The sequence below is a fragment of the Lissotriton vulgaris genome, chromosome 12 (genome assembly GCF_964263255.1).
Source record: "Lissotriton vulgaris chromosome 12, aLisVul1.2, whole genome shotgun sequence".
NCBI classification, from domain to species: Eukaryota; Metazoa; Chordata; class Amphibia; order Caudata; family Salamandridae; genus Lissotriton; species Lissotriton vulgaris.
Window position 1 is genome coordinate 549,994,620 of NC_141700.1, and position 576,716 is coordinate 550,571,335.

The 576,716-nt window shown below is 43.7% G+C and overlaps 1 protein-coding gene across 2 annotated transcripts; it reads right to left on the reverse strand.

Moving 5' to 3' along the window:
* Positions 1–4,242: 4,242 nt before the first annotated feature.
* On the reverse strand, positions 4,243–380,265 carry ITGA10 (integrin subunit alpha 10). 2 transcript variants are annotated; one of them, XM_086945362.1, is made up of 30 exons: positions 380,142–380,265; positions 303,945–304,056; positions 262,177–262,286; positions 261,939–262,027; positions 214,832–214,946; positions 208,532–208,659; positions 196,116–196,264; positions 191,268–191,418; positions 160,137–160,302; positions 155,373–155,446; positions 151,540–151,684; positions 149,769–149,917; positions 141,884–142,027; positions 126,482–126,685; positions 123,850–123,980; positions 95,695–95,861; positions 67,490–67,632; positions 65,301–65,411; positions 55,044–55,129; positions 50,333–50,474; positions 48,751–48,843; positions 47,408–47,484; positions 46,107–46,196; positions 44,725–44,809; positions 35,147–35,260; positions 30,550–30,648; positions 21,324–21,437; positions 18,852–18,947; positions 8,860–8,973; positions 4,243–5,423 (listed from the first exon to the last, which is right to left on the reverse strand). In XM_086945362.1, the coding sequence occupies exons 1-30, from the start codon at positions 380,251–380,253 to the stop codon at positions 5,358–5,360; spliced, it is 3,576 nt and encodes a 1,191-aa protein (XP_086801488.1). In that variant the 5' UTR covers positions 380,254–380,265; the 3' UTR covers positions 4,243–5,357. The 2 variants fall into 2 exon arrangements, with proteins under 2 accessions (XP_086801488.1, XP_086801489.1); XM_086945363.1 differs by lacking the exon at positions 35,147–35,260.
* Between the last annotated feature and the right edge of the window lie 196,451 nt (positions 380,266–576,716).

Consider the following 576,716-nt stretch of genomic DNA (forward strand, 5'->3'; position numbering starts at 1 on the left):
TCAAGACTTATCTTTGCTTGCTGTGTAATCACACCTCTCACCTTTTCCCTGCTGTAGTCCAAATGACAAATATTATGGACTCAATTGTTATCAACATTCCTTTTGCCTACACCCTACAGGGTCCTCACCGTTACCTGTGCTTATCAGATTAACCTTTGTCTGACATGTAATCATGCTATGCCCTGCAGTACCATCTAAATCAGATAAACCTCTGTGAACTATGTAATTATAATGTTTTGCCCATATCCTGCTAAAACCCCAAAGGCTACTCACCTGCTGACCTTCCAGATTTTCCATTTGTTTAGGAATGTAATAAAGTGTTATTGGTACAACTCCCTTACATGCCTGGGACAGGATAAAGAGCATATAACACGTGAAGTAAGACCATTCTAACAGACTGCCTCCTCAGACAGCTATGGGTGTCTGTTATCCAGGCCTCTCCATCTCATGAGATTGTATTAAATATCCTTTCTCTCTGGCTCCAGCGTTGGTCTCAGTTTGTATTCCGGACCCCCGTGGACTATAGGGTGACCCTGACACCTTTGGTGGTCTGCCAAAAAAAAACCAAATCCACACAGTGTAACACCTGCAGAGCCACTTGTCACAATAACCCTTTTTAACAGGTAAAGACCTCCAGTTTAAATATTAGTAAGTTACCCGTATAAAGGATGTGCAGCCCACAAAGTATGGTTCGTTGTATTTAAAAGTGGATCATGTAGAAAATGAAAGTTATGTCCCTACTGTGACAGCGCCCCAAAAAGCTATTTTTACTGTGGCAGTCCTATGTAGAAAACCAAAGTGCAGATTAAAATAGTAATGCTGCTATCGGAAGAATGGGGCCAACTGGAAAAATGATTAAGGCACAATATCTTAGTAGTGTTAAATATCCAATTTAAGTCCAATTTTTAAATATTTAGAAAAAGGTTGTTTAAAAAATTATCTTTTCCCTGCCTGAGCCTTTCAGAGATTTAATTGTCATTGGCATCTGACAAGCCTATACTTGACCTGGTAAGTTGTGATTGGGGTGTGAAGTTCCTCCCAGAAGCTGCACAATAGGTCAGTTTGATTGAATGGGCAGGGATGAATCATCTGAGCTCAGCAGAGTATTCAGATGGGGGGGCTGTGGGTATCCTGTTTGCACAAGTGTGTCAAATCCTGCCTTACAAGACTGTCTATATCTGTAAGATCTTTGCCTCTTGAAAAAGATAAAACAAGGATCAGATAACCAATGTTTGTGCATGCCCTGTCTGGTTGCTGAAGAACCCTGCTTTTGTCCTACCAGGCTTCTGGCCACTGTTTTGTTGAGTGTCCATGGACTGCTTCAAACTAGATTTTAGTGTTGGGTGTGGAAGGACACTGGTGAATACTTTAGTCCCCTCCCATACAAAATCCCAGGTTTAGTGTGGCTGAAGACATCAACCATCTTGGCATTGCCCTGACATATGACATTTTGGTAAGGCACATAGAGACTACTGAAAAGGTAGGCATGCCAGGTCCTGGGCACATTTACTCCATTTGTCAGCAAAGGGATTAGGAGTGTCATAGGATGTCCCAGAAGCACAGGCTGGCGAACCCCGCAAGGCTAGACCCTCACCCAGCTTTCCTACGAATAAGTTGTGGACCTGCGGAAGTTCAGAAGAGGACTAGTCCTCCTGTTTATGACCTGAGAGAAGCCTGGAGGATTGGACCTGTTCCAACTTCTACCCAGGAAAAAGAGTAGAACTCCAAAACTAATTTGGCAGACCTGTGCAGCTACAGGCCGATTGCACCAATTTAATTACTTCAATAGGGATGGTCAAACTGCACAAGAACCAGAAATGCAATTTCTTCAAGGCATTTCCAATGACCGTTGCTTTGAGGCCTAACATCCTTTTCTGGTGACATTAATTAGATCAGATGTTCCTTGAAGAGCTGTGAAATGCAAGATGTTGATATTGTTTTGAAAGGCTGTATTTCAAATTAAAGAATGTTATTTGTATGCGTATCAGCAAATGTAGCTACCCTTATGACTGTCTTGAAGTCATAGCTTCTTTAGATAATGCCCAAGATTCCTTAAATAAGTGTTTTTGGAAGAAAGAATGTTTACCACTTCTTGCAGGCAATGATGACCCATACAAAAATGTTCTGAGTGGTGGTGGTAGTTGCAAGGCAATTGTTCACAGTATGAGAAGCACATAGATGACTCGTCTCAGAGTCATACCAAGCAAACACCCAATGAATGAATACACAAGGTTTTACAACCGCCAGTCATTTTACACCATGCAATAGTGCCCACAATACACACATCTAGAACCAATGCTAATCCAGACGAAGAAACTGAGCCTCCTGTTAACGGTGTTGCGGAAAAATGTGGCACAGAAAACTCCCTGAGGGAAATCCAGTTACTTCACAGTATTGAATCAGTTTTTGTACCCGATTTAAAAATAAATCGATTCAGTAGAAACTAACGTGGTAACTGTCTTTGGGACAAGTATTCACTTGCTCTATTGTCCCTTATTGGCAGTTTAGACCTCACAAATCAAATTATTCCTGGTATCATCTGGAGGAACTTGCCAAGGAAAGAAAAGCAAGAACCATTTTCTCCACACCTATGATTTAAATGGGGGTTGAAAATACGAATTTTCATAAAATGTAAAAAAAAAAAATGACTGCCCCAAGAATGAGGCCACAAGTGGAACTGTACAACCCCGCCACCTTAAACAGCAGACAATATACTAAGCCTTTAGATCTTATTGTTACTAATACATAATCAGTTACTTGAAAAACAGAGTGGATTAGCACGTCTAAATGAAAAATGATAAAACTAAATGTTTGTTTGTGGAAATATATACATCACAGTAAATAATTATTTAACTGATTAGTTAAAATTGAATTACCCTGCACATCGAAAAATGTCTAATACCTTAATTATTCCAAAGGTGGTAATACATTGGCAAGACCATATAATAATTGCAAACTATGACTATTTCTTACCATTTCACACAACTGAAGGCTCGATAAACAGAACAAGTCAGATTAGAAACTATATTGTTTTGGGATTTACCAGTTTTGAGCCACATTATCATTAAGGATCACACTGTAATTGTGCACCATTGGCATTGTATAATTGACACTTCTAAATAAAGAATTACTAGTTTTAAATGTGATTATTCGTTTATGACACATCTTGCAGACATTGGAGCTTGTATCTATGTTGAAATAATGTATTTATACATTATCATTGACGAAAATGTCAATAAAATATCCCATCTGAGGACATCTGTCAAGGACACGTAATGGCGATTAAAAAACATTTAACCAGTGGTGGGAGGTATCATGCTACTGGCTTTACCTTCTTGCCCTTGATTACTATCGGTAGGTCCTTAGTTCATACATTTTTCGCTGCTCCTTATCGCAGAGCAGCCTTGCTCCCCATTTCAAATCCCTGCACATCTCGTTACTTTTACGGTGTGGGGCAGGTCTTTTTTTCTATTTCTCATTTACAAGAGTAAAAAGCGAATTCACTGTACTGACACTGATCAAGATAACGCTCTCAATTAATATACATTTCACTCAGATATTGTTCCCTTAAGCCTACATGGCGTAAAAAAATCTATTTTTTCACCAGTTTTATCCTCAAACAGCAACAAAATACTAGCCCTCAAAAATCTTTAACATCCACAAATTAACTTTAGATGCCGATTTCATAGACCCATTATTCTATTTACTTGGTAGTAAAGATCAGTATTTGTTTTAAGACCCACTGCATCAGATACAAAGCAGTGATGGAAAGTGCTCCAATGCCTTCTTCAGCTATGAACAGCGAGTTGTGTATAACACCTCTCTGCGCTTAAACCTTTTCAAATCCTCCTGCAGTGCAGATGGGAGCACCATCTCTTCAAAGAACACGACTGCTGTTTTAAATGAGCCTCCCAGCTTCCACTGGCGTTCTGGGCCCAACACAAGCGAGCCCATTTTCCTGCACCTGCCTGTAATACAGTATCACAAATCCACTCCTGAACTCCTTCGTTGTAGTGCACTCTATTACTCCCACCTAGATTTTAACTCGTATGTATGTGTATCTATCTATCTATCTATCTATCTATCTATCTATCTATCTATCTATCTATCTATATATATATATCTCAAGATCTGTGTTTGCACAGAAACACACTTGAATTCCTCAGATGATGCTAATTTATCCAAGTGATAGCACACATTAATTCTTCCAAATTCCCCACCACCCTCCTTCCCTCTTGGTGATAAAACTAATTGTCATGCCAATTAATTATGTCAATTAATGCATAAGGAAGCGCCTCTCCACAGTGCTGATGCATGTATTTTGGCACTGATGTATATTTTTTACATGGCAGTCAAACATTCCATTCTGTTTGATCATCAGTGCGTCGAACCTTGTACTTTAAATATCCCTTAACATCTGGCATACCTGGCTGTGCCCAAGTCTTATATTACAATAACATTGTTTTGTGGCACATAGCAGAATTCCAGGACAAGAACCAGGAGTCCGAATCATTTATTAATTTGTACCATTCACCTGTCCTCATGATTTAAACGACGATGGAGACAATTTGTTTGGCTCCTATGTGGCATTTCGGTTCAAGGCTCAAAAAATCTATTTGCTTAAAATTGTCATAAAAATATTTATCACCAAAGTTGGGCCACTTGACCATTTCAAACAATGTTGTCTTACAAGGAATTGTCTGCTCTCGATTGAACAGTCATTCTCGTGGGAGTCTCTTTGTTGAGAAACTGTGCTTCAACCACTGTCTCTTTGACTGCATCCAGTCCTTTTAAATAGTGTGTAAGTCATGTTGAGTCATACCATCAGCACATTCAATTTCAAGTAATTCTCCAGCAGACAGTGGGACCAATTCAATGGTTCTGACGCGTTCTTTAATACAAAAAGCTCTTCTATGTTCCACAAATGAAGAACAGGATCTCTTGTTGTACCAGGTGCATTTTTACCCCCAATATCTGGTGCAAGGTCTCATAGGGATGGTCTGACCCCACTTAACAATCCAGAGCTGAAATTCTCCTCGAGATTAGTTCACTGCCGACTGGTTTGTGAGAGATTATAAATTACACCCTTCCCCACCTTTCCAGTTTTTGTCAACCTAATGGAACAGTATTTGTAAACAGAAAGTGCCTTATGGATCCACTGATGTCCCCCAGAAGGTGACTTTTTAAGTTCTCTTAACTTTGTCCTGTAAGATAGAAAACCAAATATCTATCTTCTGTTTATGCTGCTCTTCCCTGTCCATCTCCACCCCTTTTTGTACCGCTCTTCCCTGCTGAGCCTCCATTACTTCTCCGAGAGCTGTGTTTCAGGAGTAGATATTGGCAACACATCCCGAAGATCACTGATCGTCTTTCCTTGGTTCTTGTGTTTCCTCTTCTTGGACTTTGTGGGCAAAGAAGCCAAGCTGAGAAAGAATAAGAGAACATGTCAGTAATTTAAGGTAGATGAAAACATAGAAAAAGGGTGTAAGTGTAAAGCTTCTTGAGTAGCGACAAATACATCCAGCATTGATGAAGGGGGGCAGGGTAGCCTATATCATTCACAAAAAATACCTAGACATCTTATATCCGAGGCCACAGACCTCTGGTAATGTTTTGTAATACAATATAATGTCATTAGATTTAGTTACACAGCGTAGTGTTCTGCCCTGTAGTTCACTCTTTAAATAAAGGAGTCTTGGGATTCAGTAAAAACCTGGACCAAATAACATCAAACTAAAACCTAGTATTACTGAATTTGGAAAATAACAAGAAAAATTCCTTGGACCACAACAAAGATTTTTTTTTTTTAAATAACTATTTTTCATGTGTACAAAAATACATGTGAAAGACTTTTAACCATAAACATGGTAGATAGTTAACATGTTAAAACTGTACAATAGAACTGTGAAAATGGACACTAATTGTGGCACCTGTAAGCGTGGCTCAAGCACACACTCCATGCAATGAGATGAAGAAGGGGCCATTTGATCATGTAATATTGTATAACAAGTGTTTTTTTTTAGTTAGGAGTTTGTAAAATGTATTTAGATCTGGGCCTCCTGTTTGTTTTTTGTGCTATTTCTGATGCTTGCTGCCAATAAGTGGAGAGATCGCTTCACAGATGGATTTATTTGGGTACAATATTTTATATTTGGATCCTTTTCAATTTTTGGTGCAGTGTTATAATTTTCTTTTTAAGAATCAGCTTTAGCTTTTTGGCAGGTTACAATGTTATAGTAAAGAATGATCACCTTATATTGCATCATTTAATATTATTTTGTGTGATGTTATATTGTTTTAACACATGCCACAAATAATGTATTTTTTTAGAGTATTAGTGAGCACAGGATGTCTTTTCGTTACTTCAGTGTGCCAAAACTATCGATAAAAAACAAGTCCGCTTTGGATATGCTTACACGTTTTTATAGTCTGATTGATGAGGTAGACCTTTGCCTGATGTTACTTGGTGGTGACCTCTTTGTTGAATAGACAACAGAATAATAGGTGAACTTGAAAATGTCGGTCTTTAGCAATTCCCTGATCCGCGTGTAGTTGCATTGCCTCTCAGGTTTAAGTTCAGAGCTCGTAATAGCCTAGGTACTCTGACTCAAAAGGATCTGCACCATGTTTACACCAATTGAACGTTTTCTGGGTGATTAGGTGGGCAGCTTAAAACAAAGGTTTCAGCTTAATTAACAGTTGGGGGGGGTAAAGATTGAAAATATTTTTGGTCTTTCTGCTAGATGCCATTAAAGGGTTTTTATTAGTTGTTTGATATGGTCATATCTGTGAACACTGAAGCACATTTGGGGCCATTTTTTGTAGCCTGTCAGTGTTTTTATTTGAGAGCCCTGAGCAGATTAACATTTCAGTAGTGAACACAACAAAAAAAGGGATTTTAATAGCACACCTCTTGTTATAGTAATAGTATCCTATTATACTCAATGTAGATACATTTAGACTAGAACATGAAAAGTAATCAGAGTCTAATTTTATATAGAGGGATCCAAGACAAGCGGCGTCCCGAGTGAGAAGGAGAGTTATTAGGTCGGGACTTATTATGGTCAAGACCGATGTGAGCTGTGGAGTACAATACTCACGTTGGGTGGCTGTTTAAAACAGGCGACTTATTTAAAGGCATACCATAGGAACTCATTATATACCGGGCATTTTGTCTACTCCACATACTTTTTGACTACGGAGATCTCATTAGTTCACGGACACCTACATATTTAAGGTGATATCGAACTTAGGCACCAATTGTGGAACATCCTTTATTAACATTTTGAGACTACAAACTGGTCTACACATTTAAAGAATATATATTGATTGGCTCAATAACTGAGACTATATGTTGCCACTAGACGCCATTTGAGTGACATCAGAGAATGAACTCAAACATCTGGACGCACATGATATTTAGTTTAGCGGCCTTGAAAAAGTCTTTGTAAGACGAAACACATGACGGCAAGCTGTATGCTGGGAATTTTTAATGACATATTGTGAATAAAAGAATATCAAGATCAACGCATGTCTTGGATCCCTCTATATAAAATTAGACTGATTACTTTTCATGTTCTAGTTTAAATGTAACTGCATTGAGTATAATAGGATACTGTTACTATAACGAGAGGTGTGCTGTTAAAATCCCTTTTTTTGTTGTGTTCATATGGTGCACATTCTGTGTGCAGTCAACGCCACTGGGTAGTTGGTGTATGAAGGATAAATTGGGCACCCGATCCTTATATCTTTTGTGATTAATGTTGCTGATATTACACATATACAAACTGTGCTGATTGAATGTGCGGACATTTCCCTTGTTTTAGGGAACACTACTACCCAAGTCTTTGATATATAACATTTCAGAAGTCAAGGCAGTCCATGACCACTGCTGTTGTGGATTACACCTGGAGGTCAGTCTGAAGAAGAGTAACAATTTTAAAAAAAGGCAGGGGAGCTGCTCATAAATTCCTTTGATGATTTATCTTGAGGCATGAAAGAGCTCAGCTTCAAACATATATCCAAGGTTCTTTATGTCTTCGTGAATTCCAAGGCCAGGGAGCAAAGCCAAGTACCAATTCTCCAGCAATAATCAGCCTAATAATCATATTTTGTGGTTACCTTTGTTTACTGGTTTGTTTTCCAGATTAAAGTAGATGTTGGTATCATTGGTGTACATTGGGAAATTCTCCTGGTATTGCTCAAGAAGCTGTGCTGGACAGGGTACATAGATATGATCTCAGGTGATGCCTGGGGTACACTGCACAGCACCAATCATGAGGCTGACTCTACTGACCCAAATCATATTTTTCAGCACAATTGTAAAGAAAGTATCAGATCTAGGTCAAAGCAGTTCCAGAAATGTCTTCTCAGTTTCTTCAGTCTTTCCAGAGGGTATTCCATGGTCCACCATATGTATGCTGCAGAGGGTATATATATATATATATATATATATATATATATATATATATATATATATATATATATACCACGTGACTCCTCTGAATCTCTCGGTGTTTCCAGCTCCAGCTCAGCACACCAGCAAACAGAAGGGAGACGGACCATAGAACTTCAGCATAACAATTTATTCGGTACACAAAAAGCAGCTACGCGTTTCTGGCAAGTTATGCCCTTGATCACGCTGCAAAATGTACTAAAGACATAATGCTTTTTTAAATGCAAATTTCATATATATATTTTCAAATTTCATGCCCAAAAAATGAACTTTGGGCAGTCTAGTGATGGCATGCAATGAAAATGTGTAATAAAGTTGTTCCTTTTAACTGAGCCCAACTTAGACATAAAGGTACTATCTTAAAATGCTAGCTCTTGCATTTAAGACAAAATTCAACCACTTACCTTCCACAGAATAAATATGATCAATGCCAGTAGCAAGAGGCCTCCAATAATGCTGCCAATTAGAATCCACAAGGACAGAGGTATGCGCTTGGGGAGGATGACCTCTAAAATCATCTGAAAAAGAAATAGGATGCTCAGATAAGGTTATGTTATTGCCCTTACACAACATTTATCCGAGGTACAGGGCGCGTGACGTACTGCATGTTTGAGGTGGAGTCTAACTGCTGACTTACTAGAATGTTATTCTACGAGCACCATGTCCAGTCTAGCGAGACAGAGCAACAGTGACTTTCCATGTTAAGAGGGTTTTTAAAAGTAAACATGACAGGGGAGGAGGTGGAGTGGTGTTAACAGGGATCTGTAAGCAAACATTCACAGTGCTAGAGAACAATGTAGGTAACTCATTTGACAGAGTGTCTATGATTCCGGCTCATCCTTTGTGTTAACAGTGCTCTACCCTTCACCCTGAAAAGATGTTTTTCCTGAGACTATGTATAATGGGAGGTTTTATATCTAGAAAGGTAAACTTTAAAAAAAACAGCATCTAACCCACGGGAGATCGATAACATTTCAGGCTTCATCCTCAAAACAGTCATTGTTTCCCTGTTGTTATGTTATGTTATTTGCATTTTAATGCGCACAGCTGCTCCAGCGAAGGAGCGTCCTGGCGCAGGGAAAGGTAAACACAACATAACACTAAATCCAGTAACAAAAAAGCAGAAGCATTTAAAACAGGGAACATTTAAAACAGGAAGGTTTTCAGAGCCCTACGAAAGGATATTAAATCATCCACACATCTGGCCACTCATTAAACCTGATGTTTACAAATCGCATTGATAAAGGAGTCCAGATAATGGCTCACCTATGGGCATTTTTATTAACATGCAAAACATTGGACAGTAGAAATCTCCACTGAGTTGAGGCACATAGGACTTTTCAAGAGAGTTAACTAGAAAGAGATCCACTCCATTATCCAGAAAAAGCAACACAATTATGCAAACCTTGAAGTTTTCTTAGATACACTTTACAATATGTTTACTCCCAAAGTCGACAAAAAATTGCTACACTAAAATGGGACAAATTAAGATCTGACGTTAAACCACGTAACAAAGGGGACATGCTGAGTCAACCAGTATGAAGATAAAAACTAGCATCAAGATCAGTGGCACTGATCAAACATTGGGGATCACAAAGCACTGTGCAAAAAAATACAGAAGAGTTTACTAAACGTCTGTTAGGAGCGCCTAGATAGCGCTACTTGAATATCACCAACATGGCAACAAGCCACGAATGAGAAATCTTCAAAATCTTCTCTATACTAACCACCCAGGAGACTATCAAAAATGTTCTGTGTACAGTGAATCAGCACTTCAAGAACTTGCACAAGTTGGTCAATTCTAAAATAGGATACCAAAGAGAAGACATACCAAGGATCTCTGAAACAACCTGATAACCCAAAATATCTTATCCCCAACTTTAGCCAACACTGACAAACACTACTTAGAATATGCAGGCCAGATACTGCATAGATCATTGTTTTTTCTGTTGCCAAATACCTAGAATGTATTTGGCCTGCTCGGTCTAAAATCCTCTCCACGTTGCAATGCTCTTATCGCCAGGTCTTAAAGGATACATAGATGAAATGTCAAGAAAATAATAACCAATCTTGTTTACGGGAGGCATAATGTAGTATCTAGAAATTATATCTCATTGGGCATTTTACTGTAATGATATGATGTGTTATGTCGTATAGGATTTTAATGTTGGGTGAAAATCGTATTTTTATGATTAATTTTACCGTATTTATTTATTGGTTTTAAGATCTTTGCTCGAAATAAAGGGGTAGATTTACAAGCCCCTAGCGCCTCTTTTACGCCATCGTTGTGCCACTTTGACGCAGTGGCATCGCAAAACCGGCGCCATGCTGCAGGGTATTTACAACGTGAAGCATCTGGGAGATGCGTCACGTTGTAAAGCCCTGCACCACATGTAGGCGTTCTGGCGCAGGGGGGGGGCGTTCCGGTGCAGGAACACCTCCTAAAAGTGACTGAGTGAAATCTACAAGATTTCACTCAGTCACTTTTAGGGCCATGCTGCGTCAAAACCCTGCGCCTGCTTGAAGCAGGCAAAAGGATTGATGCAGTGTGTTACAGATAGGGCACCCACGAGCCTTGCTGGAGCTGCGTCGCGCTTGCGACGCAACTCCAGCAAAGCTCCAAATTTCCGCCCAGGATGCGTCACACATCTGCCCATCCGAGCGCCACGGTGTGCCGCATTATAAATGCGGGGCATCAGTAGTGGCGCACGGGTGGGCAGATGGGTCGCAACTTATCATCTTTGTTTTGTTTAGCTTTGGGGCTGGACCCTTGTTTGTGCTATCAAGACCCTGCGCGCAGCTCCTTTTAGTGCCGCTATACCTCGCCGGACCCGCTTCGCGGGTCCCGCTTCGTTGTGCTTCTTAATGGCAGGAGTTGGCGAGTGACAGCTCGGGACTTCAAAGACTGCAGTGGGGTGTGTGGAATAATTCCAGGGCTGCAAGCAACTGCTACAGGGACTCCATTTCCCAGGAGCCCCTGTTAGCCAGACCGAAGACACCTGGGACGCTCTCCCTGACGGACACGCCCCCACAGATACCGATAAAGTGCCTGGAATCCAAATCAGCGTTGGACATCATCTTTGTTTTGTTTAGCTTTGGGGCTGGACCCTTGTTTGTGCTATCAAGACCCTGCGCGCAGCTCCTTTTAGTAGCGCTATACCTCGCCGGACCCGCTTCGCGTGTCCCGCTTCGTTGTGCTTCTTAACGGCTGGAGTTGGCGAGTGACAGCTCGGGACTTCAAAGACTGCAGTGGGGTGTGTGGAATAATTCCAGGGCTGCGAGCAACTGCTACAGGGACTCCATTTCCCAGGAGCCCCTGTTAGCCAGACCGAAGACACCTGGGACGCTCTCCCTGACGGACACGCCCCCATCTACCAAATCCCTATAACACCAAGTACTGTTACAGCTGCGCGGGAGCGCCCGGGGCCAAGCCCAGGCAAAGGGCGGGCCGTCTAAGGCCGTCCAAGGACGATAAAGGATGGGCCGGGCACACCCTCTTCCATTTGTAAGCTTCGAAGCATTTTATTTGTAACTGTCTCATTATATGGTTTAGTATATGTGTATGTACTAACAGGGTTTTTCAGCACTAGTTGTTTGTTTGATTGTAAATTGGATCATCCCTTCCCTGAGGAATTGTCCCATGATGGCCCTACGTTCTGGGAAAGATAGGCAAGTCATTAAGAAAACAATTAGTGGGAAAGCTACTGGAACTCTGGATGCATTTATTACCCGGGCAACAGGGATTTTGGAAAAAGAAATCGCTTTTACAGAAAAGCGATTATCCCTGAATCTATTGACAGGAAAAAGGTCGTCTTTAGGACGGATTGGCTCTGCAATCACGCCTGATAAAAGTATACTAATGAACCCTGTACCCAGTCCAAACGTATCCAGTAATGTAGTTCCTCAATTAGTACCCTCGAACGTCTTGGAGGATAGCATAAATGCGGTCTCTATAGCATCAAGTACTGTTAGTGGGGATAGCACTCAAAATTGTAACTAGATTCAAATAGCGCCAACATTGGCAGACTCTCATGTTTTAGAACCAGACCTGAATTTAGTTGAAACTTTTAAAGCGAGCAAGCGGAAAAGAGGAGGGGGTCATAACAAGGGTAGTAGAGCAGAAACAGACAAATTTAACACCAATCGAGCTGTGGTCAAATCTACTAAACATAAGGGAACCCCGTCCGCTGAACCCCCAAATCAATCCTGCGCAAATGATGACTTTCTTCACAATATTGAAAAACTGGTTAAAAATCTTCTGAGGCCCTTATTGGAAAAGACGCAAATAATAAATTTGAAGTTGGACCAATTAGAACATCTTGTTTCGGTAAATACCCACTCCCTTGAACAATTGGTTAAGAATAGCCAGGGCATTGAGAATTCGGTTGGCAAACCTACTGTTATAAAGAAAGCAGGCTTAGAGAACCCAGTAGGGGCGTTACGAACAGTAATAACTGCTGATCCTGCTAAAGCTGTACCGCAAACAACCTCTAATAATCCTACTATGGCAGAGGTTGTGTCCGGAAATCAAAAGCCTGCAGTAACTGCTCCAACTACAATAATTTCTTCTGTATCCAATCAGGCGGCTATTACTACTAGGCCTAAGGTAATATCAAAACAGGGTCCTATAAACCAAGGAGTAAAGGCTCCAGCAAAAAAGGTGGTTTGTGTAAATTTGCCTCCTGATTCTGCCCCTTTTACAGCTATTTTGACAGGAGTGCCAGGGCTCAGGCCTAACCAAATGGAATCAAATAGGGATCTCAGAAACAGAGTAATCTATTGGCTTAACAAACATAGACCGCTTCCCCCTGCCTCTAGGACAGAAATGTTAAATGTTAGAAGGGTTCCATGGGTGGGGCCAAGTGATAAAGATTTGGAGGGAGACTGTATCCTCATAAATTTTTAGAGAAAACTGGGTTAAGGGCCTTATTTGTCGTGAACCAAGGTTTGGCAGACTGGGTGATATACAATGCATAGGTTTGGAATATTTTTACCCCAATTTAAAGCATGCACTTCCTTATCCACCCCAAAATTACCAAAGAATGAGATTTCAAGGTGAGGAATATCTTGGATGGATGCCAAATAACATACCCTTAAGAAATCGCTTTGAATCATTGATGGGGTTGGAGGATATAGACTGACTACCAACTAGCCAAAAGCCTGCCAAACAGTGTGGTGAAGTGGGTAGTTTCTTAGTGGAACAAACGACTGAAAGGTTGAGAGGTATCACTGATGAGATGACACTAACTTGTATTGTGATGAATGAAAATCCTGTTGAGGTGGAAGTTTGTGACACTGTAAATTGTATGTTAAATTTGCCCGATACCAGGCCAGATGTGGCCATGCATATAGATTCTTTGGGTGACTCGCCGTGGGTAACCGGGCTTCGCCTAATTTCGTGGAATATTTCAGGTCTCTCCAGGAGGTTACAGGATGATGCTTGGTTGAACTATGTAGGAATCCATGATATTGTGTGTCTCCAGGAGACATGGAGTAGAACTGATCAGGTTCTTAATGGTTTTCAATCCTTTAATGTACTGGCTGTGCCATCACAGGCAGGTAGGTCAAAAGATGGTATTATGACCGCCATTTCCCTTAAATGGAGTAATTTAAAAACATCTAGTATAGTGGATATGCCCTGGTACCAATTACTTTTGTTACAATCCCGGTTTCCTGTACCCATGTTGTTGATTAATTGGTATTACAATATTTTCGATAACCATGACACTGCTGTAATTGTGAATCTCCAGGAGGATATATTCAAGGTACGAATTAATTTACCTTCATTGTTTATTTTATGGGTTGGTGATTTTAACTGTTCTTTGTGTAAATTTGGTGGGTCAAATGTCTGCGGTCTAGTTGATCTAAATGACCACCCTATGCAACATTTTAAGCATACACCCCAGGGTGATGCGTTAAATAACATTATTGTCATCAATGACTTATGCATAATGGAATCAGGGGTTGCCCCAAATTCATGTCCAATACCAACTTTCCAAGGAACTGGGGGTACTATGAGTGTTATTGATTTCGCTATTGTATCTAGTAGTCATTTACATTACATTGATAAATTTGAGACGCATGAAAATCCGGTGAGCGATCATAACCCTTTAATTTTAACTTTGTGCCCTCCTGCTATTGCAAGATATCCAACCTGGGATCAACCGATTACATATAATAGGAATAAAGGAGTCACTCTGAAGTGGGAGAAAGTAGATGCAATTGGGCTGGAGGTAGAGATTTTAAACCCTAACAGCTCTGAAATTGAGCTTTGTTTATCACCAACAACAGACCCAGAGAATATAATTAGAAACTTTGAAATTTTGTGTGGGAATGTGGCAGAACACCTTAAAAAACCACTGGCCTCTAAACAGTCAAAGGGCTTTAAATGGTTTGATGCACCAAAAACCTAGGAATAAGGAGTTGGTAAGAACTGCGAGAAGTACCTACAAAGAGGCAGTTAAAAAACGAAAGCTGGATCTAAAAAGGCTAGCTTGGGATGACTTAGAGAAAGCCTCAGACTTAAAAAATAGTAGGCTTTTTTGGGAGGTTAAACCGTCCTTTCCTTACAAATGATGGTAACGATAATATGGTAATGCAGATAACAGCCGAGTCATGGGAAGCCCATTATGGGAACATTTTTAACCCCAAGTCTATCCCCCTTACAGGTTTGCAGGATGAAATAAGGGATGGGGACATCCCGGTTACAGCTTACCTGCTCAGTTCTTCGCTCACCCTCTGTGAAGTGGAGGAGGCTCTGAGGAAAGGCGTTCGACTAAAAGCCCCTGGCCCGGATGCGGTGCCGCAGGACTTTTTCAAACATAATACTGTCCTATGGGCCCCATTGCTCCTGAATGTTTTTAAAGCAGCTATTGTTGGTCGCATTCCCCTATCTTGGAAGGAGGCAGTGGTGGTGCCAATTTTTAAGAAGGGGGATAAGTGCGATCCACGTTGCTATTGCCCAATATCACTAATTGATGCATCATGCAAGTTATTGGGTAGGATAATCTTGGCCAGACTGGAGACTTGGGCAGATTCTGCGGGCCTAATTGTAAATTCCCAATATGGGTTTAGGAGAGGAACGGGAACGACCGAACAGTGCCTACATTTAGCACTAATTATGGGTAAGTACATGAAGGCTAGGGCTTCTTCCATCCACCTGGCCTTCATGGAGTTATCCAGTGCTTTTGACACTGTGTGTAGAAATAAACTCTGGCAGATGATGGAGGATATGGGTTTTGAAGAACCCTTGGTTACCCTGCTCCGTAGACTACATGCGGCCACAAGTGTGGCCATAAGATTCGGGCCAGGGGGGGAAAAAACAAAATCCATCCCCTCAACCGAAGGTGCATTTTAGCACCTTTTTTGTTTTTAGTATATACTAATGGCCTGGAAAAGTTTTTGTTGGAACATTGCACGGATTTCCCAAAAGTAAACGGCAAGAAGATACCTATGTTATCTTATGCCGACGATACGGTATTAATGACCCTTACAGCTAATAGTATGCAGACCTGTTTGGATGCATTTAACAACTTTATGCTGGACCTGGACCTAAAGGTAAACTTTGCAAAATCTTTTGCAATGGTCTGTGGTCCCAAAGTGACAAAAACTCGTATGTTCATGGTAATGAATTCCACATTCGATAAAATCGAAAATTTCAATTACCTGGGAAATGTATTTAATAATAAACTGAGCTGGGTTCCTTTGATGAAGGCGTGTGTACAAAGCACTAGTCGATCAATTGAGGGTCTATTCCGTTTTTGTAGCAAATTAGGGCAAAAACCAGTTCTACAGTTAAAAACTTTGTATAGAGCAAAGTGCTTATCAGTGGCAACCTATGGGGCAGGGGTATGGGGGACAGAAAACCCAGCTATGACCCAGGTCATGGAAAATACATTTTTAAAACGCTTGTTAGCAGTCCCACTAGGTTGATCTAATACTTTTTGCCATACTGAGATGGGATTGGAATATGTGTCTGACATCATTCGCGTTTCCCCTCTAATATTATGGGTTAAAGTATGGCTATTAGAAGATCTACAGCTCTCAAAAGATATCCTTTGGGATTGTAAAAATCTTGAACATGCAATGCAGATTCCATGGCTTTCATATGTTAGTGATACTTTGCATAAAATTGGTCTGGGACATTTGTATAATAATCCCGAAAACATGCAGGGGAATATAAAAAACTTAATTAAATCGAGTTATCGTAATAGCTTAAATGTGTCACATTTAGACCAGCCTACAGAATGCTTGGGTAAATCGAAAGTCCAATTTTATTTAACGTTTACTACCCATGTGCAATGGCGTTTTTATTTGACAAGATTTAGATTAAATACTCTTCATTTTCTTTTTGCCTCCCCAAAACAAGGGGGTTGGTGTGAGAGGCTGCCCCTTGTCCTTGTGATGACAAAACCAGACAAAATACCATCCATCTTGTTCTTTTTTGTCCTCTTTATAAGGAACCAAGAATTAGGTTTATTAAGCCTATTCTAAAAAACCGGCGACCATGTAATTATAAAGAGGGTTATGATTATTTGTTGTCATTATCTTCACCTGGAGTATGTTCTGCCATGCTAAGTTTTATACGATTGTCATTGCAACTTAGGAAAAGGTACTGTTAGTCTGTCTGGTTAATACATTCCTTTCTCTGCTATCTGCATAACATGAACTACAACTTCATCCTTTGGTATAGGGTGTGATCAATTGTCAAATGTGTTGGAAATTTTTATTTTTAGCTTTTAAAATGTGTAAACTGTAATATGAATTATTTTGATTTATTGATGTTAATATGTTCTTTCTTAAACTAAGGTCTGTATACTTGTATGATTCTATTACTTTGAATCGAATAAAGTTTATGAATCGAATCGGGTCGCAACTCTTCTGGCGCATCTCTGCTGATTAGCAGAGATGCGCCAGAAGTCTTAAATCTGCCCCCTAGTGTTTGACTGACAAACACTAGAATCCATGGAGTAGTTGAAGTAGTCAAAATCTGCACAAGATTAGAGCACCCATTGATGCACTACAAAACCGATTCCCAACATCACAAGCCTAGTGAACATATCTATCAACAAAAGAGTAACCCCATGGATCATGAAGACAACAATCATCATCCTCCCCCTGAAAACACTAATACAAGTTTACAAACAACGCTTCTGCAGATGTTTGTCTAGCACAATCCTCAAAAGTTAAATATCCTAGCAGTTATAGCGGTTTGTGAAACCAAACAACCAATACATAGTTGTGAGGTTTTTAGTTGGAGAGTCGAGCAGATTTATTTTTAGCAAGCATACATCAGGACCTTATCCCTCTAGAAAAAGACAACCTTGCACCACTTGATTCGTCTGGTGCACTCAACAGCCTATTTCATGGATGGCCATGAAAATTCTGAACTGAAGGCAGAACAAGTGATCAGGATATTCCCTGCAGTTGATCTAATCATTATTTTTGAATTTGGTCGAATGAAACCACTGGAGCAATCATTGTGAAATCCAGTACATTATTGCAAGGTAATCCTCCATTTCTTGTGGACACGTGGAGGTAAAATTGGATTACCATGGTAAGCCAGACTCCCAATATTACTTGTACCCGCAAAATTGCTCATTTAAGAAGCAAGACTAACAAATGTAGTATTCATGATATCCCGCTCAGTGGGTCGCTACATCAAACTAAATTGAAAAACAAGTTGGCTAATAATTTCACATGGAAACAATTTTGCTTCAATGGTCCTTGGTTAAACAAATGTGCATACAATTCTTAATGTTCGGACATGATTAAGAAAAGTAAGACATTTGTACTTAATTTTCAAAAGAAGGGAAGAGTTTTTTTTAATTTTAAATTAGAAATACAGGTTTCATGGTCAGCAGTTCGTGTATTGCAACCCGTTCAGGAATGAGGAAGAAAGGGTGACAAAGAATGACTACAGCACAAAATATTAAGAGGTAAGATACGAGGCAAAAGAAGGTATAGTAAAAAGGAGAAAAGAAATGAAAATATGAAAAAATAAGAGGTCCCTTAAATAGGGGACGGGAGGCAATCAAGAATGGGAATCGGGCGGGAGGAAGTAAATGATGATGAGGTAGGTGATAAAGGATGAGATGCAGAAGGCAAGGTAGGATGCCACGGGGAGGAGAGAAGGACATGAGTGTAAGAACCAGGAACTTGTAGGGCATTTTTTGTGTGCAAATACATAATACTGGAAAGGCCACGCAAAGATGACCTGACCATCAAAAACACATTTGTCAGGTCAGGAGCATGAAAAATAATATTCAGAAGGCTAACTTCCATTACAAAGAGTCCGAAGGCAAGGCCTTGCTTCTCTGTGTTCACTTCTTCTAGACACACTGTCAAGGTCTGGAATATTCAAGAGGTAATAATGGGTCTCCCTGTCCATCCTAACCTCTCTCCGATGTGTTGACTCTTCCAGAAACAGCATACTGTTCTCGTTTGCATCCAACATGAACGTGCTAACGATTAGGACCGACTTGAATTTCGCCTGATGTTCAGAAAAAGAGAGAGATTAAAAAGCATCAGTGTATTGAAAATATCATTTTGACCCTACCATGCATAAAAATTTGTTTAAGACTCAACCACTATATAACTAATACAAATTAGGAAGAATCATTCATTGAGACACTACGGCGGAGTGTTTACTTTGCGCAATATCATACCACTTTTCTCCTCTAATACGAGAAAAAAATATATTTGTTTTTATTATTCTTACTTATTTGGGATTTCAATTGACATAGACTAGGTACCAAAGATCATTGAAGAGCTATACAACCTGTGTCAAAGTGTTGTGTAGGAAACAGGCTGATGGCTAATATGAGATAGTACAAACCTATTTTTCTGATTGTAGTTGCTTCATCTGTCCCTGTTTCATAGTTATAATTGCTTTACTTAACTAGGTTGTACATGTGGTTACATTTAATAAGGTTTCCCTCCCAGGGTAGTCGATAGATTCTGGTTCTCCAAGATTTCCAAGGTTTCATCTTGTGGAAATTACTGGTTGGCTGTTTACACTCTTGATCCTTACCTGCTGTATAAATGGTTGAAGGGAAGAGACATTTGCGTCCTCCCTTAATATGGAGTCACTCATTTACAGTTGATCACTCTCAAGTGGGGGACATTTCTCCCTTCCAGTCAACCAAAAACATTGTCAAAGCAAATAGGTCTCATGGGGTGAGGGAAGAGAAGCACATGGACCGGAGAGAGCAGCGTGGGTAGGGGGGACCTGGCACGAGGATAAGAGAGCAACATTGAATGGCAGCGGGAGAGAAGCACGCAAGGGAGGCAGCAGGAAACATGTAGATGAGAAAGAGCAGAACAGGCCCAGGCTGGAGGGGCACGTGGGAGACTGCTGTTTAACTCATGCACTCTTGTGGAGTACTTAAGCAAAAAAGATAGAAGTAGTTCCCTAAAAGTGAGCAGTGCAAGGACACTAGTAAAGAGAATATGCTCCAGGGGAGGGACCACACAATATGGACCACATAAAGCAACGTATAAAAAGCAAGTCAACAAGAGTGACAGTAAAGCCAACCAATAATAAGCAATGGTAAATGGATATTTCGTAAACAGACAGCTGGGGCTGTCTGGTAGACTCGACCTAAAAAACATACAGTCTGACACAACACACATACATTCTAACCACATACTAAAAGGCACTCGAAAATTGGTAGAAGAACGAATAATCAGAGATATCGATGGCCAGGCAGAAAACATACCAACGGGCATCGCTGCTCACACTGACCAACAGACATACTCATGAACAGAGATCAACCGCCATAATGGCACACAGATATGCACACCAAAAAGCATATAGGTATGCAAGCACCCTTCCACTCACACATACATAAAGTCGAATGTGTACATATATCAGTAGAGATAGGTACTCAACATTGGACAAAAGACCAATGGCCAGTGCCCAGTGATCTCAGGTACTGGAACAGCGGACACTGTTGATTGGGCAGAGCGGTATGTCCCTCCCACCCTTTTTCCGTTATTCCTCATTCATTGCTCCCTTGAGACATCCATGCATACCCAGAAACAGGATACATATCCAGACATACAGGCGCTACTATGGACAGAAATACATTTCCACATATACTCACTGCAGAGACATTGACACACAACGTATGTACACATACAAACACAAAAAGGCATACAGTGAGGTGGAAAGGACCAGCAGTGAGAAATGACTCCACATATGGATGGGCAGAATGACATGGATTATTGTTTGTTTGGTTAGGGGGAAACTCAGACTTGTAGTTCACCTAATATTCAGCCCTTCTGCAGAGGAAATCACATTTGAGGTGCAGGAAGTAGACGGTAAGTCAACACCTTTCCAAATGATTTCCCTCTCCTGAAGAAATCACTTCAACTGAGTAATGGAAGAAGTGAAGTCGGTCTTGTAGTACATTACATCATGCTCTCATTGGAATGATCAACAGTGTTTTTAGGGATGCAGAAAGGGATGAGATTAAAGTTAGTTAATGTTGAGGCGGTGGGCTAGGTTAAGAGTAATGCAAGGTTTAAATGAAAGGGTGAGAGATATTCTATAAAGGTGTGGGAGAAGGCTGGAACAGGAGGTGACATGGAGGTAAGCCCTGTAAAATACACAGAGAATATGACATACAACAAAAAAGGTTAAGGGTGGAGAGTACAATTTAGGAGTTAAAAATTAATGTAGAATGCACATGTGTAGCAGTGCAACTTGTACAAGTTAGCCACAATGTTGCCTCTACTTTTTTGAATTCTTGTTTATCACAAACAATCCTAAATTCAACATTTACTTCAAACCCAGCATTCATCAGATCCAAGTGCTTCAGGAATATCTTATAAAGGCACCTTAAGATAAACCAACATTAATTACCTTGGCAAAGAAGTCATTGTGAATTACCCGGAGCACTTTCAATGAGATCTCCGTGTTCCTCTCCAGACTGTGAAGCCGGCACTGAACAATCTCACACCAAGTGTTGCTGCAGTTCTACAGGTTAGAAAAGATGCAAGTTTAGCGCATAGTTTCAAGGATTAACAGACCTTATTATGATTCTGAGATATAAGGCATTCACAGAGGTTGTCTGTGGCTCACACATTGCTTCTTGCGGTCAGTGTTCGAGACAGCTTGGTGAAAAGGTTGTGATAACTGCACACCCCCATTATCTGCAAACCTTCTAAATTGACCATTTCCTTGAAACTCTTTACAGTGAGCCCTAAAACAAGTGTTCCTGTCTAAAGAAGAATGTGCTGTTGTCTGTACAAACAAGGTGTGGGTATGATGCAGCCGGATGCTCTGAACTTTGGAATTATCCAAGACTTCACCAGGAAGGAGGAAAAGAACTGCTGTCATATTTCGGTAAGTAGACAGATGTTAGACTGGGAACGGCGAGCTTGTAGAGCCATGGTTACATCTGACCTAGGTCAGGCTGTGGCCTGGCATGAGCACAAAAACTGCATCTAAGATGATAGATTTTCCATATGTTGAACCCCCCTCCATACCTTACACTGATACCTTCTTCAGAACACTCTTAAATATGAAAAAGAGGCTGCTCAACATTCCTTGTACATCACAACATGGGAGAAGCCATTTAATTTGGATCCTAGTGCAGTCACACACTACTAAAATACTTCACCTGCCTGCTTTATAGTGAAGTCATGAAGGCTGTTCTGCGGTGTCACATCTCCCTGTGCATTTAGTTCTGCCAGTCATAACTGCTTGCTGCACTATATAAGGAAAACAACTTTTCTCTCCTTCTGCTCAAGACAGTTAGTAAAGTAAGTGACTACGAAATATTACTCACCTTCTCTACTCACCACACTCATCACACCCCACATTCAATATCAGCAAAAAAAAGAAAAAGAACTCCAGCAAAGAGCCCACTCGCAGGGCCAGTTGGCATTGCAGGGCCGGCCCAACGAGGAGCTGCCTGATGATGAAGCATGACACCTCTCTGGATGTGTAAGGGCTCTAAGGAGCACTCCCCTCTAGTACCCACTTAGTAAGAATCGAGGCCCCTTCCCTGCTAAACCTCCCCCTTCCTCTAGAGGAACTGCATACCTCTGGCTTCATGGTTAACCTCTTGGGACACGTATGCTGGACTTTTTTTTGCCCCCCCCTAATGTTTGCACAATTTGAGAAAGATTACTTCCAGCAAAATTTAGAGCAGTATTTCAGGTGCAGAAAGAGGCAACAGACATGCAGAAAGAGGGAAAAGAACTGCAGAAAAAGGCAAGAAAAGTGCAGAAAGAGGCAAAAGGGGTACATAAATAGACAACAGGGGTGCAGAAAGAAGCAAGACAGGTGCAGAAAGAAGCAAATGAGGTGCAGAAAGAGTCAACAGACATGCAGAAAGAGGGGAGAGAGGTGCAGAAAAAGGCAAGAAAAGTGCAGAAAGAGGCAAAAGAGGTACATAAAGAGACAACAGGGGTGCAGAAAGAAGCAAGACAGGTGCAGAAAGAAGCATTGAGCGTGCAGAATGAAGAAACAGGGGTGCAGAAAGAGGCAAGAGAGGTGTAGAAAGGAGCAAGTGAGGTGCAGAAAGAGCCGACAGATGTGCAAAAAGAGTCAAGAGAGGTGCAGAAACAGGCAGGAGAAGTGCACAAAGGCAAGAGAATTGCTGAAAGAAGCAACAGAGGTGTATAAAGAAGCCAGAAAAGTGCATAAAGAGGCAAGTGAGATGCAAAAACAGGCAGGAAAGATACAGAAAGAGGGAAGACGAGTGCAGAAAGAGACAACAGAGGTGCAGAAAGAAGCAAATGAGGTGCAGAAAGCGGCAACAGACGTGCAGAAAGAGGGAAGAGAGGTGCAGAAAGTACGAGATTTGCAGAATGAGGTCAGGAGAAGTGCAGACAAATAAAGAAACATGCACAAAGAAGCAACAGAAATGCAGAAAGAGACAAGAGAGGCGCAGAGGGAAGCAAGAGTGGCTTGCACAACATTAGTACCAATTTAACACCCACATTTAGCAATAAGTAACAGGTGGCCATTCTAGGTTTGCAAAGGGCCTTCCACCACTCTGTAACACTTGCTGCTGCATTTTTGGTAACGTTTGACCTTTTTCAGCTAGAAACAAGGCTTTTTTTGTTCAAATCTGCAGATTAGGGTGCAGATGATGAATTATGTGGCTAATGCAGAAAATGTATAATTGTGCGAAAGTCGGTGCAGCCAAACAGTCACATAATTCCAGTGGCCCTGCTCATATCTCTGACTAGGTCCACAAGTGCTCCTCAGTGATTCCATCTTTCTTTGTCTCACTGAGTTCATAGTTGAGCTTCTATGGAAACGAGGAAGACTAAACCTTAGGTTACCACTCCACAACACAAACTACCATACCACATAATTACTCTCCATAACACATAATCCCACTCTACATAATTTCTATACACTAAATACCAGATACTTTCTATCCACATAATTTCACTGCACAACATACCACATAATTTCACTACATACATCGTACATCCACTCCACTCCAAAAAACATTTGTAAAAAACTTTTGCATTTACGCCGCCAATAGCTCTAATTCTCGCAAATGCGAAACCTATTACATTGCAAACACTTCTTTAACTAGTAGTCGCGTTTGCAGAGTGGTGGAGAAAGGGTGCTGGGCCTCCAACCAGCGCTCAGGATTTCCGCAGTGTAAGACATACAGGAGGTACCAGGAAGGCTACTTGGCCCCCAAAGTACCTCAGGAGTAAAGTGTACTTCATCCCCAACCAATACTGTGCCAGGAGGCGCGTTTGCAGAGTGTTGGAGAAAGGTGAGCGTGGCCTCTGAAGACCTCTTAGCAATCCCACTGTGTGGGACTTACTGGAGATAACTGGAGGGATAGTTGGCCCCCCAAGGACAGCCTTGTGGGCCAACTACCCCTCCTATTACCTCCAGTAAGTCCCACGCAGCAAGATTGCTAGGTTCTCATAGCTGGCCACGCCCCCTTTCGCCATCACTGTGCAAACGCGCTTCCTGGTGCACTTTTGGATGGGAATTAAAGTTCCCTTCGCTGCTGGGGGTCCTTAGGGGCCAACTAGCCTACCTGATACCTCCAGTATGCACCAGAGAGTGGGATTGCTGACAGGTGGCCACAGGTCATGCCCCCTTTCTCTGCCACTCTGCTAACGTACCTCCTGGTGCGCTCTTGGTTGAGGGATGAAGTTCCCTTGCCTCCTGACAGTCCCTGGGAGGCAATTAGCCCTCCTGTTCTCTTTAGTAAGCCCCACACAGCTGGATTGCTGAGAGTGGTCCGAGGGCACGCCCCCTTTTTACACCACTCTGCAAACGTGCCTCCTGGTGCACTGCTGCTTGGGGGATGAAGTCCACTTTAGTCCTGAGGTCCTCGGGACATAAGAGGACCTCTTCAACCCACCCATCAATCCGCCAAGAGTCGCGTTTGGAGAGTGGTGTAAAAAGGGGCGTGACCTCGAACCACCTCTCAGCAATCCCACTGTGTGGGGCTTACTGGAGGTACCTGGTGGGCTAGTTGGCCCCCAGGCAGGGACCCTCAGGAGTCAAGGGGACTTAATCCACCAACTTAGAATGCGCAAGGAAGTACGTTTGCAGAGTGGTGCAGGGAGGGGGTGGGGCCTCCGGCGAAATGTCACTTTTTTTTTGTTGTTAGAAGGAGAGTTGTGTGGCCCCCTTCTCTTACTATTTTGTGGGCCCTGGGAACCCCATCGCCCAGGGCCTGAGCCATTTAAATGTTTTTTTTTAAAAACAGGCAGGAGGCCGGGTGGCCCCCCTCCCGAGGCCAATTTCGGCCCGAGGACCCCATCCCCCAGGTCATGGCCACTTATTTTTTTTATTTAAATGGAGGGGGTCCGCGCGGCCCCCCCTCCTGAGGCCAATATTGGCCCCAGGGAACCAATCCCCCAGGCCTTGCCTCTTTTATTTTTCCATTTATTTAATTATGGGAGGGGGACCGCGTGGCCCCCCTTTCCTGGGCCACTTTTGGCCCCGGGGACCCCATACCCCTGGGCCTGGCCACATGTTGGGGGCCTCGGGGGGAGCCAATGCCCCCATAGTCCCAGCCGGCTCTCCGCATCCTGTGGAAGCCGGCATTGCTTTTGGGCAAAGGGAGCTGCTAACATGCAGCTCTATTTGCCCAAAAGCAATTCTGCTGTGCTTCATGGAAGCGAGAACAGTTTTCCATGAAGCAAAGCAGCAGTTTGCTATGGCATGGTGGGAAACTGCAATGTCCCGGGGGTTGCTCACCCTGGGACATTACCCTGGGAGTGGTGGTCCCCAGGGCCAAGGAGGGCTCCACGAGGAGTGCTGTGCGGCCCCCCTCCAACAGATTTAAAGCCCCTGGAAGGTTGTGGTCCCCGGGGGTCCACTAAGGACCCCTATATTTAATTTACTCAGTGCCCCAGGGAGGTGGTGGTCCCCGGAGCGGTGGGGGGCAGGATTCCCCCCCACTTGTTTATTTGAATTGAGGCGGTGGTGGTCCTCGGGGCTTGGTGGGGCCCGTGAGGCCACCTGCACATAATTTAAGTTATGCCCCAGGAAGGTGCCGGTCCGTGGGGCAGCGTGGGGGGGCAGAAGCCCCCCAACACATTTTTCCATCAAATATCGAGGGAGGCGGCGGTCCCAGGGCTGCAGGGAACCCGCTTGCTCCTGCACATTATTGATAAAGCCTCAGGGAGGTGGCGGTCCGCGGGGGCCCCCGCACCATAATAAAACAGTGCCCACTGGACTTGGCCCACCTGGGTGCTTTAAAAAATGAAGCGCGGAGACCATACTCCTTATAAAAAAAAATTCTGAGGGATTAACGCACCCGGCGTGACTCCGGTCGAAAATATTTTAGAAAAATGCCCTTATTGGCCCTATGGGATCCCCTCACAAGACCTAGGTGGTCAGGGTGTTTTCACCCTGCCCCCTTTTCTTGTTTTTTAATGTTTCTCTAACTTTTTTGCTTCTCACTCTGTACAGAGTCAGAAGATCGCTGCCAACACTTCCTGGTTTGAAGTGTTTGCAGCCAAACAGAAACAAGCTCGTGATCGGTAGGGTTCAGCCCATCAGATCTCACAATTCTCAAATATTGATATCTGTAAATCTTTAAATATCTCAAAAACTACTGAACGGATTTGCGGAATTGGAATAAAAGAGTGCTTTCTGGACCAAAAGCTACCTTTTTGCCAAACTTGGTGTAATTCCGTTCAGCAGTTCGGGCTGTAGCTGTGCCTAAAGTTACCTAAGCAAATTAAGATGGAGAAAACATGTTTTGGGACCCCCCTTTTTTCTAGGCCCCCGCTTGACTAATCACCCCGAAACGTTCAAGACTAGAGCTGACCGGACCGCCCCATTAGTTTTGAACATTTTGCGAAGATTTGTCAATTGGCGCCAAAGATATTGGCAAAAGAAACAAGCATTGGAAATGCAATAGGTCTCGCATTAGAAAAGTTGGAGCTATTGGTCTTGTAAATGACAAATATTTTATTTATTTGTTGGTTTTTAAAATAGCTAAATTGATAGCTTTGTCATTTACAACGCCAATAGTTATAACTTTCGCGAATGTGACACCTATAGCATTTGGAATGCAACATGTTTTGTATTTACGTGACATAGATGGCAGCTCTGGTCGTTAGGCCACATCTCTAGAGAGCAGGAGAGTGCAGCAGGGGAGAGAAGCACAGCAATGCAATAGGTCTCGCATTAGGAAAGTTTGAGCTATTGGTATTGTAAAGGACACATTTTTCATTTATGTGCTTGTTTTGAAAATTGCGAAATTAATAGCTTTGTTATTTACAATGCCAATAGTTTTATCTTTCGCAAATGTGACACCTATTGCAACACAATATGTGTTGTAGCACTGAGTGGTGTGAGGGTGAGTGGGTGTGTGAGGGTGTGAGGGTGAGTGAGGGTGAGGGTGAGGGTGAGTGAGGGTGAGGGTGAGTGAGGGTGTTTGAGGGTGTGTGAGGGTGAGTGAGGGTGTGTGAGGTGGTGAGGGTGAGGGTTAGGGGGTGTGAGGGTGAGGGTGAGAGGGTGACTGAGTGTTTGTGAGGGTGAGGGGATGAGGGTAAGGGTGTGTGAGGGAGAGGGGGTGATGGTGAGAGGGTGCGAGGGTGAGGGTGGGTGAGGGTGAGGGGGTGTGAGGCTGAGTGAGAGTGAGAGGGTTGTGAGGGGGTGTGAGGGTGAGTGAGGGTGTGTGAGGATGAGGGGGTGAGGATGAGTGAGGGTGTGTGAGTGTGGGTGAGGGTGTGTGGGATTGAGGGGGATGAGGGTGAGGAGGTGTGAGGGTGAGGAGGTGTGAGGGTGAGGGTGAGTGAGGGTGAGATGGTGTGAGGGTGAGATGGTGTGAGGGTGAGATGGTGTGAGGGTGAGGGTGTGTGTGAGGGTGAGGGGCTGTAGAAGCAAACATGCAATAATCAACTATGGCTAGAAAGATATAAGGCCTCCTTGCATGGCATATATTATTTTTCCCCTTTACATAAATTGGTTTGACACAAGGTAACAAATTTCTTTAAATCTAGCTCATGTTCCATCTTCAGGAGGGTATACTGATGGGGATTTTCTCTCTCTCCCTTTTGGTAAACATATATAGTGCCCTCTAGCACTTTATGATACTAGAATAGTGTGCCTCCTTTTTGACTTGCAACTGTTTTTTATTTATATAGTGTGAGAGTACCTCTAAAAGTTAAGTCTCCTGTGATCATACCGTGGAATGGTCATTAGCATATTGTGTTTAGCTGTAAGAGGCAAGGGTTAGGTACAGACAAACACTCAGGATGGCTCCCCGAACCCATGGGTCCCTTACCTGCTCTGGACATGGCGCTTTGGGTGACTGCTCTGATCATCAATGGCAGTTGCTACAGATAACAGCTCCGTCCAAGCCTTCTGCTTCTGCTTTCGGGTGACTGCTGTGCCCTTTGATGGAGAGGGCAGAGGAGAGCAGCTCCGCCCGAGCCTCCCACTTCTATTGCTGCTTTCAGGTCCAAAGCATCATCACCGAAAGGAGCACATTAACAGCGTGCAGAAGCTATGGGCTACGCTGGGCCCCTGATATATGTCGCGCTGCAGCACCGGGCCTGAGTAAAACAGGTGTTGTGGTTATATCAAACAAATGTATGTTGACAAAAGCAGGGTCAAGCCTTCTGCTTATGCTGCTGCTTTCGGGTGACTGTTGTGCCCGTTGATGGTAGTGGCCGAGGAGAGCAGCTCTGGCCGAGCCTCATGCTTCCGTTGCTACATTCAGGGCCAAAGCACCATCGCAGAACGGAGCAGATGAACGGCGAGTAGCAGCTATTTGGGCTACACTGGGCCCCTGATGCATGTCACACTGCGGGACCTACCGGGCGGCAAAGGGGTCCAATGGCTGTAAATTCTTTTTAAATGATAAACGCAGGGGGCGCACTAAAATGGTGCCCCTGTATGTTTCACTTATGTGCATGACGGCCGTGAAGCGGGCGGCCATGGTAAACAAGACGGAGGGGGAAGACGGAGGGGGAAGGCAGAGTAGGGGAAGGGGGAGGAGAAATGCGACACGGCGGGCAGGGGAGGGGGCGGAGCGGGGAGAGGAGTGCTACAGAGAGGGAAGTACTGGCTTTCGTACACTAGTGATCGAGACCCATTGCAGGGAGAATAGAGGTAGATTAAGCCCTTGCTGTGGGATTGTGTCATTGGAAGTCCCCCAGACTGGTCCGACGATGTGCTTTGTTGACAGCTGCCTTAGGCCAACACATTTATTCTCTACCAGATGGTCCCTCACTCCGCCAGATATGCGCCGCACTCCCGGGTTGCCTCGCTTTTGTACAGCACAATTAAAATTAACCGCACTACAGAAAATTCAAACATAGAGACCGTGTAGTGAGTGTGAAAGTGAAAAACTGAATTTAATAACAAGTTTAAACGAGACCCAGAGGAGGCTATCTTAAAACAAGGTTGTGCTGGGAGAGAGAGAGTGGGGAGGAGAGTAGGAGGAGGAGGGGGGAGGAGAGTAGGAGGAGGAGGGGGGAGGAGAGTAGGGGAGGCACGGCCTAGCGGCCGTGCAACCAAGAAGTGAAGGGAGGAGAAATGCGACACGGCGGGCAGGGGAGGGGGCGGAGCGGGGGTGTGGGAGGAGTGCGCCTGAGGGAATGCAAGGCAGGCGGCTGGGGGCATGTGCACGCGCTTTCAAGCTCGATGCGCATGCGCATTGGGCTTGAATTTCAAGGGCACTGCAAGGAATCGCCACGATTCCTTGCAAGTTGGTTAAAGAGTGTTTAAGCCCCCATAGTCTCGCAAGCTCGATGCGCATGCGCATTGACAGGCGAGACCTAAAAATGCTTTTTGAATAGAAACAAGGTCCTAACTAGAACTACCTACTGGGCACCGCCAGCAGGGAATATATATCTGTTAAGTTATTATTGAACTGTTGAATTATAACACATCTCTAGTGGCTGAACAATGACTTCCTTATTGTAAATATAATAACTGTGTTGTAGAGTACATACATTATGCTACACCACCACCTTTGAGCTAACTCTTGAGGCTAGGACAGACAAAGAGGCTTAGAGAAGCCAACGTTTCACTGCAAATCAAGAAGTTAGAGGATTGGTTGATCAGGGCCCCCCATATCCCCTAGCATTTTCATGTTTAGAGTGACCCCTGCAGGTGCAATTCCTAAATAACAATCCCAACATCTCTAAATCCACTTACTGAGGCAGACCACAAATACATATGGATTCCAGAAGGACCCTTAATATTTCATTAGAAGGGTTGAATGCATACGTTTATTAGACATGGTTTTGTGTCCTAAAATCAAGCCACTCCTAACAAAATGAACTCAAAATACTAGATTACTTGTTGGGTGTTCTTCTTACTTGACACTTAAAGGGAAGTTATTTTCTTATATTGCATAGGGCTACGGAATTTCAGCAGAATTAAGAACAATACTGACCATGCCCTCAAAAAACATCATACGGCCCACTATTCCTCCCTTCAAAAATCTTGCTTACTCTTGCTTCATTTGTACATTTTATTTTGCATAATGTGCCTACGATGGTAATGATATCTCGGCAACTGCCATAATTGAGTGAGAAGGTATGCAGAACAAGATGTCTATGTGAGCTGTGGTATGTTGCACCCCTGATTGATCCATATCTTCTGATGTCTGTCAAATGCTTACTAGCTTGTCAGTGTGCAGCATATCTTCCGGATGAATGGGGACCACCCCAGACTGGTTCCTTGCCATTGCCTCGGTCATGTTCAACAGGACACAGGTGGCCTGGAAGACAGAATGTTAACAATGTGAGCACTCATACTTCCATGCATGTAAATTTATAAAAACACATTCAATTATTATTTGTACCTCCTCTACATTCTTAAGTCTGTTTATTTATGCTAAGAGGACAGAAGGCCACATGGACCTTGACATGATTATAATCAACAATGTTCAGATTCTACCACTATTTGCTTTGCTTTCAAACCGAGTCAAAAGTGAAGAAACTAATTGAATCTACCCCTGTAGTCCTGAAGACGATACATAGTATGGTAAAGCTAGCATACACGAGAGTCACATATTGAATATAATAGCTTCTTTATTTCCTGGTCCATGAGAAGCATTTGTCAGTGTCCAGTAAAGTGTGGCACCTTACAGACAGCAACTACCACCCTGAGAACAGTGGGGCTTTAAAAGCCTGAGAAGAATGACTGGGGTCCTCTGGAACAGTAAAGCTAATCAGAGACATCATAACAATGAACTTTATTGTGACTAAATATTATCAACCAAGATGTATTACCTCATTCTTTAGAGATACTTTGTTAACACACTGAGCAAACCTACCTCTAACAAAGTGTCATTAAACAAATACATTACAGAGAGAGAGAGAGAGAGACAAAGTTGACAACACTTAATAGGATAAACACTGACAATATTTGCCCACCCTGAACAAAATGAACCAAATCTCACCCAATAAAATCTAGTATGTACACTCAGTTTGGCAAAATTATTACAAGATGGTTAATGGGATGGAGAAACATTTTCTTTGGGGTGGTGGTGTCAAAAGAACTGTTTTGCTTAGCAACCACCATTGGGAAATTTCTCAGTGAAAAATTGAAAAATAGCAGAAACAAAATTGTGTCGGATATAGCAGGCATGTACTCTTTGGCTCCATTTGGTGTTTATCACTGATTCTGTGCCCTTTTGTTGAGCTCTTACAGGAGATACTATACAAATGTTAGGATTATCCATAATAAATTAATATACATATCTACAAATTTTTGATTATAATAATCATTAGAAATTCGAGAATCTATTTTTCACATTGTGTGATATTTTATAATGTTTGTGAAGGGGCATGCAAAGAGATTGGATTCCTCCCTTGATGGAGAGAGAACATTTTCCAAAAGTCGCCATCATATAAATTCTTGCATTTGCTTGGAATCCTCGTCATCTGCATGAAATGTGTAAGAGTGGCTAATATAGACTACAATCTGTGCTGCCGCCGCTAGTACACTTCTGTGGAATATAAAAATAACTTGATATTTAGATAGTCAATAACAATTCTATCACTTTATTGCTGCCATTTTGAATTAGCAACAGTGATCTTGTACACTGCCCAAAAATTAGGACTATAAACACTGCATTGCCACTATCTTCAAATAGTGGCCTACTACATTTATGAGACAAAAATCACAACCGCGAAATTTAAATGATCACAAGCATTAAAGAGTTATATAACTTTGCTTATGACTAAAATATTATCAGCACAGCCCTTAAACACAACTTTAAATTGAAAGTATGAAGTTACTTCACTTTGAAGAACGACTCAGCTAAACTTTAGCTGAGGTTGACTGCGAAAGATCTGTATAATTTATTTATGGCAATATAGTTTGTAGAACACAGAGGAGGATAGTGAGTGGGGGATCGGGAAATCTCCAATCGGCAATTGAGCCAAACATTGCTCCAGGGGTGTGGCAGGCACATTTCCAGTCCCTATACAGCTCGGAGCCGGGAGAAATTATTATTGACACCAGGGTTGGTTGGCCAGTTTATGAAGGGGATCTAATAACACTGGGCGAGGTTACGGCTGCCATAGCAGGACTTTCCTCGGGAAAGGCGCCAGGATTGGATGGCCTACCCGGGGACCTGTTTAAACAGGAGCCCATCGTTTGGGCCCCCTACCTTGCCGCTCTCTTTAATGGAGTTCTTAGCGGCATGGAAATCCCTAGTACTTGGCTGGGGGTGGAGGTGGTGCCCATTTTCAAAAAGGGCTCGCCTCTCCTCCCAGCCAACTACAGACCCATCAGTTTAATTGATGTAGCGCAGAAACTGTTTGGCAGGGTTTTGCTGAACCGGCTCCAGGACTGGGCGGAAGAGGTGGGTGTCCTTAGTCCCTATCAGGCGGGATTCAGGAAGGGAGTATCCACAGTGGACCAGGTTTTTAGATTGAACATCATCTACTGGAGGGCAGCAATATTCGAGGGCGGCAGTCTCTACACAATTTTTGTGGACTTAAGGGCCGCCTTCGATCTGGTGCCCAGAGGGAAGCTCTGGAGTGTCCTGGCAGAGATGGGCGTTCCCCCGGACATCCTATTAATCTTGCAGAGGCTACACCACAATAATTTTGCCTGAGTGAGGTGTGGGAGGTCCGGGGAGCTCACTGAAAGATTCCCCGTTGACCGGGGGGTAAGACAGAGTTGTGTGCTGGCACTGACCCTGTTTTGCCTCTTCGTCACATTTGTGGCCTTCTGCAGTGACAGGGGGTTAGAAATTAATGCGGCCAAAACCAAGTTTATGGTCCTAAATCCGAGCCAAAAACTGCGGCCAAATCCGTTCTTAGGAGCAGCACAGCTCGAGAGGGTCTCCACCTTCGAATACCTCGATGTGACTCTCAATGAAACCATGTCTTGGGATCCCATCAGAGTAGGGCAAACCTCAAATTGACACAAACTACTGGGGGCATTGCCCGGATGATGAATGGTTCCTCATACCGTCCGCTGGGGTCGCTCATCCAGATATACAAGGTCCAGGCCAGGGGAGCAACCATGTATGGGGCGGAACTGTGGGGACACACATCTTGTCGTAGTCTGTCACTAACGGAGAATAATTTCATCAGACAGATAGCCGCACTTCCGCCCAGCACCCCGCTCCTCCCCTTGAGGCTTGATCTGGGTCTACGTCCAATAGCCGAAGAAATAGGTTTGAGACCCATAGCCTTATGGCGTAGGCTGTGGAGTAGTAACAACCTTGCAGCCTACAGGCGGAACTGATGGAACTATTGACCCATCCAAAAGCGCTACGAATCCCCTGATTAAAACACATCCAAAATACTTGTATGGAACTGGGGTTCTCTGATTTATGGACTGATCCTGCTAACGCCGCACTAAATATTTCTAAAAAATCCCTGACCAATGCATACTATGAACAAAAACGAGCTAGGGCCCTAGATAGCCAGGCTGAAGGGTCACTATCCTCTGTATTTGTACAAAGTAAGGACCTATATAGGTTTGAGGGGGTTCTGGATGCCATTTCCCCAGTGCTTGCCAGAAAGCTGTTCCTCCAATGGAGATACAGTACATTGCCCTTTCGATCTTTTACTAGCTCCTGGTCATCACCTCCCTCTACAAAGCAGTGTCCGGCCTGTGACGCCACGGAGGAAACTGATTTACACGTGGCCCTCTTTTGCCCAGCTTACAGGGCTGCGAGGAAATATTGGCTTCTTCCACTGATCAGAAACATGGGTTGCAGGGAATATGCCCCAATGTATAGGATTTTAAAATCGGATGTCTCAGGCCCAACTGTGTTTGCTTTGGCAAAATTCTTCACCAATGTCTGGCACACCCGCAACCGCATTTTAAAGACGCTGGTTTCCTCCCAATTTTAAGATTTATAGTTTTAATGTATTTTTAGTAATATGTAATTCCAATGCTTTATATTGTAAATGTGCTGATTTATTTCAGATTGTATATGTGTATTGTTTATCTTTTATGGCCAAATGGCCGAAATAAAGATTGGAAAATGGAAACCAGAACACAGAGTCTAAAAAGATTGGGAATTATCCAATGAAGGTGCTGACGCAACCTTAATTCAACATCTTCCAAATAACGTTTAGAAATTGACATAATCTACAATATCACTGATAACGCACATTTTCACACAACTTGCAAAGTATATGACATGTTTACATTATTTGAATACCCAGATGTGATTCCATCCCAGGTACATGGGATGGAACCACATTTTAAGAGGGAGTACTTGTGGAACAATACCCTACATCAAAAAACCTATAATCATACTGTGTTGTGCAATAACCTTATGAAAGATAATACTTAGTTACCATTGGATGACATGATCAACAAGTAACATACTTCTCATGTGTACATTTTAACACTGGTTAAACCAACACTCATATGGAGATGAAGATAAGACTGCAAAATTATAAACTGACTAAATGCTTGAGTCATTGAACTTAATCTCTCAATTAAGACTCAGATACCCAACCACAAAGTTACTCTCTTACCCATAAATAGTGGGGCTTGGAGTTAAGGTTGCGCCAGTGCCCTAATTAGTGAGGCATTTTTTTAGATTTTTGGTTGTAGGTGCCATGCCGCTGCATTTATGCCATCCAGACATTCCCCTCCTCCAATCTTTAATTACCTTAAATCTCAGATTTCGCAGTAAATAATAAAAGACAGAATTACATGGAGTCTTATAAATGGCACTTTGAGGATTTCATTAATGTTATGATCCAATTGTAATTCCACGGCCAATAGACACTTACATTATTTGCCACTATCCTAGTAACAGATAGGAAATATTTGCTCCCGTAGGCCATTGCAGGGAAATAGATGTTCACTGACAAATTGCTGATGGAATAGCATCCAATGTATTGAATCTGTGCATGAAAAAGGAAACAAAAAATTTGAACACTTATAATAATTGAGCATTCAGATACAACTACTATTGTTTTTAGTAATGCAAATGTTGTTTATTATGTCATGCCTTCCCCCAAACAGTTAAATAAACAAAACAAGGATCCAGTACTAGAAGTCTTATTTTCTCTCTCCATTCACATTCACTAATTGACACTAAACAAAAAGTGACGTAGACTGCTTTTTCTGTCTGAATTAATCAAAAAGAAGTCAGTATTTATTTAAAGAACATGTTTTTTCTGCAGTTTTTTTATGCTTTATGCATATTTTGTCTTATTTGCAACATTAAAAACAATTCTAATGTACAGTTTTCAGAAGGATACAAAATACTCTCATTCATACCACTTTCCAAATGTTTTACACCTCTGGAGGAACTCTCTCTCGAGAGAGAGTTCCTCCATCACTGCCGAGATTGGATAGAAGTGCACTGAAAACTAAACAGCGCGCCGCAACGGAAATAAACAGACGCTGCGAGTCGGGTGCGTCTCAAATCTTTTGAGACCCCGCACACTTTGGGATAACCAAAACATATAGACGCTTCCCCTGATGACAAAAGCCACATTGTCCTGCGACGGATTCATTCTGATTACCTCCAAGCATAGACAGCTTGGCTTCTTTTGGTCCTGATGAGCACACACAAAATCTTTTTGAGTTCGAAACGCGTAGACCTGTTTTTGTTAGCCATAAGAGTCTAGTAATATCAATTTTCTAAATAATTGAAAATTTAAAGTGGTGAAACTCAATATTCTATGGCATTTTCAAATGAATTATTCAAAAATTGAACAATTGTAAATACTGTGTGTGTTGTCGATGGTGAATGTGCAGAGTGGGTGTGAATGGAGGTGTAAAACATTTGGAAAGTGGTAGGAATTAGAGTATTTTGTATCCTTCTGAAAACTGTACATTATAATTGTTTTTAATGTTGCAAATAAGACAAAATATGTATAAAGCATAAAAAACTGCAAAAAAAACATGTTCTTTAAATAAATACTAACTTCTTTTTTATTAATTCAGACAAAAAAAGCAGTCTACGTCACTTTTTGTTTAGTGTCAATTAGTGAATGTGAATGGAGAGAGAAAATAAGACTTCCAGTACTGGCTCCTTGTTTTATTTATTTAGTTATTAAAGGCTCTGCCTTACTGTTGGGAGCCAACCCAGTGGTGTTGTTCATTATCCCAAAAAGGGCAACCTTCTTCATTGAAATGCGTCATTGTAGATCTTACAAAATTATTGACATTCTGCCTATTTTACAACCTATCCCCCCCAAAAGAAAAACATAACTTACCCATAACTGTACTACTTTACAACTGGTGTATCTTTTAGATAAAAAAATGTCATCGAATATGTAGTGCTACTAGGCTGAAGATCTGCGATGGCTTATAAAATAGTCTTTCACTTTATTATTCATTCAGTGATTTGGACTTTTGAAAGTCAAGAAATTCAATGAATGGTTGGAAACCTCTTGCGCTGCCACAGTAGCCATGTTAGAACTGTTGGCTGGAGTGCATATTTGTAGGCATCAGCTTCACAGGTGAAAAGTGAGGATCCATGTGAATCTCAAAGATACTAATGTTGAAAAAACGCTGTTACAGGTAAGTTATTATTTTGTATATAGCACTGGGTCTTTTCATATATTCACAAGAGTTCTTGTGAAGCTAACCACACTGCATCAAGATTTCAGCAAAGTTTGAAAAACGTAGTAGCATGGGAGATGAGTCGGTTCTGCTGAGTCCACAGATGGGCTGGCAGAACACCTTCAGGCCCACATCCAATGGTCCAGGACTTGGGTGATGCCACTTGGCAGGATAGGGCTCACAGATGGCAGAGTCCAGATGCTGCATTCAAGGTTGTTGGAGCCTTATGTCCCTGAGGCTCTATTCAGGAGGCCAGCCAACTAGCACTTGGAGTCACTCTGGGGTCCTGGGTTTAAAAGATGCAGGTTCACGCCTTCTTACCCATGCACACCCATGCAAGAGGGAAGCACAGTGAGGCAGCAGTCCAGCACGGCAGCAGTCCAACAAGGCACTTGCCCAACAGGGAAGAGGTCCAGCAGAGTGGCAGTCCTTTCAGCAGCACAATAGCCCCTCTTCCTGGCAGAGTATCCACAGGTCCAGAAGTGTATTGAAGAGTTGGTGTATGAGGTGCAATATGTATACCCAGTTCTGACTTTGAAGCTGGAGAAGCTTCTGGAGATTTCCCTTTGAGGTCCCCAGACATCCTGCCTTTCCTTTTGTGGCTCCAGACTAACTACAGGGGGTATGCAGCCCTTTGTGTTCAGGCAAGACACAGCCTACTCAAGTGTAAGTAGTGCTGTGCCCAGCTCCTTCCTCCCATCCTGCCAATGATGGCTCATCTAGGCACACCTAAGCTCTACACCTCGTCATTTGACCCAGGGACACGCTACAGACCCTTAATGGTTAAGGAAGGAAAAAAAAACTTTTCAGTGGCATTTTCAAAATTGTAATTTAAAATCTGAGATGATTTTTCTTTACAATTCCAAAGACACCAAATATGAACTGATAATCTGTTCCCATTTGGAAGTTACAGCTTATTAAATGAAACAAGGTAACGCCAATATTATCCTATGGGAGAGGTAGGCCTTGAAGTGTAGAAAAATAAATTTAAGGATTTTTCACTTCCAGGACCTGTGACCCTAGAAAATACATGTCCGACCTTTTAAATACACTGCACCCAGCCCTTTGTGCTGTCCTTGGCCTACCATAGGAGTGACTTAGATGTATTAAAAAGTTGGGGCTGGACCTGGGCCTGGCAGAAGGTATATGTTGGCTGGTAAAAATGCCAATTTAATACTTCACACACGGGGAGCAATGTTAGGCCTGAGCCATGTTTAAATGTATGTTTAAGTGTGTAGCACAATAAGCGCTGCAGGACCACTTGTAGCATTACATTGACAGCCCTGGGTACATATAGTACCACTTTACTAGGGACTTATAAATAAATTAAATAAGCCAATTGCGATAAGCCAGGGTTAACATGTTTTAAGGACTGGTAAAGTGTGTTGGGGGAAAGACAACCCTAGGGCTGACAGGTCTAACACTTGATTCTTCCTAGATTTTGCTTGGAGTCTTAAGGAATATCATGGAATTATAACAGTTATTGCTGAGAATGCATCTGGCAGGGTGAGCTGAGAGTGTCTGTGGAAGAGTGGGTCTGCAAGATTTAAATTGGTGCATGGTTTACCAAAGCATGAAAACTCAATACTCCAGGAACTTAAACCTGTTAGAAAACCATCCTAAGAGAACATTCTTGAAAAGAGAATGAGATTGAGGGGCTAGATGGGGAATAGCTCTACAGAATCATTATGTCATTTACGATTTTCAAACAATTATTGTTAAAGGATTTTATTACTGAATAAGGACTCTCAGAATATTGTGGTAAAATAATATATAGGGGAAAATATTGAGGGACAAAATAGTGAAAGGTTAGTGCATATTATGGATGCTTGAGTAATTGTATTGATGGTGTTTTTTAAATTGTATACGTTTATGATACTTTTATGATTCTGTTTATGAATCGAAATAAAGTTTATTGAACTGAACTGAGTGCATATAGGGAAGTATAGATTTACTTTTCCTAATTTCACATCTATGTACCTTGACGATATATGTACCGTGTAGGTACATATGTGTGAGTTTAGCTATAGAAAATCTAGACCTACTTGCCTGTTGATACTTTAAAAAAAGATATTTTGTGCACAATATTGTGCCCTATCCATATTCTGGTGCTACACTTCATTACAGTATGTTGGTGGCAAGTGAAGTATGGCCCAAAAAGGTTTGTTTTCATCCGAGCTCATTAGGTGGGACACATAAAGGTCTAGATTAAGTGGAACAATTTAGAAAATCCCTACCCCAATAAAAAACTTTGAAAATGACAATAAGCCATAAATTAGACATGCAGACGGAGTGAAGCTCATGCTTTAGCTATATTTTACACTATCCATTTTTATACTGCACTTTATGCATGTCTGTATTCAACTGGGTTCAAGATCAAATCTTCATATTTCTATCCATTTTTGTATATGGTAATAGTGAAAATACTACTACAGATTTAGTTAGAGACAAAAGAAGTACTTGGTTAACTTCCTCAACCCAAATGATTGAACATAGGATGGCTTTAATATCTAACAAGCATTGGCAAAGCCAATAGGTTTTGCGTATGTGAATTCTATTGATTTTGCCCATTTTTTAACGTATTGCTTAGCAGTTGAACTGTTGTGCAACATTGCTTAAAGTAAAAAAAAAGTGCACGGACAATTCTGGCCACATCATAGCTCTTTTAAAAAAAATGTCAAGCTATGTTGAACAGCAGCTCAACAGCTGTGCGGCATTTAAAAAAACATTGACAAAGCCAATAGATTTCTCATAGGCGAAACCTATTGGCTTTGCAAATGCGTGTTATAGATACAAAGAGAGCGCATATACCTGTTACATTGCTTGTAGAATTCAGGTTTGATTCTTAGCAGTTGCTTTTTTAATTACTCCTTAATTTTGGACACCATAATTTCTGAATATAAAACACATGATATTTAGTTTCCTTGCAGATAGAAAATATTTATGTTTGCAAGCACGCTTGCACATGCACAAAAGCACCTCATGCAACTGTAATGCGTGAATCATTTTAAAAGGAAAACATTTCTCTATTCCATATTAATGCATTTGCCATGAGGCTTTTGATGGAAAGAAACAATGTTTTCTTTCACAAATCTCATTATTTGACACAAACGGTTTCATCAGTTAGTTCAGGATTGTAATTAATTTGCAACTTCACAGTACTTGTTTGGGTTCACACAAACTTTCAACCCGAATTCCAGAATTTACAAATAAATAATTCTGTTTGCTATTTCGTACTTCGTTTTACCATATTTTAGAACATCAAATACAGCACAGGGGACTGCAATAGATAGATAACTTTATTACGATCCTACTTGGTTTTGGGTTTAGCGTACTTTGTATCTTAATTAAAAATGCTTTAGTTCTTTCATCTCTTTATGATGCTCTTTTTCATAACATTTCAATGACATTTCTTTGTATAAAGACCATTTCATTGTTTGAAAGAAGGTGTAGAAATGTGTTGTGCTAAACAATTTGAAACAGAAACATTTATCTTTTCTCTTACCCATTGTAAACATAACTACCTGCATCTCAATGCATTAAAAAAAGAAACATATTTCAGGCATTTAACAAATGCACTGTCAGTTGAAATTGTATGCATTTATTTTTCTGTAGAACTTACTTTTCCTTCCTTACACGTTTAAATATTTTTGTTCTCCTTTCACATACATTAGATGCACTCCATGGCCACATTAGTAATTACTCTGACAGACTAGGCAATTACACACAGAGCTGAAACATTTAAAAGTACAAAACCCGCATTTGAGTCACTGTGACACAGTAACGTATGATGATCCTGGGCAGTTCCCACTTTTTAAGGCCCATTCCAGTGGCGGCTTTGCCGCTAAGGCGGAGGAGTGTAGCCCAACTGCCAGGAGCAGCAAAGAAAGGAAAAAAATAAAATGATAATAACAGAATGTTGTTATTCTTTTTTTCCTCCTGCTGCAGCAGTGCATGAGGGGCTGGGGCGGAGCTGCAGGGGAGGAGTGGTAGACACTCCTGTGCGCAATGACTGTTTGGTTGGCCCTCTTGGGCCGCCCAAAACAGTCATGCGCTCTCCCCTGTTCTCCATACAGACTGCATTACAGCCTGCATGGAGAACATGCCGGCTGTAATGCACGGTCTTTAAACCATAGTCGTTAGGGTTTGATAGCCCAAGTGTACTGTTGCTGTTTGTTATATTGCTATAAAATGGTTTTAGGGATAGTGCTGGCATCCTTTAAATTAAAACAGTTAAAGTTTGCTTAGCGGAAACACACAAGATCTCAGAGGTTTGAACAATTGTATTCTATTACGATTTCTACTTCTTTGTCTCTGCTTACATTGTTATAAAGTACCTTTTAGACTGATGTAGGTATATTGTAAATCAAAGTTGCCAGCACTAAGTAGTTTATTTTTGTTGCTAAAGTCTATTACTACAAATGCACTTTATTGCTAACGTCATTCCTAATGCAATTTTACTATGGTTGGTTGTTTTTTTATGTATCTTTAACTATTCTAAAGTTTTTTTTGTATATTGACAACTTTAGCTGCTAGCACAAGGTACTTTAGTTTCTGCTGCTAAAAGTTTACTAGCACAATTGCACTTTATTGCTAAAGCTTTCTTAAATGTTATTTTATTGGGTGTTTTTTACCTTTGCAGTTCTCATTGTTAGAAAGTCTTTCTTAGAGTAATGTATTGTATACAATAAATTATAGCTGCTGGCACAATGCACTTTATTTTTGCATGCTGATCAGTTGCAGTCAAATAAACTATGTTGGGGCTTAGTTGTAGATTTTTGCTTGGATATAAATGTACACTGTAGATGGATATTTTTTTAATCTAATTTTGTTTTGTATATGTACTTTGCTGATTGTAATGATTTTAAGTAATCAACAAATAAATATTTACTACTACTACTACTAAAAAAAAATGTCCACTCGTACAGCCCCTGGCCGAGCGATGTGTCACGGCGCTTACACCAATCATAGAGCTCCATTGGAGTGTTGTGATTGTCTTAGGGTGGGAGCCTAGCTGTCGGCTTCCTGTTACGACCTGGAGTCGGACACAGGCGAGCAGGAGAGAAGAAGTGGGACCTGGCGGCGGCAAGGTAAGTTAAAAAAATGTTTTCAAGCAGCCTGCAAGCAAATCACCCCCCACCAACCCGCATACCATGCCAGCCACCCCTGGCCCATTCACAGTTGAAACTTCTGAAACTTTTGACGCAAATGATAAAATTCTCTTCACAGGAAAGAGGCATACATCTTTTAACATAATTCTCAACAATGTATGCATCGTACTTAGCACAGAGTGTCATAAGTCTAAACCAGGTGTTTTTAACGTCACAGTTAAGATGCAGAAAGTAAGCATTGTTGAGATTGTGCTAATGGATGTCTGCCTCTTTCCTGTGAAGAGATCTTATCATTTACAAAGAGTTTCTGAAATCTCCACAGTGAATGAGTCATAAGCAGTGTGACGTGCCCAAGATCAATATGGCCTCAATGATAGTGGTGACGGTCTCTAGGAGTCGGGTGGCCAGACCGCTGTAGCTCCCTGGGTCCCACCAAGCATATTAGGAGTTTCCACACCGCTAGGGTTTTCATGGCGGTTCCTCCTCCATGAAAACCCTGGTGGAGAGGAAACAAAAGGGGCCCTGCAGAGCACCCTCATGCCTCTGCGACCTGTGGATGCACACAGGGGGGCACAACATGTGCCTCCCTGAGTGCACTCATACTAGTTCCTGCAGGGCATAGACTTTTCAATCCATTCCATGCAGGAACTGTTTTTGGCATTCCCATTAGGTGCCTGTTTTTAGAGGCACTGCCGTTGGAACGCCCAAAAAAAACCAGCCAGACAGGAGGAAACTTCTAATCTGGCGGGGGGCCCGACCACGGCTTTGGTGGTGCGACGGCAGTGTGGTCCCAGCGCTACACCACCAAAGTCATAATCGAGCCCTATATGTTACAGTGGTGCTGAGACTCAAATGCTGGTTTTGTACTTTGGAATGTTTGGGCTCTGTGTATAACTGCCCAGTCTGTCAGAGTAATTATTAATGTGGCAACTAAAGTGCATTTAAAGTATGTGAAATCAGAAGACCAAAAACATTTAAACGTGTAACAAATGAATGGTTAGTTCTACATAGAAATAAAGGGGTACAATTTCAACTGACACAGTGTATGTGTCAAATGCCTATAACATTAGTTTTTACCTCTATTTGAAGTACTGGTGAATGCATTGAGACCCTGTAGATGTATAAAATCAATAAATCAGCTGGTAATTTAAAATGTATAAGACAAAAGATGTATGTTTCTGTTTCGAATTGTTTAGCACAACACATTTCCATGCCTGCTTTCAAACAATGAAATGGTCTTTATACAAAGAAATGCAATTGAAATGTTACGAAATAGAGCATCATAAAGAGATGAAATAGCGAAAGCTTTTTTTATTTAGAAACTAAGTATGTTAAACTCAAGTAGGATCGTAATTAACCTCTTCGCTGCGGATGACGAGCTCAGCTCGTCATCCGCCACGGTGGTCGTGTGCGGATGACGAGCTGAGCTAGTCATCTAACGCAGCTTTTCGAAAATTGCAGCACACAGCGGGAAAAGCCGCCGCAGCGATGAGGTTAAGTTATCTACCTATTGCAGTCCCCTGCGCTGTATTTGATCTTCTAAAACGTAGGCCACAAAATTAAGTACGAGATAGCACAAACAATTATTTGTAAATTCAGGAATTCAGGTTGAAAGTTTGTGCGAGTACAAACAAGTCCTGTGAAGTTGCTAATTAATTATAATCCTGAGCTAACTGATGAAAGCATCTGTGTTAAATGATGAGATTTGTGAAAGAAAACATTGTTTCTTTCCATTAGTAGTCTCACGGCAAATGCATTAATATGAAATAGAGAAATGCTTTCTTGTTCAAATGATTCATGCATGACAGTTGCATGTGGCGATTTTGTGCCTGTGAAAACATGTTTTGCAAACATACCTACCTACCTTCTAACTGCAAAGAAACACAAAGACATGTATTTTGTATTCATAAATCGTGGTGTCCAAAAGTAAGGATAATTAAAAAAGCAACTGTTAAATATGAAACTTGAATTCTGTGAGCAATGTAGCAGTTACACGTGTTCTCTTTTGTAACTATAAAAACGTGCTACACAAACAGGCACCAAAGACACTTAACATTAAAAGTAATCCAAATAAAAAATTCTGTGAGTGAAGTTGAAGTCTGTATACAATGTAACAAGTACATGCGATCCCTCTGTAGCTATAAAAACGTTTTCTACATGCAGACAGCAAAGATGCTTAATATTCTAACCAATCCAAATAAGAAATTCAGTGAGCAAGATCGAGAAAAAATAATGAAGTCTGTACACAAGAAGAAATAAAAAAAACTAAAAAAACAAAAGATGTGTTCCAAAAAAGCAGAGCTGCTGTCACCAAAGAAGCTGAATGCTAAAAAGTAACAAAAAAATTATTTAAAAGAATCTAAATAGCGAAAACAGTGCAGCTGCACAAATAACATGCAGTCAACAAACAAGCTTCAAGATAAAGAAAAAAGTAGGTCCATGAAAAGTGGATGAAAACTTAAAAAGGAAGGAGTACTTGGTCCAGGCTCCACCGAAAATAAAAGCACACTTCAAGAAACCAGAAATCAACAGGAAATAAGATGCTACACCCAATACAAAGATAGGAAAACAGATGCCAAAAAGCATTATATTTATACACAAATGCACATTAAATTCTCTTTTACATTTTCACTGGAACATGGCATGCACACACACAGTGTTTTCATACCTAATAGTATTACCTTAAAAGTGGTTTTAAATTCTGGCCCCATTCCATCGAGAGTTGTCCTAGTTGGAAGTGTCTCATATCGGTTTAGTGTTGATGCACTGTGGACACAAATCAACAGAAACAAAGGTTGGTGGATTGGGTAGAGACTGCTTTGATAATATAGAGGACGGCGGAATGATCTTGGAGCGGCAAATGCTGTTTTCTGCAACAGGTTACATAATTGTTTGCGTTTATAATGGCACATTATTCTCACAGAGTATTTCCAACGCAGATGCCCCCTCTTGTGTTCAATAGGCCTTTAAGAAAGGCAGAAGAGGGATTTGCTATTATTTGGGTCACGAAGGTGGGGTCCAACTGGTTATGGGTCGAAAAAAAAGATACGCTTGGAAGGCAAATGGCTATTGGACGCAGATATAAATGGTCCTGAATGGAACTTTTTTTGGTGTCTGTGGCTAATGGAATTAAAATAGTACGTAATACTATTGATAACAAGCACTTACAAAGCCAATCGATCTGGTGTTGACTACTAGCCATTTGGCTTAGTAAATTCTTGTTTTGGTTTGCAATGTTTTTTGTAAAACTTAATTGTTGGGTGAGCTGCTGGAGTCTCATCAATATTAAAAAAAAGCATAGCCTAAAAGCAAAAATCTTTATGTGGTCTCAAAAAGCACACATTAACATAGTAGCCACTGGCATGAACTACTTTTGTGTGCAGATGTGCTAATTGTGAAAGAGCAGAATGCCATCACTCACATTGAAATTATCCAATGGCTGTAGTGGAATGACCCACTGCCTCATTCTGGGTCCTATAGTGGGCGGAAGGAAAATGTGAGCAACACAATTACAGTCCAATGGATGAAGAGGGCTGGCTGAAAGTTCCTATAAATAAGCCCAGTATAAATTTAGTTTTAGTGAAATAAAAAAGATATTGTCTAATGCCAGACTTAACAATGTTGACTAATGTGCTTTACGAGTAAGATCATGACAGAAATAAATAAATATCTTGTGCTATGGATACACCATTTGCAATGATAATAATCAAACAATAGCCACACAATGTTTAACCTCAGAGAATGTTACCTCTTCATATGTATGTATATGTGTGACTTACACAGCACTAACAAAGACACAAAGTATTTAAGTAATGTACAGAATGGTGGGTTTATAGTGAATGTTATAGAAAAATATGTAGAGGCTTAGCCTAGATACTGTTTTATGGAGACTGGATTACTGTGGAGCGTTAATGGCACATGGGTGACTCTGAGGCTTACAATCATGACTGGGATAGGGACTTGAAATGGCAGAGCTGTAGGCCGTCAGCACAAGCTGTGCACACAATTTCCAGTAGGTATTGAAGAAGACAGACTGAATGTTTGCTTCATTGTTTGTACCTACCTGGATATGAAAAGATCAGGTTCATATCTGATGAAAGACAAGAGCTGAACTGTGTTGTCATGAAGGGTTTTATTCAGTTCTTTGCTGTCGCTGCAAACAAGAAGTATGGATTCTTAACATACAGCAAAGGTAGGTGTATGCAATAAAGGGATAGAAAAGATCAAAGAGAAGTAATTAAAGGGACGAAAAACACTAAAGAGAGTGTAAATAATATTTGACGATGGTTATTTCCGAATATTTCACCTAATATGCACTTTGCTGCACAAACTGAGGCATAGCTCTTACAATTAGATTTTGTAACAATTTTGACCTATGATGACCACCTCACTCAATGTCATCCTGGTCAGTGTTTTCAGTCCTAGGTTTTGAAGTAAAACCTAGTGCATTCTGGGTGTTGTGACCTTGGTTTGATTCCATTGAGTTAATGGGATACATAGGCTTGAATTAAATCATTTATAAGCTGAAAGCCCAGGATTTACAACAGTGTCTGGGATGACAGGCAGTGAGATGGTCAACCTATTTTAACCGCATTGTTTTGCATCCCATTTCATGAGCAGAAAGTTTCTGGTGGCAAACTAGATCTCTGAATCTGATGGCAGAACCGTTTGCACTCACCTGATCCATGATTCAGTGCTAAAAACAACAATTTTTAGAACTACATTAAAATAAGGAAAAACAAACTCATGAAAACTCCAAAGCAAAGGGAATTTGAAAGCAGGAGTGAACTAGGGAAGATATAGAGATGGATAAATTAGCAGATTTGAAACAGAAAAGGAGGTGGGAATCGAACAGGAGGAAATGTAGGGAGATGGTAAGGCATGAAAATGTAAGCTAACAAATTAAGATAATCCCAGAAGGGGCTGGTATCGAGCTCTCAAGAGGCTACTGTGAAGAGTGACCTTAGGTTGAGCTTCAGATACACCTGAATTTGACAGTGATCATAAGTCCAACTCGCCCCAGGAGCTACGTCAATTACTAAGAGAAAACTGAGCCATCTCCTCCTTAGAGGGTAAGAGGGTGGCCTGTGCTGAATCGCCTTATGATTTATAGCTCCTGGGGCATTGTGGAGGCTCCAAATATTAAAACCGCTTTATTGATCCCAATGCTAGTGAACTACTAATCACATTTTCGACTATAGACAGCATATAAAGTGGAGGCTGGACCCAAAGAGGTCATAATTACAAAGTGATTGGGATTCAGGACTAAGGCATAAATCTTGTTTTATCTTGAAACAAACTCTGAAACCCATCATTGAAAGCATTAGTCATACATAGTAAAGATCCTTCCTAAAATTGTCCTACCTGTTTGCCAGAAGCTTTATCTGAATGCGGTTTAAGAGGGCTGAACAGCTGAACTCAAATTCAAGAAGAAAGATCACCTATGAAAGTGGAAAATTTTAGCCATTATTAAGATGGGCAAAGGTAATGGATTACTCATCAGAGGAGTTACAAATTATTGAATTACCCTTTGCAAGCACACCTGTCTTATTCTAAATTTCAAGAAGGATTTAAAGGTGCAAAGAACTATATTGGGAGAGGATTGACTATATGTCTTCTGTATGCCATACTGAAATGTGCAATAGGAATTCATACTTTTATTTTAAAAAAGTGAGAACATACTAGCAAAAATAAATACATCAAACTCTACTAGGTGCTGAAAGTAACAGTTTTTATCTGATCCAAAATTAAAACCATTTGCCAATGACGTATGATTTCTTCAGATAACATCTTAGAAACTGATTGTTAATTGATTTCATATTGTAATGGTCCTTTTTAATACATTTGAGACAAGATCAAAACAACATAATGATTGTTCGATAGAACTTCAACAAACTGAATTGAACTAAAGCAATGACAAAAGTGGAAAGATATGTTTTTCCATGCATGTTTTCCTTTAGCCAACTGCTAACCAAATCTGGCTGGAGATCGATTCCAACAATATGGGTGGTGATGACAAGGGTACCTAACACAGGGAATATTATGGGACTTCTATGAATAGTGCTTGAATTTCAGTAACTATATTTAATGACATTTGTAGTGGGGACTAGACAGGGATTAAGACAGTTTGTAGATACTGGCACTAGTGCTTAAACATTCATCCTTCCTAAAGGCAGTTTACAAAATGCATTCTAATTAATGAAAGATAAGTGTGAATTTTGATGATTCTTCCATGTAAATCCTCTTTCTCACTGTTCTTTCTCAATATGAAGTCAGTTTTCTATGGGATGTCAGCAAAGGTATGAGAAAATAGAAATATATATCTGGAAAGCTAGCGAAACCTAAAATACTGAAGACAAAAACATACTCAAGGTTCTGTGTCTATTTAGCTGTGGTCTTATGTGCACCCTGCACTAAAAATAAATTAATATTACAGTTTCTACTGTTGCTTATGTACAACAAGCAAATATGCATGCTAATGTATGTGTTTAATGTTACTAACACTGTAAAATGCTCTAGAAAGTGCTATAGTGAGTGAGGAAATTGCTAACCCTGATGAGACGGGAAAGAATTTCCACTTTTCTGAACACTAATGGAGTGAAGAATTAACATATTACTTGAAGAAAAATCTAAACCCAACTTAATGACCTTCTATAAGTGGTAACATGTTTAACAAAAGGTTATTGTTTGACATTATCACCTCTCACCTTTGCTTGAGATCTGAAGACAGGGTAACTTATGCTGCAGGACCTTGTGATATTGGTTAAGGCTGTGCATTCAACCTTTTGCTGTGGATCCCCCTGTGAAAAAACACAAACTGTCAATTGTCAACTGAGCAGACAGTGGCAAGTAGATATAACTTGTGGATGAGTGAGGATCTACCGGATGCCACTAAACTCCTTGTATATTTAAACATGAGACCAAAAGAGAAAAAAGTTTATTAAAAAAATGTAAAAATGTTACAGTAATAATGGTTGGAAAATCGGTCAAAATAGCACATATTCTTTGGCCAACAAAGAGAGGAAGGGCTGCCAGACAGTGGTAAATGATGTCGTGGAGTGGGTAAGAGTGGCTTGGATCCGCTCCATACCTAGTATATACCAGATTCTATGCAGCCAGCCCTTATGTGTGGGACAGGTGACTGCAATAGGTAGATAATGCTGAACCGCAGCCCCCAATGCTAACCCCATTTGTTTCTCTCTGATCGACTTTAGTGGGAATGTAAGTGCATTTGGGAGCCCTAGAAGTGTGTAAGCTGGGAAGCGGAGAGTCTCTGTGTCAAAGTGTGTGTCTCACATCACTCCCCTATGTCTCACGGACATGAACAGCTTCGATTTCGGGGGAGTGAGAGGTATTCGGATACCAGAAGTTTGAAAGAGGCATGTAATTGTTGATATGGACATACCTGTTGCTCATGAAAATTAATAAAACAAAGTTTAAAAAAACAGCACATATTGAAGATTTCACCTCTGAGCTGCTTATCATGTCAGTTGTGACTGCAAAGTATACCTCACGGATTGCTGCTGATTGGAGGCTTGCATGCAATTATTAGAGGAAAGGATTGCCCTTGTTTCTGAGAAAATATAGATTAAGAGTTCATGCTTTCAGATTCAATTCTTGAGGGGCTCGGATCTGGTTCTTGAATAGTACTTTGTTGAAATACATCTGTATTTGTAAACGTTGCTTTAATAAGAATGGTTTTGGAATTGTTTATACAGCTTGGACATACTTCTGAAGTAATTGATGATATTATTTTTATTTACAGTTCTAAGTTCATATGTGAAAAAGACAAAATGCCAGTGTCAGATCTGAGAGTTTTTTTTTGCCTTAACCTAAAAATACTGATCATGTCAGTAAAATGCTGGCTAGTTGCTAACTCTTCCTGGGGACAACCAACAATTGAATGGTGCGGCAGATGCATGATGTCTGTGCTATTTCCAGTTTGCGAGTGCTTTGTTTCCACTGCGCCATCAATTACAAGCTGTGCATTTTCAACATTTATTTTTCCCATTTTTTTAAACAGTGTTTTTTCTTTCCTATCATGAGCTGGGAGCACCTACATCCAACTAAATTAAAAGAGACACCATGGAGTCTGAAAGAACTGATGGAATAAAAGTGCCAGTGGTTTTTAGTTAAAAATAATCAAAATGTAAAACATCTTTGGATAGTTCTTGGATAGCTTCATGAAGTGTGGCTTAGTATATTCTCTAGAAACCTTGTGTGTACCATCTATACTATTACCATACACCATAAACAGATGAAGAACAAGAAGGAAGGCATAAAATGTACCTTGACAGACATGCTGGAAAAGTGTAGATTTTTGGTAAACCAAAGCTTCAGGCTGGTGTTGTAGGCATTTTCTTTTCTGTTTTCGAGGATGACGTCTAGGCTTACTTTCTTCTTACCACTCTGGACGATGTACGGCTTATGCCTAGAAAGTATTAAAGGGAAAATGTAATGGTAAATGCACATATAGATATGTTATCTATTAGTACAACATATAAGCCAGTCCTGCTCTAGCCCATCCCAGTCCACTTTGTGCACACAATGTTGAATCGTTCTGTACTGTCTCTGATATGTGCATTGCTTCCTAGCCAGTTTCATTCCATATAAAGTGATGTGAAGAAAGACAGAAAAGCATGTTAAGATTTTATTTGTTTTACATATTAATTCATATCTGAAATTCATCTTGTCCTCATTAGGATTTAAAAGTAGATGAACCATTATTTATTAAACAAACAAATGTGTAATTTTTGGAGATTGATGGCTAGATGTGTCCTGATATGTAAAGATGGAGAATCTTCAGATTGTGTACTCACGTTTTCACAACAATTCATGACTGAAAATAGCGTAAATTATATTCCACATGTTTGAATATATCGGCTGCTATTTTGCTTCAGGGCTTGGGCTAGGAATTTGGCAACAGAAACAGGCCAGAATTGATCCCACTGTTGGGATTATATAACAGCATATAAATGACAGCAGAATCCCATTTCCACCAATTTCAGTCAACACTGGTATTTCCATTGGAGGAATGAAAGGTTTAGTCAACAGAGCACCCATCCAATATTGTTCTGACCATTCATGCATACCCACAATTGTCATCTGTTCACCTACCTGACCTGCATGTCTTTCCATCCTTTCTTCTTTCTCACTTGTTTGTTTATCTACAAACCAATTGATCAGTCCATTTCTTTATCATTATATCTCTATTTCTTTACATCTGTTTTCATGTCTATTTATTTTCCAACTTCTCTGTACCTGCCTATATTGCAACACACCTTGTGCAACAAGCTGGTACCAACCTACTGAAATGATCTGTTCATGATTGTGTGAAAACAAGCCATGGCTGATGCTTTCTTCCAAATAAACCATGCTTCCTAATGGTTTGAATTGATGCAATTGGAACCCCATCATTTGAGGGTATCTTGCTACCTTATTCCTCCAGACACAGGGTGGAGAGTTCCTCTCTCATCGACCACCTTGGGCCAAATAAAACGGAGAGATTGATGCAACTTGCCAATTGCTTTCCAATTATTTAAGTCCTTGTACAATTGAACAGGATCTGATTTGTAATAATTTGAAGTTCATCATCTGAACAACACTGTACCTACACAACATACATTGTGTAGTGGTCTGCGTAAAATTTTAATTTGTTAATCGCGCTTGAGGGTGCATTATAGGCTGGCAGTACCTGTTACAGGTCATAGAGAGATTGGAGTTCACGCCGAAATGTTGCAGTTAGGTTCGCCTGCTCTATAGCAACTCATTGGGGATGGAAAAGGTTAATGGAATATTTATAAGTGTACTAACCAAGAAGAGGGAACCAGTAAGATAATACAGGCGCTCAGCAAAATAAGGGTAAAGCATATATAACAGGCATAAAGTTCATCAATGGTGCTTCCAAGAAGATACGGAGTTGGTTACCACAACCCCAAATTCGCCCCCACGCCGGTGGAAACACACTTGACACAATGAAAGTTCTTCAGAGCACTCCAAAATTAATACATTAGTAATGAAAAATTAATATCTCTTCAGTCTTTCATTACTAATGTATTAATTTTGGAGTGCTCGGAAGAACTTTCTCAATATCTATGAGTGAGTTTCTACTTGCAAGGGGGATGCAACAAGGCTGCCTCCTTTCACCTTTGTTGCTCGCTCTGTGCCTACAGCTGTTGGGTGCTGTCTGAGGCTCTGCTTGGATGTGTCTGGCTACCAGGAAGTAACGGGTGTACAAGAAAAGGTATCACTCTACACAGACAATATTTTACTGTATTTAACAAAACTGGTGACCTCCTTGCCAGCGGTACTGTTGATATTTTGTACATTCAAATTCCATGAATGCTACAAAATTAACTGGGAGATGTCGATATTGTAGAAGATGGGGTATTGGCCTACAACAGCGGAGCTCCTTTCAGAGATTACGGCTTCCACAGACTGTTTCAGATACCTGGTTATCGAAATTACTCAATGCCAGACTAGGTTTCTGGAACAGAACCTCGAGGTGGTCTATTAACGGTTCTAGAGTGATGCAGCCGGATGGCATCATCTCCTCTTGTTGATTCTGGGCAGAGCCACCTTATTTAAAATGATCACGCTATCCAAATTCTTATACGTCCTCCAAAACCCTCACTGGATGGTGCCCTCTTTAATAAAATAAAAGTTTCCCTGCGTACCCTCCTTTGGATTGGCAGGAACCCCCCCCCCAGGTGGCACTCTGTACCCTGTATAGATCACTGTATAAGGGCAGGAATGCCCTTGCGTTCCTCAGAGTGTACTACTAGGAGATCACTTACAGGCAGTAAATGAGTGGGGCTATGCACCGAGGGCTGATCCGGCAACGAGGGCATAAAGGTATCGGATGGAAAAGAAATCTCATATAAATTATATTTATTCTCCTCCCGACACCACTTATTGGAACTGGTGAAGATCGCTCTGGAGTCTTGGGATAAGGCAATAAGTCAAAACAAAGGTTCCCTTGGTTAGTATTCAAAGCACACCATCTGTAATTTATGCCACACTCATACTAAACATACCATTATCACCAGAAAATGTCACCAGTTCACCAAAGCCAACATACAAATGTACAAATGTTTTATTCTCAAAATTCCAATTAAAAAGATCATATAAAATCCATGAAAATAAAAACACATCAAATATAGCACCGTGGATTGGCTTCCAATATGGATAATTACATACACAATATCACATAATCATACATATACAATACATTATGGGAGAGTATACTTAGACATTCGAATTTTGTCATATACAGCACTAATCCAACAGCATTCCGTGGTCAAACCATCAATATGTAATATTTCTCCATTAACCAGGACAAATTTGATTTAGGCAATTGTTGCAGCAGCGAGATGCGTTTGGGTGGACTCAAGGTGAAGCAACAACAATACAATTCTTTGTTGTATCCAAAATTATTCAAAAAAGACTCTCTCTGTGAGCCTTATATCAGATGATGGAAGCAAATGTGCAAATTTTCCACACGATATTCTAGGATTAAAAAATCTCCAAATTTGTAGATCTTCTAGCTACAAGACTCTTCTTTAGATAGAGACCATGTGCCAGTATTGCACGAGTTCCCGATGCCCTTCAGTCTTTGACGGATACATGGATGGGTAAATTGAGCGGTGGGTCAATATGGGTGACAGTATAAAGAAATGAGGTACCAGTCAAGCTCCACAAGGGTTGCCCATTGGTTTTTTCAAATATACATCATGTACAAATGTTTTGTACACTGAAAAACAGAGATTGTATTGTAATTGCATTTATATAGCTCTTACTACCCCATACAAGGCGTTGGATCGCTTTTTCGGCGAGTAGCATGCTATTTTGGAAACCATAAAGGATTAGCGGTGAATTAGTATAGTGAAATATAAAGGTAATTTGAGTGGGGGGATATGTTAGTCAGTTGTTTGGATTAAGAAGTATAATGGAGGGATAGAAGAGGGAAAAAGTTTTGCACTTATATAGCGCTTGCTACCCCTGATGGGGTGTTGAAGCTCTTTTTCGACAAGTAGCAGACTACTCCAGAACCCATAAAGGATTAGTGGTGAATTATAAGCAACCCATAAGAATTTATCACAATGAGAGAGAAAAACAGTTAAGACTGCGAGTGCGGTCAAAGAGGTAGTAACATAAGTAACCCCTTATCTTAGGAACATTGGAAATTCAAGAGTGTAAGAATGATGAGGGCAAAGTGGCATGGCTTGTTTCAGTAATCTGGAATGCGCATGTCCTTTGGTGTCTTTCTGTCACTGGTGTTATATCATGTTTCCTTTTGCGAAGAGAAATGTCTATGGAAACTGTAGTTTTCCATTCTGACTATGCTAAATGTGTGCTGGTGCAAGTGGTGACAACACGCAGTCATTTTCAGTGAATGGGACTTTATCGACTGAGACAGAGCAATGAAAAGCAGCAGAAAAGAGAAAAAGAGGAAGGAGGAGAAGGATGAACACAGTAACAAAGGGAGAATGCAGGGCTGGGAAAACCCTGAAAAATGAGATAAAGAGAGAGAAAGTGCAGCTGGTGGATGAAAGAGGCATGAAGTGGAATCAAGTCTAAGCCACCTTGCTATTTGACAACCACATCATTGTCAGCATTGATGGTGGGCTCCAAAAAAACCTTTGGGCCTATCTTCTTATTTGTGTGTTACATAATGAGCCCAGTGTGCTGACTGAGAGTGTGGTGTGTGTATGCTTCTGTACTGAGACTTGTTCTCTTTGGGTTCTTTATCCTGTCAGTGGCTGTGGGAGGTACTATAGGAATTATGTAGTGGGGCATGTGTGGGACAAGTCTTATATGTCACTTCTTTTCATTTAAGGCTTCAAACTGACTTGTGGTGTTGAACCAGTTTTTATCCTCCCTGGTTACTAACACTATATCAGAGATGCTGAAGCAAAATAATGGCCACAAGTGCAAGAATTGTCTCCCTTTCCCTGTCCACCCACCCAACCTCTCCTTCACCACTCAAAGCATTACTTACTTGTTTCCCACAATGTCCATGTTCGCCTTCAGAACCAAATCAGTGACGCATTCTTCATCTTCCCCACAGTCTTTAAAGAATGGGACCTGAAATGGAAGGAGATGGAAAAACCTTCTGAAAGGAGGCGGACACTTCATTGATGTATTGATTACTACCTTGGCTTTTGAACAAATGCCTTGTTAATGAAGGTGGACACAGAATTGATGCTATGAAAGCTGTCTTGACTGAGACCTTGTGAATTAAGATGCCGCTCTAAAAAGGTACCCCTATATTTAAAAAATATAAGCCAATTATCAATGGGCAGTGTGATTTGCCGTTCAGGAACCATAACAGCTCTTTAAAGGAAGAGCGTCTCAGGGCGAGAAGCTCTTGCGGTGTTTTGTCGTTACATTGCATGGTACCAACACTTTAGCCAGAGCATATTTCAAAGTGCTGAGGGTGAGGTTTAAAAGCAAAGCTATAGGAATAGGCAGTTTGATTTGTTTTGTCACTCACTATTTATAAACATATTAGTGAGGGACTTTCCTCAAGGGCATTATTTGGAACAGAACTTTGACTGAGGAGCTAGTGGACTGTGGAGACTGTAGGTCTTGCTACAGACAGTTTATTTTGTCACAGAGTGCCATTACCTGTACATCTCAACATAGAGCTTTAAAGTTGAACATTAACTTCTTGGACATCCATAATTAAGATTAGACAGAATCATCGGGTGAGTAGATTTAGAACCTTGAGCCCCCACTCAAGTAGGGAAAGTAGCTCTCCTTGAAGATATATGGTCATCATCCAGAGTAGTTCAGCATTTCGGTTAGACGAGAGTCTGAATAGTTTGGTTTTCAGGAGTTTCCCGAAAAGTAGGTGGTTGGGTTCGTTCTCAAGGAGTGGTAGAGGGAATTCCATTCTTGAGTTTTGCACCTAAAATATTTGCAGAACATTTTATTTGCTCCAAAGAACATTGATGAATTTATTAAGAGGACAAAGACCATAGATATCAAGTCGGGGTGCAGCGTTGGGCAGGTTTGTGCAGGAATTTTGTTCCTTTTTCAAAGAAAGCCTTCACAGATGGTGAAGACCAACTTGAATTTAACAGTGACTTTGCCTGGTATTCATTGAAGAGCTTTCTTAGTAGGCCTGATATATTCTGGATGCCTGGTTTTATAGTGTTTGTAACCTGGTAATGAGCACTTTGGAGAGGTCAGTGTAGATGAATTTGCAATTGTTCAGGAGAGATCTGGAGAGTGCTCTCCTCAGTTCTACCTGATCATCTGAATTAAATGTGAAGGCAAGGCTCCAAACATTTGCAATTGATAAAGGATAGGTTCAATGCCTGAGGACCAGTCAAATGGAACTGAGAGAGCTCTACTTTTTCTCTTTGCAATCATCCCTGGTACTATCCAGTTGAAGACAGTGACACCATTCTTTATCTAGTCGGCTGTGGTCCACACTCTGGTGACATTAGCAGTGCTAGTGTTGCTATCAGACTAGAAATGGATTTCTTTGTCATCTGATTATACTTCTACATCTATTTGGTACTGCTCAAGAAGTTGTTCCAGTCCCATACAAGCCTCACAGAGAAGTTGCATAAGAGGAACAATAGAGGTGAACAAAGGGGAACACTGCAGGATACTGCAGTGGATGGCATGTTGCTTTTTGGACAATGGTTGTAGAGGGAGGATTTAACCAAGACAGATCAAAAACCACTGTTGCTTCTCAGTTTTCTAGTCTGTTGAATGTTTTGTGTTACTCAGCAATGTCAAAATCCCTGAAAAAGGCAACAAATATGAGGTTGTTTTAATGAGAAGTGGAGATCCTCCCACATATCTGTGGAGTGATGTGGCTCACTGGTTAGAGGCGGCAGACCCGGAAGCAGAGGATGGCCCGGGACCAAGGTTCAATTCCCGACGCGGCAGGGTCGTGGACCAGGGTCAGCGGACTCGATAATTCTCGCCTCAGTGCCTACTCTAACCAGAGATCACACTCGGCAACTCTGGGCATTAGCTTGCCTCATCTCCACAACGGCCCCCCACATACGCCGGGGATGCCTGGTTTCATCTTGGAGATACCCAGTAGGGACAATCTCACAGGGAAAGCCAGGACGGGTTTCCCAGCGGTCTACAGCGCGGAGATACCCCATGTGGGGTGATTCACGCGCTTTATAAGACATCATTACATTACATATCTGCTATAGCTATTTCAGTGCCTGTTGTAGTGTGGGTTTGAACCCAGATTGGTAGCTGTGCAGGTTATGGTTTACTTTCATAGAGTCTTGGGTCTACCACAACACTTAGTATCTTGCTTAGGTATATAAGGTAAAAATAGGCCTGAATTTTGAAAGGATCTTGGGTCAGGGTTTGACTTCTGAAGATGTCTGGTTGTGATGACATGTTTAGATGGTTAGGTTTGACTTTTGAACGAAGAAAAGCATTGATGAGGACTATAGCCCGAAGTGCAAGCAAAAGGGAGAATTGTTTAGGGCATGAGGCTGACCACAAGTACATTGGCGAACTAGATGCTTTTAGTTTGGCAGATAGCTTTAATGTGAGAAGGTGGTTTCAGATCATCTAATCTGCACAGATTTTTCGCTTTTTGATCCCCTGTTTTCTGAACTATTACTGTGGGAGAGCCTCATAACCTGTGACTCACCCAAGATAAAATGGAATGTGCATGTTTATCGCCAGTGCCTGCCTTTTAAGATAAGGCCGCTGCGACGCAGAAAGGGTAAAAGGGACTTGACTGGTTACACGTGAACATGTGTGCACACGTATGAGGGCTGAGTGTTGGAGACTCCTGTTGTGCACAGCTCAGGAACTGTGCCCAGGTAGCCTGGCACAGAAGGGACTCAGCAGGGTCAGATATTGACCTTGGATATGGCTAATAAAGGTGGTGTACACTGATAGGGAAAGTCAGTGTGCTTTACTGTCTGGTCTGCAGAGACTCTCCATTATACACTACTGGGAAAACTACCTTAGAGTGCAGCTCCGCTTCACCTTGGTCTAAAGACACTAGGTCATACTAATGTACAGTGTAACCTGTCTGAAAAGTACAATGCTGTAAAGTCCAAAGTAATATCTGTACAGCTTATGGGGCATCCAGGAATGTTTTGATTCTCTGGCTTAGCTCAGGATCAGAGCCCAGGCCTTTTGCCACCATGCAGGGCTTTGTTAATTGCTTTTCTCTCCAGCAGCAGGAACAAAGGCGACCCGCCCGCCCCACACAAAGGAAGCAATTAACCATGATTAGGTCAGCTCCTGAGGAGGAAGGGGTGGGGAGGACTGCTCTGCATCAATCAGCCAGCTGTCATCCTGTGCCAGTGGGAGGGACGGCCCAAGCCAAACCAGGAGGGGGGCTCCTCTGAAGTTTAGCTGGGGTAGGCACTGGCAGTGATGTCAGTGAGGGGTGGAGCTGAGATTCCAAGAGCACATGTGGCAAGTGACTCCTGGGTGATGTCATCTTGAAGTACCCCAGAAGGCTGTTCAGCACAGAGGAAAAAGAGGCAGATAGGTGATGTAGCCCCTCAGGATAGGCCAGAGGTGCATCCCTGCAGGAACCCCCAGTCCCCACTTAAAAGGTCTTGCACAGGGGGCGAGCTCTCTCTCTTTTAATTGTGTATTTCTGCTGGACACTGGAACTGGAGGCTGACTCCATGGACGTTTGGAAGGAAGAACCCCCTGACTGCCATCTGGATTAAGGACTCTGTCTCTGATTGACCCCAGGACCAGTGGGGCACTTCTACAGGTCCAGGGACTCTGGTCCCCTTACACCCCTAAGGACCAGATGCGAGGAAAGGCTGGGCATCTGTGCAAGAAAGGAGAGAACCCAGAGAAATAGTAAAGTGAAAGGTTGGCACAGGGAGTCAGTGAAGCTAGCTTCCCGCAATGTTCATCCCCTTTGAGGCCAGAAGGCCTCAGGAAAGTGCTTCAGGAGGCTAGGGCTCACCTCCAGGAGCAAAACAAGACACATATCACCCAAATCTGACTAATGGGGCCCAAGTTATGGCTCTTTAAAGCTGGGCGACCTATCACTTTTTCCGAGCTGGCGCGTGGTATGTGGTGCTCTGTCGCTGTAATTAATCATGCCCCCTGGGTAGGCCAGGGGCCAGAGACTGCCCCAAGAACAGGAAAAATACAGGGAAAGCCTGTTGCAAGAAGTGGGTAGGGGCCCAGGACTCCTCCCTGTGTCCAAGAACATAAATGGCAAGGGAGTGTCACAGCAGCCCCCCGCAAAGGTGGAAGGGAGCCCAGGAACCCATCCCTGTACCCTGGAAACAAGGAGGAAGTGAGCGAGTGCCGTTGTTCTCCCCTCACAAGAGCAAAGGGGCCCAGGACCCCAATCCAAGGCCTTGTGAAGTGAAGGTAAGGGGGAGTGCCACCACGCTCCCGTCAACGGTGGCAGGCCCATCCCCTCTACCAATGCCCATCACATAGCTGCACGCCCAGTCCGCTGGTTCGGGCAGGAAAGAAAGGACTGCTGGCTTCTGTGACCACATGCAATAGTGTGGTTCACGCAGGGAGCAGGCTTGGGGCCGTCTGGGGTGGACTCCTGAAGCTGTCCTGCTGCGAGAGAGCATGCGGGGTGACCAAGTGGGACTGGGCATCCGAAAACAAAGAGAGGGGCCAGATGCACAGTGCCGCACAGCCCCAACAAAAGGGGCACAAGACAAAGAAAAAAGGGAAAACTAAGGAAAATGGAAGACGCGGGTCTCCCTAGTGCAGCAGAAGGACCGCTGCTAAAACATGCATAAGGAAACGCAAGGAGCGCCCCATAATGTCCTGTGGGGCCAGGCACATTTTTTAAAGAAAAACCCTTGTTTTGGCTTTTTGGTGGACCCAGGAAAACAGGGTAATCCCCAACATGTGCAAAAATTCAGGGGGAGCTACAGGAGCAGTGCAGTCTCCCCCAAAAGATTCCCAGAGTCTCCACCCTAAATTGGGTGGTACTCAAACGGATGACTCCTCAAGGGTAGTAAAGGAGTTTTAGGCACTCCCCAGGCTGGAGGTTTTGCTTTACAGTCGGTAGTGTTGTGCCATCTAGGGGCAAAGACTATGTCTACAGTGCTTGTGGCCTGAATTTTATTGACACCCTTTAGGGGTCAAAGGTATTAATTGCATGTTTATGTAATTATAAAGGTGATGTGTCCTTTAGGGACTATGGGGCTGATTACGATGGCTGTAGAAATGACAGCTGACAGTCAGGATTTTAGCGGTCGGAGTTCACATCACCACCTCAGCCAGGATCACAGATCCCAATGCTGTAGAGGTTGGAGTCGTGGCCCTGAATGGCGATGATGCCGAACCAGGCACCGCTGGTGGTGCTGCCAGGCGGCGGCATGTGCTGCGGCCTTTTACATTGACCGCAGCATGCCACAGTTCTGACAGCTTTGTGACCGTCAGCCTAGCGGTTGCATCAAAAAGCAGAGGTCAGACCGCTACCTACTTGTTGGGCGGTCTCCTGACCGACCCAATAGTGGTCAGCGGTCCAACTGACTGCCATTGTAATCAGCCCCCATGTAAGTGAAGGTCTAAAATTGCAGTGTTGTGATTTTAGGGGTCATGGTATAATTGCGTTTTCTATGTTCCAAGTTAATTAAGGGCTACCAGATCACTCAGAAAAGCATATGCATTATTCTTGCAAATGCTTTATTCAATTATTGAGATTGACAGCCACTTGTAATCTACGTTTGCATGCGCTATTCCTAGTATTAAGTGCTCTCAGTCATGGTTATATGTAATTATTGCATTTATTCCTATGACGAGATGCTTGTTGAGATAATGAGGTTGACAACCACTTGATTTGGTGCCAGTATTAAGTGCTCTTACTCCAAGTTATCTTCAATCTTTCCATTTAGTGACAAGTTAATGTCTAGACATGTGGTTTGAGGAATCAGACCCCTCTTTGGGGGAGGCAAGGATGTTTACGCAATGTCATTAAGAAGTATTTCCATTAGCTTGTGTATATTTGTAAATTGCTGCATAGTTATATGTAGTGTGTGTGTAATAAATGCACTTTTTTTCTGTTTCAAAAGAAAAAGCACAGACCAGTGGAAAATCCTTTATTGATTGTTATTGCTTATCTGTGAATGGTGATTACTAGCCCACGCCACCTCCCTGGAATAGACCTTGGACTGCTCTGCTTCGCTACCCAATGAGAGTCAAGAAGCCAGTATGACATGACAGAAAATCTCTTTATGCTGAAACCTGTATTTTAAGAACATTCATCGATAGAAATCATATGGGTTGACAGCTGTGCAAGGAACAGAGCTGGGATGTCAATTGTAGGTGCCACGTAGCCCCATACCACATGTGTTACTTTAAGATAGTTTTTTTTATTTTTATTTTAAATTTTATTGCAAGCAAAATCAGATACATAATTCATACTGAGAAGGTATACATAAACATAATAAAAGAAGAGACATAAAAAAAGGAGTACATTGCAGTTCAACAAATGCTCATATCTAAAAGAAGCAAAAAGAAAGATCTGTTTAGTTAATATTAAATAAAGATTGCTAAGTTCCCAGTTCTCCCTGTATCCACTGATGAACTGGAGCCCAAATTTCCCCCCCCATTAGTCTTTTAACACGTCCTTTCACAGCATAGATTGCCTGTTCTATATTATACTTTGCTAAGAGCTGGGCCCTCCAAGTATGAAATTGTAACGGATCTGGACTAATCCATTCCTGAGTAATGCAGGCACGATAAACAGACATACATATAAATAACAGTTTTTTTTATCTTCAGGGATGTTGACAGAGGAGGTACCTAACAAAACAATCTCTGCTGTGAGGATAATGTTACATCCAAGAATTAAAGACATAAAAATCAGTATCTGGTTAAGTACTGATGAGAGCAGCGGACAAAAAAAACATGTGAGTTGCATCCGCTGCTTCTAGCGAACATCTCTTACATGTGGTACCTGTAGATGCTCCCCGTTTAGAGATTTTTTCGGGGGTATGATATAGATCATACAGAACCATATAATGCTGAGTGCGGGATCTGCCCGTCAGTAAAATAGAATTAGCCATCATAATGGAGTCTTCTATCAGCACATTTGTCACCCCAAGTTTTTCCGCCCATCGTTCTTGAACTAAAGATAGGTCATCTGAGTATGATGAAATCAATAAGTTGTAAAAAAAAGCCTATCTTTCTTTTAGTGTATAGAGATTCAATCAAAGATATTTTCTGGAGCCCTAAACGTTGTTCTGAGGATAAAGTATTAAAATAGCTATGTAATTGAAAATATTTGAAATAATCCAGAGTTGAAATATTAAACTTAGCCTGAAGAGTCTGAAAGGAGATCATTTCATCATTATGCCATAAATCATTGATATAGTTGATTCCTTGTTTACTCCATTTTAACATAATTTGATCTCTAAATATAGCAGGCAATATGTGCTTAGATGACAAGGGGGTACATCTCAAAATTTTCGGAATCCCTAGGTGTCGCTTAATAATCTTTCATGCCCGGTATGCTGCTGTTACAGTCTTAAATTAAATTTTCTTGAAGTAACTTGGTTCAATATTTTTTTAAAAGCAGCCACGAGCTTCTGCCCCTAAAGAAAATTCATAAATGGAAGGAAAATGTGCTTCGTGAATTGGAGCTTTAATGCCAATAATTAAAGGATTGATGAACTGCAATATTGATGCTAGATAGTAAAATAAAAAATGTGGTGTGCTCCATCCTCCTCTGTCCTTAGGAAGAATCAGCTTTTTAAAAGCTCTACGGTGACGTTTGTATCCCCATAAAAATCTTCCCGCCATTCTCTCCAATTGTTTAAAGAATTCTATTGGAAACTCAAGGGGTATGGTTCAAAAAAGGTATAGAAATCGCGGAACTATTAACATTTTTAATACGTTATTTCTGCCATGTAATGACAGGTGTAAGTGGTTAATCCGTTCCAGGGTAGTATTTGCTTTTTTGAGAATGGGGGTGAAATTAAGCTTGGGAATATCAGAAATGGGGGTTGTAATCTTAATTCCTAAGTATGTTGCAGTGGATACTATGTTGAGATGTGTAGGTGGATTTTGACCTACAAATAGAATTTGGGTTTTTGAGGGATTTAATTTATAGCCTAAAAAAACACCAAACTCTTCCGCTATCTCTTCAATCTTTGGGATTGCCATTACGATATCTGTGGTAGTCACTACCACATCATCAGCAGATGCCAATGCTCTGTAAGTAGTCCCTGCAACCTCCACCGGTTTTATATCTTCCTCTTGATTAAGTTTATTAAGGTATATGTCAATATATATAGAGAATAGGAGTGCAGATGATGGGCACCCTTGCCGAGTACCACGAAAGATGGAGAATGGACTAGACTTACAGGACCCTATTTTAATACATGACGATGGTGATAAATATAGAGTTTTCAGAGCCTTAATCATTTTTGGTCCAAAGCATTTCAGAGCCAATATATCCCATAAGTAAGGCCATGCCACCCTGTCGAATGCCTTCTCGGCATCCAACAGGGTGTTTCCAATGGGTGTGTTAGTGGTTTGAGCCCAGCCCATCATAGCAATTATTCTTCCGTTATGGTCCGCAATGTCCCTATTAGGGATAAATCCGTGTTGCCATCGTGAAACGATAGAGGATATCACTGTTGACATACGGGTGGCTAGTATTTTTGAAAAGACCTTGCTATCAGCGTTTATTAAAGAGATCGGTCTAAAGGACGCCGGATTAAGGGGAGGCTTAACCTTTTTAAGAAAAGCCATCAATGTGGATTGACTCCACGATACTGGTGGAGACCCTCTCTGAGCTTCCTGGAATGTAAGCAGTAAGTCTTCTTTCATAACGTTTCTAAACATCCTAAAAAATTCAAGAGGGATGCCATCGGGGCCCATGGCTTTTCCCGTAGCCAGAGAGAGTAGAGCTGATTCAATTTCCTCCCATGTAATGTCCTTTTCGAGGGAGTTTGATTGTAAATCATTCAATTTTGTAATATTATTTTCTCCAATAAAATTTAACAGCATATCATGAGAGTATGTCACATTATCGATTTTGTACAACTGGGAATAAAATTGTCGGAATACCTCGAGAATTTGATCTGGGTCATCATGAACCTGACCTAGCTCATCTTGTATCGCATTAATAGAGTTTGAGATTTCTTTCTCTCTGGTTCTTTTTGCTAGTATCTTTCCGGAATTTTCTCCCATTTCATAGATCTGAGATCGAAATGTTGCGAGTTGTTCCGCTAATTTAGCTGCAAATGTTTCATAGACCCTGAACTTATGTATATCTAGTGTAGTTTTGATTTGTTCAGTATCTTGATGTTTAGAAATAGCTATAGCAAGTTTTTCTTCCCATTCTCGTACTAAATTAAAATTCTGTTCTGACCTTTGTGCGTTTTAAGCGTCCTTGTCCATGTCTCAAAAGAATTGCCACACCTTTTGTGGTGGTACCTTGTTTAGTACAAGCTAATGATTGCAGACCAAGATCTTTAAACATGTTTCTATCGCTCCATCTGAAATGTGCTTCTTGAAGACACATTATATCTATATTCATGCTCTGTATAGCTACTTTAAGATAGTTTAGTATTTTTTTGCCAAATACATTTTCCGTGATGTGAATTAAATACACAGATCTGTAATAGAAAAGTGAAACAAGAAGCACAGCAAGTAATACAAAGTACTGTTAGTTAAAATGTCTGGACTGCCTGAGCATGTCACTCGTGAAAGGATGATTCTTGGCAGCAAATTGGTTGAAGATAGGAGAATACAAAAGCATAAGGCTAGAGCAGGACGGTAACTGGCAGGCACTGGCCTTGATGTATTTACCCTAACAGCCAGTAGAAGCTCCAAGTGCCCTAGAAAACCTGAAAGCATTTTTCATGATGTTTGCTTGTCCACTGCCGCAGTGCAATGCCCTATGCTTAATTTGAGCAGGTGGAGCCCACCAGAGCTCATCTTTGGGGACCAGCTCTTATTTTGCCTAATCTGACCTTGAACCAGAGCAAGAGAGAGAAAAACACAAAAGGGGAAAATAAGGAAGAAGAGAAAGACAGAAAAACAGTGGCAAAGGATGAAAGTAAAGAAGAAAAAGAACCTCAAAGAGTGAGATAAAGAGGGGGGTGAGTCTGTTGGTGGATACAAAAAGCCTTAGGTAGAATCAAGACTACGCAGCCTTGGTATTTGGCAACTCTGACATTCGATAGCACTAGCTGCCGGCTTCTGGTCAAATAGTTAGGCCTGGCTCCTATACTTTTACAAATCAAGCACCGGCATAGACAAACCTATCAAAGCTTACATGAAAGATCCTGTTGCTCACCTGCCTTTTCACAAAGCTGGGACATCTCTCATCCAGCACCGGGCCCGAGTCGGACTCACTAAGGAAGAAACGGACCAGGATGCTTATTGGTCTCAGGTAGTCAGCGGTGTCCTACAAAAACAAGAGCCTTGTATTTAGAATACATTTTGCTAGTGAAAATGGGTCACACTGATGAAGATATATTAGCTGCAATTATGTTCAATGATAATGCAGCTATAACCATAAAAATATAGGTTTGCAATGACATTAATGCTTTGTGTTTTTAGCACAGTAACAAGTTTATAAAATGTCGTGTTTTTGTTCCCCAAAATTCATAATCGGATATATGAGGTGGATGGAGGGCTAGGACGGGAGGGTTGGAATAGCGACAGACGCGGGGAAGGAAACGGGTGAAGCAGTATCCAAAAATTTGTGCGGGTGGGTGACAACAGCTAGAACAAAATACATGGTTGTGAAAGATCTCCAATTTGAAACAAAGATAAAGGAACAACATCTGCGCTAGTATATATACAAAATATAAATATAACTGTGGATATCATATTCAAAAAGTAACATCAATGTTATTTTAGCGATGTTTTCAAATGGAACCTCCCGAGTGGCCTAATGGAGGCTTGTAGGAACCATGTTTCTGAAGGCCAGAGGTGTAACAAAAAAAAAACATTATTTTACTACATTAAAACTAGTATTAGTGAATTACAACTCCAAATTTCAAAGTATATCCATTGCCAACAAGCATTGGCATAGCCAATTGGTCTCGGTAATGGGAGTGCTCAATTTGGGCTATGCAAGATGCACTTTATTATTGACACTACTTGAGTTTGGTTGCCCTCTAAAAATTGTTCCCTGCATAATGTGCTGCACACTGCCGTCACTTCATTTATGAAAAGCGCCTTTATATTTCACTAAATATGTTTTAACATTGACTACTAGAACGCCTACTTTGAAGTGAACGGCTTCAAAAGCCCTGGACTGAAGCATAATGGCTTTGGTGAAGTATAGTCAACAGGCAACTTTAAACAAAACTCCCGACCCCGTCGACAAAGGAGACAGCCTTCAAGGCACTCTGCCGGGTAGCGTGCACAGCTCCTCTTCGGAGAAGAGGTACCTTTACCAAAGCACTTGGGACTGCGCTCATTAGGAGCATGTTGCATGTCTTATTGCAAACCACAGCTGACTTACGACAATGGGAGTTATGTATATATTACTTCAAGTATCGATCACTCTGACCATCAGGTTCACTTTATAGTCATTTGTTTGAACCAGCAATAATTTCCCTTCTGTGCATAAGCAAATCTATCTTCACATATCATATAAGGGCTGTGCAAATATACAAAAAAGTGACCATGCATAGTGCGTAAAATGCATGTAATTAACTGCAATACATAATGGAAATGATCAGCCAACGGAACTCATGGAAAACCAGTTGTACATTATTTTTAATATAAATAGCAGACTTGGAAAAGCTTGAGGGTAATTTAATTACTTAAGGATGAAAATACAACTATTGGTGGTCTGTGCGCCACATGAATACAGAAATTGAAGAGAGTGGATTTAGGCTTGAGTGGGTTTCTTGTTTTGATTTATATGTCTTGAGTATTTGAAAGGCACAACTGGATGTGAAATTTGATGGACATCTGATTTAGTTCCTAAACAAAGTTTAAAACTCAAGAAGCATCAAAGTTTATTTGTTTAAAATAAAAAAAATCACTCTAGAAGAATTAGTTGAACTTTTAAAAAATTGTCTCACATTAATAAATGTTGCTTTTATTATCTCGATAAAATTTCAATCTTACATTTACCCATCTTCGATAATTGCATAAGCCGGTGAGGGCCGGGTGCTGCGGTTGAGGCTGCAGGATTTGTTTTAAGGCCTATTTGAAAAAGACCACCGAACCTCTTCGTAGCAGCTTGAGAAAAATGTGTGCTTAGTCAGGTAGGTGTCAAAATAAAATACATTGGGGCATATTATCAAGCACAGCGAAAAACTCCCGCCAAAGCGGCGATAATGGGCTTATCGCCGCTTTAGCAGTCGTTTTCTGTCGCTAAAGCGCCGATAATTTTAACGCCTGTCCTTGAAAATATGCCCCATTATTTTAGAAATAAATCACAGTGCAGAAGATAAAAATGGTTGGTTGGGAGAAAATCAAAGAGCAGACACAACAGTTCTGAGATATTGGCACGGTGCTTACAATCAGATGGAAGTCCAGGCTCTGGCAGGTGACTTTGCCCACCGTGACTAGGATCCTTCTCTGCAGAACCTTCTGGGATGCTTTATCAAACATTGCTCTGGGGGTGAACCGCTTGTCGTCCAGGGAGGCATTGTAGCGTATGGCTGTGTAGATAAGGAATCGAAGACAAAGTTTGAACAGTGAAACCTCTCGATATCATTAGGGATCTTACCAACGGAATATAGATATGTACAGCAAAATCATTTAATTGGTTAAGGAAACTGTTTAATATCCATGCAGATACTAATAAAGTACAGGCTGATATGTCAGTAGCCCATCCAAAATTACCCTCATCTTTAAAGGAAAATGCACTTGTGAAGAAATGACATCCTCCTCAATGTTCTGAATTATAGAGAGCTTTAATAGAGGCACTCTCAATAATTCTTTCCATTGGGTAGCTAAAATACTAACATTCACAAGTATTTGCATATGTGTGACACACTATAGGTAGTATAGATAGTACTGTGATTACTATGTGTAACAAACAATCTAGATTCAAGTGGGTAAAATGATTAGACTGATTGGATTATTTTATTGTGGTCTTTGATAGAGGGTAGGAGTCTCAGGGTTCCCAAACATGCTGCAGCAATGGACATTCGAGAATGGATCAGTGAGTGGGTAGGTTAGAAGCAGACCCATGCAAGGCATGTACTAAAACAATCTCCATGTACTGTTAAGCCTTGATATCACAACACTTACACCAGGCAAACCTCAAGTTGGTGCAGTATACCACATGTATAACTTTACATTAGGCTAGGGTGTCATGCTGTATATCTAGACATAGGGCACAAACTTAGGGATGAACTGCCCTTCGAGACCGAAAATAGACACTACTTCCTGTTGTAGGAGCAAATAGTGTAAAAGGAGGTCAACTGTGCACTCCAGTGCCGAGCAGCACGGAATGGTTTGAAACAATCTGCTAACACCAGATGGGAGCTTCTCTCTGGCCCTCCACCAAATAAAGGTTAGATTAATTGGGGAAAATCTTGTAAACTCCGTTGGCAGATGGAAAAGTGGCGTGCGGTGGTGGACTCCAAGCACTTTATAGCATTGGACTTCATTAACATTGGCATGCAGATTAACATTTTGATGCTATACCCTCTGGTTTGGACCACTGGGAGTGGCATGTAGTGTGATAGGACTGCATAAAGGCATGGTGCTGGATCACTAAAAGAAAGCAGCCAGGCTATGCCAGTCACAGCCCACGTGCACAGTAGGGATATTCTTACACACATGTGATGTGCCGCGATAGTCTGAGCCATTGCCATGTGCACGAAGAGCTACTCTAAAAGAGGACATCTTTCCAAAAAGCAATGCATATTATTCAGTGAAATCCTCCCCATTTCATCTGTTTTTCTGCTTCTTTACATGCTGCCAGAATAATCTGTGTCACTGTAAGGAATTGTGTAACCCCTCTCCCCCATATATATAGTACGTGTACGGGTATTTAATGAACTGTCTGAGCTCTAGAGCATACATGGGGTGATTACTCTCTATATATTCCCATTCATTCACAACTATGAAATGCGCTGCTCAGTAATACGCCCGAAGATCCGGCAGGGAAAGGCCGCCATTATATTGATTGCGCTGCAATGTCGCCAGTGCTACTCTTGGCGGCCGTCCATCCCAAAGGAATGCCCGCAGTGCGTCATCAATTCTATTGAACACCTCAACTGGTATTAACTGATAATTGTTTTGTAACATGTAAAGGAACTTGGGGAACGCTATCATTTTGTGCAGGTCTGCCCTGCCCAGTAGGGTCAGTGGCAGGGTTTTCCACCTCTCCACATCCTCGCGAAAATACCTGAGCACTATGTAAAGATTGTGATCCAGCGCTAGCTTCGCATTCGTCGTGACGTATATTCCTAGATATTTTATGCCATCTCGAGTCAACTGGAGCTGGCTTGGGCCTATGGTATAGCCATCGTTCTCTTCCACTAGATATAAATAGGATTTCCTCCAATTAATCTTATAACTTGCATGAGCGCCGTATGTTTCACAACTCTCCATAATACTAGGGAGTGTTCTGTCCGGGTTTGTTACATACTAATGTCCGCATATAAGGACATGCCCTCGTCGGACCCTGTCGTCTCCTCAGTCTATAAACCCTTTATGTCTGGGTGTGTTTGTATCACACAAGTGAGTGGTTCCAATCCCAGGGCATAGAACAGAGGGGATAAAGGACAGCCCTGGTGCGTGCTCCTGCCTATGGGGAATTCCTGTGATAACACCCCGTTGACTCTGACCCTTGCCATGGGTCTGTCATATAGTACGGTGATCCATTGCCTGAACACTAGTCCAAAGCCAAAATCCTCCAACGCAGACATATGAAAGGGCCAATGTACAGTGTGAATGCCTTTTCGGCATCAAGGGACAGGACAAGGTGTGGATCGTCTCTTTTGCTCACCACTTCCAACCAATTATGCAGCCGTCTCAAGTTAAGCCTCGTTGACCTTTTGGGCATAAAGCCCGACTGGTCCCTGTGAATGAGACCAGAGATTACCACTGTGAGCCTATTTTCTAATATTCTGGCTAATATTTTGGTCTCAAAATTAATAAGTGAGATATGACGGTACGAGCTACATCTTTGTGGGGGTCGGTCCATCTTAGGGATTACCGCTATCGTGGCAGTCCACAGGTCTCTAGGGAGACTCCCTACTTCTTGCGCCTCCAGGTAAAGGTGGAGGAGGTGCGGGCTGAAGAGCGTCACATGTTGCTTAAAGAATTCCGGGGGGAGCCCGTTCGGCCCAGGAACCTTCCCAGTTTTCAACTGGCAAATGGCTATCGTGATTTCTTCTGTTATAATCCTACTGTCTAAGGACTGTGATTCATCGTCTGCTAGTTTGGGGACCTGTATCGCCCGTAGATACTCATGTATTTGTGCAGTCTCAGCCAGGGTGCGTGGCATATAGAAAGCCTCATGATAATCTGCAAAGGTGTTGGCTATTGCAACTGGGGTCACATGAATCCGTCCGTCCTCTTCCTAAGCCATGCAAGCAGCCTGCCCGTCTTATCTTCTGTGTCGTACAGTCTCCGGTGTAATGCTTGTATTGCGTGTTGTGCATCTTTTCTAGCTGGCGTGAGATATTCTTGTCTAAGAAGTTGCAGTCTACGTAGCAGGAAGGGATCATTGCCTGTACTCGCCTACATTTTGAGCTGCAGTAATCGGGACTCAATACCAGTGAGCTCTTCTTCTTCCTTCCATTTTTTTATGAGCTATGATGTTTTGTGCCCCATCCCGGAGTACAGGTATGTATGCCTCCCATAGTGTGATAGCCGAGCCTCCCGATCCTACATTTTCTTTAAAATAGAGCTCTGTATCTGTCCTAAGTTCTTTCGCAATCTGCGTGTTTTTCAAGTCCTAAGCATTAAGTTTCCATTCCCTATTTTGGCAGTGTGTGCGGGTGCCTACTATGAGCCGCAGGGGTGAGTGATTTGAGAGGCCTCTTGCCAAAAATTCCACTTCATACACCTACCCAAAGTCCCCGGCTAGGGCTAGGGCGAATATGTAATCTATTCTTGAAAAGGCTTTGTGGGCCCCTGAGTAAAAGGAATAAGCGCTGGTCTTGGAGTGCTGCCTGCGTCATAGGTCTGTGAGTGCTAGTGTGTCTCCAAATAGTTTTAGCAACGTCTCTTTGGGTTCTCTCTTTGTGACAGTTGTGCGGTCAATTGTGTGGTCCATCACATCATTAAAGTCACCCCCAATAATGTGTGTGTCAGAACCAGCCTCCAACAGAATTGCTGCAAGCTTATCTAGTGTTTGACTTTGGAGCCTAGGTGGCGCATATACACTAATAAAGGTGATGTGCCATCTGTTCCATACTCCCTTAACCGCAACATATGTACCATTGGGATCTGTCCAAGTGCGTTCTAGTCAGAAGGGTGGGCTTTTCCTAATTAAAATTGCTACGCCCCGTGCTCCGGTGGAGAATCCGGCATGTGCTAGTGTTTTATACATGCCTCTGCATAGAAAACCACATTGAGTGCCCTTTAGGTGAGTCTCCTGTAAGAGGATGACATCAAGTTTCTGTCTCTTAAAATATGCGGCCACTAGTCCACTCTTAATCGTATTCCCCATCCCATTCACATTCCATGAAGGGATAGAGTATTGTCCTTGATCAGGTATCGCCATCTCGATGGTGTGCATTGTTCAGCCTGTCATCTGGCCCACCTCCCCCTCTCCACTGCTGTAACCTCTGCAATCTGAGAATGTCTGCTGTCCAACTATTTTGCCATTTTACTATAACAAACCCCGACTTCCAAGCCCCCCACACCCTCCCAACATCCAACCTCTAGGGTCAACAGGACCAACTGTGTCATGATCAGATTGGCAAGGTCTATCGCCCACCTCCCGAAACCCAGTGTCTCAAACTTTGCTCAGTCCCTCTAGTCCCCCCCAATTCACAAACCCAAATTATGCAGTCTGGAGGGTTTGGATCTCAAACTGATAACCTCAAAGTCTGATCAACAAATAACAAAATAGGGAAGGAACGGGGAGGGAGACGGGAATTGGGGGGGGGTTTAAGAACCCGAAAGGGAGCAGGGAAAAAGGGAGGGGAACGGCTAGCGGAGGAGAAAAGATTAAGACAAATACAGAAAATGGGGACAGAACACGCGGGGTGGCGTGCAATGTGTTTTCCTGGTCCACTACTCCTGTCGCTCTCCAGGCCATCCTCTACTCATCAGCGTCATTGTCCATGGATGGTGTCCGAGTGTCTTTTCCAGCTTCAATGTTGTTCCCGTCCGTGCACTCCAGGAGGTTGATATTGTGCATCAGGGGGTGCTCTTCTTCTGAGTCCGTGGTGATGTCCTGGTCAGTGCATTCCACTGAGTGGCACATGGTAGGTTCTTTAGATGTCTCCAGCTCCCTGGAGCTGCCCAAGCATGAGACGCCCTCTGAATCCGATGCTCGTGGTGCGGCCTCTGCCACTCAACTGCTCCGGTATGGTGTTGGTCTAAGTGCCATGTTTGGTGCAGTTTCTTTATTTGACCTTGCACGATTTTGTGATCTGAATGTATTATTGTTCCGTGAAGGGGCCTTCCCAGAGCGCGGTGGCCTATCAGCGAGTGCTCTCGGCAAGGGGCGCTCCTTCAGCCAGTGCCATGCCTCTTCTGGAGTGCTGAAAAACAGGGTCTTGCTTTGAAAAATCACATTAAGTTTAGCAGGAAAGAGGAGCATATATGTGATTTTCAGCTGTCGTAATTTGTCCTTCACAGAATCAAATGTTTTACGTTGTATTTGAACTACTCAGGAGTAGTCCGGGAATACCATGATCCTTGCGTTATCTATTCGGATTTCTCCCTTTTGTCGGAATGCCCTGAGGATGACATCCATTTCTTGATAATTGAGAAACCTGGCAATCAGGGGCCACGGAGGTGATCTTGGCGGAGCAAGTTAACATCAAAGTTAACATCAAAATTTTCATTGATTTTGCCTTCGAGAACCTCTCTGGAAGACTCACTAGCCTGAAGGAGGACCGTGTTGTTGGGTGGGTCAGCCGGGCCTACCAAGGAGGGGTTCGGCACCTTCATTGGTTTAGTAATTTTGTCCATCTTCCCCTGCTTTAGTGTTTTGAGATCTTTGTCTCGCGCCATCTATGGCCAGCACTTGGGTGGGGCAGCAGCTAGCAACCACAGAGAATCACCAGGACTTCAAACGTTACAGTCCACCCGTGTATCACACCTCCTCCTCCAAGGGGCCTGTTGAGTGAGGACGCAATGTGTGAACTGTTTCCTAGTCTCGTCTTTTAACCAACTGGTGGGGGAAGTTACGGTCCAGTCGCTGCATGATCCACACTATATCATTGCCCCTACCGTGAACCAGATCCAGCATTGCTTGTCTGCACTAGGGTCGTGGCCGCTTGACCAGTTCTGGGTGGGCAGACAGTACTTCCCCTTCTTCGCGGTGCGCCACTTACTGTCCTCAGGCCACGTGTCCTCCCCTCGCTCCAATGTGTCACTCACCACTTCGGTGCTGCAACAGTCTGCACTGTCGTGGTCTCACTGCATTCCTTCGCTCCATGTGAACTGTCCAGGTGCTGCCATGCACTGCGCCATGTACGTTCTTCACTGCTGGGTCAGTCTGTGAGGGCTCCTACAAAGCTGCAGTTACTTGCATTACGTATCCCCCACACACCTCACTTTAGTCCTTGGATAGGCACATCAAGTGTCCCAGTGGGTTAGTCTATTTAACAGAGGCCTGTCAGGGATTTGCCTCACCCCCTGCAGTGGCCTAGGAGGAGGCTGACGCCCTCTCGATGCCCGCTGGATGGCTAGGTCCCCGTGCTGTTACAGTAGGCCTTGTATCTAGTGTCCAGAGATCACCCTGCTTGTGAGGCACTATGCTCTACTCCTGGCGCCAAGTCTCACTCGTGGCGCGGCCCTCCTGCTGCCCCCCGCTCTGAAAGTTTATGTTTGAGGGTCGTTGCTCACCCCGATATCTTCCGACAGGGCACAGGGCCCCGTTTGACGCTCCACTCAGAGCCCAGTCAGGTGGCCAAGCAGGAAGCACACAGTGGAGAGGGGGGCCCACCGCTGTTCGTGCACCAATGTATCCCTCCATAGGGCACCTTCTTACCTCACACCACGCCAATTCACCACCTCCTCCGGCCGCGGCGCTCCAGGCGAGCACCGGCCTCGCTGACAGGATGTGTGGCCAGATCTGGGGCCAGAGCACGTCGTCGTCCGGCCGCACAGCACCACACAGCTCACTCCGCACCTCCGTCCCGATCACCTCTTATCCTCTTACGCTGCAGGCAGAGCAGGAGCCCCGCTCCCTTCTCTGGCGTCCGGGCTCAGTCTCTCCAAGAGGGGCCGGTCCACATTCGACCCCTGTCTCTTTGGTGCTGCAGCCTGTCTCTCAGATAGCCGGGGACGGTCCACGGCAGAATCGGCAGCCACGTGCTCGAACACGTGGACCGGAACAAGATGGTGACCATGGAATCCAAAACTGACCAAGAGAGAGTCGCGATGTACGGAATGGAGCCCCACTACTAGCGCATCCTGTCAGCACGAACAACAGTGACCCGCAGCCCCGCAGTACCTGGCATCAGGTTAGAAGGTGGGGGAAACCCAAAACCCGCGGGGGGAGCTCCAGACACAGATCCTCCGAAATTCAGTATAGCGTGCTCCCAGCGCTGAAAAACTACTGAGGGGAGCGGGAGAAGTGCCGACCGCTGAGAGTGGTTACGAGGTGATACAAGCACTTATGTTTCGTGCAGCACTTGAATGCTTGCAGGGAACCGACACACATCTGAAGCTCCGGTGAGGTATTATTTGAATCAGGAGCTGATTCCGGCAATATCGGTATAAACACGCTTGCCTGACTCCAAAATGGCGGACATAAGGACATCCTGAGCGCGTAGCCCAACAATGCATTGCCTTAAAGCAAGAGTGGTCACATCAAGGGTAGAGGCCCAGAGGCTACCACAGCAGGCAGGCTCTGCATCTCCCGGAAGCCTAAAGCGCAGTAGCTACTTAGGACCCTCTTCAAGCGCGGATGAACCCACACAACAACCAGGGCAGATGATTCCACACACAACCCACCGGCTGCACCGGGAGCCGCGCCAGCGCCACACAGCCAACGCACAGGAGCGCGACCGTACCAACAGCGTTAACATGGCCTTCACCGCCCTGCGCTCCCTCATCCCCACCGAGCCCACCAACCGCAAGCTCTCCAAGATCAAGACGCGCCTGCGTCTGGCCTCCAGCTTCATCTCCCACCTGGACAACGTGCTGCTGGTGGGCGACTGGCAGGCGTGCCACACCACCACCTTCTACTACCACCACCAGCAGGGCAGCAGCCCAGCCCGGGAAGATGATAACTCACAGCCCAAGCAGATCTGCACCTTCTGCCTCAGCAACCAGCGCAAGCAGAGCCCCACGTCTGCGGCAGCCCCCACAATTCTGGGCCAGCAGAGAGGGCCGGTGCGGAGCGGCACTCGGAGCACACACCCCTCCGCAAAACAAAGCAGCGGGCCGTGAAATCATCAGATGCAGGCAGCAGCCCTGTAGCCACATTCGAATGAAAGAAACTACGCCACGGACTCTCCTGGACTTCTTTACTACTTCCTTCGTCCTGGCCGCCATTATGCTGCTGATCTCGACCGCTTTTCTCTGGACTCTGACTCATCATCTAGTACATTCCCACGTCCTTTAACCCTTTTCCCCCCTGACGATCCTCAAATGTTTCTTCATTTTTCTGATTTGCCTTTTCTCCATACCCATGTATCCCTCCCACCCTTCCCTGGTTCTGTGACTGCATCCCCCCTCCGACCCCACTTAATGGAACTCTGCTTTTCTGTATATAGAGTTAACTCTAATCACTAGTATATGCAGTAGACCATTGTACTCTCTACCATTCCTATGTGACTCTTAGAGTATATCCAGTCATATCCCTTCCCTATGTATATAGAGATAACTCTAATCACTAGTATAGGCAGTAGACCTTTGTACTCTCTACCATTCATATGTGACTCTTAGAGTATACCCATTCGTATCCCTTACCAATGTTTATAGATATAACTCTAATCACTAGTATATGCAGTAGACCTGTGTACTCTCTACCATTCCTATGTGACTCTTAGAGTATATCCAGTCATATCCCTTCCCTATGTATATAGAGATATCTCTACTCACTAGTATATGCAGTGGACCAGTGTGCTCTCTACCATCCCTATGTGACTCTTAGAGTATATCCATTCGTACCTCTTCTTTCTGTTTGTATCTCTTCTGTGTGTAACTCTACATCTTGTACATTTGCAATTTGTTTCTGTTTGTATCTTTTATGTAACACGTGTAATCCTTAGTCCTTATGTTTTGCAACTGGTTCTTATGTAAAGCGCTCTGACACCTTCAGGTAAAGTTCGCGCTATATAAAATCGCATTAAATAAAAAAAATAAAAAACACTCCAGCCACCTATGGGGTCCCCTGGTCACCACTCCCGTATGCTGTCTCTGGGAGGCACCCTATCCGACATTCACCGCTCCGTAGCTCAGACATGCCAACCCTCTCGATTTTGGTGTGAGACTACCGATTTCAAGGCTAGTCTCCCGCCTCCCGATTCCTACAAGCAAAAACCCGATTCCTCTGGGGTTTCAGTTGACAGGGCTTGGTATTGTGTAAAGTGCTAATTCTTCCAACAAAGTGTGGCGATGCAGGGACTCTCAAAAGGATGAAAAACCAACAAAGCGTCATTAACAAGGGAATCGTCTTTTAAAGACCTGTGAAGTACTGGGGGAGAGGGGGAGAGCTGTTTCAGCCCGGGCTGCCACAGGGGGGTGGGGGGTGCATGCACTGCCAACAACCTGCCAGGCCAGTGCCCAACATTTGCATCACCCTCTATGCCTGCCATTATGCTCCATGCTTCTGAAAGGTAAGAAAAAAACGTGCAGTTATGTTTCAAATGTCCGATCCTACAGCAGCTCACTTCCAAAGCCCATGCATGCCAGTAACCCGATTCAAAGTCCCATTCTCCCGATTTTTTTTTTAAATCTCCCACTTTGCTCTCCTGAAATGTTGGCATGTATGGTAACTGCTCCTGGGACAGGGTCTTCTTCCCTCGGAGCTCAGTCCGCCGCCATTTTGTCCGCGGCCGGGTCAGTACAGCTCACGTCAATCTCAGGCACCACGGATCGAATTTCTCCCGGAATGCCTGGCCGGGACACGTGGATCGACTACTTCTACTCGGTCCGTATCTTTGAGGTGCAGGATCGCTTAGAGAAACCAGGATTATTTCAGGATCAGTGTTCGGCTGTCGGAGCTCCGGTCAGACACGTCTAGTCTGCCATGCTCTCTGCAACGCCCCCCCCCTGGAATGGTATATTTGAACCTACACTGCTCTCTCTCCAAGAGGCTCTCCAACCTTTAGCCACCCTCAAGACATGAACACACCATCCCAACTTCACTCACCATTGGCATTATGGACTCACCGAACCATGTTTCATGCAATTTAATGAATCCTAGTTTTAAAAATGGGTCAGAGGGATCAAGTTGAAAACTGAAGTGTATTTGTAAAGAATCTCTTTTAGAATGTTTCCTATATCTTTCTTGTAGTTGTGAAAATTGATCCTATATCGGCTAGGGAATGTTGATTGATCCCTAATGTGGCAAGGACATTTTTTTTATGTCTCTGAAATATATTGTAATTTAGCTATAGGAAATGTGAATCTTTTAAAATATTCTATTTGGTTCAGTTGGATACGTATTTCTCCATTGGAATTACACCCTGCTATGTAATACAAGTAAATAAATCATAACAGTTAGGCAATTTCTAGAAACAAAGATACACTTTGTGTTATGCAAGATATTATATGGTATATTGATGGAGTGGAGTCTTGCCGCATCTAAAATCTAAAAATCTTCCAGTTGAAGCGCTCCGACTGCCTGGCACGTGATCCCAGGCTGCCTGATGTCAGCCAAATAGGGGCACAGTCACTTGAGTGTGTGGGGCTCGATCTCTCGCCTCCCCATGAGATCATCTGCCTGGAAGATGTCCTGGCTGCCACAAGGACACTCTGAGTTGGCTGTGTCCTAGTCTGCATTTTGTCCCTGACTGTGATGCGGTGCCAGATCCTCTGTTTTGCTGACCCGTCTCCACCGCCTCGAAAGTCTGCAGGCCTTGACACTGTGTAGCATGGTCCTCGGCTTACCCTAACACACCCTTTCCTCAGCCTGATTAATGCAGAGGCGGAGAGTGAGCACCATCTTGAGGACTGTCCTCGACTTCCACTAGTAAGTAGCTGTTCCCCTGGAGCCTTCAGCAAAAGTGGCCACCTGGATCCCTCGCCATCACCTGGTCAGGACACTAGTTGTGTTATGTAGAGGCCGTTGACCTTGGTACTCAGACTATAGGGTTCAATAAGACATTTTTGAGTGGCTTGTCCTGGTGAGACTTGCCCTTCGGCCTACACAGGCAGTGAACCCTGTTAGCCCTGAAACAATTTGATGTGTAAGCCCTGTGGACGTTTTCGCATCCCCGCCTACTCGGTCCTATTTGACCTCTCCCCAGTTGCCGGCATGGGTGTCAAAGGGGAAGGCAACATGCCAGCGCCTTTTCTCGGACGTTGTAGCCGACTAGTCAAAGAAAACTCCGGCTTCCATGGCAAGTCACATTAGAAACATTACCGAGGGAGTTCACAGCTATTGAGTCAACTATGGACTCCATGTGCAAGTATACTAAATCTATGGCTGCTGAGCTCAAATCCTTGCAGAGTGATTGGGTACCTTTAATATGTGGCTGCATGACACAGACTGCAAAGGAGGGCCCAGGAGGACCGCCTGACTATATTGGAAACTGGCCATGGTCTCGATCGTGAGGGACTGCACCTACACAGCATTACAGTTTGGGGACCAATGTTCGCTTCCTGGGTTACCTGAGGGGGAAGAAGAGGATAGGGATTTTTTCCTAACCACGCTTCTCCCAGAGCTCACAGGCCTGATGTTCACACCCCCATTGGGATTTCAAAGGGCCCATAGAATATGTACAAGGATGGATGCTCATCAGAATACTCCCAGGCTGATCAGTACATGCTTTCTTCATCACCAGCAGGCTCGCAACTAATCACAGCAGCAAAGAGTCACAGCAGGCCTTTCTTGTTTAACCTCATCGCTGCTACGGAGATTTTCCTCCAGTGCTGGATCCTCTAAAATGGGTGTGGTGGATAAAGATGCCATATTGTGGTTGACTTCTCTCGTGATGCCGTAACGTGGCTGAGGAAATTCCTAGCACTGCAGCCGATACTCTGGAAGCTTGACATCCACTTCAGTCTTTTGGAGCCTGCTACCGTGTTACTTACCATCGATGGCAGAAACAGGGACTAATCTTGAGCAATTCTTGCCCTCACTGGACAAGGCAACCATTGCCATCTCAGCAATGGCTGGGAGAGAGAAAACCCCAGTGGGGTAAAGGACTCTCCTCTCATCCTGGTCAGGGCAAAGCCTGTGGTGATACCTCTTAGGAGTGCCAAAGATTAGCCATTGTATTGCAAAAGTAGGTGGGAAGGGCACCACAAGCCTGTGTGGCATCGCCCTCTAGAGGCCGAGACAAATCTTGCTTCCCCATCAAACCCTGAGTGACAAGGCCTCTCAGGAGGTGCATGTGGGACATATTAGAGATATTGGAGTCTGTACAGCCACTCTTCTTGGCAAGATCTACCTGATAAAATGTGATATTTGATAATATGAACAGCTGCCATGTGATGTGTGCAGTCCCACCTGGGCTAGCTGTTTACCCTGGGTTTATGCTTTTGGGAGCTTTTCGCTGTGGCTGTTTCAATACACTTACCATTTTTGATGTGAATTTGCCACTCTGTGTGGGACTCTATTCTCCTCAGAAAAACCTGGACTGTTTATTGATTCTGTTGGTTAGGGAGGTACAATCACCCATGATTTTTTTTTTTTTAATCGTTGTGTTTTGTTTGTTGAACAAGGGGACGTTAGGTACTCTCTTTACGCACCAATTTGATATCTTGTTACTATATTGTATTGTTTTCAGTTGTGCATCCTATTCTACATTCTACATGACTGTCATTCCAACACCACTTAACTCTTTTTTAGGCACAGCTGTGCACCGCCCGGCTACATACATATCCGCCGTCAAGCCAAGTTGCCTACATCACCCACCATCCTCCCCAATAGTAATGTTGCCCCCCTGCACACTTTTCAAGAATCGACTCCCACATTAGGAGCAGAACACTTTCTCTCTCCAATAATAATCGCCATAGTTGGACCATATGACATGATATCACCACCACGGCCCAAGTATCTTCATATTCTATCCTTCAATGTCAATAGCCTCATTATATTAAGCGAAAAATGACTCTTACGTACAAAAAACCCTGACATAGCTTTATTACAGGAAACTCACTTGTTGGGCCAGAAGTTGGATAAGCTGAAGAGAGCTGGGTAGAGTCATTAGCAGTATCCTCAAAGAGACACTCCTACAACCCCTAACTTCCCTGGGACCTCCTCATTCCTGAATAAGTGCAGGGCGGCCATTCTCATACACATAGCATTCACTCTCTACTGTACATAAAACGTGGACAGATCCGCTTGGTCACTATGTCTTTGTAAATTTGAAGACAATGGAATGGACTTTGGTAGTGGGATCGGCCTACGCCTCAAACAGGAAAGGCCCACTGTTGGAACTAGGTAGCCTGGCCTAGGGCAAGACTATCATTTAGAGGCACAGTGTAAAGGTTGCAGACCACCCAAAAGTAACTTCACGCAATAGCACTCAAAAAGAAAAAAACACTACACCAAAATTATATGAAAATACGTACTGCTTTATATACAAATAATATTCTCTTTGTTGTCAAGTATTCGTAGCTCACATATCAATAGTTCAAAACATTTCAAATCACTTTTAGAATCGGCAGTTACACTTTTGAATTTAATAGCAGATTATCACGTTGTCTTTAAAGCAGTTGCTATACCCTTGAACTCCTACTACACTTGTACATTAGGATAAACTGTGCCTTAGAATCAACCCGGTTATTTATCACTCTGCTAGAACCTTGGGAGGAAAAACCCCAGCGCCACCTAAATACAAGCAGATTACCTTTCGAGATTAAAGCACAAATCTTATTAGTAAGGGAAATTACTAGAGTCCCTGCTAAGGCGCTACTTAAGTCACCAACTTTTACATTATATCACTTGAGGTTCCAGCATTTAACTAGGCATAGTTTTTAAACAGGTTTCAACAAGGTTTATACTTTATAACTAAACTCCGTACTTGCAATAACACCTTTGACCTGTATTACAAGTTATCCCCAGCTCTTGTAGTTGATTACCTCTAGATAAGCACTAACAATATCTGGCAGGTGACCCTTGTACCTACTCAGGCCAGTTAAGTACCAGGTGTATTTCTCTTCTGCTCCTCAGAGCTTCGATTCCACTCAAGGAGGGGCAAACTGTCTTGCACTGTCAAGAGCCCCTGAAGTTAGTGCTGCCCTGTGGGGGAAGAAAGCAGACGAACAGGAGGCCTAGTCAGTTCTCCTGCGCCACCCCTCACTCTCCCCAGCTTACTTGATTGCACAGGCAGCAGGCCAGTCCTTCGCTCTCCTGCCGGGCCCTGAAAACGCTCCTTCCTCGGTGGCTGGCCTCCCCGCCCCCTTTCTCACCAGAGAAGGCTCAGTCACTTAAGAGGCGGCTCCTCATCTGGAGGGATCTGTCCCTCGGCGCGCAATGGAGACGCTTCTCCTCAGCAACGAAGCCCTCGTCTTCCTCCACACGCGAGGCTTCCGCGCATGCGCGAGGGTATAGTGTTCCTGCACTGGGCCTGCTCGGTCTTAGGCCCCTCCTGGGAGATCGAACAACGCGGATTGCTCATGCGCGAAGGCGCCCTTGGGTAGCGGTTCGCCTTGGCTTTTCCCCTGATACCGGGACGCTCCTCCACAGCGCGGCAGAAGCGCGGAAGGCGCCCCTGGGGTCCCGCTCGCAAAAGGGAAGCCTTGCCAGTCTTTCCAGACTCAGTGGATCCCGGGGGGCGCTATTCCATAGAAACTGGCACCCCACACCAGGGCTTCTCAGGAAACAATCCTTCCTCAGCACCCAGAAAGGTAGGAACAGCGCTATTTCGCTTTTGCACCCAGTTCCTTCATCGCAAAGTCCTTTTCCTTGCTTAATCTGGTTGGAGACTGGGGTTTAGGGATGAGGGATGTCCTTTCTGAGTCTCTTTCTGCTGGGCAGAGGACTGCGCACCGCAGCACTGCAGTCTCCTTCTCCTCAAACTTCCCCTGTACAGTTTGGACAAGGGGCAAGCTAGGCGCCCAGGGTCTCCAGTAATCCTTCACAGCGGGGTCAGGGCAAATAACCCAAAAGGGGGATTTTGAGGTGACAACCCAAGGCAGCGTCCCTATCTAGGAGGTCAACCCTATGTCTAACCTCTCCCACCCTTGGCTACAGCCTGTCCTCCAGCTGACTTCCACAGGTAGACAAAATGGCTGCCCCGCATTCCGCCTTATATAGGCTGCCCTTCAGTGGTCCAGAATGGACCAGAAGGTTCTGGAATGCCCTATGTTAGGCTATGGCCAAGTTCTGTTGGTGACAGTTGGGGCAGTTGGTGGCCACCATTTTAGGTGGTGCCAACTTTCCTGTCAGAACAGGCCTCTGGACCTGAGGTAAAAAAGTATGAGGGGGAGAGGGAACACCTATCCCCCTGGCCAACACCTATAAAAAGTCAGTAGACACAAAAATTAATAAGGGTATGAGGGGCAAAAAGGGGACAAAATAAATAAAAATTAGGAGGGACTTCGCCAAAAAGCCAGACAGGTCTAACACGCGTCCCCCCCAGCTGAAAGTGGGGAGAACTACCCAACCCCTTGGGAGTCCTCATCACTAAGGCGGAAATACCTGGAGAGACCGTCTGCATTGGCGTGGTCCACTCCAGGCCGATGTTTCACCCGGAAGTCCATTCCCTGTAGGGAGATGGACCACCTCAACAACTTGGGATTTTCCCCCTTCATTTGCATCAGCCAACGAAGGGGTCGGTGGTCGGTCTGAACCAGGAAGTGCGAGCCAAAGAGGTATGGCCGCAGCTTCTTCAGAGCCCACACCACCGCAAAAGCTTCCCTCTCAATGGCACTCCACTTCTGTTCCCGGGGAAGCAGCCTCCTGGATAAGAAGACTACAGGTTGATCCAGGCCCTCTTCATTGAGTTGCGATAACACTGCCCCAATGCCATGTTCTGATGCATCCGTTTGGACAATGAACTCCTTGGAGAAGTCTGGGGCCCTCAGGACCGGTGCCGCACACATTGCCTGTTTCAACTTTTCAAAGGCTTGCTGACAAGCCTTTGTCCAAACTACCCGTCGAGGTTGTTTCTTGGAGGTGAGCTCTGTGAGGGGCGCTACAATAGTGCCATACCCCTTCACAAAGCGACGGTAGTATCCTGTGAGGCCCAGGAAAGCTCGGACCTCAGTCTGTGTCTTGGGGGGTTCCCAGGCCATGATTGCCTCAATCTTCGCCTGCAGGGGCTGCACAGTCCCCCTACCCACCAAGTGTCCAAGGTACACAACCGACCCCTGCCCAATCTGGCATTTGCTGGCTTTGATGGTCAATCCAGCTTGTCTCAGGGCCTGGAGAACGGCCTGCAAATGCTGCAGATGGTCCTCCCAGCTGCTACTGAAGACAGCAATGTCATCCAAGTAGGCAGCAGAGAAACTCTCCAATCCAGAGAGGACCTGGTTCACCAGTCGCTGAAATGTGGCAGGGGCGTTCTTGAGCCCAAAGGGCATCACACAGAACTGGTAGTGTCCCTCAGGCGTGAAGAAGGCTGACCTTTCCCTTGCTCCATCTGTCAAGGAGATCTGCCAGTACCCTGAAGTGAGGTCAAAGGTACTCAGATATTGGGCAGCTCCTAGCCGGTCAATCAATTCATCCGCCCTAGGGATCGGATGAGCATCAGTCCTTGTCACTGAATTCAGTCCTCGGTAATCCACACAGAACCTCAGTTCAGGTGTGGCGCCTGGTGGTGCGGCTTTTGGCACGAGCACCACCGGACTGGACCAAGGGCTGTTGGAAGGTTCAATTACTCCCAGCTCTAGCATCTTGGTAACTTCTCCATGTATGCTAGCCTTCACCTTGTCAGACAGCCGGTAGGTCTTGGACTTCACTGGTGGGCTGTCTCCTGTGTCCACATCATGGGTACACAGGTGGGTCCTTCCCGGGACAAGGGAGAACAACGAAGAGTACTGCTCCAGTATCTGACGACAGTCTTCCCGTTGCTCAGGAGTGAGAGTGGGAGAGAGAATCACTCCCTCCACTGACCCATCCTTCTCTTGGGACGAAAAGAGATCTGGGAGAGGCTCGCTTTCCGCTTCCTCTCCCCCGTCAGTCACCATCATCAGCATGACTTCGGGCCTCTCATGGTGGGGCTTGAGTCGGTTGGCATGTAGCACCCGTAGGGGCTGTCGAGGGGTCTTAAGGTCCACCAGGTATGTGGCCTTACCCTTCTTTTCCAACACCTCAAAGGGGCCTGTCCAGCGATCCTGGAGGGCGCTAAGCTCTCCAGGCTCCATCACCCACACTTTCTGTCCAGGCTCCAGTTCCACCGGGTGAGCGTTGTGGTCGTACCACTCCTTCATGACTGCCTGGCTGGCCTCCAAGTTGTCAGAAGCTTGCTTCCACAACTTCGCCATTTGGCTCCTGAAGGCCAGCATGTAGCTCACCACATCCTGGGGGGGTTTCCTGGGAGATTTCTCCCAACCATCCTTCACCAGGCTAAGAGGACCGCGTACAGGGTGCCCATACAGAAGCTCAAAGGGGCTGAAGCCCACTCCCTTCTGGGGCACTTCCCTGTAGGAAAAGAGTAAACAGGGTAGGAGGACATCCCATTTCCTCCGCAGGCTCTCGGGCAGGCTTCTGATCATGCCCTTCAAGGTCTTATTGAACCTCTCAACCAGTCCATTCGACTGGGGGTGATAAGGAGTGGTGAACCGGTAGGTCACTCCACACTCCTTCCACATGGCCCGCATGTAAGCTGACAGGAAGTTGGTCCCCCTGTCGGACACAACTTCCTTGGGAAATCCCACTCGGGTAAAGATTCCCATTAGGGCTCTTGCCACTACAGGTGCAGTGACTGTCCTCAGAGGTATTGCCTCTGGGTACCGTGTGGCATGATCCACCAGTACCAGGATAAACCTGTGACCAGCTGCTGTTGGTGGATCCAAAGGCCCTACAATGTCGATGCCCACCCTCTCAAAGGGGGTGCTAACGACTGGAAGTGGTTCCAGGGGAGCTTTTAGCTTCACCCCTGTTTTCCCACTGGCCTGGCAGGTTACACATGTCCTACAGTATGTGTTGGACGCCGCTTTCATCTGAGGCCAGTAAAAGTGGAGAACAAGCCGTGCAAAGGTCTTGTCCTGGCCTAAGTGTCCTGCCAGGGGTATGGCATGAGCCAATTCCAAAAGAAAGGCTCGGTACTGTTGCGGGACTACCAAGGCCCTCGATGAACCAGGCGAGGGTACCTTGGGTTCACTGTAGAGGAGTCCATCCTCCCAGTAAATATGGTAATGTCCCGTAACATCACCTGCTGCTTGGGCTTCAGCCTGTCGCCTCAGTCCCTCAAGGGTGGGGCACTCCCTCTGCCCCTTACAGAATTCTTCTCTGGTAGGACCTCCCTCCACATGCCACTCCGCAGGGATGGGCAAATCCTCCAGAGAGTCTACTTCCCCCTCCACGGACTCCTGGTCCACCACCGCAGGTGGCCGATCTGTCTCATGGGGTGTGGAAGCCGGAGCAGGCTTTCTCTGTCTCCGGGTCTGTCCCTTCTTAGCAGCGGGTTGGGCCATTGTTCCAGGCTCCAACCCAGGCGAACTCCCTCTCCGGGCAGTCGCAGACCGTGTGCTGACACAGGCCCAGTCAGGTGTACCCAGCATCGCAGAATGCGTCCGGTATTCCACCTCTCTCCAAGTATTGTGTTCCATGTCATTCCCCAACAGACAATCGACTGGCACGGCAGGGCTTACGGCAACTCGAAGTGAACCTGCAACCCCCTCCCACTCAAAGGGAACCTCAGCCACTGGATAGTGGCCCATTCTGCCGTCAGCCATCGCGGCGGGGTGGAGTACATTAGGAACAACCTGCTCTGGGGACACCAGCTGACTTCTCACCATAGTCATGCTGGCTCCTGTATCCCTCAGAGCCTCCCCTCTCTGGCCATTGATGGTAACCCATTGCCCATACTTTGTAGTATTTGGGGGCACCTGGATCTTTGGCACCATCTCCCGCTCTCCCAGGGACACTAAGGTGACACCCGCCCACTCACCCCCCTTATCTAAGGGCAACTCCTCCCCGAGCGCTACACTAGCTACTCCCGGTGACTTTCCTCCGGTGGGAGGGGGTGGTCTCTTTGGGCATCTGACATCTCCCTTATAATGTCCAACGCCACCGCATTCAAAACAGTGGAGAACCCTGGGCTGCTGGCTCTAGCCAGGATGAGGGTTCCGGGGCGGGTTTGCCCTAGGGGTGAAACCTGCTCCCTTCCCTTGGAAGTTATTTTGGGGACCTTTAGAGAACTCTTTCTTTTTCTCCCCCCCCTCCTTCTTCTGGGGGGCGCCCTGTCCGGCTTTTTGAGATTCCCCTCCAGTCCCCTTGGAGGACACCCGGGTACTTGTCCAGATGTCCGCCTCCTCTGCAAGCTTCCGGGGATTGGTCAGCTTGCTGTCTACCAGGTGTTGGCGCAGCTCGGGAAAACATTTCTCGAGGAGGTGTTCTCTCAAAAACAGATCGTACAGCCCCTCATAATCCTTTACCTCACTGCCCTTGACCCAACCCTCTAAGGCCTTTCTGGCGTAATCAAGGAAGTCCACCCAGTTCTGAGTACCCATCTTGTGGCTCCCCCTAAACTTCTGTCGGTACCTTTCTGGGGTGAGCCCGAACTTCCTCAATAACGCCAGCTTCATGGTGGGGTAGTTTGTCTGTTCCTCTGGATCCAGGGCCAGCAAGGTGTCCCGACCAGCAGGAGGCATGTACTTGTACAAACTACCCCCCCAGTGCTTCTCCTGCACTCCATGAACCTTCAAAGAAACCTCATAAGCGGCCAGCCACTTAGCAACATCATCCCCCTGACTGAAGCTCGCTATCAGGTCCTTTGGGATATAGGGTTTGGTCTCCCTGGCTGACTCTTTCGGTTCGCTGCCACCATTCCTAACAGGAGAGGACCCCCGTTGCAGACTTTGGAGCTCCAGTTCCTTCAGTCTAAACTCTTGGACCATCCTCCTCTCCTCTTTCTCCTGCTCCAACTTAGCCAACTCCCACTTTAGCTGTCTTTTCTCCCTCCTATCGGTGAGCTCGGCTTCTGTTAGGCTTTTCCCAGAAATACTACTGCCCTTTCTGGAATAGGACACTGGTCCGGTGAGCAAGTTTTCCCCCTCATGGCGGAATAACTCCTCCACCTCCCCCACCGTGTCCTGGTCGACCTCTTCATCCTCCTCCTTTGTCTCTTGGTGTGCCTCCACCCAGGCCCTGAGGCTAGTCTGGAGCTCCCCCTTCCTAGCACCATGTTTGAAAAAGACCCCCATTCGTTGGCAGAACATTCTCAATTGGGGCACGGAATAGACTTCCAGGTTTTCCACCGCAAACTCCATTGTGAGTCTGGCAAACCGGGATACACACCAGAAATTTTTAAAGGGGCAAGGGCAACCTTAAGCCAACTCCACCCACCACCAGGAATAAATTTAGAAAAAACAAAAAGACTAATTGGGAGGGCCGCAAGGAGAAAACTCCTGGTGTAGGTTGGGTGTATTACGCCAAATTACTAGTAAGTAGCTGCAACCAAGTCCGCAATCCCACCGCTAGGCACCAATATGTTGGAACTAGGTAGCCTGGCCTAGGGCAAGACTATCATTTAGAGGCACAGTGTAAAGGTTGCAGACCACCCAAAAGTAACTTCACGCAATAGCACTCAAAAAGAAAAAACCACTACACCAAAATTATATGAAAATACGTACTGCTTTATATAAAAATAATATTCTCTTTGTTGTCAAGTATTCGTAGCTCACATATCAATAGTTCAAAACATTTCAAATCACTTTTAGAATCGGCAGTTACACTTTTGAATTTAATAGCAGATTATCACGTTGTCTTTAAAGCAGTTGCTATACCCTTGAACTCCTACTACACTTGTACATTAGGATAAACTGTGCCTTAGAATCAACCCGGTTATTTATCACTCTGCTAGAACCTTGGGAGGAAAAACCCCAGCGCCACCTAAATACAAGCAGATTACCTTTCGAGATTAAAGCACAAATCTTATTAGTAAGGGAAATTACTAGAGTCCCTGCTAAGGCGCTACTTAAGTCACCAACTTTTACATTATATCACTTGAGGTTCCAGCATTTAACTAGGCATAGTTTTTAAACAGGTTTCAACAAGGTTTATACTTTATAACTAAACTCCGTACTTGCAATAACACCTTTGACCTGTATTACAAGTTATCCCCAGCTCTTGTAGTTGATTACCTCTAGATAAGCACTAACAATATCTGGCAGGTGACCCTTGTACCTACTCAGGCCAGTTAAGTACCAGGTGTATTTCTCTTCTGCTCCTCAGAGCTTCGATTCCACTCAAGGAGGGGCAAACTGTCTTGCACTGTCAAGAGCCCCTGAAGTTAGTGCTGCCCTGTGGGGGAAGAAAGCAGACGAACAGGAGGCCTAGTCAGTTCTCCTGCGCCACCCCTCACTCTCCCCAGCTTACTTGATTGCACAGGCAGCAGGCCAGTCCTTCTCTCTCCTGCCGGGCCCTGAAAACGCTCCTTCCTCGGTGGCTGGCCTCCCCGCCCCCTTTCTCACCAGAGAAGGCTCAGTCACTTAAGCGGCGGCTCCTCATCTGGAGGGATCTGTCCCTCGGCGCGCAATGGAGACGCTTCTCCTCAGCAACGAAGCCCTCGTCTTCCTCCACACGCGAGGCTTCCGCGCATGCGCGAGGGTATAGTGTTCCTGCACTGGGCCTGCTCGGTCTTAGGCCCCTCCTGGGAGATCGAACAACGCGGATTGCTCATGCGCGAAGGCGCCCTTGGGTAGCGGTTCGCCTTGGCTTTTCCCCTGATACCGGGACGCTCCTCCACAGCGCGGCAGAAGCGCGGAAGGCGCCCCTGGGGTCCCGCTCGCAAAAGGGAAGCCTTGCCAGTCTTTCCAGACTCAGTGGATCCCGGGGGGCGCTATTCCATAGAAACTGGCACCCCACACCAGGGCTTCTCAGGACACAATCCTTCCTCAGCACCCAGAAAGGTAGGAACAGCGCTATTTCGCTTTTGCACCCAGTTCCTTCATCGCAAAGTCCTTTTCCTTGCTTAATCTGGTTGGAGACTGGGGTTTAGGGATGAGGGATGTCCTTTCTGAGTCTCTTTCTGCTGGGCAGAGGACTGCGCACCGCAGCACTGCAGTCTCCTTCTCCTCAAACTTCCCCTGTACAGTTTGGACAAGGGGCAAGCTAGGCGCCCAGGGTCTCCAGTAATCCTTCACAGCGGGGTCAGGGCAAATAACCCAAAAGGGGGATTTTGAGGTGACAACCCAAGGCAGCGTCCCTATCTAGGAGGTCAACCCTATGTCTAACCTCTCCCACCCTTGGCTACAGCCTGTCCTCCAGCTGACTTCCACAGGTAGACAAAATGGCTGCCCCGCATTCCGCCTTATATAGGCTGCCCTTCAGTGGTCCAGAATGGACCAGAAGGTTCTGGAATGCCCTATGTTAGGCTATGGCCAAGTTCTGTTGGTGACAGTTGGGGCAGTTGGTGGCCACCATTTTAGGTGGTGCCAACTTTCCTGTCAGAACAGGCCTCTGGACCTGAGGTAAAAAACTATGAGGGGGAGAGGGAACACCTATCCCCCTGGCCAACACCTATAAAAAGTCAGTAGACACAAAAATTAATAAGGGTATGAGGGGCAAAAAGGGGACAAAATAAATAAAAATTAGGAGGGACTTCGCCAAAAAGCCAGACAGGTCTAACACCCACTTTTCTCCCCTCCCTATCCAGAGTCCTGACGGAATTTGGTATTGTCAATGTAATAGTAAGAGGAGACTTGAACTTGGTGGGAGACCTCTACCTGGGAAGATCGGGTCCCCCGGAGAAGATCAACAATCGAGACTGGGTGCTCCTATTAGATGTTATGTAGGACCATGCCATGAAGGACCCTTGGCGTCTGAGACACCAGCGAGACAAGGAATATACCTTCCTTTCAAGTGTGCATGAGACCTGCTCGAGGAGCGATTACTTTCCGATGAACCATTACTTGTTGACCATTTTGCAATACTCCAGCCTAGGAAACGGTGGGATTGCGAACCAGTCCCCTGTGGTCCTAGAGCCGGATGTTAGGCATATATCGCCCACCTCCAAATTTTGGAGATTGAACATGTCCCACCATTATAGATTACTTGAGGACAAACAGAAACTTACGACTCACCTCCAGCATTACTTCGCGGACAATGAACCCTCAGTTTCCTCGCTTTCAAGTCCTTTGGGGTCACTTTAAGGGTAGACTTTATGAGGGACTCAGAGGTGCAGAAACAGAAGGCTTGGGAGAAACAGGCACAATTGGAAGGAGAGGTGCGCAACCTGACTGGGCACTACACGAGTCACCCTACTTCATACATTGTACGTCCACTGGAGACCACTAAATATGACCTAAACTCCTATTTTAAAACAAAGGCTGAATGTGCGCTGATGTTCCTTAGGTGGCGCCACTACGAGCAAGAGTAAAAGGCTGGCAGTCTCTTAGCAGTACAACTGCATCAACTGGAGGCCAGTGGAGCCATATCAGCAGTGTGAAAAGAAGCCAGGAGGCTGGTGACACCGGGTGGAGATAGCGGACATATCTGCTCGAGTCTGCGGTGGGCTCTACTGCTCAGAGGTGCCTGACGATCTCCGATGCGAACAGGCCTTTTTCGATGGCCTCCAGATGCCTACTCTTTTGGAGGACGGCCAACAGATTTTCGAGGGGAGAAAGCAGAGGATGAGATATCAGAGGCTATCATGGACATCTCCAGTAATAAAACGCAAGGCTTCCCGGTCGAATATTGCAACTTTAGAAAACACATGAAAGTGCCTCTGCTCCACAAAGACTTTAAAGAGACTGAAGACACTGGCACTTGGCACCCAATGTTTAATAGGGCACTTATCAGCCTTATCCTGAAACTAGACAAAGAACACACACAATGGGCAAGGTGTCCCCCCATCTAGCTTATAAATACAGATATGGAAGTGCTTGCAAACGTCTTAGTGTTCGGCTTAAAAAGATCACCTCGAGTCAAATACATGCCTCGCAAGTGGGATTTGTGCTGGGCCGCTCCTCTGGAAACCACATCTGCCTCTTGACAAATATCTGGTGGCACATGCGCAATGACACTGATGACAAGATTCTGTTGTCATTGGACACGGGGAAAGATTTTGATTGGGTTGAGAGGTGGTACCAATACCTTAAAAATGCGTAGACCAGGGATTGACCCCGACTTTTTGGCGAAGGTTTATACTGACCGTACGGCACAGATTAACTGCGGAGGAAACATGTCACAGGCCTTTCTTATTCATAGTGGAACCAGGCAGGGATGCCCGTTACCCGTTATACCCACCTGTTGTTTCTGTTGGCCTTGGAACCCTTAATGACTGCCATTTTGCTTACTCGGACAATAGTTGGATTGAGCTCATGACTTATTATGATGGATGTGGAAACCAGTTTAAGGCTCTACTATTTTAAGATCCTCACAAATTGGTACTGGTTCCTGTATAAGTTGCACAGGGCTAAATTGATATTGAATGAGGTCTGCTGGAGATGCGCCCGAGAGGGTTGCGAACTTTACCATATAGTGTGGTCTTGTCCTTATCTGTGTCCTTACTGGCATGATATATGGAGAATGCTACATGCCATTAGCTTTGTCCACTTTGTGGACTCTGCCAAGCGTGTTGTTTTTTCATGATATTTTGGATACTGAGGGCAACATCTCAGGTTGACAGCCCTTATGGTTGCAAATACCTCCACATTAAGACATTGGGGTTCCCCATTGGTGCCTACTTACAGAGAGTGGCTGACTGACCTTTAGAATGGCCACTTACGAAAGATGTACTTATAAGTTCCAAGACCAATAATATCGATAATGTGTAGGGCTCCTTTATTTGTCTCGGGGAACCCTAGAGTGGGTCCTGGGTGACTCCGGGTACTGGCACAGTAAGGGAGGACTGCTTCACTCCGCAGGTTAGGCATTTTGGGTGGGACTGAGACAATTTTGACACACATCTGAGAACTCTTCCGCACTAGACCAGGCTGGAAGTTAGGGAAGGTGGGAGACGGGTGCTCTAACAGTAATGATGGACTTTATCCTCCATGTCTGTCGTGGTTGGAAGGTGCGCTTAAGTGAATACGTTGTTCCCTGGGGAAGGTTTGGATGGGTGGGTTGCAATTTATGGCACCATGATTCCATGTGTCTTTGGCTTTGATCATCGTTTTACGGCTGTTTTTAAGGTTGGTTATGAACTCTTTATGTCCTGGAATGTGACGGGGATGTGACAATCGATGGTGGATGTATTATGTTCATGGAAGCTTTTGTTTTATCCCTTTTCTTTTTTCTTTTTGCTCCTTGATTTAGCCTTTATCTGTCAGATCTTCTTGTTCTTTCTTGTGTAAACGTTTGTCTGTATTTGATACGCTGGAATTGTTTGCTTTAAAACGAAAATCCGATCAAGCAATGTGTCAAAAAAGAAAGTATATCGACTTTTTAACCCCTCCCCTGCTGATGACGGAACCGCTCCGTCATCAGCTGCGGTGGCGCTGTGCTGATGACGGAGCGGTTCCGTCATGGCCCTGCCGCCGCGCCTGCGCGGTGCTGATTTCGCACCTGCGCGGCGCATTCTATTGAGCGGGCAGGGCCGTGACGGAACCGCTCCGTCATGAGCACAGCGCAACCGACGCTGGTGACGGAGCGGTTCCGTCGCCAGCATGCGCCCGCCGCTCTGCCGCCCTCCCCCCTTAGCACTGCGGCGGAATAGCCACCGCAGCTAAGGGGTTGAAATAACATTCTATCAACAAACACTTTAAACTACGCATTTGAAGCGAAACACATTGAAATTGCCATTTATAAGAAAGAAACAAATTCAATGTTAAATTATTAAATACGTTAATGATGCACAAATGACTTTAAGTGTTAGATATCTTCCTACAATAATAATACCCCGGGTCTTCTTAAGCGCCCTTGGAGAAAACTTGATTTGGAACATTTCCATCAGTTGTTGATGAAACATCATCCTCAACCCCCCTCGGAGGTCTCTCTTGGGTACGACAACTTCTGCAAGTGGCTTAATCACTCCCTAGATGTGTTAATACCAGCTAGGTGGAGCAAGACTAGATCTAGCCCTTCCAGCCCATGGTATGATGAATCCCTTAGACTGCTCAAATCTACCTGTAAAAAAGCTGAACGTGCATGGCGTAAAACTTACGACGCTGACCTTAAGTCCGCCTATAGGGCCTGCACGAGAGTCTATCATCGGGCCATCTGCTCTGCCAGAGCAGCCTTTTACTCTCGGGAGATAAAAAATAGTTCCAATCCCACAAAAGTAATTTTTAAGGTCTGCAAAGACCTTACAAGTAAACAAAATCAATCTGCCAATCTGGTAGCCTCCCTAGAGCACTGTGAGGATCTGGCGTCATTCTTCATTGAAAAAGTCGAGGCCATTTATAGGTCATTCTCCCAGTCTACCATCCAGGAGAATAACATAACACCTAAGGCTTCCTTACCACTGCTGACTATTCCCAGCCCTACGCTAGAGGAATTTAAAGCCTTGACATTGAAGGTTAAATCCGGCTCACCTGATGACCCCATGAGACCCATTCAATTCCAGGAAATTGCTGAGTGCTGCTACCCGGCCATGCAAAGTCTCATTGAGCTGTCTTTTAACACCGGCTGTGTGCCTAGTGCTTGGAAGCAGGCTACCATCATTCCTATTCTAAAAAAACCGGCCCTCGACCCCACTAAATCGGAACATTATCGGCCGATTTCCCTGCTTCCTTGGCTAGCGAAATTAGCAGAATCTCATGCTAACCGCATCCTGTCACTCCATCTGCAGGAAGCGAAAATACTGGATAAATCGCAGAATGGGTTCCGTGCGGGTCACAGTACCGAAACGGCTCTTCTAGCAGTGGTGGAGAACATCAGGAAGATGCTGGACCAAGGTCAAACGGCGGCACTGATCCTATTGGATCTTAGTGCCGCGTTTGACACGGTGTCCCATCAGATCCTCCTCCATCGCCTTGAGGAGGCCGGAGTTGGAGAGAGAGCACTCGAGTGGTTTCGATCTTTTCTTACTGATCGAACTTTTAAAGTATCCACTCCCCCTTTTGTTTCTGCTCCTCGTTCGATCCTGCAGGGTGTCCCACAGGGGTCGGCCCTAAGCCCTACCTTATTTAATTTGTATGTCCAACCGTTGGCTCAGGTCGCCCATAGTTTTGGTCTCTCCATGGTGTCATACGCCGATGACACGCAGCTGGCGGTGGCACTTAATGGAGAGACCAACATGGATGCTGCCTCTTTTCAGACCGCGCTAAAAGCTGTGGCGGGCTGGATGGCGAACAACCGCCTCCAACTGAATGCCTCTAAAACCGAGGTTATTATTTTTGGTAGGGAAAGTGAGCTTTGGGGCGATCAGTGGTGGCCATCTGAATTAGGCCCTGCTCCCACCCCAGTGGCTGAAGTTAGGAACCTTGGGGTGTGGTTGGATGATAAACTTTCATTCACCGCCCACACTAAACGGGTTGCCGGAACTTGTTTTGGTGCCCTGAGGTGTTTGCGACCCATTTTTAAGTTTTTTGATGCTGACACGAGACAGATCATTGTCCAGGCCACAGTCTTGGCTAGATTAGATTACGCCAGCTCTTTATTCTTAGGCGTTAATCAAGCAGAATTAGTTCGCCTCCAGCGAGTGCAAAATGCGGCCGCCAGGATGTTGGTTGGTCTTCCGAAGTTTGTTTCTGTGCGTCGTACTATTCAGGATCTTCATTGGCTGCCTGTGGGGCAAAGAATTAAATTTAAAACCCTTTGCCTAACTTTTAAAATCTTGAAGTTGGCTTCTCCCCCTATTTTGTCCCAATTAATCTGTCATTATGAGCCATCTAGAGCTCTCCGATCTTCAGGGACTAACCTTGCTGTAGTGCCACGTTTTAAAAAAGCAAGGATGGGCGGACGCTCTTTTGCTGTGATGGCAGCAGCTCTCTGGAATTCCCTGCCTGCCTCTCTTCGCTCCATTCCTGATCTGCTCCCGTTCAGAAAAGCCTTGAAGACCTTTTTATTTTCTACTGCTTAGTCTTTTCTGGTCACTAGCTTCCGTGTTGTGTTTTTTACCTTCTCCTAAGCGCCGGGACGCCTCTTGGCTGCGGCATCCGTTGCGCTTTATAAAATAAAATAACATAACATAACATTCTCTGCAGGTAGTTATTTATTTAAGTGAGCGGATGCTGTACATTCTATTAACCATGCTTCTCTGCGTTTGCTTGATCGATCAACAGGTTGTGTTATTGGAAAGAAAGTAATATAATTGTGCCACTGTAAAGGAATGTCATTCATGTGTGATCTAAGTGGAAAACCATATTTGGTGTATGCTTTTTGAAACTCAGCTGAACCGGACCTGAGCTTGACAAATGTTCAAAATAAATCCATAAATAAATAAATAGGCACTCTCACTTACCAAACTGACTATCCCATTTGCCTGGGGACCTTGACGTCACCCCGAAACAGATCCTGGTGGAGATGCACACAGTGTCCTTCCCACTCCGCTGGCAGTTCTTCTGAAGCACATTGATGGATAGAGGCTTGACGTCTATGGAGGCGTTGACCTGTACAATGCTCCTCGACCTGTTGGGAGCAAGAACGAGTCCCTTTGAGTCTAGGCATCCTGAAGTCATCAGGAATCATTCTGCTCACATAACTGCGCGGTCTGGACTCAGGAGCCTCTTTGCTGCCTGATCTACTGCCAGCTATAGTGCAACAGCAGTTCTCTTTAACATATTCCATGATGGGATTCTCAGCTGTGGTTGAGTCTATCCCATGCATGGACATGGGAAAAATAGAGAAAAACTGATAGGGCTGGGAGGGGATGGGACTGGCAGAGGTTACAGAAATAGGGGGTGGGGGAAGTAGGGGAAGATAGTCATAGCAGAGGAGAATCTCCTAAGGAAGGCAGGAGAGGATTAAGAGCATGGCAAAAATAAATACTGGTGGGGAACCCCGCCCCCATGTAAAATACACATAGTATCTCTGTGGTTTGCACACCTTCGAAGAGTGATTTTTGTGCTGACTGCTGCTACATGTTGGCCCATGGCAGTACCTCTATGTCGGAATGACAGTTCAGGAAGGTAACACATTTGATAACACATTTGAAAAGTCTTTCTGTAGTGGTCTTGTTTTTTAGGTCAAGCCTAGCGTGAGCGGGCATGCACATCTCGCTCTGCGAGGCATGCTGCATTAGGGTATGCACTGGAAGCCCCGCCCACTCTCCACCCATATTTGTCGCTGGCTTGTGTCATTGACTTTCGTAAATGGTGGCTTCTGATTTGTAAATAGGCTTGTTAGTCCCTCCTTGGTACTGCCTTGTCTGCATTTGTTACCTCTCATAATGACTGGACCTTTTACTGGTGGTGTTACACGGTCTGCTTTATAAGTTGGTGAGCACTATTTTCTTTAATGCTCTTCCCCTATTCCACCCATGACATCGCTTCTTTAATGCTCTTCCCGTATTCCACCCATGACATCCCAGCACCCGCCCGCTTTTATATTATTAAAGTGCCTATTTTCTTTAAAGCGCGGTCTGCTTCAACTATAGCAGCCGCTCTTATTTATTTATTTATCTATTTTATGACCCGGTCTTCCCGTATAATACCCATGGCATCCCAGCACCCGCCCACTTTTATATTATTAAAGCGCTTATTTACTTTACAGCACCGTTCACTTCAACTATAGTGGCTGCGCTTATTTATTTATTTATTTATTTTGCGGCGCGGTCTGAACTTACTCCTTTCAAAATTTATTATTTACTTATCTATTTTTCAAGCACCGCACGCTTTTATTAGAGCGGCCATACACTTTATTTTCCCCTTGAGAAGCAGTTAATAGCAACCCCATGCCGTTTTTTCAACAACAACTCCCTCCACCACCCCCCCCCCCCCCCCACATAGCCCCCCGCGGGGACCGGAAGAAGGCATCTGCTAGCAGCTGCTGGTTGCCACTGAGTCAGATTTCACTTCTATGGGTAATGCTTGTTGTACAATGCAATAGGTCTCGCATTTACGCAAGTTTCAGCTATTGGCATTGTAAATAAAATGCCTTGTAAGCAGGAGGGGTGCTAGCTAGAAGCACCACTACTGCTTTTGTAATAGGGGGCCGATATTGAAGCACTGCTGCAAAACTGGCCTCGAATGACAAAACCGGTCCGCACAGGCACAAAACCGTCCCCCACCCCTCTGACCCACCGGGGGAATGCGCAGTGCCCGCTACGGTCAGTGCGGCGCCGCATGGAACCATGGTTATGTCACTGGCTAGGCCTGTTGGGTCCTTTTTCTCCATTCCATTGTCTTCAAGGCCACCATCACAGATCCGTCTGCAATGACCCCGGTCTTTATGATTCTCTCTTGAAAGTCTACCTACTGATGTTACCAGGCACAGCACTGACTTGGCTTGCATTCACTCAGCTTCCATTCACTCAGCTTCCATTCACTCAGCTTCCATTCACTCAGCTTCCATTCACTCAGCTTCCATTCACTCAGCTTCCATTCACTCAGCTTCCATTCACTCTGCTTCCATTCACTCAGCTTCCATTCACTCTGCTTCCATTCACTCTGCTTCCATTCACTCTGCTTCCATTCACTCAGCTTGCATTCACTCTACTTGAATCCCAAGATCTGCTGTTACCTGAGTCATCTTTGTCACCTGGATCTATGGTGGAACCCCTGCCCTCTGAGGAGTGTCCCACTCTCTATGGTATCTAGGAGCTTGATGAACATCTCAGGTCAGTGACATCCAACCACACTTAGTCTGAAGGCGGCCATTTCCTGGAGGTTGTTCGCCATCATGGCCACCTGACTTTCCTGATTTTGGACTCTACACAAAAGCTTTCTACCCCTACTCTGCTTCCGAGCTCCACCTGCCCGCCCTTCCAGTTTCTCCTCCATGGCCTTCACCGCAAATTATTCAGGAGCCATATCTGCGTGTGATGATTTTATTAATTTCAGAGGAGCCCTCTCTGTGAGTGAAGATTCCGCAGTGTTGGGACGAACTTCCAGAATACTTATGTTGCCCCCATTGTCATTCACCTACAGAAAGTTTATGAAACTCTTCTCTCTGTTTCTATCTAAGAAAGGCTCAGTAGCAAAACTGGAAATTCTGATTGGGCCACCAATTTCCAGATGAAATCTGGGCCTTACATTCAAAATGGAAGGCTCCCTCAGGAAGGTCCTTGTTATGCCAGAGAAGGGGTATTGCTAGGTTTTCTCAGTTCAGTTGTTGTCGCCCTATGGCTCTGGGCAGTGCACGGGTGACCGATGGATCAAGTTGGTGCTTCTTCCGGCGAGATACTCCTCCTGCTAATTTTCTGGGCATCATTGCGATATGGCTACAAGCCCAGTTGTGCGTCAATCTGCGACCATAATAATGCCACCTTACTCCCGCTCTGTCAGATCTCAAAGATCCCGTGCTTCCTGGCCACTCCAGCTCTCACCGATGGAGCCTTCCATGTGCACTCCACCACCCAGTGACTAGGCAGCCCAAAAATAAGGCCTGGGTGTTGCCCCTGATTTAAGTCTCTGTAGAGACGCCATCATTTCCTCCAGCTCAGCATCGCTCTCACAGTCTAATGCAAGTCATGGGGACATTGGCAGGCTGATGATTGGGCCCCAACTCCTCTAGAAGCCCAATGAAATGTGAGTATTTTGGGCTTTGCCTGCTGTGCCCCTGGACCGTCTAACTTTCTGTTTCTATGTAGGTGCGCGGCTCTTCTAGAATAGGAAGTTATCACAGTGGCATAGCAAGGGAGTCATGGTCTCTCAAGCAAGCAAAATGGCCTCCTGCCCCCAGTTTGGTATACACATACACCCCTAATACAGGTTGAAAGGGCCCCTCAATCCCCTGGGCCCTGGTGCCAGTGCACCTGCTGCACTATTGATAGCTACACCCCTGAGGCCAAGCGGTTCAAAAACAACATTCTTTAAATAATGTGAAACATGTGACTCACAATGTCCTGAAGTCAGAAAGTGAACAGCAAGTGCCAGCTCTTGTCCAACTTCCAGATGGCTCAGTGTTTATTTGTTTTCTAAACCTGCCAATTAGGATGGGAACCGGCATTTGGAGGTACATTTGGAGGTTTTGTGAAACACTGTAATTTGAAATCTCTCAACCCTCGTTTGCAGCACTTTCACCTCATTCACCGTGACCGTTCACACTCACTCTTTAAATAGTCATTTCAAAATAACCGGAGAACAGCGTCGTTTTCCATTTATTTTTAAAGTGGTATGGTATTCATGTTCAAAGCGCATCCAACCCCTTTACGGAAAAAAACAATTACCAAACAATTCTTAGAAGAAAAAAAAGAAGTTCTTGGGATCTTCAAAGCTACCCTTCAAAGTTACAGGGACAGGACATAAAAGAAAGACTGATAACGCGGGTGGCACGAGCAGGCTGTGCATCAGGGGCATTTGTACCTAGGGTGTGAAATAGTCTGGGGAAAAATACTCTGTCCTAAATATAAAATGAAAATATATTGCCCCATGGAGGGAAACATCCTTTACCACGCACCTTTTACCACGCAGTGCTTTTACAACGCAGGTTTTACAACAAAAACCATTACAACGCATTGCACTGGGGGGCGCTATAGGATAGGGAATAGTTTTAATTTACTATCCAACACCTTCCCTACTATCCACGGGGACTGGAGTTGGAATAGTAACTTAAACTATTCACTATCCAGCACCCCTAAGCGCTATGCGTTGTAACAGCATGCGTTGTAAAAACTGCGATGCAAAGGCATGCGTGGTAAAAGTTGTAATGTCATACATCCTACGAGGGAAACATCCTTTACCACGCAACTTTTACCACGCAGTGCTTTTACAACGCAGGTTTTACAACAAAAACCATTACAACGCATTGCACTCGGGGGCGCTCTAGGATAGGGAATAGTTTTAATTTACTATCCAACACCTTCCCTACTATCCACGGGGACTGGAGTTGGAATAGTAACTTAAACTATTCACTATCCAGCACCCCTAAGCGCTATGCGTTGTAACAGCATGCGTTGTAAAAACTGCGATGTAAAGGCATGCGTGGTAAAAGCATGAGTTGTAATGTTATACATCCATCATACGATATTTGTCTAGGATATTCTGACATATAATGTCAGGTAGAAAGACTTACATTCATATCTAGCACTCATTTCTCCAAACCTTCTTTAGATTTTCCCTTAAAATCTTGAACTCACTGTGGCAAGCTCACCTCCTAGGGCCAGAAGGACCAATCCAGAAAACAACTAACACACATTTTCAGTCAGTGCTTATCTAAAACAATTTGCTAGGTTCTGATTGAGATGTGCCCCCAATAAATATGGCATAAATACCTACACCAACAAACCCCAATTGGGTTCAGAACATCTCTAGAAGAAGAGCATCAGGGGAAAAGCTTGGAATCCATTGTCACATACGAAATTATTGCATTGCCTGCCCGTGTCTTACAATGGCTTTGTGAATGGGCTTAAGTCTGCCCTCTGCTTGCCCAACATACCAAACCACTCATCTTGTATTGGTTCTAAATTCTGCAGCAAAACTTGTCAACGTAAGAAAGACCCAGAAATGTTAGAGGAAGTGCCACTGTGGTTCAATGGTCATATTATTTTAAAGAGGTCAAATGAAAATCCACACAAAAAGCAATTAAACTCATCCTGAGAGAAAACTCAAAACTCATTGTTTAAAATTTCGCGCCTACCACTGACCCATGTCGTCCAGTGAAGCTAGCTAACTTTTTCATTCCCGCGCCTGATTCTCTCCAGCCAGTTTTGACACGCCGCTGAAACAGGTCAGAGACCTCTTCCATGGAATCACAACTTTTCTTATTGACTTCCATGTTGTAATCCTGCAGGATCTCTTGGACATGGCTGAATCCATAAATTGGCCTCTCTGCCTTTTTGTCGGCTTAGATGCTGGAGGGCCACAGTCTGCTGGGGAGTTCCTGGTCACAGTCCCGGCCTCCGAATGATGAACATCTGCAATAACAATTGTGTCAGTAACTCCCACCCTCTGGGAAAACCACACTCTTCCCTGATGCAATGTTCCCCGTGGGGCCAGAGCCAGGCCAAGAGTAGCTACGGACTCCGCGGGGGCAGATTGAATGCCCAGCTTCTCCTCCACTGTGCTGATTTTTACATTATTTGCCCCCACTGATGTTGTTACATTAGAAAGCATTGAAGACTAAGAGAGTTCATTCAAAACAATATCCTTTGGGGCAACAGCGGACTGTGCAGCCGAGGTCCGTGCAGGTAACAGCGGTGAGGCCGCGTTGGGGGGGGGGGGGGGGGGGATTTTGATGGACGAGTCAGAAGGAAAATTAAACAAATAATTAATTTTCCCTCTGCATCGTCACTCGAAATCCTCCCCAACTCGGCCCCAACGCTGTTACCTGCACGGACTGCGGCTGGGACTATGGGCCTTCCATGTCTCTTGAGATGTTTTTTTGAAAGTTTACCCACAATAAAAACGGAGGAGAGAGTAGGGAGATGGCATTGTCCAGTCGCTGCCTGGCGATATCACCCTTGTGACAGGGAATGGCCCAGCGTTTTAAGAACTAGTATCCTTCACCTCCGCCTCCCCCTTTAAGCTGGCAAGAATAAACAAAATGTCCACTATAAGTCCGCTATAGGCCTGGGATAATGAGTCGGAGGACCACCAGCCCCATGGGGCAACAAGCAAACACCATACCAGGTCCCCAGAATCAGGTTCCAAAATTAGTTCCAAGGTTAATGATGTAAATGTTTAAAGGGTCTCACGTTTCTCTTCAAGCCTGCTAGTTGTTAGAGGGATGGCCTAGCTCAGCTTCCTCCCGGCGATGACGGGAGCTAGACGGGCCCACCTTTGGCCCAGGCTTTTCCAGTGCAGCGAACTGCACAAAGCGCTTTGTAGTGCGTTTCAGGAGGCCCCATCCCCTTCCTCGCAGAGTGTCAGCACGGGCTCCTCCAGTTTCAAGGGAGATGGGGCATGGAGTCCCCTCTGATCCTTGTTGGCCATGGGGGCCAAGAACCCCCTTGCCACCAAAGAAGGTGTCACCATCGGTTTCTCCCTACCAGATTTAGATATAACCAACTTCATCTGTTGCTGGCTTTTCCTAAGCCTAGTATCTGGAATGTGAAGTTACGTCCTTCCACGTGTGATAACTTTTCTGCTCAGGATCTTGTGCATTTTATTTTTTTCTGTGGTTATTATGATGCTCCACGAAGGACAATCTTATCACCACTGTTGAAATCTCTGAATTTTTTTCCAGGTTAAGCCGGCCCTTATGCATCTTGAGTTACTACTGGATGTTCACACAACCTTTCTTCTTGCTCGCTTCCTGGCCTCCTTATTGAGGCTCAGGAAGGCGCTTGATACTGGTTTCGAGCAAGCCTGATTTGTCTTTCATTATGCACTTTATTGTAGTCAATAGATTGTGTATGACTGTCCTGTGTTCTGCTGGGGTACCCAACTTCGACCCAGACCATCAGCCAGGAATGCGGAGTCAACAAACTCCCGAGCCGCATGCCCATATGCCAAAAACTATATTTAAAACATCAGACTCGTTGCCCCGAATTGCAACTGTCTGGCTCATCTTACGAAAACTCAACGATCCCAAAAATGTGAAATATTAACTCAATACAATGAAAATTTCTCCTATGTCATAATGTTCCGTAGCTTCGCAACGAGTGGGATAATTTATTTAAGCAGTAAAATATGAAATGGGAGATTGTCCTAACTTTCACACGTAAACGCCAGATGGCAGCAGAAGGCGCTGAAAGAGACCTGATGCACATTTCATTTTTCAGAACGCGCAAGGCATTGCTTATGTGTCAAAGAGCAGGAACTGCACGCACATAGAACGTTGATTTATTTAAATTATATTGTGATTGCGGTGCAATCATAGGCCAGACAAAGAGGTCTCTTGCTGTTGATGCATGTCTTGTGAGCAGTGGTCGAAGTGGGGGGAAAAAAGTAGGGGAACTGTGGGTGGAGAATCAGGGGGCGGGAATAACCGAAGATTGAATCAGTGGGCGGAGTCAGGGGCGTGGCTAGAAATAGCAAAACATACCAATTTTTAGTACGTTTAGCATTTCACTGACCAGTTACAGCTTATAACGTTATTTAATTAAAACAACGGATAAACATGTTTGAGGTTTAATTCAGGAAAAAGCAAATAGTCATAGGTAATACAGGTTTATGTAAAGCGTGTGAAATATAAGCAGGAACAACATGTTACCTTAATGCTTTTACTCAATGTTCAGAAATCCATGATTATTTTTTGTCTCAAACATTGAGGTCATGAATACAGGGCTCCTCCTGTACACATGTGTTAAGCAGGGCTCAGAAGAGAAAGGGATTCTTCAGGAGAATCTAGACTCACGGAAACCCACAAAGGCTCCTTCATATTCATGTCGCCAGCTAGCTGCTCAATCATAATGTAGCAAAAAGAACAACTGAATGCAGAACAATATCATACATTCACCCCAGTACAGGGATCTGGGCCTAAATCCATTGTTTCTTTGCTCACCATGCCATTCCAGTTTGGACCCAGCCATATGCAAATCAGTCTAGATTCTGCTCCCAATGGGAACAGTCCTGTCCCCTCCCTTCTCCTGCCCCCGTCACCACTCCTGCCCCGTCACCTCTCCTGCCCCCGTCACTTCTCCTGCCCCCGTCACTTCTCCTGCCCCCGTCACTTCTCCCGCCCACGTCTCTTCTCCTGCTCCGTCACTTTTCCTGTCCCATCACTTCTCCTGTCGCCTTCAATTCTCCTGTCCCGTCACTTCTCCTGTCCCGTCACTTTTCCTGTCCCGTCACTTCTCCTGTCCCGTCACTTCTCCTGTCCCGTCACTTCTCCTGTCCCATCACTTCTCCTTCTCCTGTCCCGTCACTTCTCCTGTCCCCTCACTTCTCCTGTCCCGTCACTTCTACTTCTCCTGTCCCGTCACTTCTCCTGTCCCGTCACTTCTCCTGTCCCGTCACTTCTCCATCTCCTGGTCCCTTCACTTCTCCTTCTCCTGTCCCGTCACTTCTCCTTCTCCTGTCCCGTCACTTCTCCTTCTCCTGTCCCGTCACTTCTCCTGTCCCTTCACTTCTTCTGTCCCTTCACTTCTCCTGTCCCCGTCACTTCTCCTGTCCCGTCACTTCTCCTGCCCCCGTCACTTCTCCTGTCCCGTCACTTCTCCTGTCACTTCTCCTGTCCCGTCACTTCTCCTGTCACTTCTCCTGTCCTGTCACTTCTCCTTCTCCTGTCCCATCACTTTTCCTTCTCCTGTCACTTCACTTTTACTGTCCCTTCACTTCTCCTGTCCCTTCACTTCTGCCCCGTTCACTGCTCCTGCCCCGTCACTTCTCCTTCTCCTGTCCCCGTCACTTCTCCTTCTCCTGTCCCTTCACTTCACTTCTCCTTCTCCTGTCCCTTCATTTCTCCTTCTCCTGTCCCTTCACTTCACTTCTCCTTCTCCTGTCCCGTCACTTCTCCTGTCCCCGTCACTTCTTCGAATGGAGGATGGGCACATTTACTTATTTTGCTTGGTGTGCATCAGAGGTTTACTACAAAATGGGGGGCATTCTAATTTTCTGACTACTCCCTTGGTTGGATGGAGCAGTGAAGGCCGCTCTTTTAGGGAGTGCAAAGGACACTCTCATCATGTGCTGCTTGCCATTATAAGTGTAGTTCAAAGTTCGGGGCATTTTGATTTTCTGGCTTCTCCCCTGAGCAGAGCCTCACACCTTAAAGGCCACAGGATCGCAGAGGAGAGCTTAAGATCACGTTGTCCTCCAGTTAAAGGGGCCTGGCAGTTAAAGGAAAACCCCGTTCTGTTTATCGACCTGTATTTCGAACAATCCCCAACAATAGGCATCCCACGATGTTCCCTTGTTCAATTACGTCTGCTGGGTGTTGAGACTAATGTAATATTCGCCGGATTTCCCCTTTAATACATCACATACCGAGCAGCAAAACACACTTATAAAAACACAGCTTAGAGCACTAAGCAAAATATATATTCCATAAGATGCATTAGAAGAAGCAAGCACCTTCGGGCACGCCTTTGACAGCCACAAGTGTTTTTACAAGTATACTGTCTATAAAAATAGCTTGATCGAATGTAATGCTTTTCCTCACCTCCTCCGCCTCGTAGACGTCAGGGTTGTGTTTTACAGACAGCATATTACACTGCCCACAGCGCACCTCTCACGCCCCAGCCGGATTGTTTTAAAGCTTTGATTACACATTTGTGGACCCATCTCGTATATTTTTTGCACAACGAGCCATGGCCTGCACCCAGATACCAGAGACACCTCATGCAGATCTCGCTGGCATATGCTAACGGCAGGCAGCGGGCGGGCGCATTGTCATTCCAAAGGAGATAATCAGCCTCAATCGGAATGACAATGGCCCGTCCTCGGTCTGTGCGAGCTCAGGGAGGGGCTGCTGCAGCCTCCGGAGTTCAACAGAGAAGTGCGCGCAGCCCCAGGAAGCTGAAAAAAAGTTATTGTTTTTAGTAGGACTATTCTCTCCGTCCCGGGATGCTTTTTTCAAAGAAAGAAGTAGGGGAATGGGCTGAAATTATTTTTAGAAGTAGGGGCACGCTGTGCCCACCGATCCCCCTCCACTTCTACCGCTGCTTGTGAGGCTTAGATTTTATCACTAGGGCTCCAGGTTTTATGGTATTTATTTTTTGACATTTTCTCTTCATTTTATCCATATGTTTTTGGCCCACCTTAACATTATATATGCTATTTCATATAGAGAAAGTCGAGGGCGTGTGGGACAAGGATGAATAAATGCTGTCAAAATGGCGGGCTTTGAGGGTGAGGAAAGTTCCATCCTAGTGTTGTGCGCCTCGTGGCGGGATCAGGGAAACTGCAGGTGTGTTCCCTTTGTGTCTGAGCCTGTGGATGGGTGAGCCAGGGAGGAAAGGAGCATTAGGGGGCGTGTCGGGGTGACTGGCTTGCATAGCTGCCAAGGTTTCAGATTGCCATGTGTGACATTTTAAAAATTTCAGTGAAATTATGAGTGACATTTCAACGACTATGAGTGACACTTACTCGCGAGCAAAAATCATGCAATTAAGACGAGTGCCTCGATTTCTGGCTCTCTGTATTGAGTGAATCGACATCTAACCAGTTAACCAAAGAGTCAGAAGGAAGTATGAATGAATGAAAGATTTCTGAATGGGATGGTTACTCCACGAAATGTCACGGAGCTAAATCTGCAGAGGCACGCCCATAACCGGCCCACTAGTGAGATGATAAAAAGTGGATTTTTAGGGCCTGAAGATTGAGTCTTGAGAATTGGCCCAGACTGCCAGCGGGAGCTGGTTCCATTATTTGCTGGTACAACCGAAAAAGAGCGCCTACCATTCTTAACCCGACGAAATCTCCGCACTGGGGCAGTCTTTTTCGGGGGGAACTTGACCCTTGCAGATTCTTCCAATGCACATTACTCCAAGGTAATATCCCTCTCCTAGGGCACATCTCACCTTATTATCTCAGTAGCTTATCATCATTGAAGTACAATGCTGAGGCTGAGGGAGCTTCACCCCTTCCAATCTCTCATGTACTCACCCTTGCAGAGCACTCTGCTCCCCGTATCTACTGCTACGGGTAACCTCACCAATTTCTAAGCCTTCTCACTGTAGTAAGTTAGAATGGACACACACATATCAACCCTCTGGAATTGTCTGCCAGGGTACATTACACTCTCATGCAGATCTCTTTCACAGGTCAGATATGTTCCACATGGACCGATTCCTAACAGGTTAACTCTAACTCCATGCTGCTGCTCTCTCTGTCCCAGGATATGTTATGTAGATTTTTTAAGTGTGCATATACCAGAGCTTCAATGAGTACTACAGAAGCAACTACTACATAACCGGAAGCGGATAACAAAGAATGGACAAATCCATTTATTTTTTAAAGAAAACAGTTTTCAGTTTTTTATGAACACAGCTGAAAGGGAGGATTTATCGCATCCCTCTGACACTTACTTATGACGACCCGACGGTGGTCACTTTACCTGTCTTCATCCGGAGCAGCCAGGCAGCTGCTGGCCACTCAAGTCAACGACAGTCTTGGGACTCCTTGGTCCCCGGCTGCGGCGCGGCCGCTGGCGATCCTGGTAGTGGGTCTGGTAGAGAGCTGACTGTCGCCGGCACAGCTGCTGAGGTGCAGCCTGCAGTGTTTTGCGGGACGCAGCTGGCCACCCGCCTGCCGCAATCGATGATCATTTTCATGCCCTCTCTTGCCGGGCCGCGGCGGGCTGCCATGGGGGGCATGAGACTGAGAGAGTCCGAGTCTCTTCCTGCCTGCACTTCAGATTCCCCTGCCGCTTCTGCCTACTTCCTCCGAGTCCGGACGTGATGGCACACTCCTGCCGGCACATCCTGATATCCCGGCCCCCATGGTGCCACGGCCGGTGATTGACAGCAGTACTATCGTGTCTGCTGAGAGGGCAGCCCCAACCCTCCCCCTGCAGTGTGTGATGATTAAGCCCCGAGCCGCCGGCGCCGCATTCAGTTTCTAGGGCAACTCACAGCAGGCTGAGACTTCCTGGGCAGAGTGCAGATACATTGTAGCGCTCTCAGCCACTCCACAGAGGCTGAGAGCAGTTAACTATTCAGGAACTCGGGCTCAGGCAGCACAGCATGTCTCGAGCAGCAGTCAGAGCCTGGGCACAGGCGCCGCTGGTGGCGCGCCTGGCACTGGTGGCAAATGCGTGACAATGCATTTCAGTGCGGTGATGCGGATTACCGCACTGAAATGCGTGAGTGCCACACCTGTTGCATGACGCTTGGCAGGACTGGGCTTGTACAACATACAAGAAAGCATGGGACAGGCGCGAAACGCCCATTGGACTCAAAGGGCTTCAGCCCCCCCTCCCCTTCCTGGTGTGTGGCAGCCCGGCATGAGACAGCTTCCCGGGCACACAAACAGCCGCACCCGAGCACTTCACAGGTCTTTTAAAGACCTTTTTGCTTGTTAATGAGGCTTTGATGTCCCCCCCTGCTTAGGGCCCCTGCAGCTCCACTCTGCCTTTTGCTTGAAGAATTAGCACCCCTCAAAATTTGAATCTAGTTGTGCCTCTGCCATGGGAACTGAGCTGTGGCATAACATTAGCCCCCAGCAGCCCCTGTGGTGCTGTAGGAGCCCCGAGTTCTATGCACCTTCAGCAGAGCACACTGACTGATTCTGGGACAGTTAGTGGACTGTGCACGACCAGCAGGCCCCCTAGCCTGAGAGCATCTTACTGGTGGTGGTGGGAGGGGGGAAGGTGTGAAGGGGAGGGTGGCGTGTCCGTGAACAGATAAATCATAACTCTGCTGCAGTACTACCCTTCACTGTAACTTCAGAGAGACTCGTTGTAGTTCTTTCACAGACTCATCTTTTCAGAACAGAAGCATTTTCAATATTAGATACAATGAAGCCATAGTTGTTGCTTATTTATCTTATGCAACTAACAACCATTGGCAAAGCCAATACTCCTGTCTTATTGTAAGTGTCATGTTAATTGCTGTATTATGTATCTGGATCCAACGATAGCAGCAGCAAAAAATGCCAGACGGGCAGACACCATCTTGCTAAGCACAGATTTTTAGTTTAGGTGTTTTTAAGCCACGCCCTTAATTACACTGGCCACGCCCCTTTAACCCCTCCCATGCTCATGACGAGCTCAGCTCGTCATGAGCCACGATTGCGCTGTGCTCATGATGAGCTCAGCTCGTCATGACCCGCCTGGCGCTCACACGCAGGGATAATTCCCCTGCTGTGCTGAGCGTTCTAAAGAAACGGGCGTGGTCATGATGAGCTCAGCTCGTCATGAGCACAGCGCCACCGTGCTGCATGATGAGCCAAGCTCATCATGAGCACCGGGGCGCTGTGCGCGCCCCCCGCCCCCCAGCACAGCGGGGGAATTACCCCCGCGGCCATGGGGTTAAGAGACCTCGCCAGGGATGGAAGGAGCAGCCAGGAAAAGACCCTGTACCGATAATGTGGCTGAGTGAAGTATGCTCAAAGGAATATAACAAGAAGAAAAATAACAAACATTTTGACATTAGCAAAATAGATCTACAGTGGCCCTTGAGGTGAAGGAAGCAGATAAAGTAAACAAGCATTGGCATAGCCAATAGGTCTCGCCTTTGAGGCCTTATAAGTGTTTAGACAGAGCTATTGGCTTTGTTAACGTTTTTAATATGTGTTGCAGAGCATTGTGAATGTTGTGCAGCATGTTTAAAAGTTATGTTATAATAAAAAAAAGTGTTATAACCATTTTTGTCACCTTATATATAACCTAGAAAACATTATATAGAACTGAAGTATCCTAATAAAAACCAGAATTAACACCAAAAACGTGTTCTAGTTTTTATGTTTATGCAATGCTGTCAATTTTTCCTTGCCTGTGCAGTTCAGTTCAAAAAGTAAGTTTATTTAGACCGTAGGTCTTTAAACCACATAAAATACCTTAAAACACTATATGTTGTTTAAAATTCTAAAAAGGAGCAATCAAAAAAAGAATTATTACAAATTCATTATCTCCTTACATCATAAGAAACTAGTTTTCCTAGCATCAATCTTAACTTTGTTAAAAACAATTCCATACACAATTTATGAGCTTGAACCAATAACACGTGTGATCCAAACATTTTACATTTCTATTTAAAACATTTAAAATTACCCAATTTAAAATCTCTATTTACCAGTCCTCGGTCCACTCCTTCATTCCCTATTCGCAAAAAGAACCCTTTAGCAACCTGGATAAACTTTGCCATTGCTATTGCAATATCAAGGAACTGCATGTCCAAAAGGAGCTCAATTGCTTGCGTCCGTGACCGACTACCATACTCTTAAAGACTGGACATAAAAACAGTTTTCGCAGAGCTAGCAATTTTTGGCAATCCAATAAAATGTGTAAACAGGTACATTTTATGTCCATCCCGCATGTACATCTACCGTCAGGATCCATCAGTACCCTTTTTATTTTATCATTTGCACGAGCGGGATTAATGCCTACTCTCACCCTTAATAATTCCTTTCTAAGCCATTGATTTGGTAAGGTATCTAGATAAGGGTACCAAATATCATTACTCCAGCTATTTATCATAAAGTGTATGGACTATTTTTGTCTCAAATACTCCATATCAATAAGTCTAGACTTTTACTTTCCCAAGGATTTGAGTAAACTTTTTGGTTCTACGATGTGCAAGGACAAAGGATCGATTTTCACCTTCAGATTATCACAGATGTAGTAGAGTTTCTTTCTTATTACTTTCGTCCACTTTAGTTCACTCAGCTGAATCTCTTTCATACACCATCTGGACACTTTCATATCTTCTCCTAACCCCAGCCGGTTCCATCTCTAAGTAAGCTCACTTGGACCCTGACATTCCATGATAACAAGTCTAGCTCCAGCCTAATAGCCTGTATCATTGATTGAGATAGGCAGTGACATCAATGCTTTTAAGCATTTCCCTGCCTCGCAGTCCCAGGAGCTTTTCCCTCCTAAACTTAAAATTTCTGCTCCATACTGCAATTGAGGAGGGATCATTGCATTATAGGCCTTCAACAAGGGTCTGTGGGACATAGCGCCATAATTACGGTTGAATTTTTTCAACCTGCAAACAGAGGCCAAGACTTTGGCTTTCAGGGCCTCTAGGTGCGTACCCCATTTTAAAGACTTGTCAAACCATATTCCCAGGTATTTGTACTCATTGACAACTTCTAATTCGTTTGCCCCAAGAACCAATTGCATTTTTGATCTCTTCCCAAAACACAGTATTTTTTTAAATCCATGTTCACTGTAAGGCGTTTAGATGCACAATATGTATCAAACGTATTTAGCTTCCTTTGCAGACCCAATTCTGTTTGATCAAGGATAACTAAATCGTCAGCGTACAGTAAGCAGGACAGATGCTTCCCATTTACCTTTGGGCTTGCACTTCTTTACGTCATTAGAAAGGAAGGTAGATCAGCAAGAAAGATTGCGAAAAGAAGTGGGGCCAACACACAGCCCTGTCTTAGGTCGTTATTGATTGCTATCTCTAATGTCAAACCCCCCATTGTATCTTTAATAACTTGAGCCCAGTTCTCACTATGCAACTCTTGAATAATTACTAGGAGTTCTTCAGGAATATTATAACTTTTTAGCGACCCCCAAGGACACTCCCTATCCACTAGATCGAATGCCACCCGAAAGTCGACAAAGAAGCAATATCATTTACCTTGCTGTTCTATTGACTTCCGAGCTTATGCCCATAAGGCAAAGCTATGGTCAATGGTTGAGTGCCCCTCCTTAAACCCTCCTTGTTCCACTGGAACAATCAAGTGTAGCTTAACCCAATCCTTCAGTTTGCCTAGGATTATTTTAGAGAAAACTTTCACACCAATATCTAACAGATTAATTAATCTGTAGTTTTTTGGGTCCTTCCTGTTCCCTTTTTTGTGCAGAGGCCTAATCACTGCACCCCTCCACGATTTTGGGATACTACCCGAATCTTGCACAGCAGAAAACATCTTAGAGAAAAAAATTGTGCCCACCAGTTTACCTCTGTTTTAATTATAACAGCGGGTAAGTTATCTGGCCCTGCGGCTCGAGTTAAGTTTAACTTTTTAATAGTATCCTTCACTTTTTCTATCGAACATGAAGGTATTAGCTCTTTTGCCTGTTCTAGTGCATTTTTGTATAGTTTCTATTGTTAGGTGGGGGCAGTTCATCATAGTAACACAACATAACATGTATTTGTAAAGCGCACTTTCATCCGCAAAGGGGCATCTTGGTGCTCAATAACAGACGTCTATTGGTTACCAAACTCAATAGTACTAATTTTTTCAACCTCAGAAAGGATGAAAGGCTGAGTGAATTTGCTGGGATTTGGACCTTTGACCATGAGGTCGAACACAGTCCCCTGCAGTGAGCACAATTACATGTAAAACCAGAAAACATGGTGTAAGTTGAGCACAGTGCATGTGCGTATAGCACTGAGTAAGTATAGAACACAGAATATACATCACACATGGAGCACATGGCAATATGTTGTAAAATATATGCACAGCAGAGTTCACAGTAGGGCCCTGTTGTGACAATACATACTTAGGGCTGCTTAGTGTACCAAAGCGTGCAGTAGAAAGGGTCCATGTAAAACACAGGTAAGAGGGCAGTAGATGTACAGCACCGAGACCACAGAACAAGGCAGGCCACGATACACAAGGTAGTAGTATATTGCACAAAAAACATGCCGAGTACAAAGCACGCGCACACGACTGCCACACAGCTCAGAGTACACGTACAGCATGCAAGGTCAATACGGAAGTCATTCAGGTGGTGGTAGCACGTTTAAAAAGGGTGAAAAGACATAGAAACATCCAAGTACACATAAATCAAGAACCAGTAGAAGAGAGTACACAGAGTTAAGCACATAATACAAGGTAAACACGGAGCATGTGCTACACGTACAACACCGAGGGCACAGAATGGGTGAGGAATGAGTCTGAGTGGAGTAAGTTAGTATGATGGGGAGAAAGGGATGAGTGGATCTTAGTGGAAGAGAGCTGGGGATGAATGAGGGCAAGAAGCGGTGATTGATGGCTGGTGGAACAGGGAATGGAGGGTAAAGAGTGTGAACGTGAGTGAAGGTATGGGCATGGCTATGAAGGATGTGGGGAGGTGTTAAAGGAGGAGATGAGGAATGAGGGAGGCGAAGTAGGGCAGTGAGGATGGGGCAGGTAGTAAAAGGAGGGGGTAAATGCACGAGGGGAGCGACGTGGAAGTGAGATGGCGACCCATTGAGGGTTGTGGAGGCAAAATAGGACTCAAGCAAAGAATTGGAGTGTCGGGGGCAAATGAGTACGGGAGGGCAGTGAAAGGGAGTGCGGGAGGGAATGTGTGGAAGGGAGTTAGAATACATTTTCAGGGTGAGTGGTAAAAGGGTAGTGCGGAGTGGTTTCGTAGAAGCGATGTGGGAGGGGAAGTTAGGGGTAGTGAAGTGGGCGAGGAAAGCATCTACAGTTGTGGGGGTGAGAGAGAACTTAGGGGGATAGAGGGAAGCTGAGGGGGGCAAGGCAGAGCCGAGGTAGGAATTTGTGAGCGGAAGTAAAGACTGAGTTAACATGAGTGGGCAGGGGGAATGACGGTGAGGGGGAAGGCTTATGGGGGCATTAATTGAAGATGTAAAGGAAATCAAACCAAGAAAAGAGGTGGAAGTGAGAGGATACCGCTGTGAAACTTCTGGAGAAGGCCGAGAGGCTCCTGGGGCCGGAAGGAGAGGAGGTAGGTATGGTCAGAGAGGAGAGTTCGGGCCACTAAACTGAAAGCGACTGCGCTGTGTTTAATGATCTACGACGAGCAATGCAGCTGGCACCCTGCACGCCGCTGCTCACTCCTGACAGCTGGATGCCATGGGAGTGAGGGTGGGGAGTGAAAAAAACAAGCGCAGCCGCTAACCTGAAAGCGATCGTGCTGTGTTTACTGATACATAACGAGAAATGCAGCTGGCACCCTGCGCGCTGCTGCTTGCTCCCGACAGCTGGATGCAGTGGGAGTGAACATTTACAGAAAAGTGGGACATGCACCCTCCTTTGGCCAATTGAGTGCTTTCATTTTTGAAAGCTACATGCAAAGGCCAATAGAATGTGTGGAAGTTGAAAAACCACACGGACAAGTTTCGAGAAAGTCTGGAGTAATTTCAAGAGGTCTCCCCATAGAGCAGCGCATGCGCGCTGCACTAGGCCCGACCTAAAAAGGCTATTGATTTCACAGGTTCCCAGTAATGAAAATGCAAAATGTGGCAATGGAGGGCTTAATGATGTTCATAAAAATGACCATCCTATAATTACAAAAAAGTCTGAATTTCAAATACAGGCGGAGACCCATCAGGTATCAAAAGAACTTGTGATAAATACCGAAGGAGACCACCAGAGTGGGATATGGGAGCAAGAGCAATCAATCATAGTGCCCCTCGCGGGTGACCCTATCAAGGATCCCTTGCGGCCTGGAATGTTACATATACCCAAAAACTGTATAGCAACTAAAATAACTATAGGTTGCTGTGATACCATTAATGCACTGAGAGTCTGGATTTTCTCACTCATCATGCTGCTTGATCACTACTGCACTTTATAGTCATGAGACTTTATGTTAGGATCCAATATGCACATTTTAATAATATTTTAGCTATTTAGAATACTTGGAGATTGGAATCGCTCCGGCATGCTGCTAGATTACTAATGAACTTTGCAGTCAGGAGCCCTTTCACAGTGATCTTATAAGCATATTTTTTATAACGTTTTAACTATTTGGGCCAATATTAGAATAACTGAAGGTTGTGTTTTTCGGATTATGAAACTGGACAATGAAATTAATGTTATGGTAATAGACAACTAAATAATAGTTTATCTGTTTATTTAAGACAAAAATCTTAGGCCTAGTAGGTTGTATACCATTAAGTAACGACTAAACCAGTAAATGTTCATTGGGTAAGAAGGCTCGATTAGGTTTTCTGTGGCTGCAAATAAAAATCTCTGTGTAACGTTAAACAACAAGCGTACTTTACTATTGGTAAATATAAGCTGAAAGAACCTATGGCGGTGTGAATATTGTCATTTTCTCTAAACAATTGTCAGCCGCCAATGGGGATTGTAATTTGTTATATGTACATATTTATGAAAACTGCTTTTTGATGCTGCCCGAGATTTACAAGGAAGTGTAAATCTGTGGCAGTGCCAAAAACGAATAGCATGCAAAAGCAGGCATTAGAATGGCGCAATAGGAGAAATGCTTTTATTTCTCTTCGTGTTTGCATTTTCCAAACAGGCCTTAACAATCATTAAATAATGACAATTTGCTACTTCTATGTGTGCTGCAGAATGCAGCATACATAGAAGTAACAAATAGCCATAAACAATTATTCTCTGCCACGCAAGTACCCTTGCACAATGGTGCAAGGGTGCCTGCATTGGTGCTAGGCATCTAATGTTAGTGCCAGCAAAACCGGGGTGTGCCGTATTGTAGTAAATACGGCACATCTCTGCGTTTTGAAAATGTCGGAGCTCTGCACTGCCAAATTTGTCACAGCTCCGCGCTCTGACATTTTCTAGTAAATATGCCCCTTAGCTTGGAGCCCGGGGAGCCCTATTGTATCATGTACTAGGAACTAATAGGAAAGTTAAATATGACTATTAGGCCTACATATATTTAATCATGTGGAAATCGGGTGCACAGACACTTACCTCTGGTTATCAGGGGCAAAGTGCACAGAAATCTACAGCCAGCAACAAAAGAAATCAAGACAAAAATCTGGGGGCTCACCACGCAAAAGATGATAATTTCCAGCAATGCTGATACCTCCTGGTCTAGCTCAGAATAACTTCACAAAGTGTGAGAGAAACTCCACCAGTGGATCTTCTCCCCTTATCACCTGCAAGAATATAACTCTTCTACCATAAACACTTGTGTCCAAAGTCACTTCCTGCCTCAAGTGGATTGTATGGATCTTCCCCTTTCAGTTCAGTGTTGGACAAGCCTTCCCTACAGTGGCAGTTCCTCTCTATGGCGGAGGAGCATCGCACCACTGCTTTCAAGCAGTGTGAGAAGTAGGAACATAAAATGATAATAACTATCAGTTAATATCATTTTATGTTTGTGCTGATTTGCGGGCGGGCTGGTGGGCAGGGCTGCTCTGCTCTCGGAGCAGGACAGGGGAGGAGTGGTTTGCCCACTCCTAAGTGCCCAATGACTGCTTGGTCAACCCTCTTGGCCCTCTCAAACCAGTTATGCACACTTTCCCCGTTCTCCATGCTGGCTGCATTACAGACTATGTGGAGAACATGCCCAGGCCCCCATTCCCTGGTTCAGCGTCGAACCAAGACGCTCAAAAGCAGTCACAGCGCTGCAGTGCAGTGTTGTGATTGGTCAAAGGAGCCTGGGAGCCTACCAATCACAATGCCGCATTGCAGCATTGTGATTGGTCGGTGGGGCCTGGCTGTGCTTCCTGTTCATCAAGGAGAGCAGGAGCAGAGACGTGGGATCCTGGCGGCAAGGTAAATTAATTTAAAAAACAGTAATTTTTTGTATTATGCGCACCCTCTAGCCCCACCACCCACATGCCCCCCCGGGACACCTCCCCATGACCCTTCTCACCCGTCACTCCACCTGCGAGCTATGCCGGCCAACACTGCTTCTCCACAAACACCCAGTGTATTTTTAAACACAGTCTTCAAATTAGCCATAAAGGGTGTGATCATTTCAGCAGCAGGGTCAAGTTGGTCAAAAGAGACAAACCAAGAAAGACATTTGTCAATCTAGTGCTGTGGCCAAATTACACTTGATTAAAGTTTAAATAACTGTAGTGCTAGCCTCATCCCCTACTGCTCCTACCACAAATGCTGAGGTTGGCTTGGAGCTCACTTATAAGCCTTGCATCTGCCGTTCCATGTACAGAACATTATTCAACAGGAATGAGCATGACCATCTTACAGGCAAACACTAGTTATTGAACAAAAGAAGGGAAGGGAACTGTGGAGTTGTTATGAAACTGTTTATAGAACATCAATATCCACATCCCATGCTGAGCTACCTTATTGGAAGTTCTGAGTGGGACAGTTGGACCTAGGAAGGGAAGCTGACAGCTGATGATCTGGGAATATCCACGTAATCAAAAGGTACCTTTCCGTGGTACTCTCTCAAGCTGCATGAGTACAAACAAATTTGCAAAAGACTTGAGAGGAAATGGAGAAGAAACTACGACGCAATGCGTAAACAGAATTACAGTGACACTATAAAAATCTACCAACCAAAAGTGAAGAAGGCATACTACTATGAGGAAAGAATCAATTCCGCTTCAAACTTCCCAAGCAAAATCTTTAAGATCGCTAAGCATCTTCTAAAACTACCAGTCAGGGATGCCCCCTGATGTCTCAAACGTGCAGTGTGACGAACTTGCAGAGTTCTTCTCTAATAAAATCAAGGATATCTATAATTCCTTCCCCTCACTTTCACTGTTAATCCACGGCTCATGGAGCTTTCCGTGTCCGGTGAGCACTCCCCCAAGGAAATTCCCTTGATGGGTATGGACACTCTAGTGAACATATGTTCCTCAGTAAAATTCGGCTCCCCTAATGACCCGGCATCTCCCCAAATCCTAACAAAGGCTGGGGGTACAATCTGACCGGTTCTACTGAAGTTGATTACCTCCATCTCGACCAGAATAGTACCCCCACAGTGGAAACCCGCCATGGTGAAGGCGCTATTAAAGAAACCCAGCCTTAACCCCAATACGCTTGGAAACTATCGCCCTATCTCCCTCCTCCACGGGATCAGTAAAATGCTAGAAAAGCATGTTAACTCAGTTATTTCTGCCTTTCTTGAATCCCACAACATACTTCACTCTTCGCAAACCGGATTCCGCCCCAACACAGGACTGAAACTGCGTTACTTGCAGTAGTTGAAAATGCCAACAAGATTATCAACAAAAGGTGGATCGACAGCTATCATTCTTCTGGACCTCAGTGCCGCTTTTAATACTGTTAATTATGATATTCTGATCCACAGACTGAGGAATGACGGACTAGCAAGTAGTATTATCACCTAGCTAGAGTCCTTCCACAAGGACAGGAGCTTTCAATTCTTTGAAGGAGATAACTTCTCAAACTGGATCCCATTTGGCTGCAGCATCCCTCAGGGCTCATCTCTGAGCCCGACGTTGTTCAATGTCTATATGAGCCCACTGGCACAGATTGTCCACCCTTTTGGGATAGAAATTGTTACCTATGCTGATGACACCCAATTAGTGGTGGCCTTAACTCATCCAGGAAATACCTTGTCCAGTCTAGGCCCCTGCCAGGAGAGAGTCAATCAAATGGATGGAATTCTCCTTCCTCAAGTTGAATGGAGATAAAACAGAGCTTATGCTGCTGGGCAACTCACCCATTTTTTACATCGGCCCAGCATGGCCAAGATGTCTTGGCTGCCCACCCACGCATAAAAACCACATAAAAAATCTCGCCATGTGGCTAGATCGGGCAATCACATTTAATCATCAGGCAACGAAACTGGCCCCATCCCTAAGTATTGCTCACAAATCCTTCTGGAAGAAAGGCCCCCACATCCTCCAATCCATAATTTGCCCATATCACCCTAACGGATGCCTCCGCTCATCCAGTCTCTACCTAGCCTCAGTGTCCAAAATCAATACGATGAGAAGTGGCAGACGGTCTTTCTACTTCACCTCTGCCAAGCTCTGGAACACTCTCCCCCTCCACCTATGCTCAGAACTCAATCTTCTTCCCTTCCGTAAACTTCTGAAAACTTGTTTTTTCCAAAAACCCACCTACTAAGCTGTTGTGACTTGCCCTATCTCTCTGTTAGCGCTGGGACACCTTCGGGTAGCCATGTGCTCCACAAATATCCTTAACATAACAAATCAATCAGGACAGGCTTGTAGAGGTGACGAGTACAGAGGATTTGTCTTTGGCCATGGGCCTTCACATATCTACACTTATTCTTAATCAGTTCTACTACGGTATCATCTGTATCATCATAACACTACAGCAAGACGTGAAAGAGGAGTCCAGGAGCTTTAGTTTGTCTCTACCTGGCTGCACTTGGTGGTGGGTGTTTTAAGAAGCTTTTTAGAACACCGTCTGGAACAGATGTGAGGCATGTGACATGCCTTATACCACAGGCTGAAAATGCCACAGTACTAACAAGCATTGCAGTCGTGTAACAAAAGTTGAGGGGGCACCCCTGCCACGTACACAGAGGGGCCTCCACTCCGGATTTAATCCGGAGCTCTTGGGCCTGAGTATTGTGCTGAGGGGGCTCCTTGCAGCTCATTCTAGTGGCATGCTCGTGTGTGACATATGTGCATTCTTCACCAGAATGCGTCTATGCATTAGTAGAATGATGTGGCTGCCATTTCCTTTAATTTTTTATTTCTGGTTCCAGGATGGCGGACACTACCTGGATTGGTAAATAAAAGAATTTTTTTTTTGTGTGCAAGAAACACAAATAAAAAAAAAAAGTCAACAGAAGATCAAATGGGGGAGTGAGTGAGAGTGCGGAAGGGAAAAGCATTGTATGAGGGAGAGAGCAACACAGGGGCGGGTGGAAAAGCACACATATAGAGAAAAACAGCACAGTGGAGAGAAGAACACAGCGAGTGGGGGAGAAGCACAGGAGGAAGAAGCACAGTAAAGTGAATGCAACACAAGAAGTGAGGGAGAAGCACACAAGAGTGAGAACAATACGAAGCACAATAGGTAGTGAGGAAGAAGGGGACTAGGAAGAAACACAGAGTCCAGGGTTGGGTATTTTGGAGGAAAGAAGGAGAAATCTGGAAAGCACATATACACTCATGGAGTGCTTTACCAAAAAGAAAAAAGTTCCCTAAAAAGTGAGCAGTGGAAGAATGGAAGCCAAACAATGAGGAAGATGCAAAGGGGCTGGGCTTCAGGGGAGGAACAAACTTAAGATGGACAATAAACGACATTGAATATGAACCAGGCAAATGAGAGTAACAATAAAGCCAACCAATGGTAAGCAATGAGCTATCTATAAGCCCCAGGATGTTTTTGGTGGGCCCACATTAAGTCTTTTGCAACCAGACAGCTTGCATTGTCAGTAGGGGAGACCTACAAATCTGAGCCAAATGGGTCAGACCTGAAAAAACCTATATCTTCTGTCCTACAGGTTTTTGGTATTGGTACAATCTTTTAAGAAAATACCAGTTGGACAGTGTTAGTAATTAAGACATGAAAGTTTTGTTTGCCAGGTATTGACTCTCAGAAGCTGCAGCCACGCTGTCTCACTTATTGAATTTTTGTTTAGCTTAGGAAGTGGGTGACACGAAAAATCTAGCTAGTTTGGTCTTGCTTCTGGTTTTGTGAAATGGTGCGGGTATACAACTTTTCAATAAAGCAGTTGAATTCAACAGAGTTTCTGAGTATGTAAACATGTGATTTAGGTCAAGTCTTATGGCTACCAAAGTCTTGTTGAAGCATTTTGGGATCTTAATAGTGAACAACACGTGTTTCAGTCATAAATGCTCAGTTGCAGTTGTAATATGCTGACAACAAACAATATCTATTGACAGCGCACATATATTATGGAATCTTCCATACGATGCGTAGGCTCACGGATGGTGTTCAGATGCTTATATGTTACAGACGAGGAGCCGGGATACCACCAGGGCCAGCACTTCCCAAGAGGCAGTTCCCCGTACCTCTAAATCAGATGGGCAATCTTCAAGGGTGTCTAAATAGTACATCAGCCAATTTTCAGCAGATATTCTGTCTGTCACAATTAACGATCATCTATATTCATATTATCTGCATGTGTCTGATACCCAACATCTAAAATCACACTGAACTCATAGCTGTTGTGTTCTAACCATCATACCCAAATGAAGAGCAGGCTTAGATAAATACGTGATTTAGCTCCTGCTAGAATGCATCTCCCTCCACCAAGGAGCTGAAGTCTGAAGCCCCCATTCCATCCATCACTTCGAATCAGAGCGTTTTGGGGTATGGCTGAGAACGTCTGCAGACCAGAGAAGTTACTGGTCTTCTGGTGCTGTGTTATAAAAAAAACTTTTTCCCCCACAAATGTTCTGCAAATTATTGTGGTGTAGTCTGGCAAGGTGTACTGTTCACGTCACAAAGACTTGTGCCACTATAATAACTGTTCCCATATGTATAATTCTTGGTATGCAAGTTAGGCCCTTGTTTCCACTAGGTGGAAAACATAATAATTCCCAGTTGTTGGACCTGACATCCTTGGCATAGTTTTCGCGCCAATTTTTTGCCTTCAATGCTCCTGTTTTTGCTGACCTCTTTTTTGTTGGTCTTAGAACTCTGTATACTTTACCACTGCTAACCTGTGCTAAAGTGCTTGTGCCCTCTCCTTTAAACATGGTAACATTGGCTGACACCCAATTGGATCATTTAATTTCTTCTATGTACCAAGTAAAGTGGAACTACATGGAATTTAAATGCTACTAGTGAGCCTGTAGCACATGTTGTGCCACTTAAACATGTCTCAGGCCTGTCATTGCAACAAGTTTTAAAATGCCATTTCGGCCTGGTAAAATAAACCCTTTGCCAGGCCTAAACTTTCCTTTTTAATACGTATAAGTCACTCCTAGGGTAGGCCCTATACATCCCATAGGGCAGAGTGGAGTGTATTTAACAAAATGAATGTTAACATATAACTATTCCATGACCTAGTACTGAAAAACTTGAATTTGTTTTTACTACTGTAAGGCCTACCTCTCCCATAGGATAACATTGGGTTGCCTTCTTACATTTAAAAAGTGATAACTTTCAGTTGGGAGCAGATAGGAATATCAACCTTGGTGAAATTGTGAATTAAATCCCTCTATAATGGTAAAGTCTGATTCTAAATCATAATTCTGAAAATGCCACTTTTAGAAAGTTTACATTTTCTTGTCCCAACTATTTGGTGCCTGCAGCCTGTATCCAAAGTCTCATGACTTTGGGTAGCTGGCAGTTGGTCTTTGTGAATTATTCCAAGACAGTGCGACAAAGGGAGATAACTGTTGGCGTATAGGCCAGCTTTGAGTGATGAGGGGGAGGAGCTATCACCTACTGCACTTCCACATCACAAAGGCTCTGCCTGAGCACTTCCCCAAAGGGTTTGACACTAGTCTTTTGTGACCCCAGACAAGCTGGAACCAGGGCAGGGAGGAGAGAAATTCAAAGCGGTTCTGGGGGTGAAAACCTCTAAAACCTTCTCCTACTTCAAATTGGGCACCAGTTATTAATATTGCACCCTCTGACCCAACTCCTCATTACACCTCTGGACCTGTAGAAGGCTAAGAAAAACTGCTGTGCTGCTCTGCAAAAAGGACTTCTATTCTGCTACTTTACTACCCTATTTCTTTAGTGAAAAGGACTTAACCTGCATCAAGAACCCAGGACCAAGAGAGTGACTCTAAGGGCTAATTGGCTGGCCTGCTGGTCAGAGCTTCAGGGACAGAAAAGGATCCAATCACCTTGAACCCAGTACCTGAACTCTGTCTGTTGTATGTCTGAACCCCAAATGGCGCCAACCCCAGTCCTGGAGCCTTGGAAGTGGGCTTAATGGTGCTCTGCCAGCCCAACCTTTGCTTCAAGCAGAATCGACGCAGCAAAACACATTGTCCTGCAGCCCTGCATTGGAACCATCAGAGCGAGATGCATCCCAACACAGGGCCCTGCAGCTCCTTGGAACCGCATTGCAGCCCAGCTGCTCCTCGGAACCAACACTGCTTGGCTCATCCATGACAAAGGGCCTCGAATCACAGCCCTGCAGCTCCTCGAAACGCATTCTCAGCACAAGCTAGAACCTGGATTTAAGATACTTTGTTCAGTGGGCTTAACCTGATCCCTGTATGTGGCCAGCATTCCATCATGGTTGGCCTGAATTTGAGACTCTGTCTTGGTCCGGTGTGACCAGATAACCATAGTTGGCACTTTGAGATTGTAAGCACTATTTTCATTTAAATCTTTAAATATGCACATCTCTGGTTCTACTGAGTGGAATTTTGTCATTTTGGTGTCAAATAATGTATTACGTTTTAATCTATTTTACGAAATTGGTTTGTCGTTTTTGTCGTGTTGTTTTTTTACTTTATTACGGTTTGAAGTATTGCATAAATACTTTACACATTGCTCTAAGATAAGTCTAACTGCTTTTATGTCAATCTATCAAAGGGGTAAGCACAGGTTAATATGGTGTTTGCCTGTCAATCACCACAACAAAAATTATGGTTGTTGCTTAAGTAGGGTTCCACCCCCCTCAACCAGTAGCCCAATTAACTACACCAGTTGTAAAGTTCTCCATAAACATTCTTGAACCATAAATAAGTAACAACACACTGTGATTTCCTTTTTGTGGCCTTGCAGTAAGAGACTGGATAATTAAAACAATGGTCACTGTAACTGACGGAGATGTGCCACCCCACCTGCCTAGGACTCTTTTATGGTTACCTCTATGTCATGGTACTTTAAATAATATTACCCCTTCCAACCAATTCTATAAGCAGTTTCAACAGACTGACAAAAGAAAGATGATTTACATAAATTACTTGTTTCTCCGTGCACTAGCAAACATTAAATTCATGACCAAGATGTGTACCATCACACCCTGGCCTATCAACAGATTTGGGTTTACTAAATCGACTCAGCTATCAGGCGTAGGTACCTAATGCCGCCTCTGCTTAAATTATGTGGTCAAGTATTAGGCGCCCTACTTTCCTACTCTTGCAGTTCTACAACTTTGTGTTAAAATGAAGGCCCTCCATATCAAAATTGAAGTCTTTGATAATCACTCAAATAATTAAATACATACAAGATGGAATATAATCTGCCAGGGTGAGAACTGATAGTCCAAAAGTTCCTACACATTCTCTTTAAGGTATCCAGACAAAAAGACAAATGTACTGCATGGTCGTGAAAACAACGCACTGTGTGATTTCTGTGTTTGTTCAAGGCAAAAAACAGCAGATGATTGTCAAACCACATCAGATGTATAGTAAAAGGTTATCCAAAAATATTCAGGGTATTAGTTTTTGATGTTTAAAAGGAATTTCAATGATATGCTTTACCTGAGCAAGATGGCCGCTCCATCAGTCCCGATTGCGAGATCCACCAGCTCATCTCCATCCAAGTCAATCTGTCCGGACACACTGCGTCCAAAGTAGCTCAGGCCTTCGGAGAGTGCAGAAGCTTCTATCCGCTGGGACCAGACAGTGGAAAAGAGGAACCAGGGTTTATGCCATCAATTGTGTTACTTAATAACTACCAAAAGATCTGAACCGCTGTATGATATCCCTGGGCACTTTCCGCATTAACTGTTTACAGTCGCGGTGCACTGTGGCTTTGTATGTCTATGTTGATGTAATGTGTGGAGTGCTTGGGCAGGAGACTGTATTTAATCCGATGACATGTTGGTTATTTGTAAGATATATAAATGACTAAGAGGAAGAGGTGAGTTTCACACCGGGTTTCCACTTTTTGTCGCTCATTACGTCTTATTAAAATCTGGATGGAAATACCCCTAGGGAAATAACATTATGAGTTATTATTGGATCTTTTGTTTCTGATTCAGTTATCCCCTATACATTGGGGAATAATGTGAGATAATGGCCTTTGTTATTATTATCTTTATCATTATTACTACAGCACAGTATCCTCCTTTGAGCATTGTTTTGGCTATGTTTATTCCTCCAAGTATTACATGGAGGATTCTGTCTGGCCAACATTTAGAAATCAAGCCCAATTTACTTGGAATCTATGATTTGAAATTGGGCGAAAATGCTCTGCACCTATATTCAGTGCTGAGAATATGGTTGTTAGTAGCTTTAGAATATCTTGGACTCACAACACCAAATTCATCTCAACTGCTAGGCCTACTCTGAACTGATTACTACGTAGAATCAGTCTTACTACACAAATCAGGTAAGCAGGCATGTTACACGGGATGATAGATCTGAAATGGCAGACAGGTACTGTATATCTCTTAAAAAAATGGTAGCATCTTCAAAACATGAATTTATGAGTAATCATAAATTCTTTTTCACATATTTGTTAATACACTATAGTTAATGTATTTGGAATTATGATTATTTCAATCCTCACCTACTCCTATTTTTACGTAATCAAGCATTTGACACAGAAAGCGATTCAACACCCATGAGGGGTAACAAGTGCTATATGAATGCAAATCTTTCTTCCCCTTTTATCCCTCCGCTATCCTCCTCACTCCAAGTAACAGACTAATATCCACCACTGAAATTACTTCATATTTCACCATATTAATTCACCACTAATCCTATGTAGGCTTCCTGAATAGCGTGCGTCAACAAGCGCTATATAAATACAAACCTTTGTCCTCCACTATCCTTCTGCTATCATTCCAAATCCAAATAACTGACTAACCTATCCACCACTTAAAATGTCCTTGCATGTTTCACTATAGTAATTCAACACTAATCCTCTATGGGTCCCGGAGAAGCGTGCTACTCGCCGAAAAAGCGCTTTGACGCCTCGTCAGGGGTAGTAAGCGCTATATAAATGCAAGTACAATACAATACAATAGTACATCATTTACTATATATTCTGTAGATTTGGAGAGGATATTTTGTGTTTAGCTCAAATCCATCAAAAGTTACTAAGAATGTAGCATGCGGATTGCAAAGTAGCTGCTGACATGATGTAATAGTTTACTGCTCATATTTCCGCTGTCAATAACTTTATGCGTACATTGAAGAGGTGACAATATGACTCATATAGTATTGATTTTCATAATGCATGCTAACTACTTGTGGATTGGAGAAGCACTTTGATGTATGGCAGAAAACCTCATATATTTAATTGCAACTCAGGATTGCGATAGTGATGTACTCATTGGCGCGAGAGTGCATTGTTTCACCGTTCACGTAAATTCATGTTAACATATCTACATTCTCAGAATATCAGGTATTTAAAAAGGAGACACAAAATCTGAAAGATCCCTAAACTTATTACATTTCTGAGTCTATTGTGTTCAATCTAAAAGTACCTCTCAGTAAAACACATACAAATAAATACGAGACTTAACACATCGATGTTCCTGTCGTGAAAATATTCTGTGTCAATGTTGATGTCAAGTGATGTTTACATTCAAAGTTCTAGAACCAGCACGTATTTGAGTGCTCCTAAACAATGTGCACCTCTCTCTAAATCTGATGCTGTGAATATTAAAGCGCCTTTCAGCAAAACAAGTAAAAATAACTATCAGTCTTAAAGCATTAATATCCTTGCGCCCTGTGCAATATAAAATATGTACATTTTAGTGAATATTTTTTTGAATAGTATTTACCGAATATTCAAATTTCTTTCAAAAATGTCTGACTCCTCTAACTCATCTGAATCCATCAGTATGAGTGTATGCTATAATTGTATAATTGATATTTTCACAGAATGCGCTACCTTGTTTGCATTTAATTAATAATATGCCACATACTTTGCATTCCCCTTGTCACATGCAGTCATCCATGCCACATAATTTGGTGTAACATAGCTTCTGACATCCACAGGTCCAATAGCTACATCTGTCAGTTTACACTACCTCTGACCTAGACCCAGTTTCTCTCAGTTTGCATGCGCGCCTGGTCAAAATGGCGTAGGGTTCAAAACATTTATAGCACAAGTGATTACCATTTCATATGTAAAGACATTGATGCACTCTGTTCTGACCTGCTTGTAGTTGGGATTGATGGTTCTCCAGGATCCATGGTAAATGTACACAGCTCCCTGGTGGTTGTCTTCCAGTGGCGCGCCAACCACAACATCGTTGAACCCGTCATGGTTGAGGTCTGGGACGGCAGCGAGTGAGTAGCCAAAGCGGGAGTCCTGTGGCCTCTTCTCAGCGTTCAGTGTACCATTGAATGTTAATAGGCTCTTGAAAAGAAAAGCAAAATTTACTTGAATTGTCTTCTCCTGGGACTACGCAGAATCGAATAAATTAAAGTACATAGACGCAATTAAAACCTATCGAGCTGAAATTAAAGCTGCACAAGCATCATTTTATGAGGAAAAAATCATCTAATTACCCCAAGGAAATCTTCAAAAATGCCAAAACCCTTTTAAAACTACCCGTGCAACAAACAGCCATGGACGGTGCCCTCGCCCACTGTAACAACATGGCTGCGTTGTTCCACCAGAGAATACAAAATATTTACGTTTCCTACGCTCACACTGTCAGTTACAAAACCCCAGTGCCCACCACCGCCACAGCCTCTCATAATCAAGCAGCCCCGGAGGAAATCCCCCTAATGGACCCTATAACATTAGAAGCTATTATGGCTTGGGTAAAATCAGGTTCCCCCAAGGACTCCGCACCTTCTCATGCACTGACTCTGATTACAAAAAAAATCCTTCTTGCTATTCTTGATTTGGTCAATGCCTCCATCACCACGGGTGTGGTCCCCTCAGCTCGGAAATGCACAATGGTGAAGGCACTTCCAAAAAGCCTAATCTTGATCAAGACAATTTGGGGTACTATTGTCCCATCTCCCTCCTCCCTAAGATTAGCAAGATCAAGGAAAGGCACGTCAATACCACTCTCGGAGAGTTTCTTGAATCCAACAATCTACTTGACTCTTCTCATACAGGCTTCGGTCCCCAGCATGGGGCTGAGACTGCCCTTCTAGCAGTAACAGAGGAATCCAGGAGGATTTTGGATCAAGGTAGTACTTCAGCCATCATCCTCCTGGACCTCAGTGCTGCATTCAACACTGTCAACTATGATATACTGATCCTTAGGGACTGGGGCTTGACAGGTGGTGTCATCACATGGATCAAGTCTTTCCTAGAAGATCGTTTCTTTCAGGTCTTTGAAGGCGATGTTATTTCCAAACGTATGTCCCTCATTTGTGGTGTGCCTCAGGGATCATCCCTGAGCCCCACACTGTTTAACGTTTACATGCGTCCATTGGCAGAGATAGTCTGTCCATTTGGCATAAAAATCGTAACCCACGCCGATGACACACAGCTCGTGTTGGCCTTAAACCACCCAGAAAAGTCATTGGGCCTCCTTGGAAAATGTCTAGAGGCGGTAGCAAAATGGATGGAGCTATCCTGCTTAAAACTTAATGGGACAAGACAGAGCTTATGCTTATAGGCAACTCGCCAGTTTTCAATCCTGACCTGCTCTGGTCCAACTGTCTTGGCCCCGCCCCAGAACCCAAAAACCAGATTAAAAGCCTGGGCATATTTATTTATTCATGGCTTTATATAGCACTAGAATCGACTCCCGAAGGAGTATCTCTGCGCTCAAACGGACAGTAATGGAGAGTTGGTGGTCCTAGAGTGTTTACTGAGTTTGAAACAAAAACGTTTTTATCAATTTTCTGAATATAATGTGTTCTGCACATGATCTGAGAGTAACAGGAAGTTCGTGCCAGAGACGAGGGCCAAGGTAAGAAAGAGCCTTTCCTCCCAATCTTACTCTCCTAATGGAGGGAACTTGGAGAAGAGATTTATTACTGGAACGGAGAGCACGTGCTGGAACATAAGGTATAAACTTCTCCGCCAAATAAGGGGGGCCCATATCTTGTAGAGCTTTATGAATGACACAGCATGTTTAATCCGTTGGCGAATAGGCAGCCAGTGGAGCTTTTCCAAAAGAGGGCGCAATGGTGATCCGGGAGGTACATTCTGGACTAGCCTTGCTGCTGTATTTTGGACTACTTGAAGTCTGCTAAGTAAAGTGTCATTAGCCGAAATCAGTAGCCCATTACAATAGTCCAGGCGACTAAGCACTAAAGCCTGGACCAATGTTTTCCGGGTTTAGTCCGGAAGTAGTGGGAACAATCTTCGGAGCAATCCAATCACATGAAAACAAGAGCCAGCTGTCTGATTTACTTGCTCTTTTAAAGTTAGATCTTGACCTAATCGGATACCTAAGTTCTTCACCACCTGCTTTGGAACAGGGTTGGGCCCAGATCTGATGGCCACCAATCCAACGTCCATAGCAGCGGGCCTCCCCGAAAAGCATCACCTCCATTTTTCCTACATTACACTGCAAGAAGTTGTTAACCATCCACTGTGATACAGCCCGCATTCCGTCAGAGAAGCCCTGTTGAACCGCCATGGTTAACGTGCTGAATGGAAAAAGGAACTGCGTTTCGTCAGCATATGACACGGGAATAAACCCGTATGACCTCATGAGACTGGCGAGGGGGGCAACATAAATGTTGAAAAGAGTAGGGCTCAGGCAGGAGACCTGAGGAACCCCCTTGGTCAGCTCCAGAGGTGCAAAACAAAACGAGCCGATGTTAACACTCTGCGTGCGGCCAGATAAAAAGCTTCTCATCCATGACAGGGCCGAGCCCCCAAGCCCCACCTCTTCCAAACGTCTGAGCATAATATCATGGGAAATCGTGTCGAAGGCCGCGGACAGGTCCAACAGCACCCGAATCATAGAATGCCTTTTATCCAGGGACATTCTGATGTTATCAGTTACAGAAAGAAGTGCAGATTTGGTGCTATAGTTGGGCCTGAATCCGTACTGGGAATTATCTAGACCTCCAGTGTGTTCGATAAATTTTGACAGGTGGATGTTAACATGCTTCTCCATTAGCTTGCTCAGATAAGAAAGAAGAGAAATGGGCGGGAGATTCAACAATTCTGTCCAGGAAGTATTGGAATTCTTGCGAATAGGTCTTACCTGGGCTACCTTCCACTCCTGCGGCACCAGACCCTCTGTGAGGGAGAGATTGACAAGAGATTGGATCATGGGACCAAGCAGCTCGACCAGGGATGGAAACATTCTTGCAGGAATGTGATCTGAGGGGGAGCCAGACTTAAACTGGTCGATTAATGCTTCAACCTCAGCCAAGGTAATGGCTGGGAATTCAGTGCATAATGGGGGATTAGAGATCTTAGAGGTCTGTGATGACACAGAGCTGCTCATTAGGCTGCCCGTCCTAGTGATCTTATCATAAATCACCTCTATCTTGTGAGAGAAATATAAGGAGATGTCATCACATAGCTGTTGTGAAGGCAGATCAAGACTTTCACAAGCCTTAGGCTTAATGAAGGATTGTAGAATCTGATGCAATGTTTTGGATGAATTACCAGCCTGTTTTAGTTGAAAAGCTATATGAGTTTTCCGAGCAAGTTTGATGTTTTTATGATAACTGGCCAGAGAGACATGATAGCAAATTGTATCCTCCTCAGTGTGTGTACTCCTCCAGACCCTTTCTAGCTTTCTACATGCTTGCTTTTGCAAGCGCAGCTGATCGGTAAACCAAGCTTCCTGACTCTGGGTAGAACGTTTCATACAGGTTTTCATGGGGGCTATGAAATCAATAGCATTGGTAATAGCTGAATTATATTTGGATAAGGCCTCCTCAATGTTATCTGATACTCCAAATTGAGGTTCTATGAACACATTTTGAAAAATTTCCAATAAAACCTTATGCCACTGTCTACGCGAAAAAGATGATGCCGGAGACCAGTTTTTTGATTTTGTCATATCATGCATAGAAAATTCTATAACAGAATGGTAGGACCAGTTCACATGCTTGGGGGGTCACATACGATCTTGGACGAGTTAGAAAGTATCATATCCAATGTATGGCCCGCTATATGAGTTGGACCCTTACTATGCGGCACTAGTCCTAATAGGGACAGTTCCGCCAGAAAGGTCTGAGCATCAGAATTCTCTATAAGGTCGCTATGCACATTAAAATCACCCAATAGGAAGTTATCGCCTGATTTGATATGCCAGGCCAACAGTTCAACTAATGAGATAGAAAAGTTTGTTATTGGACCAAGTGGACGGTACACCAACGCCCCTTTCCAGCAGGCCCTTGTAGGAGCATCAATCCTAAAAACCAATACTTCCATACTGGCAGTACTGCACTGGTCTAGAATCGAGATGGTAATCCCGCTTTTATAAATGATGGCAATACCACCTCCAATTTTGGAAGGTCTATCCAGCCTAAGCATTTTAAATACTTCCGGAATGCCCAGTGTGATAGCCGGAACCGAATGAGGCTTAAGCCATGTTTCGGTAAGGAAGCTCAGCTCCGGTTGGACTGTGGAGGTGAGATCCCATACCTCCACTGAATGCTTAGGCAACGAACGGATATTACATAGCAGATTCTTCCACCCTTTAGGTGTAGTATCAATGAGGGGCAACTTGGTATGGTCCATGTGGAAGGGAGGAACCTGAAACTGACAGTGCCGACAGGAAAACGGGCCTTCCAAGCAAGGCCAGGCTTCTAATGCACAGCCTGGAGATGGCGCTGTCTGCAGACTTAGTCAATTCTGTCTTGTATATCCTATACGCCTAACGGAATTGACTTTTGTAGACCAACAGCCAGGGTCTTTGGCACCAGGCCCCGGCCAGCCGCGGACGGGCGCAGACGGGCTTGTCTTTGGCGCCTCTTCGGCGCGTTGCGGTGCTCCCGCTGCGCGCGTCTGCTGCGCGTCTACTGCGCGTCTGCTGCGCGTCCGCAGATGCATGAGGGCTAAATAGCCCTTCTCTGCCTCCAACTAGAGCGCTAACCACTCCAATGACAATGCAGAAGTACCTGGCTCTCCCTGTCCCGCCCTCCTCGCAACGGTACTAGCTACCGCGTCGGACCGGAGCGGGCAGGAGCAGACACTGAGCCCAGGCTTCCTCGACAAGATAGTGCCAAGCCCCCCCTTTAAAAATTCCCAATAAGGCACAATTAAATATTTAAAAATTCAGTAGCGTGAAACACACATTAATTGTTAAAAATTCAGTGAGATAAACGGGGAATGCTGCCACAAGCTGCCGTACCGCAAAACGGATCGGGAGAGACACTGCCACCGTCATCCGTACCGCCGGTTGGACCGCTTGCTCAGCTTTGAGCTTCAGGCAACTAAACTATCAGCCACCTGCTATGGCCTACTGAGGATGCTTCGCAAGATACTTCCACTCCTCCCATTCTAGGCAAGAAGAGTTATGATTCAGGCTCTTATTCTCTCTCGCCTGTATTACAGTAATGCGATCTATTTAGGAGCCCCCCAACTCACAATCTCCAAGCTCCAGATTCTCTAAAACTGTGCAGTTCGTCTACTTCTCCAAATCCCTTCTCGACAATCTGCTAAAACTGCACTAAGAAGCCTTCACTGGCTACCTGGCAGGGAGAGAATCCAGTTCAAGGCCATGTGCATTACACACAAGGCTTTCTGGGGAAGGGGCCAACAATCAGTCGTTCCATGATTATCCCATACCAGCCTAGCCGAAGTCTCCATTCCGCGTCCCTCTCTCTCGCCACACTACCAAAAATAAAGAGAGCTAGATGTGGCGGACGCTCTTTTCATTACAACTCTGCCAAACTATGGAACGCACTCTCCCCTTACATACGTAAGGAATCCAACCTGCTGCCCTTCCGGAAACTCCTTAAAACATGGTTCTTTCAAAATCCCACTTAATCATGGTCTCTCTCTCTGTACGCGTCCAACCCCAGCGCTGGGATCCCTTATGGTAGCCATCGCGCTATATAAATGCTTTTTCTTTTTTTTTTTATTCAGTGTTGCCAATTTTGAGAGAACCTATGCATCTCTATGATATAAGGGTTTTGAAATTAAACCACTTATGGCCTCTTTACGAGAATTCTGAATGTAGTGGTGTTGATCCGGCACCCCTCGAGTCAACAATACCTGTTGTCCCATTAACTGTGAGGGTAAAAAAATGTAAAATGTAAAATGTTGTATACTTGTAAAGCGCACAGCTGCCCACAACGCGGGCGTCCCGGCGCTGTATACCGCTGGGGAACCCGTCCTGGCTTTCCCTGTGAGATGGTCCCTTCTGGGCACCCCCAAGGTGAGACCAGGCATCCCCGGCGTTGAAGGGGCCGTTGTGAAGATTAAGCAAGCTATTGCCCAGATTTGCAGAGTGGGACCCAAGGTTAGAGTAGGCGCTGAGGCGAGAATTATCAGGCTCGCAGACATTTTGACCCAAGACCCTGCCGCGTTGGGAATCGAACCCTGGTCTGCCGCCTCTAACCATTAAGCCACACTTCAGTGTAGTGCAGTATTAACCCATATTCTAAATTGAATCCCTGATCTGCAAGGAATTTTAAGGGGAACCACATCCAATTCGCAGTAGTTCCTCATTTTAGCCCATAATTTCCCCCAGGGAATTTCTAGGCGAAAGTAAAAAATACTGCAGATCTCATAATCCCGATGAATCGATATCTGCTCATCATAATGACGACTTTCGAAGTGTTATTTTTCTGGCACTTTTGTCAGGACTGAACTTTGAAGCGGCATCTTTCATCCAGACTTTCTCACTGCGGATAAACAACATATCATAACATAATATATACAAGAAGTGATGTATGTCCCTCCAATTCCCTTGTTACCATGCAAAGGTTCTGGTCCTGCTGATCAATGAGGACAGCTGTGGATCTATGATGAGAACCCCTTGGGCCTTGGCAGACCCTACAATGATGCTAGAATAGAGAAGGCAGCCTGGGTAATACCAAGGCAACCAGCATACCCGTATGAAAAACAAACCACTCCAGGTTTACAAAGACCACATACGAAGGCAAAACACAAAGGGCCAAAAGCAAGAGTGCAAGAAACGAAAACCTGGGGCCGCAATACACCTATTTTCTTTGTGATTTATTTTCTGTATGATCTGTCACAATTTCCTTTTGTACATATTGTTTGGAATAGGTGACCACATTAGTGGCAATGAGACGACTATAGTAACAAATAACTTCTAAATCTTAGTCACAGTGTGTTGATGTATATTCATATTTGTAGTATTTTTTTAACCTTTAATATTTTTTGTACCCTTTAATATTGTTTCAACATAATTTTGTGTTTCAAGAAGCATACACCCGTTTGAAATATTTTTCTGCAGATCTGATCATGTTGAAATTAGTAATTCAGCTTTTGAAATAACTTAATGTAAGCTACTGTTTAGAGCTTATTACTGAATGATTGCTTAAATACATGAGAATAAGTAGAGAAAAAAATCCCTTGTAGGCACGTTTACCTGTTGATGCATAACACATGCAGCACGTTTTCCTTCATTGTGCTGGTCGCACCTTTAAAAAGGTGCACCCGGTGCAATGAAGGAAAATGTGCCGCGTTATGGGAAATGCGTTGCCCTGGGGGCAGCCATGTATTTGTGCTGCCCTGGGGGCAGCCATGTATTTGTGCTGCCCTGGGGGCAGCACAATCAAGTGAAATACGGAGTGGCTGCTTAGAAGCCACTCTGTGTTTTCATTGTGCAGGCGGCAACCCCCCTGCCCTTTTAAAGGGGATTAGAGATCCCCTTGCAGGCAGTGCAGTCAGTGAGCATGCCCGAAGATAAGGAAATGTCTGGCGGGGGTCCATAGGACCCCCTTTACCCCCTGCAGAGAGCTGCTCTCAGGTGACGCACTGACAGCGCACCAGCTTTTGGTGGTGCACTGTCAGTGCTCCTGCTGAGGGCTTATTTGCCTCTGCGCCCACGTTGATAATACAGTGCAGGCACAGAGGCAAAAGGATTACCTCATTTGCATGGGGCACACCCCCATGTAAATGAGGGAATGCGCCCTTGAATATAGCCCTGGGGTTTTATGTGTGCCAGCGCTATTGGTATTAAAGAAGGGGCCGCACAAGCTTCTGCGGCCCCTTCTGTAACGCCAAAGTGCCCTAGGGGCGTGCAAAGCGGACACAAACGCCTGTTGCGCCCCCGGGGCACTTTATGTAATACGGCCCCAGGACTCAATCATTTTCATGTATGCACATTCCTCTTATCAGGCTTCCACTGTACTGGCAGCATTGGCTTATTTTCCGAAAAAGGCCTACTCACGTAGAGAGGAAAATACATTTATTTATTAGCAATTATATGCTAGTGGGGAGAAAATAGTATGTTTCTAAAATATAAAAATGAATAAATCTGATATGGATGGTCAAACTATCGCATTTCCAAATTATATTTAAAACTATTAATTACCTATCTGCAGCTATATTTATTATTATTTTTTAATCAAGTGGAGGATCTATGCTTACATCTTTTTATAGCACTATGGTGACTCTGTACGGAGTGTGCGTAGTGCCGGCTTCTACGCATTTTGCGTAGCAGGCGTAGAATTCGGCACTACGCACGCTCCGCAGACGGAGCGTAGCTGGCCGCCACCCGCCTCCCTCCCGCCCGCCCTAAATACTTTAAATTACATATGTAAATGAATTAAAAGGCACTTACCTTGCCCGCGCTGCCCGCCGCGTCCCCGGGGCCCCCTACTTCGTCGCTTCCGTCTTGGGTAATAATGCGCATGCGCGGGCGGCCGCGCATGCGCATTTCTCATGAGAAATGCGCATGCGCGGCCGCCCGCGCATGCGCATTATTACCCAAGACGGCCGCGATGAAGAGAGGGTGCCGAGGAGACGCGGCGGGCAGCGGCGGGCAAGGTAAGTGCCTTTTAATTCATTTACAGATGTAATTTAAAGTATTTAGGGAGGGCGGGAGGGAGGCCTGTGGTGCGTAGTGGGGCTACGCGGAGTGCGGAGGTGGGCGTAGTTTCTCGCCCACTTCACGTAGCTCCGCGAAGCCCCACTATGCCCACTACGCCCAGGGTTACTCTGTATATATGTCCACCAAACTAATGGCCTGCCCGCTCTATTTTGAGTCTTGTGGACCTTCTCATTCAAAGGGGGTCATAACAGCTGGGTCTGCCATTGGAAACCCTACAATGACTGGAGTTAGAGTTGTCGCTGTAGGTGCATCAAACCGGGGCGCCCGCCCTTCTTAGAGCAGGCAGTGGAATGTATATTTTTTTCAGGTCAGGTCCACCAGGGAAATCATGGCAGTCACAAACCGCAAAAAAAGAAAAATGCACCCATACCCTGGGTGTCAGTGTCATTTGCTATTTTGTTTTTCAAAAAGACACTTACACTTTAGCTGCCTTAAAAACATTTAACATATTTAAAGCAGTGCTTTAAATGGGAAATTAAAACTCACTAACTAGGCTGGGTGGACAGTTAGGGGTGTTTCTGGGGGCGTGGCTGTGAGCCAGGCATTTAACAATAGCCACATTTTTTGGGCATGCATCAGAGGTTGGTGTAGTGACCTGACAGATGGGCGACTGGACAGGAGGGGACACTAGGACCCTGTGGGTCATGAGGGAGGTGACCAGGTCACCGGACACCACATCCTGTTAGGGGACAGGAAGGGGAGGGACACAAAAGAGGACTGACCAAGGGAACGGGACGTGCTGAGGCTCGCTGCTGCAAATACAATAAAAAAGATTGCATACATTCACCTGTGTCCCGTGTGTGGTGTATCGGCAGTCCGGCTACAAGGACATGACAACTGGCGACGAAGGGAAACAAGCCGACGTGCAGATCGACGTGTAGATCGACGCGTGGATCGACGTTCGCATGCTGACCTTGCCATCAGGAGTAACCAGGTGCCCACCCTGGATAAGGTGTTAAAATAAGAATAGAGGAGAGGAGCGATATCGGAGCCCACCCGACCGCCTCTGAAGCAAGGAAAGAAACATCTGCGGTAAGTGCGAAGCTTCGAAATTAGACGCGCGAGCTCTCGCGAGAGGCTGAGAGTCTCGGCGGCCATTTTAGATCCAGGCGGCTGGACCAATAGGAGGCGAGAGCGTGGTGGGTGGCCATTTTAAAGTCAGGCGAGAGCGAGATTTCGAGCGCGAAATCTCGCGGGAAGAGCGGCGGCCATTTTAAAGAGGACATCAAAAGAAAAGGGCATTGGAAACAACAGAGCTGCCATAACAGAGTCAGGCAAAAGAAGAAAAAGAAGGAAACGTGCTAAAAGACTGAAATAAGAGCAAGAGAAGCTAAAGAAAGGTTCAGAGAAAAACGAGAAAAGCCAAAAAGTGCCGACTTAAGCACCAAAGGAGCAATAAAGCACAGGCAAATACAATTAAATTTTTTTTTTTTAAAAAGGAGAAACAACAAAGAGAAAAGGTCAAAGAAACAGGAAACACAGGAAAGAATAGAAGAGTGCCAGGAAGAACACAGGAATCAACAAAAGAGTGCCAGGAAGAGCACCTAGAATAGAAGAGTGCCAGGAAGAGCACAAGAAACAACAAAAGAGTGCCTGGAAGAGCACAGAGAATAGAAGAGTGCCGGAAGAGCACGGAGAATAGAAGAGTGCCAGGAGGAGCACCGGAAACAACAAAAGAGTGCCAGGAAGAGCACAGAAAAGAAGAGATAGCACAGGAAACAAACAAAGAGTGCCAGGAAGAGCACAGAGTACAGAAGAGTGCCAGGAAGAGCACGGGAAACAACAAAAGAGTGCCAGGAAGAGCACACGAAAGAGTGCCAGGAAGAGCACATAGAATAGATGAGATGGCAGAAACTAAACCAAAAAGACAAAATGCACAATACAGAAGACCGCCACCCTTCAAGTTGTCTGAGCCACAAGTAGGAAATAGAGAACCAACGTCACTAGAGAATATCCCGTCTCTAGCAAGAGCGGAGTCAAGAGCGACAGCACACGCTAAGGAAATGGAGCGAGGAAAAGACAAACGAGTGGAACAAGATTGTGCGGGCAGCTGGAAAAAAGACAGGAATGAACAGGCCATGAGGAAACACCATGAAGGAACATGCTACAGGTGTGGACTTAAATTTCCACATCGAGGCCCATGCCTAACATTTGGCCAGACGTGCAATAAATGGAACGGGAGAAATGACTATGCCAGCGTACGCCAGGGAGTGCAGTTCAGGAACGACAGAGGAAGACTATGGAGACCGCAAGTGTCAACAAGTAGACATGTTGAAACAGAAACAAGGAGCTCATCACTAGAATCAGGAGAAGAAGAAGAAGAAGAAGAAGAAGAAGAAGAAGAAGAAGAAGAAGAAGAAGAAGAAGAAGAAGAAGAAGAAGAAGAAGAAAGGACTGAACGACTCTATCTTATGACGGATGTTACCACAAAGTCAACGGATGAAGATGAAAAAGGAAAAAGAAGGTGCCTGGTGGGCAAAAGCAAAATGAAAAAGACAGAGTACATGACTATAGGAGTAGGATCACACAAAACAAAGTTTGTCTTGGACAGCGGTGCAACATGTAACATCATGTGTGTATCGGAATATGAAAAGATGAAGAGAAAGCAGACGTCGAGACTGTTCCGAGTTGAGGTTTTCACTTGGGGGTCACGGAAACAAGTGACAAACATGGGGAAATTTACAGAAGAGCCGACACACGAAGACCAAAAGATCAAAGAGGACATTCATGTGCTGAAGGGCGACATACCGGCGCCATGTTTGCTGAGCATCATCACAGCTCAGACAATGGGTCTCATGGCCATAACATACAACATGCCAGAGAAAAGAAGCATCCTAAAAGAATACCCCAAGCAGCGCACTGAACTGACTGTAAATGCCAGCCCAGTGGGACTGGGAGCAATATTGGCACAACACAAACAAGGAAAAGATTCCCCAAGACATATGGTGGCATATGGGAGCAAAAGTCTATCAAACGTAGAAGAAGGATACTCCCAGCCGGAAAAAGAGAGCTTGGCGGCAGTGTGGGCGTGTGAACGCTACCACATGGTCATCCACAGAAAGCTGTTCACAATCATAACAGATCACCAAGCATTGATAACAACATACGGACACCCAAACGGAAAGAGACCGCCCAGGATAGAGAAGTGGGGGACAAGGCTGATGGATTATAACTTCAAAATGATACACAAGCCGGGGAAGGAACACAATACAGCAGACGATATATCAATGCAAACCCTACCACAAGTGTCCCAAGCGACAACCATGGCGGAGGAACATCTAAACTTTGCACTGAAGCATAACACACCGGCAACGATAACAATGAAAGAACTAGAACAAGAGACAAAACAAGACATCACCATGCAGACCATAATGAAGGTGACCAAACAGCAAAGGTGGAGGCACGCCAACAACAACAGCAGCTGGGGAGGAAAAGTATTGAAGGAAGAGCTGTTGGCGTTCAAAAAGATTAGCGAAGAACTATCAGAAAGCGAGAACGGAATAGTGATGAGAGGCACCAGGTTAGTAATACCACGGACGCTGAGAAGAAGGACAGCAGAATTGGCACATGAGTCACATAGAGGGACTGTGGCAACAAAAAAAATGGTGCGAGAAAAAGTATGGTTCCCGGGACTTGACAACATGGGAGAAGAAAGTGTGATGCACTGTCACATCTGCCAAATAATGGGGCCCATATCAAAGCAGGAGCCACTGCAAATGTCCGCATTTCTAAAAGCAGCATGGACAGAGCTGGCAGCTGATTTCTACGGGCATTTGAAAGCAGGAAATTACCTACTGGTAGTAATAGATGAATTCTCCAGATTCCCCATAGTGAGACAAGTGGCATCAACATCAGCCAACGCAATTTTGCCAGCTCTGGATGACATATTGGCAGCATGGGTGTCACCGCAGACACAACAAACAGACAATGGACCACCATTCTCTAGTGACGAATGCAAAAGGTTCATGGAGTACCTTGGGATCAAAGATCGACGAATAGCGTCTCTGTGGCCGCAAGCAAACAGAATGGCCGAACGATCTATGGGAATGATCAAAAAGGCAATACAGAGCAACAAGCAAACACAGATCTCAATTGGACAAGCACTATGTCAGGTGCTGAGAGACTGTCGAAACACCCCTCACAGCCCCACAAGAAGATGCCCTGCGGAGCTGGTGTTGGGGCGATCAAGTAGAACGAGGTTGCCCCAAGTGAAAGAAGTGGAAAGGGTGGAACAAAAAGACAAAGCTGAAAGAGACAAAGAAGCGAAAACAAGAATGAAGGCGTATGCTGATCGGAGGAGACATGCAACAGATGCGAAAGCGAAAGAAGGAGACACTGCGCTAGTCCGACAAAGACAACCACGGAAGTCAGACAGCACTTTCGCAAAAGACGGAAGGGCAAATGATAACGGCGTCAGCAGGACAATACCACATCACCAGGAGTGAGTCGTACTCTAGAGAATTGAAGACAAAAGAAGAGGAGCGGCCGAAACATGGGCTGAAGAAAGACACCCAAGGGGAAGCAGCACAAGAGGATTTAATAGAACAAAAACCAAAAAGAGAAGGCAAGAAGCCCAAGAGACTGATTGAGGAGATGCAAAGAAACGGAGACCTGTGGACACACTTTTTCCGTCTCCGTCTCTCTCTCTCTCTCTCTCTCTCTCTCTCTCTCTCTCTCTCTCTCTCTCTCTCTTTTCATCAGAAAATACTGTCAACATAGAAGGGGGTGACAATGTCTAGTGAAATGTACCAAAGATTTGTTTGTATGTACCAAAGATTTGTTTGCGACAAGGGGGGAGGTGTAGTGACCTGACAGATGGGCGACTGGACAGGAGGGGACACTAGGACCCTGTGGGTCATGAGGGAGGTGACCAGGTCACCGGACACCACATCCTGTTAGGGGACAGGAAGGGGAGGGACACAAAAGAGGGCTGACCAAGGGGACGGGACGTGCTGAGGCTCGCTGCTGCAAATACAATAAAGAAGATTGCATACACTCACCTGTGGAGAAGTGTGGCTCAATAATTAGAGCGGCAGACCCTGATGCAGAGGTCTAGCCCGGGACCAGGGTTCAATTCCCCGCCTCGGCGGGTCTTGGGCTCAAAAATTTCACGGGCCTGATAATTCTCGCCTCGGTGCCTATTCCAATCATGGAGTCCCACTCAGTGACTCTGGGCAATAGCTTGCTTAATCTCCACAACGGCCCCCACAATGCTAAGGATGCCTGGCCTCCACCTTGGGGGTGCCCAGGAGTGGACGCCTCACAGGGAAAGCCAGGATGGGTTCCACAGCGGTATTCGTACAAGCGCCTTGAGACCCTTGCGGGTGAGTAGTGCGCTATACAAGTATCAATTTACATTTACATTACATTTACCTGTGTCCCGTGTATCGGCAGTCCGGCTACAAGGACATGACAGTTGGTGACCTTTAAACCATTCAAACAAACATCATATAGCACAACAAAAAAGTTAAAGATGTACCACTGCAGATAGGGTATTATCTTGATAGTTGTAAACTGTCACCCTGAGACGCACATTCTAATCCTTCCGCTTCTGGAATTGGGCGTGAGAGGGAGTAACTGCAAAGCTTGTCTCCTCCAGTTGTGCCACTACATGTGGGCATGTGACAGCGGGCATAGGCACATACGCATACATTCAAGAAAATTCAAGTCCACATTTGAGGCGACCTTCAAAGTCTTTTTTGTTATACAAGTGACTGCGGTCCCGTTTATGTGTTCTGTGCCTCGGCTCAGTACCTCCTTACTCAACACGGGGACCGAGCACTCCGCTCCCAACACGTACAGTAAGAGACATGGCAAGCATCAGCTTCTATGTCATACCTGTAGGGCCTAATTTTTGGCAGCTTGATATCGCGCATATTTGGCCAATGGGCATCAAAGCGCTTTACATGACAATCAGAACATTTGCATTAAAGCTTACTTTTTTTAAGCACCGTTGGTTAAGTGAGTTGCCCAGAATCACAGCAGGAGGAGTCAATGTCGGGATTCGAAACCCGGTTTGCAAGTTCCACTGTCGACAGCTCTGGCCACATCCTCTTTCTTGTAGCGAAGCCAATTAGAACCTAACACTGCAGGAACAACCCAGCGCTAGAATAAATTACCCGTTACCTGCCAGAGCGGCACATTAACATGCTCTGTTCGAAAGGCCCATTTTCAATAGTTTTTGCGTTGCACACACCCGTACTTCCGGGCCTGGGCCCTGCTGCTTCTGCGAGTACCTGTACTCTCCTTGCCCAAAAAGAAGTTTCTGTACTCAGGGGGAGAAAGCTGAGAAGTGCTGGTACTCAGTCCAGGTGAGTACTGGCCCACTTAAAGCACTGATTTATCACTATAATGTTAAATGATCCTTTTATGACAAATTGTATTTTAAATAAAAACATTTATACTGTATATTTCAGTTTTATATCTCACTTTATAAATATGCAAATGGGATGTGAATGTTGAACTCATAGAAGGGATCTTCTGAAAGCCTTATGTTGAGGCTGCATACATGAAAGATCATTTGTCCAAAGCCTAGTCTCTTCCGGATGGAATGCATCTCACACATATAGATAATTCAGTAACATAACATAACATGTCAGCACACCATCACCTGATATTATCCAGCCTAGTCAAGCAGGCCTTACCTGACCCACTCTGTAAAGGTAGACTCTCCCCGTTTCCCTGTGTTGGGCGCCCAGGTACATTGGCGCGGCAACCAGCAACACATCGGAGATGCCATCATTGTTCACATCAACAGGACATACCTCGCTGCCAAAGTAGGAGCCGATCTGAAGAGAAAGTGAAAATCAGGAGGAGTGAGCTGGGCACCACAGAGTGGAAACAGAGTGTTACTTTGGGCATGTGCTTTGACTGTAAGACTCCCAGTGCGCGCCCTTCACGGTTCCTGCAGTGCAATATCTGACCTGCACTTGAAGGTTGCAACACCTTTGTAAGACAGCAGCTAGGGCTTAACAAAGGCCCCTGAGGCCCCCGCAGCCCCTGGCCCAGGGGATCCTAACTCTTCAGAGGGGCCCCATTCAGCCCAAGGCCAAAGAATATCTGTGAGAGTCTAAGGGCCCATTCTCCACCTTCTGTAGGGGGCGCAATCATTTAGCGCTACAGAACGGGGCACTTTGGATGGAAGGGGGCTGAGTGGAACTTTGGTGCTGCTATGGTATTAATCGGACTAGGCCCGCACTTTTTAGTTTACTGCAATGTTTTTTAAGAGCAGAGACCAGCACACCTCTATAGAACCTCAATGCTATTAATGGGACAAGGCCCGTATTTCCCTGTAAAACGCAGCGCTGCAATACTATTAATGGACACGTCAGTCGCTTCTCTACATGGATGCAATACTATTAATGAACACGTTAGCTGCTTCTCTACATGGATGCAATACTATTAATGAACACGTTAGCTGCTTCTCTACATGGATGCAATACTATTAATGAACACGTTAGCTGCTTCTCTACATGGATGCAATACTATTAATGAACACGTCAGCCACTTCTCTACATGGATGCAATACTATTAATGAACACGTTAGCTGCTTCTCTACATGGGTGCATTACTATTATTGGACACGTTAGGCGCTTCTCTACATGGATGGAATACTATTAATGGACACGTCAGCCGCTTCTCTACATGGATGCAATACTATTAATGAACACGTTAGCTGCTTCTCTACATGGATGCAATACTATTAATGGACACGTCAGTCGCTTCTCTACATGGATGCAATACTATTAATGAACACGTTAGCTGCTTCTCTACATGGATGCAATACTATTAATGAACACGTCAGCCACTTCTCTACATGGATGCAATACTATTAATGAACACGTTAGCTGCTTCTCTACATGGGTGCATTACTATTATTGGACATGTTAGGCGCTTCTCTACATGGATGGAATACTATTAATGGACACGTCAGCCGCTTCTCTACATGGATGCAATATTATTAATGAACACGTTAGCTGCTTCTCTGCATGGATGCAATACTATTAATGGACACGTCAGTCCAGGGTCGGACTGGCCATAGCGGGCACCGGGGATACAATACTATTAATGAACACGTCACTATTAATGAACACATTAGCTGCTTCTCTACATGAGTGCAATACTATTATTTGACACGTTAGGCGCTTCTCTACATGGATGAAATACTATTAATGGACACGTCAGGGGCTTCTCTACATAGATGTAATACGATTAATGGGCACGTCAGGCGCTTCTCTACATGGATGCAATACTGCTAATGCACATGTGAGATGCATCTTTACGGGGATGCAATACTGTTAATGGACAGGTCAGGCACTTCAGTACATGGATGCAATACTGTTAATGGACAGGTCAGGCGCTTCGGTACATGGATGCAATACTGTTAATGAACACTTCAGGCTCTTCTCTACATGGATGCAATGCTATTAATGGACAAGTCAGGTGCTTCTTTACATGAATGCAATACTGCTACTGGACAGGCCAGGTGCTTCGGTACATGGATGCAATACTGTTAAGGGACATTCAGGTGCTTTTCTACATGGATGCAATACTGTTAATGGACATGTCAGGTGCTTCTCTACATGACTGCAATACTATTAATGGACACATCAGGCGCTTCTCTACATGGATGCAATACTATTAATGGACACGTCAGGTGCTTCTCTACATGGATGCAATACTGCTATTGCACATGTGAGATGCATCTTTACGGGGATGCAATACTGTTAATGGACAGGTCAGGCGCTGTGGGACATGGATGCAATACTGTAAATGGACAGGTCAGGTGCTTCTCTACATGGATGCAATACTATTAATGTACAAGTTAGGCGCTTCTCTACATGGATGCAATACTATTAATGGGACACATCAGGTACTTCTCTACATGGATACAAAACTGCTAATGGACACGTCAGGCGCTTCTCTACATGGATGCAATACTGTAAATGGACAGGTCAGGCGCTTCTCTACATGGATGCAATACTATTAATGGGGCACATCAGGTACTTCTCTACATGGATACAAAACTGCTAATGGACACGTCAGGCGCTTCTCTACATGGATGCAATACTGTAAATGGACAGGTCAGGCGCTTCTCTACATGGATACAATACTGCTAATGGACACGTCAGGTGCTTCTCTACATGGATGCAATACTGTTAATGGACACGTTAGGCGGTTCTCTACATAGATGCAATACTGTTAATGGACAAGTCAGGCACTTCTCTACGGGGATGCAATACTATTAATGGACATGTCAGTTGCGTCTCTTCTGGGATGCAATACTGTTAATGGACACGTCAGTTGCTTCTCTAGATGGGTACCGTACTGTTAATGGACACGTCAGGTGCTTCTCTACGTGGATGCAATACTGTTAATGGACACTTCAGCCGCTTCTCTACATGGGTGCAATACTATTATTTGACATGTTAGGCGCTTCTCTACATGGATGCAATACTCTTAATGCAACACGTCAGATGCTTCTCTACATGGGTGCAATACTATTAATGGACACGTCAGGGGCTTCTCAACATGGTTGCAATACTATTATTGGACACGTCAGGCGCTTCTCTACATGGATGCAATACTGCTAATGCACATGTGAGATGCATCTTTACGGGATGCAATACTGTTAATGGACAGGTCAGGCGCTTTGGTACATGGATGCACTACTGTTAATGGACAGGTCAGGCGTTTCGGTACATGGATTCAATACTGTTAATGGACACTTCAGGTGCTTCTCTACATGGATGCAATACTATTAATGTACATGTTAGGCGCTTCTCTACATGGAGGCAATACAATTAATGGACACGTCAGGCGCTTCTCTACATGGATGCAATACTGCTATTGCACATGTGAGATGCATCTTTAAGGGGATGCAATACTGTTAATGGACAGGTCAGGCGCTGTGGGACATGGATGCAATACTGTAAATGGACAGGTCAGGTGCTTCTCTACATGGATGCAATACTATTAATGTACAAGTTAGGCGCTTCTCTACATGGATGCAATACTATTAATGGGACACATCAGGTACTTCTCTACATGGATACAAAACTGCTAATGGACACGTCAGGCGCTTCTCTACATGGATGCAATACTGTAAATGGACAGGTCAGGCGCTTCTCTACATGGATGCAATACTATTAATGGGGCACATCAGGTACTTCTCTACATGGATACAAAACTGCTAATGGACACGTCAGGCGCTTCTCTACATGGATGCAATACTGTAAATGGACAGGTCAGGCGCTTCTCTACATGGATACAATACTGCTAATGGACACGTCAGGCGCTTCTCTAAATGGATGCAATACTGTTAATGGACACGTTAGGCGGTTCTCTACATAGATGCAATACTGTTAATGGACAAGTCAGGCACTTCTCTACGGGGATGCAATACTATTAATGGACATGTCAGTTGCGTCTCTTCTGGGATGCAATACTGTTAATGGACACGTCAGTTGCTTCTCTACATGGGTACCGTACTGTTAATGGACACGTCAGGTGCTTCTCTACGTGGATGCAATACTGTTAATGGACACTTCAGCCGCTTCTCTACATGGGTGCAATACTATTATTTGACATGTTAGGCGCTTCTCTACATGGATGCAATACTCTTAATGCGACACGTCAGATGCTTCTCTACATGGGTGCAATACTATTAATGGACACGTCAGGGGCTTCTCTACATGGTTGCAATACTATTATTGGACACGTCAGGCGCTTCTCTACATGGATGCAATACTGCTAATGCACATGTGAGATGCATCTTTACGGGATGCAATACTGTTAATGGACAGGTCAGGCGCTTTGGTACATGGATGCACTACTGTTAATGGACAGGTCAGGCGTTTCGGTACATGGATTCAATACTGTTAATGGACACTTCAGGCGCTTCTCTACATGGATGCAATACTATTAATGTACATGTTAGGCGCTTCTCTACATGGAGGCAATACAATTAATGGACACGTCAGGCGCTTCTCTACATGGATGCAATACTGCTAATGCACATGTGAGATGCATCTTTACGGGGATGCAATACTGTTAATGGACAGGTCAGGCGCTGCGGTACATGGATGCAATACTGTTAATGGACAGGTCAGGCGCTTCTCTACATGTATGCAATACTGTTAATGGACAGGTCAGGCGCTGCGGTACATGGATGCAATACTGTTAATGGACAGGTCAGGCGCTTCTCTACATGGATGCAATACTATTAATGGGACACATGAGGTACTTCTCTACATGGATACAATACTGCTAATGGTCACGTCAGGCGCTTCTCTACATGGATACAATACTGCTAATGGACACGTCAGGGGAATCTCCACTGGGATGCAATACTGCTAATGGACACGTCAGGCGGTTCTCTACATAGATGCAATACTGTTAACGGACAAGTCAGGCACTTTTCTACTGGGATGCAATACTATTAATGGACATGTCAGTTGCGTCCCTTCTGGGATGCAATACTTTTAATGGGCACGTCAGGAGCTTCTCTGCATAGATTCAATACTGTTAATCACAGGTCAGATGCTTCTCTACATGGATATCGTACTGTTAATGGACAAGTCAGGCGCTTCTCTACATGGATGCAATACTGTTAGTGGACATGTCAGCAACAACAACAACCTTGAATTTGTAAATCGCACAGCTCCCTCCGAAGTGGTTTCCTAGAGCGCTAGGGACCCTCGGTAAGATTAAGCAAGCTATTGCCCAGAGTCACATGGTGCTGGTCTGACCTGTCACCGGTGCCGGGGATCGAACCGTGAACCCCGTGGTCCGGAGTCAGGCACCCTGGCCGCTGCGCCACACCTGTTAATGAACACGTCAGGAGCTTCTCTACATGGATGCAGGACTGTTAATGGACACGTCATACGCTTCTCTACATGGGTGCAATACTCTTAATGGGACATGTAAGGTGCTTCTCTACATGGATGCAATACTGTTAATGGACACCTCAGAGGCATCTCTATATGGATGCAATACTCTTAATAGGACATGTCAGGTGCTACTCTACATGGATGCAATACCGTTAATGGCCACGTCAGGTGCTTCTCTACATGGATTAAATACTTTTAATGGACAGATCAGACGCTTCTGTACATGGATGCAATACTGTTAATGGACACATCAGGCGCTTCGCTTCATGGACGCAATTCCATTAATGGGACACGTCAGGTGCTTCTCTGCGGGTATGCAATACTGTTAATGGACAAGTCAGAGGCATCTCTACATGGATGCAATACTCTTAATGGGCCATGTAAGGTGCTTCTCTACATGGATGCAATACTGTTAATGGACACGTCGGGTGCTTCTCTACATGGATTAATCACTGTTAATGGACAGATGTGATGCTTCTCTTTGGGGATGAAATACTGTTAATGGACACGTCAGTCATTTCTCAACATGGATGCAATACTGTTAAAGGACATGCCAGGTGCTTCTCTATGGGTATGCAATACTGTTAATAGAGAAGTCAGGGGCTTCTCTGCAGGGATGCAATACTGTTAATGGACATGTCAGGTGTTTCTCTACATGGATGCAATATTGTAAATGGAGATGTCAGGCTTGTCTCTACGGGGATGCAATGTTGCTTATGGACACGTCAGGCTCGTCTCTACAGTGATGCAATACTGTTTATGGATAGGTCAGGTGCTTCTCTACATGTATGCAATACTGTTCATGGACACATCTGGTGCTTTTCTCCGGGAATGCAATACTATTATTGGGACACGTCATTAGCTTCTCTGCATAGATGCAATACTGTTTATGGACAGGTCAGGTGCTTCTCTACATGTATGTAATACTGTTCATGGACACGTCTGGTGCTTCTCTCCGGGAATGCAATGCTATTAATGGGACACGACAATCACTTCTCTGCAGGTCAGCAATAATGTTAATGGGACCTGTCAGGTGCTTCTTAGTAGGGAATGCAAAACTGATAAGGGATGCAGAGCGGGCACTTCTCTCCATGGCCGCAGTACTGTTTATGGGACAGGCCATTCTCTGCATGGCTGAAATACTTTCAGTAGGACAGGGTAAGCACTTCTGTACAGGGATTGAAAAACTGTTAAAAGGAAAAGGGCAGATGCTTTTCTGAATAGATGTACTGTGGTTAATGGACAGGGCAGGCATGTCTCTACAGATTTGCAATATTGTCAAAGGACAGGGCGGTTACGTCTCTGCAGGGATGCCATTCTGTTGCTAGAACAGTGTAGGGACACCTCTGCAGGTCTGCTATACTGTTAAGGGACAGAACAGGTGCTTCTCTGCCAGGCTGAAATAGGGTGAATGGGATAGAGTAGGCACTCCTCTACAGGGCTCCAATACTGTGAGCGGACAGGGCATGGACTTCTTGACAGGGCTGAGTTACTGTTACTAGACTGGGCAGTTACTTCTCTTCAGGGGTTGCAGTTTTGTTACTGGGATGGTACCAGCAATTTAAATCCATGCAATGTGTTTATTAGGACTCTATTAGCTTTTCTTTGTAACTTTTTTTAATTCGATGTGCTGAATGGTCTCCTAGGGTTTCAGTGCTATTAATGAGATAGTATGAGAACTTCTTTCAAGACTGTAATACTATCTTTAAGAAAACTGAGGCCTCCCGTGCATGGCCCGATGAGAGAACAGCAATATATTTTTGCCGGAATGCAAGACATTTGATGAGAATATAAAGGCCCTTCTCAGCAAGACTCCAAAGCCTCAAGAAGGAAGAGGCACCTTATGCATGCCTGCAGTATTTTTTATGTAGAAGGAGAACATTGGTATGTTGGGACATCCGTTGAAAGCAATGGAGTACCGCCAGGCTTCTAATGGCCGGTAGAAGCGTGGAGCTCCGGCATTCCAATGTTTGTTCACAGCTGCTGCTATGAACAAATGCCTCACGGATCCCAAGGAGATTTCAATCCCCTTGGGCTCTGTGAGGCCCTTGTTTTACAAATTAGAACATTCTTCCCTTTAGGGGCAGAATGTTTTAATAGCCTTAGAGCCCTCCATATCGGGCATTACCAGTCATTAAAGGCCAGCTCCCTTGTTAAATGCCCTGCCTACATCTTGGGCCTTTAACGCTGGAGTGGGCCAGTTCCCGCTACGGCATGCTCTAAGGCTATGGTAGAACATTGGAATGCTGAGAGCTGAGAGCTCCATTGAAGACAGTGGAGTAGCTCTGGGCTTATAATTGCTGGTATAAGCCTGGATCGCCAATGTTTGTCTTCATGTTTCTCTCTTTTTAATTTAGAACATTCTACCCTCAGTGGGAGGAACGTTCTAATAGCCTTATAGCCCTTCTGCCTTTGGCAATGGCGGTTGTTAAAGGCCCCACTCCTTTGTTCTCGTCTGTGGCTTGGGACAATAACTCAGGTGTAGGGCTATAACTCAGGTTTAGGGCCTTTAACAACCGCTATATCCCTCAGCAGCGGGTTATAAGGCTATAGTAGCAATGACATCTAAAGAGCCTTCTCTACCGCACCCCACTGCAATGCTTTCCTTAGGCAGTGCTTCGAGCTGCCGCCTGCATACCTGCTCTCCCATCAAGGCTTGAGAAATGGAGATGCTCCCATTGGCTTTCATGTCAAACAGGATCACTTTGCCTTTGTGTTTAAACCTGGGTGCACCAGCGACATAGAGCGATTTCCCATTCCTTAACTTGACCGAAGACACCGTGTATCCTGCAAGAGGGAAGCATCATTTGTAAACAGGAAAACTGCAGATTTTTGGGTAAAGGCGTTTGCTTAAACAGATGAGAATGACAACCATAAGAACAGTCATACATAGTGCACAGCCGACGGCACCGAAGGACCCCTTGCGCTGTGTATCACTACACAAAGTAATGCTGCAGGGGGCTCCTGCCTAGTGTGGAGCTTTTCAAATCTGGCTACTTATTCAAATTATATATATTGAGGAAATAACAAAGGGAGCCTGCTCCTCCTCCGACTTGTAAGATACTAGTCACATGTCAACGAGTTCGATTGAGGCTAAAACTGAGATTTTATTGTACTTATTCAACACATTCCACTCTATTTTGTGGGCATGATGGGTTGTAAGGCAGATGTGTCTGTGGGTGAGGTGGAAGTAAGATCTGCCTAACAGCTTTAACTACTAGTACTACATAATGACTGCAACAAATGCACATATTTTACATTTGGAATAGCATGGGGCACAGATATGGACATAAACCCACTGCAAGTATTGTTGAGGTTGACATACTAAGGGGCCGATTTACAAAAATGCCACGCAGTGCAGCAAGCCACCTTGCTGTGCTGCACTGCATGACAGGAAAAAGCCAGGAATGCACCATATTTAAGGCTATATGGCACATTCCTGCCTTGTCCCCAGCGCTGGTGCCACTTTGGCGGCCTAGCGCCAACTCTAGATTCCTTGCGCCATGGTGCAAAGGTGCCTGCATTGCATGCAGGATTGTTTTTGTGCAGAAAGGGGCACCTTCCTGCACACTGCACATCGGTACAAATGGCTTCCACTCTGTCTTCTTTGGCAATAGGAGACAATGAGGGCTCCTGACACCCCAAGAGGATTTCTCTCTAGACCGCGGGCCTCCAACCTTTTCTGAAATAAGAGCTGTTTTAGTTCAACAAAAATCCTCACAAGCTACTAGTATTATTAGAGTTGTAACAGTGACCACATCAGACAAGAACACATCATTGGCCACCATATGTGAGATTACTAGCAGTGATCATTTTAGCGCATCTGGCCCATTTGCCAGGAGTAAAGTAAAAAATAGTTTGCTAATGGTGAATGACTCTACACGCACTATACATATAAGCCATAATTACAATGCCACTGGCATCAAGTTCATAATTCTAATAATAACTTGATTGAATGCTGCATTTTTTACCACTCAAATATCACCTTTAAATATCTTTTGAGAACTCAACCATTTCCCCCAAACTTCAGCGGAGAGTTCGGAAAATAAACACATTTTCATCTCAAATAAATACTTTTCAATTTTGCTATACATCTATTAATTCAACCAAGCAAAAGTTTCCAATTTAGTAGGCTGGGCTGCGGCTGGGAGCGACTCGCAGATAGCTGGAGAGCTACCAGTAGCTCACAAGCCACTTGGAGAAGCCCGCCCTAAACAAATATAGGGGACATTGATAGAACAGTGATTGGCGGTGACCATTCCAGCAGTGTGGACTTCAATTTCCCAGACCTCCAGTCTTGCACAACTATCGAATAAAGTTTATGGAGCATGTTTCTTAGACACAGATAATCCCCAGAAGACGGAAGTGCGGTTATAAACAAGGACTCGCCTATGTGCCTGCTTAATTACCCAGGTAGGCTGCATGGTTCTTCAGTTTTACCGGGAACTCTTTCTCGAAAGCTTCCCTTGGAGGGATGATCTGGCCATGTTTGGTCTCCTTGAGAACAGCACCATCCCAGTCATAGGCTCCAACAGTGCCGAAGAGAATCCCATCCTGCAACAAGCATGAAATGAAAATGTAACTCATTATACCCTTGGAGATCAACATTTCAACGGTTGAAATGAAAAGTTAAGAAAACTATTGTGAGCCCTTACCTGAGATGTCAACTAGAGATGGCCTCATCCGGAGACACTGGCAAATGAGCAAGGTGGGCCTGTCTAGATCATTAATGTGCTGAGGAACTAGGGGCCAGATATACTGAGCATGGTAAAGGCCACAAACATTCCAACTCGATGTTTACAACCATTAGTGTACTTTTCAATGTACTAAAGCCATTTTAGGAGTCTGTGAACTATTCACAATTTGTGGTCGAGTATGTTAATATTTAGGAGGTAAATTGGGTTAAGACCCACTCTGAATCAGAATTTTACAAACCGACGTATTAGCATATAGGTCCCTTCATTAAAATTCTTTACCGGTCATCAAAATCCCAGTTGCAAATTGTGATCAGATTTTTGAGACCAGTTCTTAGTTCTTTGCAAGTTCTTGGCACTAGATGGCTCAAAGTGTGGTGTTTGCAACAGGCTTTAAAAGGCAAACCAGACAGGTAGTTGGTAAAATGCTCCACCGTTTAGTGGCTGTGTTATAATTATTGTTGTTCTCAATCCAATTTCCATGAGGCAGATGTTCCTAAAAATAAAACCATCAAAATGGAGACTAACTAACTCCCTTGTGGTCCTCTAGTTTATTTGGCACTATATTGAGGTCAATTACATCGACCTACAATCAGAGCGTATATTACATTGTGCTACACAGCCTTCCTCTATAATCGGAGGGAAACTGATTGTCTTGATGTATCTTTCACTCTACAATTTCCCCAAGAAGTATTCAAAAGGAAGCACTACAGCTAGGATAAGAACCCTTGTACATGGGCCAGAGATCAAAGAGTATGTTGAAGGACTAAAATTAGTGTCTAAATGTATTCAGCGCTTACTAGTTTAGAATGCACAATCGGGTTGGACCTGTGACTGATCGGCAGATTGTTTTAGGACGCAGGGTGGATCCTCAATTCTCGTTAGTTTTCATCTCCTAAGTCCCACGGGACTCTAAATGTTTCTTCAGATTTGATTGGCCACTCCTGGACAATAGGATTGGTACATTTGCTCCCTGATTGGCCATATCCCTCCCATGCCAGATCCGTGATCGAACCTTTCTATTATGTGTCCTATTGTCTGCTGCTTGAGTGAATGGTATGAATGCTCAACTACTTACTTTAGCAGAGGAGTTGCACTTTGTTTTCTTTTGCATCTTTTGCTATTAAGATTTCGGTTAGTCCTGGATACACCCGACTTGTTTCTCCGAGCTAATATTCCGGACATTTCCTGTGCATATTTAGGTATGTGTATTAATGGCATTGCTGTTAAAAAAGACCTATTGTTTCGAATAAGCTCACAGGGGGCTTTGGATGCACCTCCTTCAACTAGTGACCTTTTTCAGCTAGCATCTCTAACTATTGGCTTGAGATTTTATCAACCACAGCTCAGCTTAGCCCACTTGTGTATTTGTTTCTCAACAGAGTGTTATTGGTGGTTTGGGTGTATTGTTCCTCCTCACAGGAGTGCTTGAATTACAAAGCATGGAGGGACTATTTTACATGTTATATGTATACTTAGGGGGCCATTAGGTCATCCGCCATCATTTCGCATGTGGGACCACCCGCCTTCAAGGCGGGGTTCCCACTGGGTAAATTACAATGCGACCACCACCGTGGCCGTCGCATTGCGCATGTTTTGCAGAGCAGCGGGTGCTGCGCTCTGCAGCACCCACCTCAAGACAAAACAGGCACCCCACATTTATCCCTGCACTACGTGGCAGGCACCATGCGGTGCCTACCACATGGTGTAGGGATATGTAGGGGGGAACCATAGGTGCCCCCCAGGGCCTATGTCCCTGGCCCAGGGGTTTAGGGGGGCCCGGTACGGGCCTCCAAATCTGTTTCCGCCTGCCGTTTTACTGCAGTTTGACTGCCCCAGACCGACCAGTAGAAAGGGATATTGTAATCCCTTTGGTGGTGCCTGACAGGCACTGCCGCAATTCAAACAGTACAGGGAGGTCCGACAGGCGGTCGGATAATGACCTCCTGTCAGGACCTTGGTGGTCGGAGTTTCCGACAGCCACCCATCCAAATACCATGATATGGCGGATGGAGATCCCTGTTCCGATGGCGGCGAGACCGCCACCGACAGCCTGTCGGTGGCAGTCTCGCCGCCATCGTAATGACCCCCTTAGTACATCACATTGTTGCATTAAATTCTTAGAGATACCTTCAATTTATATTCAAATCAATCAAGTTTTAAAAATATGATTTAGTTCAATAGCTTTTTTGTTGTTTTTATCAGTGTTTGTGTTTGAGCCTGATCGTTACAGCTGCTACTTTAGTTCTTTTTTTACCTTTTGGGACATCTGACCCAAAGATGGTCATCCCAGTTTCTAAAGTCTTTGACACCAACTTCGGGGTCAGACATCAAGATGCACAAAACAAATAGCCAACATCACCGTTCCCTCTCGCCCTATGCTTCTCTCCTTCTATGTTAACCCATCCCCTCTCATTCCTCCCTCCTGTTCTTCTCTTTTTGTGTTTTCTGCTAATCCTTCTTCCAGCAGCTTTCCTTTCCCAGTCTCCTGTCACCAGTATTGAAGGCTTCCTTGCCTTGGTAAACATCGTTTACCACGAAACTGGGACACCGCATACCATTAGAACGCGGTCGTTACAACGACCGCATTGTTACAACGCATGCCATTACTCCGCAAGTCGGAACAACTACTTGTTCTAGGGGTCAGAAGGTGTTGGATTTAAAATCCAACACCTTCCCTACTGTTGCACAGACTGGAGATGGAATAGTAAATTATACTATTCCTACATCCAGTGTGCACCCTCCCCCCCAGAGCAAGTTGTTGTTCCGACCTGCGTAGTAATGGCATGCGTTGTTACAATGCGGACGTTGTAATGACTGCGTTGTAATGACATGCGGTAAAAAAACAAGCGGGGTAATATGGCATATTCCCTTGCCTTACTTACAGTCCTTTGTTTCTTTCTATATGAAATTAAAGTCAGTTGGTAAGAGTGCATTGATTGTAGTCTTTTGTTTCTTTCTGTGTCACAGAAACTTAAAGAGCATATAATGAGGGTTCCCTTGCATTTTAACCCTAAATAAACATGGAAATTAAAACAAGACTGAAATGAAGCTAACGGAACATTTAAAATAAGGCAGTTTTTATTTGTCAGATTTGTGTGGCTTTAGCCTGCGCTCTATCTCCATGTATTAGCAATTACACCTAGACCTATTGCCTTTGCCAACTGTTTGATTTATTATCATCCAAGAACAGATGTTCATCTCCACTTACAAGCTAAGTCTCAGTGAAACTGGGGAGAAATGGGATTATTTTGTGATATCTTCAAAGTTCTAACGAGTTCATTTTGCATTTTTGGGGGTATGCTATAATGTTAGTTTTGAGGATGGTCTATGCACATTAAAGTAATACCGCCTTGCAAAAGTTATTACTGCCAGATCTACCCTTTCTACTTCTTGCACATGGTGTTGAAGTTTCCAAACCAGCATAAAATTGTAAATACCATGCTTTCGTCATCAGGTTTAACCTCGTGAACTGTTAATAACAATTAACACCAACTTCAGGCATACAAGTCTGTCTGAACTGCACTTGTGTTTATAAACTTTCTTACCTCCAACAGATGGGTGGAAAATCCAATTTGAGACATTTCCATTTCGAAGGAGCTTTCATTATATCCGTGTGTCCCTGTAAACAAACAGTGAGCAGACTTTGAACTACTGAAGCCAGACAAACATCTTTCCCATTTGTGACAAGCGTAGGGTGCAACACAGACCTTGCAACATTGTAATTCTTGAATCGGATGCAAGATGGGTGCCTTGCATCTTATTATGTGCATTGCATGTAAAGCCCCGTATGTATGTTTATTAAAACACCACTTTAAACACTACCTTTGGCAAAAGGTGGAAATATAGAATAAAAAGCATTAGGAAAGTTCTCGATCATGGGATAAAAAAAAAAAGTCCAAGTGAGTTCATCAAACTATCAAGAGAAAATGGCCTGAACTAATTCCTATAGCAAATCCTTTTTCTTTTAACAAGTCTTTATTGAGGTTTTTTATCTTTTTTTAACATCACAGTTGACCCCCCCCCCCCCTCCCCCCCCTGGGACCTCTCCTCCCGGTACAGGTAAGAATTTGAAGAATAGCAATTAAAAAAATTAAAAATTAAAAAGAAAAATAGAGAAATACAGGCTTCGAAGAATAAGAAGAGTAAAAAAAAAAAAAAAACATCATTACATTCCTTACGAACTCGATACATCTCGGTTACATTATTGATCTATACTGGGCTCCCTAGCCATAGTCTAACTGGGTCCCAAATTTTTAATCCCTTTAGTTTCTTCTTGATACCTTTCCGGCTATAAATGGCAATTTCAAGATTATATGTAGCTAAGAAGCGCGTCCGCCACTGTTGAAATGTGGGTGGGTATTGATCCAGCCATGCGGAAGTCAAACAGATTCTTAAGACTGCCATAGCAATATAGATGAGTCCCTGCATGGCGATAGGTCTGGTAACTCTATCCACCCCTAACATCCTTGAATGTAGAAGGTTAAGGTTTTTTTAGTTTGTGTTTTTACTCAAAAATAACCACAGTGTAGAAAATATACACATAAACATTACATTTGTTGTGCAAGTTATATATTGCTGAGTTAACAATAAATTGCAGATTTCATTGGTTTTTGGGTTTTAATTCATACCCATCAATGCACCTGTGATTTTTAAGTGAATTTCTGAGGTTTTTCTTTTAACATATGTTAATGTTTTCTGACCTAAGGTAACCATAATTTCACTTTAACCTTGTTTTTCAGTGAATTTCTGGGTTTCTTTTGGATCATATGCTACAACAAACTTCTATAAAAGCATACCCTACCCCGCTACTCATGGGTTTCCAAGTCGGGATCTGTGGACATTTGGAGCCATGATGAGGTCTGTGAATCCTGCCTTGGGGTCCTTGGGCCAGGGGAAAATATTTACATTTGCTTTAACATGACCTTCTCGAGAAGTACTAAATATATTTTGCTGAATGAAAATTTTTTGGTTTGCTAATACCTTCTCAGCCAAATATATATGCCTGCTCTGTAGGGTCAGCAACGCTGTTGAGGGACTACTAATAGGGTTTCTGTCACTTGATAAATCTACACGTCTTTAGGCAGACATCTAGACCACCAAAAACGGCCCAACTGAGTTATACCTAACTTTGCATGAAGATATAATTCATCTCTTATTTTATCAATATTTTTATAGTTTTCAAGAATGATCGGAGTCATGACTTCTTTGATTTACACATATTGCCAACTGGAGCGTTTAACCTCAATTCCAGATTTCCTCAATAGTATTTCTTGCGTATTCTATGCCTGGACCTAGTCTGAATGTCATGTGCACTTGTTGGGCGTCCTACTGTTTCACCAGGGGCCAGGATAGTGAGGGAAAGATAGAAGTGGAGGGATGCTATACAAAACAGAAATATGAGCATGTCTTTTCTGTCCAGTACAGCTTGGGCCTTTGGCTGCGCTTTCCGCCTTCCTCTATCTTACCTGGTCCCTTCTCCATCGTCCAGTTTGTGGGGGGTGGTATTGGCTGTCCTTTGCATGGCTATTGCCTTCTTGCGCAGGATCCCTGCTAAATTTGTAAACCAAGCTGCTCTTATTTTTCTTTCTTGCGAGCGAACCCTTGGGATTGCAGTGGCGTATCAAGGTGGGCGGGCGGTGGATTGGTCTGCCCTGGGTGGCATGAGTTTTGGGGGTGGCGGCTCTTACCTGCAGGTGCCGCAGGGCGGCCACCGAGGAAATCGCCAGTGCCCCCTCGCTCTTACACATGGCTGCGAGGCGGCAAATGCAGGGGCCGCCATTGGCGGCCTTATGTCTAGCTACACCACTGTGGGATTGTTCACCTTCTGGATGTTTAACTTCTTGAATGATGACATTCCAATGTCTTACTATTATGCACATACCCAGAACTTGTGTAATATGACAGCATGCTCGGCCCTGCACCTCGGGCACCAACCCATTCCTGCTGGGTACATCCTATGAAGTTGATGAGGTGTTGAATAAGTAAAACACAATAATTGACATTTTATTAACTTAAATCTAGATTTTCTGGAGACAGATAATGTGTGTTCCATTTGCCTGTACATACATTTCATACCTGTGAGTTCCTTCCCGATGTCCCGAGACGATCTATCTCTTATTGGCTGCAGCGATATTCCTGTCATGCTCAGCTTAGCTGTACAATTGTGTCACTTTCTTCCTTCCTTGCCTATTTTGAGCAAGGAGGATAGTTCACTGTGTGTCAACAGGATGCTGTGAGAGCCAGGCCAGAGCCCCTTGAAAATATGAACCACTTCATTAAAGGCTAGGAATTGTCTCCCTGCTATTGGATAAGTGTCTAGTAGGATAGCAAAAGAGTGCAGAAGGTCTCCTCCATAGAGATCTTCAGTTGCACGCCTCCTGGCTTCTTCTCAGGCTGCTCTATCCAGAGTTGGTATCAGATTTTAAAGTTTTGGGAAGCACCCAATGGGGAGCGCTGGAGCAAAGGCTATCTTCGTGTAGGTTTATGCATGATCCTCTTCCTGTGTGACCACGTGTCTGTGTCGCCCCTAATCTACATCCACCAATATTGTGTTTATTGCAGTGAAACGTCATCTCCACAGACACATGGGCATTGCACTAGGTAAAGGAGTCTCACAGAACCTCCATCTTTTAATGGCTTTTCTGGCCAATGTTGAGAGTGGTTTGGCTTTCCAGATGGATGCTGGATCCCTAGTCCTGAGTATTTCCAAGTACATTGCCCTCAATCAGCTCGGCTTCAGATTGTAGATTTAGAGCCCTAAATGTTGGAAGGTCCCCAGATTCCACTCCAGTTCGAGGGCCTGCAGGTCCTGTGGAGGAGGCCCTAGGGTCAGTTTGAGGGGGACCACTGGTGACTTCCCCCTCTTTACTCTTAGTCTTGACTCCTGCTGGAGAGCCCCAGCCGTGCCGGTGTCCGCTGTAGGCCAATCTCTCCGATACTCAAACCAGAATCTAATTCTTAGTAGGTTCTTTTTCGGTTTGGTGTAAATCTGTGCAGTACTTTTTGAGATATTTGTGTTACAAAATCATGTTTGGGAGGTTTAGAAAGTTAAGCAGGTTTGAGTTTACTCCAAAAACTCCAGGATCACAAACAATTATATGCACAACATTTGGCAGACGATTAGACCATTCTCCTAGTTTTGGTTCCAAATTGTGTGCAGAGAGTTATTGTGGCAGATCAAAGAATAGCATTTCCCATTTTAACTCCTGTAGGAATGTTTGTTGCAAAAAGCAAATGAGGCATGGAGATTAAACTTTGATCAGACGCGACTTTTTTGGTTTGGGTTGCTGTTGTCGAACAGAGCAGAACGTGTGTGCAAAGCAAGGCTCTAGGACTGCTGTTCACCTAATGCCTGCACTGCTGAAGCCCCCATGGCTCATGATTTCTCATGATGCTTCAGAAGACATTACAAATGACATCATCAGTGACATCACAGGTGACATCACAGACCACATCACCATTGTAATAATTGGGTATATGGCCGAAGGTTTTCCAGGCCCTATCAGGCGGTGGGCAGGGGGACTAGCCTTAAGAAGTGCACGGGGAGATATGGGACCAAAGCTACTTTAGTAGATGTTCATTGCACATACAAGGTGCTTACATTATTGCTCTGTACCAAGTCATGAGATGCTCCAAGATCCTCATGACAACTTCAAATATACTCCAGTATAAATGCTTGCAAATAAAGTTAGACAGTTCTGAGCGATTCTAGGATGCTTTGGGGAGACACGCCATCAACGATCTATCTGTAAGTAGCGTAAACATGCCTGCGTAAATAGGTTTCACTGTTTGTTTGGGATACGGTACTTGCTTACAATTGTAGACTGGTCTTCTCAAAGATCTCAGGGGTATATTATCAAGAGCGGCGTTAAAATTATCGCCGGTTAAGCGGCAGGAAGCTTCTGCTAAAGCGGCGATAATCGGCTTGATAATATGCCCTGGAGAATTCCAATTGAAGCCCAGGTTCACACCCGAACCTGGGCTGCTATTGGAATTCAACAGGTCATATTATCAAGGCCATTATCGCCACTTCAGCTGCAGTTTTCTGCCGCTAAACCGGCGATCATTTTTAACTCCGTTCTTGATAATATGCCCCTCAGAGATTCCTGGCAACCAATGCATGGGAAAAGTCTAGGCAAAGTCAGTAACATGTCTAGTGATCCCAATTCTTCAGCAGTAATTCCAACCCAATGTGCCAAGCAGGCGTACTCACCAACACCATAGCTTTGTCAGAGCAGTATTCTTTCTTGTGTAAAGCTAAATGAAGCATCTCTTAAGGACAGTGATAAAGAATGATGCTGTTATAGTACCTTCAAGACTAAATATCCTGTCTCCCAAAGCATCCACAATGTCGTTCAGGGCAGCTTCATCTGTGACGTTAAAAAAGAACTTCTCATCAGGGTCGCTGGCGATATATTTAATTTCGTTGATGAAAGTATTGGGGTCCTGCCGACGTCGCGTGTAGTGGCCTAGGACCTGAGGAAATAGGAAGTAAGTTCAGATTAAGAATGAGGATTCTTTGAAATCATAGCACTAGACCATATGATTATATGAATTTTTTGAAGGTCGTCTCATCCATCAACCTACACGAAGGACGAACACATGCAGGCAACAGGCGATTAGGGATGAAGATAGTTCAATTTGTCATCTGTCTTACTATCTTGGAATACCCAAAGCTTCCAACAATTGATTTTCAAGAAGTTAATTGAAGAAACCATTAAGGCACACTAGCACTGGGCTAGCTTTAATGAGAATGCAGGTTACTTGTTCTAACATACACTATCTAAACTGCCTTCCTTTCCAGAAACCAACATATTGACACTCATTACAAAGGCACTGGATTTCTGTATTCTTCCTATGTCTCACAGAATTGGGAATTCTGAGAAATGCAGTAACATTGCATGCGATCATTGTGCATGTGGTATGGCCCCGGTAGTGTCCGGGAATAAATTGTGCCAGGTCACACTTAGTTGATTTTGTCCCAGAAAAAGGTATGCAATTGGGGAATTACCTGCAGAAAGTTGTAAGTAATAACTGATTTGCCAGTAACTCCCCATTCCATAACAGAATACTCAAAACCCCTGTAAGAAATGTGGTTATCAGTTGAGGGGTGTAAGTACCAATCTCAAGTAATAATCACAGTCCCGGTCAGGGTGAACTAAAGTCAATAAATAAACCTGAGCTCAATGTGCTGGTAGCTATGGCACAGAGCAGGCAGGCTTAGCCTAGAGGCAATGCATATATATGCAGTACTAAAACACTAATTACGTTGAAATGCAAAATAATAAAAACCTAAAACAAATTCTGTCAAAACTCCATTAAGGGGAACCAGAGATATGAATTTTTAAAAATATAAATAGTGACAATTATTGTAAATGGTCGTGTTAGAACAGGACCTAGGCGCAATTTGACACTGACCACAATGGAGCATGGGTCAGATACACCAACCAGGTTTGGTCTAAGTGAACAATGTACCTCTAACTTAGTCCTTTAACCGCATGCGCGCTAGCGGGTTTTCCCGCTGTGCGCTGAAATTTGAAAATCGCGGGTAACGTGACAAAGCCAGCTCGTCATCCCCGTAGTGCAGGTAACGCCCATGACGAGCTGGCTTTGTCATCCGCGTAGAAGGGGTTAAGTCCCAATCCACCAGAGAAGACACTTATAAAACTCCCCAAGACCTCGGGAGAGGCATTTGAGATTCACTGGGTTTTAGGCAGAGCCAATAGTTAGGGTCCAGTCCAGGCCCAGTTGCCACCGATCAGCTGTGCAGTTGCAGAAAAGGCCTCCTGTAGCTTGTTGTTTATCTGTAGTTTGAACAGGAATGCAAGCCTTCTGGTCCTTAGAGTCCACTTATTTGTCCTGGGCAAAAGAGGGTGAGCAGAGCTAGTCTTCTAGCCTCTTCTCAGGTCTCAAATAGCAAGGTCAGTCATCTTCTCATCTTCCACAGCTCCGGGAGTTTTCGGAAACTGGAAGCTTTAGATGCCACATGTATGCCTGGAACAAGGTAGTCAGTGGGACAGACTCCTGTCAATCAATGGGGTAATGGTCCCCGGCTGACTCTACAAACTTTGAACATTTTAAGATGGCCAACGTTTTTAGCCACACTCAAATTTGGCTCTAAAGACTGGGGGTTGGGGCAGGGAGTGCACTATGGTAGTTCTGGTGCCCTCGTACATATAACATTAAAGCCCATTTTGAGGCACGTCCTGTACCCACAATAATTTTAGAGACAGAAGTGTGGTAGAACATAAGCTGGGTTTTCAGCAACCAGACAGTGGATTAGCACACATTGTTTTGGTATCCAGTTTCCTTCCTTTGAAGTGTGTCTCTAGTATTATGAACAACCCCAGCAGACCTGTAAAGCATGATGTGGCATTCAAGTCGGATTTTACAATTCAATGTCAGAAAGAGGCACCATGATTGGGGCCTGCATGACTGGGAAGACAAAAGAAAAAGGGCCTTCCCAAGTGCCAGCTAACATGCGCTTGTAACAGGGGAGTCCACTTTCAAGTGCACCCCAAATATCATATGAAAATCTCCAGCAGATCTGTCAATCAGGATGTGACTTTCAAGCAGGACTTGGCACTTTAAAGTCAAAAAGGATCCTCACAGCCCTACACTGCATATTCTTTCACATTCATATGGGTCATCTCTGCCCATTTAGGTCAAGCTATTGTTGGCTACTAGGGACAAGTTCACACCTCATTCATGCCTGTACAAATGATAATTACTGGCTTCCAGAAGTCGGAAAGCAAAAGGCAGCTTTTAGGGCTTTTTTCCCCCGCAAATAAATGTTTAATATTAACCTTTTACATGTCCTACTTTTAAATATAATACAACCTGCTTAATTGGCAATAAGGTCTACCTAGGGGTGGCCTGTTAATATTTCAAAGGAATGTTTAGACTTGTCAGAAAGGGTTATTGTGAAAGGACGAGTTTGCGAATTTTTCATAAAGTGTCTGTGTTCACACTAACCATTTGTCTATTTGATGAGTGGTTAAAGACTTTTTGCCGACATATCGCTTAGAAACACGTTTCTGCCTTTGCACACAGTTATTCTACATGTTATTTTTCACTCTGCTTGTCTTATTTCACCTTCAGCAAAGGGTACAGATTATTGGTCGAGCCTACTAGACAGCGCATGTGCTGTCTGTTGCAACGCATATTGTGGCTTACCAAAAACACAGAGGGGCTTGGAGCCTGCCCATTGCTTACCCTCATAGGAGCGTTGAACGTTCAGCGCCCAGTGCTGAACGTTCGAAGAACGAATGCTGGCCCGTCGGCCAACCGTCGTGGGCAGCACTGGCATGGTAGTGCTCGCGACGACCGTTGGCCGACGGCAGCACTTAAGGGGTTACAATCGGTTAGCTTTTCTGTCACTCTCATTTACCTCCCTATTCGTGTTTCAAGTTGTCAGTGTTGTGTTTGCCCCTTCCCTGGAGATTTGCCTTTTTACCATTTCTTTGATTGGTCGGCATCTCTGCTTTCACTGCTTTCTTTTCAAGCAGTATTTTATGTATTGTTTTAAGCACTCTATAACAGTGCATCTGCTTTTCAGCTGTTTTCCTCACATACTTCTCTCCCCCTGCACCCATGATGCTCTCTGTCACCCAAGTTCTTCTGCTCATTCCCTCCCTGTTGCACTCGTCTGTGTGCTTCTCCCATTGCCTCCTTGCATCCTCTGTGTTGTTTCTCAACCCGTGCCCTTCACTCTCCCTGTTGCTTCTTCCCTCACCCACGCCACCATGTGTCGCTTTCACCTCCCTCCTACCCTCCACTGTGTAGCTTATGCCACCCTCCCACCCTTGCTGTGTTGTTTTTGCATTCCGTTGTTGCTTACCCTTGTTGCTTCTGTTTTGCCCACTCAGTTTTAAACAAAACAAAAAAAGCGCTTTTGCGCATTTTCTTTTATTTGCAGTTACCGATCTAAGTTGGGTCTGTGACTAAAAAGAAAAAAAATGCATGCATCATTTTGTAGGCAATGCACGCATGCATGGTTGCGCCTACCTACAAAATAACGTGGGTAGGCACGCCAAAGGATTTTTAGCCACTCTGTACAGCACTGGAATTGTGTGTAGCGAAGCTAAAAACCATTGGCATAGCTTACAAGGTAACAAAGGTGAGACCTATTGGCTTAGCAAATGCTTGTTCTCAACTTTGAGGTTTACGACACTTAGGGGTTATTAGGATGGCGGGCGGACCTCCCGTGGAATGGGACAGCCCGCCATTGTTGCGCGGGTCCCGTTGCATACATTAGGATGCGCCTCCCACACTGGCGGGCGCATCCTGCATTCACCGCCCGCCACAATGCCATGAAGGCATGTTGTGCACTTCCATGCACAACATGGCAGGCATCGCGCGGTGCCTTCCATGTTGTGCATGGAGCTGCAGGGGGGTACCATAGGTACCCCCCCCCCCCATGTGCACCCTCCACCCCCGGAGTCCCTGCGGGCCCGCAACGGGCCCCCGCAAGCAGGCTCTGCATGCCTTTCCGTGGCGACAATGCCGTCACGGAAAGGCATGTTCCAGCCCACATCCTAATATGGCTGGCGGTGTCTAACAGACACCACCACCATATTGAGCCCTTTTCCGCCCGGTCGACTTGTAAACCGGGTGGAAAAGCGGCGGTTGGACTTTTCGTCCGCTGCGGACCCTCTAGCCATAGTTATATGGTGGGGGTCTTTGCTGCAAGGATGGCCGGCGGTGGCTACCGTCGGCACGGTGGGGGCAATCTGCCCGCCATCCTAATGGGCCCTTAGTGTATTTATACCATATAGAATTTTTTATTTTATTTCTCACATTGCTGAAGCTTAACTTTACAAATTATGGATCTGCTTTTGGGACACCCTTTCACGGATTTTCTGCTACCTGCTTGTGGAGCGCGGCGGACCTGCTGCCCAGCGGACTTTTCCTTCCTTTCATCACACCCACGACTCGCCGGACCCGCTTCGCGGGTCCCGCAGCGCGTCGTCCGCCTGAAGGCTGCACCAAGGAGTTAAGGAGGAGCGCGGGGTCAGGCAAGTGATCCAGCGGGGCTGCGAGCAAGGCAGGGGACTCCAGTGACCAGGAGCCCCTGCGCGCCCAACCAGCAACACCTGGGCTGCTCTCCCCGCTGGCCACGCCCCCCCGCCAACGGAGCTAAAAGCTGCCTCAACCTCAGCGCCTGTGGGACACCCTTTCACGGATTTTCTGCTACCTGCTTGTGGAGCGCGGCGGACCTGCTGCCCAGCGGACTTTTCCTTCCTTTCATCACACCCACGACTCGCCGGACCCGCTTCGCGGGTCCCGCAGCACGTCGTCCGCCTGAAGGCTGCACCAAGGAGTTAAGGAGGAGCGCGGGGTCAGGCAAGTGATCCAGCGGGGCTGCGAGCAAGGCAGGGGACTCCAGTGACCAGGAGCCCCTGCGCACCCAACCAGCAACACCTGGGCTGCTCTCCCCGCTGGCCACGCCCCCCGCCTATCACCAAATGAAAACATAGCTGTAGTATCATAAGGAGTGCAGTATCTCCGCTTCGCGGGAGCGAGCGGGAGCGACCGGGAGAAGCCCGGGACAAGGGCGGGACCGTTTGTGACCCGGAGTGACCGGACCGGGCCACCCCTCTAACCTGTGTGCGTCCCCATCCCTAGGGACTATGGCCGGCAGAGACAATAGGATTAAATCCTCCCTGACTGGCAGCCTGTCAACCGCTGGAGGTATGGAGAAATTCCTCATAAGGGCTAATAACATTATAGATAAGGAGATTGTCATATTGGAAAAGCGTTTGTCCACAGAACTTACTTCTCTTAAACGATCTTCTATAGGACCCCTTGCTAATGCTAAAACGCCTATTAGAGACAGCGATCAGTCTGCTATTGCGGATACAATATCCCCACCCACAGAAGACCATAGCCACCTAGCTACCCCGGTTATATCAACTGACATTGCTGCTGACCCTAACTGTGTACCTGTAAGCAATAATGTCTCCATTTTATCCCACCCTGATGTGAGTATTACTGAGTCCAAGAGCTGTGGGGAAAGAGAGGGTGCAGTGAGGAAACGGAAAAGAGTGTACAACAAAAAAGATGTCAAATTGGGAAGGGCCACAAAAACAGCTAAGGTACGGGAGGCACCACCACCCCAGACCACCTTTACCCCCCGTGATGCTCAACCTCCGAATAGAGAAATATCCATGGAATGGGCTGTGGCTCTACTTAAATCAATCATATCCCCATTAGAGGCTAAACTGGATAGGCTTTGCTCCAGAATATCTAATGTAGAGAAAACATCTGCCTCCATTTTAGCCACCCTTGGTAACCTTCAGAACCAACACATCCCCACGACTACCATAACCCCTGCGATCCCCGCTCCCCCCAATCCGGTTTTGAACCAACCCAATATCCCCCCACCTAATACCTGCTTACCACCCCTTATTCAATCTCAGTCCAATAATTCAACAACTAACAATGTGGCGAGCCAACAATCAAGTCAAATTAACCCAACAGATCATTCGGCCCAGGGAGCACCAAGTGAGGCACTTAATACCCCTAGACCTAGACGGCCCGATTTACCACCGGAGGCAAACCGGTTTACTGTTATCTTAGCCGGAGTACCACCACTAGAAACAGGGGAATCAGAAACCTTTAGTTCCTTGAAGAACAAAGTTATAAAATGGCTCAACTGGAATAGACCGCTCCCGAGCCACCTGCACAATGAAATTATTATGGTAAGGAGGGTTCCCTGGATAGGCAAGACCCCTAAAAACATCAATGGGGACTGCCTAACCGTTAGTTTTAGAGACCCCCGCACAGTATCCCATATATGTGCAGGTTTCAACAGATCTTTTGACTCTACGATCCAGACCCTTCCTGTTTCCTATTTCTTCCCCCCAACCAACATTCGCTACCAACAAAGAAGAGGGAATTGGTCTGTTGTGGAACGGAGGGGCAGACAACGAGCATATGATGCTAGACCACCAAGACAACCTCTATACGCACCTCAATTCCACCCCTTTATGGATCACAACCGCTTTGCTTGCTTAGATGGCCTAGAGGGAGTAGACTGACTACACCCCGTCTCTCGCTCTCTGAAGCCGGCCAACATTCCGGCTAAACCCGATGTCCCATCTATGGTTCACTTATCCACCCCTACCGTAGCTATCCCCATTAATCCGGCCCAGATTTCACCCGTTACGACACCCACCATACAATGTTCCGAAATTACCCCCCACACCCCTGCCCCAGCTACCCCCGCTGTACCGGATCTGGTCCACCTAGATACGGCCCGTACTACACCCTCTTTCGCAACTAATCACATTAATACAGTAATGGATCAAAGGGTTAAGGGCTATTCATTGATGAGCTGGAACATTGCTGGGTGGCCGCAAAAGGTTTCAGCACTGGGTTGGAGGGAACACATTGTGGATTTTGATATTTTATGTCTGCAGGAAACGTGGTCAGTGGAGGATATTGCTTTTGATGGTTTTGTTTCTTATAACTGTAATGCAGTGGAATCTGTAATGGGGAGGGCCAAAGGGGGATTGTTGATTTTACTTTCTGTACACCTCCCTTTACGTGTAAGGAAAAGCCATATTGTGGGGTCCCATTCGCAAATTTTGGAAATATCGGTAGGCAGGGATAGAAATTTATTATTGATTAACCACTACAATAATACCTTTGACCCCTCCAGCACCACTGTAGTAGATGAACTTGAATCGGCCCTGGATTCTATTCTCTGCAATACAACTGTATCTTATGATATCGTTTGGGGAGGAGATTTTAATATCAGAACTTGCCCTCTCTCATACTCAACTACCTGTGGTCATGATGGGGAAAATGGGGAGAATTTACTCCACTTTTTACACTCTCCATATGGCACTTCCCTTAACAATCTGATGTTAAAAATTGATATATCAATCCACCAACATGCCCCTGATAACGAGGGTAATCTGGCGCCTACCTTTAAGGGGAGAAACACCACCTCTATTATTGATTTTCTGATTATTTCTAACCGGGTAGCTCCTCATTGTACGGTCCCCCAGATCTTAGATCACGACCTGAGTGACCACAATGCACTTACCATGGTCCTATATTGTGAGCTCCATAGGGATGTATTCTCCGGTAGGGTTGTCGATGACATTACCCCATGTAGACCAAATGGGACTCGCATAAAGTGGAGTGGGGAAAAAGCAGAGGATTTACATCGCAGGGTGGTGAAAGCTGGCCTAAACACGATACTTAGCTGCCTTGATATGGAAGTCCCCCCAGAACAATCTGTAAATAACTTTGAGAAGCTGGGTGTCACAATTAAGCAAACTCTTACTTCAAAGAAGGCTAAAACCAGACAGGCCACACAGGGTTGGTTCAACCAAGCATGTACAAGGGCACTAAAATCCCTTAAACTTGCCCTCTCAACTACCCCGAGAGACAGGGAAGCGGTTAAATCCCTGAGGGCTAATTACAAAAATGAGCTCAAAATCAGGAAACAAGAACTTAGAGAAATAGCCTGGGAAGACCTGAGCAAAGCTGCAGCCCTCCGGGACAGTAAACTATTTTGGAGTACTATCAATAGCCCATTCCTGCAAAAAGAGGAATTCCCTGTCCTCACTGCCCAAGTTAACGAAGAGGGTTGGGTGGCCCACTTCTCAGGGATCTTCGATCCAACTGGAGGGTCCTTTGCAAATTTTAACACCATTAGCAATACCCCAGTTGAATCCCCGAGAATCTCGATCCACGAGGTGGATTTGGCAATAAGGAATAGCAAAGGGGGGAAAGCCCCAGGCCCAGACGGGGTACCAATCGACCTATACAAATATGATCCAGCGCTCTGGAGCCCATTACTGACCATAGCCTTTAATGCTGCTATGGATAACAGGACCCCTTCTACCTGGGGTGAATCCATCATTATTCCAATCTACAAAAAGGGGGATAGAGGAGAGGCTAAGAACTACCGCCCTATCTCCCTGCTGGATTCCTCACTAAAAATTTTGAGCAGGGTCCTGTTAGCACGCTTGGAAGATTGGGCTTTAGATAATAACATTCTCGCCCCATCCCAATATGGCTTTAGAAAGGGTCTTGGTACGATCGAACAATGTATTAACTTGAACCTTTTAATAGGGAAGTATACCAAGGCCAAGCCGGGATCATTATTTCTGTGCTTTGCAGATCTTTCAAGCGCATTTGATTTGGTCGACCATGCCCTGTTATGGACAACTCTGCTGGGTATGGGAGCCCCCCCCGATATCATCTATTTCTTAGCCACACTCTATTCTAACTTATCCGCCCAAATTCGTTATGGTCCTGAGGGTGAGTGCACACGGAAGATTAGAGTAAGATCTGGCATTCGACAGGGCTGTGTATTAGCCCCGTTGCTTTTCTCACTCTTCATTAACTCGGTGGAACAAGAATTAAAGCAAATCCATGCCGACGCCCCCCAAGTAGGAGGCACCCCTATACCGGTATTGCTTTATGCCGATGATACAGTTCTTCTTTCCAGGACCCCTATAGGCCTACAAAAATTGATGGATGGTTTCTATGATTTTATACTGAAAAGGAAACTCAAAATTAATAACTCTAAAACGTTTGTCATGGTGTGTGGGAAAAAGCTGAAACTTTTTAAACCTTTTTCTTTTAAGGAAAACCATATTGCAACTGTCGCTAATTTCTGCTATTTGGGAGTTACATTTAACGACAGAGGATCATGGGCCCCTGAGGAAACAAATGTCAAAGCTAGAATGGGGAAAGCATCCTTAGGCGTCTTCCGCTTTGCTTCCAAAGTAGGAAGCCGCCGTATTGTTGATATGCTGGCCATATACAAGCACAGATGTACTTCGATAGCATTGTATGGCTCGGGGGTATGGGGACATTGCAATGCCAAGGTCCTGCAAATTGAAGAAAACAAGTTTATTAAACGGCTACTTTGTCTCCCCTCCTCGGCATCTACTGTTTTAACCCACTCGGAACTAGATCTGGATTACCTGTCCGACCTCACCGGATTGAGGCCACTGATGGTATGGAAATCCATTTTTACCAAGACGGAAACAGCATTTACCAAAGATATCATCAAAGACTGCTTACTCTTGGATAAAGTTTCAAGTATTCCATGGTTAAATTATGTAGTTTTGACTGTTAAAGACCTGTTTGACATGGACCTAGGAAACGACCCTACCAGTCTGAACACTCTAGACAAACAGGAACTAAAAGATGTCTATCTTAGGACGAAATCGGATGTGCGATGTTATGCTACTAGAGAATATTCTACTCATATTTTCCACCTGTCCTTGAAAGATGATAGCCGGGGTATCCCCATGTACCTTAATGTTATCCACAGACAGTCCCATCAGTTTGTTCTTTCAAGGCTAAGATTAGGTATAGTACATAACTTGGTTGCTTTCCCGATTATGAAATCTCACCCAGTTACCCCATGTCCATGTGACGGTTCTTCCAAACAAAGCACAATGCACTTTTTATTACTCTGTCCTTTGTATAAAGTGCAACGCACCTGTTTCCTCAAGCCTATGTTCCTTAAATACTCCATGTATACCACTGATAGCGCTTTGAGGCTTCTCTTTTCACTTTCAAGCCCAGATATATGTTTTTATACTGCCACTTTTATACTGAAATCTATCAGAGCTAGACTCAGCATGGTTTTCCCGTAATTTTATGTGCAGCAATCCCCACAGCATGCGACAAGGTTATCTTTGTTTCTGCATTTTTTGTACAATGTATATGTAATGTTTTAAATTGTATACTTTTATGATGTTTTTTAAACATTCGAATAAAGTTATAAAACTGAACTGAAACTGGATCTGCTTTTATTGCCGCTTAAATGCAACCTGTTGATTTCGGAAGTTACCAGGAAAAAACTGGAAAGCACTGCAGAAGTACATGTACATGTTTCACGTAGCACTGAACTCTTTAACTGAGTCGAAAACGCTATCAGTAAAGGACCCAAGAAGTCTAAAATTCACAGCACCCTAGAGCAGCACCAGAAGGTTAGCAAACGAGCCAGTTACATATATTTGACTGACAAGTGACCATATATTGTTGACCTTTCTACATATGCCAGTGGAATACTTCTAAACATGTAAGTGTGTATTGAAGTATGCAGTGTTGCCTTGAGTGCCAGAATGCAAAACCAACCTGTTCCACATGAACATCTAATGAAGATTTTAAACTTTGGAACAGATGTGTACTAACCTATTTTGCGGTAGCAAACACTGTGATTTGCAACATAGGTGGTTCGTGACAGCAAATAGATTTTCTCAATGTACTAATCACATTTTAAGAAAGGATCAACTTTTACTTACTCTTAAAATGGGTTTGCGAATGGGCACGGATTTGCAATTTTGGAGGGGCGTCCCTCAGAAATTATGAATAGTATGAGATGTATCAATGTTTTGCAATTATAGTTCAGTCACAAAATAGGGACAAATTATTACTAGTTGGAGTGGTTACACATTCACAATATGCAAGGGGTTGCCTTTGGACCCATTCCTTTTTGTGAAAGTAAAAAAAAATAATTGTTGAGGGGTATGATGTGGTTCAGGGGACTTTAAAACAGTCTCCTATAAGGAAAATGGTCTTTCTTAAAAGAAAAAATGTTTTTACTTCAAAGTGATCACAAATATGGGGGTCTGCTATGCCCATGTGGCTACAATTTGCTACCCACCAAATTAAGATTCATGAGGTAGTTCTGAATTTTATGAATTGACCTCATAGTACACAGGTCTTTTTGTAAAATTCCTTACTGAATGCAATTTGGCATCAGTTTTTGCGACCTGTGCTTAGTCCATCCAGCCCTATATTCTTTAATCAAATAATAAACTCAATCTTCCTGTAGTTCTGGAGCTGGTCCCCCTCCAGAGTAAGTATTGGCTGCAGTTGGCGGGATAAGGTTGAGAGGGTTTGGGCACTGAACTTTGGACAATGTGTCACTCAAGAGGGAAACAATGAAGGCTGTTCAACTCCCCCACTGATTCAAGAATTCAGTGTGAGGTGCGAGGGCCCTCTTCCCACTACTGATCTAGAGGAACAAGATGGTGCCTTACGCATTGATGGTCAGGCCAAAAGTCCATTACTGTTAGAGTGCATCCACAGAAGGGTGTGGACGTTCTTATGTGATTACTAGAATAGTACAGTGTTGGAAACTAGATTTTTGGTTGATGGGGTGAAATCTTACTCAAGCAGCAACCACAATCTCTGTCAGGGTGAAGCACAAGAAAACCCTAAATTGACCCGTGCTTTACACTCTGGTAGCTTGGCACAAAAGCTGTCAGGTATAACTTAGAGGTAATGTGTAAAGTATTTATGCAGCACTTTAAAGAGTAATAAAGTGAAAAGATAACACACAAAAAATCCTACACCAGTTTAGAAAAATAGAGCAAAATGTAATAAATTACTTGACACCAAAATGAGAAAAATGCAATCAGAAGAACAAGAAGTATACAACTTCAAAGGTATCAGGTAATTATAGTGCTTAAAAACACAAAGTGCCATTCATGGTTATCTGGTGCAAGACCGGGTGAAGGTCACAAGTTCAGACCGACCACAATGGAGAGAGGGCTGGATACAAGGACGAGGTTAGTCCTGCTGGTAGAGTTACCCGCAGAAGTCTAGCATGCAGAGTTCATGATGGAAGGTTCCATGAGGAGCAGGAAGAGCGTCGCCTATGGTCGTTGAGGTCGCGCAAGCAGCAAACTGGGTGTTGCTGATGGTTGTAGCTGAAGCATGAAGATCCCTTCGGTGCTGCCGATTCCCGTTGGCAGTCACAGCAGGCTATTGAAGCTGTAGTGCGAAGTGCAGATCTCGCGTTGCTGGGCGTTGCAGGCAGCCACTCTGAGGGTAAAGCTTCATGTTCATTTGAGCTTTGCATTAATAGGCAGCAAGGTCTTGGCACAAACAGGCCCATTTTTGGCTGCGAAGAGCTCAAACCTCCAGGATTTTCTCTTTTCTCAGGAGAGATGGCCAACCAATGCCACATCAAGGGTCCAGGACCTAGGGGTCACCTCTTGGGGGTCAGGAACTCATCGGCAGAGGCTAGCAGGGCTCAGGTAGGTCCAGTTGCAGGTCTTTAGCAGGTCCAGGCAGCAGATCAACTGGGCAGTTGCAGGGAGCCTTATGAGCTTGTTATTTCACTGTAGTTCAGAACGGGAGGTCAGTCAGCTGACCCTTGGAGTCAATTCAGCCTGGGATGAAGGGTGCAGGTCCAGTCTTCCATCTCAGCAAGCTGGGAAGCAGGCAGCAGGGCAGCATAGTAACAGGGCAGCAGTTTAGCAGTCCTTCTGGCAGCAGAACGGCACAGCAGTCTTTCTTCTGTAGTATCCACAGGCCCAGAAGTGCACTGCAGAGTTAGATCTGACAGTCCAATATTTATACCTGGTGTCTAATTTTAGTTAGGAGAAGGTTCTGAAGGTATCCACCCCAGAAATGTCTGAAATTTCTCTGCCTCCCTGCCCTGGCCCCAGCGTGTCTGGTGTAACAAAAGACTAGTGTCAAACCCTTTGTGAGTGTGCCCAGAAAGAGCCTTTGTGATGCATAAGTGTGTTAGGTGACTACTCCTCCCTTTTATCAATTCAGAGAAGGCCCAGCCTGCCAACACCTATTCCTTCTTCGTCTCACATTATCCGACATATATACAAAGACCAACTGCCAGCTAGACCTTGTCATGTGACCCAGGATACAGGCTGTCTGCACTTAATGGTTAAATCAAGAAAATTCAACTTTCTGAAAAGTGGCATTTTCAGATTTGACTTTACCATTAGAGAGGGTTTTAAATTGCAATTCCTCAGACACCATACTCAACATTCCCATCTGCTCCCAATTGAATGTTATTACTTATTAAATGTAATAAGGTAACCCATTGTTATTCTATGGGAAAGGTAGCCTTGCATCAGTGAAAAACACATTTAAGAGTTTTTCTACTATCAGTGCATGTAAATGTTAAAAGTGCATGTCCAACCCTTTACATATAGTGCACCCTGTCCTATTGGTTGTTTAGGGCCTTATAGGTATTAAATAGGAAGGTTTAGGCCTTCAAAAAGTTTATTTTGGCAGGTTGAAATTGCAGTTTAAAACTGCACACGCTGGCTGCAAAGGTAGGCATGAGACTTGTTTACAAGGCTACTTAAATCACTGGCACGATAAGTGGTAGATGCCCACTAGTAACATTTAATTTTCAGCGCCTGGGTATGGGTGAAGCACTTTACCAGGGACCTAAAAGTAAATAAATATGCCAATTAGTTGTAAGCCAATTCTACCATGTTTTAAGGCGAGAGCACGAGCACTTAAGCACTGGTTAGCAGTAGTAAAGTGTGCAGAGTCCTAAAAGCCAACAAAAATGGGTTCAGAAAACAGGAGGGTGAAGGCAAAAAGTTTAGGGGTGACTGCAGAAAGGAGCACGTCCAACCTTCATTATTAACAGCATGTAAAGTATAGATCTGCTCTCAAATTCACATGTATATGCTGATATGATGATAGTGCATTAAAAAAGATTTTGTTAGGACCCATTAAAGATTAGGAAAATGTTGCTTATGCTAACTAGGCCTTAGCTAGGCTGCAATGTCATCTTGTTCACACTCGATGTCTCATAATGCTGCACTCTGTTTATTACTGCTGCACGTAGTCAAGCAAATAGTGCATTTATTTCCGACTGTCACTGCTATCAAAGAAGACACTCTAGCATGCGCTCAGACTTTCTTCAAGGCCCTTCCACTTGAATGTGGTATTGCATTCATTCATAACGGTTCACTAGTTTGTTCTGATATCTCAGGATGACATTGGCTCAGAGGGGATGAATCAGTATCCATGTAGTGGATAGTGCTCAGGTGGTAAGGCTGTATGATGATTTTTAATCCAATGCTCTGATTTGCTGGAATTTTAAGTTTTAATTCTGCCATTCTGATTTACTGCATTTTTGATATGCTGATTTGCACCTAATGTTGTGACACATTGTTTCATGAAATGGAGGTTTAACACCATTCCGCGATCCACCAATCCATGGGTGTGCTATTGAGGTGCCTATTAAAGTGTAACATTTTAGGAGTATACCATTCCCACAAGAGCAATATCGACCCTCCTTAGTCGCAAATGGGAAGAGATTAAGCATTCCCTTGTGCAGTACAGAAGCCCTGCACAGGTAAGAGGACCATTTCTGATTTATCTTGATTCCTGGCATGTGTGGTGTTGGAAGGAGTATGCAGGTGTTGCACCTGGCCCAACTGGTTTATTTTACCTCTCCACACATGACTAAAGCCATAATATGAATAAAGCTACACATGAAAAAAGCCATAATATGTCTCTCCTGAATCTTGTTCTAATTTGTATAATGTGATATGGAATCCTGTCCTGCCATCATACTTGGTGAGAAGCATGTGGCCCGGTGGCTAGAGCTGCCTACCTTGGCAGCATTGGGAATCAGGTTGGAATCCAGGGTTTAGCTCAACATCTTGTACTTCTAGTCATATCACTTGATCTTCCATTGGTGGAACAAACTCATGGGTGTTACAAGGCCAGCCATGGGTTTTGGCTGTGAATTCCGGCATGGACTGTGAGTTTCATCATTCATGCCCTTGAGTTGTACATATGTAGCGGTGTTTAATTTGCCCACTTCATCCCTGATGTGTGAGGGTTGGAAGGAACGTATTCGTCTTATTCTGGATGAGATGGTGAAACTGATGGCTCGTCCTCATCTGACCAGGGGCCCTATCCTGAGGTATGTGGTATGGTAATTAATCAGTTTTGTTTGTGGAATTACCACCTTGCTCAAGTTCACGTTTTACCTTCTGTGGAATTGCGTCCAGTAAAATTGCCTCCTTTTCCGTTCACTTTTTTTTACCTGCTTTCAATAGGTGGAAAATGTCAGCATGACGGAGCCCAGAATTGATAAAAAAATATGGTAAAAGGCCCGGTAATAAAGGGATGGGTGTGTTACTCCCCATTCCAAAAAGAAACCCGTAATGGTAGGTAAATAGGTGGTAATCAGTAATACCTGGCCCAGTATTACTAACTCACTTTACTTGATAGCTCGGAATGGGCCCCTGGAGCTGAAGAAGAGGTTGAATTGCTTTATTGATTTGCATATGGCCATGTCTGAACTGGGGTGGTGGAGTGGGCTAAAGAATGATGATGGATTAAACCCAGATCAGTTGACGGGGGGTGAGTGTTTGATTTGCTCAAACACTCTGTCCATCATCCCCTTTGGTATCGCTTTGCTTTATTCTAACTACAGGATCCAGCCAGCTAGCTCACAATGTGCTACTGTGTGTCACGCGATATCGGCGCTCTTCACACTGTCTTCTAGCAATTAGCTGATTGCACAGGTTATGTGCAAAGGGAAATGGAAACCCCGGAAAGGGCATGGTTTATCACTGGAGGGTGGAAGATCTGCAAAGCCATCATCCATTAGGGGTTTAGCAACCTACGTAGGATATCATCGACAGTCTCAGGAGTCTTTGTCATTTTTCTTGAGGGGGGGTAGGGCCTACTTACACAGTGCTTGGACCTAGCCTTGGTCCGCTCTCCTTGGCTATGACAATCCACAGTTAGTCAGATGGTGATGGGCTCAAAACCCCGTCCAAACTTTAGATCCCACATCGCAAAGCTGCCCCCCCCCAGTCAATCAATCAATCAATCAATCAAAACACTTGTATAGCGCGTTACTCACCCGGAAGGGTCTCAAGGCGCTTGGGGGAGGGAGGCCACTACTGCTCGAACAGCCAGGTCTTGAGTTGTCTCCTGAAGGCAAGGTGGTCCTGGGTCAGCCGAAGGTGGATGGGGAGGGAGTTCCATGTCTTGGCCGCCAGGTAGGAGAAGGATCTGCCTCCGGCGGTGGCTCTTCGGATGCGTGGTACGGCGGCGAGGGCGAGGCTAGCGGATCGTAGCTGGCGGGTGGGCGTGTGGAAGATCAGGCGGTCGTTGAGGTACTTGGGGCCCAGGTTGTGGAGAGACTTGTGTGCGTGGGTGAGGAGTTTGAACGTGATCCTCTTGTTGACGGGGAGCCAGTGCAGGTTCCTCAGGTGGCTGGAGATGTAGCTGCGTCGAGGGATGTCCAGGATGAGTCGGGCGAAGGCGTTTTGGATTCGTTGTAGTCTTTTCTGTAGCTTGGCTGTGGTTCCGGAGTAGAGGGTGTTTCCGTAGTCCAGCCGGCTGTTGACGAGGGCCTGGGTGACTGTCTTCCTGGTTTCGATCGGGATCCATCGGAAGATCTTGCGGAGCATGCGGAGGGTGTGAAAGCATGAAGAGGAGACGGCGTTGACTTGTCTAGTCATCGACAGGGAGGAGTCCAGGATGAAGCCCAGGTTGCGTGCGTGGTCTGTCGGCTTGGGGGCGGTGCCCAGGGCTGGGGGCCACCAGGAGTCGTCCCAGGCGGAGGGTGATGGTCCAAGGATGAGGACTTCCGTCTTGTCTGAGTTCAGTTTCAAGCGGCTGTTCTTCATCCACTCGGCGATGTCTTTCATCCCTTCGTGGAGGCTGGTTCTGGCGGTGTCGAGGTCTCTGGTGAGGGAGAGGATCAGATGGGTGTCGTCGGCGTAGGAGATGATGTTGAGGTTGTGTTGGCGTGCGATGGCAGCAAGAGGTCTCATGTAGACGTTGAAGAGGGTGGGGCTAGGTGATGATCCTTGCGGGATGCCGCAGATGACTTTGGTGGCTTCGTAACGAAACGGGGGGAGGCGGACTCTCTGTGTTCTTCCAGCGAGGAACGAGATGATCCACTTCAATGCCTTCTCTTGGATGCCGGTGTTGCTGAGGCGTTGGACTAGGGTGCGGTGGCAGACAGTGTCGAACGCGGCGGAGAGGTCCGGGAGGATGAGTGCGGCTCTTTCCCCGTTGTCTGCGATGAGGGCGGTCTTGGTGCTGTGGTTGGCTCTGAAACCGGACTGCGAGGGGTCGAGGGATCCATTCGTCTCGAGGAAGGCGGCAAGCTGTCTGTTGGCGATCTTCTCGATGACTTTGGCAGGAAAAGGGAGGAGCGAGATGGGACGAAAGTTTTTGAGGTCGGTGTGGTCCGCTGTTGGTTTCTTCAGTAGGGCGCTGAGCTCGGCATGCTTCCAGCTCTCCGGGAAGGTGGTGGTGTCGAAGGAGGTGTTGATGACGTCTCAGAGTTGGGGTGCGATGGTGGAGTCGGCCTTGTTGAAGACGTGGTGGGGGCAGGGGTCAGTCGGAGAACCGGAGTGGATGGTGTTCATCGTGCGGGCTGTGTCTTCGGTGGTCACTGCGGTCCAGGTGAGGAGGGTCGTGGTGGGGTGCGTTGGTTCGACGGTTGGGTGCGAGGATGGTGTGCCGAAGCTGTTGTGGATATCGGCAATCTTGCGGTGGAAGGACGAGGCGAGGGAGTCGCACAGATCTTGTGAGGGGGTGATGTTGTTGTTGCCGGTGCCGGTGCTGGGGTTGGAGAACTCCTTGACGATGCTGAAGAGTTCCTTGCTGTCGTGGGTGTTTTTGTCCAGTCGCTCCTTCAGTGATTTCTTCTTGGTGGTGCGGATGAGCTGGTGGTGCTTGCGGGTCGCGTGTTTGAGGGCGGTCCTGTTGTCAGTGGTCCGGTTGAGTAGCCAGGGTTTCTCGAGAGTGCGGCAGGTCTTTTTGGAGTCCTTGAGTTCGTCGGTAAACCAGGGGCCTTCTTGCCTCTGGGTTTGCTGGGAGGGTTCTTCAGTGGTGCGAGTTCGTCGGCGCAGGCTGTCAGCCATTGCGTGAAGTTGTGGGCAGCTTCGTTGGGGTCCGGTGTGCTGGCAGGTGAGTTCTGGCTGAGGGGGTGGCGAGCTGGTCAGCGGTGATCTTGCTCCAGCTTCTGTGGGGAACCTGTTGCGGGTGGTGGTGGGTAGTGGTTTTCCTGAAGCTGAAGTCCACACACAGTTAAAATATTTTCAAAGTTGGCAGGCTTTCAGGATTGTGGGACACCTTGCATTACTGGGTCAGGTGGCCTTGCCTTCCCAAAGGCTAACTTACACTTGGTAGGTAATATCTCTTCAACATTTGGCCTAATGTCTTACAAATGTAATTTCTTTTATAAAGACCAAGGCAGTCTATCTCTGACCAACTTACCAGCCCCCTGTGAGCAGAAGGTTCTGAAGACATGTGCCAACGAGATATTGTTCAGACTGCCCATCCCTTCTATTGGCATGTGAAGACTATTGAAAATGAGGGCACGCCTGACTGTGTTTCCAAGAACTGTGTATGATGCCTCAATACAATTGAAAATGTCAACAATTCCTGGAAAACATGCATTCTACCCACATGTAATTGCACCACATCCATGGTGCAGGAGCGAACCAGCAGTTTGACTGCAGGGAGGGTCATTATCACGTGGGAAGAGCAGAGATGCCATTGGGGTGTAGCCTACGGCAGTCATCTGGAAGCAATGGTAGTGCAGAGTGACTTCGGTCAATTAAAATGCTAGCAGGCAAACTGCATTTACTTCTGCCCTAATTTATTACTTCCATGAAGTGTCTCTCATAGGTAATGTGCCAAACACATATTTTGCAGTCTTTGTGATAACAAAATGCGCTTTATGGGCTTTATTAAACATTTGTCCCAAGGGCATGTGTGCCCACTTTGTGCGGCCCGAGGCACAATGGTATTACAGAAGGAGCCGCGGATGCTTATGTGTCCTCTTCTGTCATAGGGCCGTAGTACTGCACAGAGGAATGCCTAAGCCCTTTCAATTCAGGACACACAGAGCGCACTGCCACACATGTAGCGCCATCATGAGAAGGCATTCCCTCATTTGCGTAGGGATGTGGCCCCTTGTAAATGAGGGTATTTCTTTGACTCTGCGCTTGCGCTGTATTATAGATGCCGGCGCAGATGCAAACGTGCCCTTAAGAGCAAATGCACCACAAAAAAGTGGCACACTGTTATTACACCTCCTGAAGGCAGCCCTGGAGAGATGGGAAAGTAGGTCTCATGCATGAAGCCCCCCCCCCCCCCCCCCCCAACCTACATCCCCCTGAAGGCCGGTGCAGTCACTAGTCACAATCTAACCCTTGGAGTGAGAGGAATTGTGGATTGTAATTGTATTTATATAATACTTAATTTGATTTGATTTGATTATTGCATTTATAGAGCGCAAACTGTCGCTCCGAAAGGAGGATCCTGTCGCTGTCGCTTACTACCCCTGATGAGGCGTTGAAGCACTTTACGGAGAGTAATGAAGATTATCAGTACCTAAATAAGCCGTCACCAGCTCGTTCGTCTTCCTCATCATAGTCCTATCACTGAGGATGCTGCAACAATAGGCAATACACAGTCTGAATACTTCTGATCGACTGAGTGTGCAACACTGCACAGAAGCAGAGCATCAAAGTGCTGGTGTCTCAAACAAACCTACTGCAGTAAAACACTAGCCCCAGATCCTGTCTCGGACACCCCCGCAAAGCCGGGAAGGCTCGCTTCTAATGTAGCAATCCTCCAGGCCCGTTTCCCGCCAAATGACTCCAGCAACTGTCATGGACCATGTTAAGCGTTCCTGCAGATGCTTCCCGTGGAGCAGCTCCCATGTCGTCAGCGTGGAGGGAGATTGCTGAGAGGGCCCTTCCGGTCACGTGATTCATGATCAACAGAACCAACTCCCGAAGCCCGTCAAGATGGCTTTGAAGAGACACCTCGGGCCAGAAATTAAGGCTAGGCCTCTTCTGCTGCAAACTCTAGGGCTTCCCAAAGGGCAAACCCAACACTGCTCCCAGAAAACAGGAAAAGACCTGGCTGAGCGCCCTACAGAAACCGCACAAATATCACTGCAAACAAACGCAAGTATCTGCTAGCGGGCCATCTGAAGAAAACATGGCCAATTTATTAAATCTGTATGCAAAGTACAAATTCAAATGCACTTTTATTTATTTGTTTATCGAGTTTTGTATAGTGTGAGCTTGACCCGACAGTATCAAAGCGCTTTACAGAGGTAGCGCGGCAGCAATTCGAATCCAAATGCCCAAAATATATAATTCCCTGTAACAAACAGGTTTTAAAGTTCATAATGGAATCGAGGAAGGGAACTAGTTATGCAGCATTGCTGTTTCCTCAATGACCACTGAAGGCACATAAGACTTTAAAGATCAGAGGATGCTCCGGAAGGGCCTGCACACTTATGCAAGTCCCCAAAAGGACTAAAATGGGAAAGAAATCAGCCCTATAAGTACTTGATCTCCTAGTGTGGAATAGCAACACCTGAGTTCACAATATCGCACACAAAAATATCGTCACACAAAAATATTGTGCGCATAATATTGTTTACAAAGTGTCACCCTATTGGAGTAAATAGAAAATCCAGACGCAATGGGAAGATATTTTTATTTTTATAAATGATATTTAGGACATTATATTTCTGTCAGACAATATATTTTTTAATGATAGTGTGATATACATCCCAGGGTTCATCTGTTCTAAAAACAACAAACAAAAAAAGGGTGAAGTTGCTCAGGGAGCTTTGGAACACCAGAAACCAAGGAGGGCAGTGAAAATCACAACTTGCACATGGTGAGAGCTTTATTCTCCTATGAGAAGATAAAGACTTTTATGCCCGAGTTCTCAATCTAGCCCGACAAAAACAAATAACCCCCCCAAAAAATCACACATAGCATAGTGAGCGCACTCAGAATCACTACAGAGTCTCCCCGTTCACACTTTGTACATGGAATAAAACATTAACAGCCTGATTCATCATTGGGAAGTTTTGCGAGTCTGAAATTGCGATTCATAAGGAATCGCTATTCCAGACTCGCAAAACGGGATTCATGTAGGAATAGCAATATTTTTTGCGATTCCTACAGATTCCTTATTTGCGATTAGCTAATTGCTAATCGCAAATAAGAAATCACTCCCCATTCATTCCTATGGGCCTAAAGGCCCATAGGAATGCATGGGGAGTCATTCCTTATTTGCGATTAGCAATTAGCTAATCGCAAATGAGATTGCGATTTCAAGGGTGCAGGGGTGTCCAAAGGACACCCTGTAACACCCCTGAAATGTCAAATTACACAGATGTTACACACACACATGTCCAAAAGACATGTGTGTGTGTAACATGCAACTTAGAAAAATGCTTTTAAAAGCATTTTTCTAAGTTTTCGCTATTTACCACAAGGTTTGACCTCGCGGTAAATAGCGGCCCAAAATTGCGAAATCGCAATTTTTAAATGTTTCAAGAATAGCATTTAAGGATTCTCTAATAGAGATTCCTTAAATGCTATTCCTCGCAAATATGCGAGTTCTGAAATAGCGAATTTTGCATTTGGGATGATGAATCCCAAATGCAAAAATTGCACTCGCAAAGGGCCAGATTCTCAGAATCTGGCCCTTTGCGAGCGCAATTACCTTTCATGAATCAGGCTGTAAATCAACTAAAAATATGCAAACCAACAACTTATTGGAAAATATACCCTTTGCAACAAAGATCAGAAGTGGCATATCTTCTGAGGCATACTAGGATCACCTCAACCAAATAAATGCTGCCACTTTTGAACCTAAAGGCAGATATGAATTTCGAGACAGCTGCAACAAAGCTGTTGTGATGGCTGTCGTTTAAAATAAATGAAAGCATACATTACCTTATAACTTGGTGAACATACACCACTACTGACATTGCCTTCAATCCACCTTTGGCTACTTGGTCTATATCACTCGCAGCAGGCCAATACCAGCCACACATTGTACTTTATTGCAGCACTTGTGTAGCACTATTTACCCTAATGTGGAGCACTAAAGTACTTACTCTAAATCACTCCACATCACTCTACGCCACTCCACTCTACTCTATGCCATTCCATTCCCCTCTACGCCACTCTACTCTATGCCACCCCACTCCACTCCGACCTACACCATTCCACTCAACACAATTTCACTCTGTATGCCACTCCACTCTATGCTACTGTACGCCACTTCACTCCACTCCACCCTATGCCATGCTACTCCACTCCTATCTACCCCACTCTCTTCTATGCCACTCTATTCCACTCCATGGCACTCCGCTCTGCACAATGCCACTTCACTCCACTCTGTGGTACTCCACTCCATTCCACCCACTCTATGCTACCTCACTCTACCCCATTCTACTGTATGCCACTATATGCCACTCACTCTATACCAGTCTAATCTATGTCACCCTACACCAGCCTATGGCACTTCACTTCCCACAGTGCCACTCTACAGCACTCAAAGCCACCCCATTCTGCACCACTCCACTCTACAACCCTCTGTGTTACGCCACCCCAATCTAGTCACTTTACTTTATGCCACTCCATGCCACTGCAGTCTACACAACTCTACACCACTCTACTCTATGTCACTGAAATCTATGCATCCTATTCAACTCCACCCCACTCCACTTTACACCCCTCCACTCTCTTCTATGCCACACTACTAGATTTTAGCCATGCATAACAGCAGGCCCGTTGCTGTACAAGGGGTGGCCTTAGGCATGTGCAAGCTGTGCACCTGCACAGGGCCACCAAACCCCAGGGGCCACCACGCCAATATATATCCTTAATATAATAATCCTCTGAGGATGGATACATATTTGCGTGGCGGCCCCTGGCAGGGATTTGGCGGCTTCCGGCTCTGTTCCATTTCCTAACACTCTGGACTCCCCCCCTCTTCACTGGCCTCCGTGCCTTTCCCCACCCGGACCCCCTCTTCCGGGGCCCCCTACCTACGCTCCCTTCCCAGGGCCGCCATGAGCCTAGAGCCGCCCCTGGCTGTACAATATGGCTAAGCGACATTGGCAAAGCCAATAGCTCTCACATATGCGAGGCCCATTGGTTTTTGCCAATGCTTCTTTTAGAAGCAACTATACTGCCTGTTGTGTAACAATTATACCCGTGTAAAAGGAAGGAAGTGGACGGCAATCAAGGCTAGCAACCTGATCAAAAGTTACTCAATATTTAAAAGGACTAGATGCCACCTACTCGTGCTAGGTCAAAAGAAGGCAACATTTTGAGCGCTGATTGTGAACTAAGCCCCTCACAAGCTCCCGAAGGCGCACAAGCACCAATTGGGCAAGCCCTAACATCCTATGATTAAAATATCTTTAAAAGGCTTGTGGTTAATTATGTAGGTCGTGCACCCTGTTTGGAATAAGGCGAATGAATATAGATTTTTCAGCTGTAAACACACCAACGCGGTTCTTGTTGCCTAAAGTTCCCCGTGGTGCAAGTCAGACGTCCCTTGTCATCTAGCGAGATGTTCTTGCCTTCCGAGCACATGGAAGTGATGGTTGAGGCAGAAGATACACACCACTTGTTTTGTGGGTGTGCTTCTCTAGGGGTCACACTTTCCTCAGATTCTACGTGTGGCATCTTGTACCGTTGTATGATGTCTAGAGGGGCGACTGTGCAATTCTATAGATGTACAGACCTGGGTGCATGTGTGTCATCCCAAACGTGTGTGTTAATTTACCCTTCATCTCCGGGTTGTTAATTAAAAATCACACTTTAACTCCCCTGCGTTCTGTGTTTCGCTGCATGAACATCACTAAATCCTGGGGTACTAGTGTACTCCCCAAGTGACTATGGTGTCCGGCAAATCAGATGTGTGGATGTGCACCCTATTTTAGTGGACGCTTAGTGGTCATTTCTTGCAGTTTTATCTCTTGCATGTATTTGGCATCAGACCACAATTTTTTGCATTTCTTCAAAAAGGTGCTCAGCTTTCCAGGTTCTGCACAGCAGCGGCTCCTACACTAAGGCGGAGGAGCGTCGTCCCACAGGAAAAATAAAATGATAATATCACCATTTTATCATTTTATTTTTCCAAACTGGCGCTGTTTCGGTGCAGATGGGGCTGAGCTGCACACAGAGCAGGGGGAGGGGTGGTGAGCACTTTCTAAATGCCCATGAAAGTTTGTCCGGCTGTCTTGGGCCGGCATAACAGACATGCGCACTTAGCATGTTCTCCACACGGCTGTATTGCACAACCTGGGTGGAGAAAATGCACAGGCTCCCAATCCTTGTCTGAGCGCCGGTGCTCAGACCAATCATGACGCTGATGTCATGGTGGTGACAGCAGTGTCGTGATTGGCTAGGGGAGTGCGGGAGCCTGTGTGGCTCCTGTTTCCTGTGTCGGATAAAGGAAAGGTGGCGGCTGGCAAATAAGTGGATCTTTAATTAAAAAAAATGTTTTAACTCCCCACTCCACCCCATCACTACAGCCCCGTAGTAGCGGCTACTGGTTCTGCATGCATTGCCAATTATTCATTTTGTAAAAGGTGTGGAAGCGTTAAAAGGTCTCCTTGGGCACTTTGCTGACACCCTTAGTCAGATCCTTCGTTAATTCCTACTCTCCGCGGCTGCTTCCTGGCTGTGGTTCAGGGCCACAGCAGGCCATTCTGCTTGAATGAGTAGATGCTGTTGGCAGTGGGCTGTGCTGTGGTCGCCGTGTTTTGCAGATGGGATCTTGCAGTGAATCAGCAGGAAACATTTCACTTTAAGCAGAGCTCTGGCTCTGCTTCTGGTATGTGGCTTAGTGTCAACAGGTCTGTAGGAGTGCTTTTGGAGGTATTTTAGGGCTGGCAACACCCAGCTTTGGACTTCCCAGATTACAAAACAGATTTCATGATGTATTTGAGGTTTTCATGAAGTTCGGTGTGGACCTTCATTAATGGTCGTGTTCCTACTGACAACCGTTCCATGTTGGCAAATGGGATGTCCTTTCAAGGAACGTAAATTAACTGCAGTCATTCTGGTTCCTACCCCACCTCATTTTATATTTTCTAGGTGTTCCTTTCTGTTGTGTCAGTATGCAGACTTATGGCTATCATCGCTTTGATCAATCAATGAGTATATATTTGTAGAGCGCTTCTTGTCCCCCGTGAGGGTATCCAGGGGCTCTCATTTGTTTCCTTAGGTTGGCAAAGCCATAAGGTCTGGCTTTATTGGGCTGATGTATGGCGCAAGCATACTCAACTGCACATTTTTGTATGCCAGTGTTTGCAATTGTTATCCTATAGAAACAATGTCTGTTGGTTTTGCCAATGCTTGTTACGCTTGTGACAGCGATGCACGCCCTCGTTTTCTGTGTTTTAGTGACTTATAAAACTGCAGTACCTGCTGTGGGAGATGTTAACACATGTTACACAGTAGCGACACACTGAATATTACTGCCCCTGCTCTTCAGGAGACAGATCCACATCTTCTGACTTACATCTGCAGTTGAAGCAACTTAGCTGTCAAAGTGCAAGCCACCAAAAAATAATATTTTCTCTGCAGTATCTTTCCCTGGTACCCAGATTTTTTACATTCACTGCTGTTTTTGTTTTTATGTTGTAAGTATTAAGTGCAGTTATAGAGCAAAGCACAAATGTGACACAATGGCTCTTGATGCTGAAATTTTAGGTAAACAGATTAAATAACAAGGGGGCATCATCCCACCCCTGTTTTAACCCCCTATTTGTCATGATCTAGCTGGAAACATTACCACTGCTGGACACATGTTCCGGGGCCCGTGTGTTCCAATACAATGATTGCATAGCTCTCACAACAATGGCTGTGAAATGCAGTGGCGGCTCCTCGAGGGAGTGCTGCGGAGAGGTGGGGTGGGGGTAGTAAACTCCGGAATGTGGCCAAACAGAGTTGCGAATATAAATAAATAAATACAATAAATTACATTGCGTGCACTGCAACGCCAAATCGGCGATGCAGCGCGCAATGTAATTTGTTTTATTGATTTATTTATACACAACTCCGTTTGGCCACATTCTGGAGTTTACTACCCCCACCCTGCCCCTCCCCCGCCCCGCCCTGCCTCACCACCCCGCAGCTCTCCCTCGAGGAGCCGCCACTGGTGAAATATCCCACTTTGTAAATTTAGACCCAGAAAATGGATGCAAAACCTTTTGATGTTGTTGGGTATGTTGCTATGTGGCCACAATATTTCACAGAACTAGGTGCAGAAGAAATTTATATTGCGCTGGTGTAATTGACATAACTACTGCAGTTTCTTATTACACTTGCTACGCAGAATTCCTTCGCATAATTAATCATAGTTCACAGTAAAATTTAATAGCAAGCGTGTGGGAATAACATTGATGGTCAAAATGCGAGCGCCTGTTGCTGGCACCACTTGTTTTTTTTTGCGTTATTTTTTTACTGTTAAATATGTCCTTAGGTTAAATATGGACACATTGGGGCATTTCGATCTAAAATATAGTTCGAATTGACAGATTTGCATTTTGCATAATTACGTGAAATTTCACGTAATTTTCCCAAAATTTAATGTGATTAACTAAAAGCAGAATTCACAAATTTCCCACACCCCTACTCTAAACAACACCTTTAAAGAAATTCTCCAACCAAGTGCTGACTGAGCACATGATTCACCATCCAGTTCATGATTTCAAACAATCCATTAGGATGAGGACCATACAGAACCATTAGGAAATGAATGATAGACAGACTTCATAAAGAAGTCCTGCATTACATGCAAGATAAAAAATGAATGCTATCCTCAGTAACCATGGCAATAGGTAAATACATCCTTTTGGAACACTAAAATGATATTCGTCATGACAGAACTCATGCACCTTGCAATGACCCATTTAAAGGTATAGTCCACAAACACCAAGAATTCTCTCAGCAGGCAACAGCAATTCAAAAGGACAGTTCATCTACCATGGTCCATCAATAACGTTCACTCACTCTAACCTTTGAAAGGTTCCTTCCCAAAAAAACCTTTATGGGCTAAATTTAGTATTTTCTTCTTAATGCAGTGGGAAGCACTAAACGATCACCTCTACTAAGACCTTCTTTGGAGACTAAACCCCCTTCTCACATTCCAATATTCTTTAATGGCTCAGACCAACCAACATAGCGTGGCCATCTTTCAATCACATAATCAATGAACTAGTGACTTCTGGCATCTTAGTTTCCCTTCAACTTATATTACTCATCTCTCAAAGCTTCCTTTCGGACTGAAAAATCCTATTTAGCTCCAAAATTGACCAACTAGTGGTTTCCAGGAAACAGCCAGGTCTTCAGTCCCTCTCTAAAAGCCAGCTTGTTTTGTTGACTTCTTAATTCCAGAGGCAGCTCATACCACATCTTAGGAACCAGATGTGAGAAGGATCTGCCTCCCCATCTGGTTCTTTTTATTCTGGTGGTGTGAAGGAAATGGCGTGGGAGGACCTCAGTAGCCTAGTGGGGTACGAGCGGAAATCATGAGTCTGAGTTTTTCTAGACCTTTATTGTTGGCTGCCCACTGCGCAATGCAGAGGGCTTTGAACTTCACTCTTTTGGCGACTGGGAGCCAATGTAGTTGTTTCAAGGGTTCTCTCTCACACAGAAAGAGCCTGGCTGCTGCGTTCTGTACCGTTTGAAGTAGCTTAATCACATACTTAGGTGAGCCCAAGTAGAGATTGTTCCCGTAGTCCAAACGAGCAACTATCAGACAATGCATGACAGATTTCCTGAGCTGCTCCGGAATAAGATCCAGAATCTTCCTGAGCATTCTCAGAAGTCCGAAACAGATGCCAGACAATTTGTTTGCCTGTTGGTTCATAGAGAGGGAGTTATCTAACCAGATGCCTAGGTTTTTTATCACCTGTTTAGAGACTGGCGGAGGACCGAAACAGGCTGTCCAGTTGTTCGATGGCCTGAGAATGTCACTATGACCTAGGATCATGAGTTCTGTCTTTTCGCCATTCAATTTAAAATAACGGTCTGACATCCAACGGGCCAGTTTGTCCAGGCAAGGACCCAATTGGATGTTACCTTGGTTATGATCTTGGGGCAGGGAGACAATCAGCTGGGTATCGTCAGCATACGATACACCCAGGATACCAAACTCCTGCATGATAGTGGACAGCTGCCTTACATAGACATTGAATAACGTGGGGCTATGGGGAAGATTCCTATGGTATTCCAAAGTTTATGGGCATGCTGTCCGAGAGACAATCCTGTTCCATAACTTGGAAATACCGCTTGTCCAAGAAGGAGCATAGCCATTCTAATGCTATGTCCTGAATGCCTATTTCCCTCAATCTGTTTTTAAGTATGGTATGAATAACGGTGGCAAACGCCACTCCGAGATCAAGCAGGATGACGGCGGCTGACCCTCCATTGTCTAGAATAGCTTTGAGTTCCTCAGTAACTACTAAGAGCGCTGCTTCTGTACTATGAACTTTGCAGAAACCCATCTGTAGGGGATGAGTAACTTGTTCTTCTCCAGATAGTTAGTAAGCGTCTGGTTGACGTGCCTTTCGAGGATTTTGCCAAGGAGAGGGGGAAGCGATATGGGCCGTAGATTGCAGTGTGAGAAGTCAGCGCTTTATTGCAGGTGATAAGGAAAACCAAAATGATGCAGGCAGAACTAGAGGCTGGTCAACTGATTAAGAACCATTGGTCATTTGCATTCTCAGAGACAACATGGCATTTCAATACAATTATAAAAAGATGATTATAACACATAGTCTATCAAGCAAAAGTCTCTTATGTGACTGTAGTATTTGCATAAATGTGTTCCTTAAAATTAAAATTCTCAACAATATCTCCTGGGTAACTGGTTGTTTCCCGAGTACATTCAGTTCTTGATTGACTAATCTCCTTTCTTGAATCATATGTTTATTGAACCAACCTCATTTGTTGACACGTCGTCTTTTTTGTAAGGTCAGACCTTGATCAGGCACAGCAACATCACAAAGTTACATTCATGATTTTGGTCCATCTATTGAAAAGTTGTGGGTTGGGGGTGGGAGTCATTACCCATAGGAATAACATTAGCCAACTAAGCATTTGAATCCTCAGTGAACAACCAGGCAGAGACCCGCTCCCTCACTGAATCTTCACACTTAATACATTTCATTTGTTGAACCTAGTGGGGCAACCACTAATCCTAATTCCCTCATGTCTAGGAACAAATCTTCGTATAATAACGGCTTGGGCTGCATGATTACTTCAATTGTTTGAAGGATTTACACTTTAAAGAAGCAATCGAAGGCCAGCGCTCATTGTCCATCTATAGGGAAAGTATTGTGTAAAACAAACAGAAACAGTAGGTCAAAGACTTTCATAAAATTTTCTTAGATTTGGTGGTAGTAGAATTGTTAAAGGATTAATCCCATTTAAATCCCTGTGCTGGTCATTCAGAGGTTGGAGGAATGCTCATGTAGTGTGAAGAACTCTAAATTGGTGATCTTAATTGCACCCTCTGAACCCAATGGTACTTGTCTTTAACTGGTCCAGTAAACAGCAGCTGTTACTCCGAAGCACTCATAATAGGTACCTTTGCGGCGAGTCACCAACATATTGAAGACATTCTTTACCTTAGATGCACATTTAAAGTTACTGCAACAAAATATAATCACGAGTGGTACATTTCGAACAAAAGTATAGCACACTTACATTGCGATCAAAATATTTCTGGACATGGAAAAAAGTTTGTCAGGGATTGCCAATCCCAATTACATTTATTTCAGTTCCTACTTCTTGGAACCACACTCAAACGAAGATTGAATTAATGTATTACGAAAAACCACTTCCTCTTAATCCTTGGTAAATGTTTCTACATTAAGGTAAGAAATGGAGGGAATTAAATAAATGCTCATGTTTACCTTGGCGCCAAACCTATGAAAGCCTATCCCCCATATTGTGGGAAATCTGTACTCACAGGTTTAAGGCAGAAAGGGTGCGTATGGGAAACTACAAAAGTTGTACCCAATATATGACTAGCAAATTTGCAAAGTTCTACATATTAGTAATATTATGAAATTGATATGTTTAAGTCTACAATTTTTTTTGTCAATTGGTTCAGCATCAACAATACCATTCTGTGCTCTTTGCATGGTTGCAGTTGTATCTGTAACACTGTCCTTCATATGTTCACACTGACTGTCACGAATGACCCTTAGAGGGATTTTCAAAAGGATATATTGGAATAATAATGGTGGAAGGGAACAGATTCCAGAATACAAATATCGCTAAGTAGCAGGGTCGGCTTTAGCGTAGGTGGCATCTGGGGCAACAGTCTTTTTTGCCCCCCCCCATGACCTTCTTTTCCACTAATCCCCACACTAGCATCCACCAATACTACCCCATATCTCTCCACAGCTCCTCACTTGCAGCAGTTCATTTTTGTATAGAGCTACTCATAATTCACTTGCACTCAGTTCTGTGATCTGCATGGTACCTGTTCCTTGCAGCTGGCACATTAACCCTCTGCGCTACTTTATGAAGAGTCAAAACTGCCATTAGGGAAAACTCCATCTCTCTCCCGCAGGAACATTAATCACCAGAGTTATCTTGAATTTGTATTATTGCCTGAAAACTGCTGGATACACAAGGAACTCAGCAGGAAGTGCTTTTAACCCATCAGTTATTTTTCAAGCACAGCACCTCCCCAGGCTAGCACCAGGTGCTGCAGCACCGGTCGCACCGCCCTAAAGCCGGCCCTGCTGAGTCTGGATTATTTTCCATTATTGGCATTGCTGTGGAGCAACGGGTTTATGAGATTATTCAAAAAGAAAATGGAGTCTAATTCTTCCCACTTACTGCAATGGCGTAACGCGTAACATGGTGCTCCTCACACTCGGCCAGCGCCAGCGGAAGGTCCTCCCCGTCATGGGATTCCCCATCAGTTACCACAATCATCAATTTCGTGGCTCCGTCCCTCCCTCCTCGTTCATGGCTGAAGGCTTCAGAACTATGTAGGTTTGAGAAAAAAAACATGGAAGGAACATAAAGGACAACGTATGGGAATTACTGGCACAAAGACAGAGTAAGAAACTGAGTTAACATAAATATGTTAGGAAGTACCAATGACATCCACAACCTATGCCAGCGGTTCTTAACCATTTTGACTTCTGTGACCCCCGCTGAATCTCTACTGGAAGCCCTGGGAGCCACCCTAAGCAATTTCAAGTTTGAACCTCAAAACAATACATTAAAATACATGAAACAAGTGTATATGAAACATGTGCACAAGTAGTTAACACTTTATTTAATTTGCAAACAAAATATACAAAAAGCTTAATTTTAATGAGAAGGTTGCAACTTTTCAAAATGTGGTTTAAAAAAACAAAAAAAACCACAAAGCAATAAACCTAACTCCAGCATGTCACACTGTCTTTTTTGCTCTAATGCATGCTCCATTTTTGTCAGCGCATTCCAGTGCTTCAATTAAGGTCGACAAATGTTTATAGGTGATTTTGTTTTGCTGTACTTGCACTTCCCCCATGAATCAAAATACAAAGAACATCTTAATTTTTACCCTTCAATTTCAAATTCCTTAATATTTACAAGGCTTTCTTTTTAAAAGGTTCGATTTTACATTTTGTATATACATGTGTACTTTATCAATCCACTAATATTATTTAATTGTCCAAACAGTTGCGTAACACCTGAGTCGGTGTCATGGACCCGCAGGGGTCTGCAGACCCCAAGTTAAGGACCGCTGACCTAAGCTAAGATCTTTCTCCAAGGAAGAAAAAAGCAAAATATGCTAACGAAACGTATGCTTGCAGAAAATAAAAAAAATTTAAATGAAAAATACACTATTGCTTATAATTGTAACAGAACAGCACAGGTGCTTCTTAGCAGGTGGGGACTGGGGTACTTAGAACACGTGTAGAAACCATTTTTATTTCTAATAGATATCACAGGAAAATTGATTCTTATTGGCATAAAGAGAACATATGAAATATTGCTACCTATAGACATAGTTTAAACACTTAAGGATGCCTAACACATTAACACAATGATAAGAATGGGGAGAAAAAGCGGTGGCACAGTATCTGCCCACCTGCCCTGGCACTGAAGGGCACTTCTTTTCAGACAAATGCGAACATTTGATCAGGCACAATGCCACAGCTCACAGTGCACGAGCTGAAATAGGTTGATCCACTGCCCGATGCAGCATGCTCTGGTGGGTGGACTTATAATGTGATTGACAGTTGAACAGACCAATTAACGAAGAATGCTGACCCAAAGTTTCTCTGATGATGTATGTCTGCATTTATGTTTAATTGATGAATTTTGTTTCATGACATGAGGTTGGCAAGACAGCTAAAGTTGATTTAACAGGTCTAACTAGATAGGTAAAGCTGCCTCTAGACCAAAAAGAAAAACAAATTAGCTGGGTACCGGTAAGCATTGTGAAATCTAGCAAAGGGGTAAAACTTTTTTTTTTTGGGGGGGGGGGGGGGGGTGGAGAATATGTTCTTAAATCCTTTTTTTCTGAGTAAAATACTAATTTTGGAGAACTCATGACCACCTTGGTTTTATCAATAAACCCGGTGAATTGTCATATTATGCTGGCAGGCCCGAAAAACACAAAATCCTGTCAACCTACCATTGCTGGTCACAAAGTTAGAAGAGTGTTTGAATTTCCCCACTTGGGGGTATACTTCGATCATGAAGTATCTTGGCCATCTCTGCAGTTTGGATTTTGCTTTCAGGCTGGTAATAAGCAACTGTCCACTTTGATTCAAATATATTAAGCCAAATGGCTCTATGCCATGGTCTATGGGAGTTTTATATCGCGTGAACTCGACCCGAAGGTATCAAAGCGCCTTATATGAGCACCAGTTGCATTACAGATAGACGCATTCATTTTTCAGGCAAAGGGGAGATTAAGCGATTTGCCCAGAGTCACAGGTTGTTCAAGCCTCCTGCCAAGACTCGAAGCTGGTACTCCAGCTTCAAGGTCGGCCGCTCTGGCCAGTACGCCACATCCTTTCCCTTTTACAAACTGTGGAGGGTTCTTTTTTTTAAGTGACTCCTGTCCCTTACCCAGTCTATCCTAGCATACGCAGTCCACGAGGAACTTGGAATGAGATACATTTCTGATGTCCTCACCCTTGGTCCCTTGATAAGATGGTTGCCTCTTAACTAGATTTAGTCTAATCTTGCTGCATTGCTTGTGGTTCTGACAGGCCAGCATAAGGTGGATAATTTGGCACCCTGTAGGTGTGATACAACATCAATACAGGACGCTATGCACTTTATGTTGTTTTTGCATATTGTATGTTCACTTGAGGGCCAAAGTTATTGCCCCATTTTAAAGAGGTTGACATTTTACATAAGCCAGACCCGCTTTGTTTTTTTACCATAATAATAGATCAGTTCTTCCGTTGCTGTTTTTTTGAGAGAGGCCGCTAAATTGAGGTTAACAATGAATTTTTCTTAGTCCTTATAGGAGTCTCTGGATTTATTCTAGGCATGATTTTATATTTGCTGTGATTTTAATTATGTGTTTTTTTGTTTTTAATGAACTGCATTGTAGGTTGAGATGTGTATTTATTGTTCCTTTATGGTTATTTTTTTATTAGCTAAATCAAAGGGTTTTGATGATGGTGAGTAAAATACAAAATATAGAGAGTACAATGGAGTACTTTGCTGCTCAATAGTCTTCAAGTAGATTTGGGATAGTACTCTGTCCTCCAACCACCGCTCACTCTGAAAAACCTCCACATACCAATGGTTAATTCCATTATGTTTTGATTTATCCTGTTTCTGAAATAACATGCTGAGAAACAGGTGTTCTTTTTCTAGAAGCTGAGTGTCTTGTGCTTTGCTGGCTGTGAGCCCAGAATGGAGTTCAGTTAGTGGTCTGCTCATGTAGTGTGTTGAAATCTTAGCCCCAACCACAGCCATTTATTAATTCTCCAACTGCATCTCGACTCAGCTATTGGGGTTCTCGCCAAACCTACAGAATGAGTGAGCACAACTATTTTTAGAGCAAGAACGATGTATCCGCAGATAAACTTGCTTTCTGGTGATACACGTTGAGCAGGGCTTTAAGTGGGCCGGGACTGCAAGATTTACTACGGGTGAGTTTACTCCCAATGAAGACTAATAAAGGATACAAAATGTAACGCAGGCTCCCACATAGTTTCCTCTATTTCGGGCCAGAAAACTCACAATACCTGCCATTTGGGGTGAAGATACTGGTCGGAATCAGCATTGTCCACCCCCCCCAAATCTAGACCTTCATTTACAAATGATAATGGATTCCTACTGGATCTGCAACCAGATGCGCTCAGTGCTTCACCCTTCATTACATTTCAACAGGTCAAAGCAGCTGCTATTTGAGGGTCGGAAATAGCACTGTATTTATGGTAAAGCGCTAGCATTTTACCCTACACCAATATGTTATGTTATGGTATTGAAGTTTGTACCACGCACAGCTACTCCTGCGAGTGTCCCAGCGCGAGCCTTTGAGGTGCTGGTAGAGGAAGCGATTAGAACAGAAACGTTTTGAGCGGTTTCCTAAACTGCCCCAGATACTGGATGTTACGCAGAGAAAAGGGCAAAGGATTAAAGCCATGGCTGCCCTATCGGCAAGGGACCTGCCCCCCATTCTTTGTAGGCGTACACGGGGTATCTGTGCAAGAAGCTGAGATGCCGACCTCAGGTGTCCGGTCGGCGTGTAAAAAGCAAAGCGCTTCCTAAGATATTCAGGCCCCCCACAGAACTTGTGGCTCGCATATATGCAGCTGATTCTTTCAGCAGCTCAGGGAGCTCTGGACATCACTTCCTAATGTGATAGTTCTTTATTGTGCGATTAATTCACACATTACAATAATAATAAGGCCATAAATACATGTATGCTAAAGAAACTACTTATATAAAAAGTCCCATTGTAGTTAGAGAGCATTGCACAACTTCTTACCATAAATTATGGCGCACCTTTCTGTGCTAGGATCGATAAAGTGACTTCTTAATGTGGTGGAATGCGTATTATATTCCAGGCGCTCAAATAAAGCGCCGCCCCCAATCAGTAATTCACCTTATGTAAGAGTCCAGTCTTTTGAGCCCATTGCATCAACCACTGAATATTTCACAAAGTGAACCATAAGTGGTGCCCACAACCTTCATCTTGATTTTCACCTGATCGCATCAATCTCTTTCTTGGTTGTTGGCCAACCTTCCACAGTCTAAACTAGGGCACCCCCTCTTCTGATCAGTTTGTGGAGAAGTGTGGCTCAGGGGTTAGAGGCGGCAGACCCGGAAGCTGAGATCGGCCCTGGACCAGGGTTCAATTCCCCCGCCTCGGCGGGTCTTGGGCTCAAAAAATTCCACGGACTCGATAATTCTCGCTCTGGTGCCTTCTCGACTCACGGGTTCACACTCTGCGACTCTGGGCAATAGCTTGCTTAATCTCCACAACGGCCCCTCGCGGCGGGATGCCTGGCTTTCACCTTGTGGATACCCTGCCGGGGTTATCTCACAGGGAATACCAGGACGGGTTCCCTAAGCAAGCGCCGGGAAACCCACTGCGGGTAGCTGTGCGCTATATAAGCTCAAATACATTTACATTTACATTTTTATTAAAATGAAATCACTCCTCGAAGCCCACACCCTGAGGCATCATCCAACAGGTCTACGGGCTTGACTTACCAGGCCATGTGAATGGCGTAGGCGGTGCGCGTTTCGCGGCCCTCTTGGCGACTGATGTTCTTGGCTGCCTCAATAACTTCTTCGGAGGTCTGATAATCCTTGAGGGACCACTCATGCACAGCAATTTCTCCGTACTGCAAAACCCCCACCTGTGAAAGACGGGGAGACATTATTTGCCTGAGAAAAGTTCTTCAAAGGGTCTTCCAGCACTTGGGGCCTTTCACCAGTCGGCATCTCTCTGCCTGGGTTCCTGTGGGCTTCTGCGGTATTACCTTATTGAAAAGGATTCTTTTGTAAGCAGTTAGGAAACCAGCATAGAACACCAGTGGTTCTTTGGGTTCTCTGAAATACAAACAAGAATCTGCCATCCTGCTAACAAACATTTTGGACTGGCTTTAGTAAGAAAAATAATGTTTTTGCTCGAATGCTCCAAACTAAAGACATTTTACAACAAAAGCATGTCTAAAGAATGATGTTTGAGGAGAAATGTACTAACATGTATAAGTAGCCTTTCTGCCATTTCCATGAAAAGTTCAATGGTTGTCCCATTGGATTGATAGTTCTTGTTAAAACAAAACAAGAGTGGACAAAGCCAGTAGTTCTGTCCTTTGGAGGAAACCAGTGAAAAGTAAATGCAAACAGAATAACAGAAGCATTTTGGTCTTTCAATACCTTTTATTTCATGCACACTATAACATATTCTAAGTAGGGAATATAAAAATGTACATGATCTAAGGATACTAATCTTTTAAAGTATTTTTTAATGCATTTCCACTATAATTTACTGTGGTTGTTTAATGTATAGTTCAGTAAGTGAGTTGTGGAGAGGATTGGTTTTCTGACTCTTCCAGGGTCATATCGCTGCTTAGTGAGGATGGGAACGAGGCAGAATTTAAAGGGAGGATTTCAAATGTATTTAAAATGTACGCACGCATTTGGATCATGTATTGGCTTGACGCCGATAGTAGACATCCGGATTGTAATGGAGTCGGCTTCTAGACCTCCTTTATAAATACATCATTCTCAGATTCTGACCTTGTGTTCCTTCACTGATGGTTACGCCTAGTCTTGCAACTCCTTCGTTGCTGCACTGCTTCCTGAACATGTTCTAGTCAATTACCTCCTTGACTGATGCACAACTCGTAGCCTTTACTGATACATCACTTCCTGTAGCACACCCTTGATAGAGCCCTATAGTACTCTTCAATTTGTAGGGGTGCATTATAATTTGTGCTCTCAGTTTTATGGTGTTTCTTTTTCAACATTTCCGTTTTCATTTATCCATATTTATTTTATGTCCATCTTATTGGTATTTTTCCGTATTTATTTTGTGTTTTAGTAATAAATGGAGTTGGAACATGGTGTATTTCAAGAGTTATTTAACTGATAAATATGCACTCATACTTTAATGCCCGTTGCGTTTTAGCAAAAAAATTAAGGAGCCAATATAGCAGAACACTACACCTGCATGTAAATATTAGCAATATATACAAATATATGTTAACATATGCCTACATTTAAAGAAATCCCACCCTGTTTTTTAACTCCCCATGCTGTCTCAGCTCAGATGTTGACTTGAAATTCACATAGGACAGTGCCAGAAATCACTCACAAGAATCCCAATTTTCTTTTTTTTCTGCCTTTAAAAATAAATACAGACAGTGTTAGACCTGACATCATTGGCTTGAGTCTCTCCTCCATTTTTCTGTTTGCCTCTACTGTTTTACGATGTTTTGCTGGTATATGCTTTGGGCGCCGTGTCACTGCTGATCAGTGCCATAGCGCAAGTGCTCCCTATGTTAAAATGATGTATCTATTGTATCCATGTTTGGCTCATTTGGTTTACTGTCAGTCCCTAGTCTAGTGCACCAGGAGTGCCGGGGCTTGTAAATACAAATGCCGCTCGTGGGCTTGCAGCACGTGTTGTGCCACCCACAGGAGCGGCCTGGTAAAAGAATGTCTACGGGTCGGTCATTGCGAGACCCACGTGCAGTCTTGCACTGTCACGTCGGCTGCGCAGGTATACCTACCTGCCAGCCCTCCAACCTTCCCTTAACTTCATGTTAGTCACCCCTCTGGTAGGCCCAGGGGCAGGGTGCATTGTAAGTGTAAGGTAGGACAAGCCTGACCAAGTTGGCATGTCCTGATAGTGAAGTGCCGCCATCTTAGTGCTTCACTATTGCGAGGTAGCCTGCTCTCCGTTGGATAGAATGGGCCGCCGGGATTATTAATGCTATGATCCTAGCTGGCTCGGAGAGTACGGTGAAATGTCGAGTTTGGTATCCCTGAGCTCGGGGTTTAATTACGCATCCGTTGGTGTGGATGGTTTTTGGACTCCGGGTTCGAAAGTAGTACTTTTAGGAAGTGTCTACTTTCTTGTCTAACCATATCTGGTCTCTGCTGGTCTTGCGTGTGTGTGACAGGAGCTGGGTGGCTCCAAGAGGTCTGGATGAGTCAGTGTGGGATGAGTGGGACATTTACGTTGAGAGTAGGGGGAGAGTAGTTGTTGATAGCCTGCCTTGCCTGATACAATGCTGGCTCCACCTCCTGCCAAGCGACTGATGGCTCTGTGCCTGCCATGGACGATCCTAGCCCCACCTCCTGCCAGGAGGGCGATAGCTCTGCTCCTGCCAGTATCAATGCTGGCTCCACCTCCTGCGGGGCGTCTGAGGACCCGGCCCGGCTCAATGAATAGGCCAGGTGTGACTGCCTGGCTCCACCCACCGCAGACCCAGGATGTTGGGAAACCCCCGGCATAGACAAAGGGATCAAAGACGAAAAGGGGTATAAGAGAAGGACCCCTGAACTAGGAAATCAGATCACTTCTGACAAGGAACCCTGTAACCAAGGACAAGAAGCCTGCTGATCTAAAGGACTGCCTACCCCTTCTGCCAGTGTGCTGTTGTTGGGGGAATCCTGCAGTGCTTCTTTATTTTTGCCAAGGAACCAGGAGAGAGGAACTGTGCCCTGACTAGAAAAGGAGTGTCCCTATTTGTCAGAAGTGTATACCTCTGCCAACTAGAGACAGCCGGTTCTAACATTGGATGCAGCGGTGAGGATTTGGACCTTGCATTTATGACCCATGTACAGTGATTAGTGTGCGCTACGTAGTGAAAGCAGACCATAACGCAGTCACAATCTGATTCGGAAGGATCCTATTTTTGTTCTCTGCCTTCCTGAAACTTGATTTTCTGAACACTGCCAGTTTAACCATGAGTGACAACGGAGTCACTGCCCCTGCTATCGTTGTTGTTGAAAAGTTCGAGAGGAGTAAGCTAAAAAGATACAAGAAAGATGAGCTGAAACACTTTTGCAACCAGTTTGAAGTTCCTACCACCGGCCTCTCGAGAAAAGATGATTTTTATAAAGCATTACAGGCCTGGTGGGAATCCAGAAATCCCTCTGATGTGGTGGTGGTACCCACAGAGGAAGGGGATGAGGAGGTGCCAGTGAATGGACCTGTGCCCTCTCCCGGAAGCAGTGTTTCCTCCAAAGGTCTTTCCCCTGAAGAAAGAGAAGAAAGGGCGAAAGAGCGAGCTTACAACATGGAGATGGCAAGGCTAAAGATAAATGGGCAGTTGGAGTTAGAAAATGCAAGAGGTAGAAGGGAAGCTGATTTAGAGATCAAAAAGTTGGAGTTTGAACGAGAGAAGTTAGCTTTGGAGCGTGAAGCCAGGTTGAGGGAACTGGATATCCAAGCTAAAAAGTTAGAGTTGAATCCCTCTGGTGGCAGCATTCCATCCGAGCCTGCAGAAAGTAAGTTTTACTTCCCAAAAGATGTGATCAAAGATTACAATAAGAATGAAGATATTGGTCAATGGTTTAAAGCATATGAGTTAGCATTGTTGGCCCACCAGGTCCCTGAGAAGAATTGGGGAGCGGGGTTGTGGGGTCGCTTTGTGAATGAGGGAAGAGATACCCTGTTAGACATGCCTGTTGCGGATAGGATGTCGTATGCTCATATGAAAGATGCTTTAATGTTGCGATATGGTTTAACCCCCGAGCAGTACAGACAAGCTTTTAGAGAATGTAAGAAGTTGCCTGGTACGACGTGGGTTGATTATGTGTCTTATTTTTGCAGAGCCATGGATGGTTGGGTAAAGGGCAGCAAAGTGGAAAGTTATGAAGCTCTCTATGATTTGTTTGCGTGGGAGCACTTGTCTAATAACTGTTTTCCAGAGCTGCGCCAGCACCTGATTGATAGCAAGATATCTAACCCTAGAAAACTTGCTGAGGAGGCGGACCGCTGGGTCAGTACCAGGGTCCCCAGCAGAAGAGTGGGGGGGACAAGGGTAAACAGAAGGAGTCCCAGAAAGGGCCCCAAAGTAATCCCCAAGGGAACCAAGGGAAAGGTTCCCAGCCTCCCCCTGAGAAGAAGCCAGGGGCCCCGACGGGTAAACCTGTTCATAGGGGCCCCCTAACCTGCTACGGTTGTGGGCAGGTGGGACACCGGTTTTATGACCCCCAGTGTCCCAAGAAGGATTCGAATGCACCGCCGCGTGCACCCCCTCGTCAGTTGGCAAGTGTAGCCTTGGGAGGGGAGGAGATGGTTGTCCATGGTGGGAGGGGTCCCGCAGAAATGTCCCTGGTCTCGCTAGGAGACATGCAAATGGTCCCTCCACCCCCTCTGCCTAGTAACACTAGTAAATATAGGCAGTGGGTGACCATTAATGGCCATAGAGTGGAAGCTCTCAGAGACACCGGAGCGAGTGTGACAGCTGTCAAGTGTCACTTGGTGTCCAGAGAGCAGGTGGTTCCCCACGCATTCTACCCCGTGATAGCTGCCGATAACTCCCAGAAAGAGTGTGAGGTGGCTCAGGTTTCCTTTGAATGGGGGGGAGTTTCAGGTACTCTTCAGGTTGCTGTGAGGCCCGCCATGCCTGTCGACTGTCTCCTGGGCAATGATTTGGAAGACTCCCCTTGGGCTAAGGTGGAGCGAGCGGCGCACTTGAAAATGTTGGGTGTACCAGAGTGGGTGTGTGCAACCACTCGATCCATGACAGCGAGTAAGGGTGTTGATGGGGTCCCGGAGCCTGAAAGTACGGCCCAGGACCCAGCTGTGAAGAGAAGAGGCAGGAGGCGCGGGAAACCGGCCCCCGTTGTTCCCGTGGTCCAGAAGGAGGTAGACCCTGAGGGGGATGCCCTGGAGCCCACAGGGGAACAAATTGCCGAACTGGGAGATCTGCCCGAGCTGACCCACTGGCAGCAGGATGGTGGTCCCTCCAGGGAGGAATTCTGTGCGGAACAGAAGGTGTGCCCTTCTCTTGTGGGCATGAGGCAGCAGGCCTCAGCCCAATCCTCAGGTGATCAGTCAGGGTCACATTTTGTGTACTGGGAGAACGACCTCCTGTATAGTGAGCCTAAGGCTGCTGAGCCTGGGTCAGCCCGTGTGCTGGTGGTACCCCAGCGCTTCAGAGCCTTCCTACTGGGTTTGGCTCATGACGTACCGTTAGCTGGACATCTGGGGCAGGACAAGACCTATGACAGGCTTGTCACCCATTTTTATTGGCCTCAGATGCGTAGGGATGTAGACATCCATTGCAAGACTTGTCGCACTTGCCAGGCAAGTGGGAAAAGCGGAAGGAAGCAGAAGGCTCCCCTCCAACCTTTTCCGGTGGTCAGCACCCCCTTTGACCGGGTGGGTATTGACATTGTTGGGCCCCTGGACCCCAAGACAGCCCTGGGCAACAGGTTCATCCTGGTCTTGGTGGACCATGCCACAAGGTACCCGGAAGCCATCCCTCTCAGGACAGTGACGGCCCCCGTGGTGGGACGGGCACTGATGGGTGTTTTCTCCCGGATGGGGTTCCTCAGAGAGGTGGTGTCCGACCGAGACACCAACTTCATTTCGAACTATATGAAGTCTCTGTGGAAGGAGTGTGGGGTAACCTACAAGTTCACCACTCCTTACCACCCTCAAGGAAATGGGCTGGTTGAGAGATTCAACCGGACCCTGAAAGGCATGATTATGGGTCTTGAAGAACCAATGAGGCGGAAATGGGACGTCCTCTTGCCATGCCTGTTGTTTGCTTACCGTGAGGTGCCGCAGAAGGCTCTAGGGTTCAGCCCCTTTGAGCTCTTATACGGTCACCCGGTAAGAGGACCTCTGAGTCTGGTCAAGGAAGGCTGGGAGCAATCTCCCAGGAAACCTCCCCAGGATGTATACAGTTACATGCTGGCCTTTCGGAACCAGACTCGGCGCTTCAGAGAACTTGCTCAGGCAAATCTGGAGGCCAGCCAGGAGGAGATGAAGCGATGGTACGACCGGAATGCCACTCTGGTAGAGCTTCAGCCTGGTCAGGAAGTGTGGGTCATGTCCCCTGTGGAACCTTGTGCGCTCAAGGACAGGTGGACTGGACCGTTTAAGGTTGTGGAGAAGAAGAGCGATGTCACCTACTTGGTGGACTTGAAATCTCCCAGGAACCCCTTGCGGGTCCTGCATGTCAACCGTTTGAAGCCCCACTTAGAAAGGTCCGAAGTGGGCATGCTCTTAGCTACAGATGATGGAACGGAGGAGGAGAGTGAGCCTCTTCCTGACCTCCTGTATGCTAAAGAGCAAGACGGGTCAGTGGATGGTGTGATCCTCTCTGACACACTGACCCTTGAGCAGAAACAGGATTGTCGCCACCTGTTGGGACAATTCCCGGATCTGTTTTCCTTGGTTCCGGGTGTCACGCATTGGTGTGTCCATGACGTTGACACCGGAGACAGCCCTCCTGTGAAGCACAAGGCTTACAGGGTGACTGACAAGGTCAGAGCGTACATTAAGGAGGAGGTCTCCAAAATGTTCGCGTTAGGGGTGATTGAGTCCTCTAGCAGTCCTTGGGCCAGCCCAGTGGTCTTGGTCCCGAAGGCTGCAGCGCCTGGTGCTTCACCAGAACTCCGGTTCTGCGTGGATTACCGAGGACTCAATTCGGTCACGAAGACTGACGCGCACCCCATCCCCAGAGCTGATGAGCTCGTCGATCGGTTGGGGGCTGCCCAGTACCTTAGTACGTTTGACTTAACGTCTGGGTACTGGCAGATCGCCTTGACTGATGGGGCAAAAGAGAGGTCAGCGTTCTCCACACCAGATGGGCTATACCAGTTCCGGGTGATGCCCTTTGGGATGAAGAATGCCCCTGCCACCTTCCAGAGGTTGGTCAACCAGGTCTTGGCTGGACTGGAGGAATTCAGCGCCGCCTACCTGGACGACATCGCAGTGTTCAGCGCCAGCTGGGAGGAACACTTGCGCCACCTCCAGGAAGTGTTGTTGGCCCTGCGCGGAGCAGGCCTCACAATCAAAGCCAGTAAGTGCCAGATTGGGCAGGGTTCTGTGGTGTACTTGGGGCACCAAGTAGGGAGCGGCAAGGTTGCCCCCCTGCAACCCAAGATTGATACCATCCTGGCTTGGGCACCGCCCAAAACCCAAACACAGGTGAGAGCCTTCTTAGGACTCACGGGTTATTACAGGAGGTTTGTCAAGGATTACGGTAACATTGTGCACCCCTTGACTTCGCTGACTTCCAGGAAGCAGCCACGAAACGTGATCTGGACTGATGCCTGTCAAACGGCCTTTGACACCCTGAAAACTGCAATGTGCACAGCACCTATACTCCAGGCACCCGACTTTTCAAAAGAATTCATTGTTCAGACGGACGCTTCAGAGCATGGCGTGGGGGCTGTTCTAGCTCAGGTGAATGAAGAGGGCCGAGACTTGCCTGTAGCCTTCATCAGTAGGAGGTTACTTCCCAGGGAAACGAGGTGGAGTGCGATAGAGAGAGAAGCATTTGCTGTGGTCTGGGCGCTGAAGAAGCTAAGACCCTACCTGTTTGGGACTCACTTCCGGGTTCAGACAGACCACAGGCCCCTCAGATGGTTGATGCAAATGAGGGGTGAGAATCCAAAACTGTTGAGGTGGTCCATTGCTCTACAGGGGATGGACTTTACGGTGGAACACCGTCCTGGTACAGATCACGCCAATGCTGATGGTCTGTCCAGATTTTTCCGCCTTAGTGATGAGGACTCCCTAGGTTAAGGGTAGTTCTCCCCACATTTCAGCTGGAGGGGACACGTGTTAGACCTGACATCATTGGCTTGAGTCTCTCCTCCATTTTTCTGTTTGCCTCTACTGTTTTACGATGTTTTGGTGGTATATGCTTTGGGCGCCGTGTCACTGCTGATCAGTGCCATAGCGCAAGTGCTCCCTATGTTAAAATGATGTATCTATTGTATCCATGTTTGGCTCATTTGGTTTACTGTCAGTCCCTAGTCTAGTGCACCAGGAGTGCCGGGGCTTGTAAATACAAATGCCGCTCGTGGGCTTGCAGCACGTGTTGTGCCACCCACAGGAGCGGCCTGGTAAAAGAATGTCTACGGGTCGGTCATTGCGAGACCCACGTGCAGTCTTGCACTGTCACGTCGGCTGCGCAGGTATACCTACCTGCCAGCCCTCCAACCTTCCCTTAACTTCATGTTAGTCACCCCTCTGGTAGGCCCATGGGCAGGGTGCATTGTAAGTGTAAGGTAGGACAAGCCTGACCAAGTTGGCATGTCCTGATAGTGAAGTGCCGCCATCTTAGTGCTTCACTATTGCGAGGTAGCCTGCTCTCCGTTGGATAGAATGGGCCGCCGGGATTATTAATGCTATGATCCTAGCTGGCTCGGAGAGTACGGTGCAATGTCGAGTTTGGTATCCCTGAGCTCGGGGTTTAATTACGCATCCGTTGGTGTGGATGGTTTTTGGACTCCGGGTTCGAAAGTAGTACTTTTAGGAAGTGTCTACTTTCTTGTCTAACCATATCTGGTCTCTGCTGGTCTTGCGTGTGTGTGACAGGAGCTGGGTGGCTCCAAGAGGTCTGGATGAGTCAGTGTGGGATGAGTGGGACATTTACGTTGAGAGTAGGGGGAGAGTAGTTGTTGATAGCCTGCCTTGCCTGATACAATGCTGGCTCCACCTCCTGCCAAGGGACTGATGGCTCTGTGCCTGCCATGGACGATCCTAGCCCCACCTCCTGCCAGGAGGGCGATAGCTCTGCTCCTGCCAGTATCAATGCTGGCTCCACCTCCTGCGGGGCGTCTGAGGACCCGGCCCGGCTCAATGAATAGGCCAGGTGTGACTGCCTGGCTCCACCCACCGCAGACCCAGGATGTTGGGAAACCCCCGGCATAGACAAAGGGATCAAAGACGAAAAGGGGTATAAGAGAAGGACCCCTGAACTAGGAAATCAGATCACTTCTGACAAGGAACCCTGTAACCAAGGACAAGAAGCCTGCTGATCTAAAGGACTGCCTACCCCTTCTGCCAGTGTGCTGTTGTTGGGGGAATCCTGCAGTGCTTCTTTATTTTTGCCAAGGAACCAGGAGAGAGGAACTGTGTGTGTACTCTCACGCTTGCTAAGAAAATCTCCAAGGACTGGAAGAGTGCCAGTCTCCTGCCGAAGTCACAGGGCTAAAGGACTTCACCTGCTAAAAAGTGCTATCCGCTGGAAGTGTGAATCCAGCACCTCGGAAAGAACCAGCAATCATGACGATCGGACGCTGGGCCCGACCGACGCCAGCAGCAACGCCAGTGAGTAGGAGTACGGCTCTAACTCCAGAGGACCTCGTGTCTGCCCCGCTGCTGATCGCATCAACTGTGTGCCCTTCGACGCCGTGAGCGCTGCTCACTCTGTGCAACTGCAACATCGACAACGCCTGCTGTGGCCTGATCGACACCGAAGACGCGACGCCGGATTGCTCAACGCCGCTGATCATCGTGTGCTTCATTTTCCTAAGGTACTGTGTTGTTGGGGGTCCGTGTGACTCCAGCCCCGGCGCAGCGCTCCTCGCGGTCGACGCCGAACCTGTGGATTATCTTTGCCCCAGCGTTGTGTAGCTCCCGTGTGAGTTACCCTGTTGCTAAGAACTGTGTTTCCAAGAAGAAGATTTGCTTGATATAAAAGACTCTTGTGCTAAAGAAGAAACTACCTTTGAACTTTCCTTTTTCCTTCCCGAACGTATTTATTCCGATTGTGTACAGTTTTGCCGTTATTTGGTCTTGTGCTAAGTCTTATATAAAGATACTTATTTTTATAATACTACTGTGTCGTGTCCATTTGTAGTGTATTCACTTTATTACTGTATGTGGTCATAATTGCTTAACACACAGCCTCTGAGATAAGCCTGTTCTGCTCTGCCAAGCTACCAAGGGGGTGAGCAGGGGTTATCGAAGGGTGTGATCCCCTTGCCCTGACTAGAAAAGGAGTGTCCCTATTTGTCAGAAGTGTATACCTCTGCCAACTAGAGACAGCCGGTTCTAACAGACAGGAAACACATTTTTTCTGTCTGTATTTCAGTAAAAACGGAAAAAAGGGAGCCTTAATTATAATCACGTGTAGTTTGCACCTGCACATATTCTTGTGTAGTGTAAACCTTTGATCATTAGAATGTGAAATGTAATAACGTGTAAGGTAATGCGGTAGAGGGATTTCGTGCAACGTGAAGAAATTAACATTGTAACTGTGCTTTGAATGGAAAGGTTTTAATGCTCGTTTTTATAGACGACTAATAAAAAATTAATTTCCTGCCATGTAACGCATTGAATTAAACATGCACAGTAATAATGCTTATGTATTTGTGTGTTTAACGAAAATCTATGGGGATTCTTATGTTAGCCGATTTTGCAGGTCTCATGTGTATTTCTCCCTGGCTCTCATAATTGAAGAATTTGTAATGTTCATGTGTATGCAGAATCTTTTGTTTCTCACGTTTCTGTTGCAGGAGGAGAAATTAATCTTTGTTAGTTAGAATTGCGCTTTTGTTTTAGCAGTTAGGCATAGGGGGAGAGGATACATTTGTACAAGGAGTGCTGATAATGTGGGACGGTGTTCTTTCTCACTGGAGAAGGTGTGGGAATCAAGGTCATCGAGCCAGAGACTGGAAGGTTTGAAGTCGACTGGAAAGTTATCTATGAGGAGGTGTTGAACCAGATGAGAGGATCTCGTGATGCAAAGATGGGTGCGTCCTAGGATTTTGATGTTGGAATTAGAGACAGTGTCCTGGGGGTTGAGTTAGGAGAGGAGATGTGATGGAGAGAGAAGGAGCATTTTAGAACAAGCTCTGTAGTCTTCGATTACTTGACCCATTCAACGTGAGTGCACTTCTTAGGAAGTCTTCACGTGCTGACACCTTTTCCTGAACTTGTCTGGGGAAATGCTAAGTAGGGATGTCACGTTAGTGGTGGTGTAGGGACAGACTAATACTTTTTACTTACGAACCTCAAATGAAGAATACTCTTGATGTTGGTGCAGTGATTATCTGCGTCCTGATTTTAGAACTGGCCATCCTTTGTATGTTCTATAGATTGAACTTTGCCCATAGATTTGGCTTAGTATTAGTTCCGATGTATTTTTACACCGTCGTTCTCAGGTGTTTGTATGTCCACTTGTTCTTGGCTTTGTAATTAAATAACTAAACTTTGAACATGTAGCCAGTGATTCTTCGGAGTCATGGTTTATTCGAATAGTGAAATCTAATTAAACAAGATATTTCTCCCCTCTACATTTCTAAGTAGGAACCAATGGTCTGTTGACCAGGGGTTCCCGAGTAAATCTAGGACGTGGAACCCAGCCCCATCACCCTCGTTAAGTCGCTGTCCCTCCTCTGGCCTAGCTGCTCCTTCATTGATACCCCACTGGCTACTTGTGGTCCAGACTAGTAAACCTGTTAGTAATATTCCACTGAGGGTCTCTGTTGACCAGCAGACTCTTCCTCTCTTTCATGGATTGCTCAAGTTGGATCTTTGATTGTCCTATCTAGACTCTAATATTGTAATCTACTGTACCTAGGCCTGCCTCAGTCCTCTTTAAAATTACTTTAAAGGCTTATGTTTAACATGCAAAGAATTTCATGGTCTGCATGAATCTCCACTAGCCACTCTGCTTCAGCATTGCAAATCAACCAAGCACCTTCGCTTGAACTTACAGTTACTGTTTTCAGTACCAATCATTACCAAATCCAGGATGTAAGGTTGATCCTTTTCCTATTTTGGATCCTTACTTTGGAATAAGCTACCGCTAGACATTATATCGATCAATTCCTACCTAGCTTTTAGGAAAGCGTTAAGAACGTACCTCTTTTGTTCAACAGTTCTTAAGGTCTGCTTTCTTTGCTTTTGTTGGCTTGTCAGTTTTCTGCTTGGGTGTTTAGCGTCCAGATGCCCTACTTGGCTGAGCGTGAACTTTATAAGTGTTCACTCCATTCCATTCTTCCTTGCTGAAAGACTCCCTACATTTGGACTCAGCTGGCGTTGAGATGCTCACATGCATGTGTTATAAAGCGGTTTATAAAACTATGAGTGGAGTGGAGTGGAGTGGATTGGATTGGAATGGAATTCAATAGGATTGCATAGAATAGAATAGAACAGCTAGAAACTCCTAGATCTCCACAGCGCTCACCTGTATCTGGTCAGGGCCGATGAAGAACTTGCTGAGGATGTTGCTGAGGAAGTTCTGCACCTCGTACCATGGGTAGATGCTGTTGGATCCATCCAGGAGGATAACGATGTCCATGTAGGTGGCACACCCTGCAGCAGACACAGATGCACCACATTAAATTCGAGCCAGTGGAAACAATAGCAGCCTGAAATTGGGGTCTGGTGAGGGGGGCGGAACAACTGAGAAGTTTCAATCTCCACGAGGCAATGGACTGCTTGTTCAGTGTACTTCTTTTATGAACAATTGATTTTAAGCTATATATATACAAGCATTGCTAAAGCCAATAGTGTATATGTGTGTATATATATATATATATATATATATATATATATATATATATATATATATATATATATTCACTGAAAAAACCGTAGGTTATAGACCATATATAGTTAGGAATTAGCATTTACAAAACCTTGAAAATTCACTGAAAAAACCATAGGTTATAGACCATATATAGTTAGGAATTCGCATTTACAAAACCTTATTTTACTCACACAAAACCATTGAAATTCCATATATAGTTAGTTGCACTAACTATATATCGCGCACCCGCAATCCACTGCTGATGATGTTACATATTACATCATTCATGACATGGTCAGTGACATCACTGATGACATCACTGATGACATCTCAAATGACATCACTGATGACATCTCAAATGACATCACTGATGACATCACTAATGACATCTCATTTGACATTACTGATCACATCACTGATGATATCATTCATGTGATAATACGATGAACCTCTTCAGACTCTAATATAACCTTAGATACAATCAGTGTAAACAGACACTCACAGACTGTCACTCATCCATGGAGTTACTCACACACCTAGTCAGTCAATCAAAGAATCAATCACACCTCCATTTCCTCAACTATACAGTTATACAAACTTTACTTATTCAAACATATACTAACACATATTAACTCTCTTATACAATCCCTGATACAAGTTCACAATGATCCATACAGCCACTCACACATTCACTGGCTCTTATGCACAGTTATTTATATATGTCAACTCTCACATGTACTGTGTTTTACATATGTACTTACTTTGACATGTAGCAATGTAGCACTGAGATATCCATTCACTCACCAATACACTCATGCACACAGTCAACCGCCCATACAGCTGTTTCCACATGCACTTTTGAAACCATACATCTAGTGAATCAACTGCTCACACATCTATGCACAGAGTCATACACCTCCCAGCCACCCACACACACACTCAGTATCCCATACAAATACTTGGGCAACCAATCAATAACCCATATAGTTACTCATATAGCTACTTATCAACACATGCAACAGTTTACAGAACAACAGACATAATGATGCACAAATTAAGACAGTTTAGTCACTAACCCATGCACTCAGTGAGACACATTTAATCACTCACTCATACAGTCAGTCATGCACCTACTAAATCCTTCATCCAGACACTTATACATCCACTCATTCTTCAATATGTAAGACATATTTTAACTTTACAGAAACATACAGTCACTGGATGTTGTCATCAGTGATGTCATCAGTGATGTCATTTGAGATGTCATCAGTGATGTCATCAGTGATGTCACTGACCATGTCATGAATGATGTAATATGTGACATCATCAGCAGTGGATTGCGGGTGCGCGATATATAGTTAGTGCAACTAACTATATATGGAATTTCAATGGTTTTGTGTGAGTAAAATAAGGTTTTGTAAATGCGAATTCCTAACTATATATGGTCTATAACCTATGGTTTTTTCAGTGAATTTTCAAGGTTTTGTAAATGCTAATTCCTAACTATATATGGTCTATAACCTACGGTTTTTTCAGTGAATTTTCAAGGTTTTGTAAATGCTAATTCCTAACTATATATGGTCTATAGCCTATGGTTTTTTCAATGAATATATATATATACATACATATATAAACATATATCATCTGTATATCTACATATAAATACAAACATAAATGCTTGCATACATATACTAATATGCATTTTAGGGTTGTTAGGGCGTTTTCGTGTGTATTATGTTGCTTTTTTAGGGCTTTTGGGTCAATTAAGTAGGGTTCCCGGAGCCTAGGGCTGAGGGGCCGGTTCAGTTTCGTGCGTATTGGTGTTGGCAAGGTTTTGAGGGATTTTGGCGGTTTTTGGTCGAGATTTGGCCGTTTTATGGCTTTTTTTGTGTTTGCGGGGGGCGCGTATTCGGGTTGAAATTCGTCCCCGTTCCAGTGGATGGATTGGGCTGATTTTTGGTGAGATGTTAGGGAATAGCTGGAACTAGTGTCCAGCCAAGTTTGAAGCGGATCGGAGCAGTGGAAGTGCTTTAAAGAGCAATTTTTGTGCGGAGTAGCGAATTGTCATGTTATTCAATGGGAGTTTTTGGTGCGCATGGAGAAGGTGAATTTGGGGTGTTCCAGTTGCGCTAGAGGGACGGGGCTTGGGTGAGCTGTAGGGAGATTGGATCGGCAGGTGTGCCGAATTTTTGGGATTTGTTGGCCGAAGGGAAGGGTGTGCTTGGGCAAAGTCGATTTGGTGAAAACGGTGCGTTATTTACATGAAAGTTGAAAAAACACTAATAAAAGCAAAGCTAAAAAGCCACCTCATTACAAACAGAATGGCTTTAACTTAAATGAGGGCGAGATCTATTGCATTTTCAATGCTTGTTTACTTTGGTTCCATCAAGAAGGCATTCAGATGTGTCACACATTTGCCATAAATTCTGAATGTTAGCACTCTAGTTGCACATTAGATCACTGTAGTAAAGCTACTGCTCACCAGGGACGTCTGCTGCTGGTATTCAAAGTGCATGTTTCAGTCTGCATGTCAGAATTTTTTTAATGAAATAGAAGAGGATTTGAGAAGTCACTCAAAATGATCCCTAATTTTTCTTTCTGAAGCACTAATCATACTTTCTATGGCAAAATTAACCCCCTCATGTTGTTCCTTTTTACATTGAGTGTTTTCAGACTTACCACTTCATTCCAATCAAGATGGCTTCTGGTGTGCCATACTTTTGTCATAAGTAAGACTGTTAGCGCTCTAGTTGTTCTTTAGAACACTCTGGGACATTCTGTCATTGGGCTATACTTGGGGTACATCTGGGTGATATTTGGGCTACATTTAGGCTCTTTTGTCTCTGGTGGCCATCTTGCGAGACTATGTCAGAATTTCTTAATGAAATTGAAGAGGGTTTGAGAAGTCACTCAAAATGTGCCCTAATTTTTCTTTCTGCAGCACTAATCATAATTCATATGGCAAAATATACCCCCTCATTTTGTTCCTTTTTAAATTAAATGTTTTAAGAGTTACCACTTTATTCCAATCAAGATGGCTTCAGGTGTGCCATACCTTTGTAATAAGTAGGACTGTTAGCGCTCTAGTTGTTCTTTAGAACACTCTGGGACATTCTGTCATTGGACTATACTTGGGCTACATCTGGGTGATATTTGGGCTACATTTGGGCTCTTTTGTCTCTGGTGGCCATTTTGGGAGACTGCATGTCAGAATTTTTTAATGAAATAGAAGAGGATTTGAAAAGTCACTCAAAATGTGCCCTAATTTTTCTTTCTGCAGCACTAATAATAACTTCTATTGCATAATATACCCCCTCATTTTGTTCCTTTTTAAATTAAATGTCTTAAGAGTTACCACTTTATTCCCATCACGATGGCTCCAGGTGTGCTATACCTTTGTAATAAGTAGGACTGTTAGCGCTCTAGTTGTTCTTTAGAACACTCTGGGACATTCTGTCATTGGGCTATACTTGGGCTACATCTGGGTGATATTTGGGCTACATTTGGGCTCTTTTGTCTCTGGTGGCCATTTTGGGAGACTGCATGTCAGAATGTTTTAATGAAATAGAAAAGGATTTGAGAAGTCACTCAAAATGTGCCCTAATTTTTCATTCTGCAGCACTAATCATACTTTCTATGGCAAAATATACCCCCTCATGTTGTTTCTTTTTAAATTAAATGTTTTAAGAGTTACCACTTTATTCCAATCAAGATGGCTTCAGGTGTGCCATACCTTTGTAATAAGTAGGACTGTTAGCGCTCTAGTTGTTCTTTAGAACACTCTGGGACATTCTGTCATTGGGCTATACTTGGGCTACATCTGGGTGATATTTGGGCTACATTTGGGCTCTTTTGTCTCTGGTGGCCATTTTGGGAGACTGCATGTCAGAATGTTTTAATGAAATAGAAAAGGATTTGAGAAGTCACTCAAAATGTGCCCTAATTTTTCATTCTGCAGCACTAATCATACTTTCTATGGCAAAATATACCCCCTCATGTTGTTTCTTTTTAAATTAAATGTTTTAAGAGTTACCACTTTATTCCAATCAAGATGGCATCAGGTGTGCCATACCTTTGTAATAAGTAGGACTGTTAGCGCTCTAGTTGTTCTTTAGAACACTCTAGGAGGCTGCAGTAGAACACAAAGGAATCAACTGACAGTCTCTGTCCTTGTTGGATGTACATGTTTTACTGAGAATGTCAGACTTCATTTTCACATGACTGAGAAAGATAATGTGAATTTACAGAAAATATGCTTTCAGTTTAGCTTATAGATCCCCTTCCAAACCACTGTGGGAAAATCATGAGATATTAGTTTTCTTTCAAACAATATTCATGATATCACAGCAGAAGGTTTTTTCACATGGTAAAATCACCTTAGAACCCACCACAATTCCTAAAACGAGTATGGTACCATCAACAAATGATTTATAATGTAACTAAAGTCCTAAAACCCTCTATTAACTACAATGCTTTTTAATGAGGTGCTATCATGTATATTGGTCCCAAGATGGCTGCCAACACTTCTTGGATGAAGTGCTGACAGCCAATCAGATCAGATGTGTGGTTAGGCTCCGCCCAGATATATATATTTTTTTGAACCTAAATTACTCAAAATCCACTGGAGCACATATATTGAGACCTAGCAAAGGCACATCAGGCTAACAGTCCCTACAATTTTGCCAAGTTTCGTGCAAATCCATTCAGCCGTTCGAGCTAAAAGTGAGGCCAACCGCCCTATGGAAATTAACATGGGAAAAATGCGTTTTGGGACCCCCCTTTTTTCTCGGCCCCCCCTTGATGAAACCCCCCCAAATTGTCAGGGGCTGCTCAGAAACAAAATGTTCCATTTTCCTGAAAATTTCAGCCAATTCCGTCCACAAACGCCAAAGTTATTAGACATAGAATTTTCAAAAATCCCATAGAGAAAAAATCCTAACTATATATACCTACTGGCGACCGCCAGTAGGTAATATATATATATATATATATATATATATATATATATATATATATATATATATATATATATATATAAGCATTGATGAAGCCAATAGTGTGTGTGTATATATATATATGTACATATACAAGCATTGATAAAGCCAATAGTTCTGGCCCCAGCAAGCATAACATTTTGTAAACTAATGAATTCATTTATTTTTGCAAACATAGACAATATGTGAAAAATGTCAGAATATCGAAAAAACAGGAATGGCCAGCATCTCTGGAATGGCAGACCTGTCATTGCAGTGCACCCCTATTCGGGAAAATGTACACGCGTGATTGTGCAAAATGGTATCACTCACAGAGCACAAGAGCCAATAGCTGAAGTGGGCTGGAACACTGCCTCATGATGCACTGTGGTGGTGGACAGAACTAAAATGTGAATGACAGATAAACAGAGCAATGGTTGAACTGACAGACAATGCATGCATCTGTGTATGTAGGTATGTTTATTATAAACGCTGTGGAAACCTAGATGCTGGCACGGCAGCTCAAGATGTCTTTCAGCCAATCCCAAAAAGGCCCTTCTCTATCTGTGCTGATGCACGTGCACTTCGATGACATAGTAAACAATATGGAATACATTTAAATGTGCAATTTTGGGCAATAGCTTGCTTAATCTCCACAACGGCCCCAACAACACTGGGATGCCTGGCTTCACCTTGGAGGTGCCCAGGAGGGGCATCTCACAGGGAGAGCCAGGAAGGGTTCCACAGCGTTATACAGCGCCGGGACGCCCCGTTGCTGGGGCAGCTGTGCGCTTTACAAGTATACTACATTTACATTTACCTTTACATACCAAACCTACATGAAAACTACTTGGATCAGATCTACTTTTATTTAATACAGGCTCCTTCCAAGCCTGTCACTATAGCATAAACACAAATTTGAACTTTGATTTCTTCCACACGAGAGTACACTGTAGCATGCATTCATTATGTCACAACATACTTTGTGCTGTAGGGGCAATGTTCTCAATAGGGTTGAATTTATTGTCCACATTCGTGCAAATTCCAGTGCTGTACATAGAAGTGCCACATTCCTGAGACCAGAGAGGAGCACAAGCCTGGAAAGAACAAACAAAAGACAAGGCTGTAAAACCAGCAGGTGAAAACAGATCAATAAAACCTATTATCCAAAATTCGAAAATTACCACCAGTCAGATGGCAGAGAGAACCAACTGGGTATTTAAAGTCCACAGATCATTAAGAAAATGGAGCGACATCAATAATGATAGATAGAAATCGAGCCAACGCTCCTTAAACTATTCGAATTCTACTGAGGACATTCCATTCCAAGGGTTTTAGCTCATCTGTACTTTAACAGAAGTGGGAAGAACCATATCCAAATCAGAGTTTTTCGTTTGAAAAATGTTATTTTTATTGAATTAAAGGAACATGAGGAGCAGATTGTTGCCGTCTAATTATATCTTTGCAGTACCTTCTTGGTAAATGAAATAGATTTAAAGTAAGATAAAGTTAAACATAACACCAGGGTCCTCGTTAAGAGCGACGTGGCTAATTGTGATGTATGTGGTAACTCCTCATACCGTGGATCGCAATTTTCAGCTTGGGTATCGGCAGGGCTAACCCCATATTTATCGGGGAAATGATGCCAAGTATTTAGTGGAAGATTCAGATTTCGGGACCGTATGCATCAAAATCCACGTTATTCCCCCAAAACTTGATTGGTATTTATTGCACCCAATAAATTCGGACTAATGGCAGTCGGATTTTAATGGCTCCAATAAATATCACGCCTATTATCAGTCTGCTCATGAGAGCCTTAGTCAGACAGACTTGACAGAATTCTGTTTCTAATATGAAAATTAAATCCAGATAATAAGCAGTACACTGTTAACATACATACTTGAGTACATAGAATGCCCACGGGGTGAAAGGGGCTTGGGTGCCCACTTTATGGGACCATGGGGCACTTCAGTAATACAGAAGGGGCTACAGATGCTTCAGTCACCCCTTCAGTAATACAATTAGTGCTGGCACACTTATAGATCCTAAAGTAGGGTTGCCTTATTTGCATGGTGGCATGGCTCCATGCTGACGATCGGAACACGTTGCATCTGCACCTGCGTCAAAGTATGTACGCAGCCGCAGAGACACAGAGATAATTATAAGTTGCACTGACTATTCGCCACGTAGAGGTGGCGCATATTCGGCCCCTCTTACACTTAGATAGACTGTGTCCTTTCTCCACACAAAGGGCCTTGTGCCCCCTGCAGTTAGTCGGGAGGCAGGGCACCTGTGCACTTCAAAAGGCATGACTCTAGAAACCTCACCCTACTTCAACCTAACAACTATGTATAAAAGAAGGACCTCAGACACCAACTCTTCACTACACTTCTGGACCTGTGGTCACTCTGCCAGGATGAGGACTGCTGTGATGCTGAACTACTGCCAACCTGCTGGTCTGCTGGTCTGCTGCTCTGAAGGAGCTGCTGCCCTGTTGTGCTGACCTGCTGCCTGCTGCCCTCTTGACTTGCTGCCCTCTTGACTGGGGAGGAAGAACTAGATCTGCAACCTCCTCTTGAACACAGGATTCCAGAGTGACTCCAAGGGCTAGTCTACTGTCCCCCTGATCTGAGCTCCACGGACATAACAGACCCCCCCAAATCTCCAAACGGCTCCTGGACCCAGCTGCAGCGCGCTCCTGACCCCCCAAGTGGTGCCTCTCAGGTCCTGGACACTTGGCTGAGTGACCTTAAATCAAGCTAATGTGCTCTTTGCGAACACGAATGGGCCTGTGTGCACTGAGACTGTGCCGCTCGCACCAAAAATCAGTGTGAAGCGCCACCAGCCCGTCTCTTCCTATAGCAGCATCAACCGCTCATGGGGGACTGCCATTGCGAAACTCCAGCCCGCCTGCCCATGACACCCTGCCTTCTCTTCGTGCCACGCCGACAGCCTTCCTTGATGCTCTCCTTGCTCCTCACAGCCCTCTCCAACACGCACAGGACTCATGGTATAGAACTTGAGAAGGTAAACCTTCAGTGGTACTAACCAGGTGCTGTTTCCAACCTGCATTCCATGGCAGTTGGCCTGAACTTTTGAATTTGACCAGGTCCCGTGCATCCAAGTAGCCGCGATTGGCGTTTTGTGCTTTTGTTTGATATTTTACACTTTATTCTTTAAAAGTTCATATCTCCGGTTCTACCAATTGGATTCTTGTCATTTTTCTCTTTTTTTTTAACTTGTGGTATCTTTTTGTGGGATGTTTTCACTGTTTTACTGTTTGAAGTGTTGCACAAATACTTTACATCTTGCCTCTAAGTTAAGCCTAACTGCTCTGTGCCAAGCTACAATGGAGTGAGCACAAATTCATTTGGGATTTGCTTGTGATTTCCCCTTCGATCAATTTCCCCATCGATCGAAATGACCAAATTCTGTACATAATCTCCTGGTTTTAGGAATGGGTGCCTTAAAAGATTGTTAAATAACACTTTGCAAGAGTATCTCTGCCCTTTCTTTGGTATCGCTTTGTTCGTCCTAAGTTGGCAGGGTATGCCCAGACGTGGGTCTCTTGCTCACTCTACCACTGGATTCAAGATAGCCTGGCTGATGAGGATTATGAATCCGAAACCGGTCCCAGGATGCTTGTTTCCGGTCCAGGGAAGACACAGCTTGGCAGTTCGGGCTGGACTGTTTCCATGAGGCACAGGGTCAGACTGATTTGCATATGGCCATATCTAAATTGGGGTGGTGGAGTGAGCTAAAGAATGGTGATGGATTAAACCCAGATCAGTTGACTGGGGGTGAGTGTTTGATTTGCTCAAATTCTCCGTCCATCATCCCCTTTGGTATCACTTTGTTCACCCTAAGTTGGTAGGGTATGCCCAGACGTGGGTCCCTTGCTCACCTTATCACTGGATTCAAGATAGCCTGGCTGATGAGGATTATGACTCTGAAAGCGGTCCCAGGATGCTTGTTTCCTGTCCAGGGAAGACACGGCTTGGCAGTTCGGGCTGGACTGTTCCCATGAGGCACAGGGTCAGACTGATTTGCATATGGCCATGTCTGAACTGGGGTGGTGGATTGAGCTAAAGAATGGTGATCGATTAAATCCAGATCAGTTGACTGGGGGTGAGTGTTTGATTTGCTCAAACGCTCTGTCCATAATTCCCTTTGGTATCCCTCTCTTGTTCAGCAGGGCAAGGTGCCACATACACTGTGAAAGACAGAGCAGCTTCATTAATGTACTACCTCCGGGGCAGCCGGACTTTTGCGCCTGCCCTGTGGCGAGCACATTATCTGTAATCGGTTTTCGTCCAGCACACCTCACAGAATGGGCCTCCACAAAGGGGCACTGGAAGTTCAACAAATTATGGAAGGTGGACAGTGTAGTGGGATGGATTAAACAAGGCTGATAAGTGATTAGAGACATATATGATGGCAGGAACTTTGCACTTTTGATGCAGTACAGAAACATATGGAGGCCAGGGGAAGTCATTTGTTACTAAGTGCTAGCCTTTCTAGGAAAGTGCTTTGCAAACAAATGATGGACGGAATGCTGAATGAATCATACATTCACCCCAGTCAAGAGATCTGGGTTTAATCCATTGTTCTTTTGCTCACAATGCCACCCCGGTTTAGACCCAGCCATATGCAAATCAGTCTTGACCCTGTGCCTCATGGGAACAGTCCAGACCAAACTGCCAAGCCAGGTCCTCCCTGGACCGGAAACACGCATCCTGGGACCGGTTTCAGCGTATGTCACCCTTCATCAGCCAGGCTAGCTTGAATCCAGTAGCACAGTGAGCAAGGGACCCACGTCTGGGCATTCCCATCCCAATTAGGCAAAAGTGCTACACAAACAAATGATGGACGGAATGCTGAATGAATCATATATTCACCCCGAGTCAAGAGATCTGGGTTAAATCCATTGTTCCTTTTCTCACCATGCCACTCCAGTTTAGACCCAGTCATATGCAAATCAGTTTTGACCCTGTGCCTCATGGGAACAGTCCAGACCGAACTGCCAAACCAGGTCCTCCCTCGACCCGAAACAAGCATCCTGGGACCTGTTTCAGGGTATGTCTCCCTTCATCAGCTAGGCTAGCTTGAATCGAGTGGCATAGTGAGCAAGGGACCCACGTCTGGGCAAACCCATGCCACATAGGGCAAAAAGTGCTACGCAATCAAATTATGGACGGAATGCTGAATGAATCATACATTCACCCCCAGTCAAGAGATCTGTGTTAAATCCATTGTTCTTTTGCTCACCATACCACCCTATATTAGACCCAGCCATATGCAAATCAGTCTTGACCGTGTGCCTCATGGGAACAGTCTAGACCGAACTGCCAAGCCAGGTTCTCCCTGCACCGGAAACAAGCATCCCGGGACCAGTTTCAGGGTATGTCACCCTTCATCAGCCAGGCTAGCTTGAATCCAGTGGCACGATGGATTTAGGCCCGGATCTCTGTACTGGATTGAATGTATGACATTGTTCTGCATTCTGTCCGTCAATTGTTCTTTTTTCATTTGTCACCCGGAGTGGTATGCCCAGACATGGGTCCTATGCTCTCCATGCCACTGGAGTCAAGCTATACAGGTTGATGAGAGCTGAAACCCCAAAACTGGCCCTAGGATGCTTGTTTTCAGTCCAGGGAGGACCTGGCCTGGCAGTTCGGACTGGACTGTTCTCATTGGGCGCAGGGTCAAGACTGGCTGGGTCCAAACTGGAATGGCATGGTGAACAAAAAACTATAGATTTAGGCCCAGATCTCTGTACTGGGGTGAATGTATGACATTGTTCTGCATTCTGTCCATCAATTGTTCTTTTAGAATTTGTCACCCCGAGTGGGACTGGTATGCCCAGACATGGGTCCCATGCTCTCCATGCCACTGGAGTCAAGCTATCCTGGCTGATGAGGGCTGAAAGCCCAAAACCGGTCTTAGGATGCTTGTTTCCAGTTCAGGGAGGGCCTGGCCAGCAAGTTCGGGCTGGACTGTTCCCACTGGGCGCAGGGTCAAGATTGATTTGCATATGGCTGGGTCCAAACTGGAATGGCATGGTGAGCAAGAAAACGATGGATTTAGGCCCAGATCTCTGTACTGGGGTGAATGTATGACATTGTTCTGCATTCTGTCCATCAATTGTTCTGTTAGCCTTTCTAGGACAGCCATGACATTTGAGAGGGATATCCAGGTGGGTCCTTGTAGTCGAATAAGCTGGTAGCGCTGCTGTGCTTGACACAGAAAGGCTTGACTGATGTTGCCCTTGTATAGAACATTGTGGAGGGATAGGCCGAATCTAGAAATAACGATTAGGGGAACATGGGGCATGGAGTGTGGGATGCAGCTGTCAGATGATGAATGGGCTAAAGTGATGAGATACACAATGGAACTGTCCAACAATTCCAGGTTCAGAAGCATAGAATTTAAATACTTCTGTGGGATTTATTGCAACCCTGTGGAGATACACAGGATATACCACACTCTAACACACAAACCAAAAGAAACCCTAAGATGCCAGGCTGAGACCGCAGACTGGATACATATGATGCGGACATGCGCGGTTGTTCAGATGTACTAGGACAAAGTGATTACTAGACTGCAGAGAGTCGTAGAGCCTCTATTGAAAATGGATGTCAAACCATGTGCATTGAGGCTGCACCCATGAAAAAAGATTTACACTACCAGCTGATGATGATTCCTTGCACGGTGACTGAGTAAAGGGACTGTGATATCCTCGCGCTCCAGTATGAGAAGATGATGTCACATGAACGTGTTTGTCCCTGTTGTATTGGTCCTGCTGGTTTTGGCCCCAATTCCGGGCTGTTCGCGCAGAGTTTGGAATTCCGAGTTGGGTGGTATTTACTGTACCTGGTAATTATTGGGTGCATTAAATACCTCACTCTGGTAAATTTCAGAAGGACCTACTGGAATTCAACAGGGGAAAACAATACTGTATTTACTGTATCATGCGGATTTTGGTTTGGTAATCACTAAAATCTCCATGATATTCCCCAAAACTTGGAATAGGTGATGTTTATTGAACCCCGCATTGTTGGATTTTATAGGTTGTGATCAATAGAAGAGACATCAGGCAGCCTCGGAATTTGGGTCAAAGTTTACACTTTATAATCACGGAAAAGAACCTGTAAATGCTTTTGTTTAAAAATTGAATAAAATTAATTAAAATAGAAAGTTGTTTCTGAGACATGTCTTGGTTGATGAAAAGACCTGTTTGAGTATATGGAGACCCCCAGCTTCTAAAGCAGAGCACACACTGACTGGTGGATGAAAAATACCATGCTTGGACATTTGCCTGAAAGATGAACCAAACTCTGCCAAGATGCCTGAAACACTCTACATAGTTTTGCAACTTCTAAAGATAACGGACAACATATTTGGTGATGGAAGATCTCATTAGCTTGCAATAGCAAGAGGGGGTGATGCAAAAATATGTTCTATGTGGGATGCACAACGCTTTCGTTTATGTGGTTCCAGTGATCACTTCTTTACATGGTGATCCTGTCCTTATCTTAAGGTTCCCGGGGCTCCTGGGGCTGTCTTTGCGTGACTTCTGGCAAACTCTGCAAGGTAAGTCTTAAAAGGAGAGGAAACGTAGGATGGGCTTAGGGTTTACATGTGTGATCTTGTACAAATGGAGAAAGGACATACACCGGGATATGTGGTCCGTAGACACAGCACTTCTTCTGACTTCCATAACCACAGCCCTATTTGTTGACCTAGGCCTTCATTACAAGTGGCCCGGTAAACGGGCTAGCATTTCCCCACCCCAGAGTTGCCAATACCAAGTGGGCTAGTCATTCAGGGGGGTTGGAAATCCAGGCCATTAAGAGTTAGAACCTCAGGGTCCAATAAGAAATGCTAAATTACTGTTAGAAATTGGTAATTCCAGGACCGCCTGCCCTGGTAATTCCTCATTTTGCCAAAAACACCAGGAGATTTAAGCTATTTTCAGCAGCTTAATTCTCTCACTGATAGAGGATGTGGCCTAACACCCAGAGTGGTCGATCTCGAAGATGGGGAACCGGGCTCGAGTCTTGGCAGGGACGCTCAACATCTTGGATTCTGGGCAAGTCACTAGGGGCCATATGTATCAAGCAAATTTTTAGTCGCAAACCTTGCGAATCGCAAAAAACAGCGTTTGGGACTAAAAATTCGCTATTCCCAATGTATGAAGCACAATCTCATCGCAAAATAAGAAATCGCTAAAATAGCAATTCCTACGTTGCGAGAGCCTGAATTCTGCGATTTCCCTAGCGATTCCTCATTTTGCAATTACCTCAGTTAGCGAAATTCACAAATGGGGTAATCGCAAAATAAGGAATCGCTATGGAATGTATGAAAAAATCACAATTAGCGATTTCACGAAATTCGCATTTTAGAGAATCGCAATTAACACCAGGTAGGAGCAGGTGGTAACCAGGTGCAAGCTATATAAGGAGTCCCACAATGCAACAGACTTTTTTCCACAATGGCTGGGCTTTACGTGATAGCCAGGAGGATGCGACTCAGAGCTGCTGCACAGAGGAGGAGACGCCAGGAGAGGATATTCCGTGCGCGCATTACCATCTTCCAGCGCACCGAGGAGGACATTCATACACACTACAGGCTGGATGAAGAGAGCATCCTTGATTTAATGGATGAACTCAAACCCTTCCTTGAACATCCCACATGCAGGATACACTCCATCCCCACCCACATCCAGGTCCTGTGCTCACTCCACCTCTTGGCATCTGGTAGTTTTCAGGGGGTGATTGCCTCTGTAGGAGGTGTGTCACAGAGTGCACTTTCACACTTTTTCCACACGTTCCTTGATGCCATGGTACAGAGGCTGCAACACCACATTCACTTCCCAAGCACCCCACAGGCACTAGACCAGACCAAACAGGACTTTTATCAAATAGCCCAATTTCCCCAGGTCATCGGATGCATAGATGGGACACACGTTGCAATATGCCCCCCCTCCCAGAATGAGTACGTGTTCATGAATCGCAAATCCTACCATTCCCTGAACATACAGGTGGTGTGTGATGCCAAACACATCAACACGGACATTGTTACCAAATACCCTGGCAGCACGCACCACTATTTCATTTTCCGGCACAGTGGGATACACCGTAGACTCACAAGTGCGGAGTTTGGCGAGGGCTATCTACTAGGTAAATGCATTTGAACAGAGGCCACACTTGTTAAGGATAGCATGTGCAGGACTGTGTTTAAGCATATACCTCCCACCCCACAGGTGACAGTGCGTATGCGGTCCGTGACTTCATACTGACGCCCTACCTGAATCCAGCCAATGCAGCGGCGCTGCGGTACAACAGCGCCCACATAGCAACAAGAGCCATCATTGAGAGGACATTTTGGATACTCAAAAGCAGATTCAGATGCCTACACAAGAGTGGAGGGGCACTACAATTCAGCCCACGGACTTGTTGCAAGTTAGTGGTAGCATGTGCCATGCTGCACAACATCGCCACCAGGAAAGGCGAACCGGTGGAGGTCAGTGAATCTGACACATTAGATGTGGAGGAGCCAGCTCCAGGACGCATTCCAGCCGGTATAGTCTGTGCAGATGCTGGGCGCCAGAGGCGGGATGAGATCACATGCAGCTATTTTTAGGTAAGAGAAAATGACACAATGCTACATATCAATTGTCAGACTGTGTTTTATATTCCTTAACATCAGGATTATTAACGTCACACAGGCTGAGTGACACAAAATATCCATCAAAATGTCCAGCACATGTTCATGCACAGTGCAAGTCTCCCATCAGGGGCAAGTGTCCATGTGCAGTGGGTAGCTGCACCCATCCTGTGGTCCCATGTACATCTCCTCACAAGCGGCGCTGTCTGGAGGAAACCCCTGTTTGGGGATGCACAGTGCCTCCCTCACTTGGGCCACTAGGCCTACTGTTAGGGCCACTAAGGCGCCTATCCATGGTGGGTGGGGGGTGGTGCTGCTCCTTCCTGATAGGGCGTCCTCATCAGTGGCGGTCAGGACTCCTGGCCCAGTAGTGCGGACTGCGCGCAGATCATCCACAGCCGTAGTGATTTGGAGCTAGGCCCTTGCCACGTCCTGGCTGCTGTGCGCCACCTCGTGCTGCACGCAGATGCTGCGCCTAGCTAAAACATTGGTGGCAGAGGACTGGGAGTTCACCGCCCGTGTGTGCAAGTGCAGGGGCTGCATCTCCCTACGCCTGGCCGCATGGTCGGCCCTGAGTTCGGCACAGAGTGCCTCCATGGAACATGTCATGCTCCTGAAGCCTGTCCTCACTTCCCGTTGGAGTGACTTTATATTTTTTCCTTGCAGGCGCTATACCTGCAACATGTTCAGCTCAAGGCCGGCAAACACAGACCCATCCCCTGCATCTGCAGCACCGCTGGAAGCACGGGACCTGTGCCTGGTTGGGAATTCTGGTATCGGATCTGCTTGTGGTTCTGGCTGTGTGGTATCAGTTTGGCCATCGCCATCAGTGTCCTGGCCCTCGTCCTCCAAAGGGGGTAGTGGTCAGACAACATTCCTCCTGCGGCGCATGGGAGGGTTTACTGGTCTAGCCTCATCCTCAGTTTCATCCTCCTGCGCAGCCGCTGGTCTGCTGGGAGAATTGCCCTTTATCCCACTGCCTGTTGCCTGAGTTGCAGTTGATGCTGTGGACGTAAAAGCACACATTTATTTTCTGTTCAGACTTGCACTTGGCAATGATTAAATATCACTTGTTGGGATTACATGTATCTTGTTTTTTCCTTTCATGATGTGCACATGCATTTGGGGATTGGCTGGGTGTAAATGCACCACTGTAATGTGCATGTGACTACATCTCCTATAATGCATTGCAGTGTGTGCTTGTGTACCTGCACTGGCATTCTACTTTTGTCCTGCCCCTGGGTCGCTGCTAGGTGTGTTGGGGTAGTTTGGGGGGCGGGGGGTTAGGGGTGTGATGGCATGCCTCTTAACTTGTCCTTTTCCCGGGGGTTCGGAGCTGTCCAGGTCAGCCACGCCCATGACGCTTTCAGGAAGTAGGGTTCCCTTCACAAGTTCCTCCAAAGGTGTTGAGGCAGTGGAGGTCCCTCCACCAGTCTTCCTGGCTTGCGCCAACCTGGCAGCCACCTTCTCCTTGGAGCGCTTCCTTAAGTCTTCCACACTCCTGTGTGTTACCCCAACAGCATTCACCTTTTGTTGTATGTCTGCCCATATGCGCCTCTTCCGTGTCTCAGGCACCCTAAGAGATTTTTTGCCAAACCGCAGCTCATGGCTTGTGACCATTTCTTGGATGAGACCTTCCAGCTCTGCTTCTGAACATTTTTGTTTCCTTTACCTCGGGTTGTCAGCCTGCTGCTGCTGGGGGGTGTCCTGGCTGGGCATGTCTCCTGTGTCCTGCATTCTTTCCTCCACTATAGTGTTCCCTCTCCACCACTCCTTCTCTCTGACTGTGCTTCAGAAACACAGGTGCAGCATGGGTAGTCACACTTCCTGGTTGTGATGTCATCAAGCTGCACCTGAGTTTCCGATTCTCAGATTTACGAAATTTGCGATTTTTTCCGTTAAGGAATCGCTATTTCTGGAATTGCAATGAAAATAGAGGTTTTTTTTGCAATCGATATTTTTTGCGATTCTGAATTTGCAATTCGCGAAAAATCGCTAATTCAGAATCGCAAAACTGGAGCATGATACATATGGCCCTTAATCTCCCCATGCCTAACAAAATGAATGTGTCCGTCTGTAACTCCACCGGTGCTCCTGTACAGTGGTCTGAAACTTTAGTTCGCGCTATATAAAAGTAGAAAAATATATAGACTTATATCTGATCTAAGGTGTTTATGCATAGCTCATAATTGCAATGAGAGCGTGTTATCACCTGCCCCAGCAGAATTGAGAGGCCACTCATAAGAGGCAGTTCATTTGCTGCCTGAAGCAAGCAATCTTGTTCAGTACAGTGGCCATTGAAAAGTGCTGCATTTCAACAGGAGGCTTTAATTAAAAGATGATAAAGTAAAGATCGGAATCCTAAATTTGTCAAAGTTTTTCGCAACCTGCTGGAGCCTTGCCCGCTTCTAATTGGCACAATTACTGCGTGGGCATGCGTTTCTTAAGTTTGCATCATGTGCCCTAAATAATTTTTTGTGACTGTTAGTAATCACCGCTAGGATATGAGTAAACATTTGAAGGCCACAAAAATGCAAGGCGGGTCCGCACTGGGGAGCTGTTGGCCGCTGGTCAGACAAATAGCCTTTCTCAACGCTGCCTTCCGTTCCGCTGACTCATCCCTGAATGACGTGTCAAACAGATAATGTCTTCACGCTCCCCTATGTGTGTGTGAGACTCCAAATAGATGAATGACTAGAACGGAAGCTGGAGAAACCATCTCTCTGCTCTACAACCCGACGCACGAGGTCATTCCGCAGCAGAGACCAAAAATGTAGAAAAGTAAAAAAGCAGACTTGAAAAAGTAGAACATACAAAAAGGTGAAAGAAAGCAGTGAAACAAATATATGGATTAGCGATGAGTTTAGGGTTTGGTTCAGAGGTTGTGGTTGAGATTAGACCAATGAGTGGTGTGTCTTGAAGTAAGGTATGGGTCAGAGTCAGAAGTGCTTAGTTTGTGCCAGTGTTTGCCGGTGCTTGGCACGTGCACTTATTTATGAGAGTCCACCATGTGGTGGCGCTGTTGGCCTATTTTTGAGCACAGCTCCTCAACAGAGTATTCATTATACTTTAAAAGAATAATGAAACTAAAGTGTCCAGACCATGGCCAGACCAATGCCACACTCTAATTGTGCAATGGTTAATATTTGGAAATACCGGCACAAGACCGTCCTAAGCAATACTTGAGGCCAGGGACTTATATTTGGACAAACCCAGCATTGCACAGGAGTAGAGGAAAGGGTTAGGATTGGGGTAAGAGTTATGGTTGGGGCAAGGAATTGAGCTTGCATTACGTTAACTTTATGTGTTGTGTTAGGACTAAAGTATGAGCTGGTATACGGGAAGGAAACATGGCTAGCGTTGGAGTGAGGGTTTGTCTCAGGATTGGGTAAAAAGGTTTGAGTAAGCAAAGGGGTTAATTTAGGGTCAAGTGGAGGTGCTGTAGTTGTATAAGAAGAAGAGAAATGGAGAAGGCAAGCAATGGCATAACATGAAGCTGCAGGAGAGAGTCTGCACAGAAGGCGGTACAGGGGTACATGGAGTATAGCTGCATAGAATAGCAGTGACTACAAGCTGAAAGAGAAATGATTTAGGGTTAGAGTTAAGGAGACCATAACAGCTAAGGATAAGAGCAAACAGGAATGAGCAACTACGCACAATTTGCATATGGTAATGTAAAATGTTGTCATTTTTTTTACTTCAACTTTTTTCTATTTTTGCTAAACATACTCATTATCCATAACTATTTCTTCTCTATAATCATATACCCTACCTTTTTTGCACTCTTATTTATTACATATAATCAAATACTGATAAGGGACCCAAACCAGAGAACAGGGTTTATTCCCAGTTTTACAAAGGCAGAGTCTGGTGACAGCTCTCGCCTTGGCCAAAAGAGACCTCTGTGCCCAGAGCTTAATTTGAGCGGGTGGTTTCCGGTGCTCGCCACCAGCATTTAATTGTCAACACCAGCACTTGTGATAGCCTGCCACAAGATGGCACTGTCTGACCAATTTAGAGATCACCACAACAACAGTTAATAATTCAATATACATTAAAAATGTCTATTACCATCCGCCCAAGCTACTCTTACAGCTTTGTAGGCATGAAATAGTCAGAATTGTCACACCTGTAGGAGTGTAATGGTTAATTGGGAGTTATTATCATTAGCAGAGCTGGCAGGGGCAATGTGTGATGCAAGCTGCATTGGCTTCCTGACAAGAGCCCTGGCACTTACATTTTTTATAAATTAAGTACTGTCTGTGCCAGCTCTTTAGTAGGAGAACCATCCCATTCAATTTCTTTCACTCCAGGGACAGTCAGAAAGCTTTAGTCGCAGTGCTTAATTCGTAACAATCTAAGTGCTGGGTCCAAAGGTTTTTCAGTGACTCATTGTCAGTGATGCTGAATGCTGTTGTTGCCCATTATCAAGGCCGCCTAGTTTTGATTTCACCCCAAACCTCCTTTTACTACCACCCAACACCTTTGTCTCTTTAGCTCACTCGTGAAGATCCTTTTTCATTTGTTTTCTCCCTTTGCCACTGTTAGACTATCTTTCTTTTCTTCCTTCTCTCTCCCTTTTAAGTCTTTTTCTCTCTCACTCTGGATCAAAGTCTGATTATGAAAAATAAGTCCTGCTCCCAAAAAACTGAATGCCATGCCAGGACCCGAGGAACAAAAAGACATCCTGATTTTCACAAATGAGTAACGCTGTCCACCACCTACAGCCACTGGCAGAAATTATGCAGCAACATTGTAGGTAAATCAGTGCTTAATTTGAGCCTGTGGTTTCCGGTGCTCAGCACGGGCACTAGTCATCAACACCGGTGCTTTTCATGAGCACCAGTTAAGGACATTTATGGTTGGCAGGGGAGAATAAGCGATTTGTCCAGAATCACAGGATATTGAGCCGACCCACAGACTCAAACCTCTTTCTCCAGCTCTGAAGTCTGCAGCTCTGGCGACTATGCTACATCCTCTCACCACTTTCATGGTTAGTAGGTGGTTCTGTTTTAGGCGGCACTAAAAGGAGAAATGGGCTATGGAAGCTGCCTCCAGACGAGAGCCCGACACGTCTTTTTGTTTACAAATTAACCACTGAAGTAAATGTATCTTTTGTGGATGTCCTGAAACACTAGTACAGATCCTACCAATCTAGACCTATTTTGGACACCTCAAGTTAAGCTAAAATGCTTGCATAGAACATTCATCACATCTGACTGCACTTTGCCTAAAATGAAGCAAGAAAATATGGATAAGTGGCCCTTACGTCGAGGGCAGAATTTTACCACAGAGAATGGAGGTGTATCCATATTTATTTTTTGCTATTTTTTTCTGTTTATCTGCATTTATTTAATGAACAAATAAGGTTGCATTTAATGGATTAATATGCATTCATGTTTGGAAGCTTTAGATTAAACACCATAACAATCATATAAAAACATGAGCATTATTATAGCACAAACTAGCACATCTGCAGGTGTTTCAACTTCATTATTACGAAACTTGTCCTTTGTTTAAATCTGCATGTCAAAATACACAAATATTAGTCTGGCTATCATGATTGACAGCACTCAAACTCAATCGAAAACAGCCAAACTTCCTGTTTTTTAAATTTTGGGGGAAAAAATGCACACAGGCTAATGGTTGGCTTTCTCTCTTCATTTATCTGTAAAAATCAACAAAAACGTTGCCTTAATTGTAAACCATGACCGAGAGTGATCAAGCTATGCTGTATAGTGGTATGCAGAAATATTGACAACGCACTATGCATTAAAGTTTTCACGGCTGAGACTGTCTTTTGCACAGTATCACAAGTGTCCTGGTAAATTCCGACCTCTGCTTACACTTCTATTTGTGCAGGGGTTGGAATTAAGAATTGGCAAACCTAAGGGCGTATTTACAAGAGATTATTGCCACCAGAACGTCACTTTTTTTACATTCATTTGAGATAACACCTTCGCCTTCTTTACAAGGCGGCGTAAGCTCCTTAACGTGGATTAACGCTGCCTTGTAAATAAGGCCCCTATTCATGCAGCACTTAGCGTGAAAGGGGCGGGCAATGGGTGTTGTGGTGGGCGTTCTGCCGCACACGCAGTGTTTTATTATGCTCCTCCCTATTCACAGGGCTGGCGTTGCAGCGCGCGCAACGAAATTCGTTTTATTTATTTAAATGTTTGTAATTACCTCTGTTCATCCATATTCCGGTGTTTACTACCCTCCACCCCGCCCCTCCCCCACCCCGCCTCACCACCCCACGGAACTCCCTCCATGGGCCGCTACTGACTATAAGTGATCAGCAATGGAAGTATTGTTGCTCAGTCATAAAAAAAGGTTTTATTGAACAACAGGCATAGACTATTACACTTTAAATACGTCAATAGGGTATATTATCCACGGCCCAATTATTTTGCTATGGTCTGCGTGATAATGCTAACTGCCAGCACTGCAGGGAGGAGGGGGCTGGATTTGCCCATCTTGCCTGATACTGTCCAGGAGTGCAGAGCTCTGGCAAGCCGTTAAATAAACTTGAGGCTATTACTAGAGAGTTGCTGGAATTGGCCCTCCTGAGCTATGGCAGAGGGGTGCTGGCAGCTGGGCGACCAGTAGCGGCTCCTGAAGGAGTGCTGCTGGCCGGTGGGGCGGGGCAGAGTGGAGGGTAATAAACTACGGCATACGGCCAAACAGAGGTAAGTACATAAATAAATAAATGAAACAAATTACATTGCGCGCTGCACCGCCATTTGGCATTGCAGCCTGTGCAATATAATTTGTTTTATTTATTTATTTATGTACTTACCTCCGTTTGGCCGTATGCCGTAGTTTACTACTCCCCACCCTGCCCCGCCGCCCCACAGCACTCCCTCCAGGAGCCGCTACTGTAGTGCGACACCTGGTGGCCATAGGCCTACTGCTAGCGAGACACAGGATAGCGCTTCGTTGGGCTTGTGTTCCCCTCCCCACATTGAGTGAATGACACAGAGACATGGCATATTGCAACACACAGTCAGACACATACCGTGAGCTAATTCCAATGTGTAGCCACGCACAAGATATCTGGGGCGCGTGTCAAGTATTTGTAGCCACGGCAGCTGCGGTAGATGATGAAGAAATGTTGGATGAGTGACTGCGGCTTGGAGGGATAAAGTCTGAATAAGGTGCCCATCTCTATAAGGGCTCCACACCAACGGAGTAGGAGGAGGAATCGCCATCGACCACAAGAACAGCATCACCTTGAGAACAACACGACAACTCCACAACCCTGATCAATAACCTCGCCAACCTCGGACTGAAGCAACTCGTCACAACGCCCACCCACTCCGCCAGCCACACGCTCGACCCCGTCTTCTCCTCAAGAGTGCACATCTCCAGCAGCCACACCATCGAACTCCTCTGGACCAAACACCGCTGCATCCACTTCGCCTTCCAGAATCCCACCACACACACCATCGCACCGGAAAGGTCCCTCGCTGCTGCTGGAGCAAAATCACCGAAGACCAACTACACACAAACCTCGCTCTCAGCCCACCCATCGAACCCTCCAACACCGACGACGCTGCCCACAGCCTCAGACGCAGGATCGAGGACTGCGCCAACACCCTCGCCCGCTGAAGAAACCCCCCCACAGGGACACCAGCAAGAGGGCCAGCTGGTTCACCCCAGAACTCCTAGCCTCCAAGCAAGCCTGCCAGAAACTAGAGACAAAATGGCACAGTGAACAAACTCCGGACAGCCATGCAGCACATGAGGACGCCATCCGCAACCACCACCACCTCATCAGGGCGGCCAAGAGAACCTCCTCCAAAGACCGCCTCGACAACAACGCACAAAATAGCAAGGAGCTCTTCAACATCATAAAGGAACTCTCCAACCCCAGCTCCAACATCAACGACATCCTGCCGTCGCAAGTCCTGTGCGACTCCCTTGCCACCTTCTTCCACCGCAAGATAGAAGACATCCACGACAGCTTCAACACCCAGACAGCCCCAGCAGACAGCAACACAACAGACCCTCCGCACACTATCGACAATGACCAACTGCAAGCCTGGGCCAACATGAGCATCGATGACACTACCAAGACCATGCGCGCAATTCACTCAGGCTCTCCGTCAGACCCATTCCTGCACCACGTCTTCAACAGAGCAAGCAGCTTCATCGCACCCCACCTGCACAACGTCATCAATCTCTCCCTCGAGACCGCGACCTTCCCAGAAATCTGGAAACACGCCGAGATCAACGCCCTACTCAACAAACCTAAGGCAGACCCAAGAGACCTCAAGAACTTCCGGCCCATCTCCCTGCTCCCCTTCCCGGCCAAGGTCATTGAGAAAACAGTCAACAGACAGCTAACCCGATACCTCGAAGAAAACAGAATCTTGGACCCTTCCCCGTCAGGGTTCCACAGAAACCACAGCACCGAGACTGGCCTCATCGCCGCCACTGACGACATCAGGACCCTGCTGGACAACGCCGAGACCGCAGCACTCATCCTCCTAGACCTCTCTGGCGCCTTTGACACCGTCTGCCACCGCACACTACGCGCACGCCTCCACGCCGCAGGGATCCGGGACAAGGCTCTGGATTGGACCACCTCCTTCCTCTCCGGCAGAACCCAGAGTGTCCGCCTCCCCCCATTCCGTTCCAAAGCCTCCGAGATCATCTGTGGCGTACCCCAGGGATCCTCCCTCAGCCCGACGCGTTTCAACATTTACATGGCCCCGCACTCGTAGCCCGACAGCCCGACCTCAACATAATCTCCTACGCCGACGACACTCAGCTGATCTTCTCCCTCACCAAGGACCCCATCACCGCCAAAGCCAAACTCCACAAAGGAATGAAGCCCGTGGCCGAGTGGATGAAGACCGGTCGTCAGAAGCTGAACTTGGACAAGACGGAGGTCCTCATCCTCGGCTCCAACCCTTCAGCCTGGGACGACTCCTGGTGGCCGACGGCACTGGGGGCGGCCCCGACACCCACCGACCACGCACGCAACCTGGAAATCAACCTTGACTCAACGCTCTCAATGACCAAGCAAGTCAACCCGTCTCCTCCTCCTGCTTCAACACCCTCCACATGCTCCACAGATCTACAGATGGATCCCGACAGATACAAGAAAGACAGTCACCCAGGCCCTCGTCAGCAGCAAACTTGACTACAGAAACGCCCTCTACGCGGGAGCCCCGACCAAGCTCATTTAATGACCACAACGCATCCAAAATGCCTCGGCATGACTGATCCTCAACGTACCACGCCACGGCCACATCACCCCCCCCACCTGAGAAACCTGCACTGGCTCCCCTTCAACAAGAGGATATCCTTCAAGCTCCTCACCCATGCACACAAGGCACTCCACACGACCGGCCCAGCCTACCTCAACAGACGGCTCTCCTTCTACATCCTCAACCACCAGCTACACTCCGCCGACCTCTCACTTGCCACCAGGGGCGTAGATAGAGCTTGTGGCGCCCGGGGCTACCCCTCAGATTGCCGCCCCCTCCTTTCCTGGGGAAAAAGGACGTTGAGCACTTGAAAGATGTCAGAGTCTCTGAGAGACACGTAGTATTGCTGCTAACAGTTACCTCGATCATGAAAGTTACATGCGCATACATGACACGGTCATTGGCAAAGCCAAAAGCTCTGGCAAAATACGTGACCTATTGGCTATGCCAATGGTTGTTTTGTTTTTTATAGGCACTGTGAGATCAAATGATTTGCCCAGAATCACAGGATGTTAATTGCAACCACTGGCAAGCTGCTAATATATAAAAGTGGTGGGGTTTCTATAGAATTCCAGGAGTGAAAATACCAGGAGAATGCAGCTCAGCAATTCAACTGCATCACGGAAAAACAGCAGCAGTGTAATTTACTAAAGGGAATGTTTTCTATCATCTACTATTTCCATCCATTTCCAATCAGTATGGCAATGGGTAACAGGGTTTACAGAACGAAGAGTGGGTCCAAGTGAGACTAGATTAGCTGGAAGTGGAGAATATTCCCTAATTACTATTATCTGTACAACTAAGCGTTTTAAATTAAACTCCCAGACAGGAGGTAAGTTTCAAAATGTATTCCATAAGTACTTGCCAACGACAGGCAGCGGCCAGCTGACTTGGATCCCAAGATGAATGGAATTGTTCAGCTAAATCATTGCCAGCCGCTCCATTTGCCTGCTTGGGCCTAAGTTGAGCAATAACATTGTCACAAGCATTAGAGATGTAGCTCTAGCATGGTGGAGCGCAAGCTGCACCATGCACAATTCACGGTCACCAGCTCACCTTCACTTGAATTATTTTATAGTTGCGTGCGTGCCGCTCACCACACAGACAAAAGAAAGCAGCAGGCTGGCTGGGCAAGAAGAATGGTGGTGGTCTCCACGCACTCCGACTCCAGTTCGGCTCGACAAGACTAGGGGCGAGCGTAGGGGGCTGTGAGCGCGTAACGCGTCACACTGCTACGGTGCGGCGAGGGCTGGCCAAAAATGTCCTTACAGGGCCGTCATTGGTTGCGCTCGCGCGCGCTACCACTGGATTGACGGCCGTGGAGGACTAGTGTGAGCAAGGCTGGGGAGGGGGGCCCAACAACGGTCGTCACACAGACAGATTGGTGTGGAGTTGACACTGATTTTCAAATGAACGCCGAACTGATTTCAGTTACACTATTTATAACTTTATTGGTATGCCTTGCAAATTGCAATGCAAATGCAATCCCTGGAAATAAGAAATTGTCTGTGCTAGAGCCCGCCGTGGCCGCAACGACTTCGGCCTCCAGTCAGTCAGTGATGCATAGCTGCCAAGGTTTCGGATTGCTATGTGTGGCATTTCCATGATTTCAGTGGAATTATGAGTGACATTTCAACGACTGTGAGTGACATTTTATCACAACCAAAATCAAGCAATGAAGATGAGGGAAACTGTCACTCCACCCACCTCTCTCCCGTCACCCTTTGTCCCTTGTATTACTCCTATCTCTCTCCTCATTTCACCCTCTTCCTTTTGTCCGTACTTCCTCCTTTTGCACCACTTTTGCCCTTGTCTATCGCTCTCCACTCTCCCAAGTCTTGATGACTCCTGTTCATATTTAGTGGTACTGACTATTTTAGCCTGAAAGACTCTTATTTAATGTTTACTTGCTAAATTGCTGTTAATCCGGTGTAACACCTTATTGTAGGTCTTACTCATTAACCTACATGATGTTGCATTTTGTGACTATTGATACTACTGGCTAAAAGTATGAAAAGACGACACAGCCACTTTGCAGCCGCAGCAACTGAAGTAGCTCAGTTGGTTTGAGTGAGAGGCTGGCTGGGCTCTTTCCCGTAAGGTGCATCTGTGGAAAAACATGTCTCACATAAGCACACACAGGCCTGTAAGATGTACATATTCGGAAAGAATGGTTTACAGTGCAGCTTGTTTAATGTTTTGCAGTGAGAGATCCGTGTAGAGAACAGTGGTCTAACGAGGGCATGACGGACGAAAACGCTTACAGTCACTAATAGTTTACTTAATTAACATGGTTTAACCTAAACTTTGCTTCAGTGATGGTTAATGCTCCACAGTGACACGTCAATAATGCAGTATAAATGAGAGTATGGGTGTGTTACCCATACTCTCATTCATACTGCACTATTGACGTGTCACTGAGTGACGGCCTCAGGACCTATAGTTGTGCAAATAAAGCCACTGTGGTACCTCCCTCACTGTGCCCCGGCAACTGCAGCTATTCTTACCCACCCTGAGACTGCTCCAGGGCTGATCTTTGCCTGCCATTGTGCACAGGTGGACTGACCTGCCCGAAGAGCACAGAGGCCTTCTGTGATGGCAGTGCACACAACATATGCATGCCATACAAAACACACGCAGAACAGGCAACACAAGCTTCAATCACAGAAGAGGCAATGGCGGAGTAAACTTCACTCCAATACAGTAAAGCTGAATAGCCAGCGGCACAGTCATATCTACATTCGTAACCAGAAGAGTCCCATCAGAGGAAATGGCAGCGCAAGCTTCAGTTTCATACATACTGAAAAGCCACTGGCAGTTCAGTGTCAAGAATACACAGAGATTGTTGTACGTCATAAAAAAGACAGAATTTAATGTGATCGAGACGTCGACGAGAATTCAATTAAAATGAACAGGTTATGCCTTATGCATTAAAATAACACCACCTACTTACTGATGGTCATGCTGGCGGCCGATCAGGAGAGGAGAGCGTCACGTATGATGTGTCACTCCTGCCGTGGTGCTGCGCTAGGTTTCAGCGCGAGGGCTGGCCAAACCCAGGGCCGACATTGGTAGCGCTTTCGCATGCAACATGATTGACGGCCCTGGGACTTGAACAATAAACTGGGTAGGTCGCTGTAGCGCTGCTTATCAAGCAGTGCGAGGGCTTGCTGTTAACATGGGGGCAGCGCGGCACTGGCGGCCTGTGGCGGCGGCCGTTATAATTTATTTGGGGACACGGACACTACTCCTGAGGACTGAGTCTCCAAATAAATGATAAAGGCCTCCGCCACGGGTCACCAGTGCCGCGTGGCCGCCGCCCGCACAATAGTGCCGCGTGGGGCGGACCGCCCCCCTCGCCCCCCTAGCTACGCGGGTGCTTGCCACCGTCCCGAGCATCCGAAGAACATCCACCGGTGGGAGATCCTTCTCCCACCTCGCCGCCAAGACATGGAACAACCTCCCACTGAGCCTACGACAGACCCAAGACCTGCTGACCTTCAGGAGGATACTCAAGACCTGCTATTCGATCAGTAGCGGCCCCCAGCGCCTTGAGACCCTCGTGGGTATGTAGTGCGCTTTACAAATGATTGATTGATTGAGGGCTCAAGCGAGCAAAAGTGTTGCCAAAATATGCATACTTATAGGCTGTTCCGCTTTTAATATACCATGGCCATGCTGCAGATCCAATCTGTACCGTTCAAGTGTCACGTGTACACCTGTGATTGTGGATGAAGCCCACTGTGTCGCCCCCTATCGCCGAATCAACTGCCAGAAGGAACGATCGACAGCATAGTAGCCCATGATTGTCCAAGGCCCTTAATGCGTTGTGTGTCTGTATGCACAGCTAAGTCAATGAATGGACAAGAAGCACGGCTTGCTTGTTTGGTATAAAATTAAATTAAAGAAAGATTCCCCAAAACTTCTGCATGTTATCCCGGGCTTTCACGGGCAGTACTGAAGAATTAGAATTTATGGCACAGCAAACAAATTCCAAACCGAAGGGTATCGGATTTTATTAGGGGCGTTAAATACCACCTTCGCCTCCAGGGCACTCGCAATGGCTCGTGTGTTTTTGTTATTATAAAAATCAGTACCGCGCATTTATGAAACTGAGCATCTGAGGTGATCTGGAGGTCGGGTCTCTTGGCCCGCCGATACCCCGGAGAGACTGAAGTACAAACATCTCGCATGAAGTCGGGGCCTGGCACGGCGAGCGCTCATCCCGCCAATCCAGAGCACGTGTGGCTGTCGCCACCAATTGGTCCTCTGAAGGCCGTCAGTGGAAAAACCGAGCCACGAACTATGCTGTCTTTGAAGCCAGGCGAATGTGGCATCGGGTAGACTTCCAAAAAGTAAAAGCATTCACTGCTCGGGGAAAACCGTTGATAGTTCACACAGTTTAATATCACAATTTGACGGATGCTCATTTTTTATCGGAATTAACGGCGCCGGTTGTGAGGTAAAGCGGGGGCCGTCTGGGGAGAGTGACAGGCTTGGGCGGAAGGCATCTACCCTGCGGTATATTTTCCTCAAAGTAAATAAAGTGACGCAGCGCGGTCTCTAGCCCGTTCAACAGGCTTTATGAGGTCACCAAGTATTGTAAAGATGCGTTCAAGTCTGAGTAATTAGGACTTCGATGAGTTGGAGAGCCAGTGCCAGCTGGGTAGATCTATCGGTCGGTTGAGCGCCTGCGAAAGAGATCTGGGGGTATTCTGTGTATTCTAGGGGAGAACCCCAGTTGACCTGACCCAGCTTTTTATTATTTAAAACATAGTTATAAGACGTATTACTTTATAAATATATTACAGAGTCAAATGTGTCCATAAATCCATTTTATTCACTGTCATTTTTCTTTTTTCCTCAAATGTAATGTTATATTTTGTGTACATTATGTATTGATTTCTGATGATGTTGCTTTTATGCTTTTTTAATTTTTACAAAAATCGAATAAAGCTTTTCTACTACTACTATTACAGAGTTAACATTAGGCCCCAGTCACCAACCGACTGGACTATGGCAACGCACTCTACGTAGGAATCACCTCGCACCTCCTCCATACAGAACTCAGCGGCCAGACACATCCTGGCCCTCCCAAAGCAAGCCCACATCACACCCACCTCAAGACGCTCCTAGGGCAACCCTCGGAAATAGTAGCAAGTGACAGGGAAAAATAATGACTATTTTTTAATTCACTGCAAAAATATACAAATATTGATAAAAGTGCACCCGTTTACCCACACTATATAGTTTTTTGACATTCCTACATTGTGGCTGAGCTGTAGTAATAACTAAGTAGCCAAGTCACTGCCTGCAATGTCATTAACCAATGCTTCCCAAACTTTTGCGACCTATGTAGCATTAATGGACATTAGGTAGATGATCTTTTAATGTAACTAAACCATCATGTGGCAGCCCACTGTCTTTTACAGACAGGACATTTTCCATTCAAATAGCCACTATACTCGCACAGATATACAGTTTTACTGCTAAAACTATATTTCACACAAAAGATAATGTGTGGAAATTGGGTTTTAGTGAATAATTATCATTTTTGATTCACAGAGTAAAGTATCTTGATTTTATTTAACCCTATTAAAATCTTTGTTTCCAGCGCCATTCAGATTTACAAAAAAATGGCTTCATTTGTGTGGTTATTTACATTTTGTTGTGTTACAAAAAAGACAGCATTTCCTTATGCACTCATAATCACTTGGTAAGGTAGTTACCTAATTCACTTTACTTTTATTTCTCTGACTGCTAAATGAGTTTATAAACACCAATTCCTATGTTAAAAAATGAAGCAGCAGTTTGTCAGAAGACATAGCCTGATGTTTAAACTCTGTCTTTGAAGTACTGAAAATGTGACAAGAAAAATGCAGAACTGAAAGGCATCATTATTTATTCTTGGACTTCTGTGACCCACTGCTGGGTCATGACCCACACTTTTGGACCTTCCTTCTCCTTTCTAGTGATTTCTCTATGCCTGGAATTTAATCAAAGATAGAAAATCTGTGGGAAATATTTGACATTTCCACGTGATCTCCATTGCGCATTCTTTAAATTTCACACACTCTTTTAATCAAAAAAGGTATATTAAATGATAACCACAGACCATGTGGCCTTAGTAAAACCATGCATAACAGAAAAGTGCTTAGAGGGAAAGGCTGTACGTATACTGCTTTGGGACTAAAGCAGCTCACCCATTTCTTGAGCCTTCGCCTCTTCACCTTTGGAAAGGCGAGAAATCTCATAGGGTCAATTTACTGTCCTCATTCTTGGGCAAGGGAAGGCAGGGTTGTCGTTACCCCCCGCCCCTTGCAACATTAGGGGGCCAAAGAGAAAATTTTCCTTCAGGCAAGATTATTAACTTTAGCAATATCCCCCCACCCTTGTTCAATGCGGCAGGCTGGCAGGAAGAGTGATGTATTTACTGCCCACATTCACACTGGGCAACCCAAGGGGATGCCTATCACTCTCCTCTCAATTCTCGGCATGGGGAGAGGTTTTGGGATACTGCACCTCTCCCTGCACTTTTCCAATGCAGCGGGAGGTGGGTGTAATTTCTCTCCCCCCTCCCTCCCCCCAGGCTGGAGGGGATAGATACCATCCCCTCCTATGGCAGAGGGAGTAAATTAACTCACTCTGTCTTGGACACGGCAGGGCAGTCGTCTCTAATTAGCCCCTACTCGGTCCTGCCCAGACCAGGATGCTTTGGGAGCAAATGCCTTTTTAAGTCTCGCCTGAGACAGCGCAGCTGTCTCTTCGAGTCATTTAGTAAGTGGCTTTTAAAAGTGCCACCAGAGGCTTTTGCTGGCCTCCAACTTGCGTTTGCGAGCTCGTGCACGTGCACAGCTACCATCTGTGTTTTTATTGCTGTAATCAGGCTCCTCTGCTTGCACTACCCCCTCCCTTTTCCCCCTTCCTCTTCGTCAGTTTCATTTGTGTCCTCTATAGCTGTGAATGCTCATCTGCTCACACTCCACCCTCCCTTCTCCCCCTCCCTCTTTGTCAGTTTCATTTGTGTCTTCTATTCTGTTAATGCTCCTGCTTCCACCAGACACACACACCATCAGTCATCAGTGCATGCTTTCACCAGGCACACACACCACCAGCCGTCAGTGCACGCTTCCACCAGGCACACACACCACCAGCCGTCAGTGCACGCTTCCACCAGGCCCACACACCACCAGCTGTCAGTGCACCCTTCCACCAGGCACACACACCACCAGCCGTCAGTGCACGCCTCCACCAGGCACACACACCACTAGCCATCAGTGCATGCTTCCACTGGGCACACACACTACCAGCAGTCGGTGCACGCTTCCACCGGGCACTCACACCACCAGCGGTCGGTGCACGCTTCCACTGAGCACACACACCACCAGCCATCAGTGCACGCTTCCACCGGGCACACACACCACCAGCTGTGGATGTACACTTCCACCGGGCACACACACTACCAGCCGTCATTGCAGCAGGCAGGCTCTTCTCAGAGTTTCTTGGTAAAAATGTGTTCGATGCCTGGGAGGGAGTGGGTCGAGTTTCCTTAAACCATGCTGAGTATGCAGGTGCAGTGCATGAACTCCTGTGTGAGTGAGTCATGCTGTCTGGGGCTCACTCACTCCACACTTGTAAATTGCCCCTGCACCATGTGCCAAAGTTTGGCACATGGGTAGCCCCCACACCCCCGGGAATGACTGCTTCCTACAACCAGAATGGAAACAACATTCAGAGCAATGAAAACAAGTTAATTTGATGCGAAGAACTGCGAACAAAAACCATGTCCAGCTTTTGTAGATCTGGCAACTTCAACAAAACAGCAACAAAAAACAAACAAGCACTGGGGTAGCCAATAGGTCTCGCTTTTTGGACCCTATAAGTCAGGGGTCTTCAAAGTGTGGGGCCCAACCCCCAGGGGGGCCGTGGAGTGATGGAAAGGGGGTCGCGCATTCCCGATCACACTTCTGCCCCGGGCCCATCTGACTACAGGGATTCAGCCCCCCTCCTCCCCCGTAGTGTGTCTCAGCTCGAGCTGCTGTGAGCTCCGCTGGGCTGTCTTTAGTCTTATCTCCAGCACAGCAGCCGGCACCCCTGAGTTTTTCACAGGTCGTTAACGACCATTTGCATATTTACATACCTATTGAAAACTGGTTATTGAGGCTTAGTTTTTTTTAATAGTTCCAGTACCCCCTGGGCATCAACTCAGCCTTTTCCTTACATTTGTATTTTACATTTACTGCAATAGAGTGAGAATGCATTTCATGAAAATAAATAAAAAGTAGGGTTGCCAGAAGAAAAAAATACCAGCGATTTCTCTTGTAACACACTGTTTGCTACCTCTCACATTTTGTTTGCTTTATATACTTGCACAAGTGCCACCATTGCCTACGTAACGTTTGTTCTTGTGTTTGAGTGTCTGCCATTTATTGCAGTATTATACCTCTACTTGTACTTTGTATGCTTTTGTAACCTGTACACATATCACTTTTTCCTCCTGTAATGTACTGTTTGCTACCTCTTGTATCTTGCTCACTATTGTCACTTTTGCCTCATGTAACTTAACATTTGTTTTTGTAATTTGTTCACTTGTAATTTTCTCCTCATGTAACATTACTGTTCCTATTGTGAAGCGCTCTGACACCTTCGGGTAAAGTTTGCGCTATATAAAAACGCATAAATAAATACATTCGTAATGTGACTTTTCTGTCTTTGTTCCCTTTAATTATCAGTCATGAATCATTGAGACAGCCCTAGAACACAATTAAAAGTGCTTTCTATTTAGATTTGCTGTTCCAAGTATGCACAGATGAGTGCTGAAATATACAGCGTTAGGTGACTGCTTATTTTTGTACCGTCTGGGACATCAAAATAATGAGCAGGCAACCCTAACCATAGGACTGGAAGTATGTTGCAAGATCAGCATATTATTTATTTCCTCCACCCTCGATCCCTGATTAATGTCAGAATAGCAATAGTTTAACATATCTTAAACCCTACGCCGCCGTCAATAATATGTTGAGTTACTTCAAGGGTCTGGAAATGCACCCTGCATTCAGAGAACTCACTTCTCATTCTTGCACTTCACTTTCATGCTCACCCTGCACTCACAGCGATCAAAATGTACTCACACTGATCACCATGCACTCACATCATTCACCCTCTCACCCTGCACTCACAGTGATCACTCTGCAATCACAATGCACTTGCGTTATTCACCCTGTACCTCAGCCTGCAGTCACACTACTCATCTGCACTCATGTGGCACCTCATTCACCTGCCCCCTCACTGCTCAATTTGCAACTCGCTCAAACAAACCCATCATTAACCATGCATTCATTCATCCCACTCTGCATTTATATCCACACCCAAATTCATATGGCCACCTCACTCACCCTGCAGTCACTCCTCTTTCCCTACTCTCATACTGTTGCATCCCTCACCGTGCACTCACATGGCCACTCTTCTCATCCACAGAGTGCAGAGGGTTAATGTGCCTCCTACAAAGAATATGTACTATGCAGCTCACAGAACTGAGTGTGAGTAAACTATGCGTAGCACTATAAAAGAAAATGTTTGTCAGAAAGGTGCTACAGAGAGATGAGGTGAATTGTTGGTGCCACTGCAACTTTAACCACCCACCCATTGCTTTGCCTCTGTGGCCAATGACAATACCTATGCAACTACCAACAATAACACTGTACAAGTGTGACTATTTCAAGCCCCCAAAGCTATAAGAATGGCATGGATGTCAGGAGTTTATCGTTTTTAATGTAAATTGAACTAATAAACAGCTGTTCTGCTCATCTCTAAATTACACAGACAGAGCCACCATGTGGCTGACGGTCATAGTCCCTGTGTGCACAATTAGGTGCCAGTGCGGAGCACCGGAAACCACCTGCTCTAATTAAGCACTGGTGCTGAGGTAACAGGGGAGAGGGACATTTGTTCAAGAAGGTGTGAAAGAACAAAGTAGAGATGTGAAAGATGAATGGGGGACTGGAGAGGTGTAAGATACAAATAGACAACAATTTGAATGGAGAGACTTGAGGTGAATGAGAAGTGTAGATGGGCACGGGAGGTGACGGGCCAGAGAGGCCATGAGATAAATGCGAGAAACTGTTAGAGATGAGGGCAGTCAAAATACAGAATGGCAAGAGGTGATTAAGGGTGAAGTGAGAAGTTGAATGGGGAGAGTTCAGAAGTTGTAAAAAGGGGTGAAATAAAATGCCGGGAATATGAGAGAGGGATACGGGGTTGGGAGAGGAGAGAGGGATGGAAGGGAGGGGGTGAGAGGAAAGTGGCATGGGTAAATTGCTTAGCTCTGCACAAGACCGCCAGGGTTTTAGGGACCCCTGCTGCTCCCGGCCAGGGCCAGGTGAAGTTTTTGATGTGGCAGCACATATTCCTGCGGAGTGGAAGGCCCATCACAAAGGTTGTCTAGACATCTTTCTGATGTTAATTGCTGTATTTTGGTTATAAACTGGTACTGATGGGGTGAAATCTTTCCTCTGTGTTATTGTGTGCAAAAAATGTCAAAATAATGAAGCAATTCTATCCCAAAATAACGTGGCATCACATAACATTACTTACATTTTCCTCTCACACAATTTAGTAAAGCCTTTCGTGTAATTTGGTCCTCACCTGCCTCGTAATTCCAGAAGCTCTGCCTTCAGGTTTAGAAATATTGGTCAGGAGGGGGTCCTTACGACTGAAAATGTTGACAGGGGGGTCTCGGCACCCAAATGTTTGAAGACCGCTGCTATAAGTATTTAGGTATGCAGCAGAATATCCTTGGTGCAACAACACCAACTGTTGCATGGCTAAACACTTATAAGCTCCCAAATGCTAGACCTATTGGCTATGCTAATGCTTGTTCTTTGTTGTTGTTATCTCTCTCTCTGACCTGTCAAAAAGACTGTACAAAGATGTTTATAAGTGGCCTGGTTTACATGCCTATGCACGAATAATTCAAGACCGGGCCTTCTGCCATGCTCCTTTTTTCTTCCCGATGTTTGTGAATATTTAAACACCAGGGCGCATACACAGATCGATGTCCACGCATGTCCAGTCAGGCATGTAAACCTTTTTTAAAAACAGACAAACTTTGTCAAGGGCACAAGATATTCACATTTAGCCTTATATCTCCAAAAGAGCAAAACGTATTATACCGAATAATGACAGCTGCTGAATGATGAATAGGTCATAGTGCTGTAAAAACCTGGTGACATCTTTTCATTCGCCAGTTTCGGAGTTCTGTGCACAGGAAAAATTCCTACAGGAAATCCCATTATATTAGGGCTGAAAATAGTTTTTGAGATGCCGGTTGAATTGTTTGGTTATCTGTATAAAATAATGTTGAAGAAAAATATCTTGGTGCAGATTTGTCAAAGGGGGCCAAGGTATCCATCCATCTATCCATCCGTCTGTCTAGCTGGTTTTAGTGATCAGTGCTTCCTGTCTTGAAAGAGTGTGACAATTGTACTGGACCGATCAGATTTCTGGATGTTCAGGAGCAAGCAGGAGAAGCCATCATTCCATGTTCTTGAGTGGAGCTTGCAGGAGAAGCCATCATTCCATTCCAGGTTCTTGAGTTTAGCTTGCAGGAGAGGCCGTCATTCCATGTTATTCCATGTTCTTGAGTCTAGCTTGCAGGAGAAGCCATCATTCCATGTTTTTGAGTGTAGCTTGCAGAAGAAGCCATCATTCCATGTTCTTCAGTATAGCTTGCAGGAGAAGCCATCATTCCATTCCAGGTTCTTGAGTTTAGCTTGCAGGAGAAGCCATCATTCCATGTTCTTGAGTATAGCTTGCAGGAGAAGCCATCATTCCATGTTCTTGTGTATAGCGTGCAGGAGAAGTCATCATTCCATGTTCTTGAGTATAGGTTGCAGGAAAGGCCATCAATCCATGTTCTTGAGTATAGCTTGCAGGAGAAGCCATCATTCCATGTTCTTGTGTTTAGCCTGCAGGAGAAGCCATCATTCTATGTTCTTGAGTTTAGCTTGCAGCAGAGGCAATCCTTCCATGTTCTTGAGATTAGCTTGCAGTTGAAGCCATCATTCCATGTTCTTGAGTTTAGCTTGCAGGAGAGGCAATCCTTCCATGTTCTTGAGTTTAGCTTGCAGGAGAGGCAATCCTTCCATGTTCTTGAGTTTAGCTTGCAGGAGAAGCCATCATCCCATGTTATTGAGTTTAGCTTGCAGGAGAAGCCATCATTCCATGTTCTTGAGAATAGCTTGCAAGTGAAGCCATCTTTGCATGTTCTTGAGTATATCTTGCAGGACAGGCAATCATTCCATATTCTTGAGTTTAGCTTGCAGGAGAAGCCATCATTCCATGTTCTTGAGAATAGCTTGCAAGAGAAGACAACATTCCATGTTATTCCATGTTCTTGAGTGTAGCTTGCAAGAGAAGACATGATTCCATGTTCTTGAGTATAGCTTGCAGGAGAAGCCATCATTTCATGTTCTTGTGTAGCGTGCAGGAGAAGCCATCATTCCATGTCTTGAGTGTAGGTTGCAGGAGAGGCTATCATTCCATGTTCTTAAGTTTAGCTTGCAGGAGAAGACAACATTCCATGTTATTCCATGTTCTTGAGTGTAGCTTGCAAGAGAAGCCATCATTCCATGTTCTTGGGTATAGCTTGCAGGAGAAGCCATCATTTCATGTTCTTGTGTATAGCTTGCAGGAGAAGACAACATTTCATGTTCTTGAGTGTAGTTTGCAAGAGAAGCCATCATTCCATGTTCTTGAGTATAGCTTGCAGGAGAAGCCATCATTCCATGTTCTTGAGTATAGCTTTCAGGAGAAGCCATCATTCCATGTTCTTGAGTGTAGCTTGCAGGAGAAGGCAACATTCCATGTTATTCCATGTTCTTGAGTGTAGCTTGCAAGAGAAGCCATCATTCCATGTTCTTGAGTATAGCTTGCAGGAGAAGCCATCATTTCATGTTCTTGTGTATAGCTTGCAGGAGAAGCCATCATTCCATGTCTTGAGTGTAGGTTGCAGGAGAGGCCATCATTCCATGTTCTTAAGTTTAGCTTGCAGGAGAGGCCATCATTCCATGTTCTGGAGTTTAGGTTGCAGGAGAAGCCATCATTCCATGTTCTAGTGTATAGCTTGCAGGAGAAGCCATGATTCCATGTCTTGAGTGTAGGTTGCAGGAGAGGCCATCATTCCATGTTCTTAAGTTTAGCTTGCAGGAGAGGCCATCATTCCATGTTCTTGTGTTTAGGTTGCAGGAGAAGCCATCATTCCATGTTTCTGAGTATAGCTTGCAGGAGAAGCCATCATCCCATGTTCTTGAGTGTAGCTTGCAGGAGAAGCCATCATTCCATGTTCTTGAGTACATCTTGCAGGAGAGGTCATCATTCGATGTTCTTGAGTATAGCTTGCAGGAGAAGCCATCATTCCATGTTATTGAGTATAGCTTGCAGGAGAAGCCATCATTCCATGTTCTTGAGTGTAGCTTGTAGGAGAAGCCATCATTCCATGTTCTTGAGTATAGCTTGCAGGAGAAGCCATCATTTCATTTTCTTGTGTATAGCTTGCAGGAGAAGCCATCATTCCATGTCTTGAGTGTAGGTTGCAGGAGAGGCCATCATTCCATGTTCTTAAGTTTAGCTAGCAGGAGAGGCCATCATTCCATGTTCTTGAGTTTAGGTTGCAGGAGAAGCCATCATTCCATGTTTCTGAGTATAGCTTGCAGGAGAAGCCACCATCCCATGTTCTTGAGTGTAGCTTGCAGGAGAAGCCATCATTCCATGTTCTTGAGTACATCTTGCAGGAGAGGTCATCATTCGATGTCCTTGAGTATAGCTTACAGGAGAAGCCATCATCCCATGTTATTGAGTTTAGCTTGCAGGAGAAGCCATCATTCCATGTTCTTGAGAATAGCTTGCAAGTGAAGCCATCATTGCATGTTCTTGAGTATATCTTGCAGGACAGGCAATCATTCCATATTCTTGAGTTTAGTTTGCAGGAGAAGCCATCATTCCATGTTCTTGAGAATAGCTTGCAAGAGAAAACAGCATTCCATGTTATTCCATGTTCTTGAGTGTAGCTTGCAAGAGAAGACATGATTCCATGTTCTTGAGTATAGCTTGCAGGAGAAGCCATCATTTCATGTTCTTGTGTAGCGTGCAGGAGAAGCCATCATTCCATGTCTTGAGTGTAGGTTGCAGGAGAGGCTATCATTCCATGTTCTTACGTTTAGCTTGCAGGAGAAGACAACATTCCATGTTATTCCATGTTCTTGAGTGTAGCTTGCAAGAGAAGCCATCATTCCATGTTCTTGGGTATAGCTTGCAGGAGAAGCCATCATTTCATGTTCTTGTGTATAGCTTGCAGGAGAAGACAACATTCCATGTTATTCCATGTTCTTGGGTGTAGTTTGCAAGAGAAGCCATCATTCCATGTTCTTGAGTACATCTTGCAGGAGAGGTCATCATTCCATGTTCTTGAGTATAGCTTGCAGGAGAAGCCATCATTCCATGTTCTTGAGTTTAGCTTGCAGGAGAGGCAATCATTCCATGTTCTTGAGTTTAGCTTGCAGGAGAAGCCATCATTCCATGTTCTTGAGTTTAGCTTGCAGGAGAAGCCATCATTCCATGTTCTTGAGTTTAGCTTGCAGGAGAAGTCATCATTCCATGTTCTTGAGTTTAGCTTGCAGGAGAAGCCATCATTCCATGTTCTTGAGTATAGCTTGCAGGGGAGGCAATCATTCCATGTTCTTGAGGCTAGCTTGCAGGAGAGGCAATCCTTCCATGTTCTTGAGTTTAGCTTGCAGGAGAAGCCATCATTCCATGTTCTTGAGTTTAGCTTGCAGAAGAAGCCATCATTCCATGTTCTTCAGAATAGCTTGCATGAGAAGTCATCCTCCCATGGTCTTGAGTATAGCTTGCAGGAGAAGCCATCACTCCATGTTCTTGAGTTTAGCTTGCAGGAGAAGCCATCATTCCATGTTCTTGAGTTTAACTTGCTGGACAAGCCATCATTCCATGTTCTTGAGTATAGCTTGCAGGGGAGGCAATCATTCCATATTCTTGAGTTTAGCTTGCAGGAGAAGCCATCACTCCATGTTCTTGAGTATAGCTTGCAGGGCAGGCAATCATTCCATATTCTTGAGTTTAGCTTGCAGGAAAAGCCATCATTCCATGTTCTTGAGAATAGCTTGCAAGAGAAGACAACATTCCATGTTATTCCATGTTCTTGAGTGTAGCTTGCAAGAGAAGCCATCATTCCATGTTCTTGAGTATAGCTTGCAGGAGAAGCCATCATTTCATGTTCTTGTGTATAGCTTGCAGGAGAAGCCATCATTCCATGTTCCTGAGTATAGCTTGCAGGGGAGGCAATCATTCCATATTCTTGAGTTTAGCTTGCAGGAGAAGACATCATTCCATGTTCTTGAGAATAGCTTGCAGGATAAGCCATCATTCCATGTTCTTGAGTTTAGCTTGCAGAAGAAGCCATCATTCCATGTTCTTCAGAATAGCTTGCATGAGAAGTCATCCTCCCATGGTCTTGAGTATAGCTTGCAGGAGAAGCCATCACTCCATGTTCTTGAGTTTAGCTTGCAGGAGAAGCCATCATTCCATGTTCTTGAGTTTAACTTGCTGGACAAGCCATCATTCCATGTTCTTGAGTATAGCTTGCAGGGGAGGCAATCATTCCATATTCTTGAGTTTAGCTTGCAGGAGAAGCCATCACTCCATGTTCTTGAGTATAGCTTGCAGGACAGGCAATCATTCCATATTCTTGAGTTTAGCTTGCAGGAAAAGCCATCATTCCATGTTCTTGAGAATAGCTTGCAAGAGAAGACAACATTCCATGTTATTCCATGTTCTTGAGTGTAGCTTGCAAGAGAAGCCATCATTCCATGTTCTTGAGTATAGCTTGCAGGAGAAGCCATCATTTCATGTTCTTGCGTATAGCTTGCAGGAGAAGCCATCATTCCATGTTCCTGAGTATAGCTTGCAGGGGAGGCAATCATTCCATATTCTTGAGTTTAGCTTGCAGGAGAAGACATCATTCCATGTTCTTGAGAATAGCTTGCAGGAGAAGCCATCATTCCATGTTCTTGAGAATAGCTTGCAAGTGAAGCCATCATTGCATGTTCTTGAGTATATCTTGCAGGACAGGCAATCATTCCATATTCTTGAGTTTAGTTTGCAGGAGAAGCCATCATTCCATGTTCTTGAGAATAGCTTGCAAGAGAAAACAGCATTCCATGTTATTCCATGTTCTTGAGTGTAGCTTGCAAGAGAAGACATGATTCCATGTTCTTGAGTATAGCTTGCAGGAGAAGCCATCATTTCATGTTCTTGTGTAGCGTGCAGGAGAAGCCATCATTCCATGTCTTGAGTGTAGGTTGCAGGAGAGGCTATCATTCCATGTTCTTAAGTTTAGCTTGCAGGAGAAGACAACATTCCATGTTATTCCATGTTCTTGAGTGTAGCTTGCAAGAGAAGCCATCATTCCATGTTCTTGGGTATAGCTTGCAGGAGAAGCCATCATTTCATGTTCTTGTGTATAGCTTGCAGGAGAAGACAACATTCCATGTTATTCCATGTTCTTGGGTGTAGTTTGCAAGAGAAGCCATCATTCCATGTTCTTGAGTACATCTTGCAGGAGAGGTCATCATTCCATGTTCTTGAGTATAGCTTGCAGGAGAAGCCATCATTCCATGTTCTTGAGTTTAGCTTGCAGGAGAGGCAATCATTCCATGTTCTTGAGTTTAGCTTGCAGGAGAAGCCATCATTCCATGTTCTTGAGTTTAGCTTGCAGGAGAAGCCATCATTCCATGTTCTTGAGTTTAGCTTGCAGGAGAAGTCATCATTCCATGTTCTTGAGTTTAGCTTGCAGGAGAAGCCATCATTCCATGTTCTTGAGTATAGCTTGCAGGGGAGGCAATCATTCCATGTTCTTGAGGCTAGCTTGCAGGAGAGGCAATCCTTCCATGTTCTTGAGTTTAGCTTGCAGGAGAAGCCATCATTCCATGTTCTTGAGTTTAGCTTGCAGAAGAAGCCATCATTCCATGTTCTTCAGAATAGCTTGCATGAGAAGTCATCCTCCCATGGTCTTGAGTATAGCTTGCAGGAGAAGCCATCACTCCATGTTCTTGAGTTTAGCTTGCAGGAGAAGCCATCATTCCATGTTCTTGAGTTTAACTTGCTGGACAAGCCATCATTCCATGTTCTTGAGTATAGCTTGCAGGGGAGGCAATCATTCCATATTCTTGAGTTTAGCTTGCAGGAGAAGCCATCACTCCATGTTCTTGAGTATAGCTTGCAGGACAGGCAATCATTCCATATTCTTGAGTTTAGCTTGCAGGAAAAGCCATCATTCCATGTTCTTGAGAATAGCTTGCAAGAGAAGACAACATTCCATGTTATTCCATGTTCTTGAGTGTAGCTTGCAAGAGAAGCCATCATTCCATGTTCTTGAGTATAGCTTGCAGGAGAAGCCATCATTTCATGTTCTTGTGTATAGCTTGCAGGAGAAGCCATCATTCCATGTTCCTGAGTATAGCTTGCAGGGGAGGCAATCATTCCATATTCTTGAGTTTAGCTTGCAGGAGAAGACATCATTCCATGTTCTTGAGAATAGCTTGCAGGATAAGCCATCATCCCATGTTCTTGAGTATAGCTTGCAGGAGAAGCCATCATTTTATGTTCTTGTGTATATCTTGCAGGAGAGGTCATCATTCCATGTTCTTGAGTATAGCTTGCAGGGGAGGCAATCATTCCATATTCTTGAGTTTAGCTTGCAGGAGAAGACATCATTCCATGTTCTTGAGAATAGCTTGCAGGAGAAGCCATCATTTAATTTCTTGAGTGTAGCTTGCGGGAGAAGCCATTATTCCATCTTCTTTAGTATAGCTTGAAGGAGAAGCCATCATTCCATGTTCTTGTGTGAAGCTTGCAGGAGAAGCCTTCATTCCATGTTCTTGAGTATAGCTTGGCCCCTCGCAAAACAGACAGGCATCCAATGCCCTGTACAGATGAAGGGTAGGAAAGATGCTTACAGAAGCAGTTGAGATGTTACCTCCTTACCAAAGGAACTGATCCTGTAGCGAGATGGACTGGACTGGGCAAACTCGATGATCAGACACCTGGGAAAAGGTCCTGATAGGATAAACTCCAGTGGAACAAATCCTCAGAACAAGCCATGCAAAACAAATCAAGTGAAGAAAGTATCTATAGAACAAATTAGCAAGGTTTATTGTGTCCACCTGGAGGCGGTAACTGCACTGTAAATTATGCACACGCCATGCAAGCTGATCACATGCTCCAAGTTCTAGGTTCCCAACCCAAGACTGCACTTTCTTTCCCAGAAATCAGCATTCCTCTAGTGGAAAGCCAATATTCTTAAGGTAGTTAAAATAGACAACTGATATTTTAGGTCCCTAAATTAAATTTGCATCCCCTTGAGCCTTGTTCACAAAATATTAAAGGAGTGGGGGGAGCGGGGGGAGGGGGTAAGGGTGACCTAAACACAATCTTTCCCATTTTTGCTTAACTGCTTCGCTGCGGCGGCAATTCCGCCGCAGCACTAGTGGGGGGGGGGTCCGAGCGGCGCTCGCATGCTCGTGACGGAGCCGCTCTATCATGAGCCGCGGTTGCGCTGTGCTCATGACGGAGCGGTTCCGTCATGGCCACGCCCGCTTAATAGAACGCGCCGCGCAGGCGCGAAATCAGCACCGCGCAGGCGCGGCGGCAGGGCCATGACGGAACCGCTCCGTCATGAGCACAGCTCAGCCGATGCTCATGACGGAGCGGCTCCGTCATGAGCATACAAGGGGTTAATGCCAAAGAAAAAACCCTGATTCGAAATGGACATAATGGTAGGAATTAATTAGGACAGGGCCATATTGTGTTTTTTGCAAATCCCATTCAGCAGTTTTCTAAATGTTTGCATTACTGAAAAGTAATAGGTGGAATCCCAAACGAGCTTTCATATCAAAGATAGTGGAATTACCAGGCAACGAGTTTGGATGTTTTGATCTCACTTTGTGACACAAAATAGCATTTCAACTTTGAAGGCACTCCCTCAAAGTTATCAGAGAATAATTCCCCTTGTGCTTTAAATACCTGGAACATGGAATGTACACTTATCCATTGCATTGTATAGTGTTAGCTGTAACCTCATTTCCCAGAAGCACCAGTCAGATGATTAGAATCTGTAGATCTGACATCAAAATACTTTAAGGGTTCGAAACCTCCCACATATAATCAGAAATTAATATTGTTTTTCAGATCCTCCACCGACGCAATTTTGAGTACTTGCATATCACAATCTTTAAATGCAAAAGATTTTCTTTTTGATGCTGAATTACACTTTCATATAAGAAAAACAATTGGAAAACTGAAGGGATTTACATCAAATTACAAAAATATCCAACTCAGAGCAAAAGTTGGTGTATTTGTTGTATTTTTGTACAGTCGCTTTTACAGGAGCGAACATTTGGGACACAAATATTCAATATTCCTTCAGGGTCACCCCATATAATTTGTCCTGCACTTGACCAATCGGCATGAAATGTGAAATAAAGAACCTGAGTTGGACAAACCATGCATCTGCCAATGGGTCACAATCCATGATTATGGTCATCGCCATGATGGCTAGCATGCCCTTCATGATATTGGGATTTGTGAAGTTCAGGAAAGGTAACAAAGCTTAAGTGAGCAAGGAAAGGATTCACACAATGACACATATAGATGAAGGAAGACAAAACAGAAGTTTAGACATCCTTGACATATGCCAAAAGTGTGTTATATCATTACCATTAGGCCACAATCAGAAACAAGTAAAACTGTGTGGGGGATAATAGGGGTGGCAAAGTGATATCCCACACAAACACACACATGCATTATATGTCCCAGCAATCTTAGCGGCAGCAAAGGCTAAAGGGGCAATGGCACGTTTTTCACTGGACAAAGGCTTCTGCTAAGCCAAAACCCGTTCTGTATGTTCACTGCAATAAATCGGTGTTTACTTCATTAGAGTGCTGTCATTCTTCTTAAAATAAAAATAGAAATATTTTTATTGTGGGATTTGTGGATACTATGCTGGCTTTGCAGATCTCAGACCTCATGGGCCTCAGGATTCACGAACCAGCAAAAAAATCTAAAAACAAATAAAGTATTTAGAGTACTAATGCTGTGGTTGGCCAACAGACACAGGTGGGAGTTGGCCACACACAACATGGTGACAACAGGACCTGGCTGCAGCCCAGGCCTGCAGACAACCTCCCGCAGCATATTGCTGAAGGCCGCGGAGGAGATTAGTTGTCTACAGAGGGGAGGGCGCAGGCTCTGCAACAAACCAGCTGCACATGCACAGAAGGGTTTGGTTGCCCATGGAGAGTTAGGTGCTGGGCCAACCAGGTGACAGCCTCTGCACCAAATCTCTGCTGTGCATGGTCCAAGCCATGACCAGCAGTAGTTGGCTGCCTGTGTAGAGTTGGGTGCAAGAGATGGCTAGAGGTAAGGCTCTGTGATCAACCTGCTGCCGACGGCCGAAGGCTGTACACAGCATTGGTCTGCAGTGTGAGGAGTGTTGGGTGCAGGGCACAGCAGTCCAGGCCCTCCTACAAGCTTCCGTTGTGTGGCCATGCATTGTGGGTGAAGGCCATGCATTGAGGGTGCTGGCTGCCAACAAAGAGTTGGGCACTGTGGCCTGACGGAGGACAGGTCCTGCGATGAAGCCTGCAAAACATGCACTACAGTGTTGGCGCCGGCTAAGAGTTGGGGACAGTGTCTGGATAAAGACACGTCTCTGCAGCCAACCCTGCTGGACATGGCTGATTAGTTGTAAGAATCAATACATGGCAGTCTCTGGTGGGTAGGATCTACTATAAATCCCCAGGTTGTGTGCTGTGGGCGTTGGTCACCTCTGGAAGTCTGCCGCAGGTCCGACCTGGAGCCCAGCCCTTGCAGCCAACTTCTCCCTCACCCCACTGCTTCAAAACTGAAGGCATTCCACAGCTGGGTATTGAGTGCTGGCCACATTGTCAACACCCTCTAAGCATCGCTGCCGGTGTTGGTTGCCCACTTGGAGTTGGATGGGTAGGCTGGCAAGAGCCTACAGAAACGCCCTGCAGTGCATAGTTCATGCACAAAGGGGTTTCGTGCCAGCTGAAAGTGGGGTGAAAGGGATAGCTGAAGGACAGGACTTACAGCCAAAAGCTGTTTCCTGTGTTCCAAGGTCAGGGTGTAGGATACCTACAAAGAATTGGTCAAAGGGGAAGCTGCTGACCAGGCCCTGCAGCCAACGCACACTGCATGTGGCTGAAGGCCTGGAGGTCATGCCTGCGGGCAACTCCACTGCCCACTGCCATGTGCAAGGGAGTTGGGTGGTCTCGGAATTTTGAGTGCAGGACCTGGACAGAGGCCAGGACCCGAGGCCAACCCCTGCTGTGAAGGCCATGTAATCTGAGTGTTGGCCACCCACAGAGGATGTGGGATGTCCAGAGGCCAAGATCTGCAGTCATCCCCCTCCTACGCGTGGCCCAAATCCATACTTAACAGAAATTGGTCACCATTGAAAGGTTGGACTGTGACCAATTCTGCAGCACGATGCCAAAGGCTTAAGACTGAGGGTATCGGCCACCCACGATGAGTTACTTGTAGAGGCTTAACATGTGGAATGGTCGTAGACCATCTATATAGGGTGGGGCACAGAGTCTGGAGGCCAGGCTCTGTTCCCAACCACAATGAGCAAGGTCTTCAGTCATGCACACCTAGGGCTGCCTGACAATAGAGTGTTAGTCATAGAATCGGTAAACAACGTTTACCACAAATCTTTTTCCCTGCAGGGAATCACAACGCGGTCGTTACAACGACTGTGTTGTGATTCATCATACCATTACTCCGAAAGTCGGATCAACGACTTGCGGAGGGGGGGGGGTGTTGGATTTAAAATCCAACACCTTCCCTATTGTCCGCACAGACTGGAGTTGGAATAGTAATTATACTATTCCAACATCCAGCGCCCGCCCCTCCGCAAGTCGTTGTTCCGACTTGCAGAGTAATGGTATGCGGAATCACAACGCGGTTGTTGTAACAACCGCATTGTGATTCCCTGCGGGGAAAAAGATTGCGGGATCACAACGTACATTAATAGAATCTGGTGATCAATTCACCCCCCATCCACCTCAACCTAGCTGCGCAGAGCTAACGGTTGTGTGCATCTAGGGATGGCTGCATCTGGAAGGTTTGGCACAGGGAACTCTTGAATGAAATGCTGAAAGTACTATAAAAATTCACTGAAAAAAGCAAAGGTTAAAGCGAAGTGATTCTTAGGCATGAATATACCACCTAAATGTATGTTTAACCTCATAGGAGCGTCGAACGTTCAACGCCCAGTCAGTGGCGGATGGTGACATTTGGAAGTGGTGCGGCGTAAAAGTTTGAAAATGCCCATGGCAAGTGAGCACTGCAAGCGAGCCCAACCTCACGCGCTCTTAGCACTGGAGGCCGAAATCCAGCCACATAATTCGCTGTCACCCTACATTGTCCAAATTACGGACAAACTGCGTCCCTTTTCACTTGTTACACTGGTATTACACCTTTATCTCACTAACAGAGCAACTTATGAATGTATTTGTAACTAGTGTATTAATTTATTGATGTGGACTGTACATTAAAGGCTCCTGGCGTCAGGGGCTGCAGAAAGTAGGAACAACCAATATAGAAGTGTTTTAAGGGAATGTTCTGAACCCTGGCATCTGAACTGTAGCGCAAAGCCACAATTGAAAAAATAACAAATAACGCAATCGTAGTGAACTATGTAACAATAATTAAATAATTCAATTATTAACACAAATAGATGTTATTGCAATATGTAAACAGTAATACATCATAATTACATCATTATTGATAGGCATTACTGCATTATTAAATCCATAAGTCACACAAATAAATAAATATAGAAATTAAGAATTGCATAGTTACAATTATTGTTTTGAGAGTGACACTGATCTCGAAGGAGGCAGTGTTGTCCAGCAACGCCCAGTAGAGAAGGTAAATACTTCTGCTAATGTTAACCCGCGATTTCCATGCAGCAAGTGCCGAATCTTGTGCTGTGTTAGAACTCAAAGCCGTCCTATTAGAACTAACGTGCCCAGTTCCAGACACTGCATTGTCCGAATAGCCCAAATCTATAAGAAAGCACTCTTTACTTTTTTATATTTATTTTTCATGAGGGATACACACTGACAGCTGCTATTCATAGCTTTCAATCGGTTGGTTTTTAGAAACAAGTGGCAAGCTATCTGCTCACCTCAGGTTTATGGCTTGGTGCGCCTGGAGTGTGTCTTTTTACCTGTGTATTCAGGCAGCCCTTCCATCCGAAACTTTGCTCAGCTCTGTGCAAAGGTCAACTGTGTGCAAAGAGAGACAGGCACCTTTCAGACGGCTGGTTTTATCGTGAGAGGGGTCTCTCACCCTACACACACTCGGTTAAATTGATACGTGGGAGGCTGGATGATAAATCCTGGTTGCTTGCAACAATGAATGTATTGATCACTCAGTATCTGGGTGCATGCATATGTTAATGGGTGACTGGAAGCATAAAAGAGGAATTTATGAACAATATGACGAATAGGTGGCATTAAGGGCTGTATTGTTTTTGGCAGAAAGTTTATATATGAATGAGAGCGTGCACGATTAACTCTGGATTTAAAGCGCTTGATTGATAATTTGGTAATGTAATGAAGAGGACTATGTATGACTGAATGAAAGAGTGCATAATTGAACTGTAGAAATCTTTAAAATCTTGGTCAGAACGAACCTTCACGTTGACCTTATGGGTCCATGCCAGCTGAGCTGACGCCATGCCTGCAGTCCTAAATTTAAACTGTAATTCTGAGAGTTGCAGTCTTAGTTTATGTCAGTGAACGTGTCAGTGAGAGGAAATCCCGGGCCTGGTAACACACGATACTGGTGTTGCTGCAGTCACCACTTGGCACCTTCCCTTTCTTTGGGGAGGGGTCTTGACTCTCGCTTTCCCATGGACAGCGTGGGTATTTTTAACCCTGCCGCCTGCGCTGCGGTCAATGGGCCCTCCGGCTGTGTTGAGCAGGACGTGTTTGTTTCTGAAATGTCGTTCTGCCCCCGTCCTGCTGGCTGGGAGTCGGGTGGGGGGTCACCAGGGAGCATAAGTTCGGCCGTTTAAATGGGCACTGCTGTGGGGGCGGCCTGCTAGTCTGGGGCTGATTCTGAAGTGGGACAGTCAGATCTGTGGACGAGAGCTGGCTGCGACTAGGAGAGTGCTGCCACTAGAAGAAATTATATGGGACAGCAGGCAGGATTAGCATGAATCTCGTCCGTCACATGGTGCTGGAGAATCTGAAGACGGCGGAGGAAATCAAAAGCAGTGAGGTGAATTATTTTCAACACTGAATGCACGCAGTGCCGCACAAAAAGGAATCACGCCTGGGCAGTGGGACGCATATAATCACACACACATACACAACAGACAACACTCAAAGAAATGTATTCAATTTCACACACGACACGCATACACACAAACACATCCATTCATGACAACACTCTCCACCAAACATTCATGCATACACGCACGCTCGCCAAAAACACTTTAAAATAAAAGAAAAACACACGCACGCACTCTTACCTTACCTTGCTGCCGGTTCCGGTCCGCGCCACCTCTGGGCTCTGCTCTGCTCCCCTCACGTCACGTCACAGGCTCACAGCCCCTCTCGGCCAATCCTGGCGCCAGGGGGGCACAGGCCTTCTTGCCCGCAGCACGCCCATTAGGAGGCCGAAGGGCTCCTAATGGGCATGCGCATCCAATCAAAAACACAAGTGCGCATGAGTGGACATGGTGCGAAAATTCGCCCTCCGTCCCCACTCATGCGCACTTGTGGTGCTGCATGCCCCCTGGCATGGTGACGTCTGACAAATGACGGCAGACCGCCCACCCCCTTCAGGGCGGTCTGGCGTCATGCAGACTGTCTGAGTTCTGCGTCTTTAAACTGATTCACTTCAAAGACGGGCTGAGAGGGGGGGCAACGCCCCAACGCCCATAATGGACGGACCGCCACTGCGCCCAGTGCTGAACGTTCGAAGAACGAATGCTGGCCCGTCGGCCAACGGTCGCGCGCAGCACTGGCAAGGTAGTGCTCGCGACGACCGTTGGCCGACGGCAGCACTTAAGGGGTTAAAAAAAGCTGAGAATTAAATCCGAAAAACCACAGAAATTTTCAAGTTATGGTTAGAAGCACAATCCAGGCAAACCATAACTCACACACCAAATGCCATGTTTATGACTTCACAATATCTATACCAATAAATAACAACACCTAAAAGCGAAATGTAAATTAACAACAACATATATTCAAACCAATTAAAGATATTAGCTTCAGAGTCATCCCTGTCAAGTGGTACAGGTAATGCGATACGTAATCTCATCTGTAAGATTATTTACACCATGTGCAATGGCATCAGTCTCATTAGGGTGAAATTTTGAGCATTGGATTTGGGGTGCGAGTCAGCAGGAGGGTGGTTTGGAGAGGGATACTTAACAATGCACTTCACTCCTATACTTTTCACACTCATTTGTATATTATCGTTTTATTGGTGATAATTACCTAAGTGGACAGCCAGGATTTTTTTTTTAAGATGCTTATATCTGACCATGACATCATTTAAGGTGAGTTTTGCTAGCAAGGGAATTCTGATTTGTTTGAGATGTATGCATGTGCTAAGGGGAAATCAGACATCCATTTGTAAAGAATGGTCCCATAAATACGTACATATGCGTTTATATGAAGTCCACAAACTTTAATATTAACTCCTTAACTTTTCAAAAGATCCAGCACTTTTAGGTCTCCGGACCTTGGAGCATAAAGAGCTTCTTATGTTCAAATTGGGGCATTTTCCGTAGACTGCTGTCTTCTATGTTTGTTGTGGTCCCTGCAAACTCCTCATATAGGCCACTTTTCTTATTGTAGCAGAACAAAGGTTAAAGGATTCTCCAGATGCCCTAGAATTTTAGATATTACTGACTTAGACAGTGTAAAGCCCTACACACCAAACAGCTTTCAAAACACCAAAAGGTCTGCAAATGTCCAAAAACATTTTGGCATTTCTCAGATATACACACATTTTACTTTTAGAATTACTACTAGATAATGCATAGATTAAAGCTAAATTTAGAACATACGGCCTCTGTGCTCATGTGAAATTTAGTGGCATTCTATCAATCTTGTTTTACCTATATTTTCCGGTTGTGTGTGAAATTTGTGTAACTAGCCTTTAATTATTTTAAATTATAGCGACATCATGTAAAATCACACGTAATTAAGTGAAATACAAATTATCATTTAGTACTATATGTTATAGCGAAATGCGCACTGTGCCAATTTTTTATGCAAGAATGCATTTTGCTATAAATAAATAGTGCAATATTCAAAAACGCTCGGATATGGTTGTTCCTAAGCGTGCAATACATTTTTACAGTGAACAGCATGTAATTACACAAAGGGATAATGGCTGAAATCAGGAATTTTGCATAACAAGTTTAATGCAAAAGTCCCAAAACTATGCGAATTATGTGGTGCAAATTACATTTCACCTATGCCTAATATTATCGCAAACAATTAAACTGCCAATCATATACATCTCATCTTTTTAGCCACAAATTTTAAAGACCTTTAAACTTGATTAATCTGCATAAAACGTTTAAGCATTAAACAAATGTATTTTTGGGGGGACGAATCAGGTGGGTGATAGTCAGTTTCATGCACACTGAACAAATAACGTTAAAGTTCTAAGAAAATATTTTTTTCCCCAAGAACTAAGCAATCTAACCACAACTGGTGCATGGTCAGTGATGAATTGAACAGAGAATCTGACTGAATGATGTATTCTGTCGGACATGTCCCTCTCTGCAGGGTAATCCACAAACTTTTACCTTTCACCTTCCTGTCTACTGCACCCATTTTTGTTCGCTTTTAAGACTCTTCGCACTTTACCACTGCTAACCAGTGCTAAAGTGCTTGCGCTCTCGCCCTAAAACTTGGCAAAATTGGCTTACACCCAATTTGCACATTTAATTTACTGGTAATTGCCTAGTAAAGTGGTACTACATGTACCCCTGGCCTGTAAAATTGCTACTAGTGGACCTGCAGCACGTCTTTTGTCAACCACTTAAGTAGCCTTTTAAACATGTCTTGTGTCTCCCATTGTGACCTGTGTGTGCATTTTTAAACTGCCATTTTGACCTGGCAATGTAAACGTTTTGCCAGCCCTAAGTCTTCCTTTTTAATACATGTAAGTCACCCTAGGGTAGGCTATAAACAGCCCGTAGAGCGGGGCATATGTAATTAAGTAGGTGGACATGTATGTTTAACTTTTACATGTCCTGGCAGTGAAAAACTCTTAAATCTGTTTTTCCGTACACCAAGGCCTACCTTTCCCATAGGCTAACATTGGCTTAACCCTAATCCATTTAATATGTGCTTTCAATTGGGGGCAAGTAGGAATGTTGAATTTGGTGTCTAAAGAATTGTAATTGTAAACCTTCTTTAATGGTAAAGTTCAATTTTAAGTCACAATTCTGTAAATGCCACTTTTAGAAGGTTTTCTTGTCCCAACCTTTTGGTGATTGCACTAGTCTTATGTGACCCCAGACAAGTTGGGGCCAGGGCAGAGAGGCAGGAAATTCCAACACCTCTTGGAGTGGACGCCTCTAGAAACGTCTTTGACTTCAAAGTGGACAGCAGGTATAAATAAAGGACACTCAGACCCAACTTTTCAGAAAACCCCTGGAACTGTGGAAGACTCAGAAGGACTGCTGTGCTGCTCTGCAAGATGGCTTGTTGGTACTCTGTTGCCCTGCTGCTTGAGTGAAAGGACTGGACCTGCTCTCAAACCCTGGACCACTAAAGTGACTCTGAGGGCTAGATTAAAGGCCTCCCGGCCAGATCCTAAGGGCAGAAAAGGCTCCAACCAAATTGAACTCAGGACCTGGACTCTGTTTTCTGTGAGTCCTGCATCCCAATTAGCGCCACCCTAGTCCTGTATCCATCGAAGTAGGACTGAAATTGCTCTGTCAGCCCAGCTGTGGTCCTGTTTTCAGAACTGATGTAGCACCACGCATCTAGTCACTGCTCTGCTTCAGAACACCAGTACGATGCATCCTCGATGCAGGATCTCACAACACCCTGCAGCTAGGATTTAAGGTGCTTTGTTTAGCTGGCCTAACTTGGTCTCTGTAGCTGGTCTACGCTGCATCGTGGATGGCATGAACTTATGACTTTTTTTCTGGTCACTTTGAGAGAAAAATCCACAAAATTCCCTTTGTAGACATTTGAAGTTACTTATCATTTTATGAAGTCCAGACACTTGCATACCAATTTAAACAACGAGAAAAGAGTGATGGACTTAGGAGCCATGAAAGTGAAATAAAACTGAACACAACTTGGTAAGAATACTCCAGACACAAATCTGGTGTGCAGATTTTAATATGGTGCAATATGAGAAATACTTCAGATTCCTTGCTCATATTTTTGGAATTATAGAATCTCTTCACCAGAAAGTGTCTTTCTAAGGAATTAGTACCACATTAGTACTACAGGAGGACTCTTTTACGCACACTTGCATGTCTTTGTGAATCAGCCACAGAATGTCCAAATCCCTATCAGTAAAGTTACGAAGAAATTACAGTCCTTTCTATTTTTGAATATCTACTTTCTGTATATGAATATTTCCTGAATATTCCTATTTTAGATGTTTTGGAGAGAATTCACAAAAGCATGTAAGAGAACGTAAAAGGATCTACGGTGGTACTGCTGTACAGATTTCAAAATACCTTTGTACAATAGGAGAACTTAAGCATTACCTCCAGTGCTATACCCCACGCCGCGGACCACTCCCATATGCCGCCAGCTCCCGCCCCTCAATAGAACCAATACACCCGTCTCATTGCAACCAGAAAACTGCACCAATGCCTCATTCTTGCTCAATTAATCAACTATCTTAACATCAACTAATTAAGACAAATATTTTCAGTGAAGTATTTTCAGATCCTGATTTTTAAAAATCAAAAATTTCCTTAAGACATGGTTGTGCCAGTTCTGCCTCTTTCTCTTCCATTGCAGTGAAACTTTCTTTAAACAAAGCGTTCCCTTTCCGCATATGAAATTTCATACCCATGGCAGGAAAGCTACTCACCACAAACCCATCTTGTTTGTTGTCCATTAGCGTCATGCCAAAGTGCATGTTCTTAATTTCTTTTGAAACATTTTGCAGGGCAATCGTGCCTAAATTCAGAGGTAAAATAAACAAAAAATGAAATAATAGGGTAAGCAAAGTCTTTTTTTTTAAGTCGCAAAAGGCCAACTGCCCACATCACTTCAATACCAGGCAGTCAGATAAAATATTCGAACCAGACACCGCAAACAGCTCATACCTAAATTGACTTTGGCACACGAAGAGTTCTTTTCTGCTCCCACAGTGCATTTGTACACGTCACCTTTCCTGTTTTCTGCTGTTCCATCCCAGGGGGCACCTACAAGCATCCTGTAGGAAAAAGGATTTGTGTTTTTTTTTAGATTTTATCTAGTGTTAAACTTACATAGTCTGTCCATACTTAAATCACAAAAGAGCTGGGCAGGCAACACTACCAGTCCAGAAGACACCCTCACTCGAATACAAGACAGACAGACAGACAGACAGACAGACACACAGTTAGTTGTGTTGCCTCAACGGATCCTGCTTTGCCTGTCATTAGCTCACCAGTAGAACCTACTGACTCCCCTGATATTCATGCACTCAACTGATGAATGTAACCAACTCACTAGCACTGCCATGGAACTAGCTCTTCTGGTTAACTTCACCAACTTCTTCAGTCTGTACCACAGTGTCACCAGTTTCACCGACTGATTCCTATGAAAGCGATCGCTAACCCCATCAATTTAACCAACTCACTATCTACCACAGAACTAGCTCATTGGCTTAACCTCACCGACTTCTTCAGTCTGTGCTGAAAAGCTACGAGCTCACTAGTATCGGCGACTGACTCTGGCAAAAGTGCTCAAATCTCTTAGTCAATGTAATGTTCACTATCTACTAGTTTCAAGTAAACTTTATTCGGTTTCAGAAATATAACACCATAAAAGATAACAGTGCATCAGAATTACATAAAATATCATGATTTCATAAAATATAAACACAGTTTATCATTATTAAAATACGTTGCACAACAGCCCATAGTGATCCGTACCATAAAAGTGCAAAGTTCAGACACAGATAATCTACCCCTTTGATTGAAGCATTCCTATAAAATTATCCCAACCCACGAAAGTGTGTGTGTCTTAAAAAGGAGTCTTAAACCCTAACTCTTAGAAGCTTTTAGTCAAGACAAGCCCTAGACTTCACCGCGGATTTCAAATAACCAACGGCGAAAAAGATACATTCTTCCTTCAGCAGTTGTAGGTACAGGAGAGCTGGACGAGCCCGCTTAAAATTAATCTTCTTTAAATCTATCCACTATATAACTTGCTCATCTAGTTAACATTACAGACTTCCTCAGTCTGTACTGCAAAGTGAATAACTCACCAGTATAAACAGCTGACCCCACTGAAAGTGATCAGAAGCTTCATCAGTGTAACCAGCTGACTAGCTACCACTGAACTGCCTCATCTAGTAAACAACACAACTTCCTGAGGCCATGCTGTGAGCTGAAAACCCTCAGTGAAACTTACTCACTTCCTTCAATGCAAACATCGCACTCCCTCAACACCTCTGGTCAGTCCGTGGTGAGATTATAACTCATGCAATGCTTCCGGGCTGTACCAATCCATGCAAGTGGACCAGTCGCCTTCCAGGAGACTTCCCGCTTGCCTGAAGAAGACCATCACACTCCCCTTAAAGAAACATGTCAGTCCCCTCAAGACAGCTCTCCCCCTACATTAATGCAGCTTATTCCCATTCAAGGGAACTAGTAGATTACATAAGTAATATGAGCAGGCTTCTTTCTACACCATCTTTTCACTCCTTTAAAGGCATCTCCAGACCCAAGCTAACATCCACAGGGGCGACCTTAGGCATGTGCAAGCTGTGCACCTGCACAGGGCCGCCAAACCCCAGGGTCACCACGCCAGTATATATCCTTAATATAATTATCCTCTGAGGATGGATACATATTTGCGTGGCGGTCCCTGGCAGGGATTCGGCGGCCTCCGGCTCTGTTCCACTTCCAAACACCCTGACCCCCCCCCCCCTTCACTGGCCTTGGCGCTCCGCCCCGCCCGGACCCTCTCTTCCGGGGCCCCCTACCTACGCTCCCTGCCCAGAGCCGCCATGAGCCTAGAGCTGCCCCTGACATCCAACACAGCTATGTCCTCCTACGCTTATTGTTGGTTTTGAAAGATGCAAGACTGAGTCACGAAAACCATATTTCTCTTCACTGGATGGTCCAATTCAAGAAAAAAAGTCCATTCCCCTCCATTAAACATTTACTCCCCACAGCTCCCCTTCCCTGAATACACCAGCCCACTCCTGTCAACGGCATCTGCTTGCACCCCCAGTGAAATCAGATATAACTCTGGCCACTAGAATAATCCAGCAATAAAGGACCACATTATTCAGCAGGGTTCACCAAATTAGGTGGCATGAAAAAGCTTATGATGCAGCAGAATGTGTTACAATCTAAATAGTAAAGTTGTAATAAGGCGGACGGGATATCTGTCAAATTTTTGAACGGAGGATACAGGCTGGCAAACTCTAAATTAGGCCCTGAGCTCGACTGGATCACATGAGTGGATTTATCCATTAGTTGGGGAAGAGAAACATAACGTAGCACAGGATTCTGCTCAGCGTAACCCATTTGATGCACAGAAAAATAAATAATACAATTAGTTAGATCTTTAGAGCCAATAAGGTACTCAATAATGCTAGAACACAACCTACCTGTAAAGGAAGGGGGGACAACAGCAGTCCAAGTCCATTGCACATTGTACATTAAACAGATTTCTGTCAGGGATCAAATCTAATAAATGAAACTGCCCTTAGAAAAGGATGTGAAAACTTTGTCAAGCTGGACAGAATGACACAAGTGATGTGAGTCTTGGGCAAAGTGGACCTAAGAGCAGGATTGTTGGCAAATTCAACTAGCGTCATCCAACGATTTCACAGGGGTGCACGATTTTAGATAGCGATTGTTGATAACAGTTTAAGTTAGCTGTAGCTAATTTTTTTGGGAAGACAGATAGTGGTTATAGATAATATAAAGGTACTGTGAAAAGAAACCTAAAGGAACAGCCCTGTTCTTGATTCGCAAAAGTCAGTTGCGTTCAAGCGATCATATTAAGGAGGGATCACAATCAATTTATTTTTAAAGTTGACGACAATGCAGTTCCCTGGGACTTGTTTAATGGATCTACCCACTCAGGAGACCCGTCTCATAAACACAATCTCTTTATAGAAGGAGTGAAAACCACAGGTGTGATTATGTAGCAAGATAACAGGTTTGTTCTTTAATTTACTTGTTTCTTTCTTCCCAGAAAAGGAACAGTGGGAAGAATCAAAACATAAGGATTGGCATCAGGAGGTAAATTCAACTTTGGTAATCTTGCATCACCAGTCTTTAAATTCCTGGTCCTGTGCTGTTGTTAATGTCACGGTCACCGGATACAACAACTGCCTGGTAGTATTAGCAGTAATAGAAGGTTTTGGCACAGAAGGGGTGAAAGTCTGAGGCAAAAGAGGTAGTGGCTCTAGTCGCTACAGGAAGGTTAGGCGCTCACAGTATAAAAAAATTGCAGTTAAAATACAGGCCATGCATACAATACATCAGGAGAACAAGACAAACTATAAAACAATTCAAACTGACAATTTACCAGACTTTAAAAAAAGTAGAAACTTAAGACTGCAGAGCTGGATGAGCCGGGATCCTAATGTCGCTTCTACTCTTAAGAGAATGGCATATATAGCTAATGACAGCGTGCCAATTAAACTCTGTGTCCAGGCACTGCAGAAATTTAAGGCTTGATCTAGCCGATATATAAGTAAGTATGTTTTTATTGTACAGTTAATTAAACCCATTACAAACGTACATCTAATAACACATTTTCATAATAAAAGTACATATTGTGACACATTTCCATGATGACAGTTTGAGAGTAAAAAAACACTATTGAGTGAAAATGGAAAAAGCTTTAAAAATACAACTAGTGATTTATGGGCGTAAAATTAGCAAGAGGAATGGTCTGGTTAACTTTTTAAAATTCGATCTAGCCGATAGGAGATTTTTACGGCCACATGCATCATTGTTGCTGTTTGCGATTTCTTAATTGCGAAAATTAAGGAATCGCAATAAAGAAATCGCAAAAGGCTATGCTTTAAGAATTCGCAATTTTTTTTGCGATTTCTTAAATTTCCTTAATTGCGATTCACAATTTGCAAATCGCAATTAAGGAATTCCTTCACATTGATTCCTATGGGCCTAGAGGCCCATAGGAATCAATGGGAAGTCATTTTCAATTTGCGATTAGCAATTTGCGAATCGCAAATTGAAAATGCAATTTCAAGGGTGCAGGGGGGAGGTCCAAAGGAAAAGTGCATTTTTGAAAGTTTCATTTTACACACACACATGCCCCAAGGGCATGTGTGTGTGTAAAATGAAACTTTCAAAAATGCACTTTTGTGCATTTTTTAAAGTTTTCGCAAATTACCATGAAGGTCAACTTCATGGTAATTTACCTCTACCTATTTGCGAATTCGCAAATTCAAAATGTTCATGCATTGCATTTAAGAAATCTAAAATTGCGATTTCTTAAATGCAATCGCAATTTTAGAAATCGCAACATGATTGCAATTTCTAAAATTGCGAAAAACATGATGCATCCCAATTTTGTCAATTGCATTCGCAAATGGCCGAAAATTGCGATTCGCACCGTTTGCGAATGCAATTTACAATGATGTATGTGCCCGTTAATGTGTAAGATAGGACTGAAGAATTGAACTCTAGATGACGTGTAAAAACTGAAAAAAAACAAAGTGGATAAAGTTTGCTGACTAATATTATTGAGGGGCAACGGGGGAGGGATGAAAACCAGCTGCCCTGCTGTGGAAAAGCCATCAAGAGGTAGACCGTACACAACCTAAAACGAGTTAGGCAAAATCTGTGCTCCTGGCTGGGTATCCAAATTAAATACGACGATTCGGTACGTTCAGGAGATGTAATAAACACATGGTAATGAACAGTATCCATATCCTGCAACTTATTTATCCTTTTCAAGTAAGTCCCTGTTATTTTGAAAAAGAGATCGTATAAGGGACCTCAGATTACTAACAATTTCGCTTGGTGAATAAAATAAATGCGGAACACAAAGGTCTAGGAATGATATTCTAATATAGCCTAGCCAATTGATATTGTCTCCGTGATCCAGTTTAGTGCAGTCTACAAGGACTTGGCGAGAAAATGTAGTATAGGGGGTACACCAAATCTTTGCTCACAGTAAAATTTGTGGAATTTAGCCTTTCCTAGGCAGGTCCTTCCCTAAGGCCTGCAGTATTTGGTCCAGAGAATTGATATAAAAGAGAAATAGAAAGGGAGCTAAAATGCAGCCCGTCCTACTCCCCTTGTGATCCTTAAAGGGGGCTTTACATTCCCCATCGGGGCATGCCTAACTTGGGCTAGTGTGTCCCAGTGCAGGCGGTTAAGGAGTTATCTACCCCAGCTTTGCTCATTAAGTCCCACAACCTGCCCCAGTCCGCCAGGTCGAACGCACTAGAAAGGTCCATGAAGGCTACGTGTAGTGAGCCTCCCTTGGCCTTAATATATATTCCTGTGATCAGGAGCAGGTTGGGGAACTGCTCCACTGTGCCCACATCCGGTCGAAAACCGAGCTGCCCTTCAGAGAGGAAACCTTTATCTTCAACTCAATCTTCCAATTTCTGGACAATCACCCTTCCAAGAATTTTGATGGACAAGTCCAGAAGGGAGATTGGGCGATAGCATGTTGGATTCCCTCTATCACTATGGGGATCATGATGGATTTCCTCCAAGAACTGGGAATTTTGACAATAAGGGCGGTATGGAACACATTTGTCAGCAAAGGGGCCCAACATGTTTTTTGTCTAAAAACGTCAATAGGAACCCGGTCTAGGCTCAGTGCCTTGCAGGGGGTACTCTTTAGGATGGCCAAAGTTTCATTGCTGATGTCAATAAAGTGGACAAGAGAGTTTTTACTATTCTTAAGAAAAACAGAGGGATTGTCATTAGCTGGGGGTTATTGAGGGGACTTGAGGCAGAAGGATCGGGGACATTTTATCAAGGAACTGAGTGAAAATGATTGCCGCTTTAGCAGCGAAAAACTGCTGCTAAAGCGGCAATAATGGGCTTGATAATACGCCTGGGAGAATTACAATAGAAGCCCATGTTCACAACAGAACATGGGCTTCTATTGGAATTCTCAAGGGCGTATTATCAAGCCCATTATCGCCGATTTAGTGGCAGTTTTCTGCCGCTAAAGCGGCGATCATTTTAACTCAGTTCCTTGATAATATGCCCCTAAGTGACTTCACTTCAAAAGGCTTCATTCATTTTCTAGCACTGTAAGCATGGGTATATCACTCACACACAAACACGTATTTAGAATAAAAAGTGCATAGACTGAACTCCTAATCTCCGTGATATCTGTGTTTAGAATTTGGCTCAAATCTTCCACGGTGTGGCATGGAAAGTCCGAAGATTTATGTGAATGGAGCACTTTCGATGTCTCACAAATTCGATGTGCAATAGGTATTGACGTTTCAATCTTAAGTCCATAAGACCTTCATCAGGACAATTTGTCTTGGAGTTACACGGGCAAACCCAAATATCTAGAGAATTATGACAAATCAAATTAACAAGTACAGACACATACATTAAAACATTAGCACACAAGCAAATATAAAAATATTTTTTTTTCTTCCTAATGCCAGAATAAACCATGCACGGCAAGTGCCATGCTTAATTAAACTATATTAGAACATTGGAAAGTTGGGAGCTCCATTCAAAACAATGAAGTGACTTCGGCTTATAGTGGCTGGTATAAGCCTTCTGCTTCACCATTCCAATGTTTTTCTTTCTGTATTTTCCTTTTTAATTGAAAACATTCTACCCTTAGTTGGTGAAATGTTCTTATAGCCTTCTGACTTGGGCTATACCAGTTGTTAAAGGCCCTCAACTTCATTATAGGCCCGGGTTCAGGGCCTTTGACAACCAGCATAGCCATCGGAAGCGGGTTATAATGATATAAAGATGACCAGCCACCAAAGGAGGCGGTGTACAGGCCACTAGTGAAAAGGTACTAACAAGTGCCCCAAAACCAAAAACCACAGTAGAACAAATGTGAGGAATGTTAGAAATCGCCAAGTGTGCAGGCCAAAATACTATATCTATGTGGTGGAAGGTCACATCAGACAAAAGGTCAATCAGCGGTAACTGAAGAGCAATCAATGTAAATCAAAGAACTACATAGTCCTCTTTAGCTTTAAAGACAAAACCATAACGCCGTGGCTTATTTAGGTTCAATAGCCGTCTACCCAGAAGAAAATGTCAATGCTCATAAGGCACGCAGAAGGTCTTAATATACTGGTAAATGGCATCAAAAGTTAGCAACATAGCTACGTACAAATCCTAATACCTCAGTCACTCTGTAACAAAGACACTTGTATCAGAAAATTAAAAGAGCCAAAAAAAGGCACAAAATCAAATGTTCTAAAACAACAATCCCCCTACAGAAACTAATCTGTACGAAACTCCCTATAACCCCAAACAAATCTAGCAACTCGATTCACACTGTTGCTCGGAGAACCACCACGGCTCTGACTAAACCCACTTTCCAACATCATTTTCTAGATGTTTTAGTTTGCCCGTATAACCCGTGATACATTATCTCAATGATGGTCTCATGTACTTAAGACCCTGAAGACTAAAATTTCACCACCTATTCTGCATCAAATTTGGAAAACATTGACAATGCTCAGCTCACACAGGTCTCCAGCCTTTTGATAGGACACTACAGTAGATTTCAGTGAACTTGCAAACACATTATTTATGGACTATGGCCCACATGCATCATTGTCAATTGTATTCGCAAATGGTGCGAATCGCAATTTTCGTCCGTTTGCGAATGCAATTGACAAAATTGAGATGCATCACGTTTTTCGCAATTTTAGGAATCGCAACCATGTTACGATTTCTAAAATTGCGATTGCATTTAAGAAATCGCAATTTTAGATTTCTTAAATGCAATGCATGAACATTTTCAATTTGCAAATTCGCAAATAGGGAGAGGTAAATTACCATGAAGTTGACCTTCAATGTAATTTGCGAAAAGTTACAAAAATGCACAAAAGTGCATTTTTGAAAGTTTCATTTTACACACACACATGCCCTTGGGGCATGTGTGTGTGTGAAAAATGCACTTAAAGTTATATTTCAGGGGTGCAGGGGGGGTCCTTTGGACCCCCCCCTGCACTCTTGAAATTGCATTCTCAATTTGCGATTCACAAATTGCTAATCGCAATTAAGGAAATTTAAGAAATAGCAAAACAAATTGCGATTTCTTAATGCATAGCCTTTTGCGATTTCTTAATTGCGATTCCTTAATTTTCGCAATTAAGAAATCGCAAACGGCAACAATGATGCATGTGGCCGTAAATTAATTTAGCCTATGAACTTGTTACTATGTGAGTGCATGTGGTTGTGTGCTATTGGCATACCCATGCTTACATTGCTGAAGAAGGAAAATGTAATAAGCTTGATTAACTATTTACTAATGGATTATGGAATGAATGGTTTCAAAAAGTTACAAATTATATGTTTATCAAAACACAGAGCACACATATCTACATGATTGTTCTATATGAGGTCAGATTTAATAAAAACGTACCCTGTGAATAATATGAATATGTCTCTTTAATCATTTCGGAACTTTTCCAGATTAGAAATATGGAAAATCAACATTTTAAAGGTAGGATAGAGAGTGTTCAGATGTAACAGGCATCTGAAGCGAAGACATGGTACTTTAAATGTGATAAATTCCTGGATTAGTGTCCAATGAAGGGGAATCCTAAATTAGTAGGCCTGATTCCATTGGAGCATTTTGATAACCCTGAGACCTATGTAAGCATTTCCTGTGTTCCCCTTAACAGTAAATTACAATAATCAAGAGGGGAGGCAACTGCTCCCGACTACTACAGTCTTGCGGCTCAGTAAGAGAGAAGGGAGCTCCAACGAGCTAGGCGCAACCAGAAGGTGACGGTTTCAAAATATTTTGAGATTCTCAATAGTCTTGAGGGATTAAGACTGATTGAAGCAGTAGGCTTCAAATCCGCCTTTTTACATTATCAGCGGCCTAGGTTTGGTGTTTTAAAATGATCAATGCCAGGGTCATGTGTATGGAATCTTTGTATTATTTTTACTGTAAAAGTCAATAAAATACAACTTACCCCAGGTAAACTTGAAAAGATTTTCTTGCATCAAGCAATCCATAAACTATGATTGAACCGAATCACACCAAGACACAGTTATTCTTGTTGGTCACCAAAATACTCTGAAAACACCTGACCCGTAGTTAGGCAGTCTCTAACAGTGGCAAGAACCAGTCCAAAAAATGCAAAAACTGGGGTGCTCTCTTTCACCAAGACCTCTCCATGGATCCAAGGTGGTGGGCATAGTTAACGTTGGTAATTTCTGCTCTTGGCCACTAAGAAGGCTCTATCCCTCCATCATCCAAGGGACCTGACTACACAAATAGCCTATTCCTTGGGCTGCCAAATCACATGAAGCGATGCACACCGAGCCTCCGCGATGTGGCCGCATTGCCAATGATGGTCCACCAGTGCCCAAGCGCTTCATACTCTATTGCAGATTCAAGTGATGCAACAGATAGGTTTTAGGATCATCTATACCAGGCCTTCTGTGACTTAGGAAATCTATGTTTTAAAGGAGGATATTGATGTACCACCCATGCATTGGGTTTGACGCATTTGCACACTTTCTCCGCACTAGAGCTAAGAGGGCCTGAGGTCAACGTAGCACAAGCAGAGGAAGAACATTTCCCCCACTAGCAGAGCACTTGTGTAACTTACTGCCTCAGGGGCACTGAAATTGAAAGCAGACTGCTGCAAACATCTGTGAAGGATTTTAAACACATTGCCATGTTTTAATGTAACTGTAACCTGCTGCACAAACGTTTTCTTGCTCATACTAACCTAGCCTACTGGGTGTGCCCTCTCTCTGAGCTTTGGACAAGCTGTGTCCGGGCCCTCCAGACACTAAAGTTTGAAATCCAGCTAGTTCAGACAAAACAGTTTACATTCATTTTACTTATGAGGCCATCTACTACCTCTCATGTGCTCAGCCAGGCACCTTATTTTCCTCTTTAGGGGGCTTTTGTCATGAAATCAGTGCTAAAACTGAAAGCAGTGCTGCTGTTAAATAAAAGAGACTTGGCTTTTACCTGCCTTATACATTTTTATTGGGCACACTTTGCATCTAGATTTGCATATGGCTTGAGATTTAGTAAAAAGCCCTGGCCTTTAAAAGATCAACATAGCGACTTATAAAAGCAAGACGCTTTTTTATAAACCTTCGTATTACAAAAAAATCTAAGTTGAAAAATCCTTATTCCTGTGTGAGGGAGTGAGAATATACATGCATGGGTGCTGAACGAACAAGAAAAAAGTAGCTCCGTAAATGTGAGCAGTGGAGTGATACAAGCCAGCCAATCAAAAGGATCACAGAGGGGGCTATGCTCCAGGGAAAGGCCAAGCACAAGAGGTGGAAGGCAAGCCATCAAATAACAAGCAAGCAAATGACTGTCAATTAAGCCAACTGATGGTAAGCAATGAGTGGGCTGTAAGCCCACTGTAAGCTCTCAATAAGGTATTTTGTAATCAGACAACTTAAGCGACTGGTGGGTAAGGCCTGAGAAGGAGGGGAAACAGAGTTACGGGCACTTTACTGAATACAGTGTACGAACCGAGCAGCAAAAGTCAACGGATAGACTGAGCTTGCGCTGTCTCAAAGGGACATGTTGTGTTTAATCTGTGGGCTTCAGCCCACACAGAGTCTTCCCATTTGCTCGCTCCATCGTCTGTCTCATATTGTCCCTGGCATGCATGGTCATGCCTCTTCTTTTGTTTATCCCTCCCCCTCTCGAGCATGGACCATACACTTGTAAACATCCACTGCTTCCGTTTCTATGACCAATTTAGGACCTACTTTTTTCTTTCTTTTTCAGCACTGAACAAAGTGCTAATGCTTTTAGCATCTCTGTCTCCTCCCACTTGCCCTCATGCCCGGACCACAGATCATGCCCCATCAAAGCTTTTGACATGGTTGCTGCGTTTTGTTTCCCCCACTTCCTTCCTTTCATTGCTGCTTGCTCCCTCGCATCTCCAAGTGCTTGCCCATTCCACAGATCCCTACCTCCCTCAATACTGCTTTTACCTTTGTTGCTGCTTTCCGTTTCACCCACCTCCTCCCTCCTGTCTCTGCTTGCTCCCTTGCACCTCCCGGTGCTTACCCCGTCCACAAATCACCCCCTCCACCGTCACTGCTATAAACCCACATTGTAGTCTGTTTTGCTCTAGTGAGTGGTGCTGTTCTGCCTTTTAATGTCCTGTCAGTGTATAGCTGATGTGTTGGTCGGAGCATGCCAGCATGGCTGCTGAAAACTTCGCCCTGTGTAGTTTCTGTGTGTGTGGGTGCTAGGTGTGTGTGCATGTTTACACCATATGTGGTCATTCGGAAATGGTGTTTATAACTGTAAAACCAGACCTCAGGGCATGTTAAAGCTTCTAAAGGAACTGTGTCTTTTGCTGTGCTTCCATAGCCATGTTTCTCCTGTGCGAAATGATTGAACTGTTTGTGTCTCATCTTGTTGCTTCTCATTTCATAGGGTGGGACTTTATTTCTTCAAATTTCTCCCGTTGGGATACTTTCTCACTTTTTCCAAATCCACCTGTGAAGTGTTTCCATGCACCATTGTTGCTTAACTTGAATTCTCTTCAAAGGAGCCAGGATGAGTTTGTAGTCATCAAGTGTGCCTGCCCCTCAGTGTTGATTGAAAAAGTAGTCCTTTTAATGTGGTTGTCGATGCAATGTATTTCCTCATATTCACTAATGTAAATCAGCCAAACACTTCAGTTCTTGTTTTTTGTGCAGTTTTAAATAGCGCCAACACTACCAAAAGGTATTTAAGTGCTTTACATTGGCAACAGTTACTTTACACAAGGACACATTAATTTTTGCAGGCACCGGGAGATTAACAATTTGCCCAGAATCAAGGATGTTTAGCCGACCCTGAAACTCAAACCTGGTTTTCCAGCTCCATAGACAGCAGTTCTGGCCCTTATGCCACATCCTCTCCCAAGAGGATGCCATATTATCTTCCTAGCCTGGTCGCGGTTCCATATTTGTGATTACAAATAAATCACCTAATCTCCCTGTTTCTAAACACAGCAAGCATTGATAAAGCCAGTAGATTTCGTCTGTGCAAAATCTATAGTTTTTAGGTCTCGCCTAGACAGCACATGAGCTGCGCGGCTAGACAGCGCATGAGCAATCTCGAAGAAACGTGTTTTTTCCATCTGTGGACCTACAGGCTGCCCATCTCCTGCCATTGGTAAACTTCAGTGTTGCTCTCATTTTCTTTGATGCCATTCATCAAGGCATGTGGGCAACATTGTTTGCCCATCTCCCCATCCCCTCCCGCTTCCCTTCTTGACCTGTCCCCCCACTACATCCTTCGTTGCTGCTGCTTTTATTTTTTTATATACGATCTCATGATATTGGAGCACTCGTTCCATCCACCATCTTGTCATAGTCTACCTTGTACACAAACACATATACGGCTGAAATGCATGTGTGTGTACATACACAAATGCATTTCTTAAAAAGCTGGTACATTATGCACAGCACTTGTTTATTTTTGTGGCATGATCTAATGCTGTGGTTCCCAAACTGTGCGCCATGGCGCCCTGGTGCGCCGTTATCAGGAGCCAGGGGCCCCGCGCACGATCTGGGAAAGGAAGTGTGAAAGTCACACTAAAGAATGTGTCACTTTCGCCTCCGTGATGAATAGGTTGCTCTGTCCCTAGTCTTTGCCTTTCTGAAGCAGAGCATCACGGCAGCCGGTGGGGTGGGTGGGGGGTGGGGGGCAAATCAACTCTTTCAGCTGCTGATGAGCTGTGAAAGAGATGCTGGTCAGTGGCAGAAAGGAAGGTGTTGCAGCACAGGTGGGGGTCATGCTCCTTGTGGAGTCATGAGCACCTTCGGTTATTTAGATGCAAATAGCATTGAAAGAGTAAATTAAACTAATTTTTTCATTTTTTTCCCCTCAATTTTTTTATAGAGCAAACCCAACCCAAACATATCGGAGTGCTTTACATGAGCACCAATGACATTTCATAAGGCCATGTTCCTTTTTTAGATACGGAGAGATTAAGTGATTTGCCCGGGATCCCAGGATGTTGAGCCAAAACCAGAATCAAACCTAATTCCTCATTTCCAAAGTGGATAGCTCTGACCTCAAGCTCCATCTTCTCCACTCCTCTACCCCTGCTCAGGACCTGTCCAGGGAGTACACTCTTAATATCTATGTCATACATCTGTGGTTCCCAAAGTGTGCGACGCTGTACCCTGGTGCGCCATGAAAGGAAGCCAGGGGCGCCGCACCGCTGTGCAGAATGTGGGTCTGAAAAAAATATATAATTATCCTCAAAATGTAGTGAAACTGCGAGCTGCCAATTTTGGAGCTGGGGAACCGGGTTCGACCCTCGACGTCAGCTCAGAATCCGGTATCATTCTGGGCAAATCACTTAATCTCCCAGCGCCTACAAAAACAGATAAATGAATGTATCCTTGTGTAATGTGACTGGTGCTCTTCGGGTCGGGTGCAGGGTCAGGGGCCTCTTGGAGAGCGTTGGGTGGGTGGGTGCGGGGTCAGGGACCTGGTGGAGAATGTTGGGAGGGTGGGTGCAGGGTCAGGGTCCTGGTGGAGAGCGTTGGGTGGATGGGTGCAGGGTTAGGAGCCTGGTGGAGAGCGTAGGGTGGGTGCAGGGTCAGGGGTCTGGTGGAGAGTGTTGGGTGGGTGGGTGCGGGGTCAGGGGCCTGGTGGAGAGCATTGGGTGGGTGGGTGCAGGGTGGGGGGCCTGGTGGAGAGCATTGGGTGGGTGGGTGCAGGGTGGGGGGCCTGGTGGAGAGCGTTGGGTGGGTGCAGGTTCAGGGGCCTGGTGGAGAGCATTGGGTGCGTGCAGGGTGAGAGGCCTGTTGGAGGGCATTGGGTGGGCGCCTTATGCCCTGATGCAGCCGCACTCTGCTTCTGTCTTTGCCTCACTCCTCGTTGAGGGGTCGTGACTCGTGACTGCTGCATGTTGGAGAGTGTGAGGGGAGAAGGGTGCAAGGCAGAGGGGAGAAGGGTTCAAGGCAGAGGGGAGAAGGGTTCAAGGCAGAGGGGAGAAGGGTTCAAGGCAGAGGGGAGAAGGGTGCAACGAGGAGGGGGAGAAGGGTGCAACGAGGAGGGGGAGAAGGGTGCAACGAGGAGGGGGAGAAGGGTGCAAGACAGGGGAGAAGGGTGCAAGACAGGGGAGAAGGGTGCAAGACAGGGGAGAAGGGTGCAAGACAGGGGAGAAGGGTGCAAGGCAGAGGGGAGAAGGGTGCAAGGCAGAGGGGAGAAGGGTGCAAGGCAGAGGGGAGAAGGGTGCAAGGTAGAAAAGGGTGCAAGGCTGAGGTGAAGTAGGGTACAAGGGGAAGGGGGAGAAGGGTGCAAGGTGGAGAGGGGGAAAAGGGTGCAAGACAGAGGGGAGAAGGGTGCAATGCAGAGGGGAGAAGGGTTCAAGGCAGAGTGGAGAAGGGTTCAAGGCAGAGGGGAGAAGGGTTCAAGGCAGAGGGGAGAAGGGTTCAAGGCAGAAGGGAGAAGGGTTCAAGGCAGAGGGGAGAAGGGTTCAAGGCAGAGGGGAGAAGGGTGCAAGGCAGAGGAGAGAAGGGTGCAAGGATGAGGTGAAGTAGGGTACAAGGGGAAGGGGGAGAAGGGTGCAAGGTGGAGAGGGGGAGAGGGGGAGAAGGGTGCAAGGCAGAGGGGAGAAGTGTGCAAGGCAGAGGGGAGAAGGGTTCAAGGCAGAGGGGAGAAGGGTTCAAGGCAGAGGAGAGAAGGGTTCGAGGCAGAGGGGAGAAGGGTTCAAGGCAGAGGGGAGAAGGGTTCAAGGCAGAGGGGAGAAGGGTTCAGGGCAGAGGGGAGAAGGGTTAAAGGCAGAGGGGAGAAGGGTTCAAGGCAGAGGGGAGAAGGGCGCAAGGTAAAAAAGGGTGCAAGGCTGAGGTGAAGTAGGGTACAAGGGGAAGGGGGAGAAGGGTTCAAGGCAGAGGGGAGAAGGGTTCAAGGCAGAGGGCAGAAGGGTTCAAGGCAGAGGGGAGAAGGGTGCAAGGCAGAGGGGAGAAGGGTGCAAGGTAGAAAAGGGTGCAAGGCTGAGGTGAAGTAGGGTACAAGGGGAAGGGGGAGAAGGGTTCAAGGCAGAGGGGAGAAGGGTTCAAGGCAGAGGGGAGAAGGGTTCAAGGCAGAGGGGGAAAGGGTGCACGGCAGAGGGGAGAAGGTGCACGGCAGAGGGGAGAAGGTGCATGGCAGATAGGAGAAGGTGCAAGGCAGAGGGGGGAAAGTTCAAGGCAGATGGGGAAAGGGTGCACGGCAGAGGGGAGAAGGTGCAAGGCAGAGAGGAGAAGGGTGCATGGCAGAGGGGAGAAGGGTGCAAGGCAGAGGGGAGAAGGGTGCAACAAGGAGGGGGAGAAGGGTGCAAGACAGGGGAGAAGGGTGCAAGACAGGGGAGAAGGGTGCAAGACAGGGGAGAAGGGTGCAAGACAGGGGAGAAGGGTGCAAGGCAGAGGGCAGAAGGGTTCAAGGCAGAGGGGAGAAGGGTTCAAGGCAGAGGGGAGAAGGGTTCAAGGCAGAGAGGAGAAGGGTGGAAGGCAGAGGGGAGAAGGGTGCAGCGAGGAGGGGGAGAAGGGTGCAACGAGGAGGGGGAGAAGGGTGCAACGAGGAGGGGGAGAAGGGTGCAAGACAGGGGAGAAGGGTGCAAGACAGGGGAGAAGGGTGCAAGACAGGGGAGAAGGGTGCAAGACAGGGGAGAAGGGTGCAAGGCAGAGAAGGGTGCAAGGCAGAGAAGGGTGCAAGGCAGAGGGGAGAAGGGTGCAAGGCAGAGGGGAGAAGGGTGCAAGGTAGAAAAGGGTGCAAGGCTGAAGTGAAGTAGGGTACAAGGGGAAGGGGGAGAAGGGTGCAAGGTGGAGAGGGGGAGAAGGGTGCAAGGCAGAGGGGAGAAGGGTGCAAGGCAGAGGGGAGAAGGGTTCAAGGCAGAGGGGAGAAGGGTTCAAGGCAGAGGGGAGAAGGGTTCAAGGCAGAGGGGAGAAGGGTGCAAGGCAGAGGGGAGAAGGGTGCAAGGCAGAGGGGAGAAGGGTGCAAGGATGAGGTGAAGTAGGGTACAAGGGGAAGGGGGAGAAGGGTGCAAGGTGGAGAGGGGGAGAAGGGTGCAAGGCAGAGGGGAGAGGGGTGCAAGGCAGAGGGGAGAAGGGTTCAAGGCAGAGGGGAGAAGGGTTCAAGGCAGAGGGGAGAAGGGTTCAAGGCAGAGGGGAGAAGGGTTCAAGGCAGAGGGGAGAAGGGTTCAAGGCAGAGGGGATAAGGGTTCAAGGCAGAGGGGAGAAGGGCGCAAGGTAGAAAAGGGTGCAAGGCTGAGGTGAAGTAGGGTACAAGGGGAAGGGGGAGAAGGGTTCAAGGCAGAGGGGAGAAGGGTTCAAGGCAGAGGGCAGAAGGGTTCAAGGCAGAGGGGAGAAGGGTGCAAGGCAGAGGGGAGAAGGGTGCAAGGATGAGGTGAAGTAGGGTACAAGGGGAAGGGGGAGAAGGGTGCAAGGTGGAGAGGGGGAGAAGGGTGCAAGGCAGAGGGGAGAGGGGTTCAAGGCAGAGGGGAGAAGGGTTCAAGGCAGAGGGGAGAAGGGTTCAAGGCAGAGGGGAGAAGGGTTCAAGGCAGAGGGGATAAGGGTTCAAGGCAGAGGGGAGAAGGGCGCAAGGTAGAAAAGGGTGCAAGGCTGAGGTGAAGTAGGGTACAAGGGGAAGGGGGAGAAGGGTTCAAGGCAGAGGGGAGAAGGGTTCAAGGCAGAGGGCAGAAGGGTTCAAGGCAGAGGGGAGAAGGGTGCAAGGCAGAGGGGAGAAGGGTGCAAGGTAGAAAAGGGTGCAAGGCTGAGGTGAAGTAGGGTACAAGGGGAAGGGGGAGAAGGGCTCAAGGCAGAGGGGAGAAGGGTTCAAGGCAGAGGGGAGAAGGGTTCAAGGCAGAGGGGAGAAGGGTTCAAGGCAGAGGGGGAAAGGGTGCACGGCAGAGGGGAGAAGGTGCACGGCAGAGGGGAGAAGGTGCATGGCAGATAGGAGAAGGTGCAAGGCAGAGGGGAGAAGGTGCAAGGCAGAGGGGGAAAGGGTGCACGGCAGAGGGGAGAAGGTGCAAGGCAGAGAGGAGAAGGGTGCAAGGCAGAGGGGAGAAGGGTGCAAGGCAGAGGGGAGAAGGGTGCAACAAGGAGGGGGAGAAGGGTGCAAGACAGGGGAGAAGGGTGCAAGACAGGGGAGAAGGGTGCAAGACAGGGGAGAAGGGTGCAAGGCAGAGGGCAGAAGGGTGCAAGGCAGAGGGCAGAAGGGTGCAAGGCGGAGGGCAGAAGGGTGCAAGGCAGAGGGCAGAAGGGTGCACGGCAGAGAAGGGTGCAAGGCAGAGGGGAGAAGGGTGCAAGGCAGAGGGGAGAAGGGTGCAACAAGGAGGGGGAGAAGGGTGCAAGACAGGGGAGAAGGGTGCAAGACAGGGGAGAAGGGTGCAAGACAGGGGAGAAGGGTGCAAGGCAGAGGGCAGAAGGGTGCAAGGCAGAGGGCAGAAGGGTGCAAGGCAGAGGGCAGAAGGGTGCAAGGCAGAGGGCAGAAGGGTGCACGGCAGAGAAGGGTGCAAGGCAGAGGGGAGAAGGGTGCAAGACAGGGGAGAAGGGTGCAAGGCAGAGAAGGGTGCAAGGCAGAGAAGGGTGCAAGGCAGAGGGCAGAAGGGTGCAAGGCAGAGGGCAGAAGGGTGCAAGGCAGAGGGGAGAAGGGTGCAAGGCAGAGGGGAGAAGTGTTCAAGGGGGATGGTGATGAAGTTAAAAATGTGCCTCCCCCGAAAACATTTCTGCGGATACCCATGATCAGAGCCCACCTCACGTAAACTTCTTGTAACGCCACAGAGCTCCTTGAGCCTTTCTCTAGCCTGGTTACTTTTAGTGCGAGTGCTTTATACTACTCTATGTATGCATTGAGATGTACTTTATAAGATCTTTGTGATTGCAAATAAAGTTTTAGGACAGTGATGGCTACTCTCTGAATCCTTCATCACGTCTAGGCTTGATTCTTCATGTAGACCAGTGGTTCCCAAAGGGTGCGCCGCGGCACCCCGGTGTGCGGGTATAAAAAATTGTGGGGAGCCCTGGCCAACTGACAATTAGATCAAGGGAGCCACGGGTCAAAAAAGTTTGGGAACCACTGATCTAATGGTATTGGAGCACTCACTCTGTCCTCCATCTTGCCACAGATTGAACACGAGTCAATGGTAATGGAGTGTTTAAGTGCTCACCAGTTACATTTCACAATGACGTATTAATTTTTGCTGCTGATCCTGCTTCAATTAAGGTATGTTTCCCCCTTTATTGTTGCTTCCTTCTGCCCTCTCCAGTTGTTGCTTACCCATGTCCCCATCCCCTTCCACTCCTGATTCCCTGCTTGACCTGTACCCCCACTACCTCCCTCGTCACTATTGTTGTTATTTTTTTTGGGGCATGATCCGATGGCATTGGAGCGCTTGTTCTATCCTACATCTTGCCATAGTGCTAATACCAGCCAATAGTATTGGAGCACTATAAATACTCAACAGTTATATTGCACAATGACATATTCATTGTCGTATGCAGGGGGAAGTGCAAGGTATTGGCCCAGAATCACAAACTGTTTAGCCGACCCCGAGATTTGAACCTGGATCCCAAGTTCCCCTTTGGGCCGCTCTGGCCATTATGCCACATCCTCAATTCACTTCGAAGCTTCTCAACTGTTCCTGACTATCGCTTCCACATTTGTTCAACAAGACCCCATCAACACTGAACAAGCATTGGCAAAGCCAATTGAATTTGGCAATGCCCAAGCTATGTACTGCTAGGCAACATGGCTAAAAGACATTCACACTGACAAGGCCAATAGCTCGGGCATTGCAGAGACCTATTGGCTTTGCCAATGCTTGTTTGGGCTGCAGTTATAAATGGTCTGATGCCATATAGACAGTGATTTAGACTTAGACTCTTCTACTTTCTTTGGAGTCACTTTGGGCAGTATTACATAAACTGCCCCAGGAGTGCAACAGATGTGTGCACCCATTTCTTCACCCCAAGGAATTTGGTATTACAGAGGGTACCGCAGATGATTGCACGGCCCTTTCTGTAATATAGATGGTGCCGGTGCATCTGTTGTAAAGGTGCTATCTTTTAAGATGTACCTTCCCTCATTTACAAGGAGTTTGGCCTATGCAAATGAGAAAAACACTGCCTCAGCACCCCTGCCATATTATGGGCGTGGTTACAGAGTCAATCTGGAGTTGCAATGTATTTTTATTTATTGCATTTGTTACGCTCAACAGCTACCCACAAAGGTTTTTCCGGCGCGGAGATTTGTAAAGATAAGCAACACTACGGAATATGAGATTTAGATGTTGAATAGCCAAGTTTTTAGGCTTTTGTGAAATCTGCCATAATTATCTTCCATTCGAACTGCAAGAGGCATGGAGTTCCACAACATTGGGCCTTGATAGCGAAAAGACCTGCCTCCTACGCGGGAAAGCTTAAATCTGGGAATATTGAATTTCTTTTGGGTAGAGGAGCGCAATGATCGAGACGGAAGGTACGGGTGGACCAGTGTCATCAGATATTTCGAGGCTCTGGCCATGTTTATTTTGTGCATAATGCAAAGGGCCTTAAATCTGATCCGCTTTTCCACCTTCAACCAGTGCAAATCTCGCAGGTATTTAGTGGTTGAGGTGTGTCTGGGAATTCTGCATATAAGCCTAGCTGCAGAATTTTGGACTACCTGTAGCTTACGAATTAGTGCTTTATTTGCGCCCAAGTACCAGACAGTTCCGTAATCAATACGGGAGGTAATCAAAGCATTCACCACCGTCTTCTTGGTTGGCTCAGGTAGCATCCAACAGATTTTCTTCAGCAATTTTAGGATGGCAAAGCATGTTCCTGCCGTTTTTTCCACCTGCTTATGCAGCTTAAGCGCATCGTCTATAATGACTCCAAGATTGCGTGCTTGAGTCACTGGGATGGGGATCTTGCCCATCTCAGTTGGCCAGTGGTGGGGGCCCCACAAATTTTTGGTATTCCCTAGGATGATAACCTCTGTTTTGTCTCCATTCAGTTGGAGAAAATTATCCTGCATCCCTCCTGCGATTTTCTTCAGGCCACCATGTATGTGCACCCTAAAGACAGGACGCACAGAGAGCTGGCCGATGGCAATCCTCTGGAGGGAGATTAGGTATTGCCCTGGAACTCTACAGGCACGCGGGTGCACTTACTTATTCCCTGGATGTATACGGCATTGTAAAATATTTTTTATAAAAACATTTTTCTTTCATACAAAGGCACTGACTGTATTTTCTTAAAAATAATTATCTATTGGTAGTTTTGCATTTTAATGTTTACTCATAACAGTGCGCAAGTGAAGAAGAGTGGGACAGTCATTCTAAAACTCATTGAAACTATAACAGACATCCACAGACTGAAAAGCACTTCAAATGTTTATGTCTGAACTCATTCATTTATGAGAAGAAATACAGACATGTCCCAGATCCTTTTACATTTCCGAAATTGGCGGCAGCACAAACAAGGACACTAGCTTTAAATTGCTTCCACAGATTGAATCTGTTTCCACTTTTCCCATCGTCCAGTTTTATCACCTATGCCTCATACTTTCCCTTCTCTCACTGCCCCAAGACCTACAGCTGCTGAATTAAGCAAAGTTTTTATTCGGCTAAGCAATTTCTCCGATGCATATCCCCCTCAATCGTCCATCTATTGCAAGGATGCCCAGCACAGGTCCAGGAGGTCTGATCAGACAATAGATTCTGGATTACCCTATGTATCAGAGTTCTAACTAGATTCAATGAATGATCATTTATCCCTTCCTTCATTTATCTCAATAAATATTCTGAAAATCTGGAATGGACTCTTTGAGACCTATGTCAGATACAGTGGCCCTATTGCCTGCTAAAGGTTCACCACATGACTGTTCGTATATTGTTTTCTCCAATAGGCAGGCATGGCATCTATGGCAGCGGCGAAGATGAACTGTTTCCCTCATTTGCATAAGTCATGACCCATGTAAATGAGACAACCCCCGTCTTAAGACAGCAACGACCCTACATGTGCACCAGCGCTATCTACATTACAGAAAGGGTCGCGTAATTATCTGCCTTACTGTCTGAAATATCAAAGTGCCCCAGGGGTGAAGAAAGCGGGCGCACACACCGTTGAACCTCCAGGGCAGTTTATGGAATACAGCTCAAGGTGGGCTTTAAGTGGGCCGGGTCTCACCGGTGCTGAGCATCGGCAATTTTTTAAAAGGGGCCTCAAAACAGGTCTCTATCGGGCTCTGCTTTGTGTCCTGGCACAGGCGGTCCGTTTTTTCCCAGATTGCAGTGCAGCAGGCACATCGATGGGCCCGGCTCACACCTCTCACTTGTGGAGAAGTTACAGCATGACGTCATGCCAGGTGAGCGTTGCAGTGGAATGGAAATCCTTTAAAAAGAATAATTTTCTCTCTGGATTTCCTTTCTCTTTTTGAAACTCAGGAGCAGCAACATTGCCCTTGTGTTACCAGGGCTGTAAGTGGAAGCTTTTTCAATATTATATACTAGCCATAGTTGGAGCTTATTTATCTTATGCAAATAACAACCATTGACAAAGCAAATACCCCTGACTTGTAGGCATGATGTTACTTCTTGTATCATATCTGGATGCAATGACAGAAACAGCAAAATACAAGTTGGGCGGCACACTATGCTAAGCACAGATTTTTAGCTTACGTGTCTTAAGCCACGCCCTTAAGTTGACCACACCCCTTTGAGAGACCTCCAGTTTTTTCATCCCACTTACAGACCTGAGTGGGGGGTTGATCATCAAATTCTCTGTGATTAGCAGGTTCACATTACAGCCACTAGGCTCATGTTTGAGAGTAGATCACCCTACCTACCAAACAGATAGCACTTCTTTCTCATTACAAGATCTTCTTTCCATCCCTAAGAGTAGTGGTTACTTTGAAGAGTCACATGCTTACACATAAGCCACAGTTCCGGAACTACCTACTCACCAGCCTAAAAGCTTAGATGGCTTATGCTTGAATTAGTAACCTCATGAAATATCACCTTTTTTCGCAGACAATGTTCGGGTTTACCAAGGGAGGGACGGTCACTAAGAAACCCTATTTTTTCTTACCAACAGATTTGTGACACCACCTTTTATTTGCTTTGGGACCGAGGTGCTAATTACTTGCATCATAAAGTGGCCATTGAAGGGAGTAGCAAATACTCTTGCCTCATTGATAGTTATGTCTTGAGTCCCTTTGCAATTCTCTGCGAATGATCAGGGTGTGGCATAATGGCCAGAGAAGCCGACTTTGGAGCTCCGGAACCAGGTTTGAATCTCCGCATCAGCACAACATCCTGTGGTTCTGGGCAAAAAAATGTAATCTCCCTGTGCCCACCAAAAAAGGATGTGTCCTTGTGTAATGTAACTGGTGCTCATGGAAGGCGCTCCGATACCTTAAGTTTGAGCTCGCGCTATATAAAACTGCCCAAAAAACAAAGGTAGGGATGGACGCCTTTGGGAAAGTAGACCACTGAACCTCCAATCCTACTCACTGAAGGGCGACATTCAAAAGGAAAAGTTGGCATTCAGCGAATGGCATTGGGGTGGGCACATGCACGGGAGGCATGGCCTTGAAAAGTTGTTTGCTCCACCCCAATGCTGGCAGCCACCCTAGTAAATGTAAATGTAAATTGATACTTGTATAGAGCACTACTCACCCGCAAGGGTCTCAAGGCGCTTGTACGAATACCGCTGTGGAACCCATCCTGGCTTTCCCTGTGAGGCGTCCACTCTTGGGCACCCCCAAGATGGAGGCCAGGCATCCTTAGCGTTGTGGGGGCCGTTGTGGAGATTAAGCAAGCTATTGCCCAGAGTTGCAGAGTGGGACTCCATGATTGGAATAGGCACCGAGGCGAGAATTATCAGGTCCGTGGAATTTTTGGGCCCAAGACCCGCCGAGGCGGGGAATTGAACCCTGGTCCCGGGTTAGACCTCTGCATCAGGGTCTCACGCTCTAACCATTGAGCCACACTTCTCCACTAGTGTAGATGGAACCTGTCCCTTGGGGGCAGCTTCCACTTTTCCAATGCCTTATGCTTCCATTTCAGGTGGTGTTAATACATCAATGGTTTGTGACAGCAACTGTGATTGCAAAGAACGCGAAGCGGAACCCCAAAACACATCCACTTCACTTTCAATCTATTATGGGTCGCAAAATGCCCTTTGCGAGTTGCAGAGTCATTTCTGACTCATATTGTGACTTTTGTCTATTGCAACCTGCATTTTCGCTAATGTCAAGTGTGTAATTTTGGATATTACAGTCTTTGCCATCACAATCTCTGTATATCAAGCCCTATAGTTCCTGTGGGGCGGGTGCTTGGCGCCAATAGTCTGTTTACTATCTGGCGTTCACAACTTATTCCCTCAGTCGCTCACCATCTTCCTTTACTCTAAAAAAACACATTTACAATAAAAAAAAAAACACCTTTAAGGAGGGGGGACCACTACAGAGAACACTTAGAGCTTCAGCGCCTCGTCAATGCTAGTAAGCGCTAAATAAATGCATTAACATACCAATACAGTACAATACTGGTCTGCACAACCTCCGCAGAGCAATCACAGGGAATATCTGTATTTGCATTTTACACAAAGCCCACCTGATTCAAATCTTAAAGCTACATAAAACGACACTTTGCTTTCTGCACAAAAACAACAGGAAGCCACAGCTGGCTCCTCCAACGTGAATGATTTTGGGCCCTCGGTAAACGGAGCACAAATGTTTATAAGGAACGAAAGGCAGGCGCCAGACCCGGAGCAGGCGGAGCTAATCGCATCGAGACACGTGCCAACAATCACTTCATTCATTGGCTTGCGTGTGGAGCTGTTTCCGTTTCCAAAGACCACACTCTTATCCTCAGGTGTGTACACGGGTGAAGGCTCCGGAAGGTCAACAGAGTACCCTATCACCAATTAAGTTTTCTTCTTAAGTGCAAAAAATGCTGACTCGGTTAAAAGTTAGCCAGTTCCCTTCAGCGCAAGATGTTGCCCGCTCTGCTCTGCAAACTCTTGACCTGAAATCTGAAACGTTTGTTCCACAGCCCAGCCAACCCTGAATGTGTGTTGAGTTCCCATTCATCCCTCAACCCAGCTTCGGCACACGGCTGCCAAGAGTCGATTCCAGCTCATGCATCCGGCCTGCTTCTTACACAATACTTCCAGTGCTTAATTTGAGCCGGTGGTTTCCAGTGCTCACCAGCACTTAATCATCAACACTGGCGCTTTTCATGAGAACCAGTTATGGAGACATTCATTTACGGGGAAATAAAGGGGCATATTATCAAGCACAGCGTTTAAATGATCGCTGTTTTAGTGGCAGAAAACTGCTGCTAAAGCGGCTATAATGGGCTTGATAATATGCCGTGGAGGATACCAATAGAAGCCCAGGTTCTCACCGGAACATGGGTTTCTATTGGAATTCACAAGGTCATATTATCAAGCCCATTATCGCCACGTTAGCAGCAGTTTGCTGCCGCTAAAACAGTGATAATTTTAACGCCCTGCTTGATAATATGCCCCTAACCGCCCGATTCATCAAACAAAATTGCGCTCGCAAAGGGCCAGATTCTGAGAATCTGGCCCTTTGCGAGTGCGATTTCTGCATTTGGGATTCAGCATCCCAAATGCAAAAATCGCTAATTGCGATCTCGCAATTTTGCGAGGAATTACATTTAAGGAATCTCTATTTGAGATTCCTTAAATGCAATTCATCATCCAATTTTGTTTTGCGAATTCGCAATTTCTGGCCGCAATTTACCGCGAGGTCAGACCTCGTGGTAAATTGCGAAAACTCAGAAAAATGCTTTTAAATGCATTTTTCTGAGTTGCATGTTACACACACACATGTCCTTTGGACATGTGTGTGTGCAACACCTGTGTAAAATTTCATTTGAGGGGTGCTACAGGGTGTCCTTTGGACAACCCTGGCACCCTTCAAATCGCTATCTTATTTGCGATTAGCTAATTGCTAATCGCAAATAAGGAATACTCCCCATTCATTCCTAAGGGCCTTTTGGCCCATAGGAATGAATGGCGAGTTATTCCTTATTTGCTATTAGCAATTTGCTAATCGCAAATAAGTATTATGTAGGAATTGCATTTCTTTATGCAATTTCTACATGAATCCTGTTTTGCGATTCCTTAATAGCGATTAGGGGCTCGCAAAATGGGAGAATGATGAATCAGGCTGTAAGTGATTTGCCAGAACCACAGGATGTTGAGCCACGCCGAGACTCAAACCTGGTTCCCCCTTTCCGAAGTCGGCAGCTCTGGCCATTACACCACATCCTTGCCCCAATTTCATGGTTAGTAGTTAGTTCTGTTTTAGGCGGCGCTAACAGGAGAAATGGGCTGGGGCAAGCTGCCTCCTGACGTGAGCCCCGGCACATAATGTTTTACAAACTAACCACTGAATACTTCCTGTCTCTTTATCTTACAAGTTCTTTTTTGGCTCAGATTTCTCCCTTTGTCTCTGCGTTCTATTTTTGATTTCCCTTTCGCTCTCTCTCTCTCTCTTGCTCGGTGTCAAAATTTAGTTACGAAAAAATAAGTACCAGCTTCAAAAACATGCATTGACAAAGCCAATAGGTCCCGAACGTGTGAGAGCTATTGGCTTTGGCAATGCGTTTTAGCCATGCTGTACACCAGTGTGGTTGCTGTTCAAAATGGCTAAAAGCTAATGGGGTGGAGTAGAGTGTCGTACAGTAGAGTGCGGTATCGTATAGGGAAGTGTCATAAAGTGGTGTGTCAGAGTGTGTAGACTGCAGTGGCGCAGAATGGAGTGGAGCAGAGTGGATTTGAGTGTAGTGGAGTGGATTAGAGTGGAGTGGAGTGGATTCAGTGAATTTGAGTGGAGTGGAGTGGATTAGAATGGAGTGGAGTGGATTGAAGTGGATTGAAGTGGAATGGAATGGAGTTGTTTGGAGTGGATTAGATTTGAATAGATTGGCATGGACCTGATTTCTCGCTCTGTATTCCTATTTTGGTCATCCTTTTCTTTCTCTTTTCTCTCTCTTGCTCAAAATTTGGTTATGAATAATAAATCCCAGCTTCAAAAAACAAGCATTTGTAAAGCCAATAGATCTCACACATGTGAGAGTTATTGCCTTCTGCAATTTGTTTTAGCTATGTTGTACACCACAGTGGTTACTGTCAGAGTGGAGTGGAGTGTCGTAGAGTGGATTAGAGTGTTGTGGCATAATGTAGAGTGGCGATGAGTAGAGTTGTAGAGTGGAGTGGTGTATAGGGGAGAAGAGTGGCATAGAGTAGAGTGGCATAGAGTGGAGTAGAGAGGCATATAGTGTTATACAGTGGAGTATTATATAATGTGGTGGCTCAGGGTGGAGTAGCACACAATGGAGGGGGTGGAGTGGATTCGATTAGAGATGAGTGGATTCGATAAGAGTGTATTGGATTAGAGAAAAGTGGATTTGTGGAGTGGATTAGAGTGGGGTGGAGTGTATTAGAGTGTATTGGATTAGAATGCATTAGAATTAAGTTGATTTGATTAGAGTGGAGTGGAGGGGTTGGAATGGAGTTGATTGGAGAGAATTAGAGTAGAATGGATTGGCTCAGAATGGATTAGAGTAGAGAGGATTAGAGAAGAGTGGATTAGAGCAGAGTGGATTAGAGTGGAATGGATTAAAAAAGAGTAGAGTACAGTGGATAAGAGTAGAGTGAAGTAGAGTGGAATAGAGTAGAATGGAGAGAAGGGCAAAACAAATGGTCACACAATGAGTCTTACTTGCATAATTTCTGTCAAGTGCAAAACTCCTAGAATGTCAAGGAGTGTGTCAAAGTACTTTATTCGGTTAAAATTAATAACCATAAAAGCATACAGCGTACACATTTTATTTACAATAAAATATAGTTAGAAAAACATAAATCAATTTTCCCTGTGGACAGACAGTAAGGAGTCAACCCAACAAGATAGATTTTGCAAGTTAAAAAAGAAACAATTACAATTGGATCTAGGTTATGTAAAAGAAAGCACATAGGTGACATCAATTAAGATTCATTACATTTGACAACGCAAAAAGGTAACTGTACTTATTGGATGCTTTCAGATCACCACATCTAAGCCATGAAGAAGGTCATAACGATTGTAGGTGGGTATCTTGTAACTGCTCGTTACGGGGCCCCTCCTGCTCATCCAGTGGTTTTCCTCTACGCTCCATCTTGTGGGGGGCAGATACGCGGTTCTGGGATAGAAATCGGACAATTCTCTTGTTGCTATGGGCCCGTCTCCTATTTGTGAGTCCCATCTACGTAGATATGGGATGACCTGGTTATCCCTGAAGTTAACAATTACCAGGTCTCCAACCATGTCCTTAGGACGGGAACCTAACCATCCCACCCTTCTGACATTTAAAATTCTTCCATCAATATTAGATGGAAGGGGTCTATTCTTAGTTAACCAAAATTGTACTTTATTTTTGAGGTCCTGATTCCCTTCAGTTTTCCCGTTGGTGAGCACCGGTACTCCCGAGAAGACGCACACATAAGGTGCTGCCTCTGGTGGTAGATTTATACAATTGATTTTTCTACGCCTATTAACTTGGTTAGCGACTGACCCCTCAAAGCTCATGGCTACTTTGGACGGCCCTGCTCTAGCGGCAGGTCTCGGTTCCTTTGTCGATTTATTGGGTACTTCCAAACTTTTTGAGGCTAGTAATGTGGAATCTAGTGACCGATTTTGGGCAATTTTACTATGTGCAGTGGTTTCGAGCATATTGGATGCAACTAGGCTCTGCGGTTGCTTACCTAGCTTGATAGTTTCTTCTATCGTCGTGAGCTTTTCCCCAATTCTCTCTATCCTTTCTATGAGCGGGGATAATAAGGTTTTAACCAGTTCTTCAAGCTGAGCCAAAAGATTGGATGGTAAAGTGGATACAGAAGTTTCCTGTATTGGACATGCTTTGAGTGGTTCAGGTGTGATGGTGGCATTGACCGAGGGAGGACTTGGAATCATTTTTGGATATTTTGCTAGACTCCCCCTATGTTCCACACCTTTGCTCTTTCTGTTCTGGGGAGGGACATGAGAATGCGTGATCGCTTGAGTGTTAGCTTCGTCTATTTGACTATTATTCGGGTGGGGAGATTTACTAAACTGGGGGCTTCTATTTCCCATAGGGCATGTTGGGGGACTGAATTGCTCAGTTCCCTGTGCTACTGGGAAGTACCTAGTGTTACAAATTTCATTTATTTCCCTCAGTAATAAAGAATTCGGTGAGTCCGTTGAAATTAAAGGGGATCGTTTACAGGATATAGATTCTGTAGACAAAGTATGTTCTGCTCTCTCAATTGCCGATCTTACCCTAGTTAGTTCGTTGTCCAGTGAGTGACCCCCCCAGAGAGAGTGTTTGTTTGGAGGCCCCTTTAAAAGCCATGGTACAAGTAAGTTATAACCAATAATAACATACACAAACCTATATCGGTCTAGTGGGTATCTTAATAACCAATAGGTTGACCATTTAGAGGAAGCAGAAGTGTTCGCGGATAGTCTCTAGATGCGCATACCTTAGTTCATGTCCTTTGTCCCCAAAACCAAGGAGGGTTGCCCGGCCCGACCTCCTCTAGCCTCTGAGGGCAACAGAGTCCTTGTCCCGGGCTTGGCCCGGCGCTACCTGCGCGCTACCCACAACACGGAGGGCAGTCCTTTGCTTTAAGCGCCTCCGGGCGCACCCTGGTTGCTGGAGGCGGCGTCCAGCCGCTGAGGATCTTGGGGGATGTAGTCCCCTGTCCCGGCGGCCACGCTGCGGTGCCCTGGCAGCGGCGGCCATGGGGGGATAGAGGAGCTCTGAGTTCAGGGGCGCGAGGCAGCAGGTAAGGGACAGCACTTTGGCCCCACAGTACAGTCAGAAGAGCCTCCCGCTCCCCCGAGGGCAGTTCTTCGTTTTAATCGCCTCCGGGCGCACCCTGGTTGCTGGAGGCGGCGTCCAGCCGCTGAGGATCTTGGGGGATGTAGTCCCCTGTCCCGGCGGCCTTGCTGCGGTGTCCTGGCACCGGCGGCGATGGCAGGGATAGAGGAGCGCTGAGTTCAGGGGCACGAGGCAGCAGGTAAGAGACAGCACTTTGGCCCCACAGTACAGTCAGAAGAGCCTGGAGTGTTGTATAGTAGAATAGAGTGTCATACAATAAAGTGTCATGTAATGCAGTGTCATAGAGTGGAGAAGAGTGGAGTGGTGTGAAGTGGTGCAGGGTGGAACGGCTTAGAGCGAAGTGGAGTGGATTGGATTAGAGTGCAGTGGATAAATGGAGTGAATTAGATGCAGTGGATGAGTGTTCAGTTCAGTTCAAAAACTTTATTCGAATTGAATTTACAATTCATAAAAGTATACAAATAAAATCAAAGTTAAAATTCCATCTTATTCGCTCAGAATTAAACATTACTAAAAACAGTTTTTTTAAATTATTAAAAAGAAGTTAAAAAGAGATATAAGTCAATGCAATCGGGTGAGATACATGTTAATTAGTTATAATTAGTTGGCTATAGCTATCCCATAATTATAGTCCTTCTCACTCTTAAGATTGTATTCAAGTAGAGGCTCACTGTACTAATGGTAAGGCAGTCGTCTAAGGACCTTAGTTTATTATAGGCATCTCTAGCTTTTCTTAAGCCCCAGACTAACAAGAGAGGTTTTAAAATTTGTCGCCTAGGGTGGCTATATAAAGTACAGAAAAAAGTGCAATGTATGTTTGATTGGTATGATTTATCATCACAAGGACAGCGTCTTTTTTCTCTCACCCAGTCATTACAATTCGGAAATGATACAAGTCTATAAAAAGTTTCCAGGCGAAAGTATGTCAGGAGCCTGCGATGCTGTAGGGGTTGATCTAATACAAGATACAGCTGAATGACCCTTTGGGATGTCACCTCATTGTGGCTCATGACAGATTTTTTAGTCCTTTCACCCTTCCATATTTGCAATTCCAAATGTTCTAGGAGAGTCTTTTTTAGCGTGGATCGCGAGAGCTGTTCCAGTGAGGCCGGGCCGGTAAAATATTCAGGATGACCAATCTCACTACCAAAGTTCTTGATGTAACTAAACCATTTAATATTTTTTGCCCCATCACAGCCTAAACAGTCCTCTATAATGGTTCTATTCAGTTCTGTGGCAGTTTTAGTCCAGACATTGTGCCAAAGTAAAACAGGGGCTAGTTTTATAATATCCGTGATGTGAAGGAGGGCAACTTCGGCGTGTAAGGCATATATAGCAGTGTTCTTCGATGTAGCTTTTAAAAATCGCAGGAACCTGTTCTCGATTCGCTGTATTGCCTCCACTTGCTGCCAGCCCCAAATGCCCACCCCATAAGTACCAGTGGCCACACATTTAGCTTTAAATATTTGAAGTAGCTCCCTGACTGGTCTATTCCCTATTTTTTTTGCGAATCTCATAAGAGCCCCAGATGCTCTATTAAATGCTAGGGCCCTTGCATTCACAGCGGGCTTCCACGTGCCTTGCCTGTCAAAGTGAACCCCCAAATAACAAAAGATGTCGGCTAACTCCACCCGCCTTTCATCTAGAATAATTGGACATGGTGTTCTTTGTTTATTTGGGCCGCACGACATGGTAAATGTCTTAGAGACATTTACACGTAGTCCCCTGGACTTCATAAAATTTGAGAAGGTCTGTACGGCTTTCTGAAGGCCCACCATTGTCTGCGAGAGGATAGCCGCATCGTCAGCGTACAATAGAATGGGGATGGATTTGCCTTTGATTACAGGATAATCATAATACTGTTGTGTTAAGCAAGAACCCACCCCGTTGATATAGAGGTTAAATAGCAGGGGAGCTAGTATGCAACCCTGCCTTACCCCTCTATTGATCTTAAAAAGCTCAGTACATTCCCCCCTCTGGCCGTATCTTACACGTGCACCTGCTCCAGCATAAAGTTCTCTGATGTAAACAATTATTTGGTTGTCCAAACCAATGTCCCTTAAAGTCTGCCAAAGATTGTCATGCAAGACGCAATCAAATGCAGAGCTGAGGTCCACAAATGTCACGTATAGGTTGGTTTTCTTTGCATGTATATATTTGGAGACAATTAGGGAAAGATTTAGCCCCTGCTCAATTGTCCCCCGCCCTCCCCTAAACCCATACTGGAAAGGCGATAACACTTCCGGGCCTTCCAACCAGTCCTGAATGCGGGCGAGAATGACCCTACCTGCCATCTTCATGAAGCCATCTAACAAAGAGATGGGCCGATAGCAGGCAGGATCATTCCTGTCCCCCTTTTTATGAATCTGGACCATGATTGCCTCCTTCCATGTCGAGATGAAACCTCTTTTATTTATGCAATTCAGGACACTAGTGAGTAAAGGGGCCCACAGGTCCGGAAGCGTTTTAAACACGTCAATAGGGACACAGTCGGGTCCTGGTGCTTTAGAAGCTGAGCTTTCCCTTAAGGCCTTATAGACCTCCTCCAGTTCAAACTGAATATCTAAGAGGAACGAGGGATCCGGTCCCTCAGCGATTATTGCTGTTTGAGGGGAAGTCGCAGGTGGAACCAGCATGCCATAGAGGGCTTGGAAGTGATCCACCCATTCCTGAGCCGTGATAGCGTTATCTAAACGTGGACCCTGGTCGTCTTGGTAGAAGGGAGCATTCACAGCCTTCCAAAAGGCAACAGTGTCCTTTTGTACTGAGGCTGCGTGAAGGGCTGTCCAAGCTTCAGCCTTTATGTCTTTCTTCCTTCTCGCAAGGGCGACACGATAGTTACGCCTAGCCATTTGTACCTGTGCTCTAACTATTGGGGTAACATGTAATGCTTGTTTAAGTTCCCTCAGTGCCCTAGTGCAATTTGGGTCAAACCACCCAGGGGTTCTCTTAACTACATTACGCGGGTTTCTGGTCAGGAGCTGTTTAATTGAGCAGCAAATTTTATTGAAAGAATCCAAAACAAGGTATTCGTCCTCTTCTAGGGTCAGGCACGTATTAATTTCCTTTTGGGAACTGATCACTAGGTTTTTTAGAAAACTAGCTGGGATTACCTTCTCCCATTTAATACAAAATCCATTTTGCTGACCAAGAATGGGATTAAGGTCATAATCACAATGAGTATTATGGGATGGCACTTCCAGATTTAGTTTAAGGGTGACTGAAATAGGGTAATGATCACTAATACCACTAGTAAGTGTCTCCCATTTAGTGACCAGTGGGGCATAACGTTACGAAAGTAAAGTAAAATCAATAATTGATTTTGCCCCTCTTGCGTTAAAAGTGGGAGTAAATGTTTTGGGGCAGGAGCAAGTCTCATTAATAAATGCCATGGAATGCTCCACTAGTAAGTTATTAAGCATGTCCCCTAGTTTTGTGTGGGCAAAATGACTAGACGCCCCCAAGTTTTCGTCTTCCCAACCACACACACCCTGTAGGCTCATTGGACATAAGGGACAATTAAAATCCCCTACTCACATAATAGCCATATCCCCCGCGCAGCTATCCTCGATGTTCTTAAGGGTGCCTGACAATTTCTTGATGATGGTTTCCAAGTGGACTGTGGGGATGTTATTATAGAAATTAACTATAGCTAGATTTTTTAAAGAACCCCATGTTACCACTAGTATTTGATAGTATGCACAGTCCAAAAAGCTCTTGAGGACAAAAGGGCCGGTGTGAATCGACAAATATATAGACAGCTCTCCCTTATGTCTACCCTTTTTGCTAGGAACTGCTGAGGTAAAAAAAGTTTTATATCCTAACAAATGGGATTGCTCGATGGCCCATGTTTCCTGGAGAGCTATGATGGAGTGAGTCATGGTTATTGATTGCCAGGCTGCGTCGTTGATTTTTGAGGCAAGACCCGCTGTATTCCACGAAATTATGCTACCGGGGGTTTCAATGCTAATTAGCTGTGTTGGGTCAATAGCTGTTAGAGGAGCCAATTCTGATGGGACACTGGAAGTTGTCCCCGGGGTATTAGCCAACTGGGGAAATGATGTTAATTCTTTCCCTAGAACTTGTGATTGAGGCTGAGGATCTATGACGTTATAAGGTTCCTGTGTGCTAGTGATTTGTACAGGAACCAAGATTTGTTTTTGGGAGCTTAAGTTTGCTTTTAAGTCTTTGATCTCGCCAGTCGGTGACATGTTAATAGGGGACCCCGACCGTCAGTTGCAGTCCTCAAAACCTGAAAAGGCTTCAAATCTGTTAGCGACTTCCAGCGGGGTAAATGGCAACAAATGGCCCATTCCCCTGATTCCCATCAAGTGTCCATCCCCCTAAAGCTATTACTATGTCCCCTGTAAGGTACAGTGTCCCAGCCAGATGCATTTTTAGGAATCATAGGATTGGGCACATGCAACATATACTGATTATTAAATGTTATAGGTGGATTAATCAGTGGGCCAGAAGGAACCCCTGGACACATTATAGGAGTCACCAGAGATCTTGGGTAAAAATAGGACAGATCACAGGGAACGATGGTTTTACCAACGTTCCCTGGCATCCAATTTAAATGTGTCTGACCGCACCAGGATCTCTGAAGTTTATGACTATTAGATCGCCCTTGATATCTTTCTCTCGGCTCCCCAACCAGGAGAGTCGCCGCACATGCACAATCTCACCATTGATGTTGCAAGGGAGCGGTCTGTTCTGGCTGAGCCAATGTATGGTTTCGTTTTTTAACTGAGTGAACCCTTCCCTCCTGCCATCCTCTAATGTGGGGACACCCGTGAGTACAACCACATAAGGGACCGCTTCTGGAGGCAGTTCAACTTGGCGACCCCTGTGGTTTTCTGCTCTAGCTGGGCCTGCCCTCCCCCTTACCTCCTGTTTGTTCCCAGTGGCGGATGTTTTCACCCCCTTCGAGGTTTTATTAAGGACGTGTGGGACAGGTTAGTGGGCCGATTTATATAAATTTACCCCCTGGTGGTTTCGATTCGCAGAATGACTAGAAGGATTTAGAGCCTTTTGGATAGCAGGGGTAGGAGATGGCACTGCGGCTGCAGAGGATGGGACTGGCTTTACAGGATCTTTAGATAGGCCAGCTTTGTTGGTAATGGCCGTTTTACAGGTCCCCCAGCCGTTGCTCTACCCTCTTCAACCTCTCTAGTATGGGTAGTGTAAATGACCTAAATAGATGTTCAATGCTATTGAGGGAGACAGCAGGCGATTGTTCCTTGAACGAGCAGTTCCTGGGAGATGCTGGGCCAGTTGTAGATGCAATCAGTGTAGGGGTTTTTAAAGTTGGTGATGTTTCTTGGGGGGCCATTTGGGTTGGGTCGGGTATTAAACTAGCCTTTATAGTAGGTGCCGGTGTTACACTAGCCTTTCTGCCTTTGCCAAAGTCAGAATGGCTAATCTTGCCTCTTTGTGGAACACCACCCCTCCTCCGCCTTTTATTTGGTGGCGGACCATGAACTTTGGGCACATGAACTTTGGGCACATCCGATTTCCCAACCTTCTTTTTGGTAGTCTCAGCTACTACTCGAGGGGTGTCAGATATAACTTCTATCCCCATATTAAAGTTACTAGAGATGGATACGTTGGATACGTTGTTTTTGTCCATACTGTTAGGAGCAACCGATATAAGGGGTGTGTCTCGCAAAAGTATGGGAATACCCTGCGTAGATAACAGGTCCTCATTTTCTGTGTCCAGTACTGTACCAGATGGACTAATCTGAGGTAGTGGAAGCAAAGGAGGTCTACTTTTAATACATTCGATAGAGCGACGTCGCTCTGCCCTGCGCTCGGCCAGTACGCACTCCCTTTCCATATCAGAGGCAGCCTTTATAAAATAATTATCCAGTGTGCCTCTACTATTTCCCCCTACGTTTGCCAGCGTGGTTGTTTCAGGGGTAGCAGCCATGGGAGATGGTCAGCCAGGTGTTACTATCAGCTAATTTTACAACAAGGCTGGTAATGTTTTTTGTGTTGAATTTACTCCAACATAAGCAGCATGCAATGGTAACAATTCGAAACCCCAGACAATCTCCCCACAGCGGCGGCACTCAGCTGGTAAATTCACTCAAAGGGACAACAGGGGGGGGCGATCACTGTACTTGGCAGCGGCATAAAATAGTCTATGGGAATTATGCCGGTGGAAAGATAGCTCCTATATTTTGTGGAGGTGTACACAATCCAATAGGGTGCAACGAGTGAACAATATAAACACACGACAACCTTACTTTCGCAGAGGGGCGTAACAAGGCGATGGCTTTAGTAGATGCAAGAGAATGGCCCCAGCCCAGCCTCCTTCAGCCACCGAACGGCCACAAAACGGCCCCCCCTTTGCCCGGGCTTAGCCCGGCGTCCCACGACGCGGTGGCTCGAGCGTCTTTATGCGCCTCCTGGCGCTCCACACGCGTCGGTGGAACCGCGCCGCCGCAGAGGCTGCCGGGATTTGCAGTCCCGGGGAGGCAGCGCTAATGGCGGTTGTGTGGCTGTTGGCGCTCCGGCGCTCCTATTCCGCTCAGCGTGGCTCTTGGTGGTGGACTCGGCAACCAAAGTGATCCCCAGCAGTCCTGGTAAGCTCCCCCCGCTCTCCGGGGCTCGAGCGTCTTAATGCGCCTCCTGGCGCTCCACACGCGTCGGTGGAACAGCGCCGCCGCAGAGGCTGCCGGGATTTGCAGTCCCGGGGCGGCAGCGCTAATGGCGGTTGTGTGGCTGTTGGCGCTCCGGCGCTCCTATTCCGCTCAGCGTGGCGCTTGGCGGTGGACTCGGCAACCAAAGTGATCCCCAGCAGTCCTGGTAAGCATCCAGTGGATGAGTGGATTTGAGTGGAGTGGATTAGAGTGGAGGAGATTGGAGTAGAGTGTAGTGTAGTAAAGTAGAGTAGCGTTGAATGGAGTGGTGTGGAGTGGATTAGAATAGAGTTGATTTGAGTGAAGTGAATTGGTTTTGAGTGGAGTGGTTTGGATTAGAGTGAATCGGAGTGGAGTGGAGTGGGTTAGAGTGGATTGGAATGGAGTGGAGTGGTTTAGATAAGAGTGGAGGGGTTTGGATTAGTGTGGCTTGGAGTGGATAAGAGTGGCTTGGAGTGGATTGGAGTGGAGCAGAGTGGTTCGGATTAGAGTGGATTGGAGTAAATTAGATTGTGGTGGATTAGAGTGGAGTGAGAGGAGTGGAGTGGAATAGAGTAGAGTAGAGGACAAAACAAATGCACACGAAAGGGGTTGTCCTTGCATAATTGCTGTCAAGAACAAAGCTCCCGGAACTCTGCCCCCAAAAACACATGACAATATAAATTAATGTGACCTTGTGCAATGTAACTTGTGCTCATGTTAAACCCTCTAAAACCTTCGGGTCGGGTCAATTTGCGATTTTAAAAAAATTGGAAAAAAGAAGATATAGTACCTCAATCACAGCGGGAGCTGCAGATGGGCACTAATTATGAGAAATAAAATTTCTACTTCGTCCATGCGCCACACAAAGAACGGAAGTGACGTAGGGACTGTCCTCTGGGATGTACTGCTGATTTAGAAGGTGATTAGGAAAAGTGATAATGATGCTGATGAATGGGAAGTAATGGGAAGACTAAAAGCCCCATTTAAGATGCAAGAGGTCGCCAAGCCACACCAGCACATGCGTGTTGCCTGCAGGCTCGACCTAATGAGTGCCAGCACCCACCAGCTGGACCCATAGGCACAAATTAAGCACTATGAGCCTGTCAACTCACACGATGTCACTGTGTGACACACGATACCGGCTCCCATCACACTGAGAAGCCGATATCACACGGTAGCAGGGAAAAGGAGCTGAAGACAATGTAAATAGTAGTTTCCCGCTAGATTTCTCAGGCTTTGAACTGCCGGCGTCCATTAAGGGGTGTGAAAACACCCGAGGACATTGGCACCAGTCTCAGAAAGCTTTTCTTTATTTCTTTTTTTTGGGGGGGAAGGGGGATGGGGGGCTTGGGGGCGGGGTTCAAAGGTGACTCGTAGGTACTTCTGGCCCGTTGAGATTGTCCTTCAAGTTAGCAGGTATGAAGCACTGATTTGGGACTCTTTCATTTTAGGTTTCGCTGACAACAACTTTATATTAGAAATAACATAAATGACAGACGATGAAACCTAATAAACTCTAATGACAATCGATCCATAAACGAAATTCGGCGTTTCTGACTGCACCTCTGGGGTAAACATTTAAAGTGGAAAACAGGAATATTTATTTGAAAGAATCATCCCTCTTTTTGAAACCTCTCTACTGGTTTCCCTATTTAGGGCCAGATGTTAAAAATTCACTTGTGCATGCAAGTTGGGAGATGTTTTGTTCTGGAAGTGCTAATCAAGTTATGGTATTTACAAAAACTGAATTTTCACTCGGTAACGCGTGTTCTATTACCACAGAGAAGTGGGGAGTGGCAACGCTCCGAATCATTTGGGAACACTCAGACTTTTAAGTTTGGGAGTATTCACGAACAAGTTTCCATGGTATTCCCGCCCTGGAAATGGTTGGACACTTACCACCACGAGGGGCAGTAGTAAACCATTTCAGGTGTGTAAATGCGCTTAACATACCCACAAAATGGTGGGATGTGAAGAAATGTGTATCTACATAAGAAACAAAAAAAGTACAAAAGAACAAATACAAACTTTTTTTGCATGCACAATTACACCTATGTACACAAGCATTTTACAGGGACTACCATTTGGAAATCTACTCACTAGGGAGGCAATTGACTGTCAGTTTTAGAATCGATGTAAAAAAAAGTGTGAATTGGGCCTTTTGCGCTTCTTTTTTAAAATAAGCTTTAATTGTGGTTTACAAAAAGAACTGAAATTATATTTGTGCTTTTCACATAAACAAAGCCAGCTAGACTATGGGCCGTGGTCAGAAACACATTTAAACCATGGCATCACTGCTGGAGTATATTTAAAACTTGGATAAACATGGTTTGCCCCTGAATCTGAAAACAGGGTAGTGTAGGAGGAAATAGAACATGTGGTCAGAATCTGCTTTAAGCCTGACCGCATTTTAGAGCTCCAAACAGAACATTTTAAGGTAGAGTGTTATCTATAACGTCCACTAACTGCTGCAAGACAAATAGCCACAGAAGAAGATTGAAAGAGAGCAAAGAATTTAAAAAATAAAAATTATATAAAATATGAAAGTATTTCTTAGACAAATAAAAACGTGCAATTATGTAAACCCAAACCAAATTAAAAGGCTGAAGATACCGGATTAAAAAAAAGGCTAGGCCCAGTAGACAAGTATTGTCAGCAATTTATGTAATAAGTTCTTCTCTGAAGGACACAAAAATAAAACAACAAATATGTCAGTGCAGGCGTTTAGCCCTCTCAAACCATTTCGAAAGACTGCGACTGAAAAAGGAAAAAATATTAGCATAAATACTAACTTTTTAAGTGTCTACTTTGGATCTAAAAAGGCAAAAACATTTAGCACAGCTTCATCGTTTCACTGGCGAACTTTGGGGCATATCATCAATGCGGCGATAAAAAATGATCGCCGCTTTTGCGTCAGTTTTCGGACGAAAAGCGGCGATAATTTTATCGCCTAATCTGCAAGGTCACGCTATTGCGTGAAACCTTGCATTAGCGCCTGTTTTCTGAACGCCCAGCTTTGCATCTCTAATGAGATGCAAAGTGGGCGTTCCTGCCCTGACATAACTGGAAAAATGTCGCTAAGCGACATTTCTCCAATTAACAATGGGCACGCTAACCTGCAGAGCGACAAGCAAAGTAGCGATAACCTCTGTTATCGCTACTTTCCGTACGCCTGCTTCAAGACTGATTTAGCCATGGTATCCTATGTAAGGTGGATATCATGGCTAAGTATGCCTCGCCCTATCATCAAGCTATCGCCAAACTTTGTTAGATTATCGCTAGGTTTCCAGCGATAATCTCACATTTGGCAATTAGCGCTTGGAATTTTATCGCTTTTGAGATAAGCGTTGCTAATAGCACGCTCTCTAAGCGATAAAATTCCATGTTACCTGTCCGATAATTATGCTAGCGCTAAGTGCGCTTAGCGATAATTATCGCCGGTCCTTGATGATATGCCCCTGAGTCCTTAAAAAGTGCTTAAAGTCTTTGAAAAGTGTCAAGATGTTCAATATAATGTACATACAAACTGTAAAAACAAACCAAAGGAAAAACTTCACTTCACCATTTTTCAGCAGAGTTGAGCTGTTGTAGAAGAGGGAGAAGAAAGGAACTGGCAGGAGGAGCAGTGGAAGAGAGGTAAGCTGGATGGAGATTGAATGCAGAGGGAGAAAGGGGAGCAGAGGGTAAAGCTCAGGGCAGTAGACTTGCTAGAAGCATGGGGGAAAGGAACACTGGAGCATCACAAGTGTATTATTCCCTGACTCGGTCCAGTCAACAGGACAGAAGTGGCCTGTAGGTAAGTGCCTGGCCGGCCCTAAATCAGATTGACAGGGACAGCGCCCTGGGCGGAAATAAAATGTGGTGTTTGTTGAGGGGGTGGGGTCATTGCGGTGTGACGGTAGGAGGTGTGAGAAAGATGGGGGAGGGCAGGGTGTTGACAGGGTGATACTTTTACGCTGCGGTACATTAAGGGCTGATTACAAGGTCTTTAACAGGCCCCGATTGAGACCAGGTGGGACAGAGGAGCTGCTGTTTGCATAACATTAAGTCAGGCAGCTCCCTGCTGCACCCCTTGGAATATAGGCGCCACGCGCCACGCGCCTGGGCCCAGCCCGCCCGTACCCAAGGCCAGCCCAAGGTAAGTGGCAATAGTTTTAAGGGCCTTCAGTGAATAGTAACCTACTTCCTTGCCTTTCAGACCAATGCTGCCCAGGTTGCCCAGCAACAGTGAAGACAGCACTCACTGCAATGGAAAGGAAGGTGGATGGCCACGTCATTAGACGGGACAGCCTCTTAGTGTTTCTTCACTGCACATGGAAATGGCATTTTTTCAGTGGCCATCTGGCTAGTCTTGGCCAGCTTGAGGTTTCTTCTTCTTGGCCCGGTGGTGAGGTCAAGCCCCGTCCAAGGTTGGGTATTTAGGAGGGATCACACTCACGCGCTCCTTTTTTGCAGTACCACGCGGAAAAATATCCCACCCACCCAGTGCGCATAGCAATGAGTAAGGAATAATTTGTCGGTTTCTTTTTAGCGGAACAAGTGGAGTTACTGGGCGATCCTAACTCATGAAGCGTAAATTACCGCAATAGATGAGGGATGGGTCCACAAACTTGATGTATGCAGGACATTGAGGACCATGAGAAGAGCACAACTGCGTCCCCCTTATTCCACAAAGGACAGTTGCTATCCTGACAACTTGGGGTTGGTCTCAGTTCGCTTCGTGTTGGCACAGGTGCAGCATCTCAAGAACTGCATGGGTCCGCAGTCGCAATGCACAATCATAAGCTTCGGATAGCGAAATACAATAAATTACTGTGGTTCCTGGTGGGTCTGGATGGGTTTCAGGATAGGCGTTCGTTTTTTGTCTGGAAAAGCGCTCAGCTCTCACCCTACCTGGCATTGCTGAAAAAAAGATCAATACATTTGCGGTCTTCGCTCAAAAATGATCGCAGGTTCTGTTTCGTGACGCATACGTTGTTTTTCGTCACAAGAGAAAGTACGACGAGGTCCAGAAATACTAAGGAAAGAAGAGCTACGACACTCTTCTGCTCCTTGCTACTATTTAGGGTTGTATGATGAAATATCACCAACAAAAACATTGATAACAAAAATATCACCCCAAAAATATTGGGGACACGAATATCAACTTCACATACCTTTTATAATATTGAAAAAAATATTGAAGAGACCACATCATCAGTAAACAGTAATGAAAATGCATACTATAAAATAATCGTTGAAAAAACATTTACATAACAATTCAAAAAATATATTTTTAACAAATAATAAACAAAACACTAATACTAACTAATTATAATTACTGCACTGAATATTAACATATTTAATCAAGCAATTGCAGACTTTTTGCTGAGGTTGATTGAAGGCCTTTTTAGTTGTTGATTCTTGTGTTCCGGTGTTAAACCGGTGCTAATAAGTATTTTCTCTATAAAACAATGCCTTTTTTGGAGGCTGAGTTTTGGATTAAGCAAAACTCAAATTTACATAAGAGATCAAATATATACTGTTTTAATCAAAGCAATATAATGTAATACTGAGCATGTAGCAGAAAATCCAAAAACTGAAGGAATAGACATAATGTCATTCCCAAAGTATGTGTTAAATACCAGCAGCGGCGCCTCCGCTATTGCGGAGGAGCGTCACCCCACTGAGTTCAAAGGAAAAATAAAATGATAATAGCACAACGTTAATAACGTTAAGTTATCATAATTTTATTTTTTTGTACGGAGCACAAGCCAGGTTAGGCGGGGCAGGGCTTGGCTGTCCTCAGAGGAAGGAGGAGTTGTTGCTGCACCATAGGTGTGCATGGCGGGTTGGGCGGCCTTCCTGGGCCGGCCAAACTGTCATGCGCACTTAGCATGTTCTCCACCTGGCTGTATCGCAAGCCCGCGTCGAAAACATGCACAGGATCCCACTCCCTGTCTGAGCGTCTAACCAGGCCACTCAGACCAATCATGACGCTACTGTCATGCTGGCGACAGCAGCGTCATGATTGGCTAGGGGAGTCTGGGATCCTGTGTCCTTCCTGGAGACTACAGAAGAGGACAGAGACGAGGCGGCGACCAGCAGGTAAGTAAGATTTTATTTTTTAGTAATTCCCCCTAACTCCTTCCCCAACCACTACATTTCCCTAGCGGCGGCTCCTGCACACTCAGGCAAAAGGCACAGTCATCTCATAAACCACTAAACAGAACTCTCTTTTTACCATTTCTGCCCTTCCGCCTCGTGCTGGAGGACTTTGTAGCCAAACTGAGCGTCTTGGGGTCCACGGAAAACTTGGGGCCTCTTTACATCAATATTGAAAGGACTGCAGAACCCTGGAAATAAAAGGCACAGGATCAATGTCAGGACAGCACTGTAGTTCTCTGGTCATGTTATCTCAAAAAAATAGTTCAAATACATGAATACATTAGTTATAGAACATTTTAGTACTTGTGGGCACACCTTTGAAACATGCATTGCTCAAGGTTGTTTTGCAAGTTTAATGGTTTCTCGAATTTTGCTGATTTTCAAAATAAAGGTAAAAACAGACACTTCTGTGAGCAGCTTCGGTCTACAAGTGGTTTCAAGTATCTATTTTTTTTAATTAGGTACATGTGCAATCAGGGCAAAAAGATGTCATAAGGATGTGTGAGTAAGAAGTAAGCTTTGCTTTCAGTCATTGTTACAAAGAGCAATGGAATCGGCTCTAGCGCAAGAATGGCCCTAACTGCAAGCATATGGATATTTTGTCGTTTGGCTGCTCCCTTGTCTCAAGCACCAAGGACGTTTTGGGAGCCATTTGTCGTAATCTGGTATCCTCCTCTGGTCGTTTGTGGTGGCCCTATAAGTTAGTTTCTTACAATGCTCTTTACATCTGCCCAGGGTGCAATTATTGCAGAAAGGTGTCTGGGTTACGGTTGCCTGAAGCCACGGCTTCCTCCCCTTTCCCCTAAGCTTGAAGTCATAGCTGCTTCTCATCTTATTTTCTTTTGGTGTGTCAGCTGCAATGATCTTTTATTTTCGTAGGTGGAGTGATATTTAACCTCCTCCCCCAGTAGCAGTGGAGCAACAGCTGCAACCTGTAGGAGCAGCCAGTGGCGGCTCCTCCGCTAGGGCAGAGGAGCGTCGCCCCACCTCCCCCACAAACGTCAGGAAAGGAAAAATAAAATGACACTTGTTTTATCTTTCCTTTCCTGCCGAGGCTTCGGGGCGGGGCCTGGGGGGGGGGGGGTGACTGCACAGAGGGGAGTCGTAGTACACTCCCTCCACTACCATGACAGTTTGGCCACCCGTCTCAGGCTGGTCAAACCGTCATGCGCAGTGAAACCTCTCTCCAACTTCATCTGCATTGTTGGGGCTGGAGAGAACAGACACAGGCTCCCAGTCTGTCCTGGAGTGCTGATCAAGGACACTCAGGCCAATCCTGAGGCTGCTCTCTTGTGAGAGCAGCTTCAGGATTGGCCGCAGAGCAGGCTCGGAGCCTGTGCCTGAAGAAGAAGAGCAGAGTAGCGTGATGTGCGACGCTGCCAGGTGAAGGTACTTAAAAAAAAAATACTTTTTTAATTTGCCCTCCTCCCTTCCGCGACCTCTATGCCCCCCCTATCGCCCACCCCGCCACTCGTAGCAAACACTGGGCACCACCAGTGGCGTCACTAGGGTTGGTGTCACCCGGTGCTGGTAACTCATGGTGTCACCCCCTCACCACTTACCGCATGGACCTCCTCCGCTCCGAGTCCGCCAAGAAGGTAGGCCGACACAGTCATGCTTCAGATCTTCCAAATACACAGTGCTGCCTTGGGACCACCATCTTTTTTTCATTCTATATCTGATTTATCTGAGGGGATTCCCTAAGCAGAAGAAACCCTGGAGCACATACGATAATAGATTAGATACAAAGCTAGGTGCTGCTCCCGACACAGATGCTTCATATAGCGATAGCGAGCACCAGGCAGCTCTCAAAATAAATCGCTACTTGAGACGTCTTTAAAGCTTCCTTCCTTTTTTAGGTCTCGCACCTGGCGATGCAGCGCGAAGCTCTGTCGCCAGCGAGACCTATAGTTGTCGACTATGCTTTCAAGGGCTTGCAAGGGATACAGGAGATGGGCACGCGCAGGCTGCAGGCCGGATCAGAACGGTGAACGCGGGCGTTCACCTTGTACAGTTACGCACTGTGCCCATCTCCTGTCTCCCTTGCAAGCCTCTGCAGTTACTTTCGCTTTCCCCCACCTCTCCGCCGTCGTCTCCACAGCCCGTCAGCGCGCACCGAAGTCGATTTCCCTCGCACCACCAGCAGCTGGTAGAAGCAGCTGCAGACTCGGCTTGGGCAGTGAACTAACAGCCCTGTTCATCAGCGGGAGGTGCACGGCCTCCAGTGTGGACCATACGAGGTCAGTGCGGAGAGCACACGATGAGGAAGCACTGCTACATACACCCCGCTTCAACACCGGTCATTATCCCGCGGATACCCTTCCCTCTCCGTACCAGTCTGATCTGCGAGGCTCCCATCAACTACTGCGGTCAGACGATGCTTCTCTCTCCGTGATATGTACTCGCGCAGCAAACCCCAGGGAACTTTAAACCCCGTGAGATCTGCGCAGACAGACGGGAGGAGCCTGGCTCAACAGCAGTCCTGAACAAGCCCCGCCCCATGTTTCCTCTCGTAACGTATCATTTGCTTTTGTAATGTGTTCACTTGTATTTTTTTCCACATGTATCTCTACTGTTCCTCTTGTAAAGCGCTCTGACACCTTTGGGTAAAGTCTGCGCGATATAAAAACGCATGAAATAAATTAAAAAAATAAAGCCGTCCCCTTGGGTATAGCACATGCTAAGTCCATTGTGGCAACAGGCTGGCAGTGGGAGTGGTGGGGGAGGTGAGCGAGGCGCACAGTGGATAGCTCATCACTTTATTAGGTAGCCCTGCCTCCGGACCAGCCCGTCCAGCACCTCTCGCCAGATCCCAGAGCGTAGGCGGCCCCAACACAGGTCAGCTCCTGTGTCCGGAGGAGCGTCAATCTCTGCTGTGCCTCTCCAAGGGCAGCCGGTGCGCTATCGAGGGCACCCCTGCAACTCACTCTGAGCCCCTGCCCTCAGCCATGGGCCGCACCCTGCAATCGTGAGCAAACCACAGGAGAGTACACAGCCCTCGCCAACAGACATTAGAGAACCCAGCCCTGCCTGCTCCCGTGCCCGGACAGACCACAGCAGAGGACCCAGCCCGCTAGCTCCTGTGCCTGCTGTTCGAACAGACCACAGCAGAGGACCCAGCTCCTGTGCCCGCTGCCTGAACAGACCACAGCAGTGGGTCCAGCCCTGCCTGCTCCTGTTCGCGCTGCCTCTCTTGTTTACGTATTTGAGAACATGCTGCGTGGGTGTGATAGCACCAACAGTTATGCAGCTATTTCGAAATTTAACTCATGTTTTTCTGAGTGTGTGCTTCTGTGCAGTACTTGTTGTTTATCTTCTTTTCGCCTCTCGTTCTCAAGACTTGTGGCACATAAGTTATTTGCGGCCACATGCATCATTGTAAGGTTTTGCGATTCCTTATTTGCGATTTTTAGGGAATCGCAAATAAGGAATCGCAAAATGGGATGCATGATTTTAATCGCATAATATTTGCGATTCGGTAAAAATCGCAATTTTTACCGAATCGCAAATATTATGCGTATTCCTAATTGCGATTTCGCAAATCCCATTGATTACTATGGGCCAAAAGGCCCATAGGAGTCAATGGGAAGGCATTTACAAATTGCGAATTTGACAATGCGATTCGCAATTTGTTAATGCATTCCAAGGGTGCAGGGGGGGGTCCAAAGGACCCACCCTGCACCCCTGAAATGTATTTTAAAGTGCATGTTTCACACACACATGTCCTAAGGACATGTGTGTCTGTAATATGAAAGTTTAAAAAATGCATTTTTGAGCATTTTCATAACTTTTCGCAAATTACCACGAGGTTCAACCTCATGGTAATTAGCACCCCCTAATTGCTAATTCACAATTTGAAAAACAATCATGCATTGCTTTTAAGGAATCGCAAATTAGCGATTCCTTAAAAGCAATCGCATTTTTGGAAATCGCTAAAAATAGCGAATTTCACAAAAATGTATGATGCATCTCAAAAACTTATTTAGGAATCGCAAACGGCCAAATTTACCGATTCGCACCGTTTGCACTTCCTAAATAGGTTGATGCATGTGGGCGTTGGTGCGGGGGTCGACCCTGCACTTCTGCCAGACCGCCGGAGCTGCAGGACGGGCCCCGGAGCGGAGATGTGGCGACAGGCCGTGCAGGACTGGAGGTGAGCCTGCTGGGAGTGCCTGCCCTGCACGCTGCTCACGCTCTGCCGGGAGATCAGGGCTCTGGACTGTGTTGTGTTCTGCTGTGCTATGTTAGGTTGCGTGTGTTTCTTCTTTGGAATTCTACGGCTTGTAGTCCTAGTTTTATACTCGGCTAAGTAAGACTACAAGTCCCAGAATTCTAAGTAAAAACCAGGACTGGCCTAACTAGTCAGATGTGTGCCTGGGAAACTTGGCAGCTGTGTGCAGTAGTGATTGCCTGTTGTGCCATATGCTGTGCCATACTATTGTATGTCTTTGTTACGGTAAGCTGTGCTATGGTAGAGTATTGTCTGCTATTCTGTGCTATGTTAGTATATGTCATGTTATGCCCCAGTGTGCATTGTTATTGTATGTAATGTGGGCTGTGTTTATGCAGCGATGTATTATCCAATGGTATGTCAATGCATGTTGTGCTATGGTACGTTATGCCATACTTTATTGCACTGTCATATAGCCTGTAACGCCTTGTCATGCTATGGTATGTTATGTTCTATACTCAATGCTATGCCGTGCTGTGTTCAGGATCCTATGGGACTTTTTAAGATGTGCCTGTTTCAGGTGAGTGGAAATGAAAACGTTAAATGCATGATGAAAAGAACCATCATTTCAGGTGAAACAGAACCGGGACATCCGGGCTCACTCTCGGTGTCTTGTTCATATTTCGCTCGGTTGAATTTTAAACACTGCAAGAACTGCAAGAACCCACTTGTTTTCAGCCCCTCTTCTGACCCTTGCTCCCTCTAGCTTCCGACCAGCTATCTCGACGCTCGAAGTCTCTAGTCTAGTCTAATCCCTTCTGTTTACCCCTCACTCCCTCACCCCCTCCCTCAACGCCTATCTGCACCCACCCCCCCCACACACACTTCCAATATCTGCTCTTCTGCCCGTTTACTTGTCCCACTCCCACATTGCCGCTTTCTCTAACCTGTCACCACATTCTCACTCTGAACTTTGTCCAATGTCAAATAAATAAGAAGTCATTTCCCCACGAATTTTAAAAAGTACGAGGCTGTGAAATTAAATCTGTATCTGTGTCTTTCAGAGACAGGAACGGAACCTCGTGTGGGTTTTTCTTGTTCGTGCTTCTATCCACCTCAAATTACTACTGATTATTACACCCGGTCCCGTAACCAGATTGGTGTCACCCTTTGATGAGGTGACACCCGGTGCGGTCCGCACCCCCCGCACCCCCCTAGTGACGCCACTGGGCACCACTGAGTCTGTTGCCTCGACTAGGGTGCTGTAGGCTAGGTTCATGCATGTCGCTGTATTGAAAGGCGAACATCCCACTCCAGGACTGACAGGCCCAATGGGAAAGGGAATTCTTAGAACATCCTTTCCTACAGCAGGTCTGGTGGAGCCATTCACAGGCTGAGTCTATCTAACTACAAAAGACCTATTGTGTGCTTACCAAGAACTTACAGGAGCTTACAACCCAACCAGTACGTACCATTGCCTGGCTTTATCACTCTCATTTGCCTGCTTCATCTACAGTTTTCCTTGTCACAGCTTGTCCATATTGTGTGTGTCCTTCCACTGGAGCATAACCTCTTTACCATCTCTCCAATTGGCTCGCTTCTATCCCAACTACTCTTTTCTTTTTACTTAAGCACTCCATGCGTGTGCATGTGTTTTCCAGCTTTCTCTCTGGTGCGTTGCACCCACCTGCCCCTCACCCAGTGCTGACATCGAACTCATGTTGCAAGGGTTCTCTTGTGCGCTTCCCGCCCGCCAAACTTCCTCGCTCGTCTGCCAAACTTCCTCTCTCCTCTGTGCTCTGTGTTGTTTTCTAGCTCGTGCTTCTACCATCGCTTCAATGTTGCTTTCCCTCATGCGCTATTTTTCCCCTCCCCTGCCCACTTTTCGTTGCTCACCACCCCACCTGATCCTCCATTGCTCACCACCCCAATAGGTTTGATCTTAGCTGCCAAGCTTGTAGCTTTGTTAATGTCTGTTTTGTCTTGGTTTTGTAAAACGTTATTACTGTGGGAGCTGCCAGGCCATTCTCAATCTGAATGAACATAGATAAATTATTTTTTGTCTCAAAAAGCACACATTGACATAGTAGCCGCTGGCACGCAAGGGACTACTTTATGAGTGAATCTTGATAAAGAGCAGAAAGCTGTCACTCACAGTGAAGTTAGCCAACGGCTCATGTGGGCTGGCCCATTTCCCCATGCTGTAGTCGGTGGAAGCAAAATGTGAATGACACAACCACAGACCAATGGATGAAGAGATCTTGCTGACAGTCCCTATGAGTAAGTAGATTAGATATAATAATACTCAAATGAAATTGTTTAGCCTAACAACAGATTTAAAAAACAATAATATTACGGTTGAAATGGACTTTATAAAGCATATTTTGGGACTGTCTCTGGGAAACCTTGCCCCGACATTTTACCGGTAGCAGAAATTCAGAAGTGTTCTATTTTCCAGTGTTATCGTAAAAGGGAGCACCTTGATTTTTCTCGAGGAGGAATGTAAATGTAAATGTAAATGTAAATGTACAGGTATTTATATAGCGCAAACCACCCACATCGCAGGCATCTAAGCGCTTGCTTAGGGAACCCGTCCTGGTATTCCCCTGTGAGATAACCCCGGCAGGGTATCCACAAGGTGAAAGCCAGGCATCCCGCCGCGAGGGGCCGTTGTGGAGATTAAGCAAGCTATTGCCCAGAGTCGCAGAGTGTGAACCCGTGAGTCGAGTAGGCACCGGAGTGAGAATTATCGAGTCCGTGGAATTATTGAGCCCAAGCCCCATCGAGGCGGGGAATTGAACCCTGGTCCAGGGCCGATCTCAGCTTCCGGGTCTGCCGCCTCTAACCCCTGAGCCACAATGTTTTTTTGAAGGCTCAATTTTTGACCAGGCACAGATTTTTGGGTTGGAAACAGAGGGCAAATAATTGTACTAGAGTGATTTGCAGGTGTAGATCTAATATGGTTTGCAGGAGTGTTCATGTGGCCCTGTGCAATTTTTAAATGCATCTGCAAGATTTTGTAATGGTAAGCAAATTGATGGACAGCTTTCTGTTAACGCAGGCAAGCCCCTCCACAAACCTTAGTAGATATAGACCTGCAAACACACACAGTGCCACAATGTGTCACATGACATCACTTTCAAATCAATAAAATGAGTCTATTGCCCTAGTGGACTGCAAGCTCGTCATAATGTCTCTTACCATGAACAAAGCCCCCTCGGCATTCCGTTTTATTCGCGACAGATGAAAGGACACATGGACCCGCTCACTCTTGACGGCGGTGCTGGCTTCACAGCATGGACCGCCGTTGTGTCCAAAGATCCAAAGTGTGTCCAAAGAACAAAGCCTGCACTCACCCTACCTGCTCCCTCGCCCTAAGGCCTAAACCAGCCCGGCCCTTAAAACTACCTCTTCCCCTCTCCCTGAGGCCTAAAACCATGCCTCTTACCAGATACTACCCTGTCCCCTGCCCTAAACCCTAACATTCAAAGCCCCCACCTCTCTCCCCCCCCCCGCCCTCAGGCCTAAACCTGTTCTTGATGTTCTCCTTTGCAAATTAATCTTTAACCCATGTGGGTGTCACAATTTCAAATCAATAAAACAAATCCATTGCCCAGGTGGGCTGCCTGCTCGTCATAATATCTTTTACCATGAAAAAAGCCCCCTTGGCATTCCGTTGTAGTTGCTACGGATGAAAGGACACATGGACCCGCCCACTCTTGACAGCGGTGCTGACTTCATGGCATGTAAGACTTGTTACATGTATCAAGGGCAGTCTGTGATATATTCACAATATTGGCAACACAATCCCCAAACACATACAGCAATCTCCTTATGCAATAGACACACAAGACACCTTTTTCGTGGAGAAAATTGCTGCAGGTTTATTTGCATACCGAAAAATGCCAACATGGTGGGTCAACTTACGGGTGATCCGACCTGAAGAGCCAAATTGCACCATGGCACTGACCAATCAGTGCTTACCAATTTTGGGAGAGGGTTTACCCCTTCCCACCTGTGGACCCTCAGTCCACCCGTCAACTCACGTCCCTTGAGGGGGGTGGAGCGTTCCAGGCAGCCCCTGGTTGCTCAGGTTTACAACCGCCCCTAGGACTAGCGGGGCGCCGTCGCTCTTCCAGGGTCCACCACAAGGACTTCCTGGGGATAACGGCATGAAGGCTTGCCGCAAAGAGAGAGCATGGTTGGCGGGAGCGATACTTATACCTGGCTCCCCACCTACTGGCACGGCGGAAAAGAGGCAGGCGCGCCAAATCAAAAGGGGTCCTAAAAACACTATACTGTCGCCATACTGTGGCACTAAGGTGGCCGCCCTCTTATGAGGGTCCCCTGCGTGGACCGCGGGCAACCACAAAATCATCCGAAACGCGTTAGGCGTGAGCCAGTTCCTGGAATCTCAGTTCATCATTGTCCCAGGTCTCGTGGGAGTGCAGGCTTTGTTCTTAAATGCGTTCTATAATAATCCCTTCTGCTGAAAGCAGGACAAATTAATACTGCGAAATGGCCCGGAAGTGGGAACAAATTGTGTAATTCTTGGACCCGCATGTTAGTGCCCAGCCCCCAACTGAAAGTGTTTGATGCATGAATACCACCCAGAAACGGTAATTCCAACCCCAGTATTTCTGTGCCCTTGAACCCGACAATGTGGAATTGAGCCCATAGAAGGAAGGTTTCTGCTCTCCCTGCATTAAAATACAAGCATTGGCAAAGCCAATAGGAATGACTTTGGCTACCAGCCCTTTGGCTTTGCCTGTTTTGTTTATCTTGGTTCTTGTAAAGCCTTATTGTGGGAGCTGCCAGACCCTTCACAATAAAAAAAAGAAAATATGACTGGGAACCTCAGCACCAACATGTAATTTTCCATGCATAGCAAACATTGGAGGAGTGTTTCATTTCGTAGGAACATCATAAAAGGGAGTAGATTGGGTATTCTTGGATTAGGGTGAGAGGCTTTAATGAAGCTCGGAAGGCACAGTTTTCAAATCAGACACAGTTTTCATTTTGTTGAAATATCGCTGCTTGTTGATAATATGCCCCTCAGTCTGTTCTCCCATTATTCTGGAAGGTAATACCACACTTGGTAAAATACTGATACCAATAAGTTGTAGTAATCACTCAGTGCAGTATTACAACCACATTCTTAATTCCACACCATAAGTCAGAGGATAATGTCTTAATGCATGGTGGGGGATATTCTCAAGAACGTGTGATAATCAGCGCAAAATAAGCATAACGCAACATTGCACATCGCAGCCTATTGCAGGAAAACAACGCCGTATTAACAGCTTATTCACAACATGGTGGTACCAAGCAATAGGCTCATGATAACACGTCAAATGTTCGCATTAAAACCAATGTAACGCTGAAAAAATGCAAAACACCTACGCAAAAATAGTAGCGATGAGGCCAATTGTGATACAAACATCAGCGATAACCAGCGACAGGCCGTGATTCCCACGCGTCATGCGGGAAAATGCTCCATAAAAACAGGGGAAAAAAGTGAGATGACAAAGTACGAGCACAACCCCACAGCCGTGACATAGAACAAATGACCATTGTCCTGCATATAGGCCTCTCCTCACAAACAGTCACATTGTACATTGACATGCATTCTGTATGTAGCCTGCGCCAATGCGGAAACATACTTTGAATACACTGTGAAACTGCATCTCCTCTTCACATTGCAGAGGGACAATCAACACTCCCTGTACATAGACATACCTTGTTCATGACCAAACAATAATGAAAGCATTGTCTAATGTAGGGGCAGTGATTCCCCCTTACGTACATGTCGCCCATGTGGCAGGACTTGAGTCCCAGGGTGCATCCTTTCATCATGGTGGCACATATCAGAGCCCAAAAGAAGCCCTGTTGTCACTTGTAGGCCACAAATGGCAGCCAAAATGGAATGAATTGGGCCACCTGTGAAACGCAGAAGAGTGGGATACAGTTACAACTGTGACACACAGAGCTGGTGTTCAAATATGTGACACCCTAAATAGCCTCACTGCACAGAGGTGAGAAACCCACCATCCATTAACAAATTCCAAAATTGCTAGCACTACATGTCGCACCTACACTTGTCTGAGTGATGGGCCTGTACAGATGCGTGACATGCACGCTAGGAATGTGTTGTCGAATGCATTTATTTGCACATGCTGTGCCTGTGGTCATTCATCGTACTGTCCGATGACTGCCAAGGACCGTCACAATGTGACATCAACATGATGCATTTTCTGAAGGTCTGCGCTGCCTCTGTGGTGGTCCGGGAGGTGGGGGCGTTCAGGGTCGGGGAGGCGGTCCTGGGGGTAGTGGCGGTGGGTGTTGTGGCCCTGTTGGGGCTCCGAGCTGCATGATCACTAGCTCCATGGCATCTGTTGTTCTTCAGGTGTGGCTCTGGGCTGGGCCCCCTTTTGTGGTGCAGGGTGTCATCCAACTTTAAACCAGGTCGGAGCAGGTGTAAATTTCTTGCTGCTAACGCACCATATTGCCTGTTTTGGGGTCTTACCGTAGATCTGTTTGGTCGCAGAGATTGTTGCGGAGTGGTGGTGTTGCGGTTTTTTGTATGGGAACGCCTACTCTGCATCTCATTAGCGATAGTTACTGGGGTCACCTGTGGCGATGTTTTTTTGTGGCTGCTATCTCAGGTAAACTGGTGATATGGGCTGTTATCACCAGCTTGTGAATGGAGCGATAGATTTATCGCCACTTTGGCTGCGGTAAGGTGCCGTTACCTCAGCGATAAATCCTTGAGAATATGCCCTGGTATTTCTCGCAATTCTGTGATGCAAAAATTAGAATGCTGTGTTTTTCCCTCCCCAAGTTTGTCTTGATTTACATGGCACTGTCTCAATCGCTAAAAACCACCATGAGTGGTTATGTTTCACACAAAGTAATTCTGATTCAAGGCCCTTATTACAATTGCCTTGCTATTTTGTGCACTACTACCTCGCCACACTTAATAGCCATACGACAGGACAGTATTTACTCGATGAGGCGTTACCTCCTATTTGGAGTTCTGCTCCTGGAAATGGAGGATAAGGCCAGGGCCGTATCCTTCACAATGGCAGAGGAGCGTCGCCCCACTGGCTCAGAGCAAGAGGTGAAAAATAAAACAGTATTTTTTTATCATTTTATTTTTCACCTGCTGGCTGAGCCAGGATGTGTCGGGAAGGTCGGGCCAGGCCATGGGAGTGGAGTGCACTTCTAAGTGCACATGTCTGTTTGGCCGGCCGTCTTAGGCCAGCCAAACAGACATGCATAGTTAGATTTCTCCAAACCAACTGTATTGCACACCCGGGATGGAGAAACAGCAGAGACTCCCTGTGCCTGAGCGAGTGTTATACCAGCCCGCTCAGGTGAAACCCTGCGCTGCTCTCAATGAGAGCAGCGCACAGATTGCACAAGAGTCTCTGATGCTATCCCAGTGCCTGCTGGGACAGGAAGAATAGGAACACCGAGGCATGAGCAGCAAGGCGGCTGGCAGCTTCAGGTAAGTCTTTTTTAAAACAAATTATTAACCACCCCGCACTCCACCTCCCACGCCCCATCCGCCCGCTCACCACTTCTTGTTTGTGTCGGCCGCCACTGGATAAGGCAGAAATACTATTTGTAACCCGCTACTCTGGCAGCCAAAACTCTGAATGTTGCCATCTTTTCCATTCCAATTAGTGCAGGTAGAAACCACAATGTGCTGCAAATGCACGCCCCCCCCAAAAAAATCACGATTTGGGACTTCATTAGGAGTACTCTATTTATTGGTCTGGTAAAACCGTACCTGATAAATATTGATGAAAGGAGGTCCAGTCAGGGCTGGCCTGGTCATACCAGGCATCGGTCTCTTTCCCCGGTGGGCTAGGGGCCAGCGGGGGGCGATTTTAACCTTAGAGGGCCGATTTTCATCTATCGGGGCCACTCTCACTAAAGTCTTTGACGGGTCCGAGTAATTCCACCAGCGAAGTGCAATGAAAATACAAGCCTATGTATAGCCAAACAGAGCTGCCTGAAACTGACTATGCAGTGAGGGGGCTGGTCCGACAAAATTTGCCAGGGCTGCTTTCGGCTCTCAGTCCGGCCCTGGGTGCAGTATTTAGTGGATCTAATATTACAGTATCATTCTAAGTTACACACCTCAGAATGGGTCTAATTGTAGTAGTACTGTGTGCATTCCCCTGTGCCAAGCCCCCTCTTGATGATATGCCCCATAGATGCTCCACTCCACAATACTCAACTCCACTGTCCGTCACTCCAATCTATGCCCCTCCACTCTACGCCTCTCCACTCAATGCTCCTACAACCCCCTCTTCTTCACTCCACTCTACACTACTCCACGACACTCCATGCCATTCTACTCTATGCCATTAACATTTGGCCATGCTGAGCAACAACCACGCTGAACAGCAGCCAAGAGCTCTTGCATAGGTGAGACCTACTGGCTTTGTCAATGCTTTCCTTCCATTTGCAATTGATGTTGATATTCATTTATGAATCGCAATCGATTTGTACATTTAGGCCTATATTTAGGGGCTGGTAGACTTCAATTCTCAGCACGTGGTCGGTGTAGTCTATTACAATATTAGAACTCCTTCAGGAGTAGAAAGCATCACAAGACATACAAGTTATACGTGTGTTATATTTGGCTGTGGTGTGTTTCCTCTGACCCTTTTTAGACCATGTTTTTATTGGCAGGCTCCTCGAACTTTTATAGCATGGGTTTAACATTTATTGTGATTTTAAATGAAGTCCGAGGTCAGGTAACGCTTGAGGCATCTGGATATTGACATTTTACGCCAAGACTAGGCACATTTGATGTATATCCCTTTAGTGACTTTCTCTTTGAAGCAAAGTTTATGAGCAAAGTCTTAGAAAGTAGAACCATCCAAGGGTATGAAACCTGCTACCATTTAAAACGTTCTTTGCTGCTCCCACCAGATGAGTTCCTTATTTTGCTGCTGCTCTGGACTGATTGTAGATCAAGGTACCGAGATTTAAAAGGACTACAAAAGCTTAGGAAAACATTATTACCTATTTTAGTAGAAGCATGTACAGTTATAATCCTACTGAGAGCCCAATGTCCCAAAGGCCTGGTCTCAAAGCAGTCTTTGTATGAAACGAGCCACTGCTTTGTGGCCAGACATACATTTTGTGTTAGATTTGCAAAACCCTTGAATCTCAGAATGACAGTTTAATAGGATTCACAGAATCCTACCCCATTAATATTAACGAGAAAGGTTTCCGCATGTGAATTCTACTGAAGAGGCTGTGAATGCTGGTTGGAGACCGGTGAGGGAGGGCCTACCTCCATCCCTACATTAGCATTCATTGAATGTCTACTCTTATTTTCCATTGCATTTCTGAGCATACCCTGCCAACTTATGGCGAACAAAGCCGTACAAAAGGGGGTGGTGACGGACGGAGCATCTTAACCAATAAAACACTCACACCCAGTCAGCAGATTAATCCATCACCGTTCTTTAGCCCACTCTGCCACCCCAGTACAGACATGGCCATATGCAAATCAGTCTGACCCTGTGCCTCATGGGAACAGTCCAGCCCGAACTGCCAAGCCATGCCTTCCCTGGACCGGAAACAAGCTTCCTAGGACCGGTTTCTGGCATTACAGCCGTCTTCAGCCAGGCTTGCTTGAAACCAGTGGCAAAGTGGCAGACTGATTTGCATATGACCATGTCTGAACTGGGGTGTCAGAGTGGGCTAAAGAACGGTGCTAGATTAAACCCAGATCTGTTGACTAGGTGTGAGTGTTTAGATGCTCCGTCCATCACCACCCCCTTTTGCACCGCTTTGTTCGCCATAAGTTGGCAAGGTATGCTCAGACGTGAGTCCCTTGCTCACTTTATATTAAAAACAATAGATTTCTCATGCACAATGCAAGTGCTGTGCAGGCGAAACCTAAAAACAGATTTGGCTTTCGGTGAGGAACATCAGGGTAGCACAAAGTGGTCACCTCTGTGCCTTTCTGGTCCCGCAATGGCCACAGCCCACATACACAAAGTGGAAACTGTCCCTTAAGTGGAAGCTTCCACTTTCACAGTGTGGAATTGTGTAGAATATTTATGCGCCCACGTGGCTAGGTGATCCACAAATCTACTTATCCTGTAAAATTTAAATTGTCCAATTTGGTGCCAGGAGGCAAAATTACTAATTGTGGCGGCATTCTCATTATATCAGAGCTATGATAATATTTATTTATTTTACCTAGCATAGAATAACCACAGTGGTGTCCGCACAACTGACAGATAACTAACAAGTCTTTTACAATGTACGAGTTAATTTAATAAGTGAGAAAGAAACCATGATAGGATAATAGCTTCTCTCATTGTGCAATGGCTCACAATAGGTCAGGGTTTGGCTTTTTGTAAGACTATTCTAGAACTTTCTGATTGTTCAGGCTCTGGATATACTGGGGCTTTAGTCATCTCAAATCTTCATATATTTACAGGCAGTGCATATGCTCTATGAAAGGGCTCTGTTTAGGCTAGCTTTTGATCATGCCACTGTTCCAATTAATGTAGAATTCAGGATATATCATTGCCCTCTTCTAAAGTCTGGAGTCAACCAAGACCTTTTGATTTTAAAACAATTGCATGTATAATGTAGTTATGTATAGGGACTTTTAGACAGCCCTCTTCATTCATTGTAAATGTAAATGTGTTTGTATTTATATAGCGCCTTCTACCCAGAGGTCTCGTAGCGCTGTATTCATACCGCTGTGGAACCCTTCCTGGCTTTCCTGTGAGATGTCCACTCCTGGGCACCCCCAAGGTGAAGCCAGGCATCCAAGCACTACTGGGGCCATTGTGTAAATGTAAATTGATACTTGTATAGCGCACTACTCACCCGCAAGGGTCTCAAGGAGCTTGTACAAATACCGCTGTGAAACCCATCCTGGCTTTCCCTGTGAGGCATCCACTCCTGGGCACCCCCAAGGTGGAGGCCAGGCATCCTTAGCCTTGTGGGGGCCGTTGTGGAGATTAAGCAAGCTATTGCCCAGAGTTGCAGAGTGAGACTCCATGATTGGAATAGGCACCGAAGCGAGAATTATCAGGTCCGTGGAATTTTGAGCCCAAGACCCGCCGAGGAGGGGAATTGAACCCTGGTACCATGCCAGATCTCTGCATCAGGGTCTGCCGCTCTAATCATTGAGCCACACTTCTCCTGTGGAGATTAAGCAAACTATTGCTCAGAGTCACAGAGTGGGACCCATGATTAGACTAGGCACCGAGGCAAGAATTATCAGGTCCGGGCAGATTGAGTCCAAGAGCCGCCGAGGCAGGAATTGAACCCTGGTCCCGGGCCAGACCTCTGCATCAGGGTCTGCCGCTCCAACCATTGAGCCAGCTCTAACCATTGAGCCACGCTGCTCCACCATTCGTTCATTGGTTATTCTGTGTCAGCCTCATTTTACTTCTGCCAAGAACAGCATACAGCATGGGCAAAGGGTCAGGCTACTTCAGTCACTGGCTCATGTCAGTGTGAGTAACAACATTCTACCCTTTGATCAAAAACACCTACATGCACAAATATCTTCCCTTCAGTGCCAAGGACTACTATTGTAATCTGTGCTTTTTGGGATAAAAAAAGTATTTTTGCTTTCAGCCTTTTATATTTAGACTGATAAGGGCCTGTACCACTTCCATAAGACTAAAGTTTTGGAATCCTATGATCAAACAAAGGAAACATTGACAAAGCCAAAGGGCAATGAGTCAACGACAGACCTATTGATTTTGTCACTGCTTGTTACTTTCCCAGGAAGGGCCTTGTGATTTGCGCTAGCAAATTTTCAAGCATTTTCTCGATTTTTTAAAACGTTTGCTGTATATAAAGTTATAAAGTCATATTCTACTTGTGGCCCACTTTCTAGGTTGGCAAGTGGGGATCAAAGAGATAGCTCCAGTCTGGCATTCTCCACCTGACCTCATAGTGGAATTTTGAGAATATCTCTTCATCTCTCTGTGCCACAGTTACCTTGCTTGAAATGCTTATGGCCACATACCAGGTATTATGTCAAAGGCTGGGGATTTACATGTTACAACTATAAAAACTCTGGAAAGCCTTGTCAGAGTCAAAATGTCACAGATAATCTAGACATTCAAGTGTGGGTTATATGCAAAAGTTGTTTTTTCACTCATAATAGGATTTATTCTCATTAAGACGTTTGTGTGAGCTAATGGAAAGTAGTCGCACCCCAGGGCTGAAATGGCCTGTGGGTTGTCCACACCCGGAAATACATCTGTTTATGGATATTTAGCCGCTTCTCACAAACACTAACCAAGGTGGAAGAGGTCATAAAAGTAATCCAGACAAGGGTAGGAATACTACTCTTTTCCTGCTGGGATTTGGGCTTCTCAATGGGGTGGGTAAATATTTTCCTCATGGAGAAAAAAGTAATAAAATCATTGATACATGAATTTTCACCTTCTTGGCCCATTTTCAGATGAACAAATATATAGATGTATATTTGTTCCTGCAACAATGGAATTCACAAACGTTTGCCTGGAAGCCCACTATTTCTGTAAACTTGTGTGTATTCTTGAAAGTCTTAAATATGCACCATTACTGATCATCCACACTTTTTATGACTTTCTTTAAGAATGGGTTCAATCTTGGTATAATACTGTCCATATTGGTTTTGCACGGAATCTGGTTTCTTTTTTTCAAAATATTGACGTGGATTACATCATTATTTGAGAAATTGCATGTAGGCTTGTGAATAAAACAATGCACAAGAGTTTTGTAAAACTGTCTGTAACCTCTGTCCCTTTTTGCGAGCTGCAAATATTTTTGAGGTGCATTTTATTTTGAAAGCAAACAAATTGTACAATACTTCAGCAAAACACCCTGCAATCGTCATCCTTTATATTCAAGTTTCCAATACTTTTTGGGTGCATTGTTTACATTAAAAATAATATCACCTATCATGCTTTTATTCTTCTGCATGTATTTGCATATACTATTAGCTCATTCTGTAGGCATTATAAATATCCACAAATTGCTAGATTTTGAAAATGTGTGCACACATTGTTCTAATGGGCCTACTGTTATCACTGCAAGGTGAGCTTGCAGCTCACTTTCCCCCAGATGCGTCAACAACCCAATTTGCGATTCCTTAATAGCGAAAAATACTGATTCGCTATTAAGGAATTGCAAAATGCAATGCATCAAGAAATCACTTAAAAAATAGCGATTTCTTAGAATTCCTTAATTGCAACTCTCAAATTGTGAGTCGCAATTAAGGAATACCTCCCCATTCATTCCTATGGGCCTAGAGGCCCATAGGAATGAATGGGAAGACAATCTCAATTTGCAAATCGCAATTAGCAATTTGCAAATTGAGATTGCGATTTCAAGGGTGCAGGGGTGTCCAAAGGACACCCTGTTGCACCCCTGAAATTGATATGTGCACATATGTTGCACACACACATGCCCTTAGGGCATGTGTATGCGCAACATGAAACTTTGAAAAATGCACTTTAGTGCATTTTTCAACGTTTTTGCAAATTACAATGAAGTTGTACTTCATGGTAATTTGTGTGCCCTATTAGTGATTTTAAAAACTTTCATGCATTGCATTTAAGGAATCTCAATTTGAGATTCCTTAAATGCAATTAATCGCAATTTAGCGATTTCTAAAATTGCGATTTTTGCATTTGGGATGATGCATCCTAAATGCAAAAATACCGCTCGCTTCTGAGAATCTGCCCCTTTGCGAGCGTATTTTAGTTTGATGAATCTGGGCCACTATCACTAACAGTAAAGGCTTTGTGTTACTGAACAATATATGTCTGCATTGTAAACTGTCAGTCAAAGGGCTTGTGCTGCTGGGGGCTGAATCTCACAAAAACATGCAGACAAAAGCATTCTAGTGTGAGTGTGGAAGCAGTCTGGTGAGCATGTCCTTCGAACAGTATACCAGAAGTAGGTGGCGCGCCAAAGGCGCGAACCAGATGCCTGGCTCAGCTCGAAGTCCTCCTAGATCTTTGCGCCAAACGAAAAAAAAATAGTCGATCCTTCACATGGTTTCTGCCTCCTCCTCCATTGTAAAATGGGAGAGTGATCTAGTGGTTCAGTTACACAAAATGAAATCTAAGATTATTCGGGCTTCCCCACTTGTGTAAATTGTGGATCAATGGACATCTTTTAGGGGTCAATAGATGTGACCCCTGGCTGTCCCCCTTCCACATTTTAAAAATCAGTGCTAAGAACACAGACCAGAAACTTTGTTTTCTGCTAATTTCCAATACACTGATAGCTAATAAAAGTCTATTATTGACTGATAGTGCAATAACTAAGGAAGCACCAGGATCTGGAAAGGGACATTCACGGACAGCTCAGGTAAGTAGCATTAAATACTTTAAAACACATGTTTTGTGCACGCATGCATAGAAGAGTGTGCTTGTGTGGGACAGCAGGTGTATGTTTGAGCATGTGTGTCTGTATGTTTGAGGATATATGTATGTGTGAATGAAAGTGACAGGGTGAGAATGAGACGTGTAGTGAGTGAGAATGAGCGCGAGTAAGCGTCAGTAAATGAATATGAGTGAGTTAGAGAAAGAAAATGAATACAAATGAGCGCGAGGGAGTATTAAAGAGTGTGAGTCAGTATAAGGGTGAATGAGTGAGCGTAAGGAGAATACGAGTCAGAGTTAATGAAAGTAAGTGAGAACGATTGAGACTAAGAGGGAATGCAAGTGAGCGAGAAAGTGAATTTGATCAGACTGCAAATAAGTGAGGATAAGAGGGATCCCGAGAGAGAGAGAGAGAGATTAAGAATGATTAGTAAAAAAGAGTGCATAAGTGTGAGAGTGAGTGTAAGTGAGAGTGTGTTATGCTTACGTGTCTGCCGTTGGACCTGGCACACTGAAAATAATTTGTGGCTCTAATGGTAAATACTGCCACTGGCATATTGGAGGCAATACTTGCATATGGCATTCCTGTGGCAAAAATACTGGCGCTGGTGCACTGGAGGTAAATCTTGGCATAAGGGGCACCCATGACAAAACACTAGCACTGGCATTTTCCTGGACATTCTTGGCATCCATGGTAAAATGCTGCCCCTGACATACTAATGGTAACTTTTGACATAACAGGCATCTATTGTATATGGTAGGCAATACTGGCAAATGTCTGGCACTGGAATACTAGGAAAAAATGGTGACCATGAAAATGGAGGTCATTTTTGAGATATGAGGGCAACTCATGAGGACCATCAGGTTTCCTGAACTTTGCACACCATGAAAGGGTTTGGATATTTAATGAGTATCTTTTCAGAGCCTATGGCTATTTAGCGCTTTATGTGAAAATTGTGCATTAAAATGCACTATTAGCCCGATTTTCCCTCCCTCGAAGAGGTGAGACTCGCTTGCTTTGCTCACCCATTTCAATTCAGATACATTATTCCTTTGCGTATCATGTTGCTCCCTTAATATAGAGCATATCCAAAATTACATTTCCTTGTGCTGTGATCATACTTATGCAGTTATTATAGAATTGCAGAAATGTTGATTGTTGCGATGTTATCATGGGTAGGGTCATTTGTCATCATATGACCTTTGAGTCGGGGTTAAAGGTAATAACATGTCTCTTCCTGTGACTTCATAAAGGTCAAATGGTGTGTGATGTCACTCCTGCTACCCCTGGGACTTTGGTGAATCAGCCTCTATGTAGGAAACTAGTTTATTTCATTGTACCCAACTTTTCCCTTTTCATCACATTTGAGAGTGCCTTGAAATACATTCTCTCCAGATGTGCGCCGTGCAAAGATCATTTCTACATCTTTTACTAGGCTTTAATGGTGTTCCCTTTATAACATCAAACTAGGCCATACATAACAATGGGCTTACCTCTCATTTGCCTAATTATATCAATTTCAGGGGGAGCACGAATAATTCTAAGTTCATGTTTAAAAACTATAAATTCTAATTAATATCTCTCAATTCAGTGATAGTGTACTGAAGTGAAATGCTCATTCAAGTTAAAGATATACTCTTTTTTTAATTTGAAGAGTCTTCAGCACATTTAACATGTGGTTTGCTGCACAATTTACATGCCAAACATACAGTTGGCTTGGCTCGTTTTGGGGCTCTGAGAGCCAAGCCAAACTCTTGGCTTTCCTGATTTTCTGGCTAGCCTACCTCAACAGTACACTTACTAAATGTTACTTGTCGTGCATCAGATTCATCCCTGTGAGGAAATCTGCCACTCTCAGTAGTGGCCGGCACGGATCGGGGTGGCGGGGCTGGGTGTTTGGTGCAAATGGGGGTGAGAATCAGGTAAGGGGATAATAATGAAAAATATTAAACTTGTCTTACAGCCGCGTTTCTCCGTCGTCTCTCCTTGGAACAGGAAGCAGGTAGCCAGCTCCCCTGACCAATCACAACACTGCAATGCAGCGTTGTGATTGGTTTTGAGTGTCCTGGTTTGACGCTCAGCCAAGGACTGGGGCCCTAGGCATGTTCTCCACGCAGGCTGTAAGGCAGCGTTCATGGAGAACATGCGCAGTGCGCAAAATAGTCATTGCGTACTTAGGAGGGTGCTATCACTCCTGCCCTGCGAGCAGAGCAGCCCTGTACCGCCTCGCAAATCTACTGCAGAGGGACAAAGTAAAATGATAATAACATTACGATATTATTTTTTTTTTCCATTCTTGCACTGTTTCAAAGCAGTGGGTCAATGCTCCTCCGCCTTAGTGGAGGAGCCGCCACTAGTCACTCTAGGTGGCTTGCTCGTGGTCTTTATTCTCTCCGGTGTAACGCCTGCTGGTGTTCGGTGTGGTTCCAAGCTAGAGGCGGGCAAGCCAACAAATTAACAAGGAGAGTCAAGATATAGCCAAGCCAAGGGCTGGCTCTGGCCCTAATCAATCAATCAATCAATGACATTTATAGAGCGCGCTACATACCCGTAGGGTCTCAAGGCGCTGGGGGTGGGGGGGGGTGCCGCTACTGCTCGAACAGCCAGGTCTTCAGCTTCTTCCTGAAGGAGAGGTGGTCTTGGGTCAGGCGCAGGTCGGTCGGGAGGGAGTTCCAGGTCTTGGCGGCCAGGTAGGAGAAGGACCTTTCTCCTGTAGTCGCTCTTCGGATGCGGGGGACGGCGGCGAGGGCGTGGTTGGCTGATCGGAGGTGGCGTTTGGGAGCGTAGAAGTTGACTCGGCTGTTGAGGTAGCTCGGGCCTTGGTCGTGTAGGGCTTTGTGTGCGTGGGTGAGGAGGCGGAAGGTGATTCTTTTGTTGACGGGGAGCCAGTGAAGGTCTCTCAGATGTCCGGAGATGTGGCTGGTTCGTGGGATGTCGAGGATGAGTCTGGCTGAGGCGTTCTGGATCCGCTGGAGTCTCTTCTGGAGCTTGGCGGTGGTACCGGCGTAGAGGGCGTTGCCGTAGTCCAGTCGGCTGGTGACGAGGGCCTGGGTGACGGTCTTCCTGGTCTCGGTGGGGATCCACCAGAAGATCTTCCGTAGCATGCGTAGGGTGTTGAAGCACGCCGAGGAGACGTTGTTGACTTGCCTGGTCATGGAGAGGGAGGAGTCCAGGATGAAGCCCAGGTTGCGTGCATGGTCTGTCGGTTTGGGTGCGGTGCCCAGGGCGGGAGGCCACCAGGAGTCGTCCCAGGCGGAGGGTGAGGAGCCCAGGATGAGGGCCTCCGTCTTGTCCGAGTTCAGTTTCAGGCGGCTGGTCGTCATCCACTCGGCTACCTCTTTCATCCCTTCGTGCAGGTTGGCTCTGGCGGCGGCGGGGTCGTTGGTCAGGGAGAGGATCAGCTGGGTGTCGTCGGCGTAGGAGATTATGTTGAGGTTGTGCTGGCGTGCGATGGCCGCGAGGGGGCTCATGTAGACGTTGAAGAGGGTGGGGCTCAGAGAAGATCCTTGAGGGACGCCGCAGATGACTTCGGTGGCCTCTGACTTGTACGGTGGTAGGCGGACTCTCTGTGTTCTTCCGTCGAGGAAGGAGATGATCCATTCCAGCACCTTGTCCTGGATTCCGACGTTGCTGAGGCGCTGTACTAGGGTGCGGTGGCAGACAGTGTCGAATGCCGCGGAGAGGTCTAGGAGGATGAGGGCCGCTGTTTCTCCGTTGTCCATCAGGGCTCGGATGTCATCGGTGGCGGCGATGAGGGCGGTCTCGGTGCTGTGATTGGCTCGGAAGCCGGACTGTGAGGGGTCGAGGGATCCATTCGTCTCGAGGAAGGCGGCCATCTGCTTGTTGACGGTCTTCTCGATGACTTTGGCTGGAAACGGGAGGAGCGAGATGGGGCGGTAATTCTTGAGTTCGGTGGGGTCCGCTGTGGGTTTCTTGAGTAGAGCGCTGAGTTCGGCGTGCTTCCAGCTCTCAGGGAAGGTGGCGTTGTAGAAGGATGTGTTGATGATGTCTCGCAGGTGGGGTGCGATGACAGCGTCAGCCTTGTTGAAGACGTGGTGAGGGCAGGGGTCGGTCGGTGATCCGGAGTGGATGGAGTTCATCGTGCGGATGGTGTCTTCGGTGCTGATCGGGGTCCAGGCGTGGAGGGTGGTGGTGGGGGGTGGTTGTTCGATCTTGGTGTGCGTTGGTTGGTTGTTGAAGCTGTTGTGTATGTCCGCGATCTTGTTGTGGAAGTATGAAGCGAGGGAGTTGCAGAGGTCTTGCGATGGGGTGATGTCGTTGTTTCCTGCGCTGGGGTTGGATAGCTCTTTCACGATGTTGAAGAGTTCCTTGCAGTTGTGTGCGTTGTTGTCCAGCCGGTCCTTGAAAGCAGTTTTCTTGGCGGCGCGGATCAGCTGGTGGTGCTTCCGGGTGGCCAGCTTGAAGGTGGTCCTGTTGTCCGGTGTAGGTTCCCTTCTCCAGACTTTCTCGAGGGCTCGGCAGTTCTTCTTGGAGCTCTTGAGTTCGTCGGTGAACCACGGGGCTTTCTTGCTGCCGGATCTGCTGGGCAGGGGCCTCAGCGGGGCGAGTTCGTCCGCGCAGTTGCTGATCCACTTCGTGAGGTTGTCGGCGGCCTGGCTGGGGTTCGCTGAGCTGGCAGGAGGGTGCTGGTTCAGGGAGGTGGCGAGCTGGTCTGCTGTGATCTTGTTCCAGCTTCTGCGGGCGGCCTGTTGCTGGTGGTGGTGGGTCGTCGTTCTCTTGAAGGTGAAGTGGACGCAGCTGTGGTCCGTCCATTGAAGCTCTGTGGCGTGGCTGAAGTCGATGTCTGTGCTGGAAGAGAAGACTGCGTCGAGTGTGTGTCCGGCGAGGTGGGTGGGGGTGGACACCAGCTGCTTGAGTCCAAGATTGGCGAGGTTGTCGAGCAGGGTGCTGGTGTTGCGGTCGTTGTTGTTCTCCAGGTGGAAGTTGAGGTCCCCCAGGAGGATGTAGTCGGCGGAAGGGAGGGCATGCGGGCTGACGAAGTCGGCGATGTCCTCACTGAATTGGGTGCGTGGTCCCGGAGGTCGGTAGATCAGGGTGCCTCTGAGGGTGGTGTTCGGGTCGGTGTGGATCTGGAAATGCAGGTGTTCGGCGGTGGTCAGGGTGTTGTCGGTGCTGGTCGTGAGACGGATGGTGTTCCTGCGGATGATGGCGATGCCTCCTCCCATCTGATTGGCGTTGCGGTCCCTCCGGACGATCTTGTAGCCCTCTGGGATAGCGATGGCGATGTCGGGAGCTGAAGAGGCGTTCATCCAGGTCTCTGTGAGGAAGGCAACGTCAGGGGCAGTGGTGTCTAGGAGGTTCCAGAGTTCGATGGCGTGTCTGTGGACGGAGCGGGTGTTGAGCAGGATGCACTTGAGGTGGGTGCTGCTGGTGTTCGACTTGGCGGGTGTTGGTGCGAGGCAGGTCCGGATGCAGGTGAATTTGCAGGCGTGGCAGCTGAAGGGTCCGTGGGTGCGTTGTGGTGTGGCTTGGTGGCACTCTGGGCGTCGGCCGGTGTTGAGTGCGCTGAGGGTGGCGGCTGAGTACATCAGGCGGGTCGGGCGGGGTCCTCGGGGTCCAGGGGTCCTGGCACTGGGCGCGGTCCAGGCGCGGACGGGCATAGACGGGCTTACCTTTGGCGCGCCTTCGGCGCACAATCGGCGCGCCCGCTGCGCGTGACCGCTGCGCGTTCGCACGGTCGCCATATAAGGCGAAGTGCGCGGGTGGGCGGGGCAGCTGGGAGGCGGGAGCGGGGAGGGAACAGAAGGGAAAAAGGGGCGGGGTCAGCGGTGGTGGCGGGAAGCGGGGAGCGGGGAGGGAAGGTGGAGGGCGGCGAGGTAGGCGGGCAGACAGGAAGGAGGACGCTAATACGGGCAGAAACTGACAAAAAGTAACAGGCACAAATGGAAAACAAAAACGCTAACACGGGAAAAAATACTGGTTAAACAAGCACAAATGATTAACAAAACAAAACAACACCAAAACAGACGACAGCGGCGTCAGCCGGCAGCGAGGCAGGCAGCAAGGCAGAGGGCAAGGCAATGGGGCACACGCAGCAGCTGGTGGCCGTGCGGCGCGGGGGTGTCCCACAAGTGGGTCACCCAAGAGCCCGTGCACGAGCCCTGAAAATAGTCGGCATGTTAACACTGCATCGCACATCATGTAAAAAATATACATAGTCCCTTTAAAATTAAAAAATGTATACTTCATTAACACACAAAGAAAGTGTTTCATCATAGCATATCAGATTTTTACTAAAAGTGATAGTTTTTAAACATGAACTTGTAAACATTCATGCACCCACCCTGATGACAAAGTCATTATTAAATCAGGAGACTTGCCAGCTGTCTTCTGTAACCAGTGTGTGAGCTAGTTTCTTTTTATAGATGTGCAAGATTATAGCACATTAAAACAAACACAAGATGTTTTTGTACATCACACATCCCCAACAGACGCATTTAAAGGTGCTGTTATATGTGTTAACAAAGGAAAAGGAGGCTCAGTGAAATAAAATATTTGCCTAGGTTCACAGAGTTTGGTCTAGCTGGGATTCAGCCACTAGAGCGGGATCTCTAGCTTCTTCTTAACATCAAGAGCTTATGCTGTTTTTTCAGGCAGAAGTCGCATGAAAACTCGTTTTGGATTCGAGGGTCCAAGATGACTGCGAGCTGGGCCCGCACCGGGCATCTGGCTCGGCTTGCCCACCTCTATCCCTAGCTTGATGAAGAAAAGACTTGCAAATACATAGCATGCCCGCCAACAATGCAACTGACACAGAAAGAGACAAGGCTAGTTTGTGTTTTCCAGGATGCTTAGCAAGCCTGGATTTTCACAGGAGAGAATTGATGGACGAGTGTAAATTACGGTGACTGGATTTTAAAAAACAAACATCCGGGACTTCCACTAACACATAAATAGGGCTTAAGGTTTGTGACCTTAGTGCTTAGAGTAACATAATAAACAACGCTCACCAACATAGAAAACTCAGATATTGAGGCACGAAGAGGAGCCTGTGCAACTTTTAAACACATTATCACCTAGATGCTCCCTGGAGTGATAGCCGCTCTATAAAAATGTGCCTTTACATTACATTACCTGTGATAATGAAATACCTTTCTGACAAGGGCTACTAAAATAATCCTGCAATAGTAGACATAGGCAAGCCAAGAATTAATAGAAATGGCTGGGCCTATGTTCTGGCTTGGCTCTAGGAGTCAAGAGACGACCTGAGCCAGCAAGAACATTGTAATGTCGTCAACACTTCGCCAGCATAGACGTTGCCCCTCCCGGGGGCTCTTCCTGGACTCCACCATGGATCTTTGTTCCTGTTTCTCCTACCCCTCCAGGGCTACGTACCTTCTTTCCTTCCCACTCCCCCACCTCCCCTTCCGAGGACCTGTGGCCCGCTATCCCCCCACGCCCCCAGTCCCTTGCTGCTGGTCGTTGAGAAAATTCGGCCCACTACATTCGAGACAGGTGGCTGGCCCCTATTCCCGTACCAGGCCATGGATCATCCTTTTGTTCCTGTGGGTGTCCTGAGTGCTTTTTTTTGTTTTTTCTGGGCTTTGCCTGTCCCCAATGGCTCCCCTCCCCCCTTTTGGCAGATTTTTTGGTTTCTATACTTAATTCCTTCCTGTTGTATAATCTGTTTGTGTTTTGGAAAACAGAAAATTCCATAATAAAGAAATGTTGCAAGAAAAAAAAACATTGGCCCAGCATATCTAAGCAGCTGCAAACACTTCCATCAGCTTTCAGACTCCTACGCTGAGCCTCACTCTCACTCGCACACATACACCCTGCTTTCACAAAAGCAGGCGGTTGCTCGTTCCATCGCACCCAAAACATGGAACAACCTCCCACAACACATCAGAGCTTCCCCCTCATTTCTGGAGTTTTGCAAGAACCTGAAGATGTGGCTCTTTGAATACCTCTATGAGACCACATATCTACACACCTGCTCAAGGTCCTGGATACCCTCATGTGTGAGTAGTGAGCTATACAAATCAACATTGCATATCATACTACAGGCAAGAGAGAAGGGCAGAAAAGGGAGGATAAAGAATGTCAAATGTCAAATGTCAAATGCTTTTGTATAGCGCACATATCACCAAAAAAGGTCTCATGGCGCTCGGCAAAAAGAAAGAGTCGACATCCTTGTAAAGTGGAGTATCAGGGTGGAAGTATTAATTGGGAAAGAGCCAGGTTTTCAAACTCTTTCGAAAAGCCTGGTGATTGGAGAGGGACAGAAGATGAGCGGGCAATTTATTCCAGAGTTGAGGGGCGATGTAGGAGAAAGACCGACATCCATTCCTAGATGTCCGGACCCGGGGCTGGGATAAAAGAGATTTAGAGCTAGAACGTAGTGTTCTGGATGGTCTATACTAGACCAGTTTTTTCGCTAGGTAAGTATGTCCAACGCCATGAAGGAGTTTATGTGTTAAATTTAGGATTTTAAATTGGCTTCTCTGGCAGACAGGCAACCAGTGCAATTTTTTGAGGTTAGGTTTGGTGGCCGACCTAGGGGGTAATCCCAACACCAGTCTTGCGGCAGCGTTCTGAATAGTTTGCAGTTTAGTGAGCAAGCACTCGTTGATTGATGCGAACATTGCGTTTCCGTAGTCTAAACGACTTATAATTAACCCCTGAACCAGAGGCTTTCTGGACTCTAAAGGAAACCATTTAAAGATTTTACGCAGTTTACGCAATATTCCGTAGAAAGTTCCTGGTACTTGGTTGACGTGTGCTTTCATAGAGAGAGCACTATCGATCATAATTCCCAAGTCACGTAAACTTCTTTAGGTTCGGGGCAAGGTCCTAGTTCAAGGAGCCACCAGTCCTGAAACCATATTGTCTTGGCCTTGCCAAATAGCAGAATTTCAGTTTTGCTATAATTAAGTTGGAGTTTATTGTCACTCATCCATTCGCTGATATTGATCATGCACTGCTTGAATCTGATACAGGATCAGAACTACAAGTGATAAGCACTTGCGTGTCGTCCGCGTAAGACACTGTTGTAAAGCCATATGATTGTATAATATTGGCCAGGGGGGTGAGATACAAATTAAATAGTAGGGGACTAAGGATCGATCCCTGTGGAACCCCCACAGTAAGAGGAGTATTACTGGATGCAAGGGTGTTCACTTTGATGTACGTATGGCGGTCCGCCAGATAGTTCTCAAACCAGGCAAGGGCGTTGCCACTGACACCGATCTCCCACAGCCGACGTTTAAGAATGCTGTGGGAAATGGTGTCAAAGGCCGCAGATAGGTCCAGTAGTATCAAAATAGCGGACTCACTCCTGTCTAGGGTAAGTCGGATGTTATCCACTATCTCAATTACTGCGGTTTCCGTACCATGGGTGGCTCGAAACCCCGACTGCGAGGGATCAAGAAGTGCGTGGGTTTCAATATACGTGGAAACACGTTTATTGACAAGATGTTCTAGTACCTTCCCAAAGTAGGGCAGTAGCGATATCGGTCTGTAGTTGGACAGAACAGAGGGATCACTATTGGGTTTTTTGAGAATAGGTTTAACCTGGGCCAACTTCCAGCTACTGGGTATGGAAGCATATTCAAAAGATGTATTGAAGATGTTAGCAAGAGTACTGGCCAGGAGCGGGAGTATCTCACTGCACTTACGTGGAGACAGTGAGTCAGTGGGGGAGCCCGATTTAATTTTCCTAAGAGCTTCTAGTACTTTGACTGTTGTGGTGGGCTCGAGTTCAGTGAGTGGCGTGGTTCCTATGAGGAAAGTAAATATAGGAAACAGTGATAAAAGGAGAACGAGGGATGAAAAAGAACCAGCAAGAGTGTGCTAAAGGGACAAGCAGTGAAGGATGACGGATGAAAGAGCCTTTGGGTGGAATCAACACTAGACCACCTTGGTATTTAGCAGCCGGTTTCTGAGAAAAACTTTGGCCCCAGGACTTTTATTTTAAAATTTTTGCCCAGAGTCATCCCTTCAACAGGCGCAGATACCAGTAGAATGTGCGAGTTGCAGACAGTTTTGTGCTTCTATTTTAGCCAAATCTTGCAACTATACCCACGAGGAAAGTTAATTCAAATAGGTCTTCCATGCTGCATTCTGGGACTTGTGGTCTTGTTTATCCAATTATAAAATCAGGATTTCAAGTCCGAAAATGCAAACAAACAATTTGGATTGAAGCAGCTAGTCATGTATGCCTCTGGGGATCTTGGCAATGTGCAAAATCCGTACGGTTGGTGTGGGAAAAGTGGGGGTGTTCTTAAATGCCCCCACAAAAAAATTGTATGCCCAAAGTATACTCCTACAAATTGATGGTGGTTAAAAAGAGAGAAAGTCTGGTGGGATCTGTAATTAGTGGGGTGTAAAAGTCCGAAACAGTAACGCGCAGGATATCACACAGAACACAACAGTAACACACAGGACATCACACAGAACACAACAGTAACACACAGGACTTTACACAGAGCACAACCGTAATACACACAAAAATCACACAGAACACAATAGTAACACTTTTAGGATATGGAACGCTCTTGCACTTACCATCCATAGTATTAATAATTACCAGAATTTCTGTAAAGATCCTATAACATAGCTAGTTCTCTCATCTTGTCTAACACTCTCTTGTACCAATTGCCTAGCTGATAGCTCCAAGATAATTTTCAAAGTCGCTAAGCGCTTTAGACATAGAGTTGGTTCACTTTTAGCTCAAACTTCCCCGTGAGATGAAAGAAACGTGGATGCCTCAATGTATTTTGCTGCCACCGGTTTGGTACAGATATTGTGCCCCTCGTCCCCCTTTTTGTGCATGCTGCACCAGACCAGCGGAGGAGGGCAAAGGCAACCACATACTTGGCCTGTGCATAAAAACTAGAGTAGGCGAATACAAGCCCTGATAATGGCCTGGAAGCAGTTAAAGCATATATATTTACCTGCTAATTGCACAAATAATATATATATATTTTTTTTTTGCAGAGTTTTATATAGCGCAAACTTTTTTTTTTTTAGAAATATTTTTATTTGTATTTTATAAGTACACAACAACACAATCATGTAATCAGGGATGCGCACACCCATAGCCCCACCCCACCCGCCCCCGATTCGCATATTTCTGACAAAATTAACCCCAATCCGACCCGATATCAATTTCAGCATTATAATGTGATCTAATAACATCCTAATCAAACTCGTCCCGTTTGTGCACTTGTAAGTGCGCCGGCCAGCACGGAGGTCTCCACCCTCACAGCCCCCCATCCAATCCATGATAAGAGCGCCACCTGGACCAGACCCTCCGGAACTTCTTCGGGCAGCCCCTAGCCTTATAGGTCACTCTCTCAGCGGCCATGTACATGTTCAGTCCTCTCCTACATTCCTCTAGTTCCGGGGCGGTCGGGGACCCCCAGTGTTTCGCTATGTCTCTCTTCACCACCACTAGGGCCAACACCAGGAAGATCAGTAGGGGTCTAGACAGGTCAACATCATTCGTCATCCCCAATAGGGCCAGCCTGGGCTCCGTGTGCAGCGATGTCCCCATAACCTCACCCAATTCCCTAAAGATGGCGGTCCAGTAGCGTTGTATCACATTGCACATCCACACAAGGTGGTAAAAGTCCCCGTATTCTCGATGGCACCTGAGGCAGCTCTTGTCCGTCGCCCTCCCCATCTTATAGAGCCACACTCTGTCGTAGTATGTTCTGTGGAGCATATTAAATTGGATAAAGCGCAGCCTGGATTTAATTGCTACATCCCTTGGGTGCATTAACACTACGTCCCAGTCAAGGTCGTCCATTTCTCCCACCTCCGATTCCCACGTCTGCCTAAGCTTCGCCAGGTCGCACAGCATGTTATTTGTTAGGGTTTTGTATGTTAGTGAGACTGTTTTCCCTTGAATTTGTTCTTGCAACAGTCGTCCCTCCAGTGGCGCATATTCTGGGAGCTCGGTTATTTGGATATTTTGGGCCCGCCAGGCGTGCTGCAGCTGCGCATATTTGAAGAATTGTGAGTGGTGCAAACCAAATTCCGTTTTCAATGCCATGAAGGATTTTAGAGCCCCTTTGGCGATCACATCGCCTATGGTGGAGATGCCTATGTCGTCCCATCTTTGAAAGCCTTTCAGTTTGCTCAGTTCCATTAACCACCTGCAGTGCCATGGCGGCGTCTGCCGTGTGGGAGTCTTCTCCCATCCAGTGCGCTTTGTAGCTTTATTCCGCAAGTGTAGGGTAATGACCGTCGCCGGAAGAAGCGGCTCCTGTCTGTTGCCCCCATAGAGATAATACAGTAAGTTTCGGGTTGACATTTTGTATCTTTCAAGGGCATAGGTAGGGTGATCTGCCGGGGTGTGCAACCAGTCATTGATCGGGCAAGATCTCTGCCCAATAATATGCTTCCAAGTTCGGAAGCGAGATCCCCCGCTGCATTGGTGTCTCTGGAGGGTAGTTAGTGCAACTCTAGGTTGTTTACCCAACCAAAGGAAGGCCCTCAGATCCGCGTGTATTCTGGAGAGTACATTGGCTGGAAGTGGGTAGTATTCGTTCTGTAGGGCATAGAGGTACTTGGGTAGGATAATCATCTTATACAAGGCCGCTCGGCCTAGAAGTGTGAGGGGGAGCTGCCTCCACCGGTCCATATCCGCAATGGAATTCAAGATAATTCGCTCCAATTTCCGTTGGAACGACAGGGGCCAGTCCAGAGTTACATAGACTCAGAGATATTGGAAGCCCTCAGTCGTAGTCAACAAGTGTTCTGGAAGTGCCACCCAGTCTCCCCGTCCCCCGGGGTCATAGAGGAGCGACTTATGCCAATTGATTCGGTAGCCTGCATGCCTACCATATTGTTCAAGTTCTTGGAACAGTGCCGGCATGGTTGTCTCCGGATGTGTAATATACAACAGGATAACATCCGCATACAGGGAAATTTTCTCCTGTGCGGAGTCCGTCCCAGTCCTCCTAAAGCCTCTAATGTCTGTGTTGCGCCGGATCCGAGCGGCCAGTTCCTCGATGGTGAGCGCAAAGAGGAGGGGGGACAATGGGCACCCCTGTCGGGTACCCCTCTGGATCGGAAAGCTTCTAGACATTCTCCCATTCACTCTTACTCAGGCCCAGGGTTCAGTATAGAGGAGCTGTACCCATTTCTGATACTTGGGTCCAAAGCCGAACTTAAGCAATATCCCCTCTAGGAACGGCCAGTGAACAGCATCAAAGGCCTTTTCGGCGTCAAGGGAGAGGAACCAATGGGGCTCCTCCCTAGCATGCACCTCCTGTAACCAATTGTGTGAACTACGAAGGTTTAATCTGGTGGCCCTGTCTGGTAAGAATCCCGTCTGATCCAAGTGTATAAGGTCCGGTATCACTGACCGTAGTCGTAGCGCCAGTATGGTGGCCAGGAGTTTCACCTCGGTGTTAAGGAGGGAAATGGGCCGATAGGACGTGCAATCTTCCCGCGGTTTTCCCTCATTATAAATTGGGATGATGGTCGCTGCGGCGAGGTCAGGGGGAAGTCTCCCGTCCTGGAAAGCTCCCTCGAAAAGTCCCTTCAGATGGCGGTTCAGTAGGTCCACCGTGCGTTTGAAGAACTCCGCTGGGAAGCCATTAGGCCCCGGGGTCTTGCCTGGGCGCAGTCTGGCCAGTGCAACAGATATGTCCTCCAAGGTGATGTCAGCCTCCAGTGCCTGAAGGGCCTCAGGAGACACAACTGGCAGATCCACTCGCTCCAAGTATTGTAGAGCATCCTCACGTGTCCCTAGCTCCCTAGCTGCGTAGAAGAGTTCATAGTGCGAGGCAAATGCCTCTGCTATTTGGACATCAGACTCAATCTTTGTCCCATCCGGTTCCCTAATGTGTTCCACCCACCTGGCCGCACGTTCCTTTTTACTCAGCCATGCCAACAATTTGCCCGACTTGTCCCCCACGTCATAAGAGGCGATGGAGGGTGGCCAGGGCTTGAGTTTTAGCTTCCCCAGTCACCAGTTCTCTATAATGTTTCTGTCGGTCGAGGAGTTTCCTGAGAGTCCCAGCATTCCGGGAGGTCTGATATTCTCTCTCTAGCCCCAGAATAGACGTCTCCACGTCCGCTACCTCCGACTGGAGTTTTCTCCGTTCTTCCGCCAGCCTACTTTGTATCCTATCCCGTAGTACTGGCTTTAGCGCCTCCCAGAAGGTCACCCTCGAGTCAACCGTCCCTTCATTTTCTGCGATGTAGACTGTCACATCAGCCCGTACACCACGCAAGACCGCCACATCTTGTAGGTCCCATGCCGCTGGGCGCCAGGAAGCCCCATCAGTACTCCGTCCCCATCCTATTTTAGCCAGCAGGGGGCAGTGGTCGGAGATCCCCCTCGCATTATACTCCGCAGTATCGCCTACGGCCAAGTATTGTCTGGACATGAACACATAGTCCAGTCTCGAGAACACTTTATACGCACCCGAGTAATAGGAGTAGGCCTTCTGAGTGGGGTGTAGCCACCTCCAAACATCCGTAAGTCCTATATTAGCAATCAGTTGGGGCAGGGGGGACTGGGCCCCCGTTCTAGACGCGGTGCCTGACCGATCGAGCTCTAGGTCCATAACGTCATTGAAGTCTCCCCCCAATATTTGGATGGAGTCAGCCGTGTCTAAGAGTATGTCAGCCACTTTCCTGAGGGTGTTCGCCTGTAGCTTCGGAGGCGCGTATACGGAGATAATGGTGTATGTACGTCTGTTCCATGTCCCCTTGACCCCCACATATGTCCCCAGTGGGTCTATCCACGAGCGGGTGATATGGAATGGGAAGGTCTTCTTTATGATGATAGCCACCCCTCTTGAGTCAGTAGTGTAACCTGCATGCGCTAGTACTGTATGGCGGCCTCTGGCCAGAAAGGCGTAGTTGGTCCCTTTGAGATGAGTTTCCTGCAGCAGTAGTATGTCTGGGTTCTGTCTTTTAACGTATGCGTTCACCAAGCCCCTCTTGATCTTATTGCCCAGTCCGTTTACATTCCAGGTCAGGACACTGAAACCCCTGTGGTCTCTAGGTCCTGTGTCGTCGTCTCCCGCCATTTATGTGCACAAAACGATGAATGTGGTCGGACTCGGGTATGCTAGCATGTAGTGGAGTCTGAAAGTGCGTGACTGCGTGTACATGATTGCCACCCTCCCGCCAACGAACTCCCCCTCAACTGAACTGCACCTCCCTCCCACGCCCGCCCCCCCACCTCCCCAACCTGAGATAATGCAGAATTCCCTCCCCCCTCCCTCCCCTTCCAGTCCCATCCCCCTGCAAGGCAGAACTGTTAGTAGGAGAGGGTCTGTCGCCCTCCCATGTATCCCCCCTTCAGCCTGCTCTAGCCAACTTCTCGAAGAGCATGCAACACAACTTCCCCCAAACAAGCACAAATGTCAAAGGTAAGAGAATTGTGCAATTGAAAACAAAAACCAGTCAAAAACAATAAGTATAAGAGGGCGTGTCAACTTGCGTGCCCCCCATCGACGAGCTGCAGTCTCTATGGCCTGGTCCGCCACCGTTCATGAATGGGAGTCCTGAGTGTCTGATCGGGGGATACTAGTCCACCCCGAAGCGTCCTGTTCCAGGTCTCTGATCGCCTCTGCCAACGGGTGAATGGAGTGTGACCCCCCCTCGTCGTCTTCTCCCCCAGAAGCGCGGCTCCCAGCATCTTCTTCATCCTCTCCCCCCGAGCGGGCATTTCTTCGTAAGCAGCTGAATCTGGATCCCGTCGTGTCCCTCCTTCCAGGTGAGGCCGAGTGCCCTTGTCGTCTACCCCCTGGGCTGTGTCCCGGATAAGGTGTCACCGTGGTTTGTCTCTTAGCCCTTTGGGACTTCAGTCTCTGAGCCTTCGGCAGTACCCACTGGGGTTCCTGGAGCGTCGGCCTGTCCACCATTCTGCGTCCAACATTCTCCTTACTGTGGAATATAGGACGTTCTTCCAGCCATTGTCAGGCATCTTCCGGATGGTTAAAGAAGTGTGTTTTTTCCACTTAAATCACCTTCAGCTTCGCCGGGAAGAGGAGCCTATAGGAGATATTCATGTCTCTTAATTTCGCCTTTACCGCAACAACGGCGTTGTTTTTGCACCTCTTGGCTGTAATCCGGGAATATCATAACGTTCGTGTTTTCCAATCGGATCTCCCCCAACTTTCTGGCCTCTCGCAGAATCAGGTCCCGGTCCGCGAAGTTGAGGAAAGGTGCAATGACCGGTCGGGGTCTCGCACCCTCCGGCGCCTTGCCAGGAGGGCCCTGTGTGCCCTTTCGATGATAAAGCAAGACAAGAACTGTGCCGCCGGGAAGGTTTTTGTCAGCCAGGAGTGGAGGAATGCTGCCATGTTTGTCCCTTCAATTCCCTCTCTAAAACCTACGAAGCGCAGATTGTTCCGTCGCGCCCTGTTTTCAGCGTCGACCACCTTCCACAGCAGTTGGCGATGGGATGCCTGGAGTTCCGCCATGTCTTTTCTCATGGTGGAGATCGAGTCTTCCGCCTCGCCTATCCGTGTCTCAGCAGTAGTTACTCTTTCTGTTAACTTTCGGAAGTCTTGCCTCAGTAGCGTCACCTCCAACCCCACCTCGCCAATTTTGACTTCTAGGGCTTCCCGGGACTCTTGAATGTCAGTCCGCGACGCTTGAATGGCACCCATCAGCAGGTCAGTATCTGAGCGCACACCCGGGGCAGTGGAAGAGGCATCTGCAGACTGTTGTGGCGCAGCGAAATTATCAATGGGCCCCTGCCTGGTGGTTTTGGGGATTGTATCCTTCTTCCCCATGGCTGGTAGTGCAATGGAGTTACTCCCACAGGGAAACTCGCTCCTCACTCTGCCCCCTCCATTCGGTCCGTGGTTGAGGGTCGGTGATCTCCCTGGTCTACCACAAGGGGGGGGGCAATCCGGCCACTCCGCACGGCTGCCACTGGAGGGCCAAGCGTGTCCGCTGCCTGTCCCCTGGGGCCCTGCGCCGTGCAGTCGGCCGTATTCCAGTCCCGGCCTGTATTCCAAGGCCCGTCCCGGCCCGGCGTCACAGACTGCGCCAAGTGCCCCACAGTCCATCCGGGTCCTGCCGTCCCGCCACAGGGTCCGGTTAATGCCGGGTGTATCGTCCCCCCGCGGCCATAGGGCTGTAGGCCTAACCTCTAGCGCTCCTAGGTGCCTTTCTCGGGTGTGCAAGGGTTGCCCAACAGGGCGCTGGGGGCAGGGGACACCTTAGGGAGACCGCGGCTCAGCGTTTGAGGTTGAAGCGGAGCCGAGCAAGCCCGAACAGCAGCTCAAGGCAGCAGCTGCTAGGATGTCTCCAAGTCCAGGTGGCAGGCCTATGCAGGCAGCGGGAACATACACCCAGATGTGAGGTCGGGATCAGTTTCAGAGCTCGCTCGGTCCCCACATCGAGGCTCCGGCCGCCATCTTGGTGTAGAATGCGGGCCCCGCCGGGAGTCCGGATGCCGCAATGGGGGTTGTCCTCCGGTTCCCTCCAGCAACGCGGGCCCCGCACAATGCCTCCCTCGCACCTCCACAGCGACAGCCAGCAGCAGGACGGTCTCAGATCTCGGTTGGTCCCCGCATCGCTGCTCCGGTCGCCATCTTGGTGTAGTATGCGGGCCTCGCCGGGAGTCCGGATGCCACACTGGGGGCCGTCCTCCGGTCCCCCCCGGCAACGCGGGTCCCACAAAGTGCCTTCCTCGCACGTACCCCCACAGCGACAGCCAGCAGCAGGACAGATGAGCCGGACCTCACCGCGATCCTTGATCTCCGATCACAGCGGCCACCACCTTGTCGCCGCCGGGCCTCCCAGACCAGTGCTAACAGGTCAGTGTTCTGCTGTATTCCGCTATGATATCTCCGATGTCCTGATCCTTACGAGGTCTGGGGTCACTATACCGATCCTCCCGTGGTTTTGGCGCAGTGGGACAATTCAGAATGTCGGATTTAGATGCAGCTCACCGGGAGCTCTGGAGAAGCACGTCTTAGCAGGCCATGCTGTTGGCCACGCCCCCCTATATATAGTGCAAACTTGACCCGAATCGGGTATCAGAGCGCTTTACATAGCACCAGTTACGTTAAATGAGGACACACATTCATTTTTGTTAAGCACGGGGAGATTAAGTGATTTGCCCAGAATCACAGGATGTTTGGGGTCGTTACCGAGACTCAAACCTAGATCCTCAGGTCCGAGCCAAAACTGCAACTGTCCTGGCAGAAAAGGAAACTTGTGGGCATTACTCTCGCCACATAAGCCATAATATATATCGTACCCTATGAACACCAAATGCCCGTGGTGCAGGAAATAGGCGCGCATTCCAAAACATAGTAAAAAAACGTGTCAGAACTGCAACAAAATGATTCACACTCATAACATGCTATACCAGCGTTCGGAAAAAATGCTGCAAAAAACATAAAGATTGCCTATAATAAGCGAGGAACTTGAAGAGGGAGAAGCCGCCTGTAGACGGGAGTAAATAATTCAGAATCAGCAGTAATCACCGGGGCACAGCCGGAACACGAGGTGTGGTCCGAGTGATGGCCATTCTGGCTAACAAAGAGAAGGCCGTGCGGGTAGCATTAATTCTATTTGGAACAAAGATCTCAAGCATCGGGGGAATTCAGCGTAAACAAATTGATCATAGTACATAAGGAATCCAACGGATCCCACGCCTCTAACAATAAAGGCACACACCAACCGAAGTGGGATACAGTACACCTACTTACCATGTAGTATTTAGAACAGTTTCACCTACAGTACCCACTAGTTCACATAAACGCGTTTTATTTATAAACCACAGCCTTTCAAAGCACTGAACAAGCGGAGCCTTATGCTGGCGGTACATTGCTGCTTTCATATATTCAAACAAGAAATCTTTTTAATGCCATGTTTTTAAAAAAAACAATCATGCCAATAATAGCCTTCCTGAGGAAAACTCAGCTTTACCAATTAATGGCAAAAAAAGATAAAAGTAAAACTTACCTTCCCGAGACTCCCGACTCCCGCCGTCCTGCGTTGGCTGGAGAGCGCGTCATCAGGAAGGCAGCCGTCCTCCCCTCCACCAATCACAAAGCTGCCATGGCACTATGGTAGCCTTGTGATTGGTGAGGCCGCTGCCCCACACGGGTCATTTTCTCTATGTATGCTGCAGCATACATAGAGAACAGGGAGAGTGGGCGGTGTTGCTCGAGGGCAGGGGGGAGTGGCTTGGCCACTGTTATTCATACTGCCTGTTTGGGGGGCCTGAGGCTGCCCAAACAGTCAGTATGAACAACAGTGGCCAAGCCACTCCCCCCTGCCCTCGAGCAGGACCGCCCATCCCCAACCAGGAACTTCTGCTTTCTCGCCGTGCGAGAATGCAGAAACAAATGGTAGTTATTACGGTAATAACTACCATTTGTTTCTGCCTTCTCGCACGGCGAGAAAGCAGGGGGGCAGCGCCCAAACGCCCCTATGAAGAAGCTGCTACTGTACGCATGACAAGGAATCGCTTACCAAGTATGGCCATGCTCAGGTACTTGGTCTGTACGTATAGAATTGGCATTTCTCATTCCTGGCCACCTAATTTAAACTTATACTTTTACCTCTGAATGTTTACGCTCTTTTGACACCAAAACAAGTTGCCACCATCCAATATATGATAGGCTTTCCGAGTCCAGGCTGTTCTTTGGATTCTGGGAATATAGCCATGTGTATCCCATCATAAAACCAGGGCCACATTTCCCAAAACGCCAGGAAAAGAGGCCTGGGCCAGATCAACTAATCACATATGGGCCTGAGAAATTAGGCAGCCAATCCGGGTTACGGCACAGTTATATAGATGCCAAGTTTCTCAGGTCCATGCGTGACTAGGTAGATCATTCCTAGTTTTTTAAATACAAAAATTCGGAGAATTGTAGCCCTGGTTTTATACTTGGTTAACTAAGATTAGAGATCCCAGGATTTTAAGGATAAACAACATGGCTGGTCAGGGCTCAAGTCGGGGTTACACGCTGGTTCACAGCGTCCACCTACTCTTTTCACACGGTGGACGCCATCCACCCTGCAAGAAGCTGGGCCCCACTGAAATAAGATGAATTTGTCCCAGTGTTATTTCCAGGCACCAGGATGCATTCAGCTGCAACTACACATTGTCTACTTTCTTTCAGAGCAGCAACGTGCAGGCAGTGAGGGGGCTTTCGTATTTCAGACTCTAGCTGGGCCTGTAACAAAAGAAGAATTGAAGGGGCCATCAGGCCTCCTTGTGTTCTGCTATCCTGACTGGGAACTATCGGAGGGTCACACCTAGATGCAAGGGAGGGCAAACAAAGGCTCGCAGATTATCTCTTCACAAATACTTAAGAGAGGAATGTTTATTACTTTCTTCAATCCCTGTACATAAGGGATATGCATGCACTGCAAGAATGTCAAATTGTCTGGTCTGTTAGTATCTACACAAATAACAGTTTCAATACCATAAGTTTTTTTTTTAAAAGCCGTAAGATATTTTAAAATGTGGACTTTGCAACCAATTAAGCAGTAAGCAACACAGGGTACAAAGTTCCCCAAAGGGAGTGAGAGGACAAGGAGGTATGTGTTGAGGAGTCGAGAGTACCTGCACAGGGAACTAAGGGGTTCCCTTATTGGAACTAGAAAGCCTCACACACCCAGCAAGCTAGATGTCATGCTTCATCACTGGCCTTCAGCTCCTCGTCAGACTGGCGCTGCAATGTCTGACGGGCACCTTATAGGTGCTCTTTGTCTGAGTTCTTCTGTTCCGGCCAGTTGGTGAGTGCGTGTGAGGGGTTCAGAAAAACTCGTGTAGTCGTGCGGGAGAGGTGAATTAAAACCAGGTGAAACAGTTCACAATGACCTTTATTGATGTGGCTGGTTCCCTCATTTAAAAAGTGGGAGGGGAGATAGAGAGACAGGAAAGGTAGTTGCTAGCTATCTCGACCCTCTAGTGAGGTCGACATGTTTCTTGCCTAACGGGCAATTCTTCTGGACCTATAGTGACAGTACTACACAGTGAACAATTTGTGATAAAGAAAAAGAAAAAGAAAAACTACAACCTCACTAGGTCGGTAATTGGCAGGCTTAATGTCCTACTCTGGTATGGAGACCCCTAGGGATACCCTGCCGGGCCTCGCAGACTGTTCCTGTGGGACCTGCACGGTCTGGTTAGGTACCTTGGCGGCGCGCGGTCATCGCCTCTCACACCTACCCCCACAACACACGCGACACTCGGTGTCTGGAACAGCTGGTCTTGTCCTCTCACTCCCTTTGGGGAACTTTGTACCCTGTGTTGCTTACAGTTCTATGGACTTGTACACTGTACCCCATTAAAAATTGTCCATTGAAGGTTCCCCTTTTTGCATTATATAACCAATTAAGCAGAACAGATTTACTGCCATGTTTCTCCTTGTTGCCAATTTCTTTGTGAAAGTCTTTCTAGAAAATAAATCTATAAGTTGAGGCTCACATTTTGAGTCAGGATATGTCACTTTTTTAGGCACAACCCCCAGGCAAAATCTAATTTGTGATAATGAGCTGAAATGTGCTCATAATAGACCTTCAAAACATATGTGTGAGGGGTTAGGATCTGATGTCACTTCCTGTGAGGTCCTGGGTTGTGATGCCACTTCCTGTAAAGCCATGCCATGATGTTGCGCTGTGATTTCGTGCGCCATTAATGTCACTTGCATATTGCCTAACTTGGTTAGTCTCCCCACTTCTTGTTAGGTCTCACCTTGCAACGCAGCGCATGCGTTGCTCGCCTTGGCAAGATCTATTGTTGTCGTTTTTTGGGCGGAAGGGAGACAGGAGATGTGCACGCTTACGGACAGATGTGCACTCCGTACACGTGCACATCTCCTGTCCCCGCGTAGGGCTGGGGTTTCAACACAGCGCACGCATGGTGCACTTTCACTTTCCCTCCCTCCCTCCCCCCGTTGGCTCCGGATCTTATTGAAAGCTCCCGGGGATTTCGTTTTGTTTTCTTCATTAGCGTGCGATGTCAGTAGTCCGATTAGAAAAATCCTAATACATGATAATACACGCCGTTCCCTTGTTTAAATAATAACAGACTTCACACTTATAAGACGCAAAAATCCAAAATTCAATATGGCGGCCAGGTTTCGTTCTGTTTACTACCCTGGCGATACCCTTCTTCAGTTTCTCTAGTTCACACGGGAAACTCTGGAATGGGAAAACAAGTCCTAATTGAAGGCATCTTAGACTGGGAAAAAACCCTCGGCTCCACAGAAGGCAAACGTCACAGATTTTTACGTCAGCGGAACGCTTGATCTGTGCCAGGCATCTGCGACAGGTACTAAACAGCGTAGTCGCATCCTACCCAGCTTCTTTCAATTGCGCATTTTTTTCTGCAGTATTTTATGCACTAGCGTACTGTACTTATGTACCCGCGTGGGAGCTGCATTGGAACATTTTCTAACAAATGCGAAAGTTGTTTAGAGGAAGACATTCTTCCAAACCATTTAAAACTTAATGGTGTTGCGAATGCAAACGTGTGACTTTCCTAAAGGTCACTTACTTTTTATTGAGTTGGGCACCATGTAGTCGTGCTTCAGCTCTTTTATTTGGGTACAGCGATTGACTGCACGTTATTAATAACACGCAGTTATTTATGGGGCAACCTAGACACGGCCCTTGTAAGATGGACACCCGTGGCACGAGTCCATGACCTGTACACAAAGCAAGCAGCTAATGGGCCACATGTGAGTGTTGGCATTAACACCCAGGTGTGGCACGAGCCAGCAGCGTGTTCTGTGCCCCATCGGTGCTCGCTGTGTTTGCCATGTCACTGGCCCTGGTCTTGCTTCTTGTGTCGATGGCATGCTCACATTTTAGAAATCACCGCTGTGTTTATGCGGCAGTGGTGTGGAGCCACAGGGGAGTCCACACTGCCCCAGATTCATAACACTCTCCTCCTAGAGTGTCTGTGGACACAGGCGTCCCAAGCGGACATCCTGATGGGGCGTTTATGGGGCGCTGCTGCGTGTACACTAACGGCATCAGGTACCCTCTGGTCTGCAACCCGCTGCGCAGCTCACTAGGGCCTGGCAGCGCGTGCTGTACGCTGTTTCTAGCTCTGAGCTGCCCTCAATAAGCCATATTGGCACAGACTGCAAACCCTTCAGTGCTCCATTCACTGCTCTGCAAACATTGGCGTGAACTGAGATAGCTTGCACGTCACGAGAGAGCACCTGCCTCAAGCACTCTCGCTAGCACTTTCACTTCTATCGCTAAATAGGCTTTAACCTTTGTACCGAGGTATATAGGATTGGGAATATTTTAATTGAAAGAAATAATGCCATTATTACTCCTCCTTCGTGTTCCCCTCCCCTTCTTTCCTGCTCCTACCTTCATTTTTGTTCTCCACCCCCAAATTCAAGTTCCCCTGTCCACTCCTTCCTGTTACCCTTTCCCTCCCTCCCACCCCCCTCCCCCTCATTCCTGTCCCCCTCATCCTCATTCCTGTCCCCCTCCCTCTTGCTCCTTTCCACTCCCTCTCGTTCCTGCACCAGTGCACTGGAGTCTATCTGAGTGTGAACAGCGTCTCAGTTTCTGGCATCTTTCAGTTTCCCGTTTTAACTTGTTGACCATCTTTATCTTGGGCATTTCTTTTTATTTGAAGCCGACACCCTCTGTGACAAAGCAACATTTGTCTTTAAGAAGAAGGAGTTAAAAAGGTAGATGTACAGCAATTATAGAGTGAGTTAATAAATGAGTAAATTTGTAAAGCGTGGAAGAAGTCCGAAGACTTCATGGCGCTGTAAATTACTAGAAGAATAAACACAGTAGCATCCAGAGTCCTTGGGAGACTATACATGATATCAAAGCCTTGCGCATCTTACTTTAAATGTAAAGAAGAAGAGAGCATTCACCAACAAGCATTCGGAATGCAATAGGTCTCGCATTTTCGAGAGTTTAAGCTATTAGCATTGTAAATGACAATGCCTTTTATCTATGTTTTAAAAAAAAACAACCATAAATGAGAGGCATTGTCATTTACAATGACAATAGCTCAAACTCACGTAAATGCGAGACCTATTGCATCGCAAATGCTTATTTTAGGACTTGTGCCCTAGGGCTGGTCAACCTTGTCACCCTGGACCTGGGAAACCTGGCTGTCGGCTATGCCAGTGCTGTGTTCTTAAGTAATATAATCGCTCAAGTCCTCATGAAGCCAGTCACCCGGCGATTCACATTATTGTCCCCCGGAGCAGAGCACAAATGACGCACACCGTCTAGCACCTTACCGCCTTCAGACTTCAAATCACAGACAAACGTCCCTGGGAGGCATAGCGTACTACGGGGCGGTGCTCTTAGGCCACGTAAAGGCCCTGGCTCCTCCCATTAGTCGGCGTGAGTGCCGCCCGCACCCTCGATAAACCTGACCGAACGGGTTGCAACTGATCGATTAAAAACCAGTGGTGTCACTAGGGTTGGTGTCACCCGGTGCTGGTAACTCATGGTGTCACCCCCTCACCACTTACCGCATGGACCTCCTCCGCTCCGAGTCCGCCAAGAAGGTAGGCCGACACAGTCATGCTTCAGATCTTCCAAATACACAGTGCTGCCTTGGGACCACCATCTTTTTTTCATTCTATATCTGATTTATCTGAGGGGATTCCCTAAGCAGAAGAAACCCTGGAGCACATACGATAATAGATTAGATACAAAGCTAGGTGCTGCTCCCGACACAGATGCTTCATATAGCGATAGCGAGCACCAGGCAGCTCTCAAAATAAATCGCTACTTGAGACGTCTTTAAAGCTTCCTTCCTTTTTTAGGTCTCGCACCTGGCGATGCAGCGCGAAGCTCTGTCGCCAGCGAGACCTATAGTTGTCGACTATGCTTTCAAGGGCTTGCAAGGGATACAGGAGATGGGCACGCGCAGGCTGCAGGCCGGATCAGAACGGTGAACGCGGGCGTTCACCTTGTACAGTTACGCACTGTGCCCATCTCCTGTCTCCCTTGCAAGCCTCTGCAGTTACTTTCGCTTTCCCCCACCTCTCCGCCGTCGTCTCCACAGCCCGTCAGCGCGCACCGAAGTCGATTTCCCTCGCACCACCAGCAGCTGGTAGAAGCAGCTGCAGACTCGGCTTGGGCAGTGAACTAACAGCCCTGTTCATCAGCGGGAGGTGCACGGCCTCCAGTGTGGACCATACGAGGTCAGTGCGGAGAGCACACGATGAGGAAGCACTGCTACATACACCCCGCTTCAACACCGGTCATTATCCCGCGGATACCCTTCCCTCTCCGTACCAGTCTGATCTGCGAGGCTCCCATCAACTACTGCGGTCAGACGATGCTTCTCTCTCCGTGATATGTACTCGCGCAGCAAACCCCAGGGAACTTTAAACCCCGTGAGATCTGCGCAGACAGACGGGAGGAGCCTGGCTCAACAGCAGTCCTGAACAAGCCCCGCCCCATGTTTCCTCTCGTAACGTATCATTTGCTTTTGTAATGTGTTCACTTGTATTTTTTTCCACATGTATCTCTACTGTTCCTCTTGTAAAGCGCTCTGACACCTTTGGGTAAAGTCTGCGCGATATAAAAACGCATGAAATAAATTAAAAAAATAAAGCCGTCCCCTTGGGTATAGCACATGCTAAGTCCATTGTGGCAACAGGCTGGCAGTGGGAGTGGTGGGGGAGGTGAGCGAGGCGCACAGTGGATAGCTCATCACTTTATTAGGTAGCCCTGCCTCCGGACCAGCCCGTCCAGCACCTCTCGCCAGATCCCAGAGCGTAGGCGGCCCCAACACAGGTCAGCTCCTGTGTCCGGAGGAGCGTCAATCTCTGCTGTGCCTCTCCAAGGGCAGCCGGTGCGCTATCGAGGGCACCCCTGCAACTCACTCTGAGCCCCTGCCCTCAGCCATGGGCCGCACCCTGCAATCGTGAGCAAACCACAGGAGAGTACACAGCCCTCGCCAACAGACATTAGAGAACCCAGCCCTGCCTGCTCCCGTGCCCGGACAGACCACAGCAGAGGACCCAGCCCGCTAGCTCCTGTGCCTGCTGTTCGAACAGACCACAGCAGAGGACCCAGCTCCTGTGCCCGCTGCCTGAACAGACCACAGCAGTGGGTCCAGCCCTGCCTGCTCCTGTTCGCGCTGCCTCTCTTGTTTACGTATTTGAGAACATGCTGCGTGGGTGTGATAGCACCAACAGTTATGCAGCTATTTCGAAATTTAACTCATGTTTTTCTGAGTGTGTGCTTCTGTGCAGTACTTGTTGTTTATCTTCTTTTCGCCTCTCGTTCTCAAGACTTGTGGCACATAAGTTATTTGCGGCCACATGCATCATTGTAAGGTTTTGCGATTCCTTATTTGCGATTTTTAGGGAATCGCAAATAAGGAATCGCAAAATGGGATGCATGATTTTAATCGCATAATATTTGCGATTCGGTAAAAATCGCAATTTTTACCGAATCGCAAATATTATGCGTATTCCTAATTGCGATTTCGCAAATCCCATTGATTACTATGGGCCAAAAGGCCCATAGGAGTCAATGGGAAGGCATTTACAAATTGCGAATTTGACAATGCGATTCGCAATTTGTTAATGCATTCCAAGGGTGCAGGGGGGGGTCCAAAGGACCCACCCTGCACCCCTGAAATGTATTTTAAAGTGCATGTTTCACACACACATGTCCTAAGGACATGTGTGTCTGTAATATGAAAGTTTAAAAAATGCATTTTTGAGCATTTTCATAACTTTTCGCAAATTACCACGAGGTTCAACCTCATGGTAATTAGCACCCCCTAATTGCTAATTCACAATTTGAAAAACAATCATGCATTGCTTTTAAGGAATCGCAAATTAGCGATTCCTTAAAAGCAATCGCATTTTTGGAAATCGCTAAAAATAGCGAATTTCACAAAAATGTATGATGCATCTCAAAAACTTATTTAGGAATCGCAAACGGCCAAATTTACCGATTCGCACCGTTTGCACTTCCTAAATAGGTTGATGCATGTGGGCGTTGGTGCGGGGGTCGACCCTGCACTTCTGCCAGACCGCCGGAGCTGCAGGACGGGCCCCGGAGCGGAGATGTGGCGACAGGCCGTGCAGGACTGGAGGTGAGCCTGCTGGGAGTGCCTGCCCTGCACGCTGCTCACGCTCTGCCGGGAGATCAGGGCTCTGGACTGTGTTGTGTTCTGCTGTGCTATGTTAGGTTGCGTGTGTTTCTTCTTTGGAATTCTACGGCTTGTAGTCCTAGTTTTATACTCGGCTAAGTAAGACTACAAGTCCCAGAATTCTAAGTAAAAACCAGGACTGGCCTAACTAGTCAGATGTGTGCCTGGGAAACTTGGCAGCTGTGTGCAGTAGTGATTGCCTGTTGTGCCATATGCTGTGCCATACTATTGTATGTCTTTGTTACGGTAAGCTGTGCTATGGTAGAGTATTGTCTGCTATTCTGTGCTATGTTAGTATATGTCATGTTATGCCCCAGTGTGCATTGTTATTGTATGTAATGTGGGCTGTGTTTATGCAGCGATGTATTATCCAATGGTATGTCAATGCATGTTGTGCTATGGTACGTTATGCCATACTTTATTGCACTGTCATATAGCCTGTAACGCCTTGTCATGCTATGGTATGTTATGTTCTATACTCAATGCTATGCCGTGCTGTGTTCAGGATCCTATGGGACTTTTTAAGATGTGCCTGTTTCAGGTGAGTGGAAATGAAAACGTTAAATGCATGATGAAAAGAACCATCATTTCAGGTGAAACAGAACCGGGACATCCGGGCTCACTCTCGGTGTCTTGTTCATATTTCGCTCGGTTGAATTTTAAACACTGCAAGAACTGCAAGAACCCACTTGTTTTCAGCCCCTCTTCTGACCCTTGCTCCCTCTAGCTTCCGACCAGCTATCTCGACGCTCGAAGTCTCTAGTCTAGTCTAATCCCTTCTGTTTACCCCTCACTCCCTCACCCCCTCCCTCAACGCCTATCTGCACCCACCCCCCCCACACACACTTCCAATATCTGCTCTTCTGCCCGTTTACTTGTCCCACTCCCACATTGCCGCTTTCTCTAACCTGTCACCACATTCTCACTCTGAACTTTGTCCAATGTCAAATAAATAAGAAGTCATTTCCCCACGAATTTTAAAAAGTACGAGGCTGTGAAATTAAATCTGTATCTGTGTCTTTCAGAGACAGGAACGGAACCTCGTGTGGGTTTTTCTTGTTCGTGCTTCTATCCACCTCAAATTACTACTGATTATTACACCCGGTCCCGTAACCAGATTGGTGTCACCCTTTGATGAGGTGACACCCGGTGCGGTCCGCACCCCCCGCACCCCCCTAGTGACGCCACTGTTAAAAACATCACAAAGTGGTTTCTTCGGACTCCGGAGACCTGGTTCACACCCACTCAGAGAAAAACATGAGAGTCTCAGCGTTTTGGTTTATTTTCAGAAAGGACTTTTGGATTTACTGAAGCTCATAATTAATCTTTGTTTTTTTCCCCTCTGGCTTTAAAGATCTACGCAGATTCTCACTGAAGCTACTTCCTAGAAGCATGTCTTTTATCCAAGTTGTGTCCTTTTGTTTTTCGATTGTGTAGGCCTGTCGGTTTGTTATCACTCATCTTGATGCCAGAAGAGAACTTTCCAGAGCTCTCAAGTGTAACTCATTCAGTTTATGCTTTTGCGGTGCTTTGTGGGATTTGTAGTCCAGTTTATCGTTAGACTACTAATCACCAAACGTAAAGAATAATCCTGGACTGAATCAGAGGCATACCATTACTACGGCAGGTGCAGTGGCACCGGGGCAAAGAGGGCTGAGGGGCCCACTTTAACCAGATTATTGTTGTATTTCCCAATTTCAACAGCGACCAGGGGAGGCAATTTCCTTCCATAACACACTGGCTACGCCGTTGGACTGAATGAACTTTGGGTAATTATTTTCAGTGCTTTTATGATTCACATATGAAATCGAATAAAGTGTGTTTAACTTGACTTGAATGAGCTATTTTCGCACGGACTGGGGGTTTAGGGATTTATTGTCAACGCCTTAAAACCAAATCAGAAAAACTCGTCTGTTCTTGAGAATGTTTATTGTGCTACTGTGAAAAAGATTTCCTGGATGCTCGTTAAAGAAATGCATTAACTTCTTTAATTCGGGAAGTAAGTAAAACCCTCTGTCAGGAGCACATGAATATGTTTTATACAACACACGCGGAGAGTGCTTAATTTGAGCCTGTGGGTGCAGGTGAGCCTCATCTGCACGGTTTGTTTTGGGATCAGGCAGTGCTGGAATTGGAAAAAAAATGCACTCAGTGAGCCCATAAATTGGGGGTCAAGGTGTGGCTGAGGAAAGGGGGTGGAGTCACGAGGGGCGGAGTCTAAGTCAATTTATACTTTTTTTTAAAATATGACACAACAAGCTTGGCAACAAGGACGGATGTTGCCGTAAATCTGTTCTAGATGACTTAACTGGACACAACAAGACTGCATTTAAAATATCTTGCAGGGTTAAGACACCTGCTGCACATTGCCTGAAGAGGAAATATAGAAATACAGGTACTCTTTGTCTCAGATTACCTGTTTGCTGCTGAGAAGTGACAGTATAATCCTGTGAAAAAACATGGGAGTAGTGCTGGGAAGTGCCGGCACTACCCCTTCCAAATGACAGAGTTGCAGGTACTGAGTACCTGACAGTATCTGCCTATTTAAAGCACTGCTGATGCACAGATCTACATGAGCCCAGCAACTTTAAAGGGACTATATAAACGGTGAGATAACTCTGATGGTTAATGCAGTTCAGGAGAGTTCTAGGTTGTGTACAGTCACAGTTTGATTCATAAAGTCATATAGAGATTTAATGTGGCTGCTACAAAGTACAGTGCATGCAGATCGCAGATTTGCATTTTATGTTGATAGGTACATATGTCACTGCATTTGACAGAGAGATCCTTTTGTTCGTTTCAGTTCATAAATTTCAATCCTGTGTAGCTCAGCGAGCAATGAACCGGTATCAAGGAGCTGCATGCAAACCGCAAAACATGGGATTGGATCCGTATTGTTCTTTCCTCAATCTGTTGTTATTTTATGTTTTTATAAAGGGTTCCATTGGATAGTAATAAAGTCTTATTAGTGCAGACTATCTCAGTCACTGCCTACATTTCAATTCTTTTTTTTTTTAATTCAGTAAATTTTTATTGAAAATTATATTTACATGGTGCGTGGACTTTTGGTTTCCCTTGACCTTACACTCTTAACACATAATATCTGCGAGTATGGATGATGTGTAACTCTTACACCTTATAAACCTCATTGTCTTTTGTAACATTTACGGTATATATATATATATATATATATATATATATATATATATATATATATATATATAATCTTTTGCCTGAGTTTTGTATAGTGCGAACTTGACCCAAAGGAATTGGGTATCAGAGCACCAGTTGCTTCCACAAGGACACATTCATGTTTGTTAGGCACAGGGAGATTAAGTGATTCGTCCAGAGTCACAGGATGTTGAGCGTCATTGCCGAGACCCGAACCCGGTTCCCCAAATTTTAAGAACGACCGCCCTAGCCGTTAGGCTACATTTGTCTCTTTGCGTCTCCTGTAAAGTTCTCGGACAACCTACACTGGGATGAGTAGTGCTATAAAATAATTAAATTAAAAATAAACTAGGTAGAGGAAGACAGCAAAACAGGGACAACTTGAGAAAGCAGATTTGAAAAAGCTTCCGCAAGAATGACCTGAAGTGTCAGGGAGAGTATGTTCATGAAAGATGAGGCACGAGTTGAAATGCAGCATTGAAATTGTCAACTTGACATTTGGAGATGCCACCAGCAGACTTCTGAGAAAAATGGGGACCCAATACTTATTGTTCTACAAATTAAGCACTGCCACAAATCATGCAATCTATAAAGTAATGGTCCTTCGCTGAGGTTGTTTTAAAGGCAAACATGATCTGTAAGGACTTCACCAGATTGGGAGGGTGTCTGTAACTTAAGTGGTAACGTTAATAGTATAATTTCCTCTTGCGGCACCATACAGAGTGAAGAACCTAGTGCCCCGAGGGTGAGACAGCAAATGTTGAGATAGAGAGAGTTGAGCGAACTCAGGGTGAGGTCTCTAAGGGTCAAAGAGGTAGAGGTCCTCGGAGGTGGCACAGAGACATAGAGGGTGAGGCCTGGAGTGAGTGAAAATAGGAATTACAGAGCCATTCGGTCCTCAAGGGTGGGGCCTGGGGTGCATTATGTGGGAGGGGTCCTGTGCACGTCCATCCATGTACACCCTGGGGCAGAGGGCCTGAGGCAATTTCACTACTAATCCCTCCTCAAGCTATTAAGTGTCCATGCTAAACAGCGGTGAAGTGTTTGTGCCCTCTACCTTAAACATGGTTAGATTGGCCTACTCCTGAGAAGTACATGTAATTCACTTGTAAGTCCCTACCATACAGTAATACATATATCCAGTAATACATATATCCAGGGCCTGTATATGAAATGCTACCAGTCGGCAGCACTCAATGTGTCGCCCACTAAAGTAGCCTTTTAAAATATGTCTCAGGGCTGCCACTGGAGCCTGTAATGCAGTTTTAAACTGCCATTTCGATCTGGCAAAATAAATTGTTTGCCTAACCTAAAAATTCCATTTTAAAACATTTAAGTTACCTCTAAGGTAGGCCTTAAAGGCTCATTGGCTAGGGTGCATGGTATTTAAAATGTAGGATGTGTGTGTTTAGGTTTTGCATGTCTTGAGAGTGAAAAACACCTAAAGATTTTGTTTTTTACTTTGGTAAGGCCTATCTTTACCATAGACTAACACTGGATCACCTTATTACATTTAGTAAGTGCTAACTTTAAATCACGAACAGATATAAAGATGATGTTTACACTCAAATTAATTGTAATAAAACCTCTTCTTTAAAGATGAAGTCAGATTTTGAGTTACAATTGTAAAAATGCCACTTTCAGAAACTTAGCATTTTTCTTCCCCAACCAAATGCGCCTTTCTACGAATACCATGGGTCACATGAGCGTGAATGGCTCTGCTGTTGTAGGTTGTGTTTTGCTGCCAGATAGTGACCATCCACAATGGTCAACCAATGCAAAGCAATGACGCTCCGCGACGCTCGACCTGCTCTTCGCACTAAAAGCCTCCTTCTTGTGACATTCCTCAACATGAATAGAATTTCTTGTGCCTAACTTAAGAAGATAACTCTTGTGCTGGACAAATATGATCCCTGTATCTGACCTGTGCTCCATCGCAGTCAGCCTGAACTTTTGACTTTCCTGTGGTATTACATGACCAGATACCCGCAAGTGGTTCTTTCTGCTTCCTGACGCTATTTTCACCAAAAAACGGAAAAAATTCCATATCATCTGTTTTACTGATTTGATTTTTGCTGTTCAGGTATAATTTTTTTTAACAAAATCTATTCTATGTTTATAATTTGGTTTGGATTTTTTCTTGTGTTTTCACTTGATTACTGGTTGAGTGCCGCATAAATACTTTACACATTGCCTCTAAGTTAAGCCTGACTGCTTTTGGGCCAAGCTACCAGAGGATTGAGCACAGTTAAATTTAGTGACTTTTGTGGTTCACCCTGACAAGGATTGCGGTTGAGTAAAGCTTCTAACCCTGTTTAACCAGTAAACCAATTTATTACACAGATTAATAGAGAGAAAGAAAGAGAGAAATACAGTAAGTGACTGAAAAAAGGACATGGACATGAACTAAAAAAAGAAATGAAAAAAATTATGCCAGTGGGCAATGGAGAAGAGTATAGTAAACTATTTGTGGAATGGTGTCAGTTACTGGAGTTACTGGTATTAAGGCGTACACAATGGTTTTCTCTTGGGCATGGTGCACCTTAATTTCAATGACAGACTAAATAAATTGTTGGTGTTGGAGTTCTGCAGATAGAAAATATTTGTATATCTCCTGTGGTCAAGAGAACAATCCTATGAATGTAGTGTAATCTTTTGATGCAGAACTGAGGTACAATAGTTAAAGAAGATAGTGCATACATTAAATATAAAGAAGTGGCCACCTTAGGGTAATCTAAACAAAGTAATGCATTTATAGTCCTGGATACCAGCAAATATGATCTAGTTTTACAAAGTTAGAATGGTAAAGTGTCAGAAGTTGTGTTGTTTCCTCAAATATTTAGTGAGGAACTAGGGTATCAAGGAGGATTCAATCATTGGACCAAACCAATGAAGGAGGTGTTTCATGTAGTTTGTTTGAAAAGGATTGAACCATTTAACCACATCGGTGAAAGAGGCGACTCCTTTAACTTGTTCAATGAGAATTCAACCACTGAAAGAGGAGGATCATTTCTCTTGTAAATTGTACCATTTGCCGGTGGCTGTTGTTGAGACTGTTTCTACATAACCAAAAGACAATGGTACCAGGGAGCAGCAATCTCCTCTATTCATTGCTAATAAGCCATCTGGTTAAGATCTTTCTTCGAATGACATCATCAATATTAATAGAATTGTTGTGAATGCTTTACATTTCTTTATTCCTCATAGTGAGGAAATGATCTCAATTTTAGGAAATGGCAAAATATTCAGGCCTTTGGATCTGTCAACAGAATATTACCAGGCTGAACAGCATTCTTCTTACTATAACATCAACTTTTGCACTATTATTCTGTTGAAGCACGCCCAGATGCATCATACTCGGTCGGTCGGACTCTCCCAATCCGAGTCGGTCGGAAACCATTTGCAAACCGTTTCAATCGAGGAAGATTTCCTAACCGCATCCTAATCGGGCCCTTAGTGTCAGGTGTGGCATTTAAGCTAGTGGAGTTCTACACAATATCAATATTTTAATACCAACCTGCACTACTATTGACTCCACAAATAAACTACCACCATATCAGAGTTGAAAATAGTCAATTTATGCTTTTCCTGCCAATATTTTGGTAACAGATATTGTGGACTTTATATTTGTGCAGGTCAATATTTCTGCCCACAATAGTTTGCCGTGCATCCGTTGCTAGTTGGTGTGCTCTGAATTTGGAAGTTGGATGTGCAAAAATGTAATGAGAGCTGGTGATCATTTTTCTCAGTGATCAGAAAATAGTTTTTGATTTGAAGTTGGAAGGTACAATGCGCTATTAACTGTCTAGAAAATCTTTTTAAGTGGGAATGCTTTGCTCTACACTTAATGACCGATGATGAGGTTCAGTTGACCTCCATGGAAATAAAGAATTGGTTCGACAGGAAAGGTATGGAACCAAAGAAGTAGCCAGAAAATTTAAATACCCCTCACTTTGAACCAAAGCTCTGATGGCACAAAGCAAGTGAGCCTGTCCCTCCCTCGAAGAGCACCCTTGTCTCTTTCATCCATTCATCCTTTCATCCTTCCATCCACCTGCTCATATCCACCATTTCACCTCTAGATGTTGTCCTCCTTGTATTCTCTCATCCACTACACAATCTATCATCAATCCATCGATCCTTTGGCTAGTCCATCCTTCGGTCCACACATCCATCATCTATGCATACATCCAACCACAGATCCATCTATCCCTACATCCATGCTGTGACTTACCCATCAATAAAGCCTTTCATGCATCAATTGATCCTTTCATCCATCCATCCATTCAGATTTCTATTTACTCTGCCATTCTTTCATCTGTCAGTCCATCTAACCACTGACTCAGCCTTTCACGCACCCCTCAATGCACTCTTCCATCCACGTACTCTCCATCCATCCATCCACCCACTCATTCATCCCTCCTTCCTATCAGCCTTCCTACCTTTCTTTCACCCGTTCTACCTTTCACTTTTTCTTCCTTTCAATCTTCTGTCTTTCCCTTTACTGTATTACAATAATTCTTTCATCCTTATAGCGTTAACTAAAAGCTTTTGTATGCCGAGTTGCAGACAGAAGAGGCCCATAATAAACCAACCCCATGCTGGAGCTGCTAAAGCAGGGGGCTCACTACCCCCCTGTGGGGAACATCATTTATCTTCTCAATGTCACCCGCAAACTAATTGATAGACTGAGTGGTGGAATCAAAAAATGTTAGAGGCGCTCCGGTGTGCCGTGGTTTTTACTGAGACCAGTGTTCCCACAAGGAAAGGAACAGTACATGAAAGAATCTGAGCACAAAAGCTTAATATTAGCATTTCCTATACTATCCTGTCAAAGCTCATGAGCTCAGTGGCAGGAAGATAAAATGAACCCGGAGTCCAGGAGGCCTATTTACTTTTTGTAGCGTTTACTCCTTGTCCTGTCTTTGACCCATCAAAAGAAATTTCAAGACTGCGTACAAGCTAGGGGAGATTGGGGAAAAGGGATGTACAATGTCAATGTGACGGTGGCATCGCGGGTGAAAGGACGGGTGATCTCACTTCTACCACTCTGGCATTTTGGTCAACCAATGTTCAATTCAAGAATTATTCCCAGCTGGAGGGGCAATAAAAATGGTCCTAACAAGAGATAAAGATGTACAAAACTTGTGCAGAAGAAGTAGGTTGCAGCAAATAAGTGACCTGACAATGGAAATGAGTGAGAAGTAAGCATGAATTTAGGGAGCTATATGCATGAATACATTTTCCCATTGACACAGAATGGGCAAACCCTTTTGATGCATCTGGCCCAAAGCGAAGATAATGTTAATGGAAGGTTTGCAGAAAGGAATGCAAGTACCTTTCTAGCACTGCAAAATGTGCTGATGTATATTTGTGAATGCTGTTAGGCTAGTTTATGAAAGAGGGAGGAACCAAAAAGGAAGGACAACATGCCCTCCAGAATCTGCAGAGGACTGTGGTCATTAACAATTTTCTAGGGCTGTAATTCCGTATTTTGTACTGAATAAAGATGATGTACTAACTATAAACAGCGCTAAGTAGGAAGGGGTCTAGTTTTCTTATTCCAGGAGAGATCTGCAAATATCTCAGAACTGATCAGTCCTGTTAAAGCCCAATTTTGATATGGAACATAGGTAGGGCCACTTTAATTATACGATGTTCGCATAATTATGGATTTTGCCACATAATCCATCATCTGCTGCATAATTTGACACTTAAAAAAACGTTTTTCGCTCAAACAAATCCAAAGTTACAAAAAATATGGTCACTCTGTTTCTTGCTGACTGGAAGACTTTGTAAAACGGTTGACTGGTCATCTTTCAGTAGCTTATTGCTGTATTTGGGTGTTAAATTGGTTTTTAGAGGGTTATCTCTTTTTCCTGACATTGCTTTCAGTGTAAAAATGACAAAATAATTAAGTACCACAAAATGTGCCGCACTCCGCCACATAATTTGGCTTTTATTGTCTCATAATTTAGTCAACACTGCTGCATAACTCGGTCCTCCTTTGCTGCATAATTCCAGTGTCCCTGAAGATAGGGGTCATGCAGCAGTTGTCATGCTATAACCAGCCTTAGTACTGACCTCACATAATGTGTGGCTGCCTTGGACAATAGAAGCAATAGATCCCAGATTGTCTCCTGAAGTAGTAAATTTGACTCCACATCCGAGGGAGTAGTTATCATTAGCTCCCAGAAAAACTATATATAATTAGGGGTCCTGGTTTTATGGTATTTATTTTTTTGCCATTTCTGTCTGTATTTATCTATATTTATTTTGTGTTTTGCGTGTAAATGAAGTTGTTAAACTGTACATTTCCGTTCCTATATATTTTACTAGCAGCCCGTCCCGACGTTGTCCGGTTATGAATTGCTGCCGGACAGTAGTATATTGTTTTGTAGGATTTCGTTTTGATAGCATTTCTTATCTGTGACAGGCCTGTGAAATGCTCCGATTCACAGTGCACTGCTGATGCACTTAAGATTGCGCGTTCATTAGTGTGTGAACTCGAGTTTCCCTACTTTATTTTTCCTTGCAATATTATATTGCACAAACTCAACAACATGGCATGAGCACAATTTACATTACAGAAGAACACATTCATTAGTGGTAGGCACAGGGAGGCAAAGCCATTTGCCTGGAATCACAGGATGTTGAGCTGATGCCGAGATTCGAACGTAGCTCCCCAGCTCTAAAGTTCGCAATTCTAGAACTTGTGGCGGGAGGTGTGTCTAAAAGTGTATGTCAGTGCTGGCCATCAATGAGAGAGACCTGTACATTTTTCAAATGGGTGGTGAAAAAATATGAGTATGTTGCTGGAGATGTGGGCCGCCGTGCCACCAATGTACTTACCGGGGGAGGGTAAACACCCATTATTCCGCAACTTTCTTTCCGCATACCATCACTCTGCATACTTTCATTACGAAAGTACCATGACTCCGCAATGCCATTATAACGCATGGCATTACATTTTATATGCTTTTACCACGCATACATTTACAACGAAATTCGTTGTAAATGCATGAATGGTAAAAGCATGTTTTTAAAAATATTTGAATAAGTTAAGTATGGGTATAGGGGTATATGTTTTGGGGTACTGAGGTATATGTTTTGGGGTGTTTGGGTATTTTAAGGGTTCAGATATAGTTTTGGGTTATGGGGTACAGGGGTAGTTTTAGGGTTTAGGGATAGGTATGGGTTTTGGGGTACAGGGGTATTTTTAGGGTTCATGGCTAGGTTTGGGTTTTGGGGTATAGGGGTATTTTTAGGGTTCGGGGCTAGGTTTGGGTTTTGGGGTACAGGGGTATTTTAAGGGTTCAGGGCTAGGTTTGGGTTTTGGGGTACAGGGGTATTTTTAGGGTTCAGGGCTAGGTTTGGGTTTTGGGGTACAGGTGTATTTTAGGGTTCAGGGGTAAGTTTGGGTTTTGGGGTACATGGTTATTTTAGGGTTCAGGGATAGGTTTGGGTTTTGGGGTACAGGGGTATTTTTAGGGTTCAGGGGTAGGTTTGGGTTTTGGGGTACAGGAGTATTTTAAGGATTCAGGGCTAGGTTTGGGTTTTGGGGTGCAGGGGTATTTTTAGGGTTCAGGAGTAGGTTTGGGTTTTGAGGTACAGGGGTATTTTTAGGGTTCAGGGGTAGGTTTGGGCTTTGGGGTACAGGGGTATTTTTAGGGTTTAGGGATAGGTTTGGGTTTTGGGGTACAGGGTATATTTATAGGGTTAAGATGGCTTAGTGTTTAAGGGTGTTGGGGTATTTTAAGGAGTAAGGATTATTTATTTATTTATTTATTTGGTGTATTTGTAGAGCGTGAACCTGTCACCCAGAGGGCATCCTGGCGCTTGGATGGGTTATGATTATGGGGTGCAGGGGTATTTAAAGGGAGCAGGATGGGATTAGCACACGATATGAGACATGGCATGAAGGGCGGAAAGTACCACATGCCCCCAGTGTTTGTCACGCCCCCAGCACACGCCCACAGCACAACACAGACAAGCCTACAAGGGACTAATTTGCTGGCACGGTTCTTTTATCTTTTAAATGTATATGGTGGGCGTCTGCATAGCCTATGTCCTTCTGCTGCAACTGCCCTTTCCAACGCTGTATTGGGTGTTGTGATTGGTGCTGTGGTTCCTGAGATTACCCGCCTCAAAGGTTTGGGCTCTCTCTTTATTATATTAGCATGGATAAATGCATGAATGGTAAAAGAATGTTTTTTTTTTTAAATATTTGAATAAGTTAAGTATGGGTATAGGGGTATATGTTTTGGGGTGTTTGGGTATTTTAAGGGTTCAGATATAGTTTTGAGTTATAGGGTACAGGGGTAGTTTTAGGGTTTAGGGATAGGTATGGGTTTTGGGGTACAGGGGTATTTCTAGGGTTCAGGGCTAGGTTTGGGTTTTGGGGTATAGGGGTATTTTTAGGGTTCAGGGGTAGGTTTGGGTTTTGGGGTACAGGGGTATTTTAAGGGTTCGGGCCTAGGTTTGGGTTTTGGGGTACAGGGATATTTTTAGGGTTCAGGGGTAGGTTTGGGTTTTGAGGTACAGGGGTATTTTTAGGGTTCAGGGGTAGGTTTGGGTTTTGAGGTACAGGGGTATTTATAGGGTTCAGGGCTAGGTTTGGGCTTTGGGGTACAGGGGTATTTTTAGGGTTTAGGGATAGGTTTGGGTTTTGGGGTACAGGGTATATTTATAGGGTTAAGATTGGTTAGTGTTTAACGGTGTTCGGGTATTTTAAAGAGTAAGGGTGGGTTATGATTATGGGGTGTAGGGGTATTTAAAGGGAGCAGGGTGGGATTAGCACACGATATGAGACATGGCATGAAGGGCGGAACGTACCACATGCCCCCAGCGTTTGTCAGGCCCCCCCCCAGCACACGCCCACAGCACAACGCAGACACGCCCACAAGGGACTACTTTGCTGGCACAGTTCTTTTACCTTTTAAATGTACCTGGTGGGCTTCTGCATAGCCTATGTCCTTCTTCTGCAACTGCCCTTTCCAACGCTGTATTGGGTGTTGTGATTGGTGCTGTGGTTCCTGAGATTACCAGCCTCAAAGGTTTGGGCTCTCTCTTTATTATATTAGTATGGATTGACGCGCACTACCACTTTGATGTCTGTTATGTTTTAGCTATTTGGGCTGACAAATATTACATAACAATACATCCACTGGTTAATACTAGCATTATACCATAAATGTATGTTCACATATGCTGTTATTTAATGAAATTTCATCCTGTTTTTTAATTTCCCATGCTCTCCATCTGCTCAGCTGTTGGCCTATAATTCATAAAAGAAAGCACGGAGAGTCACTTGAAAGAAGCACCATTTTCTGTATTTATCCACTTTTAAAAATAAATGCAGACAGAAAACACACTGTTTTCTGTCTGTATTTATCTGTAAAAATCTGTAAAAACAGAAAACAGGGAGACTTATCCATACTAATATAATAAAGAGAGAGACCAAACATTTGAGGCTGGTAATCTCAGGAACCACAGCACCAATCACAACACCCAATACAGCGTTGGAAAGGGCAGTTGCAGCAGAAGGACATAGGCTATGCAGACGCCCACCATATACATTTAAAAGGTAAAAGAACCGTGCCAGCAAAGTAGTCCCTTGTGGGCGTGTCTGTGTTGTGCTGTGGGCGTGTGCTGGGGGCGTTACAAACGCTGGGGGAGTATGGTACTTTCCGCCCTTCATTCCATGTCTCATATTGTGTGCTAATCCCACCCTGCTCCCTTTAAATACCCCTGCACCCCATAATCATAACCCACCCTTACTCCTTAAAATACCCCAACACCCTTAAACACTATGCCATCTGAACCCTATAAATATACCCTGTACCCCAAAACCCAAACCTATCCCTAAACCCTAAAAATACCCCTGTACCCCAAAGCCCAAACCTAGCCCTGAACCCTATAAATACCCCTGTACCACAAAACCCAAACCGATCCCTGAACCCTAAAAATACCCCTGTACCTTAAAACCCAAACCTACCCCTGAACCCTAAAAATACCCCTGTACCCCAAAACCCAAACCTAGCCCTGAACCCTAAAAATACCCCTGTACCCCAAAACCCAAACCTAGCCCTGAACCCTTAAAATACCCCTGTACCCCAAAACCCAAACCTAGCCCTGAACCCTAAAAATACCCCTGTACCCCAAAACCCATACCTATCCCTAAACCATAAGACTACCTATGTACTCCATAGCCCAAAACTATATCTGAACCCCTAAAATACCCAAACACCACAAAACATATACCTCAATACCCCAAAACATATACCCCTATACCCATACTTAACTTATCCAAATATTTTAAAAAAACATGCTTTTACCATTCATGCATTTACAACGAATTTCGTTGTAAATGTATGCGTGGTAAAAGCATATAAAATGTAATGCCATGCGTTATAATGGCATTGCGGAGTCATGGTACTTTCGTAATGAAAGTATGCAGAGTGATGGTATGCGGAAAGAAAGTTGCGGAATAATGGGTGTTTACCCTCCCCCGGTAAGTACATTGGTGGCACGGCGGCCCACATCTCCAGCAACATACTCATATTTTTTCACCACCCATTTGAATAATGCACAGGTCTCTCTCATTGATGGCCAGCACCGACATACACTTTTAGACACACCTCCCGCCACAAGTTCTAGAATTGCGAACTTTAGAGCTGGGGAGCTACGTTTGAATCTCGGCATCAGCTCAACATCCTGTGATTCCAGGCAAATGGCTTGTCTCCCCGTGCCTACCACTAATGAATGTGTTCTTCTGTAATGTAAATTGCGCTCATGCCATGTTGTTGAGTTCGCGCTATATAATATTGCAAGGAAAAATAAAGTAGGGAAACTCGAGTTCATACACTACTGAACGCGCACTCTTAAGTGCATCAGCAGTGCACTGTGAATCGGAGCGTTTCACAGGCCTGTCACAGAGAGGAAATGCTATCAAAACGAAATCCTACAAAACAATATACTACTGGCCGGCAGCAATTCATACCCGGACAACGTCGGGACAGGCTGCTAGTATATAATATACCAATGGAATTACTGGATTGTTTCTCAGACAAAAAACAAACCAGCTAGATCTCTGAAGTGGCTGGAAAGCCATATAGCCTATCTCTAACAACCCAGAATAATAACTAAGCACTGGAGGTTCAGTGACAACGTGCCCCAAGGGGTGGAAAGGCACAGCACTCCAACTAACACTGCTGTATAAACCTAAAAGGAAATCATTGTCTCAGGTACTTCCTTACATTAGGGCCCAGGCGCCTTTGCGCCACAGAGTGCAGCCCTCATACAAGCGGTGTCAAAAAGCAGCTGTGCTGTAGCATTTGTATAGCTCTTACTACCACTATGCGTGGAACTGAATCGCTTATCCACATGGATAATAAGCTACATCATGTGTCGTGTGCAGTCGAGGGGTTTTGTTTTGATCCTGTCCGTGAAGTGTTTTCATGTGGTTTGTGATGACCACCTAGTTACGGTTATCATTTTACGGTGTGATGGGCAGTGTGATGGGCAGTGCTTCATTTGTAAAACAGTAAGGGGCAGATTTACAAGCCCCTTGCGCCACGTTTACGCCGCCTTGCGTGACGGAACAGTGGCGTAAACGTGGCGCATCCCTGCGAGGCATTTACAACGTGATGCATCTAGGGAGATGCGTCACATTATAAAGCCCAGCGCCACAATGGGGGCGTTCCCACGCAGGGTGGGCGTTCCGGCGCCTGTGCGCCTCGCAAAAGTGCCTGCGTGAAATCTACAAGATTTCACGCAGGCACTTCCGCGACGATGCTACGTCAATTCCTTACGCCTGCTTGAAGCAGGCGTAAGACTGACGCAGCATGTTAAGTATTGGGCGGCCCTGAACATTGCTGGAGTTGCGTCGCGCTTGCGATGTGACTCCAGCGATGCGCCACCCTTACGTCACGAGATGCGTCACGCATCTGCCTACCCTTGTGCCACGGCGCGCCGCATTGTAAATGCGGCGCATCTGCCGTGACGCAAGGGTTGTTTTGCGTGACGCATTTGTTCTGGCGCATCTCTGCTGATATGCAGAAATGCGCCAGAACTCGTAAATATGCTCCTATGTGCCAGTGCTTTCGCCAGGAGGCCACCACAGTTTGCACCACACATTGCCAATTACTTACACAACTACTAACCATCACACTGCTCCAAGCGTGACAATTCAGACTGTTCAAGGCCGCAAAAGCTTTAAGGATGTCTGGAGTGGCAAATATTCGTTGTTTTTTTTAAAAGTATATTGAATTAGCAAACACCTGCTCATCTTTAAATTGCACAAACAGCACCAGCATGTGGCAGGCGTCATAAGTGCAGGTTCCAGGTGCCGGCAATGAAAGGCAGAGCCAGCACTGAAACCACCCGCTCAAATTAAGCCCTGGTGATGGGTGAGGATAAATGAGAGACAGACATGGATGTATAACTGTAATAAGGACTAAAGCATACAGGTAGCTAGACTGAACCAACCTTCTCATAAAGGTGGGGGTGTATGTTCAGAGTGTAAACACCAAATAACAGGCGGGATCCGAGAAAGGCACGTGATTCCGGGAGGGCTGCAGAAATGTTTGCTCCAGGTTTAACTCCTGGTGCGATGGAAATTACCCGAAGCCAGAGTGAACAGCGAGCAGTTTTTCAGCCGACGTCACTGGGGGTTGAAAGGCCTTCTTGAGCCCTGCGAGGCGGACCGAGGACTCTTCGTGTGTGGACGCTGTGTGTGGAAAGGGTGTAGCCAGTGTCGCGGGCACAGTAGGCCTCTGTCTCCTAAAACCGCCCCAGCAGCTTCAGAGACGCAGAAACCTCAGAGGGAGTGCACCAGTAATTACGCAGGGTGTATTTTCAGGCTCCCGAAGCCCGCTAACTCTCTCTCCCCTTGAAGACGTGGGGCACGGCGCCCACAAACAAAAGCACGCCCTTCTTACCGCTAGAATTCTTGGCTATTAAAAAGAATAGGACAAGAAAAGAGAAGAAGATTGAAAGGGAGGCGAACTCGGGAAGCAGAGGGAGGTTTCCCAAATGTGCAGCTGCGGGAAGCGCTGTTTATTCACGGGTCAGTTCCCCGGGGAGGCCGGACTGAAAGTGCTTCAGGTCGGGGCCTTGTGAGCCGCGGTGCGTCCACACTGGGTTAGAATAATGGGAGGAAATAGACAAACTAGTTTATGGTACACAACATATTCAAAGCGCAACACAAGCAATTGTACAAACAGATGGCTGGAAATCCCAGAACGGTATAAAAATGGCGGGCAAATTAAGAAAGCGCTTTAGGGCTGTTCTACAGGCGCTGTACAAATGGTAATAGCATAACAAAACTTAACATAACAGAGTCTGACGTTTCCAAGTACTCTTGGCATGTTTCTAGCTGAATGGCACGTGCTGGGGCGGCGTGCCCTTATGTTAGAGGCCCCAGGCGACTTTCCCGAGCACCTGAATAGTGGACAGTGTACATACCGAGGACATATTTCTGGAGCATCAAATGTCACCAGCAGGCCTGGGGGGATTTTGTGTTCTCTCTTTATTGAAACATCCAATGTATCAAATTCCAGTACAAATGTAACTTAGAGAAAGTGAAAGAGACGAGAGATATGAATGACGAGGCGATAGTGCTGGAAGAAAAGACGGACAGTGAGGTCAGAAAAAGAAAAAGAAAAAAAAGATGAACAAGAGACAGAAAAGAGAGTACAGAGGGAGGAAAAGAAAAAGATGAGGGGGAAGGAGAGTGTAAAAGAAAAGTGAGAGAACAAAGAACAGCGGGGAGAGAGAGCGAAGCTTAAGACAGGGAGAAAGGAGGGAGGGGAGAAAGAAGAAATAGAGAGGAGAGACAGAACGTGAGAAGGGGGAAGAAGAGAAGCAAAAGAAAAAGAACGAAGAAAAGAAAGGAACTAGAAACTCAAAGGAGAGACTGAGGAGGGAGAGGGGATAAAAGAAGAGAAGAGAGAGATAACAGAGGAGTGAGATAAAATACATTGAGAGAAAGGAGGAGGCGATCCCGAGAGGTAACTTGCACCCATGTGCTGCAGGTGTCTGCCAGGCCAGAGTCTAGGTCCCAGGCTACTGCCCTACAGTTCCTGGCTAGCCTAGCATGACTTAACATTCATTCAAAGCCACTGGCCTCATGGCCAGACATCCCTTCTAGAAAACACAGCAGGGCTGCTGATGCAGAACTTGGCAGGACGCATTTGTTTTCGCCAGTAAAGATGAAGCAGTGATCATGGCTTCATGTACTATTTTCCAGAACGAGGCCTGTGAGGCGACCCGCTCAGCAACTTTCCAGGCTTAATGTCCATTACAAAGAGTAGGTGGTGAAAATACAAAAACACATTTTCTGTCTTGGATAGTATGAGTGGAAATGAGGCATGGATTGTCACTAACAATCCAAAGAGACATATTGTGTGTGTTGTGGGTATTAAATTGAGTGGTTTTGCTGCTTGCATCTTTAATGTAAATTTGGCGATGTACGCTGCAGATAATGCAGATATCTATATGAGACAGCATCTCACAAATGATGAACATTTTAACATGGTACAACCCTCGATAAGGATGTTTACTCTCCAAGTAATAATCACTTAGGGCCTGATTTAGAGTTCGGCGGATGGGTTACTCAGTCACAAATGTGACAGCTATCTCCTATTCCTTATTACAAGTGACTTAGGATATAATTAGGGCTCCCGGTATTATCGTATTTGATTTTTTTAGACATTTCCGTCTATTGATCCATATTTATTTTTTTGCTAATTCTATCTGTATCTAGCCATATTTATTTTGGGTTTTAATCGATAAATATGCACTCATACTTGAATGCCTGCCAGGTTTCAGTGCTGAGAACAACCGCTGAGGATAACTCTTTGTCTACTGCTGTTAAAGCTTCTTTACTAAAATCCCTTTCTTTTTTAACCCCCTTTCCTATCAATCCACACAGCTATTGGCTTGGCAGTGATGGCAGACAGTATTTAGAATATAGCCTTATAGTCTGCCGTAGCGGGCTATACCGGCTATTAAAGGCCCACTCTTGCGTTAAAGGCCCGTGCCGAAGGCGAGGTACTTTAACAAGGGGCGGGACTTTAATAGCCGGTATAGCCCTGTTACAAAGGGCTATAAGGCTATTAGAACATTCTGCCGCTACAGGGTAGAATGTTCTAACAAATAAAACAAAAGGCTTCTCGAAGCTCGAGGGGATTTAAATCCCCTCGAGCTCCAAGAGGCCTTTGTAAAACATTGGAATGTTGCTCTGCGGGCCTTTACCGGCCCGTAGAAGCATGGAGCACACCATTGTCTTCAATGGAGCTCCCAACATTCCAATGTTCAAATTACACATAAAGCAACCCAATTTCTATGTTTATCCTCATTTAAAAATAAATCCAGACACGAAAATAAATGTTTTCTGTCTGTATTTATCTGTAAAAATGGAAATCGGAGCCTTAGATATAATGCAATTGTTGTAAGGTGGATAGGAGAATCGTCAAATGTCAGGCAGAGTCACACAACGGACAAACTCTACATATATTACAGGTCATTTTGTGCCTAGAGTATGCTTGGAGATTCATGTAATGTAATAACAATAAGATGTCACTGAAGCTATCCAAATTACTTGTCTATCTTCACTTCCAGAATATTCAATAACTTGTTTCAAATTCCACGCTAAAGACGCTGCAGACTGGTCTCATGCCATTGGGCAATGTCCAAGAGTAAATCATTTCTGGACTTCGATATCCTGAAAGCGTTTTTTCAATTCAAATTTATCAAAGTCTGATGATTCCTTATAGGCTATTATTCATTTTCGTCTGTACCTCCAAATATAAAAAATAAAATAAAAAAGGTCTTGCCTCACTTCCCTACACACTATCACAACCCCACACAGGATCACAGCTAATGACTTTGCATATCATTTGTCCTCCAAATCTGTTTACCACAAGAAGCGCACTAAAATTTGTCCTCAAATATGTCTACACCCTCATTCTTCTCGCTTCTCCTCACTACTCTTTTAGCCACGCTTGACCCTTCACCCCAAATTCTAAGAATCAAAATACATAGTTTTTCTCAACCCTCATATAAAAGCAAACCATGACCACCTAGGGCGTTATTGTAGAGAGTGCTCAGGGGGCGCAACAGGCATGTGAGCCCACTTTGCGCACCCCCAGGGCGCTTTGGTCTTACAGAAAGGGCATCTGACGCTTGTGTGACACTTTCTGTAATACAGATAGCTCTGGTGCACATATAGTGTCAGCACTATCACCAGAGGGTGTTCCCTCATTTGCATGGGGCGTGGACCCATGCAAATGAGGGAATCCCTTGGCCTCTGCGCCTGTGCCATAATATAGATGCGGGTGCAGAGGCAAAGAAGCTGTCAGGAGGTGCACTGACGGTGTGCCACCTAAAAGGTGGTGCACTGTCAGTGAACCCTCGGATAGCAGCCCTCTGGAGGGGGTTGAAGGGGGACCAATGGACCCCCGGAATATACCTTTGCAGGTAGGTTATATTGCTATAAGAATTTATTATTTGGAAGTAAACTCTTTTGAATGACTGACTGACCTTTGCAGGCAGGGGCAGTCACTCATTGCACCCGCCTGCAAGGGGATCTCTAATCCCCCTGAAAAGTGAAGGCGATTGCCATCTGCAAAGTGAAACACGGAACGGCTGCTTCAAAGCTGCTATGTTTTTCACTTGAATGCGCTGCCCTGGGGGCAGAGAGAGTTCGCTGCTGCCTTGGGGGTAGCGCACGCAATGGAGGGCGCACTTCCCTGTTTGCACCTGGCGCACCTGTTTTAAGATGCACTGTGGCGCAAACACAGAAAGTGTGCCTTATCTATAATGGGGCCAATGGTGTTCAACTGGCTCACCCATGATCTCTCCACTTTCAATATACATATTCCACTACAATTGGCTTTACTCAAGTTCACTCTTCACTTACTCCTCACTCACAACTGCTCGCTCCTTCTTGTGTAGATCTACTTTCTCCTCTCAGTGTACCACAATCACTGACTCTGCTCTTATTCTCCAGCGACTCTCCATACCATGGGACCTGGTGATCACGCTACCCATCTTATGGCCTTTTCCTCCCTTGCTATCCAATGCAAAGCAGAAGAAAGGGTTTCCTTTTTCAAAATCCACTCATACACTGTCTTCTGGTGTTCCTTGCTTGCACCACCGATGCCTCTGCCATTCATTGCTCCCAAGGCTCAGTCCTAGGTCTTCTTGTTTTATCTCTTCTACATGACCTTGCCTTGTGATGTTATTTCCTTAGAGTTCTCATACCATCAACATGCCGATGGTACAATCACCTCCCATTGCTTTTCCTGGCTCCACTCCTCTCCTCCAAATATGACTGATTCACAGCCATCTGACACTAGATGTCCTGCCTCTGCCTAATGGTCAATTCTTCCATGATCAAATATCACGCTCCATCTAGGATCTCCAGGACTATCCTTTCGTGTCACAACTTCCCAGGACAACTAAAATGTCTCCCACTGGACTAAGAGTCTAGGACTGTAATTTATCTTAAAAGAGAACTGTAATCCTCCCTGTCCTCATCCCCACAGCAGCAAGTGGCAGCTAATAAATATCAAAAAGATCTGATTGCACCTCCACTCACCTACAGCCAAATCCCCAATCAATACACCAGCTTTGAGTATGCTGTAATAATGTTTACTGATGGGACCCCGCAACCTCCAATAAGTGCTTTCATTACAGACAAAAGGTTACATTTCCAAACATGCATACAAAACAACCTGTCCAGGCTTCCATCTACCATACCACACCTGTATCATTCAAGTTGGAGATTTATCAAACAAAGGTTGACCCTTAAACTTCTCACCCCTGATGTCAAAGCCATTCATAGTCAACTTCCACCGCCTGACCATACCTATTCACTATTCACAGATTTGCCATCAAATCTCCTCTAGGTAAGCATCACACCTGCCATATTGTTCTTGTGTGTCTCTGTATGCAGCATGGCTATTACAACCATATTGATCTCCGTATGTGCATGTGTGTGTGTGTTGATTATTTGAGAAGTGATTGGATATGGAATTCAAATCCAACATACCAGTTATAGGATCTTGAGTGCTTGGAGCAGGTCAACAGTGGGAAATATTTTTCACCTTCTGGAATGCTTCCACTCTCTAATTGGGTCACTGCAGACATGTTAGAGTCTGCTTAGGTTCTCTTCGGCAGTACTAACATGAGTCGGTGGAAAACTCTTCGCGAGAAGCATCACTTGCGGGAGATGAAATAACAAAAAGTAATTGGCAATGTAGAACCATGAACCCCAAGAAGCACGACCATCTAGAAGACCAAACATTGCACTAAAGCAGAACAAAGTTGGAGTACATAAACTTTTAGGCCCAGTTGTACAACCCTTTTTTGCAGCCGCAAACGGGAGATGGGCCTGTTTGCAACCGCAATAAAAGGTTCCAGGCATGAACAAATGGTATTAGATAGAGGAGTCCCTTCCTAATAGCGAGTCACCATACCATGTACTGTTGTTTTGCAATCTCATTTACGGCTGCAAACACTCACAGTTTACCACCTACATCAAGTAGGTGGTAAACCACTCACAAACGGGAAATGGTCCCAATTGGACGCCTTCCCCTTTGTGAATGGGTGCGTAAATATTTTTTAAGAGCAGGCTGTGGTCACAGGGACCACTCACTGCCCTTAACAAATGAAGCGGAAAAGTTTCATTTTTCTTTTTTAAATGCATCCTGTATTTCTTTAAGTAAAACTGGCTGCATTAAAAAACTGCTTTATTTAAAAGCAGTCTCAGACATGGTGATCTGACCCCTGTAGGCCACCATCCCTGGGAGTGCCTGCCATTCCCAATGGGGTCACAAATTGCAACAGCCTCATTATTATTCATGAGGCATGCAATTTGCGACCCCATTGGGAATCGCAAACAGTGTCTGAGACACCGTTGTACATTAAGTTTAGTGAGTCGCAAATTGCGAGTCACAATTTTGTGCAATTTGTGACTCGCTAAACTTAATGGTCGTACACCTGGCCCTTAGACTCTAATTAATGGCCAATGAGTAGGCAGTTTCTGAGGTGTTTAAGATCACAAAACCCTTAAGTTCAAAGTGAAGGTATACACATATTCCATCATCAACTTTAAAAAGTGAAGACACAGGAGTAGATGAGACTTTTGAGTCAAGATCACATAAGGGTAAGAGACAGTGAACCCTAGACAACATCATCAGTGCCACTAAACCATCTAGTTGTGGTCCAGCAACTTCTTGGGCCAAACACTGAAACCCTCATTATGAACATTGAGTGCAGTCATGTACAACAACTTTATACCTTCCTCTGCACCTTCAAGCTCTAAAATTCACCCATGCTCCAGGGCTTTTTAAAAGGCCCATTTTAAAGCCCGACACTTCCTAGTAATCCTAAAACTAACACTTAGTGACAAAAAACTAGAAATATATCATCATTTGCCAACTTCAACTTGTATGTGGAAACCCAATGAAAAAATAAGCATTGAACACATCTTCACAATGAGAAAGTGTGCTGATGACAGACTTCTTTGTACTTACTGAAGTCACCATAGTTCATTGGCATAGAATGTCTCACTCTTCGACACTCAATGCAGACAGAATTCAGTGATTTACAAATTATCAAGTTGAGCCTAAATTTAGCACACCAGCAAAGCAACCAATTCAGCACAAACTTAAAGAAAGTCAGGAAAGCAAGATCCAATGGATTAACTTCATCACACCTCTCTTAATTGCATAAAACATGTAGCCAAAGACAGAGACTTTAATGCAAATATTCTTTGTATGCATTAAGAAAAAGAGAAATTTCCCACTTGAATTTTCCAACCGGAAGAACAGCCCTAAGTCATCACAGCATTATACTATAGCAAAGCCTGACCCGATACTACAGCTTCTATAAAAGCACCACTACCAGGGTCCTGAATGGCCGTCTGAATCAATCAAGGACCATAGAGATCCAATCTTCACCCCAATCAATGAGAACTTAACCGGCTCCGAGGAGGATGCCCACTCCCTCTTGATACTCATACGGATCCACCATAAAATCCTCCATCTCAAAACACACTCATGTCATTCTCTTAAAGGGACCATCCGGTGAGCTATGTCACAGTGCGTTTTAAAACCAAGCTGACATCATCAAACCAAGAAACATTCATGAACCTCGTTTGTTCTGATTTTTAGCGATTCAGGACAGGAAAAAGGAAATGTTTTTTTTCCCTCTTCTCTGATTGGCTCCTTTTAAAGTGACATAGTGTGACAAATTCCAGCCTCTCTGTACCAGCATAAACTGTTTTTGATAAGGCTGAAAGAGGATTCCAATCCTTCTTTTTTGTTACGCTTGGAGCATACCATTCCCTGTTTCCCATGCTCCTTTGCAACCTCTCATGGAGCTGCTCGCTATCAGGAAGCAGCGGAAGCAAATTCAGTTCAGCAAATACCTGGTCATCCCCTTCGCTTTCACCTGACTTGCTTTCCCTGCCACCATCATGGGACTTACCATGGCGCAGGGTGGGATAGGTAACGCGGGCACTCGGGAGATGGCCGATGGGCCGGTAGCCGAGTTCTAGTTGTGGGCTACTTTTTAGGGCATCCTGGGGGCTGTCTGTGTGGTTAGGATGCCGCCAGCGGCCCAGTGGTGCCTGAATGACCTTTCTAGAAGCAGGTGGGCGGAGGTATCACTCCCTTTCTCTCGCTGGGCCGCCCATTAATGTATGCTGATTGAGCAGGGGCCGGGGGGCCTGAGCAGAAGTGGTCTCACTTGCATTCATGTGTGGCTCAGCAGTGTGAACTAATCTATGCAATTTTTTTTATCTAAGTGAAGTTAATAAAACATACCCCCACCTCCACCCCCTTTCTTTTCATAAAACTTCGATGAAGCAGTGTTTCGCAGAAAGGCAAAATGCAAATATGGGCCACTTTTTTTGGTGTGCCCGGGCCGATTTTTGATCCCAATCCAACCCTGCCATGGCGCCTTCCACTCCATACCCGAGTCCGGTGGAAATGTGCAGCAGGACCAAGTGGTCAAGGCAGACAAACACCTCGCCTTTGGAAAACACTCTGATAACGGAGGGAAAATGTGGGTGGAATGACTTTCCAGTACAGGGATAGTAGGGCTGAGGTGTATGCACCAGAGAATTATTCATATCACCTCAAATGCTGTACTAGTCTATGTGGATCAAATATAAAACCATCAGGTATAGGACCAATAACGACCGGAAGTATAACATTTAAAAATACTACGTTTTACATCTGTAAAGCATACTTATAATTCTAATTTGATTGGATGGTTCTTTTACTTATGGGAGATGGTAGGCATTTACAGACAACGGCAAAAGCAATGGGGAATGGAGTTAAGACCCAGGGTCGGCTTTAGGGAGCTGTGACTGGTGGAGCCACACCTGGCGCTAAGCTCTGGGGGATGTAGTGTTTAGCAATAATCTATGGAATTAAAAGCATTTGCTGCAGAGTTCCTTGTGTGTCCAGCAGTTTTTAGGCAGCAATAAAAATGTCAAGATAGCTCTGGTGATCAATGTTCCTGCGGAAGAATGATCGAGTTTTGCCTAGGGGCAGTTTTGACTCATCATAAAGTAGTGCAGAAGGTTAATATACCTGCTGCAAAGAATGTGACCATACAGATCACAGAGCAGTATTTTATGTAGATATCACAGCAGGTTACTGCTTTTGTCACAGAGATCCTTTTGGCAGTTGCAATCTATAAGTTAAAATCCAAATATAGCACAGTGAGCTATAAACTGTCATCAAAGAGCTGCATGCACACTGCAGGGCATATGTTACAAGTTTATTTTTTTCCCCCCAGTCTTTCATTATTCTGTGGCAGCCACGGCCCGTGGAGGGAGTTTCGGTGGGGCGGAAGCGGGGCGAGGGAGGGGCAGGGTGGGGGGTGCTAAAAACTGGAGTATGGATAATTGAAGGTAAGTAAACAATTTAATTAATAAAACGAATTTCGTAGCGCGCCCTGCATCGCAAAATGCACGGGCCATGGCTGTTCTGTGGTTTTTAAAAGGGGTCAGTTTGGGTACAAATGCATTCTTATTAGTAAAGCCAACCCCAAATACAGTGGTACATTTAAAATCCTGAGTTTGTGCTTCTCAGACCAAACACTCTTAAAGTATACTGCCAATAAGTATGTTTCCTACACCTTGTAATCTTCATTGTTTTATGTAACATTTATACACTGATTAACACACGTATGATTCATTGACTCTGTATAATACGTGTGTGATGTTAAGCGCTCTGACGCCTTACACTGGTAGGAGTAGCGCAATGAAACAAATGATATGCATGTGAGAGAAGGGCTATGGAGAGAAGAGGGGCACTGTTGAAGGGTGGTAGTGAGGTAATCCGTGACGAAGGAGGTCATGGAGGGGGGGCACCCTAAAAACTTGCTGCACCAGGTACCACAGTCGGTAAGGCCGGCCTCGGTAAGACCAATATCTAGAGCTCATTGTACACACATGTGATCCCTCTGGATATGCAATGGAAAACGCAGTGTAGAGAAAAAAAGTTGGAAGAATAAATATTGTTTAAAATTCTGGTTTCCGAGATTGCAGAAGTTTATGAGGTATAAATATCTGACCATATACAGCACGTGAAAAATAAATTGACTAATACATTCAGTGTGTGTTGAAAGGCCCTTGTGTATGCAACTAAGCGCTATCACAGTGAAGAAAATTTTGAGCAGGAGCAGCAAAGATTTTGCTGTGACTTGCTCCAGAGGAGTGATACTCCAAGTACGCACCTGTGGCCGCTTGCGGCCATCTTGACCTTTACAGGCCCCCCTGGTGAACAGCAGCACGAGCTGCTGTTTAGTTCCTGAGCTCTAAGATTCAGAAAAAATGTTAAATAAACGGGCACAATTGGGGGTGGGGAGAGCACACCTTTTTTGTTTAAATCGCTAATATCTAGTGCAGGGGTCTCCAAACCGGTCCTGGAGGGCCGGATCCATGCCAGATTTTTAAAATAACTACATGTATCTCAATGGGGATATCCAAAAAATCTGGCATGGATCCGGTTCTCCAGGACAGGTTTGGAGACCCCTGATCTAGTGTATCTACTCTTAATACTCTAGAATACAATGGTGCTCCGGTGTGGCACTTGCTGTCTTACAAGTGTGAATTAAACAGAAAAAGAAAGGCTACCGGACACTGTAGCAACACACTGGGCACTGAGCACTAATGTCCCTGGGGACCTATAAATGTGTGTAAAACAATATTCTGTACTCAAAAGATAGACAAAACAAATTACTCAAGTATCATGTGCCAATGATTTTCGTCAATTATATTCATCAATGAAATATGTTATCAAACTTCAACATGACAAGTGCAATGAACAATGACATGAAATAATCAACTTAAACTGTACAATCTGTACTCATTGCTTCATGTACAATGCTCGTATTATACATCAGATTAAGTTAGGAATCAAATGCTTGCGGACAGCCCGATGCATTTTGGGACAGTGATGTCCCTTCCTCAGGGGAAATCTATAAAGAGACAAAATTTGACACACATATTGTTCATACAAATACAGTGGATGGCTGATACAAAAAATGTGTACTTCAGAGCTCCACAATGGAGGGAAATATCAGGTCAATATATAAAAAGATTAATAGGGTGAGGGAAACCAAGTTGTTGCAACAGGACAGACACAAAAACCAAATTGATTGCAAACCTTAAAACGTTGTGTAATTAAGAAACAACCGTACCAGGGTGACAGCAGCAAACTGTGCTACACATGCCAATATCAAAAGAATGGTAAGTGCCATGCATATTAACCAAAAAACCTTGTGGGTGGTTAAAGAGTAAAGGAGTTGAAGGGTTGAAGAACACGTGGCATAATCTATTTAATGTCATTGTTCATTTCACTTGTCATGTTGAAGTTTGATAACATATTTCATTGATGAATATAATTGATGCAAATAAACGGGCAAGCATTTATTAACCTGCAAAGAAATGCTTGCTAGTGTATTTAAAACATATTTAGACATCCTTACACAGACCCTGACCCACCCAGACCCCACTAAAGCCACCCTGCTGGCATCAGTGCGGACCTCGGACACACCACAGACTGTACTTTTTGGCCCCTGGGCAAATGTTTGCGAGTACCCTTGCTCTAGACTAACTCCTGCAAAATTCTTGAATTCCATGAGACAGTCAGGAGTATGATGAGAGGAAGTCTCATTTATTCGCTGTAACATTTTTGCGAATTGGGCTCAATGTTCTGATCGTGTCTGAGTTTTATATTTGACGACTGGGACCTGTTTAGAGGGTCTCTTGAGCCTCCTCTTCCCTGATTTGATTTGATTTGATTTGATTGGTGCACTTTAAACAAGGTCAAGGTGCACCACTTCAGAATTTACAAGAACTGATAACTTTGATGAGGTTAACAGCAATAATCACACTAGTTGTTACTTGTGTTCTTTAAGAGTTCTTTTATTGAGTTCAGTTGTAAGTAAAAAATCACACACAGGAGCTACAGCCGACGCGTTTCGTCCTCTTGGGACTTCTTCAGGGCGAAGTAAAAGATAGGATAGTGTCCTTATATCTTCTCCCGTGACTATCGGGGTGTGTGGAAATGTCTGTAACGATTTATTATGCTCGAAAGGGCATATAAAAAATATGGATGATGGTCCAAAAAGAGCTGGAACCAGCTGCTGCTACCTGACGGAGGAGGACGTTGTACTGCAGGTGGATCTAGGAACCAGGGGATGCCTTAGCTCACTTTATTAAGAGTGCCTAAGCAGAAGGATTAATACCCCTTTCCTTATAACAAATCAACAACAATAGATAGCCAGACTGAACCTACATTTTCTACTACCCTGGTTCCAGCTCTTTTTGGACCATCATCCATATTTTTGATATGCCCTTTCGAGCATAATAAATCGTTACAGACATTTCCACACACCCCGATAGTCACGGGAGAAGATATAAGGACACTATCCTATCTTTTACTTCGCCCTGAAGAAGTCCCAAGAGGACGAAACGCGTCGGCTGTAGCTCCTGTGTGTGATTTTTTACTTACAACTGAACTCAATAAAAGAACTCTTAAAGAACACAAGTAACAACTAATGTGATTATTGCTGTTAACCTCATCAAAGTTATCAGTTCTTGTAAATTCTGAAGTGGTGCACCTTGACCTTGTTTAAAGTATTTCATAGTTCATGTTTTGAACCAACATTGTAACGGTGGGTGTTTTTGAAGTGTGCACACATATTGTCCCATGTATTATAGTGTGGGTCTAAAATAATTTTGGGAGAATATTTGACCAGGTGCTGTTCTGTTGGGAATCCTCCACCGTTGTTCTTCTTTTTCCAAAAAAATTGATTTGATTGGTGATTTGTAATGCGCGACTTTGCCCAGAGGCGTCAAGGCGCAGAGGATGGAAAATCGGCAGGTGCAACTAGTGAGCATAGGAGAACTAGGAGTAGGCTTCAACAAAACGCAGGGTTTTCAGGCCTTGAAACTGTTGCTTGGATGTAAAACAGTTTTCCCATCTTGTGAGTAGTTTTGTTAGTGTGATGTTTAGAAACCTTCACACAGTGTCTATTGTAAGTCCAGGAGTCCTGCATCCATGTCAGATTTTCAGGACAACCACTATCTATGTAAATGAGTTCCATGTAGCTTAATTGTTTGTAAAGGGCAGGTCAGTGTGCAAGACTTCTATTGCCACTGCCCGGGCTGCACCTCACTTGTCTGCACAAAGTGTGCTTGGTTCCATAACCTTCCAACAGCATTAAATTGTGTAAATGAACAATAACAGATGCCGCAATGTGTCAATATAGAAATAACACTGGACGCATGTTCATACCGAAGAGTACAGGTAGACCCAACACAGGGAGCCTCAATGCATAGTAATTAGGTCAATCCAGGAACATATTGGCCTGCAAGAGCGGCCCGTGCAGGTAAGAGCGGTGGGCCGGGTCTGGGGGGATTTGACAGACGACAACGATGGAAAATTAAATAAATAATTAATTTCCCCTCGCCGTCCTCTTTCGAAACCACCCCCCACCCACCCTGCCCCACCTCCTCACCCCACTTACCTGCAAGGGCCGTGGCCGGGGTTGGCTAGAGGCTGGTGCTAATAATGCACAGACCACCTCACTCCATGTCATCACAAACACTGTCTCCAGTCCTGGGCATTTAACCTACAAACCATTGGTATCAGATGTCCTAGAGTCATCAATTCACCGGAAGCAACCCAAGATTAATACCCAAAATGCATTAGGTTATCACAAGTGGCCTCTTCCCCTCAGCCTCTGTAAAATATTTCCTAATAAATATGATTGCAGGTATGGGACGTTTCTACAGTGTATTAAAGACACACTGCAGAGATGTGAAAACAGAGATTAGGGTAAATAGAGACGGGGGCACTGGGAGGGATCACCTTCAAGTCTGGGTGTGACCTCAAGGCCATAGGCTCAATTCTTGATGGGTGCACTCAGCCTTTCATACTTCTGAGGTTGGTGAAATGAGTGCCATTCAGTTGGGTAACAAAAAAAACATATGTTATATATCAGTAGTGCCAAGTGACTCCTCATAAGTGAATGTGTGCGCTACAACGACGCATTAAGTTAATATCAGATAACGCCCCCCTTCTGGGATAACCATCATGTCACTTACCCATGTTACGCAAACACTCTCTGGACGCCTGTAACACCACCTCGTGCAACCTCTCATAAATAAAAGAAATATCCACTTTATCCCTTAGAAAATGAGTGCACCCCCAGAGAAGCTTTAAAAGCCTCTAGCCAACAGTTAGAAAAACGTGTTTAAGACAACACAGCTTTCAAAGAAACAGTGGGGTGACAATTATTCTTTCACACAAGTACTTCATTTCCACATAAACAAATAAATAAATAAATAAATAAGTAAGTAAGTAAGCAAGTAAGTAAATAAATAAATAAATAAATAAATAAATAAATAAGTATTGGCCTTAAGGTTTCTTGGAGACCTCCCCGGGGGTTGCCGAATGCCAAGACTGCCTAGATTTCATTCCACCTCAGACCACTTTCTTCCACCGCCCTGGACTTCCTGTCTCTTTGTCCACTCTTGCATGTTCTTTTTCATCCCTGATTTATCCCTTTACTACTGTTTTCTTATCTTCCCTTTCCTCCTCCTTTCTCCTTTTTCTGCCTTTCTCTCTCTTGCTCTTGGTCAAAGTCTGATGGTGAAAAATAAACGTCAGTCCCTAATAATGAGTACCAGTCGTGTCCCGCCCACACCTGCAGGCAGAGGCACAGGAGAGGCCATGCTTTCCAACCCACCTGTGGTCTAAACACTCCCTCGCCCAGGGCAGCAGTGGCTGGTTAGACTCCCTTTGGCACCAGGGAAGGCACCTCTCTCCCCCTCTGTTCTAGGGGGCATCCATCCTGGTGAGGTGAACCGTCTCTGCTCCCTGTGCGGTGCTTTAAATGGGACTCGACAAAGAGAGGAGAGGCCTTACCTGTCAAGAACAGGAGCAGAAGGGACAGGGCGCACAGGGCTCTGTCTGTCTCCATGGTGCTGGCCGCGGCAGGGAGTGGACCCCGGAGCCCTCCTGGAACTGCACAGGGCATGGCTCGCTCAGCCTCAAAGGCCACTCTGTCTCCCCTGCTCCGCACAGCCAGGCATTTTTTTCCTTCATATTTGAGGGAAGTTTGGATTGGCTACTAAAAATAAGTCCTGTTTTTTGTGGCAAAAACCAACTGGGCAGGGATGTTTCTCGCATGCACGCATATACACACACACAAATTACTGCCCGGCTGCTTTCAAAAGTTGAGGGAAACAGTCATGTGTGTTTAATCATCCTCGTGTGCGCCTCTGTCAGCACTTGGTGGCCTTTTCATCTGATTTTACGCTTACTCTTCGGTCACTCCTCTGGGGCCCAGCCCACGGGATTCTTCCACTTGATATATTCTGCACATTTACCGGCCTAGAATAATTCCATGCTTTTAAAGGTGAGACCCCAAGCGCCTTGCTGGAGAAACGGTTCCCTCTCCAGGCGCTATAAAGCAGCTACATATCTTGACCAGTGATTTGTAAACGTTCTTTTTATTTTATTCAGGGCTTTTACAATACACTACATGAGACTAAACAAACGAAAAAAGAGTACACATGTCGAGGTGCAAGAGATTTTTTTAATTTCTATTTTTAAATTTGTTTATATGTGCATTACATTTCAACAATATTACTTCACCAATGACATCAAAGGCAAACCCACCCTCATGATGTGGTGCCTGGACATAAGGGGGGGGGGGGGGGTCATCCCAACCCCTAATTCTCGGTACCACAAATAAAAGTCCCCTGAATGGAGAATAGGAGTTGTACTGGTTACTTTACTGCATGCGGATTGCCTGCTAAGGGGACTTTTACATGGATCTTTTCCACCTGTCCTGATAAGGTGGAAAATGGAATTGGACCTGTGAGTGGTTCTACTAGATGAGAGCATGGCACTGCTAAAGTCAGTCACAACATTCCCGAATTTGAGTGCCTAAATGTTGGGGTACACAGACAAGAGCGAAGCAGTTTACCTATAGCAAGGCACTGGAATCATGCGGGAGGGGAGAACCAAATTATGGGGCAGGGCTGATTAACTCATGTGGCTTGAAAAGGCAAATTATGTGCATAATTCGTCACATTTCGTGATAGTATTACTTAATGAGTTTGACATTTTTAAACATGGGAAAAGATTTCACCTTATTGGAACCCGTTTAATCCTCAAATACAGCAATAAGGAACTGAAAAATGGCCAATCAACTTTTGCAAAGGGCCATCCGTTGCGCGGGAACAAGTGTTGCATGTCTTTAGTAACTTTTATTCTGGCTGAGCTCAAAACAAAATGTTTTATTGGATAAAATCTGCAGATATGCAGAAGATGATGGATTATGTGGCAGATGCGACAAAATCATAATTATGTGGAAAACACAGCTGCTAGCGAATCGTATAAATACAGTTGCCTTGCCTATGGTATACCGTTCCTGCTGACTGGTAATGAGGGTGTAATTTAGTCTGGTCATCTGAACATTTCGCTTGTCTTTCCTCTCCAATCGTCACACTGGCACCTAGCATTCAATTATGTCTTACTATGTATCGTATTACAAGAATAACGTTTCTACTCTGATGCTAGCTTCTGCAAAAAAGGTGAAAGTTAATTCTGTTGGCCCACTGATGGGAGGTTGAGTCGAGAGACCAACTTTTGCGAATTCTCCATGATCAATAGAAGCAACCGGGCAGGTGACAGACCTAATAGATTCCCTTCTGTTTTTGAAAAATCTTTTTATTTAGAAATTTTACAAAAGGAATATTGTACCATTTTACACATCATTGGCAGTTTTCCGTCACTGATGGTATGTAGATTAGGCGCACCTAGTACCATTCATTTACATCTCTATACATGCTGATGTCGTCCATCTTATTACATTTCTGGGTCATTCGTCACTGTCGGACATTTACATATTTCGCCCCTATAAGTATTCCAACCTCCCCACAATGTTATCCACTTTTTTGGACACCCCTTGCGGACGTATACCGTCTTTTCTGATACCATGGCCATATCCATGTCTTGGCGCCAATTCAGGTGTGTGGGAGTGGTTGCTACACCCCAGTGTTCAGCTATGTTACGCTTTGCTAACTTCATTCCCAAAGTCACCCATATTTGCCCCATGGCAGTAAGATCTGTTGCCTTCCAGATGTTCAGTAGGCATTGTTTGGGTTCCGGAGGGACAGGGTGCCTGCTGACTCTTGTGAGGGTATCTGTGACCGATTTGCAATATTGCTGTATGGCGGGGCAGGCCCATAGTGTGTGATAGAAGGAACCATGTGCTCCACATTGTTGTAGGCAAAATGGGGTATCCGCCCTGCCCATTTTGTATAGTGCGGTTCTCGTGTAGTAAATTCTATGAAGAATTTTAAGCTGTACAGGGCGGAGTTTGGACATAATCGCCACCTCCCTAGGGAATGCCAAAGCCTCTTGCCAATCAGTGTCGTCTAGATCGCCTAGCTCCTCTCCCCATTTTTCCCTTAACTTTTTCATGGGGTACTGCCATACTATTTATTATCTTTCAATATGTTAGCGAGATTGCCTTAGTGTCTAGGTGGTCTGTTAGCAATCTGCCCTCCAGTGGTGAGACCTCTGGTGGAGTAGTGTTAGGGGGGATCGCTGCCTCTAGGGTGTGTTTAATCTGGTGGTAGCGGAATTGTTCTGTGGGTGCCATTTCATACTGTTCCTGGAGTCGGGCGAAGGGTATCATTTTTCCTTGCGGCCGGAGATGCCCCACCTTAGAGATTCCAATATCATCCCACCTCTTAAAACCTTTGCTTTTTCCCAACCGGCCCAATGTGTCTGTAACCCAAAGGTGCGTAGCCAATGTGATCTTGTTATGCCATCCTAGCTTCTTACGCGCTAGTGTCTCCTTCCCTCCCCCTCCTCCTCCTCCCACTGTGATTCTTTGATTCAAACTGATGTAACTATGTAACCTGTAACTCGCTGATTCAACTGATATAACTATGTATCCTGTAACTCGCTGATCCTCATGTAAAGCGCTCTGATACCTCCGGGTCTAGCCAGCGCTATATAAAACTTTGCAAATAAATAAACAAATAAATTAATATATCTGGAGTGTGTGTTGCGTTGGACATAGCCTGGCACGGGTCTTGTTGTAAAGTTTTCGAAATAGCCTTTCCTCACCCAGCTGAATTCTATCAAGACCATAGTCTGGCTCTGTATGGGAAACGTGAATCCATTGATTAATGACGGTTAACTGGGATGCCCGATAGTACGTCTGTATGTGGCGATGCCACCATCGTACCATGTTCAGAACAGGTTTGTCATAGCTATTCGGGCTGGTTTATTATCCCAGAGAAGCCTGGTAATGTCTGCCTCCACAACTCGAAAGCAGGACGGGGGGACAAGGAAAGGTGTGTTTTGCAGCGCATAAAGAAATCTGAGGAGCGCCATCATTTTAAAAAGAGCTGCCCTACCCAAAAGTGTTAGCGGCAGCAATCACCCGTGTTTCGTGTCCTTCAGCAGACGATTCAGGGGTGCCTGGAGATAGAGCACATGTGTGATATGGATTCCCAAATAGTTTAAAGAATCCTGCGCTATCGCTGTTTCGCAGCCCGTTGGTAGTATGGGTGTGGGCCCATGCAGAACATAGAGGACCGACTTAGCCCTGTTGATCGTGTACCCTGAGTGTCTGCTATAGGAGCTACGAATATCAAGGAGGCATGAAAGGGAGCGTTGGGGAGAGGCCAGATACAGGAAGACATCATCAGTATAGAGGGATATTCGATCTTCACAGTTTTCCGTCCAACAGAGTCCCCGTATAACCAGGTCTTGTCTTATCCACGCCACCAGGGGCTCTAGTACAAGGACAAAGAGGAGCGGTGATAATGGGCAGCCCCGTCTCATGCCGCAGTGCAGTAGGAACTCTCAAGAAATATGACCATTGGCCACCACGTCTGCCATGGGGGTGGTATATAATAACCTCACCCAGGAACAGAATTTAGGTCCAAACCCCATCTTTATGAAGTCAGCAAAGAGGAAAGGCCATTCGACCGTATTGAAGGCCATTAGCACATCAAGGGACAGAACAATCACGTCCTCCTGTATAGTATATTTACGACCTAGCACGCCGTGAAGGCCTCTCAGATTTAAAGCTGTGTTCCTACCTGGCATACATCCTGATTGGTCTGGGTGTATTAATGTAGTTAGATGTGGAGTCAGACTCGCGGCATGGGTTTTGGCTAATATTTTGGCCTCAGCACTGATCAGGGAGATTTGTCTGTAGGATGCACATTCCCGGGCTAGTTTCCCTGGTTTGCAAATGGCCACTATTGTGGCCGTTCTCTGGTCACGGGGGAGTTCCCCCCTCTCCAAACCGGCCTTGTACATCGCCAATAGATGAGGTGCAAGTGTTGTTACGTTTTGTTTGTACCATTCTATTTGGATTCCATTAGGGCACAGCGCCTTCCCCCAACCGGAGTTTTCCAATTGCCAATGCTATTTCTTCTACGGAGAGTTTTGCCTTCAGCAATTGGGATTCTACTTCTGTGAGCTTGGGGAGCCGGATATCACACAGAAAATCCCCCGCCTCTTTTTCAGTTATCGTGAGCGTGGAGGCGTAGACCTGTTCAAAGTGTTGTGCTAGAGTGTCCACTATGTCTTGGGGGCTGGATGTAACATCGCCTGCGGAGCTCTCAAGCTCAGGTATCCATCTGTCTTCCTTTTCTCGACTGTCTAGCCAGACCAAGAGCAATAGATTCCCTTCTTAACGACTATGCTTCCACTCTTCCCTGCCCTGAGCACGGGAGGTAAGAGGCCCTCCATCTTGTAAGGACTGATCGGTAGCATCCTCTCCAGCCCAGGAGCATGCAAATTAATATTCCACACACAGAGCTCTGGATTGTACGTCTTTATTCCTCTGCATATAATCTCATTCTGTTCTCTGATTACATCATAACCAATAATAAGCACTCCTTAACACTGCCCAACCAGTTACATACTTTCTCTACTGAGTCCGCCCAGAACCGTAACGGTCCTAGTACACATTGTCTTATGACATAATATCCCCCCCTTTGTTAAATAAAAATTTCAAATAACAGTTATATTAAGTTTCTTCTATGAGTCATTGAGGCCCTTGCACTAGTCGACCAGATCGAGTGACAGGAAGTGTTTGAGATGCCCCTGTTCAGACATCCGTGTTGCAGGTTCTGATGCTTGATATGGACTGTCAGGCTAGACGGCCTCATCGGTATAGATGTAGGAGATGGCGATCTCAAGGGTAGGAGTTTGAAATGTGACGAGTCCCGTGTGATTGACCGCCCGGGTTGATGTCCAGTCACCATGCGTCCTGTGCACGTCACAACCCTCAGAGGATTGACAGCAAAAGGAGAGCCTGTTTTCGCTTTCGCTTCTGCCCAACCAGGACTAAGTCACCTTCATTGAAGACTGTCTCTGAGACTCTGCAACGCTGATCGGTGTATGTCTTCATCTTGCAGTTTCGAGAAGTTTCAGTGACACAAAGCTTGTCTGCACTCAAGGATCGCTCTGCTATCCATTGTGGCAGTTTGGTTCCAATGGCTCACTCAAACAGCAAGGTGGAGGGGCTTTCACATATTGCGAAGTGAGGAGTTGAACGATAAGGACGGAGGGCTTAACAAAAGGCCTGCTTTAATTCAATCCCCTCAAGGGGTGCTCGCTTGAATAACCTTTTTTGAGGTACCAATAAAGTGTTCCACAACACCATTTGCTTGGGACCACAGAGATGTGCTTTATTGACACTTGACATTCATTCTGACACGGAACTCTTTGAACTATTTGTTGTTGAACAGCAGACCGTTGTCAGATGTGAGAATGTCGGGGATACACCACACCTCAAAGATGTTGTCCAACCGCTCAATGACCTTGTCATGGGTTGTTGATGATAACTCCTCTACCAACGGGAAACTGGAATATTCATCAATGACTACCATATGAAGATGTCTGCTTTCTATGGCCCCAAATAAATAAACTACAATCCTTTCCCAAGCCTTCGTAGGAAGGTCAGACATGGTCAGTCACTTTGGGGTGAAGGCAGTTGCAAAGATGACACTAATTAAGTCCCTCTCCACCCGCTCTTCTAAGCACGGGTACCACACTCAATTTCTTAGGGCTCTTTTGGCACCTACAATACCACAATGTCCTTCATGGGCTATATCAATAAAATGTTGTTTTAGGCTCTCAGGTGTGACAATTATTGAGCCTCTCAATACAACACCTCATTTGGTCACAGAGAGTTCATCCTGTACTTTTTTTAATTTTTTGAAATTCGACATCGTCAGCAAGAGGTCAAACAATCCTTTTCAGGGATTGAGCCAGAATGATGTCTTTGAGAATATGCATGTACTTGTTAACATTAGGGAATTCAATAATCTGTTTAATTAATATGGCACCTGGTGAACTGGACTTCACAATGAACTTGATGTACTCCTCAGCTGCCTTGTATGTTGAACTCTCACGATTTAGTGTATTTGTGAAAAAGGGTTCTGGTGTTTACCCGGCTTGTGTTCATTTGCATACTCGTACTCTTGCAGTCTCAGGCCCCACCTCTCAATGCAAGGGGGTATTTTGGCTTTTGGGATTTCCGAAGATGGTGAGGAGCACTTGGTGGTCTGTGATGATAGTAAAATGATTTCCGTACAGAAACACATGAAAATGTTCACAGCCCACACTATAACCAGACTCTCTTTCTCTGGCTGAGAAAAGGCAAGTTTGGTGTCAGACAGGCTCTGACCGGCATAGGCCACAATATGTCTCTGAGCATTTGGATGACCATTATATTGAGCAAGGATTGCCCCCAGCCCCACCGGGCTCGCATCCACTGTGATCTCAGTGTGTAGTTTGGGGTCAAAGTAGGCCATCTTTGTTGCATTCTCAATTGCATGTTTTATTACTTTGAAGCTTTAATCACATTCAACAGACCATTCAAATAGGGCATTTCATTTTGTCAACTCTCTTAATGGAGCACTTACAGTAGCAACATCACAAATGTACCTTGAGCAATAGCTGGCCATACCTAGAAAGGATCGCAGCATGGTGACATCTTGCGGGGTGCAAGTAGCTGACAGTGCTTTTACTTTATCAGGGTGAGGAGTCATTCCGCCATCAGAATATATGTGTCCAAATAATTTGAGTTTGGTCTTGTGAAACTCACACTTTGCTGCGTTCGTGGTAAGACCTGAATCAGCAAGTAATTGGCACACTTTTGTAAAAGCCTTGTCATGTTCCTTTCGTGTCGCTCCAAATACCAATATGTCATCACTGTAATAAAAAGCATTTATGACAAGATGGATTAATTGCCATATAACATCCTGAAATATTTCTGCAGCTGACGACACTCCAAAACGCAACCTTTTGTACCTGAATGTACCAACATGAGTGAAAATGTAGTGATGTACCTGCAATTCTCTTCTGACTTGAGTTGATGAAATCCCTTGTTTAGGTCAAGATGGGAGAATTTGTTAACATCGTTTAGTTGCATGATCATGTGTGGACCATGATGTCTTTTTCACTCAATTGCTTTGTTGGCATGGCGCACATCAACAAAATTGGGCATTGCTCCCTCACTGTCCTTCTTTAGCACCACCATTATGGGCGACACCCATGATGCAGGACCATTGGAGCACTCAATGATCTCACGCATCAACAGCATTTTTAGTTCTTTCTCAACAGCTTCTTGCATGTGGAAAACGACTCTGCAAGGCGAACTTCCTCATTCATGTGAAGTCACACTTTCATTGTCTTGAGCCTGCCCAGGCCTTGAAATAACAACGGGAACTGACTCACAACTGCAGATTGAGTGTGGATGTTTTAATTGATAGATATCAGTCCCATTTCAGCAGCGGTGGCAAAGCTGAGTAGGCAAGCACTGGACTATGGGCCCGATGTAGGTAGCCCTTTACCGATCGGAATCGGCCGAAAATACCGATTTTCGGCCGTTTCCGATCGGTAAAGGGCTATCGAGATGTAGGGGCACATTTTCGGTAATTTTACCGAATCGTTATCATTACCGAATCGGTAAATTTACCGATTCGGTAATATTTACCGATTCGGTAATGATAACGATTCGGTAAAATTACCGAAAATGCAATGTAGGTAGCCAATGTTCCATCAGCACATGGCTTACAGAATCGGTATTTTACCATGGAATACAAATCCATGGTAAAATACCGATTCCTGTGTACATGCACATCTGTGCATGTACACATGTGCCATGTGACAGACAGACGTGCCCTTAGGGCATGTCTGTGTGCCACATTGCACACATGCCCGTTTTGGGGGTGCTAGAGGGTGTCAAAGTGACACCCCCTGCACCCTTGCCAAATTCGGTATTTACCGATTCGGTAAATACCGATTCGGTATTTGACTTTAATCCTATGGGCTTCAAAGGCCCATAGGATTCAATAGCAAATACCCATTCGGTATTTACCGAATCGGTAAATACCGAATTTGTAAGGAATCGGTAACGATTCCAGATGTTGGGACCTACATCCCATTTACCGATTTTGAAATACCGAATCGGTAAAATTCGGTATTTCAAAATCGGTAAATGGGATTTACCTACATCGGGCCCCTAGCCCCTTGAAGAACATGAATGGGTGCTTGCACTGATATTGCTGTATGTTTCAAAGTCGCTGTGAATTACCCATGACTCTGCACTGTCTTAGAAGCTGCCCACGTGTATACTTTCATGTTTGATAGGTGAAGACGTGGCACCGGAGATAACCTGTTGAACTTCTCAACTGGCACAATGTTAATCGACCCACCACTGTCTATAATGAAAGTTATGGGCCAACCATTGTCCTCTGTTGTAATCTTGGGACAATGTTAAAATGAGTTTTGTTCTTTCATTTGGTGGTTTGCTTTTGTTCTTGGTACTTCCTTGTAAGCAGCCAGACATACATGTGCCCATTATTTGCTGGTCGATGCCATCAGCACACATCCATTTTCCTCACTGGCGCTCAATGATGACGTTGACAAGCCTCTGTAGGACGAACTTGATGATGATCAACTTTGTCTGGTGTTAGAAGGTGGTTCTGAAACTGTGGTCCGCCCGTTTTATTCCTCGCTTTTTGAGCACCTACTTGTTGAGCTTTCACTGTGGGGGAGCCTCAAAAGTTGGGACTCACCCACAGTGAACTCATAATGAAAGAGACTGCTTGGGGATTTTACTGTTGTCCGCCTGGCTTGACCACGTCACTGCGCAGCAGCTGGAATAAGGGACACTGGGCTGGTTACATGCAGAGTTCGATTTAATTTTGGGCAATTATGCTCACTGAATAAGGAGCGTGCTACCTAAAAACAATTAAATGGACCGCTCTGCATCTGTTGCCTAAATGAAACCAACCGTTGATTATATTCTCTGATGGAAGAGTACTAAGAAGGAAACGAGGGCAGAAGTAACAAGTGCGCAGTTATTACTGCATTTACAGATATCATATACTGCACAACTAATACAGAAAAGGTGTCTTACCCCCCAAAATCTTTCTTGTACAGTTTTCTAAAAAAGAGCAAAGTGGAAGGTTGCTACAAAACCCTTTATAGAAAAAAAGTGGCTGCATATTTTAAAGTCCTGATGAAGACAAAAGATTGTCGAAACGCGTTGACATAGCCCAAGTCTAACAAAATCTGAAGGAATAATCTGGAAATTAACTTTTTTGTATTTTTTTATATTTTGGTTTTTAAAAATGTATCAGATTTGTCATTTCATAATCAATGTATTATATTCATCATATTCACATAGCAACATTTTCTGAATTGTTTACTATGCTATTTTTTAAAAAAATATATCGAGATTAAAAATATATTTTTTATATCTTAACAGTCTGTTGTACTAATCGTTTTTTACCATTTATGTGTTTATCATATGTTGTGATCATAATGTGTTAAGAATTAGCCAGCTCCTTGTAGCCTAAGTCTGCCTGGGTATATACTGTTTCAAAAATTATTGTTTCCCTGACCCAGGAGTTAGATCCTAACAGGGGGTCCCTGATACTTACCCGACTGGTTACATGCAGACACATGTGTACATGCGTGTGCACACGAGTAGGGGCTGCGCAGGGAAGATTTCTAGCGTGCGCAGCCAAGGAGCAGGGCAGATAGACTGGTGTGCAGGACTTATACAGAATGGGGTGGTGACATGGAATAGGCTTTATACAGTGGGAAGAAACATGCCAGGGAAAGTCAGTGTTCTTTACAGTGTGTATTCCATTATTCTCTTATTGGGATAGGGAGCACATGTGCTAGTTTTACTTTTCTAAGACCTAGAAATTCCAGACATGCACTAAAGTCTACTGTTGTCAAAAAACAGAAGTTCCCTTTGGGTACATAAAATTGAGTAAATCTACTCAAATCAACTTACAAGTCACAGTATGCTAGGTATATATGTAGTAATCAGAAAAGGCAATGCAACAATCCTAAATATATTGAATACATATCACAAATTTATTAAATACAACAGACATTTTAAAAAAGACCAATATGGTCCAAATCAGAAAAACATGTCAGAATATATTAAAATTACATATGGTTAAAAAAATCACACGCAATACATTATAACGGGACAGAAAAATAAGGAAGAATTGGTTTCCTATTAGTAAAAAGGGAGACAGATGAAATTTGATGAGCGCAATTAAGCTTTGCGTCAGAACTGTTTTCTCTCAAGTTATAATGTGTTTCTCCTTAAGCATCACCGCGTTTCGGTGAACCACACAAATATCGTCACCTTCTTCAGGAAAATGTATTACCTTCCCTCAAAATCTGTAATATTAAAAAACATAATGTTTTTCATGATCTGTTAAACATATCTAATGCATCCTGTATTCATTTGCAGCATAGCCTCATTTTACTACATAACCCTATACACAACATGTATTACAGACATTTAGGTTCTAGATGTTTATACCTAATTATACAAACAAAGGGCACATAACAACAATTAAGACAGTATAGTAGGCATAAGTATACCTAGAACTAGTAAGCGTAATCTAATCATCACAGTTAGTATCCATATAACCTATCTTTCCATGAAACATCTCTGGTTATACTATACCCCTAAATAAAATAAAATATCATAGGCATAGAAATACATATTATTTAAAATATTGGTATGTATGGAAAAGCATTTCTATGATGGAGGAGACCAGGAAGCCATAATAATGAACATACCTGACTATTGAGTTAATGTCAAGTAGTTTATGTTAGAGGAGGCCACTAATAGATACCTAAAGACTTTCTTAGAGGATTATATGTTCAAATCCTGGTGTGCTCAGTCCTACTAACAAATCACAGAGGGCAACAAACGGCCTAAATGTGCCAGGAGACAGCATACCTTGGATAGGATATCAGGTTAGAGTTCACGTGACGCCAAATGGTGCCTCAACACTTGTCTTATTTTCATTTCTTCAAGACCATACATCGACATAACAATGTCTTCATATAATAACGTAGTTCTAAAAAACACACAACACAAGACCAGGGTTTTACTGCTGGTAATAAAATCCCTCTCGTTAACACTATCTCTGACTCTTTAAGTCGAAAGAGTAGTAATGGATATATAATACAAACCTACTTGTTGGTATATATGTCACACAGATATTCGATACAGCCGGAGCAGAGGTCTATTCAAATTGTGTTCCCCAAATCAACAATTCGACTGAACACAATATTTGCCTGCAACATAAGATAACATAAATCTTAACTAAGGGGCTCAACATGTCAGGCCTCCGTTAAACACCACAGTGTTTATCAGTAGCTCATGGCCTCTTATGGGCAAAACGTACCTTTAAAAACGATTTACTCGTGTATCAAAGAGACAGCTTCTGTATGAAGGTACAGGGAAAAACGTCTCCCGATCCTGCGGTATAATATCCGCCTAACGATGGATTACCATGTGCCTGGACCCCTAAACATGAGATAATATGCCTTATTAGTTCGATCAAGATCAGCGGTGTCCAAAAAGATGACACAAATGGCGGAAGCAGTTATACACACTTAGTTAAAATCCTATATTTTCTTAGGGATATCAAGCCGCCAAACAACGCCAATATGAGCCGGTGGATATACGTAAACGGACCAACGCCTTACGATTCCTAGTACGAACGTTACTGTCGAATAAAAATAAGCACATCAGTCTAATTATACAAACACATATTTTGTGTCTAGTCCTCACTATATTGATTACACGTACCTTCAAATTCTTAAATAACAGGCAGCCGCATGGTCCGTGTCTCTCGTTTATTTAAAGGTGACGCCTTGTCATTTTTGGTATATATTTATACGCCGCCGTAGAAGCGTGGAAGATTCAAAACACCTGCATCTAGATTATCGCGCCATTATTACAGACTAGAATGCTAACCCGCCTCATGATCGCGGAAAAACAGAAGAAAGACTGCCGCAATACTGTTGCCGCCTACCTCTCAAAGCTTACAGCAGACAGATAAAATCTATTTACTCAAATAACCGCAGGCATTTATAAAAACACGTGCGTATTTGTGATTAAAGTTATTTCGTTTTTTTAGAAGATAATAACACGATCTATAAAGATGAGTAGTCCATAAAAACACGTACAACAAAGACAGACTGAGTTGAAGTCTTTCTGTTTCCTCGTATCATCACATACTGATCTATCTCCAAATATGAGCAATATAGGCCTGACATGTTGAGCCCCTTAGCTAAGATTTATGTTATCTTATGTTGCAGTCAAATATTGTGTTCAGTCGAATTGTTTATTAGGGGAACACGATTTGAATAGACCTCTGCTCCGGCTGTATCGAATATCTGTGTGACATATATACCAACAAGTAGGTTTGTATTATATATCCATTACTACTCTTTGGACTTAAAGAGTCAGAGATAGTGTTAACGAGATTTTATTATCAGCAGTAAAACCCTGGTCTTGAGTTGTGTGTTTTTTAGAACCACGTTATTATATGAAGACATTGTTATGTTGATGTATGGTCTTGAAGAAATGAAAATAAGACAAGTGCTGAGGCACCATTTGGCGTCACGTGAACACTAATCTGATATCCTATCCAAGGTAAGCTGTCTCCTGGCCCATTTAGGCCGTTTGTTGCCCTCTGTGATTTGTTAGTAGGACTGAGCACACCAGGATTTGAACATATAATCCTATAAGAAAGTCTTTAGGTATCTATTAGTGGCCTCCTCTAACATAAAGTACTTGACCTTAACTCAATAATCAGGCATGTTCATTATTATGGCTACCTGGTCTCCTCCATCATAGAAATGCTTTTCCATACATACCAATATTTTAAATAATATGTATTTCTATGCCTATGATATTTGACTTTATTTAGGGGTATAGTATAACCAGAGATGTTTCATGGAAAGATAGGTTATATGGATACCAACTGTGATGATTAGATTACGCTTACTAGTTCTAGGTATACTTATGCCTACTATACTGTCTTAATTGTTGTTATGTGCCCTTTGTTTGTATAATTAGGTATAAACATCTAGAACCTAAATGTCTGTAATACAGGTTGTGTATAGGGTTATGTAGTAAAAGGAGGCTATGCTGCAAATGAATACAGGATGCATTAGAATTTGTTTAACAGATCATGAAAAACATTATGTTTTTTAATATTACAGATTTTGAGGGACGGTAATACATTTTCCTGAAGAAGGTGACGATATTTGTGTGGTTCACCGAAACGCGTCGATGCTTAAGGAGAAACACATTATAACTTGAGAGAAAACAGTTCTGACGCAAAGCTTAATTGTGCTCATCAAATTTATTGTGTCTTCTTTTTTACTAATAGGAAACCAATTCTTCCTTATGTTTCTGTCCTGTTATAATGTATTGTGTGTGATTTTTTTAACCATATGTAATTTTAATATATTCTGACATGTTTTTCTGATTTGGACCATATTGGTCTTTTTTAAAATGTCTGTTGTATTTAATAAATTTGTGATATGTATTCAATATATTTAGGATTGTTGCATTGCCTTTTCTGATTACTACATATATACCTAGCATACTGTGACTTGTAAGTTGATTTGAGTAGGTTTACTCAATTTTATGTACCCAAAGGGAACTTCTGTTTTTTGACAATTATCTTTCGGTGCCCATTCCCTTTGGGATCTGGGTCCCTCTCTTTTATTAGAGCTAACGTCTACTGTAACAGGTGTGAAAAGAAGTATTGTGCAGAGTCCAAAGTTATATTTGTACTGCTCTTGGGTTATTCAGAACTGTCATATTTCTCTGAGCCAGCCATAACCAGGCCCTGGCTGGGGGCTGACCTCAGTAGCCTGGATTGATGACCTTTCTTCCCAGAGCGAAGACCTCCTCTCCACAAAGAGAAGATGGGTGGGGTTACAGGCTCATCCATCAGCAGCTATCACTGGGTGCCAGGTACCAGGCTGCACCAAGGAGGGAAGGCAGCGAGGGGGGAAGGAGCTTTTTCAGAGACCATGTAGCCAGAGACCCTGGACGACCCCATTTTGAACAAACCCACAGGCTGGGCATGAAGGAGGGAGACAAACAGAGACTTCCTGCCAGCCCCCTACTATTTTTAAAAAGTGTTTGCATGGGAAGAGAAGCTCTCTCTGGGGCGTGGTCTGCGGAGGCAGAGGGTGCTATAGCCTGGCGCAATGGGCAGTTGGAAGGACGAACCCCCTGACTGCTCCAGAATCCTGAACAGTGCCAGGAGAAGAGTCCAGGACCCGTGCGCAAAAGCATGGGCCTCTGCGCAGGAAGAAGAGAGGTCCAGGAGGAGAGCCAGGAGAAGGGCTGGCGCAGAGAACCAGTGAAAGCAGCCTCCTTCTGAATCCCCCTCTCAGGGACCCAGAGGGCGAGAGAGAGTGCTCCAAGTGGCTGGGGAGTGCCACCTGGAGCAGGAGGAGGTGAACATAGTGCAGATCGGTACCCTGGGGGCTGAGGTTTGCCCCCCAGAAGGTAGATGACCTTTGACCTCCAAGAAGACAGACGACAAAGCGGTCTTTAATGGGCACCCGGGGTGGGTCAGGTCTCCAACAGCAGAAGTCATGGCGGGGAGCGCCGTTGCGCTCCCTGTGAAGATGGTGCAAAGGGGACCCGGTATCCCAACTCTGGTCCTGATGACGGCAGGGGGGAGGGGGGGGGTACGGTGCCGTCGCGCCTCCCACAAAGATAAGTCAGGGAGCGCCATCATGCTGGTGGGCCCGGGATCCCAACTCCGTGACACGTGTGATGAGGAGGAGGCAGGGAGCACTATCGCCCCCACAAAGAAGCTAAGCCAGGGAGGGCCGTCTCGCTCCCGTGACCCCATCCCTGGGCCCGAAGAAGAGGAAGTGGCAGTCGCTGGGTGCCAGGAGCCCACCCTGGCCCCCACGGAAGAAAGGAAGTCCACGCCAGGGGGGCGCTGTCGCCTACAAGACCTTTTGGCTTTGTCGATGTTTTTGATCCATGTTGTAGAGCAGCACAGCTGCTGTGCAACAAGGCTGAAAGTTTAAAAAAACAAGGTGCTATGATACAGCAGTGCTTTGCGATATACAGATTATTGTTTTTCATGTTTTAGCCATGTTGCACATCAGCCTTGCTGCTGCACTGTATGGCAAAAACAAAACATTGAAAATGCAGTGCTGCTGTTTTGCAGCGTGGCTGAAAGTTTGAAAAAAAGGGATATGACATGACCAGCGCTGGATGCGTCATATTGCTTTTATTTCTGGAGGGGAAGAAGGGGCAGAGAGATGGACGAGAGAAACAACAACGGGGGAGACAGTCAAGCAATGACAGTGCCAGCAGCAAAGTGGGAGAGGCAGGACAAACAACAAACTGGAAGGGTATAAAGAACAGGCGGAAGGGATGGAGCAAGCAACGTAGCAGGAGGGAAAGGGCAAGCAACAAAGTGGGTGGGGTCAGGGCGACCGGTGCAAGGAGAATGGGGAATGGTACAGGAGCAAGTAAAAGAAAATAGTACATCCGAAAGTGAGACCAGTGAAGAAAACACCTGAGTAAGGAAGCAGTGCTTTGGCCATGCTCCAAGGAAGGAGCAAACACATTAAGACGAAATGAAGCCAACATACGCTGACCAAAGAAGCAAAACAATGAGTGTTAGAAAGTGGGCTCCTGGTTGACTGGGGTGTGTGCACTGGTCAAGCCGTAACCACAATCCTAGTCAGGGTAAGTCAGAAGCAAACCTCAACATAACCTGTGCTCATCCTATGGTAGCTTGGCACAGAGCAGTTAGGCTTAACTTAGAGGCAATGTGTAAAGTATTTACGCAACACTTCACATGGTAAAACAGAGAAAACAGCACACTAAAAGACACCACACCAGGTTAGAAAAATAGATCTGAATTTAATAATAAAACAAGACCAAAACAAAAAAAATCCGATTATTAGGACCCGCGATATTAAAGTTTGAAGTATATAGTGAAAATAGCTCCACAAAGCACAAAGTGCTATTGGGGATATCTGGTCACGCTGGACTGGGACAAAGTCATCTGTTCAGGTCAACCGCGGTGGAGTGCATGCCAGCTACAGGGACTCAGTTAGGCCCACCGAACATAGTACCTTATATCCTGGTTGTGGAGTGCTGCATGGCTCTGGTCGAAGATGAGTCACCCAGCCAAGGCAATGCGTTGTTTCTGAATTGCGGCGAGGCTTCGGTGTGAGGTCCTATTGCGTCAATGTGGATCCCATTGACAGGACTTGCAATGCAAAGTCCAGTGTCGGGGATGCAATGAGCAGTCGAGGCGATAAATCAGTTCCGATGAGCGGTGAAGCTGCGATGCAGAGTTTCACCCTTGAGGCTGCCTTTGAAGAGATGTGAGGAGCTGCACCAGAAAAAAACCTTCGCATAGAGGTGGATCTGAAGGCGCTGCATCAGTCCCAAGATGCGGGTTGTGATGGTGATGCAAGTCTTTTGCCACGGTTCCAATCTACGCACCAGTGGTGATGCGTCAGTTATGCTAGGGGATGTCCTGCTCAGCCGAGGAGATGTGTTGAATTTGCTCCAGATGCATCACTCAGCAGAATAGATGCATCAGTTCCACTGACAAGCAGCTTAGGCCCACTTCCAAGGGTCCAGAACTGGGGTGACACCACTTGGCAGGGTAGACTCAGAGATGGCAGAGTCCAGTTACAGGGGGGTAGAAGCCTTCTATGTCCCTTAGGCTTCAGATCAGGAGGCCAGCCAACTAGCCGTTGGAGTCACCCAGGCTAGAAGGCAGCAGATCAGCAAAGCAGTAGTCCAGCAGAGTGCAGGCCAGCTGAGTTGCAGTCCTTCAGCAGCACAGCAGCCTACTTCCAGAGTATCCACAGGCCCTGAAGTGTACTGAAGTGGTGGTGTCTAGGACCAGTCCTTTGAAGTGCATGGAGACTTCTGAAGTCATGCCTCTGAAGTGCACAGATGTTCTGCATTTTCTGCCCTGGCGCTAGACTAACTACAGGGGGTATGTAGCACTTTGTGTGGAGGCAGGACAAAGTATATTCAGTGTACGTGAGGTTGGAACAAGCTCCTCTCTCCTAGGGGTGACATATGTATTATAGAGAAGGTTTGGCTTTGCAATACATTTACTTTGCCAGGTCCCGATGGCAGTTTAAACTGCACACACAGGCTGTGCAATGACAGGCCTGAGACATGTTTAAAGGGCTACTTAGGTGAGTGCCACAATCAGTGCAGCAGGCCCACTAGTAACATTTAATTTACGGGCCCAGGCTACAAGTAGCACACTGTACAGGGGACTTATAAGTGAATTAAATGTGCCAATTGGGTATGAGTCACATTTACCATGTTTAGAAGAGTGAGCACATGCACTATAGCACTGGTTAGCAGTGGTAAAGTGCTCAGAGTACTGAGGCCAGCAAAAATGAATTCAGCAAAAAGCAGGAGGAGGAAGGCAAAAATGTTGGGCTTAATGACAAAAAGGGCCATTTCCAACAATAAGTGTGATGATGAAGCCAACCAAAGGATAGCAGTGGCCCGCTCCTAGCCCCCTGTAAGTAAATAAAAGGTCTTACAAGTGAGATCGCATGGGCTGTCTTGGTTGAGAACCAAAAAGTAAAGTAATAATAAAACATAATAATAAGTCATTTGTAGAGCGCCTGGCTACACAAAGAACTGTGTGTCCCCGCGCTAACTGCTGATAAATTTCTAGAGGCAGCTATGGAGAAGCTCTGGGAGGTTTACATGATGGGGAACAAAAGTGTTTTAAGCTTTCCCCGAAATCTCACTTCAGAAGGTTCCATCCGCAGATGAAGCGGGAGTGCATTCCAATGTTTGGAGGCAAGGTACCTGAAGGAGCGGCCGCCCATTCTGGCCCTAAGAATACGAGGAAGTTTAAATAACATCGTGCCGGATGATCTTAAATTCCGAGTGGGGCGATGTATGGTGAGTAGGTTCTTTAAGTAATCAGGGCCTTTGCCCTGGGCGATGCGATGAGCATAGCAGAGGGTTTTAAATGTAATCCTCACCCTAACCGGGAGCCAATGGAGTTTAGCCAAGGCGGTCTTTCCGGAGGCTCTACGTGAGAGTCCGAGCACGAGGCGTGCAGCGGCATTCTGTACACACTGGAGTTGGTGTAGACCCTTTTGACTAAGCCCTATCAACAGGGCATTCCCATAATCAAGTTGGGGGGTCACCAGCGCGTGGACAATTGTTTTTCTGGCTCCGGTAGGAAGGAGATCTAATACCTTTTGGAGAACCCTCAGTATGCCAAAGCACCTCCCCATTACCCTGCTAATATGGGCCTTGCCAGAAAGGTCAGAATCCAGCATAACACCAAGGTTTCTTACCGACTCCACAGGAATAGGAGGACTTCCTAGTTCAATTGGCCAACATAAGCGAGACCAAGCTGATGCTGCCCTCCCGACCACCAGCAGTTCAGTCTTTTCACCATTCAGACGCAAGCAGTTGTTGTTCATCCAAACTGCTACTGCTGACATACAGTTTGAAAAATTGATGGCGTCTTCTTTATGGTCGGGAGTAAGCTTAAACACCAGCTGGGTGTCATCTGCATAGCTGACAATGCCCACCCCAAAAGCCTCCAAAATGTGTGGCATTTAACAGAGTAAGACGACATTACAGAAGATTGTAATGTCCTGCAGAGCCGAAAAAGATACCCAAAATGATAAAGGTAAATCACATGTACATCAAAGATGGAGATAATTTCTAAAGTTCCAGTTCCCAGCGAGCTTCTCTTTTTTTCCTGAAATCTTGTATTGCTTGAGAAACAATCAGATTCATTGATTGGAAAATGTGTAAATAACTCACCAAGAATATAATCACTGCCATGCATTCAATCCTTCATTATTAGTGGTCCAGAACTTTTACAGGAGGCTATGTGGTCTAGTAGCTACAGCTGCCATCCATGTAACATGCGGAACAATGTTTGAATCGCGGCCTCAGCCGTGCATTCTGTGAATCATGGCAAACCTCTCTTCCCCAAAAAAACAAAGTGTAACTGCTTCTGTTGTGAAGCGCTCTCAAGGTCCACGCTACATAAAACTGCCAAAATAAAACATGGATTCTGTCACCCACACTCTACTGTATCAACAAAAAGGAGGAACCTGGAAGAGGGATATTTAACGGGGTCCACTGTACATGCCCTGACAAAGGCTAGTAACAGAAAAAGGTACACAGTTCCCCAAGGCAAAAAGGGAGGTTTAAAAGGACCAAGCAAAGGAAGGGAAAGAGAGAAGGGGAAATTCCCCTTTCAGAACTAAAACCCTCACACACCCAGCGAGCTAGGTGTCATGCTTCATCATCTGGGTTCTGCTCCTCGTCAGACTAGCGCTGCAATGTCTGACGGACACCCACGAAGAGGCTCTTTATCTACTGCCTGTACGTTTGACCAAACTAACAGGCAGTAGATACACTACTGGACCTTAGCACCAGAGATTATCTCTCCCTCACTGTTTTTATCAAGGTGGGCAACCACATCATTAAAATTAATCCGTGGATTGTCTAACCTTTTTTAACTCTCTCACATTTTCCCTACGTCTACACTATTTTTAGTACCCTCAAACCCGCATGCAACAAATGGCAGGAACAAAAGATCTCCAATCAATAGCCCCTTCGCGGGTGCCCGTCAGACATTGCAGCGCCAGTCTGACGAGGAGCAGAACCCAGATGATGAAGCATGACACCTAGCTCGCTGGGTGTGTGAGGGTTTTAGTTCCGAAAGGGAAATTTCCCCTTATCTCTTTCCCTTCCTTTGCTTGGTCCTTTTAAACCTCCCTTTTTGCCTTGGGGAACTGTGTACCTTTTTCTGTTACTAACCCACACTCTACTCTCATCCTCCAAAATCTAAGGCTAGAGTATTTGATGTCAAAGAGAGACACCTATCTATTGGCTGAATAGCACAGTGTGAAACTGGAAAAGCTGGGATCGATCCCGGACTCTTTGCTTGTCTAAATTGTGTGATCCTAGGCAAATGCTTCATTTCACTGAGCCTCCTTATTACATATGGGAGCATAAGTGAGGTCAGGATTTGTGCTTTACTGAAAGCTTTTTTGTGTTGTGCCTTCTATAACAATCTAGACACATATAGGGATACAGATGACCTATAACTTGCCTCATAGTTCACTAATAACATTGCCTTCAGGGCTGCGGGAGGTGTGTTGCTATGTTTACATTTAAAAACTCGCACTTTGAATAAATATTTTTCAAACAATCTGATGTCTGTGAAATGCTTCAGTATGTTAAAAAATGTAACTTTTTTTAAAACACTAATTTTCTAACATGATGTCTGTTGCATGATTTGCATGCCAAATGTTGTAGGAGCTCTGCTTGTACACATGGAGTCCCCAGTGCTTTAAATGGGGGGAGGAAAAGTGTAGGTACTCACTAAATTCAGCTATGACCAAACGGGCGGGCAAGGAGGCGGGCTTAGGGGTGGGGTCAGGGGCGGGGCTACTGGCCAAAATTGACGGGAATCTGTGTGGTATGTAGCTGTTGGTGCATAGTGTGGTAGTGCACTGTCATTCAGAGGCACACATTTTCCATTGTCTTTACCACTAAAAATACACAGACATAGTTTTACTGACAAAAACTATGCTGTGCACCAAGGATAATGTGTGGAATTGGGTACCAGCCAGTGACATATCCGATGTACCATGGGCCTGGGTGCAAGGAAGGAAATGGATCACTAACCCCTGTTTGATCTGTGGATTACAGCACTAATCTGGTTTCAATGGACCTCAGGCCTCTGCACCTATGGAAGCTAGACCCCTGGCTCCAGAGAATATTTAGCTTTCGGGCATCACCCAGTAAAGTATCCTATTAAATTCTTCCATGACACTTCAGAATAACAAAACAGCTGCTTCATTTGTCCTTTCTATTTCCAAAATTGAAATATTTGTACAGTTCATTCACAGGCATTTATGTTTGCTAACTTTCAAAAATGCTCTCGCCCTGCAGTCGGGGAAAGAAAAGTAAACATCAGTCTCGATGTTAAAAGAATAAGCAGCAATTTGTCCGATGGTATTGCCTACCATTCATCCTCCGTAGCAAGAAAAAACAAAAAATGTTAAGGCATCTAATTGCTCTTTCATCTTAACTCGAGGGCGGTTATTTTAACAGCTAGAAACAAATGTAAAAAAACAAATCTGCCTGACAGTAACATATTGTGCTCACTGAGCATCAGGATTGGCATCGCTGAAAGTGGCGAGTCTTACTTACCTCTTTCTTTCCCTCTTTGTAGCAGGCAGAGTCAATTGGCATCAGAGGGCCCCACGTCCGGAGAACTCTCTGTAGAAGAGAGGCTGAGCACTGCCGGGTCCCGAGCATATGCAGTCTCCACCAGGGTAGAGGCTTCCCCCAAACTCACCCGGGCCCTTATTTATGAGGCCTTGCGTCAGTTTTGCGCCGCCGGTGCGTCACTTTTTGTGACGCACTAGCGGCGTAAAATATGCGCCTTGTTGCGCCATATTTAAAAAGTGACGCATCTAGGTAGATGCGTCACTTTTTAAACCCCTGCGCCACATTATACCTGCGTCAGGTATAATGTATGCAGAGGGGGCGTTCCCCCGCAAAAAGCCTCGTAATAGTGACGCAGTGAAATCTATGAGATTTCACTGCGTCACTTTTAGGATGCTGTTGCGTCAAAATCTGGCGCCTGCCTCACAGCAGGCGTAAGACTGACGCAAGCCCTTTCACATGGGGCTTTCCCCATGTGAAAGGACGCATTGCTGGAGTTGCGTCACTTTTGTGACACACTCCAGCAATGCGTCACTTTTGCGCTTACAGATACGTCAGAAATACTGACGTATCTGTAAGTCCTTGCGACATGATGCGTCATGCATTAAATATGACGCATCATTGGTGTCGCAAGGAGTGCGCAGTGAAAAGTGATGCATCGCTGTTTTCACGCAGCGATGCATTACATTTCATAAATGAGGCCCCTGGACTCCAGGAAGGGCGCTCAGGCCATCTCCCCAGCTCCTCCTCGCCCATTATGGGCTCAATGTCGCAGCTCAGCCGGGGGCACATGAATCAGGTGAAAGACCCTAGTGGGAGGCAGGCTAAGGGGTTAAAATGGCCCATCCGGTGTCCTGCATCCTCAGCGACGCTGTATGGATGGGGGGCCAAACTACAGGAATCGGATTGCTGCTTCCTGGGTCCCGGATGGCGCTGGATGCAGGAATACAGCCCTGGGCCCCCTGCCTAGCCCTTGAGGGAAATCTGATACTCAGGGGCTGCACCAGATGGGCTCCTTATCAGTGATCCTCACAGCTGTATGGCAAAGAAGGAAGGGAAAGCCATTGCAAACTGCATATTTAAAGGGCTTCCATTCCTTCCCGCCACACAGCTACGCTGCTGTGACTTCACACTGTTGCTGATGGCAAGATGATTGCTACTGCCAGTATGAAATGCTAATCATGTGAGCATACACTGCAGAGTAGAAATGCTGTACATGCTCTCATGATGACCATTTCTTTGGTATTATTGGGAAATCCCTGCATGCTACAGTGAGTACTGGTACTCTCCTTGGGCACGGAAAAGTTCCAGTACTAAGAGGGGGGAAAAAAAGAAGTGCTGGTACTCAGTGTGAGAAGTTGGCCTGGTATATAATGCTCACTAGTTCTAGTGATCACCTTGTACCATGCCAAGCAACCCTTATGATGATTGGTTGTAAGTCAACCTTATAGACCAGCTATCCTAGGGGTAGCGTGGACAAAGTAGTCTTAGGCTAAACTCTGTAAAGGCATGTGAAGCAAGCTGTTTTACCATACACAATCCCCTTGAATACCAAATGAAAGGACACCACACAGATATATATTGAAAATATATATATATTTATTTACTACAAGTATCCCTTATACTCTTTATGAGCACAGAAGCAAATGCGATAAAACAAAACACAGTTTAAATATACAAAAGTTGCACAATATGGATGAGCCCTAGGGGCCACCTAAACCATATGCTAAAATAGTGGTATAAGAACCACCAATCGAAAAGGAAGTAGGCCTAGGGCCCTGGGAATCGCTGGAGCAGATCGGGACTAGCAGTGACTAAGTCGGGAAAGGCCTGCGGGACTCGGGTGCAGCGCTGAAAGTGCACGCATACACCAATGCAATGTCAATGGTGCGTAAAAGTTACAAAGTTAGTGTTTAAGGAACCGTCCGACTGACCTAGAAGGACAAAACTTTAGACACAGGCACTAGAGGTGTGTACCAGTGTAAGAACACCGGCGTTGCTGAGTTACCTCACCCACAGGAAGCGGGTGCACAGGTGCGAAGTAGTGTCTGGTTTCGTCACGGAGGTCGATGGTGCTTGGAGCTGAAGATGCTGCAGGCGGGTCGTTGAAGAGGGTTCCGGTGGATCCAAAGGTGGATCTGAAGTGGTGAAGACCTGAAAGCAGAGGGGACAATGTTCAAAGTCACTAGCCAGTGACTACCGTAGAACCAGGATGGAACCAGGCGATGTCGGGTGCAAACAGGCGATGAGGTGCAGCTTGTCTCCGCAGCCACGTGGACACGAAGAGGTTGAGAATGTCCAGGAGTCGATCACGAGCTGTCCCACAAAGGCTCTAGCTGATGGCGGTGTTGGCAACTTGATTGGAGCAAACAGGCCTTGGCTAGTGCAAGCCATGCAGGAAGTGAAGAAAGCTTATCACTCGGACCAGCAAGGTCAGAGCGGTTGCTCCTTTTTACAGGAGCGAGGGCAAGTCTGGAGCAACCAGACCCGCAGTGTTGATTGTCGGTTTCGTCGCCAAGATGGCCGCTAGCCGCGTGGCAAGTGACCGGGATGGCACGTCAAGTGGCAGGATGCAAAAGGGCCCCACGCAGATTGTGGAAATGCTGGGGGGCTGATCTTCGGTGCAAATGCTGCTCGGTTGTGGGGCTTTTTAAACCCCAAAGCACAGCATCGAGGGTGCCTTGGGTGTCCCGCAGTCAGCTTCTTGGGGGTCTTTCAAGATGGCCGGTCCCACGTCTCTCGGTACCTCCACGGGTCCCTTCTTTGCAGGGACTGTGGATCGGGCTGTGAGAAGTCTGGGAGTCTGGGTCTTGTTGGGCTTTGGGCTCGGGCTCCGGCAGGAGGCGGCGGCAAAGCAGATGTCGAGTTACTGGATGGTGCCTGTGTTTACAGGGTGGCCACTCCTTGGCCACAAGGGAGATGCTCTTCAGTCTTCTGTGCAGCAGAAAGTCGAAGTCCAGGCGTCTTCTTAGTGTTAAGTTGATTTCAGGATGATCTGAGGTGCTATGGCACTGCTCCCACTCTTATTCCCAATCTGAGGGGTGGATCACCTGCTAGGTCCCTCCTCTGGGTGAGACCAGGAAGGGGGGTGGTTACACCCCCTTTTCTTTGTCCAGCTCTGTGCCGGGACTGGGGCTGGAAAGCCCCAGGACCGGTTTGGACTGGCTTATGCACAAGGACACCTTGTGTGCCCCAGGCATGCTTGATTCTATTCAGCCCTGTCCTACCCAATACACAAAATCCTGTCTGGAGTGGTGCTGGCACCTCCCAAGGCAGGAAACCCTTTGTCCAAGCCTCCCTCGCTGGAAGGACTCCCAGCAGCAGGAGGTCAGACTTGTGTCTGTGGTGGCAGCATCCATTTTGTGATGCTGAGGCTCTGGTTAACTTTAACCGGGGTTCAGGTTATGTACATGTTGTGTCCCTCTAGAAGGGTGGAATGCTATCCCCGTCGACAGAACTGTCGAGGGGATAGTATTCCAAATCGTATGACACCTTACTCGACATGTTTTGATAAAGCCAAACCAAAGTTAGCATATAACCGCGAGGATTATAATGCACTTAAGAGTATATGGTATGGCAATATCCCGGAACAGCAAAGGGAGTTGTTCCCGACAGCTGCAGACAGGATCAGCTCATGCTAGAGCACCATCTCACATAAAACCAAGCACTCTGCCTCCAGGATTGTTAAGGCCTGCCATAGGAGTGACTTATAGGTTACCATGTGTCCAGTTAGGTTAGATATAGGTATACTATATCTAAGTAAGAGGTGATTACACCAACTTACCCCAGCTGAGTGATCAGCCAGTTGTGTCAAAATATGGAGGCCAGGCCAGGGGTGGCACAATACATGCTGCAGCCCCGGGTAGGCCTTGGCTACACCTATGCCCTGGGTACCTATGGTACACTGTTACAGGGGCCTATAAGGTGAACCAGTTCCAATTGTGTATGCACCTAAGGTACATGGAGTCCATTTTAAGGAGAGAGCAATTAGCCTGGGGCCCTGAATAGCAGGATCCCAGGCCAACTAAGTCAAAAACCAGCTAAACACCAGGCAAAAAGTTTGGGGGTAACCATAGTCAGATATCCACCTTCCTACACTGGTGAGTACCAGCCCATTTAAAGCACTGGCTGTCCCTGTTTATTTGTTGGCTTGCCCTACTCTAAGAGTACACAAGTAAGAAGTAACAATAGCTTGGTTATTGGGGTGCAGCCAGGCAGGGCACTTTAACAGGTGGCAAAAATTTGTGAGCTGACCCAGAGTTGGAGCTGGTGGTTCGCAGTGAACGTCTCAATTACAGTTTCTCCTTGCATGCGAGTCACACTCCACAGTCATTTAGAGGCATACTCATCATCAATTCACGCAGCACTGCATGATAGGGAAAGGGCAGGAATGCACCGTATTTAACATAATATGGCACATTCCGGCCTCTTCCCAGAGCTGGCGCACAATATGCTGCCTAGCGCCAACGCAGGCACTCTTGCACCATGTTTCAAGGATGCCTGTGTTGTAAGCAGGATTGTTTTCTGCAGGAACTGACACCTTCCTGTACAAAAAGAATCCCCTGAGGCATTTTCTTCTTTCTATGTCTGCTGCAGAATGCAGCACACAGAGAAAGAGAAAAAAATAACGAGGAAAAATAAACATATTTATCCTTGTCACGCCTCACCCGAGGAGGCGTAGCAGTTTTGTCACATTCCCAGGTCTACCATTTGTAGTATATTTGGAATGCGTCAAAATCCATGGCTTTTGCATGGAACACCCATGCATTTCCCATGGATTGCCTCCCTGGGTCAGAGTAATGCAGCGCAGTGATTTGCGCCGCGTTGCATTACTCTGGATCTATCAAGCCACTCATGGTCACGCAAGGGGGCCGTGTCTGGCTTAATAAGCCACAGCTTAAGGGTTGTGTTGTTTTTGCACCCCGTTGCGTTGTGCAAAAGCAACGCAGCTCCTTGAAAATTACGGCCCTTTTACGTCATATAACTCCTAACTAGTATTTTTTTTTAAAGTTTGTAGCAGATGCTTTTATATTTTCACCTGAAAAGTGCTACAGCCAGAATTCCCGATGTGTTTAACATTTGTTTTTTCAAGTTTTGAATTTTCATACCTTTCACTTTTGGCCCTGGCAGTTTTCTCAAACAAAACTTTCCCAACTTTCCATCTCTAGGATTCTGTGTGCTGAACGCCTTCTACAAAGCTTTTTGAGTGGTGTCGCACTGCCCTCTGTGGCCACTCTGAGGACTTCAACCATTCCGCTGCACTGTGTTGTCTTGTTTCTGGAAATGCTTATGAAAAATATTCTGCCCTGCTCTCAGCTCTCTGTAGCCGATTAACCATTTTAACCCGAGTCCTTTCTCTGAGGCAAATCCAGTGTTAGAAGTGGGCGGGAACGGAAGGGCACGGCGTGACCCTACTTCTAATAATTATTTCAGTCCGTTCCCCTACTTCTTTCTTTGAAAATATCGTCCCGGGACGGCAAACGATAGGTTTTTCATTCATCTTCCAGGGGCGGCTCGCACTTCTCTGTTGAACTCCAGAGGCTGCAGCAGCCCCTCCCTGAGCTCACACAGGATGAGGGCAGGCCCATTGTCATTCCGATTGAGGCTGATTACCCCCTTTCGAATGACAATGCGCCCGCCCTCTGCCTTTAGCATATCAAGTGCCAGTCAGATTGAAACTGTGTTCAGTGCTCACTGGGTGAAAAGTGCGCTCCTATGTGAGTTGAAGTACAAAGTGCCCTTTCGACCTTGTTTGCAGGCTGAATGAAATAGGTGAAAAGTAAAGTCTGTGGTCAACTATGGCATTGTCGTTCCTTTGTGCCTTAGATTAATGTACATACAATTCATCTGATTGTGCCCTGTGTAGTCATTGGATACACTGAAAGCGTGATATGGGCGGCCCAGGCACACTCAGCAGGTTCCAGTGTTCTCATGTTGGCGTTCAACGCCCCGTAAGGGTTAGTAAGCGCTGCATAAATACAATTCTGGGGTGGTTTACACTGCCCCCTACAGAACGTGCTTCTTCAATTGCAGCCTTTCCGTATAGTATTCGAGTTCTAAGGAGGAACTTGGCCCACATTTTAGTGAAGCACTGCTCGTGGTGCATTGACCCCCACACTCTTCTCCAGTGATGTTTATTCAAATAATTTACAAAAATCACCGGTTGATTTTAAAAGCATGTTTTCCTTTCTGGCTTTCAGCAATTTACGGGCCCACAGACGGGCGGGCCTTTCCACCTGATAAAGGGAATAGCATCAACCAAAAAGCTAGCGACCAAAATATGCTCGTCATTAAACGGGCGGGACTTATAAATTGTGTAATGCTACATTTACTTAAAAAAGAATTAAACATACATCTGGCTTGCTTGTTTTTTAACCTGTTTCTCCTAAAGTGAAAGTTACTTATGACGGAACACAGTGAACAGCTAGGTAACACTGTCATTTTGTGGTCAGCCAGGCCATTCAATTTGGGACCCCTGCGTGCAGTGGTTACACTGGTAACATGACCCTGTCCTTTGGGTGTATCACTCTCCTGCCTTTCCAGGCCCTCCCCTCAAAGATTGGCCGTAGATCATTGAATATCCGTGAGACATCTGGCAGTCACATTTCAGCTAAGCTCACCAAACTTCACAAGCAAAGCGGCGCATCATTCATTTAGCGCTGCGTCACAGGCGTAAATGAGCTTTGTTTGTAGGCCCAAAGAGATTACCTGCCCCACTCGGGCTACATTACATGTACCGTGCTCTCAGATCATATAGAAAACCTGGAAACACATGTGCCCCTGGTCCAATCGTGTTAAAATAATGTGGCCCATTACTGTGTAATGCCGTGTGTATTGCAGAAGAGTGTAACCTCTCAGACACGAAGGGAGGGAGAAAATCATTAGAAAAGCCATTGGATTTTGGAAATACAACGTAAACACACTTTTTCATAGTTTGTGACGAGGCCGGGAGTGTCAAGGGGATAGCATAACGTTTGGAGACACCCCAAACGGTTCCAGCACCTATTTGGATAATATCAACTTTTGCATATCCAGCGCCACTCCCCAAAAATTGACAGACCAGGAATTTTCACACAGTGTGCTAACAACACAGAGAGAGCACGAGACTCTTACTTTTAATTTTTTTCACAGGAAACTGTGGATCTCGGAACTCTCTAAGCTCTCTACAGAGTCTACTCTACACTGACTAGTGTAGTGAGTGACTACAGACGACAAGTCCAACTCCAAGTGAAGTGCTTGAGGAGCTACGACGACGAGCAGCAGGCACAGGCAGCAGACTGTCCGGTGAGTCAGGACTCCAGACAGACTGGGGAGCGAGCAGCCAGACAGACAGCGTGCAGCCCGAAATGGCCAATCACTGCATGGCTTCACATGAAGTCACACAGTGATTGGCCATAGAAAGTGCGGATGCGGCAGTGTGCCACCAGTGGCACCAAACAAGCGCCGCACCCAATAATGGATTGCTACGCGGTGGACCATTGGGACAAACCAATCCTGGCACTGCATGCAGCGCCAGGATTGGCTAGGGGGGCACAGATACCATTCGCCCTTTTCAACCCCGGGGGCTTCGGCCCTGGGGGTGCTGTATGAAACAGCACCCCTTGGGTCCCTCTCTAAAGGGGAAGAAGTAAGCGCATGTGCGGGCTGAATAAAGCCCAAAAATACACATGCGCAGTTTGCGCACTACTGCTGCAGCTGATTGTGAACTGATATTCTCGCTGCAGCCGCCCAGCCCGGCCCCACCCCCTGGCGCCGCGCACTCCGATATTGTGTCGGACTCTGCATGAGGTGAGTACAGCAATGTCCTTACTGACTGACTGCAGTGCTGGCTGTTTTGCAGGCGCTGTGCGTCCATTGGGGCATAAGGGCGTAGCCCCACTAAGCCTTGTGGCGTGCAGGCGAGGTGACGGGGCAGGAGAGGTGATGGGGCAGGGGAGGTGACAGGGCAGGAGAGGTGAGGGGCATGAGCTAGAGCGGTAACCAGGCGGGAGCGGTGAAAGGACAGGAGCGGTGAACAGGACAGGAGCAGTGAACAGGACAGGAGCAGTGAACGGGACAGGAGCAGTGAACAGGGCAGGAGCAGTGAACAGGGCAGGAGCAGTGAACAGGGCAGGAGCAGTGAACAGGGCAGGAGCAGTGAACAGGGCAGGAGCAGTGAACAGGGCAGGAGCAGTGAACAGGGCAGGAGCAGTGAACAGGGCAGGAGCAGTGAACAGGGCAGGAGCAGTGAACGGGGCAGGAGCAGTGAACGGGACAGGAGCAGTGAACGGGACAGGAGCAGTGAACGGGCCAGGAGCAGTGAAGGGGCCAGGAGCAGTGAACGGGCCAGGAGCAGTGAACGGGGCAGGAGCAGTGAACGGGGCAGGAGCAGTGAACGGGGCAGGAGCAGTGAACAGGGCAGGAGCAGTGAACAGGGCAGGAGCAGTGAACGGGGCAGGAGCAGTGAACGGGGCAGGAGCAGTGAACAAGGCAGGAGCAGTGAACAGGGCAGGAGCAGTGGGCAGGAGCAGTGAACAGGGCAGAAGCAGTGAACAAGGCAGGAGCAGTGACAGGCAGGAGAAGTGACCGGTCAGAAGAAATGACGGGCTGGTGACGTGACGGGCAGGAGAGGTGACGGGGTAGGAGAGGTGATGGAGCAGGAGAGGTGTTGGGGAAGGAGAGGTGATGGGGCAGGAGAGGTGACGGGGCAGGAGAGGTGACGGGGCAGGAGAGGTAACGGGGCAGGAGAGGTGACGAAGCAGGAGAAGTGATGGGGCAGGAGCGGTGATTAGGCATGAGCAAGAGCGGTAACCGGGCAGGAGGGTGAATGGACAGGAGCAGTGAACGGGGCAGGAGTAGGGTATGGGGCAGGAGTAGGGAACGGGGCAGGAGTAGTGAACGGGGCAGGAGTAGTGAACGGGGCAGGAGTAGTGAACGGGGCAGGAGTAGTGAACGGGGCAGCGCTGAATACCGAACACATGTTCGAGCGCCACACTCTTTTATCCCACTGCGCCGATTTAATTTTAAGAAACTGCACCGTGTGATTGAAATTGTGTAACCCACCTTCTAAATAGCTTTGTAAAATATCTGTGTCCCCTGTAGCCCCGGTCCTCCGCAAGCGCTAGGCTTGTTTGTGGGGAGGGCGCAGGGAGGTACCTTCATCCGGCCTCCTGGCTGGAGCAGGCACTGATTAGGCCAACTGACTTGTAGAGGCGGAGCTGACCAATAGCCCGTCCTCTACAAAAATCAGTCTCACCGGATGACGCGCAGCAACCGTGCCAAAAACCGCGCCAAAGACTAGCCTAAGACATGCCCGTCTGGGCCCGTCCGGGACGGGACGGGGCATGGGGCACAAAACCCTCCACAGACAAGTTCCCAGGTATGAACGCCACGCAACTAAAAGCTTTACGTCCCGCTCCACACCATGATTGCATTGTACTTTCACCACTGGGCGATACACACTGCCCAAACTGTAAAGTGCAACTTACAAATATCCAACCTTACCCGGACCCAGTTATACATACCCAAGCCCCATCCAAACACCCCAAACGCTCGAGCTGCAACTACTCCTTTTTCTCTGTTAATTGCAGATCCTTGCCACAGCACAAGCTAGATATTTTCACCCTTCTAGTGGAAGAAGCACCTAGTGCTCTCTTCCTCACGGAAACTTGGCTACATGACAGCTCCGGCCCAGATGTAGCAACAGCTCTCCCATCAGAAAACAAGAATCCCTGTTTAAGCAATGGTAGGCTAAAGTGGGCAAACAAAATAGTACTAGACGGGGTAGGAGATAAATGAGTAATTATCCTTATGATAATTCACTCATAGTAACCTATTAAAGCAGGCAGGGACTAAACACTCACACAGCAGTATTCGAAAGTATACTCCACAGATCAATTTTTGTTGGTTGCAAAAAGTTTAAAACAATTTATTACCTCCCAGTATGGGTTACAGTCTACAACATGATAAAAGAACATTGAGATTAAAAACCACCAAAGGTGGTGAGGCAATGACTATATAGTAGAACAAAACAGTCGACGCAGCGTTTCGGTGTTTTTCTAATTCTTCACACCTTCTTCAGGACTTTTGTAAAATATTCACTCAATATCTATAAAATTAAAAAATAAATTTTACTATATGATTTCATATATATGCAAGAACCAACAACCTTACATTCCTACTGCCTTGCTCAAAAAGTACATAACTAATATTATTAAATGCATTTCTTATCTACAACCCCTAGACAAAACATTTCTTGATCAGAAAAGACACACAGTTCATTTATAGCATTGTTGATAGAATCTCACAGGCATTGTTTTCTATACAATCCATGGGTTTAGTGAGCTATCTTCATGTACCATTCTGCATGCGGACATTATTAAGAGTTACCTGGTTTAATACGGACAAGGCTTAAAATTTCCTTTCCTTTAAGCTTGAATTGCTTTCAATAGTGTATCATGGGCTGTTTGAAAATAAACATAGAGTACTGTTTTAGTGATTTTGCCCTTGTTTTCACATTAACGAAATAACCGGTATTGTACATTTAGATACGGGGTTTTACCTTCGTATTCAATTGAAGAGAGCCTACGTGTACACGGAGGAGCCACCGTCAATGTGAAGGAATGGTCATCTTTTTCTTAGGATCTAGAAAAGTCACATTAATTGCAGCACTTATTAATTATACACGCTAGGGGTCTATATTTACCATCATATTTATACCATGACCAGCGCCACTAACCTGGTTCTGTTTATTTCTCAGAAAGTCTTTGAAGATATTGACCAAGGTACGATAATCTCGTTGTGCCAATCTTCACCTTCTTGCTTTGATGAAGTGGTCTGATATCAAAATAAAAGGGAATGTATGTTTAGGATCTTATCCCCACTATACACTTGGGTTATGAATAGTTTTCCTAACTTTACGAAAAGATATCTCCCTAATAATGTTGACCCAGTTATATATGGTTGATCTAAGAGCCAGTTGTCTGTTTGTAATTGCCATGGATAGTATGCTTATATTTGCATTACTCAAGGCTGATGCAATATTAGTTTTTATTTAGCCTTCACGAAAGAAAATGTTTCAATGAAGAAAACGGCAATATTTAGATGTTACCACTTTACAAAACAACACTTATTTACTTTTTTGGGTAGAATCCTTAAGCTACATATTGCTCAGTTATCCATCTCTCATGGGAATAATTTGATCCTACAGCCTAGATCTCCTCAAGTTTTTAAATAAAGGGGAAAAACGATATGCGCATCCCGGCGGGTATATTGCCTACCTCTGATTCAAAATTCGGCCTCCCTGCTCCTCCGTGTGTCAGGACTCCATGAAGATTCGAAGTAGAATGGATCTCTCTAGAGCTCATCTATTTATGCTGCCGCCGCCTATCTTAACCCGGAAGTCGTCTGGACGAAGCGAGTGCTTGAATTATATATCGCGTTTATATAGAATGGATAATGTGGTCTTAACTTTTTATTTTAATGAATATTCCGTCTCCGAAATAAATTATGCGAAAGCATCTTTTGTGGCAGAGAGACCTGGTTTTTGTTAATGTTAAGGATTTCTGACCCGGAAGTGAATCGCTGAACTTCGTAATCCGGCACCACAAACCCTAAATTTTAATATAAAAGACTCAGAAACCGAAGTGGCAATAGCGACTTTCTAAAGCCCTCTATGTCTACAATGGTATCTTATCTGATCCGCATAGAGGTGTATATTCTGTTGTCGACATCCTAGAATTATGTCGGCCATTTTGGGTTGGGACATATAAGGTAAAGCGGGTCGGCCATTTTGGATAGGGACATGGCTAAATGAGTAATGTCGGCCCTTTTCCCTGGAACCCGTTTCGAAGATTCTCCCATTTGCCTATTACGAGTTTCTTGCATGTTTTGCTGATATTGACATTTTGTACAATAAATCATAATACATTGCATGGTACATTACAATGCCATTCTGTTACATTTTAAATAATAATGAGTATCTACAATGCATTTACTGAATGAAACTACTTCGTTATCCTGAAACAGCAAATTACATCAACAGTCAACACAATCCAAAATTATATGTGTTTTATAAAATCTTTATGATTGAACAGATCTAACATGGCAATCGATCTGTGACTAGACTTCATGATCGCTCGCTATTACTTTAACAATACTTTTTTTATGTGAAAACCTTGTAAGATGTATAAGATTCAAATATACAGATATACATGTCGTCCTACTTGCAGAAAATCAACAAGCTATAGTTCTTTATTCATATTTTTAGACTGACACAAAATCTAGCATATCTGACACCTTTAAAAACTGTTGTCCATATACAGGAGTTCACTGACCCACCTACTTCTACCTTTTATTTGTTTAGAGAAAAATGAGAGAGTATTCTACCTGGATGTAACTATTCATAGCAATTTGGAGATAAGGAAGGGACTATCAGATGTTGTTATTATCAGATTATAAGATTATTCTTTCCCATTCCTCTCTGTTGTTAAGACCAGTTCGGAATGTATCGAATAGGGACATAAAAAATTGTTCTCTCTTTTTTCTTTTATTATTGAAATTTCCGCCTCTTGAGTTATGCATTATAACTTCAACCACACACCACTTAAGGTCTTCTATTTTATGGTTGTGTGTTGTCCAATGTTCCACCAGTGGAGCAGATTTCTTTTTTGTCCTAATGGCAGACCTGTGTTCAGTGATTCTTGTTTTAATTTCCCTGGCTGTTTCGCCTATATAGGCTTTATTGCAGGGGCATTTAATCATGTATATTAAATCTTTAGTTTTGCAGTTTGCAAAATTTTTTACATTGTATGATATGCCATTATAAGATATCAGGTTACCTTTAATCATAGATGCACAATTAGAACATGTATTACACGTGAAATTTCCAGTGGGTAGGGGGGTTCTGTTGATAGTGTTTGAAATGTTGCGGGTCTTGTCTTTGTATGTGTGAACCAAACAATTTTTAATTGTTCTATTTCGGCGGAAACTGAACATTGGTTTCGGGATTTTCTCACCAGGTCTATTGTTTAATAAAGACCAATTGCGATTGATAATATTTTTTATTTTATTACTCGCTATGCTATAGTTAGTCACAAAGATCAGTCTATCATTGTTTTTGTCCATTTTTTCTTTGTCTTTATTGAATAGTGTTTCTCTGTTATAATATTTCGCACGTTTGTATGCGCGTTTAATCAGTTTATCAGGATATCCCCGGTCTCTAAGTTTCAACGAAAGGGCATCCGCATGTCTATTAAAATCATGTAGATTGGTGCAATTGCGTCTAATGCGCAAATATTGTCCGAAAGGTATGTTATCCTTTTGACTATTCGGGTGGTTACTTTTGTAATGTAACAATGTGTTACGGTCACTTGGTTTGGTGTAAAGATCCACCCCTAGTGTCGCATTTTCCACTCTAATCTTGATGTCTAAAAATTCGATTGCCTGTTTATTAAAATTGGAAGTAAATTTGAGATTTTTATCTCCCAAGTTCAACCAAAGTAAAAAGTCATTGAGTAACTCTACTGTACCTGTCCAAATAAAAAAAATGTCATCAATATATCGCGACCAACATGTAATGTTCTCGCTGAAAGGTGCTATATTATTAAAAATGTGCTTATCTTCGAAAGCCGCTACATATAAGCTAGACTTGGGGCGCAAGTAGCCCCCATACTGGTCCCCTTTATCTGCTTAAAAAAGTTGTCTTTGAACAAAAAAATATTGTTTTTCAAGATGATTTCCGCACACTCAATAATGAATGTTGCATGCCGACTCAAATCATCAGTCCCATTTTTTAAGAGGCCCTCTAACATGGTGATGGTATCATCCTGCGGGATGTTGGTATAGAGGGCCTCTATATCCAGAGTCACTAACCATTGGGTGGCGATATCAAATGGTAGGCCTTCTATTTTCTCAATCATACACGTAGTGTCTTTTATGTACGCTTTTTGATCTGTTACTATTGGTTGTAAGAACCTATCTATATATTTACTAAGGGGTTCTGTAATAGAATAAATGGAGGATACAATTGGACGCATTGGAGGATCCAATAGATTTTTGTGGACTTTAGGAAGTCCATATAAGGCGGGGATGATAGGTGTCTCATTTTTTAAAAAATTGTATTCATCCCGGCAAATGATTTCATCTTCAAACGCAAAATTGACAAGCACATGTACCTTATGGATAAGGGTGTCCCACCCCCGTCTACTAGAGGGACAGTAATGTTCAGGATTGTTCAAAAGTAACATCATTCTTCTTTCATAGTCTTCAGACCTCATGAGGACTATGCTCCCCCCCTTATCACCAGGTTTAATGGTTAAAGATTCATTATTTTCTAGATTTTTTAGAGCAGCTCTTTCCGCTTTATTTAAATTATTGGGTCCTCTTAAAGGGTGTACTAAAAGTTCTGCAATGTTACTTTCAACTACTTTTTCAAAGAGGTCTATTTGTTTATTCACCATACCCACATGGGGTGTCCAGGTTGATTTGGGTTTGAGGCCCGATTTGTTAGTCTGACCTTCTCTTGGGGGCTTATCTTTAAAAAAATCTTGCAGCCTAATCTTTCTAAAAAAACCTTGTAGGTCCCTTGCTAAGTTATACTTGTCAACCCGGTTGCTAATGGCAAATCCTAAGCCCTTCTCCAAGACATCTATTTCCGTTTTATTTAAAGTAATGTCTGAGAGATTGATGATAGCTGCTTTTTGTTTCAGTCCCATTTCGGCTGACTTCTCGTATAGTATCTCCTCTGTTGAGGTTGAGGGAAAAATTTCCCTCTCCCATTGCCTCTCGGGTGGTTGTTGTGATTGTTGTGATTTCCCCGTCCCCGTTGTCCTAAAAAAGGCAAAGATTCTCTGTTTGGGGTGGATGTCGCTTCCCCGCCTCTATTTCTATCCATTGTTTTGTCTTGTTCAGAGTCGTTACACGTGTATGAGGAATCTGAGAAAGTCACCCGTTTTTTGGGGTACGTCCGCCAAGGTTGTTGACCTTGGTTTTTGTTCGGAAAACTCTCTCTAGGCCGATCAAAAAAATCCTTTTGGGTATAGGGGTAGACTATCTCGGTGTTATAGATGGATACGTCTTTGTTAAATTTATTTGATTTTTTGTTAAACAGATAATCTCTATACCCAGAGACATCTCTTTTTATGTCTTCTAATTTTTTCTTTGCGTCTTCCAGCACTGAATTATCTAGCTTAGTCTCTAAATCGGCTATTTCCTTTCTTTCAATTATTAGGATGGCGTTCGCTGTCTCGATGATTAGCAACATCCAGTCCCTACTGCATCGGTTTGCAATGAGGGTCCAATTTTCTATAAAGCCCTCATGTCTTATGAAGACCCCTGGTTCATTCTTGACTTGCAAACCACTGGGAATTATGCCTTTTTTGAGGTAATCGATTAGAAAGTCTGCATGTAATTCAGTGCGGACTAACTTCTTCTTATTATTCCGCAGTTTCCGCCATTGGTTTTCATCGTTATTGGTGTTAGAGGTGGCGGTATAATTTTTAGAAGTACCATTGACAATTCTATTAAATTCTTCTTCTGAAAAACTTTTAGTTTTTAAAGTGTCCATAATTAATTAGAGACACTGATTGGGTCAATGCCCTTGATAAATTTATGTTGGCAAGGAAAAGAACGCCTCCCAGCTAAAAAGCTGTACAATCAATAGAATTCAACGGAAGGAGGTACCCCTGATGTCTATAACAGGGAAGGGGGTCTTTGTATCAGAAAACAAGAATCCCTGTTTAAGCAATGGTAGGCTAAAGTGGCCAAACAAAATAGTACTAGACGGGGTAGGAGATAAATGAGTAATTATCCTTATGATAATTCACTCATAGTAACCTATTAAAGCAGGCAGGGACTAAACACTCACACAGCAGTATTCGAAAGTATACTCCACAGATCAATTTTTGTTGGTTGCAAAAAGATTTAAAACAATTTATTACCTCCCAGTATGGGTTACAGTCTACAACAAGATAAAAGAACATTGAGATTAAAAACCACCAAAGGTGGTGAGGCAATGACTATATAGTAGAACAAAACAGTCGATGCGGCGTTTCGGTGTTTTTCTAATTCTTCACACCTTCTTCAGGACTTTTGTAAAATATTCACTCAATATCTATAAAATTAAAAAATAAATTTTACTATATGATTTCATATATATGCAAGAACCAACAACCTTACATTCCTACTGCCTTGCTCAAAAAGTACATAACTAATATTATTAAATGCATTTCTTATCTACAACCCCTAGACAAAACATTTCTTGATCAGAAAAGACACACAGTTCATTTATAGCATTGTTGATAGAATCTCACAGGCATTGTTTTCTATACAATCCATGGGTTTAGTGAGCTATCTTCATGTACCATTCTGCATGCGGACATTATTAAGAGTTACCTGGTTTAATACGGACAAGGCTTAAAATTTCCTTTCCTTTAAGCTTGAATTGCTTTCAATAGTGTATCATGGGCTGTTTGAAAATAAACATAGAGTACTGTTTTAGTGATTTTGCCCTTGTTTTCAAATTAACGAAATAACCGGTATTGTACATTTAGATACGGGGTATCGCGATCATATACTGCAAAGATTTCATCTGCAACATGCTCCCAGTGAACATCCCAGACTGTGAAGCTGCCTCTTTTCAAATTACTTTGAACCCGAATTTTACGCTCTCCGGCCTCCTAATATATAGACCTCCTGGGAACGCTTCTACCTGGACGGCCAGTTTAGCAAATTATATCTCGCCATTTCTGCTAGACTATAAAAATTTTACACTACTAGGGGATCTAAATCTGCATCTTGAGGACCCAACCAACATGGCCTGCCGCAATCTATTAGACGATCTAATAGCTCTAAACTTATCACTCCTCAACTCCGGCCCCACGCACAAAGCAGGACATCTTCTTGACCCCATAATTACAAATCTCCCAGAATTAAAATGGACCCTAACCAGTCCCATATGCTGGTCAGACCATCACCTTATCAGTTTCAGTCTAGCCAGAACTCCGTCCCCCAGTAATACTCTACAGTCTTCAAACCCCATGAGAAACTGGAAACTACTTGACAGTAAAAAACTGAATCAAGTGCTGACAGCTAGCACACCCGCCCAGGACCAAAACGTGGAAAGTCTCGCTGTAGCCACTAACCAATGGCTAGAATCCGCAGTCAACCAATGCCTCCCCCTACCGAAGGCAAATAAAAACTTCCACCGCCCCCCAGCCCCCTGGTTTATCAAACTTCTCAAAGTTGAAAAATCGAAATGTAAAGCACTAGAAAGAAATTGGCGCAAAGATTACTGCCCTGAAAAAAAGATTACATACAATAAAGCGAGAAACGCATATCACTCCTCTTGCATCAAAGCACGGGCCCAACACGTGGCACACTCCATCAATAATGCCACGAACAAAGCAAAGACTCTATTCAATACAGTAAAGGATCTAGCTGGGGCCCAAACAACGGCTACTTCCCATCCTTTAACTAAAAAACAATGTCAGGACCTTGCGACATTTTTTAATGATAACATTGAGAACATTATCATCAACATCACGACCAGGCCTCTCAGCAACTGCTCACACCAGGATATCCCCATGTCATCTGACAAAATTAACACCCTGGAAAACTGGCTCCTGGTAACGATGGACTCCCTAAAAACCTCCCTAAAATCCATCTCATCAGGCTCCCCCTGCGACCCTGTCCCTGTGAGTATTTTAAAACAACTTGATCCTACCCCCTTGACTGCCATAATAAACGTGCTTAATGCTTCCCTCCAAGCCTCCACCGTGCCATCAAACTGGAAGCATGCAGTGGTAACCCCATTACTGAAAAAACCGTCAGCCGATCCCACAGTTCTCTCGAACTATCGACCTATATCTCTGCTTCCCGCCTTTTCCAAACTCATGGAAAGGCACATACACTCTGCCCTCACCACTTTCTCAGAGGACAACAATCTCCTCCACCCCTCACAGTCGGGCTTCAGAGCAGGATAATCCACAGAGGCTGCCCTACTGGGTGTGACGGAAAAAATTCGACAACTGCTGGACAAGGGTCAAACGGTCGCACTCATTCTTTTAGATCTGAGTGCAGCGTTTGACACCATATCACACAAAATTCTTCTGGCCACCCTAGAGAAAAACGGCATTCGCAAGGACGCCTTACAGTGGATCAAGTCCTTTCTTTCCGAAAGAACCTTTCAGATTAAATCCAGTATCGCAAGCTCTGACATCTTCCCTGCTCCTCATGGAGTACCACAAGGTTCTATCCTGAGCCCACTGTTTTTTAATCTGTACCTCAGACCACTGGCCGATCTGGCAGATGGCGCAGGCCTGACGTTAATGACCTACGCTGACGATTCCCAAATTATTTTCTCCCTCTCCGAAGCAAACCCGTTAGCTCCTTCCCTACTCAAAACCGGACTTCAGAAAATTTTCAACTGGATGACTACCAACCAGTTGAAATTAAATGGGGACAAAACTGAGGTACTCCTACTAGGACGAAACAAAGAACTCTGGAACTCCTCCCATTGGCCGCCTGAGCTGGGTAACATTCCCCCGCCAGCTACTCAGGTTAGAAACCTAGGGGTCATATTATAGACGATACTCTGTCTATGAAACAGCAGGCAAATAAAGTCGCAGGACTATGCTTCACCATAATAAAATGGTTAAAGAAAATCATTTGGATGCTGCCCCCTGACACGCATAAAACCGTAGTCAACGCGCTAGTAACATCGCGTATCGACTACGGTAATATCCTCTATCTTAGCTCTAACTTAGCAGTAATCAAGAGACTCCAAATGATTCAAAACTCTGCTGCAAGACTCTTGCGAAGGATTCCAAAGGCTGAAAGTGTCTCAAAACACCTGAACGAATTACACTGGCTCAGGGTTGAACATCGGATCAGCTTTAAAACCCTGAGCTACATGTTCAAAATTAAAAATAAAACGGCTCCCTCCTATGTACAAGCCTTAGCCTCCCCCTACTTGCCAACAAGAAACCTCCGCTCCCAAACGGCCTCGAAATTCGCCGTTCCTAGATTTAAACTTCAAAGAACTGGCGGGAGATCCTTCACTGTTAGAGGTCCAATTTTGTGGAACACACTCCCCCTGCATATCCGGAAAGAAGATAGCTACACTAAATTCCGGAGATACGTAAAAACCTGGCTGTTTCAGAAACAACTGTGCTAATCAACCAACTCAGCATTTTCCTTTGACCAACTCACTGTCAAAGGCGCCGGGAAACCGTTGTTGGGTAGCTGAGCGTCATACAAATGCAAAAAAAAAATAAATAAATAAAAAAAAAATAAAGGAGTAGTGAACGGGGCAGAAGCAGTGAACGGGGCAGAAGCAGTGAACGGGGCAGAAGCAGTGAACGGGGCAGAAGCAGTGAACGGGGCAGAAGTGGCGGGGCAGGAGCAGTGAACAGGGTAGGAGCAGTGAACAGGGTAGGAGCAGTGAACGGGGAAGGAGCAGTGAACGGGGAAGGAGCAGTGAACGGGACAGGAGCAGTGAATGGGGCAGGAGCAGTGAACAGGGCAGGAGCAGTGAACAGGGCAGGAGCAGTGAACAGGGCAGGAGCAGTGAATGGGGCAGGAGCAGCAACGGGCAGCTGACGTGATGGGCAGGTGACGTGGCAACAGAGGAGAGGTGACCAGGCAGGAGAAGTGACGGCAGGTGACGTGATGGGGCAGGAGAGGTGACGGGGCAGGAGCGGTGACGGGGCAGGAGAGGTGATTGGGTAGGAGAGGTGACGGGGCAGGAGAGGTGATGTGGCAGGAGAGGTGACGGGGCAGGAGAAATGACGAAGCAGGAGAAGTGTTGGGGTAGGAGCGGTGATTAGGCATGAGCAAGAGCGGTAACCGGGCAGGAGCGGTGAATGGACAGGAGCAGTGAACGGGGCAGGAGTAGGGAACAGGGCAGGAGTAGTGAACGGGGCAGGAGTAGTGAACGGGGCAGGAGTAGTGAACTGGGCAGGAGTAGTGAATGGGGCAGAAGCAGTGAACGGGGCAGGAGTGGTGGGGCAGGAGCAGTGAACGGGGCAGAAGTGACGGGACAGGAGAAGTGACTGGACATGAGAAGTGACGGGACAGGAAAAGGGACAGGGCAGGGGAGGCGACAGGACAGGAGAGGTGCCAGGGAAGGAGAGGCACCAGTGAAGGAGAGCCATCAGGGAAGGAGAGGTACCAGAGAAGGAGAGCTGACCGGGCAGGAGAAGTGATTGGCAGGAGAAGTGACGGGCAGGAGTGGTGATGGGGCAGGAGAGGTGATGGGGCAGGAGAGGTGTCTATGCATGAACAGGAGCAGTGACCGTGCAGGAGCGGAGAATGAACAGGGGCAGTGAACAGGGCAGGAGCGGTGAACAGGACAGGAGCGGTGAACAGGGCAGGAGCAGTGAACAGGACAGGAGCAGTCAACAGGGCAGGAGCAGTCAACAGGGCAGGAGCAGTCAACAGGGCAGGAGCAGTCAACAGGGCAGGAGAAGTGACAGGCAGGAGAAGTGACAGGCAGGAGAAGGGAGGGGGCAGGGGAATTGATGAAGCAGGAGAGTTGATCGAGCATGAGCATGAGTACTGACTGGACAGGAGCAGTGAAAGGGCAGGAGCAGGCATTTCCCAGGGCGACTGGAAGGGTAGGGGGCCAGTTTAGTTTGGGGGGACCAGTTTTGTACAAGTGCAGGAGTTTTCTGCAAAGTTCTTTGTATATTCAGCAGGTTTCAGTCAACAATACAGGTGCCAAGATAACTTTGGTGATCAATGTACCTGCTGGAGAGAGATGGGAGCATGTTTTGTCTAGTGGCTGTTTTACTCATCTAAGGTAGTGCAGAGGGGTAATATGGCTGCTGCAAAGAACATGTACCATGCATATCGAAGAGCAATATGTTATGTGCATAGTTCAGGGGGTACTGCTTTGTGTTTACTTCCTGAATGAAAGGACACTTGAATACAAATGGCCTGGCAGATCGGGCTGGACTGTTCACATTGGGCGCAGGATCAAGACTGATTTGCATATGGCTGGGTCCAAACTGGAATGGCATGATGAGCATAAAACGATGGATTTAAGCCCAGATCTCTGAACTGTGGTGAATGTATGACATTGTTCTGCATTCTGTCCATCAATTGTTCTTTTTGCATTTGTCACCCCGAGTGGGACGGGTATGCTCAGATGTGAGTCCCGTGCTCTCCATGCCACTGGAATCAAGCTATCCTGGCTGATGAGGGCTGAAAGCCCGAAACCGGTCCTAGGATGCTTGTTTCCAGTCCAGGGAGGACCTGGCCTGGCAGTTCGGGCTGGACTGTTCCCATGGGGCACAGGGTCAAGACTGTTTTGCATATGGCTGGGTCCAAACTGGAATGGCATGGTGAGCAAAGAAACAATGGATTTAGGTCCAGATCTCTGTACTGGGGTGAATGTATGATATTGCTCTGCATTCTGTCCTTCTGTCATTCTGTCTGTTCTTTTTGCTATATTATGAGTGAGCAGCTAGCTGGCTGAAATGAATATGAAGGAGCCTTTGGGGGTTTCCGTGAGTCTAGATGCTCCTGAAGAGTCCCATTCTCTTCTGAGCCCTGCTTAACACATGTGTACAGGAGGAGCCCTGTATTCATGACCTCAATGTTTGAGACAAAAAATAATCATGGATTTCTGAACAATGAGAGTAAAAGCATTAAGGTGACATGTTGTTCCTGCTTATATTTCACACGCTTCACATAAACTGTACTCCCTATGAGTGTTTGCTTTTTCCTGAATTAAACCTCAAATAAACATGTTTATCCATTGTTTTAATTAAATAACGTTATAAGCTGTAACTCGTCAGTGAAATGCGAAACGTACAAAAAATTGGTATGTTTTGCTATTTCTAGCCACACCCCTGACTCCGCCCACTGGTTCAATCTTCGGTTATTCCCGCCCTCAGAGTCTCTGCCCACAGTTCCCCTACTTTTTTTCCCCCACTTCGACCACTGGGCAAATCACTTACTTTTGGTTAGAACCCCGGGGTATAACTGGAACGCTCTTTTACCAGAAGTTGAATTAAATGCGCATGCGTCACTGCAATGGCGGTGCTCTGGTTAATTCCTTGCTTGTGAGAGTTTAAAAGTACAAATATTCAATGGCTCGACGCTTCTGTGCAGGGTGCGAGCCCTTTTTAAGATCTCAGTAGATCTCCGTAGATCCTGCAATATAATTCCAATTTCTTAAGCCCTTAGTTTACGTAGATGTATGTAACAGACAGGAAATTTAACTAAACAGAAACAATCTACTTTTGCACTTTAATGTACTTTCTTTATAATGTGGATGCTCAGTTACACTCGTGAAACTTTGATACACAAAGGAAACGATATCAAAAATACAATAGGGGAAATAGTACAGAGTATTAATATTTAACCAATGCTATCAAAACCAAATATTTAACCAATGATACCAGAAACCATTCTTTCTGTACAGCAGTGAACTAGAGCATCAACAGAATTTAACTTTACGAAACACGTGTGCATATTACACAATCAACTAGCTATATAAAGCCTGTGCGAGCTGTATAAATAACACATCTCCATTTTCTAGACTATAGTCTAGTTTTGCCATCAGTATTCACCAGTAATGAGAAAATTAAATCACTACTCTGCTGTAATAAATTATTACGGTTGAACTAAGATATCACAATGTCTGCTGCCATAGCCGGCAGACAGTGAACCAGGAAGCTAACTGAGCAGAATTATGACTACAGTTCTAACAATAAAAGGGAGAGTTACCTTTTCAACTTTTTGCGTAAGGAACTATTTTACCATAAAAACATTGCACCACTAAGGAGTATTGAGACAACTATGGCCATCTATCGAATTATTGCACTACTGGAGGCAATTACAATAAAAAGGAGAAACCTATCTGCACTTTGCAACTCAACCTGCACTATAGCCACACTGCAAACAACATTTCTTAAAATATATGTTTCAACCAATTATGAGCAACCAGATTTATTTTCCCTGTACAGACAAAATATTGATTCCACATGTCTGAAAATTCAGTATAGCTTTCATAAGTTGAATCAAGAGATCAAGCATTTAATACAAGGTCAAGGGAAGGGTAATGGCGGTACGATGCATTATAAGGAATAAAATGCTCCCTGCCATATATTAGAAGGCTACTGCAAGTCGCCTTAAAGTTCCATGACTTTATGAAGGTATGTGGTGTTCTTCCTTTTTCTTTTATAAGGTGATAGAACTCCTCTATGCTTTGCATTATCTTTATAATCTACAAACACAATACTTTATGCCATGTATAATATTCTACATATGAATTTTTCAGGATTGTAGATCTATTCCTTTTAATTAGGTTACTTGACCATTTACTCTCTCATGCCATCACACACACATTGTTTTCACTATATTTCAGCAGTCCCTATGTTTGTAAATAGTCATTGAGGACCAATTGCACGAAGGCGCCCTTTACCAGAAACATTGAGTAAAATTGTGAATCATATCTGGATACAATCCGACATGCAGAAGCAATTATGCCCAACAAGTGTTCATCACCAGCTGTTCTATACATTCACTTTCACACCAACTTCTTTGACCGACCTACTTGCCACACATCTCTCTTTATTCCAAATAGGATCACATATCTTATTATCTTTGGGAAATGTCTGTTGTCTCCTGTATCTAAGCTTCCACCCATCCTCCCCAGCGACCACTTACAAAAGATATTAATCTTCAGTTACACAAACATCCATCAGTGCTACAGCTGTAGTCCATTACACATCCTTTCAACAACTTTACAGTTCGGGAAACATGAAACTCACTTTAAGTTCCTGGTTCAAAGTGATTTTCACTATGGGTATTGCTGGTGCTCACTAATCAGCAGTCGGTAACTATTCTTTAAAACATGAGCAATAGTCACAAAGCACTTGTGCAAGTATCTGTCGTTGGTTATCTAACAATATTCGCCAGACGATGGACCTGATGCGTGTCAAGCCATGACCAGTGTGTGTGAATAGATCACCAGTTGGAGTTTCGCATCTCCATCAGGTATCAGTTTCACTTTATGTAGTTTCAAAGTGTCCAATAACAATTTAGCAAAAATCTTGATGCAAGTATATTTAAGCCTTGCCTCACTCAGTCCTCTATCATGTGCATGGACTAGCGATATCCAATCGCTCTCTGTTTAGACAATTGCTACTCGTGTTTGACAGGACAGTAAGTAAAGTAAGTACATTTTTTTAAATTATTTTTTTATTTGCACAATTAATTAAAATCATTGCAATATACACACTCAGGAATAACCGTTAAGGATTAAAAGATTAAAAAAGAAAAAGAAATATAAAAATCAATTGGAAACAGAAAAGTTACAAATTAAATTAAGAGGGGCGCAGTAATGTCACTCGGGAGAAGGGAACTCAAGCTTTGACAAAGGGCAGATTCGGAGAATTGATTTCTGTAATAAACTTAACAAAACGTGCCGCCAACTGCGGTGAGTCTCCCCTCATGCATGCGTCTAGTGCTTCCTGGCAAGTCCTGATATTAAGAAGGAGCCAGATTGGGCGCAGCCAGAAATTTCTTTGGGCTCTGAGTTTTCGGCAAATGCACAGGATATGGATAAAATTTTCCTCGTCCTGTTTGCAAAAGCGGCATTGGGAGGATGCTTCTTTCCTGTATCCTTGGCCAAACTTGTACAGGACAGGACAATCACTCCTCTTGTTCTGTTCATTTGGAATAAAGTTCTGAAATTACGGTGTTGTGCGCAGACACTACACCCCTGAAAAATTGGTGCTTTGGGAGGCGTGAGCCGGCCCTTGCGCAGGCGCCCCTGATGCACTGATGAATTACCCTGAGCCATGATTGTAGGAAGGCCAGGTTTGAACTAGGACAGGATATCAAAACTGGTTCTAGTGCTGGTGTTCGTCTAGCCAGGAGTACATATAAAATCGTAATACAAAAATCTAAGCGCGCCTGGGATGAAAAAAGGTGGAGGGAGCTTAAGGAGGCTAGCGTCATTAGGAATTCCAAGCAATTCTGGGATTTAGTAAAATGGGGGTTAGGCGGTTGCCCAGAAAAGCCCCAAAACTGGGTAGCCAAAGGAGATTGGGTGCCCTACTTCATGCCCCAATATGCTAGAGGGCAGGATTTGCCCACAGAGCATAGAGAGAGAATAGAAGATACTCCCTGGGTGGAAGACACGTTCACTATCAGGGACATCGAATACGCGCTAGACTCCGTTACACCTGGTAGAGCGCCAGGAATAGATGGTGTCCCAACTGATATCTTCCTGCATGCCCGAGAACCATGGGGAAAGTATATTTTAATATTGGCAAACCAGATAGCCAAAGGAACACCAATACCTAAATCGTGGAAGGGGGCAGAAATAATCCCTGTCTTTAAAAAAGGCGATAATTGCCTGGAAGGGACTTATATATTAGCTTACTTAACACCATCCAAAAGATCTATGGCAGATTGGTACCTAACAAAGTTCTTGAATGGGAGTGCGAGATGCGAATCTTGTCTCCTCTTCAAGCAGGGTTCAGGGCCTGCATAAGTACAGTGGATCAAGTCCTGCACTTTGCCATGCTCTATTGGAAGGTTGTCCAATTGGGAGGGGGTAGTCTGTATGCTGCCTTCATTGACCTGATTGCCACCTTTGATCTTGTTCCGCGCACAAACCTTTGGCTCGTATTGAAAGATATGGGCATGCCTCCCACCCTTCTTTCCCTGATTATGAAACTGCACGAGCACAATTATGCCCAAATAAGATGGGGATCCCCTGGTAGTGTCACCAACCAGTTCCCAGTAGAGAGAGGAGTGCGCCAAGGCTGTGTGTTAGCCCCAACGCTCTTCTCTTTCTATATTAATAATGTGGCAAAGGTCCTGATTGAGGCAAGTTTTGATACTCCAATTTTAGCAGGCGCCAAAGTACCTATTTTAATGTTCGCCGACGATTGCCTTATTATTTCAAAGACTCCGAGTGGCTTGCAAAAAGCACTTGGAATCTTTGGAGCCTTCTGTACTGAACTGATCAGGGGCTTGAAATTAATGTTTTAAAATCAAAATTCATGTCTTTTAACCAGCACAAGACATTTAGAGGGAAAATACTAATGAACAAACAACCCCTTGAACAAGTAAAATCATTCTTATATTTGGGCGTAACCATCCAGCATGACCTACGATGGAACGAACAGATAGATCTCGTAGCCCTAAAACATAGGCAACTTGCCGGGGTACTGAATAGAGAACATGCTAAGTCCCTGACTAAACCATTGGCCCCTGCAATTATGGTCTATAAAACAAAGGCTCTGGGTGCAGCCCTCTATGGTGTAGAAATCTGGGGGCAAGGAAACCTAAGTAAATTAACATGTTCCGAAATCAGATTTTTGCGTAAACTCACCATGCTTCCACAGAGCACCCCCATGGGGCCTGTCTTACAGGACTTAGGCATGACACCTATTAAAATCATTGCAAACTTTCGCCCGGTATTATACTGGAGGCGAATATGGGTTACGCCGGAACTGGAAATATTTGCAAGGGGCCTCCTTGATATTATTAAAAGTGATGTCTTTCATCAGATAAAATGGCTCTCTGGAATTGGAGCTATTTTCAGAGAGCTGGGTCTGGTGGAGACATGGGAGGACCCGACGAATGCTACTTTTCCGTCAAAAAAAGCCTTAAAGGGCATGTATCTGGAAATGATATTTTCCAAATTGTTTAGGTCCACTCCCCCACTCTACTTGACCCGGGTTTTTATGGAGCTCAAGGATGAGACGTCATTTGAGCCATTTTGGGATGACATAACTAAACCACTGGATTAAGCATGGGCGGAAAATCCATTCAGCTCGCGGATTTTGAGGATTTTCGGTAAATTCGCAATCCGCGAGATTCACAAATTTCCCACAAAATCCGGGAGCGGAATGGATTGGGTCAAAAGTTCAAGCTGACTTTTGTAACTCTTTTAGAATGGCGCCGGCAAGCTGCCAGAGCCATTCTAAAATAGTTACAAAAGTCAGCTTCAACAGGAAGCTCTAATAGATAAAGTAAAGCAGGTGCTCGAGTTGAAGGTCAAATTCAGTTACACAATCATTAATCACCCCAAACTTGGGGTGATTAATGATTGTGTAACTTAATTTGACCTCCAACTCGAGCACCTGCTTTACTTTATCTATTAGAGCTTCCTGTTGAAGCTCTTTGTAGCTATTTTAGAATGGCGCTGGCTGCTTGCCGGCGCCATTCTAAGTGGGGCTGAGGGCAGAAGGGCACAAAAGTGGGACAGAGGGCAGAAGGGGATATAAAATGAGTGGGGCAGAGGGCAGAAGGGCACAGAAACGAGTGGTACAGAGGGCGGAAGGGCATAAAAAACGAGAGGGTGGCAGTGATTAACCAGGCAAAAAAACCACCTGCGAACACGCAAAGCACCCCGCGAACACCCCCGAACACGCAAAGTGCTCCGCGAACACCCGTGAACTTGCAAAAATAAAAAAATCCGCAAATTCGCACGAATTCGCAAATTTTGCGAATTGCGAATTCGCAAATCCGCAAATTCGCGGATCGCGAATTCGCAAAATTTGCCCATGCTTACACTGGATAGAAAGCTCTACTTCCAATTGAGACTCGGCAGCATTCCTGTCAGAGCATTTACATCCAGGTGGTCTAGTGGTGGAAATCTCTCATGCCCATTTTGCCCGAATTCTAAGGAAACAATTAGCCACTTACTCTTCGAATGTCAAGCTTACTCTTCCCCGCGTAGAGCTTGGTTGCGCCCAATGGCTAAATTATTGGGCACTCGGAGTGGACTACTGGCCCTTAGAATTATCTGTACAAATCCCAGCCCCCTAATATACATAGCAGTTGCCAAATTTCTGGGATGAGCATGGGTCATTAGAAGTAAATGTTTAAAGGGATAAGTAATCTTATGATTAACTCTATGACTCTTGATGTCCCTAGTCTTGATGAAATTTTCTTATCCTGATGGATTTTAGCTTTTGTAGTATTTTTGTGTGAATTTTATCCCTATTTTTATTGCACGAACTCTTTCAATGTTTTTTATGACAATTATTAGAACTAAATTTCCTAATGGATAAGTAATGCTATGATTAACTTTATGACTCTTGATGTCCCCAGTCTTGATGATATTTTCCTATCTTCATGAACTTTAGTTTTTGTAGTACTTCTGTGTGAATTTTATCTCTATTTTTATTGCATGAATTGTTTTAATGTATTGCTTTAATGACAATCATCGAATAAAGCTGTTTGACTGACTGACTGACCCTGAGCCATAAGACCTGCATTTTTCCTTACTGGGCCCCAACTAGTATTTACTTGTACAACCAAAATAGAAATGTTAGCAGTGTGGGCCATTCAATGTTGCACAAGTATACATTTCTTGTCATTGTATCAATTCTATGTGCTGTACTTTTTGTGACCCCAATGCTTAGAAGTCACAGATAATCCAAACACTGATCACAGAAGTGAAAATGAGCATATTATTTCTACATATGTATAACTTGATTCCAAGTACAATTGGACACAGCAATTAATCACATCCAATGATATTTATCAGGGAGTCTTGTTCGTCTTTTTCAAATCACCTTTATTGCAGTTTATTACATATGCTCATTAGCCCAGCCGGCGTGTTTCGTCCAACAGGACTTCATCAGGGTTGGATCTATCCTTTAAAAAAGCATAGTGTCTTCATGTAGGATTGCTTGTGATTTACAACTCGGACTAGACAGATCATACCGGAGGGTACTACACCATTCTGCACATTGAAATTGGAACTTATTTTGGGACACCATTCACCTTTCATTTCTCCTACATGAACTGGATATTACTGCTGTTTAGCAAACAAAACAATATGATGGTGTGCTGAAACTGTAACTGTTCTTTTGCTCACTATGCCACTCCTGTTTGGACCCAGCCATATGCAAATAAGTCTTGACCCTGCTACTCATGGAACATCCAGCCTGAATTGTCAGGCCAGGTCCCCCCTGGACCGGAAACAAGCATCCTGGGCCTTTGGTGTCAAAAGCGACACAGAGGATAAGTAGGTGGAAATGACAGGGAGAAGTATGCAGCATGAAAAGGAGAGAGAGAAAGTAGAGAGGGGAAAAAAAGAATCGCAAGGGTGAGAGAAAGCAACATAGACCTGGAGGATAATCAAACTGGAGAGTGCATCACAGAGGGGCGGGGAGACGGACGCACATGGATGACAGAGAGCAATTCAGAAGGGGCTAAGTGGAGGAGAGAAGTACATGAGCGAGACAGCTAGAAAACACAAGTACTCTTGTGGAATGCTTAACCCAAAAGAAATTTTTTTGACAGAAAATTATTTAGTTGATGGGGACTAATAATGAGGCCATTCACAAGAACAAGAAGGAAAGCCCACACTCTTTATCAAATACGGAGTAAGCAAATGAGAGTGACAATGAAGTTGCTGCAGCGCGGCTCCAGAAATTATTTCTAATCATTACTCACCATTTCCCTGAAACCTTTAAACACACAAAACATACACCAGTGGGGCCCGTAACACTGCGCATTTATTCAGCTCACTTATACTTGGCTTCAAGGCTTTTGGTAAATCGCAATGGAGAAATGCTGTAACATTTGGTGGAGCGTCCAAACCTATTTAACTATTTATTATTTACACCTGCAATTTTAAAAACACTTTACCATAGTTAATTTAAACATTTGATTTTTCAGACACACCACCATAATGGCAATGGATCTGCTAGAAAGAAAATGATGCGTAGGAAAATCACAAGACCAGCTTTTAAGATTCCATTTCCCAATTTTATTAAAAGCAAAACTTTATTATGAATGAATGAATGAATGAATGAATGAATGAATGAATAAGATATTTGTTAAGCGCACTGTGGTTAAGCGGCTTCGTGGCGCTGAGAGCTCTAAACAACAGATACAGACAGGGCCAAGGAAGTTAACAGGTGTAGGCCTGGGCAAACAAGAATATTTTAAGCGCTTTGCGGAAGTGTGAAAAGATGGGAATTGAGCGCATAGATAGAGGGAGGGAGTTCCAGAACCGGGGGGCCAGCACAGAAAATCTTGTGCCACCAGTGCGGGATTTGCGAAAGCGAGGAACAGTGAGGAGGGCGGAAGTAGATGAGCGGAGGGTACGGGCAGGGGTATGAGTGGAGATCAAGGTATTGATGAACGCCGGAGCAGAGCGATCAACAGCCCGGAAAACTAGGCACCCTAGTTTAAATAGGGATCTCTGCAAAACAGGTAACCAATGAAGTGATTTAAGGACAGGAGTGATATGGTGAGTTTTGGGAAAATGAAAAATAAGACGAGCAGCCTGATTCTGGATTGCTTGAAGACGGCGAGTTTCGTAGGCAGGGATGCCCACGAACAAGCTATTTCCATAATCAAGGCGGAAGGTGATGAGGGCCGAAATGATAATTTTAAGGGAATCCAGGGAAAAAAAGCGGGAGATTTATGTCTGACATTTATGCATTAGTCAAATCTTTATTTAGTAAAATCTTAAACTTTATTTCAATAATGATCATTTTATTCAGAGCTCAAGAAAAATCGCTTTAATTTAGATTTCAGTAAAGTTTAGCAAAGAACAGATAGTTCCAACTTCATTCTCTCCTAACATCCCTGTCTAACACCCTCATCTTATCCTTAAGTCCTGCAAAGCAAACCAGGTAAAATAGTTAGAGTCTTACATCCAGGAATCGGTCAGCAAACGGGCAGCATCTCCGATAGAAATTGAAAAAGCGACCCCTTCTAGTCAAATCCAGGGTTTTTTATACCTTAATTCTCCTAACTTAATCTATCTAAAAGTAACTTGTCAGTCCTCATTCTAGTTCTCATTGGACAGTTTCGGGGTGGGTGAGCATCATCTCACCATTACAACATCATTTTCTCAACGTGTCAGCAGAAAAATAAAGGGTCTTTGTTAGAGTTAGTTTTCGGCCTAGGCGCTTCCTCGATTCGTTACATCGATCATCCTTCCCAGGCTCTTGAGCATTACATCGTCCATGCTTGGCACCCATCCTAGGTTCCGGCCCACATTAGCCTTGAACTTTCTCGGACACAAGCAGTTCACTCTGACTTGCAGATTTTAGCGTGCGTGCGCTTTTCAGCTCTTGCTCACAGTTAACCTACATGTCCATTTCATTTAGGCCTCAGAGGCCACTTTTTGGAACTATCATAGAAACAAACACAAATTCATGTTAGTTATTTAATTGAAACCCATTCTGTTTACCTCCCACCATACTAATGTTTCCCATTAGTTGTTACCTAGCAAATAAGCCACACAAATGCGTTTTATACTTACATAATCGACCTTCTCTTTTCACAATACGTGTACAAAAAGCACATTTAAATAGCATTTTGTTTATAACTAAACAGCACATTAGTTCACAACACAATAACATTACATATTAGCCAGGTTTATTGCAACATGCAAGCAAAATTAGTATTCCCGTGTGTAAAAAAAAAAAATTATGTGTGCATCTTACTCTATGGTTGATTATTTTCACAAAACATGCAATTAGTAAACATTATTGTTATGGGTCATTGACTTCAAGAGGGGTACACAACATTTGGCGTTTGCCACCTCGCTCCATCAATTCCCTCATCTGGTGATTTTATCACCAAACATCTCTCAAAATTTTGGATAATTTAGTAGAACATGTTTCAATTTTTCCTTTCTGTTAATGTCATCTATACTTTTGTCTCTTTCTCTTTTGAATCTTTGAAAAGGTTTTCCTTGATTTCGTCCATTTCTATTTTGTTCTTTTCTCTCATTCTTGCCTGCTGTGCTTTATTTCTTTTTCTTATTGACTTTCTAAAATCTCTTCTACCTTTGTATATACAGCATAATCTTATCATGGAAACTACTATTACTAAAATTGTTATTGGAATTAGTATTTTACCTATAATTGAGCTACCTATTTCTTGAAACCAATGCTTAATTGCTGAGAAACCTTTACCCAGCTTTTCAAGAACACCCTCAACCTCCAGTGGTTCAATTTCTCCATGCAAATCTGTAATATTTATAATGTACTTTTCAATATTCTGACTTTTATCTGGGTTATAAGTACAACAATGTTGCACCTCCAAAATCCCACAGACTCCTACCTCTTTTGCTAAAATTATATCAAGGGCAAGTCGATTTTGCATAACCATAGTTCTCATCGCAATCATTTCAGTATTTACCATCAGGAATCCTCCTGCTGTGTCTGTTGATAATCGATCAACAATTGTGGACAATTTTCTAATTCTATTTGCATTGAACGAAATTCCCACTGCTGGTATCAGTGCTCCAAATACATCACCTATTATTTCTAACACAGTTTCTCTTCTTTTTCGACTTAGAACTTTACCTATCTCATGCTTTCCATTCGTACTTCTATCTACATGGAACATTTTAGGAAAGACCAATCCCACATAACATGTTCCATACCAATGGTCCGGTAATCTATAATAAGCTCTGTTCCCACAAATAAAATAGATTCCAGGAAAAACAGGATCATTTCCTCCTTTAAATCCCCAACCCCCTAAGATTCTATAGGTATCTTCACATTGACTTGCACCCACAAAATAATTATCATACATCGTGTTGTCTCTTCTAATACAGAATTTTCCAATCATTGGTGCATCTATATTTATTGCCACATTCACATTTTTATCCTCAATATTCTCATCATCAAAGTGTAATATTTTGACTTTTCATGATTCATTTTCTCCTTTCGTTTGTAAGCAATATTCTCCCATTACCTCTGCATGCTTCCCTTTATTCAATGTACTGTCAATCTTCAATTTTGCAAATATTTCATCCACATTGGAATATTGATATTCCAGTTTCCCAGTTTTATAAAACAAACTTGCAATTACACTACAAGTTACTCCATATGTAAGAGGAAGATGGTGATAATCCACCCCTTCTGACACTGACGCTGGCAATTTTACACAGACGTAGCAGTCATCAACATTCATTGTTTTAATGTACTCAAGCAGTAATTTCGAAAAAGTGTTCTTAGTAAAATCGCTTATAGACTTATCTTGATGCAATTCTGGCTTATATACATGAGTTTTAGGTACTCTTTCTTTCTCAACTTGCTTACTTGAACTCATATTCGTTTTTAATTTTGTTAAGTTTGTTTGAAAAGGAATCACAATAGCTAAAATTATCCATAATACCACTAATAATCCCATGCAGAGTGTAAAGCATCTACACCATTTTCTACAAATAGAGCATTTCGTTCTATGGTTATTCATTGCTATTTTCCCTAACAATGTTTCTTCGACCTTATATCACCTATAAATTTCACACCACTCAGCACTCTAACAATTTTTCTTCGACCTTGTGTCAATTTCTATTCTATATTATGCTAAGTTTTAGTTTTCTAACAAATTTTCTTCGACCTTGTGTAAATGTAAATGTACAGGAATTTATATAGCGCAAATCACCAAGCGGTTTCTAAGCGCTTGCTTAGGGAACCCGTCCTGGTATTCCCCTGTGGGATAACCCCGGCAGGGTATCCGCAAGGTGAAAGCCAGGCATCCCACCGCGAGGGGCCGTTGTGGAGATTAAGCAAGCTATTGCCCAGAGTCGCAGAGTGTGAACCCGTGAATCGAGTAGGCACCGGAGCGAGAATTGTCGAGTCCATGGACATTTTAGGACTCAAGACCCCACCGAGCTGGGAATTGAACCCTGGTCCCGGGCTGACCTCTGCTTCCAGGTCTGCCTCCTCTAACCAGTGACTTGTGTCAACTCTGACCTCTTCTATATTTACAAAAACCATCTCACAGGACTTCAGACTTTTTACTTTTATATCATATACTTTGAGCACCTAACTTTGCATTTCTTAATCAACTGGAAAGGGGAGAACACTCGGTCCCCCCGAACGTATGGATGGGTGCCCCGATCCCCCGGGAAACCATTGTGGGCGGGGGGCGTGTCCCGGCTGGTATGCCCGAAGCGGCGTGGCCGGAACACGCTCCTCCTGCTCAAAAGGGGTTGGCCTAAAACACCCGCCCGGAAGTCCGTGCACTGATGGGCGTGCTTGAGGCGGGGCCACGCCCTCCCGCAGCTGGATAAATAGTGCGGGAATACAACAAAGCTTCCTCTTGTTCTTGTGCTCTGAAGGCTGCACCACTCGTCGCTCCTGAGCCCTCAAGGGAACAAGCTGCACTTTTTTGAGAATTTGTAATCTTTGTCTTTCTCTTTCAGTTATCAAGGCGTGGTTGGAGATCGAATCACCTTTTTAAATCAGGTCGGACGGATCGATCAAGGACATGCCTGGCAAGAAATCCGGAAAGAGCTCCGAGATGGAAAGGATGCTGCGCACGTTGGTGAACAAAGTGGCTGTGATGGACTGAAAGTTGGGTAAAGTTGACCGACTAGATCGCGGCTTAGCGGCCATCACGAAACAGGTGGAGGCCCAGAATGCCCCCTCGGGACGGCCTAAGAGGGTCATAGGACCGGCCTTACCGAACGTCACCCCAGGGGATAAGGGTAAGAAGAAGAAGGGGTAGGCGGGTCCCAGCGAGGCCCCAGCTCCAGTAGTAACTCTACCGATCCCAGTCGCGCCAGCGGCCAGCCCGGTACCGGGACCGGATGGGGGGCTGCCTATTCCTGTGGTTATCACGCCACTGGGGGATGACCAGATGCCCCCGGAATTAGCGCTTCAGTTAGCAGCGGTGTTACCATGGCTAAAGAAGGGAGCAGGGGGATCAGCGGCTGCGGGAGACCCGGCCGAAGAAGCCAGAATAATTATCGAACAGTTGCGGCAGGCAAGGGATGCCGGGACTGCAAATGTACCTTCTATTTCCCTGCAGGTTGCGAAGGTGGTTGCGGCGGACAACCAGGAGAAAACAAAGGACTCGGCTGGAAGCGCGGCAGAAGCCGGTAAGGGATCGTTACCGATGGTGGGGGAGGGTGCAGTACCCTCAAGGCGGGAAAGTTTAGCTCAACATGTTCCCATGGCTACGAAAGAGATGGTGTGGGCAAATAAGTATGTTAACATGTTTTCACTATTGACTGATCATCGTGAATTAGAGTATGCAAAGACCCAGAAAGATTTGTGGCACCCCAGTGTATGGCGGGCCAAGATGGCGGAATTCAGGGTCGATGAGACGATGATGAACTGGATCAGGGCCTTCTCCATCTTTGTATCGATTATAGGAGAACGAACACCAGAGGTGTTGACTGATTTGGCGTGTTATCAGAGTAGAATAACGAGTTTCCATGCGAAGTATGGGGGTGAAGAATGGAAAGGATATGATATTGCCTTTAGAAAGGCAAAGGAATTTAATGCCACCTTGACATGGGATTGTTTAGATACAGTGTCCTGGCATGCGCAGCTCTTGCCGGGACCGGCGAGTGCTACAGGGGCCAGTGCAAGCGGCTCAGGGGTATTCCCTCAGAGGCAGTCACAGCCCTTTTGGGCGAGCTCTGGGGGGGAGGCCCAACATAGAAGCAAGCGGGGAGTGTGTTGGGGCTTTAACAAAGGAACTTGTAGCAGGCCCCATGGAACGTGTAGGTTCCGGCATGCGTGCGCGGGCTGTGGGAATTCCTCACACCCGGAAACCAGTTGCCGATCAAAGGCCAATGGCGCAGGAGGAAAAGGGGGTCCCAAGCAGGATTGATGTGGTGCCTCAGAAGCTAACATCTTCGCCCATAGATATCTTGGCTTTGACCCCCTGGCTAAACGAATACCCTGATCATGCGTCCGCCGGGACTCTGAGGAATGGCTTCTCATATGGCTTCAGGATCCCGGCGGGCAATTTTCGGGGGAGCTCTTCCTGTAGAAATCAGTTGTCGATTCAACACAACCCAACAGTTGCCGCCAAAAAGATCGCAAAAGAGGTTAGCCTAGGGCGGGTGGCAGGACCATTTAGCAACCCACCAGTGGCTGATTTTGTGTGTTCCCCATTGGGAGTGGTCCCGAAGAAGGACCCGGGGGAGTTTAGGCTCATTCACAATTTGTCGGCCCGAGGGGGGCTTCGGTGAACGAGGCGATTGACCCCGAAATATGCTCAGTGAAGTATGCATCGTTCGATGACGCTGTGGTAATGTTGAATCGCCTAGGCCCCGGGGCACTGTTAGCTAAGTCGGACATTGAATCTGCATTCAGATTGCTCCCAGTATATCCTCAAGACCAGCGCCTGCTGGGTTTCATGTTTCAGGGGAAATATTACATGGATATGTGCATGCCTATGGGGTGTTCGATTTCATGTGCTTATTTTGAAATGTTTAGCTCATTTTTGGAGTGGGTGTTCATGAAGGCCACAGGGCACAAACATGTGATGCATTATCTGGATGATTTCCTCTTTCTTGGCTCACCGGGCACTCGGGACTGCGCGCGGGCATTGCAGGACTTCTGCGTGCTCATGCAGGGTTTCGGAGTTCCGTTGGCACCGGGTAAGACGGTAGGGCCGGCTACCTCAATCGAGTTTCTGGGTATAGAACTAGACTCGGAAGAGGGGTGTTTCCGGTTGCCGGCGGAAAAGGTTGCCAAGTTTAGGGCTTCCCTGTTACAGTGTCTCCAAACGGCGAAAGTGACCCTGCACCAGTTACAACAGACAGTGGGTCAGCTGAACTTTGCATTGAGAGTGATACCGATGGCTCGCCCTTTCTCTCGATCCATAGCGCAATCCATGGTGGGCCTTAAGGAAGGACACCACCAGACTAGACTGTCGTCAGAGGTTCGACAGGACATGCTCATTTGGCTGGCATTCCTGGCGGACTTCAACGGTCGAGTGGTATGGAGCAAACCCCCAGCCTCGTTGGTGGAACTAGGCTTATGGACCGACTCTGCGGGGAGCGTGGGGTTTGGCGCAATCTTTGGTAACCGGTGGTCGGCACAAACATGGCCGGCATGGTGGCGAACAAGCGGCCTAACAGGTAACATTGGTTTCTTGGAATTATTCCCCATCTGGGTGGCTTTAGTGGCATGGCCAGAAGACTTTAGGGACCGCTCAGTTGTGTTTTGGTCAGACAACATGACAGTGGTCGAGTGCATTAATCAGCAGGCAGCACGCTGCAAATGGATCTTACGACTGTTGAAAGAGATTGTATTGCGATGCATGAGATTGAATGTACAGTTCAGGGCAAAACATGTGCCGGGTGTACTGAATAATGCAGCTGATGCACTCTCTCGTTCAAAAATGCAGGCTTTCAGGGAGTATCTACCCACAGCGGAGCTAGTGGCGGCACCTTTCCACGAAGCGCTATGGCAGATCGGTGCCCCGGACTACCTCGTGGCAGCCAGTTTAGCGCCGAGGACGAGGAGAGCTTATGAAGGGGCGTTCCGTTCATACTGCACCTTTTTGGGGCCAGTAGGGGAGCATAGATGGGGGCGGGAGGAGTCCTTGCTCCAGTTTTTGGTGGCACTTCAGAAGGAAGGCCGGTCGGCGGCAACCTCCAATAGGTACAAAGCCGCCATATCATTTATGGCACAGCTCTATGGGTTAAGGGACCCGACGGACTCCTTCTTAGTCAGGAAAGCCCTCCGTGGCTGGCGGCGCCTGGAGGGTCGCAGACAGGATAACAGGCACCCGATTGGGTTTGATAAATTGACCACCTTACTGGCAAAACTGGAGGAGACATGTTCCTCGCCCAGCGAGGTAATACTATTCCGAGCAGCATTCGCATTGGCATTCTATGGGGCCCTGCGGGTGAGTGAACTTGTGGCAGGGAATAGGAATGATGTCGAAGGGGGTCTACGCAGGGATCACGTCCAAATAAGGGGGGATTCTCTGCTGATCTCGATAGCCAGGTCAAAGACGGACCAGGAGGCCATGGGGAATAGTGTGGTATTGCAGCGCGCTCGGGGGAATCCCGGTTGTCCAGTGAGGCATGTGGAGGCCTACCTGAAACAGAGGTTGACAACGTGGGGGGGGCCCTGCTGAGACATATGGACGGCACCCCTTTGACGAGATTTCAGTTTCAGAGGGTGCTGGCAATTACGATTGCCGTAGCGGGCTTGAACCCGTGTGATTTCGGGACCCATTCATTTAGAATAGGGGCCGCTACGGAAGCTACGGCTCTGGGTGTGGAGGCGGACGAGGTGAAACAATTAGGCCGCTGGTCCTCGGATTGTTTTAAGAGATATGTGCGACTGCACATGTTGAAAAAGACTGTTAAAAAATGCACTCACGCTTGTTGTCTTTTGTTTGAATTACAGTTTCGCGAGCCTGTGACGCGGGGCGGAAATTGGGACCGGCCCAGCATCAGCTGACCGACGGGAAGGGATCATCGACTGGAGATCAAGTGGTCTGGGTCGTGGGCCACTCATACGTGAGGCATGCCGGGGACATATTCAAAGCAGGTGATGCGATCCACACATCTGAGGAATATGGGTTCAGAGTGACCTTCCATGGGAAAGGCGGCCTCTGTATTGACCGATTGCAAAATTTTGTGGAGGAACTCTTAGGGCGGCACAGGTCACCGCCATCTGTAGTCATAGTGCACGTGGGGGGCAATGACTTGGTGAGACTGGGAAGACGGGTGTTAGTTGAGCGCATACTGTCTGTAGTGCGCTGGTTAGCCAAAAGGCTCCCGGGGTGTACGATAGCCTGGTCCCACATGATTCCCAGGAGAATATGGCGGGGGGGTTTATCTATGACAGCATTGAACCACTCGGTAAAGAGGGTCAACAACAAAATAGACAAACTGTTTCGCTCAGCTCATCTCCAAAGCATTTCGCATGGGTGTATCAGGGGCGATCATTGTTATTTGAATGATGGGGTGCATCTGTCCAGGGCTGGGAATGACTTACTGATAGGAGTGTTCATAGCTTGGCTTGTGGGTTTGAGGAGACATGACCTGTAGGAGGTGTGGGGGGGGGGCAGATAGTCGGTCAACTATCTGGCCTGTGGCGGTAAGGTCATGATCGGTGAGCAGTGATTTCAAGGTCCCTAGGGGGGGTGCCACCCATTATGGATGGGAGCGCCCGGGGGAGGCGGCCATTGGCCCCTCCCATGGGGGGGCGGCACCCACTACGGATGGGTCGCCCAGGGGGAGACGGGCCATAGGCCCCTCCCAGGGGGAGTCGGCTATATGCCCCTCCCACGAATTTCCCGGGGGCCGGATATCCACTCCGGCGGAAGAGAGTGTGGGGAAGGGGGGAGTCCACGCTGTCCTTCTTACCGATACCTCGCACACGAACTCAGACGACCTTAAGATGGCGTCGAGTGAAAGAGGGCCCCCACGACAAGGGAAGTTACAGTTGGCTGCGAGGGTAAAGTCCTCTGCGCATGCGCCACTCACACCATGAGGGCGGGAAGTTGGTGATAGGGATCTGACACCGGTTAAGACCTTGCCGTTGGCCCTTAATGTTAGGTGGTACAAATTCAAAATGTAATGTATTTATCTGGATGCTAGACTCGGCTAGGAAATCTTTGTATTAGAGATTTGTTAAGGTTAGCCTGGAAAACCTGTCTTCATCAAGATGTAATTAAAGTTGAATTTGTACATGATTCATGAAACGTTTTAATTTAAAGTTTTAAATTTAGTTTCATATTTTAATAAATACGGCCGGGGGGGTCGTGAGGCCCCCCCGCCTTCCAAAAGTTCAAATCTGTGTCTGTCTCCTCCCATGGGGAATTGGTGTTGAGAGGGGTGGTGGGCATCCCGGCCCATATGGAAAGGGGAGACCACTCGGTCCCCCCGAACGTATGGATGGGTGCCCCGATCCCCGGGAAACCATTGTGGGCGGTGGGCGTGTCCCGGCTGGTATGCCCGAAGCGGCGTGGCCGGAACACGCTCCTCCCGCTCAAAAGGGGTTGTCCTAAAACACCCGCCCGGAAGTCCGTGCACTGATGGGCGTGCTTGAGGCGGGGCCCCACCCTCCCGCAGCTGGATAAATAGTGCGGGAATCCAACAAAGCTTCCTCTTGTTCCTGTGCTCTGAAGGCTGCACCACTCGTCGCTCCTGAGCCCTCAAGGGAACAAGCTGCACTTTTTTGACCCACCCACCAGCCCCTTGTTGCAGAGTTGTGAAATAAAGAAATATCGTTGGTGTTATTTGATGTAATAAAAATGTATGACAGTCATTTCTTGCATCATGATCGTATGACGAGGTATGCATGCAATTGAATACTTGCTTATAGGACATTTTTTCCTTTGTAGAGATGTAAAGGAATGGTTTCAATATAGTTTGCGTCTTGCTTTAGGACCTTTTTCCCTTTGTAGCAATGTATAGTTGGTGAATTGTTAAACTGTTGCACATTTGGGCATACTTTTCTTTCCTTAGTAGGTAAAACAATTGTCGTATTTATACTTTGGTCGGGCGGTAAGGTCATGATCGGTGAGCAGTGATTTCAAGGTCCCTAGTGGGGGCGCCACCCATTATCGATGGGAGTGCCCGGGGGGAGGCGGCCATTGGCCCCTCCCACGGGGGGGGCGGCACCCACTATGGATGGGTCGCCCAGGGGGAGACGGCCATAGGCCCCTCCCAGGGGGAGTCGGCTATATGCCCCTCCCACAAATTTCCCGGGGGCCGGATATCCGCTCCGGCGGAAGAGAGTGTGGGGAAGGGGGGAGTCCACGCTGTCCTTCTTACGGATACCTCGCACACGAATTCAGACGACCTTAAGATGGCGTCGAGTGAAAGGGGGCCCCCACGACAAGGGAAGTTACAGTTGGCTGCGAGGGTTAAGTCCTCTGCGCATGCGCCACTCACACCATGAGGGCGGGAAGTTGGTGATAGGGATCTGACACCGGTTAAGACCTTGCCGTTGGCCCTTAATGTTAGGTTGTACAAATTCAAAATGTAATGTATTTATCTGGATGCTAGACTCGGCTAGGAAATCTTTGTATTAGAGATTTGTTAAGGTTAGCCTGGAAAACCTGTCTTCATCAAGATGTAATTAAAGTTGAATTTGTACATGATTCATGAAACGTTTTAATTTAAAGTTTTAAATTTTGTTTCATATTTTAATAAATACGGCCGGGGGGGTCGTGAGGCCCCCCCGCCTTCCAAAAGTTCAAATCTGTGTCTGTCTCCTCCCATGGGGAATTGGTGTTGAGAGGGGTGGGGGGCATCCCGGCCCATATTCTTTACTCACTTTTCCCAATTGGCTTTGGGTCGTACATCTTTTCTTGACTACTATTTACTTCAACAATTGGTGGTAGAACAATATATGTCCATTCAGGTGATTTGTACTTCTGATTTGGACGTCTCACTCTCTTTGGCATTTGAATAGTCTCTATTTTCTTTCCCGGTGTTTCTTTTTGACTGGTAATCTCGTTCACTTGATCTTCTTGCTCTTTTGCTGTATTCACTATTTTGAATTTCAATCCTCCAGCTCCTTTAGGCCAGTTGTCTCCTTTGCAGACTTTCTTAGTCTTCGGCTCTATTGTATTATGCTCCACTCTCCAAGCTCTTTTCTTGTGCTTTTTCTTAATGGAGTCTCGTCTACACTGTCATCAGTTTCACTTTCAGAGTCTTCTGCTGTATCATTGATTATGATCTTCACAATATCTTTGTCTTCATCAGATTTAGTTTTCTCTACTGTTACTCTGTTAGGAACATCTTCATAACTGGTACTTGGAGTCTCATCCTTATCGTGAGTCACCTCCTCTTCCCTAGTTTCAGGATTTCCGTTCCTGCTTTCAGAGTCTTCAGTTTGCGTTTCAGTTTTCTTCTTTCCAACAGCTCTCCCTTCACTTTCTTTTGCGCCTTTACTGGTGCTTGTTTCTACCGATTCTCGATCTTCAAGTTGATCTTCTGAATCTGGTATTTCAACAATTTCCCTTTCACCTTCACCTTCAGACGCAGAACTGACTTCTGATACTTCCAGATGTCGACATTCTTGTCGATCTTCAATATCTGAATCTTTCTCTGGTTCACCTTCAGAATCAGAGTCAGTGGTACTTTCACTTTCGTATGGGTATTCAGGTTCAGGCACACGGATGGTGTGACTAGCATGAACCCACCTTTTCAATCCAGCACACTTAACTGCAGTAGTACTAACCAGGATAACTTGACATGGTCTTTGCCACCTTGGCACCAAACAATTCCTTCTGCGATGAACTTTCACTCTTACCCAGTCCCCAGGGACTAGATCATGAGCTGGATTTTTCTGTTTGGAATTTGATTCAGTTCCCACCTGGTGGAGCACAGAAGTTACCACATCAGACAGACTTTTGCAGTAATCCAGTATGATGTCATCATTAATGGTTAATAACTTGTCAACTGGTACATAAGCTTGTCTCATCACCCTGCCCATCAAAATCTCATGTGGACTTAATCCAGTTTATCTGTCAGGTATGCTTCTCAGTGTCATCAAAACAAGTGGCAAAACATCAGGCCACTTCATTCCTGTTGCCAAACACATTTTTGCAATTCTATTTTTAATTGTTCCATTTACCTGCTCAACTACCCCTGAAGCCTCAGGTCTATATGCACAATGCAGCTTCTGGCGAATGTCCAGAGCTTTGCAGATCATTTGCAGAAGTTCATTTTGGAAATGCGGGCCTCTCTCCAATTCAATCGTCACCGTAAACCCGAAGCGTGGTATTATCTGACGCAAGAACAATTTAGCAACAGTTATTCCATCATTCTACCGCGTTGGGAAAGCTTCCACCCATCGAGAGAACAAGCAGATTATCACAAGGACATATCTAAGTTTGTTGCATGGAGGTAGCTCAATAAAATCCATTTAAACTCTTGTGAATGGGCCACCCTCCCGTCCTATGGTTTCCAAGCTTACACCAGTTTTTCTGTTAGGATTAAATTGCTGACAGACTAAGCATCTTTGACACAGACTTTCGGCAATCATTCTAAATTTAGGGTTATACCGAGTCTGTCTAAAGAGACGAATCATAGCGTCTCTTCCAATGTGGGCTTGACCATGGTATATTCCGGCCAAATCTGAAATCATGCTATCGGGCATTACTGGTCTTTCATCTTTTTAAGCCCAAATTTCATCTTCCTCCCTTTGACTTAAAGAAAGGGTTGGTGGAGCACTGCAGGTTAGATTCTAATGCTTGAAAATAGTGGAAAGATTTTTAGAGTTTTAGGGTGCGCTCGTGGGTCGTGTTTCCGTCAAAACGCGATGAAATCATAGAACTTGTGGTGTATGCATAGAAATGCTGATACATCCCCAGGTGAGGCACTCCGTTGGAGATCAAACAATGATTCAGGAGATTGTTATCTGAAAGTCGTTTTTTATTCAATAAAGTTCATGATGGTTTATACGTTGATATTAACATCATATCAATCCCATTTAAGGTGAAGATAACTTTAGAATAGAGAAAGATGAAAGCGAACTCCTCCAATGCATTTCGGGCGGGGGGCCCTTTGTCACGGAGTGCTGAAAGGAAGACGATTCAGGGTCAGGGTGGGGATAACTGAACATGAGAAATTATCTATTAAGTGCCGATCAATGATGGTGCTCGGTGTTAAAATATTAGAGGCAAAAGTATAAGGGGTGGTGTCGAGATGTGAACTAATGGAGTGAGGGAAGGGGTCGGCGCGGGACGTGAATGAGGCTAACATCGAGTGAGGGTAACACACCTGGCTCGGTGTAACGCTGGCGCGTGGAACGCTAAAGCGGACTTACTTCATGGCACAGGTAGCGGGGCTCGCTACTCCGGTGCTTCAATGGATTAGCTGGACGCTGAAGCGGTGTCAGCGCGGGTGAGAGGGAGGTTAATGGCTCATAGGCATAAAGGTAAAAAGCGGACTGGAGGCTAGGGGGGTGAAGGTAAAGCAAGAGAGAGCAATGCAAAACATAAATACACAACAGTTTACAAATAGCAACTATACTCAATCCGGTCGTTAAGACGATAAGGTTTGAGAGTCTGTAAACGATAAATCCATTCGAGTTCTCTTTTAAGGAGAAACTTGCGATTGTCAATCCCTTCTTTTTTGGAAACAGTTTCCAGGATTATGAATTGTAGTTGTGCGATGGTATGGCGTGCTTCAAAAAAATGCATGGCAATGTTGGATTTCTCGTATTTAAGACGTATGTTAGATTTGTGTTCGTTCATACGTATTTTGATTTTGCGCTCCGTCTTACCGACATACAGTTTGCCACACGGGCATTTCAAGGCATAGATCAGGTTCGTGGTGTCACATGTGGCGTTTACTTGGAGTTTGATTGCGTTACCCTTCATAGGGTGTCTGATGATGTTCCCCTTGATAATACAGTTGCAGTGATTACAATTTGAGCATGGTTGGGTTCCTTTGTAATGTTCAGTGGTGAGTGTGGGTTTGGAGAGAATTTTTTTGATGTTCTTGCTCCTGGTGTAGGCGAACAAGGGAGGACTCAGAAGGTAGAAAAAGGACTCAGGAATGAAGTGCGGGGGCCATGATGGAATGGTGTGTAGAAAGGTGAAAGGAATAGAAAAAGGTGAAAGAAAAAGGTGAAAGGAATCAAGATGAATAAAGAATGACAAGAACGGGGTAAAGCAAGAGAGAGCAATGCAAAATTGACAATCGCAAGTTTCTCCTTAAAAGAGAACTCGAATGGATTTATCGTTTACAGACTCTCAAACCTTATGGTCTTAACGACCGGATTGAGTATAGTTGCTAATTGTAAACTGTTGTGTATTTATGTTTTGCATTGCTCTCTCTTGCTTTACACCGTTCTTGTCATTCTTTATTCATCTTGATTCCTTTCACCTTTTTCTTTCACCTTTTTCTATTCCTTTCACCTTTCTACACACCATTCCATCATGGCCCCCGCACTTCATTCCAGAGTCCTTTTTCTACCTTCACCCCCCTAGCCTCCAGTCTGCTTTTTACCTTTATTCCTATGAGCCATTAACCTCCCTCTCACCCGCGCTGACACCGTTTCGGCGTCCAGCTAATCCATTGAAGCACCGGAGTAGCGAGCCCCGCTACCTGTGCCATGAAGTAAGTCCGCTTTAGCGTTCCACGCGCCAGCGTTACACCGAGTCTGGTGTGTTACCCTCACTCGATGTTAGCCTCATTCACGTCCCGCGCCGACCCCTTCCCTCACTCCATTAGTTCACATTTCGACACCACCCCTTATACTTTTGCCTCTAATATTTTAACACCGAGCACCATCATTGATCGGCACTTAATAGATAATTTCTCATGTTCAGTTATCCCCACCCTGACCCTGAATCGTCTTCCTTTCAGCACTCCGTGACAAAGGGCCCCCCGCCTGAAATGCATTGGAGGAGTTCGCTTTCATCTTTCTCTATTCTAAAGTTATCTTCACCTTAAATGGGATTGATATGATGTTAATATCAACGTATAAACCATAATGAACTTTATTGAATAAAAAATGACTTTCAGATAACAATCTCCTGAATCATTGTTTGATCTCCAACGGAGTGCCTCACCTGGGGATGTATCAGCATTTCTATGCATACACCACAAGTTCTATGATTTCATCTTCCTCCCTTTGCCTGCATCCTGATTTTAACCAGATATCTTTTTCCTCTGTTCCTGCCTCTTCCTGCATTTGCTTCACTTCCTGCCAGGTCTCAACTACAGTGGTTAGCATTAAAGAACTTGGAACATGTTCTTCAGTTTTCTCTCGATTGATTGAAATTTGATTCTTTGCACAATGCTTGGCAATTGAGTCCACATAATTGTTACCTCGAGTGATATAATCCTCACCCTTTTTATGAGCATAACATTTTACCACAGCCAATTTTTCAGGTAACTGTATTACATCTATCAATGTCTTCACAAATTCAGCATTCCGAATAGGTCTTCCTGCAGAGGTCAAATAACCTTTTTGGGACCAAAGCTGTCCATAATCATGAACAACTCCGTAACCATATTGACTAACTGTCACTATGGTTACTTTCACCTCTTTTCTCAACTCACATGCTTGTATCAAAGCAATCAACTCCGCTATCTGAGCAGAATGAATTCCTTTCAGACAAGATGCTTCCATCACTTCTGCTACTGTACATACAGCATATGCAGCACTTAGAACACCACTCTATGTTCTTAAGCATGATCCATCCACAAACATTACAAAGTCTGATTCAAGCAAAGGTTAATCTTTAATGTCTGGACAAGGTTTTGTTAGTCTAACCCTGGGCGAAGAACTACGCTCCGTTCGCGGAGTTTGCGGAGTTTCGTCAACTCCGCGTTCCGCGGAGTACGCGTAGCTGTCGATTACTCCGCGATCCGGTGCGTAGCGTAGTTGTCGCGCGCTGAATAACATTATCGCGTGCGCGGCACTGGCTTACCTTGGTTCTGCGTTCGCTTTTTCCCGGTCGCGTGTGCCACCATGTTTGTAAACCCTCCCGTGCGACTGTGCGAACGCGATGACGTCATTTGGATGCGCGATAGCGCCATAAGGATGCGCGAGGATGCTTGTTGGTAAGATCGAGTTGCCGAACACGCAGAACCTGCAATCTTGCACAGAATAACTCGCGAGCATGTTAAAACAGTTAAACCATAATAATAAATTACCATTCTGGTTAGCAAAAAAGTGAGAAACCCCTTAAAGTTGTACCTTTGGCTGTATTTTTTGGGGGGAAGGAGTCCTCTTTCTGTTTCTACTATATTTTTGAAGATTAAGGAGGAAGGGCTCTGGAGTTTACAACTTCCTGTTCCTGTCCACCAGGCTCCTCCCAGTGCTTTGTCCATGAGGTGGTCACTTTCATTTGGATTTTGAGCTGGCAGGATCACTTTCTGTGTGTGTTGGCTGCATGTAAATGTAAATGTAAATGTATAGGCATTTATATAGCGCACTACTTACCCGTAGGGTCCCAAGGCGCTTCGACCGCTGCGAAACCCTTCCTGGCTTCCCTGAGAGATGGTCCCTTAATGGGTATCTCCAGGGTGAGACCAGGCATCCCCGGCGGTCTGGTGGGGCCGTTAGTGAAGATGAGGCAAGCTAATGCCCAGAGTTGCTGAGTGTGATCGCTGATCAGAGTGGGCACCGAGGCGAGAGAATTATCGAGTCCGCTGACCCTGGTCCTGAAACCTGCCGCGCCGGGAATCGAACCCTGGTCCCGGGCCGTCCTCTGCTCTCGGGTCTGCCGCCTCTAACCAGTGAGCCACACTACTTCCTGCTTTTTTTTGGATTTTATTGAGGACTTTTGGATTTTGAATTCTCTTTTACAAGTAAGTTTCAGTAATGTATGAGTGAGTATGATGTTGTAGACTTGTGTTTGTTTGATTTTAGATTTTTTAACTACAGTATTCATTCCTGGATTTAAATTATTGATGGGTGCCTGTACTTTTATGAGGTCCCAACTTGTATTTCTTTTTAAATTTCATCCAGGCTACATAGAGAGGTACCCATGGGTAAAATCATATTTCTGTGGTCTGTGTTTAAATTTTTATTCAAGTTTGTAAACAAACATCATGGCTGGCATTGGATTATGGTCATCATTATGCAATAGCAATGTCTGTTGTGGAATTTCTGTTTGTATAATTTAAATGTTTTTTATTTTTTTTAAGCCAATAGCTGACCCTAGTACTCCATGTAGTTAGTGTGTAGGCATGTTTGAGTTCATTGTATTAACTTTCTGTGGTTGGCCTGGCCATGTGTTGGCGGCCATTTTATGTTTCCCAGCCACTTTGCTCTTGCCATAGGCCTCCAAACGTGTGGCCTACTCTGCCAGTAGGCCAGAGGTACTAGTCATAGGGTCATGAAAGTTAATCAACTGTTTTTGTGGTGTACCCCTAATTAGAAAATCATGGATGGCTTGGTTTGATTTAGAAAATCTTATTTTTATGTGTGGGGTATGTCAGGTTTTGGGTGTGTTTAACTAATCTGTCAATTTCTGCCATTGTAACCCTAGGAATACAGCTTGGGTAGTTTTGGTAACTTCGCACAGTGTGAGAACGTGACCTTACATTTTTTGTCTTGTTCGCGCGCTCAATGTACTGGCTCGGGAACGCGATAACGACGTTTCATTCGATTCGCGCTGCCGAACACGCCGATTTTGCAATCTCGCGAACAATATGTCCCGAGTTGCATAAAAGTTCCTCGAAAATGTTTAATGTGTTTCTTGTGCTACAAAATGTCCTCATTTATGTGTCATTTGGTTGTAGTTTTGTCTTATTGGAGCATGGACCACTTCCAGTTTCTTTCTGTCCTCTATGTAATGATTTCTTGTTTATGGTTGGGGTGACCAATTTGGGCGGTGGTGTGTCCATTTTGTGAAGCTAAGCATTGTCCCTTTGCCATAGGCATTTATTGTCTGTCTTCTCTTTCTTTTCATGTTGTTGTGGGTGGCCAGACCATGTGGTGGGGCCATTTTGTGTATGCTTCCTTTGTGACTGATTTTGCCATGTTGTTGGTGGCCATGCCATGTGGTGGAGGCCATTTTGGGTACATCCTTTTTCCATGTTGTTGTTGGTGGCCAGGCCCTATGGAGGCGGCCATTTTGTGTGTCCTTCCTTGGTGCTTTTGCCATAGGCATCCAAGGGTTTTGACTATTCTGGCAGTAGGGCAGAGGTACTACTACTCACAGCCATAGGTGCATTCAAGTTAATCAACTCTTTTTGTGGTGTATCTTTAATTACATCGTGTATGGCTTTGGATTGCTTCACATTTTTTTATGTTGGTACTTTCAGCTTTTGATTGCTTGTGTGTAACTAATATGGCACTCCCTGCCAGTAGGTAACCTTAGGAATACTGCTCGCGTACTTTTGGTAACGTCGCACAGTGTGTACACGCGACATTACCTTTTTTGTCTTGTTCGCGCGCTCAATGTACTGGCTCGGGAACGCGATAACGACGTTTCATTCGATTCGCGCTGCCGAACACGCCGATTTTGCAATCTCGCGAACAATATGTCCCGAGTTGCATAAAAGTTCCTCGAAAATGTTTAATGTGTTTCTTGTGCTACAAAATGTCCTCATTTATGTGTCATTTGGTTGTAGTTTTGTCTTATTGGAGCATGGACCACTTCCAGTTTCTTTCTGTCCTCTATGTAATGATTTCTTGTTTATGGTTGGGGTGACCAATTTGGGCGGTGGTGTGTCCATTTTGTGAAGCTAAGCATTGTCCCTTTGCCATAGGCATTTATTGTCTGTCTTCTCTTTCTTTTCATGTTGTTGTGGGTGGCCAGGCCATGTGGTGGGGCCATTTTGTGTGTACTTCCTTTGTGATGATTCTGCCATGTTGTTGTTGGTGGACAGACCATGTGGTGGCGGCCATTTTGTGTATGGTTCCTTTGTGACTGATTTTGCCATGTTGTTGGTGGCCATGCCATGTGGTGGAGGCCATTTTGGGTACATCCTTTTTCCATGTTGTTGTTGGTGGCCAGGCCCTATGGAGGCGGCCATTTTGTGTGTCCTTCCTTGGTGCTTTTGCCATAGGCATCCAAGGTTTTTGACTATTCTGGCAGTAGGGCAGAGGTACTACTACTCACAGCCATAGGTGCATTCAAGTTAATCAACTCTTTTTGTGGTGTATCTTTAATTACATTGTGTATGGCTTTGGATTGCTTCACATTTTTTTTATGTTGGTACTTTCAGCTTTTGGTTGCTTGTGTGTAACTATATGGCACTCCCTGCCAGTAGGTAACCTTAGGAATACTGCTCGCGTACTTTTGGTAACGTCGCACAGTGTGTACACGCGACATTACCTTTTTTGTCTTGTTCGCGCGCTCAATGTACTGGCTCGGGAACGCGATAACGACGTTTCATTCGATTCGCGCTGCCGAACACGCCGATTTTGCAATCTCGCGAACAATATGTCCCGAGTTGCACAAAAGTTCCTCGAAAATGTTTAATGTGTTTCTTGTGCTACAATAAGTCCTCATTTATGTGTCATTTGGTTGTAGTTTTCTCTTATTGGAGCATTGACACTTCCAGTTTCTGTCCTCTATGTAATGATTTCTTGTTTATGGGTGGGGTGACCAATTTGGGCGGTGGTGTGTCCATTTTGTGAAGCTAAGCATTGTCCCTTTGCCATAGGCTTTTATTGTCTGTCTTCTCTTTCTTTTCATGTTGTTGTGGGTGACCAGGCCATGTGGTGGGGGCCATTTTGTGTGTACTTCCTTTGTGATGATTCTGCCATGTTGTTGTTGGTGGACAGGCCATGTGGTGGCGACCATTTTGTAGGTACTTCCTTTGTGCATTTATCATTGGCCTCCCTGCTTTTGGTCTGATCTGACAGTAGGCCAGAGTCCCAGAGGTAGTAGTTAGCGGGGCTGCTTTATGTAGCTGTTTCTATTCGGTCTATTCAATTACCATCATTAGGGCATGTGTGTATGCCATTGCATTCCCAAATTTGTTGTCTGGGCAGGGGTGTAGGTAACTTTTTTGTGTGTGTAATCATTTTATGCCTTATATGTGTTTTTGCAGTGTAGGTTTCCAACCTCTTAACCATGGGGTATTTTCCTTGCATTATCCTGTCATGTGTAGCAGGCATCCTCCTTTTTCTGTCCATATTGGTATATAGGCCTGCTTGACTTTATTATTGGTTCTTTCTGGACTTCATGTGGCTGGGAGCTGTGGTGCTGGTAGTATTAGTCTTCTGTTTTGTGTTTTATACATTGGCCTGTGTGTCTTTCAATTGTTCATGTTGGCTTACTGCTTGTTTGACTGATGTTGTTCTGTCTTCTTTGCTTGTAGGTGCACAAAAAAAGACTGAGGAGGTGCTGGTTGTTTTCATCCATCGCCCGTTCTACTGCCAGACGGACGTCCTTCAGTTGTACGCCACGTGTGGTGTGTGACTCATCTGACCACACATCTCTGCAATTTGTGCTACTGAGTGCTGCTGTGTGCTGACTTCAGAAGAAGATGGGCCCTAAGAAAGCAGGTACCAGGTCCTCCACCACCAAGAAAGTTGCTGAGAAGAAGGTACAGAAGAAGGAAGTGTCACTTAAGTCTGGTATGGACCCCAAAACCTTTTTTGGGCCCCCAAAAGGTACGCCTGCAGCAGCGGTGTCCGGGGTGCAAGCTGGGGCCAGCACATCCGCATTAGCGGGGGCAAGCCACCAACCCAGGACCAAGCACATGAGGGTCGAAGAGGTAGCCAGCCTAGTGTTACAAAGCAGTGATACTGAGCCTGAACTAAACTTATCGCTGTCTCAAAGTAGTACACAATCCACGCAAGATGAAAGTGCTCAACAACCACCGCCAGCAGTAGATGTTCAACAACCACAACCACTTCCCGCAATAGTTGTTGAACAACCCCAACCACCGCCCGCAATAGTTGTTCAACAACAACAACCAAATCCCACAATAGTAGTTGTTGAAGAACCACAGCCCGCTATAGTACTTCCTCAAGAACAACAACCACCATCTCCGCACACAATAGTAGTAGTTGTTCCTCCCGATGTCGGGGCAGTTCAGGAAGTAGAGCCTCATTCCGAGCAAGAAGAAGAGGAAGCCACTTCTGGAGGTGATCTACTGTCTTTCAATTTACCAAGGGAAAGGAGGGTTAGTGGCAGTGCATCGAGTTCTTCGCCAAGCATCCCTTCAGATGACCTTGATAAGGAATGGCATCCACCACGAGTATCTGAGCATTCAAAGGAGAGACATCCCAAGACCAGGCTAGGAAAAAGGAAGGATCCTTCAAGGCTTGAACTTATGGAGGTCGATGTAGGTGAGCAGGATACTGCTGGTGATAAAGACGGGTCTGACTCTGACAATGTCATCATCACAAGCGTTATTGCTGGTGCAGAGGATGTAGAGACCAACATTTTCACCCTATCCAGAAGGGCTGCGATTAGTGATGAGCAGGTAGCACGTATAACTCCTACACACTCAGCACCCAAAGTAACACCAGCTCCCATTTTTTCATCAGCGAAGACCCGGCAGCGTGCGACATCCAGCACAAGCGCCACCTCAACAGAAGGAGGTAGTGGCAGTACTAGTACTGAGCTGTCGCATAGGGAAATTCAACAAAAATCCTCCAGTTCATCCGGCATTGGAAGTGGGCCCTCTTCCTATGGCAGGAGACAAAAGTTTAGCTCCCCAGTCTGGGATTTTTTTACGGTTCACCCACATCAGGAGAACATTGCTATATGCACCATTTGTCATACCAATGTTAGTCGTGGTAAGATTGGTACAAACTATGGTACTGGAGGCCCAACGACCCATTTGAAAAAAACACACGCAATTCAGTGGGAGAACCACCTTGCAAGCTTAAAAAATGTAAGCACTGGTGTTGGTGGGGATACAGTACTACAAGGTCCACTCATGGAAGAAGAGGGAGACGATGACCTTCTATCTGGGAGTGGTATACAAATGAGCCCTGTCGCCAGCACTGGAGTGGTGCAGTCCAAATCCTCTGCATCAGCAACTTCTGAGTGGCACCAGAGTCAGCCGGAGACACCAAGGAGTGCAAAGTCTGCGTTGAAAGGTGGTCCGTCTAGCAGAACAGAAAGAATTACCAAGCAGCTTACCATTACTGGCATGTTTAGGCAGGAGGGAAAGTACGAGCGGAACCACCCAATAGCACGTTTGTACAATGCGAAACTTGCAAAAATGTTGGCACTCGACCTTCTCCCATTTTCATTTGTTGAGGCAGTGGGATTTCGGGAATTAGTGGCAACACTCGCCCCAAAATGGGACGTTCCCAGTCGCTACTATTTTGCAAGAGTTGCTATTCCAGCACTACACCACGACGTGCTGGAATTGATTGGGAAAGCCTTACAACAGAGTGTTGTCCATTGTATCCACCTGACAACAGACATGTGGAGCAGTCGCGAAGCCACAGCAGATTACATGTGCATCACCGCACACTGGATCTCTTTTGCAGGTGTTAAAGACAAGTTAACTTCAGGCCTTCTTGACGTTGCTGGGATTTTTAATGATACTCGCACACATGCAACTGTAGCCATGTTTGGTATGGAGAAAAATCATACTGCTGAAAACATTTTGTCTGACTTTAACAGCAAGGTCTTTGAATGGCTGAAACCAAGAGGCCTTAAGATTGGTTTTGTTGCCACCGACAATGGCAGTAATGTAGTGAAGGAAATGAGAGATGGACAGTATTTCAGGGTACCCTGTTTGGCACACTGCATTAACTTAGTCGTGCAAGACTTTCTGAAAACTGAAGCCAAAGTCAGCAACATACTGACCATCTGCAGAAGAATATGCACGCATTTTAACCATTCATTTAAAGCGCGGAAGCTGCTACGCGTCATTCAGCGGGAGCATAACTTGCCAGTCAAAGCACTGATCCAGGAGGTCCCAACACGTTGGAACTCTACTTATTTCATGCTTGAGCGTCTCTTTGAGCAGTACATACCACTGAATGCTTATGTAATGTCAAGAAGATTAGTGGATCCTACTGTTAATCTTAAAACCCTGACCGTTGAGATGTGGCAGTGGGACATCATTAAATGCTTGACAGAGATGCTACAACCTTTTGAGGTCTTCACACGTGCAGTTAGCAGGGAGGACTGTACTATGGGCCAAGCCATCCCATTGTTGTACATGCTCGAGCAACAGCTCAAGGAGGTCTGTGAAACATACGAAGGTGACGAAGAAAAAGTTGATGCATATACCTTGGCCAAGGCCTTAGCCAACCGCTTATCTGGAAATGCAAGGCTTCAAACGATTGTGTCAGATCCAAATTACATAACTGCAACAATGTTGGATCCACTGTACAAATTGTTTGTCAGCAGTAGCGCAGTAATTCCTTTTTCAGATGGGGATGTTGCCAATTACAAAACTTCCATAGCTGTGGAAGCTAATGATTTAGAAACTGAACGGCTGTTACTTAAAGGCCTGCCAGTGCCAGCCCAGGACAGTCAAAGTACTCCAGGCCATCCTCCTGAGGCAAGTTCATCAGAGCATGAGAGCAGTGCGTCCGCTTCCCAGCAGGCACCAACAGTACCAAAAGCAGCACCTACACGATCTGATTCAGCAGACACAACCAAAAGCATAACTGCTTTTTTTCTACAGAAGGGGATGGGTAAGTCCATTGCTGTTGCAACCGGGAAAGAGGACCAGCAAAGCCGAGCACCAATGAACACTGAGCGGATGGTTCAGGCCTATCTGGATGACACAACAGAGGTGTTCATGGAGCACAGCCCATTGGTCTATTGGTATGAAAGAAGGAGACAGCGGCCAGTGCTGAGCAGGCTGGCGATAAAGTATCTGGCTTGTCCTGTAGCCAGTGTCACCTCTGAGCGGGTTTTCAGTGCTGCTGGTGCCATTGTGACATCGAAAAGGACCAGTCTCTCCCCCAAAAGCGTGGAGAGGCTGACAATGATAAAAATGAATCAACACTTCATACCACCAGACTATACTGTACGTGAATCAGAGCAGGATGAAGAAAGCGAGCCCGAAGATATCATCACTACTGTGTTACATGACCTACTTCTGTCCGAACCCCCAGAGTTTGAGGACGAGCTCCTCTTCCCTGACCAATAGGCTTTTAAATTGTTACTTTCTCCCTTCTTTTATTTGTGTTATTTATTTTCTTATTAAAAATGGCTTTCTGGTGCAAAACTGCTAATATTAAAAACCACAACCAAATCCATCCCCACCACTCATTCTTTTTTTGTACCTACTGGAGTTGCACGCCTGTGCATTTATTTTCACTGTATTTTTTTATTTACCTCCTGGAGTTGCACGCCTGTGCATTTATGTTCCATGTTGACTGCACTCCTCAGAGTCTTGCTCCATCTTCTATCTTGACTCCCACTCAAGTCAATACAATTCCATCTTGCCAGCCATACATTGGATGTTGTAGATGGAGTATAGTACAATAACAATAATGTAGCCTCTAACAGTCCCTCCATAACAAGTGTACCGTACATGACTACAGCCATCCTCTATTTCATTTGAAATCTGCAACTCATCACTGCCTTACTGAGTTTTAAGGCTACCACCTCTGTCTGCAGGCATTCATAGACGACTCTTCAGTGTCAAAAGAAACTTGAGCAGGCATCCACAACTGAAGTCAACTTGTTGTGACTCGCATTACAAAGGCTCGGCAGCATCTGTGATCAATCATCTGACAGTGAAAGAGAAGAGCAAAACAGGTATATTAAATGAATGATGCCATGCATTGCATTGGATGTATTGTTTTGCTGACTCTGAGCAAATGTCCTTTGAGTTGAAGTATACTAGTAACTTCAGACTCACGTGATAGCCAATTTTTCCATGTTATTTAATAATATAAATTATTTACGCACTTGTGTTCCTACTACTACAGATGCAGTCAGGACTTAATTTATCGTAGTCACTCACTACAGACCGAGTTGTTGTTGCTGATAATGATGGTGACCACCATATCTTTGCTGTCAGGCAGTTGGATCTGAGCTGATTGATGTACGATGTTTCTTGGAGTGGAATACAAGGTAATAATAAATACAAATAAGAGGCACAGCACAGTAGACCCAGGCTACTACATGTGTGTGCACTGTGCAGTGGTAGAGTACAATAGTGGTATGATTGATGACTGAGAATGACGCATTGATTTTGTTGATACATTTTGTAAATGCTAGGTTGCTTTTTCAATTTCATTCACCTTTCTGTGGCTCTGTGAAATTTTTAGGGAAATGCAGTTTGTATTACGGGCGACCCTGTGTAGTCGTGGGCCTGTTCTGTGCTGGCTCCTGTCTTTTTTTGTACTTCTAGATTAATAATGATGTGCAACTAGTAGACTTATACATATTGTATCCAAGCTGCCTCAGTCTGAAAGTCCTCTCATACGACTACTCCTCTTGTATTATTTTTTTTATCTTCACTGTATTACAATTTGTTTAGGTCATTCACATTCTTTTGTATTTGCCTTTTCTTTTTCAGGCTGGACGTTTTTCACCCACTGCTATTATACTATGAGCATCAACTCACCCTTACCACAAATCCTCATCATCAAGCAATTGGATGGCGGGAAACCAAGAATGATATTCAGCGTGTCCTTTTCTTACGTTTATTCCTTACATTCATTGGCTAGCGGATCAACATCATAAATCATCGTCTTCATTGTTTTGCTTTTGTTGTCTCCAATCTCCATGCGTACTGTTTTTCTTTCTCAAACCTTTCCCAAAACCCCCGTACCCATCCATTCAACAAACCCTAACCCTCTTCCCCCGGGCTGCGTGGTTACATTGAGGTGTGATGTTTCTTACATTAAATATACACCAACAATTTGATCACGCGCTTGCTGGGGCAGATGTGGTGAAAAGCAACAATAGTGAAATGTCAAGTCAACAAGGCATGGCCAGGATCTTCTTCGGCTTCCCAACTCAAGCTCTGTGTATAATGCCAAATAATTTACCATTAACATCAAACAACGAATACATCTAATGAATTGGCGTAATTGTTTGGGTTTAAGTTTAAAGCATTATGATTTAGAAAAGTTTGACGTTGCCGTGAGTACTACAACTACAGTTGAACTTCTTATCTTCTCTTGCACTTAGTTTCCAGTCCCCAAAACCATTGTTTTGTTTCAGTTTAGCAGTTGCAATATTGGGTCAGCAGTGTAATGTACTGTACTTACTTATACTACCCCCACATTGTCTGTCACGCAAATGACTGCCTCTTTCTTTTTGTCTCTAAATGCTACTGGCAGGGTCTGTCTACTACTACTATCACAGAAGTTCAGAACCACAGATTCTTCGCCATTGTCTTGGGAAACAAATGCAGCCCTTGCAGTTCCACACTTCATCATAAATCATCATCAGCAATCACAGGTAAGATAAGTTTGCAGTGAGGTATAACGCAAGACAGACTGGTAGTTCTTCTAATACTACAAATATAACTCGGTGAGGGTTTACCGCATCTATCTGTCTGCATGTTAAAGATGTGGGCAATATATTTTTTTATTAGAAAGCACTGTCCGCCGACCTGCATGGCCAATTAAACCTTGCGATGTTGCACAACGTACATTATTTGGTGAAACAGTCCCCCCTCCAACCCCCCAAGAAACGCAAATGAACTTCAAATGTTTTCTTTTGAACAGAACTTTGTGTCTCGTTTATTTTTAACATAATAAAATAAAGATGATACAAAAATAAAATATATATAAATCTTACCCCACAGCTGTCCCTACCCGCCTCCCCTAACCCCAACCAAATTCCCACGTTCAATGTAATGTAAAAAACCCCAACACCCAATTCCCACCCACCAACAAAAGGATTGAAAAAGGGGCAAACAACAAACAGGGTCCATCTTAAAGCCGGCGGGCTTTTAAGTGTTTATCAACCATGATCTTCACACGCTCCTCTATTTGAGTATTTGTCTGACTCTGAGCCTCCAGCCTGGCTACCCGGAGGAGAATCTTTCTTTGGAACTGGCGGCACCTACATTGGCATGCATGTTGTTGTGGGGGGGTGGCCGATGCTGGAAAAATCTGGCGGCGGGCGGCTGCCTGACCACGCCGATGTACTCCTGCAGGCTTGGGGGCTGGGGCATTGGAAGAGGCAGCAGCTGCTGCCGCCGCCTCCTCCTCCTCCTCCTCGGCCTGAGCCACCAGCCGGCGGTAGGCCTCAACGATGGCCTGCAGTTTCCGCTGCCGGGCCCGGACTGCCAACTCCTTCCTCGTTGGTTTTGAAGGAGTAACTATAAAGAAAGAGACAGAATTGTTGTAATCCAAAATCCTAGCAAATCAAGAACACAAAATTTATTCAACACATAGTGGGCGGCACAGTACAGTAGCACTAGCAAGCAAGCTGAGTACAAAAAATGTTGTTTTATCTATCTTGAACATTCTACGGCTTATATACTTAATTTGTTTGACTTTTTGGCACGGCATTATGCCTGCCCTAGTAGCATAGCATGGGTGTACTTCAACGGTCACACACATACGAACACCTGTCTTTTTCATATCTTGTTTTTTTATATCATATACTCTGTGCTTCCGGGAAGAGTGACAGTCTCAAACTAACATTAATTAACAGGGGCCAGCTAGTACTAGTAAATGTCTAGTATAGAGACTATCATTCTTTATATCGCGCAACAAACCTTAGGTGGTTTGTGTTTCGCCAGCAACGACCTGGAATGCATCCAGTCGTCCCCTCCTTCCCTTGCCTTTGGGTTTAACCAAAACACCGCTGCTGACACTAGTATCCACTACCCACCGATATTGGATGTGTCTCCCACCCACGCAGGCAGCTGTGTTTTCCCCTTTCTATGCTTCCACAACAACCCATGCATCCGACTGCTATCAGCCACCTGCATTGCTGATTCCAAAGTATCCTTCCATATTATATGATTGGTGCTTTTTCCTTGCTCCTTTCATCATACTTAAATTCAATCTCCTTAGTGTTAATCCATCGCGGTCATGTAATGTTGTGGATAAGACTTTTTTAGTCTGCAACCAACCTTTCACAGCTGAGTTGTAGTCACATAGAAGAGGCCTGTTATTTTATCAATTCTCGCCGGTGGTAATGCTATTGCTAAGCTTGGTAATGACAAAGGTGGCGTCATATATTGTCCAGTAGAACTTCAAGTTCATTATAAATATCAGAGTACAGTGAGGAAGTTTCCCCACCCACCAAGTAATGCGGATCACTATTGAATGTAACTTACCATCGCCCACCGTTGTTGGCTCCTCCCCCACTGCTGCCGGTGCTGCTGTAGGTGCCTCTGGTCCTCCATTCCCCTCCGGGATCGCCTCTGCTGACGCCGTCGCAGCGCCGCTGTCCCCGTCGGCACTGGTGGATGGTACCGGTTCTGCACAAATAAAAATAAGTACTCCTTTTTAGATGGATGCACATCCCCCATTGTACTTGTTCACCAAGAATGGAGTTCTGCAAAACAGTTAAGTACAACGTAATCAGTAGTAGTCCACATTGCCTAGTACAGCAGAGTAACTAACTCACTACACATATTAGCATTCATTTGTTATGGTATGGTACCCAAGCTCATCTCATCTATACTGTTACTCTAGTCCTTGGAAAGTTAGACTGAACCATGTAACCTAACCAGTTTGTACATCAATGACATGTCTACAGTTTTGCGCATGCTACCTCGCAGCTTGTTGCGCAGTACGAGAAGACGCCTTTGAGGCCACATGATTGTTCAAAGCATACACCTGAAGAGTTTGGAAAATAAAAAGGCCCGTATTTACTTTTTGAATGTGGATTGTGGAATCGAGTTTGCTTACAGCCTCAGGTTACACCTTTTTTTTTAGCATGACAGCTAAAAACTTGCATAAATGTATTTAATTTTTTCATACTGTCTAACGTGCACCACTTTTGTCATTATTTTTCGGCAGATGAGAAGATTTCCTTCTACGAAGCAAAGATTTCCAGAGCTTACCAAAAAGAGGCATTTGCAACCAGTATACGTTCAATGGTGAGGGGTCTCCGACATTTCCCACATTTCCCTATCGTGCACTGGTAGCTGTACAAATGTAGATTACTTTATTCAGCCTTTTTTAACTCTGGATTTTTTCTGGTGGCCCTTGACGTATTTCACGGAACAACTTAAAAACATTGATGTTACTTACTTAGTTACTTCTAACAAAATAAAGGTTTTGAAGTACCACATTGACTCGGAAGTATTTTTTCAGTGTCTGTTGTCTTGTAGACTTACACGAGAGAGTGAGCAAAAGGGGGTTACTTAGGTTATGGATTGTGTAATAAAAGCATTTGGCATCTTCATATTGGGGTTCAGGAAAGGGGTAATTGAATAATTGACCAATGACTGAGCCCATATAGGTTGTCGTTCATTGAATTGTGGGTTCCTCTGAGTTCTGTGACTTAGGTGTAAGACTGTAAGTAAGTAAGGTCCAACCTGCCTATCACCAACATCCAATTTTGTGGTGCATACATAGTTATGTATGTGACTGCATAGAAGAATACCCGCAAGAGTAGTAGTGGTATACTAACGCTTACAAAATAGTAGACCAACATCTGGATGCATACTTGGTTGGTGTCAATTGGCAAAGAAGAGACATTACAGAGGAAAAAGCATAAGACAGGAGTGGACCCTGTGCCTTCCGCTATTCTATCACAGATTTTTTGAAAAGATTAATACCTTAACTAAAGAGTGGGCAACAGGGCAAGCTTACCTACAGACAGTCTAGTAGTAGCACAGAGAGTCATAGCAGAGGCTCTTTGAAGGAACAGAAAGGCAGGGACAGATAGTAATACCCAAAATTTTGAAAACATAATCAAAATCAAACAAGCATTTGTCAAAATTTAGTTAGGTGAAATGTCATTAATCGGTTGGAAAAAAAAGCTCCGTTAGAAAGTTAGGGAAATATCATTGTTCCAAAAGAAAGCACTGTTGGACTTACTGGGGACAGCAGCAGGATCCTCAGTAGAGGAGCTCTGTGCCTGTGGTTCTTCACGTTCACCCGCCGACTCGGTCCCAGCCTTCTGCTTGCCCCTGGGTTCTGTGGTTCATGTAAGAAATAATAAAGAAAGAGGAAAACATTGAGTGCTGTGAAACATAGACAGCATTTCAAAAACCACTGCTACAACATTAAAAGAAACAAACATTGGTCTACCAAATGACTACTGCCTTGCATGATTCACTGACTAGTGTATATATACTTGGAGAAAACAAATCAAATGTTCCATAAACATTCTGATTGCAGATTACTAAGTAACACAGAGGCAGTAACACCTGAACAACACCACCAATTCAAGAATGGGGTAATCAATCAATTATCTGTAAGTAGCCATTTCTTTTTAATTTTTTGCCAGCAAAATGCATAGATCACAAGGAGGAGACATGCTTAACTTTGTGCATACTAACTAACACGAAATTGTACGTTCATTGCATCATATTTTGTTTTGCTACTGACTGAATGCTACTGCTGCCCTACCCACTCAATAAACAAACTACATCAGTTCTATGGAGGGCTGAGGCAGGGGCGGCTCTAGGCTCATGGTGGTCCTGGACTCCTGGCCAGGGAGCGTAGGTGGGGGGCCCGGAAGAGGAGGTCGGGCGGAGCACGGAGGCCAGTGAAGAGGGGGGAGTCAGGGTGTTTGGAAGTGGAACAGAGCCGGAGGCACCAAATCCCTGCCAGGGGCCGCCACGCAAATATGTATCCATCCTCTGAGGATTATTAAATTAAGGATATATATTGGTGGGGTGGACCCTGGCGTTTGGTGGCCCTGTGCAGTTGCACAGCTTGCACATGCCTAAAGCCGGCCCTGGCTGAGGTAAGAAGAACAAAGTAACTTTTGCATTCATTGCCAGAGGAGGATTCATGCAGAAGAGAAGGCTGTGAAAAAAAAATGATACAATATGCAAACACATACAATTATCCATCAACGGCTATCTCACTGACGGACAAAGGAAGGACAAGACTCTATTAATAGCATTAACTAACTTCAGTTCTCTACAATAAAGAAAATCTCACACCAATAAACAGCAAAAGCTAGCGCCAAATTGAACACGCAAGAGTCAGTGAAGATGAAGAAGCGCAGCACAGACCAGTGACATACAATTACAGTAGATATAATAACGGAATACATCGGAAATGTAACTAGGAGCACCAGTCATCGCGTTACTTATTCAGCCAAGATTTACAAAGATACAATAACAATACTTATACTACTATAGAGATATATATTATACACACACTTTTTTTTTTTTTGGGTAGCCACTCACCAAGACCCACGACCTCGACGCCAAGCAGGTCCAACAGGTCCTGCTCCCGGTCCAAAATGTCTGCCCAACGGTGGGTCAGCTGATGGTGGGTACGCCGGATACCGGAGCAGCGGAAGACTACCCGGCGCACCTTCACCCACCGCCGGAGACGCTCTTCAATATGGTGGTAGCCGGAGCCGGGCCTGCCGCCTGCTGCCAACATCAAGGGGAGGTGGCGCTGGTTAAAAAACACCAGGGCAGCCACCTCCTCCTCCCCAAAAAGTTGGCGGGGCCGCACCCCTAGGGGGCGCATTCTGCCGCAAGGCAGCCGGGTTTTTTGGGGCACAGGCGCCTTGCCCTTTGAGCCGCCGCTGCTGCTGGCGCCCTTGACCATGGTTCTGGGTGGAGGGGAGAAGAAAAGTTCAAGACAAAAAGGTAGGGGAAAGAAGAAGCAAGGTAAAAGAAGGAAGTAAAATAAAACAATAGAAAAGTTGTAAAAGTAGAAATAAAATGAAAAATATAAACCTAGGCACAGAGAGAGATAGGTAATAACTAAAGAAAGTTTGAAAAAGTGGGTAAAAAAACCAGGATTGAAGAGATTTCACCAAGATGCAAAAGTAGGCCCAAAACCATAGCCAGAGTGTGTGATCCAAGATGGCTGCGCCCATCGGGACCGCGTGGGTAGGTTCGCGCGATATTTAGCGCGATCACGCACTTTTGTAGTGCGAACGAGAAGATGAGTTCCCGAACATGTCTTGCACAACGCGACCACATTACTTGTGACCCGGAACAGGAAATAAGGGAACGCAAGCAGGCGGGACAAACCTCTGGGGTAACTTAGCGCGCTAGCCATCCCGAGCATGCAGGCAACGCCCCGAACACGCGCACCGCGCTCCCGAAGACGAAAAACGGCGCGCAAACGGGCCTAGCAAGCAACTACGCATGGCTGCGGAGCTACGCGTAGTTCGCGGAGTGCAACTACGTCTTCGCGTAGCTCCGCGGAGTCCGACTCCGCGAACTACGCCCAGGGCCTCCAAATAGTATTTAATTCACTTCCCGAGCCCCTGGAAGCATGAAATCACTGATGATCCACCTACAAATGTGAACTGACGTTCAAAAATAAAACATTTGAAAACGGACCATTTCCACATTTCTGAAGCATGACGTAATGGGGGGGTGTTATCTCTTTTGTCGAAAATCAGCCGTTTTTGCTTGAACATTAAATGCCTCCAAATAGTATTTAATTCACTTCCCGAGCCCCTGGAAGCATGAAAATCACTTTAAACATGCTAATTTTAGCTCTAACACTGATGATCCACCTACAAATGTGAACTGACGTTCAAAAATAAAACATTTGAAAACGGACCATTTTCCACATTTCTGAAGCATGACGTAATGGGGGGGTGTTATCTCTTTTGTCGAAAATCAGCCGTTTTTGCTTGAACATTAAATGCCTCCAAATAGTATTTAATTCACTTCCCGAGCCCCTGGAAGCATGAAAATCACTTTAAACATGCTAATTTTAGCTCTAACACTGATGATCCACCTACAAATGTTAACTGACGTTCAAAAATAAATCATTTGAAAACGGACCATTTTCCACATTTCTGAAGCATGACGTAATGGGGGGGTGTTATCTCTTTTGTCGAAAATCAGCCGTTTTTGCTTGAACATTAAATGCCTCCAAATGGTATTTAATTAACTTCCCGGGGTGAAGAAACCCTTTTTGAGAACTCAGAGTGAGTAAATTGGCCATTTTCATGCACTTTTAACCATTCCATAAATCTTGTGTTTAGGGCCCCTGGAAGCATGAAAATCACTTTAAACATGCTAATTTTTGCTCTAACACTGATGATCCACCTACAAATGTGAACTGACGTTCAAAAATAAAACATTTGAAAACTGACCATTTTCCACATTTCTGAAGCATGACGTAATGGGGGGGTGTTATCTCTTTTGTCAAAAATCAGCTGTTTTTGCTTGAACATTAAATGCCTCCAAATAGTATTTAATTCACTTCCCGAGCCCCTGGAAGCATGAAAATCACTTTAAACATGCTAATTTTAGCTCTAACACTGATGATCCACCTACAAATGTGAACTGACGTTCAAAAATAAAACATTTGAAAACGGACCATTTTCCACATTTCTGAAGCATGACGTAATGGGGGGGTGTTATCTCTTTTGTCGAAAATCAGCCATTTTTGCTTGAACATTAAATGCCTCCAAATAGTATTTAATTCACTTCCCGAGCCCCTGGAAGCATGAAAATCACTTTAAACATGCTAATTTTAGCTCTAACACTGATGATCCACCTACAAATGTGAACTGACGTTCAAAAATAAAACATTTGAAAACGGACCATTTTCCACATTTCTGAAGCATGACGTAATGGGGGGGTAATATCTCTTTTGTCGAAAATAAGCCGTTTTTGCTTGAACATTAAATGCCTCCAAATAGTATTTAATTCACTTCCCGAGCCTCTGGAAGCATGAAAATCACTTTAAACATGCTAATTTTAGCTCTAACACTGATGATCCACCTACAAATGTGAACTGACGTTCAAAAATAAAACATTTGAAAACGGACCATTTTCCACATTTCTAAAGCATGACGTAATGGGGGGGTGTTATCTCTTTTGTCGAAAATCAGCCGTTTTTGCTTGAACATTAAATGCCTCCAAATAGTATTTAATTAACTTCCCGGGGTGAAGAAACCCTTTTTGAGAACTCAAAATGAGTAAATTTGCCATTTTCATGCACTTTTAACCATTCCATAAATCTTGTGTATAGGGCCCCTGGAAGCATGAAAATCACTTTAAACATGCTAATTTTAGCTCTAACACTGATGATCCACCTACAAATGTGAACTGACGTTCAAAAATAAAACATTTGAAAACTGACCATTTTCCACATTTCTGAAGCATGACGTAATGGGGGGGTGTTATCTCTTTTGTCGAAAATCAGCCGTTTTTGCTTGAACATTAAATGACTCCAAATAGTATTTAATTCACTTCCCGAGCCCCTGGAAGCATGAAAATCACTTTAAACATGCTAATTTTAGCTCTAACACTGATGATCCACCTACAAATGTGAACTGACGTTCAAAAATAAAACATTTGAAAACGGACCATTTTCCACATTTCTGAAGCATGACGTAATGGGGGGGTGTTATCTCTTTTGTCGAAAATCAGCCGTTTTTGCTTGAACATTAAATGCCTCCAAATAGTATTTAATTCACTTCCCGAGCCCCTGGAAGCATGAAAATCACTTTAAACATGCTAATTTTAGCTCTAACACTGATGATCCACCTACAAATGTGAACTGACGTTCAAAAATAAAACATTTGAAAACGGACCATTTTCCACATTTCTGAAGCATGACGTAATGGGGGAGTGTTATCTCTTTTGTCGAAAATCAGCCGTTTTTGCTCGAACATTAAATGCCTCCAAATGGTATTTAAATAACTTCCCGGGGTGAAGAAACCCGTTTTGAGAACTCAGAGTGAGTAAATTGGCCATTTTCATGCACTTTTAACCATTCCATAAATCTTCTGTATAGGGCCCCTGGAAGCATGAAAATCACTTTAAACATGCTAATTTTAGCTCTAACACTGATGATCCACCTACAACTGTGAACTGAGGTTCAAAAATAAAACATTTGAAAACGGACCATTTTCCACATTTCTGAAGCATGACGTAATGGGGGGGTGTTATCTCTTTTGTCGAAAATCAGCCGTTTTTGCTTGAACATTAAATGCCTCCAAATAGTATTTAATTCACTTCCCGAGCCCCTGGAAGCATGAAAATCACTTTAAACATGCTAATTTTAGCTCTAACACTGATGATCCACCTAAAAATGTGAACTGACGTTCAAAAATAAAACATTTGAAAACGGACCATTTTCCACATTTCTGAAGCATGACGTAATGGGGGGTGTTATCTCTTTTGTCAAAAATCAGCCGTTTTTGCTCGAACATTAAATGCCTCCAAATGGTATTTAATTAACTTCCTGGGGTGAAGAAACCCTTTTTGAGAACTCAGAGTGAGTAAATTGGCCATTTTCATGCACTTTTAACCATTCCATAAGTCTTGTGTTTAGGGCCCCTGGAAGCATGAAAATCACTTTAAACATGCTAATTTTAGCTCTAACACTGATGATCCACCTACAAATGTGAACTGACGTTCAAAAATAAAACATTTGAAAACGGACCATTTTCCACATTTCTGAAGCATGACGTAATGGGGGGGTGTTATCTCTTTTGTCGAAAATCAGCAGTTTTTGCTTGAACATTAAATGCCTCCAAATAGTATTTAATTCACTTCCCGAGCCCCTGGAAGCATGAAAATCACTTTAAACATGCTAATTTTAGCTCTAACACTGATGATCCACCTACAAATGTGAACTGACGTTCAAAAATAAAACATTTGAAAACGGACCATTTTCCACATTTCTGAAGCATGACGTAATGGGGGGGTGTTATCTCTTTTGTCGAAAATCAGCCGTTTTTGCTTGAACATTAAATGCCTCCAAATAGTATTTGATTCACTTCCCGAGCCCCTGGAAGCATGAAAATCACTTTAAACATGCTAATTTTAGCTCTAACACTGATGATCCACCTACAAATGTGAACTGACGTTCAAAAATAATACATTTGAAAACGGACCATTTTCCACATTTCTGAAGCATGACGTAATGGGGGGGTGTTATCTCTTTTGTCGAAAATCAGCCGTTTTTGCTTGAACATTAAATGCCTCCAAATAGTATTTAATTCACTTCCCGAGCCCCTGGAAGCATGAAAATCACTTTAAACATGCTAATTTTAGCTCTAACACTGATGATCCACCTACAAATGTGAACTGACGTTCAAAAATAAAACATTTGAAAACGGACCATTTTCCACATTTCTGAAGCATGACGTAATGGGGGGGTGTTATCTCTTTTGTCGAAAATCAGCCGTTTTTGCTTGAACATTAAATGCCTCCAAATAGTATTTAATTCACTTCCCGAGCCCCTGGAAGCATGAAAATCACTTTAAACATGCTAATTTTAGCTCTAACACTGATGATCCACCTACAAATGTTAACTGACGTTCAAAAATAAATCATTTGAAAACAGACCATTTTCCACATTTCTGAAGCATGACGTAATGGGGGGGTGTTATCTCTTTTGTCGAAAATCAGCCGTTTTTGCTTGAACATTAAATGCCTCCAAATGGTATTTAATTAACTTCCCGGGGTGAAGAAACCCTTTTTGAGATCTCAGAGTGAGTAAATTGGCCATTTTCATGCACTTTTAACCATTCCATAAATCTTGTGTTTAGGGCCCCTGGAAGCATGAAAATCACTTTAAACATGCTAATTTTTGCTCTAACACTGATGATCCACCTACAAATGTGAACTGACGTTCAAAAATAAAACATTTGAAAACTGACCATTTTCCACATTTCTGAAGCATGACGTAATGGGGGGGTGTTATCTCTTTTGTCAAAAATCAGCTGTTTTTGCTTGAACATTAAATGCCTCCAAATAGTATTTAATTCACTTCCCGAGCCCCTGGAAGCATGAAAATCACTTTAAACATGCTAATTTTAGCTCTAACACTGATGATCCACCTACAAATGTGAACTGACGTTCAAAAATAAAACATTTGAAAACGGACCATTTTCCACATTTCTGAAGCATGACGTAATGGGGGGGTGTTATCTCTTTTGTCAAAAATCAGCTGTTTTTGCTTGAACATTAAATGCCTCCAAATAGTATTTAATTCACTTCCCGAGCCCCTGGAAGCATGAAAATCACTTTAAACATGATAATTTTAGCTCTAACACTGATGATCCACCTACAAATGTGAACTGACGTTCAAAAATAAAACATTTGAAAACGGACCATTTTCCACATTTCTGAAGCATGACGTAATGGGGGGTGTTATCTCTTTTGTCAAAAATCAGCCGTTTTTGCTCGAACATTAAATGCCTCCAAATGGTATTTAATTAACTTCCTGGGGTGAAGAAACCCTTTTTGAGAACTCAGAGTGAGTAAATTGGCCATTTTCATGCACTTTTAACCATTCCATAAGTCTTGTGTTTAGGGCCCCTGGAAGCATGAAAATCACTTTAAACATGCTAATTTTAGCTCTAACACTGATGATCCACCTACAAATGTGAACTGACGTTCAAAAATAAAACATTTGAAAACTGACCATTTTCCACATTTCTGAAGCATGACGTAATGGGGGGGTGTTATCTCTTTTGTCGAAAATCAGCAGTTTTTGCTTGAACATTAAATGCCTCCAAATAGTATTTAATTCACTTCCCAAGCCCCTGGAAGCATGAAAATCACTTTAAACATGCAAATTTTAGCTCTAACACTGATGATCCACCTACAAATGTGAACTGACGTTCAAAAATAAAACATTTGAAAACGGACCATTTTCCACATTTCTGAAGCATGACGTAATGGGGGGGTGTTATCTCTTTTGTCGAAAATCAGCCGTTTTTGCTTGAACATTAAATGCCTCCAAATAGTATTTGATTCACTTCCCGAGCCCCTGGAAGCATGAAAATCACTTTAAACATGCTAATTTTAGCTCTAACACTGATGATCCACCTACAAATGTGAACTGACGTTCAAAAATAATACATTTGAAAACTGACCATTTTCCACATTTCTGAAGCATGACGTAATGGGGGGGTGTTATCTCTTTTGTCGAAAATCAGCCGTTTTTGCTTGAACATTAAATGCCTCCAAATAGTATTTAATTCACTTCCCGAGCCCCTGGAAGCATGAAAATCACTTTAAACATGCTAATTTTAGCTCTAACACTGATGATCCACCTACAAATGTGAACTGACGTTCAAAAATAAAACATTTGAAAACGGACCATTTTCCACATTTCTGAAGCATGACGTAATGGGGGGGTGTTATCTCTTTTGTCGAAAATCAGACGTTTTTGCTTGAACATTAAATGCCTCCAAATAGTATTTAATTCACTTCCCGAGCCCCTGGAAGCATGAAAATCACTTTAAACATGCTAATTTTAGCTCTAACACTGATGATCCACCTACAAATGTTAACTGACGTTCAAAAATAAATCATTTGAAAACGGACCATTTTCCACATTTCTGAAGCATGACGTAATGGGGGGGGTTATCTCTTTTGTCGAAAATCAGCCGTTTTTGCTTGAACATTAAATGCCTCCAAATGGTATTTAATTAACTTCCCGGGGTGAAGAAACCCTTTTTGAGAACTCAGAGTGAGTAAATTGGCCATTTTCATGCACTTTTAACCATTCCATAAATCTTGTGTTTAGGGCCCCTGGAAGCATGAAAATCACTTTAAACATGCTAATTTTTGCTCTAACACTGATGATCCACCTACAAATGTGAACTGACGTTCAAAAATAAAACATTTGAAAACTGACCATTTTCCACATTTCTGAAGCATGACGTAATGGGGGGGTGTTATCTCTTTTGTCAAAAATCAGCTGTTTTTGCTTGAACATTAAATGCCTCCAAATAGTATTTAATTCACTTCCCGAGCCCCTGGAAGCATGAAAATCACTTTAAACATGCTAATTTTAGCTCTAACACTGATGATCCACCTACAAATGTGAACTGACGTTCAAAAATAAAACATTTGAAAACGGACCATTTTCCACATTTCTGAAGCATGACGTAATGGGGGGGTGTTATCTCTTTTGTCGAAAATCAGCCATTTTTGCTTGAACATTAAATGCCTCCAAATAGTATTTAATTCACTTCCCGAGCCCCTGGAAGCATGAAAATCACTTTAAACATGCTAATTTTAGCTCTAACACTGATGATCCACCTACAAATGTGAACTGACGTTCAAAAATAAAACATTTGAAAACGGACCATTTTCCACATTTCTGAAGCATGACGTAATGGGGGGGTAATATCTCTTTTGTCGAAAATAAGCCGTTTTTGCTTGAACATTAAATGCCTCCAAATAGTATTTAATTCACTTCCCGAGCCTCTGGAAGCATGAAAATCACTTTAAACATGCTAATTTTAGCTCTAACACTGATGATCCACCTACAAATTTGAACTGACGTTCAAAAATAAAACATTTGAAAACGGACCATTTTCCACATTTCTGAAGCATGACGTAATGGGGGGGTGTTATCTCTTTTGTCGAAAATCAGCCGTTTTTGCTCGAACATTAAATGCCTCCAAATGGTATTTAATTAACTTCCCGGGGTGAAATAAACCTTTTTTGAGAACTCAGAGTGAGTAAATTGGCCATTTTCATGCACTTTTAACCATTCCATAAATCTTCTGTATAGGGCCCCTGGAAGCATGAAAATCACTTTAAACATGCTAATTTTAGCTCTAACACTGATGATCCACCTACAACTGTGAACTGATGTTCAAAAATAAAACATTTGAAAACGGACCATTTTCCATATTTCTGAAGCATGACGTAATGGGGGTGTTATCTCTTTTGTCGAAAATCAGCCGTTTTTGCTTGAACATTAAATGCCTCCAAATAGTATTTAATTCACTTCCCGAGCCCCTGGAAGCATGAAAATCACTTTAAACATGCTAATTTTAGCTCTAACACTGATGATCCACCTACAAATGTGAACTGACGTTCAAAAATAAAACATTTGAAAACGGACCATTTTCCACATTTCTGAAGCATGACGTAATGGGGGGGTGTTATCTCTTTTGTCGAAAATCAGCCGTTTTTGCTTGAACATTAAATGCCTCCAAATAGTATTTAATTCACTTCCCGAGCCCCTGGAAGCATGAAAATCACTTTAAACATGCTAATTTTAGCTCTAACACTGATGATCCACCTACAAATGTGAACTGACGTTCAAAAATAAAACATTTGAAAACGGACCATTTTCCACATTTCTGAAGCATGACGTAATGGGGGAGTGTTATCTCTTTTGTCGAAAATCAGCCGTTTTTGCTCGAACATTAAATGCCTCCAAATGGTATTTAAATAACTTCCCGGGGTGAAGAAACCCTTTTTGAGAACTCAGAGTGAGTAAATTGGCCATTTTCATGCACTTTTAACCATTCCATAAATCTTCTGTATAGGGCCCCTGGAAGCATGAAAATCACTTTAAACATGCTAATTTTAGCTCTAACACTGATGATCCACCTACAACTGTGAACTGACGTTCAAAAATAAAACATTTGAAAACGGACCATTTTCCACATTTCTGAAGCATGACGTAATGGGGGGGTGTTATCTCTTTTGTCGAAAATCAGCCGTTTTTGCTTGAACATTAAATGCCTCCAAATAGTATTTAATTCACTTCCCGAGCCCCTGGAAGCATGAAAATCACTTTAAACATGCTAATTTTAAGCTCTACCACTGATGATCCACCTACAAATGTGAACTGACGTTCAAAAATAAAACATTTGAAAACGGACCATTTTCCACATTTCTGAAGCATGACGTAATGGGGGGGGTGTTATCTCTTTTGTCGAAAATCAGCCGTTTTTGCTCGAACATTAAATGCCTCCAAATGGTATTTAATTAACTTCCCGGGTGAAGAAACCCTTTTTGAGAACTCAGAGTGAGTAAATTGGCCATTTTCATGCACTTTTAACCATTCCATAAATCTTGTGTATAGGGCCCCTGGAAGCATGAAAATCACTTTAAACATGCTAATTTTAGCTCTAACACTGATGATCCACCTACAAATGTGAACTGACGTTCAAAAATAAAACATTTGAAAACGGACCATTTTCCACATTTCTGAAGCATGACGTAATGGGGGGTGTTATCTCTTTTGTCAAAAATCAGCCGTTTTTGCTCGAACATTAAATGCCTCCAAATGGTATTTAATTAACTTCCTGGGGTGAAGAAACCCTTTTTGAGAACTCAGAGTGAGTAAATTGGCCATTTTCATGCACTTTTAACCATTCCATAAGTCTTGTGTTTAGGGCCCCTGGAAGCATGAAAATCACTTTAAACATGCTAATTTTAGCTCTAACACTGATGATCCACCTACAAATGTGAACTGACATTCAAAAATAAAACATTTGAAAACGGACCATTTTCCACATTTCTGAAGCATGACGTAATGGGGGGGTGTTATCTCTTTTGTCGAAAATCAGCAGTTTTTGCTTGAACATTAAATGCCTCCAAATAGTATTTAATTCACTTCCCGAGCCCCTGGAAGCATGAAAATCACTTTAAACATGCTAATTTTAGCTCTAACACTGATGATCCACCTACAAATGTGAACTGACGTTCAAAAATAAAACATTTGAAAACGGACCATTTTCCACATTTCTGAAGCATGACGTAATGGGGGGGTGTTATCTCTTTTGTCGAAAATCAGCTGTTTTTGCTTGAACATTAAATGCCTCCAAATAGTATTTGATTCACTTCCCGAGCCCCTGGAAGCATGAAAATCACTTTGAACATGATAATTTTAGCTCTAACACTGATGATCCACCTACAAATGTGAACTGACGTTCAAAAATAAAACATTTGAAAACGGACCATTTTCCACATTTCTGAAGCATGACGTAATGGGGGGGTGTTATCTCTTTTGTCGAAAATCAGCCGTTTTTGCTTGAACATTAAATGCCTCCAAATAGTATTTAATTCACTTCCCGAGCCCCTGGAAGCATGAAAATCACTTTAAATATGCTAATTTTAGCTCTAACACTGATGATCCACCTACAAATGTGAACTGACGTTCAAAAATAAAACATTTGAAAACGGACCATTTTCCACATTTCTAAAGCTTGACGTAATGGGGGGTGTTATCTCTTTTGTCGAAAATCAGCTGTTTTTGCTTGAACATTAAATGTCTCCAAATAGTATTTAATTAACTTCCCGGGGTGAAGAAACCCTTTTTGAGAACTCAGAGTGAGTAAATTGGCCATTTTCATGCACTTTTAACCATTCCATAAATCTTGTGTTTAGGGCCCCTGGAAGCATGAAAATCACTTTAAACATGCTTATTTTAGCTCTAACACTGATGATCCATCTACAAATGTGAACTGATGTTCAAAAATAAAACATTTGAAAATGGACCATTTTCCACATTTCTGAAGCATGACGTAATGGGGGGGTGTTATCTCTTTTGTCGAAAATCAGTCGTTTTTGCTCGAACATTAAATGCCTCCAAATAGTATTTAATTCACTTCCCGGGGTGAAGAAACCCTTTTTGAGAACTCAGAGTGAGTAAATTGGCCATTTTCATGCACTTTTAACCATTCCATAAATCTTGTGTTTAGGGCCCCTGGAAGCATGAAAATCACTTTAAACATGCTAATTTTAGCTCTAACTCTGATGATCCACCTACAAATGTGAACTGACGTTCAAAAATAAAACATTTGAAAACGGACCATTTTCCACATTTCTGAAGCATGACGTAATGGGGGGTCGTTATCTCTTTTGTCGAAAATCAGCCGTTTTTGCTTGAACATTAAATGCCTCCAAATAGTATTTAATTAACTTCCCGGGGTGAAGAAACCCTTTTTGAGAACTCAGAGTGAGTAAATTGGCCATTTTCATGCACTTTTAACCATTCCATAAATCTTGTGTTTAGGGCCCCTGGAGGCATGAAAATCACTTTAAACATGCTAATTTTAGCTCTAACACTGATGATCCACCTACAAATGTGAACTGACGTTCAAAAATAAAACATATGAAAACGGACCATTTTCCACATTTCTGAAGCATGACGTAATGGGGGGGGTGTTATCTCTTTTGTCGAAAATCAGCAGTTTTTGCTCGAACATTAAATGCCTCCAAATGGTATTTAATTAACTTCCCGAGCCCCTGGAAGCATGACAATCGCTTTAAACATGCTAATTTTAGCTCTAACACTGATGATCCACCTACAAATGTGAACTGACGTTCAAAAATAAAACATTTGAAAACGGACCATTTTCCACATTTCTGAAGCATGACGTAATGGGGGGGTGTTATCTCTTTTGTCGAAAATCAGCTGTTTTTGCTTGAACATTAAATGCCTCCAAATGGTATTTAATTAACTTCCCGGGGTGAAGAAACCCTTTTTGAGAACTCAGAGTGAGTAAATTGGCCATTTTCATGCACTTTTAACCATTCCATAAATCTTGTGTTTAGGGCCCCTGGAAGCATGAAAATCACTTTAAACATGCTAATTTTAGCTCTAACACTGATGATCCACCTACAAATGTGAACTGACGTTCAAAAATAAAACATTCGAAAACGGACAATTTTCCACATTTCTGAAGCATGACGTAATGGGGGGGGTGTTATCTCTTTTGTCGAAAATCAGCCGTTTTTGCTTGAACATTAAATGCCTCCAAATAGTATTTAATTAACTTCCCGGGGTGAAGAAACCCTTTTTGAGAACTCAGAGTGAGTAAATTGGCCATTTTCATGCACTTTTAACCATTCCATAAATCTTGTGCATAGGGCCCCTGGAAGCATGAAAATCACTTTAAACATGCTACTTTTAGCTCTAACACTGATGATCCACCTACAAATGTGAACTGACGTTCAAAAATAAAACATTTGAAAACTGACCATTTTCCACATTTCTGAAGCATGACGTATTTGGGGGGGTGTTATCTCTTTTGTCGAAAATCAGCCATTTTTGCTTGAACATTAAATGCCTCCAAATAGTATTTAATTCACTTCCCGAGCCCCTGGAAGCATGAAAATCACTTTAAACATGCTAATTTTAGCTCTAACACTGATGATCCACCTACAAATGTGAACTGACGTTAAAAAATAAAACATTTGAAAACGGACCATTTTCCACATTTCTGAAGCATGACGTAATGGGGGGGTGTTATCTCTTTTGTCGAAAATCAGCCGTTTTTGCTCGAACATTAAATGCCTCCAAATGGTATTTAATTAACTTCCCGGGGTGAAGAAACCCTTTTTGAGAACTCAGAGTGAGTAAATTGGCCATTTTCATGCACTTTTAACCATTCCATAAATCTTGTGTTTAGGGCCCCTGGAAGCATGAAAATCACTTTAAACATGCTAATTTTAGCTCTAACACTGATGATCCACCTACAAATGTGAACTGACGTTCAAAAATAAAACATTTGAAAATGGACCATTTTCCACATTTCTGAAGCATGACGTAATGGGGGGGTGTTATCTCTTTTGTCGAAAATCAGCCATTTTTGCTTGAACATTAAATGCCTCCAAATAGTATTTAATTCACTTCCCGAGCCCCTGGAAGCATGAAAATCACTTTAAACATGCTAATTTTAGCTCTAACACTGATGATCCACCTACAAATGTGAACTGACGTTCAAAAATAAAACATTTGAAAACGGACCATTTTCCACATTTCTGAAGCATGACGTAATGGGGGGTGTTATCTCTTTTGTCGAAATTCAGCCGTTTTTGCTCGAACATTAAATGCCTCCAAATGGTATTTAATTAACTCCCCGGGGTGAAGAAACCCTTTTTGAGAACTCAGAGTGAGTAAATTGGCCATTTTCATGCACTTTTAACCATTCCATAAATCTTGTGTTTAGGGCCCCTGGAAGCATGAAAATCACTTTAAAAATGCTAATTTTAGCTCTAACACTGATGATCCACCTACAAATGTGAACTGACGTTCAAAAATAAAACATTTGAAAACGGACCATTTTCCACATTTCTGAAGCATGACGTAATGGGGGGTGTTATCTCTTTTGTCGAAAATCAGCTGTTTTTGCTTGAACATTAAATGCCTCAAAATGGTATTTAATTTACTTCCCGGGGTGAAGAAACCCTTTTTGAGAACTCAGAGTGAGTAAATTGGCCATTTTCATGCACTTTTAACCATTCCATAAATCTTGTGCATAGGGCCCCTGGAAGCATGAAAATCACTTTAAACATGCTACTTTTAGCTCTAACACTGATGATCCACCTACAAATGTGAACTGACGTTCAAAAATAAAACATTTGAAAACTGACCATTTTCCACATTTCTGAAGCATGACGTATTTGGGGGGGTGTTATCTCTTTTGTCGAAAATCAGCCATTTTTGCTTGAACATTAAATGCCTCCAAATAGTATTTAATTCACTTCCCGAGCCCCTGGAAGCATGAAAATCACTTTAAACATGCTAATTTGAGCTCTAACACTGATGATCCACCTACAAATGTGAACTGACGTTAAAAAATAAAACATTTGAAAACGGACTATTTTCCACATTTCTGAAGCATGACGTAATGGGGGGTGTTATCTCTTTTGTCGAAAATCAGCCGTTTTTGCTCGAACATTAAATGCCTCCAAATGGTATTTAATTAACTTCCCGGCGTGAAGAAACCCTTTTTGAGAACTCAGAGTAAGTAAATTGGCCATTTTCATGCACTTTTAACCATTCCATAAATCTTGTGTTTAGGGCCCCTGGAAGCATGAAAATCACTTTAAACATGCTTATTTTAGCTCTAACACTGATGATCCATCTACAAATGTGAACTGATGTTCAAAAATAAAACATTTGAAAATGGACCATTTTCCACATTTCTGAAGCATGACGTAATGGGGGGGTGTTATCTCTTTTGTCGAAAATCAGTCGTTTTTGCTCGAACATTAAATGCCTCCAAATAGTATTTAATTCACTTCCCGGGGTGAAGAAACCCTTTTTGAGAACTCAGAGTGAGTAAATTGGCCATTTTCATGCACTTTTAACCATTCCATAAATCTTGTGTTTAGGGCCCCTGGAAGCATGAAAATCACTTTAAACATGCTAATTTTAGCTCTAACTCTGATGATCCACCTACAAATGTGAACTGACGTTCAAAAATAAAACATTTGAAAACGGACCATTTTCCACATTTCTGAAGCATGACGTAATGGGGGGTCGTTATCTCTTTTGTCGAAAATCAGCCGTTTTTGCTTGAACATTAAATGCCTCCAAATAGTATTTAATTAACTTCCCGGGGTGAAGAAACCCTTTTTGAGAACTCAGAGTGAGTAAATTGGCCATTTTCATGCACTTTTAACCATTCCATAAATCTTGTGCATAGGGCCCCTGGAAGCATGAAAATCACTTTAAACATGCTACTTTTAGCTCTAACACTGATGATCCACCTACAAATGTGAACTGACGTTCAAAAATAAAACATTTGAAAACTGACCATTTTCCACATTTCTGAAGCATGACGTATTTGGGGGGGTGTTATCTCTTTTGTCGAAAATCAGCCATTTTTGCTTGAACATTAAATGCCTCCAAATAGTATTTAATTCACTTCCCGAGCCCCTGGAAGCATGAAAATCACTTTAAACATGCTAATTTTAGCTCTAACACTGATGATCCACCTACAAATGTGAACTGACGTTAAAAAATAAAACATTTGAAAACGGACCATTTTCCACATTTCTGAAGCATGACGTAATGGGGGGGTGTTATCTCTTTTGTCGAAAATCAGCCGTTTTTGCTCGAACATTAAATGCCTCCAAATGGTATTTAATTAACTTCCCGGGGTGAAGAAACCCTTTTTGAGAACTCAGAGTGAGTAAATTGGCCATTTTCATGCACTTTTAACCATTCCATAAATCTTGTGTTTAGGGCCCCTGGAAGCATGAAAATCACTTTAAACATGCTAATTTTAGCTCTAACACTGATGATCCACCTACAAATGTGAACTGACGTTCAAAAATAAAACATTTGAAAATGGACCATTTTCCACATTTCTGAAGCATGACGTAATGGGGGGGTGTTATCTCTTTTGTCGAAAATCAGCCATTTTTGCTTGAACATTAAATGCCTCCAAATAGTATTTAATTCACTTCCCGAGCCCCTGGAAGCATGAAAATCACTTTAAACATGCTAATTTTAGCTCTAACACTGATGATCCACCTACAAATGTGAACTGACGTTCAAAAATAAAACATTTGAAAACGGACCATTTTCCACATTTCTGAAGCATGACGTAATGGGGGGTGTTATCTCTTTTGTCGAAATTCAGCCGTTTTTGCTCGAACATTAAATGCCTCCAAATGGTATTTAATTAACTCCCCGGGGTGAAGAAACCCTTTTTGAGAACTCAGAGTGAGTAAATTGGCCATTTTCATGCACTTTTAACCATTCCATAAATCTTGTGTTTAGGGCCCCTGGAAGCATGAAAATCACTTTAAAAATGCTAATTTTAGCTCTAACACTGATGATCCACCTACAAATGTGAACTGACGTTCAAAAATAAAACATTTGAAAACGGACCATTTTCCACATTTCTGAAGCATGACGTAATGGGGGGTGTTATCTCTTTTGTCGAAAATCAGCTGTTTTTGCTTGAACATTAAATGCCTCAAAATGGTATTTAATTTACTTCCCGGGGTGAAGAAACCCTTTTTGAGAACTCAGAGTGAGTAAATTGGCCATTTTCATGCACTTTTAACCATTCCATAAATCTTGTGCATAGGGCCCCTGGAAGCATGAAAATCACTTTAAACATGCTACTTTTAGCTCTAACACTGATGATCCACCTACAAATGTGAACTGACGTTCAAAAATAAAACATTTGAAAACTGACCATTTTCCACATTTCTGAAGCATGACGTATTTGGGGGGGTGTTATCTCTTTTGTCGAAAATCAGCCATTTTTGCTTGAACATTAAATGCCTCCAAATAGTATTTAATTCACTTCCCGAGCCCCTGGAAGCATGAAAATCACTTTAAACATGCTAATTTGAGCTCTAACACTGATGATCCACCTACAAATGTGAACTGACGTTAAAAAATAAAACATTTGAAAACGGACTATTTTCCACATTTCTGAAGCATGACGTAATGGGGGGTGTTATCTCTTTTGTCGAAAATCAGCCGTTTTTGCTCGAACATTAAATGCCTCCAAATGGTATTTAATTAACTTCCCGGCGTGAAGAAACCCTTTTTGAGAACTCAGAGTAAGTAAATTGGCCATTTTCATGCACTTTTAACCATTCCATAAATCTTGTGTTTAGGGCCCCTGGAAGCATGAAAATCACTTTAAACATGCTTATTTTAGCTCTAACACTGATGATCCATCTACAAATGTGAACTGATGTTCAAAAATAAAACATTTGAAAATGGACCATTTTCCACATTTCTGAAGCATGACGTAATGGGGGGGTGTTATCTCTTTTGTCGAAAATCAGTCGTTTTTGCTCGAACATTAAATGCCTCCAAATAGTATTTAATTCACTTCCCGGGGTGAAGAAACCCTTTTTGAGAACTCAGAGTGAGTAAATTGGCCATTTTCATGCACTTTTAACCATTCCATAAATCTTGTGTTTAGGGCCCCTGGAAGCATGAAAATCACTTTAAACATGCTAATTTTAGCTCTAACTCTGATGATCCACCTACAAATGTGAACTGACGTTCAAAAATAAAACATTTGAAAACGGACCATTTTCCACATTTCTGAAGCATGACGTAATGGGGGGTCGTTATCTCTTTTGTCGAAAATCAGCCGTTTTTGCTTGAACATTAAATGCCTCCAAATAGTATTTAATTAACTTCCCGGGGTGAAGAAACCCTTTTTGAGAACTCAGAGTGAGTAAATTGGCCATTTTCATGCACTTTTAACCATTCCATAAATCTTGTGTTTAGGGCCCCTGGAGGCATGAAAATCACTTTAAACATGCTAATTTTAGCTCTAACACTGATGATCCACCTACAAATGTGAACTGACGTTCAAAAATAAAACATATGAAAACGGACCATTTTCCACATTTCTGAAGCATGACGTAATGGGGGGGGTGTTATCTCTTTTGTCGAAAATCAGCAGTTTTTGCTCGAACATTAAATGCCTCCAAATGGTATTTAATTAACTTCCCGAGCCCCTGGAAGCATGACAATCGCTTTAAACATGCTAATTTTAGCTCTAACACTGATGATCCACCTACAAATGTGAACTGACGTTCAAAAATAAAACATTTGAAAACGGACCATTTTCCACATTTCTGAAGCATGACGTAATGGGGGGGTGTTATCTCTTTTGTCGAAAATCAGCTGTTTTTGCTTGAACATTAAATGCCTCCAAATGGTATTTAATTAACTTCCCGGGGTGAAGAAACCCTTTTTGAGAACTCAGAGTGAGTAAATTGGCCATTTTCATGCACTTTTAACCATTCCATAAATCTTGTGTTTAGGGCCCCTGGAAGCATGAAAATCACTTTAAACATGCTAATTTTAGCTCTAACACTGATGATCCACCTACAAATGTGAACTGACGTTCAAAAATAAAACATTCGAAAACGGACAATTTTCCACATTTCTGAAGCATGACGTAATGGGGGGGGTGTTATCTCTTTTGTCGAAAATCAGCCGTTTTTGCTTGAACATTAAATGCCTCCAAATAGTATTTAATTAACTTCCCGGGGTGAAGAAACCCTTTTTGAGAACTCAGAGTGAGTAAATTGGCCATTTTCATGCACTTTTAACCATTCCATAAATCTTGTGCATAGGGCCCCTGGAAGCATGAAAATCACTTTAAACATGCTACTTTTAGCTCTAACACTGATGATCCACCTACAAATGTGAACTGACGTTCAAAAATAAAACATTTGAAAACTGACCATTTTCCACATTTCTGAAGCATGACGTATTTGGGGGGGTGTTATCTCTTTTGTCGAAAATCAGCCATTTTTGCTTGAACATTAAATGCCTCCAAATAGTATTTAATTCACTTCCCGAGCCCCTGGAAGCATGAAAATCACTTTAAACATGCTAATTTTAGCTCTAACACTGATGATCCACCTACAAATGTGAACTGACGTTAAAAAATAAAACATTTGAAAACGGACCATTTTCCACATTTCTGAAGCATGACGTAATGGGGGGGTGTTATCTCTTTTGTCGAAAATCAGCCGTTTTTGCTCGAACATTAAATGCCTCCAAATGGTATTTAATTAACTTCCCGGGGTGAAGAAACCCTTTTTGAGAACTCAGAGTGAGTAAATTGGCCATTTTCATGCACTTTTAACCATTCCATAAATCTTGTGTTTAGGGCCCCTGGAAGCATGAAAATCACTTTAAACATGCTAATTTTAGCTCTAACACTGATGATCCACCTACAAATGTGAACTGACGTTCAAAAATAAAACATTTGAAAATGGACCATTTTCCACATTTCTGAAGCATGACGTAATGGGGGGGTGTTATCTCTTTTGTCGAAAATCAGCCATTTTTGCTTGAACATTAAATGCCTCCAAATAGTATTTAATTCACTTCCCGAGCCCCTGGAAGCATGAAAATCACTTTAAACATGCTAATTTTAGCTCTAACACTGATGATCCACCTACAAATGTGAACTGACGTTCAAAAATAAAACATTTGAAAACGGACCATTTTCCACATTTCTGAAGCATGACGTAATGGGGGGTGTTATCTCTTTTGTCGAAAATCAGCAGATTTTGCTCGAACATTAAATGCCTCCAACTGGTATTTAATTAACTTCCTGGGGTGAAGAAACCCTTTTTGAGAACTCAGAGTGAGTAAATTGGCCATTTTCATGCACTTTTAACCATTTCATAAATCTTGTGTTTAGGGCCCCTGGAAGCATGAAAATCACTTTAAACATGCTAATTTTAGCTCTAACACTGATGATCCACCTACAAATGTGAACTGACGTTCAAAAATAAAACATTTGAAAACAGACCATTTTCCACATTTCTGAAGCATGACGTAATGGGGGGGGGGGGTGTTATCTCTTTTGTCGAAAATCAGCCGTTTTTGCTTGAACATTAAATGCCTCCAAATAGTATTTAATTCACTTCCCGAGCCCCTGGAAGCATGAAAATCACTTTAAACATGCTAATTTTAGCTCTAACACTGATGATCCACCTACAAATGTGAACTGACGTTCAAAAATAAAACATTTGAAAACGGACCATTTTCCACATTTCTGAAGCATGACCTAATGGGGGGGTGTTATCTCTTTTGTCGAAATTCAGCCGTTTTTGCTCGAACATTAAATGCCTCCAAATGGTATTTAATTAACTCCCCGGGGTGAAGAAACCCTTTTTGAGAACTCAGAGTGAGTAAATTGGCCATTTTCATGCACTTTTAACCATTCCATAAATCTTGTGTTTAGGGCCCCTGGAAGCATGAAAATCACTTTAAACATGCTAATTTTAGCTCTAACACTGATGATCCACCTACAAATGTGAACTGACGTTCAAAAATAAAACATTTGAAAACGGACCATTTTCCACATTTCTGAAGCATGACGTAATGGGGGGTGTTATCTCTTTTGTCGAAAATCAGCTGTTTTTGCTTGAACATTAAATGCCTCAAAATGGTATTTAATTTACTTCCCGGGGTGAAGAAACCCTTTTTGAGAACTCAGAGTGAGTAAATTGGCCATTTTCATGCACTTTTAACCATTCCATAAATCTTGTGCATAGGGCCCCTGGAAGCATGAAAATCACTTTAAACATGCTACTTTTAGCTCTAACACTGATGATCCACCTACAAATGTGAACTGACGTTCAAAAATAAAACATTTGAAAACTGACCATTTTCCACATTTCTGAAGCATGACGTATTTGGGGGGGTGTTATCTCTTTTGTCGAAAATCAGCCATTTTTGCTTGAACATTAAATGCCTCCAAATAGTATTTAATTCACTTCCCGAGCCCCTGGAAGCATGAAAATCACTTTAAACATGCTAATTTGAGCTCTAACACTGATGATCCACCTACAAATGTGAACTGACGTTAAAAAATAAAACATTTGAAAACGGACTATTTTCCACATTTCTGAAGCATGACGTAATGGGGGGTGTTATCTCTTTTGTCGAAAATCAGCCGTTTTTGCTCGAACATTAAATGCCTCCAAATGGTATTTAATTAACTTCCCGGCGTGAAGAAACCCTTTTTGAGAACTCAGAGTAAGTAAATTGGCCATTTTCATGCACTTTTAACCATTCCATAAATCTTGTGTTTAGGGCCCCTGGAAGCATGAAAATCACTTTAAACATGCTAATTTTAGCTCTAACACAGATGATCCACCTACAAATGTGAACTGACGTTCAAAAATAAAACATTTGAAAACGGACCATTTTCCACATTTCTGAAGCATGACGTAATGGGGGGGGTGTTATCTCTTTTGTCGAAAATCAGCCGTTTTTGCTCGAACATTAAATGCCTCCAAATGGTATTTAATTAACTTCCCGGGGTGAAGAAACCCTTTTTGAGAACTCAGAGTGAGTAAATTGGCCATTTTCATGCACTTTTAACCATTCCATAAATCTTGTGTTTAGGGCCCCTGGAAGCATGAAAATCACTTTAAACATGCTAATTTTAGCTCTAACACTGATGATCCACCTACAAATGTGAACTGACGTTCAAAAATAAAACATTTGAAAATGGACCATTTTCCACATTTCTGAAGCATGACGTAATGGGGGGGTGTTATCTCTTTTGTCGAAAATCAGCCATTTTTGCTTGAACATTAAATGCCTCCAAATAGTATTTAATTCACTTCCCGAGCCCCTGGAAGCATGAAAATCACTTTAAACATGCTAATTTTAGCTCTAACACTGATGATCCACCTACAAATGTGAACTGACGTTAAAAAATAAAACATTTGAAAACGGACCATTTTCCACATTTCTGAAGCATGACGTAATGGGGGGGTGTTATCTCTTTTGTCGAAAATCAGCCGTTTTTGCTCGAACATTAAATGCCTCCAAATGGTATTTAATTAACTTCCCGGCGTGAAGAAACCCTTTTTGAGAACTCAGAGTAAGTAAATTGGCCATTTTCATTCACTTTTAACCATTCCATAAATCTTGTGTTTAGGGCCCCTGGAAGCATGAAAATCACTTTAAACATGCTAATTTTAGCTCTAACACAGATGATCCACCTACAAATGTGAACTGACGTTCAAAAATAAAACATTTGAAAACGGACCATTTTCCACATTTCTGAAGCATGACGTAATGGGGGGGGTGTTATCTCTTTTGTCGAAAATCAGCCGTTTTTGCTCGAACATTAAATGCCTCCAAATGGTATTTAATTAACTTCCCGGGGTGAAGAAACCCTTTTTGAGAACTCAGAGTGAGTAAATTGGCCATTTTCATGCACTTTTAACCATTCCATAAATCTTGTGTTTAGGGCCCCTGGAAGCATGAAAATCACTTTAAACATGCTAATTTTAGCTCTAACACTGATGATCCACCTACAAATGTGAACTGACGTTCAAAAATAAAACATTTGAAAATGGACCATTTTCCACATTTCTGAAGCATGACGTAATGGGGGGGTGTTATCTCTTTTGTCGAAAATCAGCCATTTTTGCTTGAACATTAAATGCCTCCAAATAGTATTTAATTCACTTCCCGAGCCCCTGGAAGCATGAAAATCACTTTAAACATGCTAATTTTAGCTCTAACACTGATGATCCACCTACAAATGTGAACTGACGTTAAAAAATAAAACATTTGAAAACGGACTATTTTCCACATTTCTGAAGCATGACGTAATGGGGGGGTGTTATCTCTTTTGTCGAAAATCAGCCGTTTTTGCTCGAACATTAAATGCCTCCAAATGGTATTTAATTAACTTCCCGGCGTGAAGAAACCCTTTTTGAGAACTCAGAGTAAGTAAATTGGCCATTTTCATGCACTTTTAACCATTCCATAAATCTTGTGTTTAGGGCCCCTGGAACCATGAAAATCACTTTAAACATGCTAATTTTAGCTCTAACACAGATGATCCACCTACAAATGTGAACTGACGTTCAAAAATAAAACATTTGAAAACGGACCATTTTCCACATTTCTGAAGCATGACGTAATGGGGGGGGTGTTATCTCTTTTGTCGAAAATCAGCCGTTTTTGCTCGAACATTAAATGCCTCCAAATGGTATTTAATTAACTTCCCGGGGTGAAGAAACCCTTTTTGAGAACTCAGAGTGAGTAAATTGGCCATTTTTATGCACTTTTAACCATTCCATAAATCTTGTGTTTAGGGCCCCTGGAAGCATGAAAATCACTTTAAACATGCTAATTTTAGCTCTAACACTGATGATCCACCTACAAATGTGAACTGACGTTCAAAAATAAAACATTTGAAAATGGACCATTTTCCACATTTCTGAAGCATGACGTAATGGGGGGGTGTTATCTCTTTTGTCGAAAATCAGCCATTTTTGCTTGAACATTAAATGCCTCCAAATAGTATTTAATTCACTTCCCGAGCCCCTGGAAGCATGAAAATCACTTTAAACATGCTAATTTTAGCTCTAACACTGATGATCCACCTACAAATGTGAACTGACGTTAAAAAATAAAACATTTGAAAACGGACCATTTTCCACATTTCTGAAGCATGACGTAATGGGGGGGTGTTATCTCTTTTGTCGAAAATCAGCCGTTTTTGCTCGAACATTAAATGCCTCCAAATGGTATTTAATTAACTTCCCGGCGTGAAGAAACCCTTTTTGAGAACTCAGAGTAAGTAAATTGGCCATTTTCATGCACTTTTAACCATTCCATAAATCTTGTGTTTAGGGCCCCTGGAAGCATGAAAATCACTTTAAACATGCTAATTTTAGCTCTAACACAGATGATCCACCTACAAATGTGAACTGACGTTCAAAAATAAAACATTTGAAAACGGACCATTTTCCACATTTCTGAAGCATGACGTAATGGGGGGGGGTGTTATCTCTTTTGTCGAAAATCAGCCGTTTTTGCTCGAACATTAAATGCCTCCAAATGGTATTTAATTAACTTCCCGGGGTGAAGAAACCCTTTTTGAGAACTCAGAGTGAGTAAATTGGCCATTTTCATGCACTTTTAACCATTCCATAAATCTTGTGTTTAGGGCCCCTGGAAGCATGAAAATCACTTTAAACATGCTAATTTTAGCTCTAACACTGATGATCCACCTACAAATGTGAACTGACGTTCAAAAATAAAACATTTGAAAATGGACCATTTTCCACATTTCTGAAGCATGACGTAATGGGGGGGTGTTATCTCTTTTGTCGAAAATCAGCCATTTTTGCTTGAACATTAAATGCCTCCAAATAGTATTTAATTCACTTCCCGAGCCCCTGGAAGCATGAAAATCACTTTAAACATGCTAATTTTAGCTCTAACACTGATGATCCACCTACAAATGTGAACTGACGTTCAAAAATAAAACATTTGAAAACGGACCATTTTCCACATTTCTGAAGCATGACGTAATGGGGGGTGTTATCTCTTTTGTCGAAAATCAGCGGATTTTGCTCGAACATTAAATGCCTCCAACTGGTATTTAATTAACTTCCTGGGGTGAAGAAACCCTTTTTGAGAACTCAGAGTGAGTAAATTGGCCATTTTCATGCACTTTTAACCATTCCATAAATCTTGTGTTTAGGGCCCCTGGAAGCATGAAAATCACTTTAAACATGCTAATTTTAGCTCTAACACTGATGATCCACCTACAAATGTGAACTGACGTTCAAAAATAAAACATTTGAAAACGGACCATTTTCCACATTTCTGAAGCATGACGTAATGGGGGGGGGGGGGTGTTATCTCTTTTGTCGAAAATCAGCCGTTTTTGCTTGAACATTAAATGCCTCCAAATAGTATTTAATTCACTTCCCGAGCCCCTGGAAGCATGAAAATCACTTTAAACATGCTAATTTTAGCTCTAACACTGATGATCCACCTACAAATGTGAACTGACGTTCAAAAATAAAACATTTGAAAACGGACCATTTTCCACATTTCTGAAGCATGACCTAATGGGGGGGTGTTATCTCTTTTGTCGAAATTCAGCCGTTTTTGCTCGAATATTAAATGCCTCTAAATGGTATTTAATTAACTCCCCGGGGTGAAGAAACCCTTTTTGAGAACTCAGAGTGAGTAAATTGGCCATTTTCATGCACTTTTAACCATTCCATAAATCTTGTGTTTAGGGCCCCTGGAAGCATGAAAATCACTTTAAACATGCTAATTTTAGCTCTAACACTGATGATCCACCTACAAATGTGAACTGACGTTCAAAAATAAAACATTTGAAAACGGACCATTTTCCACATTTCTGAAGCATGACGTAATGGGGGGTGTTATCTCTTTTGTCGAAAATCAGCTGTTTTCTGCTTGAACATTAAATGCCTCCAAATGGTATTTAATTTACTTCCCGGGGTGAAGAAACCCTTTTTGAGAACTCAGAGTGAGTAAATTGGCCATTTTCATGCACTTTTAACCATTCCATAAATCTTGTGTTTAGGGCCCCTGGAAGCATGAAAATCACTTTAAACATGCTAATTTTAGCTCTAACACTGATGATCCACCTACAAATGTGAACTGACGTTCAAAAATAAAACATTTGAAAACGGACCATTTTCCACATTTCTGAAGCATGACGTAATGGGGGGTGTTATCTCTTTTGTCGAAAATCAGCTGTTTTTGCTTGAACATTAAATGCCTCCAAATGGTATTTAATTAACTTCCCGGGGTGAAGAAACCCTTTTTGAGAACTCAGAGTGAGTAAATTGGCCATTTTCATGCACTTTTAACCATTCCATAAATCTTGTGTTTAGGGCCCCTGGAAGCATGAAAATCACTTTAAACATGCTAATTTTAGCTCTAACACTGATGATCCACCTACAAATGTGAACTGATGTTCAAAAATAAAACATTCGAAAACGGACCATTTTCCACATTTCTGAAGCATGACGTAATGGGGGGGTGTTATCTCTTTTGTCGAAAATCAGCCGTTTTTGCTTGAACATTAAATGCCTCCAAATAGTATTTAATTAACTTCCCGGGGTGAAGAAACCCTTTTTGAGAACTCAGAGTGAGTAAATTGGCCATTTTCATGCACTTTTAACCATTCCATAAATCTTGTGCATAGGGCCCCTGGAAGCATGAAAATCACTTTAAACATGCTACTTTTAGCTCTAACCCTGATGATCCACCTACAAATGTGAACTGACGTTCAAAAATAAAACATTTGAAAACAGACCATTTTCCACATTTCTGAAGCATGACGTATTTGGGGGGGGTGTTATCTCTTTTGTCGAAAATCAGCCATTTTTGCTTGAACATTAAATGCCTCCAAATAGTATTTAATTCACTTCCCGAGCCCCTGGAAGCATGAAAATCACTTTAAACATGCTAATTTTAGCTCTAACACTGATGATCCACCTACAAATGTGAACTGACGTTAAAAAATTAAAACATTTGAAAACGGACCATTTTCCACATTTCTGAAGCATGACGTAATGGGGGGGTGTTATCTCTTTTGTCGAAAATCAACCGTTTTTGCTCGAACATTAAATGCCTCCAAATGGTATTTAATTAACTTCCGGGCGTGAAGAAACCCTTTTTGAGAACTCAGAGTGAGTAAATTGGCCATTTTCATGCACTTTTAACCATTCCATAAATCTTGTGTTTAGGGCCCCTGGAAGCATGAAAATCACTTTAAACATGCTAATTTTAGCTCTAACACTGATGATCCACCTACAAATGTGAACTGACGTTAAAAAATAAAACATTTGAAAACGGACCATTTTCCACATTTCTGAAGCATGACGTAATGGGGGGGGGTGTTATCTCTTTTGTCGAAAATCAGCCGTTTTTGCTCGAACATTAAATGCCTCCAAATGGTATTTAATTAACTTCCCGGGGTGAAGAAACCCTTTTTGAGAACTCAGAGTGAGTAAATTGGCCATTTTCATGCACTTTTAACCATTCCATAAATCTTGTGTTTAGGGCCCCTGGAAGCATGAAAATCACTTTAAACATGCTAATTTTAGCTCTAACACTGATGATCCACCTACAAATGTGAACTGACGTTCAAAAATAAAACATTTGAAAATGGACCATTTTCCACATTTCTGAAGCATGACGTAATGGGGGGGTGTTATCTCTTTTGTCGAAAATCAGCCATTTTTGCTTGAACATTAAATGCCTCCAAATAGTATTTAATTCACTTCCCGGGCCCCTGGAAGCATGAAAATCACTTTAAACATGCTAATTTTAGCTCTAACACTGATGATCCACCTACAAATGTGAACTGACGTTCAAAAATAAAACATTTGAAAACGGACCATTTTCCACATTTCTGAAGCATGACGTAATGGGGGGTGTTATCTCTTTTGTCGAAAATCAGCGGATTTTGCTCGAACATTAAATGCCTCCAACTGGTATTCAATTAACTTCCTGGGGTGAAGAAACCCTTTTTGAGAACTCAGGGTGAGTAAATTGGCCATTTTCATGCACTTTTAACCATTCCATAAATCTTGTGTTTAGGGCCCCTGGAAGCATGAAAATCACTTTAAACATGCTAATTTTAGCTCTAACACTGATGATCCACCTACAAATGTGAACTGACGTTCAAAAATAAAACATTTGAAAACGGACCATTTTCCACATTTCTGAAGCATGACGTAATGGGGGGGTGTTATCTCTTTTGTCAAAAATCAGCCATTTTTGCTTGAACATTAAATGCCTCCAATTAGTATTTAATTCACTTCCCGAGCCCCTGGAAGCATGAAAATCACTTTAAACATGCTAATTTTAGCTCTAACACTGATGATCCACCTACAAATGTGAACTGACGTTCAAAAATAAAACATTTGAAAACGGACCATTTTCCACATTTCTGAAGCATGACGTAATGGGGGGGTAATATCTCTTTTGTCGAAAATAAGCCGTTTTTGTTTGAACATTAAATGCCTCCAAATAGTATTTAATTCACTTCCCGAGCCTCTGGAAGCATGAAAATCACTTTAAACATGCTAATTTTAGCTCTAACACTGATGATCCACCTACAAATTTGAACTGACGTTCAAAAATAAAACATTTGAAAACGGACCATTTTCCACATTTCTGAAGCATGACGTAATGGGGGGGTGTTATCTCTTTTGTCGAAAATCAGCCGTTTTTGCTCGAACATTAAATGCCTCCAAATGGTATTTAATTAACTTCCCGGGGTAAAATAAACCCTTTTTGAGAACTCAGAGTGAGTAAATTGGCCATTTTCATGCACTTTTAACCATTCCATAAATCTTCTGTATAGGGCCCCTGGAAGCATGAAAATCACTTTAAACATGCTAATTTTAGCTCTAACACTGATGATCCACCTACAACTGTGAACTGATGTTCAAAAATAAAACATTTGAAAACGGACCATTTTCCATATTTCTGAAGCATGACGTAATGGGGGTGTTATCTCTTTTGTCGAAAATCAGCCGTTTTTGCTTGAACATTAAATGCCTCCAAATAGTATTTAATTCACTTCCCGAGCCCCTGGAAGCATGAAAATCACTTTAAACATGCTAATTTTAGCTCTAACACTGATGATCCACCTACAAATGTGAACTGACGTTCAAAAATAAAACATTTGAAAACGGACCATTTTCCACATTTCTGAAGCATGACGTAATGGGGGGGTGTTATCTCTTTTGTCGAAAATCAGCCGTTTTTGTTTAAACATTAAATGCCTCCAAATAGTATTTAATTCACTTCCCGAGCCCCTGGAAGCATGAAAATCACTTTAAACATGCTAATTTTAAGCTCTACCACTGATGATCCACCTACAAATGTGAACTGACGTTCAAAAATAAAACATTTGAAAACGGACCATTTTCCACATTTCTGAAGCATGACGTAATGGGGGGGGTGTTATCTCTTTTGTCGAAAATCAGCCGTTTTTGCTCGAACATTAAATGCCTCCAAATGGTATTTAATTAACTTCCCGGGTGAAGAAACCCTTTTTGAGAACTCAGAGTGAGTAAATTGGCCATTTTCATGCACTTTTAACCATTCCATAAATCTTGTGTATAGGGCCCCTGGAAGCATGAAAATCACTTTAAACATGCTAATTTTAGCTCTAACACTGATGATCCACCTACAAATGTGAACTGACGTTCAAAAATAAAACATTTGAAAACGGACCATTTTCCACATTTCTGAAGCATGACGTAATGGGGGGTGTTATCTCTTTTGTCAAAAATCAGCCGTTTTTGCTCGAACATTAAATGCCTCCAAATGGTATTTAATTAACTTCCTGGGGTGAAGAAACCCTTTTTGAGAACTCAGAGTGAGTAAATTGGCCATTTTCATGCACTTTTAACCATTCCATAAGTCTTGTGTTTAGGGCCCCTGGAAGCATGAAAATCACTTTAAACATGCTAATTTTAGCTCTAACACTGATGATCCACCTACAAATGTGAACTGACATTCAAAAATAAAACATTTGAAAACGGACCATTTTCCACATTTCTGAAGCATGACGTAATGGGGGGGTGTTATCTCTTTTGTCGAAAATCAGCAGTTTTTGCTTGAACATTAAATGCCTCCAAATAGTATTTAATTCACTTCCCGAGCCCCTGGAAGCATGAAAATCACTTTAAACATGCTAATTTTAGCTCTAACACTGATGATCCACCTACAAATGTGAACTGACGTTCAAAAATAAAACATTTGAAAACGGACCATTTTCCACATTTCTGAAGCATGACGTAATGGGGGGGTGTTATCTCTTTTGTCGAAAATCAGCCGTTTTTGCTTGAACATTAAATGCCTCCAAATAGTATTTGATTCACTTCCCGAGCCCCTGGAAGCATGAAAATCACTTTGAACATGATAATTTTAGCTCTAACACTGATGATCCACCTACAAATGTGAACTGACGTTCAAAAATAAAACATTTGAAAACGGACCATTTTCCACATTTCTGAAGCATGACGTAATGGGGGGGTGTTATCTCTTTTGTCGAAAATCAGCCGTTTTTGCTTGAACATTAAATGCCTCCAAATAGTATTTAATTCACTTCCCGAGCCCCTGGAAGCATGAAAATCACTTTAAATATGCTAATTTTAGCTCTAACACTGATGATCCACCTACAAATGTGAACTGACGTTCAAAAATAAAACATTTGAAAACGGACCATTTTCCACATTTCTAAAGCTTGACGTAATGGGGGGGTGTTATCTCTTTTGTCGAAAATCAGCTGTTTTTGCTTGAACATTAAATGTCTCCAAATAGTATTTAATTAACTTCCCGGGGTGAAGAAACCCTTTTTGAGAACTCAGAGTGAGTAAATTGGCCATTTTCATGCACTTTTAACCATTCCATAAATCTTGTGTTTAGGGCCCCTGGAAGCATGAAAATCACTTTAAACATGCTTATTTTAGCTCTAACACTGATGATCCATCTACAAATGTGAACTGATGTTCAAAAATAAAACATTTGAAAATGGACCATTTTCCACATTTCTGAAGCATGACGTAATGGGGGGGTGTTATCTCTTTTGTTGAAAATCAGCCATTTTTGCTTGAACATTAAATGCCTCCAAATAGTATTTAATTCACTTCCCGAGCCCCTGGAAGCATGAAAATCACTTTAAACATGCTAATTTTAAGCTCTACCACTGATGATCCACCTACAAATGTGAACTGACGTTCAAAAATAAAACATTTGAAAACGGACCATTTTCCACATTTCTGAAGCATGACGTAATGGGGGGGGTGTTATCTCTTTTGTCGAAAATCAGCCGTTTTTGCTCGAACATTAAATGCCTCCAAATGGTATTTAATTAACTTCCCGGGTGAAGAAACCCTTTTTGAGAACTCAGAGTGAGTAAATTGGCCATTTTCATGCACTTTTAACCATTCCATAAATCTTGTGTATAGGGCCCCTGGAAGCATGAAAATCACTTTAAACATGCTAATTTTAGCTCTAACACTGATGATCCACCTACAAATGTGAACTGACGTTCAAAAATAAAACATTTGAAAACGGACCATTTTCCACATTTCTGAAGCATGACGTAATGGGGGGTGTTATCTCTTTTGTCAAAAATCAGCCGTTTTTGCTCGAACATTAAATGCCTCCAAATGGTATTTAATTAACTTCCTGGGGTGAAGAAACCCTTTTTGAGAACTCAGAGTGAGTAAATTGGCCATTTTCATGCACTTTTAACCATTCCATAAGTCTTGTGTTTAGGGCCCCTGGAAGCATGAAAATCACTTTAAACATGCTAATTTTAGCTCTAACACTGATGATCCACCTACAAATGTGAACTGACATTCAAAAATAAAACATTTGAAAACGGACCATTTTCCACATTTCTGAAGCATGACGTAATGGGGGGGTGTTATCTCTTTTGTCGAAAATCAGCAGTTTTTGCTTGAACATTAAATGCCTCCAAATAGTATTTAATTCACTTCCCGAGCCCCTGGAAGCATGAAAATCACTTTAAACATGCTAATTTTAGCTCTAACACTGATGATCCACCTACAAATGTGAACTGACGTTCAAAAATAAAACATTTGAAAACGGACCATTTTCCACATTTCTGAAGCATGACGTAATGGGGGGGTGTTATCTCTTTTGTCGAAAATCAGCCGTTTTTGCTTGAACATTAAATGCCTCCAAATAGTATTTGATTCACTTCCCGAGCCCCTGGAAGCATGAAAATCACTTTGAACATGATAATTTTAGCTCTAACACTGATGATCCACCTACAAATGTGAACTGACGTTCAAAAATAAAACATTTGAAAACGGACCATTTTCCACATTTCTAAAGCATGACGTAATGGGGGGGTGTTATCTCTTTTGTCGAAAATCAGCCGTTTTTGCTTGAACATTAAATGCCTCCAAATAGTATTTAATTCACTTCCCGAGCCCCTGGAAGCATGAAAATCACTTTAAATATGCTAATTTTAGCTCTAACACTGATGATCCACCTACAAATGTGAACTGACGTTCAAAAATAAAACATTTGAAAACGGACCATTTTCCACATTTCTAAAGCTTGACGTAATGGGGGGGTGTTATCTCTTTTGTCGAAAATCAGCTGTTTTTGCTTGAACATTAAATGTCTCCAAATAGTATTTAATTAACTTCCCGGGGTGAAGAAACCCTTTTTGAGAACTCAGAGTGAGTAAATTGGCCATTTTCATGCACTTTTAACCATTCCATAAATCTTGTGTTTAGGGCCCCTGGAAGCATGAAAATCACTTTAAACATGCTTATTTTAGCTCTAACACTGATGATCCATCTACAAATGTGAACTGATGTTCAAAAATAAAACATTTGAAAATGGACCATTTTCCACATTTCTGAAGCATGACGTAATGGGGGGGTGTTATCTCTTTTGTCGAAAATCAGTCGTTTTTGCTCGAACATTAAATGCCTCCAAATAGTATTTAATTCACTTCCCGGGGTGAAGAAACCCTTTTTGAGAACTCAGAGTGAGTAAATTGGCCATTTTCATGCACTTTTAACCATTCCATAAATCTTGTGTTTAGGGCCCCTGGAAGCATGAAAATCACTTTAAACATGCTAATTTTAGCTCTAACTCTGATGATCCACCTACAAATGTGAACTGACGTTCAAAAATAAAACATTTGAAAACGGACCATTTTCCACATTTCTGAAGCATGACGTAATGGGGGGTCGTTATCTCTTTTGTCGAAAATCAGCCGTTTTTGCTTGAACATTAAATGCCTCCAAATGGTATTTAATTAACTTCCCGGGTGAAGAAACCCTTTTTGAGAACTCAGAGTGAGTAAATTGGCCATTTTCATGCACTTTTAACCATTCCATAAGTCTTGTGTTTAGGGCCCCTGGAAGCATGAAAATCACTTTAAACATGCTAATTTTAGCTCTAACACTGATGATCCACCTACAAATGTGAACTGACATTCAAAAATAAAACATTTGAAAACGGACCATTTTCCACATTTCTGAAGCATGACGTAATGGGGGGGTGTTATCTCTTTTGTCGAAAATCAGCAGTTTTTGCTTGAACATTAAATGCCTCCAAATAGTATTTAATTCACTTCCCGAGCCCCTGGAAGCATGAAAATCACTTTAAACATGCTAATTTTAGCTCTAACACTGATGATCCACCTACAAATGTGAACTGACGTTCAAAAATAAAACATTTGAAAACGGACCATTTTCCACATTTCTGAAGCATGACGTAATGGGGGGGTGTTATCTCTTTTGTCGAAAATCAGCCGTTTTTGCTTGAACATTAAATGCCTCCAAATAGTATTTGATTCACTTCCCGAGCCCCTGGAAGCATGAAAATCACTTTGAACATGATAATTTTAGCTCTAACACTGATGATCCACCTACAAATGTGAACTGACGTTCAAAAATAAAACATTTGAAAACGGACCATTTTCCACATTTCTGAAGCATGACGTAATGGGGGGGTGTTATCTCTTTTGTCGAAAATCAGCCGTTTTTGCTTGAACATTAAATGCCTCCAAATAGTATTTAATTCACTTCCCGAGCCCCTGGAAGCATGAAAATCACTTTAAATATGCTAATTTTAGCTCTAACACTGATGATCCACCTACAAATGTGAACTGACGTTCAAAAATAAAACATTTGAAAACGGACCATTTTCCACATTTCTAAAGCTTGACGTAATGGGGGGGTGTTATCTCTTTTGTCGAAAATCAGCTGTTTTTGCTTGAACATTAAATGTCTCCAAATAGTATTTAATTAACTTCCCGGGGTGAAGAAACCCTTTTTGAGAACTCAGAGTGAGTAAATTGGCCATTTTCATGCACTTTTAACCATTCCATAAATCTTGTGTTTAGGGCCCCTGGAAGCATGAAAATCACTTTAAACATGCTTATTTTAGCTCTAACACTGATGATCCATCTACAAATGTGAACTGATGTTCAAAAATAAAACATTTGAAAATGGACCATTTTCCACATTTCTGAAGCATGACGTAATGGGGGGGTGTTATCTCTTTTGTCGAAAATCAGTCGTTTTTGCTCGAACATTAAATGCCTCCAAATAGTATTTAATTCACTTCCCGGGGTGAAGAAACCCTTTTTGAGAACTCAGAGTGAGTAAATTGGCCATTTTCATGCACTTTTAACCATTCCATAAATCTTGTGTTTAGGGCCCCTGGAAGCATGAAAATCACTTTAAACATGCTAATTTTAGCTCTAACTCTGATGATCCACCTACAAATGTGAACTGACGTTCAAAAATAAAACATTTGAAAACGGACCATTTTCCACATTTCTGAAGCATGACGTAATGGGGGGTCGTTATCTCTTTTGTCGAAAATCAGCCGTTTTTGCTTGAACATTAAATGCCTCCAAATAGTATTTAATTAACTTCCCGGGGTGAAGAAACCCTTTTTGAGAACTCAGAGTGAGTAAATTGGCCATTTTCATGCACTTTTAACCATTCCATAAATCTTGTGTTTAGGGCCCCTGGAGGCATGAAAATCACTTTAAACATGCTAATTTTAGCTCTAACACTGATGATCCACCTACAAATGTGAACTGACGTTCAAAAATAAAACATATGAAAACGGACCATTTTCCACATTTCTGAAGCATGACGTAATGGGGGGGGTGTTATCTCTTTTGTCGAAAATCAGCAGTTTTTGCTCGAACATTAAATGCCTCCAAATGGTATTTAATTAACTTCCCGAGCCCCTGGAAGCATGACAATCGCTTTAAACATGCTAATTTTAGCTCTAACACTGATGATCCACCTACAAATGTGAACTGACGTTCAAAAATAAAACATTTGAAAACGGACCATTTTCCACATTTCTGAAGCATGACGTAATGGGGGGGTGTTATCTCTTTTGTCGAAAATCAGCTGTTTCTGCTTGAACATTAAATGCCTCCAAATGGTATTTAATTTACTTCCCGGGGTGAAGAAACCCTTTTTGAGAACTCAGAGTGAGTAAATTGGCCATTTTCATGCACTTTTAACCATTCCATAAATCTTGTGTTTAGGGCCCCTGGAAGCATGAAAATCACTTTAAACATGCTAATTTTAGCTCTAACACTGATGATCCACCTACAAATGTGAACTGACGTTCAAAAATAAAACATTTGAAAACGGACCATTTTCCACATTTCTGAAGCATGACGTAATGGGGGGGTGTTATCTCTTTTGTCGAAAATCAGCTGTTTTTGCTTGAACATTAAATGCCTCCAAATGGTATTTAATTAACTTCCCGGGGTGAAGAAACCCTTTTTGAGAACTCAGAGTGAGTAAATTGGCCATTTTCATGCACTTTTAACCATTCCATAAATCTTGTGTTTAGGGCCCCTGGAAGCATGAAAATCACTTTAAACATGCTAATTTTAGCTCTAACACTGATGATCCACCTACAAATGTGAACTGACGTTCAAAAATAAAACATTCGAAAACGGACAATTTTCCACATTTCTGAAGCATGACGTAATGGGGGGGGTGTTATCTCTTTTGTCGAAAATCAGCCGTTTTTGCTTGAACATTAAATGCCTCCAAATAGTATTTAATTAACTTCCCGGGGTGAAGAAACCCTTTTTGAGAACTCAGAGTGAGTAAATTGGCCATTTTCATGCACTTTTAACCATTCCATAAATCTTGTGCATAGGGCCCCTGGAAGCATGAAAATCACTTTAAACATGCTACTTTTAGCTCTAACACTGATGATCCACCTACAAATGTGAACTGACGTTCAAAAATAAAACATTTGAAAACTGACCATTTTCCACATTTCTGAAGCATGACGTATTTGGGGGGGTGTTATCTCTTTTGTCGAAAATCAGCCATTTTTGCTTGAACATTAAATGCCTCCAAATAGTATTTAATTCACTTCCCGAGCCCCTGGAAGCATGAAAATCACTTTAAACATGCTAATTTTAGCTCTAACACTGATGATCCACCTACAAATGTGAACTGACGTTAAAAAATAAAACATTTGAAAACGGACCATTTTCCACATTTCTGAAGCATGACGTAATGGGGGGGTGTTATCTCTTTTGTCGAAAATCAGCCGTTTTTGCTCGAACATTAAATGCCTCCAAATGGTATTTAATTAACTTCCCGGCGTGAAGAAACCCTTTTTGAGAACTCAGAGTAAGTAAATTGGCCATTTTCATGCACTTTTAACCATTCCATAAATCTTGTGTTTAGGGCCCCTGGAAGCATGAAAATCACTTTAAACATGCTAATTTTAGCTCTAACACAGATGATCCACCTACAAATGTGAACTGACGTTCAAAAATAAAACATTTGAAAACGGACCATTTTCCACATTTCTGAAGCATGACGTAATGGGGGGGGTGTTATCTCTTTTGTCGAAAATCAGCCGTTTTTGCTCGAACATTAAATGCCTCCAAATGGTATTTAATTAACTTCCCGGGGTGAAGAAACCCTTTTTGAGAACTCAGAGTGAGTAAATTGGCCATTTTCATGCACTTTTAACCATTCCATAAATCTTGTGTTTAGGGCCCCTGGAAGCATGAAAATCACTTTAAACATGCTAATTTTAGCTCTAACACTGATGATCCATCTACAAATGTGAACTGACGTTCAAAAATAAAACATTTGAAAATGGACCATTTTCCACATTTCTGAAGCATGACGTAATGGGGGGGTGTTATCTCTTTTGTCGAAAATCAGCCATTTTTGCTTGAACATTAAATGCCTCCAAATAGTATTTAATTCAGTTCCCGAGCCCCTGGAAGCATGAAAATCACTTTAAACATGCTAATTTTAGCTCTAACACTGATGATCCACCTACAAATGTGAACTGACGTTCAAAAATAAAACATTTGAAAACGGACCATTTTCCACATTTCTGAAGCATGACGTAATGGGGGGTGTTATCTCTTTTGTCGAAAATCAGCAGATTTTGCTCGAACATTAAATGCCTCCAACTGGTATTTAATTAACTTCCTGGGGTGAAGAAACCCTTTTTGAGAACTCAGAGTGAGTAAATTGGCCATTTTCATGCACTTTTAACCATTCCATAAATCTTGTGTTTAGGGCCCCTGGAAGCATGAAAATCACTTTAAACATGCTAATTTTAGCTCTAACACTGATGATCCACCTGAAAATGTGAACTGACGTTCAAAAATAAAACATTTGAAAACGGACCATTTTCCACATTTCTGAAGCATGACGTAATGGGGGGGGGGGGTGTTATCTCTTTTGTCGAAAATCAGCCGTTTTTGCTTGAACATTAAATGCCTCCAAATAGTATTTAATTCACTTCCCGAGCCCCTGGAAGCATGAAAATCACTTTAAACATACTAATTTTAGCTCTAACACTGATGATCCACCTACAAATGTGAACTGACGTTCAAAAATAAAACATTTGAAAACGGACCATTTTCCACATTTCTGAAGCATGACCTAATGGGGGGGTGTTATCTCTTTTGTCGAAATTCAGCCGTTTTTGCTCGAACATTAAATGCCTCCAAATGGTATTTAATTAACTCCCCGGGGTGAAGAAACCCTTTTTGAGAACTCAGAGTGAGTAAATTGGCCATTTTCATGCACTTTTAACCATTCCATAAATCTTGTGTTTAGGGCCCCTGGAAGCATGAAAATCACTTTAAACATGCTAATTTTAGCTCTAACACTGATGATCCACCTACAAATGTGAACTGACGTTCAAAAATAAAACATTTGAAAACGGACCATTTTCCACATTTCTGAAGCATGACGTAATGGGGGGTGTTATCTCTTTTGTCGAAAATCAGCTGTTTTTGCTTGAACATGAAATGCCTCCAAATGGTATTTAATTTACTTCCCGGGGTGAAGAAACCCTTTTTGAGAACTCAGAGTGAGTAAATTGGCCATTTTCATGCACTTTTAACCATTCCATAAATCTTGTGCATAGGGCCCCTGGAAGCATGAAAATCACTTTAAACATGCTACTTTTAGCTCTAACACTGATGATCCACCTACAAATGTGAACTGACGTTCAAAAATAAAACATTTGAAAACTGACCATTTTCCACATTTCTGAAGCATGACGTATTTGGGGGGGTGTTATCTCTTTTGTCGAAAATCAGCCATTTTTGCTTGAACATTAAATGCCTCCAAATAGTATTTAATTCACTTCCCGAGCCCCTGGAAGCATGAAAATCACTTTAAACATGCTAATTTGAGCTCTAACACTGATGATCCACCTACAAATGTGAACTGACGTTAAAAAATAAAACATTTGAAAACGGACTATTTTCCACATTTCTGAAGCATGACGTAATGGGGGGGTGTTATCTCTTTTGTCGAAAATCAGCCGTTTTTGCTCGAACATTAAATGCCTCCAAATGGTATTTAATTAACTTCCCGGCGTGAAGAAACCCTTTTTGAGAACTCAGAGTAAGTAAATTGGCCATTTTCATGCACTTTTAACCATTCCATAAATCTTGTGTTTAGGGCCCCTGGAAGCATGAAAATCACTTTAAACATGCTAATTTTAGCTCTAACACTGATGATCCATCTACAAATGTGAACTGATGTTCAAAAATAAAACATTTGAAAATGGACCATTTTCCACATTTCTGAAGCATGACGTAATGGGGGGGTGTTATCTCTTTTGTTGAAAATCAGCCATTTTTGCTTGAACATTAAATGCCTCCAAATAGTATTTAATTCACTTCCCGAGCCCCTGGAAGCATGAAAATCACTTTAAACATGCTAATTTTAAGCTCTACCACTGATGATCCACCTACAAATGTGAACTGACGTTCAAAAATAAAACATTTGAAAACGGACCATTTTCCACATTTCTGAAGCATGACGTAATGGGGGGGGTGTTATCTCTTTTGTCGAAAATCAGCCGTTTTTGCTCGAACATTAAATGCCTCCAAATGGTATTTAATTAACTTCCCGGGTGAAGAAACCCTTTTTGAGAACTCAGAGTGAGTAAATTGGCCATTTTCATGCACTTTTAACCATTCCATAAATCTTGTGTATAGGGCCCCTGGAAGCATGAAAATCACTTTAAACATGCTAATTTTAGCTCTAACACTGATGATCCACCTACAAATGTGAACTGACGTTCAAAAATAAAACATTTGAAAACGGACCATTTTCCACATTTCTGAAGCATGACGTAATGGGGGGTGTTATCTCTTTTGTCAAAAATCAGCCGTTTTTGCTCGAACATTAAATGCCTCCAAATGGTATTTAATTAACTTCCTGGGGTGAAGAAACCCTTTTTGAGAACTCAGAGTGAGTAAATTGGCCATTTTCATGCACTTTTAACCATTCCATAAGTCTTGTGTTTAGGGCCCCTGGAAGCATGAAAATCACTTTAAACATGCTAATTTTAGCTCTAACACTGATGATCCACCTACAAATGTGAACTGACATTCAAAAATAAAACATTTGAAAACGGACCATTTTCCACATTTCTGAAGCATGACGTAATGGGGGGGTGTTATCTCTTTTGTCGAAAATCAGCAGTTTTTGCTTGAACATTAAATGCCTCCAAATAGTATTTAATTCACTTCCCGAGCCCCTGGAAGCATGAAAATCACTTTAAACATGCTAATTTTAGCTCTAACACTGATGATCCACCTACAAATGTGAACTGACGTTCAAAAATAAAACATTTGAAAACGGACCATTTTCCACATTTCTGAAGCATGACGTAATGGGGGGGTGTTATCTCTTTTGTCGAAAATCAGCCGTTTTTGCTTGAACATTAAATGCCTCCAAATAGTATTTGATTCACTTCCCGAGCCCCTGGAAGCATGAAAATCACTTTGAACATGATAATTTTAGCTCTAACACTGATGATCCACCTACAAATGTGAACTGACGTTCAAAAATAAAACATTTGAAAACGGACCATTTTCCACATTTCTAAAGCATGACGTAATGGGGGGGTGTTATCTCTTTTGTCGAAAATCAGCCGTTTTTGCTTGAACATTAAATGCCTCCAAATAGTATTTAATTCACTTCCCGAGCCCCTGGAAGCATGAAAATCACTTTAAATATGCTAATTTTAGCTCTAACACTGATGATCCACCTACAAATGTGAACTGACGTTCAAAAATAAAACATTTGAAAACGGACCATTTTCCACATTTCTAAAGCTTGACGTAATGGGGGGGTGTTATCTCTTTTGTCGAAAATCAGCTGTTTTTGCTTGAACATTAAATGTCTCCAAATAGTATTTAATTAACTTCCCGGGGTGAAGAAACCCTTTTTGAGAACTCAGAGTGAGTAAATTGGCCATTTTCATGCACTTTTAACCATTCCATAAATCTTGTGTTTAGGGCCCCTGGAAGCATGAAAATCACTTTAAACATGCTTATTTTAGCTCTAACACTGATGATCCATCTACAAATGTGAACTGATGTTCAAAAATAAAACATTTGAAAATGGACCATTTTCCACATTTCTGAAGCATGACGTAATGGGGGGGTGTTATCTCTTTTGTCGAAAATCAGTCGTTTTTGCTCGAACATTAAATGCCTCCAAATAGTATTTAATTCACTTCCCGGGGTGAAGAAACCCTTTTTGAGAACTCAGAGTGAGTAAATTGGCCATTTTCATGCACTTTTAACCATTCCATAAATCTTGTGTTTAGGGCCCCTGGAAGCATGAAAATCACTTTAAACATGCTAATTTTAGCTCTAACTCTGATGATCCACCTACAAATGTGAACTGACGTTCAAAAATAAAACATTTGAAAACGGACCATTTTCCACATTTCTGAAGCATGACGTAATGGGGGGTCGTTATCTCTTTTGTCGAAAATCAGCCGTTTTTGCTTGAACATTAAATGCCTCCAAATGGTATTTAATTAACTTCCCGGGTGAAGAAACCCTTTTTGAGAACTCAGAGTGAGTAAATTGGCCATTTTCATGCACTTTTAACCATTCCATAAGTCTTGTGTTTAGGGCCCCTGGAAGCATGAAAATCACTTTAAACATGCTAATTTTAGCTCTAACACTGATGATCCACCTACAAATGTGAACTGACATTCAAAAATAAAACATTTGAAAACGGACCATTTTCCACATTTCTGAAGCATGACGTAATGGGGGGGTGTTATCTCTTTTGTCGAAAATCAGCAGTTTTTGCTTGAACATTAAATGCCTCCAAATAGTATTTAATTCACTTCCCGAGCCCCTGGAAGCATGAAAATCACTTTAAACATGCTAATTTTAGCTCTAACACTGATGATCCACCTACAAATGTGAACTGACGTTCAAAAATAAAACATTTGAAAACGGACCATTTTCCACATTTCTGAAGCATGACGTAATGGGGGGGTGTTATCTCTTTTGTCGAAAATCAGCCGTTTTTGCTTGAACATTAAATGCCTCCAAATAGTATTTGATTCACTTCCCGAGCCCCTGGAAGCATGAAAATCACTTTGAACATGATAATTTTAGCTCTAACACTGATGATCCACCTACAAATGTGAACTGACGTTCAAAAATAAAACATTTGAAAACGGACCATTTTCCACATTTCTGAAGCATGACGTAATGGGGGGGTGTTATCTCTTTTGTCGAAAATCAGCCGTTTTTGCTTGAACATTAAATGCCTCCAAATAGTATTTAATTCACTTCCCGAGCCCCTGGAAGCATGAAAATCACTTTAAATATGCTAATTTTAGCTCTAACACTGATGATCCACCTACAAATGTGAACTGACGTTCAAAAATAAAACATTTGAAAACGGACCATTTTCCACATTTCTAAAGCTTGACGTAATGGGGGGGTGTTATCTCTTTTGTCGAAAATCAGCTGTTTTTGCTTGAACATTAAATGTCTCCAAATAGTATTTAATTAACTTCCCGGGGTGAAGAAACCCTTTTTGAGAACTCAGAGTGAGTAAATTGGCCATTTTCATGCACTTTTAACCATTCCATAAATCTTGTGTTTAGGGCCCCTGGAAGCATGAAAATCACTTTAAACATGCTTATTTTAGCTCTAACACTGATGATCCATCTACAAATGTGAACTGATGTTCAAAAATAAAACATTTGAAAATGGACCATTTTCCACATTTCTGAAGCATGACGTAATGGGGGGGTGTTATCTCTTTTGTCGAAAATCAGTCGTTTTTGCTCGAACATTAAATGCCTCCAAATAGTATTTAATTCACTTCCCGGGGTGAAGAAACCCTTTTTGAGAACTCAGAGTGAGTAAATTGGCCATTTTCATGCACTTTTAACCATTCCATAAATCTTGTGTTTAGGGCCCCTGGAAGCATGAAAATCACTTTAAACATGCTAATTTTAGCTCTAACTCTGATGATCCACCTACAAATGTGAACTGACGTTCAAAAATAAAACATTTGAAAACGGACCATTTTCCACATTTCTGAAGCATGACGTAATGGGGGGTCGTTATCTCTTTTGTCGAAAATCAGCCGTTTTTGCTTGAACATTAAATGCCTCCAAATAGTATTTAATTAACTTCCCGGGGTGAAGAAACCCTTTTTGAGAACTCAGAGTGAGTAAATTGGCCATTTTCATGCACTTTTAACCATTCCATAAATCTTGTGTTTAGGGCCCCTGGAGGCATGAAAATCACTTTAAACATGCTAATTTTAGCTCTAACACTGATGATCCACCTACAAATGTGAACTGACGTTCAAAAATAAAACATATGAAAACGGACCATTTTCCACATTTCTGAAGCATGACGTAATGGGGGGGGTGTTATCTCTTTTGTCGAAAATCAGCAGTTTTTGCTCGAACATTAAATGCCTCCAAATGGTATTTAATTAACTTCCCGAGCCCCTGGAAGCATGACAATCGCTTTAAACATGCTAATTTTAGCTCTAACACTGATGATCCACCTACAAATGTGAACTGACGTTCAAAAATAAAACATTTGAAAACGGACCATTTTCCACATTTCTGAAGCATGACGTAATGGGGGGGTGTTATCTCTTTTGTCGAAAATCAGCTGTTTCTGCTTGAACATTAAATGCCTCCAAATGGTATTTAATTTACTTCCCGGGGTGAAGAAACCCTTTTTGAGAACTCAGAGTGAGTAAATTGGCCATTTTCATGCACTTTTAACCATTCCATAAATCTTGTGTTTAGGGCCCCTGGAAGCATGAAAATCACTTTAAACATGCTAATTTTAGCTCTAACACTGATGATCCACCTACAAATGTGAACTGACGTTCAAAAATAAAACATTTGAAAACGGACCATTTTCCACATTTCTGAAGCATGACGTAATGGGGGGGTGTTATCTCTTTTGTCGAAAATCAGCTGTTTTTGCTTGAACATTAAATGCCTCCAAATGGTATTTAATTAACTTCCCGGGGTGAAGAAACCCTTTTTGAGAACTCAGAGTGAGTAAATTGGCCATTTTCATGCACTTTTAACCATTCCATAAATCTTGTGTTTAGGGCCCCTGGAAGCATGAAAATCACTTTAAACATGCTAATTTTAGCTCTAACACTGATGATCCACCTACAAATGTGAACTGACGTTCAAAAATAAAACATTCGAAAACGGACAATTTTCCACATTTCTGAAGCATGACGTAATGGGGGGGGTGTTATCTCTTTTGTCGAAAATCAGCCGTTTTTGCTTGAACATTAAATGCCTCCAAATAGTATTTAATTAACTTCCCGGGGTGAAGAAACCCTTTTTGAGAACTCAGAGTGAGTAAATTGGCCATTTTCATGCACTTTTAACCATTCCATAAATCTTGTGCATAGGGCCCCTGGAAGCATGAAAATCACTTTAAACATGCTACTTTTAGCTCTAACACTGATGATCCACCTACAAATGTGAACTGACGTTCAAAAATAAAACATTTGAAAACTGACCATTTTCCACATTTCTGAAGCATGACGTATTTGGGGGGGTGTTATCTCTTTTGTCGAAAATCAGCCATTTTTGCTTGAACATTAAATGCCTCCAAATAGTATTTAATTCACTTCCCGAGCCCCTGGAAGCATGAAAATCACTTTAAACATGCTAATTTTAGCTCTAACACTGATGATCCACCTACAAATGTGAACTGACGTTAAAAAATAAAACATTTGAAAACGGACCATTTTCCACATTTCTGAAGCATGACGTAATGGGGGGGTGTTATCTCTTTTGTCGAAAATCAGCCGTTTTTGCTCGAACATTAAATGCCTCCAAATGGTATTTAATTAACTTCCCGGCGTGAAGAAACCCTTTTTGAGAACTCAGAGTAAGTAAATTGGCCATTTTCATGCACTTTTAACCATTCCATAAATCTTGTGTTTAGGGCCCCTGGAAGCATGAAAATCACTTTAAACATGCTAATTTTAGCTCTAACACAGATGATCCACCTACAAATGTGAACTGACGTTCAAAAATAAAACATTTGAAAACGGACCATTTTCCACATTTCTGAAGCATGACGTAATGGGGGGGGTGTTATCTCTTTTGTCGAAAATCAGCCGTTTTTGCTCGAACATTAAATGCCTCCAAATGGTATTTAATTAACTTCCCGGGGTGAAGAAACCCTTTTTGAGAACTCAGAGTGAGTAAATTGGCCATTTTCATGCACTTTTAACCATTCCATAAATCTTGTGTTTAGGGCCCCTGGAAGCATGAAAATCACTTTAAACATGCTAATTTTAGCTCTAACACTGATGATCCATCTACAAATGTGAACTGACGTTCAAAAATAAAACATTTGAAAATGGACCATTTTCCACATTTCTGAAGCATGACGTAATGGGGGGGTGTTATCTCTTTTGTCGAAAATCAGCCATTTTTGCTTGAACATTAAATGCCTCCAAATAGTATTTAATTCAGTTCCCGAGCCCCTGGAAGCATGAAAATCACTTTAAACATGCTAATTTTAGCTCTAACACTGATGATCCACCTACAAATGTGAACTGACGTTCAAAAATAAAACATTTGAAAACGGACCATTTTCCACATTTCTGAAGCATGACGTAATGGGGGGTGTTATCTCTTTTGTCGAAAATCAGCAGATTTTGCTCGAACATTAAATGCCTCCAACTGGTATTTAATTAACTTCCTGGGGTGAAGAAACCCTTTTTGAGAACTCAGAGTGAGTAAATTGGCCATTTTCATGCACTTTTAACCATTCCATAAATCTTGTGTTTAGGGCCCCTGGAAGCATGAAAATCACTTTAAACATGCTAATTTTAGCTCTAACACTGATGATCCACCTGAAAATGTGAACTGACGTTCAAAAATAAAACATTTGAAAACGGACCATTTTCCACATTTCTGAAGCATGACGTAATGGGGGGGGGGGGGTGTTATCTCTTTTGTCGAAAATCAGCCGTTTTTGCTTGAACATTAAATGCCTCCAAATAGTATTTAATTCACTTCCCGAGCCCCTGGAAGCATGAAAATCACTTTAAACATACTAATTTTAGCTCTAACACTGATGATCCACCTACAAATGTGAACTGACGTTCAAAAATAAAACATTTGAAAACGGACCATTTTCCACATTTCTGAAGCATGACCTAATGGGGGGTGTTATCTCTTTTGTCGAAATTCAGCCGTTTTTGCTCGAACATTAAATGCCTCCAAATGGTATTTAATTAACTCCCCGGGGTGAAGAAACCCTTTTTGAGAACTCAGAGTGAGTAAATTGGCCATTTTCATGCACTTTTAACCATTCCATAAATCTTGTGTTTAGGGCCCCTGGAAGCATGAAAATCACTTTAAACATGCTAATTTTAGCTCTAACACTGATGATCCACCTACAAATGTGAACTGACGTTCAAAAATAAAACATTTGAAAACGGACCATTTTCCACATTTCTGAAACATGACGTAATGGGGGGTGTTATCTCTTTTGTCGAAAATCAGCTGTTTTTGCTTGAACATGAAATGCCTCCAAATGGTATTTAATTTACTTCCCGGGGTGAAGAAACCCTTTTTGAGAACTCAGAGTGAGTAAATTGGCCATTTTCATGCACTTTTAACCATTCCATAAATCTTGTGCATAGGGCCCCTGGAAGCATGAAAATCACTTTAAACATGCTACTTTTAGCTCTAACACTGATGATCCACCTACAAATGTGAACTGACGTTCAAAAATAAAACATTTGAAAACTGACCATTTTCCACATTTCTGAAGCATGACGTATTTGGGGGGGTGTTATCTCTTTTGTCGAAAATCAGCCATTTTTGCTTGAACATTAAATGCCTCCAAATAGTATTTAATTCACTTCCCGAGCCCCTGGAAGCATGAAAATCACTTTAAACATGCTAATTTGAGCTCTAACACTGATGATCCACCTACAAATGTGAACTGACGTTAAAAAATAAAACATTTGAAAACGGACTATTTTCCACATTTCTGAAGCATGACGTAATGGGGGGGTGTTATCTCTTTTGTCGAAAATCAGCCGTTTTTGCTCGAACATTAAATGCCTCCAAATGGTATTTAATTAACTTCCCGGCGTGAAGAAACCCTTTTTGAGAACTCAGAGTAAGTAAATTGGCCATTTTCATGCACTTTTAACCATTCCATAAATCTTGTGTTTAGGGCCCCTGGAAGCATGAAAATCACTTTAAACATGCTAATTTTAGCTCTAACACAGATGATCCACCTACAAATGTGAACTGACGTTCAAAAATAAAACATTTGAAAACGGACCATTTTCCACATTTCTGAAGCATGACGTAATGGGGGGGGGTGTTATCTCTTTTGTCGAAAATCAGCCATTTTTGCTCGAACATTAAATGCCTCCAAATGGTATTTAATTAACTTCCCGGGGTGAAGAAACCCTTTTTGAGAACTCAGAGTGAGTAAATTGGCCATTTTCATGCACTTTTAACCATTCCATAAATCTTGTGTTTAGGGCCCCTGGAAGCATGAAAATCACTTTAAACATGCTAATTTTAGCTCTAACACTGATGATCCACCTACAAATGTGAACTGACGTTCAAAAATAAAACATTTGAAAATGGACCATTTTCCACATTTCTGAAGCATGACGTAATGGGGGGGTGTTATCTCTTTTGTTGAAAATCAGCCATTTTTGCTTGAACATTAAATGCCTCCAAATAGTATTTAATTCACTTCCCGAGCCCCTGGAAGCATGAAAATCACTTTAAACATGCTAATTTTAGCTCTAACACTGATGATCCACCTACAAATGTGAACTGACGTTAAAAAATAAAACATTTGAAAACGGACCATTTTCCACATTTCTGAAGCATGACGTAATGGGGGGGTGTTATCTCTTTTGTCGAAAATCAGCCGTTTTTGCTCGAACATTAAATGCCTCCAAATGGTATTTAATTAACTTCCCGGCGTGAAGAAACCCTTTTTGAGAACTCAGAGTAAGTAAATTGGCCATTTTCATTCACTTTTAACCATTCCATAAATCTTGTGTTTAGGGCCCCTGGAAGCATGAAAATCACTTTAAACATGCTAATTTTAGCTCTAACACAGATGATCCACCTACAAATGTGAACTGACGTTCAAAAATAAAACATTTGAAAACGGACCATTTTCCACATTTCTGAAGCATGACGTAATGGGGGGGGTGTTATCTCTTTTGTCGAAAATCAGCCGTTTTTGCTCGAACATTAAATGCCTCCAAATGGTATTTAATTAACTTCCCGGGGTGAAGAAACCCTTTTTGAGAACTCAGAGTGAGTAATTTGGCCACTTTCATGCACTTTTAACCATTCCATAAATCTTGTGTTTAGGGCCCCTGGAAGCATGAAAATCACTTTAAACATGCTAATTTTAGCTCTAACACTGATGATCCACCTACAAATGTGAACTGACGTTCAAAAATAAAACATTTGAAAATGGACCATTTTCCACATTTCTGAAGCATGACGTAATGGGGGGGTGTTATCTCTTTTGTCGAAAATCAGCCATTTTTGCTTGAACATTAAATGCCTCCAAATAGTATTTAATTCACTTCCCGAGCCCCTGGAAGCATGAAAATCACTTTAAACATGCTAATTTTAGCTCTAACACTGATGATCCACCTACAAATGTGAACTGACGTTAAAAAATAAAACATTTGAAAACGGACTATTTTCCACATTTCTGAAGCATGACGTAATGGGGGGGTGTTATCTCTTTTGTCGAAAATCAGCCGTTTTTGCTCGAACATTAAATGCCTCCAAATGGTATTTAATTAACTTCCCGGCGTGAAGAAACCCTTTTTGAGAACTCAGAGTAAGTAAATTGGCCATTTTCATGCACTTTTAACCATTCCATAAATCTTGTGTTTAGGGCCCCTGGAAGCATGAAAATCACTTTAAACATGCTAATTTTAGCTCTAACACAGATGATCCACATACAAATGTGAACTGACGTTCAAAAATAAAACATTTGAAAACGGACCATTTTCCACATTTCTGAAGCATGACGTAATGGGGGGGGGTGTTATCTCTTTTGTCGAAAATCAGCCGTTTTTGCTCGAACATTAAATGCCTCCAAATGGTATTTAATTAACTTCCCGGGGTGAAGAAACCCTTTTTGAGAACTCAGAGTGAGTAAATTGGCCATTTTCATGCACTTTTAACCATTCCATAAATCTTGTGTTTAGGGCCCCTGGAAGCATGAAAATCACTTTAAACATGCTAATTTTAGCTCTAACACTGATGATCCACCTACAAATGTGAACTGACGTTCAAAAATAAAACATTTGAAAATGGACCATTTTCCACATTTCTGAAGCATGACGTAATGGGGGGGTGTTATCTCTTTTGTCGAAAATCAGCCATTTTTGCTTGAACATTAAATGCCTCCAAATAGTATTTAATTCACTTCCCGAGCCCCTGGAAGCATGAAAATCACTTTAAACATGCTAATTTTAGCTCTAACACTGATGATCCACCTACAAATGTGAACTGACGTTAAAAAATAAAACATTTGAAAACGGACCATTTTCCACATTTCTGAAGCATGACGTAATGGGGGGGTGTTATCTCTTTTGTCGAAAATCAGCCGTTTTTGCTCGAACATTAAATGCCTCCAAATGGTATTTAATTAACTTCCCGGCGTGAAGAAACCCTTTTTGAGAACTCAGAGTAAGTAAATTGGCCATTTTCATGCACTTTTAACCATTCCATAAATCTTGTGTTTAGGGCCCCTGGAAGCATGAAAATCACTTTAAACATGCTAATTTTAGCTCTAACACAGATGATCCACCTACAAATGTGAAAACTGACGTTCAAAAATAAAACATTTGAAAACGGACCATTTTCCACATTTCTGAAGCATGACCTAATGGGGGGGTGTTATCTCTTTTGTCGAAATTCAGCCGTTTTTGCTCGAACATTAAATGCCTCCAAATGGTATTTAATTAACTCCCCGGGGTGAAGAAACCCTTTTTGAGAACTCAGAGTGAGTAAATTGGCCATTTTCATGCACTTTTAACCAACCATTCCATAAATCTTGTGTTTAGGGCCCCTGGAAGCATGAAAATCACTTTAAACATGCTAATTTTAGCTCTAACACTGATGATCCACCTACAAATGTGAACTGAACGTTCAAAAATAAAACTTTTGAAAATGGACCATTTTCCACATTTCTGAAGCATGACGTAATGGGGGGTGTATCTCTTTTGTCGAAAATCAGCCATTTTTGCTTGAACATTAAATGCCTCCAAATAGTATTTAATTCACTTCCCGAGCCCCTGGAAGCATGAAAATCACTTAAAACATGCTAATTTTAGCTCTAACACTGATGATCCACCTACAAATGTGAACTGACGTTCAAAAATAAAACATTTGAAAACGGACCATTTTCCACATTTCTGAAGCATGACGTAATGGGGGGTGTTATCTCTTTTGTCGAAAATCAGCGGATTTTGCTCGAACATTAAATGCCTCCAACTGGTATTTAATTAACTTCCTGGGTGAAGAAACCCTTTTTGAGAACTCAGAGTGAGTAATTGGCCATTTTCATGCACTTTTAACCATTCCATAAATCTTGTGTTTAGGGCCCCTGGAAGCATGAAAATCACTTTAAACATGCTAATTTTAGCTCTAACACTGATGATCCACTTACAAATGTGAACTGACGTTCAAAAATAAAACATTTGAAAACGGACCATTTTCCACATTTCAGAAGCATGACGTAATGGGGGGGGGGGGGGTGTTATCTCTTTTGTCGAAAATCAGCCGTTTTTGCTTGAACATTAAATGCCTCCAAATAGTATTTAATTCACTTCCCGAGCCCCTGGAAGCATGAAATCACTTTAAACATGCTAATTTTAGCTCTAACACTGATGATCCACCTACAAATGTGAACTGACGTTCAAAAATAAAACATTTGAAAAACGGACCATTTTCCACATTTCTGAAGCATGACCTAATGGGGGGGTGTTATCTCTTTTGTCGAAATTCAGCCGTTTTTGCTCGAACATTAAATGCCTCCAAATGGTATTTAATTAACTCCCGGGGTGAAGAAACCCTTTTAGAGAACTCAGAGTGAGTAAATTGGCCATTTTCATGCACTTTTAACCATTCCATAAATCTTGTGTTTAGGGCCCCTGGAAGCATGAAAATCACTTTAAACATGCTAATTTTAGCTCTAACACTGATGATCCACCTACAAATGTGAACTGACGTTCAAAAATAAAACATTTGAAACGGACCATTTTCCACATTTCTGAAGCATGACGTAATGGGGGGGTGTTATCTCTTTTGTCGAAAATCAGCTGTTTTTGCTTGAACATTAAATGCCTCCAAATTGTATTTAATTTACTTCCCGGGGTGAAGAAACCCTTTTTGAGAACTCAGAGTGAGTAAATTGGCCATTTTCATGCACTTTTAACCATTCCATAAATCTTGTGTTTAGGGCCCCTGGAAGCATGAAAATCACTTTAAACATGCTAATTTTAGCTCTAACACTGATGATCCACCTACAAATATGAACTGACGTTCAAAAATAAAACATTTGAAAACGGACCATTTTCCACATTTCTGAAGCATGACGTAATGGGGGGGTGTTATCTCTTTTGTCGAAAATCAGCTGTTTTTGCTTGAACATTAAATGCCTCCAAATGGTATTTAATTAACTTCCCGGGGTGAAGAAACCCTTTTTGAGAACTCAGAGTGAGTAAATTGGCCATTTTCATGCACTTTTAACCATTCCATAAATCTTGTGTTTAGGGCCCCTGGAAGCATGAAAATCACTTTAAACATGCTAATTTTAGCTCTAACACTGATGATCCACCTACAAATGTGAACTGATGTTCAAAAATAAAACATTCGAAAACGGACCATTTTCCACATTTCTGAAGCATGACGTAATGGGGGGGTATTATCTCTTTTGTCGAAAATCAGCCGTTTTTGCTTGAACATTAAATGCCTCCAAATAGTATTTAATTAACTTCCCGGGGTGAAGAAACCCTTTTTGAGAACTCAGAGTGAGTAAATTGGCCATTTTCATGCACTTTTAACCATTCCATAAATCTTGTGCATAGGGCCCCTGGAAGCATGAAAATCACTTTAAACATGCTACTTTTAGCTCTAACACTGATGATCCACCTACGAATGTGAACTGACGTTCAAAAATAAAACATTTGAAAACAGACCATTTTCCACATTTCTGAAGCATGACGTATTTGGGGGGGTGTTATCTCTTTTGTCGAAAATCAGCCATTTTTGCTTGAACATTAAATGCCTCCAAATAGTATTTAATTCACTTCCCGAGCCCCTGGAAGCATGAAAATCACTTTAAACATGCTAATTTTAGCTCTAACACTGATGATCCACCTACAAATGTGAACTGACGTTAAAAAATAAAACATTTGAAAACGGACCATTTTCCACATTTCTGAAGCATGACGTAATGGGGGGGTGTTATCTCTTTTGTCGAAAATCAGCCGTTTTTGCTCGAACATTAAATGCCTCCAAATGGTATTTAATTAACTTCCCGGCGTGAAGAAACCCTTTTTGAAAACTCAGAGTGAGTAAATTGGCCATTTTCATGCACTTTTAACCATTCCATAAATCTTGTGTTTAGGGCCCCTGGAAGCATGAAAATCACTTTAAACATGCTAATTTTAGCTCTAACACTGATGATCCACCTACAAATGTGAACTGACGTTAAAAAATAAAACATTTGAAAACGGACCATTTTCCACATTTCTGAAGCATGACGTAATGGGGGGGGTGTTATCTCTTTTGTCGAAAATCAGCCGTTTTTGCTCGAACATTAAATGCCTCCAAATGGTATTTAATTAACTTCCCGGGGTGAAGAAACCCTTTTTGAGAACTCAGAGTGAGTAAATTGGCCATTTTCATGCACTTTTAACCATTCCATAAATCTTGTGTTTAGGGCCCCTGGAAGCATGAAAATCACTTTAAACATGCTAATTTTAGCTCTAACACTGATGATCCACCTACAAATGTGAACTGACGTTCAAAAATAAAACATTTGAAAATGGACCATTTTCCACATTTCTGAAGCATGACGTAATGGGGGGGTGTTATCTCTTTTGTCGAAAATCAGCCATTTTTGCTTGAACATTAAATGCCTCCAAATAGTATTTAATTCACTTCCCGGGCCCCTGGAAGCATGAAAATCACTTTAAACATGCTAATTTTAGCTCTAACACTGATGATCCACCTACAAATGTGAACTGACGTTCAAAAATAAAACATTTGAAAACGGACCATTTTCCACATTTCTGAAGCATGACGTAATGGGGGGTGTTATCTCTTTTGTCGAAAATCAGCGGATTTTGCTCGAACATTAAATGCCTCCAACTGGTATTCAATTAACTTCCTGGGGTGAAGAAACCCTTTTTGAGAACTCAGGGTGAGTAAATTGGCCATTTTCATGCACTTTTAACCATTCCATAAATCTTGTGTTTAGGGCCCCTGGAAGCATGAAAATCACTTTAAACATGCTAATTTTAGCTCTAACACTGATGATCCACCTACAAATGTGAACTGACGTTCAAAAATAAAACATTTGAAAACAGACCATTTTCCACATTCCTGATGCATGACGTAATGGGGGGGGGTATTATCTCTTTTGTCGAAAATCAGCCGTTTTTGCTTGAACATTAAATGCCTCCAAATAGTATTTAATTCACTTCCCGAGCCCCTGGAAGCATGAAAATCACTTTAAACATGCTAATTTTAGCTCTAACACTGATGATCCACCTACAAATGTGAACTGACGTTCAAAAATAAAACATTTGAAAACGGACCATTTTCCACATTTCTGAAGCATGACCTAATGGGGGGGTGTTATCTCTTTTGTCGAAATTCAGCCGTTTTTGCTCGAACATTAAATGCCTCCAAATGGTATTTAATTAACTCCCCGGGGTGAAGAAACCCTTTTTGAGAACTCAGAGTGAGTAAATTGGCCATTTTCATGCACTTTTAACCATTCCATAAATCTTGTGTTTAGGGCCCCTGGAAGCATGAAAATCACTTTAAACATGCTAATTTTAGCTCTAACACTGATGATCCACCTACAAATGTGAACTGACGTTCAAAAATAAAACTTTTGAAAATGGACCATTTTCCACATTTCTGAAGCATGACGTAATGGGGGGTGTTATCTCTTTTGTCGAAAATCAGCCATTTTTGCTTGAACATTAAATGCCTCCAAATAGTATTTAATTCACTTCCCGAGCCCCTGGAAGCATGAAAATCACTTTAAACATGCTAATTTTAGCTCTAACACTGATGATCCACCTACAAATGTGAACTGACGTTCAAAAATAAAACATTTGAAAACGGACCATTTTCCACATTTCTGAAGCATGACGTAATGGGGGGTGTTATCTCTTTTGTCGAAAATCAGCGGATTTTGCTCGAACATTAAATGCCTCCAACTGGTATTTAATTAACTTCCTGGGGTGAAGAAACCCTTTTTGAGAACTCAGAGTGAGTAAATTGGCCATTTTCATGCACTTTTAACCATTCCATAAATCTTGTGTTTAGGGCCCCTGGAAGCATGAAAATCACTTTAAACATGCTAATTTTAGCTCTAACACTGATGATCCACTTACAAATGTGAACTGACGTTCAAAAATAAAACATTTGAAAACGGACCATTTTCCACATTTCAGAAGCATGACGTAATGGGGGGGGGGGGGGGGTGTTATCTCTTTTGTCGAAAATCAGCCGTTTTTGCTTGAACATTAAATGCCTCCAAATAGTATTTAATTCACTTCCCGAGCCCCTGGAAGCATGAAAATCACTTTAAACATGCTAATTTTAGCTCTAACACTGATGATCCACCTACAAATGTGAACTGACGTTCAAAAATAAAACATTTGAAAACGGACCATTTTCCACATTTCTGAAGCATGACCTAATGGGGGGGTGTTATCTCTTTTGTCGAAATTCAGCCGTTTTTGCTCGAACATTAAATGCCTCCAAATGGTATTTAATTAACTCCCCGGGGTGAAGAAACCCTTTTTGAGAACTCAGAGTGAGTAAATTGGCCATTTTCATGCACTTTTAACCATTCCATAAATCTTGTGTTTAGGGCCCCTGGAAGCATGAAAATCACTTTAAACATGCTAATTTTAGCTCTAACACTGATGATCCACCTACAAATGTGAACTGATGTTCAAAAATAAAACATTCGAAAACGGACCATTTTCCACATTTCTGAAGCATGACGTAATGGGGGGGTGTTATCTCTTTTGTCGAAAATCAGCCGTTTTTGCTTGAACATTAAATGCCTCCAAATAGTATTTAATTAACTTCCCGGGGTGAAGAAACCCTTTTTGAGAACTCAGAGTGAGTAAATTGGCCATTTTCATGCACTTTTAACCATTCCATAAATCTTGTGCATAGGGCCCCTGGAAGCATGAAAATCACTTTAAACATGCTACTTTTAGCTCTAACACTGATGATCCACCTACGAATGTGAACTGACGTTCAAAAATAAAACATTTGAAAACAGACCATTTTCCACATTTCTGAAGCATGACGTATTTGGGGGGTGTTATCTCTTTTGTCGAAAATCAGCCATTTTTGCTTGAACATTAAATGCCTCCAAATAGTATTTAATTCACTTCCTGAGCCCCTGGAAGCATGAAAATCACTTTAAACATGCTAATTTTAGCTCTAACACTGATGATCCACCTACAAATGTGAACTGACGTTAAAAAATAAAACATTTGAAAACGGACCATTTTCCACATTTCTGAAGCATGACGTAATGGGGGGGTGTTATCTCTTTTGTCGAAAATCAGCCGTTTTTGCTCGAACATTAAATGCCTCCAAATGGTATTTAATTAACTTCCCGGCGTGAAGAAACCCTTTTTGAAAACTCAGAGTGAGTAAATTGGCCATTTTCATGCACTTTTAACCATTCCATAAATCTTGTGTTTAGGGCCCCTGGAAGCATGAAAATCACTTTAAACATGCTAATTTTAGCTCTAACACTGATGATCCACCTACAAATGTGAACTGACGTTAAAAAATAAAACATTTGAAAACGGACCATTTTCCACATTTCTGAAGCATGACGTAATGGGGGGGGTGTTATCTCTTTTGTCGAAAATCAGCCGTTTTTGCTCGAACATTAAATGCCTCCAAATGGTATTTAATTAACTTCCCGGGGTGAAGAAACCCTTTTTGAGAACTCAGAGTGAGTAAATTGGCCATTTTCATGCACTTTTAACCATTCCATAAATCTTGTGTTTAGGCCCCCTGGAAGCATGAAAATCACTTTAAACATGCTAATTTTAGCTCTAACACTGATGATCCACCTACAAATGTGAACTGACGTTCAAAAATAAAACATTTGAAAATGGACCATTTTCCACATTTCTGAAGCATGACGTAATGGGGGGGGTGTTTTCTCTTTTGTCGAAAATCAGCCATTTTTGCTTGAACATTAAATGCCTCCAAATAGTATTTAATTCACTTCCCGGGCCCCTGGAAGTATGAAAATCACTTTAAACATGCTAATTTTAGCTCTAACACTGATGATCCACCTACAAATGTGAACTGACGTTCAAAAATAAAACATTTGAAAACGGACCATTTTCCACATTTCTGAAGCATGACGTAATGGGGGGTGTTATCTCTTTTGTCGAAAATCAGCGGATTTTGCTCGAACATTAAATGCCTCCAACTGGTATTTAATTAACTTCCCGGGGTGAAGAAACCCTTTTTGAGAACTCAGAGTGAGTAAATTGGCCATTTTCATGCACTTTTAACCATTCCATAAATCTTGTGTTTAGGGCCCCTGGAAGCATGAAAATCACTTTAAACATGCTAATTTTAGCTCTAACACTGATGATCCACATACAAATGTGAACTGACGTTCAAAAATAAAACATTTGAAAATGGACCATTTTCCACATTTCTGAAGCATGACGTAATGGGGGGGTGTTATCTCTTTTGTCGAAAATCAGCCATTTTTGCTTGAACATTAAATGCCTCCAAATAGTATTTAATTCACTTCCCGGGCCCCTGGAAGCATGAAAATCACTTTAAACATGCTAATTTTAGCTCTAACACTGATGATCCACCTACAAATGTGAACTGACGTTCAAAAATAAAACATTTGAAAACGGACCATTTTCCACATTTCTGAATCATGACGTAATGGGGGGTGTTATCTCTTTTGTCGAAAATCAGCGGATTTTGCTCGAACATTAAATGCCTCCAACTGGTATTTAATTAACTTCCTGGGGTGAAGAAACCCTTTTTGAGAACTCAGGGTGAGTAAATTGGCCATTTTCATGCACTTTTAACCATTCCATAAATCTTGTGTTTAGGGCCCCTGGAAGCATGAAAATCACTTTAAACATGCTAATTTTAGCTCTAACACTGATGATCCACCTACAAATGTGAACTGACGTTCAAAAATAAAACATTTGAAAACGGACCATTTTCCACATTTCTGAAGCATGACGTAATGGGGGGGGTGTTATCTCTTTTGTCGAAAATCAGCCGTTTTTGCTTGAACATTAAATGCCTCCAAATAGTATTTAATTCACTTCCCGAGTCCCTGGAAGCATGAAAATCACTTTAAACATGCTAATTTTAGCTCTAACACTGATGATCCACCTACAAATGTGAACTGACGTTCAAAAATAAAACATTTGAAAACGGACCATTTTCCACATTTCTGAAGCATGACCTAATGGGGGGGTGTTATCTCTTTTGTCGAAATTCAGCCGTTTTTGCTCGAACATTAAATGCCTCCAAATGCTATTTAATTAACTCCCCGGGGTGAAGAAACCCTTTTTGAGAACTCAGAGTGAGTAAATTGGCCATTTTCATGCACTTTTAACCATTCCATAAATCTTGTGTTTAGGGCCCCTGGAAGCATGAAAATCACTTTAAACATGCTAATTTTAGCTCTAACACTGATGATCCACCTACAAATGTGAACTGACGTTCAAAAATAAAACATTTGAAAATGGACCATTTTCCACATTTCTGAAGCATGACGTAATGGGGGGGTGTTATCTCTTTTGTCGAAAATCAGCCATTTTTGCTTGAACATTAAATGCCTCCAAATAGTATTTAATTCACTTCCCGAGCCCCTGGAAGCATGAAAATCACTTTAAACATGCTAATTTTAGCTCTAACACTGATGATCCACCTACAAATGTGAACTGACGTTCAAAAATAAAACATTTGAAAACGGACCATTTTCCACATTTCTGAAGCATGACGTAATGGGGGGGTGTTATCTCTTTTGTCGAAAATCAGCCGTTTTTGCTTGAACATTAAATGCCTCCAAATAGTATTTAATTCACTTCCCGAGCCCCTGGAAGCATGAAAATCACTTTAAACATGCTAATTTTAGCTCTAACACTGATGATCCACCTACAAATGTGAACTGACGTTCAAAAATAAAACATTTGAAAACGGACCATTTTCCACATTTCTGAAGCATGACGTAATGGGGGGGTGTTATCTCTTTTGTCGAAAATCAGCAGTTTTTGCTTGAACATTAAATGCCTCCAAATAGTATTTAATTCACTTCCCGAGCCCCTGGAAGCATGAAAATCACTTTAAACATGCTAATTTTAGCTCTAACACTGATGATCCACCTACAAATGTGAACTGACGTTCAAAAATAAAACATTTGAAAACGGACCATTTTCCACATTTCTGAAGCATGACCTAATGGGGGGGGTGTTATCTCTTTTGTCGAAATTCAGCCGTTTTTGCTCGAACATTAAATGCCTCCAAATGGTATTTAATTAACTCCCCGGGGTGAAGAAACCCTTTTTGAGAACTCAGAGTGAGTAAATTGGCCATTTTCATGCACTTTTAACCATTCCATAAATCTTGTGTTTAGGGCCCCTGGAAGCATGAAAATCACTTTAAACATGCTAATTTTAGCTCTAACACTGATGATCCACCTACAAATGTGAACTGACGTTCAAAAATAAAACATTTGAAAATGGACCATTTTCCACATTTCTGAAGCATGACGTAATGGGGGGGTGTTATCTCTTTTGTCGAAAATCAGCCATTTTTGCTTGAACATTAAATGCCTCCAAATAGTATTTAATTCACTTCCCGAGCCCCTGGAAGCATGAAAATCACTTTAAACATGCTAATTTTAGCTCTAACACTGATGATCCACCTACAAATGTGAACTGACGTTCAAAAATAAAACATTTGAAAACGGACCATTTTCCACATTTCTGAAGCATGACGTAATGGGGGGGGTGTTATCTCTTTTGTCGAAAATCAGCCGTTTTTGCTTGAACATTAAATGCCTCCAAATAGTATTTAATTCACTTCCCGAGCCCCTGGAAGCATGAAAATCACTTTAAACATGCTAATTTTAGCTCTAACACTGATGATCCACCTACAAATGTGAACTGACGTTCAAAAATAAAACATTTGAAAACGGACCATTTTCCACATTTCTGAAGCATGACCTAATGGGGGGGTGTTATCTCTTTTGTCGAAATTCAGCCGTTTTTGCTCGAACATTAAATGCCTCCAAATGGTATTTAATTAACTCCCCGGGGTGAAGAAACCCTTTTTGAGAACTCAGAGTGAGTAAATTGGCCATTTTCATGCACTTTTAACCATTCCATAAATCTTGTGTTTAGGGCCCCTGGAAGCATGAAAATCACTTTAAACATGCTAATTTTAGCTCTAACACTGATGATCCACCTACAAATGTGAACTGACGTTCAAAAATAAAACATTTGAAAACGGACCATTTTCCACATTTCTGAAGCATGACCTAATGGGGGGGTGTTATCTCTTTTGTCGAAATTCAGCCGTTTTTGCTCGAACATTAAATGCCTCCAAATGGTATTTAATTAACTCCCCGGGGTGAAGAAACCCTTTTTGAGAACTCAGAGTGAGTAAATTGGCCATTTTCATGCACTTTTAACCATTCCATAAATCTTGTGTTTAGGGCCCCTGGAAGCATGAAAATCACTTTAAACATGCTAATTTTAGCTCTAACACTGATGATCCACCTACAAATGTGAACTGACGTTCAAAAATAAAACATTTGAAAACGGACCATTTTCCACATTTCTGAAGCATGACGTAATGGGGGGGTGTTATCTCTTTTGTCGAAAATCAGCCATTTTTGCTTGAACATTAAATGCCTCCAAATAGTATTTAATTCACTTCCGGGCCCCTGGAAGCATGAAAATCACTTTAAACATGCTAATTTTAGCTCTAACACTGATGATCCACCTACAAATGTGAACTGACGTTCAAAAATAAAACATTTGAAAACGGACCATTTTCCACATTTCTGAAGCATGACGTAATGGGGGGTGTTATCTCTTTTGTCGAAAATCAGCGGATTTTGCTCGAACATTAAATGCCTCCAACTGGTATTTAATTAACTTCCTGGGGTGAAGAAACCCTTTTTGAGAACTCAGGGTGAGTAAATTGGCCATTTTCATGCACTTTTAACCATTCCATAAATCTTGTGTTTAGGGCCCCTGGAAGCATGAAACTCACTTTAAACATGCTAATTTTAGCTCTAACACTGATGATCCACCTACAAATGTGAACTGACGTTCAAAAATAAAACATTTGAAAACGGACCATTTTCCACATTTCTGAAGCATGACGTAATGGGGGGGGTGTTATCTCTTTTGTCGAAAATCAGCCGTTTTTGCTTGAACATTAAATGCCTCCAAATAGTATTTAATTCACTTCCCGAGTCCCTGGAAGCATGAAAATCACTTTAAACATGCTAATTTTAGCTCTAACACTGATGATCCACCTACAAATGTGAACTGACGTTCAAAAATAAAACATTTGAAAACGGACCATTTTCCACATTTCTGAAGCATGACCTAATGGGGGGGTGTTATCTCTTTTGTCGAAATTCAGCCGTTTTTGCTCGAACATTAAATGCCTCCAAATGGTATTTAATTAACTCCCCGGGGTGAAGAAACCCTTTTTGAGAACTCAGAGTGAGTAAATTGGCCATTTTCATGCACTTTTAACCATTCCATAAATCTTGTGTTTAGGGCCCCTGGAAGCATGAAAATCACTTTAAACATGCTAATTTTAGCTCTAACACTGATGATCCACCTACAAATGTGAACTGACGTTCAAAAATAAAACATTTGAAAATGGACCATTTTCCACATTTCTGAAGCATGACGTAATGGGGGGGTGTTATCTCTTTTGTCGAAAATCAGCCATTTTTGCTTGAACATTAAATGCCTCCAAATAGTATTTAATTCACTTCCCGAGCCCCTGGAAGCATGAAAATCACTTTAAACATGCTAATTTTAGCTCTAACACTGATGATCCACCTACAAATGTGAACTGACGTTCAAAAATAAAACATTTGAAAACGGACCATTTTCCACATTTCTGAAGCATGACGTAATGGGGGGGGTGTTATCTCTTTTGTCGAAAATCAGCCGTTTTTGCTTGAACATTAAATGCCTCCAAATAGTATTTAATTCACTTCCCGAGCCCCTGGAAGCATGAAAATCACTTTAAACATGCTAATTTTAGCTCTAACACTGATGATCCACCTACAAATGTGAACTGACGTTCAAAAATAAAACATTTGAAAACGGACCATTTTCCACATTTCTGAAGCATGACCTAATGGGGGGGTGTTATCTCTTTTGTCGAAATTCAGCCGTTTTTGCTCGAACATTAAATGCCTCCAAATGGTATTTAATTAACTCCCCGGGGTGAAGAAACCCTTTTTGAGAACTCAGAGTGAGTAAATTGGCCATTTTCATGCACTTTTAACCATTCCATAAATCTTGTGTTTAGGGACCCTGGAAGCATGAAAATCACTTTAAACATGCTAATTTTAGCTCTAACACTGATGATCCACCTACAAATGTGAACTGACGTTCAAAAATAAAACATTTGAAAACGGACCATTTTCCACATTTCTGAAGCATGACCTAATGGGGGGGTGTTATCTCTTTTGTCGAAATTCAGCCGTTTTTGCTCGAACATTAAATGCCTCCAAATGGTATTTAATTAACTCCCCGGGGTGAAGAAACCCTTTTTGAGAACTCAGAGTGAGTAAATTGGCCATTTTCATGCACTTTTAACCATTCCATAAATCTTGTGTTTAGGGCCCCTGGAAGCATGAAAATCACTTTAAACATGCTAATTTTAGCTCTAACACTGATGATCCACCTACAAATGTGAACTGACGTTCAAAAATAAAACATTTGAAAACGGACCATTTTCCACATTTCTGAAGCATGACGTAATGGGGGGGTGTTATCTCTTTTGTCGAAAATCAGCTGTTTTTGCTTGAACATTAAATGCCTCCAAATGGTATTTAATTTACTTCCCGGGGTGAAGAAACCCTTTTTGAGAACTAAGAGTGAGTAAATTGGCCATTTTCATGCACTTTTAACCATTCCATAAATCTTGTGTTTAGGGCCCCTGGAAGCATGAAAATCACTTTAAACATGCTAATTTTAGCTCTAACACTGATGATCCACCTACAAATGTGAACTGACGTTCAAAAATAAAACATTTGAAAACGGACCATTTTCCACATTTCTGAAGCATGACGTAATGGGGGGTGTTATCTCTTTTGTCGAAAATCAGCTGTTTTTGCTTGAACATTAAATGCCTCCAAATGTTATTTAATTAACTTCCCGGGGTGAAGAAACCCTTTTTGAGAACTCAGAGTGAGTAAATTGGCCATTTTCATGCACTTTTAACCATTCCATAAATCTTGTGTTTAGGGCCCCTGGAAGCATGAAAATCACTTTAAACATGCTAATTTTAGCTCTAACACTGATGATCCACCTACAAATGTGAACTGATGTTCAAAAATAAAACATTCGAAAACTGAGCATTTTCCACATTTCTGAAGCATGACGTAATGGGGGGGTGTTATCTCTTTTGTCGAAAATCAGCCGTTTTTGCTTGAACATTAAATGCCTCCAAATAGTATTTAATTAACTTCCCGGGGTGAAGAAACCCTTTTTGAGAACTCAGAGTGAGAAAATTGGCCATTTTCATGCACTTTTAACCATTCCATAAATCTTGTGCATAGGGCCCCTGGAAGCATGAAAATCACTTTAAACATGCTACTTTTAGCTCTAACACTGATGATCCACCTACAAATGTGAACTGACGTTCAAAAATAAAACATTTAAAAACAGACCATTTTCCACATTTCTGAAGCATGACGTAATGGGGGGGTGTTATCTCTTTTGTCGAAAATCAGCAGTTTTTGCTCGAACATTAAATGCCTCCAAATGGTATTTAATTAACTTCCCGAGCCCCTGGAAGCATGAAAATTGCTTTAAACATGCTAATTTTAGCTCTAACACTGATGATCCACCTACAAATGTGAACTGACGTTCAAAAATAAAACTTTTGAAAACGGACCATTTTCCACATTTCTGAAGCATGACGTAATGGGGGGGTGTTATCTCTTTTGTCGAAAATCAGCTGTTTCTGCTTGAACATTAAATGCCTCCAAATGGTATTTAATTTACTTCCCGGGGTGAAGAAACCCTTTTTGAGAACTCAGAGTGAGTAAATTGGCCATTTTCATGCACTTTTAACCATTCCATAAATCTTGTGTTTAGGGCCCCTAGAAGCATGAAAATCACTTTAAACATGCTAATTTTAGCTCTAACACTGATGATCCACCTACAAATGTGAACTGACGTTCAAAAATAAAACATTTGAAAACGGACCATTTTCCACATTTCTGAAGCATGACGTAATGGGGGGGTGTTATCTCTTTTGTCGAAAATCAGCTGTTTTTGCTTGAACATTAAATGCCTCCAACTGGTATTTAATTAACTTCCCGGGGTGAAGAAACCCTTTTTGAGAACTCAGAGTGAATAAATTGGCCATTTTCATGCACTTTTAACCATTCCATAAATCTTGTGTTTAGGGCCCCTGGAAGCATGAAAATCACTTTAAACATGCTACTTTTAGCTCTAACACTGATGATCCACCTACAAATGTGAACTGACGTTCAAAAATAAAACATTTGAAAACGGACCATTTTCCACATTTCTGAAGCATGACGTAATGGGGGGGTGTTATCTCTTTTGTCGAAAATCAGCCGTTTTTGCTTGAACATTAAATGCCTCCAAATAGTATTTAATTAACTTCCCGGGGTGAAGAAACCCTTTTTGAGAACTCAGAGTGAGAAAATTGGCCATTTTCATGCACTTTTAACCATTCCATAAATCTTGTGCATAGGGCCCCTGGAAGCATGAAAATCACTTTAAACATGCTACTTTTAGCTCTAACACTGATGATCCACCTACAAATGTGAACTGACGTTCAAAAATAAAACATTTGAAAACGGACCATTTTCCACATTTCTGAAGCATGACCTAATGGGGGGGTGTTATCTCTTTTGTCGAAATTCAGCCGTTTTTGCTCGAACATTAAATGCCTCCAAATGGTATTTAATTAACTCCCCGGGGTGAAGAAACCCTTTTTGAGAACTCAGAGTGAGTAAATTGGCCATTTTCATGCACTTTTAACCATTCCATAAATCTTGTGTTTAGGGACCCTGGAAGCATGAAAATCACTTTAAACATGCTAATTTTAGCTCTAACACTGATGATCCACCTACAAATGTGAACTGACGTTCAAAAATAAAACATTTGAAAACGGACCATTTTCCACATTTCTGAAGCATGACCTAATGGGGGGGTGTTATCTCTTTTGTCGAAATTCAGCCGTTTTTGCTCGAACATTAAATGCCTCCAAATGGTATTTAATTAACTCCCCGGGGTGAAGAAACCCTTTTTGAGAACTCAGAGTGAGTAAATTGGCCATTTTCATGCACTTTTAACCATTCCATAAATCTTGTGTTTAGGGCCCCTGGAAGCATGAAAATCACTTTAAACATGCTAATTTTAGCTCTAACACTGATGATCCACCTACAAATGTGAACTGACGTTCAAAAATAAAACATTTGAAAACGGACCATTTTCCACATTTCTGAAGCATGACGTAATGGGGGGGTGTTATCTCTTTTGTCGAAAATCAGCTGTTTTTGCTTGAACATTAAATGCCTCCAAATGGTATTTAATTTACTTCCCGGGGTGAAGAAACCCTTTTTGAGAACTAAGAGTGAGTAAATTGGCCATTTTCATGCACTTTTAACCATTCCATAAATCTTGTGTTTAGGGCCCCTGGAAGCATGAAAATCACTTTAAACATGCTAATTTTAGCTCTAACACTGATGATCCACCTACAAATGTGAACTGACGTTCAAAAATAAAACATTTGAAAACGGACCATTTTCCAAATTTCTGAAGCATGACGTAATGGGGGGTGTTATCTCTTTTGTCGAAAATCAGCTGTTTTTGCTTGAACATTAAATGCCTCCAAATGTTATTTAATTAACTTCCCGGGGTGAAGAAACCCTTTTTGAGAACTCAGAGTGAGTAAATTGGCCATTTTCATGCACTTTTAACCATTCCATAAATCTTGTGTTTAGGGCCCCTGGAAGCATGAAAATCACTTTAAACATGCTAATTTTAGCTCTAACACTGATGATCCACCTACAAATGTGAACTGATGTTCAAAAATAAAACATTCGAAAACTGAGCATTTTCCACATTTCTGAAGCATGACGTAATGGGGGGGTGTTATCTCTTTTGTCGAAAATCAGCCGTTTTTGCTTGAACATTAAATGCCTCCAAATAGTATTTAATTAACTTCCCGGGGTGAAGAAACCCTTTTTGAGAACTCAGAGTGAGAAAATTGGCCATTTTCATGCACTTTTAACCATTCCATAAATCTTGTGCATAGGGCCCCTGGAAGCATGAAAATCACTTTAAACATGCTACTTTTAGCTCTAACACTGATGATCCACCTACAAATGTGAACTGACGTTCAAAAATAAAACATTTAAAAACAGACCATTTTCCACATTTCTGAAGCATGACGTAATGGGGGGGTGTTATCTCTTTTGTCGAAAATCAGCAGTTTTTGCTCGAACATTAAATGCCTCCAAATGGTATTTAATTAACTTCCCGAGCCCCTGGAAGCATGAAAATTGCTTTAAACATGCTAATTTTAGCTCTAACACTGATGATCCACCTACAAATGTGAACTGACGTTCAAAAATAAAACATTTGAAAACGGACCATTTTCCACATTTCTGAAGCATGACGTAATGGGGGGGTGTTATCTCTTTTGTCGAAAATCAGCTGTTTCTGCTTGAACATTAAATGCCTCCAAATGGTATTTAATTTACTTCCCGGGGTGAAGAAACCCTTTTTGAGAACTCAGAGTGAGTAAATTGGCCATTTTCATGCACTTTTAACCATTCCATAAATCTTGTGTTTAGGGCCCCTAGAAGCATGAAAATCACTTTAAACATGCTAATTTTAGCTCTAACACTGATGATCCACCTACAAATGTGAACTGACGTTCAAAAATAAAACATTTGAAAACGGACCATTTTCCACATTTCTGAAGCATGACCTAATGGGGGGGTGTTATCTCTTTTGTCGAAATTCAGCCGTTTTTGCTCGAACATTAAATGCCTCCAAATGGTATTTAATTAACTCCCCGGGGTGAAGAAACCCTTTTAGAGAACTCAGAGTGAGTAAATTGGCCATTTTCATGCACTTTTAACCATTCCATAAATCTTGTGTTTAGGGCCCCTGGAAGCATGAAAATCACTTTAAACATGCTAATTTTAGCTCTAACACTGATGATCCACCTACAAATGTGAACTGACGTTCAAAAATAAAACATTTGAAAACGGACCATTTTCCACATTTCTGAAGCATGACGTAATGGGGGGGTGTTATCTCTTTTGTCGAAAATCAGCTGTTTTTGCTTGAACATTAAATGCCTCCAAATTGTATTTAATTTACTTCCCGGGGTGAAGAAACCCTTTTTGAGAACTCAGAGTGAGTAAATTGGCCATTTTCATGCACTTTTAACCATTCCATAAATCTTGTGTTTAGGGCCCCTGGAAGCATGAAAATCACTTTAAACATGCTAATTTTAGCTCTAACACTGATGATCCACCTACAAATATGAACTGACGTTCAAAAATAAAACATTTGAAAACGGACCATTTTCCACATTTCTGAAGCATGACGTAATGGGGGGGTGTTATCTCTTTTGTCGAAAATCAGCTGTTTTTGCTTGAACATTAAATGCCTCCAAATGGTATTTAATTAACTTCCCGGGGTGAAGAAACCCTTTTTGAGAACTCAGAGTGAGTAAATTGGCCATTTTCATGCACTTTTAACCATTCCATAAATCTTGTGTTTAGGGCCCCTGGAAGCATGAAAATCACTTTAAACATGCTAATTTTAGCTCTAACACTGATGATCCACCTACAAATGTGAACTGATGTTCAAAAATAAAACATTCGAAAACGGACCATTTTCCACATTTCTGAAGCATGACGTAATGGGGGGGTATTATCTCTTTTGTCGAAAATCAGCCGTTTTTGCTTGAACATTAAATGCCTCCAAATAGTATTTAATTAACTTCCCGGGGTGAAGAAACCCTTTTTGAGAACTCAGAGTGAGTAAATTGGCCATTTTCATGCACTTTTAACCATTCCATAAATCTTGTGCATAGGGCCCCTGGAAGCATGAAAATCACTTTAAACATGCTACTTTTAGCTCTAACACTGATGATCCACCTACGAATGTGAACTGACGTTCAAAAATAAAACATTTGAAAACAGACCATTTTCCACATTTCTGAAGCATGACGTATTTGGGGGGGTGTTATCTCTTTTGTCGAAAATCAGCCATTTTTGCTTGAACATTAAATGCCTCCAAATAGTATTTAATTCACTTCCCGAGCCCCTGGAAGCATGAAAATCACTTTAAACATGCTAATTTTAGCTCTAACACTGATGATCCACCTACAAATGTGAACTGACGTTAAAAAATAAAACATTTGAAAACGGACCATTTTCCACATTTCTGAAGCATGACGTAATGGGGGGGTGTTATCTCTTTTGTCGAAAATCAGCCGTTTTTGCTCGAACATTAAATGCCTCCAAATGGTATTTAATTAACTTCCCGGCGTGAAGAAACCCTTTTTGAAAACTCAGAGTGAGTAAATTGGCCATTTTCATGCACTTTTAACCATTCCATAAATCTTGTGTTTAGGGCCCCTGGAAGCATGAAAATCACTTTAAACATGCTAATTTTAGCTCTAACACTGATGATCCACCTACAAATGTGAACTGACGTTAAAAAATAAAACATTTGAAAACGGACCATTTTCCACATTTCTGAAGCATGACGTAATGGGGGGGGTGTTATCTCTTTTGTCGAAAATCAGCCGTTTTTGCTCGAACATTAAATGCCTCCAAATGGTATTTAATTAACTTCCCGGGGTGAAGAAACCCTTTTTGAGAACTCAGAGTGAGTAAATTGGCCATTTTCATGCACTTTTAACCATTCCATAAATCTTGTGTTTAGGGCCCCTGGAAGCATGAAAATCACTTTAAACATGCTAATTTTAGCTCTAACACTGATGATCCACCTACAAATGTGAACTGACGTTCAAAAATAAAACATTTGAAAATGGACCATTTTCCACATTTCTGAAGCATGACGTAATGGGGGGGTGTTATCTCTTTTGTCGAAAATCAGCCATTTTTGCTTGAACATTAAATGCCTCCAAATAGTATTTAATTCACTTCCCGGGCCCCTGGAAGCATGAAAATCACTTTAAACATGCTAATTTTAGCTCTAACACTGATGATCCACCTACAAATGTGAACTGACGTTCAAAAATAAAACATTTGAAAACGGACCATTTTCCACATTTCTGAAGCATGACGTAATGGGGGGTGTTATCTCTTTTGTCGAAAATCAGCGGATTTTGCTCGAACATTAAATGCCTCCAACTGGTATTCAATTAACTTCCTGGGGTGAAGAAACCCTTTTTGAGAACTCAGGGTGAGTAAATTGGCCATTTTCATGCACTTTTAACCATTCCATAAATCTTGTGTTTAGGGCCCCTGGAAGCATGAAAATCACTTTAAACATGCTAATTTTAGCTCTAACACTGATGATCCACCTACAAATGTGAACTGACGTTCAAAAATAAAACATTTGAAAACAGACCATTTTCCACATTCCTGATGCATGACGTAATGGGGGGGGGGTATTATCTCTTTTGTCGAAAATCAGCCGTTTTTGCTTGAACATTAAATGCCTCCAAATAGTATTTAATTCACTTCCCGAGCCCCTGGAAGCATGAAAATCACTTTAAACATGCTAATTTTAGCTCTAACACTGATGATCCACCTACAAATGTGAACTGACGTTCAAAAATAAAACATTTGAAAACGGACCATTTTCCACATTTCTGAAGCATGACCTAATGGGGGGGTGTTATCTCTTTTGTCGAAATTCAGCCGTTTTTGCTCGAACATTAAATGCCTCCAAATGGTATTTAATTAACTCCCCGGGGTGAAGAAACCCTTTTTGAGAACTCAGAGTGAGTAAATTGGCCATTTTCATGCACTTTTAACCATTCCATAAATCTTGTGTTTAGGGCCCCTGGAAGCATGAAAATCACTTTAAACATGCTAATTTTAGCTCTAACACTGATGATCCACCTACAAATGTGAACTGACGTTCAAAAATAAAACTTTTGAAAATGGACCATTTTCCACATTTCTGAAGCATGACGTAATGGGGGGTGTTATCTCTTTTGTCGAAAATCAGCCATTTTTGCTTGAACATTAAATGCCTCCAAATAGTATTTAATTCACTTCCCGAGCCCCTGGAAGCATGAAAATCACTTTAAACATGCTAATTTTAGCTCTAACACTGATGATCCACCTACAAATGTGAACTGACGTTCAAAAATAAAACATTTGAAAACGGACCATTTTCCACATTTCTGAAGCATGACGTAATGGGGGGTGTTATCTCTTTTGTCGAAAATCAGCGGATTTTGCTCGAACATTAAATGCCTCCAACTGGTATTTAATTAACTTCCTGGGGTGAAGAAACCCTTTTTGAGAACTCAGAGTGAGTAAATTGGCCATTTTCATGCACTTTTAACCATTCCATAAATCTTGTGTTTAGGGCCCCTGGAAGCATGAAAATCACTTTAAACATGCTAATTTTAGCTCTAACACTGATGATCCACTTACAAATGTGAACTGACGTTCAAAAATAAAACATTTGAAAACGGACCATTTTCCACATTTCAGAAGCATGACGTAATGGGGGGGGGGGGGGTGTTATCTCTTTTGTCGAAAATCAGCCGTTTTTGCTTGAACATTAAATGCCTCCAAATAGTATTTAATTCACTTCCCGAGCCCCTGGAAGCATGAAAATCACTTTAAACATGCTAATTTTAGCTCTAACACTGATGATCCACCTACAAATGTGAACTGACGTTCAAAAATAAAACATTTGAAAACGGACCATTTTCCACATTTCTGAAGCATGACCTAATGGGGGGGTGTTATCTCTTTTGTCGAAATTCAGCCGTTTTTGCTCGAACATTAAATGCCTCCAAATGGTATTTAATTAACTCCCCGGGGTGAAGAAACCCTTTTAGAGAACTCAGAGTGAGTAAATTGGCCATTTTCATGCACTTTTAACCATTCCATAAATCTTCTGTTTAGGGCCCCTGGAAGCATGAAAATCACTTTAAACATGCTAATTTTAGCTCTAACACTGATGATCCACCTACAAATGTGAACTGACGTTCAAAAATAAAACATTTGAAAACGGACCATTTTCCACATTTCTGAAGCATGACGTAATGGGGGGGTGTTATCTCTTTTGTCGAAAATCAGCTGTTTTTGCTTGAACATTAAATGCCTCCAAATTGTATTTAATTTACTTCCCGGGGTGAAGAAACCCTTTTTGAGAACTCAGAGTGAGTAAATTGGCCATTTTCATGCACTTTTAACCATTCCATAAATCTTGTGTTTAGGGCCCCTGGAAGCATGAAAATCACTTTAAACATGCTAATTTTAGCTCTAACACTGATGATCCACCTACAAATATGAACTGACGTTCAAAAATAAAACATTTGAAAACGGACCATTTTCCACATTTCTGAAGCATGACGTAATGGGGGGGTGTTATCTCTTTTGTCGAAAATCAGCTGTTTTTGCTTGAACATTAAATGCCTCCAAATGGTATTTAATTAACTTCCCGGGGTGAAGAAACCCTTTTTGAGAACTCAGAGTGAGTAAATTGGCCATTTTCATGCACTTTTAACCATTCCATAAATCTTGTGTTTAGGGCCCCTGGAAGCATGAAAATCACTTTAAACATGCTAATTTTAGCTCTAACACTGATGATCCACCTACAAATGTGAACTGATGTTCAAAAATAAAACATTCGAAAACGGACCATTTTCCACATTTCTGAAGCATGACGTAATGGGGGGGTGTTATCTCTTTTGTCGAAAATCAGCCGTTTTTGCTTGAACATTAAATGCCTCCAAATAGTATTTAATTAACTTCCCGGGGTGAAGAAACCCTTTTTGAGAACTCAGAGTGAGTAAATTGGCCATTTTCATGCACTTTTAACCATTCCATAAATCTTGTGCATAGGGCCCCTGGAAGCATGAAAATCACTTTAAACATGCTACTTTTAGCTCTAACACTGATGATCCACCTACGAATGTGAACTGACGTTCAAAAATAAAACATTTGAAAACAGACCATTTTCCACATTTCTGAAGCATGACGTATTTGGGGGGGTGTTATCTCTTTTGTCGAAAATCAGCCATTTTTGCTTGAACATTAAATGCCTCCAAATAGTATTTAATTCACTTCCTGAGCCCCTGGAAGCATGAAAATCACTTTAAACATGCTAATTTTAGCTCTAACACTGATGATCCACCTACAAATGTGAACTGACGTTAAAAAATAAAACATTTGAAAACGGACCATTTTCCACATTTCTGAAGCATGACGTAATGGGGGGGTGTTATCTCTTTTGTCGAAAATCAGCCGTTTTTGCTCGAACATTAAATGCCTCCAAATGGTATTTAATTAACTTCCCGGCGTGAAGAAACCCTTTTTGAAAACTCAGAGTGAGTAAATTGGCCATTTTCATGCACTTTTAACCATTCCATAAATCTTGTGTTTAGGGCCCCTGGAAGCATGAAAATCACTTTAAACATGCTAATTTTAGCTCTAACACTGATGATCCACCTACAAATGTGAACTGACGTTAAAAAATAAAACATTTGAAAACGGACCATTTTCCACATTTCTGAAGCATGACGTAATGGGGGGGGTGTTATCTCTTTTGTCGAAAATCAGCCGTTTTTGCTCGAACATTAAATGCCTCCAAATGGTATTTAATTAACTTCCCGGGGTGAAGAAACCCTTTTTGAGAACTCAGAGTGAGTAAATTGGCCATTTTCATGCACTTTTAACCATTCCATAAATCTTGTGTTTAGGCCCCCTGGAAGCATGAAAATCACTTTAAACATGCTAATTTTAGCTCTAACACTGATGATCCACCTACAAATGTGAACTGACGTTCAAAAATAAAACATTTGAAAATGGACCATTTTCCACATTTCTGAAGCATGACGTAATGGGGGGGGTGTTTTCTCTTTTGTCGAAAATCAGCCATTTTTGCTTGAACATTAAATGCCTCCAAATAGTATTTAATTCACTTCCCGGGCCCCTGGAAGTATGAAAATCACTTTAAACATGCTAATTTTAGCTCTAACACTGATGATCCACCTACAAATGTGAACTGACGTTCAAAAATAAAACATTTGAAAACGGACCATTTTCCACATTTCTGAAGCATGACGTAATGGGGGGTGTTATCTCTTTTGTCGAAAATCAGCGGATTTTGCTCGAACATTAAATGCCTCCAACTGGTATTTAATTAACTTCCCGGGGTGAAGAAACCCTTTTTGAGAACTCAGAGTGAGTAAATTGGCCATTTTCATGCACTTTTAACCATTCCATAAATCTTGTGTTTAGGGCCCCTGGAAGCATGAAAATCACTTTAAACATGCTAATTTTAGCTCTAACACTGATGATCCACATACAAATGTGAACTGACGTTCAAAAATAAAACATTTGAAAATGGACCATTTTCCACATTTCTGAAGCATGACGTAATGGGGGGGTGTTATCTCTTTTGTCGAAAATCAGCCATTTTTGCTTGAACATTAAATGCCTCCAAATAGTATTTAATTCACTTCCCGGGCCCCTGGAAGCATGAAAATCACTTTAAACATGCTAATTTTAGCTCTAACACTGATGATCCACCTACAAATGTGAACTGACGTTCAAAAATAAAACATTTGAAAACGGACCATTTTCCACATTTCTGAAGCATGACGTAATGGGGGGTGTTATCTCTTTTGTCGAAAATCAGCGGATTTTGCTCGAACATTAAATGCCTCCAACTGGTATTTAATTAACTTCCTGGGGTGAAGAAACCCTTTTTGAGAACTCAGGGTGAGTAAATTGGCCATTTTCATGCACTTTTAACCATTCCATAAATCTTGTGTTTAGGGCCCCTGGAAGCATGAAAATCACTTTAAACATGCTAATTTTAGCTCTAACACTGATGATCCACCTACAAATGTGAACTGACGTTCAAAAATAAAACATTTGAAAACGGACCATTTTCCACATTTCTGAAGCATGACGTAATGGGGGGGGTGTTATCTCTTTTGTCGAAAATCAGCCGTTTTTGCTTGAACATTAAATGCCTCCAAATAGTATTTAATTCACTTCCCGAGTCCCTGGAAGCATGAAAATCACTTTAAACATGCTAATTTTAGCTCTAACACTGATGATCCACCTACAAATGTGAACTGACGTTCAAAAATAAAACATTTGAAAACGGACCATTTTCCACATTTCTGAAGCATGACCTAATGGGGGGGTGTTATCTCTTTTGTCGAAATTCAGCCGTTTTTGCTCGAACATTAAATGCCTCCAAATGGTATTTAATTAACTCCCCGGGGTGAAGAAACCCTTTTTGAGAACTCAGAGTGAGTAAATTGGCCATTTTCATGCACTTTTAACCATTCCATAAATCTTGTGTTTAGGGCCCCTGGAAGCATGAAAATCACTTTAAACATGCTAATTTTAGCTCTAACACTGATGATCCACCTACAAATGTGAACTGACGTTCAAAAATAAAACATTTGAAAATGGACCATTTTCCACATTTCTGAAGCATGACGTAATGGGGGGGTGTTATCTCTTTTGTCGAAAATCAGCCATTTTTGCTTGAACATTAAATGCCTCCAAATAGTATTTAATTCACTTCCCGAGCCCCTGGAAGCATGAAAATCACTTTAAACATGCTAATTTTAGCTCTAACACTGATGATCCACCTACAAATGTGAACTGACGTTCAAAAATAAAACATTTGAAAACGGACCATTTTCCACATTTCTGAAGCATGACGTAATGGGGGGGTGTTATCTCTTTTGTCGAAAATCAGCCGTTTTTGCTTGAACATTAAATGCCTCCAAATAGTATTTAATTCACTTCCCGAGCCCCTGGAAGCATGAAAATCACTTTAAACATGCTAATTTTAGCTCTAACACTGATGATCCACCTACAAATGTGAACTGACGTTCAAAAATAAAACATTTGAAAACGGACCATTTTCCACATTTCTGAAGCATGACGTAATGGGGGGGTGTTATCTCTTTTGTCGAAAATCAGCAGTTTTTGCTTGAACATTAAATGCCTCCAAATAGTATTTAATTCACTTCCCGAGCCCCTGGAAGCATGAAAATCACTTTAAACATGCTAATTTTAGCTCTAACACTGATGATCCACCTACAAATGTGAACTGACGTTCAAAAATAAAACATTTGAAAACGGACCATTTTCCACATTTCTGAAGCATGACCTAATGGGGGGGGTGTTATCTCTTTTGTCGAAATTCAGCCGTTTTTGCTCGAACATTAAATGCCTCCAAATGGTATTTAATTAACTCCCCGGGGTGAAGAAACCCTTTTTGAGAACTCAGAGTGAGTAAATTGGCCATTTTCATGCACTTTTAACCATTCCATAAATCTTGTGTTTAGGGCCCCTGGAAGCATGAAAATCACTTTAAACATGCTAATTTTAGCTCTAACACTGATGATCCACCTACAAATGTGAACTGACGTTCAAAAATAAAACATTTGAAAATGGACCATTTTCCACATTTCTGAAGCATGACGTAATGGGGGGGTGTTATCTCTTTTGTCGAAAATCAGCCATTTTTGCTTGAACATTAAATGCCTCCAAATAGTATTTAATTCACTTCCCGAGCCCCTGGAAGCATGAAAATCACTTTAAACATGCTAATTTTAGCTCTAACACTGATGATCCACCTACAAATGTGAACTGACGTTCAAAAATAAAACATTTGAAAACGGACCATTTTCCACATTTCTGAAGCATGACGTAATGGGGGGGGTGTTATCTCTTTTGTCGAAAATCAGCCGTTTTTGCTTGAACATTAAATGCCTCCAAATAGTATTTAATTCACTTCCCGAGCCCCTGGAAGCATGAAAATCACTTTAAACATGCTAATTTTAGCTCTAACACTGATGATCCACCTACAAATGTGAACTGACGTTCAAAAATAAAACATTTGAAAACGGACCATTTTCCACATTTCTGAAGCATGACCTAATGGGGGGGTGTTATCTCTTTTGTCGAAATTCAGCCGTTTTTGCTCGAACATTAAATGCCTCCAAATGGTATTTAATTAACTCCCCGGGGTGAAGAAACCCTTTTTGAGAACTCAGAGTGAGTAAATTGGCCATTTTCATGCACTTTTAACCATTCCATAAATCTTGTGTTTAGGGCCCCTGGAAGCATGAAAATCACTTTAAACATGCTAATTTTAGCTCTAACACTGATGATCCACCTACAAATGTGAACTGACGTTCAAAAATAAAACATTTGAAAACGGACCATTTTCCACATTTCTGAAGCATGACCTAATGGGGGGGTGTTATCTCTTTTGTCGAAATTCAGCCGTTTTTGCTCGAACATTAAATGCCTCCAAATGGTATTTAATTAACTCCCCGGGGTGAAGAAACCCTTTTTGAGAACTCAGAGTGAGTAAATTGGCCATTTTCATGCACTTTTAACCATTCCATAAATCTTGTGTTTAGGGCCCCTGGAAGCATGAAAATCACTTTAAACATGCTAATTTTAGCTCTAACACTGATGATCCACCTACAAATGTGAACTGACGTTCAAAAATAAAACATTTGAAAACGGACCATTTTCCACATTTCTGAAGCATGACGTAATGGGGGGGTGTTATCTCTTTTGTCGAAAATCAGCCATTTTTGCTTGAACATTAAATGCCTCCAAATAGTATTTAATTCACTTCCGGGCCCCTGGAAGCATGAAAATCACTTTAAACATGCTAATTTTAGCTCTAACACTGATGATCCACCTACAAATGTGAACTGACGTTCAAAAATAAAACATTTGAAAACGGACCATTTTCCACATTTCTGAAGCATGACGTAATGGGGGGTGTTATCTCTTTTGTCGAAAATCAGCGGATTTTGCTCGAACATTAAATGCCTCCAACTGGTATTTAATTAACTTCCTGGGGTGAAGAAACCCTTTTTGAGAACTCAGGGTGAGTAAATTGGCCATTTTCATGCACTTTTAACCATTCCATAAATCTTGTGTTTAGGGCCCCTGGAAGCATGAAACTCACTTTAAACATGCTAATTTTAGCTCTAACACTGATGATCCACCTACAAATGTGAACTGACGTTCAAAAATAAAACATTTGAAAACGGACCATTTTCCACATTTCTGAAGCATGACGTAATGGGGGGGGTGTTATCTCTTTTGTCGAAAATCAGCCGTTTTTGCTTGAACATTAAATGCCTCCAAATAGTATTTAATTCACTTCCCGAGTCCCTGGAAGCATGAAAATCACTTTAAACATGCTAATTTTAGCTCTAACACTGATGATCCACCTACAAATGTGAACTGACGTTCAAAAATAAAACATTTGAAAACGGACCATTTTCCACATTTCTGAAGCATGACCTAATGGGGGGGTGTTATCTCTTTTGTCGAAATTCAGCCGTTTTTGCTCGAACATTAAATGCCTCCAAATGGTATTTAATTAACTCCCCGGGGTGAAGAAACCCTTTTTGAGAACTCAGAGTGAGTAAATTGGCCATTTTCATGCACTTTTAACCATTCCATAAATCTTGTGTTTAGGGCCCCTGGAAGCATGAAAATCACTTTAAACATGCTAATTTTAGCTCTAACACTGATGATCCACCTACAAATGTGAACTGACGTTCAAAAATAAAACATTTGAAAATGGACCATTTTCCACATTTCTGAAGCATGACGTAATGGGGGGGTGTTATCTCTTTTGTCGAAAATCAGCCATTTTTGCTTGAACATTAAATGCCTCCAAATAGTATTTAATTCACTTCCCGAGCCCCTGGAAGCATGAAAATCACTTTAAACATGCTAATTTTAGCTCTAACACTGATGATCCACCTACAAATGTGAACTGACGTTCAAAAATAAAACATTTGAAAACGGACCATTTTCCACATTTCTGAAGCATGACGTAATGGGGGGGGTGTTATCTCTTTTGTCGAAAATCAGCCGTTTTTGCTTGAACATTAAATGCCTCCAAATAGTATTTAATTCACTTCCCGAGCCCCTGGAAGCATGAAAATCACTTTAAACATGCTAATTTTAGCTCTAACACTGATGATCCACCTACAAATGTGAACTGACGTTCAAAAATAAAACATTTGAAAACGGACCATTTTCCACATTTCTGAAGCATGACCTAATGGGGGGGTGTTATCTCTTTTGTCGAAATTCAGCCGTTTTTGCTCGAACATTAAATGCCTCCAAATGGTATTTAATTAACTCCCCGGGGTGAAGAAACCCTTTTTGAGAACTCAGAGTGAGTAAATTGGCCATTTTCATGCACTTTTAACCATTCCATAAATCTTGTGTTTAGGGACCCTGGAAGCATGAAAATCACTTTAAACATGCTAATTTTAGCTCTAACACTGATGATCCACCTACAAATGTGAACTGACGTTCAAAAATAAAACATTTGAAAACGGACCATTTTCCACATTTCTGAAGCATGACCTAATGGGGGGGTGTTATCTCTTTTGTCGAAATTCAGCCGTTTTTGCTCGAACATTAAATGCCTCCAAATGGTATTTAATTAACTCCCCGGGGTGAAGAAACCCTTTTTGAGAACTCAGAGTGAGTAAATTGGCCATTTTCATGCACTTTTAACCATTCCATAAATCTTGTGTTTAGGGCCCCTGGAAGCATGAAAATCACTTTAAACATGCTAATTTTAGCTCTAACACTGATGATCCACCTACAAATGTGAACTGACGTTCAAAAATAAAACATTTGAAAACGGACCATTTTCCACATTTCTGAAGCATGACGTAATGGGGGGGTGTTATCTCTTTTGTCGAAAATCAGCTGTTTTTGCTTGAACATTAAATGCCTCCAAATGGTATTTAATTTACTTCCCGGGGTGAAGAAACCCTTTTTGAGAACTAAGAGTGAGTAAATTGGCCATTTTCATGCACTTTTAACCATTCCATAAATCTTGTGTTTAGGGCCCCTGGAAGCATGAAAATCACTTTAAACATGCTAATTTTAGCTCTAACACTGATGATCCACCTACAAATGTGAACTGACGTTCAAAAATAAAACATTTGAAAACGGACCATTTTCCACATTTCTGAAGCATGACGTAATGGGGGGTGTTATCTCTTTTGTCGAAAATCAGCTGTTTTTGCTTGAACATTAAATGCCTCCAAATGTTATTTAATTAACTTCCCGGGGTGAAGAAACCCTTTTTGAGAACTCAGAGTGAGTAAATTGGCCATTTTCATGCACTTTTAACCATTCCATAAATCTTGTGTTTAGGGCCCCTGGAAGCATGAAAATCACTTTAAACATGCTAATTTTAGCTCTAACACTGATGATCCACCTACAAATGTGAACTGATGTTCAAAAATAAAACATTCGAAAACTGAGCATTTTCCACATTTCTGAAGCATGACGTAATGGGGGGGTGTTATCTCTTTTGTCGAAAATCAGCCGTTTTTGCTTGAACATTAAATGCCTCCAAATAGTATTTAATTAACTTCCCGGGGTGAAGAAACCCTTTTTGAGAACTCAGAGTGAGAAAATTGGCCATTTTCATGCACTTTTAACCATTCCATAAATCTTGTGCATAGGGCCCCTGGAAGCATGAAAATCACTTTAAACATGCTACTTTTAGCTCTAACACTGATGATCCACCTACAAATGTGAACTGACGTTCAAAAATAAAACATTTAAAAACAGACCATTTTCCACATTTCTGAAGCATGACGTAATGGGGGGGTGTTATCTCTTTTGTCGAAAATCAGCAGTTTTTGCTCGAACATTAAATGCCTCCAAATGGTATTTAATTAACTTCCCGAGCCCCTGGAAGCATGAAAATTGCTTTAAACATGCTAATTTTAGCTCTAACACTGATGATCCACCTACAAATGTGAACTGACGTTCAAAAATAAAACATTTGAAAACGGACCATTTTCCACATTTCTGAAGCATGACGTAATGGGGGGGTGTTATCTCTTTTGTCGAAAATCAGCTGTTTCTGCTTGAACATTAAATGCCTCCAAATGGTATTTAATTTACTTCCCGGGGTGAAGAAACCCTTTTTGAGAACTCAGAGTGAGTAAATTGGCCATTTTCATGCACTTTTAACCATTCCATAAATCTTGTGTTTAGGGCCCCTAGAAGCATGAAAATCACTTTAAACATGCTAATTTTAGCTCTAACACTGATGATCCACCTACAAATGTGAACTGACGTTCAAAAATAAAACATTTGAAAACGGACCATTTTCCACATTTCTGAAGCATGACGTAATGGGGGGGTGTTATCTCTTTTGTCGAAAATCAGCTGTTTTTGCTTGAACATTAAATGCCTCCAACTGGTATTTAATTAACTTCCCGGGGTGAAGAAACCCTTTTTGAGAACTCAGAGTGAATAAATTGGCCATTTTCATGCACTTTTAACCATTCCATAAATCTTGTGTTTAGGGCCCCTGGAAGCATGAAAATCACTTTAAACATGCTACTTTTAGCTCTAACACTGATGATCCACCTACAAATGTGAACTGACGTTCAAAAATAAAACATTTGAAAACGGACCATTTTCCACATTTCTGAAGCATGACGTAATGGGGGGGTGTTATCTCTTTTGTCGAAAATCAGCCGTTTTTGCTTGAACATTAAATGCCTCCAAATAGTATTTAATTAACTTCCCGGGGTGAAGAAACCCTTTTTGAGAACTCAGAGTGAGAAAATTGGCCATTTTCATGCACTTTTAACCATTCCATAAATCTTGTGCATAGGGCCCCTGGAAGCATGAAAATCACTTTAAACATGCTACTTTTAGCTCTAACACTGATGATCCACCTACAAATGTGAACTGACGTTCAAAAATAAAACATTTAAAAACAGACCATTTTCCACATTTCTGAAGCATGACGTAATGGGGGGGTGTTATCTCTTTTGTCGAAAATCAGCAGTTTTTGCTCGAACATTAAATGCCTCCAAATGGTATTTAATTAACTTCCCGAGCCCCTGGAAGCATGAAAATCGCTTTAAACATGCTAATTTTAGCTCTAACACTGATGATCCACCTACAAATGTGAACTGACGTTCAAAAATAAAACATTTGAAAACGGACCATTTTCCACATTTCTGAAGCATGACGTAATGGGGGGGTGTTATCTCTTTTGTCGAAAATCAGCTGTTTCTGCTTGAACATTAAATGCCTCCAAATGGTATTTAATTTACTTCCCGGGGTGAAGAAACCCTTTTTGAGAACTCAGAGTGAGTAAATTGGCCATTTTCATGCACTTTTAACCATTCCATAAATCTTGTGTTTAGGGCCCCTAGAAGCATGAAAATCACTTTAAACATGCTAATTTTAGCTCTAACACTGATGATCCACCTACAAATGTGAACTGACGTTCAAAAATAAAACATTTGAAAACGGACCATTTTCCACATTTCTGAAGCATGACGTAATGGGGGGGTGTTATCTCTTTTGTCGAAAATCAGCTGTTTTTGCTTGAACATTAAATGCCTCCAACTGGTATTTAATTAACTTCCCGGGGTGAAGAAACCCTTTTTGAGAACTCAGAGTGAATAAATTGGCCATTTTCATGCACTTTTAACCATTCCATAAATCTTGTGTTTAGGGCCCCTGGAAGCATGAAAATCACTTTAAACATGCTAATTTTAGCTCTAACACTGATGATCCACCTACAAATGTGAACTGACGTTCAAAAATAAAACATTTGAAAACGGACCATTTTCCACATTTCTGAAGCATGACGTAATGGGGGGGTGTTATCTCTGTTGTCGAAAATCAGCTGTTTTTGCTTGAACATTAAATGCCTCCAAATGGTATTTAATTTACTTCCCGGGGTGAAGAAACCCTTTTTGAGAACTAAGAGTGAGTAAATTGGCCATTTTCATGCACTTTTAACCATTCCATAAATCTTGTGTTTAGGGCCCCTGGAAGCATGAAAATCACTTTAAACATGCTAATTTTAGCTCTAACACTGATGATCCACCTACAAATGTGAACTGACGTTCAAAAATAAAACATTTGAAAACGGACCATTTTCCACATTTCTGAAGCATGACGTAATGGGGGGTGTTATCTCTTTTGTCGAAATTCAGTCGTTTTTGCTCGAACATTAAATGCCTCCAAATGGTATTTAATTAACTTCCCGGGGTGAAGAAACCCTTTTTGAGAACTCAGAGTGAGTAAATTGGCCATTTTCATGCACTTTTAACCATTCCATAAATCTTGTGTTTAGGGCCCCTGGAAGCATGAAAATCACTTTAAACATGCTAATTTTAGCTCTAACACTGATGATCCACCTACAAATGTGAACTGACGTTCAAAAATAAAACATTTGAAAACGGACCATTTTCCACATTTCTGAAGCATGACGTAATGGGGGGTGTTATCTCTTTTGTCGAAAATCAGCGGATTTTGCTCGAACATTAAATGCCTCCAACTGGTATTCAATTAACTTCCTGGGGTGAAGAAACCCTTTTTGAGAACTCAGGGTGAGTAAATTGGCCATTTTCATGCACTTTTAACCATTCCATAAATCTTGTGTTTAGGGCCCCTGGAAGCATGAAAATCACTTTAAACATGCTAATTTTAGCTCTAACACTGATGATCCACCTACAAATGTGAACTGACGTTCAAAAATAAAACATTTGAAAACGGACCATTTTCCACATTTCTGAAGCATGACCTAATGGGGGGGTGTTATCTCTTTTGTCGAAATTCAGCCGTTTTTGCTCGAACATTAAATGCCTCCAAATGGTATTTAATTAACTCCCCGGGGTGAAGAAACCCTTTTTGAGAACTCAGAGTGAGTAAATTGGCCATTTTCATGCACTTTTAACCATTCCATAAATCTTGTGTTTAGGGCCCCTGGAAGCATGAAAATCACTTTAAACATGCTAATTTTAGCTCTAACACTGATGATCCACCTACAAATGTGAACTGACGTTCAAAAATAAAACATTTGAAAATGGACCATTTTCCACATTTCTGAAGCATGACGTAATGGGGGGGGGGGTGTTATCTCTTTTGTCGAAAATCAGCCATTTTTGCTTGAACATTAAATGCCTCCAAATAGTATTTAATTCACTTCCCGAGCCCCTGGAAGCATGAAAATCACTTTAAACATGCTAATTTTAGCTCTAACACTGATGATCCACCTACAAATGTGAACTGACGTTCAAAAATAAAACATTTGAAAACGGACCATTTTCCACATTTCTGAAGCATGACGTAATGGGGGGTGTTATCTCTTTTGTCGAAAATCAGCGGATTTTGCTCGAACATTAAATGCCTCCAACTGGTATTTAATTAACTTCCTGGGGTGAAGAAACCCTTTTTGAGAACTCAGAGTGAGTAAATTGGCCATTTTCATGCACTTTTAACCATTCCATAAATCTTGTGTTTAGGGCCCCTGGAAGCATGAAAATCACTTTAAACATGCTAGTTTTAGCTCTAACACTGATGATCCACTTACAAATGTGAACTGACGTTCAAAAATAAAACATTTGAAAACGGACCATTTTCCACATTTCAGAAGCATGACGTAATGGGGGGGGGGGTGTTATCTCTTTTGTCGAAAATCAGCCGTTTTTGCTTGAACATTAAATGCCTCCAAATAGTATTTAATTCACTTCCCGAGCCCCTGGAAGCATGAAAATCACTTTAAACATGCTAATTTTAGCTCTAACACTGATGATCCACCTACAAATGTGAACTGACGTTCAAAAATAAAACATTTGAAAACGGACCATTTTCCACATTTCTGAAGCATGACCTAATGGGGGGGTGTTATCTCTTTTGTCGAAATTCAGCCGTTTTTGCTCGAACATTAAATGCCTCCAAATGGTATTTAATTAACTCCCCGGGGTGAAGAAACCCTTTTAGAGAACTCAGAGTGAGTAAATTGGCCATTTTCATGCACTTTTAACCATTCCATAAATCTTGTGTTTAGGGCCCCTGGAAGCATGAAAATCACTTTAAACATGCTAATTTTAGCTCTAACACTGATGATCCACCTACAAATGTGAACTGACGTTCAAAAATAAAACATTTGAAAACGGACCATTTTCCACATTTCTGAAGCATGACGTAATGGGGGGGTGTTATCTCTTTTGTCGAAAATCAGCTGTTTTTGCTTGAACATTAAATGCCTCCAAATTGTATTTAATTTACTTCCCGGGGTGAAGAAACCCTTTTTGAGAACTCAGAGTGAGTAAATTGGCCATTTTCATGCACTTTTAACCATTCCATAAATCTTGTGTTTAGGGCCCCTGGAAGCATGAAAATCACTTTAAACATGCTAATTTTAGCTCTAACACTGATGATCCACCTACAAATATGAACTGACGTTCAAAAATAAAACATTTGAAAACGGACCATTTTCCACATTTCTGAAGCATGACGTAATGGGGGGGGTGTTATCTCTTTTGTCGAAAATCAGCTGTTTTTGCTTGAACATTAAATGCCTCCAAATGGTATTTAATTAACTTCCCGGGGTGAAGAAACCCTTTTTGAGAACTCAGAGTGAGTAAATTGGCCATTTTCATGCACTTTTAACCATTCCATAAATCTTGTGTTTAGGGCCCCTGGAAGCATGAAAATCACTTTAAACATGCTAATTTTAGCTCTAACACTGATGATCCACCTACAAATGTGAACTGATGTTCAAAAATAAAACATTCGAAAACGGACCATTTTCCACATTTCTGAAGCATGACGTAATGGGGGGGTGTTATCTCTTTTGTCGAAAATCAGCCGTTTTTGCTTGAACATTAAATGCCTCCAAATAGTATTTAATTAACTTCCCGGGGTGAAGAAACCCTTTTTAAGAACTCAGAGTGAGTAAATTGGCCATTTTCATGCACTTTTAACCATTCCATAAATCTTGTGCATAGGGCCCCTGGAAGCATGAAAATCACTTTAAACATGCTACTTTTAGCTCTAACACTGATGATCCACCTACGAATGTGAACTGACGTTCAAAAATAAAACATTTGAAAACAGACCATTTTCCACATTTCTGAAGCATGACGTATTTGGGGGGGTGTTATCTCTTTTGTCGAAAATCAGCCATTTTTGCTTGAACATTAAATGCCTCCAAATAGTATTTAATTCACTTCCCGAGCCCCTGGAAGCATGAAAATCACTTTAAACATGCTAATTTTAGCTCTAACACTGATGATCCACCTACAAATGTGAACTGACGTTAAAAAATAAAACATTTGAAAACGGACCATTTTCCACATTTCTGAAGCATGACGTAATGGGGGGGTGTTATCTCTTTTGTCGAAAATCAGCCGTTTTTGCTCGAACATTAAATGCCTCCAAATGGTATTTAATTAACTTCCCGGCGTGAAGAAACCCTTTTTGAAAACTCAGAGTGAGTAAATTGGCCATTTTCATGCACTTTTAACCATTCCATAAATCTTGTGTTTAGGGCCCCTGGAAGCATGAAAATCACTTTAAACATGCTAATTTTAGCTCTAACACTGATGATCCACCTACAAATGTGAACTGACGTTAAAAAATAAAACATTTGAAAACGGACCATTTTCCACATTTCTGAAGCATGACGTAATGGGGGGGTGTTATCTCTTTTGTCGAAAATCAGCCGTTTTTGCTCGAACATTAAATGCCTCCAAATGGTATTTAATTAACTTCCCGGGGTGAAGAAACCCTTTTTGAGAACTCAGAGTGAGTAAATTGGCCATTTTCATGCACTTTTAACCATTCCATAAATCTTGTGTTTAGGGCCCCTGGAAGCATGAAAATCACTTTAAACATGCTAATTTTAGCTCTAACACTGATGATCCACCTACAAATGTGAACTGACGTTCAAAAATAAAACATTTGAAAATGGACCATTTTCCACATTTCTGAAGCATGACGTAATGGGGGGGGGTGTTTTCTCTTTTGTCGAAAATCAGCCATTTTTGCTTGAACATTAAATGCCTCCAAATAGTATTTAATTCACTTCCCGGGCCCCTGGAAGTATGAAAATCACTTTAAACATGCTAATTTTAGCTCTAACACTGATGATCCACCTACAAATGTGAACTGACGTTCAAAAATAAAACATTTGAAAACGGACCATTTTCCACATTTCTGAAGCATGACGTAATGGGGGGTGTTATCTCTTTTGTCGAAAATCAGCGGATTTTGCTCGAACATTAAATGCCTCCAACTGGTATTTAATTAACTTCCCGGGGTGAAGAAACCCTTTTTGAGAACTCAGAGTGAGTAAATTGGCCATTTTCATGCACTTTTAACCATTCCATAAATCTTGTGTTTAGGGCCCCTGGAAGCATGAAAATCACTTTAAACATGCTAATTTTAGCTCTAACACTGATGATCCACATACAAATGTGAACTGACGTTCAAAAATAAAACATTTGAAAATGGACCATTTTCCACATTTCTGAAGCATGACGTAATGGGGGGGTGTTATCTCTTTTGTCGAAAATCAGCCATTTTTGCTTGAACATTAAATGCCTCCAAATAGTATTTAATTCACTTCCCGGGCCCCTGGAAGCATGAAAATCACTTTAAACATGCTAATTTTAGCTCTAACACTGATGATCCACCTACAAATGTGAACTGACGTTCAAAAATAAAACATTTGAAAACGGACCATTTTCCACATTTCTGAAGCATGACGTAATGGGGGGTGTTATCTCTTTTGTCGAAAATCAGCGGATTTTGCTCGAACATTAAATGCCTCCAACTGGTATTTAATTAACTTCCTGGGGTGAAGAAACCCTTTTTGAGAACTCAGGGTGAGTAAATTGGCCATTTTCATGCACTTTTAACCATTCCATAAATCTTGTGTTTAGGGCCCCTGGAAGCATGAAAATCACTTTAAACATGCTAATTTTAGCTCTAACACTGATGATCCACCTACAAATGTGAACTGACGTTCAAAAACAAAACATTTGAAAACGGACCATTTTCCACATTTCTGAAGCATGACGTAATGGGGGGGGTGTTATCTCTTTTGTCGAAAATCAGCCGTTTTTGCTTGAACATTAAATGCCTCCAAATAGTATTTAATTCACTTCCCGAGTCCCTGGAAGCATGAAAATCACTTTAAACATGCTAATTTTAGCTCTAACACTGATGATCCACCTACAAATGTGAACTGACGTTCAAAAATAAAACATTTGAAAACGGACCATTTTCCACATTTCTGAAGCATGACCTAATGGGGGGGTGTTATCTCTTTTGTCGAAATTCAGCCGTTTTTGCTCGAACATTAAATGCCTCCAAATGGTATTTAATTAACTCCCCGGGGTGAAGAAACCCTTTTTGAGAACTCAGAGTGAGTAAATTGGCCATTTTCATGCACTTTTAACCATTCCATAAATCTTGTGTTTAGGGCCCCTGGAAGCATGAAAATCACTTTAAACATGCTAATTTTAGCTCTAACACTGATGATCCACCTACAAATGTGAACTGACGTTCAAAAATAAAACATTTGAAAATGGACCATTTTCCAAATTTCTGAAGCATGACGTAATGGGGGGGTGTTATCTCTTTTGTCGAAAATCAGCCATTTTTGCTTGAACATTAAATGCCTCCAAATAGTATTTAATTCACTTCCCGAGCCCCTGGAAGCATGAAAATCACTTTAAACATGCTAATTTTAGCTCTAACACTGATGATCCACCTACAAATGTGAACTGACGTTCAAAAATAAAACATTTGAAAACGGACCATTTTCCACATTTCTGAAGCATGACGTAATGGGGGGTGTTATCTCTTTTGTCGAAAATCAGCTGTTTTTGCTTGAACATTAAATGCCTCCAAATGTTATTTAATTAACTTCCCGGGGTGAAGAAACCCTTTTTGAGAACTCAGAGTGAGTAAATTGGCCATTTTCATGCACTTTTAACCATTCCATAAATCTTGTGTTTAGGGCCCCTGGAAGCATGAAAATCACTTTAAACATGCTAATTTTAGCTCTAACACTGATGATCCACCTACAAATGTGAACTGATGTTCAAAAATAAAACATTCGAAAACTGAGCATTTTCCACATTTCTGAAGCATGACGTAATGGGGGGGTGTTATCTCTTTTGTCGAAAATCAGCCGTTTTTGCTTGAACATTAAATGCCTCCAAATAGTATTTAATTAACTTCCCGGGGTGAAGAAACCCTTTTTGAGAACTCAGAGTGAGAAAATTGGCCATTTTCATGCACTTTTAACCATTCCATAAATCTTGTGCATAGGGCCCCTGGAAGCATGAAAATCACTTTAAACATGCTACTTTTAGCTCTAACACTGATGATCCACCTACAAATGTGAACTGACGTTCAAAAATAAAACATTTAAAAACAGACCATTTTCCACATTTCTGAAGCATGACGTAATGGGGGGGTGTTATCTCTTTTGTCGAAAATCAGCAGTTTTTGCTCGAACATTAAATGCCTCCAAATGGTATTTAATTAACTTCCCGAGCCCCTGGAAGCATGAAAATTGCTTTAAACATGCTAATTTTAGCTCTAACACTGATGATCCACCTACAAATGTGAACTGACGTTCAAAAATAAAACATTTGAAAATGGACCATTTTCTGAAGCATGACGTAATGGGGGGGTGTTATCTCTTTTGTCGAAAATCAGCTGTTTCTGCTTGAACATTAAATGCCTCCAAATGGTATTTAATTTACTTCCCGGGGTGAAGAAACCCTTTTTGAGAACTCAGAGTGAGTAAATTGGCCATTTTCATGCACTTTTAACCATTCCATAAATCTTGTGTTTAGGGCCCCTAGAAGCATGAAAATCACTTTAAACATGCTAATTTTAGCTCTAACACTGATGATCCACCTACAAATGTGAACTGACGTTCAAAAATAAAACATTTGAAAACGGACCATTTTCCACATTTCTGAAGCATGACGTAATGGGGGGGTGTTATCTCTTTTGTCGAAAATCAGCTGTTTTTGCTTGAACATTAAATGCCTCCAACTGGTATTTAATTAACTTCCCGGGGTGAAGAAACCCTTTTTGAGAACTCAGAGTGAATAAATTGGCCATTTTCATGCACTTTTAACCATTCCATAAATCTTGTGTTTAGGGCCCCTGGAAGCATGAAAATCACTTTAAACATGCTAATTTTAGCTCTAACACTGATGATCCACCTACAAATGTGAACTGACGTTCAAAAATAAAACATTTGAAAACGGACCATTTTCCACATTTCTGAAGCATGACGTAATGGGGGGGTGTTATCTCTGTTGTCGAAAATCAGCTGTTTTTGCTTGAACATTAAATGCCTCCAAATGGTATTTAATTTACTTCCCGGGGTGAAGAAACCCTTTTTGAGAACTAAGAGTGAGTAAATTGGCCATTTTCATGCACTTTTAACCATTCCATAAATCTTGTGTTTAGGGCCCCTGGAAGCATGAAAATCACTTTAAACATGCTAATTTTAGCTCTAACACTGATGATCCACCTACAAATGTGAACTGACGTTCAAAAATAAAACATTTGAAAACGGACCATTTTCCACATTTCTGAAGCATGACGTAATGGGGGGTGTTATCTCTTTTGTCGAAATTCAGTCGTTTTTGCTCGAACATTAAATGCCTCCAAATGGTATTTAATTAACTTCCCGGGGTGAAGAAACCCTTTTTGAGAACTCAGAGTGAGTAAATTGGCCATTTTCATGCACTTTTAACCATTCCATAAATCTTGTGTTTAGGGCCCCTGGAAGCATGAAAATCACTTTAAACATGCTAATTTTAGCTCTAACACTGATGATCCACCTACAAATGTGAACTGACGTTCAAAAATAAAACATTTGAAAACGGACCATTTTCCACATTTCTGAAGCATGACGTAATGGGGGGTGTTATCTCTTTTGTCGAAAATCAGCGGATTTTGCTCGAACATTAAATGCCTCCAACTGGTATTCAATTAACTTCCTGGGGTGAAGAAACCCTTTTTGAGAACTCAGGGTGAGTAAATTGGCCATTTTCATGCACTTTTAACCATTCCATAAATCTTGTGTTTAGGGCCCCTGGAAGCATGAAAATCACTTTAAACATGCTAATTTTAGCTCTAACACTGATGATCCACCTACAAATGTGAACTGACGTTCAAAAATAAAACATTTGAAAACGGACCATTTTCCACATTTCTGAAGCATGACCTAATGGGGGGGTGTTATCTCTTTTGTCGAAATTCAGCCGTTTTTGCTCGAACATTAAATGCCTCCAAATGGTATTTAATTAACTCCCCGGGGTGAAGAAACCCTTTTTGAGAACTCAGAGTGAGTAAATTGGCCATTTTCATGCACTTTTAACCATTCCATAAATCTTGTGTTTAGGGCCCCTGGAAGCATGAAAATCACTTTAAACATGCTAATTTTAGCTCTAACACTGATGATCCACCTACAAATGTGAACTGACGTTCAAAAATAAAACATTTGAAAATGGACCATTTTCCACATTTCTGAAGCATGACGTAATGGGGGGGGGGGGTGTTATCTCTTTTGTCGAAAATCAGCCATTTTTGCTTGAACATTAAATGCCTCCAAATAGTATTTAATTCACTTCCCGAGCCCCTGGAAGCATGAAAATCACTTTAAACATGCTAATTTTAGCTCTAACACTGATGATCCACCTACAAATGTGAACTGACGTTCAAAAATAAAACATTTGAAAACGGACCATTTTCCACATTTCTGAAGCATGACGTAATGGGGGGTGTTATCTCTTTTGTCGAAAATCAGCGGATTTTGCTCGAACATTAAATGCCTCCAACTGGTATTTAATTAACTTCCTGGGGTGAAGAAACCCTTTTTGAGAACTCAGAGTGAGTAAATTGGCCATTTTCATGCACTTTTAACCATTCCATAAATCTTGTGTTTAGGGCCCCTGGAAGCATGAAAATCACTTTAAACATGCTAGTTTTAGCTCTAACACTGATGATCCACTTACAAATGTGAACTGACGTTCAAAAATAAAACATTTGAAAACGGACCATTTTCCACATTTCAGAAGCATGACGTAATGGGGGGGGGGTGTTATCTCTTTTGTCGAAAATCAGCCGTTTTTGCTTGAACATTAAATGCCTCCAAATAGTATTTAATTCACTTCCCGAGCCCCTGGAAGCATGAAAATCACTTTAAACATGCTAATTTTAGCTCTAACACTGATGATCCACCTACAAATGTGAACTGACGTTCAAAAATAAAACATTTGAAAACGGACCATTTTCCACATTTCTGAAGCATGACCTAATGGGGGGGTGTTATCTCTTTTGTCGAAATTCAGCCGTTTTTGCTCGAACATTAAATGCCTCCAAATGGTATTTAATTAACTCCCCGGGGTGGAGAAACCCTTTTAGAGAACTCAGAGTGAGTAAATTGGCCATTTTCATGCACTTTTAACCATTCCATAAATCTTGTGTTTAGGGCCCCTGGAAGCATGAAAATCACTTTAAACATGCTAATTTTAGCTCTAACACTGATGATCCACCTACAAATGTGAACTGACGTTCAAAAATAAAACATTTGAAAACGGACCATTTTCCACATTTCTGAAGCATGACGTAATGGGGGGGTGTTATCTCTTTTGTCGAAAATCAGCTGTTTTTGCTTGAACATTAAATGCCTCCAAATTGTATTTAATTTACTTCCCGGGGTGAAGAAACCCTTTTTGAGAACTCAGAGTGAGTAAATTGGCCATTTTCATGCACTTTTAACCATTCCATAAATCTTGTGTTTAGGGCCCCTGGAAGCATGAAAATCACTTTAAACATGCTAATTTTAGCTCTAACACTGATGATCCACCTACAAATATGAACTGACGTTCAAAAATAAAACATTTGAAAACGGACCATTTTCCACATTTCTGAAGCATGACGTAATGGGGGGGGTGTTATCTCTTTTGTCGAAAATCAGCTGTTTTTGCTTGAACATTAAATGCCTCCAAATGGTATTTAATTAACTTCCCGGGGTGAAGAAACCCTTTTTGAGAACTCAGAGTGAGTAAATTGGCCATTTTCATGCACTTTTAACCATTCCATAAATCTTGTGTTTAGGGCCCCTGGAAGCATGAAAATCACTTTAAACATGCTAATTTTAGCTCTAACACTGATGATCCACCTACAAATGTGAACTGATGTTCAAAAATAAAACATTCGAAAACGGACCATTTTCCACATTTCTGAAGCATGACGTAATGGGGGGGTGTTATCTCTTTTGTCGAAAATCAGCCGTTTTTGCTTGAACATTAAATGCCTCCAAATAGTATTTAATTAACTTCCCGGGGTGAAGAAACCCTTTTTAAGAACTCAGAGTGAGTAAATTGGCCATTTTCATGCACTTTTAACCATTCCATAAATCTTGTGCATAGGGCCCCTGGAAGCATGAAAATCACTTTAAACATGCTACTTTTAGCTCTAACACTGATGATCCACCTACGAATGTGAACTGACGTTCAAAAATAAAACATTTGAAAACAGACCATTTTCCACATTTCTGAAGCATGACGTATTTGGGGGGGTGTTATCTCTTTTGTCGAAAATCAGCCATTTTTGCTTGAACATTAAATGCCTCCAAATAGTATTTAATTCACTTCCCGAGCCCCTGGAAGCATGAAAATCACTTTAAACATGCTAATTTTAGCTCTAACACTGATGATCCACCTACAAATGTGAACTGACGTTAAAAAATAAAACATTTGAAAACGGACCATTTTCCACATTTCTGAAGCATGACGTAATGGGGGGGTGTTATCTCTTTTGTCGAAAATCAGCCGTTTTTGCTCGAACATTAAATGCCTCCAAATGGTATTTAATTAACTTCCCGGCGTGAAGAAACCCTTTTTGAAAACTCAGAGTGAGTAAATTGGCCATTTTCATGCACTTTTAACCATTCCATAAATCTTGTGTTTAGGGCCCCTGGAAGCATGAAAATCACTTTAAACATGCTAATTTTAGCTCTAACACTGATGATCCACCTACAAATGTGAACTGACGTTAAAAAATAAAACATTTGAAAATGGACCATTTTCCACATTTCTGAAGCATGACGTAATGGGGGGGGGTGTTTTCTCTTTTGTCGAAAATCAGCCATTTTTGCTTGAACATTAAATGCCTCCAAATAGTATTTAATTCACTTCCCGGGCCCCTGGAAGTATGAAAATCACTTTAAACATGCTAATTTTAGCTCTAACACTGATGATCCACCTACAAATGTGAACTGACGTTCAAAAATAAAACATTTGAAAACGGACCATTTTCCACATTTCTGAAGCATGACGTAATGGGGGGTGTTATCTCTTTTGTCGAAAATCAGCGGATTTTGCTCGAACATTAAATGCCTCCAACTGGTATTTAATTAACTTCCCGGGGTGAAGAAACCCTTTTTGAGAACTCAGAGTGAGTAAATTGGCCATTTTCATGCACTTTTAACCATTCCATAAATCTTGTGTTTAGGGCCCCTGGAAGCATGAAAATCACTTTAAACATGCTAATTTTAGCTCTAACACTGATGATCCACATACAAATGTGAACTGACGTTCAAAAATAAAACATTTGAAAATGGACCATTTTCCACATTTCTGAAGCATGACGTAATGGGGGGGTGTTATCTCTTTTGTCGAAAATCAGCCATTTTTGCTTGAACATTAAATGCCTCCAAATAGTATTTAATTCACTTCCCGGGCCCCTGGAAGCATGAAAATCACTTTAAACATGCTAATTTTAGCTCTAACACTGATGATCCACCTACAAATGTGAACTGACGTTCAAAAATAAAACATTTGAAAACGGACCATTTTCCACATTTCTGAAGCATGACGTAATGGGGGGTGTTATCTCTTTTGTCGAAAATCAGCGGATTTTGCTCGAACATTAAATGCCTCCAACTGGTATTTAATTAACTTCCTGGGGTGAAGAAACCCTTTTTGAGAACTCAGGGTGAGTAAATTGGCCATTTTCATGCACTTTTAACCATTCCATAAATCTTGTGTTTAGGGCCCCTGGAAGCATGAAAATCACTTTAAACATGCTAATTTTAGCTCTAACACTGATGATCCACCTACAAATGTGAACTGACGTTCAAAAACAAAACATTTGAAAACGGACCATTTTCCACATTTCTGAAGCATGACGTAATGGGGGGGGTGTTATCTCTTTTGTCGAAAATCAGCCGTTTTTGCTTGAACATTAAATGCCTCCAAATAGTATTTAATTCACTTCCCGAGTCCCTGGAAGCATGAAAATCACTTTAAACATGCTAATTTTAGCTCTAACACTGATGATCCACCTACAAATGTGAACTGACGTTCAAAAATAAAACATTTGAAAACGGACCATTTTCCACATTTCTGAAGCATGACCTAATGGGGGGGTGTTATCTCTTTTGTCGAAATTCAGCCGTTTTTGCTCGAACATTAAATGCCTCCAAATGGTATTTAATTAACTCCCCGGGGTGAAGAAACCCTTTTTGAGAACTCAGAGTGAGTAAATTGGCCATTTTCATGCACTTTTAACCATTCCATAAATCTTGTGTTTAGGGCCCCTGGAAGCATGAAAATCACTTTAAACATGCTAATTTTAGCTCTAACACTGATGATCCACCTACAAATGTGAACTGACGTTCAAAAATAAAACATTTGAAAATGGACCATTTTCCAAATTTCTGAAGCATGACGTAATGGGGGGGTGTTATCTCTTTTGTCGAAAATCAGCCATTTTTGCTTGAACATTAAATGCCTCCAAATAGTATTTAATTCACTTCCCGAGCCCCTGGAAGCATGAAAATCACTTTAAACATGCTAATTTTAGCTCTAACACTGATGATCCACCTACAAATGTGAACTGACGTTCAAAAATAAAACATTTGAAAATGGACCATTTTCCACATTTCTGAAGCATGACGTAATGGGGGGGTGTTATCTCTTTTGTCGAAAATCAGCTGTTTCTGCTTGAACATTAAATGCCTCCAAATGGTATTTAATTTACTTCCCGGGGTGAAGAAACCCTTTTTGAGAACTCAGAGTGAGTAAATTGGCCATTTTCATGCACTTTTAACCATTCCATAAATCTTGTGTTTAGGGCCCCTAGAAGCATGAAAATCACTTTAAACATGCTAATTTTAGCTCTAACACTGATGATCCACCTACAAATGTGAACTGACGTTCAAAAATAAAACATTTGAAAACGGACCATTTTCCACATTTCTGAAGCATGACGTAATGGGGGGGTGTTATCTCTTTTGTCGAAAATCAGCTGTTTTTGCTTGAACATTAAATGCCTCCAACTGGTATTTAATTAACTTCCCGGGGTGAAGAAACCCTTTTTGAGAACTCAGAGTGAATAAATTGGCCATTTTCATGCACTTTTAACCATTCCATAAATCTTGTGTTTAGGGCCCCTGGAAGCATGAAAATCACTTTAAACATGCTACTTTTAGCTCTAACACTGATGATCCACCTACAAATGTGAACTGACGTTCAAAAATAAAACATTTGAAAACGGACCATTTTCCACATTTCTGAAGCATGACGTAATGGGGGGGTGTTATCTCTTTTGTCGAAAATCAGCCGTTTTTGCTTGAACATTAAATGCCTCCAAATAGTATTTAATTAACTTCCCGGGGTGAAGAAACCCTTTTTGAGAACTCAGAGTGAGAAAATTGGCCATTTTCATGCACTTTTAACCATTCCATAAATCTTGTGCATAGGGCCCCTGGAAGCATGAAAATCACTTTAAACATGCTACTTTTAGCTCTAACACTGATGATCCACCTACAAATGTGAACTGACGTTCAAAAATAAAACATTTGAAAACGGACCATTTTCCACATTTCTGAAGCATGACCTAATGGGGGGGTGTTATCTCTTTTGTCGAAATTCAGCCGTTTTTGCTCGAACATTAAATGCCTCCAAATGGTATTTAATTAACTCCCCGGGGTGAAGAAACCCTTTTTGAGAACTCAGAGTGAGTAAATTGGCCATTTTCATGCACTTTTAACCATTCCATAAATCTTGTGTTTAGGGACCCTGGAAGCATGAAAATCACTTTAAACATGCTAATTTTAGCTCTAACACTGATGATCCACCTACAAATGTGAACTGACGTTCAAAAATAAAACATTTGAAAACGGACCATTTTCCACATTTCTGAAGCATGACCTAATGGGGGGGTGTTATCTCTTTTGTCGAAATTCAGCCGTTTTTGCTCGAACATTAAATGCCTCCAAATGGTATTTAATTAACTCCCCGGGGTGAAGAAACCCTTTTTGAGAACTCAGAGTGAGTAAATTGGCCATTTTCATGCACTTTTAACCATTCCATAAATCTTGTGTTTAGGGCCCCTGGAAGCATGAAAATCACTTTAAACATGCTAATTTTAGCTCTAACACTGATGATCCACCTACAAATGTGAACTGACGTTCAAAAATAAAACATTTGAAAACGGACCATTTTCCACATTTCTGAAGCATGACGTAATGGGGGGGTGTTATCTCTTTTGTCGAAAATCAGCTGTTTTTGCTTGAACATTAAATGCCTCCAAATGGTATTTAATTTACTTCCCGGGGTGAAGAAACCCTTTTTGAGAACTAAGAGTGAGTAAATTGGCCATTTTCATGCACTTTTAACCATTCCATAAATCTTGTGTTTAGGGCCCCTGGAAGCATGAAAATCACTTTAAACATGCTAATTTTAGCTCTAACACTGATGATCCACCTACAAATGTGAACTGACGTTCAAAAATAAAACATTTGAAAACGGACCATTTTCCACATTTCTGAAGCATGACGTAATGGGGGGTGTTATCTCTTTTGTCGAAAATCAGCTGTTTTTGCTTGAACATTAAATGCCTCCAAATGTTATTTAATTAACTTCCCGGGGTGAAGAAACCCTTTTTGAGAACTCAGAGTGAGTAAATTGGCCATTTTCATGCACTTTTAACCATTCCATAAATCTTGTGTTTAGGGCCCCTGGAAGCATGAAAATCACTTTAAACATGCTAATTTTAGCTCTAACACTGATGATCCACCTACAAATGTGAACTGATGTTCAAAAATAAAACATTCGAAAACTGAGCATTTTCCACATTTCTGAAGCATGACGTAATGGGGGGGTGTTATCTCTTTTGTCGAAAATCAGCCGTTTTTGCTTGAACATTAAATGCCTCCAAATAGTATTTAATTAACTTCCCGGGGTGAAGAAACCCTTTTTGAGAACTCAGAGTGAGAAAATTGGCCATTTTCATGCACTTTTAACCATTCCATAAATCTTGTGCATAGGGCCCCTGGAAGCATGAAAATCACTTTAAACATGCTACTTTTAGCTCTAACACTGATGATCCACCTACAAATGTGAACTGACGTTCAAAAATAAAACATTTAAAAACAGACCATTTTCCACATTTCTGAAGCATGACGTAATGGGGGGGTGTTATCTCTTTTGTCGAAAATCAGCAGTTTTTGCTCGAACATTAAATGCCTCCAAATGGTATTTAATTAACTTCCCGAGCCCCTGGAAGCATGAAAATTGCTTTAAACATGCTAATTTTAGCTCTAACACTGATGATCCACCTACAAATGTGAACTGACGTTCAAAAATAAAACATTTGAAAACGGACCATTTTCCACATTTCTGAAGCATGACGTAATGGGGGGGTGTTATCTCTTTTGTCGAAAATCAGCTGTTTCTGCTTGAACATTAAATGCCTCCAAATGGTATTTAATTTACTTCCCGGGGTGAAGAAACCCTTTTTGAGAACTCAGAGTGAGTAAATTGGCCATTTTCATGCACTTTTAACCATTCCATAAATCTTGTGTTTAGGGCCCCTAGAAGCATGAAAATCACTTTAAACATGCTAATTTTAGCTCTAACACTGATGATCCACCTACAAATGTGAACTGACGTTCAAAAATAAAACATTTGAAAACGGACCATTTTCCACATTTCTGAAGCATGACGTAATGGGGGGGTGTTATCTCTTTTGTCGAAAATCAGCTGTTTTTGCTTGAACATTAAATGCCTCCAACTGGTATTTAATTAACTTCCCGGGGTGAAGAAACCCTTTTTGAGAACTCAGAGTGAATAAATTGGCCATTTTCATGCACTTTTAACCATTCCATAAATCTTGTGTTTAGGGCCCCTGGAAGCATGAAAATCACTTTAAACATGCTACTTTTAGCTCTAACACTGATGATCCACCTACAAATGTGAACTGACGTTCAAAAATAAAACATTTGAAAACGGACCATTTTCCACATTTCTGAAGCATGACGTAATGGGGGGGTGTTATCTCTTTTGTCGAAAATCAGCCGTTTTTGCTTGAACATTAAATGCCTCCAAATAGTATTTAATTAACTTCCCGGGGTGAAGAAACCCTTTTTGAGAACTCAGAGTGAGAAAATTGGCCATTTTCATGCACTTTTAACCATTCCATAAATCTTGTGCATAGGGCCCCTGGAAGCATGAAAATCACTTTAAACATGCTACTTTTAGCTCTAACACTGATGATCCACCTACAAATGTGAACTGACGTTCAAAAATAAAACATTTAAAAACAGACCATTTTCCACATTTCTGAAGCATGACGTAATGGGGGGGTGTTATCTCTTTTGTCGAAAATCAGCAGTTTTTGCTCGAACATTAAATGCCTCCAAATGGTATTTAATTAACTTCCCGAGCCCCTGGAAGCATGAAAATCGCTTTAAACATGCTAATTTTAGCTCTAACACTGATGATCCACCTACAAATGTGAACTGACGTTCAAAAATAAAACATTTGAAAACGGACCATTTTCCACATTTCTGAAGCATGACGTAATGGGGGGGTGTTATCTCTTTTGTCGAAAATCAGCTGTTTCTGCTTGAACATTAAATGCCTCCAAATGGTATTTAATTTACTTCCCGGGGTGAAGAAACCCTTTTTGAGAACTCAGAGTGAGTAAATTGGCCATTTTCATGCACTTTTAACCATTCCATAAATCTTGTGTTTAGGGCCCCTAGAAGCATGAAAATCACTTTAAACATGCTAATTTTAGCTCTAACACTGATGATCCACCTACAAATGTGAACTGACGTTCAAAAATAAAACATTTGAAAACGGACCATTTTCCACATTTCTGAAGCATGACGTAATGGGGGGGTGTTATCTCTTTTGTCGAAAATCAGCTGTTTTTGCTTGAACATTAAATGCCTCCAACTGGTATTTAATTAACTTCCCGGGGTGAAGAAACCCTTTTTGAGAACTCAGAGTGAATAAATTGGCCATTTTCATGCACTTTTAACCATTCCATAAATCTTGTGTTTAGGGCCCCTGGAAGCATGAAAATCACTTTAAACATGCTAATTTTAGCTCTAACACTGATGATCCACCTACAAATGTGAACTGACGTTCAAAAATAAAACATTTGAAAACGGACCATTTTCCACATTTCTGAAGCATGACGTAATGGGGGGGTGTTATCTCTGTTGTCGAAAATCAGCTGTTTTTGCTTGAACATTAAATGCCTCCAAATGGTATTTAATTTACTTCCCGGGGTGAAGAAACCCTTTTTGAGAACTAAGAGTGAGTAAATTGGCCATTTTCATGCACTTTTAACCATTCCATAAATCTTGTGTTTAGGGCCCCTGGAAGCATGAAAATCACTTTAAACATGCTAATTTTAGCTCTAACACTGATGATCCACCTACAAATGTGAACTGACGTTCAAAAATAAAACATTTGAAAACGGACCATTTTCCACATTTCTGAAGCATGACGTAATGGGGGGTGTTATCTCTTTTGTCGAAATTCAGTCGTTTTTGCTCGAACATTAAATGCCTCCAAATGGTATTTAATTAACTTCCCGGGGTGAAGAAACCCTTTTTGAGAACTCAGAGTGAGTAAATTGGCCATTTTCATGCACTTTTAACCATTCCATAAATCTTGTGTTTAGGGCCCCTGGAAGCATGAAAATCACTTTAAACATGCTAATTTTAGCTCTAACACTGATGATCCACCTACAAATGTGAACTGACGTTCAAAAATAAAACATTTGAAAACGGACCATTTTCCACATTTCTGAAGCATGACGTAATGGGGGGTGTTATCTCTTTTGTCGAAAATCAGCGGATTTTGCTCGAACATTAAATGCCTCCAACTGGTATTCAATTAACTTCCTGGGGTGAAGAAACCCTTTTTGAGAACTCAGGGTGAGTAAATTGGCCATTTTCATGCACTTTTAACCATTCCATAAATCTTGTGTTTAGGGCCCCTGGAAGCATGAAAATCACTTTAAACATGCTAATTTTAGCTCTAACACTGATGATCCACCTACAAATGTGAACTGACGTTCAAAAATAAAACATTTGAAAACGGACCATTTTCCACATTTCTGAAGCATGACGTAATGGGGGGGGGGTATTATCTCTTTTGTCGAAAATCAGCCGTTTTTGCTTGAACATTAAATGCCTCCAAATAGTATTTAATTCACTTCCCGAGCCCCTGGAAGCATGAAAATCACTTTAAACATGCTAATTTTAGCTCTAACACTGATGATCCACCTACAAATGTGAACTGACGTTCAAAAATAAAACATTTGAAAACGGACCATTTTCCACATTTCTGAAGCATGACCTAATGGGGGGGGTGTTATCTCTTTTGTCGAAATTCAGCCGTTTTTGCTCGAACATTAAATGCCTCCAAATGGTATTTAATTAACTCCCCGGGGTGAAGAAACCCTTTTTGAGAACTCAGAGTGAGTAAATTGGCCATTTTCATGCACTTTTAACCATTCCATAAATCTTGTGTTTAGGGCCCCTGGAAGCATGAAAATCACTTTAAACATGCTAATTTTAGCTCTAACACTGATGATCCACCTACAAATGTGAACTGACGTTCAAAAATAAAACATTTGAAAATGGACCATTTTCCACATTTCTGAAGCATGACGTAATGGGGGGGGGGTGTTATCTCTTTTGTCGAAAATCAGCCATTTTTGCTTGAACATTAAATGCCTCCAAATAGTATTTAATTCACTTCCCGAGCCCCTGGAAGCATGAAAATCACTTTAAACATGCTAATTTTAGCTCTAACACTGATGATCCACCTACAAATGTGAACTGACGTTCAAAAATAAAACATTTGAAAACGGACCATTTTCCACATTTCTGAAGCATGACGTAATGGGGGGTGTTATCTCTTTTGTCGAAAATCAGCGGATTTTGCTCGAACATTAAATGCCTCCAACTGGTATTTAATTAACTTCCTGGGGTGAAGAAACCCTTTTTGAGAACTCAGAGTGAGTAAATTGGCCATTTTCATGCACTTTTAACCATTCCATAAATCTTGTGTTTAGGGCCCCTGGAAGCATGAAAATCACTTTAAACATGCTAGTTTTAGCTCTAACACTGATGATCCACTTACAAATGTGAACTGACGTTCAAAAATAAAACATTTGAAAACGGACCATTTTCCACATTTCAGAAGCATGACGTAATGGGGGGGGGGGTGTTATCTCTTTTGTCGAAAATCAGCCGTTTTTGCTTGAACATTAAATGCCTCCAAATAGTATTTAATTCACTTCCCGAGCCCCTGGAAGCATGAAAATCACTTTAAACATGCTAATTTTAGCTCTAACACTGATGATCCACCTACAAATGTGAACTGACGTTCAAAAATAAAACATTTGAAAACGGACCATTTTCCACATTTCTGAAGCATGACCTAATGGGGGGGTGTTATCTCTTTTGTCGAAATTCAGCCGTTTTTGCTCGAACATTAAATGCCTCCAAATGGTATTTAATTAACTCCCCGGGGTGAAGAAACCCTTTTAGAGAACTCAGAGTGAGTAAATTGGCCATTTTCATGCACTTTTAACCATTCCATAAATCTTGTGTTTAGGGCCCCTGGAAGCATGAAAATCACTTTAAACATGCTAATTTTAGCTCTAACACTGATGATCCACCTACAAATGTGAACTGACGTTCAAAAATAAAACATTTGAAAACGGACCATTTTCCACATTTCTGAAGCATGACGTAATGGGGGGGTGTTATCTCTTTTGTCGAAAATCAGCTGTTTTTGCTTGAACATTAAATGCCTCCAAATTGTATTTAATTTACTTCCCGGGGTGAAGAAACCCTTTTTGAGAACTCAGAGTGAGTAAATTGGCCATTTTCATGCACTTTTAACCATTCCATAAATCTTGTGTTTAGGGCCCCTGGAAGCATGAAAATCACTTTAAACATGCTAATTTTAGCTCTAACACTGATGATCCACCTACAAATATGAACTGACGTTCAAAAATAAAACATTTGAAAACGGACCATTTTCCACATTTCTGAAGCATGACGTAATGGGGGGGGTGTTATCTCTTTTGTCGAAAATCAGCTGTTTTTGCTTGAACATTAAATGCCTCCAAATGGTATTTAATTAACTTCCTGGGGTGAAGAAACCCTTTTTGAGAACTCAGAGTGAGTAAATTGGCCATTTTCATGCACTTTTAACCATTCCATAAATCTTGTGTTTAGGGCCCCTGGAAGCATGAAAATCACTTTAAACATGCTAATTTTAGCTCTAACACTGATGATCCACCTACAAATGTGAACTGATGTTCAAAAATAAAACATTCGAAAACGGACCATTTTCCACATTTCTGAAGCATGACGTAATGGGGGGGTGTTATCTCTTTTGTCGAAAATCAGCCGTTTTTGCTTGAACATTAAATGCCTCCAAATAGTATTTAATTAACTTCCCGGGGTGAAGAAACCCTTTTTAAGAACTCAGAGTGAGTAAATTGGCCATTTTCATGCACTTTTAACCATTCCATAAATCTTGTGCATAGGGCCCCTGGAAGCATGAAAATCACTTTAAACATGCTACTTTTAGCTCTAACACTGATGATCCACCTACGAATGTGAACTGACGTTCAAAAATAAAACATTTGAAAACAGACCATTTTCCACATTTCTGAAGCATGACGTATTTGGGGGGGTGTTATCTCTTTTGTCGAAAATCAGCCATTTTTGCTTGAACATTAAATGCCTCCAAATAGTATTTAATTCACTTCCCGAGCCCCTGGAAGCATGAAAATCACTTTAAACATGCTAATTTTAGCTCTAACACTGATGATCCACCTACAAATGTGAACTGACGTTAAAAAATAAAACATTTGAAAACGGACCATTTTCCACATTTCTGAAGCATGACGTAATGGGGGGGTGTTATCTCTTTTGTCGAAAATCAGCCGTTTTTGCTCGAACATTAAATGCCTCCAAATGGTATTTAATTAACTTCCCGGCGTGAAGAAACCCTTTTTGAAAACTCAGAGTGAGTAAATTGGCCATTTTCATGCACTTTTAACCATTCCATAAATCTTGTGTTTAGGGCCACTGGAAGCATGAAAATCACTTTAAACATGCTAATTTTAGCTCTAACACTGATGATCCACCTACAAATGTGAACTGACGTTAAAAAATAAAACATTTGAAAACGGACCATTTTCCACATTTCTGAAGCATGACGTAATGGGGGGGGTGTTATCTCTTTTGTCGAAAATCAGCCGTTTTTGCTCGAACATTAAATGCCTCCAAATGGTATTTAATTAACTTCCCGGGGTGAAGAAACCCTTTTTGAGAACTCAGAGTGAGTAAATTGGCCATTTTCATGCACTTTTAACCATTCCATAAATCTTGTGTTTAGGGCCCCTGGAAGCATGAAAATCACTTTAAACATGCTAATTTTAGCTCTAACACTGATGATCCACCTACAAATGTGAACTGACGTTCAAAAATAAAACATTTGAAAATGGACCATTTTCCACATTTCTGAAGCATGACGTAATGGGGGGGGTGTTTTCTCTTTTGTCGAAAATCAGCCATTTTTGCTTGAACATTAAATGCCTCCAAATAGTATTTAATTCACTTCCCGGGCCCCTGGAAGTATGAAAATCACTTTAAACATGCTAATTTTAGCTCTAACACTGATGATCCACCTACAAATGTGAACTGACGTTCAAAAATAAAACATTTGAAAACGGACCATTTTCCACATTTCTGAAGCATGACGTAATGGGGGGTGTTATCTCTTTTGTCGAAAATCAGCGGATTTTGCTCGAACATTAAATGCCTCCAACTGGTATTTAATTAACTTCCCGGGGTGAAGAAACCCTTTTTGAGAACTCAGAGTGAGTAAATTGGCCATTTTCATGCACTTTTAACCATTCCATAAATCTTGTGTTTAGGGCCCCTGGAAGCATGAAAATCACTTTAAACATGCTAATTTTAGCTCTAACACTGATGATCCACATACAAATGTGAACTGACGTTCAAAAATAAAACATTTGAAAATGGACCATTTTCCACATTTCTGAAGCATGACGTAATGGGGGGGTGTTATCTCTTTTGTCGAAAATCAGCCATTTTTGCTTGAACATTAAATGCCTCCAAATAGTATTTAATTCACTTCCCGGGCCCCTGGAAGCATGAAAATCACTTTAAACATGCTAATTTTAGCTCTAACACTGATGATCCACCTACAAATGTGAACTGACGTTCAAAAATAAAACATTTGAAAACGGACCATTTTCCACATTTCTGAAGCATGACGTAATGGGGGGTGTTATCTCTTTTGTCGAAAATCAGCGGATTTTGCTCGAACATTAAATGCCTCCAACTGGTATTTAATTAACTTCCTGGGGTGAAGAAACCCTTTTTGAGAACTCAGGGTGAGTAAATTGGCCATTTTCATGCACTTTTAACCATTCCATAAATCTTGTGTTTAGGGCCCCTGGAAGCATGAAAATCACTTTAAACATGCTAATTTTAGCTCTAACACTGATGATCCACCTACAAATGTGAACTGACGTTCAAAAACAAAACATTTGAAAACGGACCATTTTCCACATTTCTGAAGCATGACGTAATGGGGGGGGTGTTATCTCTTTTGTCGAAAATCAGCCGTTTTTGCTTGAACATTAAATGCCTCCAAATAGTATTTAATTCACTTCCCGAGTCCCTGGAAGCATGAAAATCACTTTAAACATGCTAATTTTAGCTCTAACACTGATGATCCACCTACAAATGTGAACTGACGTTCAAAAATAAAACATTTGAAAACGGACCATTTTCCACATTTCTGAAGCATGACCTAATGGGGGGGTGTTATCTCTTTTGTCGAAATTCAGCCGTTTTTGCTCGAACATTAAATGCCTCCAAATGGTATTTAATTAACTCCCCGGGGTGAAGAAACCCTTTTTGAGAACTCAGAGTGAGTAAATTGGCCATTTTCATGCACTTTTAACCATTCCATAAATCTTGTGTTTAGGGCCCCTGGAAGCATGAAAATCACTTTAAACATGCTAATTTTAGCTCTAACACTGATGATCCACCTACAAATGTGAACTGACGTTCAAAAATAAAACATTTGAAAATGGACCATTTTCCACATTTCTGAAGCATGACGTAATGGGGGGGTGTTATCTCTTTTGTCGAAAATCAGCCATTTTTGCTTGAACATTAAATGCCTCCAAATAGTATTTAATTCACTTCCCGAGCCCCTGGAAGCATGAAAATCACTTTAAACATGCTAATTTTAGCTCTAACACTGATGATCCACCTACAAATGTGAACTGACGTTCAAAAATAAAACATTTGAAAACGGACCATTTTCCACATTTCTGAAGCATGACGTAATGGGGGGGGTGTTATCTCTTTTGTCGAAAATCAGCCGTTTTTGCTTGAACATTAAATGCCTCCAAATAGTATTTAATTCACTTCCCGAGCCCCTGGAAGCATGAAAATCACTTTAAACATGCTAATTTTAGCTCTAACACTGATGATCCACCTACAAATGTGAACTGACGTTCAAAAATAAAACATTTGAAAACGGACCATTTTCCACATTTCTGAAGCATGACGTAATGGGGGGGGTGTTATCTCTTTTGTCGAAAATCAGCCGTTTTTGCTTGAACATTAAATGCCTCCAAATAGTATTTAATTCACTTCCCGAGTCCCTGGAAGCATGAAAATCACTTTAAACATGCTAATTTTAGCTCTAACACTGATGATCCACCTACAAATGTGAACTGACGTTCAAAAATAAAACATTTGAAAACGGACCATTTTCCACATTTCTGAAGCATGACGTAATGGGGGGGGTGTTATCTCTTTTGTCGAAATTCAGCCGTTTTTGCTCGAACATTAAATGCCTCCAAATGGTATTTAATTAACTCCCCGGGGTGAAGAAACCCTTTTTGAGAACTCAGAGTGAGTAAATTGGCCATTTTCATGCACTTTTAACCATTCCATAAATCTTGTGTTTAGGGCCCCTGGAAGCATGAAAATCACTTTAAACATGCTAATTTTAGCTCTAACACTGATGATCCACCTACAAATGTGAACTGACGTTCAAAAATAAAACATTTGAAAACGGACCATTTTCCACATTTCTGAAGCATGACGTAATGGGGGGGTGTTATCTCTTTTGTCGAAAATCAGCCATTTTTGCTTGAACATTAAATGCCTCCAAATAGTATTTAATTCACTTCCCGGGCCCCTGGAAGCATGAAAATCACTTTAAACATGCTAATTTTAGCTCTAACACTGATGATCCACCTACAAATGTGAACTGACGTTCAAAAATAAAACATTTGAAAACGGACCATTTTCCACATTTCTGAAGCATGACGTAATGGGGGGTGTTATCTCTTATGTCGAAAATCAGCGGATTTTGCTCGAACATTAAATGCCTCCAACTGGTATTTAATTAACTTCCTGGGGTGAAGAAACCCTTTTTGAGAACTCAGGGTGAGTAAATTGGCCATTTTCATGCACTTTTAACCATTCCATAAATCTTGTGTTTAGGGCCCCTGGAAGCATGAAAATCACTTTAAACATGCTAATTTTAGCTCTAACACTGATGATCCACCTACAAATGTGAACTGACGTTCAAAAATAAAACATTTGAAAACGGACCATTTTCCACATTTCTGAAGCATGACGTAATGGGGGGGGTGTTATCTCTTTTGTCGAAAATCAGCCGTTTTTGCTTGAACATTAAATGCCTCCAAATAGTATTTAATTCACTTCCCGAGTCCCTGGAAGCATGAAAATCACTTTAAACATGCTAATTTTAGCTCTAACACTGATGATCCACCTACAAATGTGAACTGACGTTCAAAAATAAAACATTTGAAAACGGACCATTTTCCACATTTCTGAAGCATGACCTAATGGGGGGGTGTTATCTCTTTTGTCGAAATTCAGCCGTTTTTGCTCGAACATTAAATGCCTCCAAATGGTATTTAATTAACTCCCCGGGGTGAAGAAACCCTTTTTGAGAACTCAGAGTGAGTAAATTGGCCATTTTCATGCACTTTTAACCATTCCATAAATCTTGTGTTTAGGGCCCCTGGAAGCATGAAAATCACTTTAAACATGCTAATTTTAGCTCTAACACTGATGATCCACCTACAAATGTGAACTGACGTTCAAAAATAAAACATTTGAAAATGGACCATTTTCCACATTTCTGAAGCATGACGTAATGGGGGGGTGTTATCTCTTTTGTCGAAAATCAGCCATTTTTGCTTGAACATTAAATGCCTCCAAATAGTATTTAATTCACTTCCCGAGCCCCTGGAAGCATGAAAATCACTTTAAACATGCTAATTTTAGCTCTAACACTGATGATCCACCTACAAATGTGAACTGACGTTCAAAAATAAAACATTTGAAAACGGACCATTTTCCACATTTCTGAAGCATGACGTAATGGGGGGGGTGTTATCTCTTTTGTCGAAAATCAGCCGTTTTTGCTTGAACATTAAATGCCTCCAAATAGTATTTAATTCACTTCCCGAGCCCCTGGAAGCATGAAAATCACTTTAAACATGCTAATTTTAGCTCTAACACTGATGATCCACCTACAAATGTGAACTGACGTTCAAAAATAAAACATTTGAAAACGGACCATTTTCCACATTTCTGAAGCATGACCTAATGGGGGGGGTGTTATCTCTTTTGTCGAAATTCAGCCGTTTTTGCTCGAACATTAAATGCCTCCAAATGGTATTTAATTAACTCCCCGGGGTGAAGAAACCCTTTTTGAGAACTCAGAGTGAGTAAATTGGCCATTTTCATGCACTTTTAACCATTCCATAAATCTTGTGTTTAGGGCCCCTGGAAGCATGAAAATCACTTTAAACATGCTAATTTTAGCTCTAACACTGATGATCCACCTACAAATGTGAACTGACGTTCAAAAATAAAACATTTGAAAACGGACCATTTTCCACATTTCTGAAGCATGACCTAATGGGGGGGTGTTATCTCTTTTGTCGAAATTCAGCCGTTTTTGCTCGAACATTAAATGCCTCCAAATGGTATTTAATTAACTCCCCGGGGTGAAGAAACCCTTTTTGAGAACTCAGAGTGAGTAAATTGGCCATTTTCATGCACTTTTAAGTATTCCATAAATCTTGTGTTTAGGGCCCCTGGAAGCATGAAAATCACTTTAAACATGCTAATTTTAGCTCTAACACTGATGATCCACCTACAAATGTGAACTGACGTTCAAAAATAAAACATTTGAAAACGGACCATTTTCCACATTTCTGAAGCATGACGTAATGGGGGGGTGTTATCTCTTTTGTCGAAAATCAGCCATTTTTGCTTGAACATTAAATGCCTCCAAATAGTATTTAATTCACTTCCCGGGCCCCTGGAAGCATGAAAATCACTTTAAACATGCTAATTTTAGCTCTAACACTGATGATCCACCTACAAATGTGAACTGACGTTCAAAAATAAAACATTTGAAAACGGACCATTTTCCACATTTCTGAAGCATGACGTAATGGGGGGTGTTATCTCTTTTGTCGAAAATCAGCGGATTTTGCTCGAACATTAAATGCCTCCAAATGGTATTTAATTAACTCCCCGGGGTGAAGAAACCCTTTTTGAGAACTCAGAGTGAGTAAATTGGCCATTTTCATGCACTTTTAACCATTCCATAAATCTTGTGTTTAGGGCCCCTGGAAGCATGAAAATCACTTTAAACATGCTAATTTTAGCTCTAACACTGATGATCCACCTACAAATGTGAACTGACGTTCAAAAATAAAACATTTGAAAATGGACCATTTTCCACATTTCTGAAGCATGACGTAATGGGGGGGTGTTATCTCTTTTGTCGAAAATCAGCCATTTTTGCTTGAACATTAAATGCCTCCAAATAGTATTTAATTCACTTCCCGAGCCCCTGGAAGCATGAAAATCACTTTAAACATGCTAATTTTAGCTCTAACACTGATGATCCACCTACAAATGTGAACTGACGTTCAAAAATAAAACATTTGAAAACGGACCATTTTCCACATTTCTGAAGCATGACGTAATGGGGGGGGTGTTATCTCTTTTGTCGAAAATCAGCCGTTTTTGCTTGAACATTAAATGCCTCCAAATAGTATTTAATTCACTTCCCGAGCCCCTGGAAGCATGAAAATCACTTTAAACATGCTAATTTTAGCTCTAACACTGATGATCCACCTACAAATGTGAACTGACGTTCAAAAATAAAACATTTGAAAACGGACCATTTTCCACATTTCTGAAGCATGACCTAATGGGGGGGTGTTATCTCTTTTGTCGAAATTCAGCCGTTTTTGCTCGAACATTAAATGCCTCCAAATGGTATTTAATTAACTCCCCGGGGTGAAGAAACCCTTTTTGAGAACTCAGAGTGAGTAAATTGGCCATTTTCATGCACTTTTAACCATTCCATAAATCTTGTGTTTAGGGACCCTGGAAGCATGAAAATCACTTTAAACATGCTAATTTTAGCTCTCACACTGATGATCCACCTAGCAATGTGAACTGACGTTCAAAAATAAAACATTTGAAAACGGACCATTTTCCACATTTCTGAAGCATGACCTAATGGGGGGGTGTTATCTCTTTTGTCGAAATTCAGCCGTTTTTGCTCGAACATTAAATGCCTCCAAATGGTATTTAATTAACTCCCCGGGGTGAAGAAACCCTTTTTGAGAACTCAGAGTGAGTAAATTGGCCATTTTCATGCACTTTTAACCATTCCATAAATCTTGTGTTTAGGGCCCCTGGAAGCATGAAAATCACTTTAAACATGCTAATTTTAGCTCTAACACTGATGATCCACCTACAAATGTGAACTGACGTTCAAAAATAAAACATTTGAAAACGGACCATTTTCCACATTTCTGAAGCATGACGTAATGGGGGGGTGTTATCTCTTTTGTCGAAAATCAGCTGTTTTTGCTTGAACATTAAATGCCTCCAAATGGTATTTAATTTACTTCCCGGGGTGAAGAAACCCTTTTTGAGAACTAAGAGTGAGTAAATTGGCCATTTTCATGCACTTTTAACCATTCCATAAATCTTGTGTTTAGGGCCCCTGGAAGCATGAAAATCACTTTAAACATGCTAATTTTAGCTCTAACACTGATGATCCACCTACAAATGTGAACTGACGTTCAAAAATAAAACATTTGAAAACGGACCATTTTCCACATTTCTGAAGCATGACGTAATGGGGGGTGTTATCTCTTTTGTCGAAAATCAGCTGTTTTTGCTTGAACATTAAATGCCTCCAAATGTTATTTAATTAACTTCCCGGGGTGAAGAAACCCTTTTTGAGAACTCAGAGTGAGTAAATTGGCCTTTTTCATGCACTTTTAACCATTCCATAAATCTTGTGTTTAGGGCCCCTGGAAGCATGAAAATCACTTTAAACATGCTAATTTTAGCTCTAACACTGATGATCCACCTACAAATGTGAACTGATGTTCAAAAATAAAACATTCGAAAACGGAGCATTTTCCACATTTCTGAAGTATGACGTAATGGGGGGGTGTTATCTCTTTTGTCGAAAATCAGCCGTTTTTGCTTGAACATTAAATGCCTCCAAATAGTATTTAATTAACTTCCCGGGGTGAAGAAACCCTTTTTGAGAACTCAGAGTGAGAAAATTGGCCATTTTCATGCACTTTTAACCATTCCATAAATCTTGTGCATAGGGCCCCTGGAAGCATGAAAATCACTTTAAACATGCTACTTTTAGCTCTAACACTGATGATCCACCTACAAATGTGAACTGACGTTCAAAAATAAAACATTTAAAAACAGACCATTTTCCACATTTCTGAAGCATGACGTAATGGGGGGGTGTTATCTCTTTTGTCGAAAATCAGCAGTTTTTGCTCGAACATTAAATGCCTCCAAATGGTATTTAAATAACTTCCCGAGCCCCTGGAAGCATGAAAATCGCTTTAAACATGCTAATTTTAGCTCTAACACTGATGATCCACCTACAAATGTGAACTGACGTTCAAAAATAAAACATTTGAAAACGGACCATTTTCCACATTTCTGAAGCATGACGTAATGGGGGGGTGTTATCTCTTTTGTCGAAAATCAGCTGTTTCTGCTTGAACATTAAATGCCTCCAAATGGTATTTAATGTACTTCCCGGGGTGAAGAAACCCTTTTTGAGAACTCAGAGTGAGTAAATTGGCCATTTTCATGCACTTTTAACCATTCCATAAATCTTGTGTTTAGGGCCCCTAGAAGCATGAAAATCACTTTAAACATGCTAATTTTAGCTCTAACACTGATGATCCACCTACAAATGTGAACTGACGTTCAAAAATAAAACATTTGAAAACGGACCATTTTCCACATTTCTGAAGCATGACGTAATGGGGGGGTGTTATCTCTTTTGTCGAAAATCAGCTGTTTTTGCTTGAACATTAAATGCCTCCAACTGGTATTTAATTAACTTCCCGGGGTGAAGAAACCCTTTTTGAGAACTCAGAGTGAATAAATTGGCCATTTTCATGCACTTTTAACCATTCCATAAATCTTGTGTTTAGGGCCCCTGGAAGCATGAAAATCACTTTAAACATGCTAATTTTAGCTCTAACACTGATGATCCACCTACAAATGTGAACTGACGTTCAAAAATAAAACATTTGAAAACGGACCATTTTCCACATTTCTGAAGCATGACGTAATGGGGGGGTGTTATCTCTGTTGTCGAAAAATCAGCTGTTTTTGCTTGAACATTAAATGCCTCCAAATGGTATTTAATTTACTTCCCGGGGTGAAGAAACCCTTTTTGAGAACTAAGAGTGAGTAAATTGGCCATTTTCATGCACTTTTAACCATTCCATAAATCTTGTGTTTAGGGCCCCTGGAAGCATGAAAATCACTTTAAACATGCTAATTTTAGCTCTAACACTGATGATCCACCTACAAATGTGAACTGACGTTCAAAAATAAAACATTTGAAAACGGACCATTTTCCACATTTCTGAAGCATGACGTAATGGGGGGTGTTATCTCTTTTGTCGAAATTCAGTCGTTTTTGCTCGAACATTAAATGCCTCCAAATGGTATTTAATTAACTTCCCGGGGTGAAGAAACCCTTTTTGAGAACTCAGAGTGAGTAAATTGGCCATTTTCATGCACTTTTAACCATTCCATAAATCTTGTGTTTAGGGCCCCTGGAAGCATGAAAATCACTTTAAACATGCTAATTTTAGCTCTAACACTGATGATCCACCTACAAATGTGAACTGACGTTCAAAAATAAAACATTTGAAAACGGACCATTTTCCACATTTCTGAAGCATGACGTAATGGGGGGTGTTATCTCTTTTGTCGAAAATCAGCGGATTTTGCTCGAACATTAAATGCCTCCAACTGGTATTCAATTAACTTCCTGGGGTGAAGAAACCCTTTTTGAGAACTCAGGGTGAGTAAATTGGCCATTTTCATGCACTTTTAACCATTCCATAAATCTTGTGTTTAGGGCCCCTGGAAGCATGAAAATCACTTTAAACATGCTAATTTTAGCTCTAACACTGATGATCCACCTACAAATGTGAACTGACGTTCAAAAATAAAACATTTGAAAACGGACCATTTTCCACATTTCTGAAGCATGACGTAATGGGGGGGGGGTATTATCTCTTTTGTCGAAAATCAGCCGTTTTTGCTTGAACATTAAATGCCTCCAAATAGTATTTAATTCACTTCCCGAGCCCCTGGAAGCATGAAAATCACTTTAAACATGCTAATTTTAGCTCTAACACTGATGATCCACCTACAAATGTGAACTGACGTTCAAAAATAAAACATTTGAAAACGGACCATTTTCCACATTTCTGAAGCATGACCTAATGGGGGGGTGTTATCTCTTTTGTCGAAATTCAGCCGTTTTTGCTCGAACATTAAATGCCTCCAAATGGTATTTAATTAACTCCCCGGGGTGAAGAAACCCTTTTTGAGAACTCAGAGTGAGTAAATTGGCCATTTTCATGCACTTTTAACCATTCCATAAATCTTGTGTTTAGGGCCCCTGGAAGCATGAAAATCACTTTAAACATGCTAATTTTAGCTCTAACACTGATGATCCACCTACAAATGTGAACTGACGTTCAAAAATAAAACATTTGAAAATGGACCATTTTCCACATTTCTGAAGCATGACGTAATGGGGGGTGTTATCTCTTTTGTCGAAAATCAGCCATTTTTGCTTGAACATTAAATGCCTCCAAATAGTATTTAATTCACTTCCCGAGCCCCTGGAAGCATGAAAATCACTTTAAACATGCTAATTTTAGCTCTAACACTGATGATCCACCTACAAATGTGAACTGACGTTCAAAAATAAAACATTTGAAAACGGACCATTTTCCACATTTCTGAAGCATGACGTAATGGGGGGTGTTATCTCTTTTGTCGAAAATCAGCGGATTTTGCTCGAACATTAAATGCCTCCAACTGGTATTTAATTAACTTCCTGGGGTGAAGAAACCCTTTTTGAGAACTCAGAGTGAGTAAATTGGCCATTTTCATGCACTTTTAACCATTCCATAAATCTTGTGTTTAGGGCCCCTGGAAGCATGAAAATCACTTTAAACATGCTAATTTTAGCTCTAACACTGATGATCCACTTACAAATGTGAACTGACGTTCAAAAATAAAACATTTGAAAACGGACCATTTTCCACATTTCTGAAGCATGACCTAATGGGGGGGTGTTATCTCTTTTGTCGAAATTCAGCCGTTTTTGCTCGAACATTAAATGCCTCCAAATGGTATTTAATTAACTCCCCGGGGTGAAGAAACCCTTTTAGAGAACTCAGAGTGAGTAAATTGGCCATTTTCATGCACTTTTAACCATTCCATAAATCTTGTGTTTAGGGCCCCTGGAAGCATGAAAATCACTTTAAACATGCTAATTTTAGCTCTAACACTGATGATCCACCTACAAATGTGAACTGACGTTCAAAAATAAAACATTTGAAAACGGACCATTTTCCACATTTCTGAAGCATGACGTAATGGGGGGGTGTTATCTCTTTTGTCGAAAATCAGCTGTTTTTGCTTGAACATTAAATGCCTCCAAATTGTATTTAATTTACTTCCCGGGGTGAAGAAACCCTTTTTGAGAACTCAGAGTGAGTAAATTGGCCATTTTCATGCACTTTTAACCATTCCATAAATCTTGTGTTTAGGGCCCCTGGAAGCATGAAAATCACTTTAAACATGCTAATTTTAGCTCTAACACTGATGATCCACCTACAAATATGAACTGACGTTCAAAAATAAAACATTTGAAAACGGACCATTTTCCACATTTCTGAAGCATGACGTAATGGGGGGGTGTTATCTCTTTTGTCGAAAATCAGCTGTTTTTGCTTGAACATTAAATGCCTCCAAATGGTATTTAATTAACTTCCCGGGGTGAAGAAACCCTTTTTGAGAACTCAGAGTGAGTAAATTGGCCATTTTCATGCACTTTTAACCATTCCATAAATCTTGTGTTTAGGGCCCCTGGAAGCATGAAAATCAC

Excerpts from the sequence above, each read along its gene's own strand:
- ITGA10 (XM_086945362.1), bottom strand. The coding sequence starts at position 380,253 with ATGCCCTGTGCAGTTCCAGGAGGGCTCCGGGGTCCACTCCCTGCCGCG. Across the intron at positions 262,028-262,176 it reads GTGTGCCAAAGTCAATTTAG|GCACGATTGCCCTGCAAAAT; the intron begins GTATGAGCTGTT and ends CTCTGAATTTAG. Across the intron at positions 65,412-67,489 it reads GCCTGGACTTCCATCTGATT|GACACCGCTGACTACCTGAG; the intron begins GTAAGCACCGTG and ends TTGTTTTTGTAG.